The sequence below is a fragment of the Pipistrellus kuhlii genome, unplaced genomic scaffold (assembly GCF_014108245.1).
Source record: "Pipistrellus kuhlii isolate mPipKuh1 unplaced genomic scaffold, mPipKuh1.p scaffold_m20_p_3, whole genome shotgun sequence".
In the NCBI taxonomy this organism is placed as follows: domain Eukaryota; kingdom Metazoa; phylum Chordata; class Mammalia; order Chiroptera; family Vespertilionidae; genus Pipistrellus; species Pipistrellus kuhlii.
Genome location: NW_023425529.1, coordinates 15,153,810 through 15,730,525, shown reverse-complemented (window position 1 = coordinate 15,730,525; position 576,716 = coordinate 15,153,810). Strand labels below are relative to the sequence as shown.

General features: G+C 43.8%; 3 protein-coding genes and 4 long non-coding RNA genes across 11 annotated transcripts; 4 read left to right on the top strand and 3 right to left on the bottom strand.

Annotated features, from left to right (window-relative positions):
• Window positions 1–18,412: 18,412 nt before the first annotated feature.
• Window positions 18,413–46,289, bottom strand: LOC123653133. The gene is made up of 3 exons (XR_006742772.1): window positions 46,169–46,289; window positions 26,057–26,062; window positions 18,413–18,975 (listed from the first exon to the last, which is right to left on the bottom strand). It is a non-coding gene; the product is annotated as an uncharacterized LOC123653133 (long non-coding RNA).
• LOC123653132 lies at window positions 39,425–51,870 on the top strand. 2 transcript variants are annotated; one of them, XR_006742771.1, is made up of 4 exons: window positions 39,425–39,609; window positions 46,172–46,358; window positions 49,327–49,425; window positions 51,536–51,870. It is a non-coding gene; the product is annotated as an uncharacterized LOC123653132 (long non-coding RNA). The 2 variants fall into 2 exon arrangements; XR_006742770.1 differs by having other exon boundaries at window positions 39,425–39,675.
• On the bottom strand, window positions 48,875–59,104 carry LOC123653134. Its single transcript, XR_006742773.1, has 3 exons — window positions 59,094–59,104; window positions 57,168–57,998; window positions 48,875–50,715 (listed from the first exon to the last, which is right to left on the bottom strand). It is a non-coding gene; the product is annotated as an uncharacterized LOC123653134 (long non-coding RNA).
• A 566-nt stretch (window positions 59,105–59,670) lies between these two features.
• On the bottom strand, window positions 59,671–94,724 carry CD9 (CD9 molecule). Its single transcript, XM_036454735.2, has 8 exons — window positions 94,543–94,724; window positions 72,052–72,154; window positions 65,311–65,408; window positions 64,510–64,584; window positions 62,495–62,593; window positions 62,280–62,369; window positions 61,513–61,596; window positions 59,671–60,200 (listed from the first exon to the last, which is right to left on the bottom strand). The coding sequence occupies exons 1-8, from the start codon at window positions 94,606–94,608 to the stop codon at window positions 60,135–60,137; spliced, it is 681 nt and encodes a 226-aa protein (XP_036310628.1). The 5' UTR covers window positions 94,609–94,724; the 3' UTR covers window positions 59,671–60,134.
• A 32,812-nt stretch (window positions 94,725–127,536) lies between these two features.
• On the top strand, window positions 127,537–130,267 carry LOC118730442. 2 transcript variants are annotated; one of them, XR_006742769.1, is made up of 2 exons: window positions 127,537–127,626; window positions 130,007–130,267. It is a non-coding gene; the product is annotated as an uncharacterized LOC118730442 (long non-coding RNA). The 2 variants fall into 2 exon arrangements; XR_004991471.1 differs by lacking the exon at window positions 127,537–127,626 and adding an exon at window positions 129,656–129,778.
• A 16,109-nt stretch (window positions 130,268–146,376) lies between these two features.
• On the top strand, window positions 146,377–267,011 carry VWF (von Willebrand factor). 2 transcript variants are annotated; one of them, XM_036455712.2, is made up of 52 exons: window positions 146,379–146,624; window positions 147,766–147,820; window positions 149,382–149,546; window positions 157,368–157,470; window positions 157,724–157,932; window positions 161,083–161,201; window positions 173,942–174,158; window positions 175,826–175,948; window positions 176,821–176,932; window positions 177,986–178,032; window positions 184,953–185,089; window positions 185,742–185,880; window positions 186,953–187,053; window positions 191,221–191,416; window positions 192,253–192,468; window positions 196,295–196,535; window positions 198,464–198,570; window positions 201,042–201,202; window positions 208,559–208,662; window positions 210,065–210,203; window positions 211,414–211,548; window positions 213,896–214,042; window positions 215,172–215,312; window positions 215,468–215,581; window positions 217,233–217,389; window positions 218,009–218,167; window positions 218,601–218,736; window positions 221,823–223,213; window positions 224,931–225,047; window positions 225,140–225,280; window positions 225,786–225,929; window positions 226,660–226,824; window positions 228,109–228,152; window positions 228,477–228,654; window positions 230,395–230,615; window positions 231,770–231,962; window positions 232,158–232,499; window positions 234,043–234,242; window positions 239,377–239,479; window positions 240,273–240,347; window positions 241,249–241,353; window positions 242,727–242,932; window positions 243,946–244,095; window positions 248,674–248,784; window positions 249,542–249,722; window positions 250,555–250,595; window positions 251,157–251,273; window positions 260,454–260,552; window positions 261,206–261,334; window positions 261,856–261,895; window positions 263,749–263,846; window positions 264,586–264,903. In XM_036455712.2, exons 2-52 carry the CDS (start codon window positions 147,766–147,768, stop codon window positions 264,772–264,774), a joined length of 8,460 nt encoding a protein of 2,819 aa, XP_036311605.1. In that variant the 5' UTR covers window positions 146,379–146,624; the 3' UTR covers window positions 264,775–264,903. The 2 variants fall into 2 exon arrangements, with proteins under 2 accessions (XP_045443615.1, XP_036311605.1); XM_045587659.1 differs by lacking the exons at window positions 260,454–260,552; window positions 261,206–261,334; window positions 261,856–261,895; window positions 263,749–263,846; window positions 264,586–264,903 and adding an exon at window positions 266,981–267,011 and having other exon boundaries at window positions 146,377–146,624; window positions 251,157–251,284.
• A 1,548-nt stretch (window positions 267,012–268,559) lies between these two features.
• On the top strand, window positions 268,560–569,582 carry ANO2 (anoctamin 2). Of its 2 annotated transcripts, XM_036455714.2 has the most exons (26): window positions 268,560–268,707; window positions 286,172–286,356; window positions 287,585–287,911; window positions 343,158–343,256; window positions 364,682–364,833; window positions 366,951–367,005; window positions 370,047–370,098; window positions 381,597–381,652; window positions 382,832–382,873; window positions 388,145–388,209; window positions 419,855–419,989; window positions 424,578–424,738; window positions 429,081–429,163; window positions 431,466–431,477; window positions 431,702–431,812; window positions 491,144–491,221; window positions 498,018–498,213; window positions 515,433–515,544; window positions 517,726–517,783; window positions 517,951–518,051; window positions 536,914–537,059; window positions 553,077–553,229; window positions 553,607–553,659; window positions 555,664–555,845; window positions 567,469–567,574; window positions 568,577–569,582. In XM_036455714.2, the coding sequence occupies exons 1-26, from the start codon at window positions 268,575–268,577 to the stop codon at window positions 568,847–568,849; spliced, it is 3,126 nt and encodes a 1,041-aa protein (XP_036311607.2). In that variant the 5' UTR covers window positions 268,560–268,574; the 3' UTR covers window positions 568,850–569,582. The 2 variants fall into 2 exon arrangements, with proteins under 2 accessions (XP_036311607.2, XP_036311608.2); XM_036455715.2 differs by lacking the exon at window positions 431,466–431,477.
• The last annotated feature ends 7,134 nt before the right edge of the window (window positions 569,583–576,716 follow it).

Sequence of the window (576,716 nt, the reverse complement as noted above, 5' to 3'; positions counted from 1 at the left end):
GCATGTGAAACAGCTGGGATCCAATCGGACTTTTGCGCGAGCATTTGTTCCAACCACTGGCCTCCAAATAGGAGGCCTCTTTGAGCATTTAGTCCTGCTGTCTTCCTCTTTTATTGTTGGTCTCCACCCTAATTTTGCATTAATCCTTCTTGTCCTTCAGTCATGGCCTTATGCCTTCCAACTTTTCTTTGTTCCATGTCAGTGTCTTTGTTCAAAGGAAAGCCCTTCACAAGGGTTTTGGGGAAAGGTTGATTTGATTTCTCTAAGTCTTCATCCTTATAAATAAAATGAGGATAATAATACCAAATTTTAGGATCATGATAATAATACCAGCTACCTCCTTAATGAAGCAATTACTATGTGCAAGCATAATTAAGCACTTGACACATTTCATTTCATTTAATCCTCACAAAACCTTGAGTTAGACATTATCCTCCTATAACAGATAAAGAACAGGCTCAGAGAGGTTACATTCCATATTCAAAATGACGAAGTTAGCAAGAAGCAAGGTCAGGATTTAAACTCAAATTGTCTTACTCCAAAGCCATTATCCTATAGGGGAAAAATTTGCTTGCTACTGGTATGAATAAGCCTGCTTGCTATATGGCAAGAAAACCAAAGAAAACTGACTTCCTTGTTTCTATCCTAAGAGTCATCTCAGCATTCACAGAAACAGAAATATAAAGAAAACCAAAGAAAACTGACTTCCTTGTTTCTATCCTAAGGGTCATCTCAGAATTCACAGAAACAGAAATATAATTTCCAAAGCCTTGAGAAATTGCATTGGTCTTTGCTAAAGGCTGTTGACTTGGGCATAGGGTCCTGCAGCTTACCACGTCGAGACATTTCCTAAAAAGGTGTCTTCACACGTCACTCCCTGTCCTCAAAACATCACTCCTCATCACATCTGTTCAGACCTCCCCTACTCTCCTCTGTCTCCTTCCAAGCCCTCTTCCTGATCGCTTTCCTTGGTAGCTGTATTTCCTTTCCTTTATAGAGCCATCTACTCTTGTCCGCCCTTTGAGAGTGCTGTTTACCCTTCTGCTCAGCAAATCCCAAGATTTTTCTGAGAACCCACTATGTTCAAAAAGGGGGTAGTAAACCTATATAAAAGTTAAATATGATTGTCTGTGGCATGTTGGGCACTCAATGCAAGTCCAAGGCAGGTAGAAGGAAATCCTAAGGGGTTGAGTAGTCAACTGAGAGAGGATTTAGAAAACTGCTTTCCTCCTGGGTCCTCCATTCCATCTCTCTTTTCCTTCCCCTTCTGTCAGTTCCCTGGCGAGGGAAGGAGAAATGAAGTTATTTGTCCCTCTTTACCATCTGACTTAATTCTGCACACTTTACAAGACCTAGATCAATCCCCGCCGGCCCTCCCAGCTCTCCAGTCCACAATATCCTTTCCTACCTTTGAATCCTGTTGCTACCATTTGTCTTGATTTTGTTGTTACCAAACTTGCCATGTTGAGTATCTTGTCTCCTTAGCTATGTTGTAAGCTCTTTGAAAGGAGGACTTTGTCCCTACACAGTGTCCACTAAGGTGCTGGGCACATAAATTGAGGGAACTTGAAATAGATACTAATAAAAGATTAGCTAAGGAGATGGCTGTGGAATAATGGTTAAGAATCTGGCTCTTAAGAGTCTGCTTTGTGGTTCCATCTCTGTTGTATATTGGTCCTGGGTTTCCATGCCTCTGTGGATCTATGCTATCTTCCCACGCTCACTCTGGACTTGGCCTGGTATTGCTTTGGCCAATAGTGTGGAAGAAATGAAGATGTATTGGCTCCAATTTTTGGCTCCAAAGGCTCTGGGTATTTCATCCTCTCTCAGAATCTTTCCATCATCATGACAAGCCCACGGCAGCTTTCTGGAGGATGAGAGACCATGTGGAGGACAGCCAAGTCATCCCAGCTGAGGCCATTCTAGGGTAGTCAGAATAGAGCTGACCCATGGCCATAAATGCATGCGTGAGCCCAGCTGAAGTCAACCTAGCCTGGCCCAAATCAGCAGAACCTCCTAGCTGTCCTACAGACTCACACACAAAAGTAAATAATTATTATTAGCCTGTTATTAAAGGTTTTATGGATGTTTGTTATACAGCATTTATATGGCAATAGATAGCTGGTACAACCATTTACCAGTTGTATGACCTTGGGAAAACTATATAATTTCTATGTACCTCAACTTTCTTGACTGTAAAATGGGGACTTAGTGGACACTGGTAACAGCTCACAGCCTAGTCTCTCCTTCTAGTGACTGCTTCATCGGAAGAGCTGCCTCACTCAAGGTGCTATCTTTTTCCCTGAGGCAGCCTGCTAATGTGGAAGTATGAAGTTCTAGCCCTGTGGTACCAGTTTGGGACAATTCTACAGGGCCATTCTAGTTCCAGAGCTGCCTGTGGGATCAGCTAAAGTCTTTGTTGTAACAGCATCATCTCTCTACTTCTCCCTCTAGCGAATCTTGCTTTATTTCTTCTCTACAGGGTTCGAATTCAAGAGTGCTTTCAAAAATTCTCTAATCTCCATCTTAGAAATTGATTTTTTGAAATTCATCTGTGAAATAGGATGCAAATGACCTTGTGACAAGTTCTGGCCAATGGGGTGAAAGCAAAAGAGTCACATAGTGGTTTCCTAAATGTTCTTTAAGACTGTTGTTTTCAAACTTTGTTTTTGTTACAATATCCAAAAGAATTTTGGAAAACTGTATTCATCCTTGCATATTTTTATATCTAAAATTTTCCTAATGGTTTTAATTGTAACTTTTAAGCATGCAATCAATATTAACATTCAAAATTAAACTATTCATTTATATTTTAACTTTATTAAAAAATTAAAATATGTAAAATATTAAAAAAATATATAGTGATTTAAAAAAAAAAGATATTTTTATTGATTTTTTACAGAGAGGAAGGGAGAGGGATAGAGAGTTAGAAACATCAATGAGACAGAAACATTAATCAGTTGCCTCCTGCATAACTCCTACTGGGGATGTGCCCACAACCAAGGTACAAGCCCTTGACCAGAATCGAACCTGGGACCTTTCAGTTTGCAGGCTAACGCTCTATCCACTGAGCCAAACCAGTTTAGACTACAGTGATTTTTTGTATTCCCTTTTCCTAGACTCATTCATTATCAATATGCTGCCCCCACGTGAACTCTCTCACACTCACTATATAGCTTTAGAATTGTTATTAGCATACAATTAATAAAAATATTTTAAATTTATGTTAAATTTAAAAAGGAACATTTTATTGGGATTGTACTTCCCTTATGAAATAGGTAGAACATCCCCTTGACTTCCCTAAGTTTTTTCAGAAAGACAGTGTAGTGTAGTCTCTAAAAAATATATCCTGCTGAAACCGGTTTGGCTCAGTAGACAGAGCGTTGGCCTGCGGACTGAAAGGTCCCAGGTTTGATTCCGGTCAAGGGCATGTACTTGGTTGCAGGCACATCTCCGGTGGGGCGTATGCAGGAGGCAGCTGGTCAATGTTTCTCTCTCATCGATGTTTCTAGCTCTCTGTCCCTCTCCCTTCCTCTCTGTAAAAAATCAATAAAATATATATTTTTTAAAAAAACACAAGAAAACAAAACAAAAAAGAATAAGTGAATACCTAAGAAAGTCTTTAAAATACATATATCCTATATAATAAAAGGCCAGTGACCATAATGGCATAATGACCAGAATGACTGATCAACCAATCACTATGAGGTGCATTGACCACCTCTTGGTCCTTCCCCACAGCCCACAGGCTCAGATTGCTGGATGGCAAACACAGAATCAAGGGGAACTTGGGTGGGTGGCTGTGGGATGGGACTGGGGACTGGCGAATGGGTGGAAGATGGCCCTGGTCACAGGCTAGGCCTTGGGACCCTATCCATGCATGAGTTCGTATGCTGGGCCTCTCTCTCACCTGAGGATATTTTTCCATTGATTTTTAGAAAGAGTGGAAGAGAGAGGGAAAGACAGAAAGAAATATCTATTGGTTGCCTCCTGCATGAACCCTGACCAACACTCTATCCACTGAGCCAAACTGGCTAGGGCCAGGCAGCCTTGATTTGAATCCTGGTTCTGCCGCTCTTTAGCTGTGTGGCTTGGGCAAGTTATTTAATCTCCCTGTATCTCAAACTCTTCCTAATATTAGTTAGTATCTATCTTATATGGTCATGGTGAGGGCCAAATAAGTTAGTATTCTAAAGTGCTTGGAACGATCCTTGATATATTATAAGCACAATTTATGTTTATGATATAAATAGGTGCATCAATGAACAAATATTTATTGTTAGCATAACAATTTATGTTAAAAAAAAAAAGAATGTGATTTTCTATTATCCAATAATTTGGGGGTGAAAGTTAATGAAAAAAATTTTTTTCCTACAAGTCTGTAAATGTTTGCAAAAATATAAACCACTAAAATGCTTCTGATATATGTTCCTTTTATTTCAAAATGTCATGTTCATCTGTTGAAAGTAAATATGAAACTTTCACTTCCTCTTCCTTGAAGTCATGCAAATATACAAAGGAGAACAGACACAGACAGGATGGTGCAGGGTCCTGGCCACACTCTTTCTAACCACTGAGCACTGAGCAAGGGCACTGAGTGCACTTAATGGCTGATAGACATTGACCAGATGCTTTTTAAGAATCATGAATTTAAAAAAATATATTTTATTGATTTTTTACAGAGAGGAAGGGAGAGAGATAGAGAGTCAGAAACGTCGATGAGAGAGAAACATCGACTAGCCACCTCCTGCACACACTGGGGATGTGCCTGCAGCCAATTACATGACCTTGACCGGAATCAAACCCGGGACCCTTCAGTCCGCAGACCGACGCTCTACCGCTGAGCCTAACCGGTTTCGGCAGAATCATGAATGTTTTTAAGATAAGGCATAGAGCTCTGTCATGAGCTTGTCACCTCCATACTATAAGGTACCATCACTTTCAGCATTTCACTGCTTTGTGCTCAAGGGATTTTTCACTCAGGAAGCAGGCATTTTTGGACACTTTGGAGCCCATGAAAATTAATACCATCTTCCCCACTCTATATCTGAATCCAGAACATTTCAACATAAGCCAAAATATCTTATTTTAAATTTCACCTTGTACCCATAACAAATATACATGACAGAGAAAACATGAAGAACTGTTACATGTCTGTGACATTTCATCAAAAAAGGATTCATCCTAGCTGGTTTGATTCAGTGGCTAGAGCATGGACCTGTGGACTGAACCGTCCCAAGTTCCATTCTGGTCAAGTTTGCAGACTTGATCCCCAGTAGGGGGCATGTAGGATGCAGAAGATCAATGATTCTTTCTTATCATTGATGTTTATATATCTCTCCTCTCCCTTCCTCTCTGAAATCAATATATCAATATATCTATATATCTATATCTATATCTATATCTATATCTATATCTATCTATCTATCTATCTATCTATCTATCTATCTATCTATCTATCTAAAAGGCTAATATGTTAAGTGTCCAACTGTCCAACCAGTTACTATGATGCACACTGACCACCAGGAGGCAAACACTCAACACAGGAGCTACTGTGACACACATTGGCCATTTATAGAGAAACAGTGGACCTGGCGCTGACAGAGCAACATTTGGCTTCCCCCAAGTGGGACACAGATCTTGCCACCACCCTGAAGCAATAGCCCACCAAATTGCAGCCAATGCTGCCAAGATCCCATGACACAAATGTGGCCCACAGCCCAGTTCAGCCTAGAAACAATGGCTGTGGGTGCTGGATAATGCTATTACGTAGCAACACCTGGCTTCCTCTCCCTAGTGACTAGCCTCCTTGAAGTTTCTTCAACCCAGGAACACGACTTGCTTTAGAGCCAGGTAGAAACATTTTACACTTTAAATGTCTGAAGCATTTTCCTGTGCCTCATCTCATTTGATCCTCATAGAAGTCCTGGAGTAGGTCAACGATAGGAGACTCAGTGGAATCCCATTTTCTTTTCATTAGCTGGAAAGTGGATATTTAGAAAGTTTAGAAACCTGACCTGACTGAAAAGAAGTAAAAAATGGTGGACTTTGAAAATGACTTCAGATTTTCTTACTGTGCAGAATATAGTTAAACACTGTTGCAGTTAAATATTTTACCCTTTGTTCTCCCTGCATAATAATCTGCTTTGTATTGATATTTACTGCTGTGTTGCTGACAATTACCTGAAAGAGAAATTGGGGTGCTTCACTGGGCTGGAAAAAGTTTAGCTAAGTCAGAAAGAAGGTCTAATTAAGCAAGTTTATCTCTCTATATAAAACTCTCACTGGTGTTAATCACACACCTGTGTTTCGATCTGTCATTGTCGATTGTGAATTTGGTTGACACTTCTTTTATAGAGAAAGGGCGAATAACAGTATTAAAATATTTCTTCTTTCTTTTTTTTCTTTTTCTTTTTTTATTTTTATTTCTAAAAAATATATTTTATTGATTTTTTACAGAGAGGAAGGGAGAGATATAGAGAGCTAGAAACGTCGATGAGAGAGAAACATCCACCAGCTGCCTCTTGCACACCCCCTACTGGGGATGTGCCCGCAACTCGGGTACATGCCCTTGACCGGAATCGAACCTGGGACCTTTCAGTCCGCAGACCGATGCTCTACCACTGAGCCAAATCGGTTTCGGCTAAAATATTTCTTCTTTCAATGTACATGAATTTGTGCACCGGGCCACTAGTATATATATTAAAAAAGAGGATTCAGCAAAGCTGATATTTTGGTGTCTTTTTATTTGGGGCCATGAAGCTTTTACATCTTGAGCATTATATCTTAACAAGATTTGGGAGAAATGAGAGGTATGCCTAAGGTTTGACAATGGCATAGATTATTTTTTTAATACCATAATAATGAAATAAAATGATTATATTTTATGTTTGTCCTTACTAAACAAAAATAGTCCAACTTGAAATTTTTTCTCCTTTTTATTGTTTTAAATTTTAAACACAAACTAAAAGTACACATAGATATGACATTGCTATAATTAACTTAGTTATTAATAACAGGAAAGGAGCAAAAGAAAAGTCAAATATTATAGGCATGTCATTTGGGCTGCTTCACCAGGAAGCTAAAGCTTTACACATCTATCCCCATTGCAGATCACAGATCACTGGGGGAAAGGGTTGGACAGGGAGGAGAATAGACTACATAAAATGCTGAGTAAAGTTGGAATGATGTCAGGAAGATACTTGACTGTCAGTCACACAGGGAACAGGTCATTGGACAGAATGGGCATGGCCACTGCAAGGGCAGGACATTTGGGATATTTAATCCCTTAAACAAAGAAGTTCATTCTCTTAGGCTCTTGGGATTCTTGTTGCTCAGGGCACATGCTCCTGTATTGCCCACATGGCCCACAGCCATGCAGACCCCCCAGACAAATGGACTAATAGACTACAAGTAGCCTGATGCTGAACTGGACTCAGCTGCAACATGCAGCAAAAACTCTGGGCACTGGCTTTGCCCTTAGGCTTACTGAAACCCCGGCTACACTTCGTCTATAACTGGACTAAGGGAAATGGAACTTTGAAAACCTAGGGAAGTAATTCCAGGTGATTAAAAATCACTCATCCTCCTCGGCAAGTTTCAGAAAATTCTTTTTCTTGAGATATCATAAGGACCCCACTCTTAGCACCCAGTGGGGAAAAGGATAGCCCAATTTCTCTGATAACAGACAGAGGTAAAATAACTTTATTTATTTTTGTGTTTACAATCATGGTGGTGTCATTGCATAAATATATATATATATATATATATATATATATATATATATATATATGTATATATATAATTGATTTTTTTACAGAGAAGAAGGGAGAGGGATAGAGAGCTAGCCTCCTGTACATTGGAGGCATGTACAAGGGCATGTACATTGGATGTGCCCGCAACCAATGTACATGCCCTTGGCTGGAATCGAACCTGGGACCTTTCAGTCCGCAGACCGGTGCTCTATCCACTGAGCAAAACTGTTTTTCGGCCAATTGCTTTCTTTTTATCTGTTAAATGCAGAGATATGCAGTTCCATAGGATGGGGGTGTCCACCTCACATGAAGGGGGCTTGGATGATTCCAAAGGAGGGAGCCCTCATAAACTCGATCTGCAAAGGGCCCATGGGACCCCCAACTCAGCCACATGGGCCCTTTGCAGATCGAGTTTATGAGGGCTCCCTCCTTTGGAATCATCCAAGTTTCCTGGATGAAATTCTATATAAAACTAATGCTTTCTTTAAATGATAAAGTTATAAAAAATGTTAATCTGAAGTTTATCTATCACTGAAAATTTTCTCCCTCCTCTAAGTTCTTCTAGCTGGGATAATAATAAAATTAAACAAAAGACAATGCCCAAAATTTGTTGAGGATGTACATGCGGGGGTGCCAAAAGATATGAGACCTAAAGAGACATCAGGCAGGTGAGGTTTATATGCCCCTTCCTCCCCCCCTTACTTTTTTTTTTAAGCAAAGGGAAGGGAACAGCCTAGGCACCATTAAAAAAAAAATACAGGTTTTTAAAAATTGATTTTAGAGAGGGAGGGAGGGAGAGAAAAACACTGATATGAGAGAGAAACATGGATTCATGGATTATTGCCTTGCATATGCACTGGGGGATCAAACCTGCAACCTGGGTAGGTATGTACCCTGATTGGGAATTGAATGAGTGACCACAGGACGATACTCCAACCAACAGAGCCACACCGGCCAGGGCTTATATATCATTTTGGACAAAGAAGAATGGGGTGGGGCCTGGTATTTCAAAGTAAAAGTAGGCAATGCACAGGTAGTCAAGAAAGCAAATATGTGGTAAACAAATTTTTGCTGGGCCACCCAGAAACAATGGGACACAGAGGGAAGGACAACAAACAGGCTTTGCTGGATTTCTCCCCGTTTGCCAATTTTAGTTTATCTTATAATCCCTTAGCCAGGTTTTCCTATCTGAATTCCTTTAGGCAGGTAAGGGGGGGAGGGTACAAAATTCTTTCTGCTGAGTCTTTTGCTTCTTTTAACCAGCTTAAAATCAATATCCCAAAAGGCATAGTTTGGGCTGCGAAAATTTGGACACGCTCAAAAGCCAATGATACCACAGCGTTTGTTTCCATTTAGAAGTTAGACCAACAAAATATTTTTCATGGGGGGAATGTTTTATCACTGATCTTTAGAATTGCTGGTTAAGGTGATAACAAGGAGCAGCAGCTCGTGGTCGATGACTGCTTTAAAATTCTGTATAGCTGAGACCGGTTTGGCTCAGTGGATAGAGCATCGGCCTGAGGACTCAAGGGACCCGGGTTGGATTTTGGTCAAGGGCATGTACCTTGGTTTCGGGCACACCCCCAGTGGGGGGTGTGCAGGAGGCAGCTAATCAGTTTCTCTCTCATCGATGTTTCTAACTCTCTATCTCTCTCCCTTCCTCTCTGTAAAAAAATCAATTAAAAAAACCCCAAAAACTAAAATTCTGTATAGACAACCTATTGCCTTGGTGTGGGGAAGGGGTGACTGGCCCCACTATCCTGCTCTTGCACATGGTTGGTAAGCGTTCACCTTTCTTTTATAGAGTGGCAGAGCTGTGGAGCGTGTCAGCAAGCAGGTGGGCAAGAGAACAGGAAGATGCCTTGACTGCAGGCAGGAATATTTTAGGAAGGAGGTGATGGTGGAAATTGATTGCCTTCCAATTGCAGAGTACTCCTGGTAGATTTAAGGACCTGCTTTGTGGCACAATTGATGGCTCCTCTTTTACTTGCTCCTGTCTCCCTCCTGCTGTCAGGAATACAGATACTGCTGTCCTGGACTGTGAGGCTGCGAGAGTCCCTGTAGGGCTGGCAGAGTGGGAAGGAGCCTGGAAACCAAGGATTCCAGGGAAATGCAGGGCCTCCTGCATGCCCCACACTGGGGGCTTGGGCAAGTGTCCTGACCTGGAATCAAACCCTGACCTCCTGGTTCATAGGTCACGGCTCAACCACTGAGCCATGCTGGCTGGCAAGATTCCATCTTTTATGGGGTTGCTGACACTTCCAGGTGTCAGAGAAGGACCTGACATTCCAAGGGCCTATGACCTAAAGAATAAAAAGGTGTTTTCTAAGTAAAAAGAAGAAGGAGAATTTCAGAGAACTGGGAGCTCAAGTAGGAAAGTCAAGAGCCAAGAGCCAACATGGTGAGTTTGTGAAATGCAAAGAAGCTCAGGATGGGGAACTCAGTTCAAGGGAGGCTTGGGGTCTTGAGGAAGAACTCCAAAAGGATGGTAGATAATTTTCCTGTGCTCATTGGTATTACCTAATATCATAATCCGTGAGCTCTACTGTTCTAGGAGGCACTCAGAGGCCAAACCAGGAAATCCAAGGCCCTACCCTCCCAGGGTTGTCCCAGGTAACCTCTGTTGTTATAGAATCCTGTTTATTACCATCTGACTCACAGACACCTGTCATTTCTATGGTTGCCACCAACAATGAGGCATAAATCCATTCCTAGAGGGTGGGTCTGCAGGGCGAGGCTGTCCTCTCCCTTTTCTGGATCAAAACACTGCAGAGCTTCCCACCTATATAGCAAAGGTGATTGGGAGAGAGTCTTTGTGAGTGGATGTCAAGTGTGGGTTTCCTCGGGATGGGATGAAATAAAGGCTGCAGCAAGGAGCTGAGTGGGGTTAGGGGACAGATCTCTGCAGAGGGGCCTGGCTATATGTGCCACGTGTGAGAAAGAGCTATGCAGCCAAGCTGATCAGAAGCCCCACTCCATCCAAATAATGATGAAAGGAGCCTAGGAGATTGAGACAGAGAGACAGAGAACCTAGAGCAAGATAGAGATACCTGGCCACTTTCTTCACCAGGAACAAGCAGCGTTTGTTCCCCAAGAAGGTGGAGAGGGTAACAGGCAAAGCCAGTGGTGGGTGGTGGGGCTGACACCTGGTGGGGACATACACAAAGGGATGAAAAGAAAGGCAAGCCAAAGGGACAGATGGCTTTTTATTTATTTATTATTATTTTTTATAACGCTAGGTTTTTTATTTCTGGGAATAAAACACATCCATTTTACATACATATGTACATATATGTATGTATACATTTTAATCCTCACCTGAGGATATTTTTCCATGATTTTTTTATAATATATTTTTTTATTAAATTATTATTTTTGTACATATATTAATGCCCCCCTTCTCCCGTACATACCCTCCCTCCCCAGAGTTTTGTGTCCATTGGTTGTATTTATATGCATGTATACAAGTCCTTCGGTTGATCTCTTATCTTCCCCAGATCTCCCCACCCTCCCCGCTGTAATTTGACAGTCTGCTTGTTGCTTTACTGTCTCTATATCTATCTTTTGGTTCTTCAGTTTATAATGTTCTTTATCATCCATAAATAAGTGAGGTCATGTGGTGTCTCTCTTTCATTGACTGGCTTGTTTCACTCAGCATAATGTTCTCCAATTCCATCCAGGTTGCTGCAAACAATGAGAATTTTTTTCTTTTTTATGGCTGCATAATATTCTGTTGTGTAAGTGTACCATAGTTTTTGGATCCAAGACAGATGGCTTTTTAAAAGATGATCTCATCTCATACATTTGCTCAAAGACTTTCAAAGGTTACAAAGCACTTGTGCATCCATTTTCTTACTGGCGTTCACAGAAGTCCTATGCGGAATCTAGGAGAGGAAATGTCAATCTATGCTATAATTGGGGGATGAAGACTTATGAAGTTGATTAACATGGCCAAGGTGAAACACAAAACTAGAACCTAGACCTCTCGGCTCACAGTCCAGTGTGCTTTCTAAATCTACTACTTTCTACTAAACTTTGGCATCCACATACCTTTAAAAATTTATTATTATTATTATTAGAGGCCTGGTGCATGAAATTTGTGCATGGGATGGGTGGGTGTCCCTCAGCCCAGCCTGCACCCTCTCCAATCTGGGACCCCTTGAGGGATGTTCAACTGCTAGGTCTAAATGGGCAGTCAGACATCCCTCTCACAATCCAGGACTGCTGGCTCCCAACTGCTCACCTGCCTGCCTTCATGATTGCCCCTAACCACTTCTGCTGCCAGCCTGATCACTCCCTAACTACACCCATGCCAGCCTGATCACCCCTAACTACTCCCATGCCAGCCTGATTGATGTCTAACTGCTCCCCTGGCAGCCTGTTTGCCCCTAACTTCCCTCCTCTGCCAGCCTGGCCACCCCTTACTGCCTTCCCCTACAGGGTTGATCACCTCCAACTGCCCTCCCTTGCAGGCCTGGTCCCCCCCAACTTCTCTCTCCTGCAGGCCTAGTCCCCCCCAACCCCCACTGCTCTCTCTGGCAGGCCTGGGTCTCCTCCCCCTCCCCAACTGCCCTTCCCTGCAGGCCCCATCACCCCCAACTTCCCTCCTCTGCCAGCCTTGTCATCCCTAACTGCCCTCCCCTGCAGGCTTGATCGCCCCCAACTGCCCTCCCTTGCAGGCCTGCCCCCCGCCCCCCTAACTTTTCTCTCCTTCAGACCTGTTCCCTCCCAACTGCTCTCCCCTGCTGGCCATCTTGTGGCAGCCATCTTGTATCCACATGGGGGCAGCCATCTTGTATGTTGGAGTGACAGTCAATTTGCATATTACTCTTTTATTAGATAGGATAAAAAAGAATAAAAATACTTAGGGATAAATTTAACAAAGAAGCACAAGACTTATACACTGTGAAACATAGCTGAAAAAAATTAAAGAAGGCTTAAATAAGTCTAAGGACATCTGTGTTTGTTGTCTGAAAAACAATATTCTTAAGATGGCAATAGTCATCAAACTGGCCTACAGATTCAATGCAATCTCTATCAAAACTGCTTTTATCTATACTAATAAAAGGGTTATATGCTAATTAGACTGGGAAACCTTCCAGACAAAGCCATGGTGTCAGGGATGAGGCAGAGGCGGTAAGGGGAGATCAAGCCAGCAGAGGGGGACAGTTGGGGGCGAGCAGGCTGGTGAGGGGCAGTTGGGTGCGAGCAGGAGAGCAGGGGTGGTGAACAGGGGGTGCATTTGGGGGCCAGCAGGCCAGCGGGGGGAGGGGGAGTGGGGGCAGGTGGGGGCAACCTGGCTGGCAGGGGTGGGCAGTTGGGGATGAGCAGGTTGGTGGGGGGGGGCAGTTGAGGGCAAGCTGGATGGCAGGGGGGCAGTTGGGGGCAAGCAGGCTGGCAGAGGAGACAGTTGGGGGGCGAGCACACTGGCAAGGGGGTGGCATTTAGGGGTGATTAGGCTGGCAGACAGTGATTAGAGATGATCATGAAGGCAGGCAGGAGAGCTGTTAGGAGCCAGCAGTCCCTGATTGTGAGAGGGATGTCCCCAAAGGGTCTGGTGTAGGCAGGGCTGAGGGACACCCTCTCTTCCTGCACGAATTTCATGCACCGGGCCACTAATATTTTATAAAGGAACAAACATGCTAAATTTCATATAGAATGACAAGAAACCAAAAGTAATCAATATAATCTGAAAACACACACACACAACACAACAAAGCTGGAGGGCTAATAGCTTCCCAATTTAAAAACTCACTACAAACTACAGTAATCAAGACAATGTGTTATTGGCACAAAGACAGACAGATCAATGGAATAGATTTGAGAGTCCAGAAATAAACCCATACATAAATAAAGCCAATTAATTTTTGACAAGACCATTCAATAGGAAGGGAACAACTTTTTCAATAAATGATGTGGGACAACTGGATATCCACATGTAAAAAAATGAATTTGGACTCTTACTTCATAGCATATACAAAACTTAAAAATAAAAGACCTATATGTAAGAGCTAAAAGTAAAACTTTTAAGTAGAAACTCAGGTGAAAATAGGCATGATCTTGGATTAGGCAGTGGTTTCTTAGATATGACACCCAAAGCACAAACAATCAAAGAAAAAATAAATATGTCTCCATGCCAGACTTCATGGGTTGAATGACACTAACAAGAAAGTGAAAAGACAACCCACAGAATGGGAGAAAATATTTACAAATCATATCTCTAATAAGGTTCTGGAATCCAAAATATATAAAGAACTGCCCATAACAACCTTAAGAAGACAACAATTCAAAAACGTACAAAGGATTTGAATAGACATTTCTTCGAAGAAGATATACAAATGGCCAATAAACTCATGAAAAGAAGCTCAGCACCATTAGTTATTAGGGAAATGCAAATCAAAGCCATAATGGAATATCACTTCACACCCACAAAGATAGCTATAACAATTTAAAAAGGAAAATAAGTCTTGGTGAGAATGTAGAGAAGTTGAAACTCTCACACATTGCTGGTTGGAATGTAAAATGGTACAGTTGATGTGGAAAATAGTTTGACAGTTCCTCGGAAGATTAAGAGAAAATATCTGAGGACATTGAAAACATATGTTCACACAATAACTTGCACATGAATGTCCCATAGCAGCCTTATTCACAACAGCCAAAAAAGTAGAAACAACCCAAATGTCCAACAAGTGGCGAATAAACAAAATATAGTAAATTCACATAATGGAATATTACCTCGTCATTAAAAAGGAATGAAGAATTGATACAGGATACAACATGGATAAACCTTGAAAATATTGTATTAAGTATGTAGTTGGCAAACTGCGGCTCGGGAGCCACATGCGGCTCTTTGGCCCCTAGAATGTGGCTCTTCCACAAAATGCCACAGCCTGGGCAAGTCTATTTTAAAGAAGTGGCATTAGAAGAAGTTTAAGTTTAAAGAATTTGGCTCTCAAAAGAAATTTCAATCGTTGTGCTATTGATATTTGGCTCTGTTGACTGATGAGTTTGCCGGCCACTGTATTAAGTGAAAGAAGCCAGCCACAAGAGGCCACTTATTATATAATTTTACTGTTATAAAATGTCTAGAACAGGCAAATCTATAGAGACCAAAATCAGCTTAGCAGTTGCCAGGGTGTTGGGGAGGGAGAAAATTTGGGCTAATTTTCTAATAAGTACAAAGTTTCTTTTTGGGGTGATAGAAATGTTCTGGAATGAGATCGTGATGATGGTTACACAACATAGTGAAAAAATTAAAAACCACTGACAGGTACACTTTAAAATGGTGGATTTTATGTATGTGAATTATATCTCAATAAAAATGTTACAGCAAAACAGAATTTATGTGAGCACCTTTGCCTTCTAGAGTCATCAGATTTCCCAGGGGTGGGGAGGAGGAAGTAGTGTCTTGTATTTGCTGCCCATTTCTGCATGAACATGTTGAAAAGAATGTATCCTTAGTGACTGCCGTTTGAATCACGGTGGGAATGTATTTGACTTCCTGCAACCCTGAATGGGGCTCAGGAGGCATTTTGAGGGCTGTCGGTGGTTCCCTGTGAGTTAAACGGCGTCAAACTGGCATTGATGCGAAGGTAACGATAACAGGTAACATGGAAGGAGTACTTTACACCAGACATTGTCCCAACAACTTTGCATTTATTTCTTCACTAATCTTTACCACAACTGTATGAAATGGGCATTGTTATTACTATTATCGGCATCATCATTCCCAATTTTAAGAAGGAAAACCGAAGCAAAGAGAGGCACAGCCTCTTTTATTAAAAATGTCAACTCGCCGGGATCGATTTGGCTCAGTGGATAGAGCTTTGACCTGCGGTCTGAAAGGTCCCAGGTTCAATTCCAGTCAAGGGCATGTACCTTGCTTGCGGGCACATCCCCAGTGGGGGGGGGTGTAGGAGACAGCTGATCGAAGTTTCTCTCTCATTGATGTTTCTCTATCCCTCTGCCTTGCACTCTGTAATAAATCAATAAAATGAAAAAAATTAAAAAAGTAAAATAAAATGTCAACTCCAGTCTTCTTGCTCCCAAAACCAGTGTCCAGCTGCGCTGATTCCGGTATGTCTTTTTCATTCACAAAAGAACCTCTAGTAACACAAATATTTTCCCCAGTCTAAGGGAATTTTAGAGAGAGGGGAACAAAGATCCAATGACATCTTTGCCATCATGTATACCTTCCCCTTCTAAGAGCTATTTCGGAGTCTGTCAGTCGGGATTTTAGCCAACCATAACGAGAACTGAACGCTACAGGCACACACGATGGTGATTGCTCCTCACGTTGTTTGTGTGACATCCAGTGGTGGAACATGATAAAACTGCTTCCTCCCTAAGTGTTTGTGTCACGGATTTCACAGCTGGTCTGTCCAGCTTCTCTGTGATTCTGCAAGTGTCTTGTACCTGTATTTGTTCTGAGGCTTGAGTCCAATTTTAAGTGCTGTGCTAAAAATGCCTTTCTCTGTCTTTAACACAAAATTAAATTTTTTATTCTGGGAAATTGTATTTGCTGCTTATTCTGGACTCAGGCTTTAACTGTAACCAATACAGAAGCTTTGATGAATTTGAGCCATTTTTTGACATTTCACATTCGATATACATTTGAGGACAAGAGGCGAATAGTTAATAAAACCCAGGTTCCAGATAATCTTGGTGGCAGTTCCTGTCTGCAGCCTCTTGGTGTAATTGTTGTTCTTCTTTAAAAAAAAAATCTTTATTGTTGAAAATATTACATATGTCCCCCTTCCACTCCTCACATTGACCCCTTATAACCTGTTTTCATGACTCATCTCCCAGGCCTTCACCACCCTATTGTTTGTGTCCATGGGTTATGTATTCATACCCTATATGCATACAAATCCTTTGGTTGATCTCTCCCCCCACCTCCCCAGGCTCCCCATCCACTCCCACCTTCCATCTGAGATTCAACAGTCTGTTCCATGCTTTTATATCTCTGGATCTATTTTGTTCAACAGTTTATTTTGTTAATTAGATACCATATGTGAGTGAAATCATGAGATACTCATCTTTCTCTGATTGGCTTATTTAGCTTAGCATAATACTCTCCAGGCTTCTTCTTAAAAATAAAAAAACCAAAAAGGTTTTCTTGACTTTAGAGAGAGAGGAAGGAAGAGGGAAAGAAACACTGATGTGAGAAACATGGATGGGCTGTCTCCTCTCCGCCCCCTTCTGGTGCATGGGAAGATGCTCAACCAACTGAGCCACACTGTGAGGGCTGCAGCTTCTTTTTGCTATTGTGCAAAGTGATCAGTCTTACATGTTCCTTTGTCCCAGCACATACAGACACATTAATTACATTCCCACTGCAATTCTGTCCACTGTTTATGGGTGACGTTGTTCTGAGTTGTTGGATCTACACTACTAGCTTCCTTGCTACTTGAGTCAATGAAACACATTTAAGCCACTAATGACTTTTTGTAACTTGGTGACACCTAAGGCACATTTTAAAATATAAACAAAAATATGCACATGATAGGAAAATAAAATTAGCCAAGGTAAATGCTCCTTGTAATTAAAACAGTTCTGAAAACGTTAAGATTGTGATAATTATTAGGAATGCAATCATTATTAACATAAGGAGATGTTTGTGACAGCCATAATCTACGCCATATTTCAAATTTGTGCAAGGTAGGGAACAAATCTATCATTTTTCCCCCTGAAACTACCAGTCTACCTGTGGACCTATTGATAAAACTGCTCCAAGAGAGTTTAAATGCCTAGAATGTGGGCTATGGAGAAGATGTTTTAAGAACAGGTAGGTGAACAGAGGCCTCTGAAATGTTGAGGGGGAGACTCGGAGTGGACCCTGGAGCACTTCCCCACAGAATCCTATTTCCTCCTCTGGTCTGGGAGGCTATGCGATAGGTAAAGCCAACCACCAGGGGGCACTGTAGAACTGAGGATGCCCGCTTTGGACCAGTGGGCCTAGTTAGAATTCTTACCTTCCTCCAGGCATGCTTGAACACTACCCAACCCTCGGTTCTTCCATCATTTTAATTTTGTTTTTCTCTGCTATATTCAGGATTCTTAAATTGGTTCTGATCAATCTTCCCTTCCTCCAGTTGATGGACAGATGTAAAACCCCACCTGCGGCCAGACATTCCTGAGTTCTGAACCACCAATCAGCACCTGCCAAATACCCTAAGCCCCGATTCCTAAGTCCCTAAGTCCCTAATCACGGATCAGCGTGTGTTGAGTGCCCTAAGCCCCGTCCCCTATCCTTAAAGGTGCTTGTACCCCGGCCCTCTCTCTCTTTCGCCCCTCTCTCTGGAAGCAGCCGGCAGGGGTACCCTTCCCTCCAATAAAGCCTGTATGTGTCCTACCATTCCGATCTCTGGTCGCCTTCTTTGTTTAATCTATCAGGTACTAAGGACAGGCTTCTGATGGTCAGTGAACACTAGCTGCATTTTCTATCTAGAAAAAAGTTTTATGTTTTAAATCAAAGTTTTTAAGTGATTTGTGACCCCTCTGTCCCCCAAAGCAATAAATAGTATCCCCTGAAGTGCAGAATGTAACATATCTACACCTTGAAGGTGTAGAACAACGTGCTGTTAGGTACTAAGTTGCTGACAGCTATCTATCAGTGGCAAGCACTTTGTATGTTATTTCACATAATAATTCCCCAAACTACCTTGCAAGATATTCCATTCCCTTGGAGCCTGAAGTTCAAGTGCTTTGTCCCAGGTCACATGGCTGCTAAGAGTCTGGGATTTAGTTCCAGGAAAGGCTGACTCTCACTGCTCTGTTACTACCCGGAGAAAAAGTGAGAGACTCATTCACTTCTTAGCAAAGATGAATGAGAGGCTGAGTGGGTCCAGCCACAAGAGGAGAACAACTTTGTTTCCTGCCTTCTTGGAGCTTAGCATCTGGAGGTGGTGGCTGTGGTGGTCATGTTAATGGGACACAGACAGTAAACAAATAAGTATGCAATTGCAAATTGCGAAAAGTGCCCTGCAGGAAATAAACAGAGAATAACAACATAGAAAGATGGGGAAATCTACAGAGGGGTTGGCAAGAGAAGCCTATCTGAGGGAATAGGGTGCTAGGTCAGGGTAAAGAATGAAGGAAGCTGCAGTGGGAAGCTGTGAAGATAGCACCTGGGTACACGTCTCAGAGGCAGCCAGAGTGGCTGAGCAGGGCACCATGAGCAAGGGTGAGAGTGACAGGGAAACAGAAGTCAGCAGGGTTTCTAGACCAGGTAAGGAATTCAGATTTTATTTTCAGAGGAATGGGAAGCCATCATAAGGCTTAAAGCAGAGGAGAAGCTTGAGTTAATTTATGTTTTTCCATTTTATTTTTAATTGCAAAAATCACAAAACATCAAGTTTACTACCTTCATTTTTTTAAAGTTTATATTTCCATAGCGTTCAGTACATTCACATTGTTGTGCAATCCATTTCCAGAATCCTTCCATTTTGCAAAACTAAAATGCTCTACTCACTAAACACCAATTTTCCACTCTCTCCCATCCAGGCCCTGGCAACCACCATTCTACGTTCTGTCTCTATGAATTTGACTACTCTAGATACTTACGCAAGTGGAATTATACAAGCTGTGTGTGTGTGTGTGTGTGTGTGTGTGTGTGTGTGTGACTGACTCATTTCATTTAGCATAATATCTCCAACGTTCCTCTGTGTTCTAGCATGTGTCAGAATTTCCTTCCTTTTTAAGGCAGAATAATATTCCGTTGCGTACTAGTGTATATATCACATTGTGTTTATCCAGTCATCTGTTGATAGGTACTTGGGTTGCTTCTACCTTTTGGCTATTGTGACTAATGATGCTCTGAACATGGGTATCCAAATATCTCTTCAAGACTCTGCTTTCAATTGTCTTTTTAAAATTTTATTCTCTTCTGATGGTATTTTCCCACTGATGTTTGTGAAGAGTAGAAGGCATGAAGTGAGACAGTGAGAGAGAAACATCATGTTACAGCAGCCTTAGGAGAGGTCTTTCCTTCCTGGAGAGGTTTTGGAGCAGAATTGGCCCCTCCTCCAACCCTTCAGTTCCCTATCTTCCAATTTTTTTGAGGTCTGATAGGGGTGGCCCGGTCTTTTTTGGTGGTAAGTTTCATTCTCTCAACACCTATGTATTGAGCTCCAAGATATGCAGAGACTCAGTCTTCTAGGCGCTGGAGAGACATCAATGAACAAAACAGAGAAAAAGAAACCCCTGCCCTGCCCTGCTCTGGCCTTGTAGCTCAGTTGATCAGAGCATCATCCAGATACATCAAGGTTGTGGGTTTGATCCCCAGTCAGGACACATACAAGAATCAACCAATGAATGCATAAATAAGTAATTGATGTTTTTTCCCCTCTCTCTTGCTCCCTGCCTTTCTCTCTAATAAAAATAAAAATAAAAATCTCTGTCCCATGGAGCTGGTTGCCTAGCAGGGGAATTTGTTTAGGTTTGTTCTAAATACAATAGCTACCAGCAGATTAAATTACTCATGGCTACTGGAATCTGGATGAGAATTGAGTTAAGAGACTGAGTCACTTTTGTTGCTTGAGGCAGGGAGACATGGGGGTGACAGTGGAGGGAAACGGAAAGAGTGTGAGGCCTGAGTTGTGTGACCTTGAACAAATCATTTACTTTTCCATTTAGTTGATCTGTAAAGTGTGTGTGTGTGTGGTTGTGTGGGGGGGGGGATCCAGCATGCCCCAAATTATTGTGGAATGAAATGTGTTACCTAAATAATTAAGTGCTCTACAAATATCCTCAAGTCATACTTAAGCTTTTATTTCCTTTTCTAAATATAGATACAGAATAGCACTTACCCAAGGTGGCTGTGACTATGTAATAAGACAGAATGTATAAGAGGCTTATCATGGCACACGTGACTGGCACATGGCACTGGGTAAACATTGGACACCACCATCAGTCCCCTGTTGTCTCCAGTGAATTCTTGCTGTGTCAGGACCAGGCCCACCGGGCAGGGAAAATGGGTAGTTATGCCAGACTGAGAGCTGGGAGTCAGGGTGCTAGGTGCCAGGCATGGGATCCACCTGGGCCTGGCATGGCGAGCAGGTGGGTGCTCACTCTTAGTGGCTTAGTTCCTTGTGGGTGAGGGGGGTGGAAGAAGACTGCGTCCCTGGAGGCACAAGTTTTGTGAGATTTCTAGGCATAAGTGTAACCTCTGCCTGCCCCACTGTGCTCCAAAGTCCCTCATCCATTCTTTCATTTAGTACACTCAAAAATGTTTTATTAATTTTAGAAGAGAGAGGGAGGGAGATAGAGACATGGATGAGAGCGCTGCCTCCTGCACCCCCTTGTTGGGGATGAGCGGGAAACCTGGACATGTGCTCTGAGCCAGAAATCCCATCGCCGGCCTTTGGTGCATGGGAGGACACTCAACAACGGAGCCACAGCCACCAGGGCTCATTTAGCACGCTTTTGTTGAGGGTCTAGTGCAGAGGTCTGCAAACTCATTAGTCAACAGAGCCAAATATCAGCAGCACAACAATTGAAATTTCTTTTGAGAGCCAAATTTTTTAAACTTAAACTTCTTCTAACACCACTTCTTCAAAATAGACTCACCCAGGCCGAAAACCAACTTCTGAGCATGGGCCACGAAGTTTCAATATTTTGTGGTGAAAGAGCCACACTCAAGGGGCCAAAGAGCCCCAAGTGGCTCGCGAGCCAAAGTTTGCCAACCATTGGTCTAGTGTATGGAAATACTTGCTTAACGTTGTGAATGGGAGGGAGAACCCACATCCCAGCGGGGGACAGAGGTAGCAGGTTAGGCCGCTGATAGGCTCCAGTGGATCTAAGGGGGTATTTCTAGTCTTTCCTCTTGAAGAAAGGGGGATAGGCCGTGCCAAGTGCGGCTCCAAACTGGCCTTGGGTTGGGGTTCCCAGGAGAAGGCCAGGAAAGTCATCTTTTAAAAAATGCTCACATCTATGCTGAAACCAGTTTGGTTCAGTGGATAGAGCGTTGGCCTGGGGACTGGAAGGTCCCAGGTTTGATTCTGGTCAAGGGCATGTATATTGGTTGCGAGCACATCCCCAGTGGGGTGTGTGCAAGAGGCAGCTGATTGATGATTCTCTCTCATCTATGTTTCTAACTCTATCCTTCTCTCTTCTTTTTTAAAAAATGCTCATATCTACAAGAAAAGGGAAAAGTACTACAGGGAACTCCTTATAGTCTTCTCCTGGGTCCCCTCACTGTCAGCGTCTTGCCCGGCTCAGAGGCGGTGGAGAGCAAAGCGAGGCTCTCGCAGAGGCGCTGGAAGCCCAGAGGGTGCGGACTCCGCAGGGGCAGCGGAGCCGCCCCGGGGCGCTGGCTGCGCTTCCCGGGCGGGGCGGGGCGGGGCGGGCGGGACAGTGGTCACTTTGTGGGGCCGAGCTGCTTGGTGACTCACGGAGGTGGTGGGCGGGTGAGTCAGCCCTGGTCCGTTTCCTGCGCCAACATCGCTGACCCTGGAGAGCGTCCGCGGCCCGACCCCTCGGGGCCCCACATTCGCCTCCTGTCCCGGGGCCGCGGGCTTTCCGGAACCCGGGCTCGGCCTCCCGGAACAGCCGGAGGCTCCCGCGGCGTGCGCGCGTGGCCGGGCGGCTCGCATCTTCTTTTCTGGGGCCAGAGCCAGGCCTCTCCCCGGGATTCCAGGGCGGCTGCTCTTCCGGGGTTCCCTTTCCTGGAGGAGACAAAGGTCCCTCTGGGCGAGATAGAGGGTGTGTGTGTGTGTGTGTGTGTGTGTGTGTGTGTGTGTGCGCGCCGCCTGGAACCCAGGCGCGGTTCTGCAGGGCGGCTCAGGGCAGGGCCAGGGTGGCGCTCCCTGCAGGCCCGGGCGGGGGTCCCCCACCCTCCCTTGGGGAATTGCATCTCTCCAGAACTGGCTCAGGATCCCCGCTGGGCCTGGGCTGGGATCTGCGGACTTTCCTCGGTGCCAGGGCTGGGCTGTGGAAGCATGCCCCCTGCCAAAGCCACTGGGCGAGAGCCTGCTCTGTGTTTTGGGTGTGGCGGGGTGTGTTCTCCTCTTCCCAAAGTAAATCTCAAGGGACAGGAACCCCTGCTTCCTAAATGCCAGGTTGAAGAAGGTGCCCCGATAGTACTTGGCTCAAACCGTGCGATGTTCAAGTTCCGAGAGACCTTGCAGAGCTCTTGCTTGGTGGGTCCCGCCCAGGAAGGGAAGTGACCTGTCCGAAGGCTGCAGGGAGGAGCCCAGAGCTCCTGGGAGCCGGCCTCCCACTCACAAGGTGCGTGGAAAATGCCTAAAATAGTGCCTGGCACGGAGTCAGGTGCGTGTGTGTGTGTGTGTGTGTGTTTGTGTGATATTAACTAATCTTTATAGGGCACTTGGGGCGTGCCAAGTATTGTTCCAAGAGCTCTTCATGTATTAATTACCTCATTCGATCCCCACAACTACACTAAGACAAATACCATTATCATCCCCATATGGCAGCTGAAGAAACAGCTGCTCAGAGAAGTTAGGTAACACGCACAGGATCACATCACTAGGAAGTACAGGAAGCAAAGTCAGATTTCCCCCACCCCCTCCCCGGCTTTACAGACTGCTGCCTGAGGCTGATTTCGAGTATTGGTGAAGTCTAGCATCGAAGAACAACATGAAACCAAGTGAACGTGAAGATCCATTTGGCTCTATTGAGTGACTCATGAATTTAGAAGCAATTGAAAGGCGCTCTGAGGAGTTGTATCAAATGGATGGTTTTCATGGGCAGGAAGAAGGTGGGACACGAAAGTTAAGAGTGGATTATTGCAGGCCAAGTCATCATCCCTCAGGAGAAGGCGGGGGGAGGGGGGGTCTTATCAGTCAGGCTACCTGACTAACACTGACCAGGAAATTCCAGACTGACTGGTTTAAAATTCCACTCCTGGGAGAGGCCAGAGCCGCAGTTAGGTCAGGTGGTAAGTTGTGCTGGGGCTTAGCAAAAGTGACTCCATTTTGGGTCTGTTGTTTCTTTTAGCACCAGTAATATGCTGTAAGTGGTTTGCATCTTCAGGCAGTCTGAAGAGCAGGGTTATTCCTAGCTTGGGGGGAGGAGGCCTGGCTGGCTCTGCTCCTGCAGTGGCCCAAGCTCTGTAGTTTTTCCTCTGGGGCCACAGTGCCAGAAGAGAATCACTGAGAGTGACTCTTGTTACGACTGTTAGTTATCTCTATGACAGTGTTTTTCAACCTTTTTTGGGCAAAGGCACACTTGTTTCATGAAAAAAATCACGAGGCACACCACCATTAGAAAATGTTAAAAAATTTAACTCTGTGCCTATATTGACTATATATAAAGTAATTCTCTTGAATAGGAATCAAATAAACACAAAGAAAGTATTTTATAATTACTTTATTATGAAATATTAAGTAAACAAAATAGTGAAAAATTATAAAATTCTTGTCTTGTCTGCACCTACGGCACACCAGGCAACATCTAGTGTGCCGCGGAACAGCGGTTGAAAAACGCTGCTCTATGACACCAGGACCTAGCGCTCCCCTATTCCGTTTTGCTGGTTTGGGAAACTACCCTTGCTGCTTTAGAGAAAGTTACCGTTAGCAAAGTTTCCCAAATACCTTTCAACAGAGTGAAGTGGACTTGGGTTCATTAGAATCACTCAGGGAGCACGTTAAACACAAAGATTCCCAGCCCATTGGAGAGTAATGATTCTCAACCTTGACTGAACATTGAAATTATGGGAGGTACATGCCGAAACCGGTTTGGCTCAGTGGATAGAGGTCGGCCTGTGGACTGAAAAGTCCTGGGTTCAATTCTGGTCAAGGGCATGTACCCTGGTTATGGGCACATCCCCAGTAGGGGGTGTGCAAGAGGCAGCTGATCAATGTTTCTCTCTCATCGATGTTTCTAACCCTTTATCCCTCGCTCTTCCTCTTTGGGGGAAAAAAAAATCAATAAAATATATTTTAAAAAAAATTATGGGAGGTACAAAAAATAATGTTCCTTTCATCTCCTAAGTTGGGCTAATAATTAACATGCAGTAGATCAACAGGAGAAAATATCCAAAACTTATAATGTCTATTCATCTGGGGTGTCATAAGATATGAGATTCAAGCACACTTTGGGCAACTGAGGTTTATATGCTATTTTGGCAGGGGTCTGGGATTTCAAAGGGAAAGCAGGCAATTCACAGGCTGGTGAGAAAGAGCAAACATGTGGCAAACAAATTCTTGTGGGCCACCCAGAAATAATGGGACACAGAGAGGAATCTAGCACACAGATGTTTGCTTGCATCCTCCTTGTCCAGCCACCCATCATTCAGATGTGCTAAGGGAGTATGCTGATTCCCTTTCTGAAGCAGGTTCTTCTATCTGAGTTCCTTTAAAAAATATTTTTATTGACTTTAGAGAGAGAGGAAGGGAGAGGAAGAGAAACGTCGATGTGAGAGGGAAACTCCTATTGGCTGCCTACTGCACCCTCCCTACCACCGGAATCAAGCCCCTAGCCTGGGCATGTGCCCTGCCCAGGAATCAAACTGGCAACCTTTTTTTGGTGGATGGGATGACACTCAACAAACTGAGCCACACTGGCCAGGGCTGAATTATCTTTTTTAAGGGGGAGGGGCAAAGGTTTTTCCTGAGTCTTTTGTTTCTTAACGACCAGCTTAATATCAATATCCCAAAAGGCACATTTTCGGGTGGCAAAACTTTGGTCCCCTTCAATACACAGTGGACTTGAAGAAAATGTTGATGCTTATGTCCTACCCCCCCCCCCCCCCCCCCCGAGAATTCTGATTGAATAGGCCTGGGGCTCAGCCTGGGCATCTGGATGATTCCAGTGTACAACTGAGGTTGAGCCACCACTGTTCCGAGGGGTGAGTTGGTGGCTTTTAAGGAGCAGCTCATTCATTGTGCAGCTGAGTGAGTTTTTTTATAAATATTTTTTATTGATTTCAGAGAGGGAGAGATAGAAACATCAGTGATGAGAGAGAATCATTGATCAGCTGCCTCCTGCAGGCCCTGCTCTGGGGATTGAGCCTCAAACCCAGGCATTTGCCCTGACCAGGAATTGAACCATGACTTCCTGGTTCACAGGTCACCGCTCAACCAGAAGTTTTTAAACTTCTGGTGTAGAATTTACTTTCTTCTAATTGGTTTTGAAGGGTGTCCTGGATTCTTCCAACAGCAGCACCCGTGTCACATGTGGGAGCTGCTTCTGAAGGAGTCATGTCCCTTCTCAGCCTCTCCTGGCCTCTACCGCAGTTTGAGGGATTTGTCTTCTTACCACTCATCAGTATTCTCACCCAGCCAGTGGGGTTCATTTCTTGCAGGTTCTGGGCAAGGTGGTCACTCCTTTGAGTTCATCACCTGGACCTGAGACCCTTGAACTCTTGAGGTCCAGACCAGCCAAGTTGGCAGCCCAAGGACCTTCGTGAGACCTCATGTCTGTCTTCTTTCCACAGGTCTCCCCTAGACGAGGTTATTATGACCTGTGAGCTGGGTGGAGTAATTGCTTCCTCCCCTCACCTTTCAGTCTTGCATTCCACCCTGGTGTGAAGCTGTGTTTGTCATTGTAAAAGCCCGTTAGGCAGACATGAGCAAAGCAAGGACAATGGGCCAGATACAGGTCACTAGGGCGGAAAGCCCCGATTGCTTAGGAAACTGGGAAAACAAAGACCTGGCCCCCAGGGTAACTTTGCTCCTCTAGCACTGGTCATGTGGTTTGAACTCGTGACTTCATATCAGTAGTCATATGGCTTAGGTCCTCTGACTTTTCGTCATTAAAGATAACATCTAGGCCTCAGTTTTATTTCAGCTCCAGGCCCAGAAAAGCAGCAAAACTACACAAGTGACACCATGGCTGCCACAGGATTAGCTGTATTGACTAATGACTCAGTCCTGGCCCCAATCAGTAGAGACGGAAACGCTAAAAGAGCACACCTGGAAAGCTGATAAATAGTCTATTGAGACCCTCCCTTGAGAACACCCTTAAGATTCTGATCTGCAAGAGAGAGATAAAATACCTTCAGAATGAAGGACCCAGCACGTTCTCCCTAATGGTGAGCAAGTCCACACCTTTCCCTTCCCCCTCTTCTTCCCCCTCTTCTCCTGCAGGGGTGAAGGAACCCCACAGAAACTTGCAACCAGGGGAGCAATGGGCTATGGCAGCTCATCACGGTCTAACTCCCCGAACCTGTCTCCAAGGCCCCTTTTTCTCTGACTTTCCAGTCAGAGTCAAAATAGCCCAAGCTAGGCTCTCTTTTTACTTCTATGCTGAGACCTTCCTTGCTTCACTGCTCAGCTTTAATAAACACCCCATCTGAGTGTGCTTTTGCTGTGGCCAATAAATTGTTGATTGCTTTGCTGCACTTCGACTCGTAAGTGAAATCTTTCCTTCAAGAAGGCCAAAACTGAGGTCTTGTCAGTAACATCATCTCCCACCTTGATAGCCTTTCCTGTTTGTCTTAGAATATGAGGCATTATCCTGGGTTATAGGTGCACACACTAGGTATTAGACTAGGAGCCTAGGGACCTGGGTTCTGGACTAACTGTGTTCCCTGGGTCATCTCACGTAACCTCTCTCACTTTCAATTTCCTCATCTATTAAATGGGCTGATGTATCCTGCCACCTCACAAGATTGCTGTGTGGTTCAAGCAGGATAGTCTGCAAACATGTGCATTGGTTGGTGGCTGTAAATTGTGACACCAATGTCCTATATTCATCAAGTTGAAATCTCTTTCCTAGTTGGAAGAGTGAGGGGTAATTTGCCCTTTCTGAGGGAACACCCAAGCTGGTATTGAAGTCCTTGACAAATGATATATAATAGGATTCTGTCTGCCTCCCTCATTGAATCAGAATGAACTCATTGCTTGTTTTTAATACAGTGTGTTACACCACATTAAATTTCACCAATATAGGTGGATTTTCAAATGTCCACTGCTAAAACTCCTAGGAGCCACATTTATCTTATTTGTTAGGAGACTTTGCTTTCTTATTAAACTGTCTTTGAGTTCAGATACACTAAGGAAACGGGAAGAGATTTTGCTGCTCAGAGCATGGGACAGAAGTCTGGATGGGGTTATGTGGTTCAGTGGTATTCTCCAGTGGGGGTGGCATGCCTTGGAGGCCTAAGGGCCAGGGCGAGAGGCCCTGAAAGACACACAGGTCAGGCCCCCAAAAGGAAACAAGAGATGTCATGGCAAACTACCTTCTCATGCCACTCTAAACACACTTTCCTTTTTTTCTTCTTCTTTTTTTTTTTTTTTTTTTTAATATGTTTTTATTGATTTTGAGAGGAAGGGAGAGGGAGAGAGATAGAAACATCATGATGAGAATCACTGATCAGCTGCCTCCTGCCTACTGGGGATCGAGCCCACAACCCAGGCAGATGCTCTGATTGAACTATGACCTCCTGGTTCATACGTCCATACTCAATCATTGAGCCACACCAGTCAGCCACACTTCGCTTTTTATTGTTCCTCATTGGTGCCAGGCAGAGTGCAGCCATGGGGTCTTTGCTCTGACTATTTCCTTGTGTGTGTCCTCTCCATAGCTGTAGAACTGTCTCACCACTCCTTCAGGTCTGCTCAAATGTCACTTTCCTAATAAGGCCTTCTCTGACCAACCTCCATAAAATTTCCATAACACCTCCCTTAGCACCCCTGATTTTTCAAACCTGCTCTTTTTATTTTTCTAAGGCACTCATAACTTTACAACATTATATGTATATACATATATATGTGTGTGTTTGTGTATATATGTTTTGCTTGAGGGGTATGTATTGTCTGTTTCTCTCCTTGAGGGGGGTTTTTGTTTTGTTCACTAATATATTCCAAGCACCTAGAACAATGCCTGGAACATAGTAAGCACTCAAAACACATTTGTTGAATGGTAAATACATTTATTTAACAGGTATTTAAGACTACTCTTCAACAGGCCCCATGCTACCCATGTCTGCACAAAGAAGCAGACACAGTCCTTGCACTTATAGAGCTTTCAGTCAAACCTCTTACCTGATGAAACAGACATGTTGAGAGAGGAATGACTAGATGAAGTAATCACCTTCTTAGGGAATGTGGGATCTTTACAGAGACACATTTTAATCCAAAGAAATGGCCCTCTAGCTCCAGGAGTTCAGCCTTGCTATTTCTGGGCAGGACAGTCTTCTGGGTGCATCTCAAATTACACTGAAAGGATACCCCACCCACACAGCCAGCCTGCCAGAGCCCTGACCACCGAGAAAGGAGTCCTGAGACAACCACCTTCCTTCCTCCTGGTTAAGACAGTTTCTGTATCAGTCAAGTCTCAGCCCCAACCAGAGGGAACTTAGTCATCAGGGGTGACTGAGGGAAGTTTATTGGAAGAGCTAACCCTACAGGGACAGGCAGGGTCGAGGGAAGCCAACCAGTGATAGTGAAGCACCCTGGGGCTGATGCATGAGGAAGCAAGGGGAAGGGTGCAGGAGCCAGCCAGGCCTAAAGCTGTGCCCTCAGGAGAAGAAGGAAGTCACTGCCCATCAGAGCGCAGCGGGCAAGTGAGCCAAGGAGGAGAGTGCCAGCTCCACTCTCCTCTCATGCTCCAGGACCTGTGGGGCCTCTCAATGGCTGAGTGGAAGCCAGAGGGCAATGGAACCCAGAAGAAACAAGCCTCAGAGATCAGCCAGCTAGGTCGCAAAGCAGATGGAGAAGGGACTGAGGTATTGGAGTAGGGAGGTAAGGCACAGCCAACATTTCTTCAGTTCTGAAAGGGGAACCAGTGGTTGCCGTCACCAAGGCAACTGCTGTGAGCTGCTTTCCAGGCCCAAGTCCAGGGAATGGTGGGAAGTCACTTTTTCCATCACCCACCCTTTCCATTCCATCCCTCTTTCCTTCCTCCTTGGCCCCAAACAGAGTGATTTCTCTCGTTGCTTCCCATTCCCAAGAACTGTTTATTAGGAGAACAATGGATGGCGGCTCTAGGTGAAGGCTAGAGGGCACTTGAGCAGGGCGGACCATGCTCTGTTGGGGAGGGAGGGAATGAGGAGGAAGTAACAGCATGAGGTGGCATAGGGGATGCCAGAGAACCCAGAGTGATGGAGAGAGGATTTTAGGGGAGACATGATGAGGAGTGACCTGGCAACCTAACACATTTAGAAATGTTGTCAATAAGCACCTTTTATTTTGTTGACAACAAAGGGACATATCAAAGTGGGGCTGCCTGGCCTAGACCCCATGCCAGTGGGATGGGAAGAGAGAGTTTTTATTCATCCTTCCTTGTCAATGATTCAAAAATGGTTACTAGTGAGTGGGAGATTCCAAGCGGGTAGGGCACCAGACCTCCCTTTAGAGGAGACTACTGGAATAAGGATGGACTTTTTGCTTAGAAAGGCAAAGGAGGCCTAGCTGGTTTGGTTCAGTAGATAGAGCATCGGTCTGCGGACTAAAGGGTTCCAGGTTCAATTCTGGTGAAGGGCACATACCTCTGTTGCAGGTTCTGGTCAGGGAGCATGCAGGAGGCAACGAATTGATGCATCTCTCTTACATCAGATGTTTCTCTCTCTCTGACTCTTCCCCTCCCTTCCACTCTCTCTGAAAATCAATGGAAAAATGTCCTTGGGTGAGGATTAACAACAACAACAACAACAACAACAACAACAACAACAACAACTTTTTTTAGTGACTGATTTATGACACTGTTTTTTTAAATGCTGGTGCCTAAGAGGCCTCCATGCCCAGCCAGTCTGGCTGAGCTGGGTTACTATAGAAACTGCGGTGAAGGGTGGCCTGCCAATCCAGTTTTCTCTCCCTCAGCTCAGCTCTATATCATCTCTCAGGGCACCTTCCTTTGCCCAGATCCTTCTCTCCCTCCACCCAATTCCAACCCGTCCTTCTGGGTGTGTCTGGTTCAGGCTCCTCCTCTTCGTAAAGTATTTATTCTCTGACCATTTATGCAAAACTGTCCCTCAGAAATCCTAAAGCAATTCGCTGCTTATAGCACTCTGTGTTCACCTAGCACAACTCACTTCTTTTTTTATGGGGATTGCCTTACTTCCCAAAAAGCAGCTGAGGATGCCCTAATACTTAACACTATGCTGGGTACATACAGTAAGCTCTCAATGAGTGCATTCTAATTCAATGAGGAAGGGAGACAAGATTCTATGATATATATCATTGTCAGGGACTTGAATACCAGCTTGGGTGTTTTCTAAGAAAGGGCAAATTACCCCTCACTCTTCCAACTAGGAAAGAGATTTCAACTTGATGAATATAGGACATTGGTGTCACAATTTACAGCCACCAACCAATGCACATGTTTGTGCATTGGTTGGTGGCTGTAAATTGTGACACCTGCTTGAACCACACAGCAATCTTGTGAGGTGGCAGGATACATCAGCCCATTTAATAGATGAGGAAATTGAAAGTGAGAGAGGTTATGTGAAATGACTCAGGGGACACATTTAGTCCAGAACCCAGGTCCCTAGGCTCCTAGTCTAATACCTAGTGTGTGCACCTAGAACCCAGGATAACACCTAGTATTCAAAGACCAACAGGAAAGGCTATCAAGGTGGAAGATGACAGGTATAGCTTTACTCCAGGGTATAATACAAACTAAAAATGAAGGGAGGAAGCAATCATTCCACCCAGCTCACAGGTCATAATAACCCCGTCTAGGGGAGACCTGTGGAAAGAAGACAGACATGAGGTCTCACGAAGGTCCTTGGGCTGCCAACTTGGCTGGTCTGGACCTCAAGAGTTCAAGGGTCTCAGGTCCAGGTGATGAACTCAAAGGAGTGACCACCTTGCCCAGAACCTGCAGGAAACGAACCCCACTTCTTGGGTGAGTGAGATTACTGGTGGATAGTAAGGAGAGAAATCCCTTAAACTAAGGTAAAGTCCAGGAGAGGCTGAGAAGGAACATAACTCCTTCAGAAGCAGCTTCTACATGTGGTACGGCTACTTCTGTTGGAAGAATTTAGGACACCCTTCAAAGCCAATTAAAAGGAAATGAGTTCTACACCAGAGGTTTAAAAATACAGCTGCACAAGAAAAATGCATGAACAGCTTCTTAAAAGCCACGAACTCACCCCTCCAAGCAGTTGTAGCTCAGCGTCGGCTGCACACTGGAATGATGCCAATGCCCAGGTTGAGCCCCAGGTCTATTCAATCAGAATTCTTGGGGTGGAGGTGGAGGGGAGGTAGGGCATAAGCATCAGCATTTTCTTCAAGTCCACTGGGTATTGAAGGGAACCAAAGTTTTGCTATCCCAAAATATGCCTTTTGGGATATTGATTTTAAACTGGTTATTAAGAATCAAAACAACAAGAACAACAACAAAAACCAGAGAAAGAATATTTGTCCTTCTCTCTTAGAAAAAGGAATTAAAATAGAAGAACCACTTCAGAAAGGGAATCTTTACATATTCACTTAGCACATTTGAATTATGTTTGCCTGGACAAGGAGGATGCAAGCAAAAATCTGTGTGCTAGATTCCCCTCTGTGTCCCATTGTTTCTGGGGGCCCAGCAAGAATTTATTTACCACATGTTTGTTCTTTTTCATCTGCCTGTGAACTGCCTGCTTTCCCTTTGAAATCCCAGGCCCTTGTCCCCCTTGTTCTCTATTCAAAATGGCATATAACCCTCAACCCCTAAGTGTCTTTGAGTCTTATATCTTATGACACCCCAAATGTATATCCATAATAAGTTTTGGACATTTTCTCCTGTTAGTCTATCTCATGTTAATTTGATTATTAGCTCAGCTAGAACTTAGACAATACAGTGTACAGATGACATGTTGTAGAATTATGTACCTGAAACCTGTATGATTTTGTTGACCAGTGTCACTCTAATAAATTCAATAAATAGGAACAAAATAAAAACATAAATACTATCAGGTGTTGTCTGGTTTAAGATGGTGACAAAGAAGTCTCCTTAACTCATCTCTTCTGCAGACATACTGAATCTACAGCAACAAATGGGATAATGCCCTCTGAATAAAATTCAGAAATGAGCCAAGTGACTTCTACACATTGGATGAATGAGAAAATAACCACATAAAAATGGGTAAAAAGACTGAGACACACTTTCACCAAAAATCCAGTCCCAGCACGGAACATGTAATTGGGAAGGAATGCATAATTCCTACCTTCTCCTCAAGAAGCCAAGGGTTTGGATCCAATATCTTGTACCCCAACTTTTTATTATTTTATTATTTTTTTACATTTTTTAAAATTAAATTATTATCTGTGTACATATTTTAACATTGTCCCCCCCTCCCATACATACCCTCCCTCCCCAGAGTATTGTGTCCATTGGTTGTACTTACATGCATGTATACAAGTCCTTCTGGTTGATCTATTATCTCTCCCAGATCTCCCTACTCTACCTGCTATGATTTGACAGTCTGCTTGTTGCTTTACTGTCTCTATATCTATCTTTTGGTTCATCAGTTTATAATGTTCTTTATTATCCATAAATGAGTGAGGTTATGTGGTGTTTCTCTTTCATTGACTGGCTTATTTCACTCAGCATGATGTTCTCCAACGCCATCCAGGTTGCTGCAAATGATGAGAATTCCTTCATTTTTATGGCAGCATAGTATTCCATTGTGTAGATGTACCATAGTTTTTGGATCCAATTCTCTGCTGACAGGCACCTAGGCTGTTTCCAAATCCTAGCTATTGTAGATTGTGCTGCTATGAACATAGGGGTGCATATATCCTTTCTGATTGGTGTTTCTAGTTTCTTGGGATATATTCCTAGGAGTGGGATTACTGGGTTAAATGGGAGTTCCATTTTCAGTTTTTTGAGGAAACTCCATACTGTTCTCCACAGTGGTTGCACCAGTCTGCATTCCCACCAGCAGTGCACGAGGGTTCTTTTTTCTCTGCAACCTCGCCAACACTTGTCATTTGTTGATTTGTTGATGTTGGCCATTCTGACAGGTGTGAGATGGTTGTACCCCAACTTTTAAGACTTCCACCTGAGGGATGGGCCCCCAAAACATCTAGTTCCGAAAACCAATGGGCTTGCATCCATAGGACCAACAGGGCTCAGTGCAGAGAGAGCAGATAGAAACATCCATCTCCCAATCTTTCCCTGCAAGAGGCTTTTTGCATACTGTAAGAGCTGCCGCCTGGGAGTTTGGCTTTCAATTAGCCTACATCTAGGTCCTTTTAGGGAAACTGACAGGCCTTGGCACATCTTCAACTACTGGGAGCTACTAAGAATAAAGGAGACAGCTTGGATAATGAGAAAGCTCTGAGAGACAATCAAGCACTCAGGCTGGGCTAAATGATAATATTTGTTTTCTACATGAGACCACTCCCTCAAGATTGGAAGAGGTAGCTATTTTTTCTAATGCACAGAAACCAACACAGAAAGTCAAGGAAAATGAAGAAATATAAATGTAAAATACAAATATAAAGAATATGTTCCAAACAAAAGAATGAGATAAAACTTCAGAAACAGACCTTAATGAGATACAGGTAAGTGATTTTTCTGATGAAGTGTTCAAAATAATGGTCATTAAGATGCTCATTGTGGTCAGGAGAACAATGCATGAAACAGGGTGGGATTTTCAACAAAGTGATAGAAATTAAAAGGAAGTACCAAACAGAAATCACAGAGCTGAAGAATACACTATTGAACTGAAAAATTCAACAGAAGGGTTTAAAAACAGACCAACGTGGAAGAAAGTATCATTGAACTCAAGGACATGAGAGAGGAATTCATCCAATTGGAGGAACAAAAATAAATAAATAAATAAATAAATAAGAGTAAAAAATCTAAAGAACTTATGGGACACCATCAAGAGTAGAAATATTTGTGTTACAGAAGTCCTAGGAGAAGAGGGAGAGAAAGCTTATTCAAAGAAATAATGTCTGAGAGATTCCCTGACTTGAGGAAAGAAACAGACACCCATATGCAGGAAGCCCAGAAAGTTCCAAGTAAGATTAATCTAAAGAAACTCAAACTAAGACACACTATAATTAAATTGCAAAAGTTAAAGAGAAGAAGTCTTAAAAGCAGTAGAAGAAAACTCAACTTATTATGTACAAGGTAAACTCCATAAGACTATGAGCAGATTTTTCAGCAGGCCAGAAGGGAGTGGCATGATATAGTCATAATGCTAAAAGAAAAAATATTATCAACCAAGAATACTCTACTCAAAAAAGTTGTCCTTCAGAATTAAAGGAGAGAAAGAATTTTCCAACAAGTAAAAGGTAAAGTTGCTCATCACCACTAGATTGTCTTTATAAGAAGGACAAGAGGGACATTTTCAAGCTGAACTGAAAGGATGTTAATTACTAACAGAAACACATGAAAGTATAAATCTCATTGGTATAGATAAATATGTAGTTAAATTCAGAATATTCTAATGTAATGGTGGTGGGTAAATCACTATAAATATAGAGTGAAGGTTAAAAGACAACAGTATTAAAAATATACACTAATTTGGTAATGGGTACACAAGGTAAAAATATATAAATTATGACATCAAAAATATATAAGTGTGGGGAGAGTAAAGATGTAGAGTTTTAAGTATGAATACAAAGTTAAGTTGTTATCAGCATAAACTATAGTTTTATAAATATAAAATGTTTTATGTGCCACAATGGGTTTGGCTCAGTGGTAGAGCATCTGTCTGTGGACTGAAAGGTCCTGGGTTCGATTCCGGTTAAGGGTATGTACCTTGGCTGCGGGCACATCCCCAGTAGTGGGTGTGCAAGAGGCAGCTGGTCGATGTATCTCTCTCATCGATGTTTCTGGCTCTCTATCTCTCTCCCTTCCTCTCTGTAAAAAATCAGTAAAATACATTTAAAAAATAAATAAAATAAAATGTTTTATGTAAATCTCAAAGCAAATGTTTTATGATAATCACAAAAGAAAAACCTATAAAAATACACAAAAGAAAGGATTCTAAACATACTATGACAGAAAATCATTATATAACAAGGGAAAAGAGCAAGAAAAGAAAGGAACAATGGAATCACAAAACAGCCAGAAAACAATAAAATGACAAAAGTAACCTCAACTTATAAATAATTACTTTAAATATAGATGGTCTAAATCCTCCAATCAAAAGACATAGAGTGGCTGAAAGGAATAAAAAATAAGACCCAACTATATGCTGCTTACAAGAGACTCACCTCAGCTTTAAAGACACATATAGACTGAAAGTGAAAGTATGGAAATAGCTATTTCATGGAAATAGAATAAAAAGAAAGCTAGGATCTGCTCTAGCCAGTTTGGCTCAGTGGATAGGGCGTTGGCCTGAGGACTGAAGGGTCACAGATTCCACTTCAGTCAGGGCCTGTACCCTCGTTGCAGGCTGGATCCCTGGCCCTGGTCAGAGCGCATGTGGGAGGCATCCAATGGATGTGTCTCTCTTACATTGAAGTTTCTGTCTCTCTCCCTTCTACTCTTTCTAAAATTCAATGGAAAAATATCTTCGGGTGAGGATTAACAACAGAAGAAGAAGCAGCAGCAGCAGAGGAGGAGGAAGAAGAAAAAGGAGAAAGAGGAGGAGGAGGAGGAAGAGGAGGAGGAGAAGGAGGAGGAGGAGGAGGAGGAGGAGGAGGAGGAGGAGGAGGAGGAGGAGGAGGAGGAAAGGAGAAAGAGGAGGAGAGGAGGAAGAAGAAAAAGGAGACAAGAGTAACTATCCTATATAATAATAGAGGAATATGCAAATTGTTACTTTGTAATGTCATGACCCTTCACGGGATGCTGTCTGAGCATGCGCAGTGGGGTGTTGCTCTGGAGATGAGGTGGAAGCGGGGAGACTCCCAGAGGAGGCGGGGAGGGAGGGTGGGAGTGAGAGCCTCTAGCGCCCCCTCACCAGTCCTTCACCACCCACCGACTGCACTCAGAGCGCCCCGCTGCCCACCTGCCAGGGGACGGAGCACAACGCAGCGGGTGGGAGGCTTCCACCCTCTTTTCAGAGCCATGATGGGGCGGAGCCGCTGCATTGCTATGGAGATGGGACAGAATCAGGGAGACCAAGCCCTAGGTGACTCGAGGGCCTGAGGGCAGGGCTTGAAGCGGCCAGAGAAGACCAGAGAGATCAGGGGCTGGGCAAGGTGCACTGGATCTCTGTGTGGAGAGTCCTGGTGTCAAGGCAGGGCAGGACCACACAATTTCAGGCACTGGGCTCCTAGTAGTTATATAAGACAAAATAAATTTTAAGCCAAAGACTGTAATAAGAAACAAAGAAGTTTATTGTACAATGGATAAAGGAGTCAATCCAACAAGAGAATATAGCACTTGCAAATATTTATGTACCCAATCTGGATGTACCTAAATTCAGAAAGCAAATATTGACATGAAGGGGGAAGTAGACAGCAATATAATAATAGTTGGGACTTTACTACCGTCAGCTTTACGATGAATAAGATCTGAGGACCTAATGTTCAACATGGTGACTATAGATGATGACAGTGTATTGTATAATTGAAATTGTTAAAAGAGTAGATCTTATAAGAAATAAAGATAAATATGTAGAAATGATGAATGTGTGAATTAACTAGATGAGGGAATATTTTCACATGTATATGCATATCAAATAGCCACAATATACACTTTTAATATCTAACAATTTTATGTGTCAATTGCTCCTCAATAAGGCTGAAATAAAAAGAGCCACGTACTGTACATATGTGTGTGTCGGTGCTCTTAGTTGCAAAATATAGAGCTCATTATTGCTTTGGTCAGAAAAGAAATTTATTTGAACACATTTGATTCCCAGGGAACCTCCAGGAGGACCAGAGAACCTCGCTTTCGGGCTACCCAGACCATATCTCTGACTGTGTCAGTGAAGGCCACCATCCTATGCTGCCAACACTGGTCCCCCAGACACTGGAACCTCCTCTCCAGTGGCCCCAAATCCTCTGTCCCTGTCTCCCCGTCACCAGTTGGGACCCACGTGGTTCTTGCCTCCTTACACTCTTTCTTCACTCACTATTTGAAACCTCACTTAGTTGCCTCTGGTGGGTGGAGCTTGGGACACATACCTGCTACCTAGTTTTCAGGCTTCTACCTTGGAAAAGTGGAATGCAAGACAGGAATTCCCCAGACGCGGAAAGGATATTCGAAAGTGTCGGGAAGCAAAAAAACATGAGGGGGCTGTGAGGTGGAGGTGAAGAGAAGGTCACAGGCTTTATCACTCTGTGTTCTTGGTTGCGGCTGACAGACACTGACTCTGGTGAACTTAAACAGAGGGAATTTATTGCAGGAAGTCGGGGGAGGAAAAGGCAGAGAGTGAGGAGGGGGAAGGGAGGAAAGGGCCATTTGTGGAGCATCAGTGTTTTGTTATATGCATGATTTCTTTTAGTTCTCCTGCCAACCTTGTGAGTTAGGTTTCACTACTCCTACTTCACAGATAAAGAAACTGAGGCTCAGTGAGGTTGAGTGTCTTGCCTACGATCATATAGCTAGTCAATGGCAGATGGAGAAATAAAATCTAGATCGTTCTGGTTTGAAAAGCCCATGATGTTTCTGGTGGTTTACTTTCCTCTATTTTTGTGTGCAGGGGTTGTCCAAAGTCTCTGAGTGTTTTCACCACCGCTGGAGTCCTGGCAAAGGCTGCACTAGGGTGGCTGCCAGAGGCTGTGGCGGAGGAGGAGAGGAGAGGAGGGGTGTGCCTGTGTGGGCCCTTTGTAGTCAAGTATTTATAAATCTGGAGTTTCTCCCTTGTAACAAATATCAGAGATATTTTTTCTGGCTCTCAGACTTGGGGAAGATATCCTCGCCGCTGTTCACAGGAACACAGTCTTCGGGGGTTAGGTGAGGCCGGGCCAGCCTGGAGGGGTAAACCAAGGCTCCAGGACGGAAGGGTCCAGAGGATTTTTGGGATTCCACATGACCATCCTGCTCACCGCCCCTTCTGAGAGGAACCCTGGTGGCCCTGCCTCCTTTGGCCCCAGATGATCGGTCCAGCAATGGCACCTACCCAAAGGCCTGTGATGGGGTTGTGCCTATATTGGAGCCATGGTGATGGGCTGGGCCTTCTGGTGGTAGAGGGGGCAGAAGCAGAAAGAGGAGAGAAAGCAGCGATCTATTTCTCCCCCCTTCAGTGACCCCCCCCCCCCCCAGGTGATCCGGGCTCTGGAGTGTCCCGGGTCCAGAGCACTGTCCCTTTCCTGAATTACGAGGCCCACTGTGTGGCTGTTTCTGGGTCCCCTGGAATACTTCAGATCCTTCTTGCTGTCAATTCCTTACAAAATCCCCTCCGTTTTTGAGCTAACAGAGTAAATGACTGTAGCAACCAAGGGGATGAGGCCTGCCCCAGACTGCGGAGCCTGCCGTGGTCTGCTGTCACATGCACAGGGTCGTGGCGTGGGCCCAGTGACTCTGTGTCACTGGTTCCCGTGGTTCACAGGGAGGCCTCAGGCTCCTTAGGGGGAAGAGTTGGACCAAGCCAGACCACTGGGTTCTATTTTAAAGCATACATTTACTGATTTATTTCAAAATTCAAAAGGCAGAGAAGGGGATACACTGAACCTTTTCCTTCCTTTCCATCTCCCTTCCCCCAAGGCCACCACAGTTTGAGTTTTGGGCATCCTTCCAGACATGTTTTATGCACATATAAGCAAACACATTCTTCCCACCCCATTTATTACAAAAATGTTAGCATATTATTCCCACTGTCCCGAGCCTTGTTTTGGTTTGTTTGTTTTTTCCACTTGTGAATCATTTACTAACTTTTCTCCTTGTGGAGGGCAGATCTGAGAACCTCCTGGAGCAAGGCGGCCCTCACTCACTTGCATCCTGGAAGGCCTTCCAGCCGAGGGAGTGGGGAGGGGGCGGTGGGCAGCAGCCCTGGACTCCCCGGGGCCCCAGGGAGGGTGTGTGTGCGCACGTGGGTGAGTCTATTCCCGTGTCATGTGCATGTTTGTGCAGGGGTGTGGCCTGAACTCAGGCTCAGCCTCCTTCCCACCAAGAGGTAAGGCAGGAACATTCCTTGGGGGTGTTGAGAGGACAGAATGAGGACGCGTTGAGAAACCATCCTGTGAGTGGCAGGCTCTCCTCCGCCCCACGGGCTTGGACGTCCTGTGTGTTTCCCCTAACCTCCCCACCACCTCCACATTCTCAGCTGATGGGTCATCTCCACCGCAGGCAGCAAACGCAAGGTGGTTCCCCGGCCTCCCGGCCACACCCACCTACGCGATTACCGGCGCCCTCACCTCCCTCTCGCCCGCCCTCGGGCGCCTGGAGCTTCCTGGGGACCGGCTCCAGCGTACCTGGCCTTCCTCCCCAGCGCCCCCAGTCTTCACCCTCTCCCTCTCCCGGCTCCCTCCAATCAGCATTTGGACACGCTCAGATTTTTTCCTGTCTTCACAAGTAAACCCTCTCTGCTGGGGGAGGGCGGGCTGCCAAAGCGGAGCGGGAGGTGGGGAAGGAGGGAGAGGAAGGGAGGGAGGAGCTCTCTCTCTGGCGTGCAGGCCTGGGAGCCATCTTCTGGTGCACGGGGTTTCCAAAGGATTGGGGGGGGGGGGCACGACTCTCTTCCCGGTGCTGGGGGTCTGGACCCCCTCCGGATGGCGGGGCTTCTTCCTCCACAGTGCAGGGGCCCCTCCCAAGCGCAGGGGAACTGGGGCTGCCTCTCTGAGGCTCAGGGTTTCCAAAGTAGCTGGGCGGCCTCCTCCACCCCATGGAGAGGTGAAAGCCACCCTCCAAATCCCGCAGCTCCCTCTATAGCATTGCGGGGGCTGGGGGTGGGGGTGGGGGGGTGAGGAGAGGGGATAGGGGGTGTGCCTGGACCCCCTGGAGAATGCGGGTTCCCTCAGGTGTGCGGAGTTTCCCGTGTGGCTCTGGGGACTCCCTCCACAGCGCTGGGGATGGGTGGGGAAGGGGGTGGTCTGAAACCTCTAATTTGGGGAACAGGGTTTCCAAAGTAACTGGGGGTGGGGTAGGGAGTGGGGTGTCACTCTTTTAAATGCAGAAGGGTGAAATTCCCAAAGTAACATGGGGTGGAAAAAGAAAACAAAAGCAAAACCTCCAGCTACTGTTTTCCTTTTCCACTTCAGAGTCAGACTTCTTGAAAGACGAGTTTACCCCCAGCACCTTCCACCTCCACCAGCTCCATTCACTCTCAACCCATCCTATTCTTTTATTGGACATTTATTGAGCTCTGTGTGACAGGTGCTGTTCTAAGCACTTGCATGTATTGACCCATCTACTCCTCAGACAACCCAAGGAAGTAGGTACTATTACTAGCCCATTTTACAGACCAGGAAACTGAGGCTAGAGAGGTTAAGTGCGGTCACACTGAGTACAATCCACTCACAAGAAGTCAGTCCTAATGCTGGTTTCAAAACCAGGCTGGTGACATGTTGATCCCTTAAGTCTTGGTGTTCCTGTTTCTCTTCCCATTCTCCCTCCTTTCCTTAGGTGAGCTTATCCATGTCCACGATCATTATGTGCTTAACCGACTTTCCTCTTATCTTCTGTCCAGATCTTCCTTCTGACCCAAGTCTCTCATGGTGATCTTCAATTGGATGCCCCATAGATATTCAAAGTTGCCCCCAACCGAAGGGAGGACATGTTTAAGACGTTTTCATTTGGGAATGGGAGGCCACGCAGGACTGCTAATGGGGGTGGAGGGATGGGGGGTGGGGTGGTGAGAGGGTGTTTGATCAGATCAGTGCTTTACAAAGCCTTAAGCCCTGCATATGCTGTTCCCTGGGTCAGGTGCCCTTCCTCGGTTAATTCCTTTGTCATACCTCCGTCTCTGCGTCAGTCCCTTTCTTGGGGAAGTATTTCTTTCTAAGATCCCTCCAACAGCTTCAGCACCCTCATTGTGGCTCTTGGTGTTCTCATCTGCCTCTATGAGATCACTTCTCCTTCCCCTGTCTGGAATCTTTTTTTGAAATTTATCTTTATTGTTGAAAGTAACACAGATGTTCCTTATCAGATTACTTCTTATTCTGGATGGTAATTGCCCATTTTCTTGTCTGTGTCCTGTCCCCCTCCTGTAACAGTGTGGCGAGCCTGTTGCCCTTTGGATCTGATGAGCACCATGCCTGCACATAGGCAACACTCTCTAAATGTGTGTTGTTCCAATCACTGTGACTTTAAAAAAATATATATATTTTATTGATTTTTCACAGAGAGGAAGGGAGAAGGATAGAGAGCTAGAAACATTGATGAGAGAGAAACATCGATCAGCTGCCTCCTGCACACCCCCATTGGGGATGTGCCCGCAACCAACGTACATGCCCTTGACCGGAATCGAACCAGGGACCTTTCAGTCCGCAGACCGATGCTCTATCCACTGAGCCAAACCGGGTTTGGCTCATTGTGACGTTTTCATGAGGCAGATCTGTCTGGAACTGTGGGGTGTGTGTTGGGGGTGGGGAGGGGAGGGAGGGAATAAGAATTGCAAGGTGGTGGTTTGGTTCAAGAGAGGATAAAGGGAGAAGCATGGAAATGGAAACATGGGAATGCGGATATCTGTGTGGGTTTGTGTCTGTGTCTGTTAACCTTAACATCAAGGGGTAGTGGAAAGAGCAAGGATTTCAAAGTGTGAAACTGGAGTTCAAATCCCAATTTCAGCACTTACTGCAGTGTGATTTAGAGGAAGTTCCTGAACCTGTTTGTTTCTCTTTAACATAGTTACCTGACACTGCTTGGCAGGACACCACTGGGCAAGGGTTCTGCTCTTGATTCTGTCCCTAATAGTTCCCCTCTCTATGCCTCTGTTCCCCACCTGCAAAAATGAAAGCCGTGGCCAGAAGGTGATACCTCCGAGAGGAATTGCTGGATTGTTTAATGTCATCCTGTAAGGTCATAAGAAAAAGAAAGTCCAATTGTTTTCCAAAGTGGTTGGTCCTGCTTACACTTCTACCAGTCATATATAAGACATCCTGTTGCTGTATCTAAATAAAGTCTCTTTCTACATATGATCTTCACAGGTTTCAAATTATTACCAGTTAATTGGTATAAATGTGATCTCTCTCTTTCTCTCTCTCTTTTTTTTTTAAATCCTCATCTGAGGATATTTTTCCATTGATTTTTAGGAAGGGTGGAAGAGAGAGGGAAAGACACAGAGAGATAGTAATGTGAGAGAAATACATCGATGGGTTGCTTCCTGCATGAGTCCTACCAGGGTCTGGTTCACGGAAGAGTCTGCAACCAAGGTACATGCCTCTGACCAGAACTGAACCCAGGACCTTCCAGTCCACAGGACGACACTCTATCCACTGAGTAAAACCACCTAGTTCTCTCCCTGTGGTCTTAATGTGCATTTCCCTGATTGCTGATAAAGCTGGGCATCTTCATCCTCCTTTGGCATGGAGATTGCTCCATCCTTTTGGAAGCACTTTTGCCCTCAGTATTCCTGGAGCCTGCACTCTGATTTCTCTCTTCCTGTCACTGGCTGCTCTTTTCTGGTCTCCTTTGCCATTTCCTCCTCATCAACTTGACCTCTTGGCTCTGTCTTTGGAACTCTTCCCTCTCCTGTTCTCACTCATTTCATAGGTCTTTCTCATCCAGTCTCCTGATTTTATTATCAAGTAGATGCTACTATCTCTCTGTTTATAGCTCCTTCCCAGATCACCCTCCTGAACTGTATATATTGAAATGCCGACTACATATTTCTCTACTTGGGTTTTTAACTGATGTATTTAAAATTCAACTCTTGATTCCCTCAACCCCAAAACTCCTCCTAAAGTCTCCCCATTTCAGTACAAGGCAACTCCATACTTCTGCTGCTTAAGCCCAAAACCTTGGCATCTCCCTTGACACTATCCTATCAGCAAATTCTGTTAGCTATACCTTCAAAATTATATCCACTTCTCACTACCTCCTTCCCGCTACCCTGGTCCAAACCACCATTATCTCTCACCTGGATTCATCCAATAGTATCTTAATCTGAATCCTCTTCCCTTGTTTCCTGACCATCTATTCTCCAAACAGAAACCAGATCAGGATGCTCCCTTTTCTCAAATCCTGCAATGATAGCCCATCACATTCAGAGTAAAAGTCAAAGTCCTTGGAATAGACTAGGAAACCATTTGGCTTCTTGCTTTCTTTCTGACCTCCTCCCCCTCTTCTCACTCTGCTCCAGGCTTGTTAGTCACTGTGCTGTCCCTGGGACCTGTAGGTGCTCTTCTGCTTTAGGTTTTGCACTGGCTATTATACTAAGACTAGAGGCCCAGTGCACAAATTCATACACTGGTAGAGTCCCTAGCCAATGAACAGGGCCGATTTGGCCCTTCCTTTGTTCCTCACTGTCCCCTGATGGTCAGCACATGTCATAGTGAGCTGTCATAGTGAGCGAACTCGGGGTCTCCTGGTTGAACTCCTGAGGGCATACTTTGCATATTAGGCTTAGATATAGATAGATATAGATATAGATATAGATATAGATATAGATATAGATAGATAGCTTAATTATTCTTATTGATTTGCTTATTGTCTGTTTTCTCTCCAATAAAAAGGTCTTCATAGGCAGGGACTGTGTTTTGTTCATTGCTGTAACTCTAGCACCCAGAACAATATTTGGCAGAGAGTGGGAAACCTTGGCAACTATTTATTAAATGAATCACTTGACGGATGATTATTATAAGCTAGGTAATCTAAATCAGATAAAGAGGAAGTGACATCATGAGGGGAAGGTGGTAAGATTGAGGTACTGGGTGGGGTTGGAAAATAGTTGAACTTGGAGTACTAGAGCCAATGAGTTTGAGTGACAGGAAGAGATTGGAGAGTGTGATTCTGTCTTGTATTGTGAGAGCATCATAGAGGGCATTATACAAACCTAGATGGTATAGTCTACTACACTTCTAGGCCATGTGGTATAGCCCATTACTCCTAGGCTATAAACCTGCACAGCATGGTACTGTACTGAATCCTGTAGGCAATTGCAGCACAGCAGTAAGTATTTGTATAGCTAACCATATCTAAATATAGAGAAGGTACAATAAGGATATGGTATGAAAGGTTTAAAAAGCGATATATCCATATATACAGGGCACTTGATATGGATGAGCTGCAGGACTGGAAGATGCTGTGGGTGATGTGGGTGAGTCAGTGAGTGAGTGAATGAATGAAGGCCCAGCCGAAACCGGTTTGGCTCAGTGGTAGAGCGTCGGTCTTCGGACTGAAAGGTCCCAGGTTCGATTCCGGTCAGGGGCATATACCTTGGTTGCGGGCACATCCCCAGTGGGGGGAGTGCAAGAGGCAGCTGGTCGATGTTTCTCTCTCATCAACATTTCTGACTTTCTATTCCTCTCTCTTCCTCCCTATAAAAAAATCAATAAAATATATTTAAAAAAAATGAAGGCCCAGGATATTATTGTACACTACTGTGGATTTTGTAAATACTGCACACTTAGGTCACACTAAAGTTATTTGAAATTTTTTCTTTTTTCAATGATAAATTAACCTTAGTTTACTTTAGCATTTTATAACCTTTTTAATTATATCAGGTAAAAAAGTTATAGTAAGTAATGTGTTGCACTACAATGCTACGGCAACTATGATAAGTGATGGAATTTTCAGCTCCATTATAATCTTATATGTGGTCCTATATGTGGTCCTCTGTTGACAGGAACCTCATTATGGGGCACATGACTGTGTTTGGATTGTACTAATGAAGGGTCTGTTTGTTCTTCTACCTCATTGGCTACTTCCTCCCCAGCTTTTCGGTCTCTAAAACTGGAGTGATGTAATGAAAAAATCTAGGGCACTGTTTTTCAAATTGAGAGACAGAGCCATTAGTGAATCACAAAATTAAGTTACTGCATCTGTAAAAATGAAATAGAACAAAATAGGAAATAGCAGAGCACAATGCATGTAGCAAGGGTAAGTATCCATATTGTAAAACTTGATTTCATTTACGTATGTGTAGACGTGGGTATTTACATATGATGTGTGTGTGCACTGAGTCACACATATGGTTGGGCCGTGGACAAACAAGTTTGAAAGCCACTGGCCGTGAAAGTGAGTGAGGAGGTCGAAGAAGAGAGACACCAGGCCATTGGAAAGATTTTATTGTGAATCCTGAAATCACCAAGACTTTACAGGGGGTAGTGCTGGAGAGAAATATATTAATATAGGGTTCAAACTCTTCAAAAAATGTCCCAGGAGTCTGTAGAGGATATAGCAAGGCCATTCTTACTCCCTGTTTAGGCTTCTAGTTCTAACCCTTTCCTGCCCTTCCCCAGCTCAGAGCCTGCACCTGGCTTTTGGGGGGTCCCTCTCTCCCCACTAGTACATCCCAACCTGCCTCAGTAGTCCTAGCAGCTTGCCTCTGATATTAGGTCAGAGGGGTCAGGTTTTCTCACTCATACCCTCCAACTGTGCTCATTAGTGAGAATAGTAACGCACTATTAAGGTCAGCCGTTGTTGACTAAGCCCCTTTCCCTGCTCTGTAGCACTTTGGCATGTAGATTACTCCTCACTTTATGGAGGAGAGCCAGGAGTTCAGAAGTTGAATGATTTGCCTCAGGTGGTCCAGTGGCAGAACCAGGATTTAAACTCGGGTCTGCTTCACTCACCAGCCAAGCCTTTGCAATTGGACCTCACAGCCTCCCTCTTCTGTGGATTGATTCACTCTTACAGACCATCCTCACAGCATGACATTCGGATTTCATGCTTCAGTACAACTACAAATCGCTGCATTTCATGGATGGCGGGTTTTACAATCCCGCCGTTCAGTGAGTGGTGATGGGCACAGTGTGTATTAAGGTAAGGAGCTGATTCAAAGGAGACCTGGTTCAAAGGAGGCCTGCATTTGGGGTGGAGAGATATATAAATCTGGGTAGAAAGAATGAAACCAGAATATAGAAGGCTGTGAATAGCTGTGTCCATCTAGTTCAGGGGTCTTCAAACTTCTCTCATTATGAGAATCACCTGGTGGAGGTGTTAAAACACAGATTCCTGATAGCACTTCTTATAGTTGGGATCCGGGAATCTGTGTTTTAACAACTCCACCAGGTGATTCTCATAATGAGAGAAGTTTGAAGACCCCTGAAGTTTGTGTTGTGTTCTCCGGTGTTGATTGGGGACTATTATGCAGATGGTTTCCATCTGGGTCCCCACCTGTTAATCACTGGGATTCAGGATGAATTCCACAGCATCCCATGTCATGGAAAAGGAATGAGTTTCATTTATTAGTTGGGGGTGAGGAAAGGGACAATTTACAAGCACCAGGTCAGCAAGACCCCCGCTCTTCCTAACAGGACAAATATAGAAGCAACTTTGTTAATGACAGGACCCAGAGGCTGCTTGGGGCTATCCACTGTGGATGTGGGACTGGAGCCCAGGGGATGTTGTAGTCTGTTAAGTTGTGGAAAACTGAGCTTGTACAGTGCTGCTCCCCGCACAACTGAGAGCTGAGGATTTTGTCATCTTTTGTTGAGGGGGAGTTCTGACACTCTCATGTAATGGTCAGTGTTGCATTGTGGGAGAGGTCAGAGCCCAAGGTTTCAATAATAAGACCATTTATTGTGTTTCTTACTATGTGCCAGCCACTTATAGTAGGCTAAACAAGTAGGGCTCATGGTTGCAATCTTACAACCATTCTCTTTAATCTTGCCCCCTTCCTAAATTGTGTTCTGTGGGGGCAATTCTTTGTGCCCAGGTTAGATGTGTAGCAGTCCCATGACTTTCCTGATGACTTTTAGGGTAAAGTTGGTCAAATTTTCAAAATAAAATAGCCAGTTATTTTACCAGCAAAAACCAGTAAATTTGGGAATAGGAGAGGAATTGCAATCTGAGACATGCAAACGATGGCAAACCACAGGCAAGTATGGAGAACAAAAAAGGGGAGAGTTATTTTATTTATTTAGTTAGTTAATCCTCTCCTGAGGATATTTTTCTATTGATTTTTTTTTTAGAGAGAGTGGAAAGGAGGAGGAGGGAGAGAGAAACATCAATGTGAGAGAGGGACATCGATTGGTTGCCTCCCACAAGTATCCCGACCAGGGCCAGGGATAGAACCTGTAACCAAGGTACATGCCCTTGACTGGAATTGAACCTGGGACCTTTCAGTCTGAGGGCCAACACTCTATCTACTGAGCCCAACTAGCTACGGGGGAAAGTTATTTTATGGAGAAAAAAGGAAAAGTTTGGAGGGGTGAATATGAACAAAAGTCCACTGGAAGAGAATGAGTGGTCAGGGTGGCAGTGGCTTCTTATTGGCTGAGAGTGGTGGCTTCTCCTTTGCTGGGTTGTTGCTGGGATAGTAAAATAAGCTTCTTCCTGCCCAAATTTGTAAAGTAAGCTCAAGAGGTCATATGTTTGTGAGAGCTACACTTTCAGGACTTCCTGACTCTATTTGAATAAGGTTTTCTTTATTTGTTTTCACAAGCACTACAGTGACTTTGAGTTGCCAAACACAATCTTCATTCCAGAATTGCAAGGTGCAGTGACAGGTACTAGTCAAAGCTTCCAATCATAGTCAAACTTATCGCCAGGTTCCTTATGCCAGTGGAAGCCTGCTGTTGCGAACGAGGTATGGCCAGCGTTTCCTTTCCTGTCTCTTTACTTCTGCTCACCCAACTGCATTTTTTGAACTCCCATTTGGAGAAGGTTTTCAGAATTTCAGGCAATGATCAGAGGCAGAGAGGGCACTATTCTCAGAGTCAGACTCTCTACGGCTCTCAGAGGTCCCCACAGCAGCGGGGGACATGGCTCCTCCTTGAGGTCTGGGTCCCAACTCTGCAGGTCCCATAACCCCACCCCTTCCCTCTATTCCCCCAGCCCTAGGCTGGTAGCTGTTTTCTGTAGTTATTATTCCTGCATTCCCTCATTGTTCTCATTTTGATTTTGCAGTCTTCCAAAACTTGTTTAACCAATTCCCTATGTCAAACTTACTCTGATAGAATTACCTATTTTGAATCCTATCTTCTTGACCAGACTCTAATTATATATTGGTAATTTAACTATTTCCAACCCACCACAATTGAAAAGAGATGTAAATTATACTAAACAGCCACTTATTTATGAAGAAAATAATTAAACATTTGCTTATGTTAGGCAGGGTTTGATAAACTACTTTCCCTGGGAGAGAGATATCTGTACTTAACTGAAGTGCTAGGACCTTCCTCCGCTGCCTTTGCTTTAAACCCAGAGAGTGCCTAATATGTCACTCATGAGCCAAACTACAAACACACCTTCCATCGCTTCAGCCTCACTGGGACCTGGGAGGAAGGAGGTGATGGGGGACTCCGTGTTGGTCCAGAAGGAAATGACGGTGTAGCTGCCACTCACCACTGTTTCAGTGAATTTGTGTGCTCCTCCTCCTCCTTCACTTCCTCCTTTGCTCTCTACCCTCCCTGTTCCTCTCCTTCCTCACCCTTCCCCAGCAAGTCAGAGAAGCCAGTCTGTACTGAAAACTGAAGTGTCTCTAATGAGATAAACTGTCCTCCAAAATAGGATGGCTTTGGACATTATTACTGCATCACAAGAAGGCACCTATGACATTACTCAAACAGAATGTTGTATGTTCACATCTGATAAATTTGCTAATGTATCATCTTTATTAAATCACATGAGAACTCTAATGAATGCGTTTAGTGATTCAACTCTCTAGCCTAGGGGACTTAGTAAATCAAAGGTTGGGATCATGACTCTTGGTAGAGAAAATTGTTACTTATTTTGGGAATCATCTAATCTGTGTTTTCTCTTGCATGTGCCTATATTGTTGCTGTAGCATCTGCCTCTTATGCAGCCAGGTAGCTGCCAAATGAGCCACCTCCATGCAGATGAAGTCAGACCTTATTGTTGAAGAGGGGGGGGTGCATGTGACATTGTAAGAGCTGGTCATGAGGGGTAGGGTGATGGAAGAGGTTATCAAAAGGACTGCTAGTTGACACTTGAGCTGGATTTTATCTAGGAATCTCTGAGGGTTTCGAACCAGTACTGCCCTTGCAAGGTATGTTAGAACAGTCCTATGGCCCCTTATTGCCCTGCTTGGCCAGAAGGTCAGCTCTGGCTCCTTGGAGCCTTTCAGAATAGGAAAGATTCTACACTGGGATAAGATCTGATCCTGTTTGCATAGCCAAAGGGGAAGCAGATGATTTGGGGAAATCCAATTAAAAAAGAAAGAAATCAAATTAGTTCTCCAGGGGTTTGCAGGCCAAATCTTCAGTGAAAACTATTCCATTAGCTGCTCAGGCCTCTCTAAGCCAGCATTATAACTGAGGGTGGGTGGAGGTGAACTGGGGGAGGAGGGGAGAAAACTTAGTTTAGTGGAATAAGTCCTTAGATTCTGATGATTGTTGGCTTGGGACCCATGGACTCTCCACTGATTTTTCCATTGTTCACAGACCCTCTGTAACGTCCCTTTCTCAAAGGGCCACATGCATAATCCTACTTCTTTTGGAATGTGGTCATACTTATTTTAGGAGAATACCCCTCAACAGGCATATCTACTCCAAATTCCACTGCAGACTTCTTTAGGGTGTAAAGACTATGGGGTGGGTCCCAGGTGGTCTTGGAGACAGTCAGCTCTAGCGAGGTGAGATGTCCCAGGAAGTTCTTTCTGCTTAATTTCCTGTGCTTGGAAAGACCTAAGGGGTCCTCAGTGTTGATATTGCTCCCTTAACCACAAGCACTGGGGCCAGGGATCCATGTCCTGACAAAAGATAATAATAGGGCTGCTTCCCCACCCCCCACCAACACAAGTTGAAAAGCTAAGACAGTTCATGAAAAATTAAATCTATTGCATAATATAGTCAAAAATCTGAAATACAATTGGTGTCTTAATGATTTCCCATCTTTTTGTTAAAATTTTAAAAATTATTGTTGCAGGAATTTCTTGCCCCCTGCCCCCCTTTAACCCTCTTTCCTGACAATCCCTTCCTTGGATTTTACCAAATTATTGTCCATGTCCGTGAGGTATGCATATGTTCTTTAGCTATTTCCTTCATGGTCTTTATCCAGTTACCTGACCCTTTCCTTTGGGCACCGGCCAGTCTCTTCCATGTATTCATGCTTCTGGTTCCATTTTATAGGTTTATTTTGTTCATTAGATTCCACATACTAGTGAGATCATATGTATTTGTCTTTCTCTGACTGGCTTATTTCACTTAGCATAATACTCTCCAGGTCCATCAATGCTGTTGCAAAGGGCAGGACTTCCTCTTTTTTATAGCTGTGTAGTGTACTTATATCAATCTACCACAGCTTTTTTATCCCCTCATTTACTGATAGACATTTGGGTTATTTCCAGATCTCAGCTATTATAAAACAAAAACAAAAACAAACACTACTATGAACATAGGGGTGCATATGTTCTTTCTGATTGGTATTTCATAATTCTTAGGATCACTGGGTCAAAAGGCAGTTCCATTTTTTTTATTTATTTATTTTTTTTTTGAGGAAACTTCATACTGTTTTCCACAGTGGCTGCACCAGTTTGCATTTCCACCTGCAGTGCACAAAGGCTCCCTTTTCTCCATATCATTGCCAGCATTTGTTTGCCATTTCCCACCTTTAATCAATAAACGTTATTCTTCTTAAGAGGAAGTAAAAAATTTTACCCATATTAAAATGCTGAAAACAAACATCCTATATAATAAAAGGCTAATATGCAATTGTCCCCTTGACCAGGAGTTTGACTGGGGGTTTGACCAGGGACGGGGTCGGCTGGCCAACCTCCCACGTTCCCTCCCTTCAGCCAGGATCGGCGCGGGCCAGCTGGACCCCACCCAGGCCTCTAGTTGTTAATAAACACCATTAAATGATGAATAATTTAACATCTCTCTAGTCTATTTGTTTCATTAGCATTCCAGAGTTAAAATAGTTAGGCTTCATATTTCTTTGAAATATTAACTAAAATAGGTTTCCCAAATTGGAAACCTAGAATCAATGCCAATTTTTTTGTTTGTTTTTTTTAAATGCCATTTGGTTTTAAACAGAATTGTATCTTAATCATCAAGCTGAAGACATAACAAGAAAATAATGACATTGCCACTTGAAGGTCATCTCAGTCTACTGTTCATCATGTAATCAGATACCCTTAAATGAACTCCAGCAGAAAATCCAAGGAATTCATGGCTCGATCTCCTAAGCACATCCAGGAAAGTGCTAATACCCTGGATGTTTAAAAGGCAACGACAGTAGAACAGCTTATCTGAACGTTTGGTGATAAAACAATACAGAAGTGGAAACTCCCGTGAAAAGTTTCCCCCCCCCCTCTCCTTTTAGTAACAAGATCAGTCATACGTTATAGTCGTGTGACACTGTAAAGTTATGAAAAAACGTACTATATGTAACATTTACAGGCACAGGGTTACAATTTCAAGTAATTGAAATTGGCCATCTTACAAATAAGCAATCTATTACAAATGGTTCTTACTACTACCTAGTTCTTAGGATAAACACCGTTATACTTTGAACAGTCACATGGATACTATAAACGTGGTGTTTCACTACTGGATGAAATTTCTTGCCTTCCATCATGATTTCTTCAGTCATTGTTCCCCCCAGTGGGCAACAGACTTTCTAAAAAGTCTGAATCTTCTAAGTACAATCTGTCTGCTGAGCAGTTAATGTGATTGACATCCACCCATCTGTCCACCCCTTCTAATGCACAAGCCAAACAAAATTTGTGCAAGTCAGAGAGAGGCAAAGTTTTCCAGTATTCTTATTTCACAGAGCTCTGGAGATTCCAACCAAATTTTCTGTGATATGAAACTTCAGTCACCTCTGATGGACAAGGGCAGGCAGCCCCACCACCAGACAGGCAGCCAACCCAGGAAGTGGCCATCTGGAAGCCCAGGCCACTGGTTGCTGGAGCCAGGCTCTTGGGTGGTGCAGTGCCCACATGTGGGGTGTGGCTATTCAGGGGCACTCACAGGCACAGGAAGTGTCCTGGGGGCGCAGTGGACACAGATGTGCCAGGCTGTTAGGCCCGAAGGGGCAGGCCAGGGTGGGTGAGGATTGGGGCCCAGCTCAAGCAGGCAAGGCCAGGTACCTGCAGCAGCAGCAGCACCAGTGCCAAACAACCTGTTTATAACCTTTTTGCTAAGCGACCTTGGTTGACATTGCAGAAAGATCTAGGGATACGGGGGCGAGGGAGGGGAGCAGAAGCCATATGAAGAGCTGGGACGAGCCACTGTCTCGTCTCTGCTTGGCCTGTTGCAGGCCAGGCTAGAACACACAGGAATTCAGAAGTCGTGCTGTGGTTGCTGAGATGTTGAATATCCTCCCCCGAAAACCCCACGATTTAAGGGTTCTGGTGCTCTCTCCCTTTCATCTCGAAGAGCCCACGAGTAGCACTAATATGAAAAATGCAACAATTTCAGAGATAAAGCATTATTTTGAAATATTTTGGGGTTTCCCAAAGAAACAGAAACTGTACTCTTACATCAACCTTTATTAGAGATCTTCCCCTCACCCTTGCCCTCCTCCATAATGAATTGGTGTTTTTGTTTGTTTGTTTTACTTAGAGACCTACATCTTTGTAAGTGCTTAGGGGTGGAAGGAATATAAGAATTCCTCAAGTCCCCATCAGTGCAAGAATTGGCATAACCCCATCTCCAGCCTCTCCTGGGGGGAACACTACTCGTGGAGAGCATCTTCTTCCATTGGAGATCCCTGCTTTTAAGGAGTTTTCTTTGGGTTTAGTCAAAATTTGTTTTCCTGTGGGTCCCACCCATCAATTCTTACTGTGACCCCTGAGATAATAGATGCCCCTGGTATAGCCCTTATGCCCTTTAGATATTTGAAAACAAAGATCATTGTGTGGTAGGCCCCTCTCCCCCAACCCTAGGTTAGAATTCTCTGGTTCTTCACTCTCCTCTTGGGGGACATGATTGTAGGCACCTCCCCCATAAGGTCTGTCCCCTTCAGGTCTCTGTGGTTGGCACTTTCCTTTTTAAGGAGTGGCCCCAGATCGGAGCATCATTCCGCTCTCCGGCCCGACACTGCATCTGTGACTCTGGGTAGAGCCCAAGACAGCCTCACTTAACTTTGTGGTAAGCTACATTTCCATGTCTTTTTTCAAGGGAAATTGTTTCTCCAGCTTGCATTTTATGAGTTCTTCCAATCGAAAGATGTTCCAGTTTGTTCCTGTTAAATTTCCTCTTACGATATTAATCCAGGGAGGCAACCTGGTTGAAACTGGAGAAAGGCAAACCTGGGCTCAAGTTTGTAGCCAGGATATGAATTGTGTGATGTTGGAACAAATATTTTTTTCCGAACCTCAAGTTTTCGAACGGTAAAAGGAAAGAAAACATTCACAACTGGCCTGTCCCTTTCCTACCTTCACCGTAGATTGGAAAAACTAAATATGTTCTCAGCCTCCCCTATAGTTATGAGTACCCATATGACAGACTTGGGCCAATGTTTCACAAATGGAAGTTGGCTTTTGTTGGAGGAAGCTTTTGCATTTTAGCTAAAAGTGGTAGTAGCCTTAGCGAGTATTTGCCCTCCTCTCTTACTTCCTGTTAAGAATGTAGAAATGGTTGGAGCTGCAGCCATGGGGGGCAAGCTAAGAGAATCAGACATCCATCTTTGACAGTACCTAACTCCTAAGTCAATACCAATGGTTGTCTTCAGACGGAATATGAGGGGGAAAATCCTATTACCTAACCAGCCAAATCTATTCCAACTATAAGGATCAGAGACTGTAGATTGCTTGATTTCATTTACTTATTATTTATTCCTATTAAGATACATTATTTGGGTGTCATAATCCATTTTCCAGGCCCCCAAATCTCTCTTTAAACCATAATTCTGTTACCCAAACTACTGGATATTCTTCAGAGCTTTGTGAAACCTACAATTCAATCTAATAAAGACTCTCACACCATAACAAGATGGCTGCGCCTACAGCGGAGGCGAGGATTCCATAACACAAGATGGCTGTGCCCATATCGGAGTCCGAGTTCCTGCAATGAGCCTTAATGAGCAATTAGCAGGGGCCTGAGGCTGTGTGGTGCTGGCTGGGGTAGGGGGCCTGAGGCTGCGCCCCCCACCCAGCGGGGTTTGACAGGAGTGGGGCCAGCCAGATCTGGATCTAGCCCAAGGGGGTGGGGCAGGTTGGGTTTGGATCTTGCATGATTTTGAGGCACATGTGGGTGGGTGGGGACTTGACTCTGGTTCCTGTGGCCCACCCCAGACTCTGATAGGAGGAAGAGTTTCATATACATTTTACTAATTTTCTTTCATCTCTGACACTTCTATTATAAAGGGCAAATAGCAATATTAAAATATTTCCTCTAATTAATTCCCTTTTAATGTGCACGAATTTCATGCACTGGGTCACTAGTATTTAATAATATTTCAAGTTATCATTTAAAACACTGACCAGGAAAAGGCAAAGCAGGACCCCCTTAGCCCATCAATAGAGACCTTTCCCCGTGAATGGGGGGTGTCTGCCCAGCTATGGGTCTGCCTCATTATGCTAGAAGTCCACCCATACTTTTCCATCTTTGCCCATGAAGCTCATGAGATGCCCTTACCTAACTTGTAGTGAAACAAAAATTGCCTGAACTCCTGGAGTGTCTTCATGCACTAGTCAAAACCCCCTTTCCAAGGAAGCGACAGCAAGCAGCAGCAGTGCTGGGATGTGTGGGGTCTTGGATCCACCCTTGCACCATTCTGCTGTAGAAGGATGCGTGATGTGGAGATGGGCCCTTGTGAGGAGACTACCAGGAGTTTAGGGATTTTATTTTATTTATTTAAAAATATATTTTATTGATTTTTTTTTATAGAGAGGAAGGGAGAGGGATAGAAAGTTAGAAACATCTATCAGCTGCCTCCTGCACACCTCCTACTGGGGATGTGCCCACAACCAAGGTACATGCCATTGACCGGAATCAAACCTGTAACCTTTCAGTCTGCTGATGGACCAGATCCGGGACACTCTTCAGGGCAAACCAATCGCTGATAGACCTGATGCTAGACCTTTATCCGCTGATAAACCTTTCAGTCTGCTCAGTTCCACTGAGCCAAACCGCTTTCAGTTCTGAAGGGCACAGGGTGAAGTAATAACCTTTTAACTATCCATCCGTGTTTATTCAAATTGGTTGCCCAGGGCTGCTTTTAACAGTTGAATCAGAGGCCAACATACCCAGCTGAGCATTCCTCTTTTGCTTAAAGTAATTCTTTCTGGACCCAAATCTCTTGTTGTCATTGGCAGAGTCTATTGCCTTTTTGTGACCTAAAGCTTCCTAAAGGCCTTGGCTCCATAAGCCTTTCAGGTGCTGAGGGCTATGTAGCAGCTTGGTTTTGTCTTAACTCTAGACATCACCTGGACCTGTCGGCCACGAGTCAGGCAAACTTGTTTCACTGGATTGATAGCAGGGTCCTGGGCCCAGTCTACAGGTCAGAGTGGGCACATCTTTCCCCCTCACTGCCAGCTGACCGAACAGGGATAGGTATTTGACTAAAAACTGGCTCAGATGTTTTCTCCTAAAGCTTCATATGGGGCTAATGGAGGTTGTCTCTGTGCAAGCTTGGGAGTTGCGGGCCAGCCCTTTCCCACCTCATGTGGACAGAGTAGCAGAAACAATTGGTCTCTTAGGGGAGCACACAACACAGAAATGGAGAGCTGCAGTTCTTCGTCCATGGGTCCAGGATCTTCCCATGGCTCAATTGTTTCTATTCTTGGGTTCTATAAGACACCACTTGTGCTCTTAATACATGTTTGCTGTTGCTTAAGCTAGCCCATTGGTCCGTTATTTCCAACAAACTGAAAATACAGGGTATAACACCGAGGTAGCCCTTAATTTAAATAGTAACAATCTGTTATATTGACTCCAGCCACCTGCAGCAAAGAAGCAGGGTGGGAGTGTATATATGGGACCTGCTTTTCCTAGAGGGAGCTGGCAAACAGTGGATATTGGAATTAAGCTTATGTCAACATAGTCTCATTCACCCATACATAAAACCAATAGTTAACTTATTATTTCCACAAATAGTAGTAAGACTTCAAATGCCTAAATAAGGGACCTGGGGCCATAGAACAGCAATGAAACCCAGGATGCCAACCCAGCCGAATTTTTTTTAATGTGGCAAATATAAAATTTACCGTTTTAACCATTTTTAAGTGTACACTTTAGTGGCACTGAGTACATTCACAATGTAACCATACCACTATTTCCAGAAAAATTTTGTCACCCTAAACAGAAACTCTGTCCTCATTAAATTTTGTCACCCTAAACAGGCTCTAGTTATCCTTTTTTTTTTTTTCTTAAATCCACAACATTTATGGATTACATTTTAATTTTAAATATATTTTATTGATTTTTTACAGAGAGGAAGGGAAAGAGATAGAGAGCTAGAAACATCAATGAGAGAGAAACATTGACCAGCTGCCTCTTGCACACTCCCTACCGGGGATGTGCCCGCAACCAAGGTACATGCCCTTGACCAGAATCGAACCCGGGACCTTTCAGTCCGCACACCGACGCTCTACCACTGAGACAAACCGGTTTCGGCGCCCTTAATCTACTTTCTATCTCTATGAATTTACTTATTCTAGGCACCTCATGTAATTGGAATCATAGAGTATTTTTTTCTTTTGTTTCTGGCTTATTTCACTTAATATCTTCAGGCTTTGTCTGTGTTGTATGTAGAATGTGTATTAATGTATCATTTCTTTTTAGTATGAATTAATATTCCATTGTATAGCTATACCACATTTTATTTATCCATTCATGTGTTTGTTGATGGATAGTTGGGTTGTAGCCACCTTTTGGTTATTGTGAATAATGCTGCTAGGAACATTAGTGTTCTGACTTTTTTTTTTTTTTTTTAAACACTAAGAAAGAACCCAAACTGAATTAAGGGGTGGAGAATAAAAACAGGTTTCTTATGCCTCTGTACTTATCCTCTCATAGTGTTTATCTCCCTCTGTAGCAATTGCCTGCCTACCTTTGAACTGCCCACTCCATTGCAGACATTCTGAGTAGAGCCACGTCTGGCTCACAGAGTGCTCAACCCAGTTAAGCTGAACTTCACTTCCCAGCATGCCCCTCCTGAATGGTGCTGGTTAGAGTGGAGCAGGAGGAAACCCAGAAGATCCTTGTGGGAGGAGGGAAATAAAGCAGCAGCCATTTTGTAGCTCAAATTGTTGCTTTTTTGCTGGCTCACTTCAGCTTCCCCAACTCTTGGCCAATGTCTCTGTAGGACCCATACCACCAACATCAGAGGAACAAGAGCCCACACAGATTTGTCTGTCTCCATGGGCTTGTGCTTGTGAATTCTATCTTGTTTTTGCCCTCCTGTCCCCAATTCACTTCCATTTATCCTTCCTGTCTGCCTGTGGGCTTCAGGCTCCAGCATCAGATGCAAGGACAGTGTCTTACAGAAACTGCTTAGCCAGCTCCAATGATTGTAGCTAGTCTCTTTCTCTCTCCATAATATTTAATACTAGAGACGGGAGGTAGGGGGAGGAAAGAGGGGAGGGGGGATGTTTTTCAGCCCAGCTTGCACCCTCTCCAATCTGGGACCCCTCGAAGGATGCCCGACTGCCAGTTTACAGGAATCAAGCCTATACCAGCAGTAAGACATCCCTCTTGCAATTAGGGACTGCTAGCTCCTAACTGCTCACCTGCCTGCCTGATTGCCCCTAACCACCCTGCCTATTGGCTTGCTGGCCTCCAATTGCTCCCTGCCGCCAGCCTGCTCATCCCCAAATGCCCTCCCACCCTGCCAGACTGATCATCCCCAACTACCCCTGTGCCAGTGTGTTTGCCCCCAACTGCCTGCTCACCCCCAACTATCCTCCCTGCTGGTCTGCTCACTCCAAACTGCCCCCCACCCGCTGTACTGATCACCTCCAATTGACCCTCACTGATGGCCTGCAGGCCCCCAACTGGCCCCCCTGTTGGTCTGCTTACTCCCAACGGCCCTCCCGCCCCCACCAGCCTGATCACCCATAACTGCCCTCCCCTCCTCTCTTGGCATCTAACGGCCTCTATCTCTGCCCCGCCACCATGGCTTTGTCCATAAAAACAGGTCTCCCAGTCTAATTACCATATTACCCTTTTATTAGTATAGAGGCCTGGTGCATGGGTGAGGGCTGGCTGGTTTGTCCTGAAGGGTGTCCCGGATCAGGGTGGGGGTTCCCTTGTGTGGGGCGGCCTGGGCGAGGGGACTGTGGTGGTTTGCAGGCTGGCCATGGGGTGAGGGTCTCTGTTGGGGGGCATGGCCAGCCTGGGTGAGGGCTGTTTTCAAGCTGGCCACACCTCTTTCAGGGTGGGGTCCCTGGCCAGTCTGGGTGAGGAGCTGATGGCTGTTTGCAGGCTAGTTCCTCCCCCCTCCCCCCCTCAACCCAAGCTCCCAGTCCCTCCTTTCTTTTTTTCTTGAGTGACTCCTTGAGCAGAGGCCAGGGCCAGCTGGAAGCAGGTATCTGGGATTTATTTATCTTCTATAATTGAAACTTTGTAGCCTTGGGCAGAGGCCAGAGATGGCCAGGGAGGGTGGGAAGCTTGGCTTCCTCTATCACTGGAGGCAACCCAAGACTCCTGCTTATTCCAGCTCTGGGGCCACCACTATCTTGGTTGGGTTAATTTGCATACTCACTCCTGATTGGCTGGTGGGTGTAGTGGAGGTATGATCAATTTGCATGTTTCTCTTTTATTAGTGTAGATCCTGCTTCTTGGATCAAACCATAATGGGTACACACTCATTTATCAACCAACAAATGTTAACTGATAATAAATACTGAGCAGCTACTATGCATCAGACACGAGGTTCTAAGAGCTGGGGGAAGAGTAGTGAGTAAAACAAAGTCCCTGCCAGCAGGGATCTCACATTTACTGTTGTACTTCCAAGACACAACACACTGCTGCAAGAGGGGTTCTAGTGTTGATCCTATTAGCAGTTGTGTGACCTTGGGTCAGAATCCCTTCATCTCTCCACACTTTTTTTATTAGCAAGGTAGGAAGACTAACCTTCCAGCCTACTTTTCATGTAAATGCAGTTAAAGCAGAAAGCAGTTGAAAGACATCTGAGAAATACATAGGTCTAATAAATAAATAAATAAATAAATAAATAAAATAAATAAAGGAAGCCATTAGACCCCAAAACCAGTCCAGGATATTGTCATAATCTTTTATTATGTATCAAATTGTCTTCAACATAAGTTACAATCTGATTAAATTTGATAGACATTTTTTAAAATCTATTTAAAGAAAAAAAATCTCTTTATGTACAATATCTTTTGTCTAGAGTCTAGCAAATATAGTACCTTTCATTGCAGGATTTCTGCCTAACATAATAAGCAAAAACAAACGACCAAAAATTATAAACCAAAGCAAAACAAGTCCCTCAATCTCTCAACTATTCATATGAATAAAGCATTAAAAAGATAAAAAAGAATAACATTTTTTCTTGTTTATAATTGCAGAATGAATACTAAAAGTTAGTGGCCAAAAAAAAAAAGAAAAAGAAAAAGAAAAAACAACAACAAAAAAATAACAACAACAAAAATAAAACCCCAGGAAAATAACCATCTATCTTCAGGGGTAAACTTTCCTGCTCAGGAATGAATACATGCTGACTCTAGACCATCTCTCGGTTTCTTCGGATAGCACAGCACAGGATCATACTGAAGATCATGCCAAAGATCTGGAAGACAGGGAGGAGTAGGAGGAACAAAGTGGCTTTTGATGAGGGAAAGACATGAGTCATTCAGACCAAGACAAAGGACTAGGACCGTGGTAGGCAAACTTGGCTCAGGAGCCACATGTGGCTCTTTGGCCCCTTGAGTGTGGCTCTTCCGCAAAATACCATGGCCTGGGCGAGTCTATTTTGAAGGATGGAGTTAGAAGAAGTTTAAATTTTAAAAATCTGGCTCTCAAAAGAAATTTCAATCATTGTACTGTTGATATTTGGCTCTGTTGACTAATGAGTTTGCCAACCACTGGACTAGGAGAATCAGAGGCCAAATGAATTAAATGTCAAAGCAGGGAAGTGTAGGCTAGATAATGGGAGGGATCACGACAGGTGTGATTCCGAGAGTCTGCAGCCACTTGCTAATGCAAGTAACTTCCCTGGGTGAGACAAATACACTCAGAGCTAACCTGAATGTTCACATTTAGATATTCCCATAGTCCACACAGGCTGGAACTTTTGCTTCCACCTTTGTGTTTTTGCGAGTTTTATATTCTATTTTAAAAGGTATGGTGTTCTCTTTTACTGAAAGCTGTGCCAAGCTTTTCTAGATGCAGATGAGAGGTACCAATAACCATTTAGAAAGCAAGCAATTCTCTTTTGGAGTAGTCTTGTGAGGGGCAGACAAGGGCTCTGTGTCCCTTGAAGAGTTCTCATAATGCCCTACTGGGGAAGAAGGGGAGACCTCAGGGGACCTCATCGACCCTAGCTGGTTCCTGGGAGCTGATTACTAGAGAGTACACTATTTGATGCTTTGGGCTGTCCACCCTGGATGCCTTTCAGACTACAGAGGGAGATGAAACAATTCACATCCATGTAGCTTTCACTGAACTACTTTTTTTTTTTGAGAAAGAAGAGCAGGCGCATGATGAAAACATGTTTCAAAGATCACCCCAGGATAACTAGCAGGTCTGGGGTGATCCAGATCCTTGCATGGTCCATGGACCAGCAGCAATGGCTTCACCTTACATGTACCCCTGAACCTCAATGGTTCAGAGAGTGGATTTGAACACCAAGTTCAAATCCCAGAAGCTTCACTCATGAGCTCAGAGACCTTGATCAACTTATTCAACCTTTCTGTCTCTCTGTCCCTTAGTCTCTGACACGGGACTGTTAAGAGCTCCACCTCATAGGTACGGTGAGGATTCAATCAGCTGGTAAATGTGTTAGCACCTAAGATAGCGCCTGGCCAGAGCATGCACTTAATCAATGCTAACTACTAAGAAGACCCTCTCCCCTCCCAAGCCCCAATGTCCAGGACACTCACCATCACCACGGCGATCCCGATGCCCACGGCACCAATGATGTGGAACTTGTTGTGGAAGACCTCTTTGATGGCCTCAGGGCAGGACTGAGGGGGGCAAACAAAGACCCTGGTCACACACGATCCCTGCTCACACCTCCTTCCTTCCTCCCACAGAACCCGTTTCACACCCAGAGCATTGGTGGTTCCAGGGATAGGGGAGGGGACAGGAGTGTTCAGGTATCTTGGTTGGTGGATAGAAAGGAGAACCGAGAGAGGAATAGGAGGTGGGTGCCACATATTTGGATAAGAAATCACAGAAGAAAGAGGGGTAAGCCCCTGCTGTGGGTCTGTTTCTTATCTGGGTTACATCTTGTTCTTCTGGAGTTTGGACATTAGCTCTCGTTTACAATCTTGAGCCATTTGCAAGTCTACAAAGCAGATGTCCAGGACTCGGAGCACACCTGACCCTGATGCCTTGAGTGCTGGGGGAGGCTACAACATGGGGCAGCAATGGGCAGTTCCAGGGTGCCAAATCATTGCAGGCAGCTAGACACACTTTGCTGTTTCCCTGGTCTGGCCTTTGTTTTGCTGCCATTGGGGACACAGAAGGCGCCAAGGCAGGGGAGAAATGAGGTGGCCACCCTGGAACCTTGCAGATGGAAGGCATATTTGTGAAGCACTTAGATGACTGTCCTTCCAGAACGAGAGGGCAGATTTCACTTCTACCCTTATGGGATCTGCCCAGAGCAAGCGGGCAGGGGCACAAAGATCTTGCTCTTCATGCTTACCTTCACGGTGATGGATGTGAGTATATCCTTCTGGGGGCAGATGTCCGAGATGAATTGTTCTACTCCCCCAGCCACACCACAGCAATTCAACTGGGGAGAGAAGGGCAGGGATGGGGTAAGAGAAACAAACACAAAAGTGATTGAGATAGAGACGCACTGGTCTGGGGACAGCAAATGCCGTGTGCACATGCTCTGAGGATGCAAAGACGACGTACCGCGGCGTGGATGGCTTTCAGTGTTTCCCGCTGGGGCTCGTCCTTGTTTTTCAGCTTGTTGTAGGTGTCCGTGTAAAAGTCCTGGAGTTCCTTAATCACCTGTGATGGACCAACAGAGAGAGAGAGCAGCAGAACAAATGAACAAATGTCACTGTTCCTTCTTCTTCACACTCAGCCAACAAATGCCCGTGCTCAGGAAATGTTACTGAGCAGACTGTCCCCATCCCTATTCTCCCCCTCTCCCCTGTGCCATCTCTGGGACCCCTCGCTCTCCTCCCACATCCTCTAGGAACTCTGTGCCAGTCATTTCCCCTTCTCCTGCACCTAAGGTTGGTCCTTTTAGTCCCACTCAGCTCCTTCCCTTTTTTTTTTTTTTTTTTTTTTTTTAAATATATTTTATCGATTTTGTACAGAGAGGAAGGGAGATAGAGAGCTAGAAACATCGATGAGAGAGAGTCATCGATCAGCTGCCTCTTGCACACCCCCCACTGGGGATATGCCAGCTCCTTCCCTTCTATCTATGAACAAAATGTTGTCTCTTCAACTTAAACAAAACACAATTCCTGATCTGGCTAGTTCCTCGGGCTTCTGTCTTTCTATTTTTCTTCACTCAGAGGCTGTGCGACTTTTGGCAAATTAACCAAGCCCCTCCCTCTGTACCTCACTTTCTGCATTTTAGGACTGAGATTGTATTAATCCCTACCCGAGAGATTGCTGTGAAAATTTCAATGTGACATTACATGGTAAGCTCCTAGCACAGTGTCTGGTACAAAGTAAATTTGGGATAAGTATTACCTATTATAAAAGAAAGACGATGTTATCATCCTCCTGTAACTGGGTTTGTCCCAACTTAATGAGTGCCTATCTCTTGGTCCCCCCAAAATCTACAATATCAATAAACTGACCAACATCCAGCCTTCCTCCTTCAGTGTTTCTCATCACTACCCCTGCTTAATTCCGGGACTATGGCTTCTATCATCTGACTCATGAAATCATTCTTTTTTCTTTTTTAAAAACGGGGTTCCCGCATCTGGTGTCTCTCTGCTTTCCTCCCTCCTGCTCAACACGACAACACAGTCCTTCTCGAACATTGTTCTGGGTGGCCATCCTGGCCCCTGACGCTTTGGTCTCCCCATGGAGCCCACGCTCAGCTGGGTCAGGCCCTTTCTTTGCTGGGACGTACCCTCCTGTCTCCCACCAACGTTCCTCCTGAAATCTTCTCTCTCATCCAAGGTTTGAGTCAATGCCCTCTTCTCCAGGAATGGGACTTTTGGATATAAGTGACTCCTGTGACTTATCAAACGCATGTCTGTCTGCCGCACTAGGTGGCAAAGCTCCTTAAAAGTGAGAGCAACAGCCGAAACCGGTTTGGCTCAGTGGATAGAACATCGGCTTGTGGACTCTAGGGTCCCGGGTTTGATTCCAGTCAAAGGCATGTGCCTTGGTTGCGGGCACATCCCCAGTGGGGGGTGTGCAAGAGGCAGATGATCGATGATTCTCTCTCATTGATGTTTCTAACTCTCTATCCCTCTCTCTTCCTCTCTGTAAAAAAAAAAATCAATAAAATATATTTTTTTAAAAAAATGAGAGCAACAGTTTGTGCAGTGCTCGACTCATGTTTATAGTTTAGGTAAAAGAGCAAGGGCGCATAGCCCAGAAAGCAGTGTTTCCCTAAGCTGTCTTTTCCAGAAGAATTGGGGAAGGGCTGCCGAAGTGTGAGACACATGCACAGATACACAGTGACTATTTCCTGAACATCTACTTTGTGCCAACACTGTTTGGGGAACTGGAAGCAGTGGTTGGCACAGTACCACCCAGGGTAGCATAAATACGCACATTCCCTGCCCTGGGGAAGCTCACGTTCTGAGGGCATGTGGGAATGTGGTGAAATAAGAGGCGCGATGAAAGCTGACCAAGGTGGGCAGCCAGGACAGCCTTCCACAGGCTCACCCCTCACCCATAAACTCCCAAACCCGAACCACCGGAGGCCCCGAGATCTTACAGAAACTACTCACCTCATCTTTGTGCTGATATCCCCAGACGGCCGCAGCTACTTCAAGGGCAAATATCACCAAGAGGAAGACAAAGAACTAGAAGAAAAAAGGGGGTGGGGTGAGGAACAATCTTAGCCAACCAGAAAGATAAAGGGTATTTTGGCAAACAAGGAAGAACAGCAATTCTCTGGGACCGGGCACCTGGGGACACAGATGGAGTTGTTCACAGAAGCGGGAGAGCGGAGAGAGTTAAGCCCGGGCGAGGAGGGAAAGCTGCAGCAGGGAAGGCCTGGGCACAGGGGACCCCCACACTGATATTCCCGAGGAGTTAATGAGGAGCCAATGGTAAAATACCACTGCTCACTCACAGAGCCACAGAGATTTGAGGAAATAAGTGAGAACACTCTGGAGTTTGAGGAAAACTGTAACAAGTTTTTGAAAAAAGAGAAGGCACAGGTACCTGTGGATTCAGGGAAAGAAAGCAAACGTGGCCCTCGAAAAAAGGAAAAACAAAGTCCTGGCATTTAGTCACCTGAGGGAAAGTGATAAGATAGAGAGACTCCAGAGAGGAAGAGAGGGAGGCACCACCACGGGGGAGAGGATAAGACAGCTGCCAGGCCAGGAGGCTGGGGTAGGACCCTGAGGGGAGGGACCCTAGGGGGTCCTGAGGACAGCTCAAGCCTTTGGGTTATCCTGTTTACCTTACCCTCCCCGCCCAGCTCCACCCACCCCACCCTACCCCACCCCATCACATCTGTTCTATGGGACTTCTGGGGCAGGGGGCCCTGGAGTGAGTGTGGAGAACACAGAAAGGATACTCACCAATCCCAGCATGCACTGGGACTCCTGCACAGCCCCACAGCAGCCCAGGAAACCCACCAGCATCATGAGGGCACCAGCTCCAATCAGAATATAAACTCCTGAGGCGAGAGCACAGAGGACAAGACACGGAGAGATTAGCGTGGAGGCCCAGCTGCTTTCTGCGGTTCCATTTTCCCTCTCTATGATGTGCTCCCTCCGTGTCTTTGTCACCCTCCACCTTTGCTCTCAAGCTCCTTCCCACCAGTCTCTCTTCTAGGACCCCAGGGCATCAGGTCCTCACTCCTACTTTACCCTCAACCTTCCTAGAAGGTGCCTTTACTGGGGCAAAGAATACCCCTGGGAGCCCCAGGTTTTACAAGGGGTTTAGAAGGACACAGTCTGGCCTAGTCTGCCACCTGTTTCCAGCTGGATGAATCCACTTATGCCAATGAAGACAGACCCTCCTCCCAAACTCCGGGTAAATTCCTGGGACTCTGATGAGCCCCTGCCAGCCTCTACCTGGCAGAAGAGGCTGTCAGGGCAAGCTTCCAGCAGCAAGGGGCTGTGCACACAGCAGCCAGCCCTGCCATGGGTGGCAGCGAGGCATGCACAGTTAGTAACACCCAAGGGTATGTGTTGGCAAAGGCAGAGCAGCTTGCTGTAGTGTAGAGAAGATAGGCCTGGGGTCAGGAGACCCTTGACTGGGTCCTAACTCTGCTACTAAGTTTTGTGTGATCATGGGTAAGACATGTTCCCTCTCTGGGTTTCAACTTCCTTGTCAGTAAAATGAGAGGACGGCGATCTTGCGGTTGCAATTCGGTGAAGGGTGAAAAGGCTAACCTACTCTAGGTTAAGGGTGAAAAGGCTCAATCCTCTTGTTAAAGGTGGGTCGTGAGTGATGCGTTCTAAGCCTTCAATTTTAGTGACCAATGGAGAGGGGGCGATGAGAAGGGCAGTGTCTTTTATAATTTCTGACTATGCCCAACAAAAGGCATATTCCTGGGACGGGGGACCCAGTGGAGCAATACTAGCCCTAGTCACCCCCGCCCCCCCCCCCCCCCCCCCCCCGGAATGCCCAGAGGGGCCCAGGTTGCAGTTCTATTCTGGAGAAGTCACAGCTGTTCTTTAGGAACCACCCCCTTCCGAGTCTCCCCCAGTGGACCCCATGGAGCATTTCTTTTTATTTTATTTTTAAAAATTATTTTTTATTGATTTTTTACAGAGAGGAAGGGAGAGGGATAGAGAGTCAGAAACATGGATGAGAGAGAAACATTGATCAGCAGCCTCTTGCACACCCCCTACTGGGAATGTGTCCACAACCAAGGTACATGCCCTTGACCGGAATCGAACCTGGGACCCTTCAGTTGGCAGGCCGATGGCTCTATCCACTGATAAGAGCCAAACCGGTTAGGGCCTCAGGGAGCATTTCTAACTCTGAAGCCCAGAATGTCTGCGTTTGAGAGTGGGCACTGTGACCCTGGGAATGCCACCTAATCTCTCTGTGCAGCACTTTTCTGTCTGCAAAGCAGGGATGGTAATGTCCACCACGAGGTGGCTGTGAAGATGGAGAGACATGTCGTCAAGGTGTGCACAACACATTTCAGCTACTGTTAATTTTAAGAATGCAAAGGATGGGGGACAATTATGAATCATGATGGTGAATTTTCACATACTTGCTGATCCCTCCCTGCTAACTGGGAGCAGGGCGACTTTCTTGAAATAGGGGCCGAAAGGGAGGGAATCTATGATATTTCCACACAATACACAACAGGACACTGCAGTGAGAACCCTGGGCAGGCGCCTGTGACTTCACTGGTCCACATCTGGACCCCTATTACGAGGGCGAGGCTTTGCAGGCAACAAACCGTACAGTCTGAAGCTCACGGGCAGCACCTGCAGAACGCACACAAGGGAGCATTTGTGTCTCTGCCCCCTTTGCCCCACATCTGTCGTGATGTCAAGTCACGTGGGTTTACTGGCAAACCCCTCTGCTGTGTGAATATGGGTATTGTTCCCGTGCATGCCTGGCTCAGACTGGGCAAGAGGACAAATGCAGCTTGTCCTTGAGTCAAGAACCATCCTCCTGGGCAGACCCATACTGCGGGGCCCAAGCCCGTGCGTCCATCGAGGCAGTGACATGGCCTCAGCTTCTCCCCATCTTATCAGGACAAGACAAGGAGGACGAGTCACTTCTCTGAGCTCCAAAACAGGGACTGAATAAACAGGGATTATTAAGAGATCAAAAGGATTTTCAAACACACGAAATCTGTTGAGTGGGAATGAACAGAGACATGTTTTCTCTAAGTCCAGATCCCAGTTGGTAAGGCTTGGAGACGCTAGCAGAAGTCAGAGAGTTGGGTGAGTAGCATTAGGGAGCTGTGATAGGGAAAAGCATTTCCAGTGCAGAGAGATAGATAGCTAGAGAGAAAGAATATTCTCCTAGCCGAAACCGGTTTGGCTCAATGGGTAGAGCACCGGCCTGCGGACTGAAAGGTCCCAGGTTCGATTCCGGTCAAGGGCATGTACCTTGGTTGCAGGCACATCCCCGGTAGGAGGTGTGCAGGAAGCAGCTGGCTGATGTTTCTCTCTCATTGATGTTCATAGCTCTCTATCCTTCTCCCTTCCTCTGTAAAAAAATCAACTATATATATATATATATATATATATATATATATATATATATATATATAAAGAATATTCTCCTAATGGATAATAATATTCATTCTTGGGCTTAGCGGATGAAGACTTTAGGACAAAGGGTGCTGTTGGCTTTAAGTCGTGCTCAAGCAGCTGCAGATCGGGGGTGTCTGGGCTTCACACTCTCTAGTTCCCTGGAAGCTGTTTGTGGGGATTTTAGCAGCAGCTATATGATGGGTCATCTGCAAGGGCCCTCCCTGGAAGTTGGGGGAGTGGGCTGCTGTTAAAGGGCCAGCCCTGCAGGGATCCCCCTTGCTAAGATCCCCTGAGCCTCCACCCCAGCTTGTTAGCAAGGGCCGGCCATGCAGATAACAAAGCGTTCTCCTTTATAAAACAAGTGAATGTGGGCTTTCCATCTGACTCATGGAAAAAGTTATTTGTCACAGAGCCTTCTCTAGGATTACTGTATTAGTTTGCTCAAGGGCTGTTTATTCTGCCTCCCCCCCCCACCCAGGCTGACATTATAGCTAGTTTTTACAAAAAGCCCTTAGTGTAGCAGTGACAGATGCCCGGGTGTCCTTTCACCTGTTTATCAGGGCTTGGCATTGGCTGGATGGAGGACACATCAGCCTCTTGTCACCACCTCAACCCCATCTTGCAAAAAGCACTCACCACACCTGTTTGCGTGGAGAACAAAACCCAGCAGAGCTCCTGGCCTCCACTTGCTTAGAACAGTTGATTATCTCCAATGAACATAATCAGGGCTCCCAGGAACCCCAACAGCTCTCTTGGTCCCTCTCCATCCCACTGATGGCCGTTTTCATTAACGAGTGCACCTGCCAAGCACAGAGGTTTCTGCCTCCTAGAGGTGTGGGTGTGTAGACTCTGCCAGTTTCAGGATAAGGAAGATGAAGAAACACAGAACAACCAGACAAGCTGCCCCAGATCATAAGCTGGAAACAGGGAAGTCAGCTGAGTGCAGGCAATGTGTCAGGTACCATGTCATAGAAGGGGAACGGTCCTTGAGAGTGTGCATGTCCACGGCCTCTGGTTCACCATCCTCCCCCACTCCTCTCCCGGATTCCCTCATGCAGTGGCTAGGCTCTGGGAGGACACCAAGGAGTTAAGAAGGGCTGCTGGCCGGAGACCAAGAAATGAAGTTCCCCAGCACATTTGCAGCCAGGGATCACGAATACTGCTGACGGGCTGACTCTCTCAGGGCCTGAACAGCAGACAAGGCCCTTATAAGGCTGCCTGTCAGCTGTTCTGCTTCACTATGGCCTGTTTTGAATGTTGGAACATTTATTTTTCACTTGCTTCTTTGTCTGGCTAGCCATTGTTTCGCTATTTTCAAAGCTGTGGTCCTTCAGGTTCCCTGATGGGCCAGCTGCCTGGTTGGCTGGCCTGTGGATTGCCCTGCAGATGGTCAGTGCCCCTGGGCAAGGGACCTCCTGATGCTGGGAATAGCAGCAGGGGTGGAGATGGCATGCTGCTGGAAGAGGGCGATGGGTCAATACCAAGGCTGGTGTCACAGGCCAAGTGGGAAGGGGACACAGTGTATGAAGCCTCCTTAGCTCTTTGCCCATGGACCGTAATGACTGAATTTCAGAATGCACTCAGGGAAGGGCAGGGCCAGGCTAGACCCAAGTGGCCACCCAGCTGACGGATGCTCTAGTGTCACTTGCATCATCCTTTGCTCCCTGAGCTTCTGCGACCTGAACGCAGTCTTCAAAGCTGAGCTCTTTCCCAGGCAAGGGGTCCAGTTGCAAAGGATCCATTTCCTCTGTTAGAGCTTAAAGCTGTGTTAATGCGAAAAAACACATGCATTGTGTCTCTGTGAGACTGTGCCTTCCAATCCTTATCCTGGTCATGGAAGGTAGGACCAGTGGCCATGGGGGGTGGGAGGTGGGGAGAGCCTGCAATGACCTGTGAGGCTCCCAGAGGCAGGTCCTGGCTCCCCAGACAGTGTGCTCATCGCTCTCCTGACATTCGACAAGACTTTCCCACCTGTCATCTGCTGGCTGGGGCCACCGATACTTGTGGTTTCCCTCCTCCATCTATAACTTGGGCGTAATCAAAGGCCAGAGGAGCCCCCACCCTGCCCCCACCCCTGGGGAACATCTGGTCAGTGTAGATATTTTCCATTCCTACATAGGGGAGGCCTCCCCACAATCCAGTACAGGTAATACAAGGAACAACTTTCACAGGACTGGGTTCCAATCCCAGCCCTGCCTTTGGAGGGTATGGTAACTTAACTCCTTAGGCCTCGGTTTCTTCATTAGTGAAATGGGGATCACTCCATGTATAGTAAAGAGCTCCCAGGATGACATTACATAACCACACGTGAGACAGGGAAGGACACACAGAGAAGGGGTAGCGGGAGCGGGCAGGAGCCAGGCCCCCGGCAAAGGAACTGTGGGAGGTGCCCTATGGGGGGCTCTCCTCAGGAGGCCCTGCCAGGAGTGGCTGCCCCCGCCTCACACTCTTCTAGCAAGTCTGCCCTCCCCTCTCGCTGCCGAGGGTTCCCAGCAGCCTGGTGTGACATGACATGACATAGCAGGAATCAGAGTGCTCCTGGTCTCCCCAGCACCCCGCCCCGCCCCTCTAGCTCCGCAGGCGGCATTCCAGGGCCGCCACAGACTCACAAACAGCAAGCTGTTGCTAAAACAAGTCCCGGCACAATGGAGATCTGCTCCCCAAAACTCTGTGCGCAGTTTAAAAACGCACACAGGCATTGTGCTTTTCTTCCTCTCGTGTTTTTTTTTTCCTCACGGTAGGGAGGCACACCCTAAAAAACCCCAACTAACGATATCAGCAAGAAATAATAAAAGCCGGGAAACCATCCAGAGAGCCCAGGGCCCTGGAACCACGAGGCTGGCCTCCCAGGCTGGCCTCCGGAAGGCAGGAGGGAGGTCTGCAGGCTGGCAGCCACCACGCTCTTCCTGAAGGCTGGGGCGATAAGTCTCTTCAGACTGTTTTCTTCATCTTTTTTTTTAAAATAACTTCTTTGGTGAGTGGGGAGGAAGTGACCAAACTTATACTTTGAGCCTGATGGTGTGGCACCACCATTCTAAAAATAGGGGGGCTGCTTTTGTTTCTCGAAAATGAAATGTTTCCTATTCCCAAACCGGGCAGAGTGGAGAGTGGCAGAGCCTGTGTTGTCCCAGAAACTGGGCAATTGCGTTTGATAGCCCTCCCTCGGTGCTCCCGCTCATTTTAGAGAGGCGTTTACATGGCGATATGGCAGTGAAAAGTGACAGAACAATGCCAGAAAAAATGCCACGGAGCCTGTGGGTACAAAGAAACCTGTTAAGTCAATTCTTGCTGAAATTGGAAACCTCTTCTCTCAAGTAGGAATGCTTGGCCTTTATACCAGCACCAGGGGTCCAGAGGGCTGGCTCTCTACTACTCTCTCTTACTAATTTTGACTGTTACTATTCAGGAGGCAGGTGTTTGGGGTCTCAGAGCCCCCCTGTCTGAACAACTGGGGAGGAGTCACCTCTCCTTTGCCTGGCACTGTGGATTCCCCAGGACAAAGCTTTTTGAATTGAGGAGATGATTAAGCCTGAGAAGACATGAAAGGAAGAGAGGATCAGGGTCCAGGACAGATATTCTTTCTGTTTTGTTGTTAATCCTCACTTGAGGATATTTTTTCCATGGATTTTCAGAGAGAGTAGGAGGAAAGAAAGGGGTAGGGGAGAGAAACATCAATGTGAGAGAGACACATCGATTGGTTACTTCCCACTTGTGCCTGGACCTGCAAGCCAGATACGTGCCCCTAACTGGGAATCAAAACCACGATCCTTCAGTGCTCAGGTCAATGTTCTAACCAGTGAGCCATACTGGCAAGGGCAGGACAGAGGTTCTTAAATCCCCAAGAATGCCAGCAACTTTGGTGGAGCCAACTTCACATCAGAGAATAGTCGAAACTCCAGACTTAGTTAGCATGAAAAAAGAAACCACAACAGTCAAATGCAAATTCATGGGCATAACTACACAGAGCAAGGCTTGCAAGGGACATGGCTGACCAATGTGGCCAGAGCAAATGTCTTTGCCAAGGCCAAGTCCCTGGATCAACAAGGCATCTTTGCAGCTGGAGGAAGCACCAAATCTCCCTATGGTTACCTGTGTAGAAGCTGGCTTGATTATTTTCTTGCTCGAAGATGCTCTTTGTCTGAGAGTCGAATCGGAGCCATAGTCCAATGGCAAGGACTGCAATCCCAGCAAGCTGCAAGAAATACAGGGTGTTGGCATTAATTTTGGCTGCCAGGGAGAACATGGTGTCTGAGTTCTGAAGGTGAGACCACACTTGATTTCTGCTCCTCACCCATGTACCTGTAGCAGCAGCAGCCTGTATAGGATTAGTAAACTGGGAATAAATAATTACCTACTAGCAATACAGCAAAATGGTTACTTTATGAACAATGGAATGTTATACAGCTGCGAAAATGAAGTATAGCAATACGCAATCCTATAGTGCATCTCACCATGTTAAACTAATGAAGAACCCCAAGAATATAATCAATATATTCCATACAGTTAAATATTATTCTACTGTTTAGGGGTATAGAGATGACCAAGGGAAAAAAGGGAAGTGATTGTTATATAAAGTCAAATGTTGGTGACCTATAGTAGGAAGGAGGAGTTCTCATCAGGGAAGAGCATTTGGGGGCAGGGTCTGGGGCACTGGCAATATTCTAGCTTTTGACTTGGGTGGTGGTGACATGGGTATTCACTTCATAGTTACTCTTTAAGCCATTCATGTTTTATGCACTCCTCTGTGTACATACCATACCATAAAACAAGAGACAAGCTGGTCAAAGGGCATACCCATGCACCAACAAGGGCAGCTGTGATGCCTATCAGACCTCAGAGTCCCCCCTAGGGTGTCCACATTTGCTCCTTTCCCTTTCCACACAGGGAAACCTTACAAGCTGACTTGTCCAATTCTAGGTTTTAGGTACTTGCTTCCTTACGAAGGAGCCTCCAAATATCAGACGAGAAACCTCCAAGTAATCTTCCAATCTTATGGAAATCCCATTTCATAGGTGAGCAAGTTGAGATACTGGACTGTAATGGGCGGACTTTCCCAATAAAGAACCAAACTAAGGTGCCAAATCCCTGGCATTGTTGAACTAGATGCCTGTGGAGGTGGCCTCCTGCCAAGCTCTTGCCCCACCCTAAAGGCTGGCTGAACTCCGTCTCTCACGCTCGTACCAGGGCTTGCTGGGGAGTGACTCAGGCTGCAGAGTAGTGTCCAGCTGGATGCCTGAGGGGGTGGGCTCCAGGCCAACGCCCAGGCACCAGGTTTCACTGGCCCACCCTTCTCAACAGAGACGCCCTACGTCAGAGCCCTGCTCTTCAGGAACCTTGGTTCTCTGCCCCCGGAGAGCTCGACAGCCCAGTGGTGTGGACTGGCCTCTCTTTCCTTCCTTTTTTGCTCCCTTCCTTTCCCCCATGACTTGGCAGTTGGGAGGGAGAGGAGAGACAGCAACAGTGGAAAGACTGACCCAAGACTTCCGCATGCAGTGGTGAAAGCCTTGCCTACACTGGTGTACACTGCCCTGGGTGTGTTTCCCTAGTGACGGGCTGGAATTCCTGCTCAGAGTTCTACTCTTCAGTTTCTCACCAGTAAACAAGGAAGGTGGCCCTTTCTTGCCTTTTAAGTATGTCAACAAATAAAGGAGACTATATACTACCAGTATTAGAAGTGACTGTGAGAACAACTCAGCATCCAGGTCACCACAACTACACTCCTACCCCCTTGAACAGTCACTCAGCATCTTCCCAAACCTCCCAGTCCTCACCTTAGGGAAGGCAACACCAAACAGCAGTAAAAAATGACACATCACCACATGGCCCATGTTTGGGCAGTACAGAAAAGAAAAACTCATGGGTGCCAGACTTGAAGGAGCAGGACATTTAGAGTTAAAGCAAACCAGAAAGCTTTAGGTTCAAGCAAATGTGGCAGGTCTTCCCTCTTATTAAGACAAGACATGCAGGTGAGGAGGATCAATGGACATGGTTCCATGAGTCTCTCTCCATTAGAGCAAGGACATGCCTTTAGGTGGGGCCCAGCTAGGGCATCCCCGTATACTGGGTACTGCATAAGCACGCACTTGACTTCATGGTGGGCAGGCCCTGGCCTAGCTCCCCTGGGTCCCAGGGAGTTAAAAAGAAAGAAGGCGATGCTTTTCCCACTCCCCCACCCCAACATGCAGAGGCCCAATCATGACCCTTGGAAAATGGGAGACAGGCTGCTGGCCTCTTTGTAGACACAAAAGCATCAACCTGTTGTTCCACGTTTTGGTTAGCACTTAGCCACAGTCCTCCCTCTCGCCCTCATCTTGGAGTCCCTGTGGTCAAGAGGTAGTGTCCTTTATTGTCCTTTCTGTTCTAGGCTTGTGCTTATCAAAAAATTATCTTCAAATCATCTCATTCTTCTGGTGGATAAAGTTACTCAACCTCCCCACCCCTTCTTCTGCCAGGAAAGCTCTTAAGTCAGTCACCATAAAAAGAATAAAAACAATCCCAACCAAAGGAACGAAGCCACAGAAGGTGTGATGGAAGGCTGCACTGTGCACAGAAGCTTCTCCTGGGCAGGAGCTGAGTCTCTTTGGGAGTGACACCATGCTTGGCTAATGACGGGGCTCCCTCCAAAACCTCCACGGGTTAAGCCCCTCCCACTTCATAATTTCAAGGATCCCGAGTCAACCGGTAGAAGGCCAGTCATTTCTCTGGTTTACACGCACAAGTGGCAAGAAGGACATTTCCCAGAGAACTGAAACCAGCAGGGGAAAGACTCCAGTTCCACCTAGTCAAAGACAAGGCCAGACACAGGAACTCGGGTCCTGCAAGTCTAGACCCCATCCAGAACACTTTGCAGAATGGGGGAAGCAGCAGCTGGCTCTGGAGAAATGGAAGAAGTGGCAATAGATGGCAGTTTCATACCTAAAGCCTCACCATAAGAGAGGGGGAAGGGAGGTCAGCGGCAGGACTGGGAGCACTTGGTTCACCAGAGGAATGAGCCTGGCTGATTTTTTGTTGTTGTTAGATCACTAAGTTAATTGGCTTGAGGAGATGCTGTGTAAGCCAACAGTGGCCCCATTTTCTGTAATGCTATTGGAGAGACCGTTTCATTGGGCAGGGCCACACTGGCTGGGGGGATCACAAGGTCATAAAGTGAGTGTAATCGGCGCTCCCTAGTCATGGCTTACATGGTTGTGGTGGGGGCAGCACAACCGAAGGGGTGCAGAGTGTTCTGAGGAGAACTCACTTCTTGGTGTGGCGCAGAGGGGCTCCCCAGGCCCCAACCTGGCTCTCAACCCCGTTACTTGAACACTAGAAGAAACCAAATGGGAAGGGACCATCAAGAATCAAAGAGAACTTCGACCTTTAAAAGGGTCACCCAGTCAATGTTTAAGGAACTCCAATAAAATAAAAAAACAGGGCCTAGGAGGCCAGGAAGTTGACTGTTTCCTCCCAGGTTAATAACTGATACATGGCAGGAATGTTGGCCATATAGTTGCCAAGGGTGCTACTTTACTCTTGCCCATCCTTGTAGGATCTCAGCTGAGCAGGTTTGCTACAGATGCTCAGTTAGACAATTCCTGCTCACAGAGCTCATTAAAGGGAACAGAGACCTGCCCAAGATCACCAACGGGTCCAGTGGGGATGGAAGTAAAAAGTTCAGCACCTCTACTCCAGCCTTGCCCTGCCTTGTTACCTCTCGTTTCCAATTACGGCCCAAGGGAGATGTTCTGGTTTTGCTGAGAAAAGCTCCTTTGCCTGTGGGCTAGAAATGGGTCTCAACCATTGCATAGTGTAGGGAGAAAAAGGGTAGTGTTTTTTCCCCTCCCTATTGTTCTACTGGAAATGTCTTTATTTCTTCAAAGAATTCTTTTCTTCCCAGAAGATGGGCCATGAGAAAAACAAGTCACACACCCAAAGGAGGGCATTCTACAAAAAACTTAACCAGAACATCTCAACACAGTCAAGGTCATGAAAAAACAAGGAAAGACAGAAACTGGCATAGACTAGAGGACATGAAGGAGACTGCCCGTGCATTGTGGAGGGGATCCTGGAACCACACATGTGTGTATTCTAATAAAAGAGTAATATGCAGATTGATCATCACTCCAATGCACAAGATGACTGCCCCCATGTGGTCAAAGATCCTGCCCCTTTGTGAACACAAGATGGCCAGCAGGGGAGGGCAGTTGGGAGGCACCAGGCCTGCAAGGGAGGGCAGTTGAGAGGGACCAGATGCAAGGGAGGGCAGTTGGGGGTGATCAAGCCTTCAGGGGAGGGCAGTTAGGGGTGACCAGGCTGGCAGAGGAGGGAAGTTGGGAGCAAACAGGCTGGCAGGGGAGCAGTTAGACATCAACAAGCTGGCAGGGCAGTGGTTAGGGGGTGATCAGGCTGGCAGGCAGAAGTGTTTAGGGGCAATCAGGAAGGCAGGCAGGCAAGCAGTTGGGAGCCAGCAGTCCTGGATTGTGAGAGGGTGCAGGCTGGGCTGAGGGACATCCCCCACCCCCGTGCATGAATTTTGTGCACCAGGCCTCTAGTCTAATATAAAGAAGGTGAGGCCTCTCCCAAGGCTTCCTGTCTCCTTCAAGAACCTGCTCCATTAATCCACCTCTTTCCTGCCTCTGCACTCTGTCTCTGCCACTGTTTCATCCTTTGCCAACACACATGGGCAGGTGTGTCTATCCTGAAACACCAAACAGAAAACAAATCCTCTCTTCCTTCAATCTCACACCAAAAGGCTGCAGACAGCTTAGGTCGTTGCCAACTTTTAAGGCTTTTTGCTCAGTCTTCACATTGTTTGATCTCCCAGCAGTATGACAGCATCCCTGCCCCCTCCTCCTCACCTGCTCCATCGTGCATGGGAGCACTCAACATTTCCCAAATACATCTCATATTGTCCTCTGCTCCTGCATGTCCCTCCTCCTGGAATGTGGTCCTGGCCACCTCGGCCTGCTGTTCCCCCACCAAGATGCCCTCAATCCCTTGAGCTCCACATTGGCTCTTTGTAGCACCCTCACACCCTCCCTTCCTCAGGAGTGTGCTTGTCTGTGTCTCTATCCAGAGCTTAGCTCCTTGAGGGAAGGGCCACTTCTTACGCATCTCCCAGGCTCCCCTGCCCCAGTCACACTTCGGACAAAACAGTGAAACAGTCCTTAGTAAATAATTATTCCGCAAATGAAGGATTACTTCAATGAAAGAGAATCTCTGAATCCCACCAGAATTTCCTCCCCTTGGCAAGCCTCCTTTCCCATCCGAGTTTTCATCCAGACTCACCTTCGAATATCTCACAAGAGAAATCAGGAACAACAAAGAACAATTACTTGCCCAGAGAAAATCCTGAGAAAAACCCACAAGTGTACGTGGTGAATGTCACTGTGAGGTTTAGGGGCAAATCCACATAAAGTCTTTTGAAAATGAGTCTTTAAAACGTTCCTGCACTGCTGTGCCCTCCCTCCCCCCGTACAGTTACACACTCCGACTTTTTACGAGTACACAACACAGGTAACCCTGTCTCTGGGGCTTATGGCCGCGTCAGGAGCCATGAAACTCAGGACTTCCCCAAGCTGGGGCCCGCAGGGAGCAGCTTCCTCACCTCCTCTCCCACCACCACAAACACTGTGCTACAACACCCACACCAAGACCATGGCCTCTGTGAGTCACACCAGTCTCGCTACAAGGACAGGTCCAGAAATCTTACACTGAAACAAGCTCCAGTTCCAAAGGAGGCTAAAAACAAATCAGGGCAATGACACTTAGGGGCACCTGGCTGCTCTGGACCCCACGCCCGAGAGTCTATCGGGTCTAGTAATAATTAATGTCGTTTTTAACATTCGTTTAAAATCTTGCTTGGCATTGACTTGTATTGACATAACCTTCAAACACGTGGTATCTACAGAACGTGTGAAGTGCAATTAACAAGTTTTGCTTGAAAAAGTTTGTGTTTGGTTTGGTTTTTGTTGCAAAACTAGGGCTAAGAAGATGGCGGATGAAGAGCATATTCGGCACTGCATGCTTTACGAGTTCCAATTAGGAAGAAAAGCAAGTGAGGCTGCAAAAAACATCTGTAGTGCTCTTGGTCAAGATGCAGTTAGCGCCAGAAAATGCCAGCGTTGGTTTGAGAAATTTCGTGAGGGAAATTTTTCGTTAGATGACAAGAGTGGTCGAGGCCGTGTGTCCAATTTTGATCAAGAAGCTCTTCAAGCTCTTTTGGTGCAAAATCCTCAAATTACCCAACAAGAGCTTGCGACAACTTGAAATTGTTCACAAAAAACAATTTCCAATCAATTGCGTGCACTTGGCAAAGTCCAAAAGTTTGGAAAATGGGTTCCTCATGAGTTGACCGACAACAACTGTAATCAAAGAGTCAGAATTTGCAGTTCGCTCCTCTCTCGTCAAAACTGTTTGCCGTTTTTAGAGCAAATTGTTACCGGAGATGAAGAATGGGTGCTGTATGTTAATTTGAAAAGGCGGCCTCAATGGTTGGACAAAAATGAGGCTCCACAGCCCACGCCAAAACCTGACTTGCATGCGAAAAAAGTGATGTTGTGTGTTTGGTGGAATTTTAAAGGAATTCTTCATTATGAACTTTTACCATCTAACCAAACCATTACAAGTGCAGTGTATAGTGCCCAATTGGAAAGGTTAGCCCAAGCTTTAAGAGAAAAAGAACCCGCGCTGATTAATCGGAAGGGCGTAATTCTTCACCTCGATAACGCACGACCGCATACTGCAAGAATCACTGCTGAAAAACTGCGCCAGTTGGAATGGGAAGTTCTCCCTCAACCTGCATATTCTCCTGATATTGCCCCTTCCGATTACCATTTGTTTCGTTCTTTGCAAAACCTTCTTCTTGGAAAAAAATTTAATAATGAAGAATGCCTCAAAAATGCATTGACTGAATTTTTTGCATCAAAATCACAAGAATTTTACAACAGAGGGATTAAAATGCTTCCTGAGCGTTGGGCACAAGTAGTAGAAAACAACGGCAACTATATTGTTGATTAAATTTTGTTGTATTGTTTAAATAAATTCGATTAAAAAAAAAATATTAAAAACGACATTAATTATTACTAGACCTAATACAAAATGGGTTCCAGTTAGAGCCCAGGGAGCCATTTCTGAAGAGGCCGCCCCTATGGACGGAAACACTTACAGTGAATGTGGAGAAAGAGGAGGTGGTGACAGGAAGGGAAGAGCAATTGGCTAATGATGAGGATGTTTCTGTGTGTGTGTGTGTATTGCGGGGGTGGGGGTGGGGGGACAAGGGGTTTGGGGAGGGTGGTTCTGTATCCCATCTCTCAAGTGGAAAGAAACACATCTGCCTGTGGGACAAATCCCACTTCAGTGAAAATTCCTCTGGTGACAAATGAACTGGGTGGTCTTGGTGACAATCCCGCCCTTTCCTCTAGTCCTTCTTCTATAATATGACCCAACTGGTCAGTTTTTTTTTTTTAAAGGACAAAATAGTCCTGACACTTTCTCTGTCCAGCTGTCTCGGAAAAGCCAGCACGCGGAGAGCAGTTCATTCTCCACATGGTTTCTCTGTGAGGCAGGTCTCAAGACATGTGGTCACAGCTGCCACTTTGGGAAGGCTTGGAGGTGGGCAGTGGCAACAGGACGGGGTCTGGGAAGATGGGAGCACTTTCTTTTTTATGTCCCACTGTCCTCCTGCACCAGCCAGGACTATCTGGTGACTTGGGTGAGGCTGTGGCCAAAGAGTTGCTGCAAAAGTTTTCCGTAAGGGGCAGGTGACCTTGACTCTGTTACTGGTCACTTGCATGCCTGTGTCCACCCAGGGCCTGAGTGACTTACATAGGCTTTCCGTCTAAACATGCACCAGCCTCAACCTTCATCCCAGGGGAGTCTGTGTTCCCAGGTAATTCATGTGACTTCGCTGCACAACTGTTGAGAGGGGCTGGATGAGTCAAAGGGCGTGGACTTGAGTCTGATTCTGGCACTGCCAGTAGGAGCCGTATGACACTAAACACTTTCCTTAGCTTCTTTGAACCCTAGCACCCTCATTTATTTAAAAAAAATAATTTGTATAATACCTGTCCTGTTTTTGACCTAGGCTGATGATGAGGATTAAATGAGGCAATGCATATAAAAGTCTGAAAACTGTGAAGTGCTGTAGCCAGGCAGATTCTGGAGGGAGGGGTTGGGGGAGAGGGAGGGATGATGATGACAACAATCACAAAGACCCTTGAGAAAGACACAAGACAACAGTGGGGCAATTCATGGCACTTGGCGGACATCAGTTGCGTGTCCTCCTGTGATCTGAGGAGGTGGCTGGGCGGGGTTCTCTTTTCTGGTTTCTGTGAGAGCCTGTGAGTGTGGTGTGGTGGGGAGGTGGGATAAATTTACCTTCTTCACACCCATCCTCGGTGTCCGGAGCTCTGCTCGGATCAGATGGGAACGGCCAAAGAAAAGTGGGGAGGGAGGATTAAAGGGAGATTGTTGGCTAAGACTGGAGGCCTCTGTCCTTCCTTGGATCACAGGCTGCTTCTGTGGGTGAACGAACGCTGCACAGGGAGTTATTAAAGGAGCAGATCACAGAGAGGGAGGGAGTTTACCTATTCACTTCCTCCCTTCAGTCAGATCGGTATCAGCCCTGGGTTTGTTTGTTTTTTAATGTCCTGGGCTTAGGAGATTGCTGGCATGGTTGCCCATGGTGCCCAGAAATTCGCAAGAGACTGAATATTGAGGAAACAAGTTTCCCCTACCAGCCCGTTCTGGGCCCAGAATACCAGTCATGCTTTAAGGCCTCGGTGGTGGGGACGAGGGCCTCTATGTTCACACAGGCTTCAACAGTTAAAAACAAGTCAGGCCACCCAGACCTGCGGGCTCCGGGCCTCACCCATCCCCATGGCAACCCTGGCTCACCACTGAATGCCAAGCCTGGATGGGATGATTCACTGTCAGGAGGCTGGGCCCAGAGCTGCCAGCAAGAACAAACAAGTGCCTAAGCCCAAGCCCCACCACCTCTTCTAATCCTCTCGTGAGTCCTCCTCCCCCAACTCCAAGTGAAGATGGGAGCTGTTGTCTTTGGAGGGGCAGGAAAAGAAGTCTCAGCGTCCTCCCTTATCCAGTCCCACAACACAGTAAAACCACCACACAAACCAAGCTCCACTCTATTTAGCAGCAAAACCTGCCTCGATTTGCTTTCATTAAAGATCCCAAGTAGCCGGAACTGGTTTGGCTCAGTGGATAGAGTGTCGGCCTGCGGACTGAAAGGTCCCGGGTTCGATTCCGGTCAAGGGCATGTACCTTGGTTGCGGGCACATTCCCAGTAGGGAGTGTGCAAGAGGCAGCTGATTGATGGTTCTCCCCCATCGATGTTTCTAACTCTCTATCCCTTTCTCTTCCTCTCTGTAAAAAATCAATAAAATATATTTGAAAAAAAAATAAAATAAAGATCCTAAGTGGACTGTTAATTCACGGCAAAGTTTGAAGATAACAACCAAGAACATCACTAAGTTTAGTTTTGAGTTGAAAAGCCCCAGAAATCACTATTCTGGAGAACAACCCCGCCCCCCCCCCCCCAATCCTCTGTATGATCCTCCTTTTGTCCCTTTAGGCAACTTCTGCTCTTGGGACTTCTAGTGAGCTCATCTTAGAGCAGTGTGCAAATCTACAGAAGCTGGGATCCTCGAAGGCCACTAGGAAACGTTTTCTTAGACCAATGGTCCAACACGTGTGGTCTCCAGCTGCAGCAGCAGCAGCATCTGGGAGCTTGTTAGACATGCAAATCTGCTGTCCCCATCCCAGACTTAGTGAGAACGTTGAGTGGGGTGGGGCCCAGCAGTTTGTGTTTTAACAAGTGCTCCCAGGCGATTCTGATGCTTGCTCAAGTGTGGCAACCACCCTTCCAGGTCTTCATACAAAATGCTGGTCAATCGGAAGACATGGAAAATTTCTCTCTCTATGGGTTCTGAACCCAGAGGCCAGTGGGGAAGGGCAGGCAGCCCTGGAGCAGGGCTATGAGCTTTCTCTGGGCTCAAGGTTACGGTGTCAGTGAGAGCTCACAGGCTCAGCCCAGCAGGGAGCAGAATCTCACCATTCCATGTTACACCGTGGAATCTGGAGAGTGGCTCAGAGGCCCTGTCTCGTACTGTAAAGCCATGGGGACTCAGCCTAAGGACCCCCTGAGCTGCTGCCTGGTGACAGGTAAGGGGGAGGATACAGGACAGTTAAGCAGGGAGGAAGCAAGAGAGATACTGGCTGGACAACTCTACCTTGAACCCACTGAGCCTGGGAAGCCATAGTAAAAGGTTCAAGTCAGGACCTGCATTTGGCTTCCCAAAGTGCATGCAGCACACAGGTTCAGTCCTGTGAACACTCCTCCCCGAGATGCCAAGGTGACTCCTGCGGTGTCTGAGGCAGGACACCCTTGGGAGAAACTTCGCCCTGACTTCTGCAGTCTGTGTTCTCCCTAGGCTAGGTTAGGCATGGGAGGGGCCTCTTCCTCAAACCTCCCAACATTCTAAAAAAAGAAAGAAAAAAGAAAAATTTAAGAAATGCAATGACGTTGTAGGTCATTTCGCTTTAGTGTTAATCGGACTTCTGGCAAGCTTTTCTGTCCATTAGCAACCCCTCCAGAGGCTAGGGAAAGGGAAATAAACAACATAATAATAGTAGCAATTATCATCTGTGTGTCCCACGTAATAGGAGGTGATTTACATATATTATCTCATGTAATCTTCTCATCATTCCTATTTGCTAGATGAAACAGGCTCTGAGAGGTTAAGCAACAATTCGCCGAAGAAGACCCAGCCAGCAGGAGGCAGAGGTCACAACACTTCTCCCTTCCCGCACTGTGCCACCTGGTTAGGGGAAGAATGGGCATTCCTAAGAACTTTTCTTGAGAAATAAGAGGGTGGTCTGGACATGTTGAATCTGGCATATGACCTAAACCTTAATCTGCCACTGCAGTGAGGTGTTTCAGGTTCAGGGCATCCATCCAGCTGAGGGGAAGCCAAGAGGCAGGGAGGGCACCGGCCACCATCTTTTCTGTTGGGTTTCTCTCTCTCCTGCTGTTGAGAGTGGGAGGTGGCGGCCTCAAACCCACAGTCATTGGGCACCTGGTAGGGCCAGCTCTCCCTTGTCTCTTTTCTTCCCATGGTGACTGGCTCTGTCCCCCGTCTAGGACCTGTTTCAGGTTGTCAAGAAAGTTCCAGAGAAGTGAATGGAAGGAAAGGTGCCGAGACCACTCTTCTTGGTTTTGAAGCAGATTTCTTCTTTTGACTCCTGTTATTCAATTCCAAAGGGGAGTCTCTACCTACTGGGCAGTCTTATGGGGACTTTTCCAGCAAAGTGCAAACTTAATACCTCTTCTCACCCATTGTTTCCAGACTGGGGTAATCTCTGAAATGGGCATTTTGAAGACAGTCAGAAAGACAAGTCTTCTAGTTCATCCTTTTGTTTGTAATTCTCATAAGAGGATATTTTTCCATTGATTTATTTTAGAGAGAGTGGAAGAGAGGGCTGGGGGTGGAGGGAAAGAGAGAAATACATTATGAGAGAGACACATGGATTGGTTGCCTCCTGCACATGCCCTGATAAGGGGGTGGGGGATTGAACTGTCAACCCAGGTATAAACCCTTCATCAGGAATTGGACCAGTGACCCTTTGGTGTGTGGCTCGATGCTCTAACCATTGAGAATACCAGCGGGGGCTCTAATTCATCTTCTGAAAGGGATAAAGCCTAGCTGTGAAGTTTCAGCGATCCTGTGCAACGCAGCCTTACAGAACTGAAGCAATAAGCTATGGATGAGAGTGATTGTTTAGGACAATGGTGGGCAAACTCATTAGTCAACAGAACTAAATATCAACAGTACAACAATTGAATTTCTTTTGAGAGCCAAATTTTTAAGCTTAAACTTCTAACACAACTTCAACTTCTTCTAACGCTACTTCTTCAAAATAGACTTGTCCATGCTGTGGTATTTTGTGGAAGAGCCACACTCAAGGGGCCAAAGAGCCGCATGTGGCTCTTGAGCCGCAGTTTGCCGACCACGGGTATAGGACAACCTTAATCTCTGAACAAATGTGAGAGGTATTATAATAGTAACTCCACAACAGCTGCAGAAGCCGACATATGGGCTCTTGTTTATATGTCGGCTTCTGCATTAAATACCCCATTATTCCTCTTGATGGTCCTAAGACTTTGGTTATATTATTATTTTCATTGTACAATCATGAAAGTGAGGCTTAAAGAGTCACCACTTTGCTGCCTGGAATCATCATTTCCAACAAGTCAACTTCCCCCTCCCCAACAATGTGTATATGTGTGTGTGTGTGTGTGTGTGTGTGTGTGTGTCTGTGGTACTACATGTTGCTCTTGTACACACCATGGCAGGCTGGGAAGTTGACAACAATAAAAAAAATATCCAACTATCCACGAGAAGCCAAAAACCAGGTCCCTTGGGGAAGCCAACTTCAGCTTTTTGTGGCCAGATTAATGCCCTGGACTATGAGAAGATTATGGCACCTACCCTACCACCTACATAACTCAACATTAAAAAAAAAAATCTATAAAATTAGTATATACAAGTTCAAAAAAAGTGCTTACATACCCCACAATTCCTTGGGCTTGCCTGCCTGCATTGCTGGTGTCCTAAGCACATACTCAGCCTGTCCCTGGCCCTGCAACCTCCATTTCTGGGGATTCTGGTGCACTTAGGGGCTCCTTGTGGAGGAGGGGTGATGGTGGCTCAATAGCTATACTGTGGGTGCCATCCTCTCGCTATGCCTTGCTCTTTTGGGCAATTGTGCTTGAATGTTTAAGCCTGGGCCCAGGCTAGTACAAGGATAATGGGCACATTCCTTGTAGGAGAAAGTGAGAGATTTCCCAAGGAGAAGAGGAATACTGGAAGATGAGTTCTGCTGTAAGGCTGTGAAAACCCCTTTGGAACCTAAGAGTGCTGCTGGGACAGCCCGATACCCTTCAAGGCAGTTCTGATCATCCCAGTGTGAGATGAGGAAAATGGGCTTAGAGAGGTGAAGGAACTTTCCCAGGGATACAGAGCAGGTCTGTGGCGATTTAAGCTGTCAGTGCTCTGCTTCTGTCACGCATGAGTTTCATCCCTGGTGAAAGGGAGGTAGCTTGGTCTCCTCCGGGGTGTGGCAGAGGATGAAGGGCCTTGCAAACTTTTTCTCAGAACACTTTATAGAAATTAGGGAGCGACCTGGTCTGAGTAAGTTCAAGTGTTGAGAAACCCTCCATTCCAAGAACAAAGTGAGTCTCGGAAAACTTCACCTAATATGTGCTGGTGTTAAGTAGCTTGGGGCTGAGGGATTGGGAGGGAGGGCCTGTGCCCAAGGTAACCTCTTTCTAAACAAGAAATCTCAATTCAAGTTTCCACTGCCTGCTTGCCAGCCGATTAGTGTATACTAGCTAGCCCATAAATCCATTTTCTGCTGAAAGCAGGCATTCTGATCTTAACCAAAATTACCTGATGTGGGGGACTGTTTGGGAAGTTTTGCTTTAAATTCCAGAACACCACTCATTTGTTCTCCATTGCATTCGCTTCACTAAGATGTCTGGCAATCTCTCTCTCTCTCTCTCTCTCTCTCTCTCTCTCTCTCACACACACACACACACACACACACACACACACCACACTCCTGCTTATGCACTTTAGCCACATGGACCAGCCAGCTCTCATTCCATCCCTGGAACCGGTTTTGCTGCATGTATGGCCCTGAGCAGTGGAAGATGCCCCTTCTTTTACACACTCCAAGCAATGCCATATGATGTATGGATCAGCAGTGTTGGCAAATGGCCCTCCTTCCCCATCACAGGCCACTCTGAGTAGCAAGTCAGCAAGGGGACAAGAGTCAAGGTTCCCAAACTGCTGTGTCTAATCTATTACCTGCCCTATTCCTCTGCCACAATCCCTGCCTTCATTTTAGGTCTCTTAATTATTAGATAGCAAGCACCCCAATATTTGCTATGTCCCATATGCCACTCAAATCACTTCTTGTATTATGTAATTTCCACAACAGACCCACCAGGTAGGTACTATTAACTTCAACTTTTTAAATGAGAAAACGCGGACACATAAGTTAAGAAGCTTGTCTCAGATCACATGGCAAATAAATGGCTGAATTAGAACTTGAACCCCAAATAGTCTGAGTGCAAAGCCCAAATTTCCAATCATTTTAGTAAAATTTTTTTTCTTTTTTAAAATATATTTTTTTATTGTTGATGGTATTACAGGTATCTTTCATTTCCCCCCTGACTGTTTGTCTTTTGAACCATTTGGTGAATTTTCAGAGCCAGATTTTTCCACTTTTGTCCTTTCTCCCTCTTAGCCATCCTTTCTCCCTCACAGCCACATCTGATCTCATATCAAAAGTGCCATCTTCTATCCTTGAAGGCCCCAAGACAGCCCACCTACATGAGCAGAGAGGTCTACTTTCTCACAGACAGGAAGGCACCTGCAAAGACCACGTGGCCTGCAGGTACCATGTGAGCCGGGGGTAGGGGGTGGGGTGGGGGTGAGGGGTGGAGATCCACAGGTGGACAGAATCTAGAGAGCGAGCCTGCACTTTCTGTTGCTCGCCTCTGGCCCAAGAGCTTCGCCACACCCTCCTGCATTGGCCAGAATGTCAGCGTGGACACAAGCACTGGTTTGGGCAACATCTTCTCTGGAGTAAGTTGGCACATTTTCTTCTTATCCTTGCTTCACTACCACTGCAGGCCTGGCAAGTGCAGATGCTGTTGCAGTGCCCACTGGCCAACATGTTCACAGATGAGGCTGTGGTCCATCAGGTAACCACTGCCCGGTATCGCCTAATGCAGTTTCCCAAACATTTGACATATGTGTACCCCTTCTATAATTTTCATAACGCTGAGTACCCCTCGTACTCATGAGAACGCAGAATTAGGTGCAGCTAAGCATGGTGCAGTGCATATCCCCACCAAACTCTGGTGCAGCGCATACCACACTTTGGGAAACACTGCCCTATAGGAATGACCCCCAAAGTGGGATCCAGAGCCTCTGCCTTTCCACACAGCACCATCCTGCTGACAAGGGTCAGTGCCCGGTGTCCCGGCAGGCACCTACAACACAAGGACAATGCCAGCTTCCTATAATACTCAGGGTCCCTCCCCAAACCACCTCTAATAATTTATCTCCAAAACAGTAGAGATAATTTAATTTCTATTTGAAAGGAGTTTTCTGGCCTGTGGGAGACCAGAGGTTCCCTGGTCTAGAGTTGGGGCCACAATCTGATTAGAGGGGGAAGGTAGAGGACCGAGTAGATGACCCCAGCTGGTAGAAAAGAGGCTTTAAGAGGTTTGAGTGGAACGTTGAAATCCACAGCCCCGAGTCACGAGGAAATCGTTTCCATTGGGGTGAGCAGGAGGAAGACACTCAGTGGGAAGGGTTTCCTGTCTGTGGAGTGCACATTCTTCTCTAGGAGGTCAGCACTTCTCAGGAGCAGGGCTGCTGGGGGTGAGGGGGGCATTGATGTGGGGTGCCTGTGAAAACTGGCACATTGTGAATGCTCACCTAGAAGGGAAGGTGTGATTTTGATTTAAACCTGTACATAACTCTGTGTTGGTCCATTAGGGCTGCTATAACAAAGACCATACACTGCGTGGCTTATAAACAATAATTTACTTTCCATAGTTCTGGAGGCTGGGATGTCCAAGATCAAGGTGCTAGCAGGTTCGGTGTCTGGGAAGGAACTGCTTCCTGGCTCATAGAAGGCTGTCTTCTTGCTATGATCATACATGGCGGAAGGAAAGGGGGAGCTCTTTGGGGCCTCTTCTTTTAAGTGCCTATCCTATTCATGAGGCTTCCATCCTCAAGGCCTAATCACCTCTCCAAGACCCCACTTCCAAATACCATCGCACTGGGCTGTAGCATTTAACATGCATTTGGAGGATATACATTGAGTTTATAGAAAACTATCTTTTAAAAACATCAAACTTGTATTGAAAAGCAGTGAGTTCACAACTAAGTATGATTTTGCTGATCTTTTCATTTAAAGTGTTAATAAATCAATCTCATCACTTTTCACGCCACTGATTCAATCAACAGGCTTAAAGATGAGTTAACATTAAAATGCGATAGGAACGTGTTTTGAATTCAAGGTAACGGTCTGATTTACTTTATCATACTTGGAACCCGCCATTAAGGACTTTCTGCTGTGGTCTACGTGTTGTGTTTCTGCACCCGGACACTGCCGTGCAGCTGAGACTGGAGGACAAGCAAGGGGCTGCCTCCTGAGCAGTTTGGAGGCAGGGGCTTGGTAGAAGTCACAGGCCATCGACCCAGACCTGAGGGGTTCACTGGAACCGTGATGTACACTGGGTAAGTTTTATAGGGTCACTTTCCTAACAGAGCCAGCAAGAGACACTGTTTCTGCTCCCCTGCACAACGCTGCTCAAGAAGATTGAACAAGAAGGGCCCTAAAAACCCAGATTTCGGATTTTTCTCAAAGGCAACAGTCCTCCAACCTCTCTGGAAACAAATAAATCTGGCCCCTGTCATCTCCTCAGGAGTCCAAGTCCCCAAACCAGTCCCTGGAGACACTTCTTCCTTCCCAAAGTCCTCAGGGGCAAGGCCAGGGAAGACTTCTGGTCTCTATTTGGTGGGAAGGAGGAGGACGGAAAGAGAGCTCCACTCCTCCCGAACCAAACAAATAACTCACGCTATGGGAAACCCTAACCCAAGATGCGAGACTTGGCTGGAAGCTCATAAAGACGGATTCTTCTTGTGGACTAGAAATGCAAAACACTCGTTAAATTAATCGAGAGTCAAAGCCACTCATTGGGCAATGATTAAGCTGAGAGTCAGAGCAAGGATGGGCGGGGAGGCCTGGATCACCAGGGGCACTAAGGATGCTTAATGCCTCTCTCAGAGCCCTCCCATGATGCCCCCATGCAATCCCCAGGAAGCAGTGAGGCAACCCGCTTCTCATGGCAGAAATGGGATTCAAGACAGAGCTGGGGTTGTCTGGAAACCAAGCGAGCAAAACCAACACAAGGGGTCCATAATCTGAGGTGAATGAGCCTCCAGAGAAAAAAAGCAAATATAAGTAAAAAACAAACAAACAAACAATGGACATAACATGTTTCTGGAGGCAGGTCCCATTGATTGCATGGAACTCCCTAAAAAAAGGTTAAGATCCACCAGTGAAGATGACGGCATAGAGTACTTAGCAACTATCCAGAACAAAGTAATTTTGGGGGCAAAGAGAGGAATTACCGGATGGATGTAATTATTATAAAATTACCTCATCTGGAGACAGGATGCTGCTTTCCACAGCTGCATGCCATCACTTGGTGGAAAATCAAAATGTCCCTGGACCGGCATTACTTTTTCCACAGAATTAAACAGGCAAGTGATCTGCAGTCAGACTTCAAAACCATCAACTTAAAACGTGTCTTGAGATCAGCCCTGTTGGTCTTCTGGGTTCCCTCGGGTGCAAAGGACAGCCCAGGGTAGTTGAGAACGTGAGCCCAATAGGCTCTTACCCAGATTCCCAAACCCCAGAACAACAGCCATTGCTCTTCTGTGAGAGGGAAAGACCGTTTCTGCAGGACTTTGGTTGAAAAGACCTGTGGCGGGTCTGCATAAACCCCCACTGACCCCAACCTGGGGAGGGGGAAGGAGGAACACAGAACATAAATATAGGGTGTTTCCCCCAAAATATGTATACACACACTTTGAATAATTATAAAGGCAGTGTTCATTAAAATACGGGTTCATTTTCAAATTTGAGCTATCAGCTGTTGGAGTGTGTATGGGGTGTTGGGGGGAGACACCCTGTATGTACCTTCCTGAAACTGCTCTGTTCCCCAAGTTGACGCAAGCAGATCTAGAACACGCAGCCACCACGCAGGCAACAGGACTGCAGAAGCCACGGGAACCCTGATCCCAGGTCCCTTACCCTCCCAGCCGACACACTGAGAAAGGCCATCAAGGGTTGTGTTCTTTAGGAAAAAAAAAAAAGAAAAAAAAAAAGGTGCTTTTGTAAGTCTAAGCGGTATGATTAAGTTCCAGACTGTGCGACCCATTCCAAAAGCCACGCCTACTTGTGAAACGGGACGCGGGGGGGGGGGGGGGGGGAACAAAGAGACAAATCAAACCCAGACGCACAGCTCTGTGTATAAGAGGGAAGACTCCCATTCCACGCACAGGGAGGACATGAGAAGGCTGGTCTGTGGTCCATGGCTAAAGAGGAGTCCTCTTCAGAGGAGGTGCTCTGGCCAGGGCGGCCCTCAAAGGGCTGCTATCGAAGCAGTTCCCAATTCGGGTCTTAAATAGCGGCCGCTTCCTTTGAGTACAAAAGATTAAGGTCTTGGATGGTGCCCACGGGCCACTTGGAAAAGAAAGGGTGTGCATGTGTGGAGGAATCCTCCCCCCACCAAACCCCTAAAACTCAGGAGTCGGATTCTTTGTTGTGACAAAGTGGGGGGGAGCCGTCGAGATCCTGGGCTGGGGAGAAGTCTCATTTTCCTCAGCAGATGCGGGCACCTGGCCTCACCTCACCTCTCCCCAAAGCTGCCAGCCTCAGTACAAACACAGCCGGCCTTCCAGAGCTCGGCTGTCCTGTCCCGGTGCCAAACTCAGGAAGCCATTTCACTTCGCCGCCCCGGCTGCTGCTTCAGCCCAACAACGAAGGCCACAGTCTCTGGGAAAAGCGGCAGGTTGGTTGGGAGGGGCTTTGCCACCCCCAAGCCCACTAGTCCACACCCTGCCCAGACTCAAGAGTCTCTGCATCCAGCTTTATTTTCAGAAGTGGGACACCACCCTCCCCTCACCCCCACAGTCCCGCCTCTCCCCAAGCGCATATGAAATGGAGTCAGCGCCCAACCCAGAACCGCGGGCAGAGCGGGTGTGTGGATTGGATTGAGGGCGTGCTCTGGGCTAAGCTGTGGTCTGCTCTTCCACACTTTTTTTTTTTTTTTTTTTTAAGGAAATTGCTCCCACCTTCCCAATCGCCTCGATCTACTTTCCACTGTGAGCAACAATAGCCACAGAAGTTTGCTCTGCCTCCAGTGCTAAGAGCATCACCCGCATTCTCTTATTTCACCCCTCCCCCAAGGGGCAGGCACCAGCTCCATCTGGTGATGGGTAAATCCAATCCAGAGCTGGTGCTCCAACCGCTAGCCTGTACTACCACCATGGCTGAGGGCGGCGGAAACAGAGAACCCCACACAGAGAGAGATCCCACTGGGGGGAGCAGAGGGAACTGTGAGGTTAACAGGAAAGAGACGCAAGAATCAGGCCCCAGAGGTAAAGGTGTCCCGTCCCCCGTCGTCCCCCCCCCCCCCCCCCCCCCCCCGGGCTCTGAGGAAAAGAAATAATACTCAATAGTACATCCCACTGCCTGACTCTACATGGGGTTGTGTGGGAAAGTCCTCTTGCTTTAGGCAGTGGGGAAGGGGTTAGTTTCACAGACTGAGCTTGAGACCATTTGCTCCAACCCATTGGTTTTACAGATGAGGGAACGGAGGCCTGGGGCACAGAAATGACCTGCCCAAGACTTCAAAGTATGTGAGGGACGCAGCTGCACTAACACCAGTCTCTGAATTTCCATCGGGTCTCTGCTCATGCTTCTCAGAAGCCTCCGTTAGGTCCAAACCAGCACCATTTCTTGGGAGAGAAGTCCCCAGCTAGCCCCACCAATGAGGATGGATAAGAAGTGCAAGGTAGTGAAAGAGGGAGGTGTGAGATAGGAACTGAGCCTTCTCAATGCAGGCTTAGGATTTGGGGGAAGGGGGTGGGGAATACACCAGGAAGACAGGTTCCTGGCCTGACCCTGGCCTTGGTTCCCCCCTTATAGCTTGAGAGTTCACCACTCTCACAGTAACATGTTTTCCCTTACAACCTTTTTTGGGGGATGGGTAGACAGGGAGGTCTGAAGGAAGCAGAGAAACAAATGAAATAGAGCTGGGAGGTTAGGGTTCCAGGGGCACTGGAAGAACAGACTGATTGCTGCTTGGGCTGTGGGCATCAGAGGGCCTGCTTAGGGGAGGGCTGGTAGCACAGGCAGCCACTGAGGGTCCCACAGGGATGAAAGTGGGGGCCAGGGAAGAGGCACCCCCCCCCATGCCTACCCCACCCCAATCATCCCACTGACACTGAGGGCTTCTTCTCTCTGGACCCCTGCTAAACCACCTTCCTCAGTGGCCTCTGGTTGGCACTCTGGTCTCAAAACTCCTGCTTTCCAAGGCCCACACCCGGTTTCCAATTCCAAGTTTATAAATTCCTTCTCTCAAGAGAGAAAGGAAAGTGCTGACATCATAACAATCCAAGCAGTCCCCCCACCACAGGTTCCCTTAAAAGATGTCTAAGAGCTTGTTGCCACCTTTCTTCCACTCCCACTAGGTTGGGATGGAGAGTGCACTGGACCTGAAGCCACCCGGATCTGCTTTCAAACTGCGTTCTGGCGCTGTCCTGCCACATGACCCTGGATACCTCTCTGGGAACTAGTTTCCTGCCCATCTGCCCATCAGTAAAATGGGGACAATGCTTCCTGCTCTGGCTTGAACTATAAGATAGCTTGAACTTGTGGCTTGAACTTGCAGACTATGAAGTGCTTCACAAGTGAATCGCAGTGTCCCTTTACTCCATCATCTCCTAGGGGATGAGGACTTCATCTCTATAGGGACCTTGATACTACCAAACAGTAAATTCAGAAAAACATAAGCTTATCCTGAACCCACGAACCGGATCTGCTTTCAAACTGCGGTCCCCCCAGCCCCAAACCCTGATGCAGCCTAGGCCAGTGGCTAAGGACTAACCAGCAGACTGGGAGGGGAGAGACTGTGCTAGGCAGCAGAGAGGAAAACTCCCTAGAGGACAAGGGTGGGGCAGGACCGGCCAGCCTCCTGACATTCTTTTTTTGTGCCTAAAGTTGGTGGGAGGAGGGAGCCAAGCCTGGCAGCTAGCTGGCTGGCTGCTGGGAGCGCCAAGAAGGGGAGGTGCCCACCGCAGGAGGGTCTCCTTAATGGCCAAGGGTTGGGCAAGGGCATACCTATGTGCCATCCACACTAGTGCATGTGTTGGATGTGGTGACTTGGAAATATATTTCTATAGATTTCAGAGAGGAAGGGAGAAGGAGAGAGAGACAGAAACAACGATGAGAGAGAATCATTGATGCCCCCTACTGGGAACCCAAGCCCCCTCACCGGGAATCCAACTGTGACCTCCTGGTTCAAAGGTTGGGCGGATGTGGTGGCTCTTGCAAGGACAGTTCCCTCTTACCAGGTCAGCTTCGGAGAGAGACTTAAACCTCGGGGGATTTGTCCCCGGTTCATGGGAACCCCTGTGAGCAGTTTCCAGGGGAATAAGTACATTTTGTTTTGTTTAAGCCTCCAGAGGCACGCCCCTGTATTCACAGGATCTCTCTGGACAGTGGCACAGGGGCTGCCTCTCAAACTCCTGGCTGCAGAGGAGCCAATACTGTGCATCTGTGTGCAGCGGATGCGGCCCTCAGAACCTATTTCCCCCCCTCTTCCAGCTTAGGTCTCTGGGTGGCTCCTTAATCCTCAAGGGGAGGTGTGGAGGGGACACTCCCTTTTTCCGTTGCCTCCCTCGGGCTTCCCCGAGGGCAGCCGGCGCGGAGTCAGGGAGCGGCTGGCCCAGCCCCAATGCGCTCCCGGAGGCCCCACCAGGCCACCTAGGGGCCTGGGAAGGGGGAAAGCAGGGTGGGGATGAGGGGTGGGGAGAGAAGGCGGAGACCTTGGGCCCGCACCTGATCTCTCCCGGAAATGGAGAAACTCAAGACTCCACTGGAGGCACGTCCCACTAAAAGCGCCCGAGGGCTTCTGCCCCTCCTCTCCCCACCTCTCCCAGAATTCTCCCCAGTCAGATACTTATCACCCTTGGGGGGGGGCAAGGGGGGGGAGAAATCAAGACAAGCTAGTCTTTCAGGTAGTTTCAAGGGAGCCTGGCCTTTCTCACGGCGGCTCAGAACCGAAAAGTTGGAGAATGGTTGTGGGGTAGTGGTGGGGCGGCCGAAGGTTCCTCTTGGAGGGTGGAGAGTGGGGTGGGGTGTCCGGACTCCGAACTTTAGAACGGGGTTCCCGCCACCGACAGCCCTGAGTCCTTCCTCTCCTCCCCCGTGTGAAGGTGCCCACAGCCCGCGGCGGGGCGTTCCTGTGCCACCCGAGACCCCTGAGGTGCCCACAGCCCGCGTCCGCCCCCCTCGCGGCTCTGCGACCCCACCCCGGGCGCCGCCTGCGCTGCCCGCCAAGGTCCTCTTTGGCCCGGGTCTTGAGTTCCCAGGAGAGGGGAGCTCCGTTTCCTCCCACCCTCTGCACCCGGAGGGGCAGCCGGGGGCTGGTCCCCACGCCCCAGCTCACCGGGGGTCCCCCCCTCCGCGCCCCCTCGCCTGCCCGGCTTCGGAGAGCCCCCCAACAAACGTGCTCGCCCCGGGCGCCTCCGGACCCTGCCGAGCAGCCAGCTGGTGGCCGCGGGGCCCTTTCTCCTCCGCCCCGAGCCGACCCGACGGGCCGTGCCAGTTACCGACACCTCGGACAACGGGGAGGGTCCGCGGGGGCGGCAGGCAGGTACCCCCCCACCCCCCCGAGAGGAGGGCGCGGCGGCCCGGCTCACTCACCCAGAAGACGAAGTTGAAGCCGAAGAGCAGGTACTTGATGCACTTGGTGCCTCCTTTGACCGGCATGGCGAGGGCTGCACGGGCCTGGGCTTCACTGCACTGGAACGGGGGCGCGCGGCCGGAGCGGGCAGGACCGGGTCTGGGGCGAGGAGCTGGTGGCGGCGGCTGGCCTCCGGGCTGCACTTTTAAAAAGTACCACTCCTTACCGTGCGCCCTGCCCCGCGCGCATGTGCGGCGGGCCTCGCCCCCGCCAGCCCCACCTGCCCCGCCCCCGCCCGGCCCCGCCCCGCCCCGCCCAGGTTCCCGGGATTCGGGCTCCAACAGTCTCTGGACCCGCCCTGCCCTCTTTCCCCGCAGGGTCTCCGGCTCAGCCCGTTCCCCGCCCCTCCTCGCCGCAAATCTCTGGATGCCCAGCCCCTGCTGCTTCCACCTGAGTTATGGGGGAGCCTCACCTCGCCTTGTAGAGACTGGCCTTCCCGCGGGAGCCCCCACTTTGGGAGACCTTCCCCCAGGCAGGTCGTCGGGGTACAGTCCCGTCCCCCTGAGGCCGGCTGTCCGCACCTCTAGTTTCGGCCGATTGGAAGGGAAGCAGTCCGGCTTTATTGCTCCGGGGGCCTCTCCTGGGAAACCTCACCTCGATGAGCGTGTTCGTGTTTGGCACCACCTGTGGAGAAGGAGGGGTTAGAGGGGCTGCGGGCCGGGTGGGAAGAGAGGTCGGCGGTTTATGGAAGTAATTCTCCAATGCCCCCGGCACCGAAGAGTAATGAGGCAGAGGATCGGGCAGTCTGGCGGGCGCTTCCTGGACTTGCGGTTTGGTCCCCCCAGAGGGGAAGAGAGAGTTGTAGCCGGGCTTCAGCTCTGGCCTGTTCTCCACAGCACCCTCGCCCTTGCCCTTAGGACTTTGCCTAGTTCTACCTCTTTAACGCTTCGGATGCGGAGTTCGGAGCATGTTTGTCCTCTGCTCAGAAGCTCTCTGCCTCCCTACAGTCAGTGATCGGAGTTGAAGTTTCTTTTTTTTTCTTTTTTAAAAAAAAATATATTTTATTGATTTTTGTACAGAGAGGAAGGGAGAGAGATAGAGAGTTAGAAACATCGATGAGAGAGAGTCATCGATCAGCTGCCTCCTGCACACCCCCTACTGGGGATATGCCCGCAACCAAGGTACATGCCCTTGACCGGAATCGAACCCGGGACCCTTCAGTCCCCAAGCCGACGCTCTATCCATTGAGCCAAACCGGTCCCGGCTGGAGTTGAAATTTCTTACCTTGCATCTGTTAAAGGAATACTCTGCTCCACCTGGCACCCCACACCTGCACCCAGCTCTGCGTGTGCCCCTCTTCACTTGCAGAAATTCTGTGGCTTCTCATTTCTTTCTATAATAGTTTCTTGCCTAAAAGAGGAATACCTCCTTCTTTTGAAGACCTCAAACCCCTTGTTATTTTTTTCAAATGAAGTTCCCTTTAGTGTTCTTTATTATTATTATTATTATTATTACAAAAGCAAGACTCACTCATTACAGAAACATCAGACAATATCAACAAGCAAACAATTCACCCACCAGAAAAAGACAGGGTTAGCATTTCGTAGCTCTTATTTAGTTGTTTATTTTCACTGCAAATTAGTCTTATTTATTCATTCAAAACACTTTTCATATCTACTTATGAGGGGCCTATTATTAGGAACAGGAAAGAGCTGGTCCTGTTTTCCCCCTCCAGGAGCTCTGAGTCCACTTGGGAAGGGATTCAGGCAGCCTGACAAGGGGATCAGAGTGCTGAGCGTGCGCACATGTGTGCATGTGTGCTTGCATGTGTGTGTGTGTGTGTGTGTGTGTGTGAGAGAGAGAGAGACAGACATGTGGTGGGGGTGGGGATGTTAAAAGGATGGGCCTCTCGCCCAGTCTTGAAAGCAACAGAGGGAAAGTTGTTTCAGAATCTTGGGTAAAGCCTGGGGCTGGAGCTCACCGAGTGGGGGGGTGTATGGGGAGGTAAAGGTGGGGACCTAGCAAGGAGTAGGATGCAGAGGAGCCTCCTGGTTATGGGCTTTGCAGTTTGAGGCGAGGAGCCACTAAAGAGTTTAAGGGGCTGTGTGATTTAGTTCAATCCCTACCTGTACCTTAGGTGGTGGGTGGAGGAGGGCAGGAGGGGCTGGCGGTTGTCCCATTGAGGGTAAGAACCATTGTTTGTATGTTCAGGACTTGGCTCAGAGCTTTGGTGACTTAGACTGAAAGTTGAGGTGTGGCACTTGGGGACTGACAACCTGGTGATAAGAGAGAAGCAGCAGGAGATGACAGGGGAGCTGAGGACTGTGTAGAGATCAGTTAGGAGGCAACTGAATGGTGAGAAACATGGAGAAATGAGCTAAAGTGGGGCAATGGGGTGAGACCAGAAAGAATGCAGCAAAACCAGAGAGGGGACAAGAGATATCGCAGCTGGAGCAGCAGAAAGCAGATTTGCTCATTTTTGCTTCCTCTAACGTTTCTTGAGCATGTATTATGTTTCATTTACTGTACAGTATGCTGAGGTGAAACGACCTCTAACCTGCATGTGTAGCCCATGAAGTCTTTGCTCCAGGTGATGTTGCCCAGGTACAGGTAGAGGCTCAGGTTGTGTCCCCAACTCTGCCTGAGTCTGGAGAGAGGCTTCCCAGTGCAGGGGACATGCAGCAACTGACTCTGGAGAGCAAATCCAGAAGGGAATTCAAGGCAGAGGGAATTTTTGTAAAGGCTCAGAGCACGAAACCACAGGCCGCTGGCTGTGCCCGGAAACTACAAGTAGTGGGTGAGCCTGGAAACAAAGGAGGAGGTGGAGGAGGAGGGAGCAGAGAAAATGGGGTTGCCCAATGCCAAGAGCAGTGAAGCAGAGGAATTGTGGTAATGTTTTACCCAAGCCAGTGTTCATGAGAATGGTTGGGACACAGAAATATGTGAGGTACGTGGGTGGTAGAAAAGCAGACAATGATCCATTGTGCTGGACATCAGAGTTCACCCATTTTAGGAGAACAGATCTAAGGAAAGAAAATATTTTATCATTTTATATTCTATTTGTCTTTCTCCTCCATCAACAAGCACAGTTGGGAGGAATTTAGTAAATGTTTAAGCTTTTAATAGAGATGACGTGTTAGGGCAGTGGTCGGCAAACTCATTAGTCAACAGAGCCAAATAGCAACAGTACAACGATTGAAAGTTCTTTTGAGAGCCAAATTTTTTAAACTTAAACTTTTTCTAACGCCACTTCTTCAAAATAGACTCGCCCAGGCTGTGGCATTTTGTGGAAGAGCCACACTCAAGGGGCCAAAAAGCCGCATGTGGCTCGAGAGCCGCAGTTTGCCGACCGTGGTCTTAGGGTAATTGTGAGTATTCATTAAGGTAATCCACAGCTGGGCTTAATAAAGTGCCTGCCCCAGAAATGCTCAAGGTATGTTGGCTGTTGTTAATGTTACTATTATTATTTACACTCAAGAAACAATGGTGTGTGTGTGTGTGTGTGTGTATGTGTGTGTGTGGGTGTTATGCTTTAGTGAAAGATTACATTTCCTACAGTCCAAGGGGTCCTTATAGTGTGAGTGAGGAATCTGAGCTCTCTTCTTGATCAGATCCTTTTATTTATTTGGACAAGTCTCTTGCTCTCTCTGGGCCTCAGTCTCCTCACCTGTACCACAAGCACTTTGGGTCAGATGTTCTCTCCATTCTGACGTTCTCCAGTGCAATAGCCTTGGAGCCAAAGTGTGTTTGTGACAGGCTATTTAGTTCTACAGGCAACCCGGAAAAGGACAGAATGGAAAGAATATGGTTTGCGTTAGCTGGAAGGGGAAAATCTGGGTAAGCCCCTGAGTCAGAGATCACATGGAGACATGAGGCCTTCCAGACTTTGTGGTGCTAGGAAGGGGAAAACTTTCCCTTTTTCCTCAGGGCATCCTGTTTCTGGGGAAAAAAACCTGGTTCAGGATGAAGGTCCACTTTGGCTCTTGAACCCCCCTGGTGGTAAGATTTGAACGTTCATGGGCCTGGGAGCTAATGATTCCTCCCCTTCTCCCCCCCATATCCCTCCTCATCCCTGCAGTTGTAGGAGGACAACAGGCAGGACTCACACCCTCACAGGTACACCAGTGGCCATATGGAGGCTTGTTTTCTCCTCGAAGCTGCTGTAGCTTTGAATCCTGTTGACCATCCCTTCTTTCCAGACGCTTGTCCCTCAGTGTCTCTGGAGCACTCCCTTGGTTCACTCCCTTTACTTTTAGAAACTTTACTGCTCCTCTTATTGAGGTCACAATGTCACCACTTCATGAAGCTATTCTTCATACCAGTCTTTTTATCCATATCTTGATGACTCTATCATGTGTGACTCATTGAACTCATGTGACTCATGTTCTTTATGTGTGCACAGTTTGGTGGTGAGCTCCTCTAGAGTTCACTTGCATTTAATTCATTTTTTTTAAAACGTTATTTATTTGAGAGAAAGAGAGAGGGAAACATCAATTTGTTCCACTTATTTATGCATTCATTGATTGATTTTTGTATGTGCCCTGACCAGGCAGGGATTGAGCATATCAGGACAATGCTCTAACCCAGTGGTAGGCAAACCGAGGCTTGCGAGCCACATTCGGCTCTTTGGCCCCTTGAGTTTTTAGCAAAGGCCAGCTTAGGAGTACCCTAATTAAATTAATAACACTGTTCCTACCTATATAGTTTAAGTTTAAAAAATTTGGCTCTCAAAAGAAATTTCAATCATTGTACTGTTGATATTTGGCTCTGTTGACTAATGAGTTTGCCAACCACTGCTCTAACCAACTGAGCTACCCAGCTGGGCTGAATTTGATTCATTTCTGAGTTCTCCATAGCACCCAGTCCCTTGCTGGCTTAGAGTAGGCCCTTTGTAAACGTGTGTGGAAAAACTGCAGGGGGGTGAGTCTTCCTCAGGCTCTAGTCCTCTGTCCTGTGTGCCCCTCTCAGCTCTCTCACTGAGCACCCATCCCCTCTTCTTCCTCTCACCATTTCTGTTTTGAGCTGACCTCTTCCTAGACTTGTCATGATATCCGAGGGCCTGTTGGCATTTCCACTTTAATGCCTCCCCCTAAATATGCCCAAATCTTCAAAGGTGTTACCTTACACAGCCAACGGGATTTTGTACGTGTGATCAAATTAAGGATCTTGAGATGGGCTGTTATCCTGGGTCATTCTTGTAGGCCCAATGTCATCACAAGAAGAGGCAGGAGGGTCAGAGCCAGAAAAGGAGATGTGAGGGTGGAAGCAGAGATGGGGGACGTGAGGCCACATAACAAGGAACACAGGCAGCTTCCAGGAACCACAAGGAAATGGATTCTCCCTATAGCTGCCAGAAGTAACAAATGTATCCTGATGACTCATTTTAGACCCCTGATCCTCAGAACTGTAAAATAATGTTATTTTAAACCTCCACATTTGTGGTAATTTGTTACAGAAACAATAGATACTAATATATTTATTTCAAAATAAATGTCAAGAAGATTAGAATTCATCATCTCCGAGGATCTTCCTAAGCCAGAAGCCGACTTCTTTTCTCCTTCACCTCCCCCCTTCTCCTATCAGTCATCACCGAAACCTCAGGACAGACTACCCTTCCAGCACCCACACCTGCTTAGAGAATGTGGTTCTTGCTTCCTCATAGCTCTCCTATCTGCCAGGAGGGTCCACAGAGGCTGTAAATGTGAAGATAAGGAAGCTGGAGATTGTGATTTAGTGGCAAAGATCAGATATCAGGTCTTCTGATTCTAGACCCCTGCTGGGTTCTCAGCATTCATTCCTCCGCCTCCACCCAGGATGGAAACGTTTCCTCAGCTCAAGCCACTGTCCTGCCCTCCCTCCGATTTCCAGGTCCAATCTACACACACCACACGATTGATGGTCTCCTCATGGCATTTGACCTGGACTGTTCTACTCTCACCCACCCTTATTTTCATTGCATTTGTAAGGGAGCTCTACAAATATTGCAATATATCTCCAGCATAAAGGTGTCCAGGGAATGTTGGACTCTCTCTTTAACCTTCTGTGACTGTTTAATTCTCTGGAGGCTCAAGTTTGGCTGACTACCCAAAAAAGCCAGAATACCACCCAAAGACAAATGTCAGGTCAATGAATATATAGAGTGTGGATTACTGCTTGATATTATTGGTTAACTTAGAAATGCGTTTTTCTTTCTGGTGGTCTCTGTAATTACCCACCATATGCTTTTTACTATTAACTTCCTATAAAATAGAGACATCGTCGTGGGAGGGTGTAGATTTCTCCCCAGCTGGCCACCACTGAGAACAAGTAGCCATTTTGCCTGTTCATGTAAATTTATTCTAGTAAAGCTCTTATGAATTTGAATAAGGCCACGCGTCAGTTCTTTGGAATTGACCCTGAATTTAGACTCTTGGGGCTTCTCCCCAACAGCACTCAACACACATATAAGGCCAATGTGGAGACCACCGACGTTTAGTGTGGAGTTTATGAAGATTTCATGGAGAGGTGGATGAGGCCTGACAGGTCCCATGCCCAAGAACACCATCCCTTTTTGGATATCTCTTTTTTGTAACTTCTGTTCTGTGGCAGCCACTCCTGCCTTGTCCCCTGCCCCCAGCCCAGTCTCTGCCAGCCTCCTGGTCCCTGCTCTTCTGTCCATGTGGAGCAATGTAGCCCTCACTAGGCCATTTCCAGCTTATATCCTTCACCTCTTACCCCTTCAGCTTAAGCAAAACAAATCATAGTTCTCTCAGAATCTGTTTTCTTTGTAGAAGACTGGGGACAAGGAGGTGTTGTAACTAACTAATATATAATATTGTCAATGTAACATTCGGACCTGGAGAGAATTTTTATAAAAATTTGTTTGAACCCAAAGAGGATATACGTGGAAGCAAGATCATAGCAGACTGAGATACACGCTCCCGTAAGTTTGCAGCTCCTTTTATGCATTTGAAATTGAAGCTGTAAGGAAGGTTACCTGAAGATGTAAAATCAGGGATGGAATTGGATTACAGGAGAGTTAAAAAGATTTTTTTTTTTTTTGAGGATGGTTATTTCAAAGATGTGTAAACCCAGATGCACAGAATCAATGGATAGGACTTGCTTAAGACAAAGATAAACCTCTTGCTACAGAAGTTATGTGCCTAGGATATGACTACCCACTGTGACCTGCCCAGTTAGAAATTTATGATCAGATCACCCTGAGAGGTTATTTTCCAGAGAAGCCCCCTTTTTTTCCATCCACATTGCCACCCCTTTGTCATAACTCCTAAAGCTCTTCTACTCCTCTCACCTGCTCAAAATCCTCCCAGCTCCCTTTACTTTTAATTGTTTTCCACAGCACTTACCGTTTTCTAACAGAGCGAAGAATTTTCTTAGTAGTTTATCATCTGCCCAAAGTGCCTTAAGTAGTGCCCTACGCATAACAGGTATGCAAGTACTCATTTAATGTATGAAAAGCCAACATCCTAATTCTGGGATCATCATAAAGGTCCTCTGCTCTCCTGTCTTAACCTATCCAGTTGGTCCTTGAACAACGTGGGTTTGAACTGCTCAGTGACATTTATATGTGGAATTTCTTTATCCAGTTAAATACACAATTGTCCTTCTATTTCCTTGGGTTTTGCATCATTGGATTCAACCAACCGTAGATCAAAAATAGTATTTTCAATTCGTGATTGGGAGTCCACAGACATGGAGAGCTGACTGTGTGCATCATACAAAATGATTTTTGTGTAAGCGATGTTAGCCAAAAATTAAAAAGGTCCATGGGGCGGGTTTGGGGAGAGGGACTATTCCTTGCAGGTAGATGAAGTCTGGACCCTGTCATGGTACCGGAGGTCCCTGGTAATCTGACCTCTGCTGACATCTGTTACCCATTTCCCCACTTCTGGCACCTTAAATGCTGTAGCCATTTTGCACTGTTTTTCTTTCCCCCCCTTCTCTCTCTTTCTTAATAACGTCTTTATTTTGGGATAATTTTAGTTTTACAGGAAGTTGCAAAGACAGTACGTCTTACCCCTCATGTTAATATCTTACATAACCATGGCTTCTTTGTCAAAACTGAGACCTTAATGCTCTTACAGTACTATTATCTAAGCTGCAGATTGTATTCTGATTTCACCAGTTTCCCCACTAATGTCCTTTTCCTGTTCCAGAATCCAATCTAAGATCCTACTTTGTGTTCCTTTTAATTCTCTAAGCTCACTCACTGGGCTTGTTCCTATCTCTCCACCTTTGACCCTGCCTTTTTTTTTCTTCTTTTTTTTTTTTCTTCTACAGTAACTTTCCTGTTCCCAGCAAACTCCTATTCAGCCTGTAGCAAACTGTCTTTTAGGTCAGGGATGATGTGGAAACTTGGCAGGATCTGGATGTCAGCAATATTAAGTGGGGAAGATTGTCACTTCCTCTTCCATACTCAGAAGTTCATTCCACTGTCATTAAAAAAATAATAAAAAAAAAAAAAAAAAAAAAAATATATATATATATATATATATATATATATATATATATATGTATAATATTGATTTCAGAGATGAAGGGAGAGGAAGAGAGAAAGAGAGAAAAATCAATGATGAGAGAGAAGCATTGATTGGCTGCCTCCTGCATGCCCCACACTGGGGATCGAGTCCACAATCCAGGCATATGCCCTGACTAGGACTGAGCCACACTGGCTGGTCATTATTTGGTTTTTATGTACCCTTCTTGATGCAAAAAAATCCAAGCAAATACTGACATCTATTTATTACTCACCCTCCGCCCCCACCCCCAGCCCTGATTACTTAAGCTAATGAGTCTACAGGTGGCTTTCATGGACAGTGCAAGCAGCTGGTGGCAGAGTCAGAACCAGAAACTCAGGTTTCCTGACTTCCAGTATCATTGGCTCCCTCTGTCCTTGATGGTTTACCTTTCCACACTGTCTTCTCTTGCTGTGTGGGTGTGCTTTGGTGTAACATGTGGCTCTGTTTGGTGGGTTTCCTGTGGTTTCTTATTGCCTCACACATTTAGGATGATAACATCATCCTTGGCTTTGGGTACTTTCCTCAGATTGCCCCAAGCTAGATTGTTGCTGGTATCTCCACCACATTTCACCCACCTCTGCCATGTGGGCTAGGAAACCCCCGAGAGTGCCAGCCCTGGGCTCCCCAACTCTTTCCAACTCCTGGAACTTGGTGGGGCCTTCCACCACCCCACCGTCCTCTCTGTCCTGAGTCCCCACTGCTTGGGGCGCTGGCCCTCACCCACCACCCTTTGGGGGCCTCGGAAAAGCTAACTCTCCATGTATTTTCCTCTAAGTTAAATTTTTATGTAGACTATTCATTTACATGATTGAAAATAAAAATATAAAAAGAATAGAGAGGGAAAGTTTCCCTCCTGAAAATTGTTATAGAGTAATAGAGATTTAAGAGACCTATTGACCAAGTGCAACGGGTGGGTCTTGTTTGGGTCCTGATTCAAACAGACCAATCATTAAAAAAAGGTTTTGTAGGCAATTGGGGAAATTTAAATAGGGGTTAAGTATTAGATGATGTTAAGGAAATGTTGCTAATTTTATTAGGTGTGATAATGGCATTGTGATATATTTTTGAAAACACACACACACACACACACACACACAAATAACCCACAAAAGAACAAAAAACAAAACAAAAACAAAACCCTGCTATCTCTTAGAGATACATAGTGATTTTTTTTTTTAATGGCTAGAATGGTATGATGTCTGGGATTTGTTTTACATTTTTCAGCCATTTCTCAAAAAGTGAGGAGATAAAACTAGGACGACAAAATGATGGTAATTGTTGATGCTGGATAATAGGTATAGGGATCATTATACTATTTTCTCCACTTTTGTGTATGTGAACACTTCTATAACAACAAAAATCTCCATTTAACCTGTCCCTGTCAGTGTAGTTCTCCAATAATCAACACTATTTCCTCCTTTATGAACATAGTAATGTATATTATTACTTCTCCATCTCTCTCCCCACCCCCCATCTTTTTTTTTTTTTTTTTTTTTTTTTTTTTTTTTTTTTTTTTTTTAGCACTTTCTTACTGGTGCACTTGCTTCCCCCGCTTTATTTTATGTGGTTGGCAGAATAATTCCTACCTCTCCCAATGTCCACCCCGTAATCCCTGGCACCTGTGAATTTGTTACTTTCTGGGGCAAAAGGGACTTTTCAGATGTGATTCAAGTTAAGGGCTTAAGATGGGGAGATTACTCTGAATTATCCAGATTGATCCAGTCTCATCAAGTGGAGCCTTCAAATCAGAGAATCTCACCTGGCTGTGGTCAGAGGGCCATGTGACCAAAGGTCAGAGAGACAAGACATACTGGCTTTGAAGCTGAAGGAAGAGGTCATCAGCCAAGGCACAAGGACAGCTTCTAGAAGCTGAAAAAGGCAAGCACACCCACTTCCCCCCAGAGCCTCTAGAAGGGAGGGCCGTCTTGCTGACACATTGATTGTAGCCCAGTGAGACTCACATGGCAGACCTCTGACCTACAGAAATGTAATATAATGCATGTGTGTCTAAGCTCATGGTCATTTGTTACAGCAGCAATGGAAACCTACCACATTCTATGTTGGAGATATTTCTGTACCAGACCAGAGAGTCCTGGCTCTGCCACATATTAGCTGTGCAATTTGGGGCCAGTTATGTTACCTCTCTGAGCCTGTCTCCTTGTCTATAAAAAGTCATTAAGAGCACCTGATTTATAGGGTTGCTCTAAGGATTAAGCCATATAATGCATACAATATACTTGAGCAAAGTTCCTGGCATATAGTGAATGCTAGAAGAAGAAGAAGAAGAAGAAGAAGAAGAAGAAGAAGAAGAAGAAGAAGAAGAAGAAGAAGAAGAAGAAGAAGGTGGAGGAAGCTGTTAATACTATCACTATTATTATTGTTATTGTAAAAGGAGCTCTCCCTGGGTTTTCCAGGTGTCAACAGTTCCCCTCGGCCCTTATTTCTGCAGCAAACAACCCTCTCTCATCTTCTGAGTTTGTTTCCTTTGGTGTTTGAGCCCCACTTCCCTGGACAGCGGTCAGCAGAGTGAGGGCAGGGCTCTGTCAGACATCTCTGTGCTGGGTATTTAGGATGGCATACCGCTCACCTGAGTGATTGGTCCATCAATAGGCAGCTTCCAAGGGTCTGCTCTCGCACTCTTCCTGAAGTTGAGGTTCCCTTCTTGCCGTGCTGAGGGCATGTCAAGGGTACAGTTGGACCCTGGCAAGCTCCTTGCTGCTCCCACACAGCATAGCCTCTCTGAGTGATGGGGCCTCCAGGATCCCTTTAATATCTCCAACAGCCAGCTTTGCATGAGCTTACCCCCTCCTAAGGCCAGACACTCTATTATTGGATAGTTCTGGTTATTAGGAAGGTTTGCCCCAGCCCACCCTGTCTTTGTTCTGTCCTCTGGGGTCACATGGTATGATTCTGTATTTCCTTCCTAGTGGCAGCCCTTCTGCCTTTTAGATGAATGAGGGGTGGCAGGATTGACACCCCTTAAAATCGGAGAATCTAATTGGCTGTGGTCAGAGGGCCATGTGACCAAAGGTTGGAGAGACAAGACATACTGGCTTTGAAGCTGAAGGAAGAGGTCATCAGCCAAGGCACAAGGACAGCTTCTAGAAGCTGAAAAAGGTAAGCCCACCCACTTCCCCCCAGAGCCTCCAGAAGGGAGGGCCATCTTGCTTGACACATTGATTGTAGCCCAGTGAGACTCACATGGCAGACCTCTGACCGACAGAAATGTAATATAATGCATGTGTGTCCAAGGACTGACACTTGAGGGACAGAGGTGTGAGGCCCAGTCCCAGCTCTGAGACTCACTTAGCTGGGTGGCCCAGACATCAAGTAAGTCTTTTTGAACCCTGTTTTCAAAACCTGTAAAGATGGAATGAAGACACCCGCCTTTCAGGATTGTTGTGGGACCTTGGGGAAAGCACCCCACATGTGGTGAACACTCAATACATCCCCTTTCCTTCCCTCTGCTTCCAGCCTCACCCTCTGACATCTGTCCTTAACTGCTTCTTGGGAGGAGTTTTGAAGGCTGCCCTTGCCCCCCTACTTTGGAAGTTCTGGTCAGTCTTCAGACCTTCTCTGCCCAACTTCAGGCCTTTTTTCCACTTTGGCTTCCCAGCTGGGACATCCTTTCTTCTCTGTGGGGGAAGAACTATCCTCTCTCATTGCTGAAGACCAAGGCACAGCCACCCCCTCCCTCTCTGGCCTCACTGTGTTTGGTGGTGGGCTGGGACTCTGCTCACACAAACCACAGATGCTAATGCTTTTGCTACTCATGGAAACACTGCCTTATTTTTAGCTCTGGCTCCATCTATCTCACTGCACCCCTCTCCGCATGAACTTGTCCAGATCCGCTAGTTGTTTTCTCAAATTCTCAGAGCCACAGAAATGGCTCAGCTCACAACATTTACATGGGCTCTGCCCACATTTCCATCCCTCCCTACCCTTGTTATGTAGTTAGCTTGTACACACACGTTTCTGCCACAAACACTCTCCAAAGGGCCCAATCTGAATCTAAAAGGTAGGCATTCTCATTCCTTTTTTACAAGCTAGTACTTGCTGTTCCCACCCCCTGTCCTTCCCTCCAGTAGAGAAGAAAGGTAACAGGAAAACCAATAGCTGGAGGGGACAAGGGAAGATGGTGGGAAGGAGACATTATTGGCTTCTTTGCCTGCAAGGCCAAGAGGATGTCTTTATGCACCTCTGTGAACATGCACCACACGCACACACACACACACACACACACACACACACACACACACACACACACACACACACTGTATTCTTCTCTGTGACATGGGGTTGGCTGCAGCTGGTTTAGCCTATTATCTGAGGCTAAAGTGGTTAACCAAGAGATGACTACCCTTCCCCTTTTCATTTAGATTTAAGATAAACAACTCCTTTTGGGACAAAATGTCTTAAACCAACACTGACACAGAAGCCCAGGCTTCTAAACTGAGTGAGACCTGCATAGTTTCCCAAGGCCTGGCAGTGTTAAGTACATTTATTTCTCATGAGGTCAGCTGGGTTGCAAGCAACTTTAGAATGAATTCCATTGATAGCTCTTCTTCTATGAACTACTCTCTTCTAAACCTAGATTAGAAGTTCCTTGAGGGCATGGGACATTTTGTTTTCTTTCCTTCTTTATCCTCAGTTCCTCAGGATAAAACTCAGATCCTTCAGGGCAGTGATTGCCAACCTTTCGGACCTCATGGACCACCAGAGGTCCACAGACCACCGGTTGGCGACCGCTGCTTTAGGGCCTACCATATAAGGCACTTTGTGCCTCCTCCCCAATACACATAGCTGGACTCTTGGATGTTTCTTAAAATCAACAGGCAGATTTCCCCTCTGGCCTGGGCACCTGCTGTTTTCAGCCTGAATCCCTCTCCCCTGGAATTCTTTTTACTTTGGGACCTCTGCTCCAATGAAAACTCCTATCCTCATTGATGGCATCTTGACTTTACATGTGACACAGCCCAGCCCACTAGACGCATCCCCCAACCTTTTCCCCTGCTTTGTTCCCTTCATCACCCTTATCACCACCTAACGTGGTGTACGTTGATTTTTTTGGTCTTTGTCTCCTTCCACTTGAATGTACACTCCATGGGAGCAATGGCTGTTCTTTTTGTTTGCTGTTGTATCTCCAGGGCCTATAGCCTGGGCCCACAGTGAGTGTTAACTTTTATTTGTTGAAAGGGAAGCGAGTGCTCATTTGTGTGGACGGATGAATGACTTGCAGCGGAAGCTGTCAGCGAGGACAGCTGGGTGCTGGATAAGGGCATTATCAAGAGAGGGAGGGGCACTCTACTTCTCTCTGAGGGCTGAGTGGCCACCTGCTAGTCAGGCAGGATACACAGAGTGGGGAGGGCTGGTGTGCAGGGGCTCCCCAAGAGGCCATGCTAGGCCTGGCTAGAAGTGAGGGGTCCCTGGTTCATCAGCCAGCCATTCCTGCCCTTCCCTTCCTGTCCAGTGAGTCATCCTGACTGGGGAAATGTACCAGAGAAGTGTTCCTGCCAGGAGTACAACAGGGTAAGGGGTCAACAAAACAAAAACTTGCTCATCCACCCCTCCAACTCTGTCCACCAGAGCTGCCTTTTCTGTATCTCCCATCTCTGTCTTGGTTAATGCATATCTGTTACAAATTGAATTGTGTTCCCCAAACTCATATGTGGCGGTCCTGACATTCCAATACCTCAGAATGTGACTGCAATGGAAAATTGGGTCATTGCAGTCCTGGCTGGTGTGGCTCAGTTGGTTGGGCATCATCTCATGCACTGAAAGTTTGCTGGTTCTATTCGTGGTTAGGGCACATGCCCAGGTTTTGGGCTCAATCCCTGGTAGGGGACATGCAGGAGGTAGCTTATCACATTGATATTTCTCTCTCTCTTCCTTCCTCTCTCTCTCTCTCTCAAGTCAATAAAAATATTTTTTAAAAATTGAGTCTTTGCAGACCTGATTAGTCAAGTTAAAATAACATCATACTGGAGTAGAGTGGACCCTAATCCAACATGATGGTGTCCTTATAAAAAGATAGCCATGGGAACATGGATACATTTTGAAGACATTTGCTAAGTGCAATAAGCCAGTCACAATAGAAAGACTATTGTATGATCCCTCTTGTGAGATACTTACAATAGTCAAATTCATAGAGACAGAATTCAGAACAGTGGTTACCAGGGGTTAGGAGAGGAGGGGAATTGGGAGTTATTGTTTAATGGGTTCAGCAGTTCAGTTTGAGATGATTAAAAAGTTCTGGAGTTGGAGAGTGGTGATGATTGTACAGCATTGTAAGTGTGCTTAATGCCATTGAACTCTATACCTAAAAATGATTGAAATGGTACTTTTTTTTTGTTATATATCTTTTAACACACACATGAATGCCATGTGAAGAGAAATAGACAGGTACAAAGGGAAGACTGTGAATACACAGAGAGAATGCAATCTATAAGCCAAGTTACACCAATGATTGCCAGCAAGCCAGTAGGGAAGGCATGAGACCATTCTCCCTACAGTCTTCAGAAGGAACCAACCCTGCTGACACTTTGACTTCAGACTTCTGATCTCCAAGAACTGGGAGACAAATTCCTATTATTTAAGCCACCCTGTCTGTGTTATTTTGTTATGGCAGCCCCATGAAATTAATGCACTAGTCCCCCCTTATCTATGGGTATACTTTTCTAAGACCCCCTGTGGATGCCTGGAACCACAGATAGTACCAAACCTTATATATACCACTAAAGGCCCAGTGCACAAAATTCATGCTTGGGGGTGGGGGGGGGGGGGGGCGCGTTGTCCCTCAGCCCAGCTTGCACCCTCTCCAATCTGGGACCCCTCAGGGGATGTATGACTGCTGGTTTAGGCCCTATCTCACAGGGACTGCTGGCTGCTAACCACTCACCTGCCCGACTGCCTGATTGCCCCTAACCACTCTGCCTGCCAGCCTGATAGCCCCTTAACTGCTCCCCTGTTATCCTGATTGATGCCTAACTGCTCCCTGCCAGCATGATCATCCTGCCTTCCCCTGTGTAGCTGAGGGGACTGAGGGACTCTGGCTGGGTGAGGCAGGGCTGAGGGGATTGAGTGCCACCATCTTGTGGCTGTGGGTGCCACCATCTTGTGAGGGTGGGACAGTCAATTAGCATATTCCCTCTTTATTAGATAGGATGTTTTTTCTTTTTTTAAAATGTTATTTTATTCTTTCAAGTATTACATATAGTAATATATATATCTTCTTTTTTCCCCATTGACATTCCCCCAGCCTTCCCTATCCCCCGTCGCATGCCCTCAACACCCCTGCAGTGTCTTGTGTCCATTGGTTGTGCTTATATTCATGCAGACAAGTCCTTTGGTTGATCTCTTTCCTCATCTCCCCAACACTCCCCACCCATCCTGCTGTACTTTGACAGCCTGTTCAATGCTTTACTGCCTCTGTATCTATCTTTTTGTTCATCAAGTTATAATGTTCTTTATTTTCCATAAATGAGTGAGATCATATGATATTTTTCTTTCATTGCCTGGCTTATTTCACTTAACATAATGCTCTCCAGATCCATCCATGCATGCCTATGATTAAGTTTAATGTATAAATTAGGCACAGTAAGAGATTAACAATAATAACTAATAATAAAATAGAACAATTATAACAATATACTGTAATAAAAGTTATGTAAATGTTCTCTCCCTCTTTCTCTCTCTCTCTCAGCTATCTTTTTGTACTATGCTCACCCTCCTTGTAATAATGTGAGTTGATACAATGTCTACGTGCTGAGATGAACTGAGGTGAATGATATTGGCACTGAGATGTAGCATTAGGGTACTATTGATCTTCTAATGATATGTCAGAAGGAGGATCATCTGCTTGGGGTAATCCTGGGTCATTGAGCCATCACAGTGTCTGTGGTTGGATATCAGGAGTAGGTGATGCCGATGGTTGGGGAAATTTAATATTTTTGGACCGTGAGTAACCAAAATGACAGAGCAAAACTGTGGATAATAGGGGTGGTGGTAGTAGTTGTAGAATACCTCTCTTGGCTCATTAATGCTTCCTCTCCAGGTTCTTCAATTTCTGGAATTGATGCTAGAAGAGGGGAGCTGATTTGTGACGACTCTTCTGCTTTGGGTAATTTTTTATTCCATTTGTTCTCCTGCTTGCTTCTTCTCCCTTTCCCTTTCCCTCCTTTTCTATGGTCTCATCACACTATGATTACTTTTTCAGTAGCAAATGCCGAGCTGCAAGGCTGCCCTCCATGCAAGTCCTGCTTGGACGGTGCAGGGTGAGTAATAAAACTGTGGTGCTTTAGGGTTCACCACCACCTTCATCCACATGATTTCCCCCAGGCCGTGAGATATTTCAGACAGGCACCATTTGCTTGGTTGGGCATCATCCCATGCACCGAAAAGTTGCTGTTTTCGACTGGTGATGGAGGAGGAAGCTGAGCCATTGAGAACTTGACTTGCTCAAAGCCATCCAGCTAATGGGAGACCTTCACAGAACTCACACCCAGGTTTTATGATTTCCAGTTTAGGCCCAGCACAGGCCTCTGCTCCATCTGTTAGGAAAGCAAGTGTGCCTCAGGGACTTGCTCACATGAATGCTGAGGGATAGGCTCAGCGGAAGCCAGGCTGTTGGTGTCCTGGCTGCTCTAAGATGGTCTTGCTATGGCCTGGCTGGTGGGGGCGCTGGAGGCCCAGGCTAGCCAGTGCTTTGTTTTAAGGGTGGTGCGTCCAGCATTCCTGGTGGAGGTGGGGATACTTCAGCAGGATTTGGTGACTAGCTCTTCCGAGTGGCGAGAGGAGGTGGCAGACGTCTGTTTTGCTGGGCTGTGAATAGCTCTTCCAGCCATTGTGCTCACCAGTGCCCCGGTCATGAACACAGAGGTCAGGATGCCTTTGTAGTAATCACAGCAACATCCTGTACTTCCCCCAGCATTCCAAGGAGGCTCCTGAGTAAGGTTTCCAGACACCCCCTTTCTTTCTCCTCTCCTGGACTCCTCCATCCTTCTCAGGAGGAGGTGGCCATCTCTGTGGTGTGATTTGAGGGGTGTGGAAAGGCCTCTGACCATGCAGGTCTCCTGGTGATGGGCAGCCCCCCTTCCAGATGTTATATCTTGACCACTCAAAATGTGAATATCACAGTGAATATTTTATGACTCAGGCACTGTTTACTAGTAAGAGCTTTTACACACTAATATTGTCAATAGTTCCATAAAATAGATGTTATTGTTATCACCCCCATCCTGTTAATAAGAAGGAAATGGAAGCATAAAGGAGTCCAGTAATGACTCCAAGGACACATCAACAGTAAGTGGTAGACCCAGGTTTCAGACTTCACGTATTTGAGGCAGAAGCTTATGTTCTTTTTCTTTTTAATATTTTTATGGATTTCAGAGAGAGGGAGAGAGAGATAGAAACACCAATAATGAGAGAGATGCATTGATTGGCTGCCTCCTGCACACCCCCCTCACTGGAGATAAAGCCCACATAACCTGAACATGTTCCCTGACCTGAATTCAAACTGTGACCTCTTGATCCATAGGTCGAAGCTCAAACACTGAGCCGCACCTGGCTGGGCCAGAAGCTTACATTCTTTACCACTCTACCACACTACCCTCTATGTATTCTGGTACTATGTGCTTTGGAGGTGGGTAAGCCATTCATTTATGAGTGGGTTTTTAAATAAGTCATTTATTTTAGAACAATTTTAGATTTGCAGAATTGTTTTGCAGATATAGCACCGAGAATTTTCAAATACACTATGCGACGTTTCCTCTATTATTGACATCTTACATTAGTATGGTAAAATGACAGTAGTATAAGAACAAATACACAATAGAGCTGTATTAAGTAAAAACCATAGGAGCAGCGGATGTAAGCAGGGAATTAGTCAGCGTCCTTGCAATCCTGCAGTTCCTTCTTGCTTACTGTCTTTCCGCCTCGTTGTCCGGCTTGCCTTCTTCCTTTTCTTCTTCTTCTTCTCGTCCTCTCCTCCTCCTCCTCCTCCTCCTCCTCCCCTCCTCCTCCTCCATCCTAATCCTCTCCTCCTTCTTCTTCTTCTTCTTTTCTTCTCCTCCTCCTCCTTCTTCTTCTTCTTCTTCTTCAAACTGAATGTCCCTTTTCTGTTCCAAAATCCCATTCTGGTTGCCAGATTACATTTAATTATCATTTCTCCATAGACTCCTCTTGGCTGTAACAGTTTCTCAGACTTTCCTTGTTTTTGATGGCCTTGACAATATTGAGTAGCACTGGTCAGTGATTTTGTAGAATGTTCCTTAATTGGAATTTGTCTGGGGATGTTTTTCTCATGATCAGGCTGTGGTTATGGGTTTTGGGGAGGAAGATCACAGAGGTAAAGTGCTATTATCATTACATATTAAGGAGCCATAGTATCAGCATGACCTTTGACTGTTGAAGTTGACCTTAATCACCTGGTTGAGGTAGTAAGTTTCTCCATTGTCAAGTTACTCTACTTTTCTAATACTGTGCTTAAAAGTTAATTTTTGAGCACCAGTAGGAGAATAACTGGTGACTCTCCTGGAAACAGAGAGAGAGGGGAGAGAGGGCAGAGCAGGGTGATGGCAGGTCTCCTGGAACAAAAGAGAACTTTACTCCTGGTTAGGAGGAAAGCTGGTGGCCTTCAAGACAAACTTGATGGAGAAGAATTCAGGTTCAGGATTTGAGTAAGAGCAGTGCTTAGCATGGCCCAGCAGTAGGAAAACCATTTAGACCAAGCATGTCAAACACATGGTCTGTGGGCCACATACCTCATTTATTTGGCCCGTGTTAGCCTTTGGGTTTGGCATGCTTGATCTAGACATTCCCTGGAGAGCCAAGCAAGGGAAGCTTCGCCATTTAGCTTGGGTCTTGTTTTCATGGATTTAATTTCCCAATAGACTAATGCTGTGATCAGACACAGAGACACACCAACTGAACTGAAAGAAGGCGCTTGCTGTTCACCTTTAAACTCCCATCTAGCTCACTGTTGGGTCTCTTTGATTAAAAGTCCAGGAGAAATGAATATTTGTTATAAATCCTGAAATTACTTTTGTAGGTTAGCATCATTAGATTGTATTATACTTTGAAGTTGAAAGTATTGATTTTGCAATGTAAATATTTAATATAGATCACAAATTTTGTAACCATGTTGGGGCACTTCTTCATGTTATAACATATGTACTGGTGTTTTCAATAGATGGAGGGACCCTCTCACCACCCCCCTGAGAGATCCTGCCTCCTTCAAGCACCAGGAGGCTGGTGAGGAGTGAACTGAGGGCCTGAGAGGACTCGAAAGGCCAGCTGGCTGAGAGCTGAGCTGGCCAAGTCATGTGCTTACATTTGCCTGTCTGTTCCAGAATGTGAGCAAAACAGGGCGGGCAGGGGGTGGGGGAGAGACTGAGTTTGGATAGTTGATCTGAGAGGCTTTGGTCCCAGTGTTGGGAGTAACCTGGAAAAATGAAGGAATGCTTTGGTTTGAAGTGGCATCCGTGATTTTCATCAGCTCCTCATGCCTGTCACTGTGACTGACATGAAACCATTAGAGAGAAATACCTTTGGGTCTCCAGAGGTCTAGGAGTTACTTGTTAAATGAAAATATCCCTACAATATGAAATAACTGATACAATAGAGAGGGTGGAGTCAATCAGCTTTTTGAAAAGAGTGAAGTCCTGTGAAAGAGGAACCCGAGACAGAAGTGTGCAGAAAGTGAAGGGCAGGACTGGAGAGCAGGGAGGGGAGACATGGACAGGGGCGATGGAAGGAAGGCACCAAGGACCTTCAGGAGTCTGTGGGAAGCTGTCCTGGTGACATCCTATTTATAGCTGGGTGACCTCAGATGAGTCACCCCTTGATTCAGTTTCCCCACTTCTCTGTAACTTGGGGACTGTCAGTCAGTCAGGATCAGACCTTTTCCATGTCCTTCCACCACACACTTTGTGCTTCTGCCGGCACCACCACACCTACCATCAGTGATCACACTGTCGCATGCAAAAACCCAGGAGCTCTATGTTGAGGGCTTGGCATGGATTATACCTGATTTAATTCTCATGGCCCTGGAACACAGGTACTGTTAGTGCTTCCACTTTACAGATGGGAAATTGAGCCTTATAGAGGTTAAATAGCATATCAATGTCACAAGCCAGGGATGGGTGGATACAGGGCCTCCATATCTAGGTCAGCCTGGGTCAGGGGCTGGCAGACTTTTTTTTTTTTTTTTTACAATAGGCAAATATTATAGGCTTTGTGAGTGACATGTGGGCTCTTGCCCTCTTCCTCCTCTCTCTCTTTCTTCAACCCTTTAAAAATGTAAAATCCGCCCAGCCAGCATGGTTGAGCATCAATCTATGAACCATTAGGTCATGGTTTGATTCCTGGTCAGAGCACATGCTCGTGTTGTGGGCTTTATCCCCAGTGGTGGTGTGCAGGAGGAAGCCAATCAATGCTTCTCTCTCATCATTGATGTTTCTATCTCTCCCTCTCCCTTCCTCTCTGAAATCAATAAACATATATTAAAAATAAAAATAAAAATGTAAAAACCATTCTTAGCTCATGGGCTATATGCAAACAGGCTGGATTTGGCCTGCAGGCCATAGTTTACTGACCTTTGTAACTTGTAAACAGAAATGTGCACTGCTGTACAAGGGCACATCTTCCTAGATTTCAGAGGGGACATAAAACCCCCTCAGAATCCTGGGACTGCAGGTGGGTGTGGGGCTGGCAGAGTTACTGGTCTGGTGCAGGCAGATGCTGGCTCTACTGAAGACCTAGTAGAATGTGGGCACCAGGGCTTCTCTCAGAGTCTGTTCTGATAGGCCCTCAGTCATGCCCTCACCCCTGCCCTTCTGTTTGTTCAGCCCTCTCTGAGATGAGCCCTGTGGGTGCTCATTGGCCTGGGCCTCTCTTGTCTCCTCACTGATCTGGGCATCTCTACTTCCTCCTCCTCCTTTCTCCTGGGACTTCTGTCCTCAGATGGGTAAGGCCAGTCAAGAGGATCCACAATCAGTTACTTGTCCCCACACCTTTTTGTTAGATCCCTTGGTAGCTGGTATGTGGAAGGAGGTGCTGAAGCAGAAGGGACACAAAAGGGTGGGAAGGCTGCCTGCAGAAGGGAGGGAGGCCTGACCTCGGCAAGAAGTTGGGAAACCTTTTGTTGCTAAGGCGTCTCAGATTGAGAAGTTTGGGAAGGGAAGCTCTTGTGTAAACACAGAGGATGCTGTTTGTGTGCTCGGGGATTGCCTTGCATGTGTATCTGCTAGTGCCTGTGCGCCTGTGCAAAGACCCCATGGGGAGAGCAGTGGCTATGGGTTCTAGGCAGCAGAGAAAACAGTTAAGCTAGGCTGCACCTGGGTTCAAGTCCTGACACCATCACTGACCAGCTGTGTGACCTGAGACCATTTCTTCAACCTCTCAGACACCCACCTTCCTCTTCTAGAAAATGGGAATGGCAAGGCCTGACTCAGCAGATGTTGTAAAGCTAACCAAATAACACTGAATGCTTCATACATTCTAGGAACTGTTCTAAGGCTCTTCTGTATATAGTTGATCCTCATTACTTATAGATTTATATTAAAAAATTTGCCTATTTGCTAAAATTTATTTGTAACCCAAACATCAATACTTCTCCAACTGCAATGTTGGAGAACATGTGCAGAGGGCTAAACCATATAGCTGCCTGACATGCACAATCCCAGCTGAAGTCAGAGGCGATCTCTGCCTTCTTGATTCAGCGCTCAGACTATTCCTTTTATGGTTTATTTGGTGCCCCATTTTTTCTTCTGTTTGGGCTTTTTGTTGGCAATTTCAGTGTTCAAAATGGCCCTTATGTGTAGTGCTGACGTGTGACGTCTAGTGTTCGTAAGTGCAAAAAAGCTGTGCTGTGCCTTAGGGAGAAAACACAAGTGTTAGGTAAGTTTCATTCAGGCATGAATTATAGTGCTATTGGCTGTAAGTTGAATATTAATGAATCAAGAATGTATATAAAATACAGTGTTTTTAAACAGAAACTCACATAAAACAAGGTTAGGCATTGATTGGTTGATGAAAATGTGATCGTTTGCAAGAACTCATCCTCTTAGGGCCTAGGAACAATGGTTCAGTATTCACTAAGTCAGTGTTCACAGCGACTTTATAGAGCGTCACTACCATGAATAACTGTATTAGTTCATTTCATCATCACAACTACCCTTCAAGGTAGATTGGGGTCTGTGCCACAAGGTTCTTAAATACTTGTGGCACAGTATCATCTCATTATCATCTATAATTTACTCATGAGGACTCGTAGACATAGAGAGGTTGCCTCATTTGTTCGAGGCCAAGCTGGGATCAAAGCCAGGTGTTGCTTCTGAATTACCGTATTTTTCGGACCATAAGACACACTTTTTTCCCCCCAGAAGTGGGGGGGAAAAGTCCCTGCGTCTTATGGTCCAAATATAGCCTACACATATACTTTTAAAAAAAGTTTTTTTACTTGCCCGACTCTGTGGTCTCTGTGTGCTTGCCCGGCTCTAAAATGGTTCTAAATGCTGCTGTTTACTTTACAGGGTTGATTACATGTGTTTATGACTGTGATGTTGGGTTTTAATGCACATAAAATATTTTAGGACACTATTTGTTTCAGAATCTTTTTTTCTTCATTTCCCTTCTCTAAAAACTGGTGCGTCTTATGGTCCGGAGCATCTTATGGTCCGAAAAATACGGTAGATAGAGCAACATGCAGAGAGCCTCAGGCAGTGCAGGGCCACTGTGACCTCAGGATCGAATGATCTCCAAAATCCCTTCTGCTTGGATGTTCTAAGTGTCTGTGATTTTTGCCAGTTCCTCCAAGCCTGCCACCTGCAGTGGCTGGGTCTGCAGGCTACGAGGGTGGGGAGCTATAGATCCAGGTGTGGATTTGGCATGGACAAACTGTATATGGCAGGGAACATGCTGGTGTGAAAGATGCTGGAAGGGCCTGGGAGAAGTTTGGCTGTCAGCTCTCTTGGTTGTACCACCATCTTTAGAGCTATCTCCTCACCAGCTGAAGGTGGTTTGGAGGGGCATGAGTGGCTCATTTCTTTTGTAGAAGTAGAACTTGAAGCTCTGAGAGTTTTTCTAAGATGACAGGACACCTTGGGACTGCTCAAGAACAGAGCTCATGAGGGGTGATATGGAAAGTATAATATTTAAGAACCTTGTGGCACAGACCCCAATCCCAGATTCGGCTGTGGACAAGGAGGCTGGTTGCATTGGGGATGTTGGCTGAATCCAGCTGGTCCCAGGATCTGTCCTGGCTCCTCGATTCCACATCCTCTGCCTCTATGTCACATACATACGAAGGGATAGGATTTGTCTGTGTCCTACCAACTCACACCTATTGTAGCTACTGTCTTTACTGGAAAATTCTAGTTGTGGTGGTATTAGTGGTAGAGGGTCACCACTCCCTCACATCGCAATAATTATCCACTAAATGCCCTGATAGTGAGGAGTCAGGGCAAGGAATCTAGTGAGAAGGTCTGAGTTCAAATCCCAGATGTTCATTGACCTGTACAAATCCTCCCACCTCTTACGCCTTCGTTCTCTCATGGGGAAACTCTGATAAAACTACTACACCTCATGGAGTACTGTGATGATAAAGGTGAACATGCTTCCTATGTTGAAAAAAACCTACGTATGAAATGAAAGGGATTGAGCTGTCCCTATCCTGATAGGCTCACCCAGGGAGCAGGAACTTGACATTTGGGTCAGACCATACTTCTTTGGGTACTCACGTGGCAGCACTGTTACTTATCCCCTGCATTCTCCTTCCCTTCTTCCACAGTCATTGGATGTCAGTTGGGGGCTTGACCTCCCAGAACACAGTCTCTATTTCCCTGGGCAATGGAAGGGTGGGTGCAACTTCTGGGCATGTGCTTCAAGGGCAGGGCTCTTCCCTTAACCACCACCTCCCTCTTCCTTTCTTCCTCCTTCTGGCTGTCCAGAGCACGAATGTGGTGATAAGCTGTCTGAGACCTTATGATACAGCCAGCCCCCAGGGATGTCAGAGCAAAAATAAATGGTGTCTGGTTGCTACCATGTGGAGCTGCTGTAGTGGCCTGAACTACTTACGTACAGTGTGGTACTTAGGGAGAAATGCTCTCTATCTCATTTAAATCATGGTGATTTGGGTTACCTGTTACAGCAGTCAAATCTATAGCCCAACCATGTGACCATGAAGGAAAAATGGTAAACCAGTTCTCAATAGGCTAGTTGCTAATGCATTGTTTATGTTTAAGAACGGGAGTTGGGGCTGGGAAAAGGGGAAGGCAGGTAGCTATGGGAATTTTCTTGAGAATGGCCCAGCGAACTGCCAGTTATCTCTGGGTCAGTCTGAGAAGACTTGGGGGAAGCAGGAGTTTGGGGATATCAGTGGCTTGAGTATTCTCTCCTCCACTTATCCATCCCCTGACTTCCTCTCTCCCATATTGTCAGCTATGTACTTATCCATTCTCTATCCCTGAGAGTACAGCAGGGAAGAAGAAGTCACAGGCCCTGCCTTCATGGCATGATGTAATACAGACATTAAGTCACAACCTCAGATCATCTTTGATCCTTTTCTACCTCTCACACATAATGAGGAATCTATCAGCATGTCTTGTCAGATCTGTTTTCAAACTATGATCCCCCTTCTACTCCTATCCCGGTCGACCACAACCATCTCTTGCCTAAACCTTGCTGCTAGAGGCTGCTGGAGGCTGCTGGGGTGCTCACTGTCCACGTTCAGGCCAGGATGTTTGTTTACTTGGCCAATAGTTTGGCAGCCTTGGGTTTTTCTTGTGGAATAGTTCTTGCTGAACTTGAGTGTAGGAGTTAAGTAAATACTGACTCCCAGATACGGGAATCAGAATCAAACAGGAAAGGAGGAAGGGAGCCAGAGGACCAGTCCTGAGATTCCCCTGCCAGAGACCTCTGGGAGTGCACACCCAACTCATTCATTCCCTGACCCTGTGGGAAGTGAAGTGGGTCATCCTGTGTTTTACAGTGGAAACTCTTCTTTTTGTTGTTGTTTTGTTAATCCTCACCTGAGGATATTTTTTCATTGATTTTATTTTTTGTTTTTTTAGAGAGAGTGGAAGGGAGAGGGAGGGACAGAAACATAGATGTGAGAGAGACACAGAGATTGGTTGCCATCTGCATGCACCTGATCAGGATTGGGGAACCTGCAACCAGGTTACCTGCCCTTGACTGGAATAGAACCTGGGATCCTTCAGTCCGCAGGCTGATGCTCAATCCACTGAACCAAACCAGCTAGGGCTCTTGGTTCTTCTTCTCTGCATTTATTTGTTCACATAGATGACCAACATTTATTAAGCGTTGCATGCCACTAACAAGCTAGGGGTACAGAAAAACTCAGTGTGGCAGAATTTTGCATTCATTTTTCATAGCCTCCCTGTTCTGCACTCTTTCCTCTTCTTGCTCTTAATTTTTCCTCATATCAATCCCATGCCCTAGACTGGTGCTACGTGCTTGGGAGCAGGGGTGAGCTGGTAATGTGTAACTACTAGCTCGCTGGGAAAAAGTCCCTAATCTGTAGCTGATGTCCATGGTGTCCATACTCCCACCATGGCTACACATGACAACATTTTCATGCTACCAATGTGATGTTCCTGATTGCAAAATTGGGAAGAGTTAGACACACCATTATATTGTATTTCCACCACACAGGCACAGCAGTCTGTATGTAGAACCTCATGAGTATAGATAATAAAATGCAAAAATAATTAGGAAATGATGAGTGCTAAGTGTTTATTATCTGTTTTTAAATATAATTGATTTAATTACAAGCATATATAACTTAATTTTAAATAATGACTATTGTATAATTGATTCACAAGATTCCTGAAAATGTAACAATCAGCTCTTGCAAGCCAGTGTGAGCTGATTCCAGTTTATCATACCCAGGAGCTTTGCCAGATATGCAAAAACCCCACTCCAGAGCTACTAACTCATAAACACTATAAACATCCTCTTCAGGTAATTTGTATACACATTAGCGTTTGAGAAATGTGGTCCTTGAGGTAACTATTACTTAAGATTTCATTTAGATTTTTAGACCTTTTCATGACACAGATGCATATAAATTTTATGGTGTTTTTTTTGGCTTTATATTTAAACTTTTTTTTTTTTAACTTTAAAGAGTTAAAAAAAAAAGATGTTATTTTTTAGAGAAGTTTTAGGTTCACAGCAAATTTGAACAGAAGGTACCCCTGTCCTCACACATGCACAGCCTCCCCAATATTAATATCCCCAGCAGAGTAGTACATGACACATCATAATCACCTAGAACCCTTAATTTACATTGGGACTCATTCTTAGTAGTGTATATTTTATGGGTTTGGACAAATTTATAATGACATGCACCTACCATGTAGTATCATACAGAATGGTATCACTGCTCTAAATAAATGCATATAATTTTTTAAAATATATTTTATTGATTTTGTATAGAGAGGAAGGGAGAGAGATAGAGAGTTAGAAACATTGATGAGAGAGAGTCATTGATCAGCTGCCTCTTGCACACCCCCTACTGAGGGTATGCCTGCAACCAAGGTACATGCCCTTGACCGGAATTGAACCCGGGACGCTTCAGTCCCCAAGCCGACGCTCTATCCATTGAGCCAAACCGGTCTCGGCAGATGCATATAATTTTTTGTTTTGCTTTAAAAAAAAAATAGAATCACACTGTAACTGTTTTACATGTTTATTTTTCCACTTAATAATACATCTGATAACTTTTTATGTCATCTACAGAGATCTGTTATCTTTAATGTCTCCACAGTTCTTTAGGGCATGGATAAATCATGATTTTAAAAAGTCATCTCTCTGGGGGAGGATCCAAGATGGCTGCACAGGTAAACACCTAGCCGCAGCAGCACACAACAATTTCAATAAAATTCAACTAAAATATAAAATGGACATTGCCCAGAGCTACAGGAAGTCAACTGACTGAAAATTCTACAATAAGAAGAAAAGAGAAAACCAGAAGGAAAATCAGAGGAGCTGAAAAAGCCTAAGGTACGGAGACATGCTGCGCGTGCATGTGGAGAGGACAGAGCTGCAGAGGAGGCGGGAGCTGAATACCTGGCTGGCGTTCCCTAACGGGAAGGAAATAAAAGCTCCGGACTGGGCTGAACCCCAGTCTGACAGCGCTGAACCCCAGTTCTAGGCCAGACCCTGGGGACCCAGGCTAAAACAGAGGGAGACGGGGCTGTGAGGCGGAATCCCAGGGGAGCGGCGAAAGGCAGAGCCCCCAGAGTCGCGCACATTGACTGCAGAGGACGGACTGTTGACTCTCATGCTAGACTGCCCTGGTGGGAAGGAAACAAAGGCCCCAGGCTGGGAGGAGTGCGATGAAGAGCAGGAGCCACTGCTGGGTGCCAGCAAGCCGGGCGCCTGCAAGGAGCCGGGCGACAGGGCCCCCGGGGGGCAGGTGCCACTGGGCCCTTGACCGCTGATTGCTGGCCACGGAGCCAAGGCCGGGGGCTGCTTCCTGGGTTGCACCTACCCCGGCAACAGGCTGAAGCCACACAGGAGGCCGAGGAGAACAAAGGGGCGCCGCGGGCCAGCCTGCTGAGCTTCCAGGACGAGGAGGAAGAAACCGAAGAAGTTTTCAATGTGAAGAAATCAAATTATAGCAAAAAGATAGTAAAATTACTTAAGAAAGAATACAAAGAAGATCTTGAAAAATCGAAGATTAAGACAGAACTCAACTCAGCAGCCAACATTGCAACATAAATGCGTTTAAAAAAAAAAAAAAAAAAGACAGAGTGGCCAGGCCCAGGGCAGTGGCAGCCAGGCCTGGGGTGGAGGCAGCCAAGCCCAGGGCCGCCAGGCCTGGAGCGACCGAGCCTTGAGCAGCCGGGCCCCGAGCAGCCAGGCCCAGAGCAGCAGCAGCCAGGCCCGGAGCAGCCGGGCCCGGAGCAGCTGGGTCGGGAGCAGCCAGGCTGGGAGCGGCCAGGCCCGAAGCGGCTGGGCCCGGAGCAGCCGGGCCCAGAGCAGCCGGGTTGGGAGCAGCCAGGCCCAGAGCACTAGCAGCCAGGCCCGGAGCAGCCAGGCCGGAGCAGCAGCAGCCAGGCCTGGAGCAGCAGCAACCGGGCCCCAAGCAGCAGCGGCTAGACCCAGAGCAGCTGGTTGTGGAGCAGGCCGGAGCAACAGAGGCCAGGCCTTGAGCAGCCAGCCCAGAACAGCTCGCTCCTCGCCTTCCCATGCCCCAGGGCTGCCTCTCAGACATGGCTGAAAACTTTTGGGGGAACTTGAGGGTCTGCTGAATCAAGTGATGAAGGCTTAGATATGGATGTGTTGAGTTGTTGTAGCGCTGGGGTATTGATCTGTGAATGCCTTGTGTGGGGTCTGGATGAGGTTGGTTGATCTATTTGGAAGTGTCTTTTGCGTGAAGTATATCCTTGGGCATGTGGAGGTATTATTGATTTGAGAAAATGCTAAGTAATTGATTTACTATCTGAAAAATTTAAAGTTCTGAAAGTTTAAGGTCTCTTGCCAAAAAGAGGTTTTAAAGCTAACACCTTAATTTTAATGGAGAAAGGGGAGGACAAGCCCTTCCCACCCAGAACAGGTAATCCAATTCCAGCCAGCAGCTATCTTTAAACAATATGTTCATTTACATTTGAATGGCTATGCCTTTTTATAGCCTAAGGGCAAGTTTACATGTAAACAAGTTTGCTTCTCAGTTCCCAGGGCAGAAAAAACAAGGTTTAAAATTATTAGATTTTAAAATTTATTCTTAAAAATATAAAAGTTTATTAATTAAAAAAAACAAAACCAAGGAAATTAAAAACCTGATGAACAATATTAACTGTTGATTATAATAGAATCACAGATATGGGAGGGGAGTTGACTGACAATTCTCGGGGGAGGGGTGGGAAGGGGAGTGGTGGATGCGGGAAGAGACTGAACATAAACTGTGCACCTATGGATGAGGACAATGGGGGGTGGGGAAAGGGCAGAGGGTGGGGTGGGAACCTGGTGGAGGGGGGAAGAAATGAGGAACCTTTGTAATAATATGAATAAAGATTGACTTAAAAAAATAAAAAGTCATCTCTCTGAAAGGACACATATTATTGCTCTATTTTGTTTCAAGACATCTCATCATTATAAAAAGTTCCCCTTAAATTTTATTTCCTTTATCAAAATCTATCCTTTAAAAAAATCCTGAAAATTAAATTATACTATGGGGTTAGAGGCTGACAATAGTAGTTCAAAGTGTCTTCCTTCTTCTCCTATTTAAAAGTTTAAATTTTATCTATGTTTATTAAGATATTTGTGCTTAAGGTTCTAAGGAAGCTAATAGGTGATAAAAAAAAATTATAGATGTTCCAAATTAAATTACAGCCACTGGAGAGAGAGAGAGAGAAGGAGACATAACTGTTAGTCTGTTAAAGGCTGTGGGCCAGCTAACAAAAGACTTCTCACATTTCTGTTGTACCTGGTGGAGTTTCGGATTGATTTCCTGGTGGCTGTTTCCACAGATTATTTTAGCCAGGCACCATCTCACTCCAGGAGCCTCCGGACTATGGGCTTTCTGGGCCGATGCCCACAGTCACTCCACAGGATTGGATGTTCCTTTATATGGACGTTGCTATGCCAAGCTACTGCACGTCACCTTCTCCCGCCCCTTTGCCTAAAGCTCTTGTAAATTCTTTCAGATTACCCCTCCCCCTACCTGATGTATAAAAACACTTGCAAAACTCTGGAATGATGAACATGCTGTCTTTTCTACCTCGTCATGCTGTTGGTGGTTAGGCTCCATGCCCACGACTGGTCTTTTGCCTAACATTTTTGGCTCAATAAAATCTTACTTAAAAAAGATTTTAGTGGTGGAAATTAAATATTTTTGGTTTAACATAGGAAATATAAAGAAGTTAGACAGAGCCCAAACCTTAACATACTGACAGCCTAGCAAAGGGAATGGATCTGTGGATATGCACTATTAACTGAGAAACTAGGAATTAACCAGAATTGGGGAGATGCTCATTTGTCCAGGGCTGTTAAACTGCACCACTACACTGATGAGATACTGTCTGCCTTAGGCTCATGGTTGGTGAAGGTGGGATGAGATGAGAGCCCCAGAGGCCAGGGGACATTTTACTAGTGTGTACCCTTTTATTTACAACTACCCTAAAATGAGATTCCCTTTTGCCTCCAGGCCTAGTCTCCGAGTCCTTTATTTCCAGGAACCCTGATTGGCAAAGATGATAAACAAACATTCTTTCAGCTCCTGCACAAGGCTCAGTTAGACCTGAAAGGTTTTGACTTGTTCCTGTTCCTCTGTAAGAACCTGATTTTGATTATTGTTGGGATGCATTCCAGAGCTGGCTGCAGCCCCAGCTTGTCACTGGTGCCTGCCTGCCTGGCCTTGGTGCTAAACACCACCCCTCACATCTGCCCTCTTGGCTCCTTGTACATTGCCAGTTGGTCCATGACCCCTGGGTCTCCATCGGTGAGCTATGTGGCGCTCAGCAGCTACTACCTACTCTACTTTCCAGGGTACAGAGTGTCCCTCCACCCTCTGGCTTGATTCACCTTCACATCTTGCCAACCCAGGCTTTTAGCCCAATCTAGTAGCCCATGTAAAAATTGGCTGGAACTTTTCACTTCACAGACTTGTCTTTCACCTTCTGTAACAAAGACCTTATTTGTTCCTTAGGAAAGAGGTGGCTGTTCCCTTGGAGGAAAATTTGTTTTCTTTAAAAAATTTCTGTGTAAAATAATAAAGGCAAAATAAGTGTTATGAAACATACTAACAAAATAAACATCTGTGAACACATTACCTTAATAAGAATTAGAATATTATTGATATGGTTGCATCTGCCTGTGTGCCCCTCCCCTGGTCCGTATGCTTGCCTCCCCCCAAGAGGGAGCCACTATCCTGAATTTTGTATTTATTATTTCCTTTTGGTTTTTAAAAGAGTAGCTTTATTACTCTTGTGTGTATACATGTATATGTCTACAAGCCTTGCTTATTATTTACTTTTGCTTGCTTTTGAGCCTTATGACAATGGTGTCATATTGTATGTAGATTTTTTTCCTACTACAAACAATATGCTATGATTATTTTTTTACAAACATTTCCTGGTGCCCATGGATTGTAGAGCATGTGAATGTTTAAGTTCAGAAGATAATTCCAAATGGTGTTCAAAGTGATTGTGCTAATTTACATGGTTATGATATTGAATGTAAATACCCATGCTATAACTCTCAAATTATTTAGTTCTTAATTAATGTCTACTAATAATATTTTATTATTTTCCCTCATAGGTATTGAGCATTTTTTTGTTCATCTGCTGCTATATATAATATTTACAGTTCTGAGTTATATTAAATAAGTTTCTTTTTTTTACAATTATATTTTCTGTTGCTGGTACATGTAAATGCAACTGATTATTAAATATTGACCTGATATTTGGTTACCTTGCCAAAATTTCTGTTGCATTTTACAGATACTTTTGGAACAATTATATATTATAAATGATAGTTTTGTTTCTTTTTTTATTTTTTTACTTTAATATTTTTCTTGTCTTGTTGCATTGGCCAGGATTTCCAAAGTAGTTTAAGCAAAAGTGGTAAGAGGTGGCATCCTATCTTTTTTATTTTTCTTTCTTTCATTTTTTGTTAATTTTACCTGAGGATATTTTTTCCTTTTTTTTTTTTTTTTTTTTTGATAGAGAGTGAATGAGAGGGAGGGGGAAAGAGATATATATATATATAGAGAGAGAGAGAGAGAGAGGGAAACATCGATGTGAGAGACACATGTCAATTGGTTGCCTTCTGCATGTATTCTGATTGGGGGTGGGGAATGAACCTGTAACCCAAGTATGCTCCCTTGACTGGGAATTAAACCAGAGACCCTTTGGCATGCAGACCAACACTCTACCACTGAACTTCATTTGCCATGGCTCATTTTTTATTTAAAAGGAAATGATCTTACATTTCCACATTAGAATAATGTATCTTATAGGCTTTTGTCAGTTAATCTTAGACCAACTAAAGAATTTTCTTCTATTCCCAGTTTATTAAAAGTCTTTATTATACGTGAGTAAATTTGTCAAATTCTTTTTCTGCATCTGTTGAGAGGCTCTAATTAAATAATTATTAAATTTGGTATAATTGACATGCAACATTGTATTAGTTTCAGGTGTACAACATTTGTATATTTTGTAAAAAGTCGCCGCAATAAGTCTAGTTAACATCCATCACCATATGTAGTTACAGAAATATTTTTCTTGTGATGGGAACTTTTAAGATTTACTGTCTTAGAAAATTTTGAATATACAAAACAGTGTTATTAATGACCTATTTATTTTATAACTAGAAGTTTTACCTTTTGACCTCCTTTACCCATTTCATACACCTCCCCCACTCCCTACCTCTGGCAATCACCAATCTGTTCTCTGTATCTATGAGCTTGGTTTTGTTTGTTTGTGTGTGTGTTTTTTGGTTAATCCTCACCTGAGGATATTTCTTCCATTGATTTTTAGAGAGAGTGGAAGGAAAGGAGGGAATATGGGGGTGCATGACACTTCCCCTTCCTGACTGGGGCCAAGGATTGAACCTGCACCTCAGGTATGTGTCCTTGACCTGGAATCAAACCCTTTGATGCACAGGCTGACACTGACTACTGAGCAATACAAGCCAGGTCTGTTTGTTGTTTTGATTCTACACATAAGTGATATCACACAGTATTTTTATTTTTCTGTATGAACTATTTCACTTAGCATAATACCTTTAGGGTGCAACCATGTTGTCACAAATGACAATATTTTATTCTTTTTCATGGTTGAATAATATTCTATCATATATACACAGTATTTTATATATACAGCATCACATTATCTTCATTCATCCATTGATACACACTTAGGTTGTTTTCATATTTTTGCTCCTATAAATAATGCTGCAATGAACATGGAGGTACATATGTCTTTTTTTAGTGAGTTTTTTGTTTTTTTCCAGATGAATGCCTAGGGGTGAAATTGCTAGGTCACATGGTATTTTTATTTATTTTATTTTTTTAATAAAAAAATATTTTATTGATTTTTTTAAATTATTTTTTTTTTTTTAGAGAAGAAGTGAGAGGGATAGAGAGTCAGAAATATCATTAGAGAGAAACACTGATCAGCTGCCTCCTGCACATCTCCCACTGGGGACATGCCCACAACCAAGGTACATGCTCTTGACTAGAATTGAACCTAGGACCCTGCAGTCCATAGGCTAACGCTCAATCCACTGAGCCAAACTGGTTACAGCTATTTTTATTATTTTTTTAAAAATAAGATTCATACTATTTTCCATAGTAACTGCACCAATTTACATTAAAAGATGTCTAAATAGACATTTTTCTAAAGAAGACATACAGATGGCCAACAGGTACATAAAAAGATACTCAACATCACTAATCATTAGGGAAATGCAAACCAGAACCATAAAGAGACATCACCTCACATCTGTTAGGATGGCTACCATAAAAAAGACAAGAAGTAACAAGTTTTGGTGAAGATGTGGAGAAAAGGGGACCCTTGTGCACAGTTGGTGGGAATGTAAGTTGGTGCAGTCACTATGCATATGCTTTTATTTTTATCCTTTAGTGTTAGTGTGTAGTACATCATAATGATAAATTTTCTTATGGTAAAACCCTCCTAAATTTCTGGAATAAATAAAACTTGGTCATAATGTATTATCTTTTTGTATACTTTGGGACTCAGTTGCTAATATTTTGTTTAGGACTTTTTACTTTTACTTTTTACTGTATCTCCATGAGTAAGTCTGGCCAGTGATTTTCTTTTCTTATACTGTACAGGTCTGGTTTTGACATTCAAAGTTATATTGGATTCATAATCTGAATGAGGGATGTTTTTCTTGTGACAATCTGCTGATGCTTTTCTAATAGTTATTTTGGCCTTCTTTCTTTAACAACAGAACTGTAATTTTTAGCTGGACATGTAGCTAAAGATTATATTTCCAGTCTCCCCTACACTCCCCCATGTGATTAAGTTTTGGCCAGTATCCTTTAGTGTCAATTCTTTATAAGCTCTGAATCCTGAGAGTTATATTCCTGCTCTGAGAAATAGGTCCTTGAAAGCATTTGTTTCTAATGGTGACTAGTCTTATTAAACTAAAAAGTAAACTTGAGTATATAGGTTTCTTAATATAAATATATTGCACTGAGGTAGGATTAGAGAAATATCTTCATTGCTTCTTGATATACATTTGAAGCTTTTCTAGATACCTTAGCAGAATGGAAAAATGTCATTCTTGAAGTCACTAAACCAGCCACTTTTTACATAAAGAGTTCTATTAATTTTTTGTTTTATATACAGTATTTTGAACCTATTTTATTATGTTTATTTTATTAAATTTATAATATTTGTATCTTCTTAGTAAATGAAACATTTAAAAAATCATCCTATATAATAAAAGGCTAACATGCAAATTGTCCCCTCAAGTGTTCAACTGACCGGGAGTTCAACTGGTCGCTAAGACTGATGTACTGATGACCAGGGAGTGGCCTGGAATAAAGAAAGGCCCTGGCCAGCAGCCAGAAGGAAGGCCCTGATCACCGTCCAGGCATTGGGTCTCTAGTTATATATTATTATTTTATATCCATAATAATGCTTTTCTCAAAAGTCTATTTTGTCTGCTATAAACTTAATAAAATATATATAAAATAAAGTCATCCCAACTTTACTTCAAACATTTTCATGTCCTTGTACATCAGGTAGGTCTCTTGTAAACATCATAGAATTAAGCAGTATTCAGCTTCCAAGATAGACCCCAATGAGTTATGTCTCCCAGATTCATATCCTTGTATAGTCCACTCCAATATGGAGTAGGGATAATCTGTGAAACCAATAGGATATTGTGGAAATAGCAGTTTGACTCCAGAGACTAAGACATAAAAAATATTGTGTCTTTCATTTTGCTTTCTCTTGAATCACTTGCATAGGAGGAAGCCAGTCACCATGTCATGAGGACATTCAAACATCCCTATGGAGAAGTTTACACATCAAGGCACTGCGACCTCTTGATAAAAAACAGAACCAACTTACCAGCCTATGAATGAGCCTTCTTGGAAGCAGATCATCCAGCCCCAGTCAAGCCTACACATGGCTGGCATCCCAGCCACCAACTGAGAGACCTTGAGCTAGAACCACTGAGAAAAGCTAACCAAGTGCAAAAGAATTATTTCTTAGCTTCTACAAAGAAATGTGGTCTCTTGTTGTTCTTGAAACTTAACTCTCTTAAGTGTGTCTTATTTTTTCCACTTTAGTTGGGAAAGTGGCTACAAAGAGATGTTTCTGTGCCTGAAAAATGACAAGGCATGTGGAATGATAAATGTCAACAGGTGTTGGACCTCATTGTTGGAGACATAATAACATGTGGAAGGGACTGGCAAATTGGAGAGAACATACCTATCCAAAGACAGAAAACCCTCCTCTCTAACTGATGTTTCCTTGTGAGAATGTGGCTCAGTTATGTAAGACCAGCCAGTCTTCCAAGTAAAGCCGGAAATCCACATTTAATGTAAAATACCCTAAGTCGTAAATATTGGCTCAAAATTTAAACACACACACACACACACACACACACACATACACACACACACACAGTCATATGCATACACCTGACTACTTTGTGGAAAAGCGAGGGCCAGAGAAGTTTAGTCACTTTCTCAAGATGGAGAATGAAGTAAGTGGAGACTCTGACCTCCAGGAAAGTTCTCTCCTGTGAATAAGACGTGTGTTTTCACCTTCACTGTCCCTTTACTGCGCTCCACTGTGTGATGTCATGCTGATGTCCATATATACTGTATATATCAAATCACGGCAACTAATTATTAGTGGTAGGCAGGGATGCCTGTGTGTCTGTCCATCAGGAGAGACAAATAGCTCTGGGTCCAGAGAACAGCTAGTCAGACAGGAAGTGAGTTTCACAACAAGAATTATAAGATGTGTCAGTAGACGCTGCTCTGTCTGGGACACTGCTTGAAGAGACTTGAATTATTAATAAAAATTATAGGGAGCTAAAGTGGCCTTTCAAGGTCCTTTATCCAATTAAAGGAAGACAATTCCAAGTGCATTTCCAAGCACCATTATTTTTTTATTTTGAAAAGTTTATACTGATGTACAACTTCCATAGAGAAAGTACCCAGATCATAAACAACAATTCAACAATTTTCCACAAACTAAACACCCCCTCTGGTCACCAGCACCTGGTGGAGAAATAAAACATTAATAGCATCCTGGAAGCTTCCCTCATGCTTCCATCTAGTCACTAAACCACTTCTCCAAGAGAAACCATTTTGCTGACTTCTAACAGCATCGATGAGTTCTGCCAATTTTTGCATTTTATGCAAATGGAATATCCCATAAGTATTTTCTTAAATCTTGTTTCTTTCATGCAATATTATATTCATACGATTCATCCACACTATAGTGTGTGGGTGTAGATCATTCTCATTACTTTATAATAATTCTTTGTGTGAACAGCCCACAGTGGATGTATCCATTCCACTGTTGGTGAACCTTGGATAGTTTCCAGTGTGGGGCTATTACAAATAGAGGTATTGCTAAATTTGGTTCATTGTAAAGAGGTATTAAAAAGTAAATCAACATTTTTTTTAAACTGTGCTCTTTCAGAATTAAAAAAAAAATTCTACTTCGTTTTCTAGGGAAGCAAGAATCTAATTGGGTCAAGAAAGAATACTAGTATTTCTGCCCTGCTGGTGTGGCTCAGTGGTTGAGCATCAACTTATGAACCAGGAGGTCACAGTTTGATTCCCGGTCGGGCACATGCCTGGGTTGTGGGCTTGATCCCCAGTGTGAGGTGTGGAGGAGGCAGCTGATCAATGATTCTCTCTCATCACTAATGTTTCTCTATATCTCTTTCTCTTCCTTCCTCTCTGAAATCACAGGTGGTCTCTTCTTTTTCTCATTGGCAACTTACTTTGTAAGCTGATTTCTCAATAACTTTGGGTTTAATTCTTCCCTCCTCCCCTTTTTGTAACATTAAGAAAAAGCAAACATCATTTTAAAAACATTAAATACTATTCAAGCACATTGTGAAAAAAATTGGAAAATACAGAGACGTTTAACAAATAAGAAAATGACCACTTCCTGCCATCTACAGATAACGGTGAAAATATTGTTTCCAGTATTTTCTTCTCTATTTCACATAGTTGAGATTGAACAATATGTTTATTTATATCTCTTTTCACTTAAGCTTATACCATAACTATTTTCCCATGTCATTTATAACTGCTCTTGAACATTGTTTTTCCTCTCTATGTGATAATCCACCCCATGTGTATGCCAAAAGTTACTTGACTAATATCCTAAACGGAGACATTTAGGATGCTTACACTTTCCTTTGGCAATTAGAAACAATACTTCAGTGACTATCTTGAATGTAAATCTTTGTCCTCATTGTAGATAATTTCCTTAGCTAGTTCCTAGAAATGGAATTTACTGGATCCAAAATAATGACTTTTTAAAGGAGTCTGGTATATCCCATGTTGCCATGTTGCCTTACAGAAAGGTGCCACCAACTTTAAGAACTGAGAGCACAGGAGCACACAGTTCACTGCATCATCACTCATATTGAATACTGTTTATTATGGAGCATCTTCATACTGTTTCGTTTTAAGTATTTTAAAATGTCTCTTCTGATTTATTGTTTGACCTGTGAGTTATTTGGAAATTCCCAAAGGTTTGAGGCTTACAAAAAAGAAAAAAATAATTTGAATTGATTAAATTAAAAATTCAATTTAATTGTAGTGTGGTTAGAGAATATGGTGTATATGCTACCTATTCTTTGAAATGTATTGAGAATTGTGTGTAATCAATTTTGTAAATGTTAGGGTGACTAACCAGCCCAATTTGTTTGGGGCTGAAGGATTTCCTGGGATGAAAGACTTTCAGCGCTAAAATCAGGAAAGTCCTGGGCAAACTGGGCTGAGTCAGTTACTGGACTGAGAATAGTGTGCACTCTATAATTATTAGGTGCAGAGTTCTAAATAGGTACATTAGCTCAAGCTTACTTATTGTTTTAAAAAAACAAATTAAAATTAGCATTTTAATTTTGGAAAATTATAGATTTGTATGCAATTGTAAGAAACAATACAGAGAGGTTCATTGTGTCCTTTACAGTTTCAGATAATTAATACAGATTATCTTTTTTATTCAGATTTAACCAGTTTTACTTGTACGTGTGTGTGTGTGTGTGTGTGTGAGTGCACACACTGCATCTGTGTATTTAGTTCTGTACAATTTTATCAGATGTGTAGGTTTATGTACCCACCACTATGTCAAGATGTGGCCATCACAACAAATATTACTCTTGTTGCCCTTTTAGAACTACAAGCACTCCCTCATGTCCTTCTTCCCCACTAATCTGTTCATATCTCTACTTTTGTCATTTCAAGAGTGTTACATAAGTGGAATTATACAATGTATAACCTTCTGGGATTGGCTTTTTTCACTGAGTATAATTCCTTGGAGGTCCATACATGTTGTTTATTAGTAGTTTATTCTTTTTTTTATTGCTGATTAGTATTTCAAATATGGATGGACCATAGTTTAACTATTAACCCAATTAAAGACATCTGGGTTGTTTTCAGTTTTTCACTATTACAAATAAAACTTCTATGAACATTCATGCACAGAATTTAGTGTGAACTGAAGTTTCCATTTTCCCAGCAGAATGCCCAGGAGTGCAATTACTGGTTTTCACAACTGTTTTTTTTTTTAAATCTCTATTTTGCCAACTTTACATACTTGATCTATGGATAATTGAGACAGATTTTGAAGATGATTAATATCTCTTTTCACTTAAGCTTATACCATAACTATTTTCCCATGTCTTCAAAATGATGTATGCATTTTGAAGCCATTTTATAAGTTACATACAAATTTAGAACTGTTATAACTTTCTGTCTATACAGGAAGTCTATACAGGGATCAGGGATCCTATTTTGCTTCTGGGACCAGAAAGTCCACATGACAGAGCGGTTTAGACCTTCTAACTCTGTGGCAATAATAATGTAGGGTCATAGTTACTGAGAACCTGAAAAGATGAGTCTGAAGTTGTGCCATTCTTTTGACGACATTGTATCACAAGCATGCCATCACCAGGATGATTGATGACCATGAAGGAAGTGAGCATGCTATATTGTCCACAGATGATGTCTGTGCCCCAGAAGACAGGAAGTGAAGGAGGATGGCTTCCCTTCAGCTGAGGTGCTGGCAGTGCATGGTGGGAGCTGGTAGCCTGGCTTAGGAAATCTGGAGTGTTTACTTGGAGCAAACTGCCAAGAAAATTCTCTTCCCTGTGGCGTTCACGTCGGAGAAGAGATGCTGCAAAGGTATAAGGGAAAGGCAGAGATGAAGCCTACTAGGAATCTTTCCTCCCCTGAGCTTCTTGTGCATTTGTACTAGTAGATACACCCTGGAGGACTTACTCTGTAGGCAGGCATAGGTCAACTCATCCAACCCCCTGTCTCTGGGCAGCAATGTCCCAAGTGCCTCCAACAGTCACATCTTCCCATGCATGCTTAGTCTCTTAGTTTATCTTTCAAGCCCAGCTCTGGTGGCCCTTACACGTTCACCCCCAGAGATCCCTTTTCCTGGAGCCTCGTAGCACTTATTGTCTTCATAACCCTAATTTAGCAAAACCATTTTAGGATGACACCTTCCAGGAGAGCAGGGCTGTGTGGCATGTTGTTTCTGCCTGTATTACTTTCCTGTTGCTGCTGCAACACATCGCCACAAACTTACTAGCAGTGCTTAAAACAACAGAAACTCTTCTTACAGTTCCAGAGGTCAGAAGCCTGAAATGGGTCCAAATCAAGGTGTTGGCAGAACTGTGCTCCTTCTGTAGGTTCTAGGGCAGAATCTGTTCCTTGCCTTTTCTGGCTTCTAGAGGCTGCCTGCATGCATTTGCTGGTTTGTGGCTCCTACCTCACTAACCTATGCTTCTGTGATCACATCTCCCTGCCTGACTCTAACCCTCTGGCCTCCTCATGGAAGGACGCTTGTGATTAGATTAGGTTCACTTGGATAATCCAGGATAATCCCTCATCTTCATAGCTTTAATTTAATCACATCTACAAAGTTCCCTTTGCATGTAGAGCACCTGTGTCAAACACAAGGCCCTCGGGCCAAATCCGTCCCGCCAGGCCTTGCAATGTGGCCCACACCGTGCTGTCATCACTGCACTCCGCTGCGTTTCCATCACAATGACAGTTTATGACTGTTCAGTAAACCATTCGGCCCGCGATTTAGGCTGGATTTTAGATTTTGGCCCCTTCTCTGATTGAGTTCGACACCCCTAATGTAGAGTGACAGTCACAGGTTTTGGGGATTAAGATGTAGACATCTTTGGGTCATTCTGTGATTGGCTGTATCTGCTTTTCTCTTCTCGAGCTCCATGGCTTCATTCAGGTCCTCATTGTGCCTCTTCTGGAATAGTCAATCAGCCACCTGATCAGTGGGTTGCCCATCATCCATCTTGCTCCTCTAAAATCTGCAGCCAGATTGTTTCACCCAGAGTCTGCTGGGTAAACACAAACCCCTCACCCTGGTTCAAGGTCCTTGGCAAATTCTCTTACCACCCTTTCTTGTCTTATCTCCCACTGGTTTCCTTGACATGCTTTAACTACCGGCCCATTTAGTGATTTATTTACTTTCAAATGCCCAGAGCTTTCCTGTTTCTATGCCTTTCTTTCTCTTTTTTACATCTGGAAAGCCCCCTTTGCCTCTCATTTCACCTATCAAAATTCTATTGGGCTTTAAAATGTGGATGACTGTGAGCCCAGAAATTCCACATGTAGGAATTTCATACTAAGAAAAGAATCCTGAGGATTGTGCATAAAGTTTCAAAGATAAAGTTCACTGTAGCCTTGTTAACAAAAAGAAAAAATTAGAACCAACCTAAATAAATAGCCAACGATATGGAACCAATTATATAAATCGTCATTATCACAAAGTGAAACATTACACAGTGAACAAAAGCAAAAAAGAACACAACAGTATGAATGAATCAAAATATATTTATAATATACTCAAAAGCAAAATAGCACATTACAGAACCTTCTGTGTAGGACGACTTTGTTTAAAAATTATATTACATATACATTTCTTAAAAAGTGAAAGTAACATACTAAACTGTTGATGATGGTTATTCTGGGTAGTAACTTTATGGGTGATTTTGATTTTCTTATTTTTATTTCCTATAATGGTCACTTGTTACTTTAGAATAACAAAAAAGTAGTTGAAATTATTAAAGATTTATTCTACCCATCCTCAGCAGGCCAGTACAAATTCATCCCTTTCCTAAAGCCTTCCTTAGCCATCATCCTGGGTGAAGGCAAGTGCTGTCTCCACTGACCCTCCAGCACTGTTTGCAAACTCTTAGCACACCTTCCTTATTTTCATTTGAGAAATCGCTACAGAGCAACCTGTAGGTGTAGAGCTCCATCTCCATGGTGTGAGGCTGCAGGGCTGCTCTCTTCCTTGGGAGTGGGCATGCATGGCATACACCACAACCCGAGGTCGGAAGCCAGGCTGTGAGGTGACTTGGAGGGCCATTTTGTTAAGGGACTTGGCCCTGTGTCTGGAGGTGGGCGTAGCCTGGGAAGGCAGGTTGCTTTCAAAATCCATTTCTGTTCTCATGAAACTGGTGGTCTGATTAAGGTGATAAGGCATCAGCACATGGCATGTTTTTAAAAATATACAAAAATTGCTAAAAGACATCTTTGTGGGTTTTGGTCAAATAAATACCATGAGGCCCTAGGAGGGAGAGGTCACCATCAGTCACTGCAGCGGATATGTGCTCTGGACTGTGGAATTGCATAAGACCGATGCAATTAGGCCCCAGGCTGTATACGTACACATGGCTCAAACACTCATGTAGACCAGGGCCATTGGCTAACGTGTACGGCTCTCATTGAAATAGCATGCTTTTCTCTATAAAGAACTTCATCTAACCCCAGGAAGACTCACAACCTCAGTGGAAATATTCACTCAGAAAAGTCTCCCTGGGCAATTTTCAAATGTACTAATCGATCATTTGCAATCTACATATAAAATATCTATTAATGTCATTGGGATGAAACTGCCAAATGGAAAACTTAGTGGCTTGGCCTCTGACTTGTGGTCTCCCTAAGACAATGGTCTTTGTGGTGACAGCATGATTCTAGCTGTGCTCAGAGGAGCTCGGGTTGGAGAGATCACTCTGTAGCCTTAGCGAGTGCTCCCAGCCCTGGGCTCCTCCCACTGCAGCAGCCACACCCTCCACTGCTTTGCGAGTTTCTGTAGCAATCTTAGCGGATCAGGACCTCAGTTCTTATTCATCTGAGTTCTCCTGTATGTAGAGAAAATAGTCTCAGCATTCCAGTTAGGGTGTTACATTGTGCTAAAAAAGAAATACGAGTGTTATTTAGCAATGAGCAATGCTGGAGTATCATACCAGATATGTCAAAATGGGTCCTGACCCTGGTCTGATGTCACTGTCCTATAGGGGAGCAATCCTGTGACTTTTTGTGCAGTTCCCCCCTGACCACAGTGATGAGGGATTTTTTCCCCTTTACTCTACGTGCTGACAAACTGGAGAGCAGCTGACAGCTTCCTCAGGTGTTGAGCAATTCTTTCTCAACTCTTTCAGCCCTGGAGTGACATTTTAACATTATATGTTCATTAAACACCTCGGGAAGTGCAACAAAAATTACTGGAGTACTTACGTGTGCCATACTCCATGCAGGCATGTTGGAAAATACAAAGATGAATAAGGCATCATTCTTGATCCAAGAGATCAAAGACTAGAGGAAATAAGACAAGGGAAAATGCATGATGGGATGAGTGCTACTGGAGATATCCAGGTGTGACTTAGAGACAGGAAAGTGCTTTCTAGTCAGAAAAAGTGAGTGTGTATGTGTGTGTGTGTGTGTGTGGGGGGGGGGTAAGGGGGGGGGGAAGAGAAGAGAGGTGGCAGGAGGGAGGAAGAAAAGGAGAAAAGGCTCCTGGAAGAATTACATGTTTAGTGGAAAACACAGGGACTTCACATTAGATGGAAGTGGGTTCAGATGCTGGCTGCCTTTTTGTAACGACGTGATCTTATGCAAGTTACTGAAGTTCCTAAGTCTATCTGAGTCTTGGCACCCAGATTCAGATGAATGGTTGTTAGGAGGTGTAATAGGTTAAATGGTGCCCTCAAAAGGTATGTCCACATTCTAACCCCCAGAACTTGTGAATGTGACTTTATTTGGAAAAAGGGTCTTTGCAGATGTAATTAAGGGTCTCAAGATGAGCTCACCCTAGATTACTTAGGTGGGCCCTAAATTCAATGACAAGAGTCCTTATGAGATATCCACAGAAGGGGGAACCACAGGGAGAGGAGAAGACCATGTAAAGACAGACACAGAGATGGGAGTGACCCAGCCACAAGCCAGAGAACGTCTAGAGACACCAGAAGCTGGAAGACACAAGGAAGTTCTTTTTCTAAGAAATTTAGGAGAGAGCATGGCCCTGCTAACACCTTGATTTCAGATTTCTACAGAACTACAAGAGAAAACATTTCTGTTAGTTTAACCCACCGGGTTTGTGGTAATTTATTACAGCAGCCCAGGAAATGAATACAGGAAGATTAAGAGAGATAATTTATAGGGAGCAGGTGACCAATTCTTTCTCTACAGACGGGAGGGTCATAAAAAGATGAATAGCAGAGAGGAGTGGGATGAGAGGAAGGCATTTCAGAGCTGAGCACAGGAGGTATGAGAGGAGCGATGCCAGTGGCTGATGGGCAGGTATTTTGGGGTGCATGGCGGTGTCGAGGTGGGTGTGTCCACAACGGGGACCGGGGAGGCAATTAAGTCTGCTGACTGGGGTGTGAGTGCTGAGAGGAAGAGGCCTAGGAAATAAAAGAGATAGGGCTCCTGGCTCACCCTGCTGCCTTCCTACCAGCACTGCTCCCGCCTGGCCTACCCTTTCTTGGTGCTCATGAAGGAGCTGAAGCAGTGGCCTGGGGAGCCAGGGGCTGCTGGACCCAGAGGTCATGCCAAAGGGCCTGGAAGTTTCTGGACTTTAAAGGAGTCGTGTGGGCGTGGGAAGCAGGGAGCAGCAAGAGGGGTGGACCAAAGATGTGAGCACTATGATTTTGTTTTCTGAGCACTTTGTAACCCCCTGGATCCTTGTGTCACCCTACCTATGAAGAAGGTTAGGTTTCATTTTATTCCAAGAAAATAAGATGATGCGATAAAATTTGCAAATGCAGGTTTATAGACTATGATTCCTATTCAGATTTGAAGATAAATGTTGAAAACATTTGTAATATTTTTGGAAGGCTACTCAAGAAACTGGTAACGGTATTGCCTCTGAGAAGGAAAACTAGGAGGCTGATAGGATGGCCGACTGTCCCTGTTTGCTGAGAACTGTCTCAGTGTTAGTCATGAAAATCTCAGGATCCCAAAGGTCCTTCAGTTCAGGGCAAACTGGGACAGAGGTTATTCACCCGGGCAGAAGGAAGATTTGACTTTTTCCTGTGTATCTTTTCTTCCACTTTGTGTTTTGTACTTTTCCTTGGCTCCTATGTCTCCTAGCTCCCATTCCCCTGTTCCAAAAGAACATCACACAATTCCCCAAACTTCTGTACATAAAAACCCAACCCAGCATAAGTAAAAATTAAAGTGAAGCACGGAGAAAAACACACACAAATTAATGTGAAAAAAAAGAATGTGATTCTTAATCTATAAAGATATTTATAAATTAATAGGAAAAGCTAAACATTTCTGTTGAAAATGAGCTAACAATACCAGCAAGAAAATTCACAAAAGAAGAAATACAAATGGGCATATTAGCAAACATTCCCCAATAAGGAAAAGGATGCATATTAAAACAGTTCATTTATACCGGTGTTTGCCAATGAAGTTACCAAATAATAAGAAAAAATAACTGTCTTAGCTCAGGCTGCTAGAACACAATCCCATAGACTGGATGGCTTAGACAAAAGACATTTCTCACAGTTCTGGACAATGGAAGGCCAATATCAAGGTGCTTACAGATTCAGTTCTTAGGGTGGGCTAGCTTTCTGGCTTTGCAGATCAGTGCCTTCTTAATCTTTTTTTTTTTTTTAAATACATTTTTATTGATTTCAGAGAGGAAGGGAGAGTGATAGAGAGATAGAAACATCAGTGATGAGAGAGAATCATTGATCGGCTGCCTTCTGCACGCCCTACACTGAGGATTAAGCCTACAATTGGGTATGTTCCCTGACCAGGAATCGAACTGTGACTTCCTGGTTCACAGGTCGACACATTCAACCCCTGAGCTACACTGGTTGGGCAGACCACTGCCTTCTTGATGTGTCCTCACGTGGCCAAGAGGAAACTCAGGTGTCTCTTTCTGGTCTTATAAGGAGACTAATCCCATCATGGGCCCCATCGTCATGACCTCATTTAATCTTAATAACCCCTGAAAGGCTCCAGCTCTAATGCTATCATATTTACTGTTAGAACTTCAACTTATGAATTTTGGGAGGGAGGACATAAACATTTAGTCCACAAAAATAGTAATATGCTCTGGAAGGAAAACTAATATAATTCTTGGCAGGATGTATAAAAGTCTTAATAATTTTTGTGCCCTTTGACCTAACCATTTTTTTTTTTTTTTTTAACTTTTTGGAATTTGTTTTAAGGCAATTTGCCATGTGTGGGAAGATGGGTGTGCAAGGATGTTGGTCAACATGCCAGGTCACTAGTTTCAGGGCTGTATCTTTAAAAAAAAATGTTTTTATTGATTTTTTTTTTTTTTTTTTTGAGAGAGAGAGAGGAAGGGAGAGGGGTAGAGAGATAAAAAAACTGATGAGAGAGAAGCATTATTGATTGGCTGCCTCCTCCATGGTCTTTACTGGGAATCAAGCCCAAAACCTGGGCATGTGCCCTGACCAGTAATTGAACTGGTGACCTCTGGTTTATGGGTCGACGCTCAAACACTGAGCCATACCAGCTGGACAGGGCTGTATCTTTTAAATGAAAATTTCAACCATTTAGAAAACTAGAGAGGATAATATAAAGAAATTCATGTTCTAGCCACTTTGGTCCCATCTTAACATGTTTCCATTTTTGCCTCATATCTTTGAAATTATTAAGTCAATAAAACATACACGGAGAGTTTTAAGCCCTTATGTAACATTCTCTGGCTACCTCCTTTTTTCTTCCTACCTAGAGATAGCTCCATTCATAGCATGCATGTTTACTTTTCCCACAAGTAAACATATTTATAATCAATAATACAGTTTTATTTACACGTTCTTTAAAATAATTTTTTTTATTGATTTAAGAGAGGGAAAGGGAGATGGAAATATCAGTGGTGAGAGAGAATCATTGATTGCTGCCTCCTGCAAGCCCCACATTGGGGGGTCGAGCCTGCAACCTGGGTATGTGCCCTGATCTGAAATCGAGCTATGACTTTCAGGTTCATAGATCGATGCTCAACCACTAAGCCATGCCTGTCAGGCTTACATGGTCTTTAACTTGACATAAACGCTACCATGCTGTAGAAATCCTCATATACTTGCTTTTATTTTTGGGATTTGTCTGTGTAGAAGATTCTTTAACTGTTATTTGGAATTTCATAGGATGAATGTACCACAATTTACTCATGCGGTTGAAGTACATTAATTTTGTTTACATATGTTTGTGAACTGCCTTTGCTGTTGCAGTGAACATTCTGTGCAGGCTGCTGTGTGGATGAATGTTTCTTTAGGAAGATGCCCAGAAGTGAGATTGCTGGGCCGTGGGGAAGATGATCCTTAAGTTTAACAGCTATTTTCACGTTTTTCTCCAAAGTGGTATACCATCTGTCCCAACAACAGCAAATAGTTCCAGCAGTCCCACAGCCTTGCCAATCTGATGGGAAGATAACTAACTGAGGTTTTATTTTGGAATTCCCTGGTGATTGGTGGGGTTGAACTGTTTTTCATATGTTTACCGGCCCTCTGGGTTTCGTCCTTTTCTGTGAATTGTCTTTCCACGTCATTTATCTATGGCCATTTGCTTGCAATTCCACTTAAATTCTTTTAAAAAAAATTATATATATATATATACTGTGAAATGATCACCATGATAAGTTTAGTTAACATTAACCACACAGAGTTACAAAATTTTCCCCCTTGTTTTGAAGACTTTGTACATTTATTCTCAGCAACTTTTAAATATACATCACAGTATTATTAACTATAGTTACCATGCTGTAGATTACATCCATGACTGATTTATTTAGTTTGTACCTTTTAACCCTTTTCACCCTCTTACTCCCCCTTCCCCACCTCTGGTAACCCAATCTGTTCTCTATATCTATGAATTCAGTTTTTACTTTATTTTTATTTTTAGAGCCCACATACAAGTGAGATCCTATAGTATTTGTCTTTCTTATTTCACTTAACATAATGCCCTCAAAGTCCATTCATGTTGTTGCAGATGGAAAGATTTCACTCTACTGAATAACATTATATTGTATATATTATATGTATCACATTTTCTTTATTTCTTCATCCATTGATGAACTTAGTGGCTTATATGTTACATAATTCTGATTATTTCCATATATTGGCTACTATAAATAATGCTGGAATGAACATGGGGTGCATATGTCTTTTTTGAATTAATGTTTTTGTTTCCTACAGTTAAGTATCCAGAAGTGAAGTTGCTGGATCACATGTTAATTTATTTTTAATTTTTTGAGGAACCTCTATTTTGTTTTCCATAGTGGCTGCACTGATTTATGTTCTCATCAATAGTGTATGAAGGTTCTCTTTTCTCCACACCCTCACCAACACTTATTATGTCTTGTCTTTTAAAAATAGCCATTGTTTGTTTCTTAGTGACAATCTTAAATTTGAAATTGTCTGAGTGATTTTTAATCCGTTGTTTCTCTATTGGTTTTTCAATCAGATTGCCTAATTTCATGAAAAACTTGTTACACTTTGCTATTATATTTCATTTATAGGCCTAATTTGAGAATAATTGGTAAATTTACAATATTGTGACAATATGAACATAGTGTACTTTTCCACTGTTTTTTCTTTAATGTTTTGCAACAAAATTTATTATTTTCTGCATATGGTATTATGCAGGTTTTATTGTATTTGTTGTTTTATTAATAAGGTCCCTTTAAGGTTACATTTTATAATTATATAGGAACATAATAGATTTTAAAGATAACCTTGTTTTAACAAGCTGCATGACTCATAAAATTCTCTTACATAGAATTCTTGTAGACTCTTTTATGCATTTGGAATTTTCCTATGTAGACAGTCACATATCTTCAAGTAATAAACAGTGCTTTTTCCTGTAAAAGCTATATATTTTGTATTTTCTTTTTCCAGTACTGGCCTGAACATCTGATCCAATGTTGACTAACAGTGATGATGTTGATTATCTTTATCTGGTTCTGGTTTCAACAGGGAAAATAGTGTATATTTTATCATAATTCTGAAGTTTGCTCTGTCTCTTCAAGGACGTTCTTTTCTTCTTGTAGGTCACTAAGATGTTTTTGTTTGCTTGTTTTCCATAGTGGATGTTGTTGACTTTTACTCAAAGCCTTTTCTGCTTTGCCTTATAATTCAAAAATTTTTTCCTTTGTACATTTTGAGCTTATGTTATGAAGTACATATATGATAAGTCTTTCATTCATCTTTTTTCCTCTTTGTCTCTAATAATATTGTACTTCTATCCTAAGAAGTGTTTAGTCTGAATGTAGTAGAATCAGCTTTCTCTTGGTTGTCATTTGCCTTTTTCTTTTTTCCCCCTGCAGTTTCTGTGTTTTTATGTTTTCAGCTCATCTCTTGAACATTGCTGAATGGTGTGCCTTTCAAAAGTCACCTATTCTGATAATCTCTTACTTTTCATTGTTGTCTACCAATGGTTAGACATTTATTATTGCGTTTTGCTATTTGCCCTACTTTTTCCATGTTTTCTCCCAGATCAATCTAGTTTCCCTAATATCTGTTTTTCCCCATTGGGTTGGAATATGTGCATTCAATTCTATTCTTTCAGTGGCTTATCTTAAAATTTTATTATGCATTCTAGCCTTAATGAGGTCCAGAGTTATCACCTCTTTCTTTCTTCTGAGCAATACAAGCACCTTTATATCTTTTTACTCTTATCACACCTCCAGTTAGGTGCTATTGCTCTCTGGTATTTTGGTTCCATCTTATTTTTTTAACTCTCCAATTTATAATCATTATTGTTATTTTAATGCAATCACTGCCTGCTCATATTTACCCCAGTATTAACAGGCAAGTGTTCTGACGGGGAATTGAACCAATGACCTCTTGGTGCATGGGATGATGCTCAACCAACTGAGCCACAATAGCCAGCATAAGAAGGTGTATCCTTTTAAGTAGATTTCTGTTTGTCTCTGCAAGGAACCCCAGGTACTGACCTCAGACTAAGATCTGTGTTTCTTCTCAGTGTGGGAGTTTCTGCACTATGTGGAAATGTCAATTTTAACCTGAAACCTATGAGTGCAAGCTCATGGCTACAAATTGTATAGAAAGACTTAATGTCCCACCCTAAAAATAGATGGAGACAGACAAGTTTTTGTCTTCTATGAATTTTTCTCCTAGCCCACCATTGGGAAACTGGGTCCCTTCAGCTTGGGACAGGGGTCTTGTTCGAGGGCTCCTCCTGAGTCAGGCCCAAAGCCTCATTTCCTGTTGTTGCAAGGCTCAGCCTCCAGCCTGGAGGGATCCAAGAATGGCTAACCACAGAGGCCTGCCCACTTCCTGCTCATTTGGATGCTTTTTCTTCTTGATCTTTGGAGATGCTATTTCCCTCCTACTTTAGCTGTGTATTTAAAGGACATTTGTCATATTTAACACAGTATATCGAGATATTTTGTAGTAAATGAATTTTACCTAATGATTAAAAAACAGCTGGAAATCAGAAATCCTTAAGTCCCTTTTCTATTATATTATGGAAGTTCTGCCTCTTTTACCATTTCTTTCTTGGGAATGTTCATCTTCTTCTCCGAGGTTGATAAAAGGAGTGATGGAGTGTGAGGTATGTGTGTGGGAAAGGGAGGAGGTTGGGGACATATCTTAGGTTAGGTATCACATGAGAAGCAATGGGGTGGGCTTCCTTATCTAAATGTCTTAGGTTGCCTGTCATCATGCCTGGAATCCCACCATGAGAGTCACGTTCCTCCCCTACTTATTTTTAGAAAGAATGGGAGGGAGGAGAAGAGTTGGGGAGGGAGAAATATCCATCAGAGAGACACATAGATTGGTTGCCTCCCGTAGGTGCCCTGACTAGGGCCAAGAATGGAGCCTGCAACAGAAGTACACGCCCCTGACTGGAATTGAATCCAGGACACTTCAGCCCACAGGACTATGCTTTGTCCATTAACCCAGTGGTCGGCAAACTCATTAGTCAACAGAGCCAAATATCAACAGTACGATTGACATTTCTTTTGGGAGCCAAATTTTTTAAACTTAAACTATATAGGTAGGTACATTGTTATTAACTTAATTAGGGTACTCCTAAGCTGGCCTTTGCTAAAAACTCAAGGCGCCAAAGAGCCACATATGGCTCGAGAGCTGCAGTTTGTTGACCACTGCACTGATTCAAACCCGCTAGGGCTATTCCTCCCCCCCTGTTTTATTAGCTACATTTTTTTTTTTTTTTTTTTTTTTTAGCAGGAATGAATTTAGCAGATGGTGTTATAAATTAGACTCTTAGGAACTTGGGAATTGGAGGTTCAGAAGAAGGATTGGTGTGTGTGTGTGTGTGTGTGTGTGTGTGTGTGTGTATAAGGTCAGGGGATGAGTGGTAGAAGAATCTTTGGGAGGACTATTAGACGCAAACCATCTCAGTGGTCATTTTACAAAAGCCTGGACTTCTGACTGGCCCCCTCATCTTTAACTCTGGCCAGGACCCAAAGTGGCTGTTTTTGTCAGGGTCCAGAACAGGACCATTCAAAATACCTAACGTGGACAGGAAGCATTAGTCCTGTCCTTCCTCTAAACGTGGTGACTAAATTGGCTCAGGTTGAGGTGTTTTCTAAACTTCCCTAAAATCTGGCCTTGGAAGCTGGATCTCGAGGCTGGATCTGGTCTGGATTCTTCCCTGGCCTGGACCCCTCTGTATGGGGAAGACCAGGGACGGGTATTAGGGGGCATGGGGAGGGCAAGGCAGCTCATTATGGCAGCTGCCAAGAGGTCTCCCACCAAACTGTTCAAAGCCTTATCGGCTTGGAGGTATTTCTAATACCATTTCCGCTCATTGTTTCCTCTTGGTGATTAAGGGGAGGCCAGTCCCCTGTTGTGGCAGTTCACAGCTATTGTGGTGGGAAGGGGGGGGGTGGCTGGTGGACGTCATCACTTGGGCTTTATCTGCCTGGCTGCAGGGAGTCCGCAGCCCCTGGATCACTCAGCAGCAAGCCAGGGCAGAGCTTCCGCAGCCCCATCAGTGCAGCAGCCACTGGGGAGCATGGCCTAGGACTGGTGGCACTGCTGTGTGGCTGTTCCCCAAGGGACCTTGGAGATACCTGCAGCTCCCTTTGCAGGGGAAGGTAAGGTCTTCTGGGAAGAGGGCTGGCTCAGTTGTGGGAGAAAAATCAGGGCTGACCCTGTCCCCTGGGGAGCTGGGCTTCTCACTCCCTGGACTAGAAGGACATTATTTAGAGGGTGATTCAAAGCCAGGGACCATCTGAAAGCCTCCTCCTCCACTTGTCTCCGGGGGGTCCTGTGGCTGCTCCTGTTCCTGCCTGGGCTTTACTGCTAATACTTCTTGACTACAGGAGACCAGAGCAAGCCTTGCCCTCACCTCTGGTACTTTCTGGGAGCAGCCTAATGTGCCTGTGTGTGGGGAGGCCGTGTGAGAGGGCATCTGCTTTGGGACCAAGGCTTGGCCATGACTGACATCAAAGTATTCCTTCCACATATATATCGATATAATAGATGGGGTTTCTCTCTTTGTTTGGCTGGCTGGGGTATTAGGTGGGAAAGGAGCCACCCGCAGTGAATCTCAAGTGAAGATTCCGCACTTAATTTAGCACCATGTGACGGGGCTCAAAGGGACGCGCGCTCTGCCAGCCAGCGTCAATTGTCTCTCTCTGGTGGGCCACCCAGCGGGTACTCTTGTCCAGGCTCAGGGCTGCTGGACTCCTGAACACTGATCAGATGAACTGCCCGACGTCTCCTGCATACTGGGGGTGGAGATGAATGAGGCGCTCATGGTACAGTAGGGGTGACTGACCAGCAAACGTGGTTCCTGAGTGTTCTCCAAGTTGGGGTGCTTGTGGTAGGAACAAAAGCAAAAGATAGTTTCTACTCTCCATTGCTGCCAAGGATGGAGAGGCAGGAAGGAATTATCTGTTAGCTCTCGCAGGCATGCAGGGAAATGAGAAGGGCCAGGTTGGCCTGGAGGCATGCAGAGGGGAAGGCAGAGCCCTCCTCACTGTCCTAGCTCTGAGACTGCTGTTTGGGAAAGGAGCCAGGCCCTGGCTCACAGTTACTCTGGGGCCTAGCCAGGGACTTTGCTCTGGGAACCAGCACTCCATGTTCAAAGGCAAACTTGGGCCAATCTTTTTACCAATCTTTTCTCTTGCTTAAAAGTAATGTTCTTTCCACTTCATGCATGGACAGTAGCACATACCAGTAGTCATCTATGTGAGCGGCGACCACCAGCTCATTTCTCCTGCTTCCCTGCAGATGATTCCTGCCAGGCTTGCGAGGGTGCTGCTTGCTCTGGTCCTCACCTTGCCAGGTAGGTACCAAAGTGCCCTCACTCTCCACTCCTGCCCCAGGGACATTGGGAACAGCCCCCTTCCAGAAATGAGCAGGGGTGTCTGCAGCTCACCTGTGTGCCCAACCTGGGTTAGGCCAGAGTCCCTGGTTGCTTGGTCAATTCCTCTGGAGAAGTTCTGCAGAGCCCCCTGCCTCTGACTTGTGTTCCTCAAGGAGCAGGTGCCTGGAAATGCCTTCCCCAGTTAGGGAATTAATAAGTATAAGGGTCGCACTGAACAGTTCTATATGATGAGGCAGGAGCATGGGGAGGAAGGAATATAAGACATGGCTAGGTTACTAGTTGTAGAAGGGATTGTGGAGGTCATCTAGTTGAATTTCTCAGAGTACAAATGAAGAGACTGAGGGTCAGAGAGGAAAAATGACTGCTCCAAAGTCATACAGAGCCAAGACCCAGGTTTCCTGGGTCCCAGGTCAGCACCTTTTCACTGCTTTGCACTGACTTCCTTCTGTCACTCAGACTCTGGGTCTGTGAGTGGCAGGAGGGACCTTTTCCTGACCCTGGCCTATCTCCACTTAGACCACTCAGGCCAGCAGCACCCAGTCTGCTGCACACAGGTTATTTTGGGACAAAATGTACATGGATCACACCATCTGCCCCTTCCAGCTAGGGGCCCAGAAAATGGATCTAACAGATTTTCTGATGTTCCTCACCTGCCAACACACACACACACACACACACACACACACACACACACACACAAACACACACACGAATGTGAGGGTGGAGTTAGCATATGACCCTGTAGGAGTTTATAGACTCTGTGTATCATGTAGGCTGATCTGTTTAGAATTAACCTGTTCAAGGTATACAATTAATGTAGAAAGATGCTCATTACAATCAGAAAATGTGGAAAAGTGCTAAAATCCTAACAATAAGGGGTTATTCTATATTCATCTAATGTAAAGTATAATGTAGTCACAAAAATCATATTTTGAAAGTATAAACAATGGTGTGATAAATTCTTGAAAATATTGAAAAATTGGTTATAATTTGCATGGGGTGATCACAATTTTATAAAAACTCACAGTATATGCTGTAAAACAGAAAAAAAAACATACTAAAATGTTAACTCTAGTTATTGCTGAATGTTAGTTATGGAGGATTTTAAGATTTTTGTATTTTTCTTCTGTATTCTTCAACTTTTCTATAATGAGCATGTATCACATTTTAAATGGGTATGGAAATGGCATTAAACCAAATAGATTTCCTGAAAAACTGTTCCTCCATTGTTGCTGTGAATCCTGGATCAAATTTGGTGGCCAAAAGCAACAGATTTAGCCTTGTTTAGGATGGAAAGTAGTTCCCCATAGCCCAATGACACAGTAGGGGTACAATAGGGGTGCAGGGAAATGAGAAGCTTAAAGCCATAGGGTAGATAAGCTTAAAGCCATAGGGTAGATAAGGTGTCAAAAGGTACTAGAATGTGGTACCTTTTGAATACCTTCATCCAGTTCTTATTTCTACAATGCTTTTTGGGTTGGTGATCTCAGCTGTGCTCACCTGTGACCTCTCCCTCCAGGAACCCTTTGTGCAGAAGGGTCTCCTGGAAGGTCACCAATGGCCCGATGCAGCCTATTTGGAGACGACTTCATCAGCACCTTTGATGAGAGCATGTACAGCTTTGCTGGAGACTGCAGTTACCTCCTGGCTGGGGACTGCCAGAAACACTCCTTCTCACTCATAGGTGAGTCCTGGGCACTGAACAGAGGAATAGGGAGTGGGAGCCAGCTGAGCTCAGCCCTGGATGTCTCAGTCCTGGCATGTGGGGGTCTAAAGGGTGGGGGAGATTTCCTTACAACAGTGCGTGCTCTTGAAGATCCCACAGAGAGCACCATGGGAATTTGCCTTTCCATCACACATCACACAGGGTTCCCCGTGGCTTCTCCGTGGGTCTCTCCATGGAGCCTGGTGGGATGGAGAGTCTTCATGCTTCTCCAGTAATTGTGGCCACTGCTCTGGGTCCAGTCTACAATCTGGGAGCTCAAAGCATCAAGAGAAATGATGAGGTAGAAGGTACTTTGTAACAGGCAAAGCCCCTAGTACCAGGCAAGGATCTCTGTGTGTTCTTGGTGGAATTCAGAGCATCACGCTAGTATTGAGCACTTCCTGTGTTCTTGGAAAAGTGCTGGTATTGTGCCCATGCCATCTCTGCACCCCCACATTAGTTCTGAAATGTAGGGACTACATCATTCCAGTCTTGCAAATGGAGAACTCACCGAGGTTGTCTGGTTCTCTGACAGATAATGAAAGGAGGACCTAGGTTTTGATCTTGAGTTTGTTAGAGTGAAGGAAGTTTCCATGTCTGGAAGTGAGGCTGGAGGCAGTGACAGAAAACGGGTTTGGTGACCTTCTCTCTCTAAGAATGAATCAGATGTGTGTGCTGTGTGAGTGAGGGATGCTACACAACGTAGCAGAGGCGGGGTGCTCAGCCTTGGGGAGGTGGCAATGGCAATGGACAGACCCACATCAGGGAGAAAAAAAGTAAGCCCTACTTTCCCTGGAAAGTCAAAGGCTTAGGTCTTCCAATCTCAAGTGGTCCCAATGTTTATTTTAAGGATTTTTCTACCTTAAAAATTATGGTGCATTTGTTGAAACATGAATGGAACCTGAGGGCATTTTGCCATGTTAAATAAGTCAGGGAAAGACAGATACTGTATAATCTCACTTATATTTGGACTAAAAGAGCGAAACAAAACAAAGTAACACCAAACTCATAGGAGAAAGAGACCAGATTTGTGGTTACCAGGGCTGGAAGGTGGAGAGTGAAGAACTGGATGAAGGTATTCAAAAGGTACCACATTCTAGTTATGAGATAAATAAATACTAGAGATGAAAGGTATAACATGCTGACTCTAGTCAACTCTGCTGTATGGTGTATTTGAAAAGTTGCTAAGAGAGTAGATCTTAAAAGTTCTCATCATAAGAAATTAAAAAAATGTTTTTTCCTCTCTTTTAGTTGTATTATCTCTATGTATGTATGTATGTATGTATGTATGTATGTATCTATCTATCTATCTATCTATCATCTATCTATTATCTATCTATAAAAATCATGATGGAGGTGGTAGATGGGTCTGGGGGTGTCAGTGGAAATGGAGGGTAATGGGGGAGATTTTGAAAGAAGGAAATAATGACACCTTATCTACCCTATGGCTTTAAGCTTCAGTGGTGTTTCCAGGAAGGCAATCCCATGGAGACACTTAGTGGAGTTGTTGCTTGAACCCACAGAGTCTTAGTTCTTCTCTGCTCCAGACTGCTTACACTGGAGCAATACATAATCAAATCTTAGTACCAGGCTCAGAATTCACATTCTGGGGCCAGGGGGCTGAGCAGCATGTTGCAAAAGCCCCCTTCATTACTTAAACCCAACTCAGGAAACCCTCCCCGTTATGGTAGCCCCAGTAGTCAGGCATCAAGCTATGTTGATACCTCTGGGCTGTTGCTGTCATTTCTTTTAGGAAGCTCCCACCCCCACCCTGTCCACTCCAGCCCTTTCCAGCACTGGGCTCATCAACTTGCACTGACTGGCAGTTTTTCCCATAGGACCTGGTGTCCTAGTCCCCAGCAGGAAATGGAGGCATAGAAAGAACCAGAGTTGGAGTCACAAAACCTGTGCTCTCTGCTCTTGCTCTTCACAGAGTGTCCTCAGGGGAGGCACACAGTGTCTCTCAGCCTCCATGTCCTCATCTTTAAAATGGAGACATTGTCAGGACCAAGGGAGATATTTGCACATGTGAAGTGTTACCCAAACCTTAGTGACTGAAAGCAGCCACCTTACAGGATGTGCACTTGTCTGATGGGAATAAGGTGGAGACCAGGGGCTTCTGGGTCCCGGGGGCCATTCCTGTCAAGGTTAGGGTAACATCAGCACCCTCCCCAACATATTAGCCGGCCTCTCTGGCCATTCTTTGGGTTTCGTGGCCAAGGAGGAATCGAAGAGCTGTGTTAGGCCTCTCTCTCTCTCTCTCTCTCTCTCTCTCTCTCTCTCTCTCTCTCTCTCTCTCTCTCCCTCTCTCTCAACATCTCAGTGCTCCCTCCTCTCCCTGCCCTGGGTCTTTAATCTTATAACAATTTGCTCTTGCCAAGTGTCAGTTTTCTGGCAGGTCATTGGCCTAGACCAGGCTATGGATTAATCACACTTTAATGGAGTTTGGTTTAATTGGTGGTGGTGGTGTGTAAGGCATAGGGAGGAGAAGAATAATCTGAGGAGACTGCTCCTGAGAGGGGGGCTGGCCCTGCTGCTTCAGGGGCATGGGGTTAGGGACCAGCAGGTTTAGACCTTCGGGTCCAGTTCTGCGAGCATGACTGTGTCCTCGTACACAGCTCTGCTCCATTGTTTTCCAACGACATCCTGTTTTCTCAGCTCTAACTCGCAAATTCCCATTCCTCTCTGAGTGTCCGTGGACCTTGTACACATCCTGAATAAAGTGTTTATGTCTCAGCCTGAAGGGCTGCCTGGTGCAAAGGGGAGGCCCTTTCCTTGAACAGGTTCCTCCCGGGCAGGCAGGCTCCAGGGTCCCAGGCCAAGGCCACCAGCAGAGGGGAAAAGGAAGAGACAACAGGAGTCCTTCTTGGAGTGATTGCTCTTTTAAAGCCACCCTGCAGGATCTGGCTCAGAGACAGCTAGAACCCCCCACCAACGTGCTGAGTCACTTCCCCAGCCCAAGCCATAGTGTCTGCATCTGTGAATGGTATCAGACCCGATTTCTGTTTCTCAGCGTTTGGATAATGATCACCTGCATCAGAATCACAAGGGTGGAGGGTGAAGTGCTCCTTTGGAATGCAGACTAAGAAGCTCCGCACTCGAATATTCCAGAAAGCACTCAGAGCTGCTCTGGCTCTGATTGCCAGCCCACTTTCCAGGCTGCTGCTTCTCCAACATGAGGGGGAGACCTTGTTCCCTACCTAGATCCTCAGGCACTGAGCTCAGGAGCCATGGGGAGAGTGTCCCTGGTTTGCTCTGGCTTCTTGGGGGGTGGAGACCAGGCCATCTCCTAGCAGCTACGTGAAGTGCTAAGTGCAGGTAAGGAGTGTGTGAGTGTGGGTGTGTCCCCTCCATGCTCTCCCTCTCCTCCAGGCTCACTGGCAGTTTCTAAAGGTTTGTTTTCTTAATGGCTGCACATCATCAGATTCCACCGAGTTCTTTATGGAGGGAACAAAGCAAATAAAATAGAAGGCTGATCTAGAGTTCTCCCCTGCATTAGTGCTTAACTGAGCCCAGGTGTCCTGTTAGGCAGCTGTGGGGCTAAAGGGGGTCTGGACTGTGAGTCAGGAAACCCAGGTGTGGGCTCCACCCCAAGTTAACTATTCTCACTAGGGTCATTTCCCCTCAGAGGACATTTGGCAGTGTCCAGAACATTTGGGTTGTCACAGCCGGGGGTGGATGCTACCGGTGGGTAGAAGCAGCCCCACCACAAGGAAGTACCTGGCACAGGTGTCACTGGTGTGAGATGGAGTAACCCTGCTATAAACTCAGGCTTCCGTTTCTCCACTTGTAAAATGGAGCCAGTCTAGATCCAGTGTTTTTCACACGGAGCCATGCCCTAGGGCCGTGGTTGGCAAACTTCGGCTCTCGAGCCACATGCGGCTCTTTGGCCTCTTGAATGTTCTAATGCCACTTCTCCAAAATAGACTTGCCCAGGCCAAAAATTGACTTCTGCACGTGGGCCACGAAGTTTCAATTGCACTGTACACATGTGCTTGCACGTGGTATTTTGTGGAAGAGCCACACTCAAGGGGCCAAAGGAACACATGTGGCTCGTAAGCCACGGTTTAATGAACACTTCCCTAGGGGTCTCAGAATTAACTTACTGGGTGTTTTACAACTTTTATAAAATTAATGAAATTAAACAGAAGACATCAGAAAGTATCTGAGTGCATGGCACACAGTGAGGTTAAGTATCATGTGTATGTAAAGTGTGTTTTTATTTTGCTTTTCTGGGGGAAAATGGTTTAAAACCACTTGTTCTGATAATCTCCAAGATTCACAGTGCTGCCAGAATAGGCTTTTCGAAATTGAAGACTTCTCCAGGACACATTTCCAAAACTCTTCTTGCTGCCCCTCTGCCTCAGAGGAGGATGGGTGGCATCCAGGGCCTCCCTCAGCTGTTCTGGGGCAACAATTCCACAGGCCCCTGGCAGTTCCGTCCTCATAAAGGATCCCTACCCCAGCCCCTGTCCACTCCTGCCCCTAGATGGGTGATGATCGTGGACAGCCAGCCCCATGTCCCCACAGGGATGCTGCCACACAGCACTGGGCTGCCTCTTCTGCTTCTTAAGGCTAATCTCTCCTGGGGTCACAGAGCTGACCCTTCAAACACTTAAACCAGTACCTGGTCTGAGTCCCAGCTCCGTCATCAGTCACCAGCTCTATGACGATGGACAAATTACCCCAAGTATCAGCGCCTGCAACTCCCATGGACCCAAGTTCCATGGTCGGTGGGACCAGGCTCCCTTCATCATTTGCTTGAACAGGGCGGGGCTCCATGCACCCACACACCTTGGGGCTCTGTCTCACATTCTCCTGCTTCCTTCTCCTTTGACTTTCTGCTTCTGCTGCATTCTTGGCTTATCCAGCCTTGTAGGCTTTATCTTTCTACCTTGCTCGTGAGTGGCCTCTGGGTGTTCCTATGCACCTGTTCAGCTCGGTCTCCTGGGGAACAACTGTTTAGCTGACTTTGCATCTGTGAAAGCTTGGAGGACTGACAGATCTGTGGCTGCAGGGAGGTGGCTCACCCCAAACCGCCTGATGGCATCCAAAGCCTTCCTTACCCAACTCCAGCCACACACCTTCCTTACCCAACTCCAGCCACACACGCCTGGCTGACTTGTTCTCATGGCCCTTTCTGAATATCCACTAAGGTGAGGAAGAGCCTGCTGAAGGGAGAGGCTCACGGGAGTCCTCTCCTGTTTCCACGAGGGAGATGCCTTTGGCTCAGAGACAATAGACATACTGATTGAGTTACCCAGTGAAGCAGGGACAGAACCGCCTGCCCATCTGCTCTATGAGGCTGGGGGTAGATGGCAGGGAGAACTGTACTGATGGGGAGAGATGGACTCTGTGGTTATCAGGGACCTAGATACCCTGACCTCTTGGGCTCATTGTACCCTCTCCAGCAGGCAGGTCATGGATGGAGCCCGCTCATTCCAAGCTGGGGTTAGCATTCAGTGTCAGTCCCAGCAGAGGCCGGGGAAGGGATTTAGTCTTTGGTGCTCCAGTTTGTTGCCAAGCTGTCTCATTTGTTTGTGTTTCCAACATTTTATTATGAACATTTCCAAACATACAGAACTGGCGATAGATTAGGACAGCGGAGACCCATATACTCACCACTCGGATTCTTCCAGCAACAATTTACTCTTACCTGTCTAGTTTTGTGTGTTTCTCTTTGGCTGATTTCTGGCTGTCAGAAAGTCTGCTCCACTTTTTAAAGACATGCTAGCTGCGATACTGTTGTAAGTGAGAATGCAGGGCAGGCAAGACTCTCGTCAAACAGGATGAAAGCCCTTTATCTCTGCCTGCATCTCCTTTGACTCTTGACTGTGAGTATGGAGCTCTGCACAGTGTGGTGTGTGGACTCAGGCCTTTCCTGGTGATCTCTGAGCTGCTAACACCATATCATTCAAGACTCTAATCTTAGAATGGGCAATTTCAGTGATTTCCAACAGGTTATGCCACACAAATTTTTATTTTTTATTTATTTAATTTTTAAATTTTTTTCCCTCCGAATTTTTAAAACATGCCATACCTAACTATTTAGTCAGGGGCACTGACCTATTTTCCCTTAGATTGTCAAATTAAAAATGACAACATCCAACACATAGCTATCTGGTGTGAATAAGAAAAATTATACCTATTTTTTTTTTCTGTCAGATTGGCAAAACATTCATTTTTTGGGGTGCTGCAGATTTTTATTAATTAGTTTATGTGCCATGAGATGAAAAAGATTGAAAATTGCTGGGCTAATTCTTTAAAAAAAAAAAAATTATCCTTATTATTGAAAGTTATACAGATGTACCCTTTTTCCCCCATTGACCCTTTCTAGCCCATCTCCTTTCCCCACTCCAGGCCTTCACCACACTATTGTCTGTGTCCATGGGTTATTCATATGCATATGAGTTTTTGGTGGGCTAGTTCTTCACATGTGATAGCCCTCACTGAACTCTCACCATAAACCAGTCTATTTTTTTTTTTTAAAACTCATTCTGGTTGGTTAGGAATGTGTGTGTGTGTGTGTGTGTGTGTGTGTGTGTGTGTGTGTCCCAGGTGGCCGCTGTCCTCCAGCACCCTCGGTCCAGCTCAGGCCCCCATTGGGGAACTCCTCCTTGCAGCTCTCTGCTGGGCTGTGACTGAGGCAGCTCTGTCCTTCACTCTCTTTATCAGTGGCCCCAGCTGTGGCAATAGGATCTCATGTCATTGAACCTCCCAAGTTTCCTGGACTTCCTTCCACAGACATCCTTGCCTCATCTTGTGGTGAGGAGCTGGAGCCCACACTCCCCTGACCCTGCTAGGAGAAGGCATGTTTTCTCATTCCCAAAGTTAACTTTCCACCTGGGCCCCAGGCCCCATTTCTACAGGAGCCCCATGGCACTGTACGCCCCCTCTTCCTCCAGCATCTTCCATCTCAGTCCTCACTGGCTGTCCTCACATTCCCTATTTCCATCAGCTTCTCAGACGTAAGCCTTGAGGTCAGACTGTATTCTGTTCCTCTGTCTCCTTCATCTCCACGGCCTCTTAGTCATCTTTGAATTCCAAGGGCCCTGCTCAAGCACTGGTTCTCTGGAACTAGCTGTGGTGTTGACAGGTCTTCATAATGTTGCAAAAATGTGCCACAACCTGTTTTTCTGCTTTTGTATAACTGCCACCACCTGTGTCTCTGTTTGTCCCTCACAACTGGACTATTGTCACGCAGTCAGAGGCTATTTTATCATGTGTTTGGCTATCCAAAAATCTCTAAGGGCTAAACAGATTCTTTATTGTGTTCTAATTAAGTTCCCCACACAGAATGATGGACTTTACTGACAGAATCTCTAAACTTCTCTCAGAGTCAAAATCAGTAAATTGAGGCTGGACTTGTGAATCCTCATTTTAAACAAAGCACCTGTTTAGGGCTGTCCAACAACGTCTTAAATAACCCACCCTAGAGTGCCTGTTACCAACAACTCACTTTTATTTGCTGCCTTACAATGTGGTCAATATCTTCATGCTCATCTTAGCTTTCTATTTAGATTGTAAACCCCCAGAAGAAAGAGGTTATGTTTTTACATTTTTCTTTTGAGAAATATAAGGAACTACTAAAAAGCTATGTATCCAGAAGACACTCAATAAATGTTTCTAGATGAATAAGATGAGTGAGCAATGAGATTTTGGGGGAGATTTTTGTTGCCCATTTGTTACATCTTTTTGGAGGAAGTTTTCCACAAAGATAAGGTTATAGAGGTGATGATTATAAATAAATGTATTAACTCTTTTGGATAATAATAACCACTACCGTCTCTTGTCTTTCAGGGGACTTCCAAAATGGCAAGAGAGTGAGCCTCTCCGTGTATCTCGGGGAATTTTTTGACATTCATTTGTTTGTTAATGGTACAGTGCTGCAGGGGGACCAGAGGTAAGTCAGAAGCCCCAACTCTGAATTAAAAAGGACCCTGGGAATACTCCTTGCATACCCCCCTCTAATTTTTCACATGAAGAAGCTGGGGCCTAAAACTTCCCAGAGACAGGATGTAAATGGGTCCAGAGGAAGCCAGTAGAAGGGCTGGGCGAAAGCTAGGGCTCCCCTCAGGGTTGGGGTTGAAGGGTGGGAGGGACAGCCAGAAAATGTCTGAGAAGCCCACTTCCTGAGCTCATCCTTGTCCCTCCAGTGTCACCATGCCCTATGCCTCCAAAGGACTGTATCTGGAAATGGAAGCTGGGTACTACAAGCTGTCCAGCGAGGCCTATGGCTTTGTGGCCAGGATCGATGGCAGTGGCAGCTTCCAAATTCTGCTGTCAGACAGATACTTCAACAAGACCTGTGGGCTGTGTGGCGACTTTAACATCTTTGCCGAAGATGACTTTAGGACTCAAGAAGGTAAGCTTTTCTGGGGTGCCATTTCCTGGAGGTGTGGTTATGTCTCCTGCTCACAAACTTTCACTATGGCTTCTCCCCTGGCACACCAGCCTCTCCAGGACCTCACCTCAATGTATCCCACCAACCTTATCTCTCAGCATTCCATCTCACTGCTGAGACTTCTTGGAGTTCCTCAAACCTGACTTGGTTCAAATTTTAATTCCTTCGTAGCAACTTACACATGGGAGATGGTTGGTAAATGCTGGGTGATTTGAACAAGCCTCTTTGAACCACTATGAAAGAACTTCATGGGTGAGATCTATAAAGAAAGGGCTCAACATTGTCCCTAAAGGCCAGTTTATGTGTGTGCGCTCATGTGTGTGTGTTCACAAGCAATGCAGGTAATGTGAACAATGTGAAAATCATTATTAAGTTTTGGTAATTTCAATTACATAAATATTTAATTAGTGATGCTCCCTTGCAAAAACTGAGCATTTGTATATGTTTTTCTTCTTCCTTATCACCTGACTGCCCTTCTGATTAAGGGGTCTGTGTGTAAAGAAACAGTTGGCTATTTTTTTTTTTTTCATTGGACTGGAAAATAGTAGGATCAGTTGTTTTTGTCTTCCCGAGCACTGATTTCTCAAATTTTTTATTGTTCAATATGTACATATAAAGCTATTAATTTTCCTTAAGTACTATCTATGTTAGCTGCATCACACCATATTTGTAACATATTTTCATTTTCATTTAAAATTCTATGAATTTTCCAATTCTTATTTTGAGTTCTTTCTTAACCTATAAAATGTTTTAAAAATTTCTAAACATTTAAAATTTTTTATTTTTCAATTAAATTAAAAATTTGGGTAGATTTGTTTGTGGCCCAGCACGTAATCTTTTTTGTTGTTGCAGTTGTTCTATGTATGTATTCTTTGAGACTGCAGGATTCTACCCTGTTTCCCTGAAAATAAGACAGTGTCTTATGTTAATTTTTTCTCCCAAAGTTGCGTAAGGTCTTATTTTCAGGGGATGTCTTATCTTTCCATGCGCTAGGTCTTATTTTCAGAGGATGTCTTATTTTCGGGGAAACACTGGTATAAATACTTGTTGAATTAAGTTTGTTAATTGTTTTAATCAAATCCTATGTCTTTACTTTGGCAAGAATATTTGTAATGCTAGTAGACATGCTTATGCCTCATTTCAGATTGAGCTCTTAGTTTCACTTCATGGGAGGTCAGGGGTGAAAGAATCTTGGATGTTATCTAGTCTAACCACTTAGTTTATATATGAAAAATTGAGCTCAGAAGCTTGGTGGAATCAACCCCAGATCACATAGGGTGATAGAAGGAGAGATGAGAGTAGGCCCTAGAGGTCTCAATTCTCTCTAGGGCTTTCCCCACCCAATACAAAGCTGCTTTTCTGCCTCTTTTTAAATACAGTATATTAGAAAGTGAGCTAGTTTGTGTGGTATGGAGTAACCAAGAACCCAGTGAGCAGCACCTGTCATGATGCCCAGCAAGCATCAGAAACTCCACAAATTTAAGTCCCCTTCCCTTTGGCTTCTCCCATGTACTAGTTTCCTGCAGTTATCCTCTACCACAAACTTGTTGGCTTACAGGGGTCTTCAAACTACGGCCCGCGGGCCACATGCGGCCCGCAAGAGGAGTCTGATCTGGCCTGCCAGGTTTTTTGGGCAGTGAGCACAGCCGAGGTGTTACAGTAGGAATTAGTAGTTCATATAGTCCGGCCCTCCAGCTCTCTGAGGGACCGTGATCTGGCCCCCACTTTAAAAAGTTTGAGGACCCCTGGAACATCAGAAATTTGTTCTTCCACAATTCTAGAAGGCCAGAAGTCCAAAATCAAGGTGTTGGCAGGACTGTATTCTCTCGGGAGGCCCTATGGGAGAATCTATTCCTTGCCTCTTCCAACCACTATTGTCAATCTTTGACTCGTGGCTGTATCATTCCAATCTCTGCCTCTGTCCTCATATCACCTTCTCTATGTGTGTCTCTGTTTGTTCTCCTTCTGCCTCCCTTTTAAAGATATATGTACAATACTTAAGGCATACTCAGGTAATGCAAGATAAACTCTTTCTTTCAAGATCTTTAACTTAATTACACCTTTTGCCATATTAAAAAATATTCCAGGTTCAGGGAATGAGGAAGTAAATATATCTTTGGTGAGGCATTTTTTTCTGATGTCCCAGAAGCCAATTGACTACATTTCTAAGGTTCTGCTTTTCTTTTCTTTCCCCAGGGGTAGTATGTTTTCTATTTCCCAGTTTATTATTTGATCTTGAAACATGCTTCACTCTTCTAGACCTGACTGCGCAAAAAGGCTGCTTGCCTCAATGCTCCATTATGTTTTTTTGAAATAAAGATTCAGCAGTGTTATTGATGCTGCTGCTGGCTGCACCTACTGTGCACCATACCATGTAGGCCCATGAGGTCCTCACAGCCAGTTGTGAGTAGCTGACAATAACATGATTGTTATAAGCCCTAAGGAGAGCACAGGGGTACGGTGATTAGAGGGTATAATTTCCATGTTACATCTTACCTTCATTCTGTAAAAATATTTTGAGTGTCCACAATCTGCCAGATAAGAATTTAAAGATAAGAGACATGCGTGTGTCCTGAATTAAGGAGCTCAGAGTTAAATAGGGGTTGAATAGAAGCAAAAAAAGATGCCAACACAAAGGATGATGAGAATTATGAGAGAGGGAGCACAGAGAAGAGGCCTACCCAACCCAGGTAGGGGGATAGGCAGGGAGCAGAAGGCCTTCCTGGAAGAAGTGGTTCAGGAGCTACATCTTGAAGAATGAGTTGAGATAGTCAAGGCAGTAAGGGGAAGGAGAACATTTCATACAGGGAGAATGGCATGCAAAGCCATGGAGAAGGAAGAATGGCATGCAAAGCCATGGAGAAGGGGGAATGGGTGGGCACACCCCTTATCTTTCATGCTATCTTCCCCAAACACTGGCTGAGATCCGGAGGCCCGTGCTCTGTCATGTTATGTTGAGAGCTGTACAAAAACTATTGTACTCCCACCCCAGATTGCCTATGTACGAATCTAATGGGAGATGGTTCCGGAGATGACAGACCTAGAGTTTTTACTCGGAAGTCCTGGGTCGATATAAACGTGGCTTAATTTTCCTGAAACTTTTCTCCACAGGGAGTTTGACTTCGGACCCCTATGATTTTGCCAACTCCTGGGCCATGAGCAGCGGAGAACAGCACTGCAAACGGGCATCCCCTCCTACCAGCCCTTGCAACGTCTCTGAGGAAATGCAGGTGGGCACAGCCGAGGCTCCATGTGGTTTGGATGGTGTGGGCCTTCTGGAGTGAAGAAGTAGGGGGACAATTGGGTTCCGATCCTCTACCCAGGGGAGCTGTGGGCCTACCTCTACGGGTCCCTCTGGCTATTCAATGTAAGGTTCCCATGGATCCCTTTTCCTCCTGAAAACCAACTGGGACCAGAGTCTGGTTAACTCCAATTCTAAAGCTATTCTGAGCCTGAAACTTTAAAAATGAATCTGGTCTAACGATTTGATATAGTTAGTGACTCTGTGTTTCTGCTTTATATTCCAAGCTCTCTTGTCCCCAAATACCGCCATCATCACCTGCCCCTGTCTGAAATTCTGCCACTAGAAAACAATTCCTTTTTAGGTGCTTGGTAAATGATTGTTTAAAGTACAAATAGGAGGGCCAGCACATCATTGGAAAGGGAGCTATTATAGTGGAGGAAACTGGGGAGGGAAGGGATGAGGTGGGCCTAAAGTGACCAGCTTGGGCATTGTAATAGAGTCCTGAGGCTGTAGTAAGTAGCAAATTACCTTGAACTTAGTGGCTTACAACAACAGAAATGCATTCTCTCATAGTTTTGGAGGTTGGAAGAATGGATTTAGTTTCCCTCGCCAAGATCAAGGTGCCAGCAGGGCCTGATTCCCTCTGAGACTCTAGGCCAAGCATGTCAAACTCAAAGGCTAACACAGGCCAAATAAAAAAGGTTTAAGTTTAGTTGGGCTGCAAAAAAAAACAAAAGCTTCAATTTTCATAGACATGTAGGTTTATTTTGATAGAGACATGCTGAGTACAAAGGGATGAAATAAATGAGTAATCATTAACATAAAATAATAGAACTTTTTAATAAAAATTAATATTTTTTGAACATTAATTTACCAGACACTGAGTAACTGCACAAATTACTAAGTGTAATGCAAATAAACTTATTTCTCTTGTTCTCTGAAAGTGAAATATTTCCTGTTGCGCACACCAAACAAGTCAGTCCAAGACTAATGATGGCCATTGGCTGCTAAAATATTCTCTGCTAATATTAGTGGAGAGAAATGGTGCGCATGTGCGTAAGGCGCATAAGGGAAATGAATGCAACACGATTATAGTAATCAGACATTAGAAAACATTGTAGTTCGTTATTAATAATTATTTGTAACAGGTTATTGTAAAAATTAAGTTAGGAAGTTTTATTAAAATGTTTCTTACATACCGTTATATTGGCTGGGCTGCAAAAAAAATTCATTGTGGGCCACATGTGGCTCGTGCACTGAGAGTTTGACATGCTTGCTCTAGGGAGGTCCCTTTCTTCCAGGTCTGGTGGCTGCGGTATTCCTTGACTTGTGACCACATCACTGGCCCCCTCCTAATCAGATGATGGCACCTCCCACCCTTCACACAGCCACATTTCTACCTGTACGGTAGCTAGTTAGCAGCTCTTTCCCCTTCAGAGTTGCCCTCTATGATCCTACAAACCCGAACCTTCCACTTGGAGAGATAGGAATGGGAATGGGAGAGTGTGGGCAACACTGCTCCCTATCCCCACCTTCTGCAGGCAGAGATGGCCTTTGTGCCTCCTGTGTGGGGTGCTGGGAGGATGACACTTTAGGTGGGAAAGACCTCTTGGGGCCCTCCCTCTGTCTGTGTTCCCACTGGAGTGCTCCCATCGTGAGAGAGGCATGGGGAGAAGGAGGACAAGCACACAGCACTTTCAGCATAAGCTCCCCAATTCATTCTTTTTCTCCTCCTTCCTCCCTATTATCACCCCATTTCTTTTGGGGAGCTGAGCACAGCTTGAGTCTAGAAGGAGAACCAGGTGGCTGAACCATCCACACTGAGGGTTGGGGGAGTGACTCACTTCCTTCTAGAGCTGCTTGTTAAGCAGGTGAATGCACAGTGAGGAGGGGGAAGAGGGATTTTTATCATTTCCTTCTTTTATTTCCAAGCTTACAAGTTCTGTGGTTGGCTGATGGGTTGCCTCTCCTGCCCCTTAATGTTTTTAGGCAGGGGTGAGATCAAGGTTGGAGGTGCCTGAGTCAGTGAAATGGGGTTGGAGCCGCGCATGTACCTTACACCAAATCAACTCTTGAGGCCATATGAGCTTTGCCATGTTTTATTTTGCAAATACAGGCCAGCTTGGTGCTAAGCCAATGCTCCCCCACCCTCAGAGTACAAAGGAACAGTCTCATTTACCCATAGAAGTGGGAGGTGAAGACAGGATTTTCAAATGGAAAACCTGACAGGGAGGCCCAGTTGAGGAGGGAGACTGAGCACTTGGTCTCCCAGAGACAAAAGGGAGGGAGGGAGAATCCACCAGAAACTTTGTTTCTCTCCCTTTTGGGGGCTCCAGCTGCAAGTTTGCTACATACTTTATCTACTGGGTGAGTTCAAGTCCTTGCTAACCAGTGTCCTGGGAACAGCCCAAGAAACTGGTTACCAAGGTCGTAGTGCTGGGAGGAACTCCCAAGGCACCAGCTCCTCCTCGCTCAGAACGCCAGGTTTCAGGTTGTTTACCTGAGAAGAAGGCCTGGCTTTGCCTTAGCCAATCAGGCTGTGTTTGTCTGTGACTGGGGCGCCCTCATTGGCTGGGAAATGCTATGACCTCTCTCCTGGGAGGTGATTAACATGATTTTTGGAAGAGTGCACTGCTGGCTTGGTCCCACTGGGCCTCCGGTCCAGAAGTCAGGTCTGTAAATGGGATCATTTACACGTGTTTGCCAGTGTGGCTCCCAGGCCTCCAGCAGTGGCAGAGTGCTATGTGCTGCAGACTACAGTGACTTAAGAACTGTCCTTGAGAGCCGGCAGAATCTCTCTCCCACTTCTCTGTCTTCCCAGGATGGTAGTCAACTCCTTCTGAGAGCCAGGTCATATTACTAATACCTCGGGGATGAATGTTCCCTTGTTATGCCAACAAAACCCAGAGCCTGTCTGCAGGGACTGATAATGGCTTGTTTGAGTGCATGCAAATTTGCAGCTTTCTCAGCTTTTCAAACACAGGGCAGGACTGCTGGAGTGGCAGGGCACAGGCCTGGTAATAAAAAAGCCCAAACTCTAAGTGCTCATATAATTGATGTTGATTTGCAGGCAAATCTACTGCACAGTAAACATTTTAGAAAGATCTTTAGGTTGCCTTAAATTTTTTTTTTTTTTTTTTTTTTAATTCTGTCTGTCTGGAGAATGTCAGCAAGGGCTGAATGTTGTAAAGGGATCTTGTCTTTGTCTGGCAGACCCATTTGCAATGGGAGGACGATGGCTACAGGAGGCTGGGCTAGTCCACACAGTGCTCTTGTTAACTAGAACAAGGCAGTCCTTCCTCAAGACACTTTACCACCATCTGCTGGGAAACTGCCATCATAAACATAAAATGACATAGAGTGTACACACACATATACAATGTCTGTGATGTGAATGGCGGCCCCTTGGGTGTGCTGCCATTGTGCACTGTATGGCCTGCAGACTATACTTGATAACCATGGCCTTGGCCTCACTTCCATTGGATGCATAGTCCCTGCAACTATCCTCCTCCTCAGGGTCATCTACCTAGCGTGGGAAGGCCATCTCCTGCTTTTGCTGCTGCCGTCTGAATGTGAAGACACTTCATGCCTCTGACCCTCACAGTCCTGTCCTTATATCTCCTCAGAGTCTTTCTTTCTTTTCTTTTCTTTTTTATTTTTTAAAAAAAATATATTTTTATTGATTTTTCACAGAGAGGAAGGGAAAGGGATAGAGAGCCAGAAACATCGATGAGAGAGACACATCAACCAGCTGCCTCCTGCACACCCCTCACCGGGGATATGCTCACAACCAATATACATGCCCTTGACCGGAATCGAACCTGGGACCTTTCAGTCAGCAGAGGACGCTCTATCCACTGAGCCAAACCGGTTTCAGCTCAGAGTCTTTCTTGAGAAGACTGAGGGCACCAGTAATTACTCATCCCCAGTGGCGAATCATCTGTCAGCAGCATCAACCTCAGGCAGGAATCTGGAGCAGAAGAAATTTCTTTTCATCAATATTAGGAACAGACTCACAATAACTCAGAATGGGATGAGATTCTAGACTCTTGAGTCCAGCTTCTTGCCCACTGCATGCATGCTCCCCCAGTTCTATTCTCACAGACAGGTGATGCTCCAGCTTTGATTTAAGAGACTAATCTTTGAGGCATCCTTGTTGAGATCTTTCCAGCTCTCATGCAGAGCTCAGCCCTGTGCGGCCCATCTTGGCTCCCTGATAAGTCTCTCCTTTCTTTTTATACCCACTTGCAGCTAAAGCCTTCCCCGAGTGACCTTGCATGCTGGGAGTAGCAAGAACCTTTCAGTCTAGTTTCTCCAGGTCTTATTCAGGAGTTCCCATCCAATGGTACTCCCATCAGTTGTGAATAGTCCCAGATTGCCTGCTTTCCACTGGCTTTGAATTTGGCGTATATACAGTGAACACAACCCTTGTTCCTTTAGTCCTTTTGCTGTTTCTGTCTTCACATTTTGTCCCCCTCTCCATCCTCTGACGCAGCATGATATTCACCTGTAATCTTCTTCTCCAGGAAGCCACCTGTCCTGCACAAGCTAACCTTTGTAAATACTCATGTGTAATTTGAACCAGCATAATTTGTCTCCTCAAGAGCTCAAAGAGGCACATCAAATACCTATTTTGTTGAGGACAACATAATTCACTCTTCACATCCTCATGAAATATTGCCAAAATCTTTTATTTACTAAGTAGGGGCCCAGTTCTTTGTACTCTTTCTGCTCACAGCTGTGTTGGGAGGGAGCTCACTAAGCAGGAGAGAGGTAATTTAAGCACCAGGCTTGATTGAGGTGTTAAGTGCTCTGGCAGAGCTGTGGGCTCATGGGCCAGGCCTATTCCTGGCACCCTGCTTCTACTCCTTGATTCTTCCATTCACTAAATTGAGTATTTGGCCTGAGTGGATTTTCCTTGGAGATTGGGAAGAGTTTTGTTCCATTCATTTGCTTGGTATAATCCTTGTGATTCATAGAGAGACTGTGGTCAGAGAGTATGGTCCAGGGAAAGTCAATAAATCTCAAGGAAAGACCCTTGTGACCCAAGACCTCCAGAGGAGTTAGTTGTCAGAGGACAGCACCGTGACCTGGCCTGGTTTTACATTCAGGGTGCCCACCCACTGTGTCCCACTGATGTTTAGCTCAGAGTTGGGCTTTGAACACAAGCACACTCTCCACCTCCCCTTTATCCCTGCTGCTGAGTGAGAACTGCTCCCTTAGCCTCTCCAGTCACATGTAGGCTAAGGAGTGAGGATTTGCTTCATATGCTTTGCTGAGGTCCGAGGATCTAGGGTGCTGTCCTTGGTTCCACTTGATCCTCTGTGTCCTCATCTACTTACATCCCTGCTCTGCATCTCAGCCTTCCCTCTGCAAGGCAAACAGCTCTATTAAACACTGAGGAGCACCCTTCCCCTTTAGAGAAAATTCACTCCCATGAATACAAAGCAGGAGAAGGGACAGTGAGCCCATGCGCTTGCATTGGGGCAGGGGTGACCATGGTCACCATGTCTTGCGGGGGTTGGCCTTATAGTAGGGATTGGAAGCTGCCACAAGGTTTCAAAGGTTTCCCTCAACTTAAGCAGTACTTGGCCTTTCAGGGTACGTATTTGACAAACCATCGAGGAGGACAGATAAGGTTCTAGCATTCAAGCTTTCAGTTCAAACGCTTCCCTAATGTAATCATCTCAAAAACCTTTAACAGAATATTCCCCAAGTGGCTTTCTTTCCCTTCTTCTCCCCATGGTGAGCACAAGAATGATCAAGAATCCACTGAGTAGGTATTTATTGAAATGTGTTGTGTGGATTGGGTGATACTAAAACTGTGCAAGATGGATTGGCAATCTTGTTCAAGGGGCAAGACACATAGGAGAAATTGAATAAACATGGAAGAGAACTATACGCACGCTACCTTGGGTAGCTGAATTGTCAAAAGAGTGGTAAGCGTAATGGCAGCTCAGGGCAATCAACTCTGTGATAAGAGCTGATTATCTTTTCTCACTATGAGTAGGATGGGTGGAAGTCCATCGCTAGAGCTCAGCAGACCCCAGACTGGGAACACTGGGCTAGTACTTGGTCCTTATCCTCCCAGCCAGCTAAGCCCTGTCCCGGTCCCTGAGAATTACTCAGAGGCCTCCAGGAGACCAGAACAGAGGGTGAGGAGGGTCCTTTGGAGGGCCGGGGACTTCTCGGACATTTCCAGCTGCTCCTTCTCATGAGGGCTGTACCCCAACTATCTCAGAGATAGGAATGTCTGACTCTGCAAAAAACATCCATTTAGTGGAAATCTATCAACCAGTGTCATGGGGTTTTTGTGAGCCAGATCTTGGAATGTGGGTAGGAATCCCGGGCCAGCCTGGAAGTTATAAATAGACTCAGGAACCCTTCCCCATCCATCCTTGCAGGCTGACCAATGAGAAAGGATGCCCTGCCCCGGGGACAAATTCTTGAACCCACTACTTTGGACCAGTTCAGGCTCTCGGCGCCTCCACACCTCCTCCAGGAGGCAGCCGCAGGGCACCCACACCAGGGCTGAAAAGATCAGGGCTTGGCTGAACAATCTTGCACTTTATGTATTACCCTCTGCTTTCTTTGTTCACTTTGGTCCTAGGAATGCCCCCCTCCCTCCTCCTTTGTCAGCTCTTCGGGGAACAAACACAATAGCCAAGCTTCAGATCTCTTGCTACTGTGTTTTCTCCTCACTCTTCCCCTCCCCCATCTGCCACTGGGGAGATGCGCTTCTTTTCTCTCCCTCTCCCTTGAACTGGCGTGGCATCTCCAGGAAAGAGGCCTGGCTTTCTTTAATGAACTGAAAATGTGATTAGATGGGCCACAAGTGGGTCTGCACACCCACCCAGGCAGGGTGAGGTCATGGATTGATGGAGCTGGGGCTGCAGCTCTCTTGCCAGCTTCTAGCACCACGGACAAGAGATGAAGGAAGACAGAAGAGCCGATGCCCGGCATTGGAGCCGGGGAGATGCTGGAAGTGTACTAATTAGCTGACCATCCTTTTGTCTCCCTGCCAGGTTGGCTTAGCAGAGAGCTGAGGAGAGGCCATTTTCGAACTGTTGGGCTGATGTTGACAGTGGGCCAATGATAATTCTTCTAAGCATTCGACTACCTTCCTGTGTAATCTTATTTCATTTTATTTTATTTTGTAGCGACCATCTCAGGTAGGGCTTGCTGTTTGTGTTAGGAGCAGGTTCTGCTGTGAGTGACAGGACACCTGAGTAACCATGGTTTATGCATCGCAGAGGTTTATTTCTCTCTTATTGTAAAGAAGCTTGGGGTGGGATGCCCAGGGCCAGTACAGGACCCTGTCTATGGTGCTGGGATCCAAGGTCCTTCTGTCTTATTTCTCTGTTGTCTTCAGCATGAGGCTTCTATTTCATGGCCCTGATGGTGGCTCCAGCCTCCGGCCTCACAGCCACATTCCAACAGTAGGAAGAGAACAGACGGAGAAGGAACCACCTCTCTTTTGAGGACACTCCCTGGAAGTTTCACAGGATCCTCTGCTTCTATTCTATTGGGCAAAGCTTACTCACATTGCTACTCTGGCTGGGAATGGAATCTTTAGTTCAGTGCCTGTATGTGCAGGGGAAAACTGCAAACTGAGGGTCCTATGACTAAGAAAGAAGTAATAGATCCTGGGACACTTTGCACCTCCTCCACACTCTCTTTGACAGTGAGGGAACCGAGGTGCAGCAAGGCAAGATGATTTTACTAGTCACACATTTTGGAAGTTGGAAGGAGCTTGGAGCCTGTGCTACATCCACTGAGCTGCACTGTTTTCCACTTCGACTGTTAGGAAACAAAATGGGGTAGGTGCATCGAGGGTGTGGAAGACCATGTAAACTGTGGTTTAGTGGCAGGTGGCAGGGCTGTGGATGCAATGAAGGTTTGAGTCACCCCTTTACTAGTTCAGCAGTTTGCAAATGGTTTAACCTCAGGACCCCTTTACACTCTTAAAAATGAATGAAGATGCCAAATATTTTATTTATGTCGATTATATCTATTGATATTTACTGCATTAGATATTAAAACTGAGAAATTTAAATCATATTGGTTTATTTAAAAACAATAGACATAATATTTTACATGAATAACATATTTTAATAAAACTACACATCCTAAATAACTACATTTCAGTAACTACACATTCTAAACAAAAACATGATTGGGGAGAAGAATGGCATTGTTTCTGTTTTGCAAATCTCTTCCCTTTCTGGCTTCTGAGAAATCAGCTGGCTTCTCGGATTGGCTCCTCGGATTGGCTCCTGCACTTAAGTCTGCTGTGATATTACACGTCATGTAGCCTCGGAAAATTCCACTGTATATTTGCGAAAGGATGAGAGAAAAAAAAGCAAATAACATATTGACATTGTTATGAAAATGGTTTTGACCTCCTGGACCCCTGAAAGGATCTTGGGAGTCCATAGGGAGTCCCTGAACCACACTTTTTGAACCGCCGAGCTATAAATTCTTTATCCTCTCCATGCCTCAGTTTCTAAATCTGAAAGGCTGTATTTATCTCACCTTTTTCTGAGGAGGGTTGGGTTCTTTGAAGGTGTCTTCAGGCCTCTGGAGGGTCAGCCTGGGGGAGTGTGTGATGCGTTGGCCTCTGAAACAACTTGATTTGTTTAGGAAACCATCGGTAACCTAGGATATGGGGAGTGGGGAAGGATGAACGAGAGAGGAAGGCCAGGGTCAGATCCTGGGAGGCCTGGCCAAGTTGCTTCCTAAGCAGCCAGAACGGGGCCCTCTAAGCTGGCCTGGGGCACTGTCAGGTTTGTCCTTTATGCTGACCTGGACACACTGCTGGAGACCTCAAGACCACATAGCCAATCTTGTGAAGGTTTGGTCAGGGTGTGGCTCAGACTCAGATGTATGTCTGTGGAGGCATCTTGTCTCAGGACCTGGCTGGGGCTGGGAGGGCCACCTGTGGTAGAACAGAGAAGCCTGGGGGGCAGGGCTAGCAGCCAGGGGCGGGGGCTGTGCTGCAGCTCTGGTGGCTGGCAATCCTGTCTGGTCCTTAGACTGTGGTCACTTTAGTAGGCCAAGTGCAGCCAGGGCTGAGAGGAAGACTGGAGGGCAAGATGTGGGGAGGGGGCAACCCTCCTTTTGTCTCTGCCAGGGAAGAAATCCTAGCCAGATTTCAGGTGCACATGGTAGAGGCCAACGGAATTATACTAAAAAGGGAGGTGGCTGTTTCTGTAGAAATCCACTCCCATCCTGCAGACAAATAACCAGAAAACACCCTTCTTCTAAGACTTTCTGTAAACCATTTAATATCTCAAGGGACCTCCCCGGAAATGTGCTGGTGTATTGTTCCCACTGTTCCTCTGAACAGGAAAAACCGGACTAGGGCCAGCTGGAGGCGGCCGTGCTGGACTCTGCCCGCTGCCACTCTGACAGGGTATGGGGCGCTGGATGCCTGGGTCTCTTCTCTCCTCTGGCTTTATTGTGTCCAGCTGGTGACAGCCCTAGGTGCCCTGTCCCCACACCTGCAGGAGGTAGTCCTGTGGAGCAGGGACAACTCTGAGCCACTGACCTCAGCAAGCACTAGGAAAAACCCATGGAGTTGCTTTCTTCATTTTTTTTTTCTTTTTTGATTTGATTTTATATTTTTAAATATATTTTTTATTGATTTTATACAGAAAGGAAGAGAGAGATAGAGAGTTAGAAACATCGATGAGAGTCATCGATCAGCTGCCTCTTGCACACCCCCTACTGGGGATATGCCTGCAACCAAGGTACATGCCCTTGACCGGAATCGAACCCGGGACCCTTCAGTCCCCAAGCCGACGCTCTATCCATTGAGCCAAATCGGTCCCGGCTCTTTTTTTATTTTAACTTGCTGGCGGGGGAAGAAGTAGGCAAGAGCTGAGCTTTGGGCCCTCTCAGGGTGGCTTCAGCTCTTTAAGAGCCCAGCAACTCTATGTTTTGAGTGTCATTGCTGATGGGGCAGAGGGTGTGGCTGAGGCCTCCTCCCCTGAGCCCCGGGAGATTCTCAGATCCGTCTATTACAACCGGGAGGCTCCTCCCTCATCCTTCCACTAGAAAGAAACCCACTTTGTTCAGGAGAGATGTGTCCCTCCTGAATCAAAGAATATCAAAAGCTGCTCCTCTGTTCCCTGGGGAACCCCCAAGATAGTAGTGAAGTGATAATGTTGCCATTGCAACCATTCATCCTTATAAGCACAGAGAGATGGAGACAGAGTGAAAGGTCACCTGCTGGTGACCTGCTCACCATCCTGGAGGATAAACCTAATGGTAGGAGGGCAGTGGAAGGGATCTCTCTGGTGGCCAAGATATTAATGATGATGATGATGATGATGATGACGACGACAAAGATATGGGGTCCCAGTTATTAGTCCAAACCTTCACATATATTATTCCATTCAACCTTCACCTCAGTATCTTCAAGTAGGCTCTGTTGTTATCCTCATCCACATCTTCCAGAAAAGATGGGTTAAAGAATAGCCTAAGGTCACGGTACTAGCATGGGAAGAGGTGGAACTCGGATCCAGGGCTGTGAAGTCCTAAGAGGTCCAGGGCAGGACTCTTCTGGACAATGTCTTCAGAAACCTCAGTTTCCTCTGCTTGAAATGCGTGTGGTGGCCAATGGGAGGATGCATGTATCACCGAACCCTTGGTGGTCATGGGGCCACCAGAGTAGCCCTCCTTTGTTGATAGCTTTGCTTGGTGCCAGGCCCTGTGTGTGTTCACATCACCCATGAAGCGGTCCGGTAATGGTCCCATTGTACTCAGGACACCCTTCTCTAATGAGGTGTCTCAGTCCCCACCAGTTAGTGGCAGAGCTGGGCTGAAGCTCAAGCTTTTTCCCAGCCACACAGTGGGTTCCACAAGTTGGGGGGAGAGGAGAGAAGGGTGAGGTCCAATCCCAAGCGCGTAAGTCAGGGGGGTGGGCCATGGAGGGAGTGCTGCTGTCAGCAGTTGGCCCCCAACATGCAGAGCTGCTAATGGTCCTGACCCACAAGTTCACAGCTGTACTTTCTAAGGTGCAGAGAGAACCAGTGTGCCCAATTGCTTAAGCCACCGGGGCCCTGGGCCTCCCCTGTGCCTCCCCTTTCTCTTTCTGGGCTGGCTGCAGTCATGGTTTATCTGTGACATGTTGCCCCTCTGCCTGGCTCTGATGGCAGACCCTGTGGGAGGCAGGGCCCCGCTCAGGGGCACCCGGAGCAGGACACAGATTTCCCTAGGACCACAGCACATCCCTGGTGCTGCCAGGGTGATTCTGGAGGATGCTGAGCAGCACTGGGTCAGATTTCCATTCCTCTGGGATGTCCATGGTGCCACAAAAGATGAGGCCCAGCCCCTGGCTCTTGGTTTATGCAGGCTTGCTCTGGCCACCCTCTGTACACTGTGAGCAGATTGGATTTGCTCTGGTTTACCCTTCAGAACTCAGCCCTTCTGTTTAGATGCTGCTGTACTTCTCTCTCTGTAGCTGAAGTGCTTTCACCAACTGCTGGCTTCCCTTTGGAAAGCACGTCTGTGCATGGGAGCAATGACACACCCATTCCTGGTGGCAATACTGTGTAATGTCAAATTGAAGGCGTTGTTGATTCTAAGACACACCATTATTTCAAGTACAGTATATCGCTAAGAAAGAAAAAACTGCCCAGCTGGTGTAGCTCAGTGGTTGAGCATCAACATCTAAACCAGGAGGTCAGGGTTTAATTCCCAGTCAGGGCACCTGCCTGGGTTGCAGGCTCGATCCCCAGTAGGGGGCATGCAGGAGGCAGCAGATCAATGATTCTCTCTCATCATTGATGTTTCCATTTCTCTCTTCCTCTCTGAAATCAATAAAAATATATTTGAAAAAGAAAAGAAAAAACTGCCACTTCCAGTGTGACAGCAATTGTAAGCTGCACTCCAATTTCAGAAAGGTAAAACTGTGAAAAAGATGTTTATTTAGTTAAAACACAGAGTGCAGAGATGTTTGCCAATACAACATTGAGGAGTATTTATACTAGCATGTTCCAAGTGTAACCAATGACAACAGTTCTAAGCCTGCCTCGTGTTATGGGTTGAGGGTATCAGCAAAGTGCTAAAATCCTTGCCTGGTAGAGAGTCTCTGGGACAGTTTGTAGAGCCTAGCATGTTTTTCATGATGGGAACTGGTCCCCTCTGGTCCCAGGAGTCTCCTGGGCAATGTTGGAAAAAGGAACTGCTGAGTTCCATCCCCCTCATACTGAAATTTTTAATCTCTGAGGGTAAGGCCCAGGAATGTCTACTTCACACAACTTGTCCCACTCCTCATGTATAGTCAATGTCAGGGACCAGAAGTGGCCAGGTCAGTGCAAAACAGAAGCTGATCAGCACGCCTGGCTCCGAAGTCACATGTCCTCTTGCGGAGTTCCACATGAACTCCAAGTTCAGCATTCTTCCCACTCTTTCCTCTCTCTCTGCTCTTCCCCCTCGGGGGACACTGACTGCCGCTGCAGTCCATGGGCCCTGGGCTCTGCACTTCCAGGGTTTAAGGCGATCTCGGTATCGGTACAGTTCACATAGTACAAGTCCAATATCTTTCCTTGGATGGATGGACTGTTTAATTTGGTAACTGCTGATAAGCACCTAGTAGGCGCAGGCACTGTCCGTGTATGGAGATCCTGGCAGGCTTTCCTCAGGGGGCACTGAGTGCACGCAGTGAAGAGCTGGGACTACATGCTGCTGCGCTCACCAAGGTGGTACTTGTTCCTGCAGGGCCCGTGGGAGCAGTGCCAGCTGCTAAAGAGGGACTCGGTGTTCGCCCGCTGCCACCCCCTGGTGGACCCCGAGCCTTTCGTGGCCCTGTGTGAGAGGACTCTGTGCACCTGCACCCAGCGGCTGAAGTGCCCCTGCGTCGCCCTCCTGGAGTATGCCCGGGCCTGCGCCCACCAAGGGATGGTGCTGTATGGTTGGACCGAGCACAGCGAATGCCGTAAGTCACTGCCCACCCCCCTGGTTGGGGAGGTGCTCAGGACCTGGGGAAAAGTGGTGTCTGTCCTGGGGTGTCCCTCAGGAATCTCTCGGTGCCACAATCATATGCCTTTACCACGCCCCAGCCAGCCAGGGGCGCCAGTTTCTGGATCTAATTTCTATACAGCCTCTGCCCTTTGGTCACCTGGCCAGAGTGCTGGCTCTCAGAGGGAGTCCCCTCCCTTAGAGTCTGTGATGAGGCTCAAAAGGCCTTCCTTCCCAAGGTCTCCAGGCCATTTCTCCTGCCTCTGTTCTCGTGCCATGCCTCGCTTGGTTCCCCAGGACTCTCCCAGAAACTCCATTCCCCTGGACACAAAACCGTTCTCTGTCTGCGGCCAGATCTCAGCAACGCGGCAGCTTCAGCCAATACCTGTGCTGATTGCCTGTCCCAGAGCAGGGAGTTGGCCCAAGAGACCCGGCTGGGGCTGGCGGTCCCGGCAGGCTTTCATTAAGTCCTTCCCTGTCATTAAACCAGCCTCTGTCCTGCAGGCCCGGCGCTCACATTCCCTCCACCTCACCTCGTGGCGCCTGTGGTTTTGACCTTCTAATTTTGACCAGGTCCCTGGTCATTGACATTGTCACCATCCCCAAATTATCATGATTAAGTAGGAGCCTGTCGGTCACCTCGGGAGAAGCCTCCTGTCTCCCCAGACACTCAGCTGACCAGAGTCGGGCAGACCAACAGCCAGCCTGCCATAATTAGACAGGTCACACCAGCCCATGGAGATGGGGGAGCCAGTTTACTGCACAAACACAGTCTTCAGTTTGTGTTTCTCAGCTTATAAGTCAGAGCCTTTCGTGTTTGCTGGGGAATGTGAGAAAGGTGGCTGGTAGCCACTGGCCTCTCCTCTGAAGGTGGGAGGTGGGGGGGGTTCTTTTTAGGCCTTTGGAGTAGGGTGGAGAGACACCTAATGGATCTTGGAGGAGAAGAATTTGGGGGGCAATTGTTTGGTCTTGTGAGACCCAGAAAAGAGTACTGGTCCTTCAGTTGGCCTGGGTCAGACAGCCACGGGGTTGCAGAGAGAAGAGAGCCAGCCCTTGTCCACACGTTGCTGGGTCCAGCAGGGAGGCCAGATGCTAGGTGACAAGCTCTTGAGGCAGCCCTGCAGCTCAGTGGGAATAAACACGGGGAAGGTGGGTGTGATTAGCTTAGGCCTTGTGCTGGGTGGTGCATTTGATTGGGGACAGTTTTAGGAGGAAGAGGGGCCCTCAGAGGAGGATGGCTTGAGGACATTACAGCCTTGCTTGTGTGGCCAGGAGGCCATTCATTTTCAGCCTAGAGGGGTGTGGTTTCACCCTGAGAGGGTTTTAGCTGAAAGGAAGAGAGCATAAAGGTGCCAAAAAAAAGAGAGAAAAAAGTCAAGTTGTTCATGGAGAACAGATGACCAAGAAGAAGGGTTGGTGCTCCCAGGTGACCCTGCTGGGTCTTAGCCAGGCTTTCCGAGATGAAAGATGTTCCTTCAGGGGAGGGATGGTGGGTGGGATGATCTTGGGTGGGGCATTGGCTTCTGGGCTGTGGAGGTGGCCCCATGAGGCTATGGAGACAAGGGGGCCTAAGTACAGCATGGCCTGTGAGATGCTGCATGGAGCAGAGCTGCCCTGGCGAGACGCCTGAGCTTTCTGTTTCAGGACCAGCGTGCCCTGCTGGCATGGAGTACAAGGAGTGTGTGTCCCCTTGCACCAGGACCTGCCAGAGCCTGAAAATCAACGAAGTGTGTCAGGAGCAATGTGTGGATGGCTGCAGCTGCGCTGGTAATAACTTCCCACTTTATTTACAAACCCGAGGCCTTGCCAGCTCTTGGCCTGGGGAGGCCAGATGAAAACCACTTGTGTGAGACCCCTGTCGCCCAAATCAGAGGCCTTTTTATTTATTTTTAAAAAGCCTTTATACAGAGTGGTCAGGATCGAGCTGGAATTTATTTTGATGTTTTCCTGTTGTACTGTATTCATGAAAGCATGTGTGTCTAGGAAACAGAAGCATGGCCTGGGTGCCAACAGTGACTTTGTTTGGGGGGGGCACGTGGCCCAATCTGATGGCAGTTTTGTTTTCCAAGTTAAGTGTCAGGGAATTGGTCAGGGAAAGATATTTTTAAATGTTTTCTGGGTTTGCCATGTGAGCTCGACTGAAAAAGACCTTCACACTAGGAAGTCTTTCTCAGGAGACCCTTTGTGAGCTTTGGTGAAAAATCCCGTTCAGTTCTTAAAAGTGAGTCCAGTAGGAAAGTCATGACTTTCCTACCGGAAGACCCTGAACAAAGCCCTTGCTTTGATTTCACCTATAAAGTGGAGGTGAATTAATTTTCCCTTCCTCCTTGCGTTAACGTGAAAGTAAACATCACATAAGTTCTTTGAGCTTCCCAAGAGAAGTGTTCAGCCTAGACTCATGACTTCCCTACTGAGAGACCTTGAACAAAACTCTTTTCCCGTTTCTCCATCAGAAGAGTGGAGGTTAACAACCCTCTCCCTCATATTGTTCTAATGTGAAAGATGAACATCACAGAACAATCCTTTGAGCTTCCTGGGAGAAGCCCTAAGCTGATGGTCACTCACAGGGATTCTATAGTTGTGAGACAAGTAATCATGATGACAAGATTGAGACTGTGTCTTGATATCTTTGAACCCAGAGGGACAGCTCCTTGATGAAGGCCGCTGTGTAGAAAGCACGGAGTGTTCCTGTGTACATTCTGGGAAGCGGTACCCTCCAGGTGCCTCCCTCTCAAGAGACTGCAACACCTGGTAAATGGGCTTGGCAGTGTGGTCTGGGAGAGCCGCCAGGGGCTGAGGGGGGAAGCTGGGGCAGTGGGGGCAGAGGCAGGTGGAATTGCACTTGGCCTGGGCTGAGGGAGAAGAGGTTGAGATTGGTGGGGGAAGGGAGGGGTGAGGAGGTGAGGTTGGGGGAAAGGCATGGAAGTCAGTGATCCAACACAAGGATTATATTACAGATATGCCTAGAGGAGGGGAGGTCAGGGAAGGAAGTATTTTACATGCAAACCGCATCTGTAGCTTTCTCCCAAACTAGGCTGTAATGAGACAGTTCTTCTCTCCTTGAGATCATTTATCTACTAGGTGGAAGGCGACAGCAGTGCTCATGGACACTCATGCAGGCCTGCTCCCCATGGTTCTCTGCAATAGGCCAGGCCCAGGCTGGGCTGTCCTCTCTGCTTAGCTCAAATCATTTTATCAAGAAGCTCCTCTGGCCCTGGCTGGGTGGCTCAGTTGGTTAGAGTGTAGTCCCGAAATGCTAAGGTTGCAGGTTTAATCCCAAGTCACACATCAAGGCAGGCAGAAGGTGGCTTCTCTGCACAAGAATCAACCAAGAAATGCATAAATAAGTGGAACAACAAAGCAATGTCTTTTTGTCTTGTTTTTTTTTGTCTTCCCCTCCCATACGTACCCTGACCAGGAATTGAACACGCAACCTAGATAAGGGGTTTGATTGGAAATCAAAATCACAACCTTTTTGGTGTACAGGATGATGCTCCAACCAACTGTGCCACCAGGCCAGAGCAGAAGGAATTTGATGGCTTAGTGTCTGGGTAGGGACATTGGACCCTGTAGCTTTTTATTTTATCTAACTCTCTGTCAGGGATTCTTCCCTTTGACACTATCTCCAAGATTCCTCTGTGGCCAAAGCCCTGTCCTGTACACCTTTAACGTCACAAAGGCCCTCCAGCATCAGCTCCTTTTCTCTCCCATATCCCTTCCTTTGAGAGCTGTGGTATATGCGAGGAGCTCTCAAATTGATCATGTATCTGGTGTTTGCATGACCTGTGCTTCTCTCCCCAACAGCATTTGCAGAAATAGCCTGTGGATCTGCAGCAATGAAGAATGTCCAGGTAGGTGACCTTTTGCTCAATCTCTGCGTTCTCTGAATGAAGAGGTATGTCCTCCCCTGCTAGCCACACATCAAGGCAGGCAGAAGGTGGCTTCTCTGCACAGGCTGGATACAATCCCTTGACCACAGCTCTGGTTTCAGGTACCAGCTGTGCTAATTCACTCAGGGGCCAACTGAGGGAGAATGCATTTGGGCTAAGGTTTTATTGTTCGGTTTCATCACCTGATGAGAAAAAGGATTAAGGTTGAAAAATGAGCTATAAAAATTGCAAGGTCACGGTTGACTGATCAAAGATGACTCAAATTCTTTAGAAAATTAAGAGGAAGAAGGCTTGGTGATTGAAGTTAGAATTTCTGGAATTTTCTGGAATGCCTGATAGAAAGACCTGGGCATGGTCCTAGAGCTAGGGAAATCAGACCACCAAATGATTCTTCCTACCCTGTCCTCACCATGGAAAATCTATTTAGGAAAAGTTGTCTTATAATCCCTGCCCTTTACTTTCTCCTCTGTTTGTTTGGCCCCAAACTCTATATTCTATTTACTGCAAACTTTTCCCATTCTAAAGCTCCTTTCTGCCTCACCCTCCAAGGACCATGGCTCTTCTCCTGATGGTTCCCCCCTTTGTGGTCATTCATGTGGTTTGCTATGTGTTAGGAAGTATGCTAAGCATTTTACATGTATTTCCTCAATACAACAACCTGTGAGGTACAAGGTATTCTCATTTTACAAAAGAGGAAACAGACCCAGAGAGGTTAAATAACTTGCCCAAGATCACACAGCTGCTAAACAACAGAGACAGGACTCAAAGGCACAACTGCCTGACTTCCACTTTTGCCCATCCCTTTACTTTCTCTCCTAGTTTTCTGTTGATGTTGTTGTTAATCCTCACCTGAGGATATCTCCCCCCCCCCCACAATTACTTTTTATATAGATAATGTGGAAGAGAGGGAGAGAGAGAAAAGGAGAGGGAGGGGAGAGAGAGAGAGACAGACAGACAGACAGACATTGATATGAGAGAGATACAGCTATTGGTTGCTTTGCCGACTAGGACCAGGGATGAAACCTGCAATGCAGGAATGTGCCCTTGATCAGAAATACAATCTGAAACTCTCTGGTGCATGGGATGACTTTAACCATTGAGAAACACCAGCTAGGGCTTTCTTTTAGTTTTTGATTCATCCCTTTGCAGGAGGAACTTTTCTATCCTTCATGATTTCTGGAGAGGCCCCACTCAGCTTAAGACCTCAACTTGCATGGTGGATACTACTTTTGGGTCCCCATGTTTGTAGAGTGCAATAAAAAATTACAAGGCAAACAGCCAGATATCAGGCTTCCTTCCCTGTGGACCCAAGAGGCCCCATTGGCTTTGGTGGGCTAACAGGGGGTTGAGCTGGATACCTGGGATCACATGTGGGTTCTGTAACTTTAGGGTCACTTAGGACCTTACCCAGTGTCCTCTACACTGGGTAAGTTCTGGAACTAGATGGAAAGTAGGACTAGAGGTAGGTCAACTAATCTGGTCCAAGGATGGCCAACTAGCTGGTTTATCTTCTGTGCAATTCTTGAAGGAAGCACAAAGGACAAAAGATTGCTCTTGCGAGTGATATTAATGCTCCAATTTAACATAATTAACCCCCATGAAAGGCCTGAGGAGTCCTTTGAAAGACATATGAGGTTGGTGCAATTGACCTGTGAAAAAAATTTGTAATTTCTAAGTATTAAGCAGTTCTAGTATAAGATCTGTGAGCTACAGTGGATGGAATTAGGAATTCATTTTATTATGTTTTGTCAGATTGACTACCAGATTAGGAATTCTTGAATAATCACTTTTGGTAGGGAGGGTATTCCATCCATCCATCCTTCCAACTATCCATTCAACAATTATCTGCACACCCACTGTGTAAATGATAAAATGCTTTGTTTGGGATAGATAATACAATTCCTTGGTCTTTAATTAAAAAATTAGAAAATACCTTTGCTGAGGATGCAAGACATTTTCTTGATGCCTTGATGGGAGGATAACCAGCTCCAACTCTATGGTCTTCTGAGTGGTTTGATATTTTGCCAACACCACTACTAAGCTATTGCTTACTTATTCAAAGCCCTGGCTCTGACACTCTATTTTTAGTTCTGGAGTTTAGTTGGTTGTTGCCTAGCCAAGCAAAGAACAGACTGGGCTTCTTTGCAGTCCCTGAAAGAGCTGACATTGTCTTAGAAATAAAGATATGGGTTTTGATTGTCTGGAATAAGATGAGTGTACTACCGTGTTTCCCCAAAAATAAGACATTCTCTGAAAATAAGACCTAGCACATGGAAAGATAAGTCATCCTCTGAAAATAAGACCTAGCACAACTTTGGGAGAAAAAATTAATATAAGACACTGTCTTATTTTTGGGGAAACAGGGTAGTTCTCTACTGCTGTGTAACAAATTACCCCTAAATTTAGCAAACATCACACATCTATTATCTCAGGGCTTCTGCATGTTAGGAGTCTGGGTGAGGCCCAAGTCGCTCATGAAAATTTCAGTCATGTTATTGACTGGGCTGTGGTCTTATCTGAAATCTCCATCAGGGTGAGGGGGTCACTCTGAAGCTCCCTCATGCATAGTTGGCAGACCTTGGTCCCTTATCATGTGGACCCCTCCATGGGGCTGCCTCATGGCATGACAGCTGGCTTCCTCTAGAATGAGTGATGTTGAGTGATGTCGAGAGAGTGAGGGGGAACAGCCAAGATAGAAGCCATGGTCTTGTAAAACCCTGATCTCTAAGGTGCCCTTCTTCACTTCTGAGTTATATTTACTAGAAACAAGTCAACATGTATACATGGGTAAGAGGATCACAGAAGGATGTAAATACAGTACATGGGGACAGTAGGGGACATCTTAGAAGCTGCCTAGCACAGTATTATGTAAGGGGTTTGGGGAGGAGAAAAAAATTGCCCAGCCAAGCAGTAGTCCATATGGGGAGGGGCAAGAACTTCTGCGATATGCTTAAAAAAAAAAATTAAATAGTTTTTTTTAAAATTAATTTCAGGGAGGAAGGGAGGGGAAGAGATAGAAACATCAATGATGAAAGAGAATCATTGATCAGCTGCCTCCTGCATGTCCCACACTGGGGATCCAGCCCTCAACCTGGGCATATGCCCTGAGCAGGAATCAGACGTAACCTCCTGGTTCATGGGTTGATGCTCAACCACTGAGCCATGCCAGCCGGGCTGCAATGTACTCTTGAATCTTCAATGCTCACTCATACCTCTAATCCTGTTAGGAAATAGGGCAGCCCCAGTCGAAACTGGTTTCCTCATCGCCTGAAGACTCCCTTTCTGTAGCCCTGAGTTTCTCTTTCCTTCCTCCACAAAACAGGCTGCCGAGAGCAGCTCTGCTAATTTAGTTCCCATTGAACTGTAAATGTTTTGTTAGGGTAAGTGAGGAAGGAGCATGCCTGTGAAGAGGGACTGATTGTTCCTTAAACAAATAAAGCTCTGGTTATGGGACTTCAGACTCCCAACAGAAGAACGTGGAAGGTATTTCTCTGGAACTGGGCAGGTGTAAGCAGAGGGCTTTCCATTTGTAGCCCAAATCCTTTGGGCATGGAGAGGTTGCATAGGTTTGGGGCTGGGGATGCAGGCGGCTGGTTGGAATTCCAGTTTCACCACTTGTTAGCTGACTCTTTTGGCAAACTGCTTACTCCTTTGCAGCCTCAGTTTCCTCACCTGTAAAATAGGGATAAGAACAGCAGCTTCATCCAATGGAAACTGTTGTGACGCGACACACAGCCCACACTCGGTAAATGTTAGCTATTTTCATCTTCACAGCCACAGCCACAGACGCTTCATCAAGCAGGTTCAGGCTGGTGCCCACAGGGGCCCAGAATGGGGAGCGGTGGTGTGAAGTGGGGTGTGGCTGGGGCAGGTGGGGCAGGAGGGTGAGACAGAGCCAGAACCTACCTTGGGCTGGTGGTGTGGGCGGCCTGTGGACCTGCCCGTGGACATGCCCAGTCTGGAAGGGAGGTGTGGGGTCTTGGTACACTTGTTGCATGTTTGGTTTGGGATAATTTCTGATGCATTCTGACATAGTCCCATCATTCAACCTTGGGTTGCCTGTTCAAGCCGCCTGTTTTGAAAGCCTCTGGGAAGGAAGGTAAACTTCCCTGCTGACTAACAGAGAAAACGATGAGTAAGCCTGGGCCCATGCCTGTTTAGTGGGAGCATGCATTTCTAGGTACCCTGGGAACTTCTTGTGGCCTGGCCCCAGGCCCTGTTAGGGTTTCTGGACTCACACCTCCTTCAGGCCAGGCCAGCACATCACCGTTCATAGCCAAGGCTTTCCTCCATTCCGTCTCCACATCCTGAACCAAGCTGCCCACGGAGGCCCAGGATCGGAGTGACATCAAGCTCTGACATCATGGAATCAGCTTGTGAGAGGCTGCAGGAGCCAGCCTGTGGGGGAGGAGCAGTACTGGGTGGTGTCAAGTGCTCTGTGCTCTGGAGCCAGACAGATGCCCTTGTGCTAATCCCCATTTTGGATTTGGGCGAGTTTTTCTCTATGTGAGTTTCTTTACCTGTTTAGTGACCAACCAGCTCAGGGGAGCAGTAAATGAGGCGATACACACAGAATTCTTAGAGATGCACCTCATACATTTGGTTGAGGTTATGTGATGGTGATTTAGAGGCAGGCTTTGGAGAATTTTTTTCTTTAAAAAAAAAAAATATATTTTATTGATTTTGTACAGAGAGGAAGGGAGAGAGATAGAGAGCTAGAAACATCAATGAGAGAGAGTCATCGATCAGCTGCCTCTTGCACACCCCCTACTGGGGATATGCCCGCAACCAAGGTACATGCCCTTGACCGGAATCGAACCCGGGACCTTTCAGTCCCCAAGCTGACGCTCTATCCATTGAGCCAAACCGGTCTCGGCTGAAGAATTTTTTTCATTGGGGGGAAGTTTGAATTGCTTTGCTAGAGGTCCATGGGCTGGTCCTTCCGTAGCTGCCTGGGTAAGGACGAACATATATGAGCTGAGCAGAGCAGCCCCATGGAAATTCCCGCACAACCAACAAACAGTTTGCTCAGAAGAGGTATCATGTCTCATCCAATGGGATGGATGGATATATATATATATAGTGAGGGAGCATCTTCATTCATGTGGCAGATCTGTTTTAACTTCTGGCTGTTCTCCTTTCTTTGTTATGTTAAGAATCACCTGCTTTTCATTCATTCACCGAACTTCTATTGCCCACTTTCTCTGGCTGGCGATGGGCCAGCTGGTTTTTGGGGGCTGCCTTTTGCTGACTGACTGAACGGGACGCCTGGGGTATCCCGCTCACCCTGGGCCAAGGATGGACCCATTGTTCTGGCTGCTGTTCCAGCTCCCAAGGTCAACTGCTCCCCAGCAGCTCCCTGGGTCTCCTGTGCTTGTAGCTCCATTCATCAAGTGTACCAAGGAGATAAGTTAAATAAAATATTTAGATTTCTGATTCCTGAGAAACTTCGGAACACAAATCAGTGGGGGTCAGAGCAGGAAGTCAGATGGGAGGATTAGATGCTAGCCTTGAACTTTGTGCTTTTGAATGTTTGTGCATTTTCTTGTTGACCCCTTTTTTCCTGGGCATGGTCGAAGAGAATGGAAGTCCAATTTCTTCTCAGATAAGAGTGTTCTTGAGAAAACAGAGGAAGGTTGGAGGGAAAATTCCCACCCATTTTCCTGCAACAGGGTCGAGGCATTTGACAGGAAGGCCCGGGTCACGGTGTTTGCAGAAGACGGGGGCTTTCCCGTGACATCAGTGGACATGGAGTTCCATCACGTTCACAATCCTCGGGGATGACCTGGCCCTTCCTACGTCCTACCTATTGTGCTTTGACTTCCATGAACAGGGATCCTTGCTCCTGCCCTTCTTGGGGGACAATACGGTGGGGAGGCAGGATTTGTTTATTTCATTCTTGGCACGTCTGACACCAAATGTGTATGATCCCCTCCGCCCCCACCAACCAGTTCTCTGACTTTCTGGACACCAATGGGGTGTCCTACAATTCCATTCAATTCGGACAGTAACAGACCATGTAGGTTAAGGGCCAGTCCCACAAGACTGCTCCCCACCCACCACTTAATGCCAAGCACCAGCACTGGGTCCTCAGGGTCGCTACTTCTGTCTGACTTGGCTCCAAGTCAGGTGTTCCCACAATATCCTCTCAGGTTCTGTATTTGCTAGAACAGCTCACAGAACTCAGGCAGACACCGGGCTTACTACTACAGGTTAGCCATAAAGGACATTTTGTAGGACACACATAGTGTGAGGTCTGGAAGGATCTGGCACAGGACTTTCTGTGCCTGTGGAGTGGGGTGTGCCACCTTCCTGCATGGATATGTTCACCAGCCTGGCAGCTCTCCAAACTGTTGCTTTGGGGTTTTATGGAGATTTTATTAGGCAGGATGGCCAACTAAATCACTATTAAGTAAACCTCCAGTCCCTGAGGTTGGGGGTGAGGCTGAAAGGTCCAGACCTCTAATCATGCCTGATCTTTCTGTGATGGGCCCTACCCAAAGGCCCCCTCAAAGTGGCTCCTTAGAACAAAAGATGCTCTTATACCCAGGGCTGAGCACCCTGCAGGCTTCAGGAGCCAGTGCTCATGGCCATGGCTGTGAGGAAGGACTGGGCATTGTGGGGAGCTGAGAGCCAGGAGTGTGGCTCATATCCCTTAGCTGCCTCCTGCCCCCGTGATTAAATGGGGATTGAACCAGAAGATCAAATGTGTTGAGGAGCGGGGTCTGGCCTAGAGTCTTCCTATAGAACTTGTAGACTAGCTACAGCATTTTGGTGAGGGGCACCGTGTTCTTACAGGTTTCCATTCGCCACTCCAGACTTCTGCTCCTCCTCCTGATCTCCCCCTCCTCCTGATCGCCTCATCCTCTGTGCCCCTGTAGGAGAGTGTCTCATCACAGGACAATCCCACTTCAAGAGCTTTGACGACAGGTACTTCACCTTCAGTGGGGTCTGCCAGTACTTGCTGGCCCGGGACTGCCAGGACCACTCCTTCTCCATTGTCATAGAGACCGTGCAGGTGAGCTCAACCAGGCGCCCATCAGGAGGCAAAGGGAAGAGTGATGGGGTGGGGGGTGTGGTCCCTTATTACTGAGCTGCTGTGTATACAGTATGCTTCTTTTCTTTAGAGCAGTGTTTCCTAAACTTTTGACATATGTGTACCCCTTCTATAATTTTCGTAACGCTGAGTACCCCTCGTACTCATGAGAACATAGAATTAGGTGCAGCTAAGCACAGTGCAATGCATACCCCCACCAAACTCTTCCCGTACCCCTGGGGGTATGCATACCACACTTTGGGAAACACTGCTCTAGAGAATGGAGCCAAGGGGAGGACATAAAGGGTTTGTAGGGCTTCCCCTGAGGGTCTGAGTCCTGGTTCGTTTTCCCAAAGAATAAGAGGCCCAGGGTTCCTCATGTAAGACCAGATAGGTAAGGGCATAGGAGCCATGGGAAGCTGGGCAAGGAGATAGGTTGGGCTCAGGACCTTGTTGTTGCACTGCTTCAGGGGGCACCCTTCACGGCGATGGATCTGTGAGGATGGAGCTGTTCTGTGAGAGAAGGCCAGAGGCTGTGTGGGGTTGGAGTATTTCTCTGAGTTCAGGGGTCCTGGGCCGGGACACTGGGCTGGCGGGGGTGTGGTGACATCACTCTGCGTGCCCCTCATGGCAGTGTGCCGATGACCCTGATGCTGTCTGCACCCGCTCAGTCACCGCCCGCCTGCCCAGCCTGCACAACAGCCTGGTGAAGCTGAAGCACGGGGGAGGAGTCGCCATAGACGGCCAGGATGTGCAGATACCCCTCCTGCAAGGTGGGTCCCTCCTTTTCTCACAGGCACCTGCCCCTCAGCTGTGCCCACTGCTTCTCCTTTTGTAGAAATGTGGGAGAGTGCTATCTCTGGAGGGCAGGTTGGGCATCCTTGGCATGCATGCCTGTAAGAATGGAAGGCTTCCTGGAAGAGGAGAACAAGTGGAGGAAGATGGCTGGACACTGGAGATGAGGAGGCTGCTCTAGGCCTTGGAGAGAGTGTTGGAGGGAAAGCAGAGCCAAGACAGTTCTCTACTCAGCTTGAGCCAAAGAGGACAGTGAGGGTTGGGTTTCATGTTTCTGGTTCTACTTTGAGGCGGGAAAGGATCAGAGCCTGTCACTGAGAGGTTGGAGGCATGGCTGGTGATGAGTAAGGCCCCTTGGATGTTATCGGACAGAGCCAGGGGACCCTGTGACCCACGACAGGGAGAAACCTACCTGTCCAGGGCTTTGCCAGGCTACACTGTGCCATTGTGCCCAGCATGGTCTCAGACATCACCCTCAAAGGGGCTCTCAGACCCCTCCCTTCTCCATCTGCATAGCCATCAGCCCATTGTCCTGGCATTACTCACAGCCGGTGAACTGGGGCCCATGGGCACACAGTATGCTTGTGTGTCAGTTTAAAGCTGCGTGTCTGCCCATGAGATGGCATGTTCCTCCAGGCACACAGTATTGCTCAGCTGTGAGGACTGAGTCACTCAGTCTGGAGGGACTCGTGCAGCAGCAGAGGGGCCCAAGGAATGCTCAGGCCTCAGGGGTTCAATGGGAGACAGATCCTTGGCTCAGGGCACCTGTGCAGCTATGGATGCACGAGCCTCGGCCGCCCTCTTGTGGCAATACGGGGAATGGCAGGCCACAGCAAGAAGACAGAGGCACCTTCTTGGGAAATCCTATTTGCACGACTCCCATCCTCCTGAGAACCCCCTAAAGGTTCCTGGACATCTCCATCGTCCCCAAAACTGTGATTTCATTGCTACAGTTATTGCTACACCCCATCTCTCCCCAGGATACATCTGCCTGCCACCACCCTGCCCTCTCCTCATCTTAGCCCAAATTCTGGCCCCGCTCGGTTTTAGGTGACCTCCGCATCCAGCACACGGTGATGGCCTCTGTGCGCCTCAGCTATGGGGAAGACCTGCAGATGGACTGGGATGGCCGCGGGAGACTGCTGGTGAAGGTAGGCCCTCTGATCGCTGCCTCCCCACAGCCCAGCCTTACAAAGTGCCCCTTGTGCTGTGGGCGGAGTGGCTTTGTGTGTGGGAGAAGAATTCATTTCTCCGCAGGCCCTATGCCCCCAGAGGGAGGAACAGGCATCTCTTGTGTACGAGAGGCTGGTGTTTGCTGTCTGGATGCTCCTTGTTTGTCCTAGGGGTTCTCAGGCCTGGGGTTCTGGTACCCTAGGGCCTTCCCAGGAGGTAGGCTCCCGAGGGGCTGGGAAGGGCAGATTTGCTGCCTGGTCTCTTGGCTGCAACAAAACCTGGGAGCAGGGGTGTTCCTGGGGTGACCACTGTGGGCAGCAAGGGAAGAGCCAGATTGGCACTCACAGCTAAGACTGTGTCGTGCACCCAAAGAGACAAAGCCGTCCCACTGCCCAGGGAGCGTTGCACTGGGAACTACCAGATCTCTCACCTGGGCGCTGGGGCCCAGGGCCACTTCCCCTTGCTCGCCGTAGTCCCGGGGCCACAATTAGATAGCGATCTGTATATTTTTCTCGAAATTGTCACTGCCATTTTATAAACAGAGCAACCAGGAGTCCTGAGGGTTGGGAGGCGTGTCCAGCCGCTCTCTGGGTGGCATCCTGCCCACCAGACCAGTGCTGCTCACTTTTTGGCCTTCAGGAGCCTTTGTCCTTTAAAAAATTATCGGGGACCTCAAGAACGCTTCTGAAGGTTATGTCTATTGATATTTACCAGATGAGAAATTAACCCACAGACATTGAAAATATGTACTTAGGAATTCGTTTAGAAATAACAATAATGAAACCACTACCCGTTAATATAAACAACATTTTTTTTGGGGGGGGGGTAGGGGGTTGAGGAAACTTTTCCCAAAACAAAAAGCAGTGAGAAGCATACCCTTGTTTTACAATTCTTTAAATTTCTTTAATGGCTGGCTTAATAGAAGCCAGCTGGCCCCACAGCCACTCCTGTATTCAATCTTTGTGATGTTGCCTTGTCATGTTGCCTCTGGAAAATACCACTTCACACTCGTAAGAGAATGAGAGGGACAAAGCCAAGCACTGTGTTTGTGTTATTACGAAAATGGTTTGGCCTGCAGGGTCCCTGGGAAGGGCATCAGAGACCCTCCCGAGACCACACGCTGAGAACCATTGCGCTATGTCATTCCCAGGATCCCTGCAGAGTCCCCTTCTGTGTCCCCGAGTTCCAGGTTCCACAGGGCTTGAGGGTATAACCCTGCGATGGGCACTTGAGATTCTGGCATCCTCCATCCTGATGACGTCATGCTCTTGCTCTTGTTTTAAAGTCCTCAGGAGAGTTCCACATTAACTTCCTTTTCCCCCCCTCTCTCTTTTGTAAAAAACAAACCCTATGACCACAGCCCACAGAGCACAAGGAGCTCTTGTCAGCCCCTCACTTACAGTTGGAAATAAAGACCCTTCATTTTTGGAGCAAGAAAGGGACTTGCCCAGTCCCCTGGCCATTTTGGTTACAGAGTGAGGACTGGAACTTGGGTTTCTAACGTCACCTCCTGCTCACCTGTCTTGAAGGGAGGTGTCCAATAGCCATGCCACTTTCTCAGGAACCTGCCCGCCCCACAGAGGGCGCTCTCCATCTGTGTGATTTCTCCCTGAGTCAGCAGCCCCCATATGTCTTGTCCTATCCGGGTGGCTGTTTTCTTCGGGTTTCTCAGTTCTCTGTCCCTCTCCCAAGAAGACTCTTTCTGTGGGAATGGAATGCAGGGTTGTCTTTGGGGCTGGGTTTCAGTCCATTTAGCTAACAGAAGGAGGACTCTACTGGTCAAGATTCAGGACAGGAGCAGATGACCCAGTGGCTGTGAGAACGCCCTCCGTGTTTTGGTCTGGAGGACAAAAAGGGGCATTTGTAGATGGACCAGGAAGTGGGTGCATCACTATGCTGACCCCGGGATTTGTGGGGCTGCCCAGTGGAGGATGCTAACTGGAGACAGGTCATGGGGAGGAACAGGCTGAGCACACTCACCAGAGAGGATGCTGGCAGGTACTGTGGGGGTTCCCTGCTCTCCTTTCAGCCAATGAGGTATAGATGGCCTGCCTCTGAGGACCACGTGGTCCAGACAGCCAGGCTCTGCTGGTTGAGATCCAGGGCCCAGCTCAGCCATAGGCAGGGAGGTGTAGGAAGCACCTCTGACAGTTATCAGAAGTGTCACTGATCCTCTGTTAATTTTAATCAGCAAGCATGTTCTCTAAGTCTATGGTATTGGGCTAATGTGGGGCTGGCAGCCAGCCCCTGCCAGATGTCCATGGATACCCCCACTCTTCATCCCTTGCAACAGGCCAAGGGGATGAAAGAAAATATCATTTAAAGAGTGGGGCGTGGGAGTGATGGCAGGCCTGAGGCGGGTGAACAGAAGGGCACTTCGGAGGTAGGAGGTCACTGAGGCCCAAGAATGAGGAGGAAAGAGAGGGTGCTGAGATACAGGTAGAGAAAGAGTCGTCACCGATTTTGCTGCTTTGCTCAGGGCCGACCTTGACTGTTGGCATTGCATTTCAGCCTGTGTCCAGAGGAGAACCTCCTTCATTCATGAACTCATTCAGTCCTTTGTTCAAGCATTAATTTCTTCAACACATATGTACTGCATGTCCACAGGCACCATTGGCAAGGCTGAGGCTGCAACAGTGAAACAAAACAGACAAGAATCCGTGCCTCACTTAGTGTAAATTCTGGTGCGGGAGACAGACAATAAACAAAACCAACAAGTAAATTCAATCATGTATTAGAAAGCAGTAAATCCTGGGGAGGTCAGTAACGCAGAGGAGGGCAAGGAGTGCCACGGCCAGGAGGAGTTACATTTTAAAAAGGACGGACAGGGGAGGCCTGGGTGCCTCGGGACCAATACTTGATCTTTGTAAAGCAAACAAGGAACCACCCTCTTTCGCATTAATGATATTTACTTGGATACACTTTTTATGGGTCTGGAACCTTCTGTTAGATTGTTCCTCCTGCATTTTATTAAATCTGCACTGGAAGTTGGAAGGTGTCATCCAAGAGATGACCACACAGGGTCCAGGCCAAGCATGAAGGTTTCAGAACGAGGCTCAGGGACCTGGTTCAGCTGCACGGATTAGCAGGGCAGCAGGCTGGACTTGGGGCCCCAGCCCTGTGCCATCTTTAAACTGGGCCCTCTCAATACACACCAGCAAATGCCCCAGAGAGATGGGCTCGACTCCCCAACTTGTCCCTGAGTGTGCACTTCAGGTGCAGAAGGGTAGAGAAGGAGCCACATGCCAATGGCTTGGAGTTGTACCTCAGGACACCTTCCCCGCACAGGAGGTCACCCTCCAGAGGGTGTTCCAGAGCCGCTACCTCCTCCAATCACAACCCCTAGAGACCCCACCTCCTCCAATCACAACCCCTAGAGGCCTTCTGGCTCAGGGCCTTTTCTCTTCAGTGACACTTAGTGGCCCAGTTAAGAACAGATGGGAAGGTGTTATTCTTTTTTAAAAATATATTTTTATTGAGAGGAAGGGAGAGGGGGAGATAGAAACATCCATGATAAGAATCATTAATTGGCTGCCTCCAATTAATGATTCTCAGCCAATTAATGATTCTCATCATGGACAGGGCAAATTCCCTGTCCAGGAATCCAACCCTGACTTCCTGACTCATAGGTTGAGCCATGCTGGCAGGGCTGGAAGGTGTAATTCTTTGTCACCAAATGTGAGCTCTGAGAGGACTTGGCCCATAACTGACTCAGCCTCCTTGGCCCCCATGTGTGACTGATGTGAATGATCAATAAAAAGTCGTTGACTTCGCACTTGATTCCCGTGGGTTTCAGGGCCCATTGGCGCAGGCATCTGCTCTGACAGGCGAGGGTGGCGTCAACCTGGCTACTGGTCCCAGCTCCCTGACCTCAGGCAAGCCGCTCTTCCTCCCCTGGACTCAGTGTCGCCATCAGTAAATGCCTGCATGCTCTCCAAAATCCGGTGCAGCAGCCGGGTCTCTGACTGCTGGTTTAAGAATGGGGATGGAGCTGGCGTGATACCATCCTGCGCTCAGCTCTTACCTCCCTCCTGCAGCCCAGGGCTTAGCTGCTGTTCCCTAACTTCGTGCACCTCTCACTTGAGGAGGGGGAGGAGGATGCGGCTGCATCCGCGGCAGCTGCTCCAATGCCTGTCTCCCCGCAGCTGTCCCCGGTGTACGCGGGGAGGACCTGCGGCCTGTGCGGGAACTTCAACGGCAACAAGGGCGACGACTTCCGCACGCCCTCGGGCCTGGTGGAGCCCCTAGTGGAGGACTTCGGGAACGCATGGAAGCTGCACGCGGAATGCGCGGACCTGCGGCAGCAGCACAGCGACCCCTGCAAGCTCAACCCGCGCCTGGGTATGCGAGCCCCACGTTCTCCCGCGCTCCTCGGGGCGGGGCGCCTGGCGCTGGGGGAGGAGGCGCTCGGGTTTTGGAGATCCGCATCTGGATTCTTCTTTATTCTTCAAAGCGCCCCCCCCCCTATTTATTTATTTATTTATTTATTTATTAAAATATATTTTTATTGATTTTACACAGAGGAATTGAGAGGGACAGAGAGTTAGAAACGTCGATGAGAGAGAAACATCAACCAGCTGCCTCTTGCACACCCCCCACTGGGGATGTGCCCGCAACCAATGTACATGCCCTTGACCGGAATCGAACCCGGGACCTTTCAGTCCGAAGGCCGATGCTCTATCCACTGAGCCAAACCGGCTAGGGCTTCAAAACCCCTTTTATTGGGCACCCTCGGAGGGCCAGATTCTGGGAAAGAAAAGAACAGAACGTATTCCCACCCCTGGACCTTCTCCATCTGCCCTGGCCGCAGCCACCAAACAAATTATCGTCAGATAAATGCACTGGGATGGCCGTTTGCAGAGTCAGGGACATGTCAGCACACGCAAAGGCCCCTAGCTTACTCCGCTCATCGTGGCACTAGTTCTCCCTTGGCCAGGAGGTGTGCCTGGGCCTTCAGCTTCTTATGCATTTATTTAAGCCGAATGTAACTAAGAAAGGACATTGGGGAAGAAACATCACAGAGCCAAGCAAGGGGTGTTTCCGGGGCCTGTGCTGCGGAGGGAGAAACTGGGATGACTGGGGAGTAGGAGACCACTGTATCCCTTCGGGCCCGGGGCACCCATGCTGCGGCAGGGCCCCCGCTAAGCCCGGCTCCCCCTCTCCTCCCTCCACCACAGCCAAGTTTGCAGAGGAAGCGTGCTCTCTTCTGACATCCCCCAAGTTCGAGGCCTGCCACCACGCTGTGAGCCCGCTGCCCTACCTGCAGAACTGCCACTACGACGTCTGCTCCTGCTCGGACGGCCGGGACTGCTTGTGCAGCGCCGTGGCCAACTACGCCGCTGCCTGCACCCGGAAAGGAGTGCACGTTGCGTGGCGGGAGCCCAGCTTCTGTGGTGAGTGCCCTCACCCCTGCCCCCCCCTAAAACCCAACAGAATCTGTCGCGGATGCCCTTCCTCTGCATGCACGTGGCCTTTTGCTCTGCTCTGTCTGCATTCCTGCATTCTGAACCAGGCCCAGGAGCATCTGACAGGCATAGCATGTGGGGACAGTTCATTTGCAGCTGCATTGCCTTCCCATTTCCCAGCAGGACACGGGGCTGGGGACTGGATCATCCATAGGACAGCCTGGCTACTCCCTCCTGTTTCAGGAGAGCAAGTTGGATACCTCACCCTAGAACATTGGTGTCCTTGCCAAGCTGAGGTTGCCTGTGGCTGCTGCCACCTAGCGTTGGCTGTATGTATGGCCAGACTGTGGAATGAGTGGGTCCCTGCATCCCTGGGAGGTCTGGTGAAGGCAATGGGACAGTCACGCACCAGTCCTTTGCTCTTAAGTTCAGGCTAACCCTCGGTGGACTCCTGGCCCAAATCCCGGGCCTTGTATAAAGTCATGGGAAGAGGAATGACATTATTCGAGTCTCACGTTGCCCTGTTAGTTCTGGCCCAAGTGTTGGAGCCCTGGTCCCCTGAGTGGATGGATTGTGCTCACTTTTTGTTGTTAATGTTGTTGCTCAGGGGATACTTGTGGAGTGCCCCGTGTGGTCAGGAAATGGCAGTTGCATAGAAACAAAATCTTCCTTTTTGCGACACAGATGGGTCTGGTTCCCTACTAGTTCCCTATCACACTGAGTGAAATGATGCTTAGATTATTGCAGGGGCAACCAAGGAAGGCTTTCTGGAGGTGGTGTACTTGATTAGGTTTTTAAAAAACTAACTTACTTACTTTCTTTCTTTCTTTCTTTCTTTCTTTCTTTCTTTCTTTCTTTCTTTCTTTCTGTCTTTCTTTCTTTCTTTCAAAAAAGCGTTGTTTCCATGCTGGAATAGTAGTATGATGTATAGAAGTGAGGAATGTATTCTGGAAGGATCCAGTGTGGTGGATATTGTCATTTTTAGGGCTAGGTAGATGTGTTTGGAGACAAAAAAAAAAAAACAAAACCTGGTGGCCTTGACAGAAGCAGGAAAATAGGATCTATAAGAAATGGTGAAAGGAGTTAATATCATGTATTTGAGGAGGAGTTTAGGAATGGAGTTTATTGAGCCAACTCATGTTTTGAATCAAAGCAATCCCACAAAAAAGCTGAGGCCTTTGGCTACTTGCCTGTCACCTGCCAGCATGAGGTCTTAGCCCTTCACTTCCCCATCCAGACTTCAGGTCCTCATGAATGTTTGCTGTTTAGAAATCGGGGAAAGTAATGATGTGATGTTTGTGAATCTGCTTTGCTTGTCCAGCAGTATTAGAAATGATGCATGATCAGGGTGTAATAGCATCGGAAGGACTTCCTACTTGAGGACATTCTCCCAGAATGCTTAGGACTTACTGAAATATTCTTTAATCGCCCAAGAGCAGCTGTTCTCAGCCTCCGTGGGTAACAGCTTTTGCAGGGACTGTGATTGGATTAGGGAGTTCCCTGGCTCCTGAGGCTCCTAAGATACGGAAGGGGAATCTGTCTCTTTGGGTTTATGTGGAGGTGAACCAGATGGCCTTGGGTAGGTCCTCTGAGCCCAAGGAGGGTGGGTAGGACTCTTAGATTCATCCTATTTCTCACTTTTCCTTCCTGAGAAACAAACAGCTCCTTAAACCACTGACTCCACCCAGACGGAGCAGTCACACCAACTGGGGACACTCACAGAGCAAGAACTAGTAGCGGCTTTGAGGGATGCTCTGAGGAGATTCGGGAGAAGCACACACTTTTTTATTTTTTCTTGCTTTTTCTTTGGGAAAACAAGACTATGGGCTTCTTGAAAGCAGGGACCAAGCATTACCATCTCTGCGTCCCTGAGCCTAGCACAACCCTTGGCACACAGTGGGAGCACAATTAGACGGAGCTATGCATTCTCTTGGGGAAGGAACCATTTAATGTGGCTCCAAGCCAGCTCTAGAGATAGCCCATCAGAGCGTAAAAACAGCTCTCAGGTCCAGATGCTCCTTTAAGGGTGAAATGTGCCCTTATCATTGTGGGTTCAATGGACTGAAAGAAACTACCATTTTTATTGCCCAACACACTCCATCTTAACTCACCCTTGCCCTAATTATTTACCCAGTGACCCAACCTCTCTGCTGGTTCAGAGGGAAATCTATGAATAATATGGCTACAGAGCCCCCTCCCTCCCCAGCTACCCTCAGATACTAGGCCCAGAGCAGGGGCAGGATGGGGAGGCTTCGGGGCACCTCTGGAGAGGCCCCCTCCCACTTCTGAGGTTCAGGGCAGGGCTGTCCTTTATAGCTTCTGTGAAATGCCCTGCCAGTGGGCTTCGCTGTAGAAATGGGTTCTAATGGAGGGGAAGGATTCTATTAGCCCCAGGAGCAGTGTCCCCAGAGTGAGGTTCTCATTTCTTGGACAATAGCTGATTGGCAACAGGAAAGCAGTTTGCTGCCACGCCTCCCAGTAAAGAATTGCATCATCGGGGTGCCCATGAAATTGCTGGGAGCACAGAGAGTAGGTTATGTGTCTGCCAGAATCCAGGAGGGCTGGGTCTCTCAGGCCCAGAACTTCCTCTGGAACACCCTTCCCACCTGAGCTGGGCTGGGGCTACGTCTCCAGGGTAATCCTGAAGCATAACAGCAGGGAACATTTACCTCAGGCCAGGCATTCCTCTGAACATGTTAGCTCATGCAACTGCCCCAACAATCCAGGTGGTAGTGCCATCATATTCCAGGAAGGAAGCTACTCAAAGGCACCTCACTAACTAATGGCAGAACTGGGGCTTGAACCCAGGAATTTGGGTTACAGAGCCCCCTTTCTTAGCTGCTGTGCCACTTTGCCATACTTCCTCCTACCTTTTGTCTGTTGTGCTATTTCTTTTCTTTTTTTAAAATATATTTTATTGATGTTTTTACAGAGAGAAAGGGAGGGGGAGAGAGAGCTAGAAACATCAATGAGAGAGAAACATCGATCAGCTGCCTCTTGCACACTCCACACCAGGGATGTGCCCACAACCAAGGTACATGTCCTTGACCAGAATCAAACCTGGGCTGGTGCTCTATCCACTGAGCCAAACCAGTCAGGCTTATTGTGCTATTTCTATGTGGGAGGCCGGGGAGAGGAGGCTGTGGGTAGGTGGGTGCTGCCCACTTCGCTGGAATCGGTCTGAGTGTCGCTGCTCTATGTGACTGGTGTGTCCCTAAAAGCATGGATCCTAAGGGAGTGTTACCTTTTAAGAGCCTAATGATTAAGAGCATGAGCTTTTGGTTCACAGAGAGCTGGGCTCCAATCTTGCCTCTGCTCTGCCTTCCAGGCATGGCCCTGACAAGTCACTTAGTTTAAGTGACAGTTTTCTTATCCATAGAGAGGGGGATGTGAGCTCCAACTCACCCAGAGAGGTGTGAAAGGCATAGAACCTGTGTAAAAAGTAGGCTATTCAATAGGTGTTCAATAAATCATGGCCATTATGTTATTATCATAATGGGAGAAATGCCCTTGACCATCAATTCTAGTTCCTTTTCATATTCATAGCTTCACTACCCAGCAGGATTTCTACTATGTCCCAGGAGGACTCAGAGATGACAAGCATGGCCCTTCTGGATACCCAGAGAGAAAATGTGTATCCCCAATTATAACAGACACTTGTGAGCATACAGATATACTTTTTGCTCATAGTGGGAAAGAAAAGCAGTGACCATACTGATATAATTGGGGAGGAGGGTCTCAGCTGCAAGGGGCCACTCCAAGTCCTTGTCATCTTAATGCTTCCACTGAGACCTCCTTTCTCTCTCTCTCCTAGCGCTGAGCTGCCCACAGGGTCAGGTATACCAGCAGTGTGGGACCCCCTGCAACATGACCTGCCGCTCCCTCTCTTACCCGGATGAGGAATGCACTGAGCTCTGCCTGGAGGGCTGCTTCTGCCCCCCGGGGCTCTACCTGGATGAGAGGGGAGACTGCGTGCCCAAGGCCCAGTGCCCCTGTTACTACGACGGTGAGATCTTCCAGCCCGAAGACATCTTCTCAGACCACCATACCATGTGGTAAGTGCAAGCACCAGAGAAAGGAAAATGGCCCCCCACATCCTTCACTTCACAGATGGTTGAGCTGAGCCCCCCAGAAAGGGAGTGACTTGTCCGCAGGTGCACAGGAAGTCAGAGCAGAGCTGGGACTTTGCCCAGGTCTTCTGACTTCCTTACTCTGCGGGAAACTGGAACTGCAGGCTGGCAATAGGATTCCTTGACCTTTGTTGCCAACAATCATATGTTGGGCCTTTTTCTAGAACATAAAACGAGGGCTCTCCTGGTCCCCCTCCCCTTCAGCCTCTTGTCAGTGTCTCAGGTTGAAACATTTGAACCAGAAGAAAAAACAGCACAGAAGTGTTGCTCAGGGGTGCATTACCGTCGTGACTTGCTTGTGCATCTTCTTGAAAAATAGCTCTAAGTAGTGCCTGCTTCTGCAGGCCTCCGTCCAGGCCCTCTGTCATGGCCAGTTTCCGCAGGGTTGTCATGGTCACAGAAAACATTTGTAGCAGGAGCTTTGTTGGGCAAACACTTCCTTGGCACCTGCTCAGTCCCTGGTGCTGGGCTAGACTTGGGACATCTAAAGATGAACCAGACAGTGTGGGCCCCAAGGGAGCTGACGGTCTATTAGGGAGAATAGTTAAAATGTCCTGATTCTGGAAAATTTCACACAGACATAAAAGAGAGAGAATAGTGTAAGGAGCCTTAATGCATTCACCCCAGCTTCAGTGATTATCAGCACTTTGTCATTCTTAATTTATCTTTTCCCTCCTCCCCTTTGCAGCTGGAATAGTTTACAGGAAACCCAAGCTATTATCTCATTTCATGTGAAAATACTTCAATATGTGTTTCTAATAGATAGCACTTTAAAAAACCTAATCATAATACCATTACTAACTTGAAAATTAATAATAGTTCCTTGATAACTTTTAACTTTCAATTCATGTTCACTTTTTTCCTGATGGTCTCAAAATGTCTATTTTTAATTGGTTGATTCGAATCAAGGTTCAAACAAGGTCTGCACATTGCATTTGGTATAAAACTTTTCTCATCATTCCAGTGAGATTAACTGCAGCCCCTCTCAATGTAATGTACCCCCAATTGGTTGTTTATACTTGTATTAAGTGATTGTGGCCATTAGTCTTGGCTTTCGGTGAAATGTGTTGATTATCCCTCTAGATAGACTGTGACCTCCACAAGGGTAGAGAACATACATGAGACCCAGAGACCCAGATCCCAAATACCTAATAACATTCTGGCAAAAAGTAGGTAGAACCAATGTTTTGAGATGAAATAACTAATATTTGGTAGACTCACCGTAACAGAGACAAAAATCTCTACTCCTTCAGAACAGGAGAAGGTTGCTCATGGTGTGGTTCCCCCAGAGTGAGTGATCCAAGAGAGATGGAAGCCAGTTTTTCACCACCTCATCTTAAGTGACATATGGTATGTGGCTGCTGCCATGTACTGTTGGTCACACAGACCAAACTTGGTACAGTGCGAGAAGGGGGTTACACAAGGGTGTGGCCACCAGGATGTGGGGATCATTGGGGACCATTTAGGAGACTAGATGCCAGGAAAATAGATACCCATGTTAGGGGACAGGGCTGGGATTGGAAGATAGAAATAAAATAAAAAATTTAAAAATTGAGTCCTTTATGCAAAGCCTATGTTGCATGATGCTGGGTATAAAATGGTGAGCAAGAGCAGGCATGGCTTCTGCATTCTTGGATCTTATAGTCCAGAAAGAGAGAGAGAGAGAGAGAGAGAGAGAGAGAGAGAGAGAGAGAGAGAGAGAGAGAGATATTAACCAATAAAATCCCAAATATATACCAAGCTGCAGTGTGGTAAGTTCTAGGAAAAGGAGCCCAGAGTGAGTGGGAGGCGAGGAGACAGAGGTGGTGATTGTAGCTGCTCTTGCAAAGCTGGGCTGTGTTTTTCCTCCGCAGCTACTGTGAGGATGGCTTCATGCACTGCAGCACGAGCGGAGGCCCAGGAAGCCTGTTGCCACAGCACATTGCCCTCAGCGGTCCCCTGGGTCCCCTGTCTCACCGCAGTAAGTACTGGCCTCTGGAACGGCTCTTCCTCCCGCCGCCCAGACTTCTCATACATGGAGGGGGAGAGGCCTGGGCTGCTGCCTGAGGTACGTGTCCATTCAGACACGGGTCAGGATTGCCACTATTTCTGTTTGAGTGGGTGATCTCAGGATGAGACACACCTTTCATGCATGAACCCAAGTTGTTGAGGCAGGAAGAATTTTCTTTTGTGACCCGGGAAAGACTGAACTGTCTGCAGGTGGGTTCAGTGAGACCTCTCATTTGCCTCTGGTGACCTCAGCCCAGGGAGCAGCTCTGGGTGAGTCAGTAGCCTTGATTGTGGTGAGAAAACCTGCCTGCAATGGCTTCCTTGTTCCTAAGGACTTGCTGGCAAAGACACTTCTTTAGAAAGTGGATCTGAAAGAGGAGAATTTGGACCTGTCTCTCTCAGTTTGAAGGTCCTAATAGTTGTTGCTGTTTCAGGACAAGGCCTGGAAGAGAGAAGGGGCCTACCCAGCACTGGAGGGACCATAGGGAGAGAATGCCTTTAGGCAGATACATGGGCTATTTTCAATCTCTAGCTTGACCTCTCCTCTCTCTGCCTCTCATCTCTTCAAGATGCCCTCTTTCCTTGTGGCCCAGCTCTGTGCCATGTGTTTGTCTGCCCTGGGTGAGAAGACTGGTTCCCCCACGTGATAGACTGGGGAGCATCTCTCAGTCGGGAGCTGGGTCAAGGACCCAAGTACTGAGTGGCTCACAAGTTGAGAGAAAAACTTAAGACTTTGTCCTATTCTGTTCAGCCTGCTATAACAAAACAGCACAGCTTGGTGGCTTCTAAATAGAAATTTATAGCTGACAAATTATGGAGGCTGGAAGTCTGAGACCAGGGTGTCAGCATGGTTGGCTGAGGGTCCTCTTCCTGGTTCATAGCTGCCTTCTTGCTGTGTCCTCACATGGTGGATGGTGGCTAAGGAGTTCTATGGAGTCTCATAAGTACACTAATACCACTTGTAAGTGGTCCATCCTTATGACCTAATCACCTTCCAAAGGCCTCACCTTTTAATATCATCACATTTGGGGATTAGGATTTCAATATATGGATTTCTGGGGGCCCAAACATTCAGTCCATAGTCAACCTGAAGGTCTCTGCAGCTTGCCTCTTTCTTCTTCATGCTGTCTTTCATTATAGCATCTTGGTCACATTCCTCCTTTCCCTTTTGTTTTGCCTCTTAGGTCTGTCTTTAATGCTCAGAGTCTTCTAATCTAGTCACTGGAAGGGATTATCCTTTTCAAAGTCAGGAAATTCCTAATATTTTATGTGACTTGAAAAAGTCATTTAATATGTTAGGGTTTCAATTTCCTAACAAAAAGTTTTTATATAAAAATAAGGCTAGGGCCCTAGCTGGTTTGGCTCAGTGGATAGAGGGATGGCCTGCAGACTGAAGGGTTTTAGGTTTGATTCCAGTCAGGGGCACATGCCCAGATTGCCAGCTCGATTCCAAGTAGGGGGATGTGCAGGAGGCAGCCAATCAATGATTCTCTCTCATCATTGATGTTTTTTATCTCTCTCTGCCTCTCCCTTCCTTTCTGAAATCAATAAAAAATGTTTACAAAATAAAATCAATAAAAACATATTAAAAAAAATAAGGCTAGAGATTCTGGCTTCTGTGCCCACAAGAGATTGTAAGTGGTATGTCTAGTAAGATGTGATATGCTATGAAGTGCATTAGGATTGTTGAAAGAAAGGTGCTGTATCAATCATCTACTGTCATTATTATTCTATCAGCCATTATACCTGCTCATTGTCAGGAAATATGATATATCAATGAACAAAGTAGACAAGAAACCCTGTGCTAATGGAGCGCATATTCTAGTGTGTGGCGTGGGAAATAAGTAAAATATATAGTGTATCAAATGGTGATCAGGTAGAGAATGAGAATGAGGGAGGGCCATGGGGGTCTCATGGGATGGAGTGTTGCAAATGTAAATAGTGTTGCTGGGATGGCCAGTGGCTGGACAAAGGGTGACATGTGAGCAAAGGCCCCTTTCAAGTTTTTGTGATGAAGTTAGTGGTAACAATTTTAGGAATGTCCTATTGGGACCCACAGAGGTTCTTTTCTAGCACCCAAACCCAGGTCCTTTAAAGCTTGGGTCTGGACATTTCTACCATGCATCCTGGTTCAACCCACTACAGCAGGGTGAAGGGTGATGTGAAGTGTGGCCATCAGAGGGATGCTGGGACTCAGAGAGACACCTTCCATGTAGGCAAAGGTCAGAAGCTCAGTTGAGTAGACGAGGCTGCCATCTGGTCCCACACAGGGAACCCAGCTCAGACTAGACCCAGCAGGAGGTGGGGCAGCACCCATCCCAAGAAAGGGCTGCTCTGTGTCTCTGGAATGGAGTGACTGCACCTAGGCGACCACAGGGCAGTATAGAAGGTAGTTCTATTCTTCTAGTCACTAATGACCTCTTTGATTTTCCCATCTCCAAGGTAAAAGGAGCTTGTCCTGCCAGCCCCCCATGGTCAAGTTGGTGTGTCCTGCTGACAACCCTCGGGCTGAAGGACTGGAGTGTGCCAAAACCTGCCAGAACTACGACCTGGAGTGCATGAGCATGGGCTGCGTCTCAGGCTGCCTCTGCCCCCCGGGCATGGTGAGCCAGGGGTCAGCAGCTGTCCATTTTCTGTAGGCAGAGAGAGAGGAAGAAACAAGAGTTAAACCAGGTTGGGAACCAGGTGGCAGTGGTAATGGGGGCAGGGGTCAGGGAGGTCCCATGGCTGAGTCAGCTGCCAAAGTCAGGAACAGAGATGGTAGGAAAGAGTCTGGGTTTGATCCTGATGAGATCTGACAAAAATGCTTAGTGCACAGAGGTGCCATGGAAAGCAAAGCAAGAATGTCCAGAAAACTCAAGTGATAAATAGGCACTTCCACTAGGACTTTCTTAGCCACTGGGAGCCCTTCTCAGTAGGTATCTTCTTTCTCAGGGTTCACAGTGGTTTGTAGCCACCTGGCTCCTATGTGCCTCCTGATGGTGGCCATGGGCTGAGCATGCCCAAATCTTCTTAACCTTCCTCCTTAGGCCATTTTGAGTTAAAAATAATATATATTCTTTGTCACTCTGAAAACCAGGAGAGATTCCGGATTTTTCCCTTCCAAAGGCATCTTGTCTTCTTGGTTTCTTTGATTCCAATTCCTCAGACCCAAAGTGAATGTGAGGGGCAGGGGTTGTAGAGGCAAAAATAGGAAGGAGGCAGGACGGCTCTCATATGGCTGCCCAAGGGCATAATGATGCTCAGGCCTCGACTTGAAGGGCAGTGTCCAGGGCTGGGGGAGTTGTCAATATTCTGTGGAAGGAACTAGGACCCATCACCAGTAGCTCTCAGGAAGGCTGCCACTGTGTGTGTGCAGGGCAGATGGTCTATCTCTTCCATCCAACCAACCCTTTCTCCTTCAAGACAGAGACTAGCTGCCACTCATTCTCCCCTGGGTGTTCCCTTCTGTCTTAGCCTCTCAGGATTCTGGAACTCTCTCTCCCAATGAGTGAGCTACAGATTGGCCCTAAACTAGAAGGTCTTGTTTGGTGCCTTGGCAGAACACGGAGGCTGTTCAAGGAGGCATGTAAGGAGGAGGAGGAATAGGAGAGGGGCAAGAAATAGGAGAGAGCATTGCAAGCTTCCATGTTGCTCTTTGTACCCTGAAGACTCCTTATTTTGACTGTCCCCTCTCCATACCTAGAGGTGACATTCTCCCACATCAGAGGTGGCTCGGGCAAGAAAAGGGACATCCTTCAGGAGTTTGCATCAGCATCGGGGACTCTTTTCAATGAGGTTCTCTCCCCCCCCAAAAGGAAAGAGTACAGATAGTCTTAAATATTAATAACCACAATGATTGCATGATTGTCTCCAAGCCCCAGTGGAGAGCGAGACCTCGAGTACAGGATGTGGTCGTGCTGTTAGGAGCTCACTGGCATCCCAGAAGCCTCTGGCAGACATCCCGAGGTGGGGTGTCTTTGGGTGCCTGTCTCTCACCTCAGCCTCAGGGGCTTGTCAACTGGAAAGCTCGTGGTCTAAGAGATTGGGTTATTTTCACAACTGCTTCACGACGATGCCGGCTAACGTGCAAATTGTCGAGGCCAGATTCGGCAGAGCAGAAAGGCCTGGGTGATTTATTAAGTGCGCAGCATGTTGGCTGCTGCACAGGACACGTGTTCCTGGCCACAACGCAAAGAAAAAGGATCTGGAAACACCCCGTTTGGGCCCATCTGATGGTGCAGACATCCTTCCCAGGGGTGCTTCTCTGCTTGGCCGTCCCCTGTGGAAGGTGATGAGGCCGTGGCATGTTACCGAGGGGTTTGAGGGGAGAGGTCAGGAATTCTGTGTTCTGAGGACCTGAAAGGAAGGAGGGAGTAGTTCTTTCCTGTGGGGGCAGGTCTACTGAGAGCGGAGAGAGTCCCCGAGTAGGAACAGGGGTCTGAGGGCCGCATTCTGGGTCCAGGCTGCACGACTTGCTGGCTCCTCGCTCTGAGCCTCAGTTGCCGGGTCTGTAACGTGGACACACTTTCTGTTCTGCCTTCATCGCATTTGCTGTGGGCCTGAAGGAGTTGTATGTGAAAGAACTTTTAAAACCAGAAAGTTCTGTCGAATCATAGGAACAGCTTTCATTGTTGTTTTCATATAAATCACCGAGCGTCAGTCTCAGAGGCTGCGCCCATCTGCTCCTCTAGTTCATGGGAGAAACACAAAGGGCCCACTTTCTTAAATTTCCAATCTGCTGTGGACCAAAGCTTTCCTAAATATAGTAGAATAATCAGAAAAATGAAGCAAGGAAGCAATGACATACAACATATATTTGCTTTTTTATTAGCTATACCAGGTGTATATTGCTCAGTCCAATTGGTGGAAACTCCTCTAAACACCTTCTCTCTATGTCTGTGCTCACATCATCTCAGACCGACACTGGCCCGTGGACCACACTTTGAGCAGCGCTACTCTTGGTTGAAGATTGCCTTTCAAAGCGCCTCTCAATGCTCATTGCAAGGCCAGCAGCACCTGCTGGAAAATGCTGGGGGTAGGGAGAGAGCAGGGCCGGGCACCTGTCTAGAGCAGAGGTTTTCTGGTTCACTCCACAAGGTGCAGCCACCATTGGATCCTGCCACAGGTGCCCGGGTCTCCTTGCATGGAACAAAAGAGTGGGCACACTTGTGATAAGTGACTGGTGGAGAAGCAGCATGAAAAAGGCATTAAATTGGAACCCCAAATTCTAGATTTGAATCCTGGCTCCTGACATTTTGTTAATTGAGTTGCAAGGCACTTAAAATCTTTGTATCTGATTTCTATCACCTCTAAAATTGGGTTAGAAGGGTTTTTGTGAGGACTGAATGTGACAGTGGCAGGCACATGGATGTTGCTTAGTAAGTGGTGGTTTATGATGGCTATTATAAAAAGTTCAGGGAGGAAAGTCAAATTATGAATGGAAATGGCCTAGTAAATTTTCAGACATGGGAGCATTTTTTTTGAGACCCCAGTGTCCACATTATGAGATCTCTAGATAAAGAAAAAAAAAAAAATGGGATTGCACTAGAAAATTCTAGTCTTTTTTTTTTTTTTTTTTTTTTTTAGTTCAGAGGCACTTGAGTGAACCACTTGCCTTTAGTTGGAATGTTACCTGATTCTACCAGGAGGTGGCAGCAAAACACAACCTACTGCCCATTGTTCAGTCCTTCCAGCCACAGCTGGAACCCTCTCTAGGAGCATCATGAAGGGGCAGAGTGAGATGGAACACCTAAACCCAGGATTTCCACCCCTTCCAACACACAGGAGGAGACCAAAGAAAGAGTGGAAGCAGAACCATTCAATGATACATAGTTGCATGGTGGAAATCCTGGTCTCCTGATTCCCAGATTGGATCCTTCAGAGGCTGGGCCATGAGGTGCTTTGGAGGAAATGTAGTCCACTGCCTGGGAGATGCTCACGTCCCTTTTGAAATCTAGTGGCTGCATTTATAAACCGTTACCCCGTTCTGCTGGTACAAGGATACCTGCTGGCAACTGGGAAATGTGTTAATTTCCCTGTGTGTTAATTTTATTGATGTCCATTTTTCTCACGGGCTCAATATGAAGACTGGAAAGACTTTGTCACTGTTTTTAGAAATATAGAGCTTGGGCTCAGGGTCCCATCCAGAGAGGGCCTCACATGTGGGCATTGTAAATCCCATGAGATATCATTAAAAAGGTCCCCATCTTAAAAACATCTCCTACACTTCATACAATTTGTCAGCTAATCAGGCTCACTAAAATATGATAAGCATAAGTTCATTTTGGTTAACAAGCAAGAGCTTTAAAGACGCTTACAACCTTATAAATCCTCATGGAAAGTCATTCACACCTTAGTGTGAATTATTTCATCAGCCTTTTTCCTTTTCCTAGGGAACATATAATTGAAATCAGCTGCATTGAGCTGGAAGTATTGATGGGGTGGGAGAATGAGTAAAGGACAGTAGGAAGGCAAAAAGGATTTTGAAGAATGGGTCATTTTTAGTGTGGTGTTGATGTTTTGAAGTGGGGAGTGGGGAAGATGGGGCTTTTTCAGAGAAGGGTAACCAAACCCATTTCTTCCTATGTCATAATTTTTTGGGGTGATCAAGACCTGGTGCCACGCTCTCAGTGTGAGTCATTCTTACTGAAGATGTCATGAGTGGGGGAACAATAGTGATAATTATTTCCACCTGTTTTCTTCTGAGGTCTTTGAAGGGTTATTTGTCAACTTTATCTTATTTTAACCCTTTGGTGTCCCAAAGCAGCAAATACTAAGCAGAGATGGTTCTCTTCATTTTATTCATGAAGTTGTATGACTTGCCACAAAATCCACCTAGGGTCTGCTCTACTAGCCTACCCCACCTGTCTGGCCAGCTCTCATCTAGACCCTGTTCACCTGTATTGTGCCTTTATTTTTTCTATTAATATCTCCATGAATTCTTTAATGCTTCAGGTTGGTGTTATCTGATCTTCTCTCTCATCAGGAGCCTCCTGCTGAGGTGGAGCCTGGAAACCACTCCTCTCCTGTCTAGGAGTTGCTTTGTCTCCCCTCCAGCTCCGATGTAAGGATCTATTCCCATGCCTCTGTCATCTTTGGAGCAGTCCTCATTCTAAAGGTCCTTTCTTTTATTAAAATACAGTTAATATACAATATTATATTCATTTTAGACATACAACCTAGTTATTAAACTTAAAAAAAATATATATTTTATTGATTTTTTACAGAGAGGAAGAGAGAGGGATAGAGAGTTAGAAACATCGATGAGAGAGAAACATCGATCAGCTGCCACTTGCACACCCCCTACTAGGGATGTGCCTGCAACCAGGGTACATGCCCTTCACTGGAATCAAACCTGGGACCTTTCAGTCCGCAGGCTGACACTCTATCCACTGAGCCATACCAGTTTTGGCTCAACTTTTATAGACCTAACAACGTGATTACCATGATCAATCTAGTAACCACCTGACACTGTACAAAGTTGTTATGATATTATTGATTACATTCTCTATGTTGTACATTACAACCCCAATGATTTATTTATCTTATAATTGGACATTTGTGCCTCTTATTTATCTCCCCCCTTTACCCCCCTTTTTCTTAACCCCTTCCCCTCTGGCAACAATTCGTTTGTTTTCTGCATCTATGAGTCTGTTTCTGTGTTGTTTGTTTCATTTTTTAGATCCCACATATAAGTGAAATCATACAGTCCTATTTTAATATTGTAAGTCACCAATTAGTAATCTGTTTTTACTAAGATAAGCCAGGGCAGAGAGGGCACAGAAGGAGCTGGCAGCGTAATCTCATGGCTAAGCTGGGATTTGAGCTTTGTATTCACTGGAGAAGGGCTGGGCCGCCCGGGACTCAGCCCTGGGCCAGGGGAGGGCTACCTGGGCCATGGTGCGCAGAATTTTTTTGTCAATGGGCCGACTATCTTGAAGGGAGGTAAAAACATACAACATGCAGACTGAGAGGCCCAGGAGCCCTCTACCCAGCCTGCTGTGGGCGATGGGACAGCATGTGCTCTGCCAAGGGGAGCTGAGGGCTGTGTTTCCCGGAATCCACCCCTATGCATCCTGTATCACTTTGTCTCAGGTAATGGTTCTGATATGAGGCTGGTTTTCTGGTCTCAGTTCACTGTAGGAATGACCCATGTTCCCCAGTAGAGGCATTATTTATGTTATTCTTAGAGTAGCCAGTAGGTGGCAGGCCTCAGCCTAACAGTTGGCAAAGCTTGGGAGGATGTGGGAATGACCCCTAATTGTGACAGCCTTTGAAGCCTGTAGACAGACATTTTTAAATCCCCTCCTCCTACCAAGCTGCCATCTTTCCTACTAGGTAACTAAGCTTGTTGTCTTCTAAGAACAGTAGTCCTAGGAGGTAAAAGCTAACAAGAATGTGGTTGATCAACACCTTACTCTCTGCAGCCCCATCCTGCCCTTTACTTGGCCTCTAAGGACTCAGGAAAACAGCTGAGGCTGGGGAAGCTGATGGAGGTCATTCTTCCCATTCTTTCAACACCCATTCATGCCCCCATCCTCACAATTTTAACCTCTGCTCCTTGATCTGAAAGTCCTTTGTCCAGCCCAAGAACACCTGTTCCCAGGGCTTCGTCTTGTTTCATGCCCTGGGAACTCAAGCTTGTCTGGGGAGTGACCGGATCACACAAATCCTGAGCCATCCATCCAGACTAGGAGCTTCTCAAACCTCTGGTTCCTCTAGAACCAACCATGGTCCCTTCACTGAAGGATGACCAGGGCTGTTTTAGCTCACTTGGCGGTAGCCACGCCAGAACAGGCTGCCTCTTGCAGGTGGGACAACAGCAGATCTACATGTGGGGTCAGAGAGGGTTTGGCCAGCTCTTCCTGCGCCCACTGGGGCCAGTGAGTCTTAGTCTTTTTTTCCTACCCCAACAGATGAGAGGAGCATAGCATGCTCATGTTGTAATCTCTGTGTTGGGGGAGGGCAGGGAAGTGGAGCATCTCTCTCTCTCTCTCTCTCTCTCTCTCTCTCTCTCTCTCTCTCTCTCTCTCTCTTTCTCTCTCTCTATGTGTGTGTGTGTGAGGATCTCAGGAACTGGGTAAGGAGGGTATATGTGTGGCTTGAGCTAATCCCCAGACTTTGGTTTTGGTCCATCTCTGCCTGTGGCCAGCATTCAACTTTCACCTCTGGGGTAGTAGGTGCTTTAATAATTCATTCGTTCCTTTTGTTAAATATATTGTCCATTTTCTTCAATTATAAACATAGTATTTGCTCATTAAAAAACATTTGGAAAAATGATTTAAAACCAAAATAAAATAAAATAAAATAAAATAAAATAAAATAAAATAAAATAAAATAAAATTCTTCTATCCTAGCCCACCATCTGGAGGCAACTTCTATATTTCCTTTAAGTCGTTTTTTTTAAAAAATATATATTCATAATTGGGACCATATGTATGTACAAGTTTTTTCTCCCCTGTTTAAATGTTAACAGCATAACTATTCCTCACATCTTTTAAGATTCTCCCAAAGGCCCATTCTAATAGCTCCATGGCCACCATCACCTGGCGATTCCTTAATGGGTTTAAATCACTTTTCTATTGTCGAGTACATGGTTGCTACAACCCCCCCCCCCCCCCCAAATGGTAAATAATTCTGTGTTAATCTGCGACCATGACTTTTTTACATTCGGAGAAATCATCTGCATGGAAGTGCTGGGGCTAAGAATATGTGCATCTCAAAGTTTTCTGATACCTGTTATGAAAGAGGCTTCATGCAGGTTCCAGGTGACCATGCCCCCATTCGGGTCTGAAGCAGAGGGCAGTCAGAGAGTCTTCAGCTGAGCTCGGGAGTATCAGTGTAGCCGGGTGCCTGTATCCCCCAAGTCCAGCTAGGGTGTGGGCTCCCTGGTCTGACCGCGAACTGAGGTTGCCTCCCCAGCAGGGCTCTGGGTCACTCGCTGTGACCTTCAAGACTCTTTGGTTGCTTTCTCTTAGGTCCGGCACGAAAACAGATGCGTGGCCCTGGAAAGGTGTCCCTGCTTCCACCAGGGCAGGGAGTACGCCCCTGGGGAGACAGTGAAGATCAACTGCAACACTTGGTGAGGCCCTGGGAGAGGCTTTTGTGGGGACTGAGCCATTGGGAGGGTGGAGGGAGTCAGCAGAGGTGGGGATGAAGGTCAAGATGCCAGGGGTGGTGGTGGTGGGGGGCACAGAATTGGCCAAGGACCTTTGACCCTTGCATCCAGCATCTGAGGGAATGTGGTTACTTTTTCCTTTTTTGAGCCTCTGTGTCTCTATCTGTAAAATGGGGAGAATCTTTATCATCACCTGTGCTCACCTGCAAGGACACTCTTCTAGAGGTCAGTATTTCAGTTCAGAGAGATGGGGCCTGAAGGAGATGAGGACCTGCTCCATATCGGTCCTTGTACATGTGACCAAGTCACCAAAGGGCGTGGGTTGGAGGTTCCTTCCCTGGCCTTCTATTGCCCCCTAAGCATATTGCCTGGGAATGTGCTTATAGTGACATCATTTGAAAAGGCACCTTGTGAGAGTGGCTGGCTTCTCTTCTCCCTTCTCCTTGGCCATCCTTCACATAACCCTCTGCCCTGCTCATTGACCGCGTCTCTGACTTTGGGGCCATGCACGGCTTTACGGAGAGGCCCGTGTGGGCAGAGGCAGGAAAGCGCTTAGCTGTCTGGGGCCTGAGGTCTGAGCTCACCGCCTCTGACGCACAGTGGGCTTCCCCATGTCGGCTCCGGTTACTGGGCGGTGGACACGGCATTGCGGCAATCAGCAAGTCGCTGCAGATTTAACCATGTAACTATGTGCACACAAAACCTCTCCTGGCAGAAGGGCACGGTTCATCACTATATATTTGCCCGACTCAGAACTGTCCTGCTGCTCTGACTTGTTTTCCCCATCAGCCTCGGATGGCATGCAGCCTCAGTGTCTGTTTTAAAAAAAATATTTTTTATTGATTTCAGAAAGGAAGGGAGAGGGAGAGAGAGAGATAGAAACATCACTGATGAGAATCATTAATGAGCTGCCTCCTGCATGCCTCACACTGGGGACTGAGCCTGCAACCTGTGCATGTGCCCTGACTAGGAATTGAGCCGTGACCTCCTGATTCATAGGTCAATGCTCAACCACTGAGCCATGCCGGCCAGGCAGTGTCTGTTTTGTAGAGATCCTGAGGCTACTCTCAGGCAACTTCCAGGGAGGCCGAGCTTTAGCAAACTTGTAGCAGGTGGTCTGGGTCCCTTGGCTGCTGGGTCCCTTGGCTGCCTGGATCACTGGTTCCCTTCTTTGCCTCAGTTTCCCCCTTATAATGGAGTGCAGCATGACTTCCCTCTCTCCTGCTGGATCCCCCACTTCTTGAGACTTTGTGGAAGGTTGGGTGGCACCTGGAACATTCGGTTTCTTCCTGGCCTTCTTATCCCCCAGTGCCCACATGGGCCCCTCATACCCCTCACACCGCCACCCTGCCATTTCTGTTCTTAGTGTCTGTCGGGGCCGGAAGTGGAACTGCACTGACCACGTGTGTGATGCCACGTGTTCCACCATCGGCATAGCCCACTACCTCACCTTTGACGGGCTCCAGTACATGTTCCCCGGGGAGTGCCAGTACGTTCTGGTCCAGGTGAGAGAGAGGGATGGGGGGAGGGTGCTGTCTGTCCTTAGGTGGGGGGGTGCAGTCTGGGGTTTCCAGGTCAGAGTCTGCTGCTCTGTCCATAGAAACCACTCTGGGCTGGTTTCTCCAGTGACTGTCCAGCCCCTGAAAGAAGGGCCGACAGAGGCTCAAGCCTCACTTGATTGCCATCTTTCTTTACTTTACCTGATGGAGTAATAAACATAGAACAGAAGCTTGTTTGTTGACTGGGGTTGTTGCGGGGCAAGGCCATTGTCAGCCCAAATCAACACCAGAACAGAATTAGAACAAGGCATCTGCTCCTTTTGGCAGGCAGCCTCAGTCAAGTATGGAGGGAGCGAGGCTGGGTTGCAGGCTGTGTTACTCTCCCTGATAGCACCCTGTGGAATGAATAACTCACCCAGCCTTAGGCAGCAGCCCTGGACAGGAGTGTGGTTGAAATGACCCCTGGAGTTTGCTTCCTATGTGCAATTCAGAGTGGGCAGGAAGGGGGGTGGGCACAGGAAAGCCACACTGTCCAGCAGTATGAGAAAGAGCTAGCTAGCTGATGAGTGAGGGCCGTCTGCCTTCCTCTCCTCCATGCGTGGATTCCGGTAAGTTTGTTTCTCTTGCTGGTTGACACCAAAGTGGGTAAGCATGGAGGGATGGGGGCTTTTCTCATGAGTAACGAGATGGCGCGACTCTGTGAAACTTTAAACAAATGTGGTCTCTCTGACTCCATTCTTGGGAGGAGGAGAGGTGGGGGCTTGGTATGATCTGAGGGAGGCCACAGACCCAGCAGCCTTAGTCTCAGAGACTGAGCTGTAGGGTCCTGTGAGTCAGGCAGTAAAGGTGATTGAGCATGCTTGCCTGCTCAGCATGCTGGGAGTGGGGCAGAACCAGCACCCTGACCTGCCATGAGCAGAACATGCTGGGAGTGAGCAGTCTCACCAGTTAGCCATGTGAAGAACATGCAGGGAGTGAGCAGGGACACTTCATAGCATGTGCAGAGCATGTTGGGAGTGAGTAGGGGCACTGACTAGCATGTGCAGAGCATGCTGGGCATGAGCAGGGGCACTGACCAGCTGCATATAGAGCATGCTGGGAGTGAACAGCAGCAGCAACTAGCCAAGCCTCCACGACCCACACCAGAGATGGCTTGATGCCAATCTTCTGACCTGAGGGGAGGTGGCAGGAATAACATTTCACCTCTTTCCCCCAGGATTACTGTGGCAGTAACCCTGGGACCTTTCGGATCCTGGTTGGGAACGAGGGATGCGGCTACCCCTCAGTGAAATGCAAGAAGCGGGTCACCATCCTGGTGGAAGGAGGAGAGATTGAACTGTTTAATGAAGAGGTGAGTGGCAAACCATCCTTTCCCCCTCAGGCCCCTTGTTCTTCTGTGGGCTTGTGAAGAGCATTCATCTAGAACTTGCGTCAATGGAATATCGTGCAGTCATGAAAGAACATGAGGTGAAACTGTATCATCTGACTATGACATATTCTCTATTAACAAGTTACAGATACGTATGCATAGCATGAGCCCATTTTAGTGAAGGTGAAGAGATAAGCATGGAGAAGGATGGTAGTGTTACCTGAATAAGGATCAGTGCTTACCTGTGAGGGTATAGTGGATATTGGAGGGCAGAAGGACTTTTCCTTCTAATTGTATGTATATAGAATACAATTATATACTACCCTGTTTCCCCAAAAATAAGACAGTGTCTTATATTAATTTTCGCTCCCAAAGATGCACTAGGTCTTATTTTCAGGGGATGTCTTATTTTTCCATGAAGAAGAATACGGTACACATTTATTGTTAAATAAAAATAAAGGAAATTTATTACCTGTATACGGTACGGTAGTATGGTAGTTGTCAACACAAACCAGACAAACTGAATCCTACAGTATCAAGAATTTACTCATTTATTCAATGACAATCGTGTCATCATCTTCTGGAACATCATCATAACAATCCAATTCCTGAATTTCCTGGTGAATTTCTTGTGATTCCATTTCTTTCAGAATCAGTGGACCAAATCTCTCATGTTTAGCAATAGCATTCTGTGACAGAGCCTGGGGGGGAGAAGGCCTTATTTTCAGGGGATGCCTTATATTTCACTGAGAAGGAAACCTGTAAGTAGGTCTTATTTTCGGAGGATGTTTTATTTTCAGGGAAACACGGTAGTATATGTGTATTATAGATATGCATATATGAATATGTGTATTTTGGGAAGTGATAGTGTTTCAGGGATTTTTACTTTCTTTTATGTTTTCAGTTCTTTTTAGATAAATCTTTTTTTTTTAAAGGGCAGTAACCAGATGCAGGCCCTGTGTAGAGCTTTGACATGGTTCTCAGAGGGTATGTGAGAACCACCAAGGAGATCTTGTTTAAGATGTTGAGCCTGGCTGGTGTGGCTCAGTGGTTGAGCATCAGCACATGAACCAGGAGGTCATGGGTCTAATCTTGGTCAGGGCAAATACCTGGGTTGTTGCTGGATCCCCAGTAGGGGCATGTAGGAGGCAGCCAATAGAAGATGTTTATCTCTTATTGATGTTTCTATCTCTATCCCTCTCCTTTCCTCTTTCTCTGAAAGTCAACAAAAACATTTATCTACACTAATAAAAGAGAAAAATGCTAATTGACTGTACCCTCACTATGCCCACAGCCACTCAGAACAAGTATGCAAATTAACTCAACAAAGATGGCAGTTAATTTGCAAACGCCGAGGGAGGGAGGAGTGAAGACTGAAGACAGCTTAGAAGGAAGAGGGAGGAAAAGCAGAAAGCAAGGTGGCTGCCAGAGGGAAAGCACTGACAAGTCAGGGTGGGGCGGTGCAGGGTGGGCAGCAGCAGCCACTGTGGCCGCTTGTAGGAATCTTCCTGCAAATGGGGTCCTAGTATATATATAAAAACCTAAGCGACCGAATGACCAATTGAACGACTGGTTGACTGGTCACTATGATGTGCACTACCAGCATGGGGCAGATGCTCAATGCAGGAGCTGCCCCTGGTGGTCAGTGTGCTCCCGACAGTGTGCTCCCGACAGTCAGTGTGCTCCCTACAGGACTCATGGCTAGTGAGCACCACTGTGGTGGTGCAAGCCTCTCCCACTTGGGACTCCTCCCCCTGCTTGGGACTGACTGGGCGCAAGCCAGTGGCAGGCACAATAGGCCAGGATGAATGGTGAGTGGGAGTAGCAGGCAGGAGCAGCAGGTGGCGTTGGACTGCTGGTTTTGGCTTCATCCCTGTAGGCCACACTGTGGAACTCCACTGAAGCGTGAATCCATGAACTGGGCCTCTAGCATTTTAATAAATAGATAGATAGATTAATAAAGAAATAAATAAATAAATAAATAAAATCATTTGCCCAAAGATGCTTAAAATCATTGCCACACTAAAAACCTATTTAGGAGGCCACGTGTATATAATAATAAAGTGTCAAAAATTATTTTAAGGAAGTGATGGATGATCTTCTAGTTGGTTTTGTTGTATTTTTAATCTCATAATTATTATTTTGCTGCCAACTCTATTATTGCCCCTTAGTTGAAAGGTTCTCAGAGAGTGATAGGTGAGACAGACACAAGCATCCAGGCAGGTGCTGGCCACGAAGGGACGAGCTCTCACTGAATGGGGCAAATGAAACTCCATGGAGACAGACATGGGTACTCCCTCTCCCTGCCTCATGCTTCGGCCTTTTTCAGGTGAATGTGAAGAGGCCCATGAAGGATGAAACTCACTTTGAGGTGGTGGAGTCCGGCCGGTACATCATTCTGCTGCTGGGCAAGGCACTCTCTGTGGTTTGGGACCGCCACCTGAGTGTCTCCGTGGTGCTGAAGCAGACATACCAGGTCAGTGGCCTTCCTCCACTTTTCCTCATCTTGCCTATGACTTGCTGTTGGGACCTTCTTCAGTTTCCTGAGCAATAGAAGCAGACACTGCACCTCCTGATGTCTTGGGGGAAGGTAGGTGGTCTGAAAAGGGGATGCATGAGCAGAATCTTCAGAGAAGGGAGGGAGTGAGCCATGCAGATATCTGGATAAGAGAATTTAGGCATCTGCAAAGGCTGCAGGGTGGATGATGTTTGGAGTGTCTGAGCAAGGATGCCTGTGGCTGGAGAGGAGAGACTTGGAGAGCATGGTCGTTAACAGGGTAGGGAGGAGGCAGGGATCATACTTGGGGGCTGTTAAGCCACGGAAAGACCTTGGGCCTTTTGTCCAACTCTGGGAACATTCTTACTTGTTTCCCAGTAATTCTCCATGTTGAAGCAAAATAGGAACAAGTCACATCTCTTTGTCCCAAGACAGGGCTCCAACTATTGTACATTGTAAGAGTAGCATCTTTTCTTTTCCAGGCCAGATACTTCCAGTTCCTCCCCTAGTTCTTATGTGATGGTTTCCTTTAATTCAGTAATCATGTATTGGGACTTGTATACCAACACTGTGATAGGTGAACGTGAAGGTGAATAAAATCTTATGTCGGCTCTGGTGGCACTTTGTATCCATCAGAACGCTGGCCAGCCTGCTATGAACAGGCGGCTGTTTTCCAGGTAAAGGACTCCCATGTTCAATAGTGTAAAGTAGTCAGACCTCTGCATTCTCATTGATGCAACGATGAACTAGCTCCTCTCTGCCCAGGCCCTTACTAGGGAAGGTGATGGCTTATATTGGAGATTCCAGAGCCAAGGCTGCCAAATTCCTACTTGGCCAACTATAGGACGTGGGCAGGTTGTCTCTCTTTGTGAATGATCTTTTTTTTCTTTTAACTTTAAAGTGAGGTCAGTGAGGAAGGCCAGGAAAAGGCCTTGGCAAGGGCCAGGCTTTGTCGTTGACTCTGGTGACTTCTGGGTCTCCATCCCTGCCTCCCCCGAACCCTCCTCTTCTCAGATGAGCGGTCTCCTTTGCTGTCTGGAGCCCTCCTAGCTGTGAGTCAGAATTGGCCCTGAGGTTTGCAATGCTCATGCTCTCCACTTGTCATCAGGAGCAGGTGTGTGGCCTCTGTGGGAATTTTGATGGCATCCAGAACAATGACTTTACCGGCAGCAATCTCCAAATTGAGGAAGACCCCGTGGACTTTGGGAATTCCTGGAAAGTGAGCCCACAGTGTGCCGACACCAGAAAAGTACGTTTAGGGTCTCCTTGTGGGCTGTGGGTGGGGGGCGTGGAGGGTGGCATGCCCTGCAGTGGTCACAGGGCTCGGAAGAGGGTCTCTTGGATCCTTCCGGGTTGAGTGTTTTGGTCTATTGAGTATTTCTGTTCTCTTGCCTTGTTCCCCAGGTGCCGCTGGACATGTCCCCTGACACCTGCCACAACAATGTCATGAAGCAGAGCATGGTGGACTCCTCCTGTAGGATCCTCACCAGTGACCTTTTCCAAGACTGCAACAAGCTGGTGAGGGCTGCCAGGAGCCAGAGGCAGAGGCGCGCTGAGGGCTGGCCAGCGGCACGGGCACTCAGAGCGCGAGGGTCTAATTCTGGACCCAGCCTGGGAGCCTTGGAAATTATCTGCATGGGGTCACCTATTTTCTCCCTTTATTGGTGCATACTGGGAAACAGAAAGGATAATGGACAGTTTATGGGGAAAGCAACGCTTGGCAAGTCATTTTTTTTTTTAAATATATATTTTATTGAGTTTTTACAGAAAGGAAGGGAGAGAGATAGAGAGCTAGAAATGTCGATGAGAGAGAAACATTGACCAGCTGCCTCTTGCACACCCCCTACCGGGGATGTGCCCGCAACCAATGTACATGCCCTTGACCGGAATCGAACCTGGGACCTTTCAGTCCGCAGACCGACGCTCTACCACTGAGCCAAACCGGTTTCGGCGGCAAGTCATTTTTCTTCTGTGCCAGGCATAGCTCTTCTGAGCATCAGCTTCTCTTCTGGGCATCAGTTTTAGAGCCCCTGAGTCATCTTGTCTCCAACTCTAGAGCCAGGAGTTTTATTTTCCTGTTACCTCACTGTATCTTCAGTCCTGAGTACTCTATCCTCTCCCTTCATAAAACCTCCTAGGTCTTGTCTCAAAAACCCTTTTCTGGCCTTAGCTCCAGAAGAGAGTGTTGAGGCCTCATTTTATGGCTTGCTTCTATGCCTTCCTCTCCAATGGTGGGAAGCACTTCCTCAAACACACATGCCGCTGTGTATAGCACCACCACCGTGGGCGTGACTGGTTGGATACCTGTATCTCGGTTCTCTTTCTATCCATCCAGTGCTTTTTGGTCCTTGAGGATGCCAAAGACACTCAGGATTCCCTGCTTTGGTGGAAATCCTGGGCATTTGAATGGGAACAGTGGAGACAGTGAGAGGAGTCAGGGGAACCAGGATTGTTGGAGGGTGTTGGAAATAATGACTCACTCAGTATCTGAATTCATTCCTTTCACAGCAACCCTGAAAGAGGCCAGTGTGTATAGTGTCAGGTTTGGTGGAAAGAGAAGGTCAGCACAATTCCTGTGATTGAGTGTGGATGGTGGATAGGCTACCTCTTCATGTAGACCTGGGGTTGGTCCAGGAGCACACAGGCTGGTCCTACTGTCCAACATACTAGTCACATAGCACCTCATAGGGCAATGTGCATGGGTCCTGATGTATTCCCCTCTCTTCTTGCTGAATGGAGGCAAGGGAAATAGAGTGAGCAGTGTGTGTGTGTGTGTGTGTGTGTGTGTGTGTGTGTGTGTGTGATATGTCTATGTAAAAAAACACCCAAACATCCATGAGGTTGGGAGTCGGTTTTGGGGATGGATGGATGATTGAGCAGATAAGTAGACAGAGAAACAAATGTTCTTTTGAAAAATTCTTAGACACACTATACTATGAAAGACTGGTTTTATTTAATATTTCTTGCTGGAATACAGACTAGAAGCTGGAAATTCTGCCTTCGTACCCATTTCCTCTTTGGAAGCATTGACCTACATTCCCCCTCTTACCCAAGACCCCCCCCACCTCCCTTTCCCATACACTGACCACCAGAATGTTCCCATCCAGACCAAGAGCCAGAGTGCCTTTGTCTGGTCGCAGGCCTGAGCCACCCTGGTGCTCCCTTGCAGGTGGACCCTGAGCCATTCCTGGATGTCTGTATCTATGACACCTGCTCCTGCGAGTCTATTGGGGACTGTGCCTGCTTCTGTGACACCATTGCTGCCTATGCTCATGTGTGTGCCCAGCACGGCAAGGTGGTGACCTGGAGGACAGCCACATTGTGTCGTGAGTCCTGGTGTCCCTCAGGATCTCAATCCCTCTCCCCATCAGCTCCTGTGCATATAGACATTAAGATCTTAGAGTGGGTGCAGGATGATAACTTCATGGGAGAGAAGGCAGAGCTCTAGTGTGGGGATGGATGACAGAGGGCCGAAGGGAGTTAAGACACTGATGTGAGTGAGGAGGGCAGGGGACAGGGATTAAAGACATTAATATGTAGAAACTCTGAAGAAATTCTGGAAGAGGGAGAAGAAAGAAGGAACAGTGATGAAAAGAAGAGGGAAGTGAATATAAGTCTTTAAATAGACACTATATTTGCCAATGTGAGCGATCAACTCATACATTATATAGGGTCTTCCCGTGTAAACAGCTGATGGTTTCTATATGGAAAACCAATTCAGAACCACTGGGTTCCTGGTATAGGTGCTTTACAAGTCCAGCAGCCTCTAATAGTGGTGACTCCTGTAGTTCCTTTGTCCCCAATGTTCTCATCACCTCCCCCAGTGTCATCACCACCACCACAAGTCTCACCATGTCTGTCTGGGGCCTGGATGCAGTCCTGGCATCTCAGTGGGCGCAGGACTGCCTGTGCTTTAATGGTTACGCTCCTTTCTTGTCTACACAGCCCAGAACTGTGAGGAAAGGAATCTCCGGGAGAACGGGTATGAGTGCGAGTGGCGCTACAACAGCTGTGCCCCTGCCTGCCCTACCACCTGCCAGCACCCCGAGCCACTGGCCTGCCCCGTGCAGTGTGTGGAGGGCTGCCATGCACACTGCCCCCCAGGTCAGCCACCTGCCCTGGGTGGGCATGGATGGAGGGATGGGGGGATGGGACAGTTTTTTAGGAAAGGTGATTCCTTGTCCTACATCATCTCAGCCTTGCCCAGTGGTGCCCGATCCCCAATCCTATAACCCTGGGTCCTGTTTGCACATGTCCTTTCATCGGAGCCAAGCCAGCTATGATTTTTGTCAAATTGAGCTTCTGTTTGCTTATTTATGGTTCTATTGCCTGGAGCAGCACTTTAAAAATATTTTTATTAAATTTTAGAGAGAGAGAAAAGGAGAGGGATATATAGAGAGAAACAGCATTGATTGGCTACTTCCTGCACGCCCCCTTCTAGGGATTTAGTCCAAAATCCAGGCACCCTTTAGTTAAAGGTAAGTCTTCCTTGTTGTAAAGGTGAGTTTGAGCTCCTGATGAGAGGTTTGTCATGCAGGGAAAATCCTGGATGAGCTTTTGCAGACCTGCGTTGACCCTGGAGACTGCCCCGTGTGCGAGGTGTCTGGCCGGCGCCTGCCCCCTGGAAAGAAAGTCACCTTGAACCCCGAAGATCCTGAGCACTGCCAGATTTGGTAAAACCTGGTTGTTTGAAGCATGAATCTTATTGTCTACTCTGGGGACCTGCTTAGAGGTGTAGGTTTTGGGAAAATGCCCTCGTTATGTGAGTTGTGAGGTAGTTTTTATTAAGCTTGTTTCTCTTTCTTTAAGGACAGACTAAATTGCTTCTCCAGGAAACATCTCTTAAGAAAACCATTAGGCTTCTTCTTTCTTTCTTTCTTTCTTTATTTATTTCATTAATCCTCACCTAACAATATTTTCTTCATTGATTTTTAGAGAGAGTAGAAGGGAGGGGCAGAGACAGAGAGAGAAACATTGATGTGAGAGAGACACATCGATTGGTTGCCTCCTGCACTTGCTCTGACTGGTGCTGGGGATCAAACCTGCAACCCAGGTATGTACCCTTGACCAGAATTGAACCCGGGCTCTTCAGTCCTCAGGCTGATGTGCCAACCACTGAGCAAAACTGGCTAGAGTCCATTAGACTTCTTAATCTCTTCTCGCTAAAGGATGGGTGATGTCTCACATTGTTCCTGAAGGTCACATCTAGTCTATGAAAGTCAGGCTTCCTTTTTATCGAGGGTGGGGATGTAGGGAAGGAAAGTGAGGCAGAGCCCTGACCCCTCAATGTGACTTAGACACCTCCAGGCCACAACCCAGGTCCCAGGACAGGGCTTTTGTAACTGGGAGGGAAGACTCTGGGTTCTCTCACCCGACTGCCTCTTGGAGTGGGAGAGTTTGGGGAGGTGAGAACGAGTCCTCAGGGTGAGCACTGAGCTTTCTGAAGTCCTGCTTCTAAGTAAGAAACGTGCATTTGGATGTTGATATATTCATATATCCAATACCACTTCTTATGGGAACTTAAACTTGAGAACTTAAATTCACTGGGGAAGGGGCCATGGCCACAGCTGCCAGAGTCAGATCCAGCCACAGCCATCTGTATAAACATGAGCGGACGCTGCCCGGGGTGAGTTCTCTAGCAAACACAGGAAACTAGAAAGTATGTCACTCATGCATTGTTAGCAAAGATGGAAGCCATAAATCGTGTGGGCCATGAGGAAGTGCGAATTAACTTCCCAGTAAGACCCTGCGTATCCACTCGCCCTCTGCTGAAACAGAGGATAAGGAATAAAGGAAGAGCCTGATGCTGGTGTGCAGCTCTGAGCCACAGGACATGAGTGTACAGCCATTTTCCCTACCACTCTCTGTTGGCCACAGGGCGGGACAGCTACCAGGGTATGGACAGTAGTTACAGGAGCATCGCCTGGGAAGTTAATCACAGGCCACACATTCCAGGGCTCTTGGCCTTACTGGGAATGCTGAGGGCAAGTTGCCTAGAAGGCCAAGAGTTTACAGAAGAGAAGGTGCTAGCCTGGGTTGCATCTTCAGTCTGGAATAGCCTGCTATTCTCCAGGACACTGGTGGAAGGGAGAAGGGATCAGAAGGCTGGGGAATTTGGACTGGTAGTGTAGGAATGTGTGTCAGAGACAACTGCACTGCTAAAGACTCCTAGTATGTGCTTGGGGCTGGGTGCAGGGTCCAGCCAGTTTCTGGCACGTGATAGGTGCTTCCATATGTCTGCTGGAGGAATGCATGAATGAGCCACTGACTTTCTTCCCCATCTAACATCTTGGGGACCCCTTCATGCTACTCCCAAATGCTTTGTTCTGTTAGCTAAAGCTGAGATTTTGAATCTTTATTTATCGTTCTAAAAATATTTTAGTCCAGTTTTTCCTCTCTTTCTGAAAGTCCAATATATTGAACACGGGCCAAAATTCATACAGTTTAAATCCTGTTATAATAAACTAGAGGTCCAGTGCACAGATCTGTGCACAGATTTGTGCACTGGTGGGGTCCCTCAGCCTGGCCTGCACCCTCTTGCAATTCGGGACCCCTCTGGGGATGTTGGACTGCTGGTTTCAGCCTGATCCACACAAGTCAGACCAAGGGACCCCAATGGTGCATGGATTCATGGACTGAGTCTCTAGTATGCCTATAAGATCTTTGGTTAATCTCTTCCCACCCGTCCCTTCCCCCTCCACTTTGAGATTCATCAGTCTGTTCCATGTTTTCAAGCCTATGCATTGAGTGTCTGCCCCCTGGAGGTCAGTGTGCATCATAGCTACCAGTTGAATGGTCCAATGGTCACTTATGCTTATATATAGAGAGACTAGAGGCCCGTTGCATGAAATTTGTGCATGGGGGAGGGGGTGTCCTTCAGCCTGGTCTGCATCCTCTCCAATCTGGGACCTCTAGGAGGATGTCCAACTCACAATCTAGGACCGCTGGCTCCTAACCACTCACCTGCCTGCCTGATTGCACCTACTGCTTCTGCCTGCCAGCCTAATTGCCCCCTAACCACTCTCCAGTCAGCCTTATTGACGCCTAACTGCTCCCCTGCTGGCCTAATCACTCCCAACTGCCCTCCCCTGCTGGACTGATCATTCACAACTGCCCTCCCCTGCCATGACCCACCTCCTCCACCAGGACCCACCTTCTCTGTGCTGTGCATGTGACCCCCAAGGCCTCTGGGCCCCGCCTCTGCTGTGCATGTGACCATCTTTGTGGTGGCCATCTTGTGATGACATCACATGTGAGGGCAAGACACCACCGAGGCTTTTATTAATATAGATACCATAAAGCATTTATCTTCAGTAGAACTTTTACAAGTCCTGGTCAGTGTCAACATTTTAGAGCAATATTTGTCTTTGGAGTTACTTGGCAGAGGGTTTGGGTTGTAATTAAATATTTGTATTGCTAGAGATGCAGTTTAATAAAAAACAAAAATCTACTTTCAATGGCCATCTGGATGGCCTGGAAACAAGAAAGATTCTTTTTCAGGTCTTAGTAAAGTTTGGCTTGTGGAATCCAGGGAAGCCTTTGCTGTGTGTGTGTGTGTGTGTGTGTGTGTGTGTGTGTGTGTGTGTTTGGGGACATATGTTAAAAATGATGTCTTACTTGGGTGGAGAGTGACCCGTGGGAGCTCAGTGCAGGTGGGCCAGGCAGGCCGGTGTATGAAAACAGGTGCAGTGGTTCTGAGTAGGGCTGAGAAGCGCTCAGAGCCTCTTCCGGAACCATTTCTGTTTCTCTCCCTCTGCAGTCACTGTGATGGTGTCAACCTCACTTGTGAAGCTTGCAGGGAACCCGGAGGCCTAGAGGTGCCCCCCACGGAAGGCCCGATCAGCCCCACTACCCCGTATGTGGAGGACACCCCCGAGCCGCCGCTGCACGACTTCTTCTGCAGCAAGCTGCTGGACCTGGTCTTCCTGCTGGACGGCTCCTCCAAGCTGACCCCAGCCGAGTTTGAGGTGCTGAAGGCCTTTGTGGTGGACATGATGGAGCGCCTGCACATCTCCCAGAAGCGGATCCGCGTAGCGCTGGTGGAGTACCACGAGGGTTCCCACGCCTACATCCAGCTCCGGGACCGGAAGCGGCCCTCGGAGATGCGGCGCATCGCCAGCCAGGTCCAGTATGCGGGCAGCGAAGTGGCCTCCACCAGTGAGGTCCTCAAGTACACGCTCTTCCAAATCTTCGGCAAGATCGACCGCCCCGAGGCCTCCCGCATCGCCCTGCTCCTGATGGCCAGCAAGGAGCCCCAGAAGTTGAGCCGGAACCTGATCCGCTACGTCCAGAACCTGAGGAAGAAGAAGGTCATCGTGGTCCCGGTGGGCATCGGGCCGCACGCCAACCTCAAGCAGATCCGCCTCATTGAGAAGCAGGCCCCTGAGAACAAGGCGTTTGTGCTCAGCAGTGTGGACGAGCTGGAGCAGCAAAGGGACGAAATCATCAATTACCTCTGTGATCTGGCCCCTGAGGCGCCAGCCCCAACGCAGCCCCCTCCTATGGCCCAAGTCACCGTGGGTCTGGAGCCCTTGGGGGTTTCCACGCTGGGACCCCAGAGGAACTCCATGGTTCTGGATGTGGTGTTTGTTCTGGAAGGGTCGGACCAAATCGGTGAGGCCAACTTCAACAGGAGCAAGGAGTTCATGGAGGAAGTGATCCGGCGGATGGATGTGGGCCAGGAGAGCATCCACATCACGGTGCTGCAGTTCTCATACACGGTGACCGAGGAGACCACCTTCCGAGAGATACAGTCCAAGCGGGACGTCCTGCAGCGGGTGCGGGAAATCCGCTACCATGGCGGCAACAGCACCAACACGGGCCTGGCCCTGCAGTACGTGTCTGAACACATCTTCTCGGCCAGCCTGGGGGACCGGGAGCAGGCACCTAACCTGGTCTACATGGTCACAGGGAACCCCGCCACTGATGAGATCAAGAGGATGCCTGGAGACATCCAGGTGGTGCCCATCGGGGTGGGCCCTCATGCCAACTTGCAGGAGCTGGAGAGGATCGGCTGGCCCAATGCCCCCATCCTCATCCAGGACTTTGAGACACTCCCCCGAGAGGCTCCTGACTTGGTGCTGCAGACGTGCTGCTCTGGAGAGGGGCTGCAGATCCCCACCCTCTCCCCCACCCTTTCCCCTGCCCCAGGTATGTGGGCACCTTGCACAGGGTCCATGCCTTGGTGGGGATATGCCTCTTGAGTTCTAATCCCTGCTCCCTCCAGAGTGCCTGTGTCCTCACCTCCCAGGCAGGGAGAGGCATCTGTGATCCTTTATTGAGGAGGATCTGTTCTTGTAAATTCAAAGGTAAAGCAAGTCTATTGTTAAAATTTAAATAATACCAAATATAGGGAGTAAAAAATATTTATTTATCACTCAGCCTCATCCTACCCAATCCAACTCCCTGCCTTGGAGGTAATCGGTGAAATTAGTTGATGATCAGCTTTTTGACAACACTGGATGGATGCAATTATTCTAAGTAGCTGACGCTCTTTGGGGGCAAGGCCAATAAATGGTGACAGGTAGCAGTTAAGTGCTCAGATTCTGTAGCCAGACTGCCTTGGTTTGAACCTCACCTCTGCCACTTACTAGCTGGGCAATCATGGCAATTTTGTGTGTAATGATTTTGGGCAAGTACCTCTGTGTGTATTAGTCTCCTCATCTGTAAAATGGGGATAACAATAGTACTTTTTTTGAAAAACATTTAGAACAGTTCCCAGCATGCAGCAAGTGCTTGCCACTTTGCTATGATTATTGCCTTCAGAATGGATACTAATGTCTAATCAATTCCTAGTTCTTGAACATCTTTATTTGGTGTGTCTGGGACTATCCCAGAATAACTAGCCTTCTTTTAATGTCTCTTTCTCCTCCAACTTTGTATCAATGTCTTTGTTTCTTTATGTTTGTTTTAATCAGAGCCACAGATTTATTGAAATTCTTGTGATATTTCTGTGGAAGAGAACAGGCATAGCACCATCTTACCTAGTCTCAGAATGGTGTTTAGGCCAGAGTTTGCTTCCTCACTATGATCTGTGCCAGAACAGTCTCATGAGCAGTAGGCATTTATAATCAGAACTAGAGGCCTGGTGCATGAATTCGTGCATGGTTGTGGTCCCTTGGCCTGGCTGGATTTGGGGCCAATCAGGGCCATCTTGCCCAGTCCTGATAGGGGCTGATCAGGGCTAGCCAGCTAGGGAGAGAGACCAAGGGAAGTTGGCTTTCAGAGTGCACTGACCACCTGGCTGGCTAGGGGGAGGGACCTCGGAAGGTTGGCCAGCTGTGGAAGGTTGGCTGTAGGAGACAGCTCCTGCATCGACCATCTGCTCCCTAGTGGTCAGTGTGCATCATAGCTACTGGTTGACTAGTTGTTAAGTTGACCAATTTTAATGGTTGCTTAGGATTTTATATATACATATATAATATAATATAATATAATATATATATATATATATATATATTGAGTATATATATACCTTAAAGCACTTACCTACCCATAAGACCTCGAGGCCATAATGCTGTTCCATTTCCTTTTGCTATCTCCCTGATTTGCTGCTCCAAAATCTCACTTAATTCTGGAAGAGTTGCAGCCTCCTGTTACTGTGAGAACAGATGCCTCTTGCTTTCACGAGGAGGCATTTAAACTGCCGTTGAGTGGCACTGGAGTCTTCCCAATGCCTCCAAGCCTGGGGCACTCCTGGCCCCCTTATCTCCTCCAGGGCTCATCTTGTCATCCTGCAAGACCAATGGTGACACGTCCTATGGTGGTGCCACGTGGTTGGGCTGTGTCTGCACATTGAATGCAGCTGTGTGCTGCAGTGGTTGATTCCCTGCTGGCACTGTGTGCTCACCTTCTCGTCTCTCTGCAGACTGCAGCCAGCCCCTGGATGTGATCCTCCTCCTGGATGGCTCCTCCGGCTTTCCAGCTTCTTACTTCGATGAAATGAAGAGTTTTGCCAAGGCTTTCATTTCAAAAGCCAATATCGGTGAGTGAGGCACCTGAAGGAGCAGGTTAGAAAGGGGCTCTTCTTGGTGCTCTATCTGCTCAAAAGTGCCATTCCATGTCCTCTTTCCACAGGGCCTCAGCTCATGCATGTGTCTGTGCTGCAGTATGGAAGCATCACCACCATCGATGTGCCGTGGAACATGGCCCAGGAGAAGACCCACTTGTTGAGCCTCGTGGACCACATGCTGCAGGAGGGAGGCCCCAGCCAAATTGGTAACGTGGTGCCATGGGCTGGGATGCAGGGGCTGTGTCTGGTCCTCATTCTTGGCATAAGTGAGGAGTGACCTTGGCTAGTCACTTTGGTTTTGGCCTCAGTTTTCTTTGCTCTAAAGCACATGTGTCAAACACAAGGCCCGCGGGCCAAATCCATCCCGCCAGGCCTTGCAATGTGGCCCGCACCGCGCTGTCATCACTGCACTCCGCTGCGTTTCCATCACAATGACAGTTTAAGTCTGTTCAGTAAACCATTCGGCCCGCGATTTAGGCTGGATTTTAGATTTTGGCCCCTTCTCTGATTGAGTTCGACACCCCTACTCTAAAGGGAGGGCCTAGATGCTCTTTCTGGTCTCATCTGGATCTCACTTTTGTGCGAGACTTCCTGAGTCTCTGAATCATTCTGCTTTGGATCCACCTGGAGGCAGGATGTCCAGTTGGCTTCAGAAACACCTTCCCCGCAGCCAGGAAAGACTCACTTGTGTGGTCTGTTCTTCACTCTCAGGGCATGCTCTGGGCTTTGCTGTGCAATACATCACGTCGGAAGTCCATGGTGCCAGGCTGGGTGCCTCTAAGGCAGTGGTCATCCTGATCATGGGCACCTCCACTGATTCCGTGACTACAGCTGCCAAGGCTGCCAGATCCAACCGTAAGTGTCCAGTGTTCAGTGTCCATCCTGAGACTGTGCTACATTGCTTGAGGATCAAAAGTGGGAAGGTGTTATTTCTAGGTATTGCAGCTGATTTTAATGTTCCATAGCTGCCCGAGGCCAGGTTTCAAACAGGAGGAACTCATCCAATCAATCCCTGTGCTATTTGGAAACCAAGTAGTAATGTATGTGTTAACCCTCCATTTGTCTACAGTCTTTAGATTTTTAACATTTAATTTTCATTTTGTGTCCAGGGATGGGTCGTAGCTCACACTTGTTTTTTTTTTTTTTAAGTCTGGTCTCTCACCACCCTCTCCATGTCTGAGGCGAGAGGGATTCATATGGGGCCTTGAGAACCATTGGGGAACTTCCCGTTTTCAGAGCCCTTTTCCAGTACCAGCCTAATGGGTTTGGGGGATGAGTGATGGAAAAAGACAAAGGCTGCTGCTTTTGGGAGGGGATGAAATAGGCATGACCTAGCCTGTGTGTCCCATAACAACTTGTGCTGTGAATATCAACAGAATGTGAGCCCGGACAGGTGGTGTGGTGATGAGGGAGGGCCAGGTGAGTTGGATGGGGCTAAGTCCTCTCATGGCCACCTGTGAATGTCCAGCCTGGAAAACACGAGGCTCTATACAGATACAGGGTGTAGCTTCAGGCCAGTCCACTTGGTGGCCACCTGAACAGAGCAGGTTGGCAGAGACCATTTCTTATTTCTCTGCTCACTTAGGAGTGACAGTGTTCCCCATTGGAATCGGGGACCAGTATGACCCAGCCCAGTTGAGGATCTTGGCAGGCCCAGATGCCAGCTCCAATGTGGTGAAGCTCCAGCGCATTGAAGACCTCCCTACTATGGTTACACTGGGCAATTCTTTCCTTCACAAGCTGTGCTCTGGTGAGTCTGGTAATATCTTTCTTCCCCCCACTCTCAAAAAATAAAAACAAAAGCAACAAAGCCCATTTCAGAGACCTGAGGGTCCTCATGCACAAGATTTTGGTCTTAAAGGAAGATTGTTGCATAGACCAGGACCTTTAAGTTTCTGCTCATGAAAACTATGTACTATGAACTCCAAGGGACTACCAGACAGCTTGCTGGGTAGAGTCCTATTTCTTGTTCTAACTTCCCATCCAAAATTTAGCAGAAAAAGCCCATGCTCACTTGTGCACAGGCATCTACACTAATAAATGGGGAAGATGCAAATTGACCATACCTTCACTATGCCCACTAGCCAATCAGGAGTGAGTATACAAATTAACCCAACAAAGATGGAAGGTTAATTTGCATATGCTGGCACCTAGCTGCTGAGCGCAGGGCTGGACACCTGCGTTGTTGCCATGGCGATGACACAAGTGTTCTGCACCACCCCAGCAGCTCCAGGCCTCTGGGCAGCATGGGAAGGCGGAAAGGCAGCTCCGAGCCAGAGCAATGTCAGAAAGGCAGCTCTGGTCTGGGGTGAAGGTGGTACCAGCAGCCAGGGGAAGGAAGACCTATTTTTGCACAAATCTTCATGCATCGTGCCTCTAGTCTTAGATAAAGAAGTAGAAAATAGAATAGGGAACCTCAGCATCCTGTAGATCATAGTCTTCTTCCTCATACCCTAGACACACTCTCAGCATGAATACATGGGCCTTTAGAAACACAGTAACATAGAATCTAATATCAAAATACCATAGTTTAAGTTGATTTAAGATTAGAAACCTTCCTTTAACCACACATGATTTATTTGACCTGGTTTAATATGTGTTCCTAATGTAATTAGTGGCGAGTCAAAACCTACTACAGAATTATTGCCCTTTCCTCCTGGTAGAAAATTTCAAATTCCCTTTCCAGTGTTGAGGATCTTGCCTTATTTCCTTCCTACTCCCCCACTGGCACTGATTTATGGAAAAGAAAAAGAAGATACTGACTTTGAAAAAGCTTTATGAACCATAGTTATTGCTGTATTGTCACTATTGCTATCATCACAATTAGAAATAACCACAAAACCCTCCTGAAGAACCATGGGATGCCTGCATCTTACCAGGTGTACCCACACCCTCACTGTTAAACACACTCAGATTATTTTCAGAGTTAAGTCAACTTCAAGAACTAGCCCAGGTAGCACATACAGACATTGTGAATGGCCTAGACTTTCTGAGTGATGGTAGGAAACTCAGATCTGGTTTGTGTCTGTTTCAGGGCATGTTAGAGTTTGCATGGATGAGGATGGAAATGAGAAGAGGGTAAGTTCCCCTTTGTTGACCTTGAAAAAAGAATCAGAAATGTATATTTTGGGACCTTGTTCCTCATTGTACACTTCTCTTTCCTTATGGTCTTGGTCCAGTTTTCTTTCTTACCGTTATATTATGTTCTGTTTGTTTTATTTTTCGGGGGAGGGGATAGGTCCATCTATGAATCTTGTGTTCTGTTTTCTGTCTACTTGTCATTTAGGCCTATGTCCAGGTTTTAGTCTCTATGTCCTTAGAGGGGTCTTGTCCTAGTAGATGGGCTTAGAGTTGGAGCATTTCATCCTATGTTCTGCCTGAATCTGGTTCTTTCTTTTGCAGCCTGGGGATGTCTGGACCTTGCCAGACCAGTGCCACACAGTGACGTGCCTGCCAGATGGCCAGACCTTGCTGAATAGTCATCGGGTCAACTGTGATCGGGTGCCAAGGCCTTCGTGCCCCAACAGCCAGTCGCCTGTCAGAATGGAAGAGACCTGTGGCTGCCGCTGGACCTGCCCCTGTGAGTCCTTTGCTTCTCCAGCCTAGAAGTGTTAAAGGGGCAGTGCTTTTAGCTGGGCTGTGCAGAAAGGGAGACCAGAAGCTAAGCATCCTCTCTCCTCACCACAGGCATTCTCAGTGCTACCTTTACCCATATCACACCCTATCATATCCTCTGGACAGGTTTTCATTCAGTCCTAGGGATCCCTGTTCTCTTCCCGTGTCTTTGTTTTTATTTGTTTGTTTTTATTAATCATCAACTGAGGATATTTTCCCAATGATTTTAGATAGAGTAGAAGATTAATAAGGGAGGGAGAAGAAAATGAGAGAGAGAGAGAGAGAGAGAGAGAGAGAGAGAGAGAGAGAGAGAGAGAGAGAGAAGCGATGTGAGAGAGACACATCAATTGGTTGCCTCCTACATGCACCCTGACTGGAGCTAGGAATTGAATTTGGAACCCCGTGATCTTTTGGTGCAAAACCAACATTCTAACCACTGAGCACACCAGCCATGGCTCTTCCTATGTTTTTGGAGGGTGCTTATGGTGGGCAGAGACATTCTCATTCACTTGCCAAGTGTGAGCTCACACCGTTTCTTTCCCTTGTGACTTACTACATTCTCTTAGAAGTTGGGGCTGGATTCCTTGACAATATTCAATAGCTGGAGTATTTGGGATCCCTTGCAGCATGGATGTCAACAGGCCAGGAGCATTCAGTACGGGCATTTGGAAATGCCAGGCTGCTCAGGGATTTAGGGGAGTTTGAGTGGAAGAAGCTCTTGGAGAGGCTGCTCAGCTCTGACCCATGGTCCATCCAGACCCACCCTCTGTCAGTGGCTGTGCTGCCTTGGTACACAGTTCTCTCTTGCAGGTGGAGATTGCCTGTCTTAGAGTAAGGGATGTTAGTGCAGCCTCACTAATTCATTAAACTGCCTCTAAGTTCTTTCTTGGGCTTTTATTTACCCACCACCATAGAAGTGATCATAGTTTGTTTAAAAAGCTCACCTCCAACTTCACCTAGGTCCTCATTTAGCTTTCAAGTCATGTATGGCAGCGGTGCTTTCCATTGGAGGGATTTTCACGGAATCCTCTTACATAGATGCATGATTAGGATTCCCAAGTGGTGCTGTAATAAGAACCTTGAGAATTTGTTGATTACATGAGTGAATGAGTGTCAAATGAGGGAGTGCTGAGACCTAGCCATTTGTTTTGGCTTCGGAAGTATTTCTCGTGTGCGATCTCTTAAGGGATCAAGTCAACATGGCCACTTGTACCGTTAGTCACTTGGCAGCTGAAAGGACACACGTGTTTTTAGGTGAACTTACTTTACAGTGAGATCGTGAGCTCATGCTTTGCTTAGCTCCTCATGATTTCAGTGAGTCATAACACCCCTAGAACTTAACTTTGTTTCTTGGGCCAAGGCAGAGTGGAGCATTCACTTCGCACGTTACATTGTTGTTTTTTTTTTGTGTTTTTTTTTTAAATATGGTTCTATAATTTGCCACGTTTTTAAAAAGTGTAATGCTTGTTCTTGTAAGCTTTCCCTAGGAAAAGATTTAAAGCCATATGTTACTTACCTGAGGCACTCTATCTCTCAGAATCTCAGATTCCTAATATGTAAAAAGGAGGAAACAAAACTATAGGACTTCAAAGGACCTGTTCAGCTCTCAACTCTGTTTATCTGTGAGCACTTTGGTAACGCTGGCTCTTTGTGTGGATGGGAGTTTGGATAACGGCACATCCCTCATTTGCTGTCCCCTGTCCAGGTGTGTGTATGGGCAGCTCTACACGGCACATCGTGACCTTTGATGGGCAAAATTTCAAGCTGACGGGCAGCTGTTCGTATGTTCTATTTCAAAACAAGGAGCAGGACCTGGAGCTGATTCTCCATAACGGTGCATGCAGCCCTGGGGCAAGGCATGCGTGCATGAAGTCCATTGAGGTGAAACATAACGGCCTCTCGGTTGAGCTCCACAGCGACATGGAGGTGAGGTGACTTTTGTGGGTCCCAAGGCAAGGCAGCCACATGAACGGTTTTAGCTGGCATTCCTATTAGAGACGAAGCCTTCTGTCTAACTAGCAGAGTACCACCTTCTTTGGAGGGGCTTCTTGCCATCTCCCTTGTTTTGGTGTAATTTCATGTTGTTCTGGGCCCAGATTTGGTGCCACCTTCAGGTAGCATTAAATTGGGAAGGTAGAGCCAGATTCTGGCACTGGTAGAAAATTGGAGTTGACAGCAGTACTGTTTACCCAGCAGGTATTATGAGCCCAGTGCCTCAGGCTTGTTAGCTTTCCAAAAGAAACTATTTAGTGCCTAAATTAGGGCATTTGGAAATATGTAGGGCCCAAGAAAATGGATGGCTCCAAAATTCAAAAAGAAAACTGCAAAACCGATTTAAATAAATGTTTGGTTAAATGCTTACTAAAGGTTATGTTATGACAATTTCTTTACTTGTTCATTTAGAAATCATAAATATTTCATTATGTGAAAAACAACTTATAGGTTAGATCTCATTTTGCAAGAATTCTTGAGTGTGTGCTGCAATTGCTGAAAAATCATAGCTAGTCATATATTAGATGAGTAACTCACAGCCAAAATTTTAAAATTAGAAAGGAGAAAAAGCCTTCCAAAACATTTAAAGCAAAAATAATATCGTAGTTGTGAATACATTGAATATGTTTGATATGCTGTGTGATGGGGCCTCCAAAAAGCTCCTAATGACTCTCCCCCACCAAAATATAAAATAAAATTAAAAAAAGGCTTAAACTAGTCTTGTTAGCAGTTCCTGGAGACACTGATGAGCTGGCAAAATGGCAACTTTCCTAGCCTATCCTGAGGGGTTGTCTTCCTGTGTGGAGCACACAGAGACTCAAGGTTCAAGGTGCTTCAACCACTGGGTTTTCAGGTTCCAGGTTCATGGGTCTCTGTACAGTACTATAATTGTCTGTTCTCCTGCCTAGCTCTTCAGAACTCCTTTATTTTAGAAGAGCTGTTGATAAACATCAGGGTTTGTGGATAACCCTGGAATTGAATATGGTGAATGTTGGAGACTGCTAGTAACTTCAGGAAGAAGCTAAGAGTGAAATTTTCGGATTCCTTATTGCTGTTACAACTGATGGGTTATTTTCTTTTTTGGGCAGGTGGGGGTGAATGGGATTCTGGTCTCTGTCCCTTACGTGAGTGGGGACATGGAAGTCAACATCTACGGTGCTATCATGTATGAGATCAGATTCAATCATCTTGGCCACATCTTCACATTCACTCCACAAAACAACGAGTTCCAGCTGCAACTCAGCCCCAAAACCTTTGCTTCAAAGATGTATGGTCTCTGTGGTAAGAACATTTTGAATCCTCCCTCCTTTTATACTTACAAAACTTCCCTGCTGTACTCTCAGGACTCTTGGATGCTTGTGTTTCTGGGTCCAGTAGCAAGTTTCTGATGCTGGTGGGGATGGAGAATGGCCAGGTCTCTGGCATCAATATGCTGGCACCCACAGTCACCAACCTGGTCTTTCCTGGTTTCTCTAGGGATCTGTGATGAGAATGGGGCCAATGACTTCATGCTGAGGGATGGCACGGTCACCACAGACTGGAAAAGGCTCGTCCAGGATTGGACTGTGCAGCAGCCAGGGAGGATATGCCAACCTGTTCCCGAGGAGGAGTGTCCTATCTCCAGCACCTCCCCCTGCCAGGTCCTCCTCTCGGCACTGTTTGCTGAGTGCCACAAGGTCTTTGCTCCAGCCACATTTTATGCCATGTGCCAGCAGGACAGTTGCCACCCAGGGCAAGTGTGTGAGACGATCGCCTCTTATGCCCACCTCTGTCGGTCTAATGGAGTCTGTGTTGACTGGAGGAGAGCTGATTTCTGTGGTGAGTAGCTATACGTATCCCCTAAAATTTGTGAATCCTAACTAATTGTGGGCTTGCTCAACTTCCCTGGTACTCAGATTCTTTATCTAGGTAATGAGGATCAAAATCCCACATTTCTTCTGATCTAGGATTTCAGTTAGTATCAAAGAAGGTGGGAGATGCATAAGTAATTCGAGTGTTGAATTTCTATGTAAATGAAAACACAATCATTTCTAGTAGTATTCTAGTGTTCAGACAAATGTGATGTTAATGTGTTAGGCACAGACGGGCACCAGCAAAGAACAGAATAGTCAGTCATTTTGAATTTAAAGTTCCACCAAGCTTTAGCAAAGCCTCCCAGAGTAGGCCATGCCTGAGCAGAATTTTGGAGTGTGAGTGGAATTTTGCCATTTGAATACCTAGAGTTTTCTTAGTTACAGATGCCACAAGGTAGGTATCTCCCCTTCAAGGTCAGCTTCCCTATTTGGACTCGATCCAATATAATTCTGTACTCTTAATTGGTGGGGGAGAAGGGATAGAGAAATCAATATGTACAAGCATCTTGGAGTCTCAGAGTTTATGAGTTTATAAGTATACATCTCTCACAGCTTTTACATGGGGCTAGAGAACTTGGGCATCCTAGTCGCAGCTCAGCTGGTGATGACACCAGTTTCTGCATCTTAGAATGAAACAGTTGGACTAAACAACCTCTAGGTTCCTTTGAGCTCTGAATTTCTGAGTGCATGTGGATGGTACGGCCTCCTTTCTATCTGCCTGCAGATCAAGGGGCAAATGTTAGTTTCTGAGTTATTCATATCACCTTCTCTGCTTAACTAATATTTTGGTCTACATCCTGACTATTTATTGTGCATAGGAAAATCCTTGATGCTCAAAATCCTTGGAGAATTTCTCTGCATTGGCACCATGAGAACCTAAGAAAGGGGTTGAGCAGGGCTAGGGTGGAAGGAATAAATCACCTTGTAGCTTCTTTCCCAAGGCAATTCATCATAGCTGTAGATTCCTTACTTTATTTTAAGAAGAGTTTGTAAGCATTAAATATACTGATAAATGTATTCAAAAGAAAGAACCATGATACTTCCTAAGGACACACAGGTTCATATAACCAGTTATGATTAAATTTGGCTGCAAGTAACAGAGAAATAAAATTCTCTGGCACACAGTGATCAAAGGGAGGTGGTCCAGCTGTTTCTGGGCCTCAAACTGGAATCTAACTTTTTGCTCACCCTCAGTTGGGTGTGGTTTTTCTGCAGACTTTAAGATGGTGCTCTAGTTATCATATCTAAATTCCAAGAAGCAGAATAGGTGAAGGATGGAAAAGGGAAAAAGGGTATGCATAGTTTTTTTTTGTTTTGTTTTGTTTGTTTTTAAAGATTCCTGGAGGCTACTATAGGAGTCTACCCTTCTTCTTCCATAGGTCAAAGCTTTGTCACATGACTACCCTTAGTTGCAAGGGAAGTTGGGAAATGTAGTCTTTATTCTGGGTGCCTCAGATTCCCTCTGGTGGGTGTGAGCCATCCAGAGTGACCTTCTTCTCCATCTGCAGCTATGTCTTGCCCATCATCCCTGGTGTACAACCACTGTGAGCATGGCTGCCCTCGGCACTGTGAGGGCAATTCAAGTTCCTGTGGGAACCATCCCTCGGAAGGTTGCTTCTGCCCCTCACACCAAGTCATGCTGGAAGGTAGCTGTGTCCCCGAGGAGGCCTGCACCCAGTGTGTCGGTGAGGATGGAGTCCGGCACCAGGTAGGAGCCCTGGTCTTTCACCTCCCATGGGGCTGCTTCTCTCTGGGCTCAGTAAGATGAACTGTTCATCAGTGATTGGCCCCTTCTAACTTTAGCAGCAGGGGTTGACTCTTAAGGGGGTCATTGAGGGATAGGGGAGCAGTATGACATAGTGGCTTTTGAGTTAGATCTTGGTTCATATCGTGACTCTGTCATATGTTAGCTGTGCTACTACTATTGCTACTAATACTTTTTTTATCATTATATTGATATAAATAGATGCTATAGGAATCTAAGAAAGGATAGGAAAATAATATTTTATGTGGTGATGCCCACCATTATATATTATATACCTTTCATTGTACTAACCACTATCTATTCATTATCTCAAAAATTTTCAAAGATGGGTTTTATAGGATATTAACAGTTACCTGTGGTCAAGAACATTTAAAGAACACTAGCTAGACAAGTTAAATAGATTGCTTTATTGTAGGGCTATTTAGAGTTTTTAATGTACTAACATGTGGAAAGTATTTAAGAGGGTCTTCACTTATCAAACTTATATAACCATGAAATTTGTATGTGTGGTGGATGAGTGAATGTGTGTGTGTGTGTGTGTGTGTGTGTGTGTGTGCGGGCGGGTGTGCATGTGGACTAGGACTAGTCTCTTGGAATAGGATTCCAAGAACACACTGGATATCTTGCATCATCTCATAAATACAAAACATTTATGAGAAAACTAAGGCTTAGCTTAGGGCACTGCCCATGGACACAGTTTGTGAGTTATAGAGCTGAGTGTTGAACTCAGAATTTGAAGCTATTTCTGGCCCCAGAGAACTTGCTTGTTCCAATATATGAAATTGCCCTTTTACTAGGCCTTTTTTGTTGTTGTTGGGGGGCGGGGGGGGGGAAGGGCGGGTTTGATTTTTGTGGAAGTCATCAATTCTTTTAGCCCTTTAGGAGTTATTTATACATTTTGAAAGGATCCTCCCCTTCCTAAGATGATAATTGTATCTCTTCAAAGTTGGCAGACAACATGTGTGTTTGTCGGACCTGGGGCAGTGTGTGACTGCGCACATGTTTGTGTGTGCTGTGGTTCTGTCCTTCATACTTGACAGTGATATTACAGAGCATGGTAGAGGGAGGAATACATTTGGGTTCTAGCAAAGGAGAATGTGTTCTATGATCATGTGCTGATCCCCAAACCTAACATCTCTGTCATCACAAGAAGGGCTTTATCACTAAGGGATAGGGTTTGGTGACTTGCCACGATGTTTAATCACCGCTAGGAGAGCTCCTTAAGGCCAGATAACCAAATGGGGAATGATGAAAGCAACAATTCCAGTAACTACACTGTTCTTCCCTGACACAGTAAGCCAGGAAATGGACTATTTTATTCGATTCTCCCCAAAGCTCTGTAGAAACGTCATTATATGTCCCACTGAGTGGAAGAGGAAACTGAGGCTCAGATGGCACAAGGAGATAAAACGCATTCTTATTCTCTACACCAGGATATCCCATAGTGTCTGCCATTGATCTCATCAGAACCCTGAGCTAACCTCTGAGCTAACTGGGAGTGCAAATCAGCACGGGCATCCATTAGGCCGTTACTTGGGTGCTCCACCTGCTCTGTTTGTTTTTAGGCTCCATCCCATTTATTTTCACGGTGGGACAGATAAACTCAGAGGGAAGCCCAGTCATACTCTACAACTATATTTCAACTTGCCAATTTAAGTAACTTCCTGTACCACAATATTCTCCAAACGAGCTGACAAACCTTACACTGCTCTCCCTGCACTCCTGCTGGGCTCCAGGGATGTGTACCATTCACAGGTGGGGCTAGCACCCAGTGGTAATTGCAGACTGGTTTTGCTGCTCATGGTAATATACTCTCAGAGGGAGGCAGATGTGGTCTCTACTCCCTTCCTTCACATCCTGATGAGAAGTCAGCTCAAGTTTGCAAAATGTTTCTGGCTCTGGGGCCATCAGCTGTCTGCAGGGGGCTAAAAGCTGGAAGCTTGTGAATTTTATTTTAGTGTCTCTACCCCTCTTTTCTCTACTCCTCTCTGACCCTGTTTCCCCCTCTCACTGCTCCCTCATCTTCAGGGCAACACATCGGGAATATGCATTCACATGGTATAAAGAATGCTTCCAAATAGTGCGCTATTTTTGACATAGAAACCGTCTTATAAAAATGTTTTAAAATCAAGTAGCATAAAATGAATTAATTAAAACTATGAAGGGAGCACAGCCGGTTTTAGTTATTTCAGAAAATACTACAGCTTACACAGATGAAAACAAGTATCTTATCCAGCCACCTGCAATTGCAGCTTTTACTTTCAAAGTAGCGTTAAGAACAAAAAAGTCTAATATGAAAAATATTTCCATTAAATGAATTTTTTTTTAAATGAAAAATTAAGGCCAGAATTTTTTTCCTTCAGGAAATAAACCAGGGTATAAATCTCTTGTGGTAACATCGGAAGGGCAAAATATTTACCAGTTTCCATAGCTCTTGTTTAGGTTACGAAGTGCACTGTAAAGATGGGAGCCCTTGTTGCCGGCTCAGAAGGGATCCAGAGCCGTGCTGGCTGTCCTCTCTTCGTGTTGGGGAGCAGGGGGTGCTGTGCAGGGCAAGCACTGCTTCAGTGCAGCTCAGCAAGAACTGCCTCCATCACCCAGAAGCCTAGTGCCCCTACCTGGAGCCTCCCTTTGTCTCTGATCTTTGGATTCTCTAACTTATACTGTTCATTTGCATCTTCTCTTAAATTCTCAGCTGTGGGCTTATATTCCTTCTGTGACCTTAGGGTTTGAAGACTTCTAGGTTGCCTTGCCGAATTCTCTGTGGGCCATTCTTTTGTCACTGAAATCTTTAATTGCAGCTAGCTCTCATATCTGTTCTCCTGTCTCAGTAAATTGTCACATCCTCGCCCTGGAACCTGGGGCGTGAGACAGGGCTGCCTTGGAGATGGCTTGTGCTGATGCAGGAGCGCCATCTGCTGGCCCACTCACTGCATAACCCGGCATGTTATGCCCCTATATAGCTGGCCGCTGGCGGTTTTTAAAAGCTTAGTGTTAACCAGAAAGGGCTTTTCCAGGGGCCCAAGATTCTGTCTCCTGTCTCAGACAGGCCTCCTTAAAGCTGCCTGGGAAAATAAAAATCCCCAGAGGAGGAGCTTTAGCACCTGCATATGGTCATCTATTGTGGTGTTGCCCCCTCTCAGGATAGTTGTAGCATTATTTATTCTTAAATTTAGATATCTGAAGTCCACAAAAACAGGCTCTTTAAAGAGCCTCCTTTAAAAGAGAGGAAAATCGCCCTGACTGGTTTGGCTCAGTGGATAGAACTTTGGCCTGCAGACTGAAGGGTCTCGGGTTCAATTCTGGCCTGTACCTTGGTGGTGGGCACATCCGAGGTGGGGGGTGTGCAGGAGGCAGCTGATCGATGTTTCTGGCTTTGTATTCTTCTTCCTTCCTCTCTGTATAAAAAAAAAATCAATAAAGTATTAAAGAGAGAGAGAGAGAGAGAGATCCCTCAAAATACTTAAAAACTATAACCCTCTTATTATTTCACCACTTTTGCCATTTAAATGTCGAAATACCACCTCCTCCCCACCATTTGCCATTTCTTGGCATCACCCAGAGGCCTGAAGGAATGAGCGATGCTTCCCATCCCCTGCCACTTTGCCCAGGCTCTCTGCTCCCACCTCTGAGGCCAGCACCCAGGGCCCCTCTCTGTGTCTTCCTGGCCCCCAGAAACACTTCAATAGCAGCTCCTGCAACCTCTTTTTTTGTTTTTTGTTTTTTTGTTGTTGTTGTTGTTTCCTATTCCTAGTTCCTCAGCCCTCCCTCTCAGTCCTGCTACCCTCACCATTTGGCCCTTATTTAACAGTCTTCCTGGGAAGCAGGGCCCTGCTTATAAAGCTCCAGGGCTGCCCCATTGCCCACCAACTTAAGCTCCTCAAGTGGGCAGGGAAGGCCTCTACAATTGCCCACTGACCCACAGGACATTCTCCCAACTGTTCCACACCCAGAATTCTTTCTCCTCCCCCAGCTCCCCCACCCCAGTCCACCTCCCACCCTTCACAGGCACTTCATCAGGAAGCCTTTCTGAGGGCCAGGCCCCAGTGAACTCCTCTTCTTTGTCCTCCTGTGGTCCTTTTATGTTTCATTTTGAAAATAGCGTTATTGAGATATAGTTTACATATAATAACCAGCAGCTAATAAAGTGTTTAGTTGGGTGAGTTATGACACATGTGTACTCCTGTAAAACCACCACCACAACCAGGACAAGGGACGTTTTCATTAACCCCCAAGGTTTCCTTGGGCCCCTTTTAATACGTCCTCTGACCCCCTGTTCCCATCCCCAGGCAACCATTAGTCTGCTTTCTGTCACTATAGATTTGTTTATATTTTCTGGAATTTTATATAAATGGAATCATGTAGTATATATTACTCCCTGGCCTGGCTTCTCTCACTTAGCATAACACTGTTGAGATTCACCTGTGTGTGTTTTGTTCTTCGATAGTCTGAGTAGTATTTGACTATTTATGGCGGAGTAGTATTCCACAGTGTGGATGTATCACACTTCATTTATCTCATGCAACTTTTCCTGCATGATCTTATTTCCTCAAGTTGACTGTACTTATCCAATGTCTGTCACGCCCACAGCCCCAGCAGTGTCAGGCATTGTGACTGCTTGTGAGTAGCAGGTGTAGAACATGTGGTGTCTAGGGCCAGAATGCCAGGTTCAAATCCTGGGTGTGCTACTTGGTCATGTTCCTTCTCTGTGACTCAGTTTCACCATTTATACATGAAGAAAATAATAGTACTTTCCTGATAGGGTTAATGATAAGGAACATAAAGCAAATAAACACAAAGTCCCTAGGGAAAAAAATCTCGAACATATCTAATGCTAATTTTTATTGGGAGGCAGCGGAACCTGTTGTTAAAGGGTGGATTCAGAGTTCAAACCCTACCTCTGCTGGTTCGACCCCAGAACTGCAAGTGCCTCAACTTTCTCATTTGATAAGTAGAAATGATAATAAGCATATCCTCGCAACAAGGTTGCAGTGAAGTTGGGGGAACTGACTTCCGTTTACTCCAGAGCTTTCTGCCCTAATGCCCTGCACTCCTTCTGAACCTCGTTTTCTCTCAGTTCCTGGAAACCTGGGTCCCAGACCACCAGCCCTGCCTGATCTGCATATGCCTCAGTGGACGGAAGGTCAACTGCACCTCGCACCCCTGCCCCACGGCCAGAGGTGAGTTCATCCTCTCTGGGGCTCCCTCCGGGCCCTCTAGCCACCATATCCACATGTGGATTTCCTGGGCCTGGCCTGTTTCCCAGGCCAGACCACCCTTCCTTACCTCTCAGGGCTGGGGTTCCTCAAGTTGCTCTCAGAGCTTAACCCTGTTCCACCTTGACCCTCAGACTAGAGTCTCCTGGAAAGCACATTCAGGGGTCAACAGCCTCATTCTCATAAATCCCATAGCCTGTGTTGTGTAAGGCCTGTGCTGGTTTCTACGGATGATAGTCTGCTTGGTGCACGGAATTTGTGCATAGATAGGGTCCCTAGGCCTGGCCAGTGATCAGGGCAATTGGGGACTTCAGGCTGCTGCCTGGGGGCCTTCCTTCCAGCTGCTGGCCAGGGCCTCTCTTTCCTGGCTGCTGGCTGCTGACTGCTGGCTGCTGGCTGGGGCCTTCCTTCATTCTGTGCTGCCCCCTGATGGTCAGTACACATCATAGCAAGTGATTGAACTCCCAGTCTCCTGATCAAACTCCTGAGGGGACACTTTGCATATTAGCCGTTTACATATATAAATTGTTGACACTATTACAGATGTCCTCCATCCTCCCCATCTTTGCCCACCTCCATCCAATCCCTGCCACCCCTCCTCTGGCCTTCTCTGCTCTGTTGTCTGTGCCCATGGGCGAAGTATATTTATATTCTTTGGCTGCTCTCTTTACCTTCTTTGAGAGTCTGCCATATTTTAGATCCTGCTCCAGGCTGTACCACTGTTTATTTCTCTGAATTCTGCGGCATTCTTTTCCAGCTCCCACATGTGGGCCGTGTGAAGTGGCTCGCCTCCACCAGAACGCAGACCAGTGCTGCCCGGAGTATGAATGTGGTATGTGTCTCACCTTGGGCATTCTCCAGGGCCCAAGCCCTAGCCCCAAGTGAATGGGTGCTGCAAGAGACATTTGGTTTCAGGCACAGGGTGTGCAAAAGGAGGTGGACAAGGGCTGATTGGATTTTCTAAATAATGGAAAGAGTAACCTCTAGAAAATAGGATTTCCTGCCTAGAGAAATTCTGTAGTAAATCATTAAATGTCAGATTTGAAAGCATCAATTAAAGACTGGGGTAATCACTGGTGGGGGAAAGTGTTCAGAAATTGACTGAAGAGAAAGGCCAAAGCAGCCCATTTTCTTTTTCCTTTCTGATGATCTTAGATGTGAAGAAGGTCACACACAGGGCACCTTGATTTCAGCAAGATCTGACCTGAGAACAGGTGGTGTAAAGTAGATCTGAGAATGTTAACAGTAGACAGAACTGGGGGATCATTTAGTCCAAGTCTTCATTTTGTAGACCTTTTAGGCTTCTACAATATTTCAGGCATGTTGCCTTTATTATTTCATTACATCTTTAGACTGACTCTATGCAGTAGAGTTCCCACTTTGCAGGATTTGAAACAGAAGTCTAGAGGGTTCAAGTGACTTGGCTGTGACCTGAAAGTCCTAGCATATGACAACATAATCAGTATGAGCTTATTGTATGATCTAGATCTATCTATCTATCTATCTATCTATCTATCTATCTATCTATCAATCATCTATCTAACTACCTACCTATCATCTATCTATCTCCCCCCTCCACTTCTACCTCTATCTGTATCTCTACCTTTAACTCCTAATCACCATCTACCTAACAGAAGTCTGCATGAATAGAAATATAGGGTGCCATTCACAGGTAATACAAGAATAACCTTGCTAAACTCTGAAGGATGTCTTATTTTTTTTCTGTCCCTTAGTGTGTGACGTGGAGAGCTGTGACCTGCCCCCGGTGCCTCACTGTGAAGGTGGCCTCCAGCCCACATTGATTAATCCGGGGGAGTGCAGACCCAACTTCACTTGCGGTAAAGCCTCTGTGGAGAGGAGGTGGTAGCCAGGCCACTCTCTCTTGGCCTGGGGAAGGTGTCCTGCATTCTAGTTAGCTGACTCTAGTAGGGTTCGGGATGACTAGGACATAGGGGTCAAGGTCACCCCTGGATTGATTGAACCCTCTAAAAATCTTCCCAGCTGCATGATGCTGAAGGTGTCCTGGGAGTGGGCACAGCCAGTTGAGCTGTATTATGAGGCAATTGTATCTGAGATGAAGAAATCTCCAGACCTAATCTCTATTTACTCTCATTCTCCCACACACCATTGAGGGGAGGAAAAGTTTCCTTGGTTTGTCCTCATCATTGGACCTTATTCCCAAACAGACGAACAATTTTCTCCCCTTTGTATGCTTTATTATCTAATCGTTAAATACTATAATTTAAGCATGGGGTTGTACTAAAGTAAGATGTGTCAAGAAACTGAGTTCTGTATTTGGATACTGAGAATACCCACTTGAAGTCAAGCAGAGTTCTTTTAAAAAAAATATATTTTATTGATTTTTTACAGAGAGGAAGGGAGAGAGATACAGAGCTAGAAACATCGATGAGAAAGAAACATCGACCAGCTGCCTCTTGCACACCCCCCACTGTGGATGTGCCCGCAACCAATGTACATGCCCTTGACCGGAATCGAACCTGGGACCTTTCAGTCTGCAGACCGACGCTCTACCACTGAGCCAAACTGGCTTTGGCCAAGCAGAGTTCTTATCTTGTTGATTTAGAATCTCTCTTGAGCTCCTAGATGTAAAACCTCAAGAGTGAGAGGACATCTTGTATTTGAAGGAGGCTGTGGAATAGGCAAAGGACACAGGATAGGATTTGGCATTTATAAAACATTGTGAGTTTGACGATTGCCGTCGTTCTCTCATTCAACCTTCTTAGAGGACCGGAAGCTGTAGGGTATTGTTCTAGGGACTGAGGTGGGGATAGGATCACATAAGCTACGAGTATATAAAAATGCTTACCAGCTCATGGCATCCAAGGCCTAACTGGGTCTTAGGGATTCTATATCTGATGCCTCTGAGAATCAATAGCTGGAAGGACTTTATCCCATCCAAATGTGCATGAGAAGGTGGTAGAGGGGGACTGAAGAGTCTTCTCTTCTTCTCCATTAAAATTTCTAGTTTCACATTTCTCCTTTTGATTGATGTTCACATTCTCTGGAGACTAACTCCTTTTAGGGATGATTGAATACCCACAGCCCCTGAACTGGGCTTATGTACATTTCTGAATTAATCCTCTGGCCTAGAATCCCCTGGGTTTTTATTTAATAGCTGGATATTTTCAAACCCTGATTGATTTTAATGCCCAGTGTGGCAGGACTAGGTTGTCACCTTTCTGCTCCTCAGCCTGCAGGAAGGAGGAGTGCAGAAGGGAGTTGCCACCCTCCTGTCCCCCACACCGGACACCGACGCTTCGGAAGACCCAGTGCTGTGATGAGTATGAGTGTGCTTGTAACTGTGTCAACTCTACGGTGACCTGCCCTCTGGGGTACTTGTCCTCGGCCATCACCAATGACTGTGGCTGCACCACAATCACCTGCCTCCCTGACAAGGTAGGGGCTGCTCAGCTGTGGCTGGGATGATGGCCAAACATTTGCTTATCATAAAAGATTTGCCTTCCTGCCCAAACCAAATGCTATATGGCTGTTGGGTGAGCAGTCAATATTCTATCTCAGCCTAATGGGAATTTAGTTAGCTTAAGAGGTATTTATGGAGAATCTACTATGGCTAGGTGCTGAGATTACAAACAAGGTATAAGACATGGTCTGGCCTTTAAAGATATTTCTTTAGGTTAACTAAGGAAATAATATGAAGGCATCCATTATTTACAGATGAGTTAATAGTTGACTCACTTGTTAATTGCTATCAATTCATTCATTTATCTTTCCTCCCTTCTTCCCTCCCTCCATTCTTTTATTCCATCCAAAAATTACTGAGCAACTACTGTGATATACCAGAACTGATACTGTACTAGGTATTATGGGAGAAATGTAAGATGTAGTCAATTTATGGTCTTGCTAGTATATATAAACTGAATACAATAAAGTATCAATAGATGGTACAGATATTAAATGCACATAGCAGTCATAGGGAATAGATCCACCAAGAAGAGTTATCATGAAAAATAATTAATTGGCAGAACTTGAGATGAACCATAATTACAGTAGGAAGATCTGAGAAGAGTTATAGCTGCTGAACTATTGAGGGTGAGTCCTGCATTGAATGCCAAAGAGAAGTCACAGTTACCCTTCCCTGGAGCCTATTAGGGCTAGAGCACACACTCATTTGCCTGGAATGCTCTAGACCTCTGGTCCCTTCTGGATTATCTTCCAGTTCAAAGATTCTAAGTGCCCAGGTTCTGGAGGAGCAGGAGCAGGTCCAGATTTCATACTTACAAGCATCTACTCTATAAGCATCCCTGCATGTGGGCAGAGACCATGTTGGTTTTATTTATTGCTATATTCTCAGTGTAACCTTGAGAAACTTCCAACTCATAATAGATGCTTTCTAACCTCTTGTTCAAATGAACTGAATTAGTTCACTTACAGAAACCTTGTGTCTGCAGGTGTGTGTCCACCGAGGCACTGTCTACCCTATTGGCCAGCTCTGGGAAGAGGGCTGTGATATTTGCACCTGCACCGACATGGAGGATGCTGTGATGGGCCTGCGTGTGGCTCAGTGCTCTCAGAAGCCCTGTGAAGAAAGCTGCCAGTTGGTAAGATGCAGAGAGAGACTAGACACTGCGTGAAGCACTCAGGGTATGGAAGTAGAGGGAGGGCATCCCAGGAAGAGGCAAAAAGCCCCTTTAGTAAACTCTCATTCAAGACCAGGATGATGAGGGAGGGAAGTGAGCTGGGGAAAAGAAAGAAGCATCAAGGAAGGATTGCAATATCATCCTTCTGTGATTCAGGTAATCCTTGCCTAATGGACATGTATGTTGTATGGTCTTGAGTCCAAAGGGCTAGAGAGTTGGTTTGAGAAGAGGTGTGAATTAAATGCCAAAAAAGAGGAATTGATTTTTTCTATCTCTTCCCACTTCAGACATTACCTTAGGCCAGTGTTTCCCAAAGTGTGGTATGCATGCCCCCAGGGATATGGGAAGAGTTTGATGGGGATACGCATTGCACCGGAGTTTGGTGGGGATATGCACTGCACCGTGCTTAGCTGCGCCTAATTCTACGTTCTCACGAGTACGAGGGGTACTCAATGTTACGAAAATTATAGAAGGGATACACATATGTCAAAAGTTTGGGAAACACTGGTAGGCTATCCCTAGAACAAATAAATGTTCTGAATTTTCTGAGACTGTTCCAGTTTTAATGTCTTATAGTGTTTCCACATAGGTTGGTGATTTTTTAGACTGTGCTTATAATCTGAGGTATAAAAAAATATGATTAGTCTTCCTCAATCAGTTTTAAATTCTCATTATAGTTTACCCCCAAGATTTCTCTGTATTTTGGGGACTCTTCTTGAACATTAAAGATTAATAAGACCCTAGATAAATGAAGCAATCTTGTGCAGAGAGAAGTGGGGTCAAATTCTGCTTGCTGGTTTAATGCTATTTTTTATTATTAGTGCAGTATTATCAGTAGATATTGATGATGGAAAAAGAGTAACGCATCTTGTGATTGCTTCTGTAAATGTTAACAGCAGAGAAGACAGTGCTCTTGATGGGGTTTTGGAAATGTATGGCTTGATGATGAAAGGGAGGAATTATGAGTAAATCCAGAAATATGGAGTCCATTCAGCTCATCTGCTGTGCTACCTGCAATGATGTACTGAGGAGGAGCAGAGTTGCTAGGCAACTTTGAGAGGTGATGATGCTATGGTATCCAGGTGTGTCTTATGGGAATGCTAAGTTTTGGAAACCTGTTGGTCTCTATCTCCTCCCATAGGCCATGGAGGCTATCAGAATAAATTGCTATCAAGTAAAGAGAGTACTGTTTAGAGGCCACTTATATATGGCACCCAATATATTTTGTGTTTCAGTAGGGAGTTTTGGTTGCAAAGAACAGAATCTATTCAAGTTAGCCAAAGTAAAACTCAGAAATGAAGTACAGGATGTATAAGTTGGGATACAACATTTCTCTCCCGTGTCTTATGAGCCCCATCCCTGTCTGCTTCTCTCTGCCCATCTGCTCCAGTTCTGCATTGCAGGTCAACTTCCTCTGGGAAGAAGTTTTGCTTTCTCATAAATTTTATTTTCACATGGCTTTATTGCATCTGGCTTCAACTCAACACGACTTTTCAGATCCAGAGCCATCCCTGTCCAGTGTGACTTGTTCAATCTTTGTGTTCAATAGATTGGCTTTTCAAGGAGAAAATTGATGGGCTTAGCTCATCCCATGGATTGGATCTTCTGTTCCATCCCAGTCTAGTCCAGTAGCTGTTGGGGAGGGTGCAGATTATATGGCAGAAACTTGTCTGTCTAGAGGCTGTGGTGCTGGAGGCAGTTTCAAAAAGAAAATGGGTACAGAGATCAGGTGAAGGAGGCAACATTTCTAGAACTCTTGACCAGATGATTCCTGCAGAGAACTGAGTGACCCATTCACACTTTCTAAGGAAGAGAAGGAGGCTTTGGTTTAGTGAAAGCTGAAAGCATGTAGGAGGCTAGACTTTGGTCTGTACAATGTTTTGAGTTGAGGTTGGGGCTTCAGAGAATTGTGATGGTTTCAGACTTCATTCTTCAAAGAGGAAGGTATTGGCTCTGGTCTGGCTCCAGAGACATTTGAGCTCACTTACCCAAATTCATTTGTTGTCTAGGTTGTAACAAAAATAAAAATAAAAACAAAAGCAAAGAATTATCACCCTCTGATTCTTTCTTTCTAAAGTAGGGGTGTAGAACTCAATCAGAGAAGGGGCCAAAATCTAAAATCCAGCCTAAATCGCAGGCCGAATGGTTTACTGAACAGTCATAAACTGTCATTGTGATGAAAACGCAGCGGAGTGCAGTGATGACAGCGCGGTGGGGGCCACATTGCAAGGCCTGGCGGGACGGATTTGGCCCGCGGGCCTTGTGTTTGACACATGTGTTCTAAAGCCACAGCCTGGAGAAATATACTTCCTCAACCACCTCCATAGTTTTCTACTGTTCATGTCAGAGAAATCATGTAGAGCAAGCAAAAGGCAGGCTGGCTTCCCAAAGAATATTACAGTTGTGCCTACATGCCTATGGCCTTGCTTCCATGTTGATGGCAAAAGGAATTTCCCCTCCATCATATAAACTTTAGAGAAGATTTTCTTTGAAGACTTATGACCACCTGATTCCCCACTTTTAGATTCCAGAATCAGACTAACTCATGGCATTAGGAACTGTGTCTGAGGAACTGAACGTAATGCATTATATATTATTCATCCTCATGATACTCCTCCAGAAGGAAGAAGAGGCAAGACTGTTCTTCCCATTTATCAGATAGAAAGCAGAGCACTAGCACAGGGAATGAGGTTGGCCATAGCTCTACAGTTCATTTGAAGCCAGTAAAACTGGGTTGTCTTGACTCCTAGCCCTGGGCCCCTTCTATGAAGCTAATATACTGGCAATGTCAGCATTTTAAGGGCCAGTCTGATCCAGCGAAGAAACAAGGGACCAGTGATCCACACTTTTCACCACCATTTCAGCAGTGTTAACCATGTTTAAAGGATTGTGTTGCTAAATATATTAGGAGTGTATTTTCTTCACTGGCATTTATCTTTAGATTGGCTATATATTGGACCTGCTTACTTCTATTCTTAATTGAGAAACCAATGAAAACAGGATGGAGAAGAGAGTAAGAAGAAGGGTCTGAGGTGTATATTTTGAACAGATATAAGGTAGAGGATTTAGAGGGCGAGAAAGAGAGATGAAAATATTGGATGAACCCTGGTTGTGCAGCAGGAAAATGGGAATGCCAGAGGTGAAGAAGGGATCTAAAAAAGATGGCAGTCAGGAAATTTGGAGACATAACTAGGAGAACCTGAGCATGAGAAGTTGGTGGGATTTTGGGAGCAAGGCATCTGTCCTGGTAGTCATTCATAGTATCAACAGTGTGTCTTCCCATATTGGAAGGCAGCAGAAAACAGGAAGAACACACCAGTCTATGTCACTCGGCACTCTTAGAGAGGCACACAAGTGATGCTGGGTCCCTGAAGGTATTGATGACTCTCTTTTGTGCTCCTTGAGTCCTTTATGGCAGCTTGTATATTCGGCCTTGTAGTGGAGGGTGTCTAGATTATATCATTCTAAATTGTTGGCTTCTCCAAAGTACCTAGTATGTCATAGATGCATAATAAATTATTAGAATCTCAGATGATAAAACACTGGGGACAACTCACTGGGCACCTCTATGGCATGGGTCAGGATGTAAGTGGGCCCCATGGAGATGGTATGATGTTGATCCAAGTCTCTGGAGTGCTTGTGTACCCCCAGAGAGAGGCACCAGCTAGCCTGACATCAAGTGCTGTGTGCATCTTCTGGCTTGGTCCTGTGTGTGAGTGTGCAAGGCAGGCCTGGCCTCCTCACCCATCCTGAACATCTGCAAGCATTCCTTCTCTTTTAGGGACAGAGCTTCAGAATAAAACCCAATCCTGGAGTCACTCCCCTGGGCTCCTGAGACAACCACACATCTCAGTGTTTTGCCTATTCCTTGTACATTGCTTCAGAGTTTTCAGTGGACAGTTTCAATAAAAATTCCCAAAGCTTTGACCAGATTGGAGGATCTCTAAGAGGCAAGGTGAGCTAATAAACTTCCAGGATGCTGGTCTCCTGGCAGGCATTCTGGGGAAGGTTGGTCTCTGCTGCTCTCATCTCATTGTGCTCTATAAACTACATCAAGTAACTGCTTGGGGCAACCCAACTCTGCACATTGGTGAGAGGTCTTGGTATCAAAGTATTTATCTTATGTAGGTACTTTGCCTTATTAGAGCAGAGACTAGTTCTCAGGCATCTTGAATATTCTCCTCCAGTCAATGAGGTGCCCCAGAATTGGTCATGATAAAGATCAGGTCAGGTACCTGTTGTTGAGTGCACTCTGGGCTGTTTAATTCTTTTCGTGAACTGTGTCTTGGTCTCAAAGTGGAAGCTTTCAGAGGGCAGAATTATTCCTTTTCAGCTGGTGGAACTTAGTGACTCAATAGTTGATGCCTCCTAGCCACTTCTTAGCATAGTTCTGAGGCTGGTGGATGACAGAGATGAAACCGTTCAGGCCAGCGGTGTCTTTGTAAAACCCCATGCTCAGTACACTTGTGGAGCAGACAAGTACACCAGTGTGTCTGTTGTTTGCCTGACCTCACTCTCTGCTCCTTGTGTTTTTTTCAGGGCTTCACTTATCTCCTACAAGAAGGCGAATGCTGTGGAAGGTGCCTGCCAAATGCCTGTGAGGTGGTGATTGGCTCACCACGGGGGGACTCCCAGTCGTATTGGAAGGATGTAGGTTGGGGCCTCAGATGGGTTGTCTATTTTGTGGGTTTGTGCTGGCATTGGTTCACCTATAAAATCAGAGTTCATCCCCTGCCCTTTGCTTTTCTTGTAGGAGGTTAATTAGCTGCTGGTGTTATCCAGGCATCAACTGGGTTACCTTGCCCCATAGAAACTAGTTAAGATGGCCTCAGGCTTCCCATTTCATTGATTTTGGGAGAAGTTCAATTCCCCCCTCTAAGAGTTCCATGAACACCTGGGGAATTTATTTCCTACTGTTGCCAGTGAATCTGAGGTCCTGCTTCCTCTGAGTGGTTGGCGTAGGGACGGCCTCACCACCCTGCATGTACCATGGACCTGCCACTCCACCAAACCCACAGGTTGCAGGTGCTATTCAGTCTTACATTGACCCTGGCAGGCTCCTCTGACCTCTTCACGAGTTCCATTGTACACATTTCTATGCCTGAGAAGCAAACACTATTCTGTTCCCTAAGTCCTTGAGCTATTTGTTTTTTTAATTAATTATTTTTATTTCTGTAATCCTGGCTTTGGTGCAAGCATGTCAAACTCGTGGCCCGCGGGCCACATGCCTTGTTTATTTGGCCCTTGTTAGCCTTTGAGTTTAACATGTTTGCTCTAGCATATTGCCATGTTGGGCTTTACCCCATGGGTGGGGCTGAGATGTTAACCCAGGGCATGCTTTTAGGGCCCAGACTAGTTCCCTGAGGGAACAGTACATTCCTCATGGGACTTTGTGTTCTAACCACAGGTTGGCTCTCACTGGGCATCCCCGGAGAACCCCTGCCTCATCAATGAGTGTGTCCGAGTGAAGGAGGAGGTCTTTGTGCAACAGAGGAATGTCTCCTGCCCCCAGCTGGACGTCCCTGCCTGCCCCGTGGGCTTCCAGCTGAGCTGTGCAAGCTCAGAATGCTGCCCCACCTGCAAGTGTGGTAAGGCACCCTGTCCAGGAACCCACCTTCGGGCCTGGATTTCCAGGAAGGCTCCTGAATTTTTTGCTTTCTTAGCAACTCGGGAAAATGGGCAGGATCAAAATCTTCCCATCTGTCCCTAATGCTTTTGTGACAAAGCAAATAAGATGAGAGAAGTAGAACCATTTCCTGAAGGTCACCACGGTGCTCAGTGATGGCTTATACCACTATCTCATGTCACGGACATGGCAACTTTGGGAGGTGGGAACTGCTACTGCTTCCACCAGCTCATGGGAGTGAGTGAGCTGTAGGGCTGGACCTACATTTCTCTGACTCTAGAAACCACCGTTGTGATTGTTCATGGTGTTGCCCCTGCTAGGGAAGGTATTCCAATGCCCACCCCCTCCCTCGCCACAAACAAACAGCAACAGGAACAAACTGCTCGCTACCACCATGCTCTGAGTACTTTATATAATTTTATCTTGTGACTTCAAGTTCCCAGAGTAGAATTGCATTCTTCATAAACCCAAAGACTCTCCTACTCTCCCCTTCCATGTGAATCACTGAAACATGTGCCTTCCCTACCAAAGACACTCAGGGTTTTTTTCACTGAGGCCTGGGTGCTGGGCAACAGGCAGCCTGCCCCCCTCCACCCCCCGCCAGGCCTGGGGGAAGCAAGGCCACCATGGCTCTGGGAGTAGGACCCACAGCACCTGGAGGTGGAGGTGGCGAGGGGGCAGATGTAGGAGAGAGGCCCAGATGGAGGAGAAGGCCCTGAAGGGATCAGCCATGTGCTGGGCAGGGGTGGCCAGGGTGTTTCGTACTCTCACACCTGCACCTCTCTCCCCTCCAGAGCCTGTGGAGGCCTGCATGCTCAACGGCACCATCATTGCGGTGAGCTACTGCCTTCTTCTCCAGGGCCAGTTGGTGTGGGGAGGGGGGGGTGCTGTGAAAAAGGGGGGGCCTTATTCTAACATGGAAACGAGAGAAACAGGGAGACCTACCCCCAATGCACTCTCATTGCCTCCAGGGTTTCTCAGCATCCTGGAGCCCAGCCTCTGAGATCTTCCTAACTCTCCAGTGCCTGGGTGCCCAGTCTGGCTCTCACCTCCTGGCTGTGTTCCAGGACCCTAAGCATTTCTAATGGTGTACAGAGAAGTACTCTGCAGTCATTGTGCACATTTCAACCTATCCCACCTCCCACTGCCCAGCCCCCTCTCTGGCACAAAAGCCCTCACTTTTACCATTGACACACCTCAGGTGGGAAGGCAGGGAAGGGAATGGGCCGCTGGAGACAGCAGGAGGGTCAGGATGATGGCTCAGGGCAGCTATGGGATGCTCCAACCCCCCCCCCCCCCCCCCTCCAATAAGGCAACAGTTTATGGGGCTGAGGTGAGAGGGGAAGTCAGGGGTTCAGGGTGCTGGGAAGCCTGACCGTGGTGCCTCTGGTTCCAGCCTGGGACGAGTATGATGATTGACGTGTGCACGACTTGCCACTGCACCGCCCAGGTGGGGGTCATCTCGGGATTCAAGCTGGAGTGCAGAAAGACGACCTGTGCAGCCTGCCCCCAGGTGAGAGGGTTGTCAAGGACCCAGGGGGTTGGCTGAATACGCATGGGTCCAAGCCATGGGACCTCACTAGGGTTTTTAAATAAATGTTCCTTATTTTCTGATTATGGACAATATTTGACACCTGTCATGGAGAGCCCAAGTCACCCATCGACATTTTGTCTCTCAGAAATTACAGTTTAGTTTTGTGCATTTTAAAAGCTTCCTTTTTGTGTGTTTAAAGTAAACACAATATTTGCAAGGCTTGTGATGCCTTATTTACAGTTCTGTACTTTTTTTTTATACAACATGTAAAAAACATAACTGCAATTTTTGAAAACACTAAAGATTTATTAGTCAGAGATATTTATCAGATACCTACTATGTGCAAGATTATACACAATCTTTCTTAGAAAAGATGTGCCACAACCTGCACATTTATTATTGGACATTGAGGAGGTTTAAAATATTTCACACTGTTTGCACTAGGTCATGATGACTGTGTGCTACTAAATCCCTCCTGAGGGTGGAAGCTGAGTAAAACCATCATTTCCGGCTTGGGAGATGGCAACTAGCATTTTATTGTTTTCATTATGACTCTCAGCCCCACGTCCCATGTTCAGAAGAATGCTTCGGCTTCTTCCTCGAACCGCCCGTTGTGCCTGGGGTCCTGCTGTTTTAGAGGCCACACTTGGCCAGAGGAGTTACTTGGGAACCAGATGCTTGAAACACAGTAACAGCTCTTTTAGATGGTGCACAGGGAGGGCTTCTCTCTTCAACTTGGTGAGGCAGCAGGAGGGGTCTGGGGCCGAGTCTGGGGAGGAGACCTTTGTAGGAGGAGGCCTCCCTGAGAGGAACAGCACAGAGGGGCAGGGAACATCAGGAATGGTTAGGGGCAGGGATGAGGGACCCTCATATGGCTGCTTCATATGCTCTCGAGGACAAGAGAGTGTTCTGCATGTGTTCTTCATGGCACTTGGCATAGTGTTATACTCAGAATAGGGGCTTAATACATTTATGTGGAGTAGACACAGATATTTCTGATAGAATGGTTTAAAGAGAACATTCCTGCCTCAATTAGAATCCCACTAAGAGCAGGTTTTTACTATTAAAAAATGCACAGTTGATGTTTTAGGTGTGTGTGTGTGTGTGTGTGTATGTGTGTGTGTGTGTGTGTATGTGTGTGTAACAACCCCCTAGAATAGAACTGGGCTTCAATACGAATAAAACACTGATGTCTGGAGTTTGTGGCTTCCCTTTCACCTTGGATGCCCATTGAACTACCTACTCTACCATCAATGCAGCAAGAGATCCACATCCAGGTTTTCTAGAGGGCGAGCCTATGAGCTCTCAAACTGCGCCCTCTGGTGGTCCAAAGGTGGCGTGGTACCCTCTGCTGCATTCAAATCCACTGTAGATAGAGGTTCTAAATACATATTTTTAAAATACATGACCCCTTTGGTTTGTGTACAATTCCTCCTTCCCTTCAATCTGACATATGTCCAGGGCAGTACACTCACCTCCTCCCTCTTGAAACCCCTAGGTTAGCCCTCATTCTATGTATCTCTCTTAACACGCACCAAACTGGCCTCAGTTGCCCCCATTCTAGCTCAGCATCCTTCACTGGTCTCATTGAACTCCTCTGCAATGCAAGGCCTCAGGGAGGCCTCCTGAAGGTGTGGGGAGCTGTGGTGAATTAGGCGGAGGCAGTTTTGCTTGATCTGCTTACATCAAATTAAAGTATTAATGTCAGCAGAGAAGTGAGCCCTTCATTTTCTCCCAGGGGAGACAACGTCTGCAATGAAAAGACCAGCAGAAGGTGGTTTGTGCTAGTGGGTGGTAGGCAGGAAGCTTGACAGATGAACTTTCAGGGAAAGCGTGAGGAGAGGTCACCCTGACGTGGGACACTGAGAAGGCATCCGGAGGGGCATGACCGTGAACTGACCTTGAGCAAGGGATCCGAATGTGGAATAGAGGACCCTCCAGGAAGCAGAATGAGGAATAGATGGGCAGAAGAGGGAATTAGAAATGGACAGCAGGGCTCACACAAGCCCTGCCTCCTGGTGCAGCTTCATTCGGCTTCCAGGGCAGCAGATAAGCCAGTTTACTCCCTCAAATGGGTTCTGTTGTACTCCCACTCCTCCTCCTGTCCTTCTTGCCCAACTCCCCACCCCAGCTCTAAAATCACTCCCTGCTCCTATTATCCTGTATCTCTTCTGCCTCCTCCTCCTGGTCTCTCTTCTCCCACAACACCTTCTCTTTTCCTTATTCTTGGCTGAACTGTTCCCTCTGCCTCTTTAGTATGTGGAATTTGCCCCTATTGCCCTTGTCCCTTCACTTTGGTTGCAGCCCCCCTCCTCCTTTGTCTTCACCCCCTCACAGGGCCTCCAACCTCCACAGTGATCTTCCCAGGAGAGTGTGAGGCCTGGCCCAGTTGCCCTGACTTGTTCTGAGTTCCATCCTCGAGTACAGAAGCTTGACTCAGGAGTAGCACTTCTGAGCGAGCTTACCCATGCCTAACTCTTCCTGCTGGTTCAGAGCATCAGCCCATGTGCAGCGAAAAGGGAGTGGTGTGGAGGGACTAGGTCTTCCGTTTGGGGCTCCAAATTGACCTGCTGGAGATTCATGTTAGAGGAACCCAAGGCCGCAGTGGAGGAATATCTAAGTGATCACTACTAGGGTGGCAAAATGAGAAAAATAATGACAACATAGATGGCTTCCACTCAACTAAATTTATCCTTTAAAAAAATTGAGATTGTTCTCTTTTTTTGGGGGGGTGGGGGGAGTGGTGAGGAAAGTTAAAAGACAGCTAAGGATAGCTTTTTATTTTATTAACTTTGTTTAAAATGCTCTTACTTTGCAAAATAAAAAATTGGTTTTCTTACTTTGTCTTCCAAGTTTGGGGGCATTTTTTGCAAGATAGTGAAATCATGTTGTCCGGAAGTTGCTGCCTTTTCCAAAGCAGATATACTAGTACATGAAGGCCTCTCACTTTAAGCCTCTATCAAGGTTCTCACTGAATTTATCTCAAAATAATAATTTACCTCCTAGTAGAAGTGAACCATGTGACAACCATAGGACACGGTGTGGGTAAAAGAGTAACCTATAGGAGATGGTATATTATTCAGTTAGAGTTTATTTCTACCTAAGAGATAAATTGTTATTATTTTGCATTAAATAGTACATTGTCTTTTATAGAGTTTAAGAAAATAACTAAAATGGTATTTTATATTTACCTACATATTTATGATATAAGAGTGGCTGCTAAGAGTCAGGCGCTGGGAGGACAAACAACACAAACATAATTTGAAGTTTGCATGCCTCTTATAGAGAACAAAATACTAAACAAATGGTAATTTCAAATTGTGTTAAGTGTTATAAAGTGTGTGTGTAGTGTGTAGTGTGTAGTGTGTAGTGTGTGTGTATGTTGTATCTTGGAAGACTTCTCTAAGAAACAATACTTAAAATGAGAAAAGGCTATTTATATATATATATATATATATATATATATATTGATATATATTGATATATATATATTTCTTGATTTCAGAGAGGAAGGGAGAGTGAGAGAGAGAGATAGAAACATCAGTGATGAGAGAGAATCATTGATCGGCTGCCTCCTGCATGTCCCACACTGGGGATCAGCATGTGCCCTTCACTGGAATTGAACCAAGGACCCTTCAGTCCACAAGCAGACATTCTATCTACTGAGCCAAACCAGCCAGGGCAAGGAAAGGCTCTTTATACAAAGTATGGGAAAGATAATTCCAGGCAAAGGAAACACCATCCACAAAGGCTCTCAAGTGAGAAGGAGGTGGCCATGTTTATGGACCTAGAAGATGCACAGGGTTGGATTGCCAAGAGCAAGGGGATGGTGGTATAAAATAAGATCAGAAAATTAGGAAAGGCTGATGTCAGGCCTTACAGGACTTGCTAAGGAGATTAGATTTTATTTTATTTATTTATTTATTTTTAAAATATATTTTATTGATTTTTTTACAGAGAGGAAGAGAGAGGGATAGAGAGGTAGAAACATCGATGAGAGAGAATCATCGATCAGCTGCCTCTTGCACACCCCCTACTGGGGATGTGTCCGCAACCAAGGTACATGTCCTTGACCGGAATGGAACCCGGGACTTTTCAGTCTGCAGGCCGACGCTCTATCCACTGAGCCAAACCGGTTTCAGCAGGAGATTAGATTTTATTAAAAATGCAATGGGAAGCCACAGAAGTTCTTAATTTTAATGAGGTATATAATTTTCCTATAATAAACCACACAGATAATAAGTATATAGTTTGTTGAAGTTGTTAAGCGTAAAAACCTGTGTAGCCACTAAAATAGTAATATGAAGAAATACAGCTAAAAGGCTATTAGAGGAGATACAATCAACTTGATTAAAGCAGGAGACAGAAAAGAATAAACAATAGACTAAGCAACAGAGAAGACAACAGATGAATAACAAAATGGTAGATTTAAACCTAACCTTATGGATAATTACATTATATATAAATGGACAAAACAAAACCCAATTAAAAATGGAGATTGTCAGACGTGGGTAAAAAAGCAAGACCCAATTACTATGCTGTTTACAAGAAATGCACTTCCAATTTAAAGGGACAGACAGGCTGAAAGTCAAAGGATGGACAAGATATCCCAGGAACACAGTAGAAACAAGAAAACTAAGATGGGTATATTAATACCAAACAAAACAGATTTTAAGATGAGGAATGCTACCAAAACAAAGAAGGTAATTTCATAATGATAAAAGAGTAGGTTCATTAAGAAGACACAAGAACCCTAAATTTGTACAAATACATGAAGCAAAAATTAACAGAAGTAGGGGGAGAAATAGGCTTATCCACAATTTTAGTTGATAATTTTAATGTATTTCTCTTAGGAACTGATAGAACAAGTAGGAGAAAAAAAATCAATAAAGATATAGAAGATTTGGAAAATGATGTGAACTAACTTGAACTAATTGAAAATGATGGATCACTACATACTAAAACTGTAGAGTACACATTTTCTCAAACAGGGAATTTCCACCTATCTTGTCCAAATTCTGGGCCATAAAAAAGTTAATAAATGTCAAAAATTTCAAATCAGCCGGGACCGGATTGGCTCTGGATAGAGCGTCGGACTGCGGACTGAAGGGTCCCGGGTTCGATTCCGGGCAAGGGCATGTACCTTGGTTGCTGGCACATCCCCAGTAGGGGGTATGCAAGAGGCAGCTGATCGATGATTCTCTCTCATCGATGTTTCTAACTCTCTATCCTTCTCTCTTCCTCTCTGTGAAAAATCAATAAAATATATATATTAAAAAAAATTTCAAATCATATAGAGTGTATGCTATGACCACAATGAAATAAAATTGAAATTAGTATAAACAAGGTAATATAAATACCCCCCCCCCCATATACTATCTAATAAAGAGGGAATATGCTAATTAACCTTCACACCATCACAAAGAAGGCAGTGTTCACAGCGAATAAGGAGGGAATATGCTAATTGACTGCCACACCTCAAAGATGGTGGTACCCACAGCCATAAGATGGTGGCGCCCAGTCCCCTCAGCCCTGCCCATGCACCTGCCTCCAGAGTCCCTCATCCCCTAAGCCCCCCAGCTGCTCAGGAATGGCCTGAGGCACAGGCAAGCCTTGGAAGTTGGCTGCCCAGTAGCTCAGGGCCGACCAAGGCTCAGGTAACCAGGGCCAGCCAAGGTTTGCACTGCTGGCAGTGGTAGCAGCAGAGGTGTGATGGGGGCGTCACCTTCCTCTGATCACTGGGCCACCTCCTGCCATTGAGGGCTTCCAGACTGTGAGAGGGGGCAGGCCGGGCTGAGGGACCCCCCACCCCCCCCCAGTGCATGAATTTTCATGTACCAGGGCTCTAGTTTGAAAATAAAACAAAGTACCTTTTTTTAAAAAAATATATATTTTATTGATATTTTACAGAGAGGAAGGGAGAGAGATAGAGAGCTAGAAACGTCAATGAGAGAGAAACATTGACCAGCTGCCTCTTGCACACCCCCTACCAGAGATGTGCCCCGCAAACAATGTATATGCCCTTGACTGGAATTGAACCTGGGACCTTTCAGTCCGCAGACCGATGCTCTACCACTGAGCCAAACCGGTTTCGGCACAAAGTACTTTTAAATAATCTATGAATCAAAGAAGAAATCACAAGTGAAAATAGAGAATATTTTGATGTAGAGATAATAGTGGCTATTCTAGAGACTCCAATGTGTACTCTTCACTCATCACAGTCTACCTTAATTTAATAATATACCATTTCATGTATATTATCTTTTACCCATACTTTGTGCTATGGTTTCACGTAATTTATTTCTATATAAGAGATAAATTGTTATTATTTTGCTTTAAACAGTAAATTGTCTTTTATAGAATTTAAGAAAAAAACTAAAAATGGTATTTTATATTTATCTACAAATTTATAATTTCCAGTGCAGTTCCTCTGTGTATATTTTAAATTCCATATTATATTATATCCTTCCAGCTTGAAAAAGAACTTCTTTCAGTGTGAGCCAAACGGCATTTCTCTTCTCAGATTTCATTGATTTGAAACATCTTTATTTTGCCTTCATTTCCTGAGTACAGAATTCTAGGTTGAAAGTTTTTTATTTTATCACTTTAAATATGTTGTTCCATTTTCTTCTGGCTTATATTGTTTCTGATGGCAAGCTAGTTGCCATTTTAATTGTTATTTTCCTGTGTGCATTGCCCACACCTTTTCATACTGGCTGCCTTTAACAGTTTTCTTTATACTTTCCCTACTTTGGATTCATGAAGATACCTGGATCTGTGACTTGATTTTTTAAATCAACTTTGGGAAAAATTTCAGCTATTATTTAAATTTTTTTTTGTTTCATTTTCTTTTCTCCTGTCTTTCTGGAACTATGATTACGGGTATATTAGCCCACTTGATACTGTTCTGCTGGCTATCGAGGCTCTGTATATTTTTTCAAATTTTTTTCCTCCCTGTGCTTTAGTTTGGGCAATTTCTATTGATCAGTATTAAAATCCACAGATACTTTCTTTTCTGCAGTTAATCCAGGGTGAGGGGGTGGTGGGGGGGGGAGGGGGGGGGAGTAGGAAACTAGGGGGCTAGGGCGAAGAGGGGGGAAGGTGGGAAGGGAAGGTAAGGCGAGTGAAGGAAGGAACGAAGGGAGGCAAGGAAGTAAAGGTGGAAGGGACCGAAAGGAAGGAAAGTGGAATAGAAAGTGTCCTTCCCTGATTCCGTCCCTTCCTTCTTGTCCTTCCCTTCCTTCCCCTTTCCCTTCCCTTACCTCCCTTCCCTTCCTCCTTACCGCTCTCCTCTTCCTCTCTCTTCTCTCTCTCTCTCTCTTCTCTCTCTCTCTCTCTCTCTCTCTCTCTCTCTTCTTTCTCTTCTTCTCTTCTTCTTCTTGTTTTTTTCTTTTCTCTTCTTTCTCTTCTTCTTTCTCTTTCCTCTCTCTCTCTCTCTCTCTCTCTCTCTCTCTTTTTCTTTGAGTTTCCAGGTTATTCCTAAATTCTGCATCTCTTTTCTCTATTATATTCATTTTCTCTTTAGACTCTTTAACATATTTATCATAGTTATTTTAAAGTTTCTGTCTGCTGATTGCAATATGAAGGTCATTTGTGTATCTGTTTCTATTGAGTAATTTTTCTCTTGACTGTGGGTCATTTCCCACCCCCTCTCCCTCATTCCTTTGTATGAAATGTTTTACTGTGTGTTAGACATTGGTGGGAGATATGTAAAGAGACTTTTAATTCTGCTATTTCCTCTGATGAATGTTAAGTTAGCTTCTAACTTGGATTATTGGTGGTTCTCCTTGAATTAAAGGAGGCTAGATTTTAAACTACATTAGGGACAGTCTATTTCAATATTTCTCTTGATTCAAAGGTGATATAGTTCTTATGTAACATTCTGAGTTTTGAAACATAGTTCTTAATTCTAAGGTTTGGCTCTTTTGAAATGTCAATGAAAACATGAGGTGTTTGACTAGTCCCTTCAACATGGTGGGATTCAGACTGCAAACCCTGACTCCTTTGGGCTGTGTGGAGCTGAAATTTCTGCTCAGGTCTTTAAGTTTACACCTGTTTTGTCCTTGGGTTCCTCTTAGGCTCTGCTGTGTGTATATCATTTAGGGGTTAACCAAGGATTTGAAGGGAATTTATATGCAGATTAGGGGGCTTCTTCATTTTGTCTTCCTCTTTTCTGAGTTTTTCCTCTTTAGATTTTAGCTATTCTAGAAGTTTCAAATGTTGTTCTCTGACTCTTCAGGCAAATATAACCACAGTTTTCTTCTCAGGTTCCAGCCATCCAATGCCATGCAGACTGTCCTCATGAGAGAAACCATTTAAACATGATTCTTGTCCATTATGGTTCTCTCTTTCAAGGATCAAATAACCTATGGTTCATGGCTGATTTGGCCATCCAGTGTCTTTGAATAATTGTTTTAAATATTTTGTTATCTGTAGGAGAGTCAGTCCAATATAAGTTACTCAGCCATTATTAGAACCAGAACTCCATTGGGGGTTTTTAAGCAGAAGAGTAACATGACTGGATTTTTATTTTAAGAAAGCCATTCTAGCAAATGTGAGGAAACCTGTAGTAGGGACAAAAATAAAGGCAGGAAGATAAACTAAGACTATTATCAGAATCCAGTGGACAATGATGATTGCTTAGACCAGGTGGTGATAGAGGACACTCCATGACAAATAGATAAGTTTGAGATGCATTTTTGGCAAGATTGGGTGATGAGTGGGGGTGGGGGTGTAAAAAATAGGAAGACCCAAGGATGACTCCCAGATTTCTAGTTGGAGAAACTGGGTAATGAAACTATTTATTGAGATAAGGTAAGATTGAACATGGATGAGGTTTGGGGCAAAAATCAAGTTTTTGCATATAAGTCTTAAAATGACAATAAGTTAAATAGTTGTCAAGTAAACAATTGAACTTATAAGTCTGGAGCTTGGGAGAGAGTTCTAATTTCATGGGTCTGGCTGCTAGAATTCGAGTGAGGTATACATCTGTGGAGGGAAGAAATGCTATCCAGGGGATTGAGAACTGACAAGGGTTAGTTAGCGCTGGATATTGACTTTCTGAACTCTAGGAGAGATGAGAAGCTGGCAAAATTAGCTTAGCTGTAATTGGAATGTTGTGGGGAGGTTAACTAAGGCTGCTTTTACTCCTGGATACAGGGTTACAAGGAAGAAAAGATCCCAGGAGAATGCTGCTGGAGATGTCTGCCCGTGGCTTGCACCATTCAGCTAAGGGGAGGACAAATCATGACCCTGAAGGTGAGAGCCCATTGAACTCAAGTATCCCCCTCATATTACCCACTGGTTTCCTATTTTGGTATCCTTTATTCAAGAAAGAGGGACTAAATTTGAGTTAATATTGGCTTCTTTCTGATTTTATAAAGAAAAGATGAATAACATATAGAAGACAAAAATTATCTCTTTGTTTTGGTTATATTGTCACTCGTCTGGACAAGTTGGTGTATGGTGCATGATTTAAAGTTGTTTGAAATTTAAAGAAATTTCTCCAGCCTGATGTCGATGAGACTGGAAAGACAGGGTGAAATAAACTCTGACTTATGAAAGTCAGAATTAACTGGTGGGGTTGGGAGGTGATGCCCAGTTCATCTCTAGCTCAGTTATTGATTAGCCAGTTTACCTTTCCATGTCTTAATTCTTTAAACTTTAAGTGATCAGAAGAGTTTGGGGATTCTCTACATTTATGTGCCCCTACTTACAGTTAATAAGATGTATAAGGGCTCTACCTTTTTTTGTGTGTGTGTGTATTCTGGGTGTGGAGACTTTATAGATACTGTCTCATTCTTGTCCTATAGTCTTCCAAATTGTTTAAAAAACTTCATGGACTCAAGGTCATGGTTTGAAGAGACTTTGTAACCAAACACTACCTCCAAATTTACCTTCTTTGGTTTCAGCGTGATGAGATGTTCCAGGATGGCTGTGACAGTCACCTCTGCAAGGTCAATGAGAAAGGAGAGTACATCTGGGAAAAGAGGGTTACAGGCTGCCCGCCCTTCGATGAAGACAAATGTCTGGCCCAGGGAGTGAGTATTCAGAGCTCAGGCCCTGCTTTCCTCTTGACAGTCTCTATCTCTGACTCTAAGAACAGAGGTCCTTCTGAGAAGCATGCAGTCCAGCTCTGACGTGATTTCCCAGTATCCAAGGGAGATCTCCGACTTAGTATACGAATCAATGCAATCACAATATCGAGCCTGATGCACAGACAAAACTCTCTGCACTATATGATGCTATAAAAATACCTTTCCATTGGGGGAGACTGAATGTGTGATGCTGAAGGGGAGGTGAGAGAGCAGACTGATTTCCAATCTTCCCTGAGAATTTGACTCTGATGACTCAATTTGGAGAGAATTCAGAGTAATCAAAATTGTTTCAGCTTGGTCAGGTAGGGTGGTCATTCTTCTCACATTTGTGGTGGGAAAACACAGTTTACATCTGGGGACTTAAACTCAGGGTCGTGAGTCCAGGAATTAGCCTGGGAAGTGACCTGTAAGCTGACCACTACGTACTCTTTGTGACTAATCTGGGACTTTGCTGTTTCCTTAAGGGGAAAATCATGAAAATTCCAGGCACCTGCTGTGACACATGTAAGTACATTACCAATAGCTTGTCCCTTGAAACCCATCAGACCAAGTCCAGGGACTGTTCTTTGGAGTAAGCTTTATTCCAGAAAGGTATTTCTTGATCACCAGCCAGTCATTATGTTCAGTCCTACAGGGAATTGCCACTCCTCCCTGAATGTTCTTAAACTGCCCCCTGCTCAAATCCCCTTCCAAAAACCTGTGAATAGCCTCTTCCCCCTTTCCTCCAAACTCCTCACTGTCTCCAGCCTCTTGCCTGCCTTTCCCCTCATAGAGTCTTGGGTTGCTCACAGTCCTCCACGAGAGAAAATCTTCTCTCTCAAAACAGAGCTCCTTAAAGACAGGCACCCTTGATCCATGATCTTGGCAGAATAGACATTCAATGCACATCTATTTATTGAGTGTCACACAGCTATCTCAGAAAGCAAGGGAAGCCATCCCTGGCTAACATTAGACCCACTATGTGCTGTGGGGATTACAGAGAATGTAGAGTCCTCTCCATGATTTATAAGGCTGGTCTGAGTTTATTAACTGCCCTTCTTCACTCTCGGTCCCTCTTGATCTTGAAGTTATGTTATACTGGTTGATCCTAATGGCTCACAGCAGCAGCTTTGGAGACTGGACTCGACAAGTCTGCAGATCAGTGTTCTTACCACACATTCTTGTGTTCATGAGCACAGATAACGTTCAGAATCCCAATGTTAATGCAATATTCTCTGAAGATAGAATTACTTGCCTGAACTAATATTTTTATATTTAGTTTTGTTGTTTTGTTCTATTTTGGGTTCATAGGCCTATGTTCATTTTTTGGGTAAGGAAAGGAAGAGTGAAAACATGAATAGCTTTGGCATTCAATCATTCATCTTTTCTTGATGGCTTACTCTGACATCCCCATGTAATTGTTGTAATCAAGTTGTAGAATGAAAGCATCTCTTTCTATGATTCCTGTCTGAATGGTTTAAGAAAGTGAAGTCAGGAAGCCATCAGAAGAGGTGCATTCTCCCTAGGTGCACTGCACAAAGCATTTGGTTAAGAAACTGTTATCTACAAAATTAGCAAAAAAGGGCCTTTGTTGGTTTATGTGTTCAAGAGGCTGAGACCCTGTATAAGGAAAATAAGCCAGGCTCAGGGATTTAAATACACAGAGAAAGAATATAGGATGTTGGCCTAAATATAGTTTCCTTATTTATTCTCCTAATGTAGTTGGCAGGCTTTCCATTGGAAATGAAATTATTTGGAAGTTGGAGGCAGACTAATATGCAATTGAGTTTGACTTAGATTAGGAGCCATCTAAGAATGAAGAACTCCCAGTGTTCAGATGGGGAATGATGAGCTGCCATTAAGTCTTAGAATTCCCCACTGGCAGATAGCACTCTGACCTGATGCTTCTTTACATAACACTCGTATGTAAAGAAGAGGCTGTAAATGTCCTTATGTGGTCATGATATTGTCTTCTCTTAACCCAAAGGCAGGGATGGGCAGATAGTAATTGTATTTATTGGTTACTTCATTGCCCATTAGCTTCTGGACACTGTTACAAACATAAGATGACTGCTACAGTCATTTGGTTTTTAGAACCTTCAATTGTATAAAAAGCAAATTTCATCCATCCACATCACCAAAGCACAGGGAATTTAGGCTCCTCTTGCCATTAAAATTGTACCAGTAAGCAAGTTAAACATAGCAATAACTACATCTCTGAACGTGAAGGACTGGTTGTACCAGGATGACATACTTCCCCTCTCTGTGGCTGACTCTGGTGATTTGGACACTGTTTTCCAGCCCAATGAGGGAGATGGGCTGGGAGTGTTCTACAAAACCCAGCCAGGCCTGGGTCCCACCTCTCACCTGTCCCATAGGTGAGGAGCCTGATTGCAAGGATATCACTGCCAGGCTGCAGTATGTCAAAGTGGGAAGCTGTAAGTCCGAAGAGGAAGTGGACATTCACTACTGCCAGGTAAGGGCCCCTGACTTCAATGAGGCCTCCATGGGGAGGGGAGTCTCCTTATTTGGGAGATATCTCCTTAGTTATATTTCAGAAGGATCTGGAAAATTCACAGGGAGGAGAACTGAAAAGAACTGTAAGCATTTAAAAAATATTTTTGTATTTGTATTGATTTCAGACAGAAAGGGAGAGGGAAAGAGAAATAGAAACACCAATGATAAGAGATAATCACTGATATGCTGCCTCCTGCACAACCCCTACTGAGGATCTAGCCTACAACCTGGACACGTGCCCTGACCAGAAATTGAATTGTGACCAGGTCCTGGTTAATAAGTCGACGCTCAACTACTGAGCCATGCTGGCTGGCTAGAATTGGAAGCATTTTATGTGAAATCAAATGTTTTATTGAAGTAACAGGGAACTTTGACCCCAGAGGGAAGATTCAACAAGTCCTTCAAAGAGAATAGGAAATTACTTATGGAAGTGGGGTTGGGGTTATTGTATCAAACATGCATAGAAATTGCAGCTAGAGGGATCTGGGTGTGACGACACCATAGGGACAGAGGGGATCTCAGAGGACTTCCCTGAGACCTACCTTTACAAATTGCCCCACTGTCCTGGGTTTTCTGGGGGAGGCCAGGCCTGCCTTACTTGGAGGAGGGCAGGTAGGGGAAGCAGGCTGCCTCTGAGTCCTGCGCAACCCAGGCTTCTCCACCATCACTATGTCCTGTCCCTCTCTGTCCCACTTCAGGGTAAATGTGCCAGCAAAGCACTGTACTCCATCGAAACGGAGGATGTGCAGGACCAGTGCTCCTGCTGCTCCCCCACGCGGACAGAGCCCATGCAGGTGCCCCTGCGCTGCACCAACGGCTCTATTGTCTACCATGAGGTCCTCAATGCCATGCAGTGCAGGTGCTCCCCCAGGAAGTGCACCAAGTGAGGCCCCTGCCATGGACACCCGATGCCACCTGCCTTTCCCAACCAGCCAGAGTGCTGCCCGGTCCCCTGTATCCTCTGCTCTCATGCCCTCCAGGGCCCACAATAAAAGCCGATCTCTCATCTTGCAAAAGGCTAATGCAGTGGTTCATTGTGTCCTCCAGGGGGACCTGACAACTGTAGGCTGGGCGAGTTCTGAGACTGGTTCTGAAGGAGGAAACTCAGTTTCCACCTGAAAACACTGTAGCCTTAGAGTCTGCGGGAAGCACTGTCAACCTGGGAAAAAGTGGTGCCTTTGCCTCCATGCAGTGCAGAGAGGAGAGGAGAGTGTGAGGCGGGCCTCCTCAGAAGCTCAGCCCAATGGCTTGAAGTAAAAGGGATTTGCTCAGGAACACTGAGCTCTCCAGTCTCTGAATCCTGGAACTTTGAGCAGAGCAGAGGGGTGAGCCCTGGAGCTGCTGCTAAGATAGACATGGCTATCGCCAGCATGGCTGGCATTCTAGAGAAGGGTTGTGGCCAGGTGTGCAAGGGTTTCTCTGAGCTAAGTTCTTGAATCTTCTCTGTGGTACACGTGGAAAGGAAAGGTGCTGAGATGGAGGGGGTTGCTGATGGGGTGCTGGCAGATACTGGAACATGATTCCATCCCCACAGGTCACGATGGGTAGTGAGCACCAGATCTTAGGTTCCACATAAGGCCCCTACTCTCCTGTGTGGCTTCAAATAAGCCCATTAGTGGTTCTCAGATGTAACTTCCTCATCTGGGAAACAGGAAGTGAATCTTACTTGTAGGGATGGAAGGATAAGTCTGGGATAACTGTAATTGCCCTATAATAATATAAGAATAAAAATAGCGACATCAAGGCTCAAAAGGAGAAGCGTTTCTATCACCAGTATCAGAGCACAGGGCATTTTCTTTGTACTGAGGGGCGAGGAACTGCTCTTCTTTCAGGCCACATATTGGTTGCCAAAGCCCTGCCTGCTCCAGGCATCCTCTTGGAAGGAAAAGAGGTGCAGATAACACCAAACTTCATCCCATAGAGTCCCAGATCCCTAAGTGAGTGGTCTTTCCTTAAAATTTATGAGAAAAGTGTACATGTATATGCTAGCAAGATGATGGAAACTAGTGAGTATTTTCTCCATGAGACAAAGGGAAGATCTAGATTTGCGATAGGAATTTGATGGAGAATGAATCTTCCTTCCAGATCCTTTTAACCCAAGAAAGACTCAACTCATTGAAAGAATGATGGAGCTGGAAAGGATTTAGACATTATCTAACCTCCTGCCTCTTTACTGAGGATGAAAGCAGCTCAAAGAACTCCGGTGACTTGCTGAAGATCACGCAGCTGGGTGGCAGGGCCAGTTGAGAACTCAGGTTCCTTGACCTGTAGGCAAGAACTCCAGGGCATCCCATCCCGCTACTTACAAATTCAGCCCATACTATGGGAACCAGTGACTGCTGCATTTCTAGGTCTCAACCATTTCCATTACTTCTGGGGACCAATCTCAAGGGAATATACACTACAAGTAAATGGCCCAGATTGTGTTAAACAGGTTTGGTGGGGAGTTAAGTAGAGTACATGGAAGGAAACATGGATAGACGTTTTATATAACTGTTCAATAATTCAAAGGTTGTCATCTCTCTATCCATCATCCTGCCTCCAACCCTGAGCAGCCTCTAAGGTCTCTTTAGGAAACCAGATCCAGTGCAAAGCATCACCTGTCTCTCTCCTGACCGATCGCCTAACACTGCACCTGGGGATGAGGTGTTATTGGAGGCATCAGCCTCTACTGAGAGACTCAGCTGAGAGGCTGCCTATTTAGCAGAAGGTGTAAATTTTCCAACTTCCTGACCCATCAGAGCACGAATTTCTCCTCCTACTTACTGATATGATAATTCACGATCAATAAGAACAAACAAACAAACAACTGAATCAGAAAGTTTGCATATTTTGATTTAAGAAAAAAAAAGGGGGGAGCAGTATAAAAAGGATGCAGAAAGGGAAACTGGTGGAGGTAGTGGGGGTGTCTCACAACCTCTCTTACTCTGCAGGTGAGATCTCTTTAAGGAGAGGGTCTGCCTCTGGTCTCAGGGACTGTTTTTTGTTCATCCTCCTCCGACCAGAGGAGACAGTCCCTCCAAGTCAGAGTCTTAGGGATGTGTCAAGGAGAGAGTGTTCAGAGACTAGGGGGTAAGAAAGTGCTGAAGGGAGAGAAGAAAGAGAATAAATGAACTATGGTGCAAAGTTTCCAACTTGTCCTGGTGTTGAAAAGACAAGGACAAGGTCCCTGGAAGCGAATGGGAATGGGGCACTGTTTGGGAGAGAAAGAAGCTGAACAGCAAAGTGTTTTGAGCACAGACTCTGGAGCAGGCTGCCTACTTTGGGATCCCACATGCCCTTAGAGGTAAGTTGCTTGACCTTTTTTTATACCCCTGTCTTACTCATCCATAAGATGGGTATACTAGCAGTAATTACCTCACAGAATTGTTGTTGGAAGGAAAGTTACTACTGTGGGTTAAAAGGTGCCCGAGGGAGAGGAAGTCCTGTATAATAAACATTGGCCACGATTACTCCTAGAGAGCAGAAGAAAGCCATGGATCCGGACATAAATCCTCCGGGTTTCCCTTTGCTCTGCCCCTGGCTCACTCTGCGTGGTCTGCTCCCCTTTACTGCTACAGGCTCCTCATATATAGAGCGGGGAGATAACATTCTTCACACTGAAAGGTCATGGTCATAAATAGCACACTCAGCTTCCACATCGTACTTTTTCATTTCCAGGGCCCTATGTATTCAGGAACTTGTTGAGCCCCAGGACGCTTGTAATTGTAGATTCCATCTTCCAGAACAGAATAATATATATAAGAAAAAATGGCTTTAAAAATAACAATAATTAGTTTTAAAATATTGTAGTAGGTTATCTGGAAGAGAGGGTTTTTCCTTTTTTTTTTTTTTTTTTTTTTTTTTTTTTGCTTAATGAAGATGCTCACATGGTGTCGGACAGTTTATTGCTGGAAACCAGGTTGTTGTCTAGAAGTGGAGACACGCATGGCCTTGAATTAACCCCCTCCCCACCCTTCTCAAGAAAATCACCGACTTTCGAAAGCCTTTTTACTTCACCCCTTTGCCCAGGGCCAGGTACCTAACTGTTCCAGAGAGATGGCAGTCCTCTGGTTCTTTGGGACCGGGCTTCCACAGGTTCCCTCCCCAACCCCGTCCCAGGGTCTGACAGGGTAACTCTCTACAACCCACAGCCCCTCTTCCTGTCCTACGTGCCCCTGTGTACCTAGTCCTTGACTCCTGCTCCTTTTAGCCATAAAAAGGTGGGGACCGTTGGTGGAGGGTCGAGTGAAGGAAGGAAGGTGTGCAGGGAGGCGCCCCGCCCCACTCCACTCCACTCCACTCCACTCCACTCCACTCTACCCCGGGCATTTCCCTGGACTGGGCTGCCGGAAGGAGGCTTTGCGGGTGGGATTGGAAACTAATCAACCAGACTGCTCACCAGATAATCCGGCTGAATATTCACACCCAGCCCAGGCTGTGAGGCACCTCCCCCTGGCCAAGGGGAGCGGGCAGCACTTACTGTATGGCCCCTCCGCTCCGTTAACCAGGTGTCCCAAATGCAACCCCGCTAAGGATGGACGCGCGCTCCTCTCCACGTGGCACTGCGGCCGCTCCTGCGCTCTGGGCTCAGCGGGAGAGCCCGCTCTGCCTCCGGAGGCGCCTGCCGGGTGGCCTGGGGAGGGGTTGGGGAGGAGCAGGCGGCAATAGGCTAGGGGCGGGCACGTCCAGACCCAGCTGAGCCGAGATGGAATTAGCCTCCGGCGGAATAAGCCTGTCCAGCAGCGGGTGCTGGGTCTGCCTCTGGTCTGTCCCGAGTGCGGCGCAGTCCGTGTTCGGAGTCCTGTGTGCCAGCACCATGGCCACCCCTGGGCTGCAAGGTGAGTCTTCCTGCTGGGGACCCAGGTCCTGGGCAAGCTGTGGGACGGAGAGGGGCTGGGTGTGAAGAAGACCCATCCTAACGCCTGCCCTTCTGGATTGGTGACCTCAAGTGAACCTGGAGAGAGAGAGAGAGAGAGAGAGAGAGAGGGTGGTGGGTGAGGGGAGCTGATCCTTTTCCCTGTCAGGGTAGGGGAGCAGAAGGACGCCTGAGCAAGTTCTGTGGAGCAGAGAAAAGGTAGGGCAAGAAGCAGAGGATTGGAACTGGGGCTTTTTTGGGGTGATGGACTACTTGATTCCTACCTCTGCGAGCTTTCCTTTCCTTGTTACAAGTCGTTGGATGTGAAGTGTTGAGAGTAGGCAACCAACTAGCAGAGTTCAACTCAGAAACAGTCTGCGGAGGACAGAGGTTAGGATTCACCCCTGACCATTTTGACTTGGGCATCCTTGGCATGGCCCTCCAGTTTCAGGAAGTCTCCTCCAGCCCTTAACCAACCCGCCCTCAGGGAGGGCATTTGCATCTCGGGGTGCAGGGAAACCCAGGCACTTCTTTCCTCCTAAGGTTTTTTCTTAGAAGTAAAGCAAACTGAGATGGAGTTTGGGGGAAGGAGGATATTATCTGCCTCCACTCTGAAATGATACTGAGCAGACTGGTGTGCGAGGTCGGGATTGATGTGGCCTGGAACAGGGACTTTGTTGGCTGCCTTGTTTCTGGTGGTTCTTGAGAGAGACGAGGTGTGGGGAGGTGCCCATTCTGTTGAGATGAACAATAAGCTGAAGGGCCTGTAGTCACTCATAGTCATTTGTGACAGGCATGGAGAGATACCTCCAGGAACCACGTGGACCCTGGTCCAGGACAGAAGTCCCATTGAGCAACGTTAGTTCTAAATCAAAGGCAAGTGGCAGGTGGAGAGAAAAAATCTTAGACAAGGTTGAGGCCCTCCCAGAGGACTGTGATCCCCTGTAGTCTTCTACTTGCCTGGACTTTGTTCTTGGAACCAGGCATCAGAGCTCACGCCCACCTGTCTTTTCCCCTCCCCAGCTGCTGCGGGGGAGTGCCCATTTGCTCCTCTCGCTGTGTCTTGCCATGCACCCATCATTTTGGGAGCCAAGGACCCAATATGGCCTTTTCCAGCAACCTCCTCTGCTCTCTGAATTGCCTCTGTGTGGCAACCTGTGCCATTTCGCTAGCCGAATGAAGAGGCTGTGTGAGTGGTATGGTGGGTTCCAAACGCCAACCTCAGGTTCTGGTCCAGTTTCCATGCGTACCTTTCTCTGCCAACTTCCATTGTAGGGCAAGGCACACACCTGCCTGTCCAGACCTTACGTTCTCCATTCTTGGTACTCTAAGATGATGTTAGTGCTTTAGCAGCCACATGCACTATTGATGGATATAGGAAGGAGGAGATGGGGTCAAGCATGGACTTGTTCGGGCCACAGCAATGAAATTAGCCTGGTCCATATTTCTGGTATTTTAAGATGTAGTAGAAATCTTTCTTTGGCTCCTACTGACAACCTTGCAATTCCTCCAGAAACTTTAAGAAAATAATTTATTTTTCTCTGGCTGGCAACTCTCCATCTAAGTTAACTTCTGCTAAAATTGCTAAAGGATGCCAGTACCCAGGTAGCTTGTGTTAGATGCTTTCTATTTAGCAAACAATGAGAACAAAGCACATGACCATATATCTTTGGGTTTGCTCACTGACAAAAGACTAAATCCCACTTTTCCTTTCTTTCTTTAAAAAAAAAAATTATATTTTATTGATTTTTTACAGAGAGGAAGGTAGAGGGATAGAGAGAAACATCGATGAGAGAGAGACATCGATCAACTGCCTCTTGCATATCCCCTGTCCCCTTCACTGGGGATGTGCCTGCAACCAAGGTACATGCCCTTGACTGGAATTGAACCTGAGACCTCTCAGTCCGAAGGCTGATGCTCTATCCACTGAGCCAAACCGGTTTCGGCTAAATCCCACTTTTGCTGATGCCTATTAGTCATAAGCAAATTAAAATTAGCTTTACAAAAAATAAAAATGCACATTCATTATGAGGAAAATAAAATACAAATGCATAAAATAAAAAAAACTACTTGTTTTTAATATTTTGGTAATTATTATTTTCCCTAATTGCTTTTTAATCCATCATGATTTTTACTATATCAGATATTTTTATTTATTAGTCATCAAACATTTTGTAAGAAGAGAAAACTCAGATATAATAAAACTTAAAACAAGGATAAATGAACAATTGTCAAATAATGAAGGATTGGGAGCATATTATTATATCACAAGACCTAGACTAAGAATAGGTACTGTAATGGAGTAAAAATTTATCTATGAGCTCCCTGACAGGCAGGTCAGAGAAGAGACAATAAGTTACAGGAATCTCATTGTCTAATAAAAGGAGACTAGTTAATCAACATTAAATTTTAAGAAGAATGTCACAGTGATATTTGTGATATTTATGTAAGACGTTGCCCAACATAATGAGCTATAGTTTTATTAATTAATTTATTAATTAATCTGGTTTTTAGAAAGTATATTATTTATCACATGGGCATTTATTATATTGTAAAGGGTGTTTCTGTTGTATTCTTTTCTGGTTCGTTCTGCCCTATTATATATTTTTTAAATGCTGTGTGCAAACTATTAGATAACCAATTAACAAGTTAAACCTCTAATTTGAGAAGTAGTGGCTTACAACATATAGAAAACCCAATGGCTAATAGTCCTTTTGAACCAGTGGCTCTCAATCTCTTTTTCCTCCCCTATGAAAAAAGGGATATCAGTCACTCCCATCAGGACCAGTTCTTATTCAAATTTCCCTGTTATCATTTCTCTTTAGCCTGAAGAATGCCCTTTAGCATTTCTTGCAGTGTTCTACTGCTACCAGATTCTTTCAGTTTTCATTTTGGTGAAAAATATCTTTATTTCACCCTCATTTTTGAATGATAATTTCATTGGATGGATGCAGAATAATGGGTTGATAGTTATTTTTTTCCTTTTAGCATTCTAGGTGTCACCTTATTGGTCTTTATTTTCTGACTAGAGGCTTGGTGCACGAAATTTGTGCAAGGGGGGGCGTGTCCCTCAGCCCAGCCTGCACCCTCTCCAATCTGGGACCCCTCGAGGGATGTCTGACTGCCCCCTAAATGAGCAGTTGGACATCCCTCTCACAATCCAGGAGTGCTGGCTCCCAACTACTCACCTGCCTGCCTTCCTGATTGCCCCTAGCTGCTTCTTCCTGCCAACCTGATCACCCCCTAACCACTACCCTGCCAGCCTGATTGATGCCTAACTGCTCCCCTGCCAGCCTGTTTGCCCCTAACTGCCCTCTCCTTCAGGCCTGGTCACCCCTAACTGCCCTCCCCTGTAGACCTGGGTCCCTCCCAACTTCCCTTCCCTGCAGGCCTGGTCGCCCCCAACTTCCTTCCTCTGCTGGCTTGGTCACCCTGAAGGCTTGCTTGCCCCCAAATGCCCTTCCTTGCAGGCCTGATCCCTCCCAACTGTCCTCCCCTGCTGGCCATCTTGAGGTGGCCATCTTGTATCCACATGGGAGCAGGATCTTTGACCACATGGGGGCAGCCATCTTGTGTGTTGAAGTGATGGTCAATCTGCATATTACTCTTTTATTAGATAGGATAGAGGCCTGGTGCATGGGGGGAGTGGCTGGCTTGCCCTGAAGGGTGTCCCGGATCAGGGTGGGGGTTCCCTTGGGACACGGGGAGGCCAGAGCAAGGGGCCTGTGGTGGTTTTCAAGCTGGCCATGCCCCCTGGCGACCCAAGTGGAGGCCCTGGTATCTGGGGTTTATTTATCTCTACAATTGAAACTTTGTAGCCTGGAGCAGAGCCAAGCCTTCTGCTCGCTCGTGGAGGCAGCCATTTATGTTGTGACTTATAAATGAAACTTTGTAGCCTTAAGTGGAGACCTGGGCCGGCCAGGGTGTGTGGAAAGCTTGGTTTTCTCCATCACCAGGGAAACCCAAGCCTCCTGCTCTTTCCAGCTCTGTGGCTGCATCCATTTCTGTTTGGATTTATGTATCTTCTATCATTGAAACTTTATACCCTTGAGTGAAAGCTTAAGCTGGTAAGGGCAGGTGGAAAGCTAGGCTTCCTCCATTGCTGGGGAAACCCAAGCCTCTCTCCTGCTCTCTATAGCCATAGCCATCTTGATTGGGCTTATTTGCATATTTGCTTCTGATTGGATAGTGGGAGTGGCTTGTGGGTATAGTGGATTGATGGTTAATTTGCATATTACTCTTTTATTAGATAGGATGAGGTCAGTCTTAATTTATACTTTTATTACATTCATTCTTTTTTTAAAAAAATATATTTTATTGATTTTGTACAGAGAGGAAGGGAGAGAGATAGTTAGAAACATCGATGAGAGAAAGTCATTGATCAGCTGCCTCTTGCACACCCCCTACTGGGGATATGCCTGCAACCAAGGTACATGCCCTTGACCGGAATCGAACCCAGGACCTTTCAGTCCCCAAGCCGATACTCTATCCATTGAGCCAAACCAGTTTCGGCTATATTCATTCTTTTATCCATATATAATACCATCTTAATCTGGTAACTTTCAAGATTTTATTTTTGGTTTTGAGCAGTTGAACTATTCTGTATGTATCTACCTGTGAATTTTCTTTGTATTTTTTCTTGCTCAGTTTTGCTGACCTTCTTGAATCTGGTAGTTTGTGTATTTTATCAAACTTAGGGATGATTTCAGTCACATTATTTTTCTGCTATATTTTCATTCTCTTCTATTTCTGGAACACCAATTACATATATGTTAGTCTGTTTGACATTGTCCCATTGGTTCCTGAGGCTCTGTTAATTGTTTTTTCAATCTTTAGTTCTCTATTCTCTAGATTAGATAATTTCTATTGATCTACCTTTACTTCATTGATCCTTTATCTGCCTTCTCCAGGTGCTGTTAAGCTCATTCAATGAATTTTTCTTTTTGGTTATTGGAATTTTCAGTTCTAGGAATTTCATTTAAAAATAACAGGTTTATTGAGATATAACCACATCCATAAAATTTACCCTTTAAAAGTGTACAGTTCAGTGATTGTTTAGAATATTTACAGAGTTTTACAACCACTATCTAATTTTAGACCACTTTCATCATCTCCAAAAGAAACCTCATACTCACTGGCAGTCATTCATCTTTCCCCCTCTAACTCCTGGCAACTGCTAAGCTACTTTCTGTTTCCATGGATTTGCCTATCCTGGACATTTTATATAAATGATGTTTGTGTCTGAGTTCTTTCACTTAGAATAATGTTTTCAGTGTTTAGCCAAATTATAACATGTATACATTCTTCATTTCTTTTTATAGTTGAATAATACTCCCTTGTGTGGATATACCACATTTGTTTATCCATTTATCAGTTGATGGGCATTTGAATTTTCACTTTTTACTACTATAAATACCAGTCAAGTACAAAGATCTGTGTGTACATAGGAATGGCTGGGTCATATGGAAACTCTGTGTTTAACTTTTTTAGGAACTGCTGGACTATTTTCTAAAGTTCTATACCCTTTTACATTCATACCAGCAATATATGAGGGTTCTAATTTCATCACATTTCCACTGACACTTGTTATTGCTCTTTAAAAATAAAATCTTTATCTGAGAATATTTTTTTCCATTTAAAAAAACAGAGAGTAGAAGGGAGAGAAGGGGAGGAAAAGAGGAGAGAGAGAAAGAGAGAGAGAGAGAGAGAGAGAGAGAGAGAGAGAGAGAGAGAGAGAGAGAGAGAGAGAGAAGAGAGACACATTGGTTGGTTGCCTCCCATGTGCCCCTACCATGGCTGGGGATGGAACCTGAAACCCAGGTATGTGCCCTTGACTGGAAATTAAACCTGAGATCTTTAGGTGGGAGGGCTGATTCTCTAACTACTGAACACACCGGCCAGAGCATTATTGCTCTTTTTAATTATTGCCATCCTAGTAGTATCTCATTGTGGTTTTGATTTGCATTTTCCCAATGACTAATGACTGAACATTTTTTCTCACTCTTATTGAAGTAATGTCTACTCAGATCTTTTGCTCATCTTTAAATTAGGTTATTTAGGTTATTTACCTTTTTTACTGTTGAGTTATAACAGGTCTCTTATCTGGTATATAACTTAGGGGTATTTTCTCCTATTCTGTATATTCACTCTATTGATGGTGTCTTTTGAGTTTTTAATTTTGACAAAGGCCAATTTGTTTAGTTTTATTATTATTATTTAGGATTTTGATATTACAGCTAAGAAATCATTGCCCAACCCTCCCTGTCTTCTAATAATTTTACAGTTTTAGCTATTGCATTTAGGTTTATAATCCATTTTTGAGAAGTTAATTTTTATGTATGGTGTGAGGAAAGGCTCTAACTTCATTCTTTTGCATGTGGATTTCCAGTTGTCCCAGTACCATTTCCCATTTCCCATTTCTTTCCTCACTTCTTGCTACCCTTGTTGAGATTCAAGAACTTATTTCTGGAATCCCAGTTCTATTGACTGATCTATGTGACTATCCTTATGTCAGTACCACATTGGCTTGGTGATAAGTTTTGAAATCAGCAGCTACATTTGTTTTTGTTTATGTTTGTAGTTTCCATTTCTCTACACTCAGTAAGCATGTACTTATCTTTACTATTTGGACACATTTACGCTAGCTGCTTTAACATATTTTGGGCTTCGTTGAGATCTGTGTGTGTGTAATCAAATCCTATTTATTGTAGACACATAAACAGTGGAACTAGGAAGGAGTGAGGGGAACAAGATGCCGGCCCCCTTGACAGGGCCAGATCCAGCCCCTGCTCTGTCTGTGTGCATGAACAGGTCCAACCCAGCAGCTTTATGTGGCCTTTTCCTGGGAGGACAACTTGGGTGTGGATCTTTCATGTTGATGGGGGTAGGGTAAATTGGCTCCTGGTCCCTTTGGACTGAGTGAAGGTTAGAGGGCTGATACCAATTTTTATTGCTTGCTTTGTCTCTTTCATGGGCCACTTTTTCTTGTTTTTTTTGCATATTTAGTAAATGGTGATCATAAAATGAACATTGTGCGTAATACAACATTGTCTTCCACTCAGGAAGGTTAAAAAATTAATTATCTTTCTATCTGGCAGTTCAGTTACTGGCTGACCTTATTTTGGTTTGGTTACTACTTTGTTAGAATATATTTATAAAAATCTAAGGTATTTTCCAAGATTCTGTAACTTGGTTAAGATTCAACATCTCGAGTCCCAATTTCAATGTCAAACAGTTCCTTATGTGTATATGTCAGCCATGATATTTCAGATCTGGTTAGTGGACAAATGGTGGTGATGCAAGTCCGACCATCTCTAGTTTGGTCCTGGGCATCCTTCAGCAACACGCAGCTGCTGTCTGCTTGTATGGCGAGGCATCATCAGCATCTTCCATCTCTGAACTGTTTCTCTTCTGTCTTCATGGCTGGAGCACTTCTGTCTATTCCTCTTTGTTACAGGAATCAGATGATCTTGGAGTTGTTTTCTGAAAATATACAAACATATTCTCAACCAAAAGTTAATAAAGGGATATTTTCTATAAATTTGACTTGGGATCCTTTTTCATTTTTTTCGGTTCTAACAAGGCTATTTCTTGGATCACATGATCTTACACATCTAGAGGAAATAATGAACAACATAAACTGATGAACAAAAACAGACCCAGAGAAAGAGAAGCAGCAATCAAACATCAAAGGGAAAGTAAGGGAGGATGGGGGTAAGGGGAAAAGATCAACCAAAGGACTTGTGTGCATGCATATGGGCCTAGCCAGTGGCCATGGACAACAGGAAGGTGGGGGCATTTGTGGGGAGGAGTTTGGGATGGGAATGGGGGATGAGGACAATTATGTGATACCATAATCAATAAAATAAAAATAAAATAAAATAAAATAAAATCACACTGACATAAAAAAAAGAAAAGAAAAAAAGATTCAACCCTTCCACTCTGTCTCCCCTATTGCTTTTTTTCAAGACACGCCCTTAGGAGTTTTTAGACAGTTTTAAAGAAACTTTTCTCTAGTGTGTGGTTCTTACTCTTGAAATGAGGCCCTGGTGTCTCAGCTGGATGCCTGGAGTGTTGGGACATATATATTAACGAGGTCTTGCCACTCTGGCTAGGATGAAACTTCAACATCTGCCAGTCCTGTTTGACCTCCAGCATTTTTCTTCTGATCTCAGTGTAGCAACCTCTCTAGTAAGCCTCATGTATCTTATCCTCTGCATCTAGGAAATCTTCCTTCACACCGATTCCTTCCCTCTTGTGCTCAACCCCATAATTTCTAGTCATTTTAGTTGCTTCAAACCTTGATCTCTGTTTCTTTGGTTCAGTGGGCCCTCCTTGCTTTACTTGGATTCCAGTCCCATGAACTCCAGTCAATAACTTCTTCTGATGAGGTTACATTGGTGAGTTTTTCTTCCCTCAGAGATTGCTTTTCTGTGTGATGGATGTTTAGTGCCTGAAAATGAATGACTCATATATTTGTCCTGTTTTATATTTGTTTTTGGAAGAATGTTTACCAAAGTACCAGTTATTTTATTATTTTACTGGAAGCAGAAGTTCTTGTCAGCAAGCTTTTCATCAAGAAGTATTTTGTTAGCAAACAATTTCAGATGTAGGTTAGTGACAAGGGCCAGAACTATTAGAGAGTCAAAAGTAATTTTCATGATTTAGAAAAGAAAGAAATTGTTTTAGTTACTTATTTTTTAACAGGACATTATGATCCCAGTCTTAGTTCTTGTCTTGAGAGAGAGTTTGACTATGGGACTGCCTGCAGTCAAGGCCAAAACTTTTCTTTAAAAACAACTTTGTTATTGCGCAAAAATACTTCAACTCAACACAATCAAAGCTCCAGAATTCTATATCACAAAATGTAGAAGAGATGGCTTTGCCCAAAAATCCTCTCTGCTCATCTTTCAGCATTTCATTTTATAATTCACTCTTTCATTGAGCACCTACTATGTGCCACACTGCTGTAAGGGTCAAATATGATATCCAGGCCATACTTTTGAGTATCTCTATCCATCTGTGGAGTACTAAAGTATGAAGGGTTGTTAAATATCTGAGGTTAGGAGAATTTTGGAAAAGGCTCTGTTGAGGCTCTGACGTGAATGGTACCTCAGTGAGGTGACTTACTGCGCTTGTAGGTGGAGTTATGTATTATCTACATTTATTGTGAAAGGTACTACGTTAGTTACTATATTGCTCAACTAGCTGCTCTAACAAATAGACAGAAAAATACATAATGAGTAAACAGTTCACTTCTTTCTAAAGTAAGCATCTTGGATGGTGCGGCAGCTCTTTTCCATGTGGCTTTTCAGGGGCCCAGAGTAATGAATTTTCAGCAACTTCAACTATAACTTCAAAGGTGGCCCTGAGAGTTGCCATTCCAGTGATCTTAAAGGGGAGAATACTATGTAGGAGCATGTAGGAACATGCACGGGAGGTTTACTGTGATATGAAGCAGGCCTGGAAGTAGCACGTACCACTCAGTTTACATTCTTTTGGCTGGAATTCAGCCCCGTGGCCATGGAGATTAGGAAATATGGTCCAGCTGTTTGTTCAGGAAGAAGAAGAGAACATGGATTTTGGTAAGCAGGTAGTAGTCTCTGTCATAGGGGCCTATCAAAAGTAAGTTTGGCATGTCATCTCCAAGTTGTTTTACTGTATTAAAGTTACAGAGTTACACACTTATCTCTCCAAGTAGTCTTGGAGATCTTCCTTCCTGTTTTCAGCACCCAGGACAAGGCAGGGAAGGAATGTGATAAATATTTATTAATTTTTAAAAAAATGAATGAATAGTAAACTGGTGTGACTGTAGTTAACGGATTCAGTTGCTCCTTTTTCTTAATATTCATTTCTTAAAATGCAAGTGATATCTGGCTAGTATGAGTTAGAGAAGCAGATGAAGATATTGTGGGAGAATCATTTATACTTTAATCTTATCAGTCACACTTCGAAAGTGTAGGATGGGCTGCCAATGAGTAGGTTTAATTTGGGCAACTCATCTAAGTCCCAATCTGTGGATTTTATCATTGATAAAAGTGCTCCCTGAAATGAATTTCTTATTCTTTTCTTGTCCTTGGTCTTTACTTTTAGGATTTTGGGTCTGAGCATTGACTATAAATGCTATTTATTAAAAGGCCTTTTTAAAGGAGTGAGGGGTGTTAAGGATGCCTAGTCAGGAAGTTCAGATTTATCAAGTTTGTTTTCTTGTTGAGCACAGGTTAGTCTAGTGGTTAAAAGTGTGTACTGTGAATATGCCACTTACTAGCTGATGACTTTGGGAAAGTTGCCTAACTACTCTATGCCTCAGTTTTCTCATCCATAAAATGGGAAAACAATAGCACCTATCTGATAGGGTTATCTTGCAGATTAAATGAATTGATACATGTAAAGTTTTTAGAACAGTGCCCAGCACATGCAGGATGTTAGTAATTAGGGTTGTTATAGCTACTGTTATAATTAGGGCAGTTTTGTGTTCAGTTTAGAGGGGAAGCCACTCTGTACAAAATCCAATATAATATAATAAAGATGTAATATGCAAGTTGACCATCATGCCCTCACATAAGATGGCCACCCCCATGTGGTCATAAGATGGCTGCCACAAGATGGCTGGCAGGGAGGGCAGTTGTGGGTGACTAGGCCTGCAGGGGAGGGCAGTTGGAGGGGACTAGACCTGCAGGGGAGGGCAGTTTGGGGTGACTGGCCCAGCAGGGGAGGGAGGTCAGTTGGGGAGGGAATAGGCCTACAGGGGAGGGCAGTTTAGGGGGACCAGGCCAGACGGGGAGGGCAGTTGAGAGGGACAAAGCCTGCAGGGGAAGGCAATTAGGGGCAATCAGGCAAGCAGAGGAGGGCAGTTAGGGGTGACAGGGCCAGCAGGGGAGGGCAGTTGGGAGCAACCAGGCCTGCAGAGGAGGGGAGTGATTAGGGGGTGACCAGGCTGGCAGGCAGAAGTGGTTAGGGGCAATCAGGTAGGCAGGCAGGTGAGTGGTTAGGAGGCAGCAGTCCTGGGTTGTGAGAGGGATGTCTGATTCCTGGTTTAGGCCTGATTCCCCTGGGCTGAGGAGCCCCTCCCCCTTCTCCCCTCCCCCCAGTGCACAGATTTTGGGCACCGGGCCTCTAGTTCACTTGTAATAAAGGAGTCTCCAGTTCCCTACATCATTAATTCCAAACTTTTGCTGAGCCTCTATTGCATCCAGAGTCCTATACTAGGAATACAAAGACATAAAAAGGCAAATTTTCTGAACATTTTGAGATTTTCCTTAAGTGGTTAGGGAAGGCTCAGTGAATGAGTAAGACTTTATCTGGATGAGACTTAGATAAGTGGAGAGAGCATTCCAAGCAGGGATGACTGCCTGGGCAAAGGCACAGAGTGAGACTCAGCTTGGACATAAGTTTGAGTAAATTTGAATGTTCTTATCTGATGGACAGATAAGGCAGCAGAGATATGTAACAGCCAGATATGAGAGTCTTTGAATGCCACATTGTTTGTAAGCCTCAGGACAATGGAGATTTTTGGTTACCAGTAAAATAAAAGTTTTATGAAGGGTCACCTAAAGCAGCAAAGAGTTGAGATCCATCCATCCATCCATCCATCCATCCATCCATATCCTGACACCCCATTTATCTTCACTATAGCCAGAGTGATCTTTCTAATGTAATTTTAATCATGTTTGTGAGGTTGATGATCTGCTTAAAATTATTTAATGTTATTATAACTCATGAACTCTGCATGTTAACAGAGTGGAGATTGGTATAGAATTGAGGAGAGCTGGTTAGAAGCAGAAGGGAGGACAATTTTTAAGATCAAATACAAGAAAAAGCATGTCACAGCCAGGGCTGACGGGCAGACCCCAAGCAACTTAGGAATGATTACTCTGGCACACGTTTGAACTAAAATTAACTATTAGATACTATCAGTAGGGTAAGCATCTTTGAGAAGACACATGCGTCTGAAGCCTAAGCATAAAGATTTCAGTGAACCACCTGGGGGCTCAGACTTGTTTGGAAAAGTCAAGGCAGGGGTTGCCACCTTTGACCATCTTCCCTTAGAGGCCCGACCTTTCGGAGATTCCTCCTTACCAACTTTCCAACCAAGTCCTGTGCTTCCCCACATGTCATCTTCTTGAAGCAGGTAGTTCAATCTTTCTGGAATGTGTGTGTGTGTGTGTGTGTGTGTGTGTGTGTGTGTGTAAAGTGACTAGCAGATGATTGATACTGGGAAGGTTGACAGTAAATATGGTAAGGGGCCTTATAATTCGTATTAAAAGTATGTACTTAAATCAAAGGGGTCCTTCTTGAAATCCAACCTCAAATCCTACCACATACTTGGAAACTAATGGGATTATGTGGATGGAAAATGAGCAGAAGAGGTAGGCACTTTGCTTTGTGAGGTTGATGATCTGAAACAGCTAAGCTCAGTGGCTGATAGCAAAGGTTCAGATAAGTTATTGTCTTTTCCCCTGAAATCTTCTTTCCTACTTTGCCCAATGGAATATGCCTACTTTTCTTCATGCACCTCAAAACTCATGTACCCTGAGTGACTCTAGGCAGAGCTGAGGGCTTCTGCTTCTATAGGTCCTTGTTCATACTCCAACTTTGTTCTTCTCTTATTTCTGAAATTATCTCCTTACTAATCTATTTTCCTTCCTTATTAATCGTCATTCCTTGTGAGCACCGAGGGGTTGGTGGGAAGGCCCAGGTTCGATTTGGCCTTATATTTCCAATGTATTATATAGTGCTTGAGAAATAAAATGTTTTGGCATTAATGAAAGATTATAAATATTTTACCCTTTTCCCCAAAAATATCCATGTGTGATTGGAGCATGGCATGATGGTGTGTGCAAAAGGAGAGGGGAAGTGAAGGCAGGCTGTGGATGGGTGGGAACAGATGAAGCAGTTCACACAGGTAGGCAGGGCCCAGATTGTGAAAGGCCATGTATGCCATATTAGACAGTTTGGTCTCCATCCTAAGAAGCATGAAAATCCACTGAATGAGAGTAACTTGATCAGATTGTTTCAAAATGGTAGTATTAGCCATAGTGTGCAAGGAGGGTGGAGGATTGGGGAGGATGGAAGAGGATCTGAGGGGAGTAGGATTAGTGGCAGAAAACTCATACTTATCCAAGTTCAAGGTAAGGATGAACTTGTGGTAGGATCATCATCAGCAAAGAGATGTTTGAGCATCAAGCTAAAAAATGCTGTTCTTTAAAACTTTTTTTAAATTAAAAAAATCTATTGGGATGACATTGGTTAATAAAATTATATAGATTTCAAGTGTATAACTATAGGATACATCATTTGCATATTGCATTGTGTGTTTATCATCCAAAGTAAAATCTTCTTCCATCACCATATATTTGAATCCCTCTACCCTTTACTATCTCCTTGACCATCTCCCCTGCCTCTTCCCCTCTGGTAAATACCGTACTGTTGCCTACATTTTTGTTTGTTTGTTCGTATTGGTCATTTGTTACTTCCAGTTTTATATCCCACATATGAGTGAAATCATAAGGTTCTTGACTTCTTCTGTCTGATGTTTTCACTTAGCGTGATACTTTCAAGATCCATCCATGTTGTTGCAAATGGCAGTATTTTATCTTTGTTATGGCAGAGTACTATTCCACAGTATATATGTACCACATCTTATTTATCCAATTGTCTATAGAAGAATACTTTGGTAGTTTCCATGGACTGGCCACCACAAATAATGCTGCAATTTGAAAACACTTATTTACAAAAAGAGGGCTATTTTTGAGCCAAGGCTATAAGACAAGCAGAGCTGAAGAGGAAGATTTGAAATGATCTCTTTTGTGTGGAGAGAACTGTAGAGTTTTCCTGAGTTCTTTGACCTTGTGCAGAGGCTTAAAAAGGTGCTGTTTAGCAAGACCTATGGGGCAAGAGAGGGGTGATCAGCAGGGCAATTAGATCCAAATTTTGAGCTTGGAGTTTAAAATTTAGGCTGTTTTCCTGGGTCAAATGCATGCAGGGAAGCAGGGGGAGACCTCAGTTAAGTGTTAATCCTAACTGAAATCTGTCCATGGTAAGATGTTTGCGGAGAGGCCAGGGAGAGTGCCTTCAAAATCTGAGAGTGACTGGTTCTCTCTGAAGCTCTCAAGAAAGCTTGGCTGTTGGTAGAACACCCCCACTTGGAGTCTTGTTCTTGTCCTAAAAGTGTTTGGATGCTCTATCTCCACTCAGGGCAGCCCTGGCCTTGAAAGGCTAGTGACAAAGGCTGCCCAGTTTCTGAGGGCACTGCACACTTTACCTGCCAGTGGTTAGTAATGAGAGTAATAGTGTCATGGGGGTCACTTTAAGGGAAAGCCCTGATGCCTGGAAGTCCAGCTTGCTCTGGAGAACTTCTCCAGCTCTTCTATCCTGGAAGCTCTGGGAATCTCTTTAGGCCCTGATGCCTCCCCTCCCCTTCTCCAGGCCTGGGGAACCCATGTTCTGCTCTTTCTCTGGCTTCCTTTTGCTTGTTTCTTTGTCACCTGGTTTCTTTGCTCTAATCCCCCCCCCCCCCGCCAACCCCCCCATCACCTGTTGCCAAGCCATTCTCTAACAAGTTATCCACATCCTGTCCTATCCTATCTCTCTACTCCAAGGGCCCTCCAAGCTCTGAGCCTTTGCTGTGACCCTAAAGATTTGTGCCAAACTGTTTAAGAGGTGGCATGACCTGAAGGGCCCAGAAAGAACTGCTGCCTTTCAGCATTTCTCCCTTCCCCTAGCACAGTGTACCAGTGCCCGCCTTCAGAGAGGATTCCTTCAGCTAAGAACTCTGCCCCTGCAAACATGCAGGGCTAATAACATCTGTAGGGCCCTTTAAAGATTTCAAAAAATTTTTAAAAAGAGATTTCAAAATGCTTGCATTTATATTACGTCAAGATGTCAGCATGAGCTATACATTTGCTTCTTATCCTTGATAGCCAACAGCCAGAAGAAGGAATGGCTTTCAAAGGCCCTGATGGTGGATAGGAAAGTGCAGACTTAGAATATGGGGGAATTAAAGGTGGGGAGGGGCCTTGGGCAGCTCAGAGAAGAGACAATCTATAGACAGGCATTTATAGGACTGTAAAAACAAGTTATGCCTGTTTTTTTCTCTTAGATTTGGGCCTCTTCCTGACTTTAGTGTCTACTATTTTTCTCTCAAAATCTCTGCTCCTGTTCCTTCATCTGCATCTGTAGCACAACCTAAGGTACCTTCAGCCAGTGGGATGGTGGAGATTAAATCCAGCTATGATGTCTGTGTCAGAGAATAAGCAGAGAGAGCAGCCAGGATGACCAGTGGGGCCCTGGAGGCCAGCTTCAAACCCAGGTGGCACCTTCAAGGCATGGTGTCTCCTGGATAGTGGTTTGACTAAAGCTTTGGGTTGACTCTGAATCTGAGTTGTCCTGAGTCACAATTGTGAATGTGAGTATAGTGGTGAAGGAAGGTTTGACTTTGATGAGCTTGGTATAGGTAATCTTTGTTACCTGTACCTAGCTTTCTGGTCTCCCACAACATGGGCTGGAGCCCACAATACAGAAATAAATTAAGGAAGCTTTACTCTGCTGGTCATACTTGTGTTTCCTGCATGAAAGATGCTAAGTTACCTGCCCAGTTACACATCAGGATGATCTTTGGCTTGTGAGGCATGCATTTGGAGGTCTTCAGGCTTTCCCTCGGGTGTGAAGTCCTATTCTTAGTTCTGCCCTGGACTAGTTGGTGGGCAAGCATGCAGAAAAACATGAGGGAGAGAGATGAGGCAAGACCAAAGACCAATGAAGAAGCCCCTCCCTTGATGTCCTGAGCTGGAGGCCGCTCTATTGCACCACCAGCATGCATGCCCTCTCTTGCCCTCTGTGTTCTGTCTCTAAGGAGTATCTTCCAGAAGCCACCTACCCTTCAAAACTAGCTTTAGGCTTAATTCCTCAGGAATTGACCTAGCTTTCTGGTCTCCCACAACATGGGCTGGAGCCCATAATATAGAAATAAATTAAGGAAGCTTTACTCTGCTGGTCATACTTGTGTTTCCTGCATGAAAGATGGTAAGTTTTTCAGGTGCAGGGACCAATGTCCTAGGCTTATTGAAACTGCCCAGCAGAGAGCATTCACATAGAGGCTGCTCCACAAACTGGTAACTGGCCAGAGCTCTGTTTCAAGTGACCAGGAAGAGCTGCTGTTTGCTAATTAATTAGTTAATTAATTAATTCACTTATTCATTCAGCAGGGCTAAGGGCTGAGCATGATTTATAAGGTGTAATTTCTATTCACACAGAACTTAAAATGAAAATAATGAGAGCAATTATAACAACCTTTTGTTGCACACACATAGGCTACTTTGCATCACATCTCTAGTTCTCATGCTTATTTTAATCCTGCACATTTGGGATTCTCTTCCCTTTACAGTTGAAGAAAGAGGCTGAGAGGTCTCAGGATCAGCAAATGGAAGAAATGAAGGTACATCCCAGGTGGCGGACCTGAAGCTCAAGTATGGGTGGCAGAGCTGAAGTCTAAGCCCAGGTGGCAGAGCTGAGGGTCAAGTCCAGGTGGCAGAGCTGAGGGTCAAGTCCAGGTGGTAGAGCTGAGGGTTAAGAGCCCAGGTGGCAGAGCTGAAGCTCAAATCCAGGTGGCAGAGTGAAAGTTCAGCCCAGGTGGCAGAGCTGAGGGTCAAATCCAGGTTCACTGGACTATGCTTCTCTGCTTGAAAGTGCTCCTCAGAGGTTGGAAAAGACTGGGTCTGATCAGCTGTGAGACCCTGGCACCTTGTGGCCCCTGTCTGGGACTTTTGTGCAAAGTGGAGCTGCAGTGTTTCATCTCTCAGTCCCCCCCACCCCCACTTCTAACATGCTGCGTTCTATAACTCACTGGGTTCCTCTCCGTCTCGGGTGCTGCTGGGAGTCTTTGGAAATAGCACTGCAGTGCTGTCATTAGAAGGGCTGCTGTGGGGAGGATCCAGGAAGGGCCATGAGCTCTGGGGCCTTGGGGGAGCCAGAAGGTGTGTGGGGACCCCTCAAGGGCATTGGAGGCTGCCCTTTTGTCAGAGGACACTTCTGCCCTCAGCGGGCTCACCATTGGTTTGTCCTTGCTCCTTCTTTCCTCGAGGAGTGGTGCTGGCTAGTCTGGCTGTCCCGGGAGAGGACCTCAGCCTAAGTCTTTGGCATTAATTCCAGATGTGTGTGCAGACAGTGTTCCACCTACCTTGGCTCCCCTGATGCCACCCTCTTGTCTGGGTATCATAAGAGATTATAATAGCAATCATCCACAGGGGCTCCTGCTGGTAGTTCCAGGCTCCATGTCCATTCTCTTCTCCCCTATGGCCAGTGTGACCCTGAATTACCAAGGCTCTGAGGAGACATGCCATTTTTTTTAGGACTACCCATTGTGTTTCCCTCAGTGCCTCAGCTCCTCTGTGTCCTGGCTTTCCTATCATCTGAAGTGGCTTTGCCTGCTTTGTCTTTTCCTCTCACAGACATCCCCTTGCTCCCTGGCTCCCCACGCAGGCTGAGCCCTCGTGCAGTGGCCAGGGGCAGCCAGGGCGACAAACAAGGACAGCAACACCTCAAGGTGCCGGGTCCCCCAGCCACAGGTCTACAGGGAAGCTCCAACCAAGATTCTGGCCAGCTGTCTGATGAAGAGAGCTCCCACAGCAGCTCCGTGAGTACTGGGCTTGTGGGGATGGCCAAGGGGAGCCTCATGACTGGGGAAATTTCACTTGGGGGGGCAGGTGTGTGTGTGTGTGTGTGTGTGTGTGTGTGTGTGTGTGTGTGGGAGAGAGAGAGAGAGAGAGAGAGAGAGAGAGAGAGAGAGAGAGAGAGAGAGAGAGAGAGAGAGAGAGAGAGAGAAACTTTTTATTAGGCCCATTTTCCTTTCCTTTCTTTATAAGTCATGACAGTATAATGTCCCAGCTATGCTGGAGTCTTTTGGTCAGAGGACTTGGAAGGAAGAGGTGTGAGAGTGAGAGGCCCGGTGATCCCATCTGTCGGTCTGCAGACTCTGCAGCTCCCCTCCCACCTCTGCTGTGGTGGCTCTGGAGGCTTTTCCCTGTGCCTGGTTGCCCAGGTGACCTCTCAGGTGGCTGCTGAGACAGCTGGGTATCAAGCCAGTAATAAACAGGGAAACACCCAAAGGGGAGGCAGGTTTCTCCTCTGCTCCGCCTCTTTCTTTCTCCTCTTCTTTCAATGTCCCATCTCCACAGGTGGACGGGAGCAGGAGTCAGTCTCTTGCTGCCACCAGAGGCTGGAAAGGAGGAGGAAGAGGATGATGTGGGGCTGTGAGGGGCATAGTGTATAGTGAATCCCCGAAGAGTGGGAGGTGGGGGTTGGCCAGGTGACCAAAAATTGGCCTTTGTTCCAATGGATCCAGAGAACCTGCCAGTGAGTACTCTGAGTGTGTGTGTGTGTGTGTGTGTATGAGTGTTAAAGATTTGCAAGGAGGTGGGTGTGCCACTGTGCATGTGGAGAGCTGTGTGCATGTCAGAATACACTTGGGTGATATATGTGTGCACAGGTGTGCATGCAGGAGTGCTGGTGCAGAGAGCTGTGTGACTGACTGTGTACACATGAATCTGGGGCTCTGTGTGTGGAGGCAGGTAGTGGGGCTGTGCATGGGTTTGGTGCTGTGTGTGCAGTCTGTATGTGAGCATGCATGTGTGCATGAAGGCTGGAGCAGGTCTGAAGGCACCCATGCCTTGGCTGTGGACAAGTGGGTGGAGGGCTGTGTGGGGTGGGTATGGCAGATGAATTTAGGCCACCTTGTCCTTAAACTGGGGCAGTTGGGGCCTCGGGGCCTAAGGGGCTTGCTTCCTAGTGTATTTTTTTTGGGCCCAGAGCAAGGACTGCATCCTCTGTCTCTCACTCCTTTCTCTATCGTTTTCTCTGTCCAGGTCATCAACAACTACCTGGATGCCAATGAGCCAGTGCCCTCGGAGGCCCCTCTGAGTCGCATGCACTTCTATGACAACCAAAGGAAGGTTGACTACGTGCTGGCCTACCACTACCGGAAACGTGGGGCCCATCCCAGCCACAGCTCCCCTGGCCAGTCACTGGCCATCATCTCCAATGGGGAGACTGGCAAGGAGCCCCATGCTGGGAGCTCTCGTGACATTGAGCTGGGGCGGCTGGATGCCCTGGAAGAGGAGAGGAAGGAGCAGCGGGAGGAGTTTGAGCACAACCTGATGGAGGCTGGGCTGGAGCTTGAGAAGGACGTGGAGGTGAGGTTGGGCAGGTGTAACAGGGCTGTGGGATGGGATGACCCTGCAGGGCTGGGTTCCTCGTGACCAGTGTCATCTGTAGGGAGTCTTGGGTTTGTTCTGAAAGGTGGCTTTTTTTTTCTGGTGGAAAAAACAGATTTTCTTGCCCAAGGACTTGAGAAAGAGTCTTGGTATAGCTACTAACTCTACCTAGGGGATCCCAGGTAGTAGGGTTGTGTGTGTGTGTGTGTGTGTGCACTTATGTGGGAGTCAGCCTAGTAGGGACTGAAGGCAGGACATTTCTTCCTGGTGTTCTCAGACCCCATCCTATGGCCTTCTCTGTAATGGTTTCCTTGGGATGAAGACCCTGTTTTCCTGTTGAATTATGGATCAAAATTCCAATATACAGTCTCTATTTCACTAAGGCATGTGCTTGCCTGGGACCCTGAGGGAGTTGGTTATTTGGGAACTACACATGTGAGCTATATATATTCTCACCTCTGGGCAGTAGTCATCTTAAGGGAAACCATGGAAATTCACTTATCTACATATCTGTCTATTGTCCATCCATTCATCAATTCCTTCATCCATCCATTTATTAATTCATTTACCTATCCATTTCTCCACACCACAGTGATCCTTTAAAAATGACCTGCTATCACCATACTCTCCAAACTGATTTTCTACTCCTCCCATCCTCCTGCACCCGCTCCAGCCCACCAGCCTTATCTTGTGTGGGTTAGCCATCCTCATGTCAAGGCCTTTGTACTGGTTGTTCCCTCTGCCTCGGTACCCTTCTCCAGACCTGGGCATACTCACTCCCCTACTCCACACTTCTGCTTAAATGCCACCTCCTTCCACACATCTTTCCTGACCACCCTAGCTAGAATACCACTCTGTTCCTTGATCCTGCTTTACATGTCTTGATCACATGTAGCCCCACTAGCTGAAATAACGTGAGAGGTTTATTTGTTTTTATAATCTGTGACCCACCTGCTCCATCAAGACAGGAGTCTTATTTGGGTCACTGTTGTATCCCCAGCACCCAATACAGAGTCTAAACAATAAAGTAGTAGGTGCTTAACTCATGTTAGTTGAATAAATAAGTGATCTCCCCAAGTCTCAGCTTCCTCATATAATAGACACCCCTATGGATTTTAGTTTTACATGTCCCATTATTAGGTCAGGGTAATGAGGACATTCAGCACAATATTTGGCACATAGTAGGTGCTCAATAAATACTCATTCTGATTCTTTTTAGAGGTGTCATGTAGAGGGGTGCAGTGCCATTCTCATCAGAAACTGTTTTGTAAGAATCAAGGTTGTCCCCAAACTGGAAGGGACCCCCAGAGTTCATTCATACATTTCTCTGTCTCCAGGCAGGATGGCATGTGGCCTGACTCAGACCTTCTTTGTGCTGACCCTGCTGCTTATCCAGACCCTTAAGCCAGGAGCTACTTCTCTCGTTATTCTTTTCCCCAATGTAGGGAAAGTGCTCTCTTTTAGGGATGCTTGGGGTTCCTTGTTGTGAGGGTGCTGATTTTTACTTTTTAAAACGCAAAGCTCACTTGGTGTCTCTAATTGGGGTCTGGTGGGAAGATTTCTTGAGGTAGTCCTATGTTTTGAGGGCCAGAGAACTTTTGGCACTACCATTATGTCGAGGCTGCAGTACACACACCGGCCTGTAGGTGTCAGGGTGTGGAGGCCCCACTTTGTTTCCCTGCTCAGCTGGGAAGCATTGTGCTCAAGATGTGTGCAGTAGGTCCTCAGGTTACATGGGAAATCCGTTCCTACCATGCGAAGTAATGCGATTTTCGCAGTAAGTCGGAACCCACCTACATAAGCACCTATGTCACTCACATGGAGCACACACACAACAGTAATGAAGTGAAAGAGTAAAAAAATTTAAAAGAAAGATAAACAATTCCTGACCTTTACTTGTGGTAAATAGATAATAAAAAACATAAAGCACATATGTACATACGTAGAAATGACGGAACTTTTGTTTAAAATAAATAAATGGGAGATGGCGACGTAACCACAAAACGACGTACGTCCATTGAGTCTGACGTAACCTGAGGACTGTCTGTATTGTTAGATCCAGAGACACAGAAGCATCAAACAGACTGTCAAACCTCAGAGGGAAGGCAGGGGAGGGTGAGTGGGGTACAGAGAACAATCAATGAACTTGTATGTATATATGTATAACCCATGGATACAGACAATAGGTTGGTGAAGGCCTGGGGTAAGGTGGGAGAGCAGTATGGAAGAAGTCAATAGGGGAAAATGGGGACATATGTAATACTTTAAACAATAAAGATTAAAAAAAAAACATGGACTCTGGAGTGAGAGTACAGATGTTCACATCCCAGGCCTGCCATATATCAGCCTTACATTCTTGGGCAAATGACTAGATCCTTTTGAGTCAAAGTTTTCATATCTATAAAGTGAAAATAACAATACGCTCTTCATTGGGTTGTTATGAATGTGAAACAAGACAAATAAAATATCTAGAACAGTATTTGCTATGATTCCTATGTAAAGTTAACAGATTCAGCAGATAAGAATTCACAATGGCTAGTCAAATTTGAATTTTGAACAATAAATAATTTTTAGGATAAGTGTGTCCCATGCAATATTGAGGCTATACTTATACTAAAAATTATTTGTTGTTGATCTCAAATTCAAATATAACTGTCCTGTTGACTTTTACTACTATTACTAATAGTATCACTGCCCATCTCTGCTGCCTTCCATCATGTCTTATTTTAGTTGCTATTGGATTTTCCTGGCTTTGGCTGGGAATTAGGATTGACCAGTGTTAGATGGTGCTGTGGAGTGGATCCTGGATTGTTGTTGCCACCAAAAGCTGGTGCAGTCCCCACCCCTGCCTTCAAAGTCTATCTAACTCCTTCTTCCTAGGGCTATTTCAACTTCGCTGGCTCCCCCTTCTGTCACCAGAACTCCCAACATTCATGTAGCCATCAGGACCTACTGTATTCTCTCTCTCTCTCTCTCTCTCTCTCTCTCTCTCTCTCTCTCTCTCTCTTTCTTTCTCAATCTCTCTCTCTCCTTCCCTCTAAAAATGTATTATTGTTATTAGTTTTGGGATCTCTGCTGCAAAGAATTGAGTTTATCGCACTTCTCAATCATAGTGCATTGTTATCATTGGTCTGCACAAGGACCCCCCTCTCCTTATTTATTTAAATATCTCCCCTCACTCTTCACTGCCTGCTCACTCCACAGGTAATTATTCCAATGCTTTGTGGTTATGGGAAATGTATAGTATCGTTCTTGCTTTACGTATTTTTTTTCCATTTTAAAATGGGCTTTATTGTTTAGAACAGTTTTAGATTTACAGAAAAATTGGACAGAGTTCCCGTATACCCTCTACCCAGTTCTCCTATTATTAGCATCTACATTAATATGGTACATATAACACTACTAATGAACCCATATCAATACATTATCATTAACTAAAATGATAACTATAAAATGATAACTATACTTTATTCAGATTTCCTTAGTTTTTGCCTACTGTGCTGTTTCTGTCCCAGGATTGCATCTTAGACACCTCATTGCATTTTGTGGTCATGATCCCTTAGGCTCCTCTTGGCGGTGGCAGTTTCTCAGCACTGTGTGCATTATGAATTTATATAGGGCCCATTCTGTTTCCACTTTTTTCTCTCAGCCCTATATTTTTCAGACCGTTCACATTCTGCATGTGCATCTAGTCCATTTTTCTCCTAATGGATGAATAATATGCCCTCCCCACAATTTAACTAGTTGCTCCCATGATGATAATGGACATTAAGTTGCTTCTAGTTGTGTGCCACCGACAAGACTAAGAATGAGCAGGTGGCTCATGATCTTCTCTGCCCACCCCCCATCCCCCATTACCCATGCCATGTTGGTAAATACAGATTAGAGATGCATTAACTGGGACCTGTGAAGGTCTGAACAACTTTCTGGAGGACTGTTGGAGTCTGAGAAACTTTTCTCTGTGTTAGGATGCTCAGCCTCTGGCCTTGAGCCACAGTCTGGAACTGGCACATCACAGGAGAGGGGGCATTGCTTGATGGCCCCTGGTGGCAGCTTGGAGAGCAGGTGCCCAGGCCCCTCCTACTCAGTTGTGTGTGTCGTGTCGTGTCCTCCCCCCCCCCCCCCCCCCCCCCCCCGCCCCCCCGCCTAGGGTAGGTTGTCTTTTGGGTTCTGGGTTCACTTTAGTTTTAAGATATTGGAGAAAAGTGAGTTCCTATGAGAGACCCATTAAACATTACTCACTCAGGAGTAAAGTAAAGGAACTTTGCATCCACCAATCTGATTGAGTATTGCAGAATTCACTTCTGACTTTAGTTGCTACTGGTCCACTTTAGAGAGGATGATAGTTGGTGCTTATCTTCCATTTGGTGCTTCACTTTTTCAGTTTGTGTGCATATTTACATATATTGGCATTGTCCATGTTCATATTTTAAAGACTATTCAGTAATTTTCAGTAGTTTTCCTGTGTATTTTGTTACATTATGCCATTTGATTAGGATTTCATTTAGAGACACTTGCTTCTTCACTGCTGATTTGGGCAGGTGAGGGCCACCTGTGTGCAGGTGGGCACCTCCCTGCTGCTGACTTCTCTCTGACCCATATAGAGCTTGTGTCTGCAAAACTCTCAAATCTCGCTTTGCTAGGAATATAGGATTTAGGACATTTCCTGATCCTTAGGGAAACCTTGCTATTTGGTTTTCCAGGGTGACAGTATCCCAGGGGAGGTCTTCCTGTCATCACTCTGTCTCAGGCATTGAGAGCTGGCTGTTGGGAGCTGGAGTGAGGGGAATGGTGTATTTCTATGGGACAAGGGTCCCCACACCCCTGCTAACTCCATGATAAAATTAGTCTGCTTCCTCCTCTGGAATGGGGTAGGGGTTTGCATTCTTAGGAAAGGCTGTAGCACATGCAGAGAAAATGCAGAGATGTGGAGGTTAACGATGCCCCAATCCATACTGTTTCTTGGTGATGGCTGTTGTGTTTCTTGGTGATGATGAGAGAGTGTGGGCAGCAGTCACGCTGCTGTTGACTTGTGCTAATGACTGGGGAAAATACCATGATTTCCCCCTGGCCTTGGATGTGTTCCTGTCCCACTGAAGCAGCATGCTGGAGCCCTGGGCTTCTTGCCTGCCCCAAGGGATTTTAGGGAAAAAACAAAGCCCCAGCAGCCCCAGCCCCTGGGGCCACATAACAGAGCCACCAGGCCTGTTTAGATCTGATCTCAGAGGGGAGGCCTAGAGGAAGTCTGGGGGTGGGGACACAGAGAGAGGCAAGGAGGGGAGCTCAAGTACCCTGAACCTGGGTAAATATTTATTTCCTTTTTCAAAGAACTTGCTATTTAAAAATTGACATTCAGTGTTCCCACTTAATGCTCTCAGCAACCCCACTGAGGTGATTAAGCAGCTATTGTTTCCTTGTCATAGAAAACCCAAGTGCCTTGTCAAGCTGGGGTGAGGAACAGGGCTGTCCCTTGAAACTAGGCCTCCTAACTACTGCTCCCCTTAGTCTCTGAAGAGGGCTCTCTAGGGATGGTGTTTGGGCTATGTAGTCAACTAGCCTTGGAGATAAGCACTACCCAGATTATGAAAGAATTTGGCCATAAGGTGGAGTGAAAAGCAGGTTGAGGTTTGGACTAGAGGTTTGGGGGTGGGGGGTGGGGGAGGGTGCTAGTGTGGCTCTTTCTCAAGACCTTCAGGTCGTGGTCTCTAGGATCCCTCCAGAGGAGCTGGAAGGAGTTTCTGGGCTTCAGTTATTTGCCAGTGTCCCCCCTATAGCAGCAGAGGGCAAGGGTCCTTGAAGGGCATGGCGAAGGACTTCAGTCTAGGGCACCAGCTTGGCTGGCTGTTTGTTTTGCTGGGTTTCTGTTACCAGATGCAAACTGTGAGGTCTGAAAAACAGCATCATAGGGTATTAAAGCTTGAAGGCCCTGACATTTCTTTGAATTCCATCAAAGAGCAGGAACTGGATGTGACCTTTACAAGCTCATGCTGCTAATTCATATCTTAAGGCAGCGATTCCACCAGTGTGCCGCAAGGATTTTTAAAACGTGCAGTACCTGACTACTGAGCACTGACCCCTTTTCCCTTAGATTGTCAAATTAAAAAAAAAAAAAAAAGACAACAACCAACACAACAATAGCCATTTGGTGTGAGTGAATAAAAATTATCTCTTTTTTTTTTTTGTCAAAACAGCAAAAATTAATATTATTTTTTGGTGTGCTGCAGAATTTTAATAATTAGCTTACTATTATGTGTGCCCAGAAATAAAAAAATATGTTGACAATCACTGTATTAAGGCAATAAAATATTGATTTCAGAGAGTCTGTGCAAACCAATTAAGTCAAGATGGGCTGACTTCCTCTGTTAGATCTGTTTTCCTTGTAGTTAACTTCCTGTCTTCCCAGGAGACTGATGTCTAACTGGCACTTCTGGTATGACTGTCAGGGGGTCCATGGCCAGTGCCTGTTCTGACTTAATATCCTAGGCTGGTTGTTAAATACTTTGAGTTTAATTCATGATTACTACTATTATTTCCCTCAGTCTCGGTGTTTGATGAAGAGCCGGTCAGGAAACAGTTAATTTCTATCCTTCTAATCATTCCTCTTCATGGCAGTGCTAGATGTTTTGGGCTCCTAGACAAACACGGAGAAAGCATTTGCCAGGGAGACCTTCCAGGCTCCATTTCTGGTCCCTCTCTCCTGCCTCTTATTTAGAAGACATTTATGAGCACCTATAGGTCCCATATCCTGGGCCAAGCACCGACGACACACAAGTGAATAAGACATGATCCTGCCTTTAAGGATCTCAAAGTCTATTAGGGGAAGTGAACCTGACCACAGAGAATCACAGAATGAGGTCTAAAGTAAAGAGGTGGGAAGAGAGTTCCGGGAGAGTGACTGATGGTCTAGGTGACTCCGAGAAGTCTTACCTATGCCTTGAAGCTCTTGGCTCAATCACCTTCCATCTCCCTGCCCCAGATGCTCAGGGTCCCAGAATAAGTGAGTGGGCTGGCTGGTTCTCCTACTCTTATCAAGTCCCCAGGAAGGATTCACCCTCCCCTGAGTGGAGATGCAGGTGAAGATTGTGCATGTTTGCAAGGTTTAACTGAAGTGTGTGTTGCATATGGCAGGTTCTTTCCTTTTTTTTGGCAGCAAAGCACGCAAGAATTTATTTGCAAGAAAAGGAAATATACTCTGATATAGTCTGAGTGGGCAGCTGGACTGGCCGAAGTGGAGCCAAGTGCCTGACAGGGTCTTTCTTTGAGCCTCAAGGTCTGGAGATGCCCAGTGCTCATTTCTATTGCTTGACAGGTGGTAAGGATGGTTCTGGGTGCCCTGTTCTTCACTGTAGACAGGGTCTCCCTGCTACTCTTGGTTAATTCATTAGGGTGCCCCTATATATTTTATATCCAATGAGTCCTGAGTTCTATGTGGTAACATCAGGGGTTCTTAAACCTTACAGGTTTTGTGAATAGAATTCAAGGGTAGAATTCATAAATTTGGACTGTAGAAAATTACATTTTATTATCCTTTATTTTAATTAAGGATAATTAGGCACAAAACTATATTATTGTGAGTTCCTCCAAGTTTGTTACCAATAAAAATCACACATAGATTTATATCACACTATAGTTGTTGCACAAATATCCAAAAGCATTTATAATTATCACTACTTCAGAATAATAGCAATCTTTAGATGTGCTCTAGGTCTTGCTATTCAATGTGTTGATAAAGAAGCAATATCACATACTTAAGTATAAATGTTTTTTGTTTTTTTAAAATACCGATTTCAAAGAGGGGGAGAGAGATTGAAACATCAATGATGAGAGAGAATCATTGATCAGCTGCCTCATGCACATCTCCTACTGGGGAACGAGGCTGTAACCCTGGCATGTACTCTTGACCAGAGTCGAGCCTGGGACCCTTCAGTCCACAGGCCAACACTCTATCCACTGAGCCAAACCGGTTAGGCCTATATAAATGTTTTGATAATTATATTTCTATGTATTTAGTCTCCTCATTACCCTCTCTAATTATTTTATACATTTAAAAACATTCTAAGAAGGAGTCCATTGATTTTACAAGACTGTCCTATGGCTCCACGGCACAAAACAGATTATGAATCCCTGAACATCACTCCTAAAATTTAGGAGAAGCCCCAGGCTGTGTGTGGCAATCCTGCCTTTCTGCTGTGAGAACGGAGACCAGATGGGGACACTGCAAGCTGCTCTCTGGCTGGAAGAGGGGTCCCGAGGAGTTCTGAGACATGAACATGATTTGTGGGGCATGTTGAGTGCACACAACTGTGACATCAATTGAGTTCCTACATGTTGCTTGTGGTCTGCATGGCTCTTTGCCTTTGGGAATGTGTGGTTTAGTCCATGGTATGCTTGAACCCAAGAAGGAAATGTAGTGGGGAGAGGATTGGGCTGAGGGCCAGAAGACCTGGGTTCTAGGTCCCATTCTGCCACTAACTGGTTTCCTTCTGAACCTCAACTTCTCCATCTGGGAAAGGAGAAGTTTGGGCATAATTAGGACTTCTCAAACTGTATACCTGAAAGTACTGGGTTTCCATGACTTAGGCTGATGTAGTCTATGCTGATATAAAAATTGATAGTTTTCTCAATTTCCTGAAAAATTGCATTGATAAAGATACTTTTCTTCTCAATTTAAAATTATTCTTACACATTTCCCCCCCTTAAACCTTTGGAAGCTATTATTCCTTGCCTGTCAGTAAGTACTTGTTGAAGGCAAAGGAGGTGGATGAGAAGTAAAAGGAAATTCATGGGGAAAACTTAGAATTGGCCAATCATGTTTCATTTCACAACTTTGTTTTGTTTGTGGTTTTCTGCTGCTTATCTTATAGTTTCTTGAACTAAAAGTGTCCCTAGTTTGAATGCTGGAGTTAAGCGTGCTGGTATTTTGATGACCTTCGTAAAAGGTTCTGCAGAGAGCATGTGACTGGGGGTGCTCTACCAGCTCCTGCGGGTCTTCTACACCCCTGGCTGCTCTGACATTCCTGAGCATTCATGACACATTCTGCTAGTAAGGCTGACCTTTGTTCTGGGTGAGCAAAGGATGAGTGGATTAGAGAGTCTAAGTGGAGTGATGGCTTTTCTCCAGGGGAGAAATGGCTTCTGTTTACATCTGGGCTATAGACAAAAGCAATGTTCCAATATGCTCCCAGCCTTCCCTGTTCTGTGCACCATGACTGTGAGGAGCAGCACAGTGGAAGCAAAAGAAGAAGAGCTGGCAGGGCAGTTGGCCATGTCACTGTCTCCCAAAGTGGACAGTACATTTTGGAGACCCCACCATCCCTTTGACTTGCCCAGGAGCCCAGGAAGGGCCAGAGTGTTATGCATTTCCCCAGAAAACATTCCTGGAAATGGCCATTTATGGGAACGCTGGGTCCATTCTGATGTCCCCTGGAATGTGTTCGCTGTCCCTTGAGCATTGCTGGGTTGGGAATTTCACTTGCTGTACTCCATCTTACCTTGGCCAGTGTCTGTCCAGTTCAGCAGTCCAAGGAGCTGGGTGTGGGCCTGGCCAAGGTGACTGTTGATAATATTATAACCATCTTTTTAAAAAATATATTTTATTTTATTTATTTATTTTATTTTTTTACAGAGAGGAAGAGAGAGGGATAGAGAGTTAGAAACATCGATGAGAGAGAAACATTGATCAGCTGCTTCCTGCACACCCCCTACTGGGGATATGCCTGCAACAAAGGTACACGCTCTTGACTAGAATCGAACCTGGGACCTTTCACTCTGCAGGCTGACGCTCTATCCACTGAGCCAAACCGGTTTCGGCAATATTATAAACCATCTTGTTGAGTTTCTGCTTGGGGATCCATCACTGCCAGGTGTGGAGGAGCGGGTTAGGTCTGGCTATGGCTGTTTCAGCCAAAGCTGTGGTGCTCCCCTGTCTAGGAGCTCTTCCAGGTGAAGGAACTTATACTCTGCTTCTCCACAGGCCTGTGGAGGGTGGAGGCTTCCCAAGCCTCAGAGAGGGCCTGTGGGGTTTTAGTATCTGCACAGAAACAGGAAGTCGGAAGGAGTGGAGTTGGATGAGTGTGCTGTTCTGCTGCATCTTCTTTTTCAAGTGCAGACACAGGAAGCCCCAAAGGCTTGGGGCTGAAGCCATGGGGCCCTCAGAGTCTGCATGGGTTTGCTGCTGGCTCCTGGTGCACATCCTCATCCATGGTCACAGCCTTGTGTGTGTTGCTGAGTCCTGTCCTCACTGTGCTCTGAGGAGTTGGAAAGGACGTCTTTGAATCAAGTTGGCCGCAGCCTGTGAGTGGGGTCTGGGGTTCCTGGCACTGCTAGTAGAATATTTAGAACACCAGTGAGTATCAGTGGGAGTTACTTCCTGCCCATCATCTGGACCTTCCCAGCAGCAAGATATGGTGGGAAGAACTCTTTCTATGGAGGGCAATGAGTGGGATACACTGGAGTGCACCTTTAAGTGTGCTTCTTAGTCACATTGGGTCTATTTTCTTATCTGAGATGTGAAGCCAACACTTCCCATGAGTAGAATGTCATAAAACAAAGTTCTTTGCAGGAATGGTGTGGAGTTCCTTCTTGCTTTGGGCTTTTCCCTCTTTGTCACTGGGTCCAAGTGAGCTCTCTTATTTGTCTACATTTTGCATTAATTTCCCAAATTTTTATACTCCCTATGAGCTGAGTTGAGCTTCCTTCCCATTGTATGAATGAAAAAACATGCCTAATTGTGGATTAGGCAGCCTGAGGGGAGGAGGTGCAGGGGTTAACTATCTAGTTGGGAAATGAGAGCTATATTCACGGAGTCAAATGTGCTGATTAATTCTTTTCCGGATTCTCCTTGCAAAAGATCTCACAGTGTCAGTTATTTAAATACCATGAATACTACTGCTCACCAGTTCCATGATTTTAAGGAATAAGCATTTGTGTTTATTGCTGAATATTTTTGCCAAATTGGCTCATTTTTAAAACTTAACTGCATTTTAAAAGGAATTATATTATTATAAAAAATTGAGAAGCAATATCACTGGCCAACAAATAGTAACTATAAAAATAAAGCTCATTAGAAATAAAATAACATTATTAACTTCTGGTTGGATACAATTGGTTACAGAAGGTCCCAGGATGATGGTGGTGGGGGCGTTGCTCACTCTTACTTGAGAAGGAAGCTTATTATGTGGTACATCTGAAACTAATATCATACTATATGTTAATTATACCTCAATTTAAAAAATAAATGAAAACATTTTTAAAAGAAGGAACCTTAACTAATGTCAGAAGGGTTAAAGACATATTGGCATCAAACAAAGGCTTCCTCTTTGCAAAATAATTGAAAAGAGACTCATTACTCACAAATGACATGTGATGCTCTGTTGTATCTGTCCATAATCCCTGCTCCCAATTTCGTACTTGGGCAACACCATCAGAACAGTACATCCTCTGGAGCTTCACTTGTCCCCTGATAGATTGAAGGCTTTGAGAACAGAAATTGTATTGTATTCTTTATTGTTTTTTATTTTTTTTATGTGTGTGTGCAGTGTCATACACATGGTAGATATTCAACAATGTGTGCTGAATTGATTCAAAGTATAAAGTGTAGCAACGACAATCCATGTAGAAGTTGTTCATGGGAGGGAGAGATCACCAAGAGCTGGAGTTGTCAGGGAAGGCTTTCCAAAGAAGATGGAACCCTCTCCCCTCCTCCTAGCCCCACCCTCTCTCACAGCTGCCTGGAACCTCAGCTTCCTCACTACCTGAGTCCTCTCCTGGTCCTACTTCTTTGGCCTCAGCTTTGCTTTTGGCTCTCCCATCGCCTTTCCCAATCAGTGAAGGAAATACCATGGCAACCTGCAGCCCCTTCAGAGCCATCCCCTAAGAAAGAGAGAGAGAGAGAGAGAGAGAGAGAGAGAGAGAGAGAGAGAGAGAGAGAGAGGAGAGAAGTTTGGCTGTGTGTGTGTGTGTGTGTGTGTGTGTGTGTGTGTGTGTAGACCTATGTGGTAAACCTGAACCTTACAGTCTGCCCTCTGATCAGTGTTGAGGGGATTTTGGTGACCTGCTGGGAGAAGAGGTTGAGTCCTGGGGGTGGTTAGCTTTTTTCTTCTTCTATTTTTTCATCCTCCTTTCTATCTATTCAATAGTTCTCTCTCTCTCTTTCTCTTTTAGCATTCTCTAGCTCTGTACTGTTGGGCAGATTCCACAGTCCAGGGTGATTAGTACTGTTATGGACTTGGTGATGTTTGTGTTGATGCTAGGCTAGTTCCATAATGCACCTTAAAAATCCTTCAGGATTGCCCTAGCCTGTTTTGCTCAGTGGCTAGAGCATAGGCCTGTGTACCAAAGGGTCCTGGGTTCGATTCCATCCAAGGGCATGTATCTGGGTTGCAGAAGGCACTTAATGAATGTATTTCTTTTACATCGGGTATTTCTGTCTTTCCCTATCTCTTCCACTCTCTCTAAAAATCAAAGGGGAAAACATCTTCAGGTGAAGATTTAAAAAAATCCTTCAGGAAAAGACACAGACATGATTTCCTATGGACAGTGTGTCAGGAACTGTCTAATGGCTGCCCCCGAAGCCTCTCTGGGGCTGGGACCCTGCTTTCATTCAATTATTAGAAATGTCTGTCTCAGCTTACCAGAAATATATGTCCCCCCCTTCTGCCACGGGGGCCTCTGGAATCTGGACCTTCCCTTCCTGCCTCCACGAGCTTTTTACTGTTGCTTTTAAAGTTATTAGTAATGACAGAAAACATTTCCACTGTACTAGGGACATAGAGTAACATTTAATCTTTATAACAATCCTATGAAATCTGTTACTGCCCCTATTTTGCAAATAAGAAACCTGAGGTTACATAACTTGGTAAAGGTCAAATAGCTGGTGTCAGTAAAGGGTTCAGATCCTGAGTGTAAGCTCACAGTCACAGCAATGTCTCACCTCGCCAGGGCTAAGGCTTCTGCCCTCTGAACTTGGTATGGGGAAGGGGAAGTCCTTACTCTCAGCACTGGGGGTGTCAAGAGGTAAAGCAGATTCAGGAGAGGAGAAGGGAGCCTCTGAACTTGAGAGTATTCTTTACCTCTTTGTCCCCAATTCTGCCCACTCCTACCTTCCCTCTTATCTGCCTAGGTGGGAGCTCGTGGGTTGTGGAACAGCTGGATTCCTGCAGGTATCTTTTAATTACCCATGGGCTGTGTTTATAGCAAGAATCAATCTGCTCAGGACTACCCCTGAGACAGCTGGGTGGATCTGGAGCCAGCAGGCAGGGGTGAGAGGTGGCAGAGGTTCCCAGGAGGGTGAGGCTGGGGATGACACAGCAAGAACTGGAGAAAGAGTGCAGGGTGGTGTCTGGAGCCAGCTTAGGGCTCCGGCGCAAAGCTCAGTGAGCCAGTGTGGAATGTCAGCTGCCCCTGGGAGCAGGGCTGGGATGATCCTGTCCACAGGTATCAGGTTCTGGGACTAGGAGGCGCTTGTGCTCAGCCCTCTCTTCTTTGGTCTCTCCCTTCCTACTTTTCCTCATCACACTTCCTCCTTGGCTTCCTCTCTGATGTCCTTCACTCAGACCCTTCAGTAGAACTCTGCTTTGCAGCCGCTGCACTTTTCCTAGGGATCAAAGCCTGAGGCGATTGGTGGCATATTGGGTACCAGCAGATGGAACAGGGCTTTGGAAATCACACCATATTGGCTCTTTCCCCATGGCCCTGACAGGCCTCCCTCCTTCCCTCACCCCAGCTGTCATGAGCCGCTTACATTGCAGTCTAATGCTGTTAACAGCCAGGCAACATTTGGGATGGAGTGCCCCTTACGTGCAGAAGCGAATGCTGGTCTGAGACGAAGGGAAAGGTCAAAAACCTGGTCAGCACATTTGGAGGGTTCAGTGTTTAATGAAGGAAGCAGAAGGCCGACAGTTTTTCAGGGTCATGCAGGGTGACCCCTCTAAATGTACAGGTTTATTCCGTGGGTGGGCTACTTATGGAGGGTGAATGGTTAATCTGCTAACAGCCTCTTGCATTCTGGGTCATTCCCTCCTGCTGTTAGGATGCTCAGGAAATGGAAGCTAATTCAGTCATTAATCTTAGCTTAAGCCAAGCTGAATCAGACAGACATGCTGGGATCTTCCTCCTGCAAATACAGCGTCATTCCCTCCAGGAACAGAGGGCTCTGGCTTATCTAGCCTTCACCTGCACCAGAACAGGTAATTGCAAATTGCCTGCACAGACCTTGTCTGCACACACATGTCTGTATGCATCCGAATCCTCTTGCTAGAATAACTATAACCAAGAGGGGCAGGGGTGGAAGGTTTCCTGAAGGAGAAAGTTCTGTTGTAAAGCAAAGTCGGGATGCCAGACTGAATCCGGAACCCTCCTCAGCCACCAAGTGCTGTATAACCTGGGGCAAACCATAGGATCTCTCCAGTTGCTGCAGTCTCATCTGACCTGTTTGAGTTGTTTCCAACAAGATTGGCACACCAGGGATATTTAACAATTGTCAAGGAAGCAAATGATTCAAGGAGATAACAGACCTCAAAATGCTGAGGTCAGTGCCTAATGTCAGGCATATGTCAGAAGCTGTTTTAGTTGGTATTCTGGGTCCTTCATCCCAGGTCCAAAGATCCCTACAGTATTTTTATCCTTTTATGGTGTAGGTGTGCCTGTATAACTGGAGGTACTCTCCCATCCTAATAATCTTCATTCCTATGCTCACCTGGCTTCATGGGCCAGTGTGAGACTTCAACACCTGCCTGCTGTCCAGATGCCCCAGAGAGCCCCTCTCAAAGAAAGCTGCTTTTTTTTTTTTTTTTTTCCCTTCTTTCTAGTGCTTCTGGAAAGCTCGCCCAAGAGCTAAGATCCCATATCAAATACCACACCAGAGGCTGCATGGCGCCCCCCCCCCCCCCAACCCCCTCCCGAAGACTCACCTGGAATCACTGGGCTGGTGAACAGGTCATTCACCTGAGTGCCTGGCTAGAGCTAGAAGTCTAGCCTGCTATATCGAGCATGTGGTTTTAAAATTCCCATCGATTTTAAATGTACAAATGTAGCTTGTTTCAGTGAGTCCTTTTTGAAAGAATAATCAGCGTAGTTGGTCTGCTTTCTAATCTGGACTTTCAATCTCAAGTTTGTTTCAATCAAGGCACATCTGTACCCATCTCACAGAGCATTGGTTGCACAGTGTGTCTCCTCCTGTACAACTCTAAGCACCACCCCATTATGAACTTCCTAGAGGAAGCAGGAATATAAATGGCCTCTTTTGCTAGTTCTGGCAGTATCTCAAAACTTAGGAGGGAAGTTCTTCTTGAGGTCTATTCTCAATCCCTCCAGAGCAACCGTATGTTGGTGAAGGAACAAGTCGGATGGCATGCATTTGATTGGCCCCGCTGGGTCTAATGTACATGGGACTTTGTCTCGGGAGCCTCACTTTGAGGTTCTGGTGTCCTAGGCAATGGAGCCAATGGGAGGATTGGAAAACATCTTTCGTGTGGCCTGAGGTGGAGGGAGTCTGGTCGACTGCAGATTGGAGTTCTTTTCCCAGCTTTGTCTCAGATTCAGGATAGATCGGGTAACTTTTCCCAGCTTCTAAATTTTAGTGTTTTTGGCTGATTTGGGTTCCCACATCTCTTATTTTTCGGCGGCATCTATGAGCAGGTCAGCTCACTGTTTTCTGCAGAAGCACTTTCATTGGTGGGTCATGTGAGATGTCTGGAGGTCATTTTGTCCATGCTCCTGCCTCTGGAACGGCTTCCCATGTCCCATTGCTTCAAACATCTCCCCAGACACTTCTCCAGCATCCCAGATAATATCTCCATATGCTTCCTAGTGACAAGGTTCCTTCTAGAGTCTGACTTGAACTTCTCCTGCTGCCATCTTAACCGCTTGGTCCACAGAGTCCTGCACTCTCGGGAGGCAAAGAACAGCTGCTTGGCTCCGCCCCTGTTCCTTACTTGTTCTTGTTGGGGTATCACCTCTGTGCATCCAACTCGTGAATCCCCCAGCAATTTCTTTGTCACTAGATCACATTGCAAGCTTCTATCCAAATGCTGTCTGGCCGCTTCCTGTTCCAGGCATCTCCCTCCCACCTGAGTATTTGTGTTTCTGATTATTTATCCCCAGATGCAGCGGCCACATTTTTCCAGGTTGAATCTGCTCGTTGTTACTTCCTGCCTGGGTTTGCTAACATCTCCAGGTCCCTTTTGCAGCCGCTGCTGCAGGCTTGCTCTGCATGGAAATGGGAATTTCTGGCCTTCAGAAAGCAAACCATGAAGACAGTGGGATAAGGAGAGTCGGTTCCCCTGCTGAGAGGGCCCCGCCCAGTCTGAAGTCCAGGCCCTCCCCAGGAGAACATCTGAACGATGAACACAGAAAAGCCATCAAGGGCTGCCAGCAGGAGGACGACCTAGAGTGAGACCTGTCCCAGCTGTCCGGCTTTCTCCGAGTCTCCTGAGCCGAGAACAGGAGACACCTCCTGCCCTCTTGGCCATGGCTCTTTCCAAACAGCCGTCACCAGTTCTAATTAAATACTCAGCAGATGAAGTGACTGAGCGCCAGATGAGGGAGTTGGGGGGCCATTTCCTGTCGAGGGAGGGAGGACTGGGCCAGGATGGCAAGGGCCACAAGTTGAACTCAGAGAGAGAGTGAACGTGTTGTGTCCCCCCACCCCCCATTTTCTTTTGAAAAGAGAAAGTTCGTTTTGTTTTCCAATTTTATTTTATTATAAGCCATGGTGACTCTGAAATCCAGAATTGGAAGGGACCTTTGCGAGTCTTTAATGCTTGTCTCATTAGATAGATGGGGACCCTTGGACGGTCACTAACCTCAAAAGCATTTTATTTTATATATATTTTATTTATTTATTTTTTTTAAGAAGAGAGGAAGGGAGAGGGACAGAGAGCTAGAAACATCGATGAGAGAGAAACATCGACCGGCTGCCTCCTTCACACCCCCTACCTGGGATATGCCCTCAACCAAGGTACATATCCTTGACCGGAATCGAACCTGGGACCTTTCAGTCTGCAGGCTGATGCTATATCCACTGAGCCAAACCGGTTCTGGCTCAAAAGTATTTTAAATTGTGCTCTGCCCTCTAGATGGGTGCTGAGTATCAGGCCCCATCCAACTGTCGCTCTTGACTATTCAAACAGCCCTGTCTTCTGCTTGCCCACACCTTTCGTCACTCTTTACTTAGAACCAGAGCTGGAGGGAGAGGTTGGATGCAGGGGTATCTCTCCCACCTCCCAGGGCTCTCAGTGCACCAAGATTACATTGACATCCAAGAGTATGAATGGGGGTGAGTTGGATGTTGCTACTGAGAGATTGCCAGAACTTGAGAGCAGAAGGAACTGGATAAAAGCAGGACTCATGCTTCCTGCCCCATCTCCATTCTCTGCCTCTCTACCCCACCACAGTGTCTGCATTCCGAACTTATTGCTGCTAGTTAGGAAGCCCTCAGAAGATGCTGATGAATTTGGAGTAGTTTTTAAATTCACCTGGGGAAATAAACATCTGCAGCTTGAAACACAAGCACACCCACTGTGCTGCTGTGTCTCCCCATCTCCCCCCGCGAACCCCCTCCTTGATCTGGGAAAAGAACACACATACCCAAACCTTGTGGAAACACAGAACCCATGTGAATTATGGGAATGATTTTGAATGACCACTATGCAGAGGAAGAGGGATTAGCTGTCCTGCAGACTGGCAGGTACGGCGCCAGGCGACTGCATGGTCTTGAGTACACGTGTCTGGGATCCTAGGGACCTTTGCACCCCTGGTTTGTGGAGCTCTTTGCCAGACAGAGCTGTTTCTCTTTTCTAAGAACCTTCTACTTCCCTAGGGAAGTGGGGAGGAGGAAGGGAACAAACATTTGTGGTCACCTGAGTACATGCCAGACTTCTACATTCTCTTAGCAAAACTGTTGTGAAGTAGGAGTTGTTGAGAAGTTATTGTTCCCATTTGCAGAAACAGAGGCTTTCAGAGATGAAGCCGATCTTGATTTCAGTGTCCAGGCACTGCACTGCTGTCTGAGCCCCTGGTTTTTATGGACTTACCTGACTGAGGGCCATCTTCTCCACCTCCTGCTGCCCCCCATTCCCAGTTCCTCATTCGCCATAGGGCAATCAGAGCCTACCAGCTACTGGGGAGAGGGACTGAGAGGTTGGCCATCCCTGCCCATTCACTGGTTCCATCCCTGCTGTGGGTTGTCCTCTGTGTGGCGGCAACTGGCGGGGGGCCCCTGCCACCCACCCCTAGATCCCCGTTTGCCATTGGGTGATGCGAGCCTGTCAGCAAGGGGAAGGGACTGAGAGGTGGTCAGTGTACCTCATAGTGATTGGTCAAGTGGTCATTCCAGTCATTCTGCTGTTAGGATCAATTTGCTTATTACCCTTTTATTATATAGGATGATTTGTGCTTTTTGTATTTTGTTTAAGAAATTTGTCACCTATCCAAGTCATAAATGTATTCTTCCATGTTATCTTCAGAAACTTTATTGGTTAACCCTTCACATTTAGATCTACAATCCACATAAACTTGATTTGTGTGTGTGGCATATGAGCCAAGATTAATTTTTCTTCACATAGATATCCAATCGACCCAGCATCATTTATTAAAGAACCATCCTTCCCGCCTGCTCTGCTGCATCATTTGTATCCCAAATCAAGTGTGTGTGTCTGCTCTCTGGACTCTCTAATTTATTCCATTCTCTGTTTGATGATCCACATTATTATTATTATTATTATTATTATTATTATCATTTGAAGATCTAATTGGCTTTATTAAACAATTTATGAATTGGGCAGCAGGGTGCTTCTAGACGGGTGCTTCCAGGACCTCATTATCTTAATAACTGCACTTTATAATAAGTAACTCGTAGACTTTCAAAGTATTTTTACTTACTGTTTCCATTTCTTTTCCTCTTAGTCAGCCACTTCAATCCACCTCTGTTCCCACCACTCTGCCCCAAAGTCTCTTGTGTAGATGAGGAAGGGTCCTCTAGTTGGTGCTAAACTTAACAGAATCTTTTTAATTCTCAGCTTTCTTAACTCTTTCACCATACTCAGCATAGTTGACCATTTCTTCCTGTTTGAAACACTACCTTTCCTAATTCCAGACTTTCCTAAGTTTCCTCCTACTTCTCTGGCCACTTCCTCTAAGTCCTCTTGGTTGGGGTGTTCTGGTCTATCTGTTTTTAAACATTGGGCTTCTTCAGTCTCATTCCAAAGCTCTCTTCTTTTCTCATTTTATGGTTACTCTCAGGATAATTTATTTTATTTCCAACATTTCTGTTGCCAGTTTTATGCTAAGAGAATTCCCAACTTTAGCCATTTTTAAGATGTGTCTCTCCTGAGGATGTGAGAACTCCCAATTTTATATCTCCAGTTTTCTTTAGAGCTTAAAATCATGGATTATTTCTATCAGAATTTTTCCTCACTGGATCTCTTCCTGAATTATTTTCTCAGCCCAGAATTTTCTCCTCTTTTTTATGCACCCATAACCAAGCCTGTAAGGGTTTGAGACAAAGGATTAAATTTCTTTGAGATTCAGTTGCCAAAAATAATTAATTTGGGGGAATTATTTCTTTCATTCACAAGGAAATTAAAAGAATTACCTGAATTATTTCTGTAAGTTTCTTTGCTCTCTTTAGATATAGGTAATATCCCCACAAAATATTAGTTGTCATCCTGGTTTAGGTTCTATTAATCACCTCTCATCTTCAGTGTTACTGTTCCATTGTCATTTGGACCATATGGAATGGTGGGACTTACTAGTAAAAGAGGAGAAAATGAAGGCACAGAAATATCAAGTGAACTCCTCCCACTACAACTGGTGATCATAGATAAACCCTCATTTTTTCACCATCCATCTCCCCTTGCAAAGAACATTGGGGAGATGGATGGAAAAAACATCCATCTCTAACCTTGAATATTAGTCCAGGGGAAGGGGAGAGGAAGAAAAGAGCTGCTCCTTAGCTCCACTGTGGGAATGAGGAACAAGTCTGCTTATTTGCTATGACTTAAGCCTTATGCTACCCCCCTGATCCTTATCCCAATCACTTTAGACTAGGGGTGTCGAACTCAATCAGAGAAGGGGCCAAAATCTAAAATCCAGCCTAAATCGCGGGCCGAATGGTTTACTGAACAGTCATAAACTGTCATTGTGATGGAAACGCAGCGGAGTGCAGTGATGACAGCGCAGTGCGGGCCACATTGCAAGGCCTGGCGGGACGGATTTGGCCCGTGGGCCTTGTGTTTGACACATGTGCTTTAGACCCTTTCTAGGCCCAAATCATCCACTGTATCTCTGAAAGCTGGGGCTTCAGTGTCATAAGTGAGTGCTAATCAGGGTTTCAGTTATATTTAAAGTTTCCCTTTTGTGTAGCCCATTGGTTCTCAAATTTGAGCATTATCAGAATCACCTGGAGTGCTTATTTATGAATATGTCTCCTCACACATTTTACTAGGGATTATAATAGGTAGATTAATTTCCCACAGTCTACTTAGAGTCACCTTAAGGGGAGTATAGGAACCTCACTACCTATAACTTCCTTTTGTCTCATAGTTTTCTCATGTATTGTGGTTACATACATTGAAAGACCCACCAGATGTTATGATTTTTATTTTTTACTGTCAAACATATTTTAAAGAACTCAAGAAGAATGGTGTATTTTATTTGCTCAGATATTTACCATATCTGTGGCTCTTTCTTCATTCCTGATGTTCTTGAGCCAGAACTAAAGGGCTTCCCTTGGGCTCCTTCCATTCATGCTGATCAAGTTCACTTCTGGTGATGGACTGCCTTGAGCCTACGTGGGGTGGATACAGGATGGAAAAAAGACCAATTTGATGTTAGTTCTTATTCCATTCTCCTCCCCAGCCCCTAATCTTCCTTCTACTGTATACTCTTCAGAATTCTCTAATAGCTGCTCCATGTATTCTGTTGTGCTCTCTTTATCTTCCTACAATACAACTAGCATTCCTGGAGGGCTTGTCTAAGACATAGCTTTCTGAACCCCAACCTGAGAATTTTGACTCAGTCTCATATAGGACCTGAGAATTTGTATTTCTAGCAAGTTCCCAGATGATGTTGTTTGTTGAAGACCACAATATGAGAACCACTGATATAATCTGTCCTTAAAGATGGGAGAACTCTTTTTTCAGGAAAACTATAGGTCAAGTTCTTGCATTCTAATAACATTAAGGTCTTGATGGTCTGCTATTTAAAAAGCCAGAGGGTGAAAGGACAGTGGAAATTTGTTAAATGAGCAGACAAAAAGATTAAAAGAAGTAAAACATTGTGCGTATACTACAGATTACTTGGCCAAAGAGGAACTATGGTTGATGCTTTACTAATATAGAACTTAAGAAATATTGTGATGGGGAATTTCCATTATGAAGATATCTGCTATAAGTATACCTTTTATTTTTTTTAAAGCAGAACATTATGGAACATCTTAAATTTCTTTGTTTATAGACTATGTCTTTGGATACAGAAGAGTTAGTAAGAGGAACTAAATTCTGATCTGAATTCTGAATAACAAGGAAAAGATGGTTGGCAAAAGAGGAACCTCAGTTGTTCATGCCATCTTGGCAATGATGAAAGCACAGAACAAGGGGGCATGATCAAATAGACATACCAGACTTTTCATATATACAATATATTTAATTTATTGATTTGGGAGAGAGATAAAGATCAAGTTGTTGTTCCACATATTTATGCATTCATTGATTGATTCTTATATATGCCCTGACTGGGGATGTAACCTTCAACCTTAAGGTATCGGGAAATGCTCTACTCAACTGAACTACCCAGCCAGGGCCATGTAGGTATTCTTTTTTTCAATTGAAAAAAGAAAGGTAGCTATGATTTGAATGTGTATCACAGGAATCAGCGTTTTAGAAAAAAGACATTCAGGCAATGGTACGTAATTGTGAGGTGTCAAAGAAAGAAGGCATTGAAAGAAAATGTGCTCACACAGCAAACATGGGCAGAGTAGACAGTGATGAGGTCTGAATGCAAATAAAATGACAAACACTTAAAATGGATTGAGTTAGGGAGGCCCACGGGTGAGCTGTTACTTGTGAAACAGTGTTTTCTGTGTCAGTGTGAGAGGAAGGAGATAGCAGGGGATCCCACTGGTGAGCGTGCTTCACTGGACATTCCACTGTGCTGGAGAGGGAGACAGTCACTGGAGGAAAGGGACAGGAGCCCAGATTTGTGTGTGAGGCCATTCAAGATATTTATCCCACACTAACTGTCAATCAGTGATGTGCCAACTTAGATGCTGCACCTTTGTGAATTCTCCCCCTCCTACTTCCTCCGAGATGCCCGTTTTCCTCTATATACCTTTATTTGGTGCCCCATTAAAATTGTACTAATGAAAATGCATGTTCATTTCCAATGTGGGAATGATGACTGACTTATTCAATTCTGCTCCCTAGTCCCTAACACAGGACTTGATAAGGAATTATTGGGTTGACTTCTTTCTATCTCACACTTGCAGGGGTCCTCAAACTTTTTAAAGTAGGGGCCAGATCACGGTTCCTCAGAGAGCTGGAGGGCCGGACTATATGAACTACTAATTCCTACTGTAACACCTCGGCTGCGCTCACTGCCCAAAAAACCTGGCGGGCCGGATCAGACTCCTCTGCGGGCCGCATGTGGCCCGAGGGCCGTAGTTTGAAGACGCCTGCAATGTGTGCCTTTAGGAAAACCCTGGAAGATGGACCATCTCAAGGATAATTAATTTCAGATTAGGGTATTTATAAAAAAAGAGCCAGTCTATTTATCTCTTCTGAATGTGTGCCTGTGCCTTGAGCTGTGAGTGGAAGACCCTCTTCTTGACAGCTCCAAAGCACTTAAGATAGGATTCATTTCATTGTTTAATGCTGTTCCAATGGGACCAGCTCAAAGCACATTCTGCTGCGACCTGTGGACTGGTATTGAGGGTACCAGCATCTCTCAGATAATCTCTCAGACTAGAGGAATGAACTCTGCAGCCACAAGAAGACTTATCACCTTCCTGAGACCCCTGGGGGAAATTTTCCGCTACCAAGGGTTCAATACTAATGGGAATGATCTCCTCTGGGCAGATCTGGTTTCCCCAAGTTGCAGGTTTGGACATAAAAGAAAAAAAAAGAGTGGAATTTTAAGTCTCAGGGGCCACAGACCTGATGAGCACTATTTTCCATCTGTGTACACATTCCTCTGCTTGTCTTTCATTTCTGAACTCAACCCCCAAGGGCCTGTGTTATTTACGTAACTGCCATGAGTCCTCCAGGTCACCAGGAGGCAGTAAAGAACCTGGATGGGCACTTTGCTGTGTGAAACCCTACAATCCATAAAGAGTTAACACCCACTTAAAGAAAGGGTTTACTTCTCAGTCAGGCACTAATTGGAAAGGCTTCCCACCTCTTAGCAATCCCTCTTTGTCATTCCTGGGTTGATTGTCCATCTGGTGGCCAGCTCAGCCAACTCTAGCCCTCTCATTGTGGCACGGTGTGTGTGGGAGATAAAGACACTTATAAGACACTTAATAGTTTTAGAGCCCTGTCCTTGTGACACTGTGCTGACTGCTCCTGCCTGGGCTCATGGGCACTCAAAACTGTTCTTTATTTTAGCAAGTCTCTTTTTGTAGTGCAATTATTTATTTGTTTCATAGTTCCCAGCCATGTGTAAACTGGGATCATGTGGACTTACTCTCTGTATCTCTAGGGGTAATCAGGGTAGGATTATTGTTAAGCACTTATGCTTTGGGGCCAGACAAACAAGATTCAAATCCCTGTGTAACTGCCAGAAGTTTAATCTTTCTCATTAAGACTTTGCATTTTTGCCGGGCTGGCGTAGCTCAGTGGTTGAGCATCGACCTATGATCCAGGAGGTCATGGTGGTTTGATTCCCAGTCTGGGCACATGCCCAGATTTCAATCCCAATCCCCATTGGGGGAGTGCTGGAGGCAGCCAATCAATGATTCTCTCTCATCATTGATGCTTCTATCTCTCCCTCTCCCTTTCTCTCTACTATCAATAAAAAATATTAAAAAAAGGCTTTGCATTTTTATTTTTAAAAAGTGGATATATCTTCTTCACAGCGCTTATGTGAGGGTTATAGAAGATAATGCTTTTAAAGAATTTATCGCTGTGCTTGGCAAGTGCAAAAGGAAAAAAAAAATAGTTCTTCAGCTCTCTTCTTTCTCCTTCTCCTTATTTTCAGAGTTTCTCATAGTGCTTGGCACAGAGAAAGTGTGCATAGATGCTAGAGGAATGACTAACAAAATGACCCAACAGAGAAAACTGGTTGTGACTAGTGAGATGGTTAGTTGGGCCTTTTGGAATAGTCATTCCCCATTTTCTTGGACACTGGTGGTGACACTCTGCAGAGGAATGGGGCCTGCCCCCAGGAATCACAATCCCCATCGTGGAAGCAATGGATTCCCAGGGTTGGTCTCAGGGCCCCAATGTGAGTGATCTGCCTTGAATCATACATTTTTACTGAGGGTGCTGCTATGTAAGGTAGGGTTACTTACTTAAGTAATTTAATATTGCAAGATTTAACTTTTACTTTCCCACATTTCTATGAATCCATTATTACATTTCCCTGGAGTTTGAGGCTAGTGAATGTAGCTTCTTTTCATTTGTGGGTTTTCTTTCTTTTCTTTTCTTTTCTTTCCTTTCCTTTTCTTTCCTTTCCTTTCCTTTCCTTTCCTTTCCTTTCCTTTCCTTTCCTTTCCTTTCCTTTCCTTTCCTTTCCTTTCCTTTCCTTTCCTTTCCTTTCCTTTCCTTTCCTTTCCTTTCCTTTCCTTTCCTTTTCTTTTCTTTTCTTTTCTTTTTCTTTTCTTTTCTTCCTTCCTTCCTTCCTTCCTTCCTTCCTTCCTTCTTTCCTTCTTTCTTTCTTTCTTTCTTTCTTTCTTTCTTTTCTTTCTTTCTTTCTTAAGACTCAAGCCTAATTCTTAATTGTTATTAGATTCAAGAGATATCACACTTACTAGAATTTTTTTTATTGTGGCTAAATATACGTATTTTGAATTATATATGATGTTATACATACAATTTTAAATAGCATAAAATTTGTCATTCTGATCATTTTAAGTGTATAGTTCTGTGGCATAAGTACATTCATATTGTTGTGCAACCATTACTACCATCCATCTCCAGAACTTTCTTTATCTTCTTAAACTGAAACCGTGTACCCATTAAATACTAACTCCCCACTCTCCCCATCTCTCTACCCTGAGTTCCTGGCAACCACCATTCTAATTTCTGTCTCTATGAATTTGACTTTTCTAGTACCTCATATAAGTAGAAGCCTACAATGTTTGTCTTTTTATGACTGTCCTTTGTGTCCTTTTATTTCACTTAGTATAATGTCTCTAACATTCACCAATGTTGTGGCCTGTCAGGATTCACTGCCTTTAAAAGGCTCAATAATATTCCATTGTATGTATATACGTTTTGTTTGTCCATTTGTCTGTCAATGGACACTTGGGTTGCTTCTACTTTTTGGCTAGTGTGAATAATGCTGCTATGAACACAGGTATACAGATATCTATTTAAGTCTCTACTTCTCTTTCTGCTTTTAAACTTGTTTGGGAGGATCAGGGCAATTTAGATTTATAGGCTGGGAAGGGCTTGAGAGAGGTTGTCTGTCCAGGGTCTCTCCTTCTAAAATTCTGAGTCCCATGTCAGGACTTTCCTCAGAGTCCCCTTGGGCACTCCAGACATCTTTGCACCATTGGTGGTAGGATCTGTAGTTACTTCCAGTTGTTGCACTGATAGACTAATGTCACATTTCATGAGTATGTGTTGACACATGGTCATGGTCTGTGAGCTACCTGGAGCCTAGACTATACTAGCTCAGGGGTCTTAATTAGGCCTGAGCAGCCCTCAAAATCATTCCCATGGTCATTCATAAAGGATTGTATGGTTCTAAGAAATATTCCAAAGAAGTCAGGCCGTAGTATTGCTGGTAGTATTGCTCAGTGGTGAGGGACTGGACTCTGGATTTGTATTGTCTGGATTCAGCTCATGTCTCTGTCACTTATCGATGCCCTGGGCATGTCACTTAAGCTTGTTTGGGCTCACTCTCCCCCCCCCCTCCCATCCGTGCAGTGGGCAAAAGAATAATGTCTACTTGCTGGGTTGTTGAGAAAATTAAATGAGATAATGTAGTTGAACTCATAGTACAGTGCCTAACATATGGTAACTTGCTCCTTAAACATTAGCTATTCTCTGCTCTTATTCTTACAGTCACCTCCTTTTGCACAGCCTTGCTCATTAGTTAGTAAGCACGAACTTCAGACATTGCCTGTGTTGTTAGTGCATTTTCCATCCAGTTGCTCTCTTTCTGCAAATCCCGAGATCGGCTCACCCAACCCCAAAGCTTGGTGAAAGCTCTGACACCTTGTAAAGCCTCACTCCTTCCTAATAACTTTCTATATGAGTCAAGGGCCACCCTGAGTGTTTACACTTCCAGACCCCAAGGGTGGGGAAGGGGTGGTGGCTGCCACTGACTTCCAGGCAGTTGGGACCAACTGCAGAGGTCAACCCCACCAAAGGCAATTTCGTCCCGCTTCCACATAATAGGAATATTAATCTGACATGAGGCCAGAGCAGGCTGGACCAGAGGGAGATGAAATAGTAGAGCAAGAATGTAGTGCTTTTTGGTGGATTCAGGCGATGGATACTGCAGCAAATCGGAACCAGATTTTTGAACATGGTGATGGTGGATAGGAAAGTGGTGTTCCATTTGGGGTCTCTGTGCTCTTCATTAACAGCCCTACCCTGGTACTGTGCTTGTCCTCCTTCACCATGGTGGGAGAAAAGAGTGGGTTTGTGGGTCTGTGTGCTGGCTTCCCTTCATTTTTGTTTGATCCATTTTCTCTCCAGATGATATAGAGCTATCTACAGACACAGCGTGTTGTCCTAGGTCATGGGTTGGAGAGTAGGACCTACATGATTGTTTCTTTCCAATGTGCACTATTAGGCAAGGTATCAGCACCTTCACAAAACAGATTGAGTTTCCTGATGTAGGAGTTGCCCCTGACTGCTCACCAGCTCTGAAATGGTGTAGAAGGTGTGAGCTGTCCTGGGCTAGGACGTAAAGATGTCCTCTGAGCTTAGTGATCTGACCTTGCTTTAGGGCCACCTGCCATCACATGGTGACTGCTCCTCATTAGGAGATATTTGCAGTTATAGCAGCAGGAAGAGCTATGGGGAAAGGGTGAAGGACAGGCTTTAAGTCTGCACTTGGCATTCAGTCTGCAGATTAGCCTGGGCAGATAGATAGGGTTAGCATGACATCTCTGAAACTGAAGCTGTCCCTGTGCTCTGAACGAATACTGGTAATTTCATCCCCTTCTCTCATGAATTTTACATGTACTTAAGGCAGCAGCCAGAATCACTGCCCACGTTGGCTATGATCTAGTATCGCCTGGTACCTTGACTAGTGAGAGGCCCAGAGTCTAAGTGTCCTTCCTTTATTTCCTGCTGGAGGGAGCCTTAAGATGTCAAAGTTAAGTGGTCAGGAGGTAGATGCCAGGATTTCCTATCTTCATTTTTCACTAGCTGGGTGACCTTGGGCCACATATTTAACTTTTCTGTGCCTCAGTTTCTTTCTCTACTAGGGGCCCAGTGCACAAATTCATGCACCTTGAAAGGAACTGTGGGCCACAAGGCTGCGGTGGTCACAGGGGTGGATCTTGGCCCATCCTCCACGCCCCCACCCAAACCCTCTCACCTGCGGCCCCTGGTCCCTTGTCTGTAGGCAGCCCTGCTCCCTCCACCACTACTCCTATGTGCTGATGGACTGGCCCCGCTCACACCTACTGACAGTGCAGAGTGATTGGGGCTGGCACCAGAAGTGGGTGCAAGTAGGGCTAGTGCTATCAGTGGGTGCCAGTGGCTGCTGCTGCCCTGATGACCCCTCAGGAGCAGGGGCAATTGGGGCCAGCAACGATCACTTGGCAACATCACAGCCACTGATGCTGCCAAGCAATTGGGACTGGTGCTGGGTGCTGATGTGAGCAGCAGCTCTGGTTCTAGATGCAGGTGTGAGCAGGGCTGTCATTGTTAGTGGGTGCGAGCAGCAGCTGCTGCCCTGATCACCCCTCAAGAGCAGGGGGAGGTGGAGAAGCCCTGAGGGGCAATCAGGGCTGGTGCTGGGCACCAGCAGCAGCAGCTCTGGTGCTGGCAGTGGGTGTGAGTGAGGCTGGCACTGGCAGCAGGTGTGAGTGCTGGGTGGAACCACAGCACGGGGGACCAAAGAATTTTTAGTAACCACCAGAGACTCACCCCAATGATAGCAACCGGTGCCCTGCCTTGGTGCCCCCATTCACCTGTTCCACCATCCTGCTGTGGCCGAAGCCTGCCATGTTCCATGCTCTACCTCCTGCTGCCAGTGCCCACCATGTTCTGCACATGCCCCCTGATGGTCAGTGCATGTCATAGTGACCAGTTGTTTAGTTGTTCTGCCATTTGGTCTATTTGCATATTAGGGAGATATATATATATATATATATATATATATATATATATATATATATATATATATAAAATAGGGGCCAGTTGCAGGAAGATTCCTGCAAGATTTTCAGCAGGCTTCCCTCCTGCCACTGCCACTTCTCCGGGCCCCCCATCTCTCTCGCTGCACCTGAGGTCACCGCCCCACTGCGCCTGAGGTCACTGCCACCACAGCCTCCACTGCCTCTGCATGCCCCACCCTGCTTGCCAGCCCTGCAGCTGTGGCCGCATGCGCTACCCATGCTTTCCCTCCAGCAGCCGCCTTGCTTTCCATTTTACCTTCCTCTTTCTTCTATGCTGTCTTCAGTCTTCACTCTTCCCTCCCTCAGCATATGCAAATTGACTGCCATTTTTGTTGTGTTAATTTGCATGCACACTCTGATTGGCTGTGGGCATAGCAAAGATACGGTCAATTAACATTTTTCTCTTTTATTAGTGTAGATAGATGCTTATCAGGGCTGGTGTATTAAGTTAGATAATGCATGAAAGGAGTTTAAAGAAGTGTCTGCCACAGAATGGTTGAACTTTAGGAAGAGCAATCCTGTCATTTTCTTCTGGGGTGGCACAGTGGACTCCTCTTTGTGAGGTTTATAGCTCTAACCAGTTCTCTGATGCAGACACAGTGCACCAGAGCTCAAACTTCTGATTAGGCGAAAGGCCATGGTCCATCAACGTTTGCTATTGTAGTTACTAATTATAGATACCTTGGCACTGTTTAAAGTACATTACATATGCCCAGAAAATGTCAGAGCTAGAGATGACCTATGACATTAGTCATTTCATTCAAACTTCTGATTTCACAGAGGCACCGAGACCTAGACAGGCATGTCTTGCCAAGGCCCCAATTCCAGGCAGTAGAAGAGCAGGGTCTTGAAGACTATAGTGCTGAGTGGGCTCACACTGCTTCCCCAGAGGGTCTCTTCTCCAAGCTTGGAGAGCATCCTGCATAATAGCTAGAGACCTGGCAGCTGAGCAGACATCCAACACACATGCACGTATCCAAACCCACCCACATGTTTGTGCTATTTCCAATCAATGGCATAAATGAGCAAGCAAGAGAAATTACTCAGGATTAAATAAATGGCTAAGTGACATTTCCATGAGGGACTGCATAGAATGGTTTTAAATTTATGAGTAAACTCCAGGGCAGAAGGCATCTCCAGGTTTGGTTTGGCAATAAAGTAGGTGGATCTGTTCTTGGGGGAGGTGTCTTCTTTCTGGGTGAACCTCAGCTGCACTGGAGTAAGCACAGGCTCTATTTGTGAACCTCAAATATTTAATTGAGCTCAGTTTTCATCACCCTAGCTAGGGATTGAAGGAGGCTGGGGAAGGGAAAATGAAGCCACTCTATTTTTGGCCTCCTCCATAAGTGGTGCAAGTTAGTAGCAAGGCATGTGGTGGGCGCTTAATGCTCCCTAGCGATAAAGGGAGTTCATGCATAACCTTAGCAGGAAATCCACAGAGAGGTGTGTCTGGCCACATGCACCCTTCTCTGCTCTGGTCTCCCCATCTGGATTTTAACCTCATCCTCTTCTTGAGACTTTTCCCCTTGTCGCTCTTCTGCCTCCTTCCTATCTATCTTCTCTCCAGTGGACAGCACTCTCGAGACAAGACCAAGCAATGCCCCCGACTCTAGTTTGAATAAGGTTTTGCCTTTTCTCTCGAGGCCTCTGTCTGTTGCTGGGTTTTGAGTCGAGACAACAAAGACAGCTATGTTTGTGGCTCTGTTTAGGCGCTCTCCTTTTCTTTAGTCCTTTGCTCCACCCTAACTGCTCTCTCAGACCACCCAGTTAATGCCTTTCCTATCTTTGATGTGGGTTTCCTCTGAACCTTGGTCAAGAAGACCTGTCTCATGGCTCTGATCCTTTGGCCACTAGTGCCTCTGATGTCTGACCAAACTGTGAGTGTCCTCTGTCTAGCCGGCGGGCCAGGACCTGAAGCTGGCACAATCCCTGCACCATGCCTGTGGGGAGGAGTTTAGATCCTGACCTTTCTGTTTGAAGCTATCATGAAGGGCCACAGCTCTCCAAATTCCCTTCTCTGTGAAGTGGAGGAGTTAGAGCAGAATAAAAGGTTCTGAAGTCTAGGAGACTCAGGAGATCACTTCAAACTGGAGTTCCCCATTTGTAAAATGCAGACCACAAGTCTAACATTGCATATTTCCTCTTCTGGTGTACCAGGATGGATGCTTGAGTGGCAGAGAGGTGTCATTTTTTTCAGACCGTAGGGAAATGATGATTGCAGTGACTGAGTTGACATAGGTCATGGTCTATTAGTATTGCTGTAATAAAACTCAGTATGAGGCCGAAACTGGTTTGGCTCAGTGGTAGAACGTCGGTCTGCGGACTGAGGGGTCCCAGGTTCGATTCCGGTCAAGGGCATGCACGTTGGTTGAGGGCACATCCCCGGTAGGGGGTGTGCAGGAGGCAGCTGGTCGATGTTTCTCTCTCATCGATGTTTCTAGCTCTCTATCTCTCTCCCTTCCTCTCTGTAAAAAAAATCAATAAAATATATTTAAAAAACACACACAAAACAAAACAAAACAAAAACTCAGTATGAGATGTTTTGCCTGTTCCTCTCCTTCCCTTTCTTAAAGACCCTTGAAGAACAAGACTCCCCATTTGTTCTCAGTATCGCTTAGCCTTCTTTCAATAGCTATTTACATTTTGAAATATCTTTTCTGCCTCCCTAGCCACCCATCTCCACCCCCCCTCCACCCCACCTAACCCCTTGCCTCCTACCATGTCTGAAAGAGTTAATTCAGTTCTCAGCCCCAACCAGGAAATCTCTATGTGCCGGTAGAGTTAGCCCAGGATGAGCATTATTGAAATTGTTCATTTATTTCTATAGCTTCAGACTCCAGCCTGGAATGGAACAATGAGACCAGAAGTGTTCCAGACATAGTTTGTTTAATAAAGGAACATTCTTCCAGCTGAACTGCATGGCTGCTGGGTTTTCTGGTTTGATTGGTTAATCCTTGAAAGTGATTTGCATTTCTTTTGTTAGAGCTGGTAGGCCTGAGTGGGGGGGTCTCTAGGGGTCCAGGAGCCTTTCTAATTGTTAGATCATTACTCTCCTGACCCTGGCTTCTTACCTAGTCAAAAAGTTTCTCTGGTATCTGGAGAATTGGTTAAAGCTATAAATCTCATGAAAATGAATGTGCTGTGTGGCCCCAGGAGAAATTACAGGATTGCCCCTTCTGAATTTGAACCCCTTTGGCTTTGAGAAGGCTGTTGATTTTATTATTGATCATTGAGTTTGACCTGGTGCATTTCACAAAGACTTGGCTCTCTGGTTGTGCTGTTGGCTCCAGGGGTAACAGTGATGCTGATGACGAGTTTTTCCATTCCCCGCGCCAATTGCAAGAGGTGGTAGGGTAGATGCAAACTTACTCCTTCCTTCCTTCTGGAAAGTCTGATTTAGATGCACGCATATGTGGGTTTCTTTATGTTATTGATAACACACATTAAAAATTGTTCTTGACATACTGCCAGAGGCAGGGGATAGACGGAATGACCTTTGAAAGACCCTTTTTGGTAGAATAGCTATGAGTTTTTTTCTTGTTATTCTGTGAACTTTATATTTCCTTTTTTTCCTGAAGTCACCTTTGTTCAACTCTCTGACTGGATAGAACCATCACAAATATAATCCATTATGTAGACAGTGGGTTCAGTTGGGGGTAGTCAATATCTATTTATCCATCCATCTATCCATCCATCCATCATTCCATAATTTATCAAATATTTACTAAATTCTATGGACTATGCTAATCTGCTTCCTATTGTCTAATTTCATTTGTTATTTCTATTCACTGACACTAGAAGACCATTTGAGTCATTTTTTAACTTGACATTTCTTTGCATTTGACACCTTTGATCATTGCTTCCTACTTGATATTTTTTCTTCCTAAAGTTTTCAATTTCTGTAACATGATTTTTGTCAGCATTTTCTCTGCTTTTATGAGCATCCTTCTTATTCTCTTTCATATTTTCTTTTTCCTTATCTGCCATGTATGTATCAGTGTTTTGAGTTCTGTTTTCAGCTTTCTTTTTCTCTTTTTATTTTCCTTTACTCTTATCTTTAAACACTCTTTTTGGGCAAAACAAACAAACAAACAAATAAACAAACACCCATTTTCATGCTGTGTCAGATTGGCCTTTCTAAATGCAAATGTGATCAAGTCAATTCCATATTTAAAGTTTTTCAATGGCTTCTAAGCACCTAAGAAGAAGTTCTTTGCTTTATCTCCAGTAAGTCTCTCCACTCTCTGACTTGATCCCAGCACACACACTAGGCTCTCTAGTCCTACCAAATCATTTTCCCTGCTGTTTACCTTCAGGCCTTTGCCCTTGCTCTTTCCTCCACCTGGAATTGTCTTACCTCTCCCAATGTGTTGGTCTAGCTCAAGCACATTCTTTTCCTGCGAAGTCTTCCTTGACCCCTAGGTTTCTTCCTCCCCACTTCTATTGCAAATGTTGTCATACTTTGTTTTCATGTCTGTTTTCCAAGAGACAATTATCTCCTGGAGGGTGGGAATGGCATCTTTTATCCTTATAACCCAGTGCTTCACATGAGTCTTGGATCTGGAACGAGCTCAATTGTGGCTATACAGCTCCTAAGATAAATCTTTTTTCTTCTGATCTGTATCTGAGATGCAGATTCTTAGTCGCTTGCTTGTTCAGAATTTTTCTTCTACCTTTTTATTTAGACTTTTTCTCCTACCAGAAAACATGAGGAATTCTGAAATTAGCGTTGTTTCTCATGTTTGGCTACGGTCAACTGTTCTTTATCTGCCTGTAACTTTATCTGCTGCTTTGATTATCTGAAGAAAAAATTACTAATAGGGACTCAGCTTCACTTAGATCTTGACTCTGCTCCTTTCTCTTTGTGCTATCTTCTAATCTGGGAGCAGGGAATGCAAACAGCATTGATATCAAGCCATGTTTTTAGTGGAGAAGGATGAAGATATACTGTTATGCTCTTGTAGGCCCTCCATGTGTGTGGATGCAACAATCATACCACCTTTATTGTTCTCAATGGCCAATTCCACTTTCTTCCAACCAAATGTTAAGCCTGTGCAGAACATGATTAGCAAGCAATTGACTGCAAGATCAAAATTTAGAAGGTGTAAAACACAGTATCAACCAAATTGTGTTTGATGTATTTTCTCTCTAACCAGTCAAACACCATCATCTATTTTTCATCAATGAAGTTTTGAGTTCTTTTACTTTTCTAATTTCTCTCCTCTAAATGGGCTCTGATTTGCCTGCCCCTTGAAATGCATCAGTGTGAACAGAGGGGAGTCTTCAGAGAGGGTGAGAAGGAGGAGGAGAGACATAGAGGAGAAACATCAATGTGAGAGAGACACATTGATTGGTTGCCTCCCACACACTCTCTGACTGGGATTGGAGATCAAGCCTGCAACAGAGGTACATGCCCTTGACTGGAATTGAACCTAGGACCCTTCATCCGCGGGCTGAGGCTCTACCCACTGAGCCAAACTGGTTAGGGATCACGGCAGTGATTTTGAGCGAGTACTGTCTGAGCTCAGTCTGTTCTTCAATGGAGTGAGGATCATTACACTCAATCACAAAAGTATTGTGACTCAGGTGGTTCTCTTTGAGTCACAAATATGTCTGGATGCTCTCTCTTATCTGTGTGGTATAATGAATGTGTTAGCAGTAGATATTAGACTACAGATTCATATTAAAGGGATTGGCAGCTCCACAGATGTCTGCCTTCCATGGTTAATCCCAGTCCCCAGAGGGCTATTAGTCGGGGATAGTTAGTGTGGGAAGCAGAGAAATGGATTCAGGAGGTAGAGTGTCTGGTCCAAAATTTTGATCAGGAGATTCGCCTTTTGATGTAGCAGAATAGAGTTTCTTCCAAGAGCAGTGCCGAGGCCAGCAACCAGTTTGCCTTCCCCTTTATTCTCTGGCAGGTACAGTACAAACATATGTAGCTGAGTTTCAGCCGGGGCCATCCTCCCACAGGGGCCTGTCTGCCTCACAATAGCTCATGGTCAGTCCTAGTGCTGGTCTCTTTAGGTCATGAAAACACATACATGCACCATCATACCAGAGCATTAATAGGACAAACATTTGTTAGATACTTACAATATATAAGGCATAGTATTAGACTGGGGTTCAAGAGTTAAAAGACACAGATCCAGCTTCCAAGATGCTTAAGTCTAGTATAGCACAAAGACATGTAAACAGTCAGCAATGAGAGGGGTCAGTTGGAGATGTGACTATCAGTAAGGTCTGCCCTAGATAAAGGGTTGGTATTCTCTGTCCTTCAGGCCAAACCTAGCTCACCGTCTATTTTGTAACTGGAATCCAGCTGTACTCATTTATGTATGTATTGTCCATGACTACTTATGCAACTCATTAGCAGAAGTAAGTAGTTATGACAATGACCATGTGGCCTGCAAAGCCTAACTGTCTGCTTTTTGATAGAAAAAGTTTGACAGCCCCTGTTATAGATGGGTCAGCAGGTGAGAGTTCTGAATAGAAAATCAACAAGAACCTTATTTTCAGGAACTTTCTGGGTTTGTGTATGTGTATAACTAATACACAGAATATTGAGAAAGAAAGACTGGGAGCTGGCTGGAGGTGAGCTGTGGAGCCATGTGTGAGGCTTTGCCTTGGAAGTGAGATATTCAAAAGCCTGGCAGGAGGGCATGTGGGTGCTGGGAGGAAGCTGTGCACCCATAGATGCTGTCCTAGGTGCACAGCAGAGCTGAGAGTGAGGCCAAGGCCAGGGTCAAGCAAGGGCAGTAGGCTATTATAACATGGTATTTCATGGGTTCAATGTAAAGCCTCAAAGAAGCAGAGAACAGCGGACCTGCATTACCGCCATTTGTCCACCAACCAGATCTGAAATATCATGGCTGGCATGTACACATAAGGAACTATCTGGCATTGAAATTGGGATGCAAAAGAACTGTTGGCCCAGAAAGGAACTCACTACAGACTGATTCATTTGCCTCTCAGCATAACCATTATGGCTTGTTGCAGTTTAGGTTCTTACAAGGGTATTTCTTGGATCACATGATCTCACACATCTAGAGGAAATAATGAACAACACAAACAGACCCAGAGAAAGAGAACCAGCAATCAGACTCTCAAACCTCAGAGGGAAAATAAGGGGGGATGGAGGTAAGGGGAAGAGATCAACCAAAGAACTTGTGTGCATACATATGGGCCTAGCCAGTGGCCATGGACAACGGGGGTGGGGTGGGGTGGGGTGGGGGGTGAGGGGTGGGGTAGGGATGGGGGGGACATATCTAGGGAGGGGTTTGGGATGGGAATGGGGGAATAAGAACAATTATGTGAGACCATAATCAATCAATCAATAAAAAAAAAAAAAGCCGAGAACACCTAACCCCACCCTTGACTGCATATAAAGAGAAGTGAGACGACTTATGTAAGCTCAACCAGCTGGTGAAGGGCAAGTCCTGCCTCTCTTCTTCAGTTGTGACCTGAGCCCTGGGACACTGACCCTGTGAGCCCTAGGACACTAACCCTGTGACCTAGCTCTGGGGAAAGCTGTGAAATTCAAGCTCCTCCCCAACAGCCCCCTCTTTGAAATTTTTTGCAGCTCCCAACTCCCAGTCTTATTTCTTAACCACTTTGTCTCTAAGCTGCTTCAAGGCTGGGTCTCTGTCTGGTTCCTCTCAGTGAGGCCCTCCTTGCTCATCCTGAGAGGGATATATGAAGGCCTGAGCACTGAGGCCTCTCTTCCCATCTTCCTGAGCCCAATAGGTGAGAGGTGTGAGAGTCTATGGGTGACCCTTAGTTGGGGTGGGGACAGGGCAATGTACTGCTCCACAGAGTCAGCTCATATCAGTGGGACTGAAAGGCCCCTCGAGAAGGCTGTGAGGATGTCACAGAACCATGACTGGCTCCCCATGCAGTTTGTCACACATGATCTGGCCACCTGCAGAATCATTCCTCCAAAAACACTTCACCACCCCTGAGCAAGGAGCTTCTTTAAAATGCTGAATGTCACCCAAGCAGCCCAAGGAGCTTAGGGAGGATTCAGTCAGGGTGCCTGCATCTTCAGTGAGTGACAGAAACATCTCATTTGTCCTGATGTATTGAAGGAAAGGCTAGAAGAACATCCAGAGATGAGGCTCAAGCTAAACCCATCCCTAATCTATAAGACAAGCTCCTCCTGGCCTCCCTTGAGCTCCAAGGGAGCTCCTTGGCTTTCCCTAGCATACTGGGTGGGCCCTAATCCCAATCCTTCAAGCAAGGAAGAGGCAGGTCAGAGATGCAGACAGGGAGGTGAATGTAGCAGGCACATGGTACAAAGCTAGTTGGACAATATTTGCCCAAAGAGTCCCAGATTTTTTTTTGTCATCTGTGCAGCAACCCACACATCATCCAGAGTCAACAGCCTTGCTGGCCCTGTGATAGAGCCAGAGAACAACACATGTAACACTCAAAGCCTGGACACCAGATAGCATGAGAGAGAAGGTGCTTTAGGCACTTACAGACAAAAATGACAGTTCTGACCCTGGCAGAACTCCTCATCCTCACTTTATCCACTTTACCTTGTCTCATTTATTTGCAGCATTATAGAAATCAGTCAGAGTAGCCAGCCCATCCAGATTACCAAATATTGGGGGCGGGGGGGAAAGCCCCTCTTCTCCTTTCCCCATGCAAAGAGTACCCATGTCACTGAAGGAAATAACAAAGATGACTGTTCACCTGGTGGGAGAATGCCCTGATGGACAGGGTTTCCCACACCACTTCACGTTGACCTTCACAATAGCCCCATGAGGGAAGTCATTTCCTCCATTCTATGGACCAAGGCTCAGAGTGTTTAAGTCTCCACCAAGGTCACACAGACAGATTGGTAAGGCCATCAGGTTCTGGAGACTGTTTCTTTTCACTATACCACTAGAGACTCAATGGGTGAAATTCATGTAAGAGTAGTTCTTCCTTCCCCCAGATGCTGGCACTGGCTTCCCTCTGGCAATCAAGACCCGGGCTTCCCTTGCAGCCCCGGCTTCATCTGGTTGGTTGTCTGTAAGGAAGTCCAGAAGGATGACTGGTCTAATTAGTATATTATACTTTTTTATTATAGATGCCTCCTTCCAAGTCCACAGACACTTTCCTTTCCTGGGAAAAGAATGGCTAGGAAGCTTATCCGAGCCCTGATATGGCTGGCCTTCTTTGTGGGTAGAAATGGAGGTCTAGATACCATGATTAAAAAAAAAATTTATAATTCTCTACTATAACATCCACTCTTCCAAAGTGTACAACACAGTGGTTTTCAGGTTTGTCACAAGTTGTGCAACAATCCAGGCGTCTTCAAACTATGGCCCGCGGGCCACATGCGGCCGCAGAGGAGTCTGATCCGGCCCGCCAGGTTTTTTGGGCAGTGAGCACAGCCGAGGTGTTACAGTAGGAATTAGTAGTTCATATAGTCCGGCCCTCCAGTTCTCTGAGGGACCGTGATCTGGCCCCCACTTTAAAAAGTTTGAGGACCCTTGAAGGTGGTGTGATTGAGCCTCTTTATAAAGCTCCTGGACCTTCATCTTCTCTCCCATCAGCCCCCTTGTGGGCTGGATGTCTGTGTGAGTCACGGTGGGATGAAGTATTCAAATCCCCTGCCACAGTTCAGCTGGGTGGGATCAGATCTTCATCAGCCCGTAATGCCCCAAATGAAATATTATTTGATCCTTTAAAAAATGTAAACATCCTTGGGAGAAGTTCTGCTTTGGCCCAGTAGTCATTTATACCCATGTCTGTCAGGACAGTAAGTGCTGCTATTCTTTTTCTCTGGCTGCTTTCCTATGGGTTGGCATCCAGGGTTAAGATGGGGGCCCCAGCTGGTCCATATGGTATCTTTGTGCCATATGGCACACATTAGAAATAGGTCTCTCTTTCTCAAGGTGTCTTACTTTTATTTTTGGAAACTCAAGACATTTCACTGCCATCTGCTAGAAATCTGTCATAGTAAACATACAGACTCTAAGATATCTTCTAATAGGGTTGTTTCTCTTTAATGGAGCATCTCTGCAGGGCATGCATCACCTGTGCAGCTGCATGTGGCCACCTTGGTTAGTGTGGGTACCAGAGTTCAACAATTACCCTTGTTAGCTGGTCCCTGTTGCATTTTTCATCCAGCAGAATAGTGCCCTCACCCTGAGTGAGACCTATAATCCTTTCAGGTTTTAGAATATGAGAACAAGGAAGGGAGCCTTGGGGAAAGACAAGAAGAAGTACAATGCTATGTAGATGGTGAAAGTCCCTGTGACTCTCTGTGACTCCTGGATGTTCCCAGGAGGCTGAGAGTTTTACGTTACATTTGTTCTTCAGGCTGAAGGGCTAAGAACCCTGCAGGTAGTTAAGTATAAAGCAGGGGCTGAGGGAAGCTCAGGTGTGACATTCCTAAGTTTCCATGATAGGAAGTGCAGAGCTGGCACCCAGACCTGGGTCTCTGTCCCATTAACTTGTCCCTTGTCTGTCCCACCACCCTAGGGGGCTGAGCATAGTTTGGGCACAGGTGAGCAGGAAAGATGTGGGCTCTCTTTCTCCAGAGGACTCTCAGAACAGTGGTGTGGTGTCCTGTTGGCTTGGGATACAAGGAACTTGCCATGCACAAAAGACACTATAAAGATACCTTCATCCATTGGCCTCTCTGAGAGTTTTCAGCACGTTTGGCTTTTTACTTTCTCCTTCTATTGTCCCTATTGCCAAAGTAGGCTGAGCTTCAAAGCTAGTTTTTGGCATTTGCTTCTTTCATCCCTTAAAACACACATGCTTAGTGAGAACTGTGGTATTTTTGGGCTTATGAGGGGCTCCCACCTTCCTTTGTAGGAATGTGACATGACAATGACCCCAGCAGCAGTTACTAGTGAGCCTTGCTCAAACTCCCTGAGAATGAGTTTTACCTTATTCCTGATTGCTATTGATTAAGATGTTGTGAAGCATTCAGGTGAAAGGGGGGAGGTGTTTCAGAGAGACCACTGGAATCTTGGAGAAGCCACTGCCTGCATCATGGCTAACCTAGAAGAGCCATCGTCACACGGAGGGGCGCACACCATCCTGTTCCCCACACTCAACCATCCTTTTCTCTCCGAAACCTAAGTGACCTCTGGTGTGTGTTTTGGTATTAATAGGGGTTAAACAGACATCATGCATTTGATTCAGATCACCTTGCACTAGGCACTGCATTGAGGGCTTTGAGTTAAACATGAAGAAGCCTTTTGATATAATCTTGACCCATGAGAGCTTGGAGAGAGAAGTTCTTCTCATTGTCTGGTTGTTGAGATGATATTGACCCATCTTTTTGTTGCAAACCTACCAGGGGCTGCAGTGCTGGCTCTCCGTACCCTTGGAGATAAGGGAGTCGGACTTGGAAAGATGCTTGCAGTCAAATGCGGGTGCTGCATGTCACAGATGAGTGGCAAGTGAGGAGGCTGGTAGGGTTTAGGAGTCCAGAAGGGCGTTTTGGAGAAGGTGTGACTTGAGTTAGAGCTTGGATGGAGGATTGCTTTGGGAAGTGACCCTTGAGGAATGCTGCTTGGCCCTGCCAGAAGGGACCTGGGGCTCCAGCTCAGCCACGGCCAGCACATTCTCCATTTGCTCTAACCTCTAGACTTCTCCACTCCTTGTTGCTCACCTCTTGCTACCCATTGTTTCACTTGCCACCTGTCATCCACCCCACCCCAAGCCCTCCTCTCCTCAGCCTTTTTCTAGTTCCCTCTCCCTACAATGTCTATGTTTCTGATTATTCCCCCCAGTTAAAGTTACTTGCATTCTTCTGCATTGAATCTCATTTTCTTATTTCCTGTCCCATATTTTCTAAACTCCCCAGGTCCCTTCTCATTTATTTCCCCATCCTCTCTGGTGCTGTTTGCAGCACCGCCCAGTTTGTTATCATCTGCAGATTTAATTAGCATGGTTGATGATCCCTTTTCTTCCAGACTAGAGGCTAAGGGGAGGGGTAGGTGGTCTCAGGTGGGGCCAGCTCCACAGCAGTATGTGTGATAGGGTCACGGCTGTGGAAAAGCCTGTTTTGGCTTCATAGAGGGGACATGTTCCAAACCAGGCTCTCGCCTCATATAGGGAAAAAAGTGACCCAGGAGCCAGGTTTTTCTGGGAAAAAAGGGAGGATGCTGGAAACGGATTGCAAAAACCCCTTCAATTCAAATTCCTCTGGCCCAGAGACACCATCTGTAAAAACCAATTATTATTAGTATTGAGCACCTATTATGTGCCAGGCATTGTACTAGATGTCTTTCTTATATTATTGCTGATCTTCACAGACAGTCTCTGAAGTCACTGTTGCTTCTGGATTATTATATTTTATTTTAACAAAAGGGAAACTGAGTCTCAGAGACTCATAATATATCTATGGTTACACAGGGAGCAAATGGCAGAGATGGAATTTTAAGCCAAGTCTCTCTGAGTGCTTCCTTCCTTGCTTCTCAGAGACCCCATTTTTTTCATCCCTTATCCCCCAAAGCACTCGCTCTAGGCTAGTGGATTATTTTCATAGCACTCTTGGCAGATGGGCTGATTTTGGGTGCTTTTGAAAGCCCACAAAAGAATCAACTCCATTTAAAAAAAAAAAAAAATTTTATCATCACAATGATAGGTCTTTCCTAAGTGTCTTTGGTCAGCTCATCAATATCAGATTCAAGGTCTGGATTTTAGCTAATTTAATAGCTTTTACTCATAAACCGGTTTCTTTAACCTCTACCTTAATATCTCTTAAATTTTAGTCTGGTAGGGTGGGGGCATGGGACTGGTGAGATAATTGCTAACACTAATTTTTATGTCAGGTTGATAGGTCTGTGGGTAGTACAGTGGTTTTGACTTCAGCTCCCTGAGCCCTAAGGCAGTGGTATCTGATGGAGCACTACATATTTCAAGAAGGGTAACTTCTCCTTGTCTGTGTGACTTTATAATACATTCACTGAAACATGTGAGGGATCCCTCTCTCCATCCACTAAACAGTCATGGTGCTCCATAGTCATGGTAATAAACAAAAGCTCCTACCCATTTGGTACAACTCTAGTGGTTTGTATAAAGGTGACACAGAGACCATCTCAGGAACATAGCGGGGCTGAGCAGGTGGCGCGCTGGCGCTCCAAAGTTCAATTAGGGTAGTGCCTTGAAATATTTGGCTAGGGCCGAAACTGGTTTGGCTCAGTGGTAGAGCGTCATTCTGCGGACTGAAGGGTCCCAGGTTTGATTCCGGTCAGGGGCATGTACATTGGTTGTGGGCACATGCCCGGTAGGGGGTGTGCAGGAGGCAGCTGGTCGATGTTTCTCTCTCATCGACGTTTCTGGCTCTCTATCTCTCTCCCTTCCTCTCTGTAAAAAAAATCAATAAAATATATTAAAAAATATCTGGCTAGGGTTCTTTAGCTGAAGTTCTTTATAATTAATGTTGTAGAGGATTTTACAGCTTCCGTGTTCATGTTCAAAGTGGACCCTGCCTGCCGATATAAGATCTCTGTTATGAAGGATTGATGGCCCTGAGAAGGAAGAGCCAGAGACCTGCCTTTAAGAAATCTGCCTTCTATGACTTGGAGAAGGTCTCAGTGGCACATGAGAGGCTTGCTCCTTTACTCTGTTGACCACAGTCCAGATCAACCCCAGAGCAGATGGACAGTCACTGCTCACTTATTGCACCTCTTGGTCTCCCTGGAGGATGGGAGGAAGTTCCGAACTTGAGGAGCACTGAGAAAGGGAGAAAGTATTTTCTCAGGGTCATTCTTTATCCCATTAAAGGTATAACATATCTGGGTGAATGAGCAGTGTTGAGCACATCAAAATCACTATTGTGAAGTTTACTGAAAAACAGCACTATATTGAGCAGTTTGGCCAGCACAGGCCACATCTCAGCCCTTTGGCTTCCCTGACTTCCACTCTGCTTCAGGCAGGCTAGTATCTATATGCTGCACTTCCTTTTTTGCATGTTTTTTTAAAATGAATATTTATTGTTCAGATTATTACAGTTGTTCCTTTCCCTCCCCTCCCCCCCCCCAATAGTTCCCCTCCAACCGGTTCCCACCCTGCCCTTACCCCCTCCCCTGCTGACCTCATTCATAGATGTATAATTTTTGTTCAGTCTCTTCCCGTACCCCCATAGCCCCTTCCCCCTGAGAATTGTCAGTCCACTCCCTTTCTATGCTCCTGATTCTATTATATTCACCAGTTTATTTGGTTCATTAGATTTTTTTATTCACTTAATTTTTAGATTCACTTGTTGATATATATATTGAAAATATATTTGTTGTCACTTTGTTGTTCATAATTTTTATCTTTACCTTTTTTTTCTTCTTCCTCTCCTTAAAGAATGCCCTTCAGCATTTCATATAATACCAATTGGTGGTGATGAACTCGTTTAACTTTTTCTTATCTGTGAAGCTCTTTATTTGACCTTCAATTCTGAATGATACCTTTGATGGGTAGAGTAATCTTGGTTGTAGGTTCTTGCTATTCATACTTTGAATATTTCTTGCCACTCCCTTCTGGCCTGCATAGTTTCTGTTGAGAAATCAGCTGACAATCATATGGGTATTCCTTTGTAGGTAATTAACTGTTTTTCTCTTGCTGCTTTTAATATTCTCTCTTTGTCTTTTGCCCTTGGCATTTTAATTATGATGTGTTTTGGTGTGGTTTTTTTTTATTTAATTTCTTTTATTTGGGGTTCTCTGTGATTCCTGGACTTGTAAGTCTATTTCTTTCACCAGGTAGGGGAAGTTTTCAGTCATTATTTCTTCAAATAGGTTTTTAATATCTTGCTCTCTCTCTTCTTCTGGCACCCTGATAATTCTGATGTTGGTATGCTTGAAGTTGTCCCAGAGGCTCCTTACACTATCTTCATATTTTTGGATTCTTTTTTCTTCTGGTTGGGTGTTTTTTGCTTCTTCGTATTTAAAATCTTTGACTTGATTTTTGGGACCATCTAGTCTGCTGTTGGATCTCTTTATATTATTTTTTATTTAAGTCAGTGTATGCTTAATTTATGATTGGTACTTTTTCATAACCTGAGGGTCTCACTAAATTTCTCAGAGGTTTCTAGAAGATTCTTGTGTAACCTTATAACTGTGGTTTTGAACTCTATATCCAGTAGTTTGCTTTTCTCCATTTCTTTCAATTGTGATTTGTTTCTTTGTCTCTGCATTCTGACTGCTTTCCTGTGTTGATAGAGTGGCTTTATGTGCTAGGTGTCCTATAGAGCCCAGTGGCTAGGCCTCCCTAATTACCTGAGGTGGACACTTTTGGTGCACCTCTTTGTGGGCTGTGTGCACAGTCTTGTTGTAGTTAAGCCTTGATTGCTGTTGGTATCACTGGGAGGCATTGACCTCCAAGGCCAATTGGCTGTGAGGATCAGTTGTGTCTATGATGGGAGAACTTCTGTGCTGGAGATACCCTTATGGGGCAAAACTTGTTTCAGTGGGGCTTTGGTGCTCACTGAGTCTGCCCCCTGAGTGTATCTCTTATGGATGTGAAGAGTTGTAATGTGCATGGTTTCACTCTTTCCACTGGATACACTGGTTCTTGGATCTCCAAGGAGGTGCAAAGTCAGCCACTGCCTGAGGCCACCCAGGTGAAGCTACAGAGAGATCTGAAGATTCCTCCTTTTTGTTTAGGGTTTGGAGGTGCCCAGATGAGGCCCAGCTGTGAAGCAATGCAAGCTGCTGTCCAGCTTTGGGCCTTCTTTTGGAGGCTCTGGGGCTCTCTGATCCAGCTGCAGTATGTTAGGTTTTAGATTGCTAAAGGCCAGACCATTCATATGCAAAAGCCTCTACACACAGCTTGGGTGGGGTTGTAAATTGGGTGGAGCGGAGTCTCAGGGAATCACTAGGGCAGAGCAAATAGCAATTAGCTGACTATCAGCCCTGCCCTGAAGAGGTCCCTGGGACTCTATGTCCTGCAGCACCCTGCTGGAACAATGATTGCTGCAAGCACCTCTGAGAGAAAGCTGCCCTTGCATTCTGGCCTGATGCCAGACAGTCCCGTTTCTCCCCATATGAATCTGGGTCCCTAGAGTCTCATCCAGAACTGGAGTTCAGAGCAGTCAGGAGCTTGTATCTTCCTCCCTATTGAAAAAGGAAATAGCGTACTCATTTGCCAGCCTTTTTCCACGGTGCCTCTGTACCCCTGCACTTCACTTCTGCACCTCTGCACCTCCCCCCAGTCTCTGTGTGCTTTCCTCTTTCCTTCTAGTTGTATAAATTCCATTCAGCCAGCCTTCCTGTGGTTCTGGATGATATCCATTTTGTCTTTTAGCTGTAGTTTTGAAGTGGTTGTGCAAGGCAGCAAGTTCAGGTGTTTACCTATGTCACCATCTTGGTTCCTCCTCTGCACTTTCCCCCCTCATCTTATTCCTTCTTTTCTGTGCCACCTACAATCCTTTTGAAATATGTAAATTCCATCATACAATGTTCAAAGTTTAATTCAAGTTCCCTCTCCTCCATGGCATCATTTCAGGCTCCTCTAGCCCAGAGTTAGCTCTTCCATTGATTTCTTATATCAGTGACAACTCTTGGTTGCATTTCAGAAAACTCAACTCCAACTGGCTTGAATAACAAAGGGAATTTATAAGTTTGTGTAGTCAGTAAGCCCAATAAGTAGTTCTGGTGAGGCTTGATCTGGCAGCTCAAATGATGTCCCTAAGGATTCCCCACTTCTACATCTTTCTACTCAACCGTTTTTAGGATCCACTTTATTTTAATTACTTAATGGTCCCTTGACTGACCCAGGCCTTCCCTTTCAAGAGAAAATTGAAGTTACTATTCTCCCTAGAATTCTGACAGAAAGAGAAATCTGCTTTCTCAAGAAACCCTGGACAACATTTCCTGTCATCTTATTGGTTCTGATTGCATTACAAACACTTTGCGGAGACAATTGCTTGGGTCAGGGGATGGATATGATTATTGGCTCAAGCTAATTGGGCCTATCCTGGTAGCGGGGTCGATTGTACTGAAAACAGATGACTGAGATTCAGGAGGAATATTCTTTAAGAGCAAAGTCTGGCAATTATTGATGAATGAAAGGGAAGACAACGAACAGGTGAACATTCATTAGTTGTCCTGTCCATTTGGACATTAATCACCTCAGTCATGATGTTATCCATCTGTCTTATAAGTTAGATATCATTTATCTGGTTTCCAAAGAAGCTAAAAGCTGTGTGATGGTATGATGGCTTATATTTCTTCTCTATGCCCTTAACTCTGAGTGCATTGCTGACACACAGTTGTTCCCCAATAAATACTTGTTGAATTGAAATATGTTGAAAGAAGTGAATCATAGGAAATAGTGGAAATATTCCTTGGGGAAGAGGTGAGTCACCACTAAGAGAAATAAAGGGTTCATCAGCATGGAGGGGAGGGGAGTTAATTACTGATAACATGAAGATTTTATAGAAATGTCTTAAGGAGGGAAGAAAAGTATCAACATAAAATATCACATAAGTTTTGAATTAAGAGGGACATTAGAAATATGGGTACTTTTATAGGTAATATGATGAGCTTTTAAATGCCTGGAAATGCTTCTTTGAGTGAGACATTTATCATATAGGCCAAAGGAATAAAGGTCAGGAAGGTTTCCTGCCCAAAGGTTTTATGGCTGCTGAGTTCAATGGCGCTCATTGCTGATCCACAGGTGACTCTATGATTTATTTTTCAATCTGGGACATTTTTTATGATGTGAAAATGCTAAATTGGATAGGATGATGACACGAAAGAAATAAACTGGGACTGTCCCAGATCAGCCAGGACTATTGATCATCCTTGGAGTAAGTACTTATCAATTACCAATGAGGGGACCTTTTGTCTTCACTTTGCATCTGCCTTCCATTCCTCTGGGCATTGAAATGCTTGCACTGTCCTGGTGGGAGTGAGTGGAAAGCACGTACATTGATGAAAGTTAGCATTCTGCAGCATCTGATTCCACTTGCGGATGTCAACTGTCCAAAATAGTTTTACCGTGACAACTAGGAAAAGGCAGCATATCCTCTGGTCTTTCCTCCAGGTTTATCTTTGACCTTTTTCTCTCTGTTTGGGGCTGGGCCTGTATGCCTAAAGCCTGGTTGTCAACTCCCTAGCCTTGCTTCGTTTTGGGAGAGGCCTTGTTCTTTCTGCCAACATCTTCAGGGTTCATTAATTTTTATCTTTTTTTCTTTGTGTGTGAAAATTTGGTCTTTGGCCTTTGAATTCTGTTCAGCCGGTAACTTTTTGCATTGTTAATGCCGAAGATAAACATTTTCTATATCTTTAATCTCACTTTGTGTTGTTCAGGTACATGCCAAGAAATATAACTCAGCTATGATTTCTCTCTGGTGGATCTAAGAAGCATGATAGGATCCCCATAAAGATCAAGGGCATGTGTTTGTGGTCCAAGGAACAAGGGCATGGTTTTTGCTTTGATTGCCAAGGCAGAGATTTGGAATTGGCTGCCTGGAGCTTGCTCTTAAAAAAAATCCATATATATAGATATATACATACATACATACACACACACACACACACACACACACACACACACATATATATACTGATAGCATGAAGGTTTTATACAAGTGTCCTGACTAGGGAAGAAAAGTATCAGGATAAAAACATCACATAAATTCTGAATTAGGAAGGGCATTAGAAATATGGGTATTTTTAGAAGTAATATATATCTATATATCTATATATCTATATCTATATCTATATCTATATCTATATCTATATCTATATCTATATCTATATCTATATCTATATCTATATCTATATATATCGATATATATATATATATGTGTGTGTGTGTGTATATACACTTTATTGTTTGCAAAATATTTTCATGTAAATAATTTTATTTGATTTTGAGATATCCTGGAATCATTAGTAACTTTTAAATATTTATTAGTTAAAAACTAAAATATAAACATTGTTAAATAATGTTTATTTTATATAAATAATATTTTTAATAAAAATAATATTTTTTCAAAACAAAAAATTGTCAAAAGTGTGGCATTGATTTATGTTTTTGTAAATCTTTTTTCATTGATCATCCTTGGTGTAAGTACAATTATTGAGGTATAATTGATGTATAAGAAACTGCACATATTTAAATATGTTGAGTTTAGACATATCTATAAACTTGTAAAACCATCATCATAATCAAGAAAATAAAGATATCTTCTGTGCCCCAAAGATTTCACATGTCCCTGGATAGAACCCATCCTTTTCTCCTACAGGTGTTATTATTATTAATTATAATTATTTTATTATTTATTATTTTATTTTATTTTATTTATTTTAATTTTTTAAATTAATGTATTATATGTGTACATATCTATCCATTGGTCCCTCCCCCCACTCCCATACATGCCCTTCCTCTCCCCTCCCCCAGAGTTTTCGTCCATTGGTTTTGCTTATATGCATATAATTATTTTAAAATGGTCCTTAGTTTCAAGAGCTTTGATGACATAAAAAATGGCACATTTGGTAAATGGCAGAGCTAAGGCTTAAGACCAAGGACTCAGAACCTAGTACTGTTGGCTTTCCCATGACTTGTCCTACCTGGTGAAATTTTTCCTCCATTTCTTCTGAGAGATTTTTGAAGTTGAATGAAATCAGGAGAATACTTAATCCTACTCTCTTGCTGACTCCCCATATGGTACTCCTTCCAGGTTGCTGTGCTAACACCCTTGGGGGCACTGTAGCACAGGGATTAGGTGGGGAACAGTTTCTCTCAGCCCTTGGTGTGTAAGACGGTTGGACCCCTAGGTGTTCCTGTGTTCCCCTTCACTACTTCATCTTTACCTTGGCTTTGAACAGAAGTTTTCTGGGTGGCTCCTGTCTGGAGTGCAGTGATATGCAATGCACCTAGTAGAGACTGTGGTAGCAGGTCCAGAGATAATCTCTTCTGGACACTTTCATTCCCTGTCTCATTTCAAAAGTCTGAAAGTGACACCCCACACCTCTCTTTAGTCTCTGATGATGGATGCCCTGACCACAATCTCAGCACCTCTTAGTTTCACTCCTCCAGCTCTATGAACCTCAACCATGATGGTTTGAGAACATGTGAGTCCAAGGGGTTTCTCTCACGATCTCTGGGGGACCATATGCCATGGTTCTTGCCGATTCAAGAGGTCCTGGGTGGCTAATATCTTAGAGGATTCTGTCCCTGCTCTGCCCCTCTCCATTGTCTACATGCTCACCCTCCCACCCTTCCTCTGACAGCTCCATTCCTAGGCCATGATGTGCTGCAGCTGATGTTCTGGGCTCACAGCAGGGCCTGGGACCAGAGTACACTCAGGCTTCTGGGGTCAGTGTTGAGGTGACTTGGCAAGACTGTGTGGGAAGGAGGCTGTGGAGTATCAGTTTCCAGTGTTTGGCTAGGGCTACATCCCATTCATTCTTTTTTCTCTAGAGGGAGGACATGGTCTTATGAAGCCACATGCAGTCTTTGGATCACAACAGCAAGCCATAAACAATATGGAGGAGGTGTGTGTGTCCTCTAGACCTTGCAGAGGGCATTGAGCAGTGGCTGAAGCACTGGAGAGAGGTGACTGGGGGCACAATTTACCCCCTCTCACTGCCATTCCTCCATCCTTCATATACCTAATCTCTTCTGAAGGGAGGGGCTTCAGGTTGCCCTTGGAAGGGTTGAGAGTCCTCAGGGACATGTGATGTCATTCCCTTACAGGCACTGTGGGATGGACCCTGGCATCAGGAGATCTGAATTTCATTCCTGGCTCTGCTATTAATTAGCTGTAGGTACAAGCCAAAGCAACTCAGCTTCTTGAGCTCTAGGTTTTCGTCTCTTACTTGAGAAAGATACGTTGGGTGTCATCGGAGATTTCTTCATTTCCAGAATCCTTTGGCCAAATCAGTTCACTCTTCTAAGGTTCACTGTGCCCATCAGCTGGCTGTGCTTTGCACTGTCAGCAAGGAGATGTTGAATATCATTATTGAAGTTTGATGCTTGGCAACAAAAGTTACCAAAGACTTTTACAGTTGATGCATCTTATTTTCCAGAATATTCCTAATTCTTCTCCTAAATAGGCCTGTAAAGCAGAGAGGTTTTAGGTATACCCAGTTCGTTTGTGTGTGTGTGTGTGTGTGTGTGTGTGTGTGTGTGTGTGTTGTGTGTGTGTGTTAGCACCAGAATGAGCTTGTGCTGATGCATGAGACCCCATAGAAAAGAAGCAGCAATCTGCAAATGCTGTGAGGACCAGAGGCTAACAGATAGGAATGGAGAGGCCCTCTTGCAAGGTCTTCATAAGGCTTCTAATCAGGTGGAAACTTGAATAACTTTAGTTGTCAGCATGAGAAAGGATTGAACAATGGCACTTAAGGACTGAATTCATTTCTTAAAATGGAACTAGATTTTAATTTGGTTGGCCAAAACTTACCAATTACTTTCTGGACGATGGTAGCCAGTTTTTTAAACATTAGTCCCAGGATCCAAACAGAACCTATTAATATATATGTGCATTGAAGTTGCAATACTTACTGAACATTTACTACATGCTCAGTGGTGGCTGCTGAGGATAAAGCATCCAACAAAACATATTGTTTTGTCCCTACGGAGCTTAAGGTCTAGCCATGGAGACATTTGTTAAACACCTACTGACAGTAATTACAATAGTGGTTGGTGCTATGAAGGAGGACAGGAGCTATTCAGGCAAGAGGGGAGCCAAGGGGCTCAGAAAAGGACTTCTAGAGGAAGTCATGTTTCAGATGAGACCCAATTAGGACGGCTGAGTCTGGGGCTGGGGAGAACTTTGTAGTAAAGGGAATAGACTTTAAAGAGGCTCTAAAGTAGGAAAATGGTTGGATGAAGAGGTGCCAAGGTGGGAAGCTGATAGAAGCAGTTGGAAACTAATGAGAAGGGCTGTGTGGCTAGAGTCCAGGGAGGAGAGGTAGAGGTACTAGTGCCTTAGAATGTGCATATAAGTAGGTTCATTGTTGAGGCAATCTTAGACAGGAAGGAAGAGACTGAGAGACCAGCTGATTAGGCAGGATACAAGTTCAAGATGGTGACCAGATTTTGCTTCTTTGTGAACACAGTTTTCTCTTGGTTTACTTAGTGGAAAATATGTTTGGAAAATGAACTGACAACACAACTTAAAGTAGACCAAGAAAGATGGGACTCAGGTTATGATTGAGGATTATTTGTTTCCTTTGACTAGAATACTTATATTCTGTTCTTGGGTACCTTCTTCCTGATACCTAGAAATTGGAGAAACAGACTTTATAAGGTTTTATAAAATGAAATAACACTGAAAGAAGTTGCATAGTGTTTGTGGGGCATTTCAATTGAGCTGGATAAGTTTTCCTGCCCTTTCATACAACTCACATTACTTGCCATTGAAATAGATGCACACTCAGATGGATGTACTCCGGCTTTACCAGAGAAATCTCTGTGCACTGGTTCTCCTCTTTCTTATGACCAGAACAAAATTATATGTTACGACTCTTTTTACATTGACTTAAATTTTAGTTACCCGATGGGATTTCGGAGCCCCTCCAGATGATGCATTCATTCTGGGATTTGGGGACCTGAAAGTCCATAATCCATAGAGAGTTCTTGGCTTTGCACAGGAAAGAATTCAAATTCAAGTCAGCATAGAGTTTAAAGTGAAAGATGGTTTATTAATGAAGCAGTGATGTAGAGAATGGCTACTCTCTATTGGGATTTGCTTCTTTTATTGAGGCTCATTTAATCAAGGGGTAGAGCATTCAGTAAGGAAAAGGGAATATTCAGGATTTCCCCAGGAAAGTCGTGGAGACTTTTTGGAAGAGCCCTGTTGGCCATGTTGTGTCCTAATATGGACTTTCTTTTTCTAATCATGGTGGTGTGGGGTGTATTGTTTAGTATGGTAATGCATTACAGTGAATGTGTAATGAGGCTAGGGATTACTGCCAGGTAAAATTAGTTGCCATGTTGGATTGAGCTGGTCTTTTGCCAGCTGTAAATCACAAATCCATTGGGGGCTGGTGACACTAGCTCCATTATAGCCCTTGTAGCCCCCTATCGATTACAGCCTGCATATCCTACCACACAATCACATTTATTACTTATTTATAAAATCTCTTTTAGGGATGGGTCATATACTCGGATGGCTAAACTCTTAAATTTAAATTAAATTTGTATTGGGTTCAGAAAATAATGTTTTCTGATTTAGTCCTCAAATTTTGAAGATATATTTAAAAAATATTTTTTTATTGATTTCAGAGAGGAAGGGAGAGATAGGTAGAAATATCAGTTATAGAGGATTATTGATTGCATGCCCACTACTGGTGATCAAGCCTACAACCCTGGCATGTGTCCTGATGGTTCTCCTGGTTCATAGGTCGATGCTCAACCACTGAGACACACTGGCCAAGAAAACTTATGAACTTTTTAAGGGTCCTTGAGACGTTTTGAAAACAGTGTGAAGGGATGTATGAAAAAGGTGAAGGGGAATATAGTTAATAATATTGTGATAAGTTTGCAGGGTGACAGATAATTACTAGAATTGGTATGGTGATCACATTGTAAGGTATATAAATGTCAAATCACTATACTGTTCACATGAAACTAATATAATATTGTATATGAACTATACTTAAAAATTGGGAAAACAAAAAACAACAACCCCCTAAAACAAACCAAAATAGAAAAAAGTTCAAGGGAATAAACCAGGATTACTTATCCATAATTTTAGTCTAACAGGAACTGTTTTTCTCTAAGTCTTTTCTGTAAATCACTGAAATTCAATGATAACCTACTGTGTTAGAAATCTCAAATAATGTCCTTGCAAGAAACAGTAATTTTAGTCAGTAATGTCTGACATCTATTAAACAATTCACATTCCATGCTGTATATCATAGACTTCAATACTTTATCTCCAGTTTTCACAACAGTCCTGAAATATTTTTCTTTATTTCGATTAAGAAACTGAGGCCTATTTGGGTAAGTGACTTGCCCAATGTCTCAGAGCTATAAAATCCAGGATGCAAATCTTACTCTGTTTGAATCTGAAGCCCAGACTCTTTCCAACGTGCGCGCCCCCCCCCTCCCTCCTCCTCCTCCTCCTCCTCCTCCTTTGTCTTCTTCTTCTTCGCCCTCCTCCTCCTCTTCCTACCCCCCTACACTGTTCCACCACTCCCCCTCCCCCATTCTCCTCCTCCTTCTCCTTCTCTTTCTTTTGGCTTAATCTACATTAACCTGCAATTTTAGTGAAAGGGCTTCCACATTGGATGATGGTTCTGCTCAGGGTTTTTGTTTTGTTTTTCTTCAGGAGACAGCCAGTCACACCAGCTAATATTTCACATCAGGTCTCATGTTTTTCATTTTATGAGAAGGTAATAATATTGCATGACATAAAAGGAGCATGATGACTAGATGTTAGCATCACATAATTGCATTCTAGCTTTCATTTTCACTTGAAACAAGTTGCATTTTAGAAGAATGGAGAGGAAGTTCTGCTCAGGGGTTTTGTTTTTCTTCAGGAGACATAGCCAGTCACACCAGCTAATATTTCACATCAGCTCTCATGTTTTTCTCTTTATGAGAAGGTAACAATATGGAATGGCATAAAAAGAACATGATGACTACATGTTAGCACCACAAAATTGCATTCTAGCTTTTATTTTTACTTGAAACAAGTTCTTTTGAGGAGACTGGAGAGGAAGAATGCTTTGCTAGAGGCAACTAATGTCCCCATAATGGAGAGCTAGGTTGTAGACCAGCTTCACAGATTGTTTCCTTTCTTATTTTTATTTTCACTAAATTAGAAAAGCTTACATTGCTATTAGAAGTAGCAACAAGTGATTGAAAACTCTGTCCAGTAGTTATGAATATTGTAATCATATATGGACATACAAATTAGGGAAATTTCTAACTGAAGGCCACGTCCAGTGTTCTGTCATAACTGTGTCCACTTGGCTGAGAGGTTGAGTATTTTGTCTTAGGACTGTAAACATTCTGTGAGCTGAAGCACATAATTACCCAATTCTGTCTGACATGTGACATACACTCAGTAAATAAGCATCACAATTACTGTGATTCTTTTCAGGTATTTTGAACTCTGGACTATCCCAGACTTTTATTGCATAGTTCAATATTCTTGCAAAATCTTTGTTTCTTTTTTTATTCTTCTCCCTTATAAATCACCAGCTTTTATTCACAAAGTGGGGATAGGTTCTGGATGTTTGAATTACTGAATATATGTCAGAGCCACCATTTAAAATCAAAGACATAGTCTTACTTTGCATTATGAGCATAATAACGTATCTTTTTATTGTATTTATCATTTCATATGCAAGCACCATCATAGTCAATGTCCTTCAGTGGGGAGAACAGTGTTCTTGTCACTATTCCTCTGGCTGGCACACTGGAAGGGTAGGGTCAGAGGCTACTATCTTCAACCACTAAACCAAGACCAGAGGACAAGTTGTTGACCACCAACTGGCCTCTGTGAATGAAGTTGGGGGATAGTTTTCTAAAGGGATAGCTCCTTTTCTGTGAGCAACAACATCTTTGCTGCACATGGAGTCGGTGCCTCTTCAGTACTGATCTCCATGCATCCTACTTCACAAGACACACAGTAATTTAATAAAGCCTCCTTTCTCCTGGAGCATGGGTTTTCAGGGGATAAATGGAACAAGATGCTTCAAGTAGGTGTCTCTGTAGAGCATGCTTGTTAGCTCCTCAGTCCCCACTCTGCCCCTCAGAGGCTGTCTCTGAATGGCATGTTGGCCAGCATACCAGGATCTCCCCTCTATGGTGCACAGGTTTTAGGTGGTTTCCGACAGTCATTTGATGAAGGAATTTTGCTATCATTTTTGTTCTACTTTCTCCGTGGACATAGTGTTTGTGATTAATTTTGTAGGTAGTTTTAGATGCTTTTCATAAATGGTGGGGCTTTTGCCTATTTCCTACTTGTTCTGGTCTCTTTCATTTTTTTTGGTGACAAAATTAATTAAATTTATGTCATAAAAAGTTTTTTCCCCAGTGTGTGCTTGTTCTGAAAACATTTGAGGCTTTATTTGAAGATAAGTGGAAACGGATGCTTCTTGTCATAATCTGACCAGGTTTTATAACAGACACTGCGACGAGGGCCAGTCATTAAGACCTAATTTTCAAACACTCATCACTGCATTTTCTTTCATCTTCATTTTTGGGTGAAATCAATATACTCACAGAATCACTTGACCTGGAACGTACATTCACACGAGCCCTGGTCATTATTTATATATATGATACTATTATAATAATTCAAATTATTACTTATATAATTACTATTTGGCATGGGTGAATCCCTTTTGTGATTTGGGGCTGTGACAATAGTAGAACAAAAATACAAACTTAACAACAAACAATGAAAATAGGTACATGTAGACAAATTGCAGGCTATTCACCAAATACTGGCAGAAGTAAACCACATAACTACTATTGAGAATTAACAGAATTTTTATGAAAATCATAATTGCTTACATTTCAAATCTCTGCACACAATGGTTTTAACTTTTTCTTTCCCCGTGAAGCCACCAAACCTTAGGGACCACACTAATACTGCCCTATGGGCTTTGATGAGAACTTTTCTGAAACAGAATGGTATGGGTAGGAGGAGACTAGTCCCTGGTGAAGATTAAAAAATACAAAAATAAGAAACTGAAGAAACACCAGATTGTGGCTTCTACTTTGGGGAACCAGAAATTTAAGCTATGTCCTTATAAGTGTTTCTATTTCTTCTTTCATTGTATCTTACAGAATAAAAGCCAAGGATCCATCTTTGTCCGGATACATGCCCCGTGGCAGGTGCTGGCCAGAGAAGCAGAATTCTTGAAGATCAAAGTTCCCACCAAGAAAGTATGAACATGTTTATTCTGGGTTTAAGGGCCCCCTGAGGGCTGGCTGAATGTGAATAACTGGGGAACAGGGTCATGTGGGATAATGTGGAGGTGAAATCACACTTATGTACCCAAGGACCCTAAGTATGGGAAATGATGTGGGTGGGACAGAGAAGGAGTTTGGGGAAGGAGAGGGGATAGGTTTGGAGATCCTTTCACCTCAGAACTCCGCCTGAAATGGGCTCCATGAGAAGCCAGACATTCCCTGACCTAGCTTCTTGATTTCTTCTTTCTTCCTCTTCTTGGGGTCCCAACACAGGCAGTCATTTTTATTTATTTATTTTTTTTAGAGTAAATGTAACAATGAGAAGAGACAGCAACCCATAATGATTGGGTCAGCAGCATGCAGGGAAAATTGCACCAAATGCACTATGAATATTCTGGTTGTAACTCTGCCACTAAGTATTGTGTGTGGTGGGCTTGGCTCATCTCTTCTGTAAAATAGAAGATTCCTCATTGGAAGAGTTGGTCAAAATTATTTGGGAATACTTTCAAAGTGTTCATACCAATGTTTCACCTTGTGATTTTGATTTTGTTGGTTGGTGTGAAATGAGGTTCTGGCATCAGTATTATGAAAAATATCCCAAGGAGGTTGTCATCCATATCTGGGTTGAGAGGCCCTTTTTAGATGATTTTTAAGGCCCTTTTTAGCTGATATTTTCTATGTATAATTTAAAAACATTCTTATGGAATTCCTAGGTGACAGTCTTCTTGTAAAACAAAATCCAGCAAACACCTCACACCTCCAAAAAGAAAGGAAACCTGGCCATAGATTCACCATTCCTTTTTTTTTTTTTTTTTTTTTTTAATTAGGCATTTTAGGTGAAATGGGTGGTTATTGGTTTTGACCATTTGAGATGGTTCTAGTAAGAGTCCTGAGGCAGATGATAATTTGTTTAACCATGAGTAATATATGGGTAATCTATCTCTATCTGTCTCTGTTTCTCTGTCTCTGTCTCTGTAACTTTGCCACATACACACACACACACACACACACACACACACACACGCACACACACACACACACACACAGTCATTTCACAAGTGGTGACCAAGTTTTCCAAAGATTATTTTCATCATTTTAACTACCATAATTCCCAGCCTCCCAATATTTGTTGCCTTCCATTCCACTGTATCACCTACCTGTATCACCATCTCCACTGTCATTAGCATCCTTATAGTCCACAGCACCATTCTGATTAGCATTATTGGATATGTTTACATCTTCACTACCAAACAGATTTACCATTCCAGGAAAAAAAAAATCACTTATAAAACACACACATAAAAGAAAACAAAAGGAAAAAAATATAACTCATCAAGTACCATCATGTGGGATGCCATTATGAGTCCCCTACTCAAGAAGGATAAAGTCCGGGGGTTCCGTTTTTACAGGTTTATTAAGATGGATAATACCTCCATAGTGGACACATGACTATTAAACAAGGAACAAAGATAGACATGAATATTAGCTGCACACTTCTGCTAATAAAAGGTCAATGTTTTGGGGTCATATGCCTTAAAGTCTTGGTTTCATAAGGACCACAACTGTGATCTCCCCTCTCCCCCCTTAATTGTACTACTACATTCTTTGTCTCTCAGTTTTAAACCTTTCACTCCTTTTACTGCTGTCTTCAAATGGGATATGTCATCTTTGTTCTAGATCTCCTCCACTGATGTTCTCCAGTCTGCTGGCAACATGACCTAAGCCTGAGCCTTAGATAGAGGCTTCTGCTTACCTCTGCTGGTGTCCTAAAATGGCCAACCCATTTTTCTTCTCTTTCTTCTAACTTCAATATATATTTTTCTTTTCCTTTCTCTAATTTATCTGAATAATGTTCTGTTAATCTCATTCTATTTGTATCTTGCTTCCTATGTTTTTATCTTTGCTGGCTGATCCACGGAAAGAAGGTGAGCAAAACTAATGCCAGTGCTACTGCTTCTGTTACCAGAATGATCCTTTTAGCAGGAAACCTAGAGATATAGAAAATGTGTATATCCTTCATTTTCCCCCCTCTTTACTTCTCTTTCTTCTTTGCTCTCCTTCCCATCTTTCTTTTACTCCCATGCTTTTTCCTTTCCTTCTTTTCTGTCCAACTTCTCTCATTTGATGCCTTCTCCTAGCCTCCCTCTCTGTTCTTTGAACACCCTATCACACCTCTCGTTTTTCTACCACTTTCTTTTTTTACTCATTCCCAGACTCAGTTCCCAAGTAGTGCCAGTCTCTGATCCCTCTGGTCTCTGCTTGTCCTTTTACAAGCTCATACCTTTGAGAGCATATCTGCCTTCAGAGTTTATATGCCCCCAAACATTTATCCTACTGAAACTTCCCATCTATAGTTTAGGTGGTACTTGCACTTGAATTTGTAGAAAGGATAATTAGGACAAGGACATATTATAGCCATCTCTGAGTTTCCCTTCTTTTTTATTTTTGCATTTATTTTTCATAATTCAAAAATATGTTTAACATATAACCTGGTGTAACTTTGAGTTGTACAAAATGTTAATTTGATACATCTATCTATTGTAATATGATGGCCATTATAGCAATAATTAGCAACTTTCTCCTAACATATAATTTTTCTTTCTTTTTAGTGGTTAGAATAATTAAATTCTAGTCTCTTAGCAAGTTTGGTGATTGTAATATAATATTGTTGTCCATATTCTACTGTGCATCAGATCTGAACTACATCTGACCTATTTGCTTCCTTCTATTTCCTGGTAACCAACAATTCACACTTTGTTTCCATAAAAGTTTAGATTTTTAGACTCTATGTACTAGTATTTTTCTTACTCTGACTTATCTCACGCATAGTGTCTTCAAGTTTCACCCCTGTTGTTGCAAAAGGCAGGATGTCCTTCCTTCTCATGGCTGAATACTATTCCATTGTGAATATACACCACATCTTCTTTAGCCATTCATGCATTGATGAGCACTTTGGCTATTTCCCACCCCTTCTTCCTTTTAATTTTGGGAGACACTGCACTAGACAATCCTCAGAAGACCAGACTTTTAACCTTGGTTCTGCACTTATTTGCTATGTGATTTGGGGATGTCACTTCACCTTTCAGAGCCTCAGTTTCTTCACATGTGATATGGGAATTATAATATCTACCCTATTTTTCTTAGAAAGCAATTGTAAGAATCTAATTCTTAACCAGTGCTATGGAAATACAGGAATTTGTTATTGTGTCTGTGTTCTCAAGTCTTTTTAATTATATTCTCAATTCATAGTCCCCCAGTCAATGTCCCTCCTGACCCAATAGGCAGCCAACACTGATCAAACTCCCACAGTAGGAGAGTCTTTGGAGAGTGCCTGAAGGGCACAGAAATAATCTATGTATTCAGAGAGCTTATAGTCAAAGACACAACAGGAAGAATGCACATGCCCAGAATCAAAACACTAGTTAGATGGTGTGTCAAACAGCAACTCAGAACAGGAGAGATTCTGCATGGAAACATGGTGAACCAGGGAGTCAGGAGAAAAAGCCAGATGGTGGCTTCTACAAGGCTCCAGGTATAAGAGAAAGAACTTTTCCCAGAGTTTCTGGGCCCAAGATGTGACACATGTGAACTGTTCTGGCATCCTTCTATGGGTTCAGTCACATGACCCTGATCTTTGTATTCATAGCAATGCAGTGGCTTATTGTTGACCTTACAGGGGGTGTCATAACTAGGAGACTGTAACATAACTTGGTATGCTGGGGAGGATGCATATGTTTTTAAAAGTTAATCTGAGATCTGATACCAGGGGTGGGGTTGGGGGTGGGGATTAAACCTAGTTTCTGTGATGAGAAATGAACATGGAGGGGAAGATCAGAGAGGGAAGTCTGTGGAGGGTAAGTGTCAGGTCCAGCGGCACTCTTCTCATTTTTAAATGGGTCTGGGAAGTGACTGCAATGAGAATAAACTACATTTTCAGAGAGCCACATCCTGGCAGCAGGGGAAACGTGGAGGAAGGCTGAGGCATGGTATGGGATCATCTAAACATCCTCCAGGCCAGTGGAAGTTTGTGTCATAACTCAGTGGGCTCTGGAGAGACCAGGAAGATGGGGAGGAAATCACGAAATCGAGACCTCAAACCTGGATAAATCCATAGTAATGTGTCCAGGGACTCAGAGTCCTGAGCACAGATATTAATTGGGAGGGGGAAACTTGGAAGGAAGCATTTGTTTTCCAAAAACAACAATAAGAGAGCCAGCATTTTGTGAGGGACACTCATTCATGTGCAGAAAGAGAGTGGGAAGGCCTGGCCTTTGGCCCTGAGGAGCCTGGGAAGGTTTGAAATGGTTGCTTTCTCATCTCTGCTTATTACCAAGGTGGCCTTTCTAGACTGTGGTCAATGTCTATGTTTATTTCTCATTCACTTTCATATGTATGAATTGCTACTCCTCTTTATTACCTCTTACATTCACTGACGCTCCAAGTGCAGCAGAGACAAGGCCAGGAATGGAAAAGGGGGAGTAACCAAGTCTATTCTTATCAATGAAGTCATGTTAATCAAGCCACTAAACTAAGAAGTGACATGCCTGGAATGGGGGAAAATCACTTTTATTCAATCTGGCAAAGCTTTTCTCACTATTATTAATAGAGTGAGTAATATCGCAGGGGCCATGCATGCTGTCCCCAGGAGCCTGTGAGGACTTTAGCTTTTAAGTCCTTCCCATGCAAGCAGATGCCATTAACTTCGAGCAAGTCATACTTTTGTAGGAAAGTAGGCTCAGAGCTCCCCTCATCTCCAAACCGGGAATAATAAATGTCAGTGAGGGCTGTTGTAAGGAGCAGTGACGATATATTTAGGATGCCTAGCATAGAGGCACGTGCAACACCAAGTAACTGCTATGAGTACTGTTGCTGGTATTACTATTCATATGCGATGTGTGTCGGGCAGCACGGTTGGCACCAGAGCTGGGCTGCTCCTTCCTGCTATTTCCCCTCACAGCCAACATCTGTAGTGTTGTGGGAAAAAGGCCCAGTCCCTTAAATCTGCTGAGGAAGCCAGAAGCCCAGACACGGAATCAGTGGAGAGGCGAGAGCAGATGGCCTTTGGGCTCTGTGCTGGGGGATTTCTGTTTCCTATAGCATGGGTCCTTGGGGTGTTCGGGAACATAATGGCTCCATGTGCACGGCCTGCGATGCAGTCACCAGGAAAGCCAGCAGGCCCCACAGCCTAGGGGAGATAGCTTAAAGGCACCCATTTCAAAGGATAGACAGCAGGTGTGACAAGTGGAGACCTCAAGTTCTACTGCTGGCTCTGCCCCCATGAAACTGGGGTTATTTGATTCATATCTTAGCCTATTTCCCCAAACAGGACTTGAGATGGAATACAACCAAAAGCATAAACACAAATGGAGCATTTAAAAGGACACATAAAAAAGAAGTATGTAATTGAGGGGGAAGGAGGGAGGTATAAAGAAGTAATGGTAGTTGAAATAGAATATCAGGGTAGTTAATGCAAGTGAGATAGTTTTCATTCTGAGTTCCCATTAGCTACGGGAGAAAGGACTGTGGCTTATATATCCACCCTGCTCTGTTTTGTCAGAGGAGGCAAACTTTGTCCTGCTATTAAAACATAATTGTTGGGTAAAAGTCATCAATAATACAAGGAGCATATTTTCAGTAATGAGTTCACATAAGGTTCTGGAATGTTCTTTGTATAACTTTTCTTAATTGGTTCAGGTAAAATCTGAGGATGTCAATGCTGAACTGTAGATCAGGGAGGGTTGTACTATGAATAATATGGGTAAATTTTTGATGAGCTAACTTGATTCAAAGATAAAGGTTAGAGCAGAAATACCAATCATACTTTAATTCTCTCCATGAAATCCATATTTTGGAATAGTTTAATCTACTAAATTGCATTTATTAAGGAATAATTCATCTTCCTTTTTCATTAACTGAAAACACATATAACTGCCACTAAGAATTTTCTGAACAGTGTGAAAAAATTGGTGGTACCTTGCTGAACCAGTATGATTCCAGTTAAAAAGCAAAGGAATGACATTTTAGTTAGCCTCAATGGCCCCTTAAGGGGAAAATATTAATTCCATTAAGCTTTGTCAATTATTGGAAGTCATTCTCAGATGCCTATTACTGCCTCGCTGGAAATTCTGAGTTGGTAACCGTGGCTTTTGCAAAAGTTCCACAGGAAGAACCTCCCCCTAGTTCATGGTGTCCACCCTGCTTCAGGGACTCGCCCTGTCCAGGATTCAGCACCTCTTGTTTCTATTCAGATTTGAGGCTTGTATTAATCAGGATTCTGAGAAACAGAACCAATATGATTTGCATGCACATATATATATGATAAAAAAAATTGATCCAAGTCATTTTGGAAGCTTAAAAAGCCCCAAGGTTTGCAATTGTCAGTCTGGAGATGTAGGAGAGTAAATGGTGTGAGCTCCAATCAAATGCTGGCAGCTCAAGACCCAAGAAGAGCCAAATGTTTCAGTTTGAGCCCACAGGCAGTATAAGATCAATGTCTCAGTTCAGCAGGCAGGCAGGAGGAGCACCCTCTTACTCATGGGAAGGTCAGCCCTTTTGTTCAGATTAGGTCTTCACCTGATTGGACGAGGCCCACCACATTAGGGAGGACAATCTGCTTTACTCAGTCTACCCATTCAAATGTTCATCCTTTTAAAAAACACCCTCGTGGACACACTCTGAATATCCGGGCACGGCATGTCCCAGTCAAATTGACATAAAATTAACCATTGCAAGGCTTGTATTTTTTAAAAATAATTCTTTATTTTTTGAAGTATTACTATATGTCCTATTTTCCACCATTGACCCCCCCTCCTCTCCCCCCTAGCCTGTCCCGCCCCAGGCCCTCTCCACCCCATTGTCTATGCCCATAGGTAGTGCATATATGCATACAAGGTCCTTGGTTGATTCCTTCCCTCCCACCCACCCTCCCCACCTTGTACTTGCATAGTGGGTTGAATAGTGGCATCCAAAAGGGTATGTCCAAGCCCCAACCTTGAGACTTGTGAATGTGATCTTATTTGAAAAGAGGGTCTTTTCAGACATAATTAGCTAAAGATCTCAAGATGAGGTCACCCTGTACTTAGGGTGTACTCAAATCCAATGGGTCCACCGTAAGAAAATGTAGAAAGAGATTTGGGACACATACAAGGGAGAATTTCATGTGAAGATGGAGGCAGATATGGGAGTGATAGAGCCACAAGCCAATAAATGCCTGTGGCCATCAGAAGATGAAAAAGGCAAGGAAACTTTTCTCCTTAGAACCATAGGAGGGAGCACTGCTATGACAACACTTCTATTTCAAACTTGTGCTTTCACAATTGTGACAGAATAAGTTTCTGTTGTTATAAGCCCCACCTAGTTTGTGATAATTTGTCATGGCAGCCCTAGGAAATGAACACACTTTTCCTCTGGGCAGAAAGCAAGAGACAGACAACTCAAGACCTGGGTTTTGGTAGGCTTGCTGGTTTGCTCTGTATCCCAAGAAACTACTTTTCATCTTTAAAAAAATTTTTAAATTTATTTAAAAAAATATATTTTATTGATTTTTTTACAGAGAGGAAGAAAAAGGTTTAGAGAGTTAGAAACATCCATGAGAGAGAAACATTGATTAGCTGCCTCTTGCACACTCCCTACTGGGGGTGTGTCCGCAACCAAGGTACATGCCCTTGACCAGAATCGAACCTGGGACCCTTGAGTCCGCAAATTTACGCTCTATCCACTGAGTCAAACTGGTCAGGGCTAGTTTTCACCTTCTAAGATTACTTGAAATAGGCTTGTTCATTTCTTGATATGGGTTTTGGGGTTGTCTAGAGGAGTCTTTGTGGAAGTTTCTTCCTATATGACCTTAGTGTTTCTATGTCTACTTTGCATTTTGTTCCTGGTTTAATGAGATCAGAGAGTCTTGGGAAAGGCTTATCTTAGCATGGATGGTGGACAGAGACCTGGTGTGGCTAAGAAAAACTGCTTATTTATTTTAACAATTATTTTCCCACTTATGCATCTGTTTCCAAAGTAACCATTGTTTGATTAAGGTAAAGTTTCTGCTAAAACAGAAGGGTATCTGTAAAATAAGAATGTTCCCATATTTTAAAGCTTGACTACATTTTATACTTTAAGAAAAAGGTTGATAAAAAGCATTCCCAACAATATAAAGCAAAATTAAAATAAGAAAAAAAAACTAATAACCAAAGATATGTTGATAAAAAGCTAACTAAATTAATTATTTTAAATATAGCAGATGCTTCCTATGAGTTGTGCTCTTTGATAAGCATTATTTTATTTTTATCCTCACAATGATAATATGAGATATGTACTAGCCTTAGCCCATTTTATAGATGAGGAAACTGAGGCTCATAGAGGTTAATAAACTTACTTAAGGCCACATAGCATAAACAGGTTAGACCCAGGACTTGAAGACATTTCTGTCTGGCTCCAAAGTCATGCTTCTACCCTCTCACTTCACCTAAGAATTCATAACTGGGGCTTAAGGTAGCATAGTGTGGAACATTTCTCAAAGTATTTATTGTAGAATAAAAGTGTTTTGTTTGAACAAAAATGCTCAAAATTTTATAATCTTATAAACTCTAGCAAACTTAATTATTACAACTTATCTGACCAATTAAAAGTTCTGAAAAGCCTTGCAGTAAAGAAATGGTTCAATTTTGTTCAACTGTTTCCTGCTGAACACTGATATGATACTAATAGGTATATTAACAGGTAGTCCTGGGAACCAGTGGTCTGCAGAGCATACTTTGGAAGAATCCATCCTAAGTTAAGTAATCTTGGACTTGGAGAGGTCATACACTTATTTTATTTTTAATATATTTTATTCATTTTCCACAGAGAGGAAGGGAGAGTGATAGAGAGCTAGAAACATCAATGAGAGAGAAACATCTACCAACTGCCTCCTGCACACCCCCTGCCAGGGATGCGCCCGCAACCAATGTACATGCCCTTGACCGGAATTGAACCCGGGACCTTTCAGTCCGCAGACCGACACTCCTTCACTGAGCCAAACCAGTTTCGGCGAGGTCACACACTTAAAGAAATTTTTTTTAATGCCACAGACTAGCTCATTATATTATTTAGCAGCTCTGGATTATAGCTTTCTCATCTATAAAATAAGGAACTTAGATTCTAAATTCTCTGTAATAGCTGTAAAATGTGTGGTCTATGTGTAAGCCAAATGACAATTTGTGAATTTGGAGGGAACTGGGGACAGATAACATTTAAGGTCATTCACTCTGATTGTGTTCAACTAACTAAGAGCAAAAATGTCCTACATCCGCCACCTCTTCAAAGTTGTGCTTTAAATGGGGCAGCACTCTGAGTCTGTGGGTGCCTGTTTCTCATGTGGGGCTGCCCTTTAAACTGCGAGCCTGGTCACATCACTGAGTTCTCTGCACACGCTGGACTGCTCTTTTTCAAACTACACCTTACTGTGGAGTCTACATTAAGCTCTGTTAGGCTCTGGTCAGAAGGAGTACTTTACTTTTTCTTCCAGGGGCTGGACCTTTGCAAATGCGTTAAATATTTGCCTTTGGTCCTAGAATGATCTCCCCACCATCTCCAGATAGATAATAAACAATCAGGAAGCCCAAATATTACTTCCCTCAAAGACTCTTTTTTGTTCATGTAGCTGAACTGATGTCACCATTACCTACAGTCTGTATTTTTCTTACCTGTTAGTTTTTATTTATTGGGTGCTTTACGTGTCTCCAGATCTAATATAATTCCCCAAGAATAGAAACTATAGTTTATGTTACCTGTATATTCCCTGTAAACTATAGTATGGTATTACATAAATACTAGATGCTCAATAAATTAGTACAGTGATCAATTGATCGATGCCAAATAATTCTTGTTTCCTCAGCCATAGGATCTTTTTTTCCCTGAGATCCTCCACATACTAGAAGGGATTTCAGCTCCATGCAAGATTCACGAACAGAAGAGACACTCCTTTCCCTCCTCACCCTGACCAGCTCCTTCTTTTATCAGGTAGTGACTCAGGGCTATTTTGACAGTTTCCTGAATTGTCCTTGGTGACCAGGAAGTAAGAAGCAGGAGAAATTCCATCAGTTCTCTGAAGGATGGAGAACTTGCAGATCCTGGGTCCTGGGCAGAGGGTCACTGTGCACTGAGCCCTCAAGTTCCTTCCATGACAGATTCCTTTTATTGTTATTATCAATAACTTTTAAAATGAACCAGAACTGTTACTGTTTCCATAAGGTTGGCTGTAGGTGGGGCCTTTCCCCTATTGTCACTGCCTGTTCTCAGGCATTTGTTTTTAATAGAGGCATAGGGTGGGGTTTATATTTGATATTTTTATGGGCTTTTTAGTGCATGCTCTTTGATTGCTATTTAAATCGGCTGGAAAGAGTGCAGAAAACTTTGAATTTTTATTCTTTTTGTTTGTTTGTTTTCTGTAATCCCTCTCATCTTAAAAAAAAAAATCAGGAAAAATAACTGGTGCCACCTAAGTGTTGCGGTTTGAGTAAGGAACCTGAGATGGCACATGACCATGATCTCGATGTGCAGCCAGGCCTGGGAAGACCATAGTGAAGCTGAGCATATGAAAATGTAATGGCATTTTCATTAACGGTGAAGCTGGAAACAGAGAAGCTGAAAATGTAATGGAAAATGAATTTGAATTTTTTTTATTAAGTTGTTTTTAGACTCATGGTTTAAAAAATATTAAAATAGAAGCAGTAGTTTTCTTTTTCACATCCTCATGTTCATTTCTGTCTTAACTGGGTTAGCGCAGGTCAGGCTGGTGGGTGTCTGGGGCCCAGATACTAGACCCCAGGCTGGTGGGGCAAAGGGCAAGGGGCAATGGGTAGGCCGACCATTGAATTTATTATCCAAAGTGGGGTGCTTTGAGAATGGAGGGGCTGTTGATAACTATGCTAGGGCACATTGTAAACCCGGACCATTGTGAATAACTGGGTCATGGAGTTGGTCCCCACAGTTGCCCAGCTTGGCTGTGGATGCCCCTGTGGGTGTGTGAGAAAGGGCTAGCAGGAGAGGAGATGCAGAGAGGCAGTTGGCTTCTGGCACTTGGGCTCATGGGTTGAGTTCTCCTTACCCAATAGGAACTGATGTCAGTAATGTCCTGGATCATAATGGCTTTCGAGATAGAATTGTTACATTTTCAGGAATTTTGAGAGCTGGTTGTTATATCATTGGTAGCTTGAAACTGTGTACGGTGGGCATACAGCAGTCCCCCCAACCCGCCACAGTTCAACTTTCCGTGGTTTCAGTTATCCACAGTCAACAACAATTGCAGAGTGTTCTGGGTACTATGATGAAATCTCACAATGTCTTGTTCCATCGAATCTGGGACACGAATCATCCCTTTGTCCTGTGTCTCCAGGCTGTATATACTCCCTGCCCATCAATCACTTAGCCTACTTGGTTGGCATTATGATAAAATTGTGTGTGTGTGTGTGTGTGTGTGTGTGTGTGTGTGTACATGCATGTGCGTGAGAAAGAGAGAGAGAGAGAGGGAGAGAGAGAGAGAGAGAGAGAGGCATATTTACATGACTTTTATTAAAGTATCTTATTAAAATTGTTCTATTTTATGATTATTGTTGTTAATCTCTTACAGTGCCTAACATAAATTAAACTTGATCATTGGTATATAGAAAAAACATAGTATACATAGGGTTTGGTACTCTCTGTGGTTTCAGACATCCATTGGGGGTCTTGGAACGTATCCTCTGTGGATAAGGGAGTGGGGCTACTACATTTATATCATAGAAATCAGCACATATTACAAATTAGCAATCCTGACTCCCTGTTCCCCTATCCAGAGTGGCTGGTGTTTCTCACTTCACAGATGAGAGCACTGAGAAGGGGAACTGGGTACAAAGGCATGATGGGACCATTGACAAAATCTGACCCATGGCTGGGGCAAAGTCCAACCTATGGGTGTTAAAGGACTATTAATCAGAGAGGAGCCAGAAAGGATAGTCAAAGACTGTGATACAGAAATAGATTTCCCACCGCTACTACCCTGCCTGCTTACTCTGCAACAGCCACGCTGGCCTCCTTGCTGTTCCTTCAGAAAGCCAACCATGTTTTCATGGGCTGTTTTGCTTGTCCTTCCTCCTGCCTGAGACCTTCTCCAGATACCCACAGAACTCACCCCTTCACCGGGGCTTCAGCTCAAATGTCCTCTCCTCAGACAGGCCTCTCAATCATCCTGTGTGAGGCAGCCTCCCTGCCACTCTCCATCCACGTTCTCTCTTTTTATTTTTTTCTCAGCTACCTGGTACCGAGACACATGCTATATCTTTGTTTGTTGTCTGTATCCTCACTACATTGGCAGCTCCACGAGGGCCAGGATTTTGTTTGACTGCATTGGCAACACCTAGAACAGATGGCCTGGTATAGATCAAGCACCATATCAGTATCTATTAATGAATAAAAGAATGGATCACACACAGAAGACCTAATCCACTGTTGGTAGCTTGCTGGAGGGTGATGCTGAGATGGGTTCTGAGCCTCCATCCAAGGGCATTAGAAAGGAAAGCTGTTATCCCTTAGGGGTGCTGCAAGGTGGGCAATGGCAGCATAGTGTGTATATGTCCCATAATAGCCATCCCTAATCTAGGTCCTCAATAGTCCCTCCCTTTGGTTACCAAAGAACATGTAGGAAGAGTTTAATTGTACCCAGAGTGGGGCTTGGTTGTGTATAATGCTTTCTAACCATTTGGAGGTTCACATTTTTCATCTCTCCATTCATCCATCCACCCAATGAATATTTATTGACTATCACGCTGCATGAGATACTTTGCTGAGGGCTGGTGATTCAGTGGTGACTACAACTGGCCATGGTCCCATGTGGCTTTGGTGTGTTGAGGATTCGGAAGTTAGTTGGTTGTGAGCTGGGAGGCACCTGCAGAAGTAAACAAAGGGGGTGAATAGAGAGCCAATTGGAGGAACTAATTTAGATGGCGGTGGGGACAGAGTGAAGGATGGTGCCATTTGAGCTGAAATTTGAGGACTGGGTAGGAGTTTGCCAGGTGGGGAGGACAGGTGAAGTTTCCCAGAAAAGGAAAGGACCTGTCCTGCAGCCAAAAGTGAGAAAACCCTGGCCTGTGTGGGGAACTGGGAGGAGGCCCGTGTGCCAGTGTGTGTGCGGCCCAGAGGCTGTGACCAGAGGGGCTGAGGCTGTGATGGAGGCAGGAGGCACGGTTTGTAGGGGCGTAGTCAGCCGTGTAAATTGTTTGGATTTTATCCCACATTTTATTTTATTTTATTTTTTAAAATATATTTTATTGATTTTTTACAGAGAGGAAGGGAGAGAGATAGAGAGCCAGAAACGTCGATGAAAGAGAAACATCGACCAGCCGCCTCCTGCACATCCCCCACCGGGGATGTGCCCACAGCCAACATACGTGCGCTTGACCGGAATCGAACCTGGGACCTTTCAGTCCGCAGACCGATGCTCTACCACTGAGCCAAACCGGTTTCGGCTTATCCCACATTTTAAAAGTCAGCAAACATTCATTCATGTATACAAGACATACTTAAACAGAATTAAAAATCACAAATGAGTACGGAGTTAGACATTGGAAAATGTGCATTTTGTAAATATATTACTGCCTGCATTCACCATTTCTACATTCAGCCAGAAATTGACCTGTAAGCATAGGTTGGGATGAAGACACTGAGCAGCTCCTGCTCTTAATGTGTGCAGAGTCTGCCTTTGGGCTCTGGAATGCCGCTGAACTTAGCAGCTCTTGGTGCTGTTTACATTTTGATTGGTGAATGGCTTAGCACTCCCTCTTAAGGGTCAATGTGCTTATTTGCGTGGAACTTCTCTGGTCCGGTTCTGTGTGTGCTTGCATGTGAGTGTGCATCCCTCCCTCTACCTTCTCAAGCAACAATGGGGACCATAGTGCACAGATTTTGCTACATCTTTAGCTTCTCTTCTTTATAACTTCTCTACTTCACTAGCTTCCACCCTTGTCCGGCTAGTGGCTTGTGGTGCCACCTTCCAATTATTGGCTTCTCTGTGCATCTGAGCCTTTTGGCATTAAAGGTGAATAGGTGAGTGTGATGGTAATCTTCAGCCTCTCAAAAATAAGTGAGATGCTGCGGATAATAACAGGTTAACCCTCCATTTATCCAGGGATTGGAGGGGCAGAGGAAAGCACAAATAAATTCAAAGGGACAGATAATCTGAATTAATGTCTGTTAGGCTGTGGGGTGTAAGTAGCACGCATGCGCACAGCTGGGCTCACACTCCATCTTTCTTCCTGGCCTGCGTTCTTCCTCCTGACTTTTCCTACCAGTTGCAGAAAGATACTCTCTTAGGTCACTGTAGATAAGTGATTTGTGGATAATCAAGATTGCATTGTTTATATCAAATGTTATTATACCTCTTTCTTGATCTTTGGGGATGATTAGATCTCCAAATGTTTGTGTGACATTGGGCATGTTAGTAAAACTTTCTGTGCCTCAGTTTCTTAATCTGTAAAACAGGAACAGTAATATGCATATGTTCATGACAGACATCACTATAGCCTTGGTTCCTCACATCCAAGGAAGGGACATGATTCCAACATAGAAATAAAACAAATCAGGCCTCAGACCACACTGTTGTGCCCCACTGAAGGGGAGACAGAGCGAGACAAGGGGAAAAAAGAAGTAAGAAGAGAAGAAATCTCAGCAAACCTCTTAGACTGTGACAATGAAGCCAAAGCAAGCTTTTATGAGAACCACATTTGGGCCCTGGAATAAAAAATAGGAGCGACATACTTTAAAAATTATTTATGATTTTAAGCACATGAAAGGCGTATCGTGTACCCAGGGAGGGCATAATGGGGAACAGCTGGCTAGCATGTGTCTTGCCTTTTCTGAGGATGTTCATAATTCTCTGATGTTCAAGAATAACAGTAATAACGATGCTGCTGCTGATTGTATTAATAATAATAAAGAGGATCGGATGCCTTTCGTGGATCCTGCTGAACACAAGAGAAGAGCCTGGGTTGTTGGGTTTGGTAGGGACTGAATAGGTGCTCCAGTCTGCTTCCTTCTCAGGGAATCAGGGGATCCTAGAGCCCTTCTGAAGATCAAAGGTTTAAGGAAAGAGCCTGTATGGGGGGATTCAGGAAACCTGGGTTTGAGGCCTGGTTTAACCATGAACTCTGGCAATTCCCTACCCCTCAGAGTCTCAGTTTTCCTATCTGTAAAATAGCAATGCTAACACTACTTGACAGGCACACCTTGCAGAGTTTTGTGGGCCCCAATGAAATGGTGCCTGTGGAAGGGAAGGATACATTGTAAAGCATTCTGTATATGGAAAGTGTCATCATCATCTTTGTACTTCTTCAGCACTTGGTACAATCAACCACCAAGCTCAGTGCCTGGCACCTAGCAAGTGGCTAGAAATGTTTATGCTGTGAATGAATGTGTCTTTTTCATGAAGTGTTTGAAGCTGTAGAACATTAGACTTGGACAATATTTGAACAGCCAATGTATCAGTCCTCTCTGTTATGTTTTTCTGGGTGAGTCTGGAGTGGTGCTCAATCTCAGGTTTGTTACCCCCTCTTCTGAGTATGGATCTAAGTACTCTACCCAATGCCCTGGCAATGATGAGATTTTTCCATTCTGGCTGGTAGGAATAGGTTCCATTCAGGTAGTTTTCTTATGCCCATACTGCCAAATACTCAGGGGGAACTTCTGCAGATCTCTTGGGTTGTTTGTGAAGCTTTCTCTCTCAGGAACTCTAGTTGCCTTGCTTTCCCCAGATGTATAGTTTGTCTCTGTAGCTCAGGGAGTTTGCTGGCCTCCACCTATTTCCCCTTCCTGCCAGCAGTGAACTGGAGCAATCATATCTTGTTTGTTTCCTTTCAGGAACTTCTGATGTCCAATATCTGTCAAACTGTTGTACTATTCTATTCAAGCTGCTATAACAACATACCTGGTGGCTTATACACAAGAGATTTTTTTTCTCCCTCTCACAGTGTTGGAGGTTGGAAGTCTGAAACCAGTGTGCTAGCATGGTCCGAAGGGCCATCTGTCTGGTTCATAGCTGATGCCTTCTTGCTGTACCCTTCCATAGTCAAAGGGACTAGGGAGTTCAATGGGGATCTTTTTATTTTTATTATTATTTTTTTAAAGAACATTAATCCCATCCATGAGGGCTCCATTCTGGTTATGTACTCACCTCCCAAAGATTTCATTTCCTAATACCATCACTATGGGACTAAAATGTCAAGATATTTCTTGGGGGATAGAGGGGGTGGACATTTAAATCGCAGAAACTACGATTCCATGATTTTTGTCTGAATGTTTTGGTTGTTTCAGGCATGGTAAATCTGGTCCCTGTTACTCCATCACTTTGGGGAGTGTGAGAAGTAGAAGTCTCCTAGTTTTCTCTTTAGAGATGAAGAACCTGAGAGGGACTTGCCCCAAGTAACACAGCTAGATTGTGTCAGCAAGGGCCAGGATGTTCACTCAATAGATATTTTTGTGTTCCTCCTACACACCAAGCACACAGACTGTGGTCCTTCCTTTCTCTAGAAGTCCATAGTCCATTGGGGAGACAGATAGGTGAACCAAGACTAAGAGAAGTGGATGACAAATTTTATGACACAGGTGTTCGTTCACAGGGTAATAAGGAAGCATGGTAGGAAGTGAGGGACCAAGAAATGTTTCCTGGAAAAGTTGACACTTGAACTTAGTGGTGAAGGAGAAGGAGAGTAATCCAGGTAGAAAAGGAGGGGAGAAGTTCCAGGAGCAGATGCAACACGTGCAAAGGCCCAGTGGAGTAGGAAGCCAAGCCTAGTGTCCATGGTATTGTACCATGGGGCCACTCACCTATGTGTTATTGTGGAATATGTCTGGCTCCATCTTCCCCAAATCCCTGAAGTCTGGGAAATGTCTTTCTGATATAAGTCAGCATGGTGTTTCAGCCGGGGCATGTTTATGTAGATTTTTTTCAGATGTTACCTTGAGGTTTCTGGTGGGACACTGGCCTTTTACACCTTCTACATTTTTCCCTAAGGCAAACAATATTATTCTCAGTGATTTGGAGCACAACTCCATCAAAAACAGTCAACATTTGTACTGGTCCCATTCCTGGTCCAAGACATATGACAGGTGCCCACACCTTTTAGCCTTTTTCTCTAAGTGAGTTCTTCCAGATACACTGCCAAGATGAGGGTCAAGGACTTCTTATAGGTTCTTAGCTACCCTTATGCCAGAACTGGGCCCTGAGACAATTGCTGGGTTATTATTCTAAAATGACTGAATACAGGCACTCCTGGCTTTGTTGGGGCTGGGCTCCTGAGTGCTTTTGCGGTCAATGAGGACAGGAAGGAAGCCTTTCAGCCAGACACAGGTTTTAGCCTTTAGACTTTTTTCCTCCAGCCTGATTTATTTCTATCAAGATCTCTTACATTTTGGATGTCCTGTCCCCACCCTGGGCTCCTTCTGTGGCAGCAACTGGTGTAATCAATGCTGGTTCCCCAGAGATTTATCATTCATTCATGCAAAGATAGGGAATAGTTTGAACAGTATCCTGCCTTTAAGGAGATTATGGTTTGGTGGGGCAGCTGGACATTAATCAAATAATCATCAAATAAATGTAAAGTTACAACTGTGATAAGTACTACAAAGGAGAGGCACTTTGTAGTACTTATCATATGAAATATGATGTGGAGCCTTCTAGAGAATCCCATAGGCTTTGTTAACAATTTTTGTCTTTATCGTAAGAGCAATAGGTAATTGTTGAAGACTTTTTCCCAGGCAGGTGACATAATCAGATTGTTGCTTCAGAAACATCACTCTGGCTCCAATATGGGGAATGATTTAGAGGTGAACAACAGAGTTTCCAGGATAAAATACAGATGCCTAGTTACATTCAAATTTTGGATATATAATGAATACTTTTTTTTTCTTTTTTTAAGTATAAATATGTCCCAATATTCTTTATAATACTTGTGCTAAAAATTATTGTTGCCCAGTTGGTGTGGCTCAGCAGTTGAGTGTTAAACTATGAACCAGGAGGCCATGGTTGGAGTCCATGCCGGGGTTGTGAGCTCGGTCCTCGGTGTGGGGGGCATGCAGGAGGCAGCTGATCAAGGATTCTCTCTCTCCTTTCTCTTCCTCTCTGAAATCAATAAAAATATATTAAAAAGTTATTTTCTTATGTAAGTATAATTTTAAAGTTTAAGTATGTCCCAAATATGGCTTGGGATATACTTACACTAAAAAAGATTTCTTGATTATTTGAAATTCAAATTTAACTGGACATCTTACATTTAAAAAAATATTTTTATTGATTTCAGAGAGGAAAGGAGAGGGAGAAAATGATATAAATATCAATGATGAGAGAGAATCATCGATTGGCTGCCTCCTGTATGCCCCCACTGGGAACTGAGCCTGCAACTTGGGCATATATCCCAAGCAAGAATCAAATCATTACCTCCTGGTTTATAGGTGAATGCTCAACCACTGAGCCATACTCAGCCAAGCTGGACATCTTACATTTTTATTTGTTATATCTAACAACTCTAAGCAAGAGAAGATATAGGGAGACTGGTTCTTACTGTAGTTGAAGGCTCTTTAGACTAAGAAACTAGAGGTGGAAATAGAGAGAAGTGGACAAAGAAGAAATACCCTTGGTGAGTCCAAGTCTGTTATTCCAAGGCCATCTGGAAGACAGAGTCCACCAACTTCCCTTCTGCTCTGAAACCTTAGTTTCCATGCACACGCCATTTAAAGGCATGTGTTTATGGGTATGATTAACATATCATGGCAGTCTCAGTGCAGGGCCTGGGCCAGGTCAGAACCTGCCCTAAATGTCCTATGTGACATGTGCTGGGACAGTGTAAGGAGGTCATCTTTTTGAATGTTGTTTTCCCACAATAACTCATGTTTTAGCAAATGAAGCAGGAGAGTAAAGCAGTTAAAATACAGGCTTTGCTGGGAGTTCAAATGTTCCAGCAATTATTATCTGGCTCGTACTATATTTGACTGAGATACTTAACTCCTCTTGGCTTTGCAACATATCTTTCAGATTAATGCTAATGTATATCAAGAGCCAGCCACACAAGAGATGCTTACTAAATGGTATGTGCTCTAGAAATAAACAATTGTTTCATAAATCTGGCTCATTCTTCTTCTTCCTACACAACTTCACTCTGGTTTTGTCATTATCAGACCCTTCACTGACTTCCCATGGCCTTGTGTAATAGGGTCTCAACCCCCTGCTCTCTGAAGGGCACTGGCACTATGTCCCTGTCAGAACCTCATGCTCCAAAGAAACCAGGGCATTTAACCCTTTTTAAACCCAACTTGAACTTTCCTATTTTTTTTGCCTGGAATATCTGCCTATATTTGTTCAATTAAAAGTGTTTATAAGGTCATGTTAATAGAAATATGGACAAGTAAGCTAAAGTATGTGAAGAAAATAAAATAAATGGCCATTACTAGGGAAATGACTAAAAAAAATAGGATTTATGTTTACTGTGTAATATTCATTAAGGCACCTCTTCATGAACTGATCTGGAAAGATATATATTTGTGAACTATTGCTAATTATAGAAGATGTGAAATAAAATCACAGTTTAGAACAAGATGTAATACAGTCATAAATGTATTTCTGAGTCAGAATAAAATATACTCAAATTGATAATAGAGATTTCTTCTGCAGAGGTTTGGTTTGGAAGAAAAAGGAAACTTAACATACTTCTATTTAGTTAACATACTTCTATGGTTTGTGTTTGTTTACTATTACTGTGTTAATTTTATAACAGAAATTAAATCAAAATGCATAGAAAAAATATTAGAAGAAATGAACTGTGGTTATGTTTCAATTGTTAAACAGGGGTGGTTCTTTCCATCTCTAACTTATCATAATTTTATTATTAAAGAACAAAATGATAACAGAAGAGGGTTACCTTTCTGTTAAAGTCCAATAGAGATACCACTCCCTCTATGAAACATTCTTCTGATTTCTCAACTGGATGTGCTGTCTCCTTCCTTTGAACCCTCAAAGCATTTTGCGTGACTTTTGTGGCTTTTATCTCTGTCTATCTTATATGTATTCTGTACATGTTTTACTGCCTGTCTAGATTTAAGCAATTTGAGGATATCACTAGAGAAAAGAAGACCAGCTTTCAAGTCAGAAGATCTGGATTTTAGCTCTTGTTCTAATTATCCATTGCAGCATGATGAATTAGCCCAAACTTAGTAACTTAAAACACACTCATTTTACTCTATCTTATAAGTTTTGGGTCAGAAACTTGAGCAGACCTGGGTCACTCAAGACCTGGGTTGACTGAGGTCACTTGGTGGTATTTGGCTTGGGGTTGAGCTGGACAGGAGGGTCCTAAAAGGCTTCACTCACATGCCTGATGCTTAGAGGGCAGCCAGGATGCTGAGCTCAGCCAAGTTCTTTCCCTTTCTGAGCCCTCTCAGCACCTCTCTGCAGACTTCCTCCAGGCAGCCAAGGCCTTTGAGAGACCAAGGCAGAGCTGCCCATCTACCTGAAAGATGAAAATGGCATTGTGTCACTTCTGCTGTACTCGTCAAACAGTCACAGAGCCCACCCAAGCTTAAGAGAGTGGGAACAGAGATGCCACCTTTTGAAAGGAGAATTTGTGTAAAAAAAATTGTGGCCATCATTCATCGCATTATGTCTCAGTGACTATAACTGTAAGTTAGAAAGACTAAAAGTTGTAATGCATGCAAAAGCATTATGTGCATTATAAAAAGCTATGTGAACTATGAATATTAATGATTATCTTGGCACTAATCTATGCCGTACTCAAAGCAGATACTTATTAGATGTTTATTACTTTGAGAGCAGACTCATTTATCAAATAGTTCCCAAGAGGAACAAACAAAGTGATGCTTTGTGATCATCACATAGGGGCATAGTGTAGTTGTGGAGTAGACTTTGGACTAGGTTGACATGAGTTAAATCCAAGCTGTCACCCAATAACTGCCTGTGTGATCTTTGCTGACTTATCTCACGTTTCTGAGCCTTAATTTTTTCATTATAATATGAGACTAATATTGTCTATCTAACTGGGTTGCTATGTGCATTGAAGCTTCAGGATGGTGACTGTCATATAGTAGGTTTTCCATTTCTCTTATGGTTCTATAACAAAGTCACGTAGAAAGTTTGGACTCCTCACTCATTCCTTTACGTTGGTCACCTCTACTTACACAAATAATTAGAAGGAATAGAGAGCCTATGTCCTTGTGAAAGTAATAGGGAAAGGGAAGGATCCTACTTCTTGTTTCTCCCAGTCTCCTCTGTCCCCAACGTGGTCCCCTCCAGAGATCTGGGCCTCATGGAGCTTTGGTTGGTAAGTCACTCTTCTCTGAATGTTGGGTATGGCCTCCTTTCAGACCTGTGACTTTGTCTTTCATAGATGTATGATATCAAATCAGAAGGCGGCATTGCCAAGAAGTTCAATGAGATTCTGCAGAATCTGAGCTCACCCCTGAAGCCCAGAGTTCCAGAGCATAGTAACAACAGGATGAAAAACCTCTCCTACCCATTCTCCAGGGAGAAAATGTACCTGTGAGTAATAGAACTGCAGGGATAGGGATGTGAGGGAGGATGGGCAAGAAAATCAAACTCCACTCAGTCATAGAGAGAGTGCCCCATGCATGGGAAAGAGGGGGAGGAAACATACTCTCCTTGTGAAATATTTTCTGCATCTCCTTCTGTATGTGAGATTATCACAAATAACTCATAACTAGTTGTCCAGTGGCTTTGGGGGAAACCTGACATTTCAATCATTTTGCATGATGGATGGAGAATCAGGGAGCAGACAATTATAAACATTGGGACTCGATACCTGTTTATCTTCTGTGGGGAAACTATTCTGCATAGTTCCCAGTATGATAAGATTTTAACTTGCTATGATAAACCAAATAGAAGGTGGATGAAGCTTTTGGATTTTTATATTTTCAGCTGCCTATTCATAAATGTATTGACTGTGAAGAGACCTGCTTCCCACACCCAACCATGGGTGAAGGAATAACAGCTATTCATAGGGATGGCCATTTGGGAAAACTTTGGATGGGGAAGACATGGTTGGAAAGTGGCAGATGCAATAGCCCAGCATTTATTCTGTTTTAGGAGCTAGTGAAAAAAAATAAGACTATTGTGTGACTTTTGCTGCTGATAAGATAAGAGAATCAAGCAAGAGAGGGAAAGGAAGGAGCATGGAGAGGCAGAAGACCTGTCTCTTTTGAGGAGATGGTATTTATGGGAGCTGTGTTTCTGTTGGCCATTGAATAAATATATTCTATGCATCTTTGCCATATTCTGTAATGATTCTATACACATATATATGCTGTTCTTTTGCATATGTTCCCTCATTGACTGCCCTCTTCAATGGTTCTGGCATTAATTCTGGTCACCAATTCCAATGTGTGTGTGTGTTTTCCCAGATGACCAAGAAATTCTCCAACACTAGCTGGATGTCTTACATTTGAAACCAATTCTGACATTGTCTACCTGGAGATAGTATCAGATTTCCCAGGTTGACAGCTCAATCCTACAAGACTGCCCCACTCCTCTTTTGATGGCAATTACAAGTTCAGGTTGTTACCTGCGCTTCTAAATGACTAATTATAAATCAGAGGTTCCCATGACCCCATCCAGCATGCTGACTCCTGGAATTGGCATGCTGACTCCTGGCCTGCTATTCTTTTTGTGCTTTGTGTTTCTTCTGTGCTTCCCTTCCCTGGACCTTCCTTCAGGCCAATCCTGGCTTCGAACTGCCCCTCCCACAAAGTCCCATTCATTCAGCTTCTGTGATCCTTCAAGACCAGTTCCTAAACACCATCTTCTTGAAGAATTCTCTGATCTTTTCAACCAAAATATGGTCTCCATCCTCGGACTTCTCATAAAAATGGTCTACATATTATCACGTCTATTTTACATGAGTTGTTTGGAAACATAGGTACTCCAGTGTCTGAACTCCTGGGGGCTGGGAACATGTCTCATGCATCTGTGTGTCCTCTGGCACAGTGTCCCAAGCACAGTAACTCTACACACCTGGGATTTTTATTTTTTGAGTGAAAGGTCAATATTTAAAGGTTAGAACAGATACAGGCCTTGAATAATTAGGACTCTGGTACCTAACTAATATGATATAGTGACAACATTAAATGACTCTCTGAAAAACAAAGAGTTAGAATTCCAACATCCTAAAGCTATACTCTTTTTGCTGTTGTGTGTTTTTACTCCCTTTGTCCACACACAGGAATCCTTTTAACATTCATTTATTTTTAAAACTTATAGTATAATATTTTTTATGACAATCTGAAAATTTATTTTCTATTTATAAAGTTTTAATAATCATAATTTTCAATGGCTACATGATAATTTTATCATATAGATTTTGGAATTGTATTGTATCTCCATAACCTTATTGAAAGTAACTTTTTTTTATATATATGAAACTTGTTTCTTCTGTTAAATTTATTTTCTCTGTGATAATTTCTATAATAAGTTTTCAGAATCACTGGGTCAAAAAGAGTATAAAAAAGGGGAGTTTGTGTGAGTGTGTGTGTCTTACACACATTGCTATGCTGCTTTTTAAAAATTTGCTCTGGGCCTGGGTGAAGTGGTCTCAGGACAAGGGTACTAAATTAGTTGACCTTCTGCTTTCTTGGTATCTCCAGGTACAACATCCAGGATAAGGACACCTTCTTTGACAATGCCACCCGTAGCCGAATTGTGAGTAAACAGGCTAACCAGGTGCTCAACCAGGTGTGATGGGCCTGGGAAATGGTGGGGGTAGACCAAGTACCGGTACCCAGTTTGGCAGGACATCCTCTTGCCCTCCCTGCTACCTACCATTAATAGTTGCTTAGAGTTGTCTAGCAACTGAGAGAAATGTGCAGATGCTTTCTAATCCCAGTAGCAAAAGAAAGCAGACTAACAGTTGTCTGAGGGGAAGGAAATAGGGGGTGGGGTGAAAAAGGTAAAGAGGTTAAATAAAAACCAACAAAAATAGATAACTCAACTCATAGATACAGACAACAATATGATGAAAACCAGAAAGGGAAAGGGAGACGGAGGAGGCACATGAGGGTAAAGGGAGAATAAATGGTGTTGGAAGGACAATTGACTTGCGGTGGTGAACATACAATACAATACACAGATGGTGTGTTATAGAATTGTACACCTGAAACCTATATCATTTTTATTAACCAAAGTCACTTGAATAAATTCAATAAAAAAAGCAGAAAATTGTCCTCACTCAAGGTTAATAGGAGTGTCTTCTCATTAGAGTTCTCCACTTATACCCTTCTTAGAATCACAAAACAGAGGCTCTCAGAGCTGGTGGGGACTTTCAGGTAGTCAGGGAACCCCCTTGTTTTACAGTTGAGGAAACTGAAGCTCTGAGAAGCAATGAGTTGAAAAAAATTTAAACAGCTCATTAATGTCCAAATGAGAACTCATGGCTGAGCCACTGTGCTTCTTTCTTTCACTCCCAAATGAGTCCTTGCATTCCTGACACAGGGAATGTAAAAACACACCAGTTTGTCCAAGAATAAAATTACAACCCATTCACTAGAAAGCCAAAATTCATGACTATACTGTTCTTCTACAGTCTCTTTGCCTGAAAAATCATGAAGTCAAGTTTTTGAATTTTGTAGGATGATTGATTCCAGTGAAAATCTGCATATGGCCTGTGCCCCTGTGTCCCCAACCTGATGTGTAGGATGATTGGTTTACTCACTGATCAGTATATTCTATACCAATTTAGAGAACATTCAGTGTATGAACAGAGGAGGAAAAGAGGGGCCCAAGGAATGCTTGACTCTTATTCATAACACAGAGGAAACGATGGCAGTGAATTTCCATTGGTCCCTAAAAAAGAACTTAAGTTTCAACAACAGAAGGAGGAATAAGGGTTAGATACTCAGCAAAACTTCCAAGACAATAGGGTGATAAGAAGGATAAATAGAGAGGTGATTAGAGGAGGCTACAGCACATTTCCAAGGCATGCTGAAAACATGGCCATGACTCTGCAGGATGGGCAAGAAAATACTTTAGGTCCCTTACCCTAGTGTCTTAGGAAGGTTTAAAATTGACATATGTGCCCTGGCTGGGGTAGCCCAGTTGGTTGAGCATCATCCCCTGCACCAAATGGTTGCTGGTTCGATTCCTGATCAGGCACATGCCTGGGCTATGGGCTTGATCCCTTTTCACATTGATGATTTTCCCTTTTCTCTCTAAAAATCAAGAAACCATTCTTCAAAAAATAAGCATATGATTTCTTTCATCTTTTTATGTAAAAATCCATAAACTTTTCATTTTTTTGGTTGATGCTTTTATAAGCTATTTAAATCTCCCTGAGGCTTGGATCTCACGTCTGTGAGGGAATTACAGGGTGTTGTGGAGATTACCCGATAATTGCAAAGTGCTTGTAAAATAATACAATGCCATATAAATGCTATTCTTAATTATTATTGCTGTTGAATTGCTGCACTGTATTTTAAATGAATTAAACATTCCTGGGCCCCATTCTGCTAGAAGATATTTATTTACTGCTCCCTCTAGGACTGTGGCTGGAATGTGAGAGTGTGAATAATGATGGAGTAACACATTTTTCATTCATCTTTTCTAGAAACTTCTTCCTTCCCATCCTGCCATTTTGTCACTCCACCCCACACTGAGAAGAGAAAGAGCCTTGATTTTTGTCTTGGGGTCTACTCTGCCTTGAGGACCTCACCCACACCTTAAATGTCTTCTATGTGCCTCTTTTTTGTGGGCACCTGAGCAGCCCAGCTATTTATCCCAGTGCAAACTTCCTTTCTGAGCATCTTTCATAGCTTGGCACAGAATTAGAACACACTGAAGGGTAGTGATTGTCCAGCAGGTTTACCTTGGCCAACTGTGTCCTTGTTTTCTTTGCTGAGGGTACCCTCAGCACTCCTCTCTCCCATGAGAGAGTCTCCACTGCAAATCCCTAGTCCAGGGTTTGTTGGTCCATTTAGACATGCAGTAGTCACTGAGCAGGCAGCTCTCTGGGTGTCCAGGATGTGCTCTGAGGTATGGAATTTTGAGAAAATGTATGATATGCTCTGATTGGGGAGGCAAGCTGAAGACTCAGGAGAAAAACAAGAATAATAATATTGATGGTCAACACATAGGTAGCCCTTTTATAGTTTACAAAATGCGAAAATGGTTCCTTAAAGCAGCTGTGACATAGCTCTACCTCAGAGGAGGCGATGAACCTCACGGAGCTGCTCAGGACCCCCTCTGCTAGAATCGGATTTGCCTGCCTCCCTCTGCTGTGCTGACCCAGCATGGCACTAAAAAGGTCTGGTGGAGAGGAAGGACATCCTCCTCCTGGTGTTTCCTCCCCAAGGCAGGCAGGGCATCATCTACACCACCAGGTGCCTCCTTCCCATCCCTCCAGAGGGCGCTGTGGGTCTGGGCTCCCTGATGTGTTTTCCTTGCCTCCTGTAACTGAAACTTACAGCCTTTCCTTTCTTAAAAATTTTCAGGGTGGGGTGAAGGGTGTGTGTGTGTGTGTGGGTGTGTGTGTGTGTGTGTGTGTGTGTGTGTGTGTTGATTCTTTGTTTCCTCAGAGCACTCAAGTTTGAGTGGTTTTGACAAGCAGTCCATGAGCTCGGCACATGCTTGGCTTCCCCCTCCCTGGAAACAGGTCTAGCAGCCAGTTCCCCGCCGCCCCCCCCCCCCCCCCCCCAATGTGGTGACGCACGCGGTCAAGGCCCTCACAGCCCTGCTCTCATCCGTTTTAGGTGCATGAGATCCTGAAGCGCACACCCTGTTCCCGAGCCAACAACACAATGGGTAAGGACTCCTTGCCCCACCCATAGACATAGTGCTGACGGGGTGCTGAGGGGATCAGAGCTGTCCTTTCAACAGCTCCCTTGGTGGGCAGCAAAGAACTAGACTAATAAATGCCCCACACAGAGGGGAGGAGGCTGCTTTCACTTAGGCTGGGAAACCTCGCCTTGCCCTCCAGGAGCAGGGGAGGGGGCACCCCATTTCTTGGAGGTCTGGGGTTGCTCCCCAGACTGCTATAACCTCTCCCAGATCTTCATTCCAGAAGAAAGGCATCTTAGAAGTCCTTCAGTCCAACCCCCTCACTTTATGCGTGAAGAAACTGAACCCAGCGAGGGTGAATGACTGTGTAAGGCCACGCGTTAGTCTGTGTGTGCGTCTTCTAAGTTTGGCATTCTTGTCACCCAATCTGGCTAAATCTGTTTGCCTTGTGGTTTTATTTATTTATTTTTTTAATTTGAGGGTATTGGTCTTTGAAGCAGGAACCTCATCACTTGGGAATTTGTAGTATAAGGCGAGCAGTCCAGATGCTGATGGATTACATAGAGACACATAATAGCTGGGGTAAAAATGTGAGCTTACGAACAAGCATGTATGCTTCCCTCAGAAATCACTACAGGTTGAGCTCTATTTCCAGTGGTGCTACCATCATCTGAATGGCTTTTGAAACCTTTGAGAGAATTTTTTTCAGAATATACTCTGTGGTGACAAATCTTTGGTTTTTGAGGCAGTTTCAAATTGGAAAGAGTCCAAAGTTATTTAGAGGCAAGTCTAGTGTGTAATGTAGGCAGTGAAGTAGAGAAATTGTAATAGTGATGACAGCAGTAATAGCTATTATTGGAGAGGTTATCATGGGCCTCATAGCTGCCTCAGTACCAAGGGAACAGCACTGAAGAAGGAATCAGAGCAGGTTTTGTACAGCGATAGTACATCCAGGAGAGTGCAGAGCCTCTCAAAGAGCACTTATGTATGACTCTGCTTTGATATGCTCATCTTGCTACAAAATTGCAAATGACACTCCAAGTTTTAAAAATCAAATCTTCTGTGTAATGTTATTTGTCTGGAGCATGATGCTTATAAGGTAAGGATGTGAATGAGTGGGTAATTTATTAGTCCAGTTCAATTCCATGGAAGCCCTCATTTTAAGCAACTAATTGTTCTTGGTTATAAAGACAACAAGAGGAGTCAAGAGCTCTTAGTATTTCGTACTTTCTCATGGCCTCCATCAAGGTTCTTGAATTTATCCTTGTTTCTTGACCAGTTCACTCCTCAACCCCATTAATTTCCCTTTTATCCTTTCAAACCCTCCCTAATTTGATCAAAACTGCTTCTTTGGATATCACAGGTAACTTCTTAACTTCCCATGTTTCATGGCCTTTTTCTTAGTCTTCATTTTCCTTAACTTTGTACATCTTTCCAAGTCTTCTTTACAGAACCTTCACTTCTGAGAGTTGATATCCAGGAAGGGGCTGCTGATCTTCTAATCTGCTGTTGTTCAGTTTCTACCTCTTGACTACCCTTTCTTTGGTTCCCCTCCTTTCTCCCACATTTTGGATGTTATTGTCTCCATGTTTCTTTGGTGTCTCTCTCTCTCTCTCTCTCTCTCTCTCTCTCTCTCTCTCTCTCTCTCTCATTTGCAGCAGTATATTATCATTTCCTGTTTCTTCCACTAATTCCAGCCCAGCATTTCCAACTGCTTGATTGATACCTCCACTGAGATGTTCACCAGAACCTTAAAATCAATGTATCTAATACTAGAGGCCCTGTGCATGAATTTGTGCATGGGTGGGTCCCTCAGCCTGTCTGGCAATTGAGGCATATCAGGGGGCCTGGCTGGCGGGGGGGGGGGGGACTGTGGAAATTTGGCCTACCAGATCCCCCCACCTCCCACTGGGGCACAAGGGGAGGAACCACAGGAGGTTAGCCAGCTGGGGGGGCGGGGGGAGGGGTCATGGGAGGTTGGTCAGCTGGCCACTCCTATTGTGGGGAATTAGGGGGTTGGCCAGGGGGAGGGGCTGTAGGAGGTTAGCTCGGGAGTGCACTAACCTCCCGGGGGCAGCTCCTGCATTGAGCATCTGCCCCTTGATGGTCAGTGCGCATCATAGTGAATGGTCGACTGGTTATTCTGGTTGTTTGGTCCTAATGGTCGCTTAGACTTTCATATATATATATATATATATATATATATATATATATATATATATATATATATATATATGCTATTTTATCTCATTCCCCCTCTCTCCTTTGCCCTTTCACCAGTGCTTCTCTTCCCGTTAATGTAACTATTATCCTCTCTCCCTTTGCATGAATGTCCCTCCCCCGGTCTCACTCTTGCCCATCCCCAGACCAAACATCATTGTCCAACAGGTTCTCTTTAATGCCCCCCCCCTTTTTCTCCCCCCAGCACTCCCATAAAATGGAATCTCTTTCTTGCAGGTTATCTCTGTCCATGGCTTAGACTCTGAAGACTGTCCTTAAGATGTGTCTGAATCATCTATCATGCTCCAATGCACTTAGTTGTCTGCCTTGTACATTCTGCTCAGTTAATATGGTTTAGTGAATTAATTAAACATGACTATCCTGCTAGTTTCATAGCAGTAGCTGTTGAGTTCCTACCTTCCAATGTCTATGTACGAATGATTTAACTTCTCTTCAACTCAGGTTCCTTTTATGTCCAGTGAGGATAATAAAATCTAATTTGAAAGGTTTTTGTAAAGATTTAATAAGAAGCTGTTAGTTTGTTTTATAAACCGAGAAGTCCCTAAGAACTAAAATTTATTTTGAGAGACAGTATCCAGAGTTCTGAAAGGTCATTAGAGACCCCCTGCTTTAACAATGAATTTTTTTCTTTGAGGATCTAAGGTCTTAATGTATTTGTTGTTATTTGTTTTTTATGTCTCAAAGCCAAACATCTTAAGGATTTTGTTGTTGTTGAGTAATTTTCAAAAATTTTTCTTTTTCTTAACATTCAGAAAAAATTTCTTGAGCACCTGCTATGGGTCAAATGATGTTATAGAAACTGAGAGATGCCAAGGTGAATTTTACTAATTTCTACCTTCCAGAGTCTCTTAGTTTAGCCATGCAGACAAACATTTATACTCACAGTTATGAGATCATCTGGCAGGTACAATAATAGAGACATGTTCAGAGTGCAAAGGGAACATACAGTAGGAAACGATTACTTCCACATCTGTGTATAAATATCAATGTAAATTTTCTAGTATTAGTTTCATAGCCTGAGAGAAAGAAGGCATCTCAATAATTCTCACCTCTAATTACAAATGGGTACAAAGAGAATCAGTGTACTCTTAGTCATACACTGAGCCACTGTTAGAATTGAGTCTAGAACTTGGCTTTCCTTGCTCCACCCCTATTTTTCCTACCTTTCGGATTCAAGAACTACAAGTGGAGTTAGGTTGGGTCTTTAAAGTTGGTTATTTATAGAAATAATAGTTATCTAGCTATCAACTTATAGACTCTTGAATTGGAAGGGTTAGCCTACCTTCTTTTGACATGAACCTGAGATCCTAAGATGCCAATGTACTTCTGCTAGAACTTTGGCAGGGAAACATGGAGAAGTGAGTTTAAGTTCTATCACCATTAAATTCTGTTAGTTTGTGGCAGACTATATTGTGTTCATTAACCTCAATTTTCCTCCACTTATAAAATGATGAAAAATGAAGAAAAGATGAGATGAACAGATATTATAAAGTCTTTTCCTTAGTGCCATTTAATATATTTTAAGGCAAGGCTTAAATTAGCAGCTCACTATACTTTAAATTTTAAAAACCTATTATGATTTCTGTGCTTTAAGCATGGACATTATGAACATTTAGTGATGAATTATTTTCTATCTAGTTCTCAGAACTAAATATTCAAATACACATTCAATATCTCCATGCAGTTGCCCTGAAAGAATCTGAACTAAAATGTGAACCAAAAGGACAATATATATTTCCCTTTGGGGGACAACACCAAAAGGGAAATCTGTATGTAATCCAAATTTCAATAAAAAATAGCTCTCAATTTCTCAAGCCAGAAATTATAACTAAGGGCTGTTGAGTTGAATGACCTTTCAAACATCTCTGCAATTGGTATACTTTTTATCTTCACAACCATTATCCTAGTCTATTTGAACTGTATTATTTTTTACCTGAATTACTTTCCCAACCACTAAGTCATCTTCTTATCCCCAGTTTTGTGTATTTTAACCCAATCTATAAAATGTAGCCTGTTTTTATTTATTTATTTTAAAAATATATTTTATTGATTTTTTTACAGAGAGGAAGGGAGAGGGATAGAGAGCTAGAAACATCGATGAGGCATAATCATCGACGAGCTGCCTCCTGTACACCCGCTACTGGGGATGTGCCCGCAACCAATGTACATGCCCTTGACCAGAATCGAACCTGGGACCTTTCAGTCTGCAGGCCAATGCTCTATCCACTGAGCCAAACCGGTCTTGGCTGTAGCCTGTTTTTAAAAGACAGATCTCATTATATCACTGGCCTGCTTGAAATGGTAAAATAGATCCACATTTCTCTTAGATAAAATGCAAACACCTTAATAGTTTCATATTGTTATGGACTTGATATTTGTTGCCCCTGCCCCAAATTTATACATTGAAGCTCTAACTCCCTTTTTCCAAAATAAATAAAGTCTGGTAGTTGCACAGTAGCTACTGGTGATTTATTAGCTTTGTAACAAGGGACATATCACTGAACTTTGCTTTCCAGCCGAGAAGAATCTTGAAGGCCAGTTTTCACCTTGTTTGACTTCTGCCTAGGAAAATAAAGTCCTTTCTAAGCTCCTTGGTCAACTTAAACAATCTTACTTAGAAGACTAGGAAGAATGAAAAATATGATAACAGGGTGAGGCCTCAAGATAATATGGGCCTTTGAGCCATGTGGTGAATTTTGTTTTATTGCTCTTCTCTCTGGTTGGGTAGAGAAGCACAAATGACATAGAATTGACTTAGATTCTCCAGAGGATGATTGCTTCATACAAAGAAGATACGAAGAACAGGACAGTACTTAGAACCATTGTCCAAGGTATTTTGTTGATCCGTCACCCTTGGCATTAACTTTTACAAGGTCATTACTTATGTGACTAATGTACAGAGCCTTATTCCCTTTCCTATTATACCAGATTACAATGGAAATTAAAAGATGGGAAAGATAATAAAGATTAGAATTAGAAAATGGAAAAAAGTACTAAAGGTAATAATAATTCATAAATACTCTCATTTTTTTCTTTAGTATTATTACTTCTTTTCTTTTTTTTTTTTTATGTATGAAAGCCAGACATTGTTTTGAATGACTGCTTTTGCAAAGCATTGAACTGTATACAAGTTGTATGTATTGAGTTATTTATGTTCCTGTTCCGTTCCATAAAATTTCTGAAGTGGCTTATAAGAAAAATAATAAAATGCATAATATAAATAATAAATTAAAAAATAAGAAACAGGAAAAGCACAAGTTAAAATGGAATGTCAAAACTAGAAGAAAAAATAGACTACAAATATTTAAACCATAAGGCCCGCTAGTTTCTGCAGTTGGGCTGCAAATTTGACCTTGAGCCAAAGTGAAAGGAGAATATGGTTAGTGGTTTAGTTCTTGAAGTTCTCAGCAGCATCTCTTTGTATAGAAAAATTTCTAAATCTCTCATACTAGTCTCTGCTTTCTTATGTAAAACTAAAGGCCCAATGCATGAAATTTGTGCATGGGTAGGTTCCCTAGGCTTGGCCAGTGATCAGGGCCTATCTGTGGGACAGCTGGTGGGGTGATGGAGGACTCCTTGGCTGGCCTGGGGTCTGTGGGCTGGGGGAAGCTCCTGCATTGAGCATCCACCCCCTGGTGGTCAGTGGACATCATAGCTACAGGTTGTTCCAACATTTGGTCAATTTGCATATTAGACTTTTATTATATAGAATAGGTCAGCATATATTCCCTGTATAAATGCATAGTAACCTTTTCCGGATGATTCAGGATCATTACTAAGAACATTCTTCTCCTCCTCCTCCTCCCCCCCCCACCCCCTCCCCCACCCCTCCCCCCCCCTCCTCCTCCTCCTCCGCCTCCTCCTCCTCCTCCTCCTCCTCCTCCTCCTCCTTCTTCTTCTTCTTCTTCTTCTTCTTCTTCTTCTTCTTCTTTAATGTTTCTTCAAGGGTGGCTTGCTCCACACTTTTTGATTTCTTGAATTTTTGACCCAGGTTAGCTTCCTTTCTGAGTTTTATTATTTCAGTTTTGCTTTACTGTTTGGGAGACAGAAACACAAGCTTGTTAGAATTTTAGATAAAGAGAGAGTGAAGGAGGGTCTGAAGGATTCTGCTGTGGTTAAAGTATATTCATATAACATTAGGGAACAGGTTTTATGAGATCTAGATACTTTTTCTTCTGAGCTCTCTGTTGTGAGAGCTGGGATAACCAGATAAGAGGTGTCTGTACAAATATATAATGACCAAATAATAAGGACCTTTTGAACATGTGTAGCTGTATGCTTTCAAAACACTTTTACTCTCATTATTTCCTGTACACTACCATGCAAAATAGGTTTAACAGATGTTAACTTATTTCATCAAAGAGAGATTATCTTGGTGCCCAAGGTTAGAGATTCAAAGCCAGATTTATAACTTGGGTTCCTTAGCTTGTCTTCATAGCTCTTTAATCAATTAATTAATGAATAAAGTTATTAGGAAAGGTTTCCCAGAGAGGAGGAAGCTGAGGTCTGCCAAATGTTAGATTCATTTATTCATTCAAAAAATATTTTTATTGAGTACATACTATGTGCCATTCAGATTCTATAATAGAACTAAGGGAATAGAGTAGAAAATCAAACACAACAGACACCAATCCCTGCCTTTATGGGGCGGGCTTACTTTTGAATTAACATTTGAGGGCAAGAGGAAATAAGCCACGTGGTTGTCTGGCAAGAGAGATCATACAAAGAAAGCAAGTAATAATAATAAAAAAAGAAAAAACATGATGAGAGCCACTCAAGAGAATCAGAAACAAATGACACACTCAAATCAGGAAAAGGTAGGTTGGGAATAGTAATAGAGAGACCATTTACAAAGGTGTGGATAGGGAACCTCTTTCTTATTTACCCTTAGAAGCAAAAGATTATGGACCAATACACACATGATGTTCAAAGACTAAATATATTTGTGAGTTTGGTTCTGCATGGTGGCAGTAACATGTGAGCCATCACAGTCTTGGCCCAGCCTCATGATGCCTCCTTAATCATAACATAAGGCCAGCTTTCAGGATCTGGGAGTTTTCCCCATCATGGAAAGCATTTAAAGTACACTTGACCATGGAAAGAAACCCAAGCCCCTGTAATCACGTCTGAGGAGGATGGACACCTTTCCTGTTCCTTCATGTGAAAGTTGTTGTTGCCTTTTCGTGGACAGAGAACTGCATATTGATGGAGTTACATTTTCATAGACACTTTGGTGTCAGAGCATTTACACGAATATGCTTTGTGCGTCTCCCCTCCCCACTCAGGAGACGATGTCTTAATTATTTTGACTGAAGCCAGACCATGTTGTGTGCTGTAAACATCTGGTTTATCATTCATGCAGCTGAACTGGTTTATATTTTGTTAGAAGAAAAGACTGTGGATTAAAGGCATTTAAGTAATTAAACACATGTCAAGACAATTTGGTGATGGGTAAATATAGTCTCTGCTCAGTGCACTGTCTGGGGGCTCTGGTTTAGATTTACGTCCGGCTGGAGTGCAGGGATGAAAGCAGCACGCCGGGTGGATTGGGCCCTGTTCTGGGGGGGATCAAAACCAAATGGGTTTTCAGTTCAGCACCATTCCTCTAAGTACCTGTCCCGATGGAGCAGTTTCCTTTAAGTTTGGCCTGGAAGGACTAGAGCTTAGTCCCTGTCACCCAGCACCACTTGCAGATTTAATAAGACTCTCTCTGGGAGGCAGACCATAAACTGTGCTTTGATTGATCCTTTGTGTCCAGGAAACCAGAGATGTTTCGGAAGCTAAATGCTAGGCCTCAGGTTTGTGTTCTGAGTATGTGTTTTCAGGTACCAGTCTTGGGCCCAATCCCTCTCTGCTCTGGATGCAGAGGACCTATCTGGCTGGATCAGGCTGTGCAGAGCTGTGGTCAGTGATGAGCAAAGAGGAAACACAAACCTTGTCCTTTGGGAGTTACGGTTCTAACAGCAATAGGTATGAAGTACAGGGTGATTTGATGGGACTTAGGGGTCAGGGAGGGTGTCTCTAGTGAATTGTGCTAGGAGCTGAGACACTGCTACTCTCTGTGGATAGAGGGAACATCCTCCATGCTTTCTCCTTCTCCCAGGCCCCCATTCTGGGAGTAATGGGAAAAGAAGTCAGGCATCTCTCTCCCTGGGTCTAGAGCAGAGAGGAAAGACTATAGATGTGATCCCAAAGAAGAAAGCTTTACCATTATGTCCACATGGATGGAACCAATTAACCCATTTTTGCTGAAAAGAAAGGAAAAAAAAAATCAGAATTTCAATTTTCAAAGCAGACTCTTTTTAAAAAATGTTTGATTATTTTCTTCTTCTTTCAAACCAATTTTCATGCTTGTTTGGGGGTAGAATCTTGGTTTCTGAAGTCTGTGGGTGACTCAAGAGGCCAAAACAATTCCCATTCATGGGTGAAGTTGTGGATGCACAGTGACTTTGCAATTTGCCTCCACCCCCATTCTTCTTTCTTTTATGTCCTACTCCCTCCCTCTGCTCATTAGCCAGTGATTGGGATTGCCTATAGAACACCATCTGAAAAAAGAGGAGGTCCATAGGCGTGGGAGACAGAGATACATTCCATGACTGCATGTGGGGGCTCTGGTTATCAGGGTTAGGATCACATAAATTATATTGGCTCCAAGGCAAAGAACCAATTTGTTCGGTTTCCTCTCTTAGGATGTGAACTAATGAATCGGAGTTTAAAGTTTCTTCATCAGCATAGATTGCCAAAGAAAACTGAAATAGTGAGGAAGGTGGGTGCCTGTGATAAATGGAAAGTCACTGAGATACGTTTAGCCATAGGGTAGTTATTTGTAACAATCCTTATTCTTTCTGTGTTCCCAGCAGGGAACTAGGTGCTATAAATAAGAGGCAAAGGTGAGAGGGGAGTGCTCTCTGATTTCAGGTACCTTGTAGACCTTGAGGAACACAAAACAATTTTGCACACACAAATTCCACAAGTGAAGTGAGCTGCCTGCTTTAGTCATGCATTGGAAAGGAAACTTTATTTGAGATGGGGGAGGGGCGCACAGCTTTAGAACTCCAATGATTTGAAATCTTTCTGAGGATCTGGCAGTAAGACCCAGAGTTCAGGTTGTCAGCCTAATTCTCTCAGACACTCAGCTACTGTGCTCAGCAAAGTTGAGAATTAGCAGAAGAGTTCAACACCTGTTTAACTTTTCCTATGCAATTTTGAGACTGTCTTCAGGGTGTATACTGCTGCCATGGCAACCATGGGGTGTGGGGGGGAGAAGAGGGAGTAAGAGATTGGGTGGGATAGTGCGTGGGGTGTGGTGTAGTTGAAGACCTACCGGCCTGTGATGCTTCAGCCTCTATTCATGTTGACAGCCCTTGTGTAGCTTTGAACTACCCCACCCCCTCCCTACGTGGGACTCCTCCCCTTGATTATTGTAGGGTGGCTTTACATTGCTGTGGTTATGGCTCTTGAACTGATTAATGATGCTCAGAGTGAAATTGTAGTCTTGCAAGTAGGACAAATCTGCAGCTCATTGAGGCTTGGGGCACCCCTCCCCCAACCCACACTCCCTTTACCCACCCTCTGATCCTCCCCCACTCCCCAGAGTTATTTCTGATGTTTTATGTTCATGCCAAGGAGGAAACTCAAAATCAGTAAAGGACTGGTCCTTTGGTAATGCCGCTGCACCAAACACGGCTCTCAACTCATTGGAAAATGGCCACTTCTGCTGAGTGCCCCTGTGGTCTCTGTTCCCATTGAGCCCATGGCTGGTCTTTCTGGCATCCATTATCCTAGAACTGAGGTGAATAGGCACATGATTTGAGAAAGGGGAGGATGATGAGGAGAGAGGATTGTTTATGAGCCTTAGTAGTTTCTGGGTTTGTAGGTGGGGCATTGGGTAAAATGGGAGGTGAAAGATCATGAATTTTAATGAGTAACTGTTGTTTAGATTTGTTATCCAAATCTGTCCTTTATTCAGAGCCCTGAAAATGCAGATTACAGAAGAGTTTAGATATCATATATGTTTCCCTCCAAAACCAATTTTCTCCTCATCTCACTCCTATCTATAGTCTCTTTGGAAAGAATGATTCAGGGCAGAAAGTGCATTTGAAACAAGGGAAATCACTGTGTAGCAGAGACTCCTCCCACACCCCATGGTTAAGTGTACCTCCCAGCATGACCAGATCCTCGGTGCTGGAATTGGTGAGAATAATCCTCCCATCCGAGTCAGGCAGAACATGTAGACCACTTCATAGCTGCTGAATAAAATCATGAATGAAACAATAACCATGCTTCAATGCTGAGCACAAAGTTCTGTGTTGTGAGCATATTAGAGCTGAAGGGACAGAGTCATTGATTCATTGAACATATATTTCATAGGTTTGCTATTGGCTGGTGGTGTGAAATACTGTTGAGATTAAAAAATTAATTCCTTGTGTGGCTTTTCAAACTTTGTGGTCTCAGAGACCCTTTATACTTTTAAATCATTGAGAGTGCCCAGAGGGCTTTTGTTTAGGTGGGTTATATTGGTTAATATGTATTGCATTAAAAGTTAAAACTGAAAAACTTTTAAAGCACAAGAACATGCAAACATACATTCCATCAGCTGTAATGGGATGATGTCATCACATGTCACAAAACTTCACTGTATACTCATGAGAGACTAGGGATGAAAAAGCAAATATTATCTTAGTACTATTATAAAAAACAGTTTTGACCTATGAACTCACTGAAAATGTCATAGGGACTTCCAGGGTTCTCCAGATCATACTTTGAGAACTACTGCCCTGTATGTTCCTACCTGAGGCAGCTCATGGTCCACTGATCAGCCATGGACAGAAATAACCACCACTCTGTGCAGGAACAGGGAGCTCTCAGAAGTGAGTTCAGATAAAGTGCTATGGGACGTATTTTTATTAATCATAATCACAGTAATTTATATAGTAATCCTTATGCTATCATTGAACATAGATATTCTCAACTGACATTGATGGGCATGGAGGGGTGGTAGAGGAGGAGAGTTATTAGACTGGAGAGATCTGAATATGCAAGGACAGGAGGAATGTGAAGTTTGAGAGAGCCTGTCTGATAGCAAAACATAACTTTGTATTTGGAAATGAAAAAATATTGCTCTTACACTAAGAACTAAAGCTTGATAAAAATGCATGTATTCTGGAAGGCCACAGAGGAGGGTGCAGTGATTCTCAGCTGAGAGATGGGTGAGGGCTTAATATGTGTCAAAAGAAACTCCTGCCCTAGAGTTATTATTTTCATCTTCCTTTCTTCCATAGGCATTAACTTTCTGATAGCAAACAATATCTATGAGGCGGCCTACCCTCTTCATGATGTAAGTACCATTTCTGTGGGCACCCTCCTTGCAGGCCTATAAAACTTGAAAACCACAGGCAACATAGTGGGCGGATATATATGAGGTGAGGCAGGAATGAATCATGACATTAAAATACTTTGGCTGATTCTAGGCAACTCATGACTGACTATAAGCCCCAGTTTGATTTTTGCCAGTTGTCTGTCCAGTTATTTCCCCAAAGGCAGAATGAACTAGTTTTATTTGAGCTTTTCCTACACTCCCTGCTTTTGTTTTTGGGGAAAGTGTGAGAAGGCAGAGACAGCCTGCAAGTGGTCAAAAGGAGGAGATGTTGGAAATGGGTGGATGGTGGCAAAAGGAAAGCCTCTGGCCCAGACAACACACAATCTAGACCATCAGGTCTTTAAATAATTGAAAGTGACATTTGTATATGATAGTTTTGTGTGGATGTGAAATTCCTCATCCTTAATATGCAAATATATACTAAGTGTCATGTTTTTATTTTATTTTAACATCTTTGAAGGAACTATCTCAACATTATGTATACTATTGTTTGGTTAAGTAAAGAAAACAGATTGTAATCAAAACTTTACTTGGCTGGAAGTAATGTTATAAACATCCCATAATACAGTGCAATGACATTCTTCAAGTTGACTCCTGAAGAACTTATCTGGCCAGTGAATGAAATGCCCCTACTATTCATTTGGTTGGTGACTTCTTTAGCACGTGTCACAGAGTTGTGCCAAATGAGGTGACCATGGTGGGGAATCCCTGAATGCCTGAAGGAATTTCTCAGATGACAGTCTTCTTCTTACTGACATCTTTACAATGGGCACATACAAGGTTAGGTTCAGTCAGTTATGGGCAGGGGTGAGCAGAACACGGTACTGGTGATTCCCTGGGATATGCCCATTTGCAGAAACAGGCTGTGCCATTGCCTCTGATATGAGGAGGCACAGGCTGACTTCTGGAGCATCTGAGGGGAGTCTCTGTCTGAGAAGTTGTCCACAGGAAACATCGCAAAGGTTGATTGACTAAGAAAGTGGAAGGAATGTTAGTTCCTTACTATATAATGTTTTTGACCTTCCTCAAATGAGAATGAAAAAAAAAATGGAATGATGTTAAAAATAAAAAATAAAACCTTTTCTCTGTTTTTAACAGTTCCATGGGCTTTATCTAGCATCTCTTTCCCTCCTACAGGGTGAATATGACAGTCCAGGCGATGACATGAATGACAGAAAGGTAAGCTGGCTTTATGTTGCATTGAGTGCTTGAGCATGGAAGACCATGAAAGGGTGTGGAACTAGAAAGAAGTTTGATTTATCTGCTTGTTTGATTCTGATTTATCTGATGTTTGATTTATCTGCTTAAATATTTTTCAACAGTCCTTCCACTGCTTGATGCCCTCTAGGCACTTGGAAATGTGAGGCCATTTCTGATCACTGGCATGATTGTGTGCATGGGGGTACTGCTGGTATAAAGTGCCTGATGGGCCAGCTAGGCTAACCCTTTCACACAAAAGTATTATCCCACTCCTGATGACAAGAGGGCCTTAACTGAGAAACACTGGAAGTCCAAATTCCTTAATTTATAGATGGGGAAACTGATGCAGAGAAAGACTTTGCACCTTACCTGTGACAACACTGCCATAATAAACAGAAACAGGGCTCAGGACACCTTTGACTCTCAAATCCTGCTAAAAATTTATTATTTCCCATGCCATTATCTTCTTGTGGGGTCATCTTTAAGTTCTCCTTCTTGTCCTCTAGGCAGATAAGGGGGGTATAGCCATTCCCAAATTTCAGATAAGTAATCTGAGGGAGAGGGAAGCTCATTCAGACTGTGTATTCTGGCAGCTAGGAATTAGAGGTTATATATAATATAATTAGTTAGGAGAGGGAAAAGTTCCCTTTGAAAGGATCTCTCCTATGCCAGCACAGCACCTGACTGGACAACTCTCTCCCCAGCCACTCACTTAGATCTCATTTATTCTGTTTGCAATACTCAGGACATGTGGGTGTGCCCCCTTCCCTGCCATGGCATGGCGGGCTAAGGATCACCCAGGCTCCTTAACTAGCCCATGAATGAAATGCCACATCTGGTTGTCAACCCCCGCACCCCAACCCATGCCATCCTCCCACACAGTTTCCCCTAGCTGTCAGCAGAGGAGGGTGGGCAAGGGCAGTAGGGGTGAGAATTGAAGCCCAAGAAGTTAACCACCCCCAACTCTATTGTCTGGAAAATAATTCATCCCCCAAGTTGCATTTAGAGCAGCCTTCTTTTTATCCTACCTATTAGTCCCTGTTATGAAGTGTTAAGTATTAAAAACATAAAAGGTCTTTTCCAGAAATACTGCTGTGATTGCTTACACATGTCCCTTCTCTGCCTGCCCAGGGAATCTGCTCTAGTATTTCGATGTCTTAACCTCATCTGTTTTCTATCTAATGCTAATAGTCTCGGTGTTTAATTTCCTGAAAAGTCCCGGATCAGATTTAAAGGAAAAGGAGGAAGCATTTTGCCCCACATCTCACCTCACTCACCCCAACCACTTTTTGTCCTCCCACTCTCTAATTTCACATTCCTCCCCTTTAAAGAGTAATCACTACTGATATCCACCTAGGAAACCTCCTGCTGGGTGGGTGGTGACCCAGTTAGTACAGGTAGAGAACTTTATAGGAACATTCCAGACCAGGATCACACAGCAATTCATGGGAGAAATCAGCCAGCCCTCTCTTATCTTTACAGAGGCAGAGAGAAGCAAATTGTAGACTATCCAAAAGATACGTACATTTGTCTTTGCAAGGCTATATTATTATTAACAACAAAACCTTTTAACAAAATATTTTTTTCTCAGGAATTTTTTTTTTTTTTTTAGGCTAATAGAATTATTCCTAGTGCATAACCCAACTGATTGTTGGGTAGAATCTGGGAGGCAGGGAGAGACTAGCCAGGGTGGAGAGGCATCCCGGTTCATAATTCCCAAAGTTTACATCAAAATGATGTTCAGCAAAGATGGACCAGTATCTTTGAAAGACAATAGGCTTTGTTCTTGTGCCTTTCCCTTGGGTTTGTTGACAAGTCCTGGTGTCTTTGATTTCCTCTGCCAGGGTCATGTTGGGGAAATGCATGTGATGGGGAAAAAGAGAAACCATGAGTGAGAGTGAAGCTCTTTTTCTGTCTGTTTGGTTTGGGAGACATACCCAGCAAGGTGAGGAAACTGGTTCCAATGTCCAAAACCATTTGTCAAGTCAGGACTAAAACCTTGGTGTCAAGATTCCAGCCAGAGCCCTGTAGCCGAGTGGACACAACTTCTTTTACATGGTGAGGGGAAATCTGACCAGGGTTCCGGGTTCCAGCCTGTAGTTTCAGTGGTTTATGGTGATGTCTAAAGGTAATCTAAAGAGGAAAGAGCCAACCTCTTGAATATGTGCAGTATATTTATTTGTTTTTATTACATTGTAATTGTCTATCATCCATTGAGAGGCATTCTGGAGGGTAATTAAAAAGAATCTTCCTCCCTCTGAAGCACAGGGGCTTTTCACCTTTCTAGAAAGCAGGACAGCAGGAAGAGGGAGCAGTGTGGGTGTGTAGCCCCTGGCTGCTAACAACTACGTAATTCCACAATAGCCAGACCTGCCTGGTTTTCTCAAGCATCCCATTGAAGTGACCATTAACATCTTCTGAAGGATGCCTGACCCCACTGGCTCCAGGCGGCTCCCACCCACTTACAAGGGGAACCCAAAGCCCAGCACTGGAATGATTTTCAACCCTTGGTCCTGGATTTTTCCTGCTTTTGGTAATAATTGTTTTCTCTAGTAGACAGTTATAAAGTGACTCACTAAAAAGTGTATAAAGAGAGTCAGTCTGCCTTTTGACAAAAAAGTTACTTTTCTTATTTTCACTTCATATTGTTTGTTTCAATTGAGGATTAATTTTCCAATTCTGCACAATTCCCATTGTACTATTAAAGGAAAAGACCTAGATAGTTGAGTGACTTGCCAAAAAATTCAAACAGGTCATTGTAGGATCCAGGTAGGGAATTCCATTCTCTCCCATTTAGGTCCACCCTATCCCATTCGTGCCTCTCAGTTGGTCACAGCTGGCATCTTTCTGCCTGTTGCAGGTCCAGCTGCTCTCTGAGGAGCCTGTGGCCTGAGAGGAGGCCACAAGTCTCAAACATCTTGCTGTGTTCTGGCATTGTGAGTGGTTTTTACAGTTGGGTCCTTTATAGTCTGAAGAGATACTCAGACCAACTGATCCACTGTCAAACGTAATCCCTAGGGAGCCTGTGGGCCACTTGTATGTTGTGATCAATCAGATGGGGTAGTCTCTAGGGGAGCTGTTATTTCCTGCCTTAAAGGATTGAGGTCAGACCAACATGCCTGGAATTTCACCCAGGGCTCCTGAAATAAGGCGCTGTCCACTGAGAAGGAGCTGTAGACCTTCCCTAATCTGCTTTCAGGCTTGGCCAATGGGTGTAGCTCTAAGAGAGGAAGTGGATTTGACAATAGCTTTGTTAAGAAATTCTATACTATGCAAGCTTAAAGGGATTATCTCAATTTACTGTGGTTGTCCTGAACTTTTCTTACACCACTTATTACGTCTTCTTCTCCCCCTCATCTTGGGCATTGTTCCCCATAGGCATAGACCCCAGAACATGCCTCCCTTCAACCTGACTGGGACCCTGGAACCTGGGCTTTAGCATGGCCTACTTGGTCTCTAATTGTGTGTGATTAAATATTTGTGGAGGTAGGGGAGGGTCTATAGCACTCTTCACCCTCTCCCTGCCTCTCCTGTAAGGATGTATAAACTGGCTTGGGTGAGCCACATGGGTGTCCAGGCCTTCAATTTGCTGCTCTATAGCTCTAGCTCTTCTGCAGGGGCTGCCTGCATCCAATTTTGCAACTGTTCATCGCTTTGCACGGAACTCACACAGCTCTCTTGGCTCATCCTCATCTTTATCCATAAACTATGGATACAGCTCTGTGCTTAGAGAGTACTACACTGATAAAGGGACTTTCTGGAGGTTTCTGATAGCCAGTCTGGGATCCAACCAGAGATAAGGCTTATAAGCTTGGCTTTTAGTTTGGGCTTGAGCCAACTGGGCCATATTGACTTATTGGAGTATTTTTAGCTGTCCCATCCAGTGTTCTCAGACTCAAGTTTTGGCTGGACAGGTGACTTGGAGAGGAATTTGCTCTAGAGGGCAGAACCCTTGAGGCAGGTGGTGACGTGCCACAGCCCTCAAGGGAGGAATTGCCTTGCATTTCCTGATGCAGGCTGGCCTCCCTCTGGGCCACAAATGATGGCACTGTGACAACCAGGTGCTGGTGAGTCCAGAGTTTGCACTGGGGAGAGGAATAAAAACCCAGGGCAGTAGAAATGCCCAAGATGAGGGGAAGAAGAAGATGTAATAATAACAGTAAGATTAATAGGTGGCACCTGCCTAGAATGATCATAGTCCAAGCTCATGAATTCAGATCTACCTGTACCCATTATTCACAATGCCACTCCTTTTTTATGTCTTGGTTTCCTAGTTTGCACATGGTAGCAACTGTGGGTGCCATTTGTTCTATCAGGATCTGTGTAGTTTCTGGTTGTTGGGAGAGTTCCTGACAATAAAAGTCTATAGGCATTAAGTAGGAATGTCAATTCTTGTTGAAGTTTTCATATCATGTACTTAAAGTTACTCAGGTGAAAGGATGGCTTCCTATAGGGTGGATGTTGAACTGGATATACAAAGTACACAATGGCAGTAGCTTTTTCTTGACATAAATCTGTGTGATGTATAAGGAAATGTGATCTATAAGGAGAATAATGAACATAAGAAGGTAGTAACTGTGTTATAAGTCTCAATTCTAGACAAATAATTTGATTCTGTGTAGTATCTGGGCAGCTAAGTGATGTCTAGTGATGCTTTGTTACCAGATTACTTGTGGGTGACTTGTGAAGATTGTTGGACAGGTATTTGACACTAAAATGTAGTTTGCCCTTGGGGCTGATACACAAGCTTGTCCTCATGCCAGTTCTGCTAACGTTGCTGTGGAAAAATCACAAGATGGCATGGCCTGATATGTTTGGTGCATTATTTTCTCCGTTATCCTCTAGAATGTGCACAGTGCCTGGTATAAAGTATATGTTCAATTAATACTTGTTAAATGAGTGAATAAAAGAATGCCAGGGCTCATTTTGCTGGAGTAAGCAAGACAAAGGAATAATGAAGGAAAGATTATGATGGCTATGTGCAGCATTACCTTGGAGTGTGACAAAGGTCACCTTTATTTTCTGGGGAAGAAGTCAGATTCTACAGCCTCCTGCCTTAGGACATCTCCCCTGTAAATGTCTCATGAGAACTGTCCTAGGAGCTGGATTTTGAAAATTCAATTTGACTTGCTAGTCATCCAAATGAAGCCATTGGGATGGTTTTGGGAGTAAAATCTTGACTTGCTGGGTTAGACAAAGGTGAACAGTTGCTCTCCCACTCTAATCTGTTTCCCTATTTTTCTTGTTTAGCTGCTATATCAAGAATGGGCACGCTATGGAGTGTTTTATAAGTTTCAACCTATTGACCTCATCAGGTAAGATGGGGGAGGAAATTCTTGGGAAGACTCTAGAGATGCAAATCCTAAAATAAACCCATCAATCCCGTTAGCTTCTGGAGACTGTTGGTTAAGCAGAGAAATTGCTTTGCTAGGTTGTATTATTTCCCTGCTGTGTCTTATGGATAGGGAAGCAGCTCAGGGACTGGGAGAAAAATGGAGGCTGTGTGAGCAACAGATAATGTAGATGGATGCACCATGACTTCCACTTTGAGGTCCTTCAGCACTATGGTCAGTCTCTGCTTGTTCGTGTGTGTGTGTGTGTGTGTGTGTGTGTGTGTGTGTGTGTAGGGGGAGAGGGAAACAATGGAATTACACCTCTTGTTATTGTTCTAAAGAAGGATCTGGTTGAAGCATATCCTTGGGTTATGCCCAAGTAACAATGGTGTTGATTAAGAAAAGGGAAGACCTGGAATAATCTGGCTGGCCTGAGAGGTAATATGGGCTTTTTATGGCATCTCCAAATTAGAAGGGAGGAAAGACCAGGTCCTGGTATCTCTTCCTTCAGCACTGCCCCTACAATGATGTCCTGTTACCTTGAGAATTTTCCCAGCTACTATAGAACATTGGTGAAGAGTACTTTTAAAGAACATACTAGAATACTGTAAGTCTGACTAGCATAAAATGGGTTCAGGGTTCTAGAAACTCAGTGTGTTCTTAGAGTTCAGCCTATTTCCTAGCTGAATATTGGGAGACAACAACTTCAAGTGGGAAAGCACTAAGATGAGTCTGGAGACTGGGTTCTTTTTCAGGCCCAACCCCCCTCCATATTTCTTTGGGCAAATAATGCCCCCGCTTGGCCTTCAGGAGCCTGGTTGCCCTAAATTGGGAGGCTGAACTGAGGGATCTCTAAGGAAAGTTGATAGAGAACGCTTATTTGGAAAAGAGGACTCTCAGCCTATGACTGAAATAATGGACTCACTGTCATAGCGTCACTGTGGTTCTTCTAATGAACTAATTAATCAGCATGCAAACACAGACAATGTTCCTGGATGATTGCCCTGGGCTGGGACTTTAAAAGGGGCAGTAGCCAGAAAAATTGAGTCCAGAGGGAGAAATTCCAGCTGCTTCTTGGAAGAAGAAAGCAGCCTGGGACCATAGTTTGGGCAGGTTCACTTCCCACATGGAGCTGTGAGTGCCTTCTCAGGGAACTGGGAGCTTGGCTGGACGTCTCTTGACAACAGGTGTTTGTTCCAGCTGAAGACTGTGCTTGGGTTGAGAAGCAGGGCCACTGGGTGACTGTGACTGAGGCTCTCTCCCCCACAGCACCTCCCAGGCCCTGGCTGCCTTTCATGGGCCACCTAGACTGTTCTCTGGGCCACACCAAGGCTGCTTCCTCCATGCCTGGTGGGCTTTGATCTTCCTCTCCGCATCTCAAGTGGCCACCCACTCTGTCGCCTGTTTTCTCCAACTACTCATTTGTTTTTTTCAAAATATGATTAAAAAATAAAAATTCTCCTTACTAGAGAGCCCTGTCTGTGCCCCTGAGACTTCAGGTGACTGGCCGCCAGCTAAGTGGGAAATGGCTCTAATATGCACTCAGTTTTGGCCACCAAAGTAGCCTCACCTGCAGGGGAAGAATTGCCTTTGGAGCAGAGCCCTGCTCTGGGGCTTGGCGGTTCCTGAGCACGGAGAGCTCAAATGTGTCTAGACGGGGCACGATGCACTGCAGAGCTGGAGGCTGGCCACTGCTCCTCATGGATCAGATGGCTGGGGAACTCCCACAACCCTGGGCTAGGCCAACAGATTGGCCAGAGGAAGCAAGGCTGCACCTTAGGCATCTCTCAGATACTGGCTGAAGGGAAGGGACACTGGCTAGTGTGTGTGGGGAGTTATCTACACTGTAATATAAGGAACTTTCTGACTTCCTGGGGCTGCAGAAAAGAGAGAGAGTGACAGTATCGGGGAGAGAGAAGAGGGACAGGAGCATTAGGGGCAAAGTTGGGTAAGAAGAGACAGGGAAGACAATAAAATGCAGCTGGATGGCTTGTAAAGACTCAACTCGTGTGGAGGAGTGGGGATCAGCTACCAGTACTCTGCAGATACCACCCTAAACTCATTTCACACTTCCTTCCAAATGATCCATTTTACTTTCTCTGATTCTTTCAAAGTAACCTTCTTCTTCCTCCTGTCTGCCCTCTCTCTGACACCACACCCCCGGTGCTTCCTCAGAATTATTTCTTTCTGCCTCTACCACTTCTCCATCTTTCCTGCTACCACCTTTCAGAAATGCCTGTGGCTGCCTTCCTCGAGTCACTGTGGCCTCACACTGTGATGAGGCTGTTTCATTACTACTTCCTAATGTGAACTGAACCCTCTTGGTGCCTCACATATAAATTGCACCCATATGGTCTGTGTTGAGAGATGGATAGAGGCAGGAGGGGTCTGTTACAAGCTGAGTATAATTCAGACAAAGGTCTAGCAGAACTATTTCCCACCTATTTCCTTGGGTACTCAGCTCCTGTGTTTAGCACTGAGCTTCAGCTCTTCCTGAAATCCCAGTATGCCCCTCACCCTCATGCCAGTCCCTTGGAACCTCCTAAAACCCCAAGAGCTTAGTGGGGATGGGAGGTCTGTTTACATTTTGAAGGCCTTTTTCTAGGTCTTCAAGCCTGAACTTGATAATTGGGGTTAGAGGCTCCTTTCCCAGGTAGTGAAAGTGGGCAGAGGGGAGGCAAGACACCTGCACCCTTGGCCCCTCCCTCCTCCTGTTGCACCTTCAGGCATGCCCAGCAGGCTGCACTGTGAGACTGCTGATGTGTCTTTCCAGCCCAACAGGGCTCTTCACCTTTGCTCTAGAAATCTCTGGGCCTGCAGGCCTGAGTGGTGTGTGTGAGCGCATGCAACAGTTGCCTCGAAAGTTCCTCAGGAAGGTATCCAGCAGGGATTCACTCCCAGTAGATTCTTCTGGGGACATCCAGCCAGCAGCACTTGTGCCCTAGCAGAAATGCAGTTTGTGACTAAGACAATGAGGGACAGGATGTCTTAGCTGGAGGGAAGCAGCTCTTCTAATCCTTTAGGAAGAGCACAAGGGGTCTTGCTGCCAGGGGAGTAGGTTTCTGCCTGTACTGCTCTGGGTTAACTCCCCCATGTCCCAGGAAGAAAACAGCTTGGATTTCCTGGGGACCCTGGGGGTCAGGAGCCCTCTGGGTTTGTACAGATGTCATCCACTGTTCATCAGGAACATGACCTGCCTTTTCACTAGAATTAATGTCTGCTCAACAGGCTGAGTTTCTTAGCTTGGAAGTTTTGATATGGGTGAGACAAAACAGACTTTAAACATCTGAGTTTGATTTAGCTCCTAACTATACTTGCTAAAGTTTATGTACAAAATGTTTATTTTTTAGCATCTGCCACTGCATGAGGAAGAGAGGGGTTTATAAGCCTACTAGGCTCAAGAGATTGCTGCCCATTGTCTTGGGAAATTCACTAAGGGGGTTATTCATGGGCAGCACACTGAACCAGGAGAGGGCTAAGTGGCTGTCACCCACTCATTCCCATCTCTTTTAGGGATGCCCAGTTCAAGAGTGAGGCTTCCTAAAGATCAGGCCCTGGGCATGAAACCCTGTCCCTGGGGCAGCTCTGAAGTTCCCTTAGAAATGTTCTGGCATAAACCTATCTGGTATGGCTCAGTGGTTAAGTGTTGACCCATGAACTAGAGGTCACAGTTCGATTCCTTGTCAGGACACATGCCTGGGTTTTGGGCTTGATCTCCAGTAGGGAACGTGCAAAAGGCTGATGATTAGTGATTGTCTCTCATCTTTGATGTTTCTATCCCTCTCTCCCTCTCCCTTCCTTTCTCTGAAATTAACAAAAACATATTTTTTTTTTAAAAAAAATGTTCTGACTTGAAGTTTTGAGACATGAACACTTCCACAACAACCTGAGGGATCATACCACCTCACGAGCATTTGGGCATCATCTGTGGAGAGCAAGAGTGATATGTGCCCCTCTCTTGACACACATCTCTAACATTTTAGACTCCCAGCTTTCTCCAGCCCTGCCTTAGGGAGCCTGTCCAGTATCCTGGCATCACAGGAATTGGTTAGCCTTTCTCCTACTGCAAGACAGATGTCCTTTTCCTTGCCAGAGTTCTCATCCACGAGAAGGCTGCGTGATTTGATCCATCCTTCTTGGTCAATCTCCAGGCCCTATCCCCATCCAACCCCTCTAGGAGAGAGATAGGGAGCCACATTCTTTCTTAGGAGGCTTTTCAGAAGGCCAGGTTGGTTTAGGGGTGGGAATGGAGAGGAAACAATGTTAATCAACCTGTGATTAATTATTTCCTGAGCCCTGCTGCTTCCTCCTTGATCCTTCTTTGGGATTTATAAAGGCCATTCAGCCCAATGCAATAAATATTTACTGACATTTACCATGAGCAAAGTTTCTGTGCTCAGAAACATGGGTGGTGTAGCAATAAATAAGGTGAAGTTTGTGCCCTAAGGATCTAGCAGTTATGTAGGAAGACAGGCATGTGCACAAGAGGATGAAATGAGGGCTTTTAAGGATATGAGTGTAAACATGATAGTACTCAATGATAGAAGAAGAGTAATTGCTATTAGCAGTATAAGGGAAGACTTTCTTGAAGAGGTGGCACTTGAATGAGAGTGTTGATTTCTGAAGGACTGAAGTTAAGGGTCCTGAATGTATCTTCATTGCCAGCCTGTGCTTCCCTGTGTGTGGATTTCTTGTTTAGTCTGATACTCATGGCCAGAAACCACATTGACCTAATGCCTGATCCTTCCTGCCTGTTGATTGGGAATGGTAAGATAAAAAACTTGAGTTGCAAATCTCACCTTATGAATTTCGTGCCAGCCTGATCCATGCACCTTGATCTGCCCTATAGGTTAGCAGATAATTCAGGGTTGGAAGGAGGTGAGGCTGGATCTAAGAGAGGATGCTAAGGAAATGTGAAGTGAGGGACTAGCACACATAGGGGGTATTTACACAGGCCTCAGGAGTTAAAGTATTGGATTTAGTTGGGAAGTATTTTCAGGCTGGAAGGAAATCTCTTATGGCTCTGAAGATTATTTTCCTTTTGTCTCTGAGAGTATGGGAGCAGAGTAGACAGAGAAAAGCAGACAGTAGCTGCTTCAGACCAGGCAGATACAAGGATAACCGTGTTCTGTGATGTTATATTCTGGCCATTGGACAGATCAGGAAAATAAGTCAGGCTGATTAATAAATCTAACTGTGAAGTAGCTCTATCCTACTCTTCTTCCTCTCTTTTGTCCCCCACTGAATGTCACTCCCTTCCAGTTTGCACTTTCCTGGAGGTTGTGGCCTGTGGCTGGTCAGTTGACTTGCACTAGGAATATGGTGCTCTTAGCTCCAGTCCAAGGCTGCACCCAAAGGCCTTCTAGGTCTTCTGAGTTGGGCCTCCGGAGCCTCAAAACAACTTTCTATAGATGGTGATTCCTGTTAGATCAAACTTTTAACCTTCCTTCCTGTAGTATCAGCCATATGGTACAGATGGTGGATCCCAAGATCCATGGTAGCTGCACATATTCCCATGGTCTCCCAGAATTGCAAGGGGAGAGCAGGGAAGGAAAGAGTTACCTAGCTCATCAGCTCACTGCTTCCTTGACTACTTATGCCATGTCCTGTTTTCCAAGGAGGATCAGAAGCTGATATTAGTTTGAAAACACATGACAAGTTTTATATTTCATATCTCCTTGGCCCTTGTGTGCAATAAATTCTCAGTACCCAGTAACACAGGGATCTGACCATAACATCACAGAGGTGGGATGAGCTTAGAGGTCAGCCAACTAAGTGCCTGGCCCTGGAATGAAGGCATAAAGAGTTCCTCTCACTGCCTATTTATTTAACCAATGTTTAGCCTCTGCTTGACTTTTCTTATAGTAGAGAGTGCCTTGCCTCAGGAACAACTTGTTTGTTGGATATTTCTAACCTTGACAAATAGTCATGGAGCCAGAGCAAGAACTCTGCTGACTTTCTCCCTTTTGCTCCAGTTTTGCTCCTGGGAGCTCCAGAAACAAAAGTACCCTGTCATATAGTTTAGTCCTTAAATTATTTGAAAATAGTGATTATATCAGTAACAGCCCTTAGATACCTAAGGATTCATTCCTCTACATAAAATATTCCTGGACCTGTCTGCATGTCCTCGTATGACATAGGCTCTTCACACAACCTCATCATCATGATTGTCCTCTTTTGGACTCACTGGCCTGGGGAACTCAGAGCAGGGCCCTTAGACACACCTCACTTGTACAGTTAAATCAACATAGATTTTTTACTGACCATATATCAGACACTGGGGGTATGCAACTGAATTAAGCATGACTTCATTCTCAAGGAGCTTAAGTTCAAAGTCAAATCTCCAAGCTTGTGGATGACCACTGGGCTTTTCTGAGATATGAAGGGACAAACTGATGGAGAAAATTTTCAAGAAAGTAACTGTGAGACTGTAGAGAAACAGCATATGGAAAAGACTGAGGGCAGGGTTTGAATTCCCCAAACTAGTCATCTAGAAATATCCATACAGTACCCACAGACCCTGGAAATTCTCAGAATACATTTTCGGATCACATCACTTAGGGATTTACAAAACATGTCCAACTCAGGTCATCATGCTCAAAGAAGAACTCAGCCAGGAGGAAATATTTCGGGAAAGAAAAAGTATTACCATTAGAGATTTGAAGAGACATCCATATGAAGACAAATGAGCTTTCTACTCCAGGAAGAAAATAGAGAAAGTGTGAGGCCAATACTTATTAAATTAAAAGAGGGATAGAGTAACTGTGTATATGTTTATCAGATCCAGAGGTACTTGCCTGGGGATGTTCCTTCAGACAGGGAGCAGTGGGTTGAGATTAGAATTCATTTTTAGCTCTAGCTTTGTTTCTAGTTGATGTAATATTTGGATAAGCCATTCTCTCTTGAGCTTTAGTTTCCTCAGCTCTATGAAATAGGCATCATAATACCTGTCCTACCCAACCCATGATATTATTATGAGGATTATGATAAAGACTTGCACAAATACTGTGGACACAGGCTTGGTTAAGTAATTATTTATCTGCTCCCTGGGGGGAAATTATAATATTCCCAAATATTGTATAATCATTGGACTGTTTTTCATTGTAAATCAATGCACTGTAACTACACACTTTGCAGGCATGAACTCTGCACCTCCCAGTGGCCCATGGTTATTCTTACCTCCATGTATAAACTCAGTGAGATGAGATGCTTCTCCAAAGCCTAGATTCAAACCCAGGCCTGTCTGACTCCAGAAACTATGATTTTTCTCTTGTGCCATGTGGCTGAAGGTGACACAGAGCTCCATCCAGTTGGATGTCAGGCAAACTGGCTGTCTAATGTTAATCCCATTAATTAGCAGTCTCTGAGGGGAAACTGGTATGATCTGCTGGTAAGTAGAGCTGACTGACCATAGTCAACCTCTACTTCACCATAGGGTCATCGTTGTGAACATTCCTCTGTGCTTAGCAGAATGACATGTCACTCTCAGGGCTTGTTGAACTAGCCCCTGTTAAATGATCTCAGAATTCCATGTTTTTAATTTCTCTTTTCTATTTTTCATAGTCTTTTATTTTTCTGACTTCTCCCATGTTGTCAGCTGTCACGTCTTGCTTTTTTCAACCCCTATTTACTTCTTGGTCTCAGCTGCCAGGTTAGCAATGAGACACCCAAACAGGTTAGCATTGTGCTGCAGGTAAAACTCCTCCACAGCCTGTCTTAGAGTCTGGCTCTTGTTAGGTGTGGGGTTTTGTCTACCTTTGCCATGAAATTGTCTTCGTTTTGCTTCCAAGTGAAAGTGAAGTGGTGTTTTTGAAGCTCAAGAAGCCTCAGAAAGGGGACCAGAGTGAAAATGACATAGCAGGTGCCTTTACTGTGAAGAGCTGCATTTTGTTCTTTTTACTTGCTTTGGGAAGTCATGTAAAACCCAGACTATCAAAGATTTTTCTTACAACAGAGTTCAGAGTCTGTTAACAACACATAGTGGGTCACTGCATCAAGGGCCTACTGTATGAAGAGCTTTGTCCTGCATGTGGTATCAAGGCTAAAATGAGGAGGAAAACAGGACTCTTGGAGAGTAATTATGGGACATACAGAACTTTTCTGATGGAGGTCGCAGAGCTGTAAAGGAGCACCCAACAGGGAACTAATGCACAGAGCTATATATAGAAGAGAGAGGTTACAGGGAAAGGTTTTGAAGGGTTTAACTACTGCATATAGTATGGTTGATGAGAGAAAAAATGAGACTATGGGGTATGTGAATCCCAAGTAGAAATTAGAGATGTGAAGGAGAGAAGAAATATGGTTGGGGTTTACAAGGTTTGGATTAGGCTGAGAAGAGAGCACCATGGCTCCAGGAAATGGTTTAGAGGAGATATTTGAGACAATGTGGGGTAGAAGTCCTACACAAAGGGATCACAACAGTGGGAATAGAAGGAGATGCTATGGTGTGGCAAATTCTCTGGAATTTAGTCAGGTGGCAAAAAAAGCTTGCTAGGGTTTGAGGGCTTATGTACTCCAGCTGTGAGGTAAGAGTGGGCACATCAGGATTTAGTTTTTTACTTATCCTTTCTCTTGAAAGACTTTGGGCAAGTCCCAAAGTTCAGCCCTTGTGGACCTGGTGCAGTTCCTTTCCTGGGCAGAGAGACTTGAACTCTTTGTGTCTCCTCCACTAAACCTCTAAGCTGGTGATACAGGTGTGATCCTGTCTGTGGGATTCAAGAACCTGAGATAGATCTGAGGGACTGATCTTGCTCTAGAAGGAGGGAGGGCACTAACATGTGGTGAGGAGTTACCATGGACACGACCCAATTGTTTGATCCCATGAGCCACTGTTTCACCACGTGTCTCTGGAACCCCGGAGCTCCCCATTTCTGCTAATGATATTCTCTTGAGTGATGTTCTCCACCCACACCACATGGGTATGTAACCAACATAAACACAAAACGTCTTAACACATTAAATAACATCAGCAGAGCACACGTTACAACAACAGCCACAAGATAGCTAAATTTAATTAGCCCGGCACACCCAGGCTTTTTGCACAGGCACATGCCTCTGTTTAGAAATGGAAAAGCACAACATTCTGTGGGTCTTGAAGCCAAAGACAAAAGCAAGAAAAAACACAAAACTTCAAGATCCCTACCTGGGAGACCGCTCTCCTCTAGTATTTTCTTGGGATTATCTTAAGGTATTCAAAAACATGAGTAGTTGGGTAACTGCCAAAGATTGCTGTCTGCCCCCGGCAGAATGGTTGACTCAGTCATGGAGGGGTTGTGCTCAGCATGAGTTACTCAGCCTATTGAAGGGACTCAGGAAACCTTCCTTGAGGGCTCAGGCCAAAGGGTTGTTGGCTTGGCCTCTTTGGTTTCTTTCACAGAATCTATTTCACTAAACAGTCAGGAGAGGCAGAAAGGGGAGTGGAGGACTGGGATTTTGAAATTTTTATTGGTGTGTTTTAGTATGGAGGTGGGTAAGGGCACTGGCTTAGTTTCCATATGTTATCAATTCTAACAAAATGGCAGTATTTCTTTTAGGTTGATATTCTTCCCAATCCATAGCCTTTGGACAGGAAGGCAAGCTGCTCAGTGAGAGAAGTAAATTAGCCATAGACTGAGGGTATCTCTTTACCACATTCAGATTCAACCTCCTAGAAGCTCCATCTAATACCTCATGTCAGTTCCTTTTGCTGGAGTTCATTTACCACCCCACCCCCCACATTTATACATTCTCCATGCTTACCCCATGGTCTAGTGCACCTTTGTTATATCCTGTCAAATAATATCCCTCTTTAGATATATTGGCCCTTCTCTAAAAATTTTACATTTGTAGATGGTGAGGTTTGGGCATCCAATGATCCAGCAGCCATCCAGAAGCATTGTTATGGGACAATGTGAAAGAAATAGAAGGAAGAGCCCCCAAACCTGGACCTCTTACCGTCCAGTTAGGAAGAAGACTCAATGTTTTGGGAAAGAGATTGAAGACAACATATAACTTAGTTTAATTTAACCTAGCATACTTATTGAGTACTTTCTCTCTTCTAGGCACTGTTTTAGGAAATGATGTTAAAATGATGAAAAAGATAGACATGGACTGATCTTGGGTGATAGGTAATTTATCATCTAACTTGGGACACTTTTTAGAGTGAAAGTGAGTACTATTAATAATTATGCTAAGTGTACTAGTGAGCTGTTGTCACAATAATGCTGCATAACAAACTACCCCAAAGTCAGAAGCTTATAACAACAGTCATTACATTTTCTTGCTCTTGTGTCTGTAAGTTGAGTGGAAAAACTCTACTTCAGGCTGGGCTTGGCTCAAGGCTTCAGATTGTGTTCAGGTCTCCAGAGCTTTTCTCACTCCCCTGATATCAGAAACTATCCAGGCATGTTCTTCTCATCATTAATCTCAAGAGCACAAGGAAAGGAATAGCAACACAGTGCCTTTTAAGTCATTACTGACATCTCATCCACTAGGGTTCCATTGCCCAAAGTAGTCACATGCCAAGCACAAATATAGAGTATACTTAAGAAAAGTATACTCTTTCTTAAGGGGAGAGAAGTTAATATTTGCTGCGTACCAATCTAACAACAGGTATAAACCAGGATCATCTTATGAATAGCTGAACCTCATGAAGCTTATGATTTAGCAGGGAAGACAGATAATGTGTAGGCAATTGTAAGTGTGGCATGGGATACAGTATGGGATGTGGGGTGTAATGAGAATGAAGATCTAGTGCTATCCAACCTAGTTGGAGAAAGCTTCTGTGAGGAAGTGACATTGGAATTAAGATTTGATACATGAGTGAAAGTCAAGACGAGCCAGGAAAAGATGAGTGAAATAGTGACAATAGCTGACATTACTTGGTCCGCCCTGTGTGCCAGGCTCCATTAAAGCCCTTTACATTTGCTAACTCACTACCACCCTTTGAGGCAGATACTATTATCCTCATTTTACAGATGAGGAATTGAGACATGAAGAGTTTTGCTGGAGTTCATTTCACACAAGGTCACATAGCTAGCAAGAGGTAAGAGTTGAGCTTTTAGGTTCATCTCTGGAGTTAATTCTCTTCACCACTGTGTGTATTGTCCCATTGCTGGAGGAGGGGGGTTGGGTGCTGGAGCATTAGGTCTGGGGGCATGATGAGACCAGGCTGGGATGAAGCAGGGACCAGTTCCTGGAGGACTTTGAACTTTATCCAAGGAAAAGAGTACACCTGGAGTGTTTGGCTTATTTGGGTACATATGTATGGGCAGCATTGACATGATCTGTTGGCTTTTACTCTTAAAGAACTTGAGGCTCTTCAGTGTGAGGCAACAGAAAGGACCTGAGATTGTGCATTTTTTGCCAAACACTGTGGTAGGGCAAGGTGGGGAGTCTGGGGAGAAGAACCATTTTTCCTCTTAGATGTCCTCTGTCCTTCTGAGAGGACTTGTGGGCATTCTGGGTACTATGTCTCTGATCCCAGCGTCTCTTTTCTTATCCTCATTCCTCCACATCCAAATTAATCCACAAGTCTCACTAGATTGTCATCAGTGGATGGGAACCATCTCTCCCTGTTCACTGGTGGCAGATGGCTTAGTGGGCAAGATGATGACTACTGCTAACATAGCACTTTCCCCTTAGACCCACCATGAAAAAGAATTACCATGTCCTTTGTGTGCACAATCTGATTGAATCTTCATGGTGACCCTGTAGGGTCGGCCCAATCATTGCCCCCATTTTCAAGATGAAGACACTGCAGCACAGAGTTGATAAGTCCTTGCTCAAAATCTCAGGCAGTATGACTCTAGAGTCCATTATCTTAACCACTTTGCTACATTTTGAGGGAGGAAAACTATGTTGGTGAGACACACTGGATGCTTCCTAGAAGGGGACCAAGGCAGGTGATGGAGGTTAGTGGACAGATGTCATTAGACATTCAGATGGGATAGCGAAAGGACTCTAGTATAATCTTTCAGAATAAAACATCTGATTCCTTAAAGGGGGGAGCGGTGTTGTCATAGATCATGGGGGCTTTAGGATTTTTAGATCTGGAGGTCCTTGAAATCCATCCCCTCATTTTATAAAAAAGGAACCAAAATCTTCTAACAGAACTAACAAGGCAGAGGGACAGAGGTGTTATATCTGAGGCCACTTCTAAATAAGAAATTGTTAGTCTTTGCTGCTCTAACCTGCTGACAGTGAGGTAAGCTAGGAGGTAAAAGACTGTGGAATTAGAGAGAGAGAGAGAGAGAGAGAGAGAGAGAGAGAGAGAGAGAGAGAGAGAGAGAGAGATGATTTTCTGGGCAGGTTGAATTAATTGCTACCTTCCTCGCCTAACAAGAAGAGGATTGAGGGATTGAGATAATATCTCATCTAAGGTCAACTTTCTAGGCTTCATAGGACAGAATCTCAAGCCTGAAGCCTGTCTGGATGCAAGACACAAGGTCTCACATGAAGCAAATTGAACTAGGGATTGGAAATCAGGAATCTGGACCCCAATTCTGGACTTTGTCTATTGGACTCCCTACTACCTGAGACACCCTCTTCCCACCCTACCCTCACATTCTGGATTTTTTTCCTCTTCTCCTTCCTGAACACCCCCATCTCTGTTTTCTTTTGACTCTCTGGCTTTGATCACATCTGGAGCATTTTGTAGAGTTGATGAGTGTGTGTTTTCCTGTTGGGACACATGGTGTATATCAGAGGCACTTAAGAAGGTCTGGAGGAGTGGAAAAGTCTGCGTGGCATCTCAGGGGCTTCTGGCCTGGAAAGTGGATGGCAGCTGCATGGCAGGGGACCTGGCATGAGGGCTGTGAGGGCCGCTGATGCTTGTGGAAGGCCCAGAGGCTCAGCCTGAGGACTCATGCTCCAAATGACTTGTTGTCCCAGTGATGTTGGTGCATGCTAATTATGTGAGTGTGTTTGTGTGCACATGTGTATGTGTATGTGCGCATATATATATATATATATATATATATATATATATATATGGAATGGAAGGGTCCCTCTGCCTTGTTGCCATGGTGTGCTGTCCTCAGGGTTTTGCTCTCCACGATAACTGGGACTCTTAGCTGCATATCTGCACAGTAATATAAACCAATGATGTGTCTCCTATATGTGGACAATCGGTGATGAATGTGACATGGATAAAAAAGGCAGAACAGTGCTCTGTTTGTAAAAGGTGACAATAATTTTCAGTGAGCCACCGGCAGTACCAGTGAACAGTGAGGATCAATGAGATACAAAGTGGGCTTCCTGTAGTGAATGAGCTGGGAACAAGCCCAGGCCTGTGTCCTTTGATCAGAATTCTTTTTGCTGTCTATAACTCACCCTTTTGGAGTTGGCTTTTAATCCTCAGAGTCCTGGGCATGGCAGAAAGGAATTGGCATGATTTTATGGGTGAATATGTTTTTGGCAGGAAGAACAGTGATGGTAGAAGGAAACAGATTCTGTGAGAGGTATTCTGAGGGATTGAGGTCACATTTGCCCTACTTTTCTTTTTTTTTTAAATTTCTTTATTGATTAAGGTATCACATATTTGTTCTCAACCCCCCATTCCAGTCCTTTTCAAAAGAACTGGTACCCTACTTTTCTTTTCTTTCTCCTTTTTATTTTTATTTTTTATTTTTATGGGTGGAGGGGTGGGGAATTGCCAAGCAACTCTGATCACCATTCATTTGGAGTTTGACTCCTGACAAGGAGTTTCAGAGTTCATCATGGTTACCAGCTCCTTTCTCCCTACCCCCTCTTCCAGGTTGTCTCCTCAGTCCTTCCCACACCCTCCCAAGGCCTGAGGTATTTATCTCAGGCTTCACGGCTATGTGCATCTTTTTTTAAATCTCTTTGGTCCCTGGGACTCTCTCCTTCTCCCTCCTCCAATAGCCCTCAGGCTTTGTTCTTTTTCCTACCATTTCCTTTCTTTATCCATCCATCTCAGTTACCCTATATCTGTTTACTCCTAGTGATGTCTTTCAGACTTGGGGGCAAGTTACCATCTGGGCTTGCTGAAGGTGATCTTGGAAAGTGATAGAAATATTTATAGGCCCAGGGTAGGAGTGGTGCTGGGGAATGCCACACAAAGTTCAGCCTGGAAGGTTGTTTATGCTCTTGGAACTCTAACAAAGAACAACCCCATCTATCCATGGTTCAAATTAAATTGCAGATGCCCTTGAACTCAGGGTTAGGAACGTAAACAAGTAGTGGGTCATAACTTCAAGCGGTGAACAAACTTGGCAGGAGAGCAGCTTGGTGAGGGTTGGCAAGGGATGGATTTTCCAATTGATGTTTTTCCAGGAGGCTTCCCCGACTTTGTGGATTGCAAGCATCAGAGCACCTCTCTTGGCCAGCACATCTGGAGTGTGGCTCTTTGGTTGTGAGGCAATTGTGAGAGGAGAGAGGAGAAATTTCTTAGTTTTTTTTCCTCCACTTAACTTGTCTTGCTCTGTGGATGAAAGGGGGGATTTAGAAGAAGGTGGGGAGCCGAGTGAATGGCCTGGGAATCACATTAGGATGTCTGACATTTAAATTTCTGCTGAGACACAGAATCCCAAGATCCTGAGCCTGAGTTTGAGCTCAGGATGCTGTGATGAAGACTCAGCTTTCAGTCCCCCACATGCTTTGAGTGGCTCATTGATTCACTCAATAGTCAAGATACTTGATAATTCAACAAGCACCAATTCTGTGGCAGGAACCAACCCAAATAGTGGTGATGAAACAATCCTGCCCTTCAAGGAGCTTTTAGTCAAGCTGGATAAAAGATAAATCGGCAAATACCTACAGCTAGGTGATGATTGCATGGACAGAATATGTGCAATGGATACTAGGAGGGACCATAAGAGAGGCTCCTGAATCAGTCAGAGGAGACCTCCTGGAAGATGCAATGACTGAGATAAGTTTTGACTAAGGACTTGGTGTCAAATGGTTGTAGGAAAGGGAAGTGGGCATTCCAGGCATGGAGAACAGCACAAATTAAGGCATGAGGTGGTGAACACAGCACAGTCATTTAGATTTGAAAGGAACTGAATATGGCTGGAATGAAGACTATATGTGAGGGTAAGGTGGAATGGAAGGCAGAAAAGGTAGGCAGGCATCAGATCATGAAGCCAAACTTAAATACTTAGCTCAAGTGATGTGGAAGGATTTTAAGTAGGAAACTGGTAAAATCAGACTTAAAGAATGTTATTGGAGGGATAGAGAGAAATCCTCTAATTGTTTTTTCCAGAAGTATGCCACAGCCAGGGCAAAGCGAGGCCTTGTGAAAATGGTGCATAGCTTGGATCTCTAGTTGAAAAGAGAGTGCTGTGATGGGAGAAGAAGCAGAGACTCTTGGGCTACTGAGTTGTCTCCCCTTTAACAAAATTTCTTCTGGGTCCTTGAAGGCTGCTTATTAGACTTCAGATGAGGAAGCTGAAGCTCAGGGAAAATTAGCTGGGGAGCTGGGGCTTATGAATGAAAGCCAAACAGGAGTAATAACCCACAGCTTTGCTCTAGGGTGGCCCTATCTTCTCTCATTTTCAACATTATCTGTTACCAGTGGGAATGAGTGGCAGCAGTATTTATGGGAACATTTATACAAAATCCACACAGATTGCAAATTCACCATCACCCTGGCTTTTTGCCATGATACTTCCTAAGAGCTGGATTTATTTATTTAGGCTTCTATTCTCTGTTCCCCTGGGGGTAGAGATCACAAGGAACAAAGGCAGCACTGATTGGCCAGGATCAGTCAAGGGGCTGTATCCTGGGGGTTAGGCACTAGTTTTGGGTCCTTGAGAATGGGAGGCACACTTATCATATTTTTCATTGGTACACATCTGGATAAAGTATTTACTTTGAAAGATAACAAGAAACCAATATTCAAAATGCTCTTGACAAGAAGGAATCCTAAGCCAAAACCAGCGAGGTGAAATTTAATAATGGTAAATGTAAAATCAGGTTAATAATAATAGCGTAGGATGAAGATAATTTGATTTGGCAGGCACTTGTGCAAGAGAGTTGGGGCAGGGGGAGGGGGAGGTGAGTGGATCACAGCTAAACATGAACTCTCAGGTTATTGCCAAACATGAACTTGTCTTACACTGAAGTAATGAACTCATGGGGTACAGATTGTGGTTAATTATGATGTCACCACTCCTGAGCAGTCAGTTCGCCATGGAAGAATGTGCTCAATTCTGGGTGCCCAATTTTAAGAGGAATGTTGACACTCAAGAAGATCCATTGGTTTTACAAATTAGAAACCCAGGGAAGATTTCAGCTAATAGAAATTTCTTTTAAACTTGGTCCAAAAGATGTATGAGAAACATTAAATGTGAATATTTTCAATTGGAACATATGCTCTCTAGTTCCCCATAGCTTCTAACATTCCTTATTGTTTTATATCCAGCACTCACATATCACTGTTTTGTTTTGTGTGTTTTTTTCTATCCAAATGAACTTGTAGCCATTGAATTCTAACAATTTCCAATAGCACTAGACTTACCTGAGACACTTGTTTTTTAAATATCATTTTCTACTTCCACAATGGCCATGATGGAGTATCTGGTGTAGGACTAGCTTTTCTGCCATAAAAAAAACTCTAAACTACTTAAAATATATGTAATAACTATTTTCAGACTTCAGACAAGTCAGGAAATTTCAGAAAGAACAAGGGTAGCCCTATAGTTGCTCTGAACAGTAGAAAATAAAATAGTTAGTTTGTAGTCTTAAACCTGACCGTATTTGGCAATTACATTAAGTATAAATGTATAAATAGTCTAAACATAAAAATTGAGGTATAGGCCAGCCTACGTGGCTCAGTGGTTGAGCATCGATCTATGAATCAGGAGGTCATGGTTCGATTCTCAGTCCAGGCACATGCCTGGGTTTCCAGCTCCATCCCCAGTGTGAGGCATGCAGGAGGTAGCCAATCAATGATTCTCTCTCATCACTGATGTTTTTCTCTTTCTCTCCTTCTTCCTTCCTCTTTAAATCAATAAAAAATACTTTTAAAAATTAAGCTATCAATTGTTAGATTGGATAAAAAACAATACCCGACTAAGTGATGCCTATTTGAAGCATACTTTAAATATAAAGGCACAGATAAATTAAAAGTAAAAATGTGCCCTGGCCAGTGTTGCTCAGTGTTTACAGCATCAGCACACACAATGAAGGGTCTTGAGTTCAATTGCCGGTTAAGGGCATATACCTGGGTTGCAGGTTCAATCCCTTGCTCTGGTTGGGGTGCATGTGGAAGGCAACCAATTGATGTATCTATCTCACATCAATGTCTCTCCCAGTCTCTTTCTCTCCTTTCCTCCTGCCCTTCCACTTTCTCTAAAAGCAATGAAAAAATATATTCTTAGATGAGAATTAACAACAACAACAACAACAACAACAACAAAAAAGTAAAGGGTGAAAATAAATTCACTATGTAAACACTAATCAGAAGAAAGCAGAAATGGCTCTATTTATATCAGACAGTAGACTTTAGGGCAAGAAATATGATCAGAAATATAGGTGATAATTATATTGATAATGAGGCCAACTCATTAAGAAGATGTAACAATCCTATTTGGGATTGTGTGCATCTGATAACAGAGCTTTAGACTCATGGATATAGAGAACAGACTGACAGCTGTCAGATAGGAGGAGGTTGGGGGCTGGCAGAGAAGGGTGAAAGGATTAAGAAAAAAAAACAAAACACAACTCATGGACACAGACAACAGTATCGTGATTGCCAGAGAGAAGAGGGGTCAGGGAAGGTAAAATAAAGAGAGGATAGATAAATGGTGATGAAAGGAGACTTGACTCGAGGTGATAAAAACACATTACTATATACAGATGATGTATTATAGAATTGCATACCTGAAACCTATGTAATTTTATTAACCAATGTCACCCCAATAAATTCAATTAAAAATAAAATATATGGACTAAAAATAGACAAAAAGAAAGGATAAATAGACAAATTCACAATTATACTTGGTGATTTCAACTCTCTCAGTAATTGAGAGAACATATAGTCAATCAGAAGGGATGTGGTAGACTTGAACAACATTGTGAATGAACTTGTCCTAATTGGTATTTATAGAACACGAAGCCAAACTGCAGCAAATGCATTATTTTTATGTGCACATGGACTGTTTACTGAACTAGATCATATTCTAGCTCATAAAATAAGGTTCAATGATTCTTAAGGATCGAGGTCATATGGAATATATTCTCAGACCACAGTGGAATTAAGCTAGAGATCATTAACAAAAAGAAAGGCTCATCTTTCCTCCTGCCCCTCCATTATGCAGGTCCACATCTCATTCATTTGTTGCAAGTTGCACAATTCTTTCTTGATAGACACTGCTAGCCTCTGAAGAAGTTTTGAAATAAGTGACATCTATTAACAAATGTGGAAAAAGTAGTAGTTCATATGACCTGTTCAGGATATGTCAGCTTTTATATTTTAAGTATACTGTTCTTTTATTTTTTCTGATCATCTTTTTGCATAAAAGATTCACTCCAGGCAAAAATCTCAATTCTAGAGACAGAATTTTGTCACCTTTACAGTCATGGTCACAGAGACAGAATCCAGAGACTAAGTTAGACATGGGACTATTTAGGGGTTTAGCCTAAGGCATTATCCCTAGGACATGGGGTATACACCTCCATGGATATTAATAACCAAAGGAGTATATCTGAAATATGTCAAACCATTCCACATTATTTAAATTCTTCCAATTTCACCAAATGAGAGCCCTTTTCTAACATTTGTTATGCTTCTCAACAGGCCATTATTTTTACCTATGAAAATCCATTTCTGACAATCCGTATGCTAATTTACCAAGCTGGGCTTGTTGATAGAGACAAGGAAAGCAGAAATGCCACCTGTGATCACGGGCTTTCTGAATAGATTGCCAGCTGAACACCTGGGCTATCTTGCTTAGCACCTGCCTCATAGCTTCAGTCAAATAACACACATCCTCTCACACTGTGTATGATGAAGTATTTTAAAGTCACTCTTACACATTGTAACATTTCCCTAGATGGTTTCCTCTTTTAAAGATGTCCAGGAAAGGATGCCGTTGGCCTGCACCCTTGCAACCTATTCCAATGTCACACGAAGTCATCAAGGTTTCCTTTTCCCCTTCCAAAAAGGCCTCCAGGAATGTCTTTATTCTTGTTTTCAGAGCCTTCTTCAAAATGTGCACAGCCTCTACTGCCTGCCCCGCCTTGTACCTTTGATTTAAGACTCCCAGTTCCTGAGGGTAGAGAGCGGGTTTGGCCATGGTTCATGGCTGGTGTGTTTACAAGGGAAGGATCATCCTGCAACCACATAAATGGCTATTAACTTGTTCTCTGTGGTTGTTGCACAAACTGCTTTGTGCTCAGATAATTATTTTCAACTATCACTTTGTTCACCTTTAGTCTCTGCTAAAATCAAAGAAAGGACTGAGCACTGAGAGGTAGGACCTGCTAATGGACATTTCTTTATTTTCTTCTAAAACTGCTTTTGGAGCCCAAGAAATCAGACATCGCCATTCTGAGGTCAGGGTCTGGGCTAAAATGAGAAGAAACTGGATTTTATTTTATTTTACTTTTAAAAATAATTTTAAAATTATAGAAACATTCAAAAATAATACAAAGAACTCCCTATCATTGGCACTCTGATTTATCAATTGTTCATATTTTCCTACATTTGCCCTCATTCCCTCTTTCTATATTATTATTAGTAGTAATATAAAGTCATTTAAGAGAACGTGGTAGACATCATGCCTCTTTATCCCTAAAAATGTGTATTTTCTAAAAACAGGGACTTTTTCTTACAGTGTAACTTTCAATACCAGGAAATTTAACATTGCTGTTATGTCACTATGTATTCTACAACCCATATTGAAATTTCAATCACCCAAATAGTGTCCTACATTATAATTTATAGTTGGTATATCTCTTTAGTCTCCTTTAATTTGTAACCTTCTTGTCTTTTGTGGCATTGACATTTTTGAAAAGGATCTTTGTCTCATATTATCTCATGATGGGGTTCAGATTTTGTATCATTAGTAGGAATCTGTGTTTGTTGTTTTTTACTCAAACAGCCCCCTTCCTTGGGTTGGCTCCAAAAGTTAACTCATTAACATAAAAAGGGACACCATTGCTGCTCTCCTTAGGAAATTCCCAGGCATTTGGAAGCTGTGAGCCAGGAACTGTGGCTGAAGACCAAGTATATCTGAGAAATATATTCTGGTCATCTGAATATATATATATATATATATATATATATATATATATATATATATATAAATATATATATATATATATAAAATTATATATATATATATATATATATATATATATATATATATGTATTATATAGCAAATCACAGTATCTCACTGTCCTATATTGTTCATTACATTTTCATGTGAAACTGGTCTTGGTTTGAGATGATCATATTTCATTGATTCTTAGAGTCTACTGATTGTAAGATGCACATTTATATAATTAATACTTAAAAGAGGTGAATGTTTAAATGAATGAAATATGGTATAAGAGCATTGGTGGTTAAAACCCATCATTTATGCTCATGCATTCATTCAACATTTATTCAATATAAAATGATGTGTAGTTTGGTGGTCAGGGACAAAGAATCTCCTTCAGAACTTAGCTGAAATTCAAGAAAATAAAGGGAAATATTTGCAATTGAATAAACTTGAGTTTACTCACATTCCATTTCCTGATCTTTGGAAATGCATCTAACTTCTCTGTGTTTCAGTCTTCATCTATAAAATGGGGTTAATAATACACATCTTTTAGTGCTATTGTGAGGATTGGAATAATATTTGAAAATCATTCAGCTTAGTGTCTGGCTCATGATACAGCCCTTATTAGAGTAGGCACTCAATAAATATTTGTAAATAGATTGATTTATAGGCATACAATTAATATGCATTGTTGTAAGAGTGAATTACAAGTGGTCATTCCTTTTGATGTTGAAATTGCATTCCCTCCACTCTATTAGAAGCCATTTTGTTCCATTTCCAGTAAAGATGGAGAACAGCTGGACACCAACCCTTTGATAAAGTCTGAGGACAGAAGTGGATTCACCCCTACACATTGGTCTTAAAACTGCAGGGAAATGATGTGTCACCTTATCCATGGAGGTGTCAGACCTCTGGAGGTCATTTCTTTCTAGTCCCAACTGGCAGACCACATGTCTGCTCCCACTAATTGCAGTTATTTTCCTGGCTGTCAGTGTTAATGATGGATGGGTGCCACTGCCATTTGGATTTGTTGACCAGAGATAATTATTTTCCTAACATGTTCCAAGCTTGCTTAAAACCATACTATGCATTTTGGTCCCTGGCTCTTCTTTCGTTTTTTCCCTTTTCATTTTGAAATCTGTATGTGTTTTTCTGGCATGAAGAGAGGAAGATGGGGGTGGAGAAATACAATCAAATCCATATGTTTGTGATGCATTTACCCTGAAGTAATAAGAAAGCATTGTTGGGAAAGAGCCTTTGGATGACTTAGGAGATATTGTTATAAGTTCCACATTGGTCTCTCCATCTTCTCAGCCATGCTTCCACATGCCAGGTTCTGAGAGGATCAAGTTCACCTGGGGACACTGCTCTCTTACCTCTTTCTTGTTACTTTCATCCCTAAGGTCTTGTTTCCTTCTCTGCATACTCAACATAAAAAGATAAATGATTGAATCTTTACTTCTCTCTGGAGCCTCAATAATCATAGTTGATTATTGCTACCATGACCTCATATCTCATCTAGAGACCATTTCTTTTACCATCTGCAATCCTGATGATTCTTGGTTGGTGCCTTAAGTGAAAGCTAAGTGACTCCTGTGAACTCCATAATTTTGATGGCTTTTTTTTTATGTTTTCCAAGTTCATGCCAGTTTTCACATCTGATTGTTTTTAGGCTCATTTCCTTTCTTTCACCTCAATTATTTGTGTGCATATTTTAAGAGATATTTATACTTCATCCATTTGCTGTCATATGTCTAGAGTTCTGAAAGAACTTTGGTTAATGTTTGGATAGGGAATTCATTAACTTTTCCTAAGATCTTGAACTAAATTCTTTGGGGTCTGCCATATTCTGGAGTATCTGTCCTCAAATTTTGGAATGGTCCTCCAGGTTATAGCATTGTTCTGTACTCAGGTAGCTCAGGATCTATGCCAGTGATCTGAAAGCATATAACCTTTGACTTAAGCCTCAAGTTCTGCTAGGATTCTACATTGGTAAACCAATGAGAAGAAGGCACCAAGCATCTAAGCTCAAAGAAGTCCCTCTTCCTCTAGTCCTTAAGTTAAAAGATACTGGGAGAAAGCTCATGGGGAAACAAAGGCTACCCATATGTACATTATTCCAGGGAATCAGGAGCCTGGGCACAGAGACTGGTGCTGCCTCTGATGACTTTATTGCTAAGTGGCTTTCATGCAAATCATCTGAAGCTTTCTTGCCATTACCCGACTCACAGAGATACTCACTTCACATGTTCATCATTCATGCATTCAACAAGGATTCATCATGTGTTGGGAAAGGACAGAGCCTTGTATAATGCCCGGGGTGGAGGCGACAGAAAAAAGATAATATAAGCCCTTGAGATGCTTGCAGTAAGGCTAGGGAGATAAGACACAACCACTTAAATAATAAAAGAGTAGAAATGAATGAACTCAGGCAATGAAAGCAAAGATTGCATCAGTCCCAGCATCTTCTGTCATAGGTGCTTGGCTTTGGGCCAGTTGTTTAAACCTGTGACCTTAAGGGTGTGTGAAGGTACCTATACACTATAAAGTGTGGTGCAGATTTTTAGGGTCATTGGTTATAAAATCAAGCGGCAGTACAATGCAGCTTTAGAATGTAATAGGCTTTAGAATGTAATAGGTAAGTTATGAAGACATATCTATCAATAGTATTCATTGCTGGTGAGGGGTCTGAGGAGGTCTGATTGACACAATTTGGTTGGAGAAATGGGATGGGCTTGAAGAAGACTTTTTGAGATTCTCCTATGTAGCCTTGGCAAGCCTAAGAATCTTTACCCTCAATCAGGGTATGTGAGGATATATTTTAGATGGTATTAGCTTTTCAAACCACTGTTATATCAAAGTGTTGATCCCATGCTCTTTAGTTCCTTACTATCATTTTCTGCTCACCACACCAAAGGCTGCAGCTAAGGTAGTGGACATTCTCAGAAGCAAAGGAGGTCCACCTTGGTGAAAGTAGAGGAAGAAACTATTCTGACTAAGGAAAAGATTTATGGTGCTCAGACTAATATGTAATAGTTGGAAAAACAATTGGAAGTTTTTTATTTTTATCCTTCTATAATTTTTAACATGACTCATGGGTACATAGTGATCTTCTGGATCAAGATGAGACAATGGAGATTTTTCCCATTTTGTATTTTCTTTGTGCGTATGTGTGTGTGTTATATACAATTATTCCTATTCTCTTGTCCATTAGTCATATTCTAGTGGTACAATTAGCAGTGGAAAGAAAGGATTTAGAATTGGCAAAATAGTGGGCTAGTAAAAAGGATCAAGACTCTCAAGATAGACTTTGGTTGGAAATTCAGATGTGTGGCTAACTAAATGTTGATTTGGGCATGAGATTAAACTTTGAGGCTTGTTTTCATTATATGCAAATTGAGGGAATAACGTCCTAAGTCACAATGTAAGGATTAAACTATTTACGTATGTAAAAAGCATATAGGTGCTCTTCTTCCCTTCCTTGGTGGATGAGAAGGGAGCAAATTTGGGAGAAGAGAAGTTATCTAAAAAAGGTCAATGCTCCAGGACAGATCAAACATAGTTATTTTAAGGTGAGAATTAACCTAGGATTTGAAAGAAAAACAACCAGAGTTGAGACTTCACATGTATAAACACTAAGGGAGGAACAGAGGCTATAGAGCTCAGGATGGCTATGGCCATGTCTTGGTGAAGAACAGATATAGCTTGGGAGGCTAGGTTCTAATTCATGGTTTTCTTCGTGGTTCTACCATGGCATCAAATGTTCTTCAAAAACATTAGCACCAACATTGTCCATGAGCTTTTAGTAAATGCTCTATTCTGCATCAAGACATTTCTTCATCAAACTTTTAACATAAAATGTACCAGGTACTTGGCATGATTGATACATGTCATAGTATCTGGTCTTTCTTCCCCTTGAGAATATTGGAGAACACTGAAGAACAATTCTTTTCTCATATGGAGAAGGTTTGTTTATTTTTCTGTCACTTATACACATTATGGGACAGCAAAGTCAAAACAATTATTCAACCTCTTATTAAAATCTCTGGCCTCTTTTCTTTTTGGAAAAATGTGGAGTAAGGAAGCCACAATAACTTGTGCTGGGATATTTTGCTTTAGAATTTTAAAAGTACTTTCCTTGTGCTGTCTCAGATGATATTTCTAACTCAGTGAGATGAAGGTCATTTTCATTTAATAGTGGCACCTACTTGATGGGGGACCTTGAAGCAGGGCCATTCTGTGACAGCTGTGCAGGGTGTTTGCTGAACAGGGGGGTCATAGGGGGCTGAATTTACCCTGGGCTCTTAGCACATCATGAACTCCAGAACCTCTTTTACATCATACTGAAGGGGGCTTTGGTTTCTCCATATACCAAATGGGATTAATTTTAGAATATTTACGCAAGAAGTATTGCATATTTTTAATTCTTTATCTCCTTTATTTTCTCAACTGGGTTCAGAATTAGCGCATGCTGCTGCTGCTGATGGTGATGGTGATGATGATGGTGGTGATGGTGATGATGATAGCTAGCATTTCTGCATGTTTACTATGTGCCAAATGCTATTTCAAGGAATTGACTACATATTAAGTGGTGCAACTATGTGCCAAGTGCTGTTTCAAGCAATTGATGATATGTTAACTCATACAACTCTTCTAACAATCATAACAATGTATAGTCTTTATTTTCCCCATGTTAAACTCTGGTTTCTGTTTGTGGCTCTGCCTAGTTATTGGTGGTGATTTTGGACAAATCTGGTAATGTCCTTTAGTCCCAGTTCCCTAATCTGTAAAATGAGAGAATTGTAACAGATCAGAAACTTGTAAATCCTCCCATTTCCTTTTTTTACTTTTGAACTTTGTATTATTTAAAGAAAAAGTAATACACTCAAGTAAGCAGTTAATGAGGAAGGGAAATCTACAAGGGATGGGAACACCTCAGGGATCAGCAACAGTGGGGAGTTGGTAGCACATTTAGGCCAAAAGGATCAAGAGAAGATTGTGATTATGGAACTAGAGAGAATGGCGCTGAAGCTACCACATGGGGGGGGGGGGGAGTCTCTCTCTAACAGAAGCTGTGGCCTGCCCCCGCTGCCAACCCAGGCCAGACTGCTGGAGAAATCAATGCCCCATGGTCTTTATTCCATCATCCTTCCATTTCCTGCTGGTGCCTCCCCATTGGCCAGCCCAGCAGGCAGACAGCGAGGAGGTCTGATTGACACAATCCACTGAAATCACCCTTTTGGAGCACAGAGCTGGTGGCACTGGGTGGAGAACGGGTCTGCAGTTTCACACAAGCCACCTTCATGGCAACACAGGTTCAATCCCCTGAACTCCCTCAGGAATTGTTTTGAAGTCAATATTATGCAGAAAATTTTGAAGAAATGATTCTAAAATATTTTAAATGTACTATAATTTAAATATTTTATTGTACTATAAATTCATTACATACAATCTTTTATAGTATTATTCATACATAAAGACAAGTTTATCCTTTTCCTTTTTAACAAAGTAGCACAGACTGTTTATATTATTAAATTAAATTATACAAGAAAATATGTTCCAGTAAATACATTTTTAAATAGAGGAATGTCATCTTTAGTTTGAGTAATCCTATATAATAAGGAGGTGATATGCAAATTGACCATCACTCCAACGCCACAAGATGGCTGGCAGGAGAGGGCAGTTGTGGGCAATCAGGCCTTCAAGGGAAGGCAGTTGGCTGAGGGCGGAGGGGCAGGACTACAGGGAAGGAAAGTTGGGGGTGACAAGGCCAGCAGGGGATAGCAGTTTGGGGCAACCAGGGTGGCAGGAGAGGGCAGTTAGGGGCAATTAGGCCAGCAGGGGAGGGCAATTAGGGACAACCAGGCTGGCAAGGGAGGAAAGTTAGGGGTGACTGGGCCAGCAAGAAAGGAAAGTTGGGATGACAATGCCTGCAGGGGAGGACAATTAGGGGAGAGCAGTTGGGGGCAACCAGGCCTGCAGGAGAAGGCAGGTAGGGGTGACCAGGTCTGCAGGAGAAGGCAGTTAAGGGCAATCAGGCTGGCAGGGGAGTGATTAGGGGGCCATCAGGCTACAAGGAAGAAGTGGTTAGGGGCAATCAGGCAGGCAGGCAGGTGAGCGGTTGGGCACCAGCAGTCCTGAATTGTGAGAGGGATGTCTGACTGCCCAGTGAGATCAGACCTAAACGGGCAGTTGAACATCCCTCGAGGGGTCCCAGATTGGAGAGGGTGCAGGCTGGGCTGAGGGACACACCCCTCCCCTGCCAATGCACAAATTTTGTGCACCAGGCCTCTAGTGATATATATATAAAAAAAAGATTAAAATTAATCATCATATTATAGTTTCAAAATAGAAAAACACACTTTTATGATCTGAAATTCGGCATATTTGTAGCTAAAACCGGTTTGGCTCAATGGATAGAGCATCGGACTGCGGAAAGGTCCCGGGTTTGATTCCAGTCAAGGGCATGTACCCTGGTTGCGGGCACATCCCAGTAGGGGGTGTGCAAGAGGCAGCTGATCGATGATTCTCTCTCATCAATGTTTCTAACTTTCTATCCCTCTCTCTTCCTCTCTGTAAAAAATCAATAAAATATATTTTTTTAAAAAATCATCAGGATTAAGAAAAAAAAGAGTTTAGCTGGTTTATTAGCTAATATTTCTCCTTCATTCCTAAATGATGAGCTAAAAGTTTTAGGCTATATTTTCAAGGATTTTTCTGCTGATTATACATAGTAGTTGGAGACAATCTTAAACTCCCAATAACTAAGAGCCAATTGGATATAATAACCCCCCCCCCTTTTAACATTTAAAAAAATAATGACATATCTTTATACATCATATAATAAATTGATCAGTTGTGTGCATTTATGGATCTGTGTGAATATCATTGAAGCAAATTTATCTAATTCTTTCATGCCATTTTTATGCTCTCATTGACACCTATATTTCACCACTGATGTTCTTTATGTTCCCATCTTTATTTAAAGATTGGTTGTGAGTTAAAAAAACACACACACAACTCAAACAAAACTCAAGCAACACCAAACAATATTTAAGAATGAAAATGAAAACAATGTAAAATGGCCAAAACCACTGAGTGATAAATGATTAGGGGACTAGCCATGAGCATGTGTCTCTAATCACTATCTTATGTGTACTTGGAAACTCTCATGCTGCTCATTAATAAACAGAAACTGTCTAAATAATCATTTTATGTATTGCTTATTTAACAAATAGAAATTGGAACACATGCTGTGACTGCCTTTTTGATGTGAATGAGCTTCTGGATTATAGGATTTTGTAAATCATTGAATGGAGAATTTAGTTTTGGATGATTGATAGCGTTCTTTTCAGTTTTCTTCTAAAATTGAAAACAAATCATAATACTTCGCAAACTGGGAGGTTTAAATCTGCATAATCATCTACTCTGTGACCTATGAGATACATGACATGGTTAACGTATAGGCTTGAAATCAGGCAGCTCAGAACTGGAGTCTGAATTCTGTCAGGTTTGCTGTGTGACTTTACACAAGTTACTCAACTTCTCCGAGCTGTGCTCAACCTCTACATGAAAAGGGACAGGCCTAGAAACCCCATTAGGGGTATTATTATGAGGATTCAGCCATCCATTAAACAAATGCTTATTAAGCCACTGCTATGTCTCAGGCATATTCTAGGTACAATGGTGAATAGGAGAGAAAAAGTGTCTGCTCTCATGGAGCTTACATTCTAGCAGCAGAAATGGACAAAAACATCAACACATTTAGAAAACAATGTCAGGTAGTGGTAAGTGTTATGAAAAAGAAATGAAACAAGGTGAAAAGTAAGGAGACGTTTGGGAGGGGGGTGATTAAAGAAGGCCTTTCTGAGGAGGTGATGTTGGAGCAGAGGCTGAGGAAGTGAGCGAGCGTGAGGTTGGAGGAAGGAGTGTTCCAGGCAAGGGCACAGCCATAGCAAGGGTCCTGAGGTGGGACATGTGATGTGTATGAGGAACATAAGAGGCCAAGAAATTGGAGCAAAGCCCAAATGGGGAATGGCAGGAGAAAATGAAATTGGGGTTTTGACCAGTGCAGAGCTCAAAGGTCTAAACTAGGAATTTCCCAGGGGACAGCCCCGGGGATCAGAAGTTCCCTCTCCTCTCATCAGAAGGGTGCACACACGTTTTCCTCAGCCGGACCCACCTTGTAAAGGGAATGGTGGTGGGGACAGCCTTCAGTTGGAGGAGACCATTCTGCTAGGGAGCTTGAGCCTTGAATTGACTATTTCACCCACGTTGACCCCCATCTCCTGGTTTTACCCAGGAGAGCCTTTGCTGGCTTGCCTGGCTCTGTCAGTAGCTGGGAAATTCCAGGCTGTCTTTCAGAGAATCAACCATGGTGAACTTTAATTAAAGGCTCAGCACTTTCCCTTTGGGCACCTGCCCATAATGCTGCTAAGGGCACCCAAGTCTGTTTGCCTTTAATCCATCCCCCGAGGGGCCAGGAAAGCCTGGCAGCTTTTTGTGAGACCAGGAAGGAAAGTGATGTGGGCCTGGCAGGAGTTGAGAACAGAAGTTCCCTTCTCCAGCTGACAGGGCCGGCTCCCGTGGAACATGCCCTGCTGGCACGTCTGCTCCACGCTAATCTTCTCTTGCTCAACTTCTGACCTGATCACTTGGGAATGGTGCAGACATCCTTTGGCCTCCATCACTGCCTTGGGCTGTCTGGTCAAATGCCAACCTTGCATTTCAGGGCTGGCCTCCGTGCTCTGGAAGCCTTGTCTTTTGTTAGCCTGGTCTTTGTGCTTCATTCAGGTGAAAACTCCTCTTCAGGTCTGGTGACAGACTGGGCCTGAAAGCTATGTATGTCTGACATGGATTAAATGCTGTCTGACTTGGAGACAGATGATCTCCAGGGGATCTGCTGGCCTGCAGATTATAGCACATATGGTATCTTTTTAAAATCAATTTTAAAATGAAAGTATGCTATACATACGCAAAGGTGTACATACAATAAATATACAGCTTGTTGAATTTTTGTAAAGTGAACACACCCATACAACCAGTACCCAGATCAAAGAAAAACATTATTAGTACCCCAAAGGTCTCTCCCCTCAACCCCACTAACTCCCTTCTAGTCACTGCCTTCCTAAGGCTAACTACTATCTGGACTTCTAGCACAGTTATTTTGTTTTTGAACTTCATATAGATAAATAGAGTATATACATTATGTAGCATCTGACTTATTTTTGTTCAGCATTATGTTTGTGATATTTGTCCATATTGTTGGGAATTCCTGTAATTTGTTCATTTTCATGGACAAGTATATCGCAACATATTTATCAGTTCTATTATTTCTAGGCATTTGGGTAGTTTCTAACTTGAGGCTATTATAAATAGTGCTGCTGTGAATATTCTTGTATATATCTTTTGATGCACACATATTCATTCTTATTTGGCATATACTTAGGAGTAGAGTTGTTGGATACCACTAAGGAGTAGAGTTGTAGTAGATACCACTAAGCAGTTTTTCCTAAGTGGTTCAATCTATATACATCCCACCAACACCAAGTGAGTGTCCTGGTTTCTCCACATTTGGCCAACACTTGGTATTTTCTTCTTTCTCATTTTGCCATTCTCACAAATATGTAGAGGTCTTGCATTGTGATTTTATTTGAATTTATCTGGCGATCTGATTAACGCAGTTGAGCACCTTTTTGAATATGTTTATCAGTCATTTGGGTTTCTTTTTTCCAAACATAATTGGAGTCAATATAGTCAGAAGATGAGCTAGGTTTGGATTTTGCCATTGTTAGCATCACCTTCACTGGACCATAGAGTTCAAATTTCTTTTTCCGTGGGACGCTGTTACCATATAGTTTGTGTGGGCCATGGAGGGCTGAGAATTTGTTCTCATTGTTCCTGAAACCCTCGGTTTTCAGGAGCCCTTTACCACAGAGGGGTGTCCCTTTTGCCCCTGCTCCCCTTCCCCAGTAGCAGACTGCTGACCTTGTAATTCAGTGCTTTAGGTTTTTTATCTGAATGAGAAATGGTCCTGGGAGATGGGTGGGCTATTGTGGGTGTGTGGAACTAAAGGAGCTCTCTCCATTTTCCTAACTTGCCCATTATCCTCCTCATGACTACTGGGTGGTGGTCGTTGGACAGGATCTTAGGAATGAGTGCAAACTCATCTCATATCTGGAGCTCCCAGTTATTCTAACCTGTCAGGCTAACCTAAACTCAGTCTTCCAGAAGTTAACATTTTTCTCTCTATTTCTTCTTACTCATGCTTATGGAGACCACTCCTCGCAGGCTCTGCCAAATGTGGAGCTGTTTATATGTCTCACTTTTCCTTGGAGAGGCTTCTCTCTCTTTAAAATTTAGCTCACCTGGTTTCTTGCAGCTTCTACTTTCTGCTCGGTTCAAAAAATGTTCTGATTTCACAGATTATCCGTATTTCTCTTGTTATTAGGGTGGATGCTACATTTCCCCTCAGTTGTCTGCATCCTAACTGAGACCAGCCCCACTGGTAGTGGATCAAGAGACTGCTCACTGTTCTCACTCTTCATGCTTCCATCACAGAGTAGGCTGAGCTCCCATTTCCCTCCTGGATTTTATGTCAGAGTCACTTGAGAAATAAAATACGCTGCTCCTCTGTGGATTATATTTTTCTCATCAGGTGTCCATAACCAATATTTATTTAAAGAAAAAACTTTTTAGAGTCTTAGTGTGATAATTTACTAACTTTATGAACTGGGAATAAAAAAAGGTATGAGTTGGTAAATTTTCTTTTCAAAAAATCATTTTTAAAATTATAAGAGTAATTCATTAATAAGTAGAAAATTAAAAATCAGAAAGATATAAAACCAAAGAAATAAAAAACAACTCATAATTTTATTAGCCAAAGAAAATATTACTACTATTTTATCAAATTTATTCTAATCATTTTTCTGTGAGTATGTTTATGTTAATTTGTGTACATACATGTATACAAGCATATAATTTGCATGTGTTGTTTACATAAGCTAGTTTCAAAAAGCATTTTTCTGTGGGTTTCATGGCACTCATGAAATGATGTGTTATTCATGTTTGTCTGGTGAAGATGCTAAAATTTATGAAATATTTTTTGTTTGCTGTTATGGCTGAATTCCTTCTTGTAGCTATTTCACAGGATCAGCCAGGATAGGTGTGTATATGTCATTCCAATGAAATGTAATTCATTTCACAAAAAACCTTGTACTGAGGTCCCCCTTTCCTCATGTAACTTCCATTCCTTTTTATTTATGCTGACCCATTGTCAGGTTTAGAACTAACAGAAATGAGGCAAGTATATGATGTCCTTCTTTTGTTTATTTGTTTTTGTTTTGTTTTGTTAATTTTCACTGGACGATGCTTTTTCCATCTATGTTGTTCTTAAAATGTGTTATAACTTATTTTCCAGAAAGTATTTTGGAGAAAAAATTGGACTATATTTTGCTTGGCTGGGATTATATACATCATTCCTCATCCCATCTTCTATAATTGGTGTGATTGTGTTTCTTTATGGATGTGCAACAATTGAGGAAGATATTCCCAGGTAAGATGATTTTAAAGAAAAAGGCTAAATTCCCATGTTAGTAGTTTGGACTTTCATCTTAGTTTCAAGTACATTTCACACATCTCCTTCCAAAGTCCTCACCCTCTATCCTTCTTCTTCCCTTATTACACACACAACTTTTCTTCAGAGCCAGATCTGGGAGCTACAGATTCTGGGAATGGCTTCATAGCCATGCTGGGTGTGACCCACATTCTTTCCTAGTAAAGCTCTTCTCCAGAGCCAGGTCTGATTTGGACAGGTGGATAAAGCCTGATGAAAAAATTGTGCCTGAGAAATGCTTTCCCCCACTTACCTTCATGGTTCATCTCTCCTCCCCCATATTTTCCCATAAGATCCAAGCAGGAAGTATTGAGTGGTATTGGGTAAAGATCACATGTCTTTCGGTCAAACACTGTTGGGATAAAATGCTGTGAGACTGTAGAAGCAGGCAGCTCTGGAACTGAAGAAGGCCTCTGGTTCAGGAGTCGGAAACTACAGGTGGTGACAGTTCCCATGGTGGAGCTCTTGGAGAACCACAAAATGGAACAAAGTCTAGTCCTTATGAGAAAGAGAAAGCCTACAAAGAAAGTAAGCACTTAAAAGTAGTGCTTCTTTGCCCTCTGGGTTCACAGAAAAGCCAATACGACTTGTGCCAGGCATGGTGCTAGGTGGTTTTAGGCACTAGTTTCTTTGATGCTGTAGAAATAAACATTGTATACTCTATATAAGGTAGTTATTATTTTTGCCTAAAAGAGTTGGAGAAATTGATGATAAATGAGGTCATATAACTTGTTCAACCTCAACAACTACTAATTGTCAGGGATGAGATTTGGCTTCCTGCTGCTCCAAAGTCTTGCTTTTTCCAATACGCTGTGAAATCTTCCAGAGCGCTCATATTCCCCTTGGCAGTCAAGAACTTCAACTAGCCTTGTCTGATGCATTTTCAGAAAACACGGATTCCATGCTTCTCTTGCTCAGTTGTGATCCCTAGAGAGCTGAACCCCAGGTTGATCAAAACTAGAAATAACTATACTGTGCTTAAAGAACCAATGCCAGTATAATGGGTGGCTTGTCAGTATGCTGGTTTACATCAGGACTTAGAACTCGTGCCCATATGGGAATACATATGACAATGAGTAGCTGGAATTGACTATCATCTGTACATGCTGCAAAGACATATATCCACGCACATGCACATATCATATATGTAGGCATGTAAAATGTGATTATTATCATTGTAGATGCCTATCAGAGTGTATGATATTTTAAAAACCATGGGTAGCATCCCATTTGTGAGTTATGGAATCAATTTGATGGTTATATTTTAAGTGAACTAGAAGAAGATAAGATATATAGTAGAATGATGTGTAATATTATTATTCATCACAAAAAGAAAGTATAAGTATTGTATGAGTATGTTTATAAGAAGATGATATGTACATTTTTTCCTACTGGAATATGATATAAAAGACTTTAAAATTGTAGGTCATAGTCAAAAAGTTTGAAATTGACTCTTAAAAATAGAAATTTTGATTGTTACTTTTTCAGATTCGTGATAAGACATGACAAATCAAGAAGGTATAAATGATAGAAAAAATTAATTATATTGTGAAGAATTGTTTAAAGCACTGTTCTTAAATCAGAATTGTATACCCATCAAAAGTCCAAACTCTGTGGGCCTGATGGAAACTCATAAAATATCACTCCTATTAACAAAGGAATGGCCTCCAAATCCCAATACTAAATCTAAATAAATTCACATTTTTTTCAGACTTTGTGTCTACCATCCACTCCTAAGCATAATTAAAAACTTGCACTATTCCTGGGATTATTTCAGAGGTTTCTAATTTTGGCATTAAGCTGGGAAGTTACTACCTATGTATCACTTTTTAAAATCTTTTTATTTTGAACACATTGTAGATTCAGGAAGTTGCCAAGATAGTACTGAGAGATGCAATCTACCCTTTCCCCAGTTTCCCCTGATGGTTATATCTTTTATAACTACAGTACAAAATCAAAACCAGAAAATTTATATTACATGGAACTTTAAATGGTACCTTTTATTGCCAATAACTTTGATATGTGAGATACAAGTATCATTTGTAAGTAATAATTCCATATGTGCATGATACATCTATAGAACTTTCCTCTGCTCACCAAGGGATTGGTTCCATTTGTTAGGCATTTGCTTACATGGGTAAGAAAGACTGGAGCATTTTTAAAAAGCTGATTAATCTAAACCATATTGGAAAAAAATTGGTTACTTTAGGTCTGAACCTTAATAACAGATGTTCTGTCTGAATAATTGCTTCATTGCACCTCCTCTCTACTAGCACAGTCCTGTACCACCCAACCTGTGAGCCATGAGTCACTCATTGAGAAAACCACTCACGCTGGGTTTTTACATTAACCTATGCTTTCTAGAGAAATGATAGGTTGAAGAAATACACTAGTAGATTTATAGCCACAGTTACTTCTAACTAGCAATCTGTAGATTATGCAACCAGTGAATAATCTAGACATGATTTCAATTCTAGGTGAGCTTCCCTCATCTTTCAGCTTTTCTAGAGAATTCAGTCGTTTGATTGTTACCCTGAGGTAGAATTTTTTCAGAATTGTGTTCAAATTGCTTGCATTCAAAACCAAAACCAAAAACAACCATCAATACCTACAAAACATCTGACTTCCAATTTAAATGATATGGGGAGTATCTGTAATTTTATACAAATGATTGATACTTGACTGTACTCTAATTTTAAAACCAGTAATTTACATAGCACTTAAGTTTCAAAATGCTTTGCACCAAGTTGGTTGCTAATACTTTTTCATTCCTGACCTCTTAGCACTGACTAGATTTGATTAACATTAGGGTGACTAGGGTTATCCCTCCCCACAACCTGTGTGTAAAAAAATCCCCTAAAGAGCAAAGTCCCTACTCAGATGTTTTCAGACACAGCTTCAAAGCACAGCGCTTTACTGGAATTTATACAAACCAACAATTTTCTGTGTGAATTTGTTTTCCAAGAGGGTCCTCTCCTTTCTGAAAACAGCCAGCTCCTTCTCAACTACACAGCGAACACTTATCTAACCCAGAAGACTTGAAATAAACCAGGCTCTCGAGTGAACAAAAAGAATATGCCCAGGTGAAGCTAGCACAGCCGAACTTATTAACAAGATGTTACTCTTTAATGTTGTGGATGTGAATGAGTCACTGCTATTGACACTTGCCAGTGGAAAGCTTAGCAGCAAGTCAGTGGAGGAACCAAGGTTTATCCTCAGAGACCTAGTTTCCATTCTCTCACATGGGCCTTTCCCTGCTGTGGACTTAATAGCTCATTAAAAGCGAGCGTGAAAGCTGGCATTTGACAGAGATTGATAGCCCTCAGTTAAATCCTTCGACTTCTTAATAAAGGAAGCCAAAACCAGGCATCCCTTGACTTCTGGGTTAAAGCTAAGCAGTTGTTTAACACACACAGAGTACCAGCTTATTCACCCTGGCAGTGGCCTTCCACTTGCCAGCCATGCTCTGTAGCTCCCTCTGCTGCCTCTTTCTGGAGAAAACAGCTGTGGTTTCCAGTGTGGGGTCCCCTACCTCCCCAGTGCTTCATTTTCATGAAATCTTGAGTTCTCCATCATTTTCCTCTAAACCAAAAGCCTAACCTTCTACCCATTCCCCAGGAGGACTATCACACACCAGCACGATAAGTTCATTACTTTTCCTGCCAATATATGGTGTGGAGAGATATTAGGAGGCCAGTTAGGGCTGGTAGTTCCTTGGTTCTTATTTATAAGCACTCATATGAGCCTAAGTTCATTGGATTCAGCTAATCACCTAATGAAGGAATGGAATTTCAAATATATTCATCAGTCCATTAAATAGAAATGTACTGAGAATCAGTTAGAATATAGGCGATGGTTATTTGACTCATGCTTCTCTCTTGAAGATCATAGAATCTAGACTTTGGAAAAAATTACCTCATTCTTTCATTTCCCCTAATCCCATTTCATGGTCATGATAATTTTTATTAGGTTGAGGTTATTAATCCCCATTCTACAAATGCAGATGTACTTAGAAAAAGTCTTCCAATTCAGATCTGACTCTATTCTTCACATAGCTTCTTCTTCCAGAAGAAAGAGCTTGTGACCAGTGTCATACATTTAAGAGACAGCCTGTAGGTTTAAGAAGACAGTCTATGCTTGAATGATGATGAAATCTAAGTTCAGGCGGGTGATTTATTCACAGTTGTTGGTGCTGACCATCAACCTCATACACTCCACACATTTTGAAGGGGGTTTTATAAGCCATCTTTCAGTGTACATCTTTGACAGATGATCACTAACTTTCTGTTGGGGCACTTCTAATGGTGTGGGCTCCATACCTCAAAAGGTGGCCCATCTATTTTTTTTGACAAAACAGAAGAATAACACTCTCAAAGTGAAAAATCCAATCCCTTCTTTAACACACCTCATATATGGCATTGATAAGCTCAGCCATGGATTCAGAAGTGGGAGATGTCTTGGGGGTGATTTGTTTGGGGGTGGGTCCTGTGTGAGCTCCACCTGACCCAGTAGCCTCTGTCTACTGCAGCAAAGAGATGTGTGACCAGCAGAACGCCTTCACCATGTGTCCCCTGTGTGACAAGGCCTGTGATTACTGGAACCTCAGCTCAGCCTGTGGTACAGCGCGGGCCAGCCACCTGTTTGACAATCCTGCCACTGTCTTCTTCTCCATCTTCATGGCTCTGTGGGGTAAGTGGTTATCATGAGACTCACTTATATGAGCAGTACCTTGAAATAGGTACAGTGACCAGGCTTTAATGGCCATATACTTCAGTTTGTTTTCTTTAGCATTTAGTCCTTGTATCTCAAGAAGTATCTTAGGGATAATAGGTATACCTCTTTTACTTATATATAAAAATAGAACTAGGGATATTATCATGTATATATTTAAAAATACAGAAATAGTAACCTTGTATTAGTCTCATGTATGATTTATTCAAAATTTGAATCAGTGAATATTTTAAAAATTCATAGCACAGCCATAATGCACCTCCAGGAACATCTAAGACATATAAGGTCATAGCTATCGCCCATAATAGCAGATTGGTGGGATCATGTCCATGGTCACAGTGTTAGCTGGTTGTAAAGGGCCTATACCTGGTATCCTGACTCCAGGTTCAGTGTAATTTCTAGGATACCATGAGTATAGACTGTAGCGATTTTACTTAATACCACAGTGGTGTTTTCAGTATTCCACTTTGTGAAGGGATTTGTGAAGGAAAGAACAAAGATTTCCTTCATTGTCTTTCTCCTCCTTTCTGTCCCGCCCATCCCAGAGTATTAGGGTAATAAACTTTCTCTAGGCCATAGCCATCTGACACCACACACACACACACACACACACACACACACACACACTCACACACACAAACTTGTATTTTTACAAACTGGGATAAATTGGAATAACAACCTTGTGGTAACTGAGCATTTCCAAGAAGGCACACCCACGTGTATTAAAAAAAGAGACTAAGTCGACATGTTTCAGCCCATCTTGAGTAGCCACCTGCTTTTTACTCATCATGGATATGCAAGCCCTTAGCTTCCCAATTGGATCACAGACTACTTGGGTGGAGATAGAACCAGACTAGAAAGATTTCCATATTCCTAGGCCATCAGCAACAACTTCCAGGGCCATTCTACTCTCAGGGAAAACAGCTGCAAACCAGAACATACAGGCAGTGGTCAGTTCATGAGACTGAGGTAGGAGGAAAAGGCACTTGTGACCATAAAGCTCTGAAAATATTCACACGAATGGTCAGTAAAACAGACGGAAGTTGAAATTTGTTACCTGGGAAGTCAGGCAGTTCTGTCTCCTCATCCAGCAAGGGCATCATTGTAATTACTCGCAAATCCACTTGAATGGACTTGGAATTCAGAATGTGCATTCATATTTTGATATGTTGCAATCCTAATGCCATTGATTTGTCTTGTAGCTATTATGGTGATCGAATAGCTGTAGCTTAGTAACACCGGGCCCATGATCCTTAAGAACTTTGATGAGCTGCTTAATTCCTTGTTGTAGAGAAACTTGGTTTTCATTTTTACTTGCCCACTTTCAAGCCCCAACAACTGCCTCTTCTCTCTCAATAGCTGTAATGAACAAGTACCTCTCACCCCTCCCGAGAGCCTAATAATTTTTTACCCTCATCCCTGGCTCCTCTCTCTTCTTCTCAGATAGTAGTGTAGGGAAAGTAAAAAGGGTGAGATTGTGTCAGAGCTTCCTGGCAAAAGGTAGAGTTTGGTTTTGTCTTTTTAACAGCCTTGCTATGTTTTATGTGATTGTATATTTAGTAACAGCAGCCAAGAGCCCCTGGGCATGATTGCCTACATGTTACAATTAAAAATCATAATAATGCTTCTTGTTACCATGATTATTATGATCAGTGGTGCTTTGCTGGGTGGGCCTGGGCCAGGGCCCAGGCCTGCCAAGAATAAAGCTGGGAAGAAAAAGTGGTTCTCCACAGAAAGAGACTCAGGCTATTGTGGAGTGGGAGAGCAGATTGTTGAGATAGGGGGTTCATGGAAGGTACTAGACAGAGAAACCTGGTTGGAGTCTTAGGGCCTAGCCTCTCTGCTGTTCTGGCCTCAAACTCCAGGGAACTTTGGAAAAAGGTTGAAGCCCTATTAAAAAGAAAAGGGACAAGGTTTATAAATTCTTTTTTTTTCTTTTTTTTTTTTTTCTTAGGGGACTGGCTAATGTGCGGCTCCCATAGCAATCTAATGTGAATCTAGCATTGGGTTGCTGAAGTTAATACCCAAGGTCCAATGTAACCTGAGACACAACACTTAACCCTTGAGAATCATTGTTCTCATCTGTAAAATGGGTGAAGTAATATCTGTCCCATAATGTTCTGTGATTAGTGAGTGAGATATGTGTACAAAGCACTTAGCACAGTGCCTGGCACATAATATGCACCAGGAAGTTTGAGCAGCTCTTCATCGGTGTTTGTTTGGCCCTCCCTTGTCATCATGGCTCATCTTTCAATGACTCTTTTGTTTCTCTTGCCGATTTCCACTGTCTGACTTCTATCCTTCATGGACCTTGCAGAATTTTCCTCAGGCACTGAGAAGAGTAACATCCTTCTTGGTCTCATTGCATCCCCAGGGTGATGCCACTGTTGGGAGGTCAGGATGCACTTACATGAAAAAATTCGCTAGTCCTAGAAGAAAACGTAGAGATCAGTGCACTGTCATATTGTACCAAGTAAAGCAAATGAAGCTTTAAGTATGATAATTGTATATTTAACCAGTCCATGGTTGTTATGCTCAGTTGTGTGCTGTGCCCGAGGTAAACAGGCATCTAGAAGTCAAGAAAGTTTACAAATCTATTACTATACTATAGACCTGAATGGCAGCCAACAGTCCAGCGCAGCATACAATGAAGGGCACCCAGATTCTTATCATGTGTAGAGGTGTATGGGCGGCTCCAAGGAGGGCCATATCCCTTCCCTTTCCAGGCAGCAGACCTTAAGGGTAGTAGGAGTGTGGAGGAGTGGGTACCCTTGAGTTTGATCTTATGAAAGAAGTGGGGACTTGAGCTGGTCATGAAAGGATGAAGGTAGACATTGGTTAGTAGTATAGGACAAGGGGACAATTTGCACAAGTTAGAAATGAAGAGGACAGGGAGGAGATGGTGTCAGCAGCAATGCAGGCATAAGGTGTACATTGATAAATGGTGGGAATGGATTTAGGTCAATCTGGCCAGATATACAGGGTTTCAGAATCCAGAGAGAACTTAGGCCATAAATAGCCATTGAAAGTTTCAGTAGAGGTAAGGAATGGGGGAATAGGGCATCCTTCCTCTCTCCACATCTTCTTTACTGCCTGAATGCTATTGCTCTTCAAGACTCGGCTCAAATGCCTTCTCTGGCAGCTAGTAATCCCTTTCCTGCATGTCCATAGCATTTTATCTGTATCCTTCTTAGACCCAGTCACTGTATGCCTTGTATTGTAGTTATTTAAAACCTCCCCACATAGACTGTAAACATCCTGAGAGCAAAATCCACACCAGAGTCATCTCATCTCCTTCATGATGCCTAGAACATTGTTCTGTGTTGCAGATACCTTAGCTGGGCCTAGTTCTTTTTTTACGATTAAAAATTCATTCAAGTTCTCTCAAATAACAAGAGATTTATTTTAATAAGGCAAGAAGCAAATTCATGGATGCAAGAAATATAGCCAGGTCATTGGGGAACTGGAGCTAGAGTTGCTATCAGAAATCACAGGCCCTTTTCATTCTTTTATGTGCTGCTTGGTTTATGCCTTTTCTGCTTCTCTTCATGTTTTTTGGTTTCAGTTTTCAAAAGTGGGAATCTGGTCCATTGGCATGCTCTAGATCAGAAGCTCAATCCTGGTATCATAGACCATGGCTGTGGAGTAGAGGTTGTTGGTCTTTCTGGAGCACATTGGCTGGCCCTTCAAGGGGGCAGGCAGACTAGTTGATGTGTATATGTAATAGGCATTCAACAAATATTGGCTAAGAAATAGATGAATGAATGTCACTTAAGGGAGATTAATCTATCAGCTGCATGCAAGGTGGGTTGGGAGGCTGAGACTCTGGAGTTAGGAAAAACTATTAGGGGACTGTTACATAATCTCAGAATGCAAATATTAGGGCCCACAGAAGGGAAGTGGTGTTGGAGACAAAAAAAAAATGGAGAAAAAAAAGTGAGAGTGTTGAGGAAGATATATGAAGAATGAATGTATTCATAGACAAAATGAAGTTTGTCAGAAAATGTCTACAAACTTATTCTTATTTTATTTATTCTGCCACCCTTCCTCACTTCTTGAGATCATGTTTACCCTCTTCTCATAACCTAGAAGTGGGGAAAGATATGTGTGTGTGTGTGAGTGTTTCCTCGGCTTTTAAGGATGTGGAATATTTAGAGCCATTCCAGATAGAAGTAGGAGGAAAGAAATACAAATTTAAAGAAAACTCCTAAATTTGAATTTTATAAGTTTATTCTTTTCCACCAAAGAGTAGTTAAAATCTATTCTTCAAAATTGACAGAATTTTTTCTTTCCTTTTAAGCTACCATGTTTCTTGAAAACTGGAAGAGATTACAGATGCGATTGGGCTACTTCTGGGACCTGACTGGTATAGAAGAGGAAGAAGTGAGTTCTTTTGCATGCTTCTCTGGGTCCTTGCTTTGCTTTGATGATACAAATAGACCATTTTGAATGAAATGACCACTTATGTGCACTGTAACATCAGCCAGTCACTGGCCAGGCCTCATTGTGGCAGCTCTTCTAGCTTGGCTTTATGAGCTAAGCCGTGATTGATATGCACTGAGACTAATAATTCAAATTTCCTCTCTACTCTTAAGCTGTAAGAAATTTGTCCTGATAGGTAGCCAGATAACCCAGTGTTCCTCTCTGGAAAAGAGATGGGACAAGAGGCAAGCCTTGTGGTAGCCTTGAGATGTCATTCAACATACTTCTACATCTCATATCATTGGTTGTGATATGAGATGTAGCATAAGTGAGCATAAATCAAGAAAATAGGAATCTCTCCCAGAGCAGAGAATGGCAGAATGCCTCTGTAAGCCTTCTGAGGGTCAAGGGAGAGGCATGGGTGCTGGTTGTCTTTGATGCTCACAAAAGAAGAAAACCCCTAGACCTTTACAGTGTAAACCAGTACACCATGTGAATTTAAGCATGAGCTAAGGATAGGTTCTTACACAGTTGGGCAAAAATGGTTTTACATCCTGCTTTAACCTGTAATTAAAGGATGGAAATGAGCCTTTCCACCAGACTCTTTTAAGAACTAGGGGCCCATTCTCGATGTTGGTGAGTTGGCAAGGAATAGCATGACATGGTTGCTCAGTTATCTATTCCCCCATTGACGGAAGAGCAGATGTCAATATCAGATAGATTCTATCCATATTGTGGACATTTTTGGATGCAGTGCTGAAGACAGTGGCTAGAAGGACCAGAGGCACTTCCAAGTGCCTATGTATCCACTTGCTAAGGATATCATAAGCAATATGGTAGCTGCATGGAGAGTAGGCCTTTTCCATACTCTCCTATAGTAACTGATGGGCCTTGCCTTGGGCACAGGACCTCTGACTTTGTGGCCCTGATGTTTTATGGCCAAGCAAGTGAAATCCCCAATTTAGTCTTGTTCTGGAGCCTATGTGGGCTCTCCATGTCTGTGGTGTGATTTCTTCTCCTTGCTCTAATTAGTCAGCTTGCCTTTGAGCAAATGGGCATGGTAATGTATTGAGTACATAATGCTCACTCTATCCAGCCCTTTACATTAAGCATATGCCCTGGGACTAACAGCATCATAGATTCCATGACAAATGAGAAAATATATATATGGATTCTACCTTCAGTGAGGATGGAGTATTCACATGAGGCCACACACGCTAAGATGTCCTAGGAGCACCCAGGACCTGACTGAAAGAAGTAAATTGGACAAGAGGGGCTCACTGAGCTGAAGATTGCCCCACTTTTGAGCAAAAGTCTCTTGGGTCTGGCAGGTCTCCCACCCAAAGAAATCTTTCAATAAGTCTTTATGGTATCCAGCTGGTTCCACAAGGAGGCCTATTAGGCAGAAGTTTGCACTGATCCAGGGGGTGACTCTTGGGTTTGGTTGTTCCTAAGAGATTGGTTGATGATGTTGTGCCATAAAAACACTTACATAGCATCATCTCCTGTTGTATTGGTTATGTTTATTAGTCACACAGATGGTTTCTCCTCTCCAACATCATGGCACATCTTGGAAAAGCCAAAGACAGGCCAGGAGCCTAGCTTGTTGGCTTCTGGAATCTCTGATGGAGTTGTAATCCCTGCCTAGGAGTTATTTTTAAATGATATAGGAACATGAAGTCCTCACACCTATAGTTATTTGTCCTTGGATGTTTCGGGGAAGACCTGCCAATGCGTCCAGGTGTACACAGTTAAATTTTCCTTGGTCAGTCATGCATCTTCCTGCTCTAGCATCTGACTTGATTTGACCATGGTCTTCGTGATTAGTTAGGTGTGCTTTCCCATGACTGGTGATTCACCATTCATATTTGTATTGCTGAATGGCTCAGTGATATATCTTGAGCACTGGTGTACTTGCCAATGAGTTAATCATTTAGGCTGTACAGGAAACAGGCCCAGGCAAGTGAGTTTTAGGATTCCCCATGGCCACCTTTAACTTTGATTTTTATTAGTCGGTATTTTAGCTTGTAGAATAATAGAACAGGGAGGAAGTTTTGTCGTTGCCCTAACTCCCAGATGTGGGGCACATCTGTTTCTCCAGCTGGGATCTGGCTAGTTTGAGGTATGCAGATAGTTGGTGGGATAAACAGATGAATCCCTCTGGCTTTGGTCAAACTGCTATGCAAAGCATGTGGCTTTTCTTTGTATCAGCTGCCAAGTTAACACTTCCTTTCTCCTTTCTCAACACTGGTGCCATCCCCAGGAACGTGCCCAGGTTTGGTTTTCAGTGTGGTAACAAGTGTTGTGTGTCCCCTTTCTCTCCCATATTGTGTTCTTGGTCTAGACTCCTCATGATTATATGTGATGTGGCAGCTTATGTCCAATAGAATCTGATGCTATGTCCTGACTTTACTGTACTTGTGGTGTCTGGTTGTAACCCACAGGCCAAGATTGCTATTCTGCCTGTTTACTAACTACTCTTTGACTCTTGGGTTTTAGGAACACTCCCGGCCTGAGTATGAAACCAAAGTTCGAGAAAAATTGCTAAAGAAGAGTGACCAGACTGTTGTCCAGAAATTGGGGACCAACATGCTTGAGAGTGAGGATGAGGTAAGATGCTGGTGCTTTTTCTCACTGTCCTCTTTATTTATTAAGATCATGTTGTCATTTCATTGGGAACTCCTTCATGGACAGAGACTGGGCTGTGAGAAGGGGTTGACAGAGGTGAGACAGGATGAAATGAGAGCATGACATCTCTGATTGTCCTGCAGTCAGAGCTCATAGGTAGCAGGCTTTTGCCATAACTTGATTTGTCTCTCTTTCCTGGATGGTATCTGGACAATATCAGAGAGCAGGTTGGAGAAGAAAGAAACTGTTGTCAGGCCTGGTTCCACTGGACTCCATCACCTAAATATATAATAATAATAACCATACCAACCAGCAATGACAGCTAACCTTTATTGAATGCTTGCTTGCACTAAGCAAGGCACTGTACTAAGCACCTTATATTACTATTTTATTGTCACAATAAATTTATGAGTCTGGCATTATTGTATGTAAATGAAAAGTAATAAAAAAAAAAGTATGTCCACAGATTAAGTCATTTGCCAGAGTTTACCCAGCAAGTAAATGAGGGGATCTGGGATTTCAACCCAGACCCATTGCCAACAGTATATAAATCTAACCACTTTATATCCTGCCTTTAAGTGCAATGAGGCTAAAGGAAGAAATGGCTCTTAGGGCCAAAAGAAGAAAATTCATGCCTGCATTTGCTTGAGCTACTCATATAATGCTCCTTATATTTCATCTTACCTGGGTAGGCCTCCAAAAGTAGAAATGTGATGGTGACCATGGCTTCTGAGTTGTATTTCTGAGTTTTATAGTGGCATTCAGACATTGAAACAGAACTTTAGAATTTGAGCTGTGATTCGTAAATACTCCTGTTGTGTGTGAGGTGGGGGTACAATGTGGGGGCTCCACTTTGGCAGTGCCTGTCTCCTCTGAGTGCCACCCTTCTTTGAAACCAAGTGTGTGTGTGTGTGTGTGTGTGTGTGTGTGTGTGTGTGTGTGTGTTTATGTCTTTCCTAATCTGGTTCCTGAAAAAAAAATCGACAAGATTGAAAATCTGTTGTTTTGTGCATATATTTTCTCCATCTTGGGTTTGAATTCAAATTGTATTTAATTTGACATTCTTTAAGTTGAAACCATTCATGTTAACATGCAAATTTATTCAAGCATCAAAACAGAAGAATGTCTTGTTTTTGAGCCCAGAACACTTGCTTTTTAAATTTTATTTTAAAGAAAATAGGACTTTGAACAGAAAGAGGGTGGCCCTTTGAGTTATTTTTCTTTTCCTTGACAGCAAGTTAAGTCCAGGACCACCAGTTATTCAGGGAAATAATGAATTCATTCTTAGGAAAGAGTAATTATCACCACTCCCTCATCTGAAAGCAAGCAATCTGTGTCCTGTCAGCTTCTTTTTCCAACCCAGAGCAATATACAATAGATAATTTTATGGAAATCACATGTAGCTTTTATTGACCACTGACTCATTTAATTTTAATTCCACAGACAGGAATGTCAAGGAGCGGGGATTGCATACATTGAGGCCATGGTTCTAATACAAACATTGCTTGGATATATATGCATGATAGGTCAAGTAACTCTCAGGAACCATGAATAATTGAAAAACATCTGAATGCATTATAAATGATACATATGTTTATGTTTTAGCATTCAACATCTATTTTCATTACACCATTGAGAATGCAAAGCTCAAAGCATTCAATGCTTTATGAACACCAGGGCAGGGTGGAGGTGGGAATGACCTTCCCAAATGAGCAGTGTAAGATTAAAATGGCCTGGAATTTGACTGTTAGCATCCTTCTGTATTCCCCCAGTTCTGTTAATAGTGTAAATGCTTCTGTTTTTGTTATAAATCTAGCCAAAGATGGGAGATGAGGGAGGGAGGAGCACCTAGTGCTGCCTGATGGGAGGGATGCTGCTCTTGCCTACAGGAAGAATTGTGGTCTGTACTCACTACACGACATGGCCCTGGGGCACCATCATGTGTGGGATATTTAGAAAAACTACCTTCCTCTGGGGAATAGACAGGGACTAAGAATCAAAGTCTAGCAGGCAAACTTCGATGGGCTTCTTTCATCCCCGAGGATTACCTATGCCTTCATTGTAATCCTCAGGCTGCACCTTCCCACCTCTTATTACTTTCTTTCCTTTTGAATTATAAAACCTACCATTTATTAAGATCCAGAGTGGTCTAGGAACTTGCTGAAGATCACATAGCTAATTGTGTGGGAACTAGTAATCAAAATCAGCTCTGCCTGATCTCCCAGGCCCATTGCTTTTTTTTTTAATTTTAAAAATATCAAGTTCATTTAAAAAAAACACACATCTTTATTGAGATTTAATTCTTAGACCATAAAATTCACCCATTTAAAGTATACAATTCATGATTTTCAGTACATTCACAGATTTGTGCAGTCATTGCCACAGTTTATATTTAAAATATTTTTATCTTCCCCCAAAGAAACCCTAGATCCAATAGTTACCAAGCAAGCCCTGGGAAGCAACTACTCTATTTTCTGCTTCTATAGATTTGCCTATTCTAGACTTTCATATTATAAATGGAACCATGCAAAATGTAGTATTTAGCTTCTTTCACTTAGTAAAATGTGTTCATGATTCATCCATGTCATAGCTATATCAGTACTCCATTTTTTTTTTTTTTTTATCGCCAAGCAATGTTCTGAATTTTGGATATATTTCATTGTGTTTAGATATTCATCAGTTGATGGACATTTGGATGGTTTCCACTTTTGAGGCTATTATAAATAATGCTGCTATACATATTTGTGGGTGTATGTTTTCATTTCTCTTGGATATATACATAAGAGTGGAAATACTGGGTCATATGGTAACTCTATGTTTAACATTTTGAAGAACTGTCATATCAATTTCCAAAGTGATTGCTCCATTTTACATTCTAACCAGCAATACATGGGGGTTCCAGTTTCTCCACATCCTCACCAACACTTGTTGTCTTTTTATTTTATTTTATCTATCTTAGTTGTGTAGAGTGATATTTCATTGTGGTTTTAATTATTACTTTCCTAATTACTAATGATGTTATCTATCTTTTCATGTGCTTATTGGCCACTTCTATGTTTTCTTTGGGAAAATATCTATTCCAATCTTTAGCCAAACTTTTTCCTCTCAACTGAATAATTGTCATTTTTATTGTTGTTTGTTTATGTTTGTTTATGTCTGAAAGAGTTACTTACATAATCTGGACACCAGCCCTTTGTCAGATAATATGATTTATAAATATTTTCTCTCTTCCTATGGACTTAAAAATTTTATTGATGATGTAATTTGAAGTTTTGTGATATAGTTTACCTATTTTTTCTTTTGTCACTTGTGTTTTTGTGTCATATCTAAAAAACCAGTGCCTAATCTAGTGTCATAGAGCTATACTCCTAGATTTTCTTCTATAAGTTTTATAGTGTTAGCTCTTAGATTTAGATATATGATCCATTTTGAATTAGTTTTGTTTTTTATGTAAATTAGGGGTCCAAAAATATTTTTTTGCATGTAGATATTTAATTGTTCCAGCACATCTTCTGTTAAATTTGTTTATAATTATTTTATTGCAAATATTATTTTCTTAACTTTAATTTTGAATTATTTATTGATAACATATAGAAATATAATTGATTTTTTATATTGATTTTGTTTCCCCAACTTTGCTGAACTCATTTATTAATTCTAATAGTTTTTAGTGGATTCTTTAGGATTTTCTCATCTATGAATATAGATACTTTTACTTCTTCCTTTTCCAATATGGATGCATTTTATCTTTTTGCCTAATTGCCATTTCTAGAATCTCTTCTACAGTGTTGAATAGAAGTGATGAAATGGACTTTCTTTTCTTATTCTTGACTTTAGGAGAAAAAAACAAACAAACTTGTCTTTCATCATTAAATCATTAAATATGATGTCAAGCTATGGCACACTACCTTTTTTTTTTTTAAATCTTCACCCAAAGATCTATCTATATCTATCTATATCTATATCTATATCTATATCTATATCTATATCTATATCTATATCTATATCTATATCTATATCTATATCTATATCTATATCTATATCTATATCTATATCCATATCTATATCTATCTATATCTATATCTATATCTATATCCATATCCATATCCATATCCATATCTATATCTATATCTATCTATATCTATCTATAAAAGGCTAAGCGACTGTCCAACCGGCTGGTGACTATGACATGCATTGACCATCAGGAGGCAGACGCTCAACACAGGAGCTGCTGAATTGTGGTCACTTGGCAGCAGCAGTTCTTGGGTGACAAGCCCCGGAACTAGAGAGGAGTGATACTGATTCCTCATGATTCTTTCTACAATCGGGACCCCTTGGGGGTTGTCAGAAAGCTGGTTTCAGCTTGATCCCCAGAGGCCAGGTCGAGGAATCTCACCTGCCAGAGGGACCTCACTCACTCCACAAATGTGCTTCAAAGCGCAGCACCAGCCCAGGTGTGACTGGCTAGGGAGGGACCATGGGAGGTTGGCTCCAGGGATGCCCAGCCCATCTTGCCCAGTCACACACTGCTGGCCACCACCTGGGACCACCTACATTAGTCCCTGCCTCAGAGGAACTAATTAATTTCCTTTCAATGTGCTCAAATCCATGCACCAGGTCATTAGTGTTTATTAATATTTAGAGAGAGATAAAGAGAGAGAGAGAAACATTGCTAAGTTGCCTCTAGTACACAGCTTCATTGGGGATCAAACCTGAAACATAGATATGTGTCCTGACCAGAATCATCCTGTATACCACAAACTTTTGGTATACAGGATGATGCTCCAACGAACTGAGCTGCCCAGCCAGGGTGGCACTACATTTTAACTCTCTTTATGAGGCTTCTCTGAGAACAACTCATATATCATCAGCATAATGCTGATCTGAAATGATATCTTATAACTGTAATGAGGTGATAACTATACTTCCACATTGAGGAGTGTCAACAGAAATAAAGCCCAAACATTGGCTGGCTTATGGTGCTTTCATCAGATAGTTGAGTCCTTCTCTGGGTCTATTCTGCTTCAGTTATCACATGGGGAAATTGGGTTATAGCCTCTGTTGTTCTGAGAGTTTGTGATTTTTTCCCCCCTGATGTGAGAGATGATGTTGGTTATTAGTTCATAACTTTGGGGGATAAACTCTTTTCCTAGACAGTGGTAATTTGGCTATTCTTATATCTATTTTTATGAATTTTAAGGATATGGGCATGGTGAAAGTGGTAATAATTATAAAATTACAAGTAATATTTATGGAGTGTTCACTATGGGCAAGGCTTTATAGGCTTTATTTCATTTAAATTTCAAAAACTTTATTACCTTCATTGTATACATGATAAAACTGAAGCTTGAAGAAATAAATAACACATTACGAATATGAAGTAGAACCAGAATATGAGCCCAAGGATCTGACTTAGGAGCAACTAAACTTTTGGCCACTATGCTCCTCTGTCTTTCAAATGTTTTGCCATATCCTCAAATGCTTCTAAAAATTGTGGTTGGTTCTTCCTCTTTACCATTATACTACAGGCAGTAAGGACTGTGGTATTTGTTGGAAAAATGGGTATGAGACAAACTACATATCCTACTTTTTCTTCATTGATTTGTATACATTTTGGTGGGTGACACCCTGTTTCCACTGAAGACATTAGTGAGTAGAATTAGCTCAGTTTACAGCAAGACAATAGGGAGAAATCTGAAATATAAACACAGATATATATTATATTTCCAAAGGTCTGGAACTTTTTATTATTTTTCAATCCTCACCTGAGGTTTTTATTGATTTTAGAGAGAGAGAAAGGAAGAAAGAGAATGAGAAAAACACACTGAGAGAGAAACATTTGTTTGCCTCCCGAATGCATCCTGACCAGGGATCAAACCTGCAACCTAGGTATGGGCCCTGACCCAAAGTTGAACACATAACCTTTTGGTATATGGGCTGATGCTCCAACAATCTGAGCCACCCAGCCAGGGCTAGAGTCTGTCTCTCTCTATATAAAAACCTAAGCGACCATTAATTAGGACCAAATGATCAGAACAATCGGTTGCTGTGACAATCACTGACCACAAGGGGCAGATGCTCAATGCAGGAGCTGCCCCCTGGTGGTCATTGCACTCCCACAGTGGGAGTGCCACTCAGCTGACTAACCCATCCTGGCACCCACCAGCCAGACAGCAGCCACTCCCTCCCTCAGTAGTCTGCAGGTCCAATCTCTGGAGAACAGGCCAGGCACCAATGAGCCAGTGCCACCAGCAATATTCCTACAGCACTGCTGGCCTCCTGGAAGTCAGCCTTGGGCACTGTGGCCACTTCCCCTCCCTAGAAACTCCACAAGGAAGAAGGGATATAAAAGTGGCCACCAGTTGGCTTCGACAACCAACAACTGACAACTGACAACTGGTGCAAATGTCCCTGGAATGGATCTGGATACCTGGCATCCCACCACCCACCCGGAGGGATGTTCATGTCCCATGCCCTCTCTCTCAAGATCCCACCTGTGCATGAATTCATGCATTGGGCCTCTAGTCTTTTAATAAAAAAATAGACTCATTCCCACCCCCACCCCCCCTTGGCTTGTGGATTAGCTTTAATCTTTTCTGAAATAGTCTGTCCTGGGCATATTTGGAGGTTTTCTCAAGTTTCCTCAAAGGAACAATTTTCTTCTGTTCATACAAGATGATTAAACTCTACCCCTTCTAATTCCTACTCCTGCCTCCATTCTTACAATAAACTCTGTATGAGTTACAGCAGCTATTTTCAACTGGTGTGCCACAAGAATTTTTAAAACATGCAATACCTTTTTAGTCAGGGGCACTGACTTCTTTTCCCTTAGATTGTCAAATTTAAAAATTACAACAGGCAACATAATAGCCATTTGGTGAGAATGAGTCAAAATTATACCTATATTTTTGTCAGATTGACAAAAAAATATAAGTATAATATATTTTGGTGTGCTGCAGAATTTTAGTAATTAGTAATGTGTGCCATGAGATAAAGAAGGTGGAAAATCACTGAGTTAGAGAATAGTCAGAAAACAAAGTTCAAGCCTTTAGTTCAATAGAGGGGAAATAATACAAGGAACTAATTCCAAAGGTGTTAGACTTGGGGAAGTTGAGGCAATCAGGAGATGGTGAGGCAACCCAGAGTTTAGCAATAGCAGGGAGTTGCTACATTCAGGGAGTAGGTCTGAGAACAAGTGGTCTGCACAAAGTCAATAACTCAGTCTAATTTTAGAACCTACCAGGAAGAGGTCATGTAATCCAGGTCCTTGCTTTGAGAAGTAGTAAAATGTTGGCAAAAATCATAGTAGTGCTAACCACTGTCAGAATGAATGAGTGCATGAATGATCAGTTGTTCAGACCATTCCTGAGTTGTTGAGAATGTTTGTGTGTGTGGTGGGATGGGTGTGCTAGTGGTGTGAGCATGTGTAAGAGTGTGTGTTTGTATGTGTGAGAGACACCATGTGTATGATAATGTCATTGGACATAGATTTGATCAGATAATTGGGACTTCAAGGAAGAGGGAGAAACATATTCTTGTGTATATGAACAGAGCACATAGCAAGCTGGGGAAATAGCAAATGTAGCCTGAAATGAATCTTCTATAAAACATATCACTAAAAGGACAATAAAATCCCATTTAAGTAGTCCCAAAAGTTTACCTAATGGGGCTTGTTGTCACCCATATGTCTATCCAGTGTGGATGCAGGCACTTGTCCTCCCATCATGGCCTGGTGCTGCCTGTGAGGCTGTATTTAATGAATGTTTTATAGGGAGCATCGAAGCTAGAACATGTGCCAAGAGGAGGCCTGTGGATGGGTGGGTGTTAATTTACCATTCAGTGCAACACCCTGGGGACAATTTTTTCAAAAGAAAACTCATCTAAACCATTGAAACTTTTATGACCAATGCCTCTGGCAATAGCACAAACATGTGGAATAAATTATGCATAATTGTAGGATCTTGACCAGGAGGCTGGGACAACAGCAACAGGAAGCTTAGGACTGTCTTGTCAGAAAGCATTGGGGAGAAGGGAGGCCCAGGCTGCAGGGATGGAGGGGTTCTGTCTGGGCTCTCACTCTGGGCTAAGGGGGTACAGTCCAGGCTTTCCACTGAGGTCCTCAGTAATTTATCAGAATGTTCTGTGGAACAGAGTAAAGTTTCTTCAGCCTTCCTTCTGAAGGTACTATATATTATTGTTTCAAGCTTTGGTCTCTCTTTCTCTTTCTCTCTCTCTCTCTCTTATATGCAAGTCTTGTTGACTATAAGATGGATGTCTTCTTTTATTTTTTAATTTTATTAATTTATTTTAAAATTTTTATTGAATTATTGGCGTAACATTGGTTAATAAAAGGGATGTCTTCTTAGAATAGTTAAGGCTTATATTTGGAATATCAAGGTTCTACCTCTTCTCTCATTGGTGGGATATAGTTTAAGGTGACCAGACGTTCCACTTTTGGTGGGACAGTCCTGATTTTTAATAATTTGTCCTGTGTCCCTTGGCGTTTTAAAAAAGTTCCGATTTTTGGAAAGAATGCATGACAAGCCAGGGAATGGCAGGAGAATGGGAAGGAAATATATGGTTTTTGGCAGCCATGTGGCATTTAGCCAGGATATGAGTTTTATTTTTGTTAATTTTATAACGTTAAACTTTAATAATAACAAATAATTGAGAACTGATTATTGAGAACTGCTTATCAAAGTTCACATTGTTGATCAGTTGTTAGAATTCAACCACCATTGCTTGGACTTAATGAACAATGGCATTTTTTGGGATTGGCAATAACGAAAATATTTTGTAACTGTCTCTCAGAAGATACACATCTTACTGCTTGCTAGTAAGCTAGTTAAACCAGTGATGTCATTACAAATCAGCTATTCAGATAATTTAGGTAAGTAATGTATTTATTTATTTCATAAATACATAAATTTACTTGAATTTAGCAGACAGTACTCATATTATTTATATTTTATAGTGGCAGCAAAAAGTCTAGCTCTGGCCTTGAAAGTGACACGACTATACATAATTTTTATTTATTTATTATATTTGTAAATTGTACTTATGTTGAAATTTTAAAAAATATATTACAATACTAGTTTTGCATTCTATGAAAATTTTTATTTCTCCATATAGACCAAATTTTTAATCAAGAACCCCCCGCCTCCCCCCACCCTGGTCAATGGTGTCCTGCTTAACCAATGTTAAAATCTGGTCTCCTTAATATAGTTACATGTTTCCACCTGGATGCAAGGCAGGCTGGGAAATATAATTCTTGCCAGGAGCCTTCTGACTACCAAAGGGACAGTGGCCTCATCTGCCACAGCATCAAATGTTGATTTGAGTACAGTGTGAGATTCTGAGAGGTGGGAGAGATTTAGTGTAGAAAAGCCTACTGGTGATTCTGACTACTGCCCTGGAGATCACTGTTGTAGGAGGTGAGAAAGGAAGGACATTTCCATAAGAAGAACATGTGAGTTAGAAGCACTCACCTATTGGTACATCCACAAAGCCAGGCTGAGTACTTTAGTAAATGAGTTATCTTCATTGGAGTTTGGGACTGACTCTCTGCACAGAATTTAGCATTATCTGAAGTAGTGTTGTAAAGTTTTTGTGTGTATTGATGCATTAAAATTGTTTTTATTTTTAATTATATAAATTATACATGAAAACATTCTCCTCACCAAAAAAATATCTATATTTTGGATAAAATAAATGTCTCCCTAGACCTCATCTCCTCCTAATGTTATTTGTCTCCCTAGAGATAGGCATAGTTAAGTTTGGTTTGTATCCTTCCAGACATTTTCTTATGCACTTTTATTCAGATATGAACTTATACTAGTATGTGTTTTGCTTATAAGTTTATTCATTCACACATGAGAGAAAGTCATGAACAGTGGTTTCAGTATGTTGAAAAAATTTCTTAAGGTATGAAGATAATGTTTCCCAAATTATGCCCCAGTGTACTTGAGTGCCACAGTGAACTCACAGAAGTATTGTGAAGTTTGTAATTATTTAAAGGAAATCCCAGCAAAACTTGACATCTATCACACACCATGTGAACTGCTACCTCAGCGGTGTAGATGTGAAATTTCACAATGTAGCTTTCAATGTCATCATCTTTTAGTAATGGCTGAATTTCAAGTAGAGGCGGTGCAAGTTCTACACAAAATCAGTGTGGAACAGGAATTGAGAGTGGTCATGTCCAATTTGACTCCATAGTTGGAGAAGTTGGATAGTGTCCAACAGGTAAACACATCCATTTAGTAAGTAATTGGGGTTAATAATACAATATAATTTTTCTTTCAACTTATGTATGTTTCCCCCCAAATGGCTACTAAGTTGTTAGAACCTAAATATTTATTAAGCTATTTGAACTTAACTACTCAATAAATGGAACTGTTAAGTATTTTTTTGAGCCTGGGGACATTGTGTAAAAATTACCGAGACATTAAGTATACTGTGAACTGAGAAAGTTTGGGAAGTACTGCGTAAAGAAATTCCTAAGTCCTATGGACATTGAAGAGTAAAGTAGACAGCCAAGAGCAGAAAGGCTGACAGAGATGAGTAGTGAATTTCAAAGTCGAAGGAATTTGTTTGGGGGTGGTGATAGTCTGTGTGTACTAGGAAGTGCCAGGTAGACTAGCAGCTTTTCCACTTGGTTTTGGGTCTCACTGACATCTCCTTTGGGCTTTAGAGTTGATCTGCCCCAGGATATTCTCATCCTGTTTCTGTCTATGACTGTCTTTCTTTTTCATCTCTCTTAGTCTCTCTGTCTTTATCTCTGTCTATCGGCACACACACGTGTGTGTGTGTGTGTGTGTGTGTGTGTGTGTGTGTTAGGAGGGCACTGAGGGTTTCTGATTATGGACATTCTTTTAAAACCTGGGGACTTAAAGATAAACTCAACACCTTCTTATGCAGAAGACTTTGTTTTACTTACAATCTCCAGGGTGGCTTGGACTTCTTGGAGAGGATGCCAGAGAAGCATCGCATGTGTCCATAAACATCTCCCTTCGTGGAGCATGTGAGTTATTCATCCCAAAGGAGAGACTGCTTGGGTGGCCCAGGCCATCAGAGGGGGTCTCTGGCCCTCTTCAACTGACAGCCCATTCTCAACCTCAAAGTTATGGCTAAAATAAGACCATCTCTTCTGTTCATTGTATACATTTCTACTGGCCTACATCTAAATTAAGAAGCTACAAATAAGGAGAGTCCCAAGGCCTGGGTTAGTGGAAAGAAGCTAGAGAGAGCTGGGCAACCTGTGAAATGAGAGTATGGTGGGGGAGGAGCAGCAGCAGACCTCGGCTTTGAGTGAAAGCTGGGCAAATTCAGGCTGGCATTTCTGAGCAGTCTCTCCTGGAAAGCACAAGGCCCAAATATGTGCAATGATTGGGAATGTTGGAACAGCAGAGTCTCTGATGGAGGTCAGCACATACCATTGAAATGTGTGATGTTTGCCACTATTGACTTGCAGTTTGGACTTTTCTTCTTTCCATCTAAATGATTTTTCCATATACGGCCTGAAGCATGTAAATTAAATTTGTCTTTTGCTGTCTGGGCCAAGGTCATTATTTCACTTCCCTAGAATTCACTGGAAACACACATAAGCCCTTCAGTTTCCTTTGCACTCTTCCCTTCATGTGCCAGAAAATCAAGTATTGGTTTAAAAAATTCCTCCAGGGTCACAAGGTGTTCTGGCTCCCTGTAATTCTTTTTGACAGGATAGTCACAGGAGGTTGCTTTTGCATGCAAAGCAGAGGCCTTGAGATTATCCTCTTCTAGCCATCATTACCCAAGCTAGAGGAGGTTGTAGGAACTTCCTTCTCCATCCACCAGCACATCTTCTCACCTCTTCTCCAGTTGGTGAGCAAGGGCCTCTCACCCAATGCAACTGCTGTGGACCCTGAGATCCTCCAGGACATGATTCTCTTAATTTCCATGCAGAATAAGAAAGAGGAAGAAAGGGTACTGATTTCAGTTTATATTCTCCCAGAGCCAATGATTCAAGTGCTCAGTTTATTTGGGAGGTGGAAACCCCAGTAGTGGAGTAAGAATGTGACAGAGAAGGGAAGGCAGCCAATATTTTGTCAAACAACTTACCGCTTCTGCAAAGGTGCAGCTTGCTCCACAAGTGGTTCTTTATCTACAGATTGTCAAAGCTAATCCCCTCATCTAAGGAGTTGTGGCTGTTTCTTTCATTCAAAAATACTCTGTTGGACCTCAAAGGGAGGGTGGGGATAAAAGGGAGAGATCAACCAAAGGACTTATGTGCAAACTTATGAGCCTAACCAGTGGTCAAGGACAATATGGGGTGGGGGCATGAGAGGGGGAGGGTGGGGATTGGAATGGGGGGGGGTTGAGGACAAATATGTGATACCTTAATCAATAAAGAAATTAAAAACAAAACAAACAACAACAACAACAAAAACTCGTGCTTTCCCAGCAATCTGATGCCACCTATTTTGGTCTAGGGCTGATGGACCTGTAATTTTCATGGCACCTTTGGACCATTTACATCCCTGTGGTGGAGATATACATAACCTTGAAAGAGTTAATACCCACCCAAGGCCAAGAAGTTTGAATGGCCCAGAGTTTGCCCACTTCTGGGCCTGTTGGATCCAACCTCAGGATTTCCCAGGAAGGCCAGACATAGTGGTGTCCAATTGGCTGTAGACATTTTATATCCAATTCATTTTTATTACAATAGTGTGTGTTCTACCAGCCAACTTACATAAATTTATGCTGAATTTGGGCATCTGAATTAAATTAGACAATTTGTGGCAGGAAGTTTGCCCTGGAAATGTACTCTGCTGAATATTTGCACTCCTTAGCGTGGAGCGACTCCCAACCAAGAATCTCAGCTTGTCTATAAACATGAATGAGTGAATCCTCCAGATACCACTGCATGCTCCCTGCCAGCTGGAATATTTTAGGGGAAGTGACCAGCCCAGGGACCTTTGGTGAGTCATGAAAGAGCTTGCTCAAAACCAGAGAGTTTGGACTGCAGGGCCCTGGGTGGAGGCAGGGGCTACTCTGGAACCTTTCACTCTCAGTGCTTGGAGTGTCAGGATAAAGATTAGCAATTAGCACAATAACTCTGCAGATGCACAGTTACCTTCTAGCTCAGCATATCCTCCTTCAATATATTCATCACCAGCCCCCCGAAAACCAGGCTTCATGAAATTAAGTAACTTTTATTTTATCAGTATATAAAAGTAGTATATGCTAATTATAGAAAAATATAAAGAGGGAAGTACAATTTAAAAAAGAGAAACAAATAATCAATTATTTTGTCTCCCAGAAATCTACTGTGAACTCCCTTTTTAATGTATATTGTCTCAGGTTGAAAAAATTATGCCACATATTTAATTTTGTATCATGATTTTTTTTACTTAGTCTTAACACATAAGAAGTCCCAAATCTTATCAAATACTATTTGTGAACATCATTTCAATAATTGTATAATATGTCATAGTATGCCTATATTATAATTTTCTTAGCCCTTAACCTGTAGTTAACATACTGGTATGATGAACACATTTATAAGTTTTTCCTGAATTTTAGTTTATATCGGTTAATACATCATATGAATATATTATAGTATTTTTAGTCCTTCCCCTATGGTTGAACATATGATGAACATATTTGCACTTACTATTTTAGAAGGAGGAGAAGGAGGAAGAAGAGGAGGAGAGTTTGGATTATTTCAAGAGTGTTGTAGTAGGAGGAGAGATTACTGGAAACTCAGTCTTCCATTACTGGGTTCTTTAAAAAAAAAACACACATTTTATTGATTTTTTGCAGAGGAAGAGGGAGGGATAAAGAATTAGAAACATCGATGAGAGAGAATCATTGATCAGCTGCCTCTAGCACACTTCCTACTAGAGATGTGTCTGCAACCAAGGTACATGTCCTTGACTGGAATCAAATCTGGGACCTTTCAGTCTGCAGGCCGATGCTCTATCCACTGAGCCAAACCGGTTTCAGCCATTATTGAGTTCTTAATGGTACATGCTTCAGTGCTTGGTGAAGAACCTACATATGCAGCCCTGGACATGTGACTGGTATATAAAGGAGTTTTAGTGTAATTGCCTTTCCTACTGCTGCTTGGTCTTCACTGTGAGTAAAACTGGGTCAGGTCACTTAATTCATGTCCTGAAACTCTTTCATTGACTCGGGTTCCCCTTCTGGGAGAGCAGGAGGTCTTTGTTCCTCTTGCATGTGTGATGGGGAGAGCAGATGTTCTGGAGCATAGGTGGGCCATTATTGTAGACTCTGGGGTCCTGTTCTGGCCAGGGAGCCATTTATCACATTCTGGGAATGGGTGGATTACTGATATCAAATCCTGGAACTGTCTGCATCTCCCGACCCCATCACTAATGTGGAAAAATGATTCTAGGGCAAAGGATGGATCATGAATGCTTCTCCAATGAAGATATTTCATCAGTTGAACTAAGGCCAGGTTTTGGCAGGGGAATCCGTGAGACAAATTGTGAGCTATGGTTTTAGCTCCAAGATGAAATGTGTCCCGGTTGGTGAATAATCAACCAAAAAAGTATAAAACTTCTTTTGATAACTTAAACTTCTGGAAACAATTTAGAGGGCAAGTAGGGTCACTCTGACTTCCGAGAAAGGGTAAGGTTTTCTTGTTGAAATGCCAGTCTCTTGTTAAGATGCTGATTTTTTTTCCGGCTTTACATGTATACACAAAGTGTTGACCTATGGAAAATATTAATCTACAAAAGAGCACTTGATAAATACTTTAATATGACGTTCTTTACTTTAGTGCCATGTTTTATTTGACTGTGAATTCTCTAGCAATATTCAACTTATCTCCCTGTAGTACCCAGGGTGCGCCTTCACACCCTTCCGATGAATCACAAAAATTCAATATTAGCCCCAAAACTGATCTAATAGGGCTCTTTGAATTGGAATGCATTTTGTGCTTTTTCCTTTTCTGTTTTTTTATTTATATATAGTTTAGAATGGTGGCTCCTGAGTAGTTTGTGCTGTGATTCTAAACAAGGCACCTTTGAAATTCTAAAAATGAAAATTCTTAATTAGAGTTAAAATAAATAAACCTTATTAAAAAGGAAGAAGAGGAAGGATGGGGAGAAGGATAAAAAAGAGGAGGAAAGTAAAGAGAAAGAAGAGGAAGAGGAGGATCAAAAGGATTGACAATAGTTACTACTAATGGATAACAATGAACACCATATTATAACTCCATTCTCTATAGTAATCTCATAAATGGAGTGCTTGGGGATATTCCTCATTCTCTGGAGTTCCAGGCAGGAAATAAAGCTGGCAGTAGCACCAAACTTGCCAGACCTAGGATTTGGGTGATGCTTTTTGAACCTGGTATACAAGCTGCCATGGTCTCAGCTCTAGCTGGAGGTTCTGGAGCCAGTCCCCTGCCATCTCTGTCCTTGTTTAATCCATGTTTGTATGGCAGAAAGAGGAGTGAATTCTTATCTGACGTTCCTTTATGACCTTCCTTTGGACTCAGAAACTTGGACAGGTAGGTGGAGATTTGGCTAAAATGATTCTGTGTCCTTTGAGCCTTTAAACCAAGGTCATTCTACAGTAATCTGGTAGAATGGCAGATAATCTATACGTGGCAAAGTGAAAAGAATAGGCCAGAACTTTGGCCAGCCAAATGGAGCAGGGAAGTTGTTCAAAATCAGCAGGCTCTGGGCCAGATTCTGATATTAGATTTTGTTTCTTCCAGCTTTAGCATTTTTCTCTTTGTCTCCTTTCTTTGGAAGAAGTCAGGAGCTGGCAGACAGAAAGAGGGCCTGAGGTGGGTCCCCTAGAAAATGAAATTAGTGTCTTTAGGTCAGTTGAGCCCTGGGCAGAAGGGTGACTCTTGGAATGCTCCCTTCCCCCAGGCATTTTTCGGTTATATGTGATGGTGGATGGAAAACCCAGTCTGAGTTTTCCTTGTTTTGGATTCAGCAAAAGATTTTGGCAACTCGAGATCTTGAAGGTGGTGGAGCTGCCAGTATGAGTCACACAATAGGGGACTTAGTAACAGTGGTTCCATAAATAAGCCAGGAATTCCCAATTTCCCAGAGCCCACCATGTGTCATCTTCCATCTTTCTTCCAAGAAGTTCCATAAACCTTCCCTCTGTGTGCTGACCTCTCTTAGCTATTTAATTCAAGTGTTGTCACAATGCTGATTATAATGTTGGCACACAGGGTTGAGGGGATTTAACATTCTCCTTAGCCACATACCAAAGCTTTCCCTAATGGGAGCCATGACTTGAACATTTGCTTTCAGGAAGGAAATATTTAAAGTACTGTGAAACCCAAAGAGACCTTAAAACACTAAATTTTATCTAATATTTATATCATTGGGTTAAAACTGAGTAAAAAAAGAAAAATAAGAATAAATGCATATGTTTTACTCTTGCAAAATGACACTAATTTTGAAAGATTCTAAGTTGTCTAAGCCAGAAATTTTGGAGCTATCCTCAATTGTACCTTCCTACTCATTCCCACATCTAAGGAATACCATGTGTCTATCAGAGTCTAACTATTTAATGTCTCTTGTATTTATTCCTTTCTCTTTTTTTCCTCACCACATCTTGCCTAGACTCCTTCAGTGACCCTAAGTATAATAGTATCCTTGCCCCTTGTCAGGCTCTCTTTCAGCCGTTTCAAGGGACCCATCCAGAATGCAGATCTGATTATGACACTCTCCCTTGCTTAAAATTCTCTAATGCTCCCCAGAGTACTGGGATTATTGTCAAGCATCTTGGCTTTACCCTCAAGGCCATATAAGACCCACCTCTCCAATCTCTGTACCAAAGATTTCCAAACTACTTGTAATTTTTGTGTACATCTTGCTGAATCATGTCTCAGTGGCTTTATACATAAATGTCTCTTTGCTTGGAACATGCTTTCCCCTTTTTAATCTAACAAACTTCTTGTCCATCTCTCACTTCCTAAGGAGTCTTAGCTGTTGGCCCTTGCATCATTTCCCAGGACTTCTGTAACCAATTTCCACAAACTGGGCATCTTCTCTCATGGTTTTCTGGAGGCCAGAAGTACAAAATAAAGATTTCAGCAGGGCCACATTCCCTCCAAAGACTCCAGGGAAGAATCCTTTCTTGCCTCTTACAGCTTCTAATGGCTCTGGGCATCCCTTGCTTGTGGCAGCATAACTTCACTTTTGGCCTCTGTCTTTATATGGGTTCCTCTCTGTGTATGTGTCTTCTTCTCTCCTGTCTCTTATGTGGACACTGGTTATTGGATTTAGACACCCCCCCCCCCCCACACACACACAGTAAATTCAAGATAATCTCGTCTCAAGATCCTTAGTTATACTGCAAAGATTCCCCCCCCCCCCCCCCCCCAAATAAAGACACTCACAGGTTCTAGGGGTTAGGACTTGAACATATTTTGGGAGCCTCAAGTCAATCCACTACATCACTATAGCACCCTATACCTTTTAGGAGAGTTTTCCACTAGTTGACACCTCTCTCTCTCTCTCTCTCTCTCTCTCTCTCTCTCTCTCATTCCTTTGAGGACAGGTCTTCTGTTTGACTTTGTAATTTAAGAAATAACTACTTATGGGCTGTTAGTATGTCTTTAACTTGGGCTGATAAAGTTAAGTTAGGAGGCAGGAACTTGGACAACATCACCTCTGGAAAGCCTATATTACTCAAGAAACCTGTTTCTGTAGCTTTGTTTGGGTCATAAATACAATTTTAGGCTAATTGATTTCAAGTAATATCCAAAGGAAGACCTTGGAATATTACAAATTGTAAGGAGGGGCCCAAATTCTTCATCTACATTCTAATGTGTATGTTCTTTTATATGATAATTATGTGTACATTTAAAAAAAAAGTTACCAAATGGTTGAAAGGGAGCAGTATAACATTTTTGAGCATGTACAGGCATTGCCTAGATTTCTCATATTTCAAATGAGGGATTGTCTTATAGGGGAGGAGCAGGTCAGTAAATCAAAGTGCCATATGTTTATGAGATCTATAACTTTTATTTTTATGGGCCTCAGTTCATTTTTTTTTATTTAAACAGTTAAGAACATAATCCCAAACTTCCTGATTTTCTTTATTTGCTTATACTTAGAATTTGCCCTAGGAGTCTAAAATCTATGTACTGATCAGTCATCACATGATTGATTAATGTGGCCCTATACTTACAGGGATGCAAAAGTAAAGCTATCCTGTGACTATCTTATAGTCTTTTGAAAACAGGAAGTTACATTATTCAGGTTTTCATGTTTAGTTACAGAGGCAAATGTGAAAAGGCACTTCTAGTTCCTGTTTAACCACTGCCTTCTCTTTTTGAGGCCTCCCATCCCGACCCACATTAACAAGAGTATTTACCCAAAAAAACCTATCAGCCAAAACTGGTTTGGCTCAGTGGATAGAGCTTCGGCCTGTGGACTGAAAGGTCCCAGGTTCAATTCCGGTCAAAAGCATGTATGTTGGTTGTGGACACATCCTCAGTAAGGGGTGTGCAAGAGGCAGCTGATCGATGATTCTCTCTCATTGATGTTTCTAACTCTCTATCCCTCTCTCTTCATCTCTCTGTAAAAAAATCAATAAAATATATTTTTTAAAAAAGAGCCTATCAAATTAAATAATTCTTTTGGAAAAAGGAGGATGCAACTAATTCTTAATTCTGGGTAAACTATATACAAAGTGGTCATCTCTGCTCTATGTCAATGACAGAGAAGAGTCCTGAATCTCAGGCTTCCTTCTCTTTGTAGAACTGACTACAAAGTATTTCAGAGAACTTCTTGCAGAGGATAGGAGCCATCTCTCTCTGCATGGCAATCACTTGTTACAAACTGGTCTGGCATTTTGGAATCAAAGCCTTTATAATCTTGAGCTTTTATGGAGATCTTCTCATCCTCAGGGAAAATTTGTAATCACACTAATCTCTCTTTCAACTTCTTGACTCTTTTAAAAATACATATTTTTTATTTATTTCAGAGAGGAAGGAAAAGGGAGAGAGAGATAGAAACATCAATGATGAGAGAGAATCATTGATTGGCTGCCTCCTGCATGCCTCCTTACTGGGGATCAAGCGCACAACCCAGGTATATGCCCTCGACTGGAATCAAACCCAGGACTCTTCAGTCCATAGACCGACGCTCTATCCACTGAGCCAAGAACAGCTAGGGCACCACTTCTTCATTCTAGAACAGTGTGGATATCTAGGGAAATAGCATACAGGCAGAGAAAACAGTAAGTGCAAAGGCTCTGGGTCAGAAAACTTCTTCATGTGCTTAATGAACAGTTAGGAGGCCAGTGTGACAGGAACAAAAAGAGCAAAAAGGAGAGTGGGAAGGAATGAGGTCTAGAGGTAGTCAGAGACAGCATGGACTTTGGGGTATATTCGAGATGAGCAGCCATGGCAGGGTTTAAACAAACATACGTGATGGTATTTGTCCTATTGGTAGAGTTTCTGTGAGCAGCAGATGAGGTAATGCATATGAAATTGCTTTATGAACTGGGAAGTTAAGTTCAAGAATATTTTCAGGGTCATGTAATTGGCCAGGTAGTTGCAGAGCCAGAATAGAACACAGTGTCCCTGACCACCAGGCCACACCTCTTTCCATAGCATTCGAACTCTCCCTTATAGAGCATGGCACCCAGTGTCAATCTAGGACCAGGTTGAACCCTTGAGCAAGTTCAAACTTTCCCAAACCAGAGGGCTTTGTGAACCTTATTGTCCTGGCAACATTTGACTTTTGGAAGAGGCTTACAGGAATTTGTGGACTTAAATGGGTAGAAAGAAAGGAGCTGGAACCATTCAAGGCAGTTTGGTCCTGGGCAGTAGAGACTGTCTTAAATTAAACACAGACCTCTGCTCTGGGCTGGACTCGAGAAGCTAAAACATCAAGACTTAGGAAAAACCAACAATTATGATAGGTTTTGTAGAATTGCTTTAATATCTATTTAGGAGGCCACAGAGTCGGCCAAAAACAATAGTCAGAATTTGTAAGAATTCATAGTTGTTTATGCAGTTTAGGCATGGATTAAGTAGATGCAATAGTGCATGATTTGGGGTTCTTAGCTCCTACAGATGATTCCATCTGGCGAGAGCTCTGCCTAGCCTTCCATTTGTGTGGATAAACTCATATGAACCTGGAGGGTCAGAGGGGAAGCCACACTGAGATTTTTAACTAGGGAGCCCAGAGTTGGAGTTCTGATGTTCTTGTGTAAGATGGGTTGACTTAATTCTCTTCCTTTTTTCTCTCCACCCTCCTCTTTTCTTCTTTCTCTTTCCTCCCCCCACCCCCCAATGCTTCTTCTCTTTTATGGAGCAGAGGACATGAACAACATTTGATTTGCCCTCTATGAAAGTTATAATTGTTCATCACATAACTATCTACATATCCCAGTCACCTCTTAAAGAAAATATCTTCACAGAATCTCCATTTCCAGTAAAATAGATCCTATATGCCTACTAAAAGTCCTCATAAATCACAAGCTCTTAAGAAAATAAAGTGTCACAATATTTTTCAATGAAACTCGGTTGAATTCCAACTGTACAAAAGCAATAATGATGAACAATCTGTTAGTTAATTTATATTTCTTAACCAAAGCTATAATGACAAGCAGTTGATATTCCAATTTCAATTAGATGGATTAGTCTTAAAAACATAACCACCTTAAGGTCTAGGTATCTTTCAAATAATTCTTGTAATCTAAGGTATCTTTGCCTGCAGTTTATTCCTATCTAAATCTTGGCAGTCTCGGAAGTGGAAAGATTGTCTCTATAAGTACAAGAGCCATTGGTACAACAGGAAATACGTGTTGGATGCATAACACACACACACATACAACACACACACACACACACACACACACACACACACACACACACTTATTCTTGCTAGAGAAGCTCACTGGGGAGGGCAGGGGGGTTCCCAAGGGCAGAATCAGGTCCAAGTGGTGGAAGGAAGTTTCAGGGAACACAGATTTCAGATTCCTTAGGGAAGGCCATTTTTAACAGCTGATTCTGCACACCGACAGAATTGGCTGCATCACAAAGTTCAGTAAAATGTTGTTGTTGTTTTTTGTCAAGGACTTTGTAAATACCAGAAGCTTCCAATGACAAGATTATTATAAAAAGCACCTTCCTTTATGCCTGCCCATTAAAATCCCATGCTATTATAAAAAGTCAAGAGGGAGCCGCTCTCATGGCACATGGGGAGTGTGACCTGCTGAGCAGGGAGGGACTGGTTGGCAGATGTGGCAGAAGCCACCTGGACGGGTGGGTGCAGATTGTGATTGGTGATGATGGCAATCTTGTAATGCAGGAGTTTTGAGGGGTCTCCAACATTTGTGTATTCTGACAAGTAGTTATTACTTGAAATATTTAATTGCAATTCTGTTTGTAATTAATTATTCCCCCCTCCCCTTAAATCTTTTTACTCGTTTGGATATAAGACTGAAAAATTCAAAAAAGTAGATTCTGGGCATCCTGAATAGGGATTCTTCAGTTGTGGTGTGCTCCCACCACAACTTAACCAAAGGTATGATGATCCTAGAAATAACACAAAATTGATCAAATAGAAGGCGATCAAATAGAAGGTGAATGGATATTGCCAGAAGCAATAAATGAGGAATTTCCACTTCGAACAGTTAGAGGAAATGGATAATAGGTTTTAAAGTTGTGAAACATTTTGAGCACATAGAAAAGTCTAAAGAATAAACTAATGAATACCCACATAACCATGACATAGTTTTGTCATAAAGGACGTCTCACCATATGTGCTTCAGATTATTATTTTTTACATGTCATTACAAATGTAACTGAAGCGTATATGTAGCCCTGCCTTTCACACCCTGGCACCTTCCCTTCCGAGACGTGCTCAATATTGTGAATTTGGCATTCACTATTATATGGATATTTTTGTGTTTCTACTTAACGTATGCACACATAAAAACTATATAGGTTTTTTTCATGTTTATAAACTATCTAAGTGGTATCACACTATACATAGTGTTTGGTTTTTTTGCTCAGCATTGATTTTTTGCTCAGCATTGATTTTAGATAGATTCATTTTGATGTATGGAGCTCTAATGCATCCATTTAAACTAAATTACCGTAATCCTTAGATTAGTATAGCATCGTTTATGATTCCTTGTTCCTATTTAAGGGCATTGAAGTTGATTCCTTATTTTCTATTGCCAGTGATGCAGTTATGAATCTTCTTACATGTGTTTGGGGGCATTTATATAAAAATTTCTCTAGGAAAGGAGTTACTCTTAGAGGATATACTTCTCTACAGGATATCATCAAATTGTTCTCTAAAATGACTGAACTTGTTTATACTTCCATTAATTACTACACTGCCACCAGCTCTTGCTGGTTTATAGAACATATTTTAATATTTTCTAATTGGTTATGAAATGGTATTTCAAAATTGTTTAAAAGTTAGTCAAATGTATTTTCTGATCTGTGCCTGTTTATATTTTGTTTAAGAAATATAAAGAACATCTCACCATATGTTCTTCAGATTGCTTTTTTTTACGTATCATTACAAATGTAACTGTTACATTTTGTTTAAAATTTTTTTAAAAAAATCTTTATATTTTGTTTAAGAAATTCTTCTCTATCCCATAAGATCATAAAGATAATACAATTTAAAGATTGCTTTTCCACATGAAACTTGGATCTACCTGGAATTTATTTTGTGTGTGTACAGAATGCAGTAGGGACCAATACTCATGTTTTTTTATATGATGAATTTATTTAACATTTGGGGTAACTAGTAAAAATGAGCATCTTTTTCTCTGTTTATTTGCCATGTAAATTGTTTATTCTTCCAGTTTGCTCATTTTTCTGTTTGTTTATTGATTTATAGGAACTCTTTATATTTTATGGATGCTATCCTGGTTAGTTATATGCATTGCGAGTTCTCCCAGTCTGTGGCTCATTTTTACTATATTATGTTATTCTATGATGAATACGAGCATTGTTTAGATGATAGACTTTACTTGTAAAACGTGCATCTGGTATGCTGTAGCAGTGGTGCAGACTCTTTATTGATTTACTAGATCAACTGTACTAAATGTGGTTTTAAATTTTCTGTAATTTTGTTATCTTGTGTTTTCAGTTCCTGACTGTGTTATGTTGAAATCTTCCTTAGAGTGGAACTTTTTTTTTTTTTTTTTAATTCACCATATTACAAGTAGGAAGCAGATCTAAAAATGTTTTACTGAATTTGTATTATAAAAATGTCACATTGACCACAATGCAATTAATTTAGAAATAGATTTCTAAAGATTACCAATTGAAATTTTTTAAATTTCTTCCAAATAACTCACGGGTGGAAAAGATGAGAAAATAATTGGAATTTAATAATGACAGTCAAATATTTAATCTGTCAATTATTCATGCAGTTCTAACAAGTTTTTACTGTTATTAGTTGCGTGTTCATTTAGAATTGGTAGGTGGGCTCATTCATTTAGTATTGGTTCTTTTCATATTGTTCCACCAGTTCAGTAATGCTTAAAGGAAATGTTGTTTAATGTATTTAGCAGGCATTGATATGTTTTCTGTACCTGAAAAGAGTCTACACCACTGCTACAGCATACCAGATGCACGTTTTTACAAGTATCTTATCCATGGTAAGTTTATTACTGCCAGAAATAGAAATGCCTCTTAAATTTTCTGTGTAAACAATTGCTTTTTTTTTCAAAACAATGAATTTTGGCTTCTTTACTTTAATTTTTTGAATTTTATTTGTTTTTGGTTTGTTTGTTTATCTTACTGAATAGCCAATATCTTTAGTACAGTGTTGACTAAAAATGTAGGAACTAACTATACTTATTTTGTTCTCAATTTTAAATGGAATGCTTTTAGTATTTTATCTATAAGTAGGATATTGGCTGTATTATTTTATTGATACCATTTATCAGATTAAAACAAGTTCCCTTCTGATTCTATTTTATTAACATAATTTAAATTAAATTATCAAATGCTTTTTCTATATCAATTCAAATAATCATGTGGCTTTTCTCCTTTAACTTTTGAATGTACTGAACTTCATACATAGAACTCCTAAGGTAAACATATTCTTGGTATAAACCAACACAATGCTGCCTTATTTTAGTATATTTGCTCTATTTGGTTTGCTTGTATTTTATTTAGGATTTTAAAATCTACATATTTTGGTGAGATTGGCCTAGAGATTTCCTTTCTTGTGCTATATGTCCAATTTTGGTGCCAAAGTTGTGAAAGCTTCATGTCATGAGTTTGGAGTGTTCCTTCTTTTTTACTCTCTGAAACATTATAGAAGAGCAGGATGATTTCTTTCTCCAAAGTCTGATAAAACTTCTTTTTAAAATGTCTGGGCTGATTGCTGGGTTTTTGTGGGTAGATTTTAAATTTCAGACTTTTTTTTTACTGTTATTATTCCATTCAGGTTTTTATTTTCTTCTTGATTCCTTATTGTTAAATAATGTTTTTCCTAGGAAATTATCAATTTTGTGTGTATTTTCCAGTTTATGTCATGAAATTCTTCATAGAATTGTCTGTTGAAGTTACTAATATTTGTTCCACTTCCAGTTATATTGCCACTGTAATTCCAAATGTTGTTTGTGTCACCTTCTTTTTTAAAAATCTGATCAGTGCACCAGATGTTTATCTATTTTATTAGTCTTTTCAAAAAATTTAATTTTGGTTTTATTTATCCTTTCTATTATCTTTCTTCTATATTCTTTATTTATGCTTTTCTATTTATTACTTTCTTCCATTGGGCTTATTCTGTTGTTCTTTGATGTTGGATGTTTAACTCATTAATTTCCAGTCTTATATCTTTTCTAGTAAAAACATCTATATTTTCCATCATTCAACCTGTTCATTCCTTAACTCAACAAATATTTATGTGCCAGGCATTATTCTAGGTCCTGTGGATTTATTAATAGACAAAACAACCCAAAGCCTGCCCTTATATTTTTAATAATCTATTTTGAGTTCTTTATTCCATGAGTTATTTAGAAGTGTGTTTTACATTTGCATGAATGTGGAGGTGGGGACATTGTTATCTTTGCTATTTCTAATTTACTTAAATTTCATTTAGAGAATGTGACATATATATTAATTTGGGGGGTACTTTTGAAATTTGCTTTGTGACCTGGAATATATTTTTTACTTTCTGTAAAAGTTCCATGTATGCTTGAAAAAAAATGCTGACCAATGATCTTAAGATTCTTTCAATTTGGAGATTCAATGGTGCCATTTCAACATCAATAACCTTGCCTGATCTGACATGTTGTTCAAGTCATAGTTAAAAGGGCCTAATTCATGTTGAGACTGGTTTGACAGTGAGTCAGGAGTGGTGCTTGAATGCTCTCTGCTCTACCAGTCCAAGAGTTTACTGAAGATTGGTCCCTCTTTTCTTCTAGGGAGCAATGGCTCAGAATCATAGAATATCGAAACCAGAAAAACCCATTAGAGATTGTCACATCCAGAAATAGCCTCACCTCCTGAATAATTATTCAATAGACATTTATGTGGCACCTAAGTCTATACCAGACCCTGTTCTGCTTTATAAATACCAACACAATTAATCTTCATAGCATGCCTTCATAGCATGCCTTTATTAGTCCCATTTCTATGATGAGGAAACTGGGTCACAGAGACAGTAAGTCCTAAACTCTCAAAGACAGTCAGTGTCAGAGTCAGGATTGAATTTAGGCAAACCTTTGACCTTAGAAACCACACCCTCACTAGTTGATTTTGATATAAAGCCAGGTTTTGCAACCACTGTCAAGTCATTCCTTTCATTTTTACAGATGGAGAAACTGACGTTAGAGGGAGAAGAGCTTTGCTCACTAGTTAATGGCATATAAAGGAAAATCTGACCCCCTGACCACTGCCACTCTGTAAACTCTGAGTGAGGATGCTGGGGAGTTCAGCCATGCTAGCTTTGCCATAGGAAGCCTGTTCAGCACCTGCATATAGATCTGAACAGCTCATTCTTTCTCAAAAAGAATCCACGAGTATCGTCTCTATTTGACTTCTCTTCTCTCTCTTTGACTTTCTCTTCTGTTCCTATAGTCCATTCTTTTAATAATCCCTCTGCCTCTTGAGTAAGGTCTTCCATGAAGGAATTGAAGCAGAGATCCTAGAAGCTTGGAGGTTGGTGAGGACACTGAAGCACATTTTTTTGAAGTGGAGAAAGTTTTAGAATCAACTAGAGCTAGTTCAAATCCCAGATCTGCCACCTTCTAGCTTTCATGCATTGTGCTGTGACTTATTTCCTCTCGTTTTTTATTTTTAATTTGTATAAAAAAGCATAATAATATTGGCTGTGTAGTATGTTGAGAAGACTAAATGAACACACACTTGGAAAGTGCCTGGTATATGGTAACAACAATAAAAGCAGCACATGTTGATCGAGGCCCCGCTCTATGCCAGGCACAGATCAAGGCTCTGGCGATACAACAGTGAAAACAAGAGACAAAATCCTTGCCCTCAAGGGGTTTGCAGTCTAGTAGCAAGGAACAGACAATATACAAATAAACAAATAAATATGCTATGTGTTCAATAGCAGAATATACTATGAAGAAAAATGAAACAAAGTGAGAGGGTAGACAGTGAAGTAGCAGATAGAGTGATTAGGACTGGTCTCTCTGGCACAGTGACGACTGAACAGAAACAATGCAGATGAGGAAGGAGGCCAGGAGATAGTGAAGGGAAGGGCTTACAGGAAGAGGGAGCAGCAAGTGCAAGGAACAGATGTAGAGCAAACCTGTTGTGCTCCAAGAAGGCCAGTGTGGCTGGACCACAGAGTTCTTAGGGGAGAAAGTGGCTAGAGAATAAGGTAGGAAGGTAATTGGGGTCAGATCATGGTGGACCTTCTGAGAATCCTGGTTTTATTGGGACTGAAATGAGAAGTCACTGGAACTCTGAGTGAGGACTGACACGATCAGACTAACATTTGTGGAATTTTACCCTGGTTGCTTAATGGAGACTAGACTGTTGGGTGCAAAGGTAGAGCAGAAAAACCAGGGGGAGGTTATTGCAGAGGTCCAAAGGGAGAAAACAATGGCCTGAACAAGGGAAGTATCCATGGAGATGGTGATGTGTTTATATTCTGGCTATATTTCAAAAGCAAATCCCTCAATATTTGCTGATGGAGTGAGTGTGAGGTGTAAGAGAAAGAGTAAAGTCAAGGATGACTCCAAGATTTCGGCCTGAATAATTGGAAAAGATTGGTCAGGGGGAAAGTCAGGTGTTTATTGGTAAGCATACTACATTGTGACAGCTATTGCCGATCCACATATAGATGAAAGAAGGCACTGGGCTTTGCTTCAAAGAATGTCCAACCTGGAGAGTCCTCAGCATTTAAGTGATTTTTCAGCCATGAGATTCTTTGAGCTCACCAAATGTAGGTAGAGAAAAGAAATGCCCAAGAACTAAGCCTGGGCCTATCTATAGTTTAGAGACTGAGATGATAGACCAACCTCTCCAGGAGTAATCAAAGTACCTGAGAAGAAGTAGCTGAGTGAGATAGGAAGAGAACAAAAAAAGGTGGAGTCCCAGAGAATGAGGTGAGGAAAAAGCCTCAGGAAGAAGCCACTGAATGCATCCATTGTTGCTCTTAGACATGGATTTTACAGTGATTGATGTTCAGTGATGTCAGTTCTCATTCTTCTCCCTTCCTCTTTCAGTCTATTTTCTTACCCTGGTGGAGCTGTTCCCTTAGACTGTCTGCCTCATGACGTTTTGGCCCAGGTCTGGGGCACAGAAGAGATGGCTTCTTGCCATCAATTGCAGACTACCAAGGCTTTTGACATTTTACTACCTAACCAGGCTACCTCTGAATACTGGAGTTTCTTGGTAAGACTGAATAACAGAAACATGACACCCTACTTGGAAGTGCTATCAACCAGGACCTGATCTTGGATTATTGCAAGGTTTTTTGATTCCCATGAGGTGGTGTCCAGCTTTATTTTTATGCTCAGGACTAAACAAGGGTAACTTGTTCCAACTATAAAAAAAAGTTAGGGATTCTGCCTGCATCTTTGAGCTAGTTGAGTGAGGGCCCCTTTTTTCCCAATGTAGGAGTCATGGGATGCAGCCACCACAACTCCAGCCTATGTGTTCTCACCAACTATGCCCAAGACAAGGTAATACTTGGGATGCTTGAACTCTTCCTGGGACAGGAGGAAACATCTGGCCCAGCTCTTTGGAACTCCTGCTCCCAGGTGACTTGTCTGATGTTCCTGCTTGAGCTACAAGAGGCCAGGCACAGAGCACAGGAGAATTGCACCCTGTGGAGGAAACAGACTCTAAGGAATCCACAGAGCTGGCCAACCTATGTTAACACAAAGCTGTCCAAGAGCTTTGGCTGCCTCACTTTCCTCCTGGAGATACAAAGTCAGTAGTAGCTGTGAATTCCCTAATTTCAGAGGAGTCACTATTATTTGGCTTTTTAAAAAGAGTACGTTGTTTCAGGGGAACCCTGAGTGGAGAAAATAGTGAGGTTCAGAGGTGAGGGGTTCCAAAGTCATGGGTTTTGATACTGGCTGTGGGACTAGATTTGGAGTAGTTTGACTCCGGTGGCCTTCCCCTCAGTGTCTCCATTAATCCTGTAAGTGAGTTCTATTGAGAATGCCTGCATTAAGGAGCAACTTCATCATTAGAATTGATTCTAAGAGCAAAAATCTGCTTATAGACTTTAGAATTAGGATGTTCTAATTTCCTGGGCTGGAAAAAACACACACACATTTTCCACTAGAAGATTGGAAGAAGAGAAGAAGAATTAAAAAATAGGCTTATATTCTGTAAGTATTTCTTATGTTTACTATGTGCCAAACACTAAACTGGTGACTCAGCAGGTCATATCCTAAGTTAGGCCACAAACTCTCATTTCTTCTGCCTAAAGAAGACAAACACAATAGCAGAGCAGGCATCGCTACCTAACTTTCCCATTGCTGCAGTTATCATAGCAGTCTAAATTCACTTGTTTGTGTGTGACACTGGAATTATAAGGGTGCAGGTCTCAGAGGTATGGGGCAGCCTACCTCAGATATCCTAGGTGAGTTTGGAGTAAAGGTAAGAGCCAGTCCCACAAATGAGTCAGAGTCAGTGAGAGCTTAGAACAGGACCTTGGTCCCCATCAGTAGGCCGAGGAACCTGGCCCTAGAGGCCATACCTACTGAGGAGCTGAGAAACCAGTACCCATTTAGAACAATAGATTCCAGGTTCCACCAGGAAGGTATAGAAATGAAGCCAATGTCCCCCTCCTGCAAAAAGCCTGGCTCTGTGCTCATATCCCCCATCTCTCCCTGTCAAAAGTGATCCTTTTATTTCACATAATCTTTAACTCTTCTCCCCCAAATCAGGTCAAAGATTCTGCTCTCCCAATTACATTATTTCTCATATATATTTTTCCCTCCAGCTACCTTGCCATTGGTACCAACATCTCCCTTTTTTCTGACTAACATTCTTCTTGAAGTTTCCACCTTGGCTTCCTTACATCTCATTTGCCCTTTAATTACCTTGCAATTTTCCCCATTCCTAAATCTTCTGAAACTGATCTCTCTAGAGATGATTCATTACCTTCCTAACCAATATACTCTGTGGCCTTCATTTTTTCCTTCCTTCATTTTCTCTACATCTCCATTTCACATCTCTGGAGACCAATCACCGATTTTGACACCTTGGCCCCTTAAGACTTCCACTTCCTGTGCAAGACTTAGGAGACTGGGGTGCTGATCATCTGGAAATATGTTAGGCACTTTAAAGGCTCTGACAAAGGAGGGGCACACCCATACGCCAAAGTTTCCTCTTTAGTGAAGAGGAGGAACAAGAGAGACTGCATAGAAGAATGTGGACTTGGATGACCCCGGCGCAACCCAGGCCCTATTACGTGTTGAACTGTTTGTAGAGTAATAAGCAGATCTGGATTAGACTGCACACCATTGTGCCTTTGGTTTGGATAAAGCAGCGTGCCTAATTTTAGATTTTCACTTTTTGGGTCCCCAAGGATTTGAGTAGGTGCAGAAGGGATTAGATAAGTCAATACTTTAAGCCTTTCTCAAAAGGGAGTGCAGGAGTCAAGCCTTTGTATGGAGGCAGCTGAGGCTTTAAAGATTGGCTGGAAGAAAATCCTTACTGATGGTGATACCCAAGGCTTTGGATTAATCAAGAGAGCCCGTTGATTAAAGCGGAGAAGAGTGACCGATCCTCCTGGTGAGTGGCTGTCCTTGCTCCCAGGCCTCTGGAACACTCTGCTGGTCTTTGCCTCTTGGCCAGGCTTCCTCCCTTTTCCTAATTTCCCAAAGCATTTCATGTTCCACAGCCATCCCCACTCCCCAAGGGGAACATGGGTTCAGCTGCACTGCTGAGGCCCTGATTTGAGGTTAGAGTTTGGCGTCATCTTCCCCATTTTAATTGTTTTGGAGTTGTATTTTATTCTTCATTTCTGTTCCCCTCCCAGGTACTAATCATTAAAGTAGAAACCTGGAAGCAGAGAACTTGGGGTGATGATTAATACGTTATTTTTTTAGTGGTCTTGCTGAATTTCACTGGACATCCATGATGATAATACAACAGTCCTCATAATATGTGCATTTCCTTCATGCTTTTAACCCTCAGCATAATTCCAAGACAAAGGCAGGAAAAGGAGCCAGTGTGGGACATTAGTCCAGACCTCCCAGTCCTATAGCTGCTGTGTAAACTTGAAAAAGTTTCTCTCCTTCTCTGTGCCTCTTCCTCCACATGTTTAATAGAGGTAATCATGCTGGTCCACTCCCTGCCTCAGGGGGAATGAGAGGATGAATGAGCTCATGTCTTTAAGTGTGTGGAATTCCTTGGAGAAAGGTTCTATGGAAATTCACAGATGTTGGGTATTTGTGTAGCATTCCAAGTTCTTGGGAAACACAGCCTTGTGAGAAGGACACCTTGCACGATGCTAGAATTCAGCCTCGAGACATAGCATCCATAACATGCAAGGGGGACTGGCTGTTCCCCAGGCTCCATGCAGGACCCCAACTAACCAGCCTAAACTAATGGATGCTAATTTAATTCATATAGTTTCTTTTTTATTTTTAAAATTTCTTTATTGATTAAGGTATTACATATGTGTCCTTATCCTCCCATTACACCCCACCTCCCATTCATAAGCAAGGAAATTACATATGCTTTATTAGAAGTCTATCCCAGGGTTTCAAAGTCCTCTTGTTGGGGCAAACTTCCCAGTATGGAGCTACAGTAACCCTCACTGTCTTTTGTTCCATATTCAATGGGATGAAAGAACTGCAGGCAATTCATTCATATTTATTAAGCAACTATTCTCAGTCAGGCACAGGATTAGGTGATGAACAGACTCTTTGAGCTGAAGCTCTAGTGAAAAAGGCAACTAGCTAGAGAGTATATAACATGAATTGTGCATAATTCTAATGGGTGGAGACAGTGCCTTGTCCCATCTATAACAATAAAAGCGTAATATGCTAATTAGATTGGACAGCTGAACTACCTTTTGGACGTCCTCCTGGACAAAGCCAGGGCTGCAAGGGCTGAGGCCCTTTCACGAATTTCGTGTACCAGTCCTATAGTCGTTTATAATCTAGCTTAACTCTGTTGGTTAAAACAATGATTCTCAATTATTTTCAGTCTAAGACATGTCAGGTGTTGACTCAGTTTTTCAACTATTTTAGGTAGCCTCGCTCTCTTATCTTCACTTTCTCCTCCATTTAGTGGTGTATCCATCACCTTCTCCCTCCATTCATCCTAGGGTGAGTGCACACACAGCATTGCATTCCTTGAGTCTCTTCTACTTGAATTTGGATCTTTCACCTTTGGTGTCAAGATATCTTTGCAAAACACTCAGATTTTCAGATGTATGAAATAGGACTTAAAAGCAAATGAGGTCAAAGTAATGGAGTAGATTCGTTATATTTCCACTGTCTGTACAAGGAAGGAACTAAAGTATATTTATTGAATTAGTATTATAATTGCTGTTGTAATTATTACAAACTCTCAGGAAAGTGTTCCTCCAGTTACAGCGAATGGAAGTTAGAACAGATGGCATCTTTGGGGAGTCTGCTTGCTGCCAGATTTTGGTGCCACATGCTAGCTTCCGAAAGGGCCCAAGATTGGCATGGTGGCCCTCAGTGTAAAGACCCCCAACCTTCCCTTAAGATGTTCATAGACCTTCAACAGAATTAACTGTTCCCCTTTATGCTTCCAGGACTTTAATGTATTTCTATTATTACCAACAACAATCGACTACCTTTGTGGTATTGTTTAATGGTTGTATAAGTGTTTTCCCCCTTTTAGATTATATTCTCCTTGATGAGGGAACCATGCCTAATTTGTCTTTGTCTCTCCATTATTCTAGCACATAGTAATTTCTTACTAAATATTTGGGAAGAAGGAATATAAGAATTTTATACATTAAATTCTGTGAGGAGAGCTCTGGAAATTCCTGTGTTTGGTAGCTTGTTAGCACCACAAGATGAGTGATTGTTTAACAAAGATTGTTTTTATGCAGAAATTGTAAGTAGTAGTTCTGAAGGGATCAAGAGATATGGCTAAGGGCCTCAGAGCACACGTAAACTTTTCATTTCTTGGGGGTGCTGGAGGGCCCTGCAAGGGGAGAGGAAGTGGGGCTCTGCCATTCCAGAGAGCTACCCCAGGACCTGATTCTGCTTATCTGCTTGCTGTGTATTGGTTGACCCGCCTCGTTTGGGAGGCTGGCCTATCTATGCTGCCTGTATGAAAACTGTCTTTTCCGGATGGGAAGAAGCCAGTCTCAGTAGAATTATCCCTTCTGCCACTTGAGGGGAGTGCTGCTCCAGCCAAAGGAATGGAGGAAATAGCCTGCTGCTCTGTGGGCAGAGCAGCTGTTTCCAGAAGCTGCACTGGTGAGAGAAGGTTGCTATAGGTATTCGTCTTGTCTAGCTCTTGGCTCTGGATGGATGGAGGTAGAAGAGTGAGGGAGGGAATGGTGGTGAAGGAAAGAATTTGATCTTGCTCTGACCAGGAGGGTTGGGCTGTCACTGAACCTTTCTCCTCTCATTCTTTTCCATGCTCTCAGAAGTCTCTTGGGGGTATGCCAAGAGTTTCACTAATGCACTGGAAGTCCCCAGCATTCCTACTGCTCTTCCTTAGTCCTTTGTGAAGTATACAAGTTCAGAGTCAGTCCCCTGTGCCAGACTACCATGAGGTACAGACCCTTTTTCAGGTGACTTAGCAAATACTTGGGATGTTCTTTGCCTCTTCACACCAGCCCAGGTATGGAGAAAGCTTATCCCACTTAATCCACCCTTCAGAGGAACAGTGGTCCCACTGCTGGCAGAGAGTCAGGTGCTGGAAGCTCCAGAGCAGCTGGCATTTCTGGTGGGGCTGCTTGTTGCCAGACCTTGGTGCCACAATGATCACAGAAGCCTCAGGGCCTGGGGGAGGTGTGAGAGGGACACCTGGCATGAAGGGCCAAAGGGAAAACACTGTGTCTGCCTAAGCTTTGAGTGTGACCGGGGTGGGGAGGGTTGTTTACAGTCTCTCTCTTCACTTCCTCCTGTCCCTGTACACATCTGTCACAGTGAATTATAGATGTTGGAATACTGTGCCATAAGAGCCAGGGAGAACCCCAGTGGAGAAGGTTAAAAAGAAATGAATATAAAAGTTGAGGCAAGACAACTGGGAGACCAAGCCTTGGAAGAGATGGACTAGCACGTGTGCTCATAGTTCTCATCCTCCAAGACCCTGCCTTGGTCTCCATGAAGCCCTCTCTGACCTCCCTGTTTACACACTGAGCTCTCCCTTCTCTCTCCTCTGAACTTCTCTTACAATGTAACATCTAACTCTTCGGCACACAACTATACTGACTTTGTTTTCTGAACTGAAAATCAGGATATGTGATCTAACAATGAGACTGAATGTTGAAATTGAGGCTATCTAAAGTCCACTGTGTATAGAAACCCAAAGATGATTCTATGGTCATCCTCCAATGTCTGATTTGCCTATTTAAATGTGTTCTTATTTGTTTGTTTTTAAAATCCTCACAGTCTAAGCCTTGTCTCTCCAATAGATTAAAGTCCCTTGTACATTTTGAATCTTGTACAGATCTCTGCCAGTTCATCCATGCTTTGGAGAGTGGGATAGGCATCTAAATTTTCACTCTGTTTCTTGAGTTTGTTTTCCCCCAAAATAAGACAATTTAGGATTTTGCCTGAGTTGTGTTTTCCATCTTTAATTGTGGGGTAAAGAAGAGAGAAGGACACGAGAAAGCTCATGATGATAATAGGGCATAGAACTGGAGATGGTATGTCACAATCCCGGATGGGGATATGCTTTAGAATACACAGGGTAGACATAGGTTTGACAGCTCAGCAGAGAGGGGACATCCCTAGAGGATACTGGTGACATCATCACAGCCCCCATGCTCACAGGGTCTTAGGTCAACATTCTTCTTTGCTTTCTCCTGGTAAATATAGGCGTCTCAGTGTGGAAAAGAAAAACTCAATGTCATCTTATCTCTTTGTCTGCCTCCAAATAAGATCAAACTTCACCAATTCTACTCATGAGTACCTTGGGTGCTCAAAAATGATATAATCCAGATGTCTATCTCCTTTAATGTGGGTAAAAATAGTTTATTTCCCACCATACCTGGCATGACAGTACACATACAGGTTAAGGATGACCAGCTCTTCTTTGTCACCTGCTTCTAATTGCCTTTACAAACATAGGGCTCGTCCAGTGCCTACCATAGTGTTTGTTGACTTTCAGGACTGGGGACAGAAAGTTTCCAGGATGTTGGAACTGAATAGCATGAACTGCAGAAGATCTTAGCCTTGCCTCCAACCTGTTGTGCCTATGGCTGCTGTGAGCACAGTTCTCTTTACCTCAAACCTACTACCTGTCAGGGAGAATAGGAGAATGGGAATGAAGACACCCCATAACTCAAGAGTCCAAATATTTGTCTAATAGAAATACTCATTTATTTCTTAAATTATCAAAAGACCAGAATTCACAGCGCACTTTTTGGTGTTGATGAATATATGAATTGGGAAAATTTTAAGAATCCAAAACAGTATGATACATAAAAATACTAGAAAGATACATAGGTCTTAAGATAAAGAATTGAAGAACCATTGATCTAAACTTATCTCTATGTATCTGTTTCATCTCTTCTTCCTTGAAAAATAAAGATACTATAAAGAGAAGGAACTGATACCATTTTAAAAACAATCTACTAAGTAAAGTGAGAAACCTCTTCTTTCATAGTTTTCTCCAATTGTGCCTCCCATCCCTCTGTTTTTCAGCATAGCACATTCTATTTTTCTGGACCCATGAAAGAAATGTTCTCAGATTGACCCTTCTGCTTTTCTGGAGGCTACTCAAAGGAAGTGTAGGTTTGGGGGTTGAACCAAGGAAATTAGAGGAAAGAAGGACTGTTGAGGACTCTGCTGTAAGAGCTTAATAAATAATATCCTGTTAACTAAAAAAAAAAAAAAAAAAATAGCCATAGGGGCTTACAAGTAGTAAAGGGCTCCAGAGAGTAAGAAGAGGATATAAGGCTGCATAAGGAAGGAAAAGTTTAGAAGAGGAGAGTAAATTTTCTCCTAGTGGAAGTGACCTCAAGAGCAGTGGGGAACTTATTCATTAACTTGTACTGGGATTTGTACTTTTAACATTATTCCCAGGGACGTGAGTGGGAAAACAAACGGGGTCAGGACTTCTCAGTCATCGAGTCTCCTCTATGCTTGGCCTCAACTCCAAAAGTTATCTTTAAGGAACTTTTCTCCAGGGACACCCTGCCTTGGCCTCATTCTTGTGGGAAATTGATTACACCTCCTGCACTCTGCCTCACCCTGATTCTTCTGCCCCGTGACCTTGAGGTCACTGAAGTAAAAGCCACAAAATCCCATAAAATTCATAGCAAATGTGAGAGGTGGAAGGGATCAGCCTTACTCATCACCAGACCCCACCCTTGTTTCTTTACAGAAGAGAACATAGAGGGGAGATAGGGGAAGTGCCATGGCTGCGAAGCTGACTCTATCCCAGTTTTCTTGGTGGGGATGCTGCATGCTGTTTTGGGCTTATCTGAGCTCTCTTTTCTGCTCAGGGAACCTTTTTCCATGAGAAACACAAGGTAATGCCCTGGTGCAAAGCCCTTTGTGCAGGCTCTGTGCGTGGTGCCAGTAGTACTCAGGCCTTGGACAAGCAGTGCATGTCTTCTCATCTCTATTCTGGATGTGTCTTAGCTTGAGTTTGGGGCAAAAAGTTTCTACACTCTTCCCTGCAGAGCATGTTTGACATCCAGAGGCTAGTGCTTATAAGAGATTAACCTCATTTCCCTCCTTTACCCTGTGAGTCATCTCCCATTTCTTTATATAACCAGAATTCCAGAGATGGCTAGCCATCATATCCCTGATCTGCTTCTTATCATTCCCTGGGATCTTTCTTTTCTTTTCTTTTCTTTTTGTCATTGTATGGACCTGAATTGACAGAGCCTCCAGAGTTGAAAGGGACGCCTTATGGATTCCAGTAAAGTTTCTATTATGTCTCTGAAAAATGCTAATTTAGTCTCTGCCTAAATGATTCTAGGAATGGAGAATTTACTATGTTATAATGCAGTTCAGCCTCCCCCACCCCCCTTGATCATGATTTCCACCAGTGGGTCCTAGCGCTATGAGCTCACAGAGGCAGAGCTGTCTTCATAGGGAAGTTCTTCATATGTCTGAAATCAGCTGTTCTGTCTCACTTGAGATTCTTTCATTCCTAGCACCGCATCTCATTAGCAATGTTTTCAGAGCCTTTCCTACTCTAGTCACCCTCTTCTGTTTGTCAATGTCCATTTTAAGAAGAGGATGCCATAGAAAAACTCCAAGTGGATACAGTTGGACTTTATTTATTCAAAATATACACATCTGACAATATAATATAAGTTTTAGAGGCCACATTACATTTTTATGTTGACTTCAGATTCAGTGTACACCTCTACCCCCTCCCAATGTTGTTCCTGTGAGCTGTCACTGGCATGGATGGTTTTCACCCACATGCTTTTCTGAATTTAAATGTAGGTCCTTACAGCTGTCTGATTCAAACCCAACTTGTTAATTTCAGCCAATCTTGCTAAGTACTAAGATCTTCATGAATACTTCTACTGCCAACCAGTGTATTATCTGCTCTTTCCAGCTTAGAGATATTTGCACATTTTAAGCTTGTTGTCTCTGTCTTTATTCAAGTCATTGATAAAAAATATTGACCAGCAGAAAGCACAGAACTGAGGCACACGATCAAGGACCTATCATCATTATTTCATTAATCGACACTCCTTGGGTATTTTTACTCAGCCAATTGCAAGTCCATATATTTCCATGTGGTGCAGAAGATCCCTGCAGAGATGTTCACCCACCTCAGCGATGTGGTCCAGTAAATCCTGAGGTGGAGAATTTTAACCTTAGACCCCAGTGTTTGCCTTGAGATGTTTTTTTACACAGAGGTTGTAGCCACAGACATGTCAGTCTTTCCTTTGGCAGAGAGGGGACTGATAATTTGTCTTCCTAACCCAGAGCCCAGAGATACCCTCACCATCCAGTTGGTGCCCAGAGGATTTTGGCTCCAGCATGGGTAGGCTTGGAGCCAACTTCCAGGCACCAATCCAGGGCTTTGGTTGGAGAGCACATCAGAATTCATAACATAAATGATCCTGTCACATTTGGTGGAGGATGGAGGTATAAGGATCTAGCTATGCATCTAGTATTCCAATCTGAGAGTCTTTCTAAATTAGCATCAGAACATCTTCAAGGCCAGCCCCAGGAAATGCATGTCAAAATCTGCCAGCTCTAATTATCTAGGGGTCACTACCTCTGAACTGAGACTAGGAAATGGAGCTTCTCAGCAAGGAGCCAGGCTTCAAGGAGGAAAGCCATGTGTCCAGAGTTTCCCTCTTTTCCTGCAATGGGTGGGTTTTCTCCCCACTTTCTTTCTGAATCTTTTCTCCTGCTGATCTTATGCAAACTGTGCTGATTTGCTTTTATGACCTTTCATTATTTCTGAACCGCCTCTCTGTTTTCTACCCTGCTCACACCCTCCTCAACATTCTAAGAGGCTATGGACTATGGAAGGAGAAGCTATCTAGGGCTATTTCTGCTATCCTGGAAGGAAGAGCTCCAGGGAAGAGGACCCTATTTTCCATTGAAGAGAAGAGGGGATAAGTGTTCCTTCTCTCTTTCTAGGAATGAAGCACCTTGGAAAGGTGTAAATCTTCACTGGTGGTCATTGCGTTTAGTTTAAGTAGCCAAGCTTTCCCCTGCTCCCACTGCTAGGAGAGGACTAGGGGTAGGATCATGAGGGTAGCATGGTGGTATGGTGAGGGATGAAGCTGAGTGAGACTCTCATGACCTTTGCATTTTAGAGGGGAACATACAGAGATGTAAGGACTTGGAGAACTCCCCCACAGAACTGGAAAGTCTATTGTTCCCTTTTCTGTAAAGTCACCTATTGTGAAGGGGGAGAAAAGAAGAGATGGAGAGGGATTAAATGAATGTTGTGAGCTTTTTTCTTCCTCAGAAGAGGACACCAGGTCCACATGAACACGAAAAGAATCTTAAATTATAAAAGAATAAATAAATCAATAATAAGAGGATAATACCTTCTTGAAATTCCAGACTTTAAAGGGTAAAATAAATGTTCTCTTTGCTTAAATTCTGAAGCAGTGAGCTGCTTGACCTTGTTCCCTTCTGGGACATACTAGCTTGCATTTCTGTTTGAGTCCTGTAGGTCTGGCTTCTGTATGAACAGGGATTTGTCTTTCATACCTTATTCTCCTTTCCAGGGATGCGGGGGCCTTCTCAACACCACTCTACCTCTCCCAGCGTCTCATGGAGTCTCCTCCTTTTCCTGTACTATGCCAATCCTCAGTCCTGAGAAGCTCAGTCTCTTCTCTAGTGCCTGCAGTGCATATGTTTTCTTCTTTTCAATTTGCTGCCACTTTGCAGTACATTTTTAAAAGGGCCAACCTTTTATTTTTAGCATTTTTATTTTCAAAATTATGGATGAGGGGAATTTAAAAATAACTGACTGCATTTTTTCCTCTTTATAAAACAATCTGTTTACTGCAGAAAAACATTGAAACTACAAATAATTATTTAAAAAAACACACAAAAAAAACCAAAGAGCAGTCATTCCTAATGTAATCATTGTTAACATTTTGGTGTACTTTTCTTCTACTCTTTGTGTGCATTTGTTTGTCTGTTGTGTAAATAAAGTGGGGTGTGCTGAACATTTTGTGATCTGGTTTTTGCAGGGTGCTTATAAAACCAAATAGTGTGGCATCCTTTTGTTTTCATCCCGTGTGTTCAAGGCAATTGTCCAGCATGTTTGTTATTGGCTAAGTGTGCTTTTCATTTCTCTCTATACATTCCTGAGACCCTCCTGTGGTTGATGACTTTCCTAAGTGTATTTCTCACTTGGTATCCAGATACTCAGAGAGCTTCTCCTTTAGGAGAGGTTGTTGGTGGCTCTTGCTAAGCACCATACTTTCTTCTTGTGCCCCCACTCCACACACACCTTAATCCCATGCTGCTCATTGACAAGCAGCATGTCTGGTCCCCTGCGAAAGCTCCAATGAGGGAAGGCAGCAGGTTGGTGCACAGAAGTGGAAGAAGTGATGTGGCTCTATATCCAGGAGCCCTCTGTCAAAGAAAGGTCTGGAGAGAAATCACAGTGCTAACTACAAAAAAAGGAAAGGTGGGAGGTGTGGGGGTAGGGAGAAGAGATCAACCAAAGTACTTGTGTGCATGCATATGGGCCTAGCCAGTGGCCATGGACAACAGGCGGTGGGGCATATGTAAGGGGGTTGGGATGGAAATGGGGGGATAAGGATATTTATGTGAGACCATAATCAATAAAATAAATTATTTTTTTTTTTAAAAAAGGGAAAGGTGGGACATAGACATCCCTACCTTAGAATGGCTGTTCAACTGGAAGTAGATCTTTTGTACTCTCCATGGCTCTGAGCACATGAGGTGTACGGATGATCATGACAGATGAGAATGTAGAGGCCATAGAGACCTTTATTTTACAGAAAGAAAACTGGGTCCCAGAATGGAGAAGTTCTTACGGAAACTAATAGTGCAACTGGGACTTAGGACCAGGTCGCCTGATTCCTAGGACAGGGTTATTGTGATAGCCCAGCATTAGAACAGATCTAAGAATTGACCCCTACTGGTAATGGTTCAGGTGGCCAAGGTGGACCCATTAAGAGTAAAGCTCAGTTCACTTCCTCTTTCCCATAAGAGACTAGGATTTGGTGATATGGGGCCCAGAGGAAGTGATGATTATCACCATTTCCACTGAAAGAAGCCAGGCAATCAGGAATTTCCCAATTTATGCCAAGGCTGAGACTAAGAGGTTTGGTGACTAAAAAGTAGTTCTTGCCCTCAGAGAGGTTAATAAGTGCTATGTGTGTGGTGGAGACTTTGCATGTTATGGAAACACAATAGAAAATGAAGGATAATTATGAGCTGCAGGTGGCAGAAAACTCTGGAAGAAGCTGGCTTTACAAGGGTAAATATGATTTACATATACATAGTAGTGGGAAAAGTGTCACATCTGGTTGTGGAGTCACACTAAGCTAGGCTCAAGTTTCAGTTTCTCAATTACATCTACCCATCCATCCATCCTTATATCCATCCATTGATTCATTCATTCATTCATTCATTCACTTATTCAACTAATACTTGAGGGCCAGGGACTGTTCTATGTTTGGGGAATACAAGAGTAGATACAATAGACAACCCCCTTGCTCTCATGGAGCTCACATTCTAGTTAGGTTGCAGAGTGACCTTGGGCAACTCATTCTCTCATCCCTCGGCTTTAAAACTGAAGTGTTGACTCCCATATCATTGGGCTATTATGAACAAGTGACATAAATATGATGAAGTAGGAAGGCATAGGTAATGTCATTCACAGTGCCCTACTGTCACCTCCTGACTGTCACCATTATTATTGTGATATTATTATTATTATTATTATTATTATTATTATTATTATTGAACAAGAGCTGGTAGGCAGCCACTCCCCTAGCATCTGGGAGTGGAAGATGGCTGATGGGGAACAGACATAAATAGGATGGTAATACAATCAGGGGGAAGGCGTGGATGGCAGGAATTAAAAGCCAGTGAGCAGAGTTCAAGTCTGATACAGTAGGAAGTGGGGAGTCTTAGTGGTGGTGGATTGAATTACAAATTTCTGAACAGAAGTTCTGGGTTCCTAAGAGTTGTCTAATGATAATAAAATAAATAATATTTATTCAACACTAACAACCAACCTGATATTCTGCTAAGCATTTTGGAGACAATTTCATCTATTTCTTATAGCTCCCCCAGGAGGCAGAGGTTTACAGATGAGGAAACTGAGGCTTAGAGAACTGAAATAATGATCTAACATCAAGTGGTAGAGCCAGGATTCAAACCTAGCACTGGTAGCCACTACACCCATCACTGCCTTCCTAAAGGGTGGTGTCTGGCAGCTGGCAGCAGAAGAGGCACTGTGTCTCAGCAGTGCCTCAGGGAGGTCCTCTTCTAGGTAGAGATGGTCCCGATAGCCTACACAAGGCTGTGACCCTGGAGAAACCTCCTGCAGACATTTTCTGTATTTGAAGCAGTGCTGTTTGTCGAAGCTCTTGAGTACCTTTAATTCCAGCAGGCAGGGAGAGATGGCCCAGGTTTGTGTGGGGAGAGTTGATGTGTTTATGTGATGGCAATGACTTTGTTGTCTCTGTAAGGAAAGATTAGGATCAGAACTCAGTTCACTGTCTGGGGACTTGAACCTAGATTCTCTAGTGGCCTTGAAAAGATGTCTATCTTGAAGATTAATTTCAAAAGTTATCAGCCCATAGCAGTTTTACTTTTCTCTCCTTTCCTTTGCCCATTAACTATGGCAAATTTACAATGATCTACACCAGTGAGGGTCTCCATCTAGAGACCACTGGACAGTGAGGCTACATCTGTAGCAGCAGCTAATTGCCAGGGAGCTCCTCTTCCCTGTTGGAATCTCTGTGTAAATATTTTCTTCTCCACGGGATCACCCTCTTTTGCATGTGACCGAAGTAAACATCAAGGAAATGTGATTTCCTGAGATCAATGTGATCACAGACTGGAGTTCCTCTGATTGGTGAGGACAGCTAGGAGTGAAGGGTTAGGATGGTTGTTCTTGGAGAATCAGAAGGGTTGGTGCAGGTTGCCCTGGGAGAGGATTCTCATTTTTTCCCCAAATCTTGCTCTCTCACTTGACTGCACTTGACCTGCCTGCTCTTCCAGCTTAGCTCTATCAGTGGGCAGGCCTGAATATTGCCAGCAAGTAACTGTTAGAATCCATTTGATCCCCAAAATGAGGATTGAGTGAATACCACAGAAACTATTACTTCTGGTTCTCTGGCCAGAGAGTAGGAAGTCACCTCTTGTTTATAAAAGGCTTATGCTACCAAAGTAAACCATCACTGGGCTGGCTCTGAAGGAGCCAGTTCCTTGTTCCTGTATGACTAATCTTTTTAATCTCTTTAACTTCATCTAGACTCCAATAAATTGGAATTTAGTGACTATTCAGATTCAACTAATATTTATTTTATGAAGTGTCTACTATGTGCCAAGTACTGGGCTGGGACTTTCACATAGTTAGGTAATTTAGTCATTTCAAGAGCAAAGGACTCAAAGTTTACCTTTGCATAGTCTATGAGAAAAAGATTTATTAAGCAAATGAGTGGTGTGTGCAAGATTACCAGGGGATATTTTAAACTACTTAGAGGACAAACTGCTTCCGAGAAGCCTGCCGGTACTTCAGAAGTCCTTTCTTGCATGCATAAATCCAGGAGACAGAGCAATGCAATGGGGAGGATCCAGGACAGAAAGTCAACAGAATTTGATTCCATCTCTGGTCTCATGCCATGTCCCTGCAACTGCACAGTGCCATCCAGTCCCCATTACCCCACCCCTCCCTGCCCCAGCCCCAACAAAGTTATCTGTCCACAAAGCACAGCCTTCCTTAAAACCTTCCTGAACATACAGAAAAAGGTGTATAGTGTGCCTCCTTGCTGTAACAAGAGAAGAAACTATAAGTCAATGCACACATACATTTGTATTAGCTTCTATATTCATAAGATATTCTATAAGTTTAGTAAAAAAAATAACAGTGTTGCCTTTGCAAAATAAAGAGAGGTAGGAGTGAGAACTGGGCATATAGGGACATAAATGGGAGGAAGACTCCTTATGGTAGACATATTGGGCTTCTCAGCCAATAGGCATGGCCTATTTAAAATTTTAATTCATAAAAAAGCCTTCCTGAAATCTAGATATACTATACAGAACTTCCAATCGGGAAATTGCCTTGACATTACCTGTCCTGAATACTAATGTTGGCTCATTCTGATCATAATTGCTCCCAACTACCCTTACCTTGTTTATGTCTAGACACTTGCCCAACGTGAATGTTATTCTTTATTACCGTGTCATGTGGCATGGATTTTAGATGTATTGGGTGTCTGTTGCTTTCTTTACCTCCTTATCTCTGCAAACACACATGTACATTCATGCATGCGTGAACACACACCACACACACGCTCAACACACACATATATAGAAGCGGACGCGTTTACACCAGTAGCTGTCACCCAGGATCCTTCACAATTGGCCACACTTTACCCGAAAAAAAATGATCCTAAGGCATACTTATTGAAAGAACTTGATTGTTCAACCCATGGACCCTGTTTTTTAAACCAATAGTGTTCAGAAATGTACAGAGTGCAGAGTGTTACAAGGCCTCTGTTGTCCTTCACAGTCCCCATCTACATGAGGCATGAACTGAAAATGCTCTGATGACACAACATGCCTGTCAATAGACCACAATTACAGGGCTCAGATTTAACTTTTTCTCCACTGTTTTAAAGTTGGTATATTTTACATGGCCTTGGATTGGAGGATGGGGGTCTTGGTCATGCTCGGCTGATTGCCTCTTGGTTGTGTGAAAAATATGGAGATGCTGTGGAAAACTGGGTGCATGGGGAATTCAGCTGTGGCTTGAAAAGTTACTTTATTTAGCTAGCAAGCTAGAACTTAAGGTGGAAGTATGAAGGAAATCTTTAGGAAATGTCACTTCTAGCCCTCACCCAAGAAAAGACACTTTGGGAATGCCATGCACAGTGATGTGTGTGGAATCAGCATGTCACATGATAGGCACCAGTGGTAGTTTCTGAGGTTGGAGAGGTGACTGGGCAATGTTTTCCAAGCTCCCTGATGTATTTTGGTTTGGCCAACCACTGTGTTGCGGCAAGAGCTTGAGAGAAAATTAAAACACGGGGTGAGAAAACACAACCCATTTGGTGACTTTATTTTAACTGAGTAGGAGAGATTCACAGGGCATGGGCTTTGGCAAAATGTGGTCATAGTAAAGAAAGTGGTTAAATATGTCTCCATGCTTTGAGTATTATTGGTGCCATTTGCACGATTTATTTCTTCCTTCAAGGGTTATTTGGGGGAAATTGTATAAATCCCAGGGTTGAACTTTTAAATGCAAGCTGCCGCCAGCCCCATAGCTGGGCATGTCCCTAGAGGCCTTTGTGGAGTTTGCTTCTTTTTGCTCATCTGTCTCCTCTACACATACACACACACACACACACACTGTTCCTTCTTTTACAGAGAGGCAAACCTCTCTCTTCATTCTAGAGCAAATTCTTTTCAAGGTGAAAGATTATTGTTATTATATGTTTCTCTTTGTACCATTTGCTAATAAATTTTAAAATATAATTGTGAGCAGATTTGAGGTAGTTGCTGGGGGGTGGGGCAGGGCTGTATATTATACATTCTTGGAAACTCTAGCAACACCTGCCAGAGTCCCTGAGACTCAATTTTTAGACAGTTTCTTTGAGGATTCCCAATATTCCTTGAATTTCTAAAATGAAGTGTGGGAAGGGATTCCTGGCATAGGAAAGGAAGGGAGAATGCTGTTTTCCCTTATCTCTTCATTTTTTGAAGTGACCCATCTCTCCTGCAAGCAAACTTGGACCCTCAAAGAACTTCTGTGAGGGGTAGGGAGGTTCTTGTCAACAGGTACCAGCCACACAGGAGAGTAACCTCACCAGAGATGGGCAGCTGGAGGTGTGGGAAATTGCATGGATGTAGGAACCAAGGTCCTTGTCCTAATTCTACTTCTAACATCCTGTAGAACCCACATGTTTTTTTAGTTCTATGCCTTGGTTCTCAGTAAAGTGGGACTAGTAAGGCCTGCCTCACATTGTTGCCAATATGATTGATTTAAATATGTATTTTATTAGAACCTTTTCAATAGGCACAAAAAGAAAGGAAATAGAGTGAACCTTTATGTTCTCTTGCCCAACATCAATAATTATCATCTCATGGCCAGTCTTGTGTTGTCTATACCCCAACCCAAAATTCCTTCCCAATTATTGCCCTCAACACCAGGATATGAGGACTTAATGGAATGAAGCAATGACCAAAAGTGCCTTATAGAGTACCTAACAGGTAGCAGATGCTTAGAAATGTCTTTGGAATCTGAACTCGTAATAGTGTAAGCTTTATAATGATTACTTCCTGGTATGTCTTTGGGAGGCCTGAGGGTACAGTATTTCTCACTGTCTTACAGATGAGAAGACCTAGTCTTAGGTCAAGTGATCTGTCTAAGGTTATGTAGCTACTAGCAAGGAATATGAAGCTATCACCAGAGCCCAGGTCTTCCAAATCCCATATGTGTGCTTTTTGCTCTGTGCTCTGCTGCCTCTGTGTTGGTTTTTTCCTTTTCAAATATTTTCTTAGGAAGGACCAAGAGACTTGTAAAATTTTATGTGGGCTCACAGTTTAAAGAGAACTTGTTTATAGGACTGTAATAACCACATATCAATGGACACAACTGCTTACTGTCTTCAAAGGATTGGCCAATCCAGTTCAACCCATCAAACACTTAGTGAATTACTTTTTGCCTTGATTTCAGAAAGCAGAAGATACAATTAAGATGTAAGATACAATTGCTGCTCTCAGGAAGCTCACAGTCTCATGTACCAAGAAGCATAGATAACCAAACAGAGCAGAATGCGATGAGTACACATCGGAAGCATGGACCAAGTGCTGAGGGTATGTGGAGGAAGGTTGCTGTCTCCATTAAGGATTATTGGTACTTCCAAAAATTGCAACCATGGCAATTTGTGCTTACATTTATACAATTCTACAAGCTGACCACTAAATTTAAGGGTATCTGTATAATCTTTTCATTAGCTGAGAATCCTCATTAGGTCAGTGTAACTGACCCCTAGATAAAGAAGGGCTCCACCAGTGGAAGTACCATTTCTTAATCTATGAACCAATGTTATTCACCATGAAAGTTTAGACCAACTATAAAGAGTTAGTCAACTTCGAAGTTAGGAGGACCACCCTCACTTCTGACACCAATTGTAAATTTGGGAGTCCTCCGGACCACTCCTATATTTGCTAACTTGCTAGAAGAACTTAGAGAATTTACTGAAAGCTGTTGTACACACAGTACAGTTTATTACAGCAAAAGGATAGAGCTTGAAACCAGCCAAGAGAAGGACTATAGAAGATGAAGTCCACAAAAGTATCAAACAAAGAACTCACAGTGTCCTCTCCCCATGGAGTCAGGACAATGTCTCTTCCTCAGCATCAGTGGGTAACAATACTCACAAAGTATTGCAAACCAGAGAAACACCCTTGAGCTTTGGTATCTAGCGTTTTTACTGGGGCTTGATCCTACAAGGCTGATCTTAGTCTCTGGCCTATCTGGGGGTAGAAATAATTCTGTATGGCCCAGAAATAAACTGCACTGTTAGATTATCTGGTGACCAAATGTTCCAGGCAAACAAAGACACTCCTAGCAGTGGGACATTTGAAGAGCCTAGAGATCACCTCCTGGTAGCTGAGGGCAAAGGCCAGACCACATTTGGTTAAGGTTAATCCTTTACTACATAAGCACCAAAGAGTCTCCATTTGAAAACATCAGTCCAGCTTTTAAGGGAATGGAAAATTTGAGGGAAGAAAGGAAATGTATGTAATGAGTATAGTTCTGAAAATCATTTTACTTTTTCAAAGTAAAATTTGGGAATGAGGAATTTAAGTAAATTTCCCCCCTCTGGCTCATGAAAGGTCAAGTAGCAAATAAATTTTAAAGATGAGGCTAGAATCTAATTGTGTTGAGTTCTTCCTCAGCACAAACCCATGGTGATGGTGAGCCCTCAACTCTATGGTAACCCTGGGATACTATCTGATGTTTTCTTCCCCAGAAGTGAGAGAAGAGGACCACAAGGGTGTCCTTTAGTCTTCCTTCCTTCTCACCCAGCAATTCTCATTGACTACATGGTGAATGAGAATGGAAAGAAAAGAGGGAGAGAAAGGGAGGAGAATTTCCTTATTTCTGTCAGGCATTTATTGTCCTGGTAGCTTTCTTCCAGGTTGCCTACTATTTTTAAGGAATTAGATTTTTCTTCTCTTTCTCAGCTTCCATCTTCACTATTCTGTTTCTGTATCAGAAGCCATCAAAATATAATGCATTATCCATAAATTCTGATCTGGCTTGTGTGGAATCTCAAAGAGTCCTGTTTGCCTTTTGCTCAGGGCCTGGAGATGGATGAATGAATGTTGGTGAGACCTAAGTGAGAGCAAGCTCTATGTTAAGCTGTGCATTTTGTTCATTAAGAAAAGGGATGTCCTGTGCATGTTATAGGGGCTGACTCCAGTCACTAATGGGGGTTAAACATTTGGGATGACTTGAGCTTATTGGGGAAAAAAAATCCCTAGCCGGTGACATAGGGAGGTGGTTGTACCCTGTGGTGCAGTGCAGGGAGCCTGGTTGGAGCAGTTGAGGCTGCAGATTCCCTAGCAGTCATGTCCCAACAATGCAGTGAGTCAGAGCCTGAAGTGCAAGGAGATAATGTATGTTGACTCCATGGATGGGGGGTGGGGACAGGGATGTGGGGCAGCTGCAGAGTGGAGGGGGTTTTCCCAGGCATATACACCACTGTGTCTCCCTTGGCTCCTGGTTCTGGTTGCAGATGAGGAGAGGGAGGGCCAGGCTCTCTCTTTCTGGAGCAGTGAGTAAAATCCCTTTTGGGCATGGAGTGCTCATGTCAGGATTGGTCCTGCCAGTCTGTCTTTTTATTTTCTTCAAGAAGAGAACTATGAGATGAATGGGAAGAAAAACTAGAGAAATAAGTGCTGATAGATATTCTCCTTAATGCTAAAACTGAGGATTGAGAGATGAAGGGTAGAAAGCAAGGCCATTGTTCTGAGAGTTCAACAACAGAGTCTGAGGTATGAGGTTAGAACAACCAGGAAGATGGGCCCTCCTCCTGGGCCAGTGAAGAGTTTAAGACTCAGAGTTGGAAGACAGTATTATGAGAAAGTTCCAGTGTATGCTCAACACTAGCTTGCAGACCAAACCCATCATGTCTCTCCTACTGACTTTGTTCTCCATGTTTCACAGAAGCATGCTACAGTTCAGGGAAAGAAAGGGTGAAGGGCCCATGAAGGAGAAGGCCACTGAGATGAAAAGGGATGGATTGTTGATTGGTTTAAGGTCAAGTCATTTTTCTGGATGAAGAAAAATGTGTCACATTGGGAGGCAGAAACTCTGTGTTGTGGATCAAGATCAGATAAGGTGATAAAGTAGCTTTTCTCATGGTCCCACACACCTGGGTAGTTTGCTAACCCTGAGCTTTCATGATCAATTGCGTCTGTGAGTGTTGGACTAAACATATATTATACTACAGGTCTTCTCAGAGGTTCTAATATGCACTAGAATATTAGATTTCCTAAAAGACAGAGAGATGGTGCCTATAGAACATCTGTCAGTACCTGGAAAATCCAGTTTTATGAATAACACAATGTAGGAAACACAGACGAGATTAAAAATAGGATTGGAATTATTCAGATCTTGATTAAAATCTCAGCTCAACTACTTACTCATGTAACTCTGGTATAACCTTCTTGGGTCTTAATTTTCTCAGGTATGATTGAGACTAATAGTTCCTAGCTCATAAAATTATTTTGAGGAGTAAGTAAGATCAGATATGTAAAGAATCCTGAAAAGTGCCTGTAACATAGTAAACACATATTAATAGATGGGTGGATGGATGGATGGATGGATGGATGGATGGATGGATAGATGGTTGGCTGATGGTTTGCTGGCTGGCTGGTTGGATGGATAGGTGGGTGGATGGCTGGATGGATGATGGACAGATGAATGATGGATAGAACAATCAGTCTTGGACCACTACTTTTGCTAGACAGTCATTGTTCAGGGCTATACCCAGACCATCAAGCATGAGTTTGTGTGTTTGTTTGTGATTGTGCACGTACTCATGCTTGCATATATGTACATGGGAATGCAAGCACTCATGCATGAATATTCCTGAATAAAAGTTAGATGCTGCTCCCCCATGCTTCCACAACAAGTACTTCACTATAACTGTTGCCCATATGTCTCTCTCATGACATTGAGAGTCTTGGAGCACAGTTTCTGGAACATAGTAGATGCTTATAAAATTTTAAAAGGACTCATCAATGCCCAGTCTCAATGATCTGGACAGGCTTGACCCCATCACTTTATTAATGTATCTTAACCTCTTTCAAGTGTCAAAATTAAATCCTCTGATCTCAGCACCAACAGCGGAAATGATGGCAAGGCCAGTATGTAGACAGTGGGTGGGGTGTGTTCTGGGAGCTCCAGCAGTACAGTCAGTTCTGCCATTAGCATCACAGGGTAGGAGTTTAGATGGACTCCTGGGTCCTTTCTTCCTCACCACATGGCATTGTGGGTAGTCACATGCATCAACAGCAGTGGGTCCTGAGCTGGATTTGTAGAGTTGGCCCAGTCCACCCTCCCATGCTGGGACCTGCTCATTTTTAGTCTTTTTAGTAGTCCTCTGTGTGCAGAGCCTCATTCTGGGCCCTATTGATGACAATTACAAAGGAGAAAGCCAGGCAGAGGCTACTTGCATATCTAGCCTCAGAGTAACCATCCTTTCCCTTCCTCCTCCACTGCTTCCTCCTCATGGATTTTTTCTTCCTCTCTTTGGCCCCACTCCCCTCTCTGTGCTGGGCCTGGTAAGTGGAGGCCCAAGCCTAGCTGAAGTTGACTATGCTGAGGGCTCTGACTTTTGTCACTGTCCTGTGGCTTTGTCCAGGATATCCTCAGCTCAGCAGGACAGAGCTAATTTCTGCTCACCAAACCCCAAGAAAAGGCATGAATGGCTGGGCAGGATCTTACCTCACCTACAGTCCTCAGAGGAAGAGGGATTATTTCACTGATTAATTGCAGAATGGGTTACTGAACAGTATGTGTTACAGTGGCCTGGGTATGACCCAGGGCCAGCTTAGAGATTTTGTTCTCCTGAAGCCTAATGGAGGATACCTCCCTTGACCTCCCTTGACCCCAGCCTTGAAGAAGATCTAGGAAGCACTTTTTTACTTGTCTTACCTAATTTCTCTTGCTGGAGTTCCTCCCCATTTGTTCTGGCCTGTGTTTTTAATGAAGAGGAAGAGCAACTAACCACTGTTCTCTATTAGCTAACAAAATCTGAAACCAAACCAACAAACAAACATTGCATGCTAAAGGAGCCAGTGTTACCAAATAGCATGATGAGAGTTAATTGCAGTGTCTTTTTGCCAGTTTACTGTTGTTGCAAATTGCTGAAAATTGTTTCTCCTATTTAAAAACAAACACTATTTTAGATGTATATTGTCTAACTGTGCAATAACAGTGACGGCTCTGTCCCTGGGTTGAGGCCAGAAGTGACTGACATTGTTAACAAAACAATGAATGAACAAAGTGACCTTACTTTTCTGACCAGAACAACATTGGATGTTGGCAAGATTCATTATTTATTCATTTGCCGGTGAAATCTTTCAAAGGGAACAATGTTTAAATAAAAGTTACTAACATGTTTCCAAATGTAATTTTTCATACCGAGAAGCCTGCCACTTCTGCTTTTGAGTGGAAGGCTGTGACCCCCTCTTTCTTAATGTAGAACCTGATATGGTGCTCTGTGTACAGGGGGAAACTTTAAAGCCAAATAAATGCACCAAATTCAAGGTAACTGCATACATTAAAAATAATCAGATGCTTTCTAGGCCTTCTCCGATATTGCCCTTGCTGTCATTTTAGGACCTACAGAATGGGTCCGAAACTTATCCCTGGGCTGAAGTTTGATAATTGCCTGCCTGTTGGAGGCCTACAGTCAGCTTGCGGTCGGGGAAGAAGAGGGAAAGGGGCATTTATGGGAGCCAGTGGGCTAGTGGGCTGGGCTGGGCTGGCAATGCAGCTGATGTGACAAATTCTGTGTGGACACTGTGTATGAGGGAATTGTCTCCAAGATTGTTTCCATCCTGTAAGCGCCTCTCACCAAATCTGCTCACAGAGGGACAAGCCGCAGGAATATAGGCTGTGGAGGAAAAAGAGCAAGGCAGGGCTGAGTCTTGTAGAATGGTATTTCCCAAATTGGGCTGATTTACAGTGTCGCCTGTGAAGCATTTTCAAAAACAGATTCTTTCACCCTCAAGATTCTGATTTAGTAGACCTGAGGCAGAGCCAAAAATCTGTATTTTTAAGTCACTTAAGTGATTTCGATGATTAGCTAATGTGGGAGTCATGATATTGCCCTGGCTGTCTCATTCTAACCTCACCTTTGCATAGCAGCAACCTCTCTTCTCTGTGTCCTGAGTATCTACTGGGAGCTGAGCCAACAACTCTTCTTTCCTTTCTTTAGTGCTGAGGACCTGCTTCCTTCTCTCCCTACCTGCCCCCAACACAGTAAAGTGTGGATACCCCCTTAGAGTGTTCACAGTAGTGTAGGGAGAAAAAATATAAACGGGAATGTGGAACCACTGATTTTCTTCCATATTTAGTTTAGTAGGAAAAAAATATAGAAATTATGGGTAGAAAAAGATAGGAATTATGAGAATGGGCCTGAAGAAAGCAAAAGTAAGAAGGGATTTCATGCAGAACTTCAAGTTTGTAAATTTTCTATAGATCAATTCTCCATTCTGTGGGGGTACAACATAAGGAAATGGCCCAAATTAAAGCTAGAGGCCTGTAGGTTAGACTAAGAAATAATGTGTGTTCTGCCTGGCCAGTATGGCTCAGTGGTTGAGTTTCAATCTATTAACCAGAAGGTCATAGTTTGATTCTCAGTCAGGCACATGCCCGGGTTGCCAGCTCAATCCCCAGTGGTGGTGGTGGTGGGGAGGGTGGTTATGCGTAGAAGCTGATCAGTGATTCCTTTTCATCACTTACATTTCTTTTTTTTTAATTTTTTTAAATATATATTTTATTGATTTTGTACAGAGAAGGAGAGAGATAGAGAGTTAGAAACATCGATGAGAGAGAGTCATCTATCAGCTGCCTCTTGCACACCCCCGACTGGGGATATGCCCTAGTAACCAAGGTATATGCCCTTGACCGGAATTGAACCCGGGTCCTTCAGTCCCCAAGACGACGCTCTATCCATTGAGCCAAACGGGTTTCAGCCGTCACTTACATTTCTATACCTCCTTCCTTCCTCTCTGAAATCAATGAAGAAAAAAAAAAGAAAGAAAGAAAGAATTAATGTGTGACCTAATGTGCCAAGACACTAGGAGGAGCGCAGTGTGGCTGCAGGATCTCTGTCACAAAGGTCTTCATGATTAGCGAGAACACAGCTGGGTACTACTCAGGCTAAAACTCTTTCCTGTATTGTTTTCCATCCAAAACGTTGTCCTTATTGGCACATGCCAATGGGACATGCACTTTTCTATTTTTCTCAAAGTGTCAAAAGATTACCATAAATCTCTTGCATTTTCCCCTTAGATTCTGGCACTGGTGTGTAACATGAGAGAGTGGCACAAAATTGTTTCATGGGCTCTTCCTGTGTGCAACTGGATTTAACCCATCCAGAGACTAAATGCTCAATCCCAACCTTAGGAGCATTAAGCACTACCCAATGAGGTAGACTATTACTTCCAGACTGATATTCACCCCTGAGTCACACATGCAGAAGGATCCTCAAGCTAGGTGGAGGCCAGCACGGGAGAGCCAGTGGTGAACTAGACACAGAGGCCGCCTGCTGTCATAGTGTTCATGTTTTCCTAGAGGAGATAGACAGGCAACTTCAGATAGTGATGTGTTGTGATAGAGACTAATAAGGGCCAGGTTATGGACTGGGGCACATAGGAGGTGATGCTACAGCTGAGCACAGAAGAAAAGTGAGAAGAAGACCCAACTGGGAGAAAAGATAGGAGAGGACTCTTACAAGGGTCTTAAAGGGGAAACCAGCTTGGAGTGTTTAGTGAATAGGGAAGACCATTGTGGCTGAAATGGAGTAAGCAAGGGATTGAATGGTAGGAAATGAAATGTGAGAGGAACTAGAGGGTAGATCATATCAAGCCTTAGAGATTATGGCACAGGCTTTAAATGTATTCTAAGACCATGGCCATTTGGCTAAACACTTTGTATGATGTGCTAGGTAAGATTATATATTAGGGATTTAGACATATATTACTGGGTGAGGATGCTTATAGCTTCAGCTAGGCCTTCTTCTTTTGCAGGCAATAATATGCTTTTCCCAGGCTTTCATGTTTTGTTAAGCCCACCTAAGGCTCATTTTACCATTACCACAATGTAGAAGGGTGTCCCCTTTAAAGAATTAGTGGGGAGGGGTTTCCTGCAATCTGAATCTAGGCAGGAGACACAATAGAACAGTTGGGGTTGGAGTAAGAGAGGGAGAGAAGCTCAGTCCAATACTGGAACCCAGAAAGGCCAAGGCAGCCCCCTGAGGAAGCAGAAAATGAAGCAGCCAGCTGTCCAGGGAACCAGAGGAAGCCAAGTAAACAGGCTGGACCTCAGGATGGGAGACAAGGGAGCTAGAGTCTGTTTTTCTGTGTCTGCTAGGAAAACCAAGCAGTGGGAAGAATAAATAATGTTTTCCATTTTAGCCACAAATTATATTGCATTGTGCCCTTGGCTTCAGGCATGTCTGTAGACTTAGGTGCTGTGCCACATGACTGCCTCATGCCCCCCTTGCCAAGGGGGTGTGCAAGAGGTAGCTGGTCAATGTTTCTCTCTCATCGACGTTTCTAGCTCTCTATCTCTCTCCCTTCCTCTCTGTAAAAAATCAATAAAATATATTCCTCCTAGATTGAGATTCTGTTCCTAAAAGTATTTATCTCTAGATAACTCGGTGGGTCAGTCATGGGCAAGTCCATAGCACTGAGGGGCAGGATCTGTAAGCCTGAGAGGTTGTGTGTACTTGGGCTATTGGACCAAGACCATTCTGGAAGCTTACATGATTATGATAGAAGCTATATGATTGGGGGGGAGGGAGAAAGAGGGAGCATGTATTAAGCTCAGTGAAGGGAGGGATATACAGTCAAATAGTGGCCTCAAGGTCAGGCCAGGAAGGCTGCCTGGAGGAGGAGCTGTTTTAGGAGAGAGAACCAAGAGAAAGAAGATAGTGAGTTGGTAGGATCTGTGTTTCTAGAGTAAGAGTTGTTTGTGAGAGGTCTTGAAGGCTCACCCAGCAGAGAGAGCATTAAGTAGCTGTGTCTGAGAGGAGAATGGGACTGGAATGACAGAACAGGATCACAATGGATGATTGGGTTGCTTTGGAACAGAACGAATGGCCCCTGGGCCTGTGCTATAGGAAGCATTGCCCAAATTAAACTTGGGATTTCCTTGTCATTTTTGACCCTCTTCTCTATAGGCCCACCTTAAGAAAATCCAAAATATAAAACTTGGGATTAAAACCTAGGGGAGTTTGTAGACATTATTCTCTTAAGAAAGTGGTGCCTAACTCTCACTTTTAAAAAAATATATATTTTATTGATTTTTTACAGAGAGGAAGGGAGAGAGATAGAGAACTAGAAACGTCGATGAGAGAGAAACATTGACCAGCTACCTCTTGCACACCCCCTACCGGGGATGTGCCCGCAACCAATGTATCGATACATGCCCTTGCCTGGAATCGAACCTGGAACCTTTCAGTCCACAGACCGACGCTCTACCACTGAGCCAAACTGGCTTCGGCAACTCTCACTTTTTAAATGTGGACTGCGTATAGTGATTTCCTTATAAAGAAAAAGTAAGGTACAGGAAAAAAGAGTAACTTTGAAGTAGTGAAACCTATTAAACACACCACCTCCACCAAGCAATCAAGGTTAACATGTTCAGTGTTAGGTCATATTATAGCCTGCATCCTTGATATAAAGGGATAACATGCATTTTATCTCTGTGGTCTTTCTCCCAAACCTACAACCTTAGCTTAATTATGGGAAAAACTTAAGACAAACCCACATTGAGGAACATTCCACAATATACTTGACTAGTAATCCTCAACACTGTCAAGGTCATTAAAAAACAAGGCATGTCTGAGAAACTATCACAATCTAGAGGAGACATGGTGACTAAATATAATGTGTTGGACAGGATCCTGGAACAGAAAAGGGCCAACAGGTAAAAACTAATAAAATACAATTAAAGTGTGAACTTAAATTAATAATTATAATATTGGGTTATTGGTTGTGAAAAGATGTATCCATACAATGTAATAGGGAAATCTGGGTGTGGAGTGTGTCTGTGTGTTTGTGTGTGTGTGTGTGTGTGCTCGCGCACGTGTGTATATGCATGCATACAGAAAAGCTTCTAAGATAGTACAGAGAATACATATTCTGAATATAAATATTTTCAAAATAACAATTCCATAGATATGTGACTATCACTGTGCTACTTGCTATTGGAGACCTGGAAGTAGGAGCCATAGTCCAGGGAAAGAAACAAGACAGCAAAGACAAAGAAACAAACACAGGTGACAGCTAGGCTGATGTCTTAACAATGGTGACATTAGCTAAGTGCTTTCTAATCACCTGCTTTTGCTGTAATCATCAAGCTGATTAGACCTTACTTTTGTCTGATGCCTTACAGTTTACAAAGCTCTCTCAGGGGCATTCACTCATGTGATCTGCACAATGCTTCTGCCACTTAGGTAGGATAAGGATTATCATCTCTGTTTTAAAAGAAGAGGGAGGCGCTAAGAGTTCTCACCAACCTCTGTGTGCAGGTGCACTGGCGTGGCCCTCTCCATGGGGTTGCTAATTCATTTAAAAAGCATGGTAACTTGGTGTTACAGATACTACCATTTTACACATTTATAGATAACAAATATAATTACAAATGAGGAAACTGAGATTCTGAGAATAGAGCCAAGAGTTAAACTCCTATGTTCTGGTCTCAAGGCTACTTCTCATTTTATTACCTTGTAGGTTGGTTATGTGATACTTATGCAGAGTGTAATCAAATTCTGCCATGAAACTTCACATCTTTAATGTGCCAGTGAATGGAGAGTTTTAATTAGCTTTCATTATCAGAACCAGTTTTTATACACAAAGTCCGCTTTACTCAATGTCCTCTTTACCAGTAAAGAGCTTGAGGATGGTCGGCAATGTTTGTGTTTCTCTCAGCCTCTTGTGTTTGGATAGTGTCTCAATGTGTGAGATAGAAGCTATAACTTGCAGGCAAAAAAGAGCTCACAAATATAATCATGAGAAGAGGTGATTTCTCAATAAACACCAGAACATCTGTGTCAAAATGAATATTTTTCTTTAAGATAGTTGCTCTGAGAGGTCAACCAAGTCAATTGCTTTTTAGATACATCTCTTTCTTATGCAAAATAGTAATGCCACCTTTCTTGCCAGTGGCAAGGAGATGGGTTAATGTTAGTGTTAGGGTTAGGGATTTTGCAAAGAAAATAAGAAGGTGCATGGCAAGGACTCTCCCTGGGGTCTCCTTCATTACAATGAAGGTTTTGGTGATTTTTTGTTTCTGCTATGGTCTTTGAGCTCCTTCTGGGCAGGGCTGAGCCTTCTCCTCACTGTGTCCTCAGTATCCAGCACAGAGCCCGCCCTCCAAGGTGCTAAGACCATGCTGTCCAAAACTCATTCTCCAGGATAGAGTTTTCACTGCAGGGTAGAGGCTGCTCCAAAGACATTGCACCCCCTTGGTCCCTGGCCTGAAGAAGGTGGACAACTATTTGGCATGAAACCTTAACCAAAGTCATCTCAGAGTCCTGACTCCTCCACAGGTTTATTAGTCATCCTCTACAGTTGTACTTATTTATTTGAACCCATTTCATCATGGGCCATATTTCCCAATCCTCTGCTCATACTTCCCTTTCCCCCATTTCTTCCAGGACTGTCCAACTCTGCCCTGAGGGCCATTTTGGACCCAGACTCACCCTGATGTTTCTCACCCCTTCCTCTAATTTCAGGGACCAAACATGTGTTTTTCTGCCTCTCTGTTCTTCACTCACAAAGCCCCCTTATGGAGCAATTGATAACATGGAACCTATGAACCGGAGTTCTCTCTTTTCTACTCACTACCGATATTTCAGAACACATCTGGTTTGCTGGGTTTTAAGGCAGAATGTCTTATCTCTAGGCCAGAGAGCAGAAAAAGAGTCAAAAAATCACCAAAACCTTCATTGTAATAAGGGAGACCCCAAGGAGAGTCCTGCCATGCACCCCCTTATTTTCTTAGCAGAATCCCTAACCCTAACACTAACACTAACCCATCTTCAGTTCCCCTTGTCAAAATCTTAAAGGAAAATATTACAAGTGTGATTAAAATGAATTATTATACTGAAGAAAACAGAAAGAAGTGCTACTCCCTTTTGATGTTTGGCCTAATTTGGAAGCATATGAATGAGTATTGTTCCGATCTGAATGGAAAGAGATTTATATGCTCTCATTCATTCAAATTGGTCACAACCTGTAGTTCCCTTGTTCTCAATTGTGTGATGAAAAGTCTGCCGGGCTAGGAGTCTAGAGACCTGATTTTATCACCAGGTCTAAGAAAAACTGAGTATCCCTTGTTTCCATCATCTGTAAATGAAAGTGCTAATTATTAAATGACTTCAGCCTTAACACTCATTTCTACCCCCATTTATTAAGCCAGTTCAACCCTGTGCTCAGCTCCAGACATGCAATAGGAAAGACACATAATTTCTTTCTTTGAGTGCCCCAAAGGCTCATGCCCAAGATAATTCCCTCTCCCACACTGGCAGATGCTCCCTGAAGCTTTTGGTATGTGTGTGCTACTTCTGTCTTCTTAGATTGCAAGCCCCCAGGGGCAGTGGTCACAACCCTGTCTGTCTCCCACCATTCCTGGCACCAAGGTCTGCACATATTAGACATATAAGGATTTTTAGAAAGATGTCTCCTAGGCCAAAAAGGCTCTTTGCCTACAGTACAAGCTTTCAAAGGCTAGATGGCACTGTTGCTAGAGCCAAATCAGGTGTATTCTGAAATAGTGGTGAGGAGGGAAGAGAGACCAAAGGAGGGCTGGCTGAGCTTGATTCAGATGCATTGCAGAAATGTAGGGCTCTGACCTTACCAGAGTAACATGCTTTGCCATTTTCATGGCATCTTTATGAACATATCTTCAAATAGACTTCACAACAACCCTGTATCAGTTTTAATTCTATAGAGCTGCAGCTCAGAGAAAGCAAGTGCCTGGACTAAATTTACATGGAATTTACTTGACAGATTTTTATCTTTATACATACCTTTTTGGCCTCACCAGACCACAGGAGGGTCTTCAGAGTATGCCGAAAGACTCTGGTCTGCTGTATACTTGTCTCAGAGAGCGGCCCCTGGGTGTACTGGACCCAGTCTGAGGAGAAAAGATAAGGTTCTCAGCCGGACTGATCACTTAGCCTTTACCTAGAAATATCTGCATTTGTGATCAGCAGAGAACACAGTCATTTTTGGAGTAAACAAATGATAACACATGCAGGTTCTTTGAAGAGCAAAATTGTGGGTAATTTGTACACTGAATAGGATCTACAGTTGATGTTTTATTTAAAGAATGATCTATTTTAAGATGTTGCCCTGTGGTTGGGTTGTATATGTCATTTGTCTATTGCTTTAACATGTTCACATGTTTCTCATTAAAACAAAACAAACAAAATCATCCTGTGTGGTAGGCAAGATTGGTATTGTGGCTGTGCCCATTTTACAATGAAGAAATAGGGGGTAAGAAAAGTTAAGGATCACACAGCTGATAAGTGGTTGGACATTTTAAAACTTCAGCCAAGAATTAGGCTGAACCCAAATCATGTCCTCTTTTCACCAGGCTATCTAGAAATCACAAAATTAGAAGAGCTGTTGTTAATATGGGAGGTAAGATATCAGAGACTAGAAAAATATCTATATAGAATGATTAATGATGTGCAAATGTATGCAAAATTAAAGGAAAATTATTACCTGTTATTTGTGCTTTCTGATTGTCTCTCCTCTTCTGTTTCTCCCCAGGATGATGATGAAGATAAGCTTACCTGGAAAGATCGCTTCCCAGGTTACCTGATAAACGTCGTCTCCATCTTGTTCATGGTAATTTCCTTGAGGGAACATCTGCCTATGACTTATGCTTGTTAGATCCTGTTAAGTGAATGTTGTGGGTGTGTTGTTCTGTAATGCTTTGGGAATCACGAGGGGCTAATAAAGATGAAGCCACAGTCCCTGTATAGAAAGATAGGATCTTATCTGACAGCGAGGCCATTGCTGGTATCAGTTACCTAAAGAAGGGAAGGTGATTTTCTCACACAGAAAACCAGACCTGGAAAGGGTCAGTGACCTCTGTGTCTATGGAAAGAGTTTTAATCTTCTGAGAAAGAGGAGAGTAGAAAGGGGTTCTACCTTCTCAGCCTTGACCACAGATATTTGAAGTTGGAACTTCCAGGGAGTAGGTCATGAGATGGTACCTTCACATTGGGATAGACCAAGACCTCAAAATAAGTAATCAAAGTAAGATAGCTGCAGAATTGTGGCAGCCTGTTTAAGCTGTGGGCTAGCTGTCTCTGATGGTTTGTGGAATAGAACAGAGTCTGGAAGCCACAGGAGACAACCAGCCTGGACTTTCTAAGCTGATTTTTTCGTTTCCCTGCAGTTGCTGTGTTTATTTCTCTGTGTTCTCCCTGAGAGTTTGAGAGGGCCTTTTTGAGAGACCCAGATGGTCTCAGCTATGTCAGGGTAGGTAAAGAAGGGGTCTATGATTCACATTTGAGTCATATTAATAAAGTGGTAGCAGGTTGGTCTTGGGAGCCAGGATGAGTGAGCCAACAGTAACTGAAGCAAGAAGATCTTAGGAGATTTGTAACATCCCATCTTGCTGAAAATAACAAAGTATGAAACTCAGAGGACTAAGCATGAGCCACTTCTTTATAGGTAGAATCCTTCTAATATTCAAGACTGGAGCTTTCATTTTACAGAGGAGAGGTGTATCCTGATAGCATTTCTAAGCAGGATTATACATTAGTTCTGGGGAAAGGGGTGCGGGGGGAGGGGAAGGGGACTTGAGAGATTGCTTATTAAAAAAAAAAATAGGACTATAATGATTTGCTGGATCTATTGACCATAGGTAACTGATCCTGGCCCAAGGTTATTATTGTCATTATTATTGCATCCTGACCATTGAGGACAGGAACCATGTCCTAGTGTCAGAAATTTAAAAAGTGAAGGAAGGATCTAATTCAACAACTTGTTTCACAGATGAACTGCAAAGGTGATGTGTGTCTTGCCAGAACTTAGAAGTCTACATTTGTTATCTTCCCATTGTTTAACAAGAGCAAGGCATGTAGAATTTATTCAACAACATGTGGTGAATTGCAATGTGTTAAGCTGGAATGATAGAAAAGTTTAATTTAGCACTTCAAAGCCTCCCACAATATGCATCTTGTTGTCAGAGATTATTCATTCATTCAAGAAATACTTAATGGGTGCCAACTATGTGCTTGACACTATTCTTAGGCAGTGGGGGTAGAGCAGAAAATAAAACAAAATAATTCCTCCCTCAAGGAGTTTATAGACAATAAATATATACATAAATAATAAAACAGATAAGTAAAATAGTTCTACCCCCAGTAGTGATAGATTAAGATATTTGTAATATCCCATCATGCTGAAACTAATTCCCCCAAATACTGGATAAATATATTTTTTAATGTTCTCTTTAAAAAAATTTTTTTAATTGATTTCAGAGAGGAAAGGAGAGAGATAGAAACATCAAGATGGGAGAAAACTATTGATTGGCTGTCTCCTGCCTGCCCCCTCATTGGGGATCGAGCCCCCAACCCCAGTGCCCTGGGTAGGAATCAAACTGTGACCTCCTAGTTCATAGGTTGACACTCAAATCACTAAGCCATGGCAGCTAGGCCTGCTTTTCAATCTTCTTAAAGCCTTGAAGGTCTGACAGGATAATGAGGCTAACTCTAAGGGAAAATGGGAGATGCTTTTTCCTTGAGGGTATTTTCCTATTTGGCCAACAGCTTTGGTTTTGGTGGTTTTATGGGGCAAGGAGGGTAGAAAGTATGGAGAATGGTTGGCTCAGAATTGAAATTCTAATAGGAGGTACTCACCAAATTAAATCGGAACTTCAAAGGGCTACATTCTCAGAATAAAGATGATAGAACTAAATGTACCTCATTCCCCACTTATGGAACTGCAGAGAAAATTGTGTTCCAAGGAGAACAGGGAGAAAAAGGAAAACAAACTCTGAGAAGTGGCCATGGGCAATCCCCATTGTGAATTCATAGCCTAGTTCATCATACGTGAGGACCGGGGCATTACCCTAGAACACTGTGTAGAGCATGGGGCCAAGGGGTCAGGGGGTGTTTATAAAAGAGTACTATGTTATGAAATTTAGGCAACAAACTGGAGTATCAAATATCATTCCCTTCTCTGTCCCCTGTGACTGAACCTTGGCAGAAGATTTCAGGACCAGGGCCATGAGGATGTTTTTAGGGATGCCAGGCTGCCAGATCAGCTGGGGATGTTTTTCATAGGATGATAAGAGCCAAGAAAATGTCACATGCTGTGTCCATCTTCCCACTGTGATAGAGGCAGCATGAATGAAGATAAATTTTCTCTTTCTTTCCTCACCCAGAATGTTGAGCTAGTTTCTTTTCTTTTTTCTTTCTGATTTTCTTTTTACAGGACAGGGGGTTATCAGAGGCAATGTTCTTCCTTCTTCTAGAGCTAGGAACCTAAGCGCTCCTCCTAGCCCAAGACAATCATTTACTTAATTCATCTATTGGGAACCAGCCATTAGAAACCTTCCTCCATTGCCTGGATTATTGCAATGGCCTCCTAATTTATCTCGCTGCCTTTAGGCTGTCCCTCTACTAATCTTTGTAAAATCTGGGTCTGATAATGTCACTCCTCTGCTAAAACCTCTCTAAAGTCTTTCATATCTCATGAGATGTAGATCCTTATAATAAAGGGCTGGCTCTCCTTCTCTCCACCATTCATCTTTCACTCCAACTCTCTCTTTATACAATTAGGTCCTTGCTGAAATGTCATCTTCTCACTCAGGCCTTTCCTGACCACCCTATTTTAAGTTGCAACCTTTCCCTATGCCTCTATTCTGCTTTATTTGTTTCCATAGGATTTATCACACCAGATATAATATATATTTTACCTATTTATTAGTTTACTAGAGGCCTGGTGCATGAAATTCATGCATGAATAGGGTTCCTAGGCCTAGCTGATGATCAGGGCAGATTAGGGCCTTCCGACTACTGGCCAGGGCCTCTCCCTTCATTCTGTGCTGTCCCTGGTGGTCAGCACATGTCATAGTAAGTAATGGGTCTCCCGGTTGAACTCCTGTGGGGACAATTTGCATATTGGGCTGATATATATATGCTATTTTTCCTCATTAGAAGATCAATGCCCAAGAAATTTTTATCTTTGTTCATCATTATATCCCTGACACCTAAAAATGGTGACTGGCCTATAGTAGGTAGTCAAGACATCTTTTATGAATGACTGAATGAGAAAATAAGTGAATTAGGAAGATCCCAGAGACAACTTATTATGTCAATGATAAAGTCACTAGTGTGTATAATTTTAAAAATTGAGCTACTATTACATGTTATGCCCTAGACTGGGCGCTCTCCTTCTAGTTGCTTCTCCCAGAGGTTACTTCTGCCTGTGCTTTTCTATTTGCCCCTCCTTATTCTTTCCTTCAAGCCTTTCCCATAGAAAATGGTCTCAAAGCTGCTTCTGTGGAGTTTCCTTTAACAAATCCCCCTGCTGTCTGCTCAGAGCATACCAGAAACTCAGGAACTAAGGCCTGTGACTCTGTCCAGCTGCTACTAGGCTCAACAGTTGTTATGTGTGCAATGATTTTTCTCAAATTCACTTCAGAATGTAAGTCCTAGAGTGTCGGGACCTGTTCCCATTTCTGTCTCTCTTAGAATGTCAAATAGGGCTATCACCTGGCTTCCATTGCAATTTGGCTGTGCCCAGCAGTATATTATGGGATTAAAACACCAAAAGCAACAGGGACCATGATAATGTGACCATGTGTATGGGATCAGAAAATCATTACCAAACATGGAGGCACAGAATGCAGCACAAGACCAATCCCTGCTTTTAGCCTAGTTGGGGAGACTGCTCATAAGCATGAAATATTCCCAGTACAGTGGTTTGCACAATAAGTGGTTGGAAGGTATTTATTGAATTTAATCAATAAAATCAATAATGCAGCTAAAGTGGTGAAAATAGTCCTGGATTTAGTGCCAGAGTGCATGGATTCTAATGTCAGGATGGGACATTAGTGCTACTATAAGTATTAGTACTTCTGAAGATATGCATTTAATAATGACATAGAGTGGATACAAATGGATCAGATGTTGAGGATGATGTTATCATCATTAGTGTATCAACTCTTCCATGTACTCTCCAGACCTTGGATCAATCACATTGCTGTTTCTTGGGCCCTTATATGTGAGATAAAAGGCTAAACATGAATGAGCCTTAAATGCTAAAATTTTTTTCCTTCCCATGATGATCCAGGAAACTAGGGTAGTAGTCCTTGCCTTGCAACCTTGAGAAAATCACTTTCCATATCTGTTTCCTGGTCTATTTGATGGCCAAGGGACTGGGCTGGTGCTCTCCAAGCTCTTCCAGTTTGAAAACTGTGAATCTTGAGATGCTTGTGGGGAGCTCTGAAGGAGAGGTTCAAAACCTGATTTCTATGATGGGATGGAAAATTAAGATCAGAGAAGTTAAGATGGCAAAGAACAGCATCAGCAGGCTGGGAGGGTCATGTTGGAGGTGGGGCTGAGGATGTAGAGACGATGGGAAGATGAGATTTCTTGAGCGAGGAGAGCAGTGCCTCTGGAACTTGAATAGGAATCTTGTTAAAATGCAGACAGAGTTAGGTCTGGAGTTGTGCTTGAGATCTTCATGTTTATCAAGTTCCCAATTGATGGAGCAGGTCCCAGGGATCACACTCTGTGTAGCCAGGAGGAGTGTTCTTCCTTCCCCAGTTTAGCAGCTGGGCCTTTTAGAGAAGGAGCATCGAAGCTGATTTCCTGCCCAGTCGTTTCTCTCCCCTCCCCCCATGCCCTGGCTGCCCCCGCCTCATTATTACTTCCACTTCCATCATGATCCTTCACTGCAAAAGTGATTTTGGGGAAAAAGAATCTCACACTATGTTTTCCAGGCCCTTACTGTCTGGCAGTGACAATCTCAGAGGAACGGGAAATGAAAATGTCTACATTGTTGAAGAGCAGTGATGTCACATCCAAGTTTCCCCTCTTACATGGTAGTCATTCCTCCTTAGACCTAAAGGCTGGGGTTGCTGCTACTCATACCCCCAGCCTGCCTCCGAAGAGGGATCTCCCACAGAGTGACTTTCCCATCTAACCTCTCCTCCACTTGGGCATACACACACACATTTTCCCTTTACTCAGAGAACACTACATTCTCTGTGCTTAGGGAAGGCTTCTTTTTCACACTATGGCCCACAGGACAGGCACTGATATTTGTAAAGTGCATGGGAATAAACATCTGAGGCTGCTACCAGCACACTCCAGGCGTCAGCACTCCCAGGTACCCCCTAGAAACCTGAAGACATCCATAACTCAGACACATCTCAAACCCATTCCTCATTTGTTGCATACTAGAGTGTCCTTCACACAGCTTGCAAAGCACTGCCCAAGCCTGAGCCCCGCCCCCTCCTCTTTAGGGAGAAAATACACAGTCCAGGACAGATTGTTTTTCTCAGAGGGAACCTTTTTACCTGCTCTTTTCTCTCCCCATGTTTTCTATTTAGTCCTACATAGCCAGTGCCCACCTCACTATTCCCTGTCCCAGAGGAAATAGGACCTAAACAGCCTCCTTTGCAAAAAGAATCCTAAGAAAGAAGACTTCACTTGACTGGAATAAATTATAGTTTTTCTCTGAGCAGGTTAAACACCTAGCTTCTCCCTTTCTTCCTTCTGCACCCATCTAAAAGGCTTACTCGGGACCTGTTCTTCTCCTGACATTCTGTGCTTCAGGGAAATGGCCCTTTCTTGGCTGTGATAAGAGAAGAGGGAGCGTGAAAGGGAGAGTGTCTTATAAGTCTTAGGTTCTAGAAAGAAGAAATGAGGGGTCAGGCTTTGAGGTCACGTGGCTGCTTAATTTTCCTTTTAAACATAGAAGTTTTGGCACAAAATGAGATATCAGAGTCCTCCATTTCAAATTGCCTGATAGAGAAATTTAAAGTGATATTTTATTCATCCTGAGAACTGTGAGTGAAAATATCACTCCTGCCTGTTTTCTCTCCCTTTCTTCTCCTTTAGTCAACCTTCCCACATACACCCCATTAAGCTCTCACTCACCCCTACTTAGCTCAAACACTTTCAATGGCTCACTATGTCTTTTCATTGAGTCCCAGTTTAAATCCCATTGATCCACAAACTATTCCCTGAGCACTCAGATCTACTAGCTCCTTTGTACTCTCAGACTCTTTAACAACTATATTTTTCATTTTGCACTTAATACATTTTTCAGGTATTTTTTACTATGATTTAATAGGAAGTTGCCTTTTCTCCATAGCAGATTGAAAGCTCTCTACTAAAAGGAATCACATTACGTGCATGGTACACACCATTGTTAATTTTTTGGTGTATTGTGGACCATTTGGAATCTGATAAAAATGGAAGACACTTTCTCCTGAAAATTTTATCTGTATTTAGAATTTGCATGAATATTTAAGGAGTTTGCAGTTCCCTGTTTCCCACCAATGAACTCCAGGTTAATAATACCTGGCTTAGCCAATAATACTGTTGGCTGAGCAAATGATAAGTGCTCAATAATTGTCTGCAGAAGTGTGACTCTCCCTGTTTTTCCTCTGCAGATTGCCTTGACCTTCTCCATTGTCTTTGCGGTCATTGTGTACCGTATCACAACTGCAGCTGCTCTGTCTCTCAACAAGGACACACGCTCCAACGTCCGGGTGACAGTGACAGCGACAGCGGTCATCATCAACCTTGTGGTCATCCTCATCCTGGATGAGATCTACGGTGCAGTGGCCAAGTGGCTCACCCAAATCGGTACTGTGCCACTGCATCGCGTGTTTGCCCCAGGCCCCCTGGAACATGGTCATTCAGTGTGTGCAATGTTGTTGGTAGTAATACCCCAGCATGAGAAAAGGAACAAGAACAAGATGCTCTGTATAAAGCATTTTAATTGGGGAAATGAGGAAGTGCCCTGGTCATGTCCTGATAGGGCCTACCAAGGGCATCCCTCAGAAGCCCTTCCTGCAGCAATTTAAAAATATATACATATATCCTAATTGATTTTAGAAAGGGAGAGAGAGAGAGATAGAAACATCAATGATGAGAGAGATCACCTGCAAGCTCCCCACTGGGGATCAAGCCCACAACCCAGGTATGTGTCCTTGACTGGCATTGAAACAGGGACCCTTCAGTCTGCAGGCCGATGCTCTATACACTGAGAAAACTGACTAGGGCCCTACAGCAATTTTGATCAGTACTCCTCCCGCCCAGATTGACTGTGACACCATCCCCTAAGAATAAGCCATGAGTTTATTCTTCTTAGCCTAACTTAGAAGCAAGATGGGTTCGAGACTTCCTGTTAAAAATCTCTCCTGTTAAAGGAGAGTTTTAGCTCTCCTCCTTTTCCCAGCAGCATTTATAAAGTTGAGAAAGCCTCTTGATACTTGAGCCCAAGAGGGTCTTATCTCTCCCCATATTGTCAGAGGCCCCAGAAAATCCACACATTCCCTGTGCACTGAGCAGACTTCAAAGAGTCATATCAGACTTCCCAAGCTTCGAGCCAGTGAGAAAAATGCAGTGGCCTCGATATTCAGACGTGTCATTTGAGCTGCAACCTGCTGTTGCTGCACACCACTCTTTGGCATTTGTGCTCAGGAGATGGGGGAGGGCTGAGATCCAAGACCCTTTTCTCACTGGATTTATTCTGGGGGGCCTGGATGCTCTCCCTTAACTTCGTTGAATCCAGGGACTAGGAATCTTGGCCCCTTATTAACCTCTGGGCAGTTGAATTAATGATAGGATATCTTTAATTCACTGACCAGCTTAGAAGCTAGACACTCGATAGGATAACTCCCTCTTAAGAGAGCCTCCCCCTGGAGGACTAGAGGATTCCGGAAAGGCCTCCCTGATTCCAGTTACTCATTCCGAGCTTCTCCCCGTCTGGGCCTCTATTCACTGGGCATTTACTTCTGGTTTCTATGTGGACATAGGCATTTACCATCTAGAGTGGCAGTTCTGTTCTCTTTGGGCTTGTACATAATTGCAAGTGTTATCTATATGCCTTCATAAACTTCTTGAGACAAGTAGGCAGAGCATTTACTTCCGAGTATTTAGTGGTATTCAGGATCCTATAGAAGCACTTAGGGGGACCACCCAACACTCCTGAGGGCTCAAGGGAAGCTTCAGAGGTAAAGGCATCAGTTGGAGAGCTCAGAGATAAGTGGTGGTCAGACAGGTTTGTGAGGGAGGGGCATGGGGGCAGTGGGCAGGAGGAGACAGTTCCTGGCAGAGGAAGCAGAATAAGAAATGCAGCAAGGAAGAGGGAACTCAGATCCCTCCCTCAGGACCAAGAAAGGCATGCAGAAAAGGGCATATAGCTGAGCTTATACTTGGAGTAGGGTTGGGTGGCATAATTTTGATGGGCCTAAATGCCAGGGAGCTGAAGGAGTAGAGCTTACCATATGGAAGAAAGAAAAAATGAAGCATTTCTAGGATGTCAGATGAGCCCAGAATGGTGGTTGCTCTCAGATCTTTCGCATACCCAAGGACACAGCATAGTGGGCCCTGGGCCCTGAAAGTTGATGATAATCTTTCTTTTGGGGGGTGGGGGGCGGGTGGAAGACCTCAAATGCCAAGGACCCTGCTTGTTTTCAGACAATGGAAGCATGTTTGTAAGCATTCACAGGGCATCTAACAAAAAGTACCCATTGTCCTGGCCCGAGTGCTAAACCAGTTGAGAAATAAAGCACAGGCAGGTATAGACACAGCCAGGATATCACCTTTACAGCTGAAAATGGCTACACCGGATGAAGCATCTTAGCAGGAGACTCAAACAGGCTTCCTAATACTGGGTTCCAGACAGATTTACCTTCCCAGTGGTGGTAACAGTGGACAGAGCAACCCAACAAATCTTAGGACCTGTGGGGGTGGGGGACATAAAAACTACTTGCTGCCTTCAGGCCCTATGCTCCCCAAGGGAAGGGCAGCGGAGTGGGTAGGCAAGGAGTGCATGTATTACTTCCTGGACTGACCACTGAGATGAGCTACTTCCCCTTCTGTCAGGCAAGAGAAGTAATGAGTGAGATGGGCGGATAAGCAGAGCAATGCAGCTGATCCCATTCCCTACACATGGAAGAAATACCAGCAGTGGAGAGAACTGCTGCCTTAATAACTCCTGATTCAATAGCTCCCAACACGACTGAGGATGTTTTGAAGGGTGTGATATGATGGGAGCTGTATGTTTGCAGAATTACATGGTCAGGGATATAGGTTGCAAGAGGAGAGAGAGGCTAGAGGGTCTGGTATAAAGGAGATTACTTAATGTGGGGGCAGGAAATGGGGAAGAGAGGAACAGGGAATGAGTAATGTAGAGATGTCTTCCTGCTGTCCATTTGCATTACTTTATTTCACTTTTCTTGCACAGCTCCAGAGAGTGTAAAGAAAGAACATAAATGAAAGGGTGGACAATGAAAAACTCATTAGCAAGTATTCAGTGAGTGTACAAGCCTGGGAAAATTCTCTTTGCATTGGGGCACGAAGTAGTTTCTATTCTGTGAAGCTCCATCCACTGCTTTTAATAGCACTCCCAAACCCAAAAGTTTAGGCCCCTCCAGGCTGCTAACCCAACACTCAGTCCTCCATAAGAAAGTATGTACACTGGAAAGGAGATGAAATTTTAGTAAACGTATTTTGTTCTTTGTGATAGTAATGCTCATCAATTGTTTTTAAACTGAAAATACATATATTCTGTATCCCCTTCCATCTTCACATAAACGATGTGTGGTCAGCAAGGAAAGAGTTAAATCCTCATTATTTGGAGGTTTAAACTCAGATTCTATCTCTAAAATGCAAATGTGTTTTCTGCTGTTTTTTTTTTTTTTAATATATTTTATTGATTTTGTACAGAGAGGAAGGGAGACAGAGTTAGAAACATCGATGAGAGAGAGTCATCGATCAGCTGCCTCTTGCACACCCCCTACTGGGGATATGCCCCAGTAACCAAGGTACATGCCCTTGACCAGAATCAAACCTGGGACCCTTCAGTCCCCAAGCCGACGCTCTATCCATTGAGCCAAACTGGTCTCGGCTGTTTTCTGCTGTTTTTAAGTCAAGCTCCTTACTGCCCTGATTGATGTGGTGTGCTGGGTCTCCACTCAGGAACCCATGTAGGCATTATCCCAGGTCATTGATCCTCTCTTTGTTAGATTGGATGTCTCCAGGGGCTCAGAGAGGTGCTGCTGTGTGGTGGAAGGACCACGGAATTAGGAGCCCAGTGAAAAGAACCTGCGAGTTCTAAACCTGGTTCTTTCTTCCTCCCACTCCCACTGTGTGGCATTGGGCAGAGAGGGAACTTTTCTGGACCAAGTTTAATTGATCCTTCATCATGTTCCTCCTTTCTGTCCATTGATCATCACCTTATCTGCTTTGTTGTCACAACCTAATGACTATGCCTTTGTCTTTAGTCTCTTTTCTATTGGCCTCTATCTTGGAAATCTCCACCCAGTCTCTAACAGTGGATTTGGCCCATCACTCCCATCCAGCACTTAAGAGAGTTTCCTTTTGTCCTTAGGTTAGATACAGGGTGTTCCCCCAAAACATGTATACACATTTTAACAAATAATAGCTCAATTTTGAAAATGAGATATATTTTAATAAACACTTCCCTTATAATTAAATATTCAAAGTATGTATATATAATTTGGGGGGGACACCCTATATAAACTGGCATTCTAGGCTCTCAACTACCACCTTCTTCCCACTGTTCTACTCCACTAAATTCAGGGGCAGCCCAGACCCCTGCCTGTAAGTTCCCACCCCTATGCCTTGCTCAGGCTTCTATAACAACTGTGACAACCCCTGGTGACCCTCTTTTAAAAAAAAAAGCCTCTCAAGGCCTGCCTTCCAATGAATCCTTTTCTGGACTCTCAGTTCTTAGTGAGTTCCTCCCTTCTACATCTGAACACTTGGGCCGCAGATCATTTATTCATTTGTTCATCCCTCAGACATTAATTGATTGAGTGCCTACTTTGTTCCAGGCCCAATTCTGGAAACACAGCTGTAAACAAGAAAGACATGGTCCCTGCTCTTCTTGTATTTACACTATAGTAAGGGAAAGATGGACAATAGACAAGAACATCTCACGGAGAGTGAGAAAGCAAAGCAGGGAGGTGTGATAGCATTGGAGTTGTGTCCTTTGGATCAGGGGGTTGGGAAAGGCCTTTTACAGTGAGAGCTGGTCAACAGGAGGGCACCAGCCATACTAAGAAGGCCACAGCAAAGGCAAATGCAAAAGAGACACAATATTATAGACTTGACTTATAAACTAGCAAAGTGGGAGTCAGCTTGGAATGTATTACCTACTCTGCTCACTGGAATTTATCATGCATTGCCTGTTATCAGCCCTGTATTTGTGTGTATTCCCCAGTGTTCGAATAGACGAGGCTGTGCTGGGGTAATAAATTCATCTCAAGATCTCAGTTACATAATGTGAAGTTGTGTAATTGTTCTTGCTCAAACTACATGTCTGGTGTGACAGGCCATGGTCTATGCTTCACACACTCGCTCAAGAACCAGACTGATGGAGGCCACATGGAGACAATGTCAGGGAAAGAGAGAGCTGGGGGGTCATACAGAGGCTGTGAAACACTGTAGTCTGGAAGTGCCATCCATCACTCGGCTCAGAGAGCACTGGCAAGAACCAGCCTAATTATGAAGACACATAGATATGAGTGGATGTTCTGTGAACTTGAAAAGTCTCTGCCACTTGCTGCAACCAGAGGACAAAGTCCTGTAAAAGAGCTACTTTGTCTTACCTTGCTCTTTATTTCCTACACAGTGCCTACCTTAGGGTAGATCTTAGCATAAGTTTGTTGATGAAGTTATTGGTAAAGTTATGTCTCTTTTCATTCACAAAGTCTTTTCAAAGAATGCACATAAGATAGGTGGTCAGTCTGTAAACCTCAGTAGAGGCCACAGTAAGTGTTTATGTATTCATTATTTCAACTCTGTCTACTTACAAAAGGATTTGAGGAAATACGGAGGTGAATGAGGCAAATGTGAAGTTGTCACAATGGGATAGTGACTGAAAGACATCCAAAGACTCCAATTTTCCTTAATGGCAAAGGATATACACACTAACAGAGATAGTTGTACAACACCAGGGATGACCAGCATACCTGTGGGCAAAGGTGTAGTTTCAGAGTCCCCACACCTCCCCAGGACATAAAGCTGTGGATAATGCCACCCATTGGGGTGAGGATTCTTCCAGGCTTAGGGGCTTCCTTTGCCATTCTCACGCTGGGTTTAATACCCGTCTGGCTTCCTGCCCCAGATCTCCTGATTGATGAGGAGGCTGTAAATACATGCTTTGCTCACCAGGTGCAAACAGCTGGTGTAAACAACCCCAGCAAGTTCCCAAGTGTTCTCCTAGGAGGCTGGCTGATAGACAGGCGCCTTTCTAGAAGCATCTCTCAGCAGGCCTAGAAGTCAGGCCTATCTGAAACTCATTCTTGCCACAGATAGTTATGCCAAAGGACAGAATTTGCTAAATGTCTTCAGAGGGATTGACTCAACAGTGGTAAATAAAGACAGTAGTTGTATTCCTAGATGCCATAATAACTACTTATGAGGATGAGGGCAAGGCATGCTATTGTTTGGAGACTACACAGCACTGGTGGCCCAGGGACTGAGCTGAAACCTGTGGTGCTGTAATGAGTTGCTATGGAAATAAGTGAAGTTTTGGGGCCTGGTTGGCTGAGGCTCACTGTGTAAAGTGGGTAACCCAGTTAAGAAAGCATCAGTGATTAAAGTTTATGCGAATCCCAATGAATGGGTAGGATAAGGACTGTCTTCATTCTCAATGATCTGTTCATTCCTAAAAGGATCATAGGTGGTAGTTATAGGGAAAAGATCCAGATCCTAGTATAGAAAACAAGCAAGAGCTGGACAGGACCTCAGGACCACAGGCATCTAGGCCAACAGGCCAGGGCCTCACAGGAAATCAGGCAATAAGAGTCACAAAGCAGATCAGCTCAAGGCATGCTTCCATCTTGTCTCATTGGACAGCTACAACAAAATACCACAGACAGGGTGGCTTACAAACAATATAACTTCATTTCTCACAGCTCTGGAGGTTGGTAGTCTGAGATCAGGGTGCCAGCAGAATTGGGTGAGGGCCTTCTTGTGAGTCACAGACTTCTCATTGTGTCCTCACATGGAGGGATGGGCTATGGGTCTTTCTGGGGTCTCTTTTACAAGGGCACTAATCTAATTTATGAGGGCTCCACATCCTAATGAGCAAGTACCTACCAGAAGCCCCACCTCCTATTACCATCACATTGGGCAATAATTTTCAAACTGAATTTTGGCGGGACGTAAGTGTTCATACCATAGTGACTTCCTCCTGTCAACAATGAGCTTCTGAGTCCACACATAGGGGAGCAGGATTCTATTGCTCCTAAACTATAGGGTCTTATCATGACTAGCATAGGCATAGGTCAGGCTTGGCCTGGGAATAGGGCCTATTTGTACTCTGGCTATGAGGAATTGTGCTGGCTAGGGGCTAGAGCTGGAGGAAGTAGGACTCACTCCAGGCTTCTAGGCTGAATAGTCAAGATGCCATTTGCTTGTTTTTATCAGCATCATCCTCTAACTCCAGCTTCCTCACCACTGCCTCATTTTCTCCTCCTTTTCAAAACTACGTAAACATGCTAAACTGTGGGTGGAGCTGTGCAGTTCATCCTTCACTCTTTATTGAACCTCTTCTAGTTACAGGATTGGGCTTATTATAGGGTCTTGGAAACTGATCATTGTTTTAAACCAAAGTCTCCCATTCTTACAAAACTGGCTGTGTTTGTATGGTGTTTAAATATTGCCGATATCCTCCTCCTCAGTGTTGCTGCCCCCAGATGCTACTAAAGTGGGGACAGAGAAGTGAACAAAAGAACCAGGGTAGGGAGAAAACACTTGATTTTTATTGAGCACTGCCATCTACCAGGCCCTGGTAGGCATCGTGTATACATTCTCCCACATAATTTATACAATAGTGCAAGAAATCGCTTATTTTGTATTTCACTCTTGAGAATGCTGAAGAGGTTTAGAAACTTGACCAAGGCCTATGGTTAATAGTGGTGTATGAGTGTGTGTGTGTGTGTGCACGTGCATGCATATACACACACGTACATATATACTGTGCTAAACACTGTTCTAAGCATTTTACATATATTAGTATATTTAATTTTTAAAACAGTGCCAACAGTGCAATAATGTAGATTTTTAAAAATATATATTTTATTGATTTTTACAGAGAAAGGAAGAGGGATAGGAAGCTAGAAATGTCGATGAGAGAGAAACATTGGCCAGCTGCCTCTTGCACACCCCCTACTGGGGTTGTACCCGCAGCCAAGGTAAATGCCTTTGACCAGAATCGAACCCAGGACCTTTCAGATCGCAGGCCCATGCTCTATCCACTGAGCCAAACCAGTTTCCGCAATGTAGATATATATATATATTTTAAAATATATTTTATTAATTTTGTACAGAGAGGAAGGGAGAGAGATAGAGAGTTAGAAACATCGATGAGAGAGAGTCATCTATCAGCTGCCTCTTGCACACCCCCTACTGGGGATTTGCCCGCAACCAAGGTACATGCCCTTGACCGGAATCGAACACGGGACCTTTCAGTCCCCAAGCTGACGCTCTATCCATTGAGCCAAACTGGTTTCGGCTGCAATGTAGATATTTTTAACACTCCCATTTTAAAGATTAGAAGACTGAGGCACAGAAAGATAAATGACAGGCCCAAGGTTATATAGGTCCTAACTGGTTTGTTTGGCCTCAGTGTCCTTGCTCAGACCATGACACACTACTGCCTCACAATATGTACCTGTCCTTGTTCCTCCAAATAAAAGCAAGAATGGGACAGGACCTCAGGACCACAGGCACCCAGGCCAACAGGACAGGCCCTCACAGGAAGCCAGGCAATAAGAGTCACAAAGCAGAATATTCCCATCCCCAGGAAATTCTAAATGGGCTGGCAAAGCAAAAGAAACCACACTAGAGGCTCCAGGAGATTTAAAATGCAATGCACCCACCTATGTGAATGTTAGGTGGTGGTGGTGGGGGGGGTCTCTGGGGATAAGCAGGGAGCCTTAGTGGGAACAAACTCTGAGCACACTGTCACCTGCCTGCCTCCTAGGTCTCCATGCATGAGGGTACCTCCATAGATTCAAAGACTTTGAGGTCCTACCTGCTTTATTAAAATAATTTTTTTAAAAAGAATTGCCCTGGCCAATGTGGCTCAGTTGATTGAGTGTCATGCACCAAGAGGTCGCCGGTTTGATTCTGGGTTGCTGGCTAGATCCCTGGTAGGGAGTGTATAGGAGGTAGTTAATTGATGCTTCTCTCTCTCCCTTTCCCTTCTTCTCTTTTGCTAAAAACCAATGAAAACATATTTTAAAAAAAGAATTGAAATGCCTCTGGGAAGTCCTGAGTTTAAAATTTTGCATCCAGTTCTAAGCTAGCCTCAGCAAAAGACAATGTATTACTATAAAGGAGAGAAGAAGGGAAAGAAAAGAAAACTCAGTACCAAAGGCTGCCTGGACATTAAAAATTCTTTAAAGAACATTTGGGATATATATGGATGGATATAATTTGCCATCAAATGTGGATAATGTGTGTTTTTATAGAGTACATGGTGAAATGCTGGCTTTGTTGGCTCAGAGCACTGGGACCTGGGAGTTAGCTTCACTGCAGCCTTAGCCTGCATGGGGATATACTTCCAGAACTAGGATACATATAGGGGTATGTGGATATGTGTGATTGCATGTGGGCCAGTCTAGGACCAATGACTTCCTGGAGGTGTTGGGGAGACCATAGTGCTGGTAATCTGAGTCAGTTCTGCTGGTTTATAGTCCTCTTCTGATACCAGCTCCTGACTCCTTATGTGGCCTTGGGCAACTGTGGAGGAAGAGCCTCCTGTCTGCCCCTTCTGTGAGGCCACCTAAGGGTGTGGTGGGAGTGGATTCTACCATTGCCTGAGGGCCACCTCAGTAATGTTGGCTTAAAGCATCCTAAATGCTGTCTGGGAATGATGAGGATGGTGTGCTCATGATTTTAGCCCAAGTTTGCAGAACAACTTATTCCAGTTATATGAAACTATTATTAGTAACACTGTTCCTTAATATGAATTTATTCCCAAACTTGAGCTATAACTATGACATGTCTCTTTTATTTTTCCAGTTAATCATGGGAGCATGCATCTCTCTTATTAGCAAGAAGTTCAATATATTCCTCTTCTTTTCTATATGTTTTCTAAGAACTCAGAGACTTTATCTATGAGAAGGAGAGCAGGGGTCATTCTCTGCTTCCTGTGTTTCCTCTCTAGATCTCTCTCCACCCCACTCTACCTTGTTCTGTGCCCTCTGAGGCCCCATGGGTTGTGCCGCTTGGTTTCCCCACTCTGAGCCTGATGGGGTTCAGGCAGGAGGAAACAATGGAAGGAGCTTAGAGGGCAGAAGGAGGGTGAATTAGGGTTATTTCTTCTCTGCTTCTTCCTCATCTCTGGCAAAATGGAATCCTTATATTAAAGCTTCTGCAGGATGAGTTCTCCCTCCTGATCCTTCTTAGGGAAGACATGAGGAGTGGACTGAGGATGGAATTACTCCCTTCCTACTCTCTGGGGGCTTGGTTTCTGGACTAGTGTGTGCATTTGTGAGGTGAGTGCTGGTGTCACGGAAGTATCTGCGGTCATGAACTGGGCACATTATGAGTTCCCTCACCTGTACTTGCCATGGGGAGGAAATCCTCATAGGGCAGTTGTAACAATCAAATGGGAATCTATACAAAGTGCTTACACAGTGCCTGGCACACAGCGGGCACTAGATATGGGATTTTCCATGATGGGTCCATAGTAGAACTCTCTCTCCTTCCCTTCTTTGAGCAAAAAAAAAAAAAAAAAAAAAATTATCGATTTTAGAGAGAGCAAGAGAGATGGATAGAAAGAAACATTGATTGACTGCCTCCTGCATGCCCCCTACTGGGGATCGAGCTCTCAACCAGGGCATGTGCCCTGACTGGGAATCTAACCACGACCTCCTGAGCCATGCTCAACCAGTAAGCCACACCAGCCAGGCCTCCCTCTCTTCTTTCTCCCTCCCATTCTTTATCTCTCCCTCTCTCTCCCCATACCCTCTCTCTCCTGGTGCTTCCTTTCTATTATTGTCCTTTTTCCTTAAAATGAGATGCTTTTTAGGGTGTTGCCACCTTGGGCTAGACTGCTAGACAGCATAGTAGGTCTCATATCCCTTTATCTGAGAGCAAGAGCCATCTTCCTGACTCAAAGGGAGGGATCCCTTGTGCCACAGGAGTATCTCAGGAACACCCATCCTTAATCTCCAGTTCTGGGATTCTCAACTCCCTTAGGCAATGCATTGGCTGCCTAATTACCCAGCTGGCTGGCTCCTGCTAGGGTGATTCCCTCCCCGTGGCACAAACAAGACAACAACATCACCAGGAGGCTGAGACACCTCCCAGCTCCTCTCCACAAACACAACCACAAGTGAAAGGAAAGCCAGATGGTTGGGCTGTCAGAAAACATTGCTGTTTCCAAAAGCTTGATCTGCCCTGGGGGAAAGGCAGGGTGAGGAGCAGACACCTTTGCTTTCTGACTCAGCCACACAAGTTCAGGCCCTCCATCCTTCTGCCCAGAGGAGTGCAGGGCTGGTGAAATACACACTTGGGCATCTTCTTGTCTTATCTTATCACCATCATTATATATCTACTGGCTGGATTGTTGGGAACATCAGTTAAGAGGAACTGCTTTTCCAAAACTCAGATTCTGCAGCTGGCATCCTCTTGCCGGCCATTCTGCCTCCATAAGATTAGAATGCCACTCAGGAGATGGGAATTCTTAGTTGGTCCCTTGGGGCTAACTCAGGCTTTCATACTAATTATTTTCCAAGGCAGTTTACAGCTGGATCATTTGTAGCCATATTTTTTTATGACACAGCACCCTAGAGGTTTAACACGTGAGAGAAAGCGGGGTAGGTAATGGCTCTTCACAGGAATTCTATCTGACTATTCCATTGCCCTTCCTGGTCCTAGAGTGAGTCCACTCTCTGATGATAATCTGTTCCTACAGGTCAGGAACAGGCCCAACCCTCAGATGGCCTCTCATCAACCCGAGTGGCTTTCTGGGGCCTTGGAATTACAGCGGTGTATAAAGGATGGAGAGGGGTTGCCCCCTGCCTGCTCACACTCTCCATGTTGACTCTCCTTTACATCTATGTAGCAATGGAAATCTAAAGGCATCATACTTGGAGTCTTATGAAACACAACAAGGCTGGTCCATTTTCTCATGGGGTGCAGAGTCAGTCTGCTTTTGAGGTTGGGGTCTTGTGAGGGGTCCCTACTCAGTGGTCACCCTACTTGTCCTGAAGACATCATCCCACCCCGGGTGGACTCTGAGAAAACTTGCTCCATTTCTTCAGTCATATCTCCTCTGTCATAGGCAGGTGAGGTTCCTTATGCTGGCTACTGAAAGAGCCCCAAATCCAGCTGGAGCTCCAGGGCTTTGATGCTCCCTTTTATCCTTCAATTCTCTCCTTCACTTGAGGTGTCTCCTGAGGGCCTCTTTTCCCAGCAAAGCACACATCATGGCCACAGAACTTCTCTGAGATGGAGGCACCTGACTGATTTAGTGACCTACCAAGTGGATTTAGATTGTTTATTGGAAATGCCCATTATTTATGGTGGCTCATGGCCCTACAAGCCCAGGCAAAGGCTGTTTTAAAAATAAAACTAATAAATAATAACTAAGCCCGTGATTTATCAGTAGGGAGGAAGGGAGCCATTCATTTCCAGTTGGAGCAAAGATCTCTGAAAGAACTGGATTCTCTTTCCAGAGACCTTAGAGGAAATTCCTGTAGGGATTGGGAGATCTGAGTACAAAGAGTTCAAAGGAGATTATAAAAGAAAATCAAAGACACGTGCCTCTCCATACCTCATCCTTAATCCTTCTAGCCACATTTATACGTGTTCCAACTTTTCAGCTCATCAGGCCTGATTATTTATTTTTAGATGACATTGGTTTTAAATTTCTTACCTACAAAATATTTAAAAATGAAGGTGGGGTTAGGATGAGGTGGAGGAGGTTATAGGAGGGATGATAAATGGCAATGGATAGAAATATGACTTGGGGAGGTGAACACACAATACAGTATACAAATGATGTATTGTGGAATTGTGCACCTGAAACATGTATAATTTTATTAACCAGAGTTACCTTAATAAATTCAACCAAAGGGTGAAATAATTAAAATTAAAATAATTTTTAAAAATTAAAAATGAGAGACAAAAAGATGAGATGCACTTAAGTTACTAGTGAATTTGCTGCCTATTGGCACACTGGGCAAAGGCTCAAATTCCTATTGAAAAGTTTTACCTCTCCCTCCCTCCCTCGCCATCATGTCCTCCCTCCTTCCCTCCCTCATTCTCTCCCTCCCTCCTTTCTTCTTCCTTTCCTTCTCCTCATTCCCCTCCTTCTTCTTCTCCTTTCTGTCCCTATCCTCTGTCTCTATCACTTTCTGTCTCTATCTCTTATCTCTCTCTTCCAATTCTCTCCTTTGTAACTGAGCTACAACAGGGCACCATGGGCAGTCTCTATTCATGTGGTGCCCATTTTGAAGTAGGACTCAGTCTGTGGGCACATCCCTGCCCCAAGAGCAAATCCAGAACTATTCAAGCAATGGAAAGGAAAGCAGGTTTTAATGAACATTTACTGAAGATTCTATGGAAAGGCAAATGAGGAGGCTCATATTGCAAATCACACAAAAGTTAATGAAAATTTCCACTGGGCATCCCCCAACCTATGCACTCACATTTCCTTTTTGGTGGCAGCCCCCTCATCTCCCTCTCTACCCTTCCCCCTCCCATTGCACTGGTTCTAGACTTTCCTGGGTCCTGCATCTAACTCCAGCACCTCCACCTGGTATCTCATGTAGGGAAAGGTAACTCCCTTTTGACAGCCTCTCTCTATGTCTTCATATGGATTATCCTGCTCAGCAGACAAAGGTGCCTCCTTAAGATTTGCTCACCTTCCAATGTGACAGGGAATTTATAGTAAATGATAACTTTTTTTCACAATTCCAAATTATTTTTTTCTTTGTCATTCATTCATTCATTCATTCATTCATTCAACAAGTGAGCATAGTAGAGTACATCTGGCAACAGCTGTAACCTTGCTTATTATAAAAAAAAGTCATCCAAACTGTCCATGGCGGGGGTGTGGGGAACATGATAGAGTTCACAGTCACTTGGAAATTCAGAGTTATGAGATCTTAAAACTAGCAGTGACCTTAAAAATTGATGTCAGGCATTCCCATCTGGGCCTCGGCATTGTTTCCTTTAGTCAGGGAGAATAAGAATCAGGCTGAAGATGTGGATGTGACTCTTGAGCCCAGCAAGGACCTGATAAACATCAATCAACAGGGAGGCAGTGACCTTTCTGTCGGACAGGATTTGTAGCAGGGACGGCAAAGGCCTGAGAGGTTAATGATCTGAGGGGCTTTGCTAACATACATAAACTAAAGACCTAACAGAAGTGGTGGTGTTAACTATCAATGGTGAGTACAAATCTTCATCCAAATGCTTATTGGGGGAGGCAGAGCAGTGTTGGCCAGGACTTTTATCTCAGGGGTTATGCTTGTGTCAGTCCAGGCGTGGCAAGAGGGAGAAAAACACACAGCTGTCTATCAGCTGAGGGCTAGCATGGTAGACTGTCCAACTTCTTTTCCTATAGAATCATGGCAATGTCTCCAGGTTCCCTTGCAGGCCATGCTATTTTTAAACCTGCCTGGAGGATCTCAGGAAGCATGTTGGGCTGTGGTTCTTCGGGGGAGGTTACAGGGGGCCTGTTGATTCAACTTCCCAGCTGGGTGCCAACAGGGTCATCTACCAGCCATGCTTACCATTGACTGTTAGAAAGTGGTCAGAAGTTAACATGGAAATGATACTCAGAACCTCAAGGGGCTACACATATGCACTAACATTTGGCCAGAGACAGCCCAGCTGTGCTGTTGAAAGTAGGGCTATTGGACCTGGATGACAATGACGATGACGACGACAACGATGGTGATGATGATGATGATGATGATGATGATGATAATGATATGATGAAAATGATAATCATTTATTGAGGTCTTCCTTGTGCCAAGTACTTGGCTGAGTGCTTTATAAACATTCCTATCATGTCCTCAGGACAACCCTGAGAGGCATGTGTCATTTTCCTGTTTCTATAACTTCACTCCTCTACTTATCTGCATTTGATCTCAAATATGTCTGATACTATAATAAAATCTGTACCTATAGCCATCACTGTAGCCAAACAAAACAAGCAAATAATCTCTCCCCTTAACACACAGCTGGGCCACAGATAAGGTGACGGGGTGCTCTATAGGCTCAGCATGGCCTGCAGGGCCTCTAGGACTGTTTATTAACATAAGTGAACAGAAGTGGATCTCAGGATGAAGGGGAGCATGGGGAATGAACTTGTTTTCAGTGTTGCTGCATTTATAGAAATTACACCATGTTTCTCAGGGCTCTGGGGTGACTAAGACAAGTGAGAAACTCTCATTTCTTAGGCCCTTTCAGCCTTAGAGAGAAATCAAGGCTGGCTCACACTTGTGATAGCAGTGCTATGGAGTCTTTAAACATTCCCATTCTTAAGTCCCCTCTTGGGCCATGGGTCTTTGGGGCTTGTGTCTGCCTGTGATGGTGTCCTTAGCAGAGGCTCAAACTGGACCAATACTGATGCTGTTGAGTATCACCTTCTAATAAGCAACAAGGTGTTCTAGGTTTGCAAATAAATGAGGGGTTCACTGTGCTGTATGGGTAAGCAGACATGAAAATGCAGGATTCTTTTCCATAGGATCCTCTCATAAGATGAGAGGGGAGAGGATACCTTGTCACTCACAGAGTAAATCTGGAAGAGACTTGGCAGTTTGCAAAAGGCTTTCAATAGAGACCTTGCTAAATGCAGCTCTTTGAAGGAGGTGATGAAGTCTTCATTCATCCTGGCATGGTGCCTGGCACACAGCTGGTGCTCAATGAATGTTAACTGAACAGTGAAAAATAGTTTTAAGTTCATGATGTCAGGCTGGGGGAGGAGAGTGGGGAGGTGAAAGAGGATGCATGATGTAAACATTAATCAATCAAACATCCTGATTTCAGAGTGTGGGGTAATAAAAACAGTCTTTGGGGGCAGGCAAATCTGGGTTCAAATCTTAATTCTGTCACTTACTGGCTGTGTGATCTCTAATATCTCCGGGCCTCAGTTCCCTTCATCCAAAAAAGTGAGACATAAAACTTCCCTCACATAGGTAAGGGAGGATGAAATGAGATGGGAATCACACATATCCAGGTGCAATGTCCCCTGCAGAGCAGCTTACAGCAGACCTTCTGGTGTGGCCCGCACACCCCCTTGGCCACCCTGGAGTTTACTGCAACTCTCTCTGCAGGAGTTCTTCTCATAGGAGAAGATGGAAGTACCATGGAGTCAAATCCAACAGTAACCTTCAACCAGTGGAGAATTCACTTCTGCTTGCTCACCCCTCTGTTTAATTATTTTTAATTGTGATTTTCACAGTCTATTAGAAGGTCCCTTGTGGAACTGAGTCCCAGTTGTCTGAAACCTTAACCTATTCACAAACATATCCATGTTTTCTTCCATCCCCTTGCTATCTCACCACCCTATACCCTTACCAAGCTTGCCAAGGAACCCCTCAAATAAACTACTTAGTCCAGAACCCATGACTTACAAGGTAATCCAAACTAAGACACAGAAAATCAATAAAAGCTACAATTACTGTGGTTTTTCATAGGGCATGGGTGTAGGTAATTAATACTGATAAATGTAAAATATTATTTTAAACGCACACACAAAAGGATTTTATTGCCAGCTGAAGGCATCTGGGAAGGTTTGGGGAAGGAGATTATGTATAACATTCAATCTGGATGTTAAAGATGGGAAGGATTTGTACATGAGAGGATGGGTCAGAGAAGGGCACTTCAGTGGAGAGAACAGGGTCTTGTGTCCACTTCTCTAATGATTCCTACAAAATCCATGTGTGAGTCAGATGGGCAGACAAGTCAGGCAGGTCCACACACTGGTCTCATTCGGATACAGAACTCCCTGACCACATGGCCCTGGCACTCTGGCCCTGAGCTCAGCAAACTTTCAGGCTGTACTCATCAGTGCACATGATACACACTTAGTGCTTTTTTTCTGCCCCTGAAGTATGGTTCTGTACTCTCTTTTCTTTGTCGAGGTATTTGTCACCATCTGTGGAGACCTCACTAAGCACTATGCACAGCTGCTCACTGGAGCATACCATAGGTCTCAAGTCTTCTAAAGACACCAATGATGTTTCTGCTTAGTGTTCCTCAGGGTCCTTCTTGGAATATCAGCTGGGTTCTCTGTTTGGACCTGATGGAACACAAGGGCATCATGACCCCCAAGTTTGAGACATTAGTCTTAGGTTGTGTTTGTTTTACTTAACTGATGATCTTTCATTATTTGAATGAGTGGAATAAAAATGTTTCAGCCTATCCAGAGTACATATAGTTGAGGGCTTTCCTGCTAAAAATGGTGGAGGAGAGAAAGAGGAACAATGCTATGCTGCTCAAGATAAGTCTTTGCTACCTCTTTCCTCTAGTTCAGTGTTGAATAAGCCTTTTTAGTCAGGGATTTGTGCTCAAGTAAAATCTCACAGAGTGGGAATTATACAAGTAAAAGCTGGATTCCCTTGGTGATTCAAGGTGGTAGAAAGAAATTTTCTGCCTACCCATACCCTCTTTGAGGAGCACAGTATGAAACCATTGCTTGAGTGGATAGAGGAAGGAAGTGCCAGAGAGTTCAATCTCTTAGTTTTTCCTCTGAAGAAGCAAGCTGAGAGACAGTGAATGGTTCATGTTACAGGGTCAGAATTCAGAGAGGTGAGAAATCTTTCCACCTTATCAGCTTTGCTTTTCTTTTTCAGAGGTTCCAAAAACAGAGCAGACTTTTGAAGAACGCCTGATATTGAAAGCTTTCCTGCTGAAGTTTGTCAATGCCTACTCGCCTATCTTCTACGTGGCCTTTTTCAAAGGGAGGTGAGTGTATTAGTGTCATATATGGAAGAGAAATTGGTCACTAAGTCTGGGTCCTCCACTGAAGTCAGCCTGTTGCCATTGTCAATTCTTATCCTCAGTCCCATCTCCCATCTCCATCCCTATCTGGCTGTTCAGGAAGCAGTTAATACTAAACAATTTTATATTAGCATCTTTATATTCTGATAAATAGGAAAGTTCTACAAGGGTTTGGCTCTGGCTCCTGAAGGGTGAATCTTAGAAGAATTAGTGTCTCCTAACTTTGAGGATGAGGTAGTAGAGAATTTCATGTCTAGCCAGAGGCTCTTAGGTTTTGCAATGCAGTTCTGATGCTAACTACTCAGAGTAGTACAGAGTACAGATTAAGGGCACAGTGTCCCACAACACTGTCCTCACTTCAACCACTAGCCGCAAGCTATGGGGCTCCCAGGCTACTCATGATTTGGACAACTAACCCTACAACCACTAATCCCTCAGGCTCAGTAATTCACTAGGACACATTACATAGCTCAGGAATGTGCTGTACTTACAATTACAGTTTTATTATAGCAAAAGGATACAAATCCAAACCAGCAAATGGGAGAGGCACATAAGTGGGTCCTAAACAAACTTCCATGTTCTCAGGAAGTATTAGCTTTCTGGGACATTGATGTATACCAACAATCAGATAACTAGTCCATGCTTCATGATTTTTATTTAGGTATTATTGAATAATCCACCATGTGAATGAACTCAATATCCACTTGTTCTCTCCTTCCCTGAGTTCAGGCTGCTATTACCTGGCCCTTCCAGCATGGTCTCCTTCATCCTGAGTTATCTCATTAGCATAAATTTAGGTATAATCCCAAGGGCCCACTAAGTATAGCAAAGACACTCCTATCAGGAAATTCCAAAAATTTAGAGACTCCTTCCAGGAACCAGCAACAAAGTCCAGTCCAATTCTTCATTATATAATAGGTCTGGATGTAAAATCACTTCTGATAACTATTTTTGTGATTAGATCAATTGGCTATCTACAAGGAGATTTCCCAGGAGTCAGGAAAGCTTCCCCAGAAATAAATGCTCATCAAATAGACATTGGTAGCAAGAATTCTTATCATTCATATTTGATAATTTCTTATAAATGTGTTTATGGCCCAAACTACAACCCCTGTCCAGCACCTCTGTCCTTGGCTTTTATGAAATTATAGGAGCAGAGAAACCGTTCATGTTAATGAGTATATACTTCATTGGTGTTTTCTACCTAGTTGTGCTATCATTAACAAATGGCAAACATGATATTCTAGGCAATGGGTAAATAGGGTCCTGACTTTAGATAAACTTGTGGTATATTGAAAGAGTAGTCTTGGCAACAGCACATTGCAATCTGAAAAAAGTGCTGTAATAAGAGCTACAATGATGAATAGAGACAAAGAAACATCACAGAGAAGCAAAGGTAAAATTGAGCCTTAAATAGATGAGTAGAATTTTAACAGGTGGACCTAGATATGGCATTTCAAATAAGTGGGATTCCTATCTAGTTCTATGATTGGCTTCTTATCCCCTAATAAAATTGATGTTACTTTGAAGAGAAATGAGGCAGGCTTCTTCCATTCCTTTGAACATTTTCAGTAAGAAGACTAGATTATTTTTTCCTGTTCCCAGGACTCTCCACTTACTTTAGTCTGTTTCACCCTTCATTTCATGGGAAATTGGTAGCATTCACTGGGAAGTTGCAGTCAGAACTCAATTCTTAAAACTAGTTGAAAGGAGATGCACACACAATATACTTAGAGATAATCCAAATTTTGTGCTTAGTCTCTCTCTCTTTCTCTCTCTCTCTCTCTCTCTCTCTCTCTCTCTCTCTCTCTCTCTCTCTCTCTCTCTCTCTCTCTCTCTCTCTCTCTCTCTCTCTCTCATACACACACACACACACACACACACACACACACACACACACCCTCTGTGTGACCTTCCCACCCCACACTAGTCTTCACCCCCTATCCCTTGGAGGTGAACCCTAGGTGTTATAGATGATTGTTAGCTGCTAACAGGCATAAACTGTCCCTGGGTGATTTATCACCTGCCCTGACCAGTACTTTCAAGAAAGATATTGGGCAGTGGCTCTTGCTCTAAAGACATGCCCTTAAGCAGCCCTGGCTTTCTCTCTCTTTTCCTAACTCTTCCCACACTTCTCAATTTCAGGTTTGTGGGCCGACCTGGAAGCTATGTTTATGTGTTCAATGGTTACCGCATGGAAGAGGTAAGTATGGCTAGCCACTGGTGTTTCCTGCCTAGCTAGTGGTTTACAGGGGCACCCACCACCCAGCCTCATCCTTATCCCCATTGTACCATGTCTGGATTCATGCCCTTGCTCCTCTGAGCTCACTTGGTTTAAACACTCCTTCCATTGTCTTTTCCTCTCTGCAGTGTGCTCCTGGAGGCTGCCTCATGGAACTCTGCATTCAGCTTAGCATCATCATGTTGGGGAAGCAGCTGATCCAGAACAATATCTTTGAGATTGGAGTACCGTATGTAATGCTTCTCATCTCCCTCCTTGCTGCTAGGGCCTAGCTCAACAGGGCTAGACTTTCAGCAGGATTTTCATGGCCTCTCCTCTTCTCAGATAGCTGGGCTATTTTTCCTTTGTCTGCTTGCCAATAATTTTCCCTATAAGGTAGGGCTCCTCTCACAGCCTTGTTTGCCAATCTGATTCGGGATGTTTGAGGCTCAGAACAATTAAGCACTTCGTTAAGCAAGGGGCAGAGCTAGGAACTGTGTATCTCTGACCTCAAGCTGCCTAATATTTTTAATGCTATCTCTTCTCCCAGTGAACAAGTAAAACAGATGTTCAGTATGGTGGATAGGTGAATATGAAAGTTTGAAACATAATGTAACTGTTTAGAAAAATCACTAAGAAAGTGTGGAATATATGATCTTCGGAGAAAAAGGATACATAGCTGATGAAACACAGAATGGATTTTCACATGGATTCTCTCTCCCCTCCCAGATGGGTTTATACAGATTTTATAGAAGGACAATTTTCACTTAAGTTTTGCATTGAGATATTGATGAGGATAAACACTAACTCACAGGCATTAGACATAAAGAAAAGAAGATGGAGCAAATGAAAATCTGCCTTCAGGTCAAAGAAAATATAACTTGTCTTACCTTTCATTTATATTGCTTTATGGTGTTTACAGAAAAATCTTTTTCAGGGGATATTTTCAGGCAGAAAAGCATCAGAGAGTCAGGGAATGACAGAGATGACTAGGATAACACATACTGGCTGGGCCAATTCTGTTTAGGAGGCCAGGATGGAAAATTTGTACCAGGCTTGGAGATCTTTGCAAATCTCTTGCAAGATTAACTGTTGTGGGATGCAATAATCAGTCCCTATGGGGTTAGCTGAAGATACTAATACACCCTCTTTCTCTCCCTTGGAAATTGACTATGCATATTGTATCAATGGTTCTGAGAAGTCCTGCTATAAAACAACAACAACAACAACAACAAAAACACAAAAAACACAAAAACACACTTGTTTAATCCCTTCCTTTCCAACTGTATTTGTTCATGTTATTGGCCATCTTAGTTGTGGACATTAGGATCCACTCTGGCTAGTTCAGGAAGTAAAGGAATTGAAGAACAACTAGCTTAACAGAATATTCCTTACAGGTCAGAGAACCAGGCTCTGAAGTACATAACCAGCATAACAGTATCCACACTGCAGGAAGGCTTGAAGGAAATACCACTGCCTTCACTTCTTGACTCACATGACTCAGATATTAAAAGATGAGAACTGTATACTGAAGAGTATACCCACAAATACTGCAGTTTGAATTTAACTAGCTGTCTTCATCAGCTCAGGCTGCTATAACAAAAAAAGCATAGACTAGGTGGCATAAACAACACACATCTCACTGCATGCTCATTGACCTCTTCCTTGTGTACATGTGGAAAGAGTGAGAGCTCTGGTGTCTCTTCCTCTTCCTATAAGTGCACTACTCCCATCACAGGGGCTCCCTCATCCTGATTTCATCTAAACCTAATTATTGGCCAAAGGCTCCACTTCCTACTATCATCATGTTGGGAATTAAGGCTTTAACATATGGCCTTGGCAGGTTTGGCTCAATGGTTAGAGTGTTGGCTTGTGGACCAAAGGGTTGCAGGTTTGATTCCTGGTCAAGGATACATACCTCAGTTGCAGGTTCTCCAGCACCAGTAAAGATATGTGCAGGAGGCAACCAATTGATACCAGTAAGGATGCAGGCAGGAGGCAACCAATTAATGTGTCTCTCTCATGTTAATGTCTCTCTCTCTCTCTCTCTCTCTCTCTCTCTCTCTCTCTCTCTCTCTCTCTTTCTCTCAAAATCAATGGGAAAAAAACCCTTGGGTGTGGATTAAAAACAAAAATCCAACATATTACTTTTAGAGGGGATACAAACATTCAGTCTATAACAACAGCATGTCTTGCCGAAACCGGTTTGGCTCAGTGGTAGAGCGTCAGTCTGAGGACTGAAAGGTCCCGGGTTTGATTCCGGTCAAGGGCATGTACATTGGTTGTGGGCACATCCCTGGTGGGGGGTGGGCAAGAGGCAGCTGGTCGATGTTTCTCTCTCATGGACGTTTCTAGCTCTCTATCTCTCTCCCTTCCTCTCTGTAAAAAAACAAACAAACACCCAAACAACAACAAAAAAACAACAGCCTGTTTGTTTTTTTTCAACTTAAGCACCCGATTTGTATGCAATTAAATTTTAAAAATTTAAAAATACATATATGAAATGGCCCTTGTTTTCTCAGAGCTTACATTTTTAAGTTCGGGAGACAAAAGAGAAAGCATGTGACTGCGTACTCTCTGTGTGGTGTAAACTCCGTCAGAATTCAGAGTGAGTAAAGGTCAGGGATTTGGGAGCCATCAGAGAAGTCTTCCTAAGCTGAGGGTTCCTTCCAGGCTGTGTCTGTCCCTTGAAGAAGGCTGCCGCTAACATTTGTAACAAGAAACAAGATGGTCTACAATTATTTTGTTTAAAGAAACAATTTCTCTTGAGTGTGACATCTTTTCTAAATAAACAACAGACTGACTCAGGCTTATCAAAACCACCTCCTAACCTAGGTGGTGCCACAAATGGAGAATGTAAGGCTCATAGAGATGGCAGTTCTCTGATCAAAGTCTCAGGGCCATGGCAAGGGCAAGAGTCCAGAATATCTCTAAATCTATTGAAAGGTTGCTGATTTCTTGGGTTCAATGGGACCATTAGAGGATGTATGATCCAACACCTTTCTCCATAGAAAACTGCCTCTATGGGGGCTGTCACTGTCTGAAAGTTCTCCTGAGAATATTATTTTTTGGTCTTCCTCAGAAACACACTTACAGAGATAAAGTTATAATGGAGAAAATGTCATTTACCTGGAAACAAAACCTTTTATAGTGAGAGCTCTACTTCAAGGAATGAGAATCTTCAACATTCCCACATAAAACTTTACTATTTCAGTGCTCAGAACAGAACTCAGCATCACCCACTATTAATTAGGCCGAGTTCTTAGGATGGTTTTTCTGTCCCTACACTAGAACTGCCTCAGGTGGCCCTCTGACACGTGCTTCTCTTGGAGGAGGGTTGGTAAAAGCATTGGTGTCTGGGCAGCCTTATTTTACCTCCCTGCTTAAGCTAGCCTCTAGGCATCAGACAGGAAGTCATCAATCTTAAGAAACTGAACCCTCTGAAGCTGTGCCCTGTTTTCCAGCTTTCTGATTAAGAGTCAGTGATAGTCATCATCAAGCAAAGCTGGTGAAACACATGGTGGCTGTTTCCTAGGAGTTTACCATCTCAGACAGACCACAGTTGTTATGGACAAATACCCAGAAATTATGTAGACCAAAAAAAGATGTACCAAAGCCACATCTTGCCCCTGGGCAGCTTTGAAACCACCCCCTCCACCATTGCTACAAAGGAAAATCTACATTCCCCTTCAACATCTGGGAAAGACATCTGCCCTTCCAGTACATTGTTGTTCTGTTCTGGATGGAATTGTATATAGCTTGTGGGCACAAGATGCCCATTTTTCATTTCTGGACATCTGCTCTACCATTTAGCCCTCTCACTCTGGACCCAGCAGCCTTTGATAGAGTGTAAGAGGGGCAAGAACTCAGGCATATGTTTGCTCAGTGTGTTGGCTTGTTCCCTACCCATCAACTCCATCAGCTCCATAACAGATGAAACTAACACACAACTGTTTGCCTTGAAGGGTACATTTTCTGATTTATGCTTGATGTATGCTTAATATGCCACAGTTAATTGATGCTAATTGCATAGTAATTAAAGCTGTGGGCATGTCACTGCTCTAAATCTCACTGTCCTCATCTTGTGATGAAAATGATGGTGTTATAACCATCTCTAAGGTGCTCTCATTTCAGCTCGGATATTCTGTGAACCTCTCCTTTAGTCAATGAAGCTTGTCACTGGTGATTCCAAACACACGTTTTGTTTCAAAATGTTTTTTTCTCATTTCAGTTTCTAGTTTGCTAAAGGACACACACAACATAATTATGTAGTTAAATTCAGGGACATATAACAAAAAGTTCTTCCACCAAACCCTAATTGTTCTATCTCCAAAGCTCTTTATAGTTCTATAGGTTGTATTTTGAGTTTGGTCACATGAAATAACTATGATTATGATTTATGGACCTACCATTGTCTACTCAGAGCCTACTCTGAACAAATTAGATCCATCCAGTCTAGGGTGCAGCACCTGGCAATATCCTTATGTGTGACACTGTTGAAATAAGCAAGAAAATAAAAAGGAGTCTTTTATAGTCCACAGAGAAATGACAGTTGAGCCTGTGAAAAAGGAACAGTGTAAATTATAAAAATTAGCCCAGTGACCGTTAGCCCTTTGGTGGAGACAGTATAATATGCTCACTGTATAACATCAGCAAAATTATTCTAGAAAAATTTGTGTCCAACACAGTTATGGGAAAACACAGCCTGGATATATGCTCAGCTATCTAGAAAATGGAAAATATGGACATTTGAGAAAGGAAGAACTATTCTTTGGGATTTCAGGTTGTTAAGAGGTTGATGAATATTATTGCTTATATGTTTACATGTGATGTTTGTATTTCAAGTCCTGGAAGTAGATTGAAAAGAGCAACTCAGGAATTTTCCTCTTCTGTTCTGGGCCCAGTGGCTTTTGGTTCAAAATGTAGTTCTCATGTACCTTTCAGAGCCAGCCTAAAAGTTTTTCCTCAAGGAAGATAAATACCAATTTTAGAGAACAAACTTGATTTTTTTTATATATATATAAAGAAGCAAGTCTGAGGAGTTAGGGAGGTGATCATGCTAGATAAGAGTATTTGGGGTAAAAATATAAGATTATACAGTTGTAAGATCGACTGTCTATAGTATTCATTTCTTACTTCTGAGAGCAATTTTTTAACATTTTTCCAAAGAAAAAATTTAAAATGTGAAAGACTATCTAATTGATCTTTATTGTAGATCAAGCAGTCCACTATAGTTGATCTCTCTCCTGAGGGTACAATATTCTCATTAGATTCTGTGTGTGTGTTGCTGAAAGTACCACAACTACAATGTTGAGAATCTTAACATCCAGCAGGCTTCTTGAATTAGAACTGTTTCCCAATCTTCAGCCATTTGTGAATCAATTTCTAAAATTTTTCCTCATATCTACCTGAATAGCTATTTGCATATTAATTCTAAAAGTGAAAAACGAACATAATCAGTTGCCACAAATAGCAAATAACAATTGAAATAAACAATAAAATGAGAACATTATTAACCAATGACATTAGCCCAAGAGCTGCATTTTCTTTCTTATCCACTAGCATGGGGTGCTGTTAAAGACATACCAGCAGCAGATGGATTTTCTCCTTGACTGCAGTCAGTGGAATTGAATGAGAGCAGGAAAGGAAATAGCTTTCCCAAGTGCTTTAATAAGATACAAGACCAAGTGTAGAGACCTTCCAAAGGTGTCACATGCACTATTACTGGAATGCATCCTTTGCTGGAAACACTGGTTTAGAGTAATAGTATTACCTCCTAATCCCACAGATCTCCACAAGGTTGGACAGATAGCAGGCATGTGCAAGAATCCTGCACACTCATCCTTTGGGACCTTGGATAAGCTTCTCCATCAGACTCTTCCTTTTTCCACCCCTAAATGTGGCAAGTGTCCCAGACAGGGCCACTATGTAAAACCAACTGTGTCCATGTACCATCCACCTGGCAGTGTCACATCTCACCTTTGCTGGGCCTGGTTCAGATGTCCTGTAGATGGAAAAACAAAGTACTTCTCAGGGAGACAGTGAAACCTGGGCACCAGGAACACATGACAAAATGGGTTATGTGGTCTGGTCTTGGACTCTTCCCACTCTTGCCACCCAGGCTCCTGGGCCTGACAGAGTTATAGCAGATGCTTTCTAGAGAGGAGCGGGGTGGTCTTAAACATTACAGGCCCCTTGATAATGCCCATCGGCAGTGACTTCTGGGATGACTTTGTGCATGGTGAGAGGCAAGGCAGAATCTGATCTCATGCCATTTATTATCTGAGCCCATTGTTGGGGAGTTCCCTCATTCCCACCCCCTCATGCCATCCCATCCTTTCCCTCTTCCATATGTGTTTGCGCAAAATATACTTTGAATTCAAACTGCATGGTGCCTTTAAAACTGGTGGGAATGTCAGGATATGGCCCACTAAATCATTTGGTCTGGGTCTGCCGAGGCATTAGGGGTGAGTTAAATGTTTAACCAAATGTAGCAGGGTAATTTTCAAGTTGATAATTTTATATAGCCAGTAAATGATGTTAAAAAAATATCCAATGGTTCTTGACAGAAAGAGAAAGGTTCCCCATCCCTGAAACATATGCCACATGACATCCCAACTCCTCGCTATAATTTTATCTCAAACTAGGTCCTATACTCCTTGAAGCAGAATTGGAAATAGGCCTTGTATCGTTTAGAAAGATGAATGTGTATGTATGTGTGTGTGTGTAAGGGTAAATGCCAGCTTCTCGCCTGGGCAAAGTCTGGGATGGAGAGAGCAGGTAGAGCAATATTTCCACTGGCAAAATGTCTCACATCCCTATTCTTGCTAAAAGCACAAAATCACATCCCAAAATAGCAGGAATATAATCTTGGACACAGCCAGTAAGATTTTATAAACTCTCTACTTTTTTTTGGTAAATGTGATAAATATTATCTTTCAAGACATAAAACAGCTCTTTAAAGACATCACAGGCAGTGGAGGTCTGTGTTCTCCTCAAATACTATGGAATCTGGCCATGAATCCAGAGTTTAGGGAACAAATTTGAACCTTGTCAGGTGTCAAGAAAAGGAATACATAGCTCAGAGGTTGACATGTTTCTCTTCTTTGGCCCATTTAGGGCCTGGCTCTGCTTTCTTTAACAAGTCTCGCAGTGGCTGTGGAACCAGGGTCTGTGGACGACAGCCTGGGGTCCGGATTCCTGTGGCAGGAGGCCCCAGGTGGGACAGACATTCCCCATGGTCTTGGGGTGAGCCTAGGCAGCACAAGCAAAGGAAAGGCTCTGAGCCTTTTTGGTCAGAGTTTGTCAGACTTGTCATTATAAAAGGGACAGAAAAATAGCAGACAAAAGGATAAGGGGGTAACATCAAAGAAGTTATTTTAACGAGTGAGTGCATCATACGGTTGGAATCATAACCTGAAGCTTTCCAAACGACCCATCTGTATATTATACAATGTGCAGGATTCCTGTTAAATGCCACTCTTGAGGGGCTTTCTGTATCAGCTTTTCTTTTTTTTTTTAAATATATTTTATTGATTTTTTTTTGCCCCCCTTCTTCCCTTCCTCACATCCCCTCCCTCCCCAGAGTTTTGTGTCCATTGGTTGTACTTATATGCATGTATAAAAGTCCTTGGGTTGATCTATTATCTCTCCCAGATCTTCCTCCCCTCCCCGCTGTAATTTGACAGTCTACTTGTTGATATACTGTCTCTATATCTATCTTTTGGTTCATCAGTTTATAATGTTCTTTATCATCCACAAATGAGTGAGGTCATGTGGTGTTTCTCTTTCATTGATTGGCTTATTTCACTCAGCATGATGTTCTCCAATTCCATCCAGGTTGCTGCAAATGATGAGAATTCCTTCTTTTTTATGGCAGCATAGTATTCCATTGTGTAGATGTACCAAAGTTTTTTGATCCAATCATCTGCTGACGGGCACCTAGGCTGTTTCCAAATTCTGGCTATTGTAGATTGTGCTGCTATGAACATAGGGGTGCATATATCCTTTCTGATTGGTGTTTCTAGTTTCTTGGGATATATTCCTAGAAGTGGGATTAGTGGGTCAAATGGGAGTTCCACTTTCAGTTTTTTGAGGAAACTCCACACTGTTCTCCACAGTGGTTGCACCAGTCTGCATTCCCACCAGCAGTGCACGAGGGTTCCTTTTTCTCCGCAACCTCGCCAACACTTGTCGTTTGTTGACTTGTTGATGTTGGCCATTCTGACAGGTGTGAGATGGTACCGCATTGTTGTTTTGATTTGCATCTCTCAGACAATTAGTGACTTTGAGCATGTTTTCATGTGCCTTTTGGCCTTCCTTCTGTCTTCTTTTGAAAATGTTCTATTTAGGTCCATTGCCCATTTTTTAATTGGATTATTCATCTTCCTTTTATTTAGTTGTATAAGCTGTTTGTAGATGTTGGAGATTAAACCTTTATCAGTGCTATCATTTGCAAATATGTTCTCCCACACAGTGGGCTTTCTTGTTGTTTCGTTGATGGTTTCTTTTGCTGTAAAAAAGCTTTTTATTTTGATGTAGTCCCATTTGTTTATTTTCTCTTTAGCTTTCATTGCCCTAGGGGTAGTATCAGTGAAGAAGTTCCTTTGGCATACGTCTGAGATTTTGCTGCCTGTGGATGCTTCTAGTATTTTTATGGTTTCCCGTCTGATGTTTAAGTCCTGTATCCATTTTGAGTTTATTTTTGTGAATGGTGTAAGTTGGTGATGTAGTTTCATTCTTTTGCAAGTGTTTGTCCAATTTTCCCAACACCATTTATTGAAGAAACTGTCTTGACTCTATTGTATATTTGTGCCTCCTTTGTCAAATATTAATTGAGCATAGTGATTTGGGTTGATATCTGGGTTCTCGATTCGATTCCATTGATCTATATGTCTGTTCTTGTGCCAGTACCAGGCTGTTTTGAGGACAGTGGCTTTGTAATATAGTTTGAAGTCTGGTATTGAGATCCCTCCTACTTTACTCTTCTTTCTCAGGATTGCTGTGGCTATTCGGGGTCTTTTATTGTTCCAAATGAACTTTTGGAGAGTTCTTTCTAGGTCAGTAAAATATGTCGTTGATATTTTAATGGGGAGTGCATTGAACCTATAGATTGCTTTAGGAAGTATGGACATTTTGATGATGTTGATTCTACCAATCCATGAACATGGTATGTTCTTCCATCTCCTTACATCTTCCTCTATCGCTTTTTTCAGTGTCGTGTAGTTTTCCGCTAATAGGTCCTTTACTTCCTTAGTTAAATTTATTCCTAGGTATCTTAATTTTTTTGGTGCGATGGTAAATGGAATTGCTTTTTTAGTCTCTGTTTCTGCAGTTTCACTGTTGGTGTATAGAAATGCCATGGATTTCTTGGCATTAATTTTGTATCCTGCTACATTGCCAAATTCATTTATTAAGTCAATTAGTTTTTTAATGGAGTCTTTTAGGCTTTTTATGTACAATATCATGTCATCTGCAAATAAGGATAACTTTACTTCTTCTTTTCCAATTTGGATGCCTTTTATTTCCTCCTCTTGTCTAATTGCAATGGCTAGTACTTCCAGTACTATGTCAAACAGGAGTGGCGAGAGTGGGCATCCCTGTCTTGTTCCTGTTCTTAGAGGGAATGGTTTTAGTTTTTGCCCATTGAGTATAATGTTGGCTGTGGGTTTATCATATATAGCTTTTATTATGTTGAGGTATAATCCTTGTACTCCCACCTTGTTAAGAGTTTTTATCAGAAAAGGGTGTTGGATTTTATCGAATGCTTTTTCTGCATCAATTGATATGACTATATGATTTTTATCTTTCAATTTGTTTATGTGATGTATCACGTTTATTGATTTGCGGATATTGTACCATCCTTGCATTCCTGGAATAAATCCTACTTGGTGGTGGTGTATGATCTTTGTGATGTTCTTCTGGAGTTGATTTGCTAGAATTTTGTTGAGGATTTTGGCATCTATGTTCATGAGGGATATTGGCCTGTAATTCTCTTTCATTGAGTTGTCTTTATCTGGTTTTGGTATTAGGGTGATGCTGGCTTCATAGAAGGACTTTGGAAGTGTTCCTTCCTCTTGGATTTTTTGGAATAGTCTGAGGAGGATAGGTTTTAGTTCTTCCTTGAATGTTTGGTAAAACTCTCCTGTGAAGCCATCTAGCCCTGGGCTTTTGTTTGCTGGAAGCTTTTGGATGACTGTTTCAATTTCTTCCCACGTCACTGGTCTATTGAGATTTTTAGATTCTTCCTGATTGAGTTTTGGCAGTTTGTATTTTTCTAGGAATATGTCCATTTCCTCCAGGTTGTTCAGTTTGTTGGAATAGAGTTGTTCGTAGTATTTTGTAACAATCCGTTGTATTTCGGTGGGGTCTGTTGTTATTTCACCTCTTTCATTTCTGATTTTGTTTATTTGGGTCCTCTCTCTTTGTTTCTTGGTTAGCCTGGCTAGAGGTCCATCTATCTTGTTTATCCTTTCAAAGAACCAGCTCTTGGTTTTGTTGATCTTATGTATTGTTTCTTTGGTCTCTATGTCATTTATCTGTGCTCTGATTTTTGTTATTTCCTTCCTTCTGCTTACACTGGGCTTTTTTGTTGCTCTTTTTCTAACTCTTTGAGTTGTAGAGTTAGATCATCTGTTACCATTTTTCTAGTTTTTTGCAATAGGCTTGTAAGGATATGAACTTCCCTCTCAAAACTGCTTTTGCTGTGTCCCATAGATTTTGGATTGTTGTGTTTTCATTGTCATTTGTTTCCAGGATGTTTTTAATTTCTTCCTTGATTTCTCTGGTAACCCAGTCCTTGTTTAATAGCATGTTGTTTAGTCTCCATGTGTTTGATTTCTTTGGATTATTTTTATTGTAGTTAATTTCCAGTTTTATGCTATTATTATCTGAGAAGATGCTTGATATGATTTCTATCTTCTTGAATTTGAAAAGACTTTGCCTATGTCCCAAAATGTGGTCTATCTTTGAGAATGTCCCATGTGCACTTGAGAAGAATGTATATTCTGTGGCTTTGGGGTAGAATGTTCTGAAGATGTCAATTAATTCCATCTGGTCTAGTGAGTCTTTTAGGATTGATATTTCTTTGCCAATGTTTTGTTTAGATGATTTGTCGAAGGGTGACAGTGGGGTATTAAAATCTACTATGATTGTATTGCTATTAATCTCTCCCTTGATGTCCTCCAGCAGTTTTTTTATGTATTTGGGTGCTCCTGTATTGGATGCATATATATTTACCAGGGTTATTTCTTCTTGTTGGATTGTTCCCTTTAGTATTATAAAGTGGCCTTCATTATCTCTTGTTATGTCCTTCACTCTGAGATCTAATTTGTCAGATATAAGTATTGCTACCCCAGCTTTTTTTCATTTCCATTTGCCTGGAAAACTTTTTTCCATCCCTTCACCCTCAGTCTGTGTGCATCTTTTCTTCTGAGGTGGGTTTCTTGTAGACAACAGATGTATGGGTCTTGTTTTCTTATCTAGTCTGACACCCTATGTCTTTTGATTGGAGCATTTAATCCATTTACATTTAAGGTTATTATTGATAGGTACTCATTTGACGCCATTTTTATTCTATACTGGTGTTTCTTCTTCACTTCCTATTTCTATATTTTTACAGTAGACCCTTTAGCATTTCTTGCATTGCTGGTTTGGTGGAGATAAATTCCTTCAGTCTTTTTTTGTCTGTGAAACTCCTGATTTCCCCTTCAATTTTGATTGATAGACTTGCTGGGTACAGTATTCTTAGATTCAGACCCTTCCTTTGCATGACTTTGTATATTTCATCCCATTCCCTTCTGGCTTGATATGTTTCTGTTGAGAAATCAGTTGCTAGTCTGATGGGGGTTCCTTTGTATGTAACTTTCTGTCTCTCTCTGGCTGCTTTTAAGATTCTTACTTTGTCGTTGTTATTTGCCACTTTAATTGTAATGTGCCTTGGCGTCTGTCTTCTGGGATTCATTTTGCTTGGGACTCTGCGAGCATCTTGGATTTGTGTGGGTTTTTTCTTCTCTATCTTAGGAAAGTTTTCTGTCATTATTTCTTGAAATACTTTCCATGTCTACCTCAGTTTCCTTTCCATCTGGAACCCCTATTATTCAAATAATATTTTGTTTTGTATTGTCCCAAAGCTCCCGTAGGCTCTCCTCCTGCTTTTTAATCTTTTTTTTTTTTCTAGAAGCTGCTCTAAGTGGGTATTTTTTTCCATCTTGTCTTCTAGCTCACTGATGCGGTCCTCTGCTTCATCTAGTCTACTCTTGATGCATTCTATTGAGTTCTTCATGGTAGTGATGTCATTTTTCATTTCTTCTTGGTTCTTCTTCAGTTCCTCTTGGTTCTTCTTCAATTCCTCTTGGTTCTTCTTCAATTCCTCATGGCTCTTCTTCACTTCCTCATGGTTCTTCCTCATTTCTTCTTGGTTATTGTCAAATTTCTCTTCCATTCTTTTTAGCCAACCTATGATCATTATTCTGAACTCTTGCTCTGGTAGGCTGCTTGCCTCTGATTTGTTTACTTCCTTTTCTGGTGATGCCTGCTTTTCTTTCATGTGCGGGGTATTTTTTTGTCTTCCCATGGTATCTCTTTTCAGGATGTCTGGTTATGTGGTGTTCCTTCTCTTGAGTTGATTTAAAGGTGCAAAATACAACACTACCAGGTACAACACAGGAGGCACTTAACAGGAATGTATTTACAATATTAATAACCTCTAATAAAGGTGACCACTAGAGAAAGGCAAATTAGGGGATAGGAGAGAAGGAAGGAAGGTAAAAATAAAGTAAGGAAAAATTAAAAAAAAATTAAAAAAATAAAAATAAATAAATAAGTAAATAAAAAAAGATGGATAAAGAGATAGTCAAAGAAGAAAAAAAGTAATGACAAAATGAAGGTGGAAAACAGGGAAAAAAAGAAAAGAGAGAGAAAGAGAGAGAGAGAGAGAGAGAGAGAGAGAGAGAGAGAGAGAGAGAAAAGAAGCAAACTAAAAGAGAGATGGGAAACAAACTATATATATATATGGAGAAAAATTACCATAGAACAACCACTGAGGCCAGCCAATGTGAGTAACAATACTTGGAGGTTAATACAAACTACAATATCCACTATTATTAAGTAAGGCTATGATATACAGAAGTAAAAGAAACAAACAAAAACAGAGGATTTTTTTTTTTGTTTAAAAAATACAAAGCAACAATAACAACACAGGAATAAGCATAACAATTTCACTAAAAAGCATAAAAATTCACAATAATCAACCTTTACACAAACCATGAGAAAAGGATAGAAAGTAGAACAGTTTTTTGTTTTGTTTTTGTTTTTTTTTAACTAGTTAATATATTGCAGAGATTGATATTTATACATTTGGATCAGGGGTTGGAATTTAGGTCTATAAGTATAGTGAGAGCTTTAGCAGGGGGTACACAGAAAGAATAGAGGAAAAACTAAGGCCGTAAAGGGATAGGATAAACTGGAGACTAAAAGGTTAAAGTTTAGTAAGAGAGTGATGGTGTAAAGGTTGAGTTGAGATACGGTTGAATGATGCTATAGTAGAGATTAAAATAGAATGAAGGTTACTCCCAATGTAAAATAAAGAAGAAATAAAATGGTACTGGAGAGGAAAAGAAAAAAAAAACTGCAAAACAGCAGTAGTAATAGTGATGATAGAGATTGAAAAATATAATAATTGAAAAGGTAAAATCAAGTAAGGAAAAAAGAAAAAAATTCGTTTCTTAAGTAAAAGATGTAAAAAATGAAAGTAAAATAAAGAATAGTAAAATTAGCATAAAAATGTCCAGTAGTGGTCATTCACTTCCTCTGTTGTTGTATTTGGCACACCTGATTCTCAGACCAGAGAATCTTGTAGTTCCCAGCATTCCACTGCACCTCAGTTTTGTAAGGTAGTCCTTAATTTTAGGTAGGCTATATCTTTCCGTGGGTAGCCGATGAACTCCGTTGAATCCACGCGTTTGCGCCAATTGGGGCGTCACAGGTGCTCGATGGACTCCTCCCCTGTGGGTTTTCCAGGCCTCAGGGATGCTCCTCCTTTCCTGGTAGGGTGGTGCAGCCTTCGCGCCGAGGCCGCTCCGGGAAAAGTCGGCAGTGCTGGCCGCTTGGTCAGGAAATCCTGTCCAGCGGACCCTTCCTTACTTTCCTAGAGATATCCGCTGCCCTTTAGTTGCTAATCAACATTCCCTGAGCTACTCAGACTCTGCCTTTATCTGTTTTGGGAACGGAGTCAGAACAAGTCCATCTGTTCTGTCGCCATCTTCAAGCTCCGCCCTGTATCACCTTTTTAAATGGCTCCCCCTCATCATTTTTGACATTCCCCTTGGTATATTACACTGCTGACTGCATAGTTCCTCCGGAAACTCTCTGCTGCCCTCTCCCATGCCATGTGGTCTTCCAGTTGCCCTCCTGTTCCTATGACACTCCTTCCTAGCCCTCTGAGGCTCCTTTCTGTCCATCCTTCCCTTAACTGTAGACATTTTCCCCTCTGCTCAACCCACATGTGGTGCTCATTGTAGAATTTCAGTTGTCTCCACGATGATTCTCAGATCTTGAGCTCAAACCTAGACCAGTTTTTAGAGCTGTAGACCTATATAACATTGCTTACTAGACTAACTATCTTATGGCATCCTCCACTTCCAACTCCTCATCCCCTTTTATCAAAATTGCCTCTTCTCTAGTGTTCCATGTCCTAGCAAACTGTGTCACCATCCACCATATGCCCAAGGTCCCTTTCATTTTCATTCTCCTATTTCCACATACAGTTCATCACTGGCTTCTTAACTCTACCTTTAAGCATGTCTCAATCTGTCTACATCTTTCCACATCCATTGCAATCACCTAGACTCTGCTTCCATAATCTCTTGCTGAAGCTCGCAAGTTGCCTTCAATGGAATGAACTTTTCTTATCTTTTGTCTTATCTTTTGTCACTTCCTCTTTCCTTCTCCATGCCCCAAACATTTTGAACTTTCAGTCCCTCCTCTGAGCCATTTTCACATTTATCTTTGGCTGTTGCACAAATAATTCCCTGGGCCTAGAGCATACATTCACCTGTCATACACAGCTCTCACTCTTTTCCATGCTTTTTCTTTCGTCTCTTGTAATTTATTTGATTTATACATCTCTTCCTCTGGGAAATGTCCTCTTCTTTAGGCAAAGTTAGGTTTCTTTGATATATATGTATATAAAAGCCAAGCGACTGGAACAATGGAATGACCAGAATGACTGGTATCTATAACACACCCTTCCCCCTAGCTGGCCCAGCCCCTGATTGGCCCTCCACCCCAGTAGGGGGCAGGGCTGGCTGGGTGAAGAGGCTGGCCAGCCCCACCCCTGATCACCCCCCAATCAGAGACAAGGCTGCCGACCTCTCACAGCCCCATTCTTTCTGCCAGCCTGGCCCCAATGGGGCCCCAATCGGGGGGCGAGGCCAATGGCCAACCTCCCACGGCCCCTCCCTCCAGGTGTCCCACCCCTGATCAGCCCAATTGGGGGCAGGCCAACCAGACCCCATCCATGCACAAATTAATGCACCTCTAGTATTCTCATAATTACCTAAACTTCTTCCTTCATAATACTCATTACACATTATTGTCAACACTTGCTTGTGTTCACTTTTCTATCTAGAATACCTCATCAAATATATCAGATATCTTATTGGTGTCATTTATTTTTTTCCTAGAGAGCATATCCATAAACTGGAATCTTCTACACAGCTATCAATCTGTGTTTGGTTCAATGCCTCCTTTTTCTGATGGATTCCTTGTTTGCTGGGTTACATATATTGAATTTTTTCTTGCTGTATATTCTTGGTTGGTGAAATTCATTCTTCTAGAATATCATGAGGATGGATGATGCATAGAAAGATATCTTTTAGGAAACTTGCATGTGTAAATATGTTTTTATTTTGCCTTTACACTTGATGTATACTTTAGCTGGTTATAGAATTCTCTGCTAAGATTTTTATCTCCTTAATGTTAATACATTTCCCTAGAATTTTCCAGTGTTGATGGCTGATGTTGAGAATTCTAATGCCATTTTGATTCAAAATAATTTTTAGAGAACTTATATTTATCCCTCTGTACCTGGAAGCTTTTAGAATCCTTTTCATTATTCTTAGATTTCTGAAATCTTATGGTGATGTGCTTTGGCAGAGATCCATTTTTTTTTTTTTTAACCATTATGCTGAGTAGGTTCTTCCAACCAGAAAATGTATATTTTTTACCCCAGGGACATTTTCTTGTATTTCTTATGTACTTTCTTCCCCACCATTTTCTTGATCTTGTCTTTCTCATTCTACTGGAGTTCCTAGATTGATTCATTTTCTTGTCTTTTCTATGGTTAGTTTGTCTTTTGTACTTTTTTTTAGGGTTTATTTATTTTTAACTTCTGTTATTTTATTGGTTGTATTTCAGATCTAGAGTTTTCCTGGTTCTCCTCAAAATAAACTTTTTGTTCCTGCTGATGTTAGAAAGTGGTAGTTACTTGGAAAATATAGGTGGACAGATATATTAGGGCCTACTGTTCCTTAAACAGTGCATTGATCAGTTAATACCAACTACTTTTGGTGATATCTGGTGCCTGCAATTTTTGAGCCTTTCTGATATTTTGCAGCATAAGCTGGCTTGCTTTCTTGTCCTGTCTTTTACTATAAGCACTTAGTATACAACCATAACAACTTTGCTAACTCTTCATTAATGTTCATTTTCTAAGACATTCATTACATCTCTCAATACACTATTGTATTCATGACTGTTTTCTTTAACCTTGTGGTTTCATACATTTTAAAATTCATTATTATTTTTGTAGCATTTCAGAAATAGATAAGGATTATGTATGTGTTCAATTTTTCATGTTTAATTAAAACACTAATTAGTTTTTACTAAAAATTTAGCCAAGTTTTCTGATTACTGATATCTGGAAGAAAAGTCTCAATTTGAGTTCTGGTTCTAGACCTCCTTTTTCACCTCCTCCCTCCTCTTCCACTCTGTCCTTCTTTTCCTCTCTCTTCCTCTCTCTTCATCCTCTTCTTTTTTTCTGACTCACAAATAGGGTCTCAGCTGGTCTACTCTATTTGGCTTCAGAATCTTCAGGCTCCATCTGGGTTTTTCTCAGTTTCTTAATGTCACAGAATTATTGCTTGCTAAATTATTATGAAATATTTTATTTTACTGCTGCTTAAATGGATCTCAACTTATTCTTTAAATCCTCCTTTGCTACTGATGGTGGTGGTGGTGGTGATGGTAGGGACAATGATAGATATATTTAGTGAGCTCTTAGCATGTACCAAGCACAAAGTGCAGCATGTTACATAGATTGTCTCCTTTAATGAATCCTGTGGGCTAGTTAACATTTGCTCATTGATAAGAAAATAAAACTTATGGAGTTTTAATAGCTGGCTTAAGAAACTACAACTGGTGAATTATGAATCTGGGCTTTAAACAACTATTTTCTGACCTCAAAGATCAGACTTTACCCACTACACTGTACTATTGTACATCTTCTTGATGGCAATTGATATGAGAAAGACATTGATTAGAATGTAATTTTGAATTATTAGATTTCCATAAATTGTTAGAAGCACTTTCTAACAATAGATGCCTAATGTTGACAGGAGTGCTAGTCTGGAAATAGCCACACAAGGGTGGCATGATCTTGTGTGAGGCATGTGGAAGGTGGGGGTGATGTCCTGCATTTAGATGGAACATGGACTTCAAAATCCCTTTAAATTTTTCAAATCTATCATCTGTCCCTTCTGCTGTTAGTTCTCCAAACTATCTCCTAGAATTTTTCCCATAGACTAGTTAGCATAATTGGCAGCCTTCTCCATCTGATTTCATTGTCTATATATTGTGTATCAATGGGAGGTATGAAAAGACTATACCCTCAGATATATTTTAACATTTAATATTAAAATGATAATAGCTACCATCCATTGAATACTTACCATGCCAAGATTCTGTGTTAAAAATTATATAAACATTCTTTCACTTATTCCTTATACCAACCCTAGAGGCTGGGCCATTATTATCTTGTTATTATTCTAGAACAGTGTTTGGCAAACTGCGGCTTGCGAGCAACATGTGGCTTTTTGGCCCCTTGAGTGTGGCTCTTCCACAAAATACCATGGCCTAGGCAAGTCTATTTTGAAGAAGTGGCATTAGAAGAAGCTTAAATTTTAAAAATGTGGCTTTAAAAAGAAATATCAATCATTGTACTGTTGATATTTGGCTCTGTTGACTAATGAGTTTGCCGACCACTGTTCTAGGCCAAAAAAAGTCCTGCATGTGATTGATTTAGTCTGCTTGGGCTGCCATAACAAAATGCCACAAACTGTGTAGCTTAAACAACAGAAATTTATTTTTATCAAGGTGCTGGAGGCTGGAAGATTCAAAATTAAGTACTAGAAAATTTAGTTTCTAGTGAGGGCCTTCTTGCTGGCTTGCAGATGACCACCTCCTCACTGTGTCCTCACATGGGGAAGGCAGAGAGGTCACTGTATCTTCCTTGTTTCATAAGGGTACCAATCCTATTGGTTAGGACGCTGCATTTATGACCTCATTTAACCTTAAATATCTCCTGAAAGCCCTGTCTCTAAATACAGTCACATTAGGGTTTAGAACTTTGATAAGAATTGGAAAGAGAGTGATTTCAACACATAGCAGAGGTAGGCAGTGTTTTGCCTTGCTTTAATGGAAAGATTGTGCCATTTGTGTTATCAAGACCTGAAAAATGTTTTACTTTGGAGGAGAGTATCTTTCTATTATTTTCTGGATACCCTCTCTTCCCCATGAAGAGGGCAGATAGGTCACCTGCTAGATGATAGTACTATCTCAGTATTTGGCAGACAGGGCCAAGTCTCTTGTTGCTTATTAAAATGCAAGAAGAATTTAATTTCTTTCATGATCCTTTTAGAGGGAGCCTTTCATTATCCTGATGAAGGGCCTCCTCAGGTTGTCTTTAAGAAAAAAATATTTTCCTTCATATCTCTTTATCTGTCCTTGGATCAGAGATAACTTTAGTGTCAACACTTAGTTTATTTTTCCTTTTTGTCTGTAGAACTAACTCTGTCCTCCAAAGGCTTTTGGTGACTGGTCTATTTCTTTTCCAGGAAGCTAAAAAAACTATTTCGGAAGCTGAAAGATGAAACAGAACCTAGAGAAACTGACTCTGCCCATTCAAGACACCCAGAGCAGTGGGACCTAGACTACAGCTTGGAACCATACACTGGACTGACTCCAGAGTACATGGAAATGAGTAAGAGATAGTGATCTTTCCTTCCACTGGATGCAGGTTCAGACGTGTGGTCTGGGAGAGGAGTGAGGAGAAGGTTTGGGAAGGTTTGGGAAATGACAACCACTGCACCTTCCTAGGCTTCCTGGTTACACAATGTCACCTTCAGTGCCACATAAAAGTAGAGGAGGGTGCAGCAGAAAGAATCATGGAATGAGAACCAGGAACAACTCTTATCACCGAGTTGATACTAGGATGATGCTCTCTTCTCCTTGAGCTTCCTCTCCTCATCTTGAAATGAGAAGTTTGGTCCCTCAGGATCCCTTTGCATGGCTTCTATCATTGATAAAGCTGAAATAAAAATAGTGAAGTCTAAAATTTAAGGACAGAGTTTCCACTAAGGAAAATTAAACTAGTCCTATCACACTTTGGATAAGAGTTACCATGTTTCCTTGAAAATAAAACATCCTCTGAAAATAAGACCTAGTGCATGGAAAGATATGACATCCCCTGAAAATAAGACCTAGTGCAACTTTGGGAGAAAAAATTAATATAAGACACTGTCTTATTTTCGGGGAAACGGGGTATATACATCTTTGACATGGAGAGTACAGGAGAGTCCCCCACTCAGATAAGGTAGGTCTGGGTAAGATGCCAACTTTTTTCTTAAAAAACCTGAGGATATTTAAGGTTGAGAAATAGATTTCTAGTTACTGGGACTCCAGTTGTTCTTGAATAGGCTTTAAAACAGGAGTGCCTAAAGTACAGACTGATAAAACACAGTGGTTTTATATGTGATTTAGAAGCCGTGAGTTTTCCATTATGAGAAGTGTCCCAACTTAGACTAGCTACTTTCAAATTCCTGGCTACTTTTGAATAATTCTGATCTTTTATTGAAGTGGATATTTGAGAAACCTCTTTCTAAGACTTGGAACTAATGGATTAAAAACATAGGACCAAGAGGTTAGACATATAATCTAAACATTTATTCAATCTAGAGTGTTGGAGAAGATCAATCAGCTCCAACAAAAGATTCACTCAATATCTAACATCATTGTATTTTCATGATGACTCCTGCCTACTTTGGTTAATCACTTTTAAAAATATATATATATTTTATTGATTTTTTACAGAGAGGAAGGGAGAGAGATAGAGAGCTAGAAACGTCGATGAGAGAGAAACATCGACCATCTGCCTCTTGCACACCCCCTACTGGGGATGTGCCCGCAACCAAGGTACATACCCTTGACCGGAATCGAACCTGGGACCTTTCAGTCAGCAGACCGACGCTCTACCGCTGAGCCAAACCGGTTTTGGCTGGTTAATCACTTTTAATAGAGGGCCACTAATGCCTTTCTGGGCACCAGGTACTTCCCATCTTATTTCTAATGGATACTTATCCTCTTCTGTGTTGTAAAAGTGTGTGTGTGTGTGTGTGTGTGTGTGTGTGTGTGTGTTTGTGTTTATTAAGGGTAGAGAAAAGGACTTATTCCTTATAGCTTTAGATGACCTCAAAATTTCTGTTCTAGCCCTGGGGATCTAAAATTCCCGGCAAAACCTGAGCTTTGTATTCTAAATAAACTCACCAGAGAAGAAACAATCATTGTGTCTGTTTCAGGAACAACAGGCTAAGAAAACATCAAGTCCCAGTTTATGTAAACACATAGCTCTCTTATGCTTTTCACCTTCAGTTAAGTGCTACCTCTAATCCCTCTCCAACTAGATATTTACACAGAGATGATTACTTGTATTTAAGATGCTATTCTATGCCTGCTATCCTCTCAGTAAAAATTGGCTGCCAGAGATTTGAGGCTTCCATTTGAAAAAGGTTTATATGGGAAATCTTTGAGCCCTGTCTGCCAACCTCCACCTTCCAATTCCAGTGCCCTGTCTCCCCAACCAATTATCTGTGTAGGTTTTACATGGCTGTCTGTCCAGATAGTTACTAGAAAGCTTTCTCTTTTGAGTGGTTAAGATCAGAGACCCTCAAGCCAAGTGCCTTAGGTTCAAAACCTAGCGTTATCACCAACTAGCTGGGCAGCTTTAGGTAAGTGGCCAACCTTTGTGTCTCAATTAGCTTTAGCTGCAAATAATAATAATAATAATAATAATAATAATAATAATATCTACTTTATATGATTGTTGTATTTAATAAATCAATATCTGTAAAGTTCTTAGAAGAGTGTCTAGCACATATATAAACTATGTGAAGTGTCAAGTGTTGTTTCTCTTAATGGCCCTGGCCCTGGGCCCTAGGAAGGCAGAGTATCTATACTAATAAAAGGGAAATATGCTAATTAGACTGGGAGACCTTCAGGACATTCTTCTGGACAAAACCATGGTGGTGGGGCTGTGGTAGAGGTGGTTACAGGTCAAGAGGGTAGGGCAGTTGTGGGTGATCAGGATGGTGGGGGCGGGCCGTTGGGGGTAAGCGGACCACAGGGGAACTAGTTGGGGGCAAGCAGACCGTCAATGGGGGTTGGTGGTCATCAGGACAGTGTGGGGAGGGGGACAGTTTGGAGTGAGAAGGCCAGCAGGGGGACAGTTGGGGGTGAGCAAGTCAGTGGGGAGGGAAGGTGAGGGCGAGTGGGCCAGCAGGGAAGGCAGTTGGGGGTGAGCACACTGGAATGGGGGAGCAGTTGGGAGTGATCGGGCTGACAGGGGGGCATTTAGAGATGAGCAGGCTGACAGCAGGGGGCAGTTGGGGGCAAGCAGGCCAGCAGGCAGAGTGGTTAGGGGCAATTAGGCAGGCAGGTGAGAGGTTAGGAGCCAGCAGTTGCAGATTTCGAGAGGGATGTCTGACTGCCAGTTTAGGCCCCATCCCTATAAATTGGCAGTAGGACATCCTTCGAGGGGTCCCAGATTGGAGAAAGTGCAGTCTGGGTTGAGGAAACCCTCCCATACCTCATGCACAAATTTTGTGCACTGGGCCACTAGTAGGGAAATATGCTCCAATTTGTGAGCCATTGTATTATTAAATAGACAGCTACTCTGTCTCAAAGTTGGGTAATTAAAAATTCATGAGAAGATGAAAAAACAACTAGTAGACTTGGTGATTTGGGGGAAAAATTCACACCAAGATTATAGAGAGTGAAATTGATTCTATAGAGAAATTATTAATTAGTTGCTTTTCTGTCTCAGCATTGCATTTGATACATACATTGATGATATATTGCTCACATATCTGTCCTTCAGCAGACTCACTCTATTACATTCCAAAGATCAGTCAGTAGGGACTAAGGCTTATTGATTTCCATATCATCCAGAGTCTTGTACATTTCCTGGCACGTAACAGGCAAATAATATGTCTGATAAATAAAAACAAATGAATGAATTTATTTTTATTTATTTTAAATTAAATTTATTATAGGGGCCTTAGTCGACACCATCATTAGGTTTCAGGTGCGGTTTCTATGGTACAAGATCTGTATATTGTACCTTGTGCCTACCATAAGGTGACCAGACTTCCCGCTTTTGGCGGGACAGTCCCGATTTTTAACAATTTGTCCCGCGTCCCGTGGCATTTTAAAGAAGTCTCTCTTATACTTGCTCTGATATAGAAGAAAATGTGAGTGCTTTAGGGGCAGAGACTGAGCCTTATTCCTCTCCAGCTACAACACTTGGCACAGTTCCTGAAACATAGTAAAAGCTCAATAAAATATTTCTTGAATAAATGTCTCTTTAACTCTTCTTCCTTTAGCAGCATGGAAATAGAAACCTTGCTTCTCTTTAGGATATCTGGCCCAGTCTTCCTTTTCACTGTAAACATTTTTATATGTATTTTTAATATGCAGCAATTTTCATCTCCCAAGAACAAAGTAAACCCTGTTTATTATCAGGGTTTCCCCCTCAAAGAAAAGTCACTTCTGGTTTTAATTTGCTCCTTTGCCTTCAGGGATCAAGTCATTAGTGGAAGTGGACAGAGTGGAATGCTCTCACTCAGACTCAGGATTTAAGTTCAACTCCAATTTCAAGTCTTTCCCTCTGTACCGCCCCCTCCAAGCCATCCCTGAGGCTAATGGTATGTCAGTACCCATGCCAGGCACTGAGGACACAGAGGCAACAAATGGGCCTAGGCCCTGCAGGCCCTAAGGATCCAGTGGCAGAGAGAAATGGACAGACAGTCACAAGAAAGGACCTGGTTGTCATAGAAAAAATGCAGCTAACTTCTTGCTTTGAAGGTATTAGGTCTTTGCAGCTTTTATTTGACTGAGCAGAAGTGTGTGACAGAGAACTGGCCACTCTAGTGTGCCTTTGGCCTCTAACTACCCACTCACTGAACATCCTTGGGTTTTAGAAACTTCCAACTGAGTCAGCACAAAGTCAGTCTGGAAACAAGAGGCTCCTCTCCCAGCCATCATCTCAGACTTGTTTTGGGACTTTAGACAGGAACAGGAAAAGAATCCATCTCTGGGAAAACATGTTTCAGCCCTCCTGACTGGAAACTTAGTTTCTGTGACTATTTTCTGAGTTATCTACCACATTTGCGGCCCCACCATCCTCCAGGCCCCTAGCTGAGAAATCTCCGCATCACTGTTCTTCATTTTCTGTCTCCACACAGTCCCATCGAGTGGGTGGGTCTTTCCCCTGGACTATCTCTGGAAGCTGGTCCTGTGGGTAGCTCTTAGCCTCCTCTACTTGCTGCTTTTTCTGCTATACCCTCAACACAGTCACTTGCTACCACCATCCCACAACTGCCCTTTTTATTATTTCAGAGGGTAGTGTTGGTCTTATCATCCATTGTTCAGAAACTTCCAGAGACTCATATCCTTAACAAAGCCTTCGTGGGGCATCCTGTCAATTTAAGCATTTCAGGGTCAGCCACAATGAACCCCATAAGCCATTTTTTAAAAATATATTTTATTGATTTTTCACAGAGAGGAAGAGAGAGGGATAGAGAGTTAGAAACATTGATGAGAGAAAACCATCGATCAGCTGCCTCTTGCACACCCCCTACTGGGGATGTGCCCGCAACCAAGTACATGCCCTTGCCCAGAATCGAACCCGGGACCTTTCAGTCCGCAGGCCGACGCTCTATCCACTGAGCCAAACAGGTCCCAGCCATAGCCATTTTTTTACCCATAGCCTTTCATGCCTGATCTTGCATATTTCCCTTGCCCTGGAATTCCTTGTCTTCTCATTCACATGACCATATCCAGCTCTGTCTGCTCCCAAAAGCACCTTTCCTCCGCTAACTTCACCCTTCTCCCCATCCTCAGTATTTCAGCTCCCTCCCCCATAACATTTCAGACAAGCTGCCTCCTAAATCAGTGATGTCTGTTGCTAATTAACTTCAGGGGGCAGCTTCCTCCAATTGCAAGGCCTTGCACAGCCCCTGCCACAGCATGGGCACGGGAAGTGTATTGGGTAAACCACTAAAGCAGGACTGAATAAACAACCTCAATTCTAGTCATGCTGACATCAATTCTCATTTAATGGGCTGCTAATCCAGGGAGTGGATTATCAAGAATGGTGGTTATCCTTGTTTCTCTTTCTCTGCCTCCTCCTTTCAAGTCTCCTCTTTCCCTCTCCCGCCCTTCACTTCTGCCTTCTCCCCTCCCCCCTCACAGGCCTATTATGAACTCCTTTCCAGCGAGGAAGCTAGGGAAATAAGAGAAGGTGTAATGTGAACCCATCCATGCTGTTCCTAGGTGGCAGCTCTGGGAAACAGCTTGGTGGGAATGAAGACTGAGTTCACACATGTCAAAACTTAGTTGGAGGCACTCATTTCTGCTATCCCCATGGATAACAAAGACTTGGTGATAATAATTATACCACTACTTCTGATTTCTCTGCACGCGTGTTTTCAAAGTGAAAGTTTCTTTTATTTTCAGATGGTCCCTGTAGGGCAGATCAGTATCTTTCCTTCCCATCTTTCCAGGTTGTCAGGTGAGAGTTGGGTGTTAATTCAGGTCTGCCCTTATCTAGCAATGTGACCTTGCACATGTCAAATATCTCTTTGGACCTCATTTTCCTCCTTAACATTATATTTGACCCTTGAACAATGCAGGGGTTGGAGGCACTGACCCCCCACACAGTAAAAATAAAAAACACAACACACCTACATATAGCTCTGGCCAGTGTGCTCAGTGATTAAAGGTGACAGGTTTGATTCCCTGTCAAGGGCATGTACCTGGATTGCAGGTTTGATCCCCAGGACACATGCAGAAGGCAACCAATGGATATTTCTCTCTCTTTCTCTCTCCCTCTTTCATTCACCTACCAACCCCCTTCCACTTTCTCTAAAATTTAATGGAAAAAAAATATCCTCGGGTGAGGATTAATATATTTTGTACATTATATGTATTATATACTTTATCTTTATAATAAAGTAAATTAGAGAAAAATGTTACTAAAAATCATCAGGAAGAGAAAATATATTTATAATACTGTATTTATCAGTACCATTGAGTTTAAAAACTCTGCAGTTTAACCATGCTATTCAAGGGTCAAGTGTATAGGCAATTAGACCAGATGAGTTCTTCCTTGCAGAGATGCAACTCACTGTTCTGTGGTCATAACCAATTATGTAATAAGTCACAAGCAATGCACTACTGCTAATAATATATTTTTAAAATATAAAGTAAAACAGTGACAATGCCACCTTCACTTGCTCACATTCCTAGATTATTTTTGAGTGAGAGAACAAGGGAGGTTTCAAAACATGGCTACACCAATAGAAGTGAGTGGTGTGCATAATCTTTTTTTCATTGAGTATCTTGACAAGAATAAAGAGTTTCAAACTACTGGGCCAGGTGACCTCCAGAGTCACTTGTAGTGCTGGCTTCTGAGTTTTTACATACCAGCTGGTCTATGCTTCTGGGAGCCAAGAGGCCCAGCAGGTGATGCCAATTGCCTAAGGTCACCACCTCAAAGGCTCATTCCTGGAACTTAATCTACAGACCATTCAGGATCCCTAGGAACTTGGGCTTCAGTGAGAGGATGGGATGGAGTGAGGTTTTCTCCTTCCTTCCCAACAACCTAGACCTCCCCAATTCCAGGAAGGCCCTTGTCTTGGGCTTTGAACAAAAACGAGAGCAGTGAAACCAAAGCAGCCCATTCCCTCTGGTGTGCCTGACATGGTGATTCCTGGCCCTGCTCTCAGCTGTCAGCTTCCTTCCCCATGATACCCAGGACCACCCACGCAGACAGGAAGTGTGCTGAGCCCACTGCTAGCCTGTCAGTTGTAATGGTGAGGCAGGTCATCAGTTGAGGAAGGCAGCAGGGAGAGATGTATTATATTTACTTTTTCTAAATTGTGCTGGAACCAGGGCCCAGGGCCTAGCAGGCATGGGGGAGGGGCCACGAGGAGAAGGGGGATCTGGGAGGGAGGGAGGGTAAGGCTGGGAGGAGGGGGTTTTCGGGGTAGAGAGGGTAGAGAGCTACCTCTGGGCAGGATTGCTGGTGGGGATGGGCTGGCTCCAGACAAAGAGAAACCTGAGAGTGAGGGATTAAGCTGGAGAAACCTGTGAGGGGAGCAGCAAGCTTTCGAGGGAATCTCCAATATCAAACCCTTTTCCTGAAGAGCTTACTAAGAAGGACTTCAAGGGTAGTTCCCCATCCCCCACCTCTGAGGGGAGAAAAGAATGCTGGCCCAGGAGCAAGCCTTGACATTAATCATCACTGTCCCCAACCCCAAAATGGGGCTTCAAAGCTGCTTTGCCCCAGCCCCTCACAGCCCAGTTGAGATTTTCCTCAGGGCCCTATGAGAGGAAATGTTTCAGTCGCTTTAAGAGCTGCTAGCAAAGTTGTCTGGACACTTGCAGCAGTTGAATTTTACAAATTGGGGTTTGGCACAAAAACACAAGCCTGAATTTAATCCTATAAGAAGAGTTTAGTGACAACTTCCCAAAGGACTCTGCTGATAAAGTCTTATCACCATTTTATCAGATAAGTCAGTTATGCTATTGTTGGTTCTTCTCAGCTGAACACCAATGACCTAGATTCCTGTTATTCACTATATTGTGATGGGCAAGATTTGTGTCATTTATTCATAGTAGTACTTACCCATAAGGCCTGGCACACAGTCAGTGCTCAATAAATGTTTGATGAAGAGGAAGACACAGAAAGAATGAAAAAAAAGTCACCCTTTAGTGAGGACCTTGATGACAAAATGACAGTTGGACTTATAGACATCAACTCTTATTAACACTCTTCACATACCCTGACTGTATTAATTTAGCTGGGATAGTCTACTCCTTTTCCTGCCTCCAGGGACCAAGATTACTTATTTTGAAGTGCTTGTAATCAGGGAATGCTATCCTTCTAAATAAGGTCAGTTCTCCTACAGCAACTCAAAATAATGAACTTATTGTTTAGGTAGTTCTGGCAAAATATCCCATGTAATAGTCAACTACTGCTATGATAATGCTTTATAACAAATACCCCCAAAGTCTCAGTGACAGCACTGAGACAGAGAATAAAGAACAATGGAAAGAACTGGCTCCAGACATCACTAGGGACCCTCCCCTGGAAATGATCAAGCAAAAGTGGCCTCTTATTCAAAAAAGAATAGAAGGGATGAGGCTTCAGATAGAGTGATAACTTAGGTGACACCTAAGATTCCTCCCAACTTCAGTGTCCTTTGGTCATGTGTGGTAGGGATCACACTAGGTAATTTCCAAGTTTCCAACTGAGGCTAAATATATAAAACTATTCCCAAGGGTGCCTTGGTTATAAGTGATAGAATATCCCAGAATATCTGTCTAATCGTTAGCGCTGAAGCCTGCACATTCCGTCACAGAACTCCAAGTTTTGTACGATAAGGAAATGACTTAAAGAACCAGGAAATTCCTTTCCCTGGGCCATTTTGTTTATACAAAGTGAGTCATCCTACTGGATAATCAGGCATCTGCCATCTTTTCCAAATGGCACCTAAATGCAGTTCAGGCAGCATCCAGGGTTGCATTCCAGTATTTCTGGGAAGTAGCATGAGTCACAGGTTATTTCTCTCCTTAGGCTTCTGAAGCATACTTTGCTCATCACTATCTGTTATAGGAGTTAACTCTTCCCATAAATACTTAAAAGAATATATCTGGATGCCACACCCCTCAGTATACCACAGAAAGTTTCTGACATGCAGGAGATGCCCAGTTAGTGGTTGAGAAATGAATGAGTGAATAAATTTTGGACCACAACCCAACTAAGTAGAGGGAGAGGGAAGAGTAATAAGGGATGGATGGATGGGAAGAAGGATGGATGGATAACTGGTCCTCACATTCCCATTATGCAGGTGTATAGAGTAAACAAGAGTGAGTAAGGCAGGTCATTCATTGGTTCAGTCAATGAATATTTATTAGAAATTTACTAGGCTATTCTCTGGAAAACAGACATGTATCAATAGATACCACCAACTCAATTCTCTCTAGTTTTAAGAAGCTGAACTAGGTCCATTGATGTAAGATTTTTGAGGTGGCATAAATGCAGGCCAGTGGGAGCAATGACACAGAAAACAGCAAGAATAGAAGACATGTATAAATGCCTAAAAACACTTTGGAGAATGGAAGTATCTGTATGAGAAGAATATAAATCAGATTAGAGAAGATCCAATAAAGGAAACTTCAGATGTGAGAGTAATCAGGGAGGCAGAAGGGACACTGCTGCGTTAAGGTTGAATATTTACATCTTTCCTTGGTAAAAGGACATTGAATTTGGTTGATATAGAAAACTATCTTTGTTTTCTAGCTTCATCAATTGGTAAGTGTGTGGCCCTGGAAAAATATTTCACCTCTCTGAGATTCAGTCTTTTCACTTGTAAAATAGAGATAATGATACTTGACACTGAAGATCACTTTATAAACCAGGGAGCATGCTGCCTGTACATGACAGATGCAGCTCCTTGATTTCCAATGGCTTAGACTCAGAGTTTAGCTTAGAGGACAGGGAGGGGAAACACTGGGCAGATTTTTCTGAAGACCATTGTCCAGGCCATCAAGCTTCTTTTGGCCAAGAACCGCATTCTCCTGCCCCTTTCTGTGTCCATCAGTAGTGTTTACTTCTGAAGGCTCCCATGACTCTATCCTGGCTCCCAAAACAGAGAGGAAGGCCTCTCATGGACTGATATGTGTCATGCTACCAACCTGAGATCCCCTGTTATAACTAGACTTTGACTGCTTGAGTAGCAGGACTCTTGGTCCTCTCTACATCTGAAGAAGCTAATATTTTACCATTTATGTGTGGGTGAGGAAAAAGTGGGGACTAAGTCTCCTTTAATCACAGAGAAATGAAGAAAATGTGCTTTGCCAATCTATCCCAGTGTTACACTAATTTGTATGCAATAAACTTGTAGTACTTAAGCCATTCATTTCAAGCATGTTTCTTCCTGTTATGACTTCCAGGGTTTCTGTATTGAGCAAAATCCATTGTATAAATCCCATGCAGACTGAAAGGAATTCCATGCATTGTCTCTATTTCTTAAGTAATTTGTGAATTTGGATCAGTGGGTTTGCAGGAAAGATCTTAATAACCAACCATATAACAAACCTTTAAGTGCCTCTTTTACTTGTCCTTCAAGTCAAGCCCAGTGATTGTGACTCTGTGAAGCCTCATGGACCTACTGTTGAGAGTGAGTTACTCCTGCCCCAGTGCTCCACTGCATTCTGTTAATGCTGCCTTTAGAGTTCTAACTCTATGACCCTGGCAGGGTTTGTTTACAAGTCATTCTTTCCCACTGCATATTCTGAGCTCTTGGAAGGATGACAGAGTAATCTAGTCATCTTTGTTTTCCAGCAATGAGCATGGTGGCCAGTATATAGAATGTGCTCAGTAAATGTTTGTTGGATAAATAAACTGCATGAATGAATGAATGGTGAATGATGGACATTGAGAACCCTCTTATATTTCTATTAAGACTTCGATTGTTTCCCTATGCAATAGAGAACCATGCTGAGGAATCAGCTCATGCCTTTCTTCTTGTTATCTTAGTCAGTCAACACTTGCAATTCTTTTTACACTGGGCACAGACTTTAAGTATGGGCTGATAAATAGTGATGACCTTCCCTGGCTGTGTTTTTTAACATAAGTGTTTATATTAATGAGTTGTTTCTAGCTTAATCTTTTGAGTATCTTCTTCCTGGCTTAGGAGACAAGCTCACACCAATGTGTCCCTCATTTATGCCCTTGTATTGCTTATTAGTGGTTCATAAAAGGGAGGAATCTTTAATCCCTAGTTTTCAATCCCCTTCAGCAGACTGTGCTGCTTTTAGTAAATTATAGAAAGTTAAAAAACAAAGCTATTGTTTATTTTCATTAGAATTAAACTCTCCTAATTGACTGTTTTGACTCCAACTTTGTTCAAAGTCTTCTGTGCAAATTACGCTACTGAGAACTGCTGTGTGGAAGTATTTGTACTTAGGTCTCTATCTTGCCTCACCATCACTAACTGCAATGCTTTCTGTTCAGTTTAGTTGTCTGCTTCTTTTTGTGTTTGTATTTATAGCTGGTGAAAATAAGTTTGTATTTATGAAAGATGACCTCTAACATCTGTTAATGGGATAGGAGCCACGCTAAATTGCGAGGATTCAGAAAATAAGGTTCATGGGACTTACCACCTAGGGAACAAGTCAAATAAACAAATAGAGTGATGTGTGCAAGGCATTATTGGCATGATGAGAAGAGATGGCCATGGTGCCCACTGGTGAGGTAGTAGGGATTAGGGTAGAGGAGTCTTTTTAGATAAGGTTAGATTTAGGTTGAACCTGCAATATAAATAGTAATTCAGCAGACAAAAAGAGAAGGAAAATTGCAGACAGTAGTAGTAGGCGTAAAGGCTCAAAAATGTAAAAGACATGGTTTTGAAGTGGTTGGAAAACAGGCAGGTTTGGTCTCCAAGTACAGCAGTTAAATATTAGCCCTGAGACCAGAGCATAGATGGGAAGGAAATGTGTCTGGGAAAAATAAGTTAGGGTCATATCACACAGAGTCTTGAATGCTAGACAAAAGATCTGGACACTCATTTGTGTGAGTGTGAGTGTGTGTGTGTGTGTGTGTGTGTGTGTGTGTTGGGAAGGTTGATATATACATTGAAGAATTTTAAATAAATAAAAAATCACAGTTGTGCTCCATCAAGAGCTTTTCCATCAATCCTGACCAGTCCATTTTATTCTACCTAACATATATATTTTTTCTTTAAGCAGATGGTTCTGGAATGTCCTTGGATGTCATCTTGTTTAGTTTAACCCACTCCTCTTTGTTATTTTAACCTAAACCCAGGTAATCAAGGCCAAGATTTTAATTGTCTCCAGCATCGGGCAGGATAGGGCTGGTGGTTATTTTAAAAGGCCCCTGGCTGCTAGAAAGAGAGAGAAAACCAATGAGGTTTGTGTCCAGGAGTATTTCCAGTCTTTTTGCTTCCTGTTCGGCATTTCTGCAGTAGGCTTTGTAAAGATTTAGATGAAAATCAACTATGGATTCTTCGCTAATTGACTTGGCCAGGTTTAATCTGTTATTGGTCAAGCCAAGCTGGCTTCTATTATGCAGTGCACTGAGGATTTCCGGCGTTGCTCTTATCCTAATGGAGGCTGGCTGTTTTTAGAAGCAAATCTTGGTGTTGGTGAAGGCCGGTATCATTGTGTCCTCTGAAGTGAATCCAGAAGGACGCCCATCTGATATAGCATTTAGACCTTTGACTACAAAGAGTGAGTCTTGTATTTGGCATTTATATGCTAGAAAATTAGGTTTTGTTTTAGTTTCATTTTTTTACTCCCTAAGAGATAAAACTTCTTATTTGTTTCTGCCTTTAAGTTGTATTGTGGAAATGCTTAGGGTACCCAGCCCAAGGAGGCAATGGGACATCTTCAGAGAGTGGCTTCTCTTGGCCCAGGAGATCAAGGAGTGACCTCAGAAGACAGGACAGGGCTGTCCTATTACTGTAGGCCCAGCATCTCTGGCCTTTACTGAGCCCCCTCTCCTGAGGTTGTCCAGTCCTTAACACATAGATTAACATGGCTGGGGAAAGAAAAGAGACATTCTGTTGTGGGGTTGAGATAATTTATGAGTACTATTAGCATTAAACCATCACTGATAGTTGTTTGTGTCAACAGAGTAGGTACAAAAGAGATCCTGTGTCTAGAGAGTTTATGGAGATAGAAAAGCAGACCATCAGGGCAAGCCCAGAGGAGAGGACACATGTCTGCCTCTGAAGTGCATGTGAACTGAGGAGAGGAGTGGAGAGTCCCATTTTTCCTATGATCGTGAAAGGATGTTGGATTTCCTAGAGCCATTTTCATGAGTGTGGTGAGGGCATGCTGTATATATTTATGGTCATTCAGAAGTAACCTGCCCTTCCCCACCCCATCAGTCACTCTGACAAATCCTTGCTGGTGCTTTGAAGAGTTTGCACCATTTTTCTGGAGGAAGTCACTTATGTAAAGAACATTTACACTATAGAGCTTGCTCATAGAATATGCTCATAGAATTAAGATCAACTTAGAACTCTATAAAGAAAGATATAGTCATATGTATATACACAAACATACACAGGTATTTTATAGGTTTTAGAAAGCCAGTCTAACATCTGATTTGCTTTCCTTATTAATTCCATTCCCCTTAACCCCCTTTGTCCTCATCTGCACCCCTGACTTTAAGTGAATTCCTCAACAAAGCCTCATTTAAGAGATGCTACAGGCCCTGCATTTGAACTACCTCACAGAACTTGATTTTGGAAATTTCTCCTCTACAACCTCTCCCCAGTCCCCTTTGACCTTCCAGTTAGCCAGGCCATCATTCCATGGCCCAACCTTGACAAATCTGTGTCATCTGGTGCATTTTGGCACCAACTGGCACCAGTTAATCTCCTAGAGCCTTGCTGAGCACCCATTGGGCATCAAAGATGATGGCAGGGACAGGGCTGTATCAGAACAATAACACACATTGTGGGCCCAAGCAAACTGCTAGTTTAAAAGCAGTTGTGCAAAAGTTACACATGTGTTCTCTTTCTTGAAACTTCTGCTGTGATGAGGGCTATCGCTTTGTGAACTTTCATTTTTATTTTTTATTTTTGGATCCCAGTTCTTTTATTCTTTATTTGGGTATTCTAGAATCTTGAAGCTTGTACAAGAGAATGAGAATCATGGTTACTAAAGCAAATCAGACCTGAAGGGAATTTAAACTATTGTCAATTTATCTATGAAGATGCAGAAGTTCATTGAAATAGAGTGAATTGTCTAAGAGCATACAGCCAGTGATTCCCAGGACTAGCAATCTAACCTCCTGATGTTTGTTTAGTGCTTTTACCTTAAGTTTGTGCTCATCTAGCATAGAAGTATGCAGCATGCATTACAGCCATTTGTATGTATTGATATTTATTCCAATTAGAGTAAAATTGCACATAACAGGTAGCATTATTGAGTAATTAAGTGGCTGACATTGTTCTAAGCACTTTAGGTATGCAATAACATTTACCCTTATGACAACCTCTTTAGGTTCACCTTATTATTATTATTATTATCAATTTACAATAAAAATACCTGAGACATGGAGAAATTAAATAACTTGCCCTTGGTATATAGGGAAGTCCTATTAGATCATAACTTTCCGACACTGTGTTTGCATCAGCAAATATGTACTGAGCATCTGGAATAGATGAAGCCTCTTCTAGTGAGAAATAAAGACCTGTGAGTAGCTCTATCCCAATAGCACATAGTGATGGCTGCAACAGGCATATACAAGGAAAGGACATTGGAGTGGTCTTGGGGATGCCTAGGAGTTTGCTAGCTTGAGAATGAATGAATGCTTTTTGTGCACAAATGGATAATGTGTTCAGGGGAAAATCAGGAGGATAAGAAGTTCAGGGTGCTAAAAGGCAGAAGCATGATGGTATGATAAAGATGTTGTTATACAGGGCTAGAGAGGCAGGTTGGGTGCCAACTATGAAGTACCAGCATTCCAAGATAAGTAATTTGGATTATTTCCAGTAAACAGAGAGGAGCCAAGGGAAAATTTTATGAGTAGGGAAGTGACAGAATCAGGACCCAAAAGACTATAGAAGCATGGGATGACTGGGGACAAGGACACCAATGAGGAGGCCGATGCAGTTGTCCAGGTGGAAATGAGGGCCTGGACTCCTAACAGCAGCATCTGATGTGCACAGACTGTTTCTGCTTGTTTTTCATGCTCCTACTGGGGCTTGGAATGCTTTCTTTCATCCAGTCTTGTTAGAACTGCAGGCCCATCTTTGAAGACTAACCTTAGGTGTTTGATACGGAGAGTCTCAGAACAGGCATACTCGCTCCTTCCCTTGTGCTCTGCTGTCTCTGTACATTCTTCTTCCTCCCTTGGCACACATAAAGTCGTGTTGCACGTCTTTGTGTACATTCCTCTTTTCTGCTTACACCCAGGTCCTTGAAGGCAGAACCAGACCTCTGCCTTCTTAAATACTTGGCACAGTGCCTGACATTCAGTGAACTCTCAATAAATGTGAGATGAATGAATAAACTTACTAAATAAAGGCAGCAACTATGGATATGGAAAGAACAGGCCAAATTTGGGAGACGATTTTTTTTAAGTTACATCAGGGTTTGGAAAGCCATGGCCCATGGGCCAATCCCAGCCTCCTTCTTTACTGCTTTTGTAAATAAAGTTTTGTGGGAACACAACCAAACTCATCTGTCTACGTTTTGTCTGTAGCTGCTTTCATGCTACAATGGCAGAGTTAATTTATTGTGACAAGACCAGATGGCCTGCAAATGCGAAAATGTTTACTCTCTGGACCTTTGCTGTTAAAGTTTGTCACCTCTAAGTTAAGTGGCCAGGATCAGTGAATGGAAAAAAAAAGGGGGGGTGATGGAGAGGAAAAAGTTAAGACTTTTCCTTTTCTCTTATCTAGTACAGCACTTGGGTCCCCGGTGATAGCATTGACCAGTAGGCCTGCAGGGACTGAGAAAGCAACACCCAGGATTGTGGGGCAAGAACGAAAAGGGAGCCTAAGACAGTAAGGTAGAAAGAGACCATATAAGGAACATCAGGGCCATGAGCTATTAGGTGGAGTTGATCTACGTCCTGTTTCTCCCTGGTGAAGCTTCTTGTGCTTGTCCTCTCTTTCAGTCATCCAGTTTGGCTTTGTCACCATCTTTGTGGCCTCCTTTCCTCTGGCACCTGTGTTTGCCCTCCTCAACAATGTCATTGAAGTGCGGCTGGATGCAAAGAAGTTTGTCACGGAGCTGAGGCGGCCAGATGCTGTGAGAACCAAAGATATTGGTATGTCCCCTGTTTAGAGGCGGTAGAAAACCCATCCCCACCACCACCTTCTCACTGTGTTGGGAATCCATAAGGTTGGGGAAGCCATTGCTTCTTTACACCTTTGAACTTCTCATCCTCATTCTCATCCTCATCCTCATCCTCATCCTCAGATCTTCAGATATTGGGAGGCTTTCAGAGGCTACATTATCCACCCCCAGTTGTGCCCCTGGTCTCTAGACAGGAGAGTACTTAGACTTCTTCAGACAAGCCTACTCCTGAGGCCCCAGCCACCCTTCCCCAGTAACATGCCTGCAGAGCATCACCCTGAGCCACAAGGTTGTCATCACTGGGCCAAGGGTGGGAGTGAGCCAGACGCCTTCCATTCTGTCTTTCAGGGATTTGGTTTGACATTCTCTCCGGAATTGGCAAGTTCTCCGTTATCAGCAATGTAAGTGCTTATATTCATGAAAACCTAACTCTGTGGGAAGGGCATTCCTGAGGAGCTCAGGTTTTACAAGCAGGATACCAGTCCTTGTCACCTCTCAGTCTTTTCCATTTGGAGCTTTATTTAAGATAGACCCCTGGTTAATAGTGTGTACAAGCCTTGTAATTCTGTTGCCAGAAGCATGCCACTTAATTGTTAATTTCATTAAGAGTAAGAAGGGTAATTACCCACCACAATGCAAAACTTCTCCTTAAGAGGCAAAATCAGATCTTTGCTCAGAGCCAAGAATAATAAGGAAAGAATTCCACGTATCTATCCATCTCTTTCCTTTCTTTTCTACTCCCAAGCTAAACAATACCTGGAGCATTGCCCAGGCTGCAATTCCTAATTAGAGTTCCTCAAGGTTGTCAATGTGAAATTTTAATTATCCCCAGGGACTCTGGCACTGCGTGGGTGAAGATAGGACATGGAAGAAGAGGGGTCCTACCTGTTGTGACTTCCTTAACTGCCTTGCCAGACATGTCCACATTTCAAAGGAAATCCTGCTGGGCCCAAGCCAATAGCTCCTTTTGCTTCTGCCTTCTGTACGGATGGTAGCCAGGCAGGGCCTCTTCTTCCATCTCCCAAGTAAATATCAACCAGACCAGTGAACACCAAGAAGCCCACAGCCTATTTTCTCTTGGAAGAGAAACATTGATCTTAGGAGAGACCTAGTTCTGTATCAAGAACACATAAACTGGCTGGAGAGGTGTGACTGGAGGCAGAGAGAATCAGCTCACTGCATTTTGAATGTTTGATGTAGGAAACACACATTTTGAGAAATAAGGTGCAATTTGGAAAATAGATCAATAGCTTTTGTAAAACTCCTTATCTCTGAGCTCTCATAGCTGACTTACCTGGCTTTTCCACCTTTGCCATGTGTGGAGTTGTATCTACTAAAAAAGAGGCCCTGAGTACTATCTACCTATAAGTACTTTCTACCTATACAGTAGAAGGAAACTAAGTTGTACTTTACTGACCTCTCTAAGACTTTTGACTTATCTTTGAAAATGTAAAAGAATAAGAGTATCCATCAAACAGGATCATTCTGGAAGTTAAACGAGATGATAAAAGGACTGATAGCCAGTGCTCAGGTGTAGCTGTGATTGTTAATAAGTATGTTACTCATTCTCAGATATGGTTATGACCATCCACACTCATGCGTACCTTGAGAAAACAATGCCTAAACTACATTTTTAAAAGGGGCTTTAATTGTTGATGTGGAATATAGTGTAAACACTTGCCAAAAAAGATTTAAGATTTTCCTTGCAGAAAGTATGTCCACATTCAAACATATAATTATTCATTTGTCATTTGGTTTGCTCCATAGACATTTATAGAATGCTTAGATATTGCCAGACACTACGTTGGGTATGTGTGGCTCCATCCAGGAGGACCTAATCATTTACCCTCTGTGTCTCACTTTTCCTAAGTAAAATGAATAAAAGAATTATTTCCATTATATAATATGCCAAAAAGTTCCAAGAGGTCATGGTCAAACTGAGGAAAGTGTTGAATCACATCCTTGGTATTCCTGGCTTCTCATGTCACTCAGGGGCAAATGTACCTGGTCATTCAGAATCCTTGCTCACTCTACTTAAGTGGCACTTGCATCATTTAGTAATTTTCTCTGAAAGTCTTTCACTCTGCTTTGGCTTGGTCAATACCAACTATCTTAGAGGTGATTTATTCCCTCCAGCACCAAATTGTCCAAATGGTTTAGCATTCTTTTCTAGAGTGGTTGTAATTTACTCCCCTCACAGCCACTGTCTTATGGATTTGCTTATACATGGCAAACGTGGAAAAGCCAGGTAAGTGAGCTATCAGAGCTGAGATAAGGACTTTTACACCAATCAGAGCAGAAGCTCTGGATGGAGAACCCAAGAGGGGATAGTCAGATGGGCCCAGTGACAACTGGATAGCATCCATCCTGACCTCTCCTCAAGTGCTTGTGGTTTTGTTCCTCAGGCTTTTGTCATTGCCATCACCTCCGACTTTATCCCCCGCCTTGTGTACCAGTACTCCTATAGTCACAACGGAACTCTGCATGGCTTTGTCAACCACACCCTCTCCTTTTTCAACGTCAGTCAGCTGAAGGAGGGAACACAACCTGAAAACTCACAGTTTGACCAGGATGTTCAGTTCTGCAGGTAAAGTAATGATGATGAGGAGGGAGGCAAAGGACCTGAAATGGTAGATCCAAATAATTATCTGGATGACCTAGACTTAGATTATTTTCCTTTCCTTCTGTCTTCTAACCCACCCCCAATTTCTATAAATTAATTTCCATAAATCAACAAATACTTATTGAGTGCCTTTTGTTAGACACTGTGGAGCAAACAAAGAAGTATATAGCCTCTTCTTTACCATCCAGGGGTTTATGGTTTGATTAGGAAGAAAACAAGCAGAACATACAGGAAACAGCAGGTTATTAAGTGATTATATCTAGTATGGACCATAAACATTGTGGGTATTCAGAGGAGAGTGAGACCGCTGTTGGTTAGAATGGAGAAGGTAAGCTTCCTGGAGGGGCCAAGAGGAATTCTAGGACTCTAGGCAGGGAGTCACCATGAACAAAGTAGTGGAGGTATTAGATAAATACTTAGGGGGCTAGGTGATGTAGTTAGCAAAGAATGTTCTTAAGAGAATAATATAGGTAATACAATATAGGTAGAAATTCCTAGAATAATATAAGCCAAAAACATTGTTGAACTTGAATAAATAGGATAAAATAGTTGATGGGAAATTTTGAAATCTTACAAGAATTTTAATGTGATATAATAAGATATTGACCTTTTTAGAGACAAGGAATGATAGGATAAAGGTAGGCTTAGGAAAATTGATCTGGTCTTATTGAGGAAGATAAACTAGAATTGGGGGAATTCAGGGAGGGCTGCTAAGTTGCTGCATCATTCAGATATGAACCATAGTGGGAACAGACCAGGTGGAAGAGAAAGAGAAAAAAAATGAACTATTTTATTAACATATTGCAAAATTAGTGATAAGATACATTAGAGAGAGAGTCTGAGTTAAAGATATCTTCAAAGTTTGGATTCAAGTCAGAGGACTAGGAAATTGTGGGTCCATTGACAGAGATGGGGATGACACTGAGTGAATCTAATTTTATGTTACATGTAATAAATTTTATTTCAATTATGTTGCATTGAAAATATTGGCAGGAAATCCAAGGATAAATTTTCACCTAACTCCTAGACATAAGCTGGAATTCCAGAGAAGTCCAGATTAGAGTTATGATTAAAAATTTAAATGCAGGGATTATTGAAGTCAAAAGCCAGAAAACTCTCCATTATTTACCCAAGAAGGGCAAATAAAGAGAATATTAAAGAGTACTAAATTATTTAACACTTTTGTACCCTGATCAAAGATCATACCTCATAAATAAAAATATAGAGTCGAGACCGTTTGGCTCAATGGATAGAGCGTCAGCTTGGGGACTGAGGGACCCGGGTTCGATTCCGGTCAAGGGCATGTACCTTGGCTGCGGGCATATCCCCAGTAGGGGGTGTGCAAGAGGCAGCTGATCGATGACTCTCTTTCATCGATGTTTCTAGCTCTCTATCTCTCTCCCTTCCTCTCTGTACAAAATCAATAAAATATATTTAAAAATAAATAAATAAATAAATAAATAAATAAATAAATAAATAAATAAATAAATAAATAAAAATATAGAACAATAACTAAAACAAAAATAAAAACCTAGGGAAAGGTATGGTTGGGAAAATATGACTTTCTTAGACAATCCCTAGTGGTATCTGACGTAAAAGCTGTCGATGACTCCATTGAAGAAGCAGTGTTTTAACTGTGTTTTCAGCAATTATGACCCTAGGCATGTCTGTCATACTTTCACACCTGGGACACCTTGGTATTCAAGATCAGCCATTTGTAAAATGGCTGCTTCAGTTCAAAAGTTCAAAATGAATTGGTCTTTCAACCCAGATGGCTGAGTTAAACAACCTTACTAATTTCTGACTTAATTAAGTAGAAGGGTATTCTGGACCCAGGACCAGTAACTTAAGCCAACCAAGAAAAAACTCAAAATCAGAGACCAGATTAAATTTATTCATAGACATCAATTTATATCAGCCTGTTTTAGGAATTTTTATACCTAGGGCTATGGAGACTCTAGCTCTTAGAATAAAGACATATGCCAACAGATTTGCTATTAAACTATGCACTACCCAGGGCCACTCTTCTGTGTGTTTGGAGTATCAGACTGTCCAGGTTGCTGGATTTTGGTCTGTGGATCTAACAGACATACTTCTACTGCTCAGAGAAGGTCTGTACCCGCTCTAGGTCTTTTCTAGTAGCACCTAGATCTGCTCCAGCAGAGTCCATGGATTCAGTCAACAGGTTTACATTAAATAAGCAGGCACTGAAAAGTGCAAATTATATAATCATTTTTATCACTGGAACTTACCACAGAAATTATCTTGTTGAAACTCCTCATTCTACATGAAAAGAAACTGAGGCTTAGAAAGTTGAAGAATCCCCCAAGATCATAGAGGTTTCTATGACAGATCCTAAGCTAAAATTCTTATCTATCCAAGAACACAAACCTCCAACCCCATGTGTTTGGTGGGGAAGGGGAGGGAAGGAACAATAGCAGTGTGTCTTGTAGTATGTGGAGGCAAGGCTAACACTATCTGTTTATTTAGTTAGTCTGGAAGCACTGAGGTTTGCTGATATTTCCCCTGGCTATCAGATTTTCTAGTAACACATATGAATATGCTTTCCAGATATATCAGTGGCCTAAACTGCCTTAAACACAAAGTGACTTTAATGACCCCCATAGTGAAAGTGGAGGGTAAACCTACTTTTAGGCAAGGTTTGATTCAACCAAGTTTTCTCTAACCAAATCTTTCATCATCTCCCAAGTCCATTTCAATTGACGTTGTCTATAGCTTTAAGATCTGCATGACTGCCAGCAGCTACCGGCCATTGGAATAAAAGCCCATAATTCTTTCCCAATGACCCCAGCAAAAGTCTCATTGCAGCTCATTTATTAGGATCAGTACGCATGCCCTACCCATAAACAATCATTCTAACCAGAGAAATGTGATACTCTCCATGGCTTTGAGGCCATTGATGTGGGGTTTGGAGGGTGAAATCATCTCCAGCTGAAGCATATGATCTCTGAGTTGGAGGTAGTTCCCTAGTGGGAAGACAAGATGAATGGATACCACTTGGCTAAAACAATACATGCCCAGGACATCAGGTAATAGTATACATGGATCAGACTGAGCTTTATTGTATCCACCTTCAGAGTCACCAGATTTTCTAGTCAGTTGTAAGACCCCACTAATTCTTCTCTCCGTTGTTTCAATGCAAGTCGATGGGATTTTGGGTTATCTATTACCCCCCCCCCCTTTTTAATTTAAATTCTTTAGTGTTTAAAGTATTACATGTCTCCTGTTTCTCCCATTGACCTCTTCCTGGCTGTTCACATCCCCCAGCACATGCCCTCATCCCCCTACTGTCTGTGTCCTTGGGTTATGCTTATGTACATGCATAGGAGTCCTTTGGTTGATCTCTTAGCCTCCCCTCCCTTGCTTTCCCTCTGATGTTCAATGGTCTGTTCAATGCTTCTATGACTCTGGATCTATTTTTGTCCATTAGTTTACGTTGTTCATTATACTCCACAAATGAGTGAGATCATGTAACATTTATCTTTCTCTGACTGGCTTATTTTGCTTAGCATAATGCTCTCCACGTCATCCATGCTGTTACAAATGGTAAGAGTTCCTTTTTTTACAGCAGCATAATATCCCATTGTGGTCCCCCTTTTTAAAAAATTCTGTGACTGAATGGCAAAATCATCAATAGGTGCATGGGGAGTGTATTCTATATTTCCAACAAGAAATTTTATTCACAGAAAATAGATCATTCTAAAATCAAATCAAAATGATCTTTGAAATATCTATTTTTTTTCTCATTTAGTACCAGTGAGGATTATAGATTCACTAATGCAACTGGTTTTGAGACCTTAATGGCTTGGCATTGGTTATGTGATAGAGAATAAGACACAGTGCCTCCCTCACGGTAAAGGAGATGAATAAGTAAATAAGCAATTAAAATATAGTTTTAATAATTTACAATTGTGTCACTTCAGGGAGCTCTGAGAGCCCCGAGGGCAGAGGCAATGCACTTCTCTCAGACTTAAGAGGTCAGGGGAAGCTTCAAGGGAGGTGGAATTTGAAGAATGAACAGAAAAGTTGAAAGTCCTCATTCACATGACCAAGCTGGCCTGGGTGGTGAGCGGGATGAGAAGAGCAGTGCTGGATGGTAAAGGGGGTGTCCAGGAGAGAAGGAGATCCAGGGAGAGCAATGTCTTCCAAGTGGGGGGGAGAGGGGGAGTTTGTGCTTGCTCAGTGATTAGGGCTGGAGTGATAGAGGTCAGTTATGAGAGATGAGATTGGAAGAAGGCACGTAAGTCAGACCAAGAAGAGCATGTTGATCATTTGGAACTGTATAGATTCCCTCTCAGGGCAGCACAGAGCCACTGAGGGACTTAAGGGAGCAGTGATAAGCTCAAACTTTTCACTGGTGTTATCTCTGTCTGAGATGCCCTACTCCACAGTGTGAGCAGACACCTAGAGAACATGGGCAGCTTATATCTAGACAAACCCTATCAAATTGGTGTATTTTGCAGGCTACCTTTCCTAGATGGGTGAGAATGTTGATAGAAACTTCTACCTCAGATGGTCCTACTCAGTGCATGCTGTGTAACCTTGTCTAGGTAATCAAATTCTCTGGAGATTTAGGAGGTTGAAGCATAATTTATAAATGTCTTTGTAAGCTAGGAATTGTCAGTGGCTACAAAAAAAAGTAAAACAGAGAGAAGGAGATAATGGAGGGGAGGAAGAGGGAAAGAGGGAGAGACAGAGATAGATGGGGAATGGGGAAGGGACTATAAGAGAGAGAGAGAGAAGGGACTATAAGAGAGAGAGAGAGAGAGAGAGAGAGAGAGAGAGAGAGAGAGAGAGAGAGAGAGTAAGAGAGAGATTGTGAGATTGTGAGAAACAGAGACAATTCTGTAGCTAGCCCCAAAGCCTGCATTTAAAACTGCTTCCATGGTGGGATTTGAAAATTGCCCTGATTTTCTAACAAATAGTGTTGGGAACTCATTCTTATTCTTAGCTTTCAGTGAGAATAAATGTGATCAAGTAAAACAGGTCTCCGGATCCAATAAAACCTTGCCAGGAAAGAAATATCTTTAAAATAGCAATAAAAGTTAAGACAGGTCTTTAGGTCCCAGCATTTTTGCAGCAACATTGGCCTCAACCATCTAACCACTCTGGGAGGGGTGCTCCATAAGCAGTCCAGTGATGTCAATGTATAGGCTGATTAGTGCCCATTTGACAAGGTCAAAATACCACTATGACCTGCAGGATGGACGATGTCTTGGGCTCCTGGCTTAGCTGGAAGGGAGCAGAGCGATCAGAAGGATAGGGCCTCGCCATGGATCTGGGTGCTAGACTGGAGGAGCCGACCTGGATGTGGTCAATCCAGTGGGTCTATTTGGAGGTGCTGAGCCTGAAGATACAGCATCCTTGGGTGGCCTCTGTTGGGTTTTTCTGCAGGGCCTAAGTTCTTTCATACCCTGAGGTCCTGTTGCCTACATTCCTTCCAGCCCATGGCTGCCCCTCATCTGCTTCTTGCTGAAACCAGAGGTAAAGTCAGCTTTTCTGGGTGTTGCCTTTCCTGATCTTTATCAACCACTGGATTGACGTGGTTCTCTTAGTTCCTAATTGGCTGTCTTCTTTTCTCTTGCTAAAGGCCAAATTCAGAGGGCAGTTTTAAGTAGATCAGATGGTATGAACATATTGTATGTAATTATGTTCAGCATTAATATAACATTAATTTCCACAGAGACTTGTTCAGAAATGCATTTATTAACTAATTTGTATTGAAACTAAAATCTCATTTAAAAAACAAAACAAAAAAAAACTACTGATTGTTGATGACAACTCCTCAGTTTGTAATTTAGGCACCCTTTCTGCCCACAGTGATTGAGTCTTGTGACAAGTTGTGGCAGATGTCACTGGCACTGGTCACACCTCAAAGTGAGGATGGGAAGGGGACATCTGGGCCAGAAGTCTTTTTCCCCCCTCTCTGCACCAAGTATAAAATGAGGACTTAGAATAAATAACCACCAAAGATTCTTTCCTGCTTTAAAAAAGTAATAGTAATGACACTTGCAATATATTAATCAATTCCTACAAAAATTCTAAACATTACAGGCAAGCTCTCTAACTTTGTACCACATGTACCCTAACCCCTGCCTGGCCCTAGGCATCTTCCCAACAGTGATCTTTTTTCAGACATTTTTCCTTGCATTCATATCAAATGAATTTGGAGAACCTTTGAGGTATTGTTTCATGGGTTTGTTTTATAATAATGTAATATATTTTGACATGGGAACTTTATATATTTAGGTAATATATAAATTCCACTCAGTCAATGTAATTTTTCTTAGTGTTAGATCCAGGAAAAAAATTAATGTAATCTTAAAGCTAAAATATAATGTTGATTTTTGTACCATCTTCACTTATTTTATGGGAGTCTGTCTCAGTTAACACTATAACTTTGCTCCTGGAAGCTAAGTATAAAAACATATTGAGTCAACTGAATATTGCCATTAATTACATTCTTCTTTTGAATTTTTGAACCTATTTTTACTATAAAAGTAGTTATCCATATTTATAAATGTATATATGAAAGACTCTCTTCTCAGCCCCCTAGTTCTGTATGTATGTGTATGTATAATTATGTATGTGTATATTTGCATGAATATATGTATATATACATGTATTACATATAATACATATCATATAAATTATAGAATTTAAAATTTATATATTACATAATTAATGTATTGGTTATATTAATTATGAATATATAATTATTTATTATATCTTATATAAATATAAGGAAAAGATTCTCTTCTCAGCCCCTACCCTAGTCATTCTCTTCCAGAAGAAATCATTGTTTCCATTTTCTGTAGAAGTCTCAAGAAATCACATGCACATGTGTTGTCTTATTTAATTCTCACTGTCTTTCTTTCATGTTCAGTGTACATACATACACACATGTATGTATTTGTTTACTCATGGTTGGGGTGAGAGAGATGGTGTATGTATCATTGGTGTATTCAGCACTTAGAGGCACGTTTTGTCAGCTCCACTTATGGATTAGAAAACTGAGAATCAAAGATGTGAAATAACTTACCAAGTCCTTACAGTTAATGACATAGCCATTCCAAGTGCTCACTTGCTTTTTAGACACTCTAGTTGTTTCATTATGAAAAACACTCCTTTTTAGAACACTAAAGAGGACTTTCAAAGTTAATGTTAAGTCCCAAAGAAAATAAAGGAGGACTGGAGGTGTGAGAGTGAGATCTGGGAATGATTCCTAAAATTATATTTGCGAGTTTAAACCCCTGCCAGTAGATGCAGGAAGCGACCAGATATGGGTCACCCAGTGCCTGGCTGCCCAGTGGGACTGTAGGAAAACCAAGTTCCCTAAACCAGGGGAAAGGGTCTGGTTTCAGAAAATACTTTAGCTGATGGGAACGAAGCAGAAGTTAATTCCCACCAACCTGAGGCTAGCCTACATTTACATGGACATAGATCCTGAGAGAAGCTCCTTGCAGTTGTGGCATTGGCTGATGGAAACTTGGGGCATCTGCTCTTGAGTGCTCAGAAATCCTCCTAGAAAGCAGGGAGGAACAAGGAGCATGGGTGAATGTGCTCTGTCCTCTTTTAACAGAAGGGGTATGTTTCATAAGTAACCTTAGTCAAAGGAGAAAGAATAGTTATTGCTTACTTGGCATATATATCTGACAAAATTCGTGTGTGTTTTTTCCTGGATCTAACACTAAGAAAAATGTGCACGAAATTCATGTGTGTGTGTGTGTTCCTCAGCTCAATCTGCAACCTCTCCAATCTGGGACCCTTGAGGAATGCCTGACTGCCCACTCACAATCCAGGACTGCAGGCTCCCAACTGCTCACCTTCCTGCCTGATTGCCCCTAACTGCTTCTGCCTGCCAGCCTGATCACCCCCTAACTACTTCCTTGCCAGCCTGATTGATGCCTAACTGCCCCCCTCTTGGCCCAATTACCCCTAATTTCCCTTTCCTGTCAGCCTGGTTGCCCAAACTGCCCTCTTCTGCAGGCCTGGTCCCCCCCAACTGTCCTCCCTGATGGCCTGGTTATCCACAACTGCCCTCCTCTACTGGCCATCTTGTGGTAGCCATCTTGTGTCCACATGGGGGCAGCCATCATTGACACATGGAGGTGGCCATCTGGTGTGTTAGAGTGATGGTCAATTTGCATATTACCTCTTTATTATATAGGATAAGTCAGGTGGGATGCGATGCTGAGTCCCCTTCACAGACATTTCATCTTCATTACAACTCTGTGAGATGCAGAAAACTGAGGCCCATTTCATAGATAATGGCCTAGGCCATCAAAATGTTTGTAGAGGGCATAGAACTGAAATGGTGGGGGTGGCATCAAGACACCTGACTCCAAAGCCCATGCTTTTGCCAATTCTGTGTCCTGGGCTTAGAAACAAAACAGACAAAGCAGACAACTATTACCATGGTGGACAAAATTGATTCTATTAACCACTTTATCACTTTATCTTTTGTGGACATTTCTAATCTTAAAGCTAATTATCTCTTTTTTAATTAGTGTCTTCTAGTTACTCAGTGGAAAAAATGTGATAAACTTCTTAGGATGAAGGCTGTGTTGTTGTTTTTTTTAATTATGAAATCAGAATTTACATTGGAATGTAAACAACCAATCATTTACTGGTGGCAGAGGCTTACTGGAGCCTGTTTTTCAAACTATGAGTCATGGTTCATTATTGGGTTATGAAATCAATTTGGTGGGTCATGGTAGCATTTTAAAGAATAGAATAGATTAAGATAAGGTGGAACAGAATAGAATAGAATAGGATAGGATAGGATAGGGTAGGATAGGATAGGATAAGATAGGATAGGATAGAATAGAATAGAATAGAATAGAATAGAATAGAATAGAATAGAATAGAATAGAATGAGGGTGACCCAAAAAATGTATACACACTTTAACAGCTGATAGATAGCTCAATTAATGTTTCTTTCTTTTCAATTTTAACCCCTTGGAAGTAATATATTATTCAAAGTGTGTATATATTTTTATAGAACACCCAGTAGAATGGAAAGAATGAAATGAAATAGAATAGAATAGAATAGAATAGAATAGAATAATACTAATGCATTGGAATAGCAATATTATCTTTTGTATAATTTTCATTCCAGTGCCATATATTTATTGCATTAATTCAAAATGTATAGTTACTACTGTAGGTCACAGTTGTTAAAAAAGTTAACTTTGGAAAGAGAAATGCGAACAGATGTATAATTAAATAAATTGCATATTGTTCTTTTCTGCGGATAGCTTATCCTGTAGTTCCTAACAGAGTACCTTTAGCCCATTGGCCTAGGTGTATTTCAAGCAGAACTTTTTGGACATATCTATGTATTAGTCTTTCCCTAGATCCTTAATTAGATGGATGTGCCTGTTATATTCAAAACATGTTTTGAATACTTAGGGAGAGCAAAGTGACATTTTCAAAAGCTGGGGTGAGTTAGTAGCAGAGGTGGGACCAGAATTAGATTATTTATGGATTCTTTCCAGACTGGAAAAAAGCAGGGTGAGCAATGGCTCTCATGCTGAGGTCAGTGAACATCTGTTCCTTCATAGATGAAGCTAGACAACAAGCGAAACAGGCTTTGATTGCAGCAGGAGGGATTGGGCTAGACCTGGGGAAGGCTTTCCCTGTGGTAAGGAGTGAGCGTGTGTGTAAGACCTTGGAGGTCTTGAAAAGAAAAGGAGGATCAATTCCCTTCAGCCATAGGATCCTTTGGGGAGCAGCAGCAGGACAGTGGGGAGCCTGAGTTTTTCCCATCCCAAGATGTCCTTATTCCTTTAGCCACGCTCTCACTCACTCTCTCCCATTAGCAAGCATAATTGGAGCTGGCCATGTTTCTGTCCTCAGCCACGGATGGATGTGATGAATGCCGTGGTATTTTGCTGGGCTGCAGTTAGTTTTGCTTTTCATCCGAATGTCAAACCAAGCCTGCAACAGCTGTGATCAGCTGTTGGAAGAAGGGGAGTTGAGTGGGGAGGGGGCAGCTCCTGGCCTCTTGCCCAGCCCTAGCCAATTGCTTAGTGTCCACCTCTCAGTTTGTCTTTTCTGTTGCTGACTCCATCACTAGGGCTTTTTTCTATCTTCTTGTGTGCATCTCTCTTCAGGTTGTTTTTCTTTTTCTCTTCTTCCCTCATCTCTCTTTGGGCAATTGGAAGTCACCATACTTTGATGTGAATCTTTCAAAACAGCTAGTGCATTCAGGTTAGGGGGAGCTACAGAGAGCATCCACTTCTGAGACACACACACACACACACACACACACACACACACACACGCACACACACACCTGCCAATTGCTACAGACAGTAAGGTGCAGTATGAGATAGGAGAAAAGTCTGAATTCGGCCAGACTTGGATTCCTGGCTTACCTTAGCCTCCTGCTGTCAATGAGACCTTGGACAACTACTTGAACTTCTCTGAACCTCAGTTTCTTCCTATGTTATATGGGGATATCAATGCCTGCCAGAGGATGCTGTTGTAAAGATTAAATGAGGAAACTTCCAAAAAAAAAGTTCCTTGCTCAGGGATTGATACATACTGCTGCCTTCCCTTCCTATCTCCTCCTCTGATAGAGTCCCCACTCAATGGTCATACATCCCGCATTGTGGCCTGATGCCATCCCACCCCTTCCTCCAGCCCTGGGCTTGCTTTGATTTTATTGAGCGTCAAAGCTTTGCTGAAGTCTATGGAGGAAATAGTTTCATGCAGGATCATAATTCTTCTGTTACTAGCTTTTGTCATCTTTCCAGGTTTAGAAAAAAGTGAATCTGAGAAAATGAGCCATTTCTAACATGAGTCATCCCAGGATGGGGGTAAGGTGGAGACAGCAGTGAGGAAAAGTCCCTCCAAGGGTCTGAGGTCTGAGGAAGAGGCATGAGTTCATGTCAGACCACTGACATTTTGTTTCTTAAGCCATATAAACAACTTATAAAGATGGCCAGTAAAAGAGGATGACACTGACCAACTGTGACTATTATTATCAGTCCTCCTTCCCCAAATTCATTATCTTCAGTGTGGTCACTTCCCTTTGAATACAAGAATGTAGTCATCAAATAAGGCCAGCCTCTCTCAAAACCATAGTCCCATGGCAAACACTTGGGCATGAAGTCCGGGATTGTCTGCTGGCACCTATATCTTCTCTGAGCCCACAGGCTATAAAAACTGTACGAGAACGGGAGGAGGGGGTGTCTTCCTTCCCCTCCAGATGCCATAAGCTAGTGGGAGCCAAGGTAGATTCACTGTCCTAGGGTCTTTTCATGATTGCTGGGCTCCTGTGGAAGGAGAATCCAGATACCAGAGGATTCTTTTGGGGGATGTTAGAGAGTAGGAAAAAGACATTTCTAGTCTCACATTGTTTTTTGGGGGGGACTTTGGTCTTTTTATCCCACAGACACTTGGTTGGGCCATGGATTCCTTTTCTCTACTTCTTTTCCCCCAAGTCGGAGAGCCAAGGCTTGCCTGCTGCTTTGACCCCTGAGGTTCTCTCTAGAGCTACAGTACCCCATTTCTTCCATCTCTTCTCAATCTGAACACCACATTTCTCTCTTGGCAGGTTTAAGGATTACCGAGAGCCACCATGGGCCCCAAACCCATATGAATATTCCAAACAGTACTGGTCTATTCTGTCTGCCCGTCTGGCTTTTGTCATAATCTTCCAGGTGAGTTATTCCAGTAAGTAGTTGCCAATTAGGACTTAAACTTCAAGAGTTAAGACAACCATGTCTCCTTGCTGGCCCCTCATCTCCAGGTTTTCATGGCACAGGTGACATAGGGGGCCTTCACAGGTGGCAGGCAGTGAGTGCTCCCTTCCCTGGGCATCCATAAATTGTTGGATTTGCAGAAAGAAACTAAAACACAGAATAAGAATACAAGGCAGATGTTGAATAAATTGCAGGGTGGAGATAGATTTCCATTTCAACCTAAGGCAACAAAGGGAAGTGGGAAGAGCAGTGGAAACCAGAGTCTCAGCTCTAATGCAGACAAACAGCTCCATCTGAACTTTTTCCTAGCCCTCTCAGCTGTCTCCCTCCCTTGTTCTTGTTGTTTTAGGCCCTGAGACATCTGGTGGGAAGGGCCGCCAGAACCATCCCACCATTCATGAATGAATAGCAAACCTGAGCCCAGTGATTCCTATCTCTGACAATAGCAGCAGCTCCACTTGTACCTCCAAGATTCTCTGAGCATGAGGCCCCCCTTCCCGATTCTCCACTTGGGGCCTTGTGGGTCTTCAAGCAAAACTGGAGCCCCAACCCAGATCCTTTTCTCATCCACTCCCTCAGGCTTTTGTAATCCCTGAAGGCGGATCTCTAGAAGGCTCTAAAATAGCCTGCCCCTGACCCAAGCCCAGGAAGTGAAGGAGCCCCACGGCCAGTCTTTCACCTAAAGAAGACAGCCATTTTTCCTCTGGGGTGATGGGGTGATATATTTGAAAAATCACTCAGACATCCCCTGCTGCCCCACCTGTTGGAGTCTCTTCACTTTACCATATGTCACATAAAGCATTGACTGACCCTGTGAGAAGTTAGTTAAAAGGAAGAATGTATGACTCAGAGTAGCTCTAGATGGCCTAAGGCAGCTCCACTGTTGAGATGATCACTCTGAGGGGCAAGGATAGACTGGTACACTGATGTTCCCCAGCTAAGCCTTCTCACTTTTGACAGAACCTTGTGATGTTCCTAAGTGTCCTCGTGGACTGGATGATCCCAGATATCCCCACGGACATCAGCGACCAGATCAAGAAAGAGAAGAGCTTGTTGGTGGACTTCTTCCTGAGAGAGGAGCATGAGAAGCTCAAGTTGATGGATGAGACAGCCCCCAGCAGCCAGGGAGGGAGCCATCAGAGCAGGAGGAGCCGGGCAGCCAGCTCAGCACCCTCTGGCCATAGCCAGCCAGGCAGCATCGCATCCTCTGGTTCTCAGCACACCAGCGTGTGAGCAAGTCAGCCCCACTGCTGAGGGGGCGCTGCAGCAGTGAGAGACCATTCACAAGCATGTCTGTGCTTCTGCACAGTGTGGTGTCTGTCATCTGCCAGGATATGTCACAAGGGGATCTTGAAATGGGTGTATGTATGAAGAGAGAGAGAATGAGCTCAGAAAGGAAGTGAAATGATGCTGCTTCTTAGAAACTCCAAGATTAAGTTTATTTTACTGTAGCCTTTTGGGGAATTGGTACCATTTTGAGTTTCTCTATCCCAGAATTCCAAGGTACTGAAACCAAGGGTCCTTATGACTTGGATTAAATTAGCTTTAAGTCCTAGCTCTAGACATCATATGCCTCTTTCTATTTATACATACCCCTCAGAGACCTAACCTTTTCCCCAATAATCAGCAGCCCCCAAAGCAGGAGAAGACAGTAGCTCAGACCTGACAAGTGGTCACAGGATCCAGATCTCTGTCAGGATAAAGATCACATCTTCACCTAAGTTATGTTTCAGTTCCCAAGCCCTCAATAGGAACAATCCCCTGGATACTTCCCCATGAGGGACACCATAAAAGACCTCAGAACTGTCCTCAAGATCTGAAGAAATGATTTATTACACTCATCTCACCTCTGACCAATCAGCTCCCCACACAACCCTGAACCCCTAACCCACAGTGTCTTCTGATTTTGCTCTATATAATCTATAATCTATACTCTATTGGAGAGTTGGGCTTTTTTTTTTTTTCTTTCTTTCTTTCTTTCTTTCTTTCCTTCCTTCCTTCCTTCCTTCTTTCTTTTTTCTTTTTTCTTTTTCTTTCTTTCTTTCTTTTTTTTTCTTTCTTTCTTTTTAGAGCATAAGCTCCCACCTCCATTTGGCCAATTCAATATTAAACTTTTTTTATTTATATACTGCAAACCCCTGTTCATGCATTTTGTTGGACCAGTGTGTGTAAGTATGAGGATTCCAGGAAAAACATCAGAGTTCCAGTAACAGCACCATGAGCCTTCCCTATGTTTCCTCAGGTACCCCCTCATTTCAGATAGCTGCAGGCCATGACAGAAGCGTAGTCAGGGCCCTGTTGTAGCATTCATTATAAATGATCATTCCCCTGCTTCCCACCATCACCCCGAGAAAATTCTGAGTACTTACAGTCGAGGCTCTCATAGCCTCAGTGGATGCAAATTAAGTGACAGGGCTGATTTTTACTGTGGCCACTGGACCTGATGGTGAGTTGCAAAGTTTCAAACCTGGGCTTGTCTATAGTTCATGTCACAGGGGTGCTTTGAGCTGAATGTAACTAATCATCATTTTATGCAGATTCAGATTTAAAAGAAAATAAATTGAAACATTCTTTATAAAGATGCTTCTCCTTGTCTTTGGTTTTCTCTCCCCTCACCCCAACCAATATTTATTGAGCACCTACAATGTTCTCAGACTAGAGATATGTGAGACAAAAATCCCTGCCTCATGGTGTTTACATCATGGGGAGAGACAGACAGTAAGCTGATACATGTATAAAATTTTAGATAGTAATAAGTGCTATGGAGAAACAAAAGGAATAAGAGACAGGAAGTGTTAGGACACCAAAGAAAAGGGACTTACCATTTTATATGCAAATTCATTTCAAACCCAAAATGATTAAAAGCTTACGTTTTGCAATGTTAACATCATCGAATGGTAGCAGCCTTCCAGATCTCTGTTGTGATACGATTTTCAAGTATAGTTGGAACCAAGAGGCAAACATCATTCATCACTGCCTTTCACACACCTCAACCCCACCTGCTTTCCAGAAATCAGCTGCAAAGTCCTCTTCCTCTGGCCCTGACCCCAGTTTACAGGTCAGTTTGGTGGAGTCGAACCCAATGCCTGAATAGAAGCTGCAAAGAGGCCGTGCTCCAGAGGAGAAATGAGAGTTATGCTGATATTTAAATATATCCTGTGATGTGAGGGCTCATGGGTGCTTAGGCTGGTCATCATGGCTGCTCTACATGCTTCTTGTTTCCTCCCATACATGTGCAGGATCACACTGCTGCTGATCCTGGCTCTGCAAAGTGGGTCCTCCTTTTAAAAGGATACCAGGGCAGCCTGGTCGGCATTGCACAGTGGTTGAGCATTGACCTATGAACTAGGAGGTTGTGGTTCGATTCTCGGTCAGGGCACATGCCTGGGTAGTAGACTCAATCCCTAGTGGGGGGTGTGCAGGAGGCAGCCAATCAATGATTCTCACATTGATGTTTCTATCTCTCTCTTCCTCTCTGAAATCAATAAAACTATTTTAAAATAAAATGATACCAGGGCATAGCTGCAGCTGTTAGTAAAAGCAACAAACACTAATGTCCCAGGCCACTTATACATAAAAAACCCCACAATGCATTTTAATTCACACCTTTCAGACTGGGGCTAGATTTAAACTACAGCAGCATGAAAACATTGCATCACTTCTGATAATCTGGGGAGAGTCGAATTTCACTTCAAGGGGCATTAATGATGGGGAGATTCCAGGACCATATCCCCAGTGACTCCTACCAGCATGGGTGGAGTTGATATTTCCAGGAACCAGTGATGGCCTATAGTCAGGATGTACACTACCAGGACAATCACTTTGTAGTGGCTGAACCACACTCAAGCCCATTGGTTGTCCATGGCTGGTTCAAGACCCTACCTCTTATCCCTCTTCTTTTTAAAATTCAACATTTTCATATGACCCTAGAAGTGAAACTTACACACCAAGAAAGAGACAATCTAAAAATCAACGAAGAATGTCTTAGTCGAGTAGCTCAGTTGGTTAGAGTGTCATCTCCATAAGTCAAGGTTGCAGGTTCAATCCCCAGTCAGGGCAACCAGTGAATGCACAAATAAATGGAACAACAAATCAGTGTTTCTCTCTTTTTCTCTTCCTCCCTCTCTCTCTAAAACCAATAATAAAAATAAATAAATAAAGCATACAAAACAACAAAGAAAGTAAAATCACCCACAATCCCTAAATCAATAATCAACATTGACAATTACTATGGGTATTTTGGTGTTTTTTTTTTTCCAGACTCTTATGCCCTTTCAAGCACATCTGTATTTTTTAATTACAATTATGCAGTATACTAGAGGCCCAGTGCACAAAATTCATGCATGGGGGAGAGGAGGTGGCGAGGAGGGTGTCCTTCAGCCTGGCCTGCACCCTCTCCAATCTGGGACCCTTCATGGGATAACTGGCAGTCGGACATCCATCTCACAATTCAGAACTGCTGGCTCCTAACCACTCCCCTGACTGCTTGAATGCCCTTTACTGCTTCTGCCTGCCAGCCTGATCCTCTCTAACTGCTCCCCTGCTGACTTGATGACTTGATTGTCCCTAATCACCTTGCCTCAGCCCTGCACTCTGGGAACCAGGATTCCCTCCTCGGCCAACCATAGGCACCTGGGATCTGGGCTTCCTTCCCTCTGGTCAGCCACAGGTGCCCAGGCTGGCTGCAGACTCAGGGGATGGTGGGACAGGTGGCTTTGCCTGTGCTTCAGCTACAAGTGCTGGCGCCTGGGACCTCAGTGTGAGCGGCTTCTCCATCTCCCAGGCCACAGCCAGGCACAGGTGCTTGTGCCCCAGACTTCAGGATGGGTGGCTTCTCTGACTACCAGGCTGAAGGCCAGCTGTAGGTGTGGCGCCTGGACCGCAGATAGGCAGCTTCTCCATCTTCCCTTGGATGCAGTGTGGGCAAGTTCTCCGGCTGGCTGTGGCCTGGGATCACAGGGCAGGCGGCTTCTTCATCTCCCGGGCTGCATCCAGCCTCAGGCACTGGCGCCCGGTTTCTTGTCTCCACCAGGACATGTGGTGGGCAGCTTCTCTAGCTGGCTGCGGCCTGGGATCATGGGGCAGGTGGCTTCTTTGTTTCCCAGGTCGCATCCAGCCTCAGGCGCTGGGGCCTAGTTTTTCTGCTTCTGGCTATGGCCTGGGATCACGGGGCAGGTGGCTTCTTCATCTTCGGGGCTGCAGCCAGCCTCAGGCACTGGCACCCAGTTTCTTGTCTCCCCCAGAATGTGGGGCGGGCAGACATGAGGCAGGTGGACGTGGGGCGAGCAGACGTGGGGCGGGTGGCTTCTTCAGCTGGCCATAGCCTGGAATCACGGGGAAGGCAGCTTCTTGGTCTCCTTGACTGTAGCCAGCCTCAGGCGCTGGTGCCCGGTTTCTCAGTCTCCCCCAGAACGTGAGGCGGGCGGATGTGAGGTTTCCGAGGCTGGCTGTGGCCTGGGATCACGGGGCAGGCGATTTCTTGGTCGCTGCAGCCAGCTTCAGGCACTGGAGCCCAACTTCTCTGACTCTTACAGGCTGGGAGCGGCTGTGGGGCGGGGCTGTCACCATGTTTTCGTTTCAATTTGCATACTCACTCTGATTGGCTGTTGTGCCTAGGCGAGTAATGTGATTTGCATGTTCTCTTTTATTAGTGTAGATGCTGAATTATTTATTAATTATTGTAATTATTAATACAATAATTAATAAATAATAATACAAGAATAAACTCCTTGTTTTGCATACTCACAATTCTAAACCTACTTTTGCACCATCCTTTATATAACAAAACAGAGTTGGTGTTAAAAATGAATTCTAAGTCTCCTGCCTTTTTATATTGTCACTAGAGCAGGTCTGGCAGGGTGGAAGGGCCACGGAGGGGGTGGTGGGGGGCGTTGACTGGCCACTGCACCCTCATTGGGGTGGGAAAGGCTAGCAGGGAGAGGAGTTGGGGTAGGTTGGCCAGCTGGCCTCACCCCCTGATTGGCTGGTTCGCTGGCTGCAGTGGGCATCATAGCTCCCAGTCATTCCAGTCATTACAGCATTTGGTCGCTGACTTTTTATCTATATAGCTAGTCATCCCTTAGTTTGCCAGAGTACACCTACAGGTAAAAAAATTTTTTTAACAAGTTGGTGGTAAAGATGCCACAATGTTCCTGCAGGATTTAAATGCTCATTCCTAGCTGCAATCAAGACCCTGACAGAATCATGTTAAGTGAGAGGGCAGCCCAGTCATTACCACTGCTGTGGGATGAAGCTCATTTTCCTCAGTTCAGATGACTCTAAAGGGCCACCCCAGCTCCAGACTCCCTGTGGGATCAACAAAGGCCTCCAAGGCAACTCATTGCAGCTCAGATTCTCCCTCTGCCTAGTTCTGCTTCCCTCATGCCCACAGTTCTAGAGCACACGTCCCAATACACCTCCTTCTACAATAGGTACACAGGTCTCAGGCATATAGTCAGCTTCCCAGACAACCTATAAGAAACATAACATTTGCCTTATTATAGGAGTGATGATTTGGCTGGATTTACCACCTTTCTCTAAAAACAGTGGACAATTAATCCATGACCATATTTTTCCTCCTAGCTTGATGCCAATTGGATTTAAAATTTTATTCTTGTAATTAAAAAACGTCACTGAGTGACTTTTATTCAATACTGGAGGCTTGATGCATGAAGTTTCATGCAAGAATGGGTCTTCCTTCCCTTGGTTGCCAGCAGCACCTTCACTCTGGCCAGAGCTGCCTTTCCACTTTCCCACACTGCCCAGAGGTCCAGAGCAGCTGGGGTGGTGTGGAATGCCTGCTTTGTCGCCATGGCAACAATGCAAGTGTCCTGCCCCACCCCCAGCCACTCAGCACCTGTGTATGCAAAGTAACCCACCATCTTTGTTGGGTTACTTTGCATACTTACTCCTGATTGGCTGGTGGGCATCATGAAGGTACGATCAATTAACATGCTACTCTTTTATTCATTATACTAGAGGCCTGGTACACAAAATTCAAGCATGGGGGATGGAGGTAAGAATGGGGGATAGGGGTGTCCCTCAGCCCAGCCTGCACCCTCTCCAATCTGAGACCCCTCAAGGGATGTCTGACTGCCTGTTTAGGCCCGATCCTGGTGGGCAGTCAGACATCCCCCTCACAATCCAGGACTGCTGGCTCCCAACTGCTCGCCTGCCTGCCTTTCTGATTGCCCCTAACCGCTTCTGCCTGCCAGCCTGATCACCCCCTAACTACTCCCCTGCCAGCGTGATTGATGCCTAACTGCTCCCCTTCCAGCCTGATTGCCCCCAACTTCGCTTTTCTGCTGGCTTGGTCACTCCTAACTGCCCTCCCCTGCTGGCCATCTTGTGGCAGCCATCTTGTGTCCACATGGGGGCAGGATCTTTGACCTCATGGGGCAGACATCTTGTGTGTTGGAGTGATGGTCAATCTGCATATTACTCTTTTATTAGAGGCCTGGTGCACAGGTGGGGGCCGGCTGGTTTGCCCTGAAGGGTGTCCCAGATAAGGGTGGGGGTTCCCTTGGGGTGTGCGGTGGCCTGGGTGAGGGCCCGTGGTGGTTTGCAGGCAGCCACGCCCCCTGGTGACCCAAGCAGAGGCCCATCTTCTACAATTAAAACTTTGTAACCTAGTGCTCTGTGGCAGCAGGGTATTTATTTACCTTCTATAATTGAAACTTTGTAGCCTTAAGTGGAGGCCTGGGCCAGACAGGGTGTGTGGAAAGCTTAGCTTCTTCTATCGCCTGGGAAACCAAGCCTCCCTCCTACTTTCTCTGTGCCACAGCCATCTTGGCTGGATTAATTTGCACACTTGCTCTGATTGGCTGATGAACTTGGCTTATGGGAATGGCTTGTGGGTGTAGTGGAGAGATGGTTAATTTACATATTACTCTTTTATTAGATAGGATGCCTGAAATGGGGTGATTACATTTAGTCTTCATATTCACCTCTCTTTGAGCTCTGAAAAGTGCTCTCCCAATACAGAAATGGAATCCAGTGAATCCATTCCAACTGTTTTGGTTACTCTAAGTGTAAGTATTTCTCTTTCCTGCATCCAGCGTGGCTAGAGAGCGGTCCAGTTCCTGAGTAGGGGCAGCTGGGGATTGAGAAAAATGAAAGAGACAAGACACAGAGATAGAAGGAAAAAGCTGGGACCAGGTGGGACTGCTGCCCTCTTCTGATGGAGAGACAATGACTGAGAGGCCATGCAGCATGTTTATTCTATACTCCCAAATTCCTGGAAGTTTCACCAAAAATCAAGACAAAGGAGATTATTTGCATTCTTAAGTGGGCCCATGTCTTATTCATTCCTGGTGCTTGACTGGATTTACATATCAAACCCACTCCTCAACATCTGGGCAAAGATAAGAGTCAATGCTGAGAACACATCTGCCTTTCTGGTAAGATGTGTATCCAAGATAAGGCTCTTGGGTTCAGCTAACAATTATTAAGAATTCCCATGTGCCTTCCCAAGTACTCTCTACACTAAGAAAACACTAACATTTTGTATTGTTTTTCCAGTTGTTTAAATTTTCATGTTCACTTCTTTTTCAACATTTTATTTCGATCCTTTAGGACCAGGCCCATTCTAAAATATACCCTTCTCCCTGGAACTAATCCATCTACAGCAGTTCCTTGAATAACATCATTCCAGTCAATGTGATCCTATATAATATAAGGCTAATATGCAAATAGACTGAACCGAGGAACAACCAAACAACTGAAAAAATGGTCGCTATAACGTGCACTGACCACCAGGCAGCACACACGAAACATAGCAGATGTCATCAGCTGGCAGCAGAGCATGGAACATGGCGGGTGTTGGTCCTGGTGGGATGGTGGAGCAGGTGAGCAGGGGCACCAGACCATGGTGGGGCACTGGTTGCTGTCATCAGGGTGAGCTTCTGGTGATTACTAAAAATTCTTTGCTCCCATGTGCCACAATTTCACCTGGTGCTCATACCTGATGCTGGCTCTGGCCCTGGTTTCACCCCCTGCTGGCATCAGAGTCACTGTTCACCACCCACCACCCACTGCCAGTGCCCAGCACTGGCCCCAATTGCTCAGTGTCATTAGCTGATCTGAGTGGCAGCTGCAAGCA

What these genes read in the sequence shown, in the direction of transcription:
- CD9 (XM_036454735.2), bottom strand. Translation starts at nt 94,608, where the DNA reads ATGCCGGTCAAAGGAGGCACCAAGTGCATCAAGTACCTGCTCTTCGGC. An exon ending in CCCAGTGCATGCTGGGATTG is followed by an intron (nt 64,585 to 65,310) that starts GTGAGTATCCTT and finishes TTTTTCTTCTAG; the next exon opens with TTCTTTGTCTTCCTCTTGGT. An exon ending in GATATCAGCACAAAGATGAG is followed by an intron (nt 62,594 to 64,509) that starts GTGAGTAGTTTC and finishes GGTCCATCACAG; the next exon opens with GTGATTAAGGAACTCCAGGA.
- VWF (XM_036455712.2), top strand. Translation starts at nt 147,766, where the DNA reads ATGATTCCTGCCAGGCTTGCGAGGGTGCTGCTTGCTCTGGTCCTCACC. An exon ending in CTGCCGCTGGACCTGCCCCT is followed by an intron (nt 228,655 to 230,394) that starts GTGAGTCCTTTG and finishes TCCCCTGTCCAG; the next exon opens with GTGTGTGTATGGGCAGCTCT. An exon ending in AGGCACCTGCTGTGACACAT is followed by an intron (nt 261,896 to 263,748) that starts GTAAGTACATTA and finishes CCTGTCCCATAG; the next exon opens with GTGAGGAGCCTGATTGCAAG.
- ANO2 (XM_036455714.2), top strand. Translation starts at nt 268,575, where the DNA reads ATGGAATTAGCCTCCGGCGGAATAAGCCTGTCCAGCAGCGGGTGCTGG. An exon ending in CAACCTATTGACCTCATCAG is followed by an intron (nt 388,210 to 419,854) that starts GTAAGATGGGGG and finishes CTTATTTTCCAG; the next exon opens with AAAGTATTTTGGAGAAAAAA. An exon ending in GTGGCCTTTTTCAAAGGGAG is followed by an intron (nt 515,545 to 517,725) that starts GTGAGTGTATTA and finishes TCTCAATTTCAG; the next exon opens with GTTTGTGGGCCGACCTGGAA.